General features: G+C 40.1%; 6 protein-coding genes and 1 long non-coding RNA gene across 73 annotated transcripts; 4 read left to right on the top strand and 3 right to left on the bottom strand.

Moving 5' to 3' along the window:
- Positions 1 to 22,300: 22,300 nt before the first annotated feature.
- On the bottom strand, positions 22,301 to 389,144 carry ANK2 (ankyrin 2). 50 transcript variants are annotated; one of them, XM_071808142.1, is made up of 53 exons: positions 388,994 to 389,138; positions 339,112 to 339,170; positions 176,961 to 177,062; positions 166,578 to 166,676; positions 165,110 to 165,208; positions 149,438 to 149,536; positions 144,477 to 144,662; positions 143,960 to 143,983; positions 141,720 to 141,818; positions 140,469 to 140,567; positions 131,988 to 132,086; positions 129,696 to 129,893; positions 126,647 to 126,745; positions 126,375 to 126,473; positions 123,034 to 123,132; positions 122,182 to 122,379; positions 120,123 to 120,221; positions 119,257 to 119,355; positions 117,291 to 117,488; positions 115,770 to 115,868; positions 115,565 to 115,663; positions 112,793 to 112,891; positions 110,178 to 110,276; positions 105,025 to 105,097; positions 103,542 to 103,622; positions 88,694 to 88,838; positions 83,308 to 83,410; positions 82,601 to 82,704; positions 79,050 to 79,091; positions 78,126 to 78,161; positions 71,038 to 71,262; positions 69,247 to 69,345; positions 67,904 to 68,058; positions 66,862 to 67,073; positions 65,885 to 66,089; positions 64,236 to 64,332; positions 59,373 to 59,601; positions 56,731 to 56,856; positions 55,015 to 55,137; positions 53,440 to 53,472; positions 50,660 to 50,681; positions 41,615 to 47,347; positions 40,215 to 40,289; positions 38,807 to 38,938; positions 38,143 to 38,289; positions 36,574 to 36,856; positions 33,832 to 34,117; positions 31,991 to 32,083; positions 31,479 to 31,562; positions 29,739 to 29,903; positions 28,194 to 28,376; positions 26,706 to 26,797; positions 22,301 to 24,574 (listed from the first exon to the last, which is right to left on the bottom strand). In XM_071808142.1, exons 2-53 carry the CDS (start codon positions 339,130 to 339,132, stop codon positions 24,391 to 24,393), a joined length of 11,979 nt encoding a protein of 3,992 aa, XP_071664243.1. In that variant the 5' UTR covers positions 339,133 to 339,170; positions 388,994 to 389,138; the 3' UTR covers positions 22,301 to 24,390. The 50 variants fall into 50 exon arrangements, with proteins under 50 accessions (XP_071664243.1, XP_071664242.1, XP_071664236.1 ...); XM_071808141.1 differs by lacking the exon at positions 388,994 to 389,138 and adding an exon at positions 363,778 to 363,905; XM_071808135.1 differs by lacking the exon at positions 339,112 to 339,170 and having other exon boundaries at positions 388,994 to 389,144.
- On the top strand, positions 39,706 to 87,710 carry LOC139827845 (uncharacterized). Of its 2 annotated transcripts, XR_011738912.1 has the most exons (4): positions 39,706 to 39,900; positions 71,963 to 72,032; positions 72,469 to 73,364; positions 87,459 to 87,710. It is a non-coding gene; the product is annotated as an uncharacterized lncRNA (long non-coding RNA). The 2 variants fall into 2 exon arrangements; XR_011738911.1 differs by lacking the exon at positions 87,459 to 87,710 and having other exon boundaries at positions 72,469 to 75,146.
- A 20,216-nt stretch (positions 389,145 to 409,360) lies between the features above and the next one.
- Positions 409,361 to 439,528, bottom strand: LARP7 (La ribonucleoprotein 7, transcriptional regulator). Of its 2 annotated transcripts, none has more exons than XM_065837773.2 (13): positions 439,353 to 439,528; positions 434,213 to 434,428; positions 432,639 to 432,739; positions 432,447 to 432,530; positions 429,113 to 429,277; positions 428,349 to 428,457; positions 426,396 to 426,770; positions 425,304 to 425,439; positions 422,299 to 422,438; positions 421,241 to 421,359; positions 418,317 to 418,476; positions 415,829 to 415,920; positions 409,361 to 409,771 (listed from the first exon to the last, which is right to left on the bottom strand). In XM_065837773.2, exons 2-13 carry the CDS (start codon positions 434,418 to 434,420, stop codon positions 409,691 to 409,693), a joined length of 1,770 nt encoding a protein of 589 aa, XP_065693845.2. In that variant the 5' UTR covers positions 434,421 to 434,428; positions 439,353 to 439,528; the 3' UTR covers positions 409,361 to 409,690. The 2 variants fall into 2 exon arrangements, with proteins under 2 accessions (XP_065693845.2, XP_071664285.1); XM_071808184.1 differs by lacking the exon at positions 439,353 to 439,528 and adding an exon at positions 438,972 to 439,185.
- An 85-nt stretch (positions 439,529 to 439,613) lies between these two features.
- Positions 439,614 to 465,479, top strand: ZGRF1 (zinc finger GRF-type containing 1). Of its 7 annotated transcripts, none has more exons than XM_071808177.1 (30): positions 439,614 to 439,709; positions 440,250 to 440,375; positions 440,934 to 441,065; positions 441,177 to 441,257; positions 441,378 to 441,434; positions 441,887 to 442,072; positions 442,437 to 444,624; positions 444,932 to 445,014; positions 445,718 to 445,816; positions 446,241 to 446,414; positions 447,100 to 447,205; positions 447,292 to 447,398; positions 447,605 to 447,755; positions 448,701 to 449,359; positions 450,892 to 451,030; positions 451,542 to 451,726; positions 452,161 to 452,348; positions 452,970 to 453,109; positions 454,302 to 454,448; positions 456,417 to 456,531; positions 457,282 to 457,541; positions 458,737 to 458,896; positions 459,596 to 459,673; positions 460,555 to 460,702; positions 461,610 to 461,737; positions 462,067 to 462,190; positions 462,638 to 462,814; positions 462,953 to 463,087; positions 463,730 to 463,991; positions 465,179 to 465,479. In XM_071808177.1, exons 3-30 carry the CDS (start codon positions 441,045 to 441,047, stop codon positions 465,292 to 465,294), a joined length of 6,414 nt encoding a protein of 2,137 aa, XP_071664278.1. In that variant the 5' UTR covers positions 439,614 to 439,709; positions 440,250 to 440,375; positions 440,934 to 441,044; the 3' UTR covers positions 465,295 to 465,479. The 7 variants fall into 7 exon arrangements, with proteins under 7 accessions (XP_071664278.1, XP_065693763.2, XP_071664284.1 ...); XM_071808178.1 differs by having other exon boundaries at positions 439,625 to 439,690; XM_065837691.2 differs by lacking the exon at positions 446,241 to 446,414.
- Positions 465,480 to 472,257: 6,778 nt separating this feature from the next.
- On the top strand, positions 472,258 to 473,874 carry NEUROG2 (neurogenin 2). Its single transcript, XM_065837473.2, has one exon. The coding sequence runs from the start codon at positions 472,469 to 472,471 to the stop codon at positions 473,177 to 473,179; it is 711 nt and encodes a 236-aa protein (XP_065693545.1). The 5' UTR covers positions 472,258 to 472,468; the 3' UTR covers positions 473,180 to 473,874.
- Positions 473,875 to 489,387: 15,513 nt separating this feature from the next.
- ALPK1 (alpha kinase 1) lies at positions 489,388 to 541,888 on the bottom strand. Of its 9 annotated transcripts, XM_071808190.1 has the most exons (18): positions 540,256 to 540,448; positions 540,036 to 540,150; positions 534,882 to 535,041; positions 533,392 to 533,491; positions 531,990 to 532,107; positions 521,966 to 522,198; positions 516,688 to 516,842; positions 505,287 to 505,485; positions 503,264 to 503,323; positions 501,512 to 501,598; positions 500,727 to 500,803; positions 498,843 to 498,938; positions 498,243 to 498,347; positions 495,860 to 497,783; positions 494,873 to 495,026; positions 493,647 to 493,809; positions 490,717 to 490,903; positions 489,388 to 490,098 (listed from the first exon to the last, which is right to left on the bottom strand). In XM_071808190.1, exons 6-18 carry the CDS (start codon positions 522,084 to 522,086, stop codon positions 489,902 to 489,904), a joined length of 3,525 nt encoding a protein of 1,174 aa, XP_071664291.1. In that variant the 5' UTR covers positions 522,087 to 522,198; positions 531,990 to 532,107; positions 533,392 to 533,491; positions 534,882 to 535,041; positions 540,036 to 540,150; positions 540,256 to 540,448; the 3' UTR covers positions 489,388 to 489,901. The 9 variants fall into 9 exon arrangements, with proteins under 9 accessions (XP_071664291.1, XP_071664288.1, XP_071664289.1 ...); XM_071808187.1 differs by lacking the exon at positions 533,392 to 533,491 and having other exon boundaries at positions 531,990 to 532,115; XM_071808188.1 differs by lacking the exon at positions 533,392 to 533,491 and having other exon boundaries at positions 532,006 to 532,115; positions 534,679 to 535,041.
- On the top strand, positions 541,369 to 546,156 carry TIFA (TRAF interacting protein with forkhead associated domain). 2 transcript variants are annotated; one of them, XM_065837442.2, is made up of 2 exons: positions 541,369 to 541,481; positions 544,846 to 546,156. In XM_065837442.2, the coding sequence occupies exon 2, from the start codon at positions 544,867 to 544,869 to the stop codon at positions 545,455 to 545,457; it is 591 nt and encodes a 196-aa protein (XP_065693514.1). In that variant the 5' UTR covers positions 541,369 to 541,481; positions 544,846 to 544,866; the 3' UTR covers positions 545,458 to 546,156. The 2 variants fall into 2 exon arrangements, with proteins under 2 accessions (XP_065693514.1, XP_071664296.1); XM_071808195.1 differs by lacking the exon at positions 541,369 to 541,481 and adding an exon at positions 541,505 to 541,732.
- Positions 546,157 to 547,891: the final 1,735 nt, after the last annotated feature.

Consider the following 547,891-nt stretch of genomic DNA (forward strand, 5'->3'; position numbering starts at 1 on the left):
ACACAGCCATTCTGCATGCTCATATGCTCCAGAACAGCAGCGCAAGGCTGCTGGTTTCCAGCATGTTCTTGTCCGGACTCTAAGCCCAGGCAGCAGGCACTGCAGACAGTAAGTGTGAGGAAGAGGAGAACATTTGATCACAGCGTGTGAGGAAAGAACAAATGCAAAAAAACCACACTGATAGCAAACAGAGTTTGCAAGATGAAGAGATAGGAGAGCAGTATTTCTGTATTTACAAAAAGGACTCATTCTTGATTTAAATATATTGCCAGAACACAGCTATGGGGCAGGACCCTCTTATGAACTAGCTGGTCATTGGGCACATATAACCTTTTTCATCATAATGGCCTCTAATTAGTTAATGGAGTTGAACATGGCAAGTGGTTGAGACATGGTTTTCTTCCTTAGGGGTTTAAAATAGCAAGGGCTGATACAGCAATAACTGCAGAATATCCTCTGAAAAGTTGCATTAAGTTGCAGTTTAATTTATTGGGAATCTGACACACCTCATAACAGCTAAAGGCCTACATCTTATAATTAGTCACATCTGCTACTGCCCGAACCCAGCCTGTAGTGGAAAGATGCTGTTTCAGGGCAGGAGAGAGAGCAGCGTGTGTCACCACGTTCTCTACTCCCTGTCAGGTATTTCCCAGTGTCCTTGCAAACCAGTGAAGGAAGAGAGGGGAGCAAAGTTGCAGTGAACAGCCCACCACAGTGAGAGAGTTCATGGCAAACGAAACAACACTGAGCTGGGAAGGAAGAGACCACTCCGCTCTTTCACCACCCCTTTTCCCACCTTTCTCAGGCATTTGGTGTTGGCTTTCTGAGAAGACAGCTGCTGAGGACCAAGGTGCTGACAGTCACAGATCATTAAGTAACACATTTAGTAAAGGGACCATACTAGCAAGCAACCAGCCTGATAGTGGAGGTAAGAGCCTATGTTCCTGTGCCTGACAGCTCATCTAGTAAGCAAAGTTGTTGTTGACTGTTAGTACCTAAACAGAGGTGAAACCCTGTGTAAGGATGGAGAAGAGGGTACTCCCAGGTGCACACCTCTGTGGTGTTACAACAAGGCACCATATAAAACTGTTGCCATGTCTTGTGCCTGGGAGAGAGGTTAAGTACTAGAGCAAGAAGCAAGAGTTCAGCCCCAGGACTGATGGCAGGATTAAGGGTGCTGACAATTTCTGTGAAGAATAATTATATTAACATATTTGTGAAGAAATATATTCAGAGGCCACTGAGGCTTTTGCCTTCCTTGCACAAGTCATTTGGGGGGATTATCCCAGGACAAAGCAACTGCAGAGGTCAGATGTCAGTATTGGGAAGATGTGCTGATGTTACCTCAAGTACTGGTGGTAGCACCTACTTGGCCATTGCGTAATACTGCCCCATTTTTAGCGTGTGTTCTCTCCTGGTTGATGCATACATGTGCTCGCCATGGTGACTTTCTGAACCTCGCAGCCTCTACTTCAAGCACGCTGTACCACAGGATTCACAAAGAAGTCCCAGCATGCTGTTAGGTGAGTATTATGGAGCGTAAGCAAAAGTGGCAGGAGCCCCAGAGGCTAGTGTAGGAAGCAGCTGATGATCTCTGCTACCATTACCTGCAAAGTGATGGGATGTTATGGGCAAGGAGCATCATTCTGATGGGTGTCACAGAAACTCTGAGTTGTGACCAAAGTGAAACAAATTGAACTGAGTTTCATAAAACCTTGATGTAAGAGTTGGTAGGCAGAGGGTGACATTTGGCACTTGTGTTCTCTCTAGTGATTGACATTTCCCATCACCTTGTCTGTCACCAGTGTGCTCCTGCTCTGCAGGCCTCTCCTTCCTACCCTGAGTACACATGACTCTCCTCTTTTCCTGTGATACCTACTTAACCCATCTATCCCTGGACTATCACAGTGTCCTGCTGTAATGGGATTCCCTCTAGCAGCTTTCCTTACACAGCCTCTGCACTGTGTTGCAGTTGAGCTGTGTTTCTTTCCCTTGTCAGAAATTCTGCCTTGAACTCAATTTTCACCTTCTCATGGTACATTTCCTTGTGCCCCATGCATGTTTCCTGAGGCTTGTAGGTGATGCCTCTGTCAGGAGCTTGACATGTTCTTGGTTAAGTTCCTCAGGCATCTGAACATCTACTCCCTGGGCTGAGTTTTAGCATGAGCTGAGAGCATGGCTACTCTGATGTTCGACTCTGAGTGCCCCTGGGCATACACTGAAACAAAATCGCAATGTCTTGGACACTTCAGAAATCATCAAACATAGGCACTTTATAATCACAAGTCTGGGTGCAGCTCTTCTTCCGGCTCCAGGTCCTAGGCACACTGCGAAGGGATGTAGCTTTTTATGTTTATTTTTTCTTGTGCATAAATTCCTGTTAGAAGGCCTGCCTGGCACCCCATCTGGAGCAGAGCAGGTTTTCCTTGGGATGTAGTTAGTGAGCTGCTGTTTCACTTTGCTGCAAGTGCTCAAGTCCCATTTTGTTCCAAAGGTCTGGTCTCCAGAGTCACTCTGGCATACTCAAATATTGATGCTCACATTGCTGTCTTACATTTTCACAGAATCACAGAATGTCAGGGATTGGAAGGGACCTTGAAAGCTCACCCAGTCCAATCCCCCCGCCAGAGCAGGAACACCCAGATGCGGTTACACAGGAAGGTGTCCAAGCGTGTTTGAATGTCTGCAGAGAAGGAGACTCCACAGCCTCCCTGGGCAGCCTGGTCCAGGCTCTGGCACCCTCACTGGGAAGAAGTTTCTTCCCAAATTTAAATGGAACCTCCTGTGTTCCAGTTTGCACCCATTGCCCCTTGTCCTATCACTGGCTGTCACAGAGAAGAGCCTGGCCCCATCCTCCTGACACTCACCCTTTATATATCTGTAAACATTAATGAGGTCATCCCTCAGTCTCCTCCAAGCTCCAGAGCCCCAGCTCCCTCAGCCTTTCCTCACACGGGAGATGCTCCACTCCCTTAAGCATCTTTGTCGCCCTACGCTGGACTCTCTCCAGCAGTTCCCTGTCCTTCTGGAACTGAGGGGCCCAGAAGTGGACACAATATTCCAGGTGTGGTCTCACCAGGGCAGAGTAGAGGGGGAGGAGAACCTCTCTGGACCTCTAACCACCCCTCTTCTAATACACCCCAGGATGCCGTTTGCCATTAGCAGTGAGGATGCTGTGGGAGACCGTGTCAAATGCTTTACTGAAATAAAGATAGACCACATCCACTGTTTTGCCATCATCTCTCCACCTGGTTATGTCTTCATAAAAGGCTATGAGGTTGGTCAAGCATGACTTCCCCGTGGTGAAGCCATGTTAACTGCCCCTAGTGACCCTGTTATCCCTCATACGCCTTGAGATGGCACCAAGGATAAGTTGTTCTATCACCTTTCTGGGGATGGAGGTGAGGCTGACCAGTCTATAGTTACGCGGGTCCTCCTTCTTGCCCTTTTTGAAGACGGGCTGACATTTGCTTTCCTCCAGTCCTCAGGCACCTCTTCCATTTCCCATGACTTAGCAAAGATGATGGAGGGTGGCCTAGCAATAACTTCAGCCGGCTCCCTCAGCATCCGTGGGTGCATCCGATACAGACCCATGGATTTATGGCTGTCCAGAATGCTTAATTGCTCCCTAACCCAGTCCTCATCAGCAGAGGCAAACTCCTCCGTTGTCCTGCCTTCCTCTGGGGTCTCAGGGGTACAGGCCTCCTCAGGACAGCCTCCAGCAGTGTAGACAAAGAAGGCATTCAGTAACTCTTCCTTCTCTGTATCTTCTGTCACCAGGGCACCCACCTCGTTCATCAGTGGGCGACATTGCCTCTGGTGTTAGTTTTATCTGCCACGTATTTGAAGAAGCTCTTTCTGTTGTCCTTGACACCTTTCGCCAGGTTTAATTCTAACGAGGCCTTAGCTTTCCTAGTCGCCTCCCTACATCCTGTGACAACAGCATTATATTCTCCCCAAGTGGCCAGCCCCTCCTGCCATGATCTGTAAACTCCCCTCTTCCACTTGAGTTTTCCCAGAAGCTCCCTGTTTAACCATGCAGGTCTTCTGGCTCCCTTCCTTGACTTCCTATGTGTCGAGATGCTCTGATGGTGAGCTTGGAAGCAGCAGTCCTTGACTGCTAACCAACTATCTTGGGCCCCTTTACCTTCAAGCAGCCTTGCCCATGGGATTTCCCCTGGCAATTGCTTGAAAAGGCCAAAGTTGGCCCTACTCAAGTCCGGGGTTGCAATTCTGCTTCGTATTCTGCTCCTGCCACAGGAGATCCTGAACTCCACCATTTCATGGTCGCTGCAACCAGGGCAGCCCTCAACCTTTACCACTTCAACCAGACCCTCCTTGTTACTGAGGATGAGGCCCAGCAGTGCTCCTCCTCTAGTCGGCTCCTCCACCATTTGCATCCGAAAGTTGTTTTCAATGCACTGGAGGAACCTCTTGGACTGTGGCTGGCTGAGTAGTCCTTCCAGCAAACATCAGGGGATTTAAAATCCCCCACCACAACCAGGGAAACATATCAGTCTTGGCACATCAGTCTGATCTGCTTTTGGAGGCCCTGTTTCAGTCTCCTGTTGGGACCAAACCACTTTGTATAAATAGTTAAATACTCTGTGATTGAGACAGACAAGCCCAGCAGCAGCATGGTGACTTCAGGCCCTGATGTGGTGCACTTCGATAGGGATCTGGAAGACACAAGTAGGAGTTCTTGCTCTTTTTCATTCAGGCCAGGAATATGAGCATAAGTGTCCCTTGTACAATGTCAGTGCCAAAACCACTAAGTGAATATTTGAGACAGCTTTTCTCTGTACTTTTTCACTGAAAAATAAGTAAGGAAGCATCTAGATTTTGTTTCAATGCAGCTCAAAACAGTTGCTGAAATCTCCCTACTGACAATAGCAGAAAGGTTCTCTTTCCCTGATTACCTGTCAGCTAAAGGTGCCACAAAGGCTGAAAAATGCAATGAGAATTAACACAAAGCTTAGAGCAGGATACATTGCAAGTCTCTTTACTTAAATAAATGGATGCATTTCATTATTTCAATATGTAAACAGATACAAATAACAAAGGATTAAAAATCCTCATTGCTTCACTGATCTCTTCTTCGTTATGGATCAGGACCCTGAGGTACACCAAGAGGCAACATGGGAGAATATTCACTCTCTCCTCCATAGTTACGTAGATCTTGGTGTTTGAGTCTTAACAAATTCACACCTTTCTGTAATCGCTGTTTCCCAGCTCTTGGTGCATTAGACTAGCTTTTCACACATGACAGAGCAGAGCTGCTTTAGATCCCACAAGTCCTACGCTGTCTGCCAAAAAGATGTAAGGGAGAGAGAGTGGAAGAGCTGGGGGATGAGGAGTATACTGTTTTCATTAAAAGGCCTTAGCAGCTCACACTACTCGTTTCTGAGGAGGAGTAGCTGGCACGAAGATCTAAGCATTTTGATGACAAGAGGACAAAGCAGTCGGAGGGTTTCTCCATCATTAGATCCTTTCACCTTGCTGTCAAAACACCCCGCTGCTGCTCCCTGCCCCTCCGCTCAGATGCTCACCTCTTCTGCTGCCTAGTGCTCATACCCTGCCTTCCCCCCCTTCCCAAACTAATCCTCCCGCCACAAGAAACCCTGGGGTTATTACCACATGGCATTTATCATGTTGAAAACATCGTGACAACCTGTGCCACTTCTCAAAATGAATCATTTACTTTTATGTCTGAAACTCTACTCCCTCCATTCTCCTTATTTTTTTCCACTTAGCCTTTTGTCTCTTTCTTTTGTGTGAGAGCATTCCTGGGGCACAGTCAGCAGGTGGAACAATAGGCAGCATTACTGAGTGTAGTGTTGCCATGCTCTGGTGCCTGATGGAGAGGCTTTTAAAGACATTAGGTAATTAATCCTTACTATGTTGCCTACCTAGGTTTATGGCTAAAAAACTGACAGTATATAATTTGCTCAAGGCCACGAAGTTGATGGATGGCAGGGGTTTCTAGGAAGAAGGGTGAGTTTCATTCCCTGAATGACAGTGATTACAGTCTGTGAATGAAGGATTTATGGCCAGAATTACAAGGAGAGCTTTGGGAGCTCACACTCCTCACTGCATGCCATGCAGCACATCGTGGTTTGCGGCGTTTGCTCATTTCCGAAGTCCCTGTGACAGAAACCTTTCTGCTTTCCAAGTTAGTGGGGAAGAGGCAGTGTCCCAAGTAAGTTCGCTCTGAAAAGCAAGGTTCATGTTTATCCTAGCCACTGAAATTATGCAGTGGTTCCCAAATCTTGAGAAAGGCTGCATCAGAACATTCTAAGTGCAATATTTGAATCAAGCGTGGCAGCAATGTACTGCTGTTCTCAACAGAGCATGTGCTAATACCCTGTGAGTTTTGAAGGTCACACTAGTTAATTATATTAGCTAAAACCAACTTCCTGCATCTGTCAGCAGTTCAAAGCCAATACATCTGTAAAACATTAGCAGTATATTTTCTTTGCACATCCTGAAAAACAAAACAAAATAACCAAACAAAATAACAACTATGGTGGGGGACGGGAGGGGACGGACACACACGGCGGGGAGAAAGAAAACAAAACACACACCAAAAATCTCTCCCAAAAAAACCCAAAACCCAAGTTACTTTTTTTTTTTTGCCACTGATACTGACCTGCTAAAGCAAGAAGAACCTGATTGCATGTTTAGATGCCAGTTGAATCTTTCTGAGCTGGCAGTTAGACAAATGGAGGAGAATTGAGATAGTGATGATTGATAGAAAAGACATAATTACAGGGTTTCAGTTTTACAGTGACTTGGTTAAAATGTAATGCTACAGTGCACACTCACGCATGCAGAGTCTGAAGCAGAACAAAAGGTTGACTGTTACATATTTTTGCAGAAGTGACTTTTTAAAAGTTCTTCAATAATTGGAGATTTTCAAGCTCCTCATTTAAAGGTGCTTGCTTTGTTTCCACTGAAATGAATACGTCGATAATTTTCAGTAAAAAAAAAATACTTCAGTTTGAAGTGAGCTCATACAGTGAAGGATCATCCTTGTCATTGGATCCCCTGACACGAAAAAAACATTCCTCTGTGAAGAGGCAAGACCAAGGAAACCAGATAACTGCAGAAATCTGATTGCAGATAAGGCCTGCCAAAGGCATAAGAGAAGTTTAATGACCAGCCCGAGATAGCCACACTACCTGTACAGTAACATGCTACTGAATTTTCTGGGTCCTGCTCCAGGTACCTGAGCAGAAAAAATATGCATTGCTACCCAGGTCATGGCTGTGCAATTCTGTCATTTGGCTCTTGTTCAAAGAGCCTTGTTCCCTTCTGCTGGCTGAAAATGCTTGATGCAGTTCAGACACTAGTACAGGGTCAAAATCCTCCCTAAGAAGTGGCCACAAAAGTTCTCATTGTGAAAGAAGCATTTGAGAGCACGTTTCAGATCAAGTTTTGTGGTCCTAAATCTGTCTATGTATCTGCTATATGGAACAGCATCACAAGTTGTACTGTGAAGAGGCATCCTTGACACTTTCAGAAATCAAAGGGTGACCAGCCAAGTAATTGGTGTCCTCAGCCTGTAATTAAGTGTGATTGAAGGGGGAAGCTGGGGGCAGTAAAAACTTCTATCCTTCATCATTTCATTAGCATCTGCTTGCAAAACTTAATGTTGACTTTTTTATTGCTTTTCAGAAAAGTAAGCTAGATAACAGCTTAAATATATTTTTATTATGAGGAGTCAGTTCTTTCCATTTGCTGCACTTTCATCCTTCTTCCAGGAGCTTCTGAGACAAGAGGTAGAATTTATGTATGTGTGACATGAAATAAATGTCTTCCGTTTACAACTTCCATCTAGTTTTGGGGAGTGTGTGTCTTTGTGGGAGCTGTGAAAAATGTCTAGGCCTGCTTTATTCCTATTTCTTTGCTCCACAAAGAAAATTAAAAGGTACACATGAAGAGTAAACTAAAACAAGTTTGGGTTTGCAATCCAGAGCATGTTTGGTGTCTAAGTCCCTTTGGGATAATTCAGTTTCAGTTGTCCAAGTAGAAGGGGCTCCATGTACAACGTGCATGGCTGCAGTCAAGTCATTTTATCGATACGCAAATGGGTTTGACCAGAACTGCTGATTTTCATAAAATAATGAATACTTTATGGTATGCTCTGTGGCCAGAGTCTGGTGGGATTAGCTGTCCCACCACATGAAAACAACCTCAGAGGAGGCATTCATCAATTCTGAGACAATTTATTAGAGTACCTGCTTTTTATTGTTGTCAGCAGTGACAGCTGTGATTATGATGATGAAGAATCTGAGCACAACCTACATAAATGCATATTTATATCTATGGGAAACACTCATTTTGCTTCGCTGCTGCCAGCCAGTCTGTCTCCTCTCAGGAGTCAGCTTAGGTCAGATGATTGAGAAATGAGATGCTTTTGATTCTTAACTCAGGATAACATTTGAAAAGTTTCTCGCTAGGAATACTTTTTATAGCTGAGCTGCAACTTCTCATAAGAGTTTGGTTTCAGGGAATGAAACAGTGGTTATGGAGAGATATAATGGAAGTGCGAGGGAGAAAAATACGGTGTTCACATCTTCCATTTTCTCTTTAGACTGTAATTTTCCCCTTCCTCCTCCTTTGCAATCAAATAATAAAGTGTGAATTTAGTGGCAGCTGACAATATAGAGATAATACAGCCATAGTGGAGGCTTTCTCATCCACTTTTATAACACATATCTTCTCTGAACTGTACATTTTGAGGTATCATAGATACTGGTGAGCAGAGGAAAGCTCCAGAATAACACTACGAATATACAAGAATTGTAAATGAAAAAAAAAAAAAAAAATCAGCTTATCAAACAACTAAGTGATAACTAGGGGCAGAAATTGGTTACCTCTGATAGAAAGAGGGAGCAGTTTTATTTTGGAGCCCATCCAAAACGGCCTAAGGTGATTTGAATCATTAACATCTGAATATACGATGATCGTGATTTCAGTAGCTCCTGCAAAGAGGACTTTTTTTAAAGCCTCAAGGTATGTGTATGAATACATCACGTACAGGCAAATGGCAGCCTACAGGTGGATGTAATGGTGGATGTAAAAGTTGAGTCGGTATCAGAAATCTTGACAAATAGATAAAATGCATGCTCTAACTAATGGCAAGGGGAGGTTAGAGAAGCGCTGAGAATGAGTTGTGTAAAGACTTAGTACAGTAGGAGACTTGGACTCTGGTCTGATCCAGTCCCTGGTACAGATTTAGCTCTATATTCAGTGATTTATACTGCACAAAAATTTCTGTTGAATGTTAGTTCAGGTCTAATAGCAAGAGGATGCTAAAGATGCTTGCAGTCTTGGAGTAAGAGCTTAAAAATTTAGAGGTCCCATCACTATCAAACTGGGTCTGAATTCCCATCTGCAGTTTTCCTATCTCCTCCTACATATTTCCACATCCCACGAGATCAGTCATTTTCCTGTCTCTGTAACATATATATTTGTGAGTGTTGTCCCTGCACAGGACTCTCTTCCACACTGATACACTGTCCTCCTGGGAGAGCAGCCAGAGAACCTGGACAGTGTTCAATACTCAAGTGACTTTATGTCCAGAATCTGCAACAGCTTTTCTGGTGTCTTTGAACTGTCAGGAAAGCCCCATAACTGCCACCCCTCTCAAATGTGCTTTTCAGACTCTTTGGTGCAAAAACCTCAGATAAATGGCTCGGAGATTTTCAAAGTCTTTTTTTTTTTTTTTCAGCATGTTTGGAGTAAATGTGCAAAACCTATTGCTGTATGCTATTCAGCTGTGACAGATAATAAAATAAGCGGGCCAGAGAAATTAGGAGCAGAAGCAAAGACCTCTAGGCAGCAATATAATATAATACAGAAAAGATATAACTCAATTGGAAATAGCCAGCTGGCACTAATGGCTCATTTGTTTAGACTCATATTTCTAGACTGTCTGGCTTTTGGTGAGATGGGAGCAAGGAAAATCATGCCTGCCTGCCAATGGCTATCATTAAAAGCACTATTAAATAGAGTCATTGGTCTGCAGCTAAGGAGGCAGTCAAAACCTTCTTGATAATCGGAAATGAGGTTAGGAAACTGTCAAGTACCTGAGAAGACAAAGCTTCCTCATCACTGTCATCCCAGGAAACTTTATCTTCTCAGGTACTTGACAGTTTCCTAAACCCATTTCCGATTATCAAGACGCTTTAGATAATATGCTACTGGAGATGGTGTAAACAGAGAGGCAGCATCACTATGCATAGCTAAGATAAAATGCTCTATTTTGCATGGATGAAAAATTTCTTCTATGAGCAGGCTAAACTAACAAAACTTTCTTTTAAGCAGAACATAAGATGTTGCTCTTCCTGAACACACAACTTGGAGTTTAACCTCCGTACTGTTTTTATTGCAATGTGGTTGGTTTTAATTACTTTAAGCAAACAAAAACAAAGGAACAGAAAAACCCAAACACCTAGGACTGTTTCTCCACAGGTTGTAGTATATGCAGATGGGTTAAATGCCAGTGTTCTTGTGGAAAATAAATTGAATACTGCTGAGCTCAGCAAGCCCAAATGCAGAAGAATGAGATGCGCTGGTGGAAGGGTGAGAGCGGTGGGAAATGGTGGGTGCTTGCGGTCTGTCTGGGAACGCGAACTAACTCACGGTGATGTGATCCATCTGTCTGGCTGTTCCTGCTTTGGGCACGGAAAACATCCCTCTTGCCTTTCCCCCTCCCCTCTGGTGCTCCCGGCCACCAAAGCAGGTTTGTCTCTTCTGGTGTGCTCAGGAGCACGGGATTTGTCTCACTGTCCTGTTCCACCTGCCGTGATCAAGTGCAGGCTGCCTGACGGGTAGTCCTATCTCACCCACCCCACTTATATGACACTACTATCCCTTTTCCCATTTCTTGACCTTCCTTTCTGCTATCCTTGTATCTCTCTTTCTCTGCCCCAGTCCCCTCCTGAATAAATAACCTGCCCCTAATATTGCTGCTTCTTGGAAGGTCCCAGTTTTATTAGATCCATGCCCACACTGCATATTTCTGTTACCTTTATCTACAGGGAATAATAATAACAGTAGTAACAAGAACAATAATTATGTTGTTATTATTATGGTATAATCATTGGTTTATTATTACTCCCTTAGTGGGCCTTACAGATACAGTTACCTCACAAGCATCTGCTTTCCATGGGGTCCCCAGTACTCCCCTGCAGTTACGTGTGATGTCCTAATTCCCCCATAAGCCCATGTGAAGGGCAAGCATCTCTCCTGGCACTGTCTGCAGCTTTTGTCGCCTCCTTACTCGCTTACCTGCCTTACCCATGAATTTCTCATGATGTTCAGTTGGCATGTCCTCGTGGCAGGACTGAGTCAATGCTGAAGTCATGTGCCTGAGAATGTAACAGAAGTGTGTGTGAAGTGGTAGGGAGCCTAGTTAAGGATTAGTGACTTGTGAAGTGGTGGGGAACCTAGTTAAGGATTAGTGACTTCTTTGCTGGCAAACCTGTGGCACGGTGCTCACAGCCATACATGTCAAGCAGCAGGAGCACAAACCTTCTTTCTGAGATGGGTTAACTTGCTAAAGGCTGGAGTGAATCACCCAAAGCTCCTGAAAGCAAAACACAAAGATGGAGAAAATATGTCCTGCAGCACCTGTTAGAAATGACTCATGAAGAATATAGTGCTATTCAAGAAGAAAAGACAATGACACTTTCAAATCTGCCTGTACTCAGCTATGTTTTAAGGCTTCATTAGCTGCAAGGTCTTCGTATATATATGCATTTGGTTGGTGGGGTTTTCTTAATTGTTTTCCTTCACCATTTCAAAGAGCAGGTGTAATTGCACCTTCTGCTAAGTTTTGGTGACTGCCTGCACCTGGAGGGGAGAGGCGTGGACATGGTGCCAGCTGTTCCTCATTGCCAGTTGGGGTAACTGCCTTGCAGCTGTCTCAAAGTGTAGCTGAGCCTGGGCTCCTCACTAAAAACTTAGAAAGCTTCTTAGGTAGCAAGTGCTTCTGTTAGAAGCATTCCAGTGAGCTATGTGGATATCTTCAGCAACTCAGAGGAGGAGTTGATGTGTTCCAGCCTTCACATGCACGAGCAGATTTTCCTGTGAGCTGCTTACAAATGGTGAGTACTGGCTGGAGAAGCCCTGTTGTGCACAGCTGAGATACAGTAGCTGTTGACTGGAAAATAATATATTTTCTGTAGGCAGTGTGTGATTTAGGAGAGGAGACTGCCAGATGTAAGTGAAGATCTGTGGAGGTGTTGCTGGGAGATGTTACTGCACTGGTCTGGACTCTTGCTAGGAAAGTGGTGATCTGGTCTTGCTGCAGAAGTTACTTTGCTGTAAAAACTTAAATGAAAGATTGTATGTGCCCTTATAGGGTAGTGATCTTAAACCTTATAGAGCAAAGAAAACAATTGGAAATTAATACATCAGCAGGTGTGGTTTGGTTAGGTTGGTTTGTTCTACCTATTGTGCTGTGAGTAAAAGGCTTTCATTTTAAAAGTGTCTTTTAAACACAGAAAATGGTGCATCTGTTTGCCAGGCGAGCTTCCTCTTGTGCTAGCCAACATCTGCACTTGATATTCAACTGGTGTACGCAAAGCTTTGTTTAAATGATGTGTTTCATTTTTTGAAAATGTTCAAGCATATACAAGCCGCAGTATGAGAGCAGTTTATCTAAATGTACTGATTTGTTTTCAAAGGTGCCCTTTCATGACAAATGTACTGCTGCTCATATTTCTTCTTTATGAAAACACTGTTTATAAGTATAATTCTCTTTATTACTGAGATTTCTCCTGGTTGTGTGCCAGGACTGTAATGTCTGAGTTTTCCAGGGTCTTCAGTATTGCTCACACCTTAACAAAACAAAATAAATACTCAGCAGTTAAGTGTGTGATTCTTATGAGGTGCTGATTGGAGTAAGTGTTCACACAGCTCAAAGTTATGTAAATGTCCTGTCTGCTGGTGATTATTCTCATATGTTACACATGCTTTTCTTCATACTGATCCGACTACATGGGGAGCAAGAGCCTGAAAATCTTTCTTCCTATGTCATCGGACTCTTGGATAAACCTTGGCATATTCCTTATGGAAAACAATTAACTAGATTAATTTTTTTCCCCACATTTTTTTCATGGATTGATAAATGCTGAGATCATTTACATGCTGTATTGGAATAAATTTCAGATTGTGTGCCAATTATGTGATGTTTGCTTAACACACTTCTCTACTGGCAATAAATATCGTGCTATGGGTTGTCAGTCACTATTAATTTGGTACCACTGTGAAGACCTAGAACCACAGTTTAGCTTCATTAGTAACAACAAAAATATCTCTGAAGGTCTTTAGCTTTCTCTGGTGTACATGTGATTGAGATGCACTTGTCCGGATTTCATTCTTTGAATGGTAATTGCATGTGCAAATATTCTTGAAGTGCTGACTTAGAGTGCTACTGGGTAATGGGATTGAGTCAATGTGGTAACATAAAGCCTGCTCTCCTATTTCTAAGTTATTGTGAGAAGAACTTGGCGTTAGTTTTTGAAAGCAATCCAGAAATAATGCTGGCGAAGTAGAGATAGTAAAACAAGCCTTATGGAAATCTGCAGAAGACACACACACTTTTATGTACGTGGAAAGTAAGTTACTGAAGCCTGAACCAAAACTTGAGCGGTACTATCTGGTATATCTGTCCCCGAGTGGAAAGTGTCAATAATGGAGAAGTCCAGCATGAGTGTTCAGGCCTTAACACAGGTTGTTCAGCATCCAGGTTCTGAGTCTGTTCTGAGGAGAGAGGCAAAACCTTTACCTCCAGGATCATGTAGAGTCACACTCTGATAGTACAGGCTTAGGCCCTGTTTAAGTCAGTTCCTGTGTGCATTAAACAGATAACACAATTTCCACCGTTTAAATACTATAAAAGCCATACTTATCCCTATGTATAAAAGGTAAGTAAAAATGATGTGTCACAGTCTGAATTATATAAAACTAATTTCAGCATTGTAACCGAGAAGAATCTTTGTTTGATGATTTATAGACTGCAAGGAATAAAGGTTGAAAACTAATATTTATTAGAACTGGGTGCCTTGAAGCTTTAATTTTGGAGTTTGGGGAGATGGGAAAAGTCTCATTGTGTGTCTGTGTATGGGGTTATCAGGGGAGCAATATCTGATTTGCATTTTGATTTTCCCCTTAAAAATTGTCTGTGGACAAATACTTTTCTCCTCTTATGGATACTTTAGGAATTCAGGAGGGCAATGCAAAATCCTTTCTGAATCTAATCAGCATTTTTGTAGTAGCTTCACTTTACTGTGGCCTTAAACTATATGCCAGGTGTAGTTAATCCTTTCTGGAACTTTAATTGGGCTTTTCTACCAGCACCATTATCAAGTACAGGCAAATGCTTTTCACCTGTGAGAAGGAATAGTGACTTTTTGGTATTATGTACTACATTCCAGGGTCTTCCTGAAGTTTGCATTCCTTCATGAAGCTATAAATTGTCTTTTCCTTTGATGCAAAAAAGCCACAGCTTTCCATTGCAGGCCTTGGAAGCAGGGAGAAGTGCAGGATTAATGGCTTTTCCATGATGGCAGGCTGGGAATGGGGCAGAGGGAGGAGGAGAACAATGAACTTGTGTCCCTTCCCTTTGCCAGCTGTATTTTCAAATGGCTTGTATGATAAAGAGAGTTCTTAAATACCAGCTGAACATAATGTGGTACCTTTTTTATAGTCTTCTTGGTTACTTCACTATCTTGTTCTGTTCTCCTAACAAACATCAAAGAAACTAAAAATACTTAGTAAATTCATTGGGTAATCTCGTGGTACTTAGGATCTGATGTATCTATGTACAGCAGAAGTATCTGAGGAAAAAGGAGAATTTCAGAGTTTAAGTTGAAGCATGGAACTTTACAGCCTTGCAGCTTAATAACTGCATTCTGTATAACCATATGTACCAGTTCAGCAGCTGATGGAAGTCAGTCTGTTCTATCAATTCAGTTTGTACCAGCAAAGGATGCAGTCATGTAATGCTTGATTTTTATTTATGTATGTATTTCCACTGAAGATGGAAACGTGGAAAATGAAATGAACTATATCCTCTGTCTTCACTGAGAATTTACCTGTTGATTTCTGTTTGAAAGGGGAAAGAATATCACATCTGCAGAATCATGACGTCTTCACAAGTTAACCACAACCTTTCTTTCTGTGTATTTCTAATTCTATGTGTCTTTGTGAAGAACTTATCATTATAGAAAGCTATAGAAAAAGCAACAACAAAAAATGTCTTTGCAGTATTTGAGTCTTTCAATTCTTGGTTGAAAGTACAATTATGGATTTATTATATCTGTTCACTACCTCATTTCCTAAGGAAACAAGGCTGAAAACAATAATTGTGTACTGAGTACCATCTATGTTGAACCCTGAATGCTCCAGTGACTTCATTAGTTTGTAATGACTTCTGTGTAGGGAGAAGAGGGCAATATAATGCACAGGCTGTCAGATTTTTAAGACAGAACCCTGCATAAACACCTACATTGCCACGATATTGCTGTAATTTAGAGTAGGTCTGGAATGAAAAGAATCTATCCTCAGTTACCAGAAATCACCCTGGGTAAAGAACCATGGTAAAATGCTCAGAGAAGGGATTCTCTTAGAGCTGATATGTGTGTGTAAATGCAGAATTTCACAGCACTTGCATAGCAGAAATGTTATTTTGAAAGTTAACATAAAGAATGTCTGTTCTTAAGCCTATAGCAATGCATTCTCACTCTGAAAATGCGTTTTCAATTGCCTCGTTTATTGCTTCACGGTGCAGATGCTGCTCCCCCCCCCCCCCCCGCCCTTTGCAGATCTGGGTGATGGGGAGGGGAGCCCGAAGGAGCTGCTGTACCCCCGTAAGGAGGATGGAAGAGCAGCTTCGATGAAGGCAAATCTGCATGCTTGGAGGAGAAATAAACATGTCAAATGCAGCAATAAAAAGGTGACAGGATTATTCTGGATCTGGATATCACTTTTGATAAAATTGTCAGATATTTCAACTTCAGAACCACTGAAAGGCTTTGAATACAGAGATGTTAGAAAGTGACTATAAATTTGATTTCCCAACATGGTTAAGATGTTCAGTGTTTTATTGTTCAGTGATAGGAAGCCTTCTGAAGTGCAGGGTTGGATTCAGTGGGCTTTTGCAAAGCCCCCAGGTGGGGTACATCCATGTCTCTTACCTTTAAATCTTCTTTGGCCTTAATCATCTGAGCTGTACATAGTAGGATAAATATATTTGACTTTGGTTTTTTCTTTCAATTATCTTGCTTAACCAGTGGGGAAAAAAGTGTCATGGCTATACATTATTTAAATCAGAGAAAAGAAATGTGTTTTACAGATCAGAAAGAAAGTATTTGAAATTTTAAAACAAAAGCACGCAACAGAAGTACGCAGATGTTTTGCTCTGGTCTGTTTGGAAGCACTGGTCGCACAGCGTGTTTATGTCCTGTGGCTGCTATTCTTAGAATTAGATGTGTGATGGGAATAGATGCATGTGCAAGTACAAAACTTGCTTAATATGCTCCCTGGTGAAATGTGTGTGTTCTGGGTGCTGACAAGGAGCCATCTGCTTCAGTACCTACGGAAAGTAAACAATGAAGGGATGCAAATGCAGTTTAAGCAAATAAATTTAAATATTCACAAAGTATTCTGATTTCCTTATTGAAAACTCTTGCCTGGCTCTTACTGTTACTGTCATAAGAGAGAACTCTGTGTGTATGTGCATGTAATAGAATACACGTATACTTTTAAGTCCTAAAATTTGGAATAACGAGTGAGGAGTCTCTTGTTATTACTGCAGTATTTGACTTCAAAAATTCTTGGGGGTTTGTTGTGTTGGTCTTTTTTCTATTAAATACTGATGATTTGCTGCACTCTAGTGGCTATTGAATAAAATTCTTGTGCAATGCCAGCTATTTTTCAGTTAGTTACATCCAACCTCAGAAAGGCTCAACCAGATTTTATAAATTTTATTTTAATTGCCCCTATTTTTTTGCATGTGGCACTGGAGGTAGTAATATAGTGCCTTTTTTTTTTGCAATAACAGATATAGAGACAGGTGTGCCAAGAAGCCATCAGAGATGAGTCTGGAGATCTTGTTGCATTGAATTTGCGGGATGGGAGCCCTGAGATGCTGTGGCCAGAGCCGCTCCTGTAGTGACTGCACTGCAGGGACAGGGGTGAGGAGATGGCCTGTTCCTCTGGGTGCTTCTCGTGCTCTCCTCTGTCTGTTTAGTTCAACTGGGGGCAGAGAAGTTTGTTTTGTGTGTTTATTATTATTTGCTCAAACCTGCTGATTAGCATGTTTTTTTATTTTTACCTTGAAACATAGATTGTTGGTGAATGAGAAAAAGGCTGGAACTGACTCCCTTTATTTACAATATTTCCAGGAATAACCCTTAAAATGTCTTGTATCCATATATTTCTCTGTCCCTCTTTTCCTTCAGATTGATATTCCCTGTAGAGCAGGGAGGACTGGGTGCAGCCTTCATCTTTACATCCTGCCTTGTCAACAAATAACTATATTCAGTAAAGCTAGAAGGGCTCTACAGTTATGACATTACTTCTATAGCATTTTAAAATATGTCTCAAATACAAATAAGCTCTCATCTGGCTGTTGGGGGAACATGCTGTTTGAACACAACAGATGAGAGAAGGAGGTGACACCCTGAGCCAGCACAAGGACTGCAGTGGCACGTTCCTCCCCTGAACACCTTCTCTTGTTCTCTTAATCACTCAGATTAGAGCTTCCATGCTCTCTCCTTCCTTCCTGTGTTGATTGGTTGACTTCAAGGTAACGCTGCTTCTGTGTCTTCTCCAAAAATTCAGCTACTGTTGAAGTCAGTGATATCATCCTGACTTTTTTTTTTTTGGTCTTTCTAAAAACTAGGAGAGGAAAAATAACTTCTCCCTTGTGCTCCTTGTCTTGTCTGGAGCTAAGACTAAACTCTTCCCCTGGCCATCACTGATGTGAAGCATCATTGCTCATCTGACAGCATGATGTTGTACAGCCTTGAGGTATTTCTGCCCCAGCCTGCAGGAATGAGCAGGTGGGAGTGGACCTCATTTCTCCCCTAGTGAAAGGGTTGTGGTTTATCACTTGGCACAGATGGAATACTAGAAAGGGGTACTTAGCACCTTTTATCCCATTTCCATGTATTTTATGTGGAATTATGGTCCCTCCTGCAATACTAAAGCCAAGTGGAAGGATTTGTTTCTGCTGCTCTGTTTCTCTGATCAGAAACAACACAATAATGTGGTGGCTTGTGGGGTGATTTCGGGATGTTGTCTTCTACCGTTCAACCAACTAGTCAAAATCTCATTTCTCAAAGATGCAAAGGGAAGTTCTGAGGCACTTAAGAGAATCATAGAACAGTTTGGCTTGGAAGGGGCATTCAAAGGTCATCTAGTCTAACCCCCCTGTCATGAGCAGGGACATCTTCAACTAGATCAGGCTGCTCAGAGCCCTGTCCAGCCTGGCCTTGAATGTTTCCATGGATGGGGCATCTACCACCTATCTGGGCAACTTGTTTTAGTACTTTACCACACTCATTATAAAAACTTTCTTCATCATGACTAGCCTGAATCTCCCCTCCTTTAGCCTAAAACCATCACCCCTTGTCCTGTCGCAACAGCTCCTGCTAAAAAGTCTGTCCCCATCTTTCTTATAGGCCCCTTCTAAGTATTAAAAGGCCGCAATAAGGTCTCAACGGAGCCTTCTCTTCTCCAGGCTGAACAACCCCAACTCCCAACTCTGATTATCTTGGTGGCTTCCTCTGGCCCCTCTCCAACAGCTCTGTGTCTTTCCTGTACTGGGGGCTCCAGAGTTGGATGCAGGAGGAATTCTTGATCTTCAGCATTGCTGGAGCCTTTTACAGTTGTCTCTTTTTTTAAAAATATTTTTTAATCTTGTTATTCTGACAGCTCCTGCAATGAAGTCATGTTGACAATAGAATGTGAAGCTGAAACTGTAGCACTACAAAGGGGAAGAGATAGTCATGGTCGGTCACCCACTGAAACATGAAGAGCAAAGCACAAACACACGTTAATGAATTGGATTGATATATTTCTAAGTGTTTTTCTTTGCTCTTTTAAAACCCTTTTTTTTATGTAGGGGAGAATCCTTGTTGGATCCTTACCCTTTAGATATATAGAAGTTGAGCATCATCCAACCAAACTTAGTGTTTTCCACTTGTATTCCCTGTGAGGTCTGTATTCACTGCTACAGCTGTATTAGTTCAGTAAAAGCCATCGTGTCGCACTGTAAATCTGGCTGGTTTTGAGCACATTTTGTGTTCTGATACATTGCAGCTGGTAGTAGATGCTGGTGCTTCAATGATGTGTGTTTAAATGGTGTGCCAGCTTTAGATTCATACCCCGTGATTACAGGGAAGTAGGTTGACAGGTGTGCTGTTTTATCCCGGATCTCAGCAACAGGGATGTTTGGGCTCATGTAATGATTGCTTTAGTAATGATTGATTGCTCATGTAATGATTGCTTTAGTAAATAGAGAAAGCTGGTGTCATATTCATGAAAAAGAGCTCAAGTCTGACCAACAAGGGCATTGAGTTGATGGAGTGGATTTGAAAAGCATTCACATGGAAAAAGGAGTTCCTCACTGAAATGAAGAAAATCTGGTGAACTCATTGGACATCCAGTGATCTCCCAACCTTGTATTGACTTTAATGGGTGGGTGGGGGGGGGGAATAGTCCAGTCCAGGGTTATTGCTGTTGTGTGAGTGGGTTTTCTGTTTGGTGATTATTGTGTGGGTGCATGTCCTTGTTTGTCTGGGTTTTGTGTTGTTGGTGGTTTTTTTTTACAGGTAAACAGGTTTCAGTTCTGGGTACAGCCCCGTGTCTTAATAGCCCTATGGCATGCATTCCAAAATAGACACCTTACTTCTATTTTTGCAGAAACTGCAATAAAGCAAACCACATTTCACAATCTCCTAGAGAGTCTTAATTGCTCTCTTGCCAGTGGGAGCAGGAGCAGACCTGACAGAAAAGCTGAGGTGGACTGAAAAAAGAGATTTAGAGCACAGAATACAAAACAACTCTATGCAGGGGACTGGAAAACAATGGCAATGATTGGAGACACTTTAGTTTTGTTGTTTTTTTTTCTGGTGTTGATTCTTCCTGACAAAAATTGCAATGAATGGCATCCTCTTTACAGGGTATTTTGAGACTTGACAAATGTTCTAGCTTTGGGCTTTTCTGCTTTCTATGCCAAAATGTCTGAAGCAAGTGCAAAGTTCATAGTTGGGGTACTGTGGAACAGGTTTTAAGGTGGTGATGTAGGTGAAGCCATTTGTATTTATTTCCTCAGGGAAATATGTCATTCTTTTGAAGTGCTTACTATCAAATACCTGAAATTATAGGCTATGGTGTGTGGAGTATGTATCTTGTACTTGCAAAATTCATTGCTTATGCATGTTAGCTGTAAATTCAGTCTTTTGGGGTTTTCTATCTTCTACAGAAATAAAGTATTTCCTTTTTGCAAGGTGGGAGGGAAGAGTCAGATTGTTGCTAGCACTTGCCAGGCCGTGACAAGCACAAGGTTAGACCTTGGATTTGACAACTTATGTTTGCTTAAAAAAAAGATGATTAATGTGACTTTGTAAAAGGTGTTGACTTTCAGATATTATTTAGCTGAGCTGGCTGAAGTCTTTCAGCAAAACAGTGTTTCTATTGGAAAGTGCTGATAGCGAGGTTGAAACTAGTCAGGCTAGGGTTTAAATCAATTTAAAACCCTGTCAACGCTAATAGCCTACATCTGATATGTCCTGTTTCCCCACCCCAACCCATGTGGCTCATTGGTGACTGAATGATGCAGGACAGAAGCCCCGCAGCCTGGGTCACCCGTGAGGGCAGAGCTGGGAAGGTGGCTGGGGACACTCACAGTCCAGGCTGATGCCCACCCTGGGCTCCATGCCTAAGTGTGGTGGCCACCTCTGTACTGTTCATGCTTTACCTGTTCCTCCTCTTTCAAGCAAAGCTTCTCAAATAAGTTGGAGTGAAAGAGTACATGGCTGCCATGGTGGTGTAACAGACACTACTGCTGCTCTACAACTGACACCCGTTCTGATACACATAGGTTGGAAGAAAACAAGCCATTTGATCTGCTCTAGGTTAATTAGTATATTTTGTAGATCTGCCTTTTCTAAAAAAAAAAGGCACTTATTTTCATGTTTTGCAAATGCTAGATTCTGCAATTATTGCCTTTTTGTCCTCAGGCCAATGTCATGGGGGTTGTGGTGGAGGGCTGCTTTTGGGGTGGGTTGGTTTGCTTGTTGTGTGGGGTTTTGAGTTGGTTTTGGGTTTTGATTGTTGTTTTGAGTTTGTGGGGCTTTTGTTTGGTTGGTTTTGGTTGGCTTGATCACTTTTTAAATATAATTTTTTCATTGGGAAAAGGGGCAGGGGGAAGAGAGGAAAAAGTCTTTGGCTTAGGTACTTACTTACCTTGAATGTGTAAGTCTTGACATGGTCTTGCTAAGTCTGTCACAAGTGGCTGACTTGTGATCCCATAGCTCCTGTGGTCTGGGTGCAAGCACTCTTCTGGCCTGTGGGCAATGTTCTGGTCCTGCCAGGGAGTTCAGGTGTGCCTTTCTTGTGCTCTTTTTGTCCCTTAATCTAGGAGGTTCAATGACTCTGAATTTTGGCTAATACAGAAACTGGTTTCTCTGCTATGGGAGATGTAGGTAGGACCCTTTTGCCTGTGAATAGCAAAGAGTCAGGATGCTGCGGCAGTGGGAACTGTTCCACTAGCCCAAGATCCAACTGCAGTAATAGAATTGGTACAGATTTAAACTGAATAAATATTAACCAGGAGCAAAACAGACTCTTCCTCAGATTTTCTGTGCACTACAAGGATGTAAGACATGACAGCAATTCACCCTGTATTTTTTCTTTCCTGTGGCTGAGAAACTCTCAGTATTAGTATTTCTGGGTGCTGAAAAAGTAATTGACTGTAAAAAGCCATTTGGGCCATATTTGAAGACAAAACTCCGCAGTTTCAGGCCCAATAAAATAACTAGCAAACATAGCTAGCTACCCTTTGAGAAATTATTATTAATGAATGTTAAAAACCCTGTATCTGTCTGCTATAAGGGCTGACACCCATCAGTGCTGAATACCAGAATTATAACAAAAAATAATAATAAAGAAAAGTCTTAGGGAGCTGGGTACAGAGGAATTATGATAATTCAGTTAAGGTACCCAAATGGATGCTGTCCCTTTTTATGCTGCATTGGCAGTAAAAGAGACTGAGCCATTATTTCTACATTTAACACTTGTACATTTTTATTTAGTTAAATCAGCCATTGTACACATTGCAGCTATGTATTGTTAGTGTTGTATTTTTTTTTTAATTTTTAACTAATACATGCCCTCATAGATATATTCAATTAGTGTTATCACCATGGGAACAAGATGCTGATTCGTCAACTTAAAATTCACTTCTTCTCACAGTATTCAAGTTCTTTGATAACACAGCAAAAAATCAAAATAAGAGGTGAATAACCATTATGTTGTTACACAGAACATCATCTGCACCGCAAATAACACAACAGAAATGCATTTCTTTAGAGCCCCATTCTTGAAGATCAACCTGTGCTGTCTCTGACAATAAGAAAACCGTGACGTGTTGTGAAATGTTTCATCACGGATCTCATTGGTTTTGGCTACCAAAACACTTTGTTTTTTTCTGCTGCCAAAAAGTGTTAGCATGGCACCTAGGGGTGTTTTCCTGCAGGAAGCCAGAACTCCCAAGATGTTTTCATGCTTTTGGCATCATTACCTTAATGAGGAAGTGCCCTTGTTCTGAGCACTGAGTGAGTCATTAAAAAAACCAACAAACCTATAATCGTAGAAGGCCAGATAAGCTTGGAAAAAGTATTACTCCTAGAGGAGAGGATTTGTTTTACTCTGGTTTCAAGCATACTATTAAAAAACTCAAATAGCTGTTTAAAAACATTTAGTGTGTTTGTGTGTGTATTATATGCTAAAACACTTCAGACCTCCCTCCATTAAATATTAAGGTATAGAACACCAAAAAATGTCAGATTCTGTGTTCCCTTTTTTGAAAATAAAAGTGCAGGCATGCTATCGTGGTTTTCAGAGGGTTGGTTTAGAAATATATATATTATATATAGATAACAAAATATTAACAGAAACTGGCTTTCAAGGATTGTGAGCAGTTTCTCTTTAGAAAACACTTGATTGGAAGATAAAAACTGCTCGCTCAGTGCTAAGAGGGCTAACAAGCTGACATGATTATAGGAGGGTTTGGTTTTGACCTTCAAATGCCACATGCATGTATCAGATAAGAGGCAATCTTGATAAAACACGGTGAATTAATTATTCTCCTTGTATAGTGGGTAAGTCTTTCTTCATAGTTATCTACAGTGCAGTGGCCAGCGGGAAGTACCACCAATTAGACAGTGTGGTTTGCTAAGCAGTGATGAAAACAGGAAACTACCGTAGTTATAATTGTTTAATACACCCTGCCACATGTCCAGATCTAAAAGATTTTAATACCGTATGCAAATGTGCCATAGATATAGCTGCTAGCAAGTTGGTTACCTAATTGGGTATTCTTTTATTTTATTTTGTTTTTCTGGAAATCTTTAAGCGGCTGTCCAAAGGTCTTAGAAGTATTAATGGCCACTGTCAACTGTTACTCTGTGAGAACAGCTGAATTTCCAGGTTTTTAGCCTGACTCTTAGAGCCTTTAACTATAACAGATCCCTAAACTGGAAGTCTTAAGGATGCAGTAGATCTGCAGTGCTTCCTCCTCAGTCAGTCTGTGTTTGCAGTTGATTGTGTTAACATTATTTTATTAATCACTGTTCAGCAGTGTCAATAGACCTTGTAATCCATGAAGCTAATTGTAGTCATAGGCAGTGTGTTTTCTGCAGTCTTGTAAGTCCAAATACTCTTACTATATACAGTTTACATGTTAACTCCCTTTTTCTTATGATGCATATACATAGTCACTTGAAGAGGCCTGTAGATGAAGTTGGCTTGACAAACGTGATTTCATGAAGCTAGTGCAGAAGCAACGGAAGGGCAAGAAGTGGCGATGCTGACAAATTCCCAGTACAGCACAAAGACGACGATTCGGTGGATAAATCATCCTGAATGAAGGATGCTATCTTTGGTCACAAATTAGCTTACAGGGTAAAAAAATAACAAAAACCCAAAATCAGATACGGGGGGAAGAAATGAATTCACTGCATCTGCACAAGTAGAAATGGCAGTGTCTTCCAGTGATTATGTAGGTAATAATGTCTACACCTAGACAAGATGAATGCTGCATACTGGATGGATGGTTATGTGGTGATGTTGAGGGGTAGCAGCTTCTCACTTTGCCTCCTGTTCCCAGTCCTCTTTGCAGAAGTGTCTAAGAAGCTGCTGGAGGTCATGTTGGAGGTCATCCTGTGGTAGCGCTTCTGGTGTGTCTTCCACCTCTTCTATGTGAACATGTTTCCCAAACCGATCCTTCATCACAGTCCTCTTCTGTGTGTTGGCTTTACTCAGCATTGTCCTAACAAAAGGAGAAAACCTTTGTTAAAAAGCCCACAGTCCCTGAGAGGTTCTGAAAATGTTCCCTTTTTGCTGCTGTTTTAAGGCTCTCTCTTTTAAAATAACATGAAAAGAACTGTAGCTGGCAGTTTAAGCCAGCTACTGAGGTAAGATAATCTCTATACATTCTGAATACAACACACTACTGCTTTAACTGGCTTTCATAATGTAAAGTAATAGCAAGTCATCTCTATGTGCTGATTAAGCATACAGTTTTAGATGCCCAGCAAAAACATGCCGTCACACAGACATGCAGTGTATGTTGAAATTCACACAAGACCTTCTATTTGCTATATTTAGCTTGAACATGCAGAATTGTCCTGTACAGCAGTCTTTTAAACTCATTAAGTTCTCAAACACTTACTTGTGAATAAGTCCCACTTCTGCCAGCCATTAAAGCTACATTCATGGCAATCTAGTGCCCTAAACGGTTGCATTAATTACTTTCTTACCTTGCTGGAACTGTTTCACTGTACTAGGTAAAATCTTAAACCTTACCGCCTCCCTTCCAGATCTAGGCAAATAAATGTAGTTGTCACAGGACAGCTGCGTGGCTCTTGCTTAACTTTACCCAGAAGCCAAATTTTTGGTCAGTGTCCTTGAGAGAGGACCATGGGAAGCCAAGAACACTTGGAAATTCCTGAGTGCTCAGCCAGGAATAGCCTGATTTCTATCAGCCAACTGATACTTCTTAATTTGATCTGAATGACCAAAAGGTCCCTCTGTTGGATGGAGCTCTTGGACAAGAATGTGTGCTCTTCACCCAAAAGCAGACGCAGCAGGTCTCTGGGCTCTCAGTGTGGTGTTGTGATGCCATCCTGCTAACTCTGAACTGGTATGTGTTTGCAGCTCATAAGGGCTTCCATCCCAATGAACTGGGATACCAATTACAGCTTGTTATAATTACATACACAGTTTGGTCAGGATGTTATTTCAAATACTAACATTGGCTTCACCATCTTGATGGCCACTGTCAATACAAATGATCTGAAAGAAAAGGCTTGTAGCAGCCTTGGCTCAAGTTGGGTGTGGTAGAAATTAATACACTTGCTGTACTTCCGTACAGCAAAATACTTTCCTATCTGCCCTGCCTCATTCTTCATAAGGCTCAACTGTCACATGCATGTATCTATATATATCTATCCATCTCCATATATCGGATATATATTATTTTGATATATCGCTATTTTGATAATGTTCAAATTGTCAAATAATAACAGAGTCAACTGGTATGAAAAACTATTTTTGAAGTAACCTTGATTCATGTTATCTGTGAATCACACCATTATTCTTGTATGGCCTCCAATGGAACCATCCAGGCAGTGACCCCTCCACCCCCACTTAGTACTGGGTCTAGCTAGGGTGCAGTTACCTCCCTTCACAGCAGCCTGACTGCTGCGCTGTTTTCTGTTTGTGTCTGAAACAGTGGCAATAACAGACCACTGCTTTGGCTGTTGCCCAACTGCACTTACCCAGCATCGAGACTTTATCTTTTTTTCCCCACTGCCCCCCTTGGTGAGTAGATGGGGGGGGGCCGGCAAGAAGCTGGGAGGGCAAACAGCCAGGACAGCTGCCCCAAACTGGCCAAAGGGATATTCTGTAATACATTGCACCATGCTTGGCAATAAAACAGGGCAGAGGAAAAAGATGGGGGGATGCAGGGGGCTATGTCTTCCAAGGTGACCACTGATACCCAGGCAGTCTCTGAGCAGCCTGCTTGTGGGAGGTGGTGAGTGATTGCATTTCCATCACTTATTTGGTTGTTCTTCTCTCGTTCTTTCACTTATTAACCTGTGAGTTGTCTCACTTTTGCTCTTCCATCTCTCCCCTGTTCCGTGGTGAGGGAGCAGCTGCATGGTGCTTGGCTGCTGGCCAGGCTGGACCCACCACACCCCAGTGACCAAGTGTTTTCAAGAGAATGCAGAGCTATCCCTTCCTGTAAGCTAGTGTTAGTAGGAGTCTTTAGTACTTTTGCAAATAAAGCCTTAGATGCTGCCAGTGGTTTCACTTCAGACACTCACTTAAATCCCCTTATTTATAATGAGTTTGTTAATCCTTTTCTAGTAACAGTTCATTGACATGCCAAGCCAAACCTTTTAATAATCGATCCGTCCTCTTTCATGATTTCTTTCTCTACTAAGGTGGGAAGTTGGACTTTCATTTTGTTACCTGTATAGCTCAAAGCCTCAAATTAAAACATAAACTTCAAATTAAAACAAAAACTTAGGACAGAGAATAATTGCTTTTCATACTTTAGCACTATAATTAATGAAGTTGAATGCTGAGAGAATTATGAATAGAGAAATAAGAGAAGCATCTGCTTGCCATTTGCATCCTTTCAAACATTCCTCAGTTATAGTTTCTTGTATAGGATAGTTTTATTTTACTAATAATTGTACTGCAGTATGTTTTGGTACTTTCTTTCCAACTTTGAAGTTGCTCAACTTGAGGCTTGGTAGTACCACACTGCAGAACTCATCCTTTGTATCTATTGATGACAGCTGCTACAGTGACCTTTTTCCTGTCACAGTAAATACTCTGGTAGCTGTTCCACCTGTCACCTTGTGTTGCCTGTTCTTACTGCCAGCAGTACATAGATGGGTATACATAGAAAATACAATAGAAAAATAGAAGAAAAAGTCTACGTTTTCATTTTCCTTTTGGCTGGATGTGTTTGTGTTATCTTCCATGGGCTTCTTGACAAAAGCATGTTATTTCCCAAGCCATTTCTTCGAACCCATACATGAACCCATTTGAACCTGTTTTTGCTGCTTGTTTTGTTGTTGTGATGGCAGAAGGATCTGGCTGCTGGGCCTATATTCATAAGGGGAAATTTGGCATTTCAATCTAAAAGCTTAGTGCTGCTTGTCTTCCTGCAAGATGTAATACCATTGGACAGCAGAAAACATCCAGGCCATGACATTGTTGCACCTATGCTTTCATATGATATTTTGTCAAATTAAAAAAAAAACAAAGCACTTACGTTGCACCTAATGATGCAAAACTTTTATCCACGTGAATCTTTAAGATGTGTTTTACACATGTTATTCGAAGGGACAATAAAATAGAGGAAGAGTGAAGTGCTATCAGTTCCTCATAGAAAAAGCTGTATTAATGCAATATCACTTTTCTATTACTGAAATGTCTACACTGATCACAAAAAGCATAAAGCCAAGAAAGGTGCTTCATTAGCTTGGTAGCTATTGTTTCCTTTCGAGAACAAATACATCAGCTTACTCAGAGATTAGACTTAACTGTATGCGTTTTTAAAATTAGCTCCATATGTGGTAACATATGAATGAGGAATTTTAATAGTAACCACACATATGATTTCTAACAACTTCACTTAAAGACTCCATAGGTTTTTGAAATCTTAAAATGTTTTAGAGCTAATTCTGTAATGTTAGTTTCCCCACACACACTTTGCATACCAATCTTTTTATGACTGACTATAACAACTGAAGTTTATATTCAGTAGCTGAGTATGATCCTCCACCAAAAAAAACTCCCAGTAGAGTAGAATTTGTATCAATGTATGTTGTGATACCTGTTTAGTATTTATAGTTAAAAGGCATTTTTACCTCTTCAAAGTCCTCTTTGGCTGACGGAAGATCAGTAGCTAAGCTAGCATCCCCCAGATGTTTCTCCGTTCTCTCTCCTTGCACTACAGTGGTCTTTATGACTTTGCTGACCTTCCGGCCTTCCACTGGTTCAGACTGGAATTTGGAGGCACTGGGCACAACAGCGGGTTCAGACAAGGTCACCTGGAAGGTTAGAAAGCAGAAGTATATTGGATATGATTTACATAATGGAGCTTTTAGTTTCTCCATCACTCTTTCTTAACCATTGCCATAGAGAACAAGCATATAAGAAGTGTCTCACTTTCTATGTGTACACATCAAAATACTGAGTGCACATTTTATTACCTGCTTTACGGCTCCGGAACAAGACATTGTAAGACACGTGCCAGTTCAGTCAGCAGGAATCCCCCTGGATAATTCATTCCACTGAGCAGCTTTATGCTGGCAGGGCAAAAACTGCTTCTGGAACCTGAACTTGCCTGAGGGCAGCAGAGATTTGGGCACCCTCCACCACACCACAGGCTGCTGTACTGGCTTACCCCACAGGCCACCGAGTTACACCAAGGAACAAGTGGACCTCTTGCTGTGAATGCTTGCTGTGTTCACACAGGTAGTACCAATTAGTGGTATCAGTCATATCTTAATTTTAAGATAGTCTTTTGAGAGATGAGTCACACTTGTAAAACCAAGGAACTCTTACAGGAGCAACAGACTAGAATTTTAGAAAACCTTGTGAAAGTGACAATTGTGATTTTGGCAAAATACTTATTTAATGTATGTGGTGGGTTCCGTATGATACAGAGTAGCTCTGGTGTGGTCAGTTAACTAAAAAGAATTTGTTTCCTTGTTACTCCTAGAGAACGAACTCTGATGATTAATTCTGGCAAGAGAGAGCAGCAATTGTCATCTTAGCATTTCTAATGATGGGTTGTTAAATGTCGCTTTCAACTGCAGTACTGCTGAAAGCGACCTCTGTAACTGGCTTCTGACCTTAATGGTGCTGACACAAATGTCCTAAGGCAGGAAAAGATAAATTGAAAAGCACTTAGTTTTTCAGGTTGTTCTGTTTTTTTTAATTACCTGGCTCTACAGTCTGCATGAAAGTAATACTTTACTCTCTTCAAAGCAAAGAACACTCTCCTAATTTAAACCTAATACAACTGTATAGTTTTAGAAGGATTTAGTTGTAGAAACCTGGAGAACATGAGATCATTTCATTACAATGTTCACTAATTTTCTTATCAGAGTAAGAGGTATGCTAACAAATACACATCTGCCATTCATCTATATGTCATTTTAGTACAAACCTACTTTCTTTATGAATTTGGTACTTCTCATAAATCACAGAATCTGTATCCTGACCTATTTTCAGAGAAAACTTCCCATTTTCCCTGCCAGCCTTCCCACCCCCAGCCTTTCCATCTACAATAAAACTTTTAAAAGTATAATTCAAAACTGAATGTTGTTGGCATGAGTAAGATGTAGCTAGTCAGTACGCTGTTGGTGTATTGCTGCTTTGTATGATTGCAAAGTAGATTATCTGACCTCGGACTGTTCACTCTCGCTCTTCAGCACAACCCGTTTTACAACTTTGGAGTAGCCATCTCCCTCTTCGACTGTGACAGGTGATTGTGGTGCTCCTTGCATTAGGACTTCCTCTTTTTCTGTGCCATCTGGAGAAACATAGCGCCGGATGATCTTTCTAGTGACCTGAAGGAATTAAATAGAAGTTTGTCCTGAAAGAATTAACAATGACATATTCCTTCTTTTTCTCCATATGGTATTTTCTACTCAAAGGGCATTTTCTTCCTTCACAAACCTACCTAGATGGTTCAGTAGTACATCTGTAGTAAAGCTGCCAGCTGATGTGTTCACCCTACTTAGGTTACCACACAGCAAAGCTTCCATAAACTGACTTCACAAGTGGACACAATATAGATATTGGAATGATTCTCTAAAGTAGTAGTTATTATTAGGAAAAGATGTATAGTAATTTAGAGAGCAAACATACTTTACAAATGCACAACTGCTAGAAAATGTTTTCAGAGCGGCATTTCTAAAAGGCTTCTGAAAGTATTGAGGTTATCAGCTTGGCTACCAAATGCTTAGAACTAGATTCACAGAGGGACTTGGACATCACATTGTAACACCGATGGTACTAACCAATGCTGAACTAGTGAGCTAGAATTAACCAACCTAAGGGACTAAACGGGTGCTTAAGCTTTCTAGGCAAAGAAAGCCAAAGAAAAAGGGGCAGGAAAGAATTATAGAGTTCAGGATAAATTTCTCAGGACGAAGCGTGCACATACCTCTGTGTGTGACCCAGAACTCTACATTTTCATACAACCTTCCCAGCCTTTTTTGACAGTTACCACCTGCTTTGTCCAAAAGCTTATTTGCTGTGATGGTCATTCAGACTGTGTCACTTATATTTAAGAGTCAGAGAGGTGGGGGTAGTGCCCTCCCAGGCGTGGACCTACCCAGAAGAATACAGTCATGCTCACTCTTGCACAATGTGCCCAGGAATATTTGGTTGGTGTTACTTGAATTCAAACAGCTTCCAGAGACATGGTATGCAGCTGAGGGTCTGTGAAGTTCTCTTGGGAGACAGCAGAATTCAGCCAAGTCCTAGACCAATTCCCTAAGCACTGAATCATCAGATGAAGCAAGGAGCACAGAAGTTCCTCTTCCATGTTTGTGCTGTGCAGAATTCACTTTGCAAGCATGGCCTAAAAAGGCTTATTTTATGAAGCCATCACATAGTAAGTATGCCCCATACTTTTTGTGCCATAAAAATTGAACTGTATGTACAGATATCGAAGTTCATGAACCTGTTCAAGCAAAGCTGAGTGGAGATTTTGAAGATCGGAAGTCTGGATTTATATGGCTCTTGCAAACCTGCCCCTCCATTACTTTAATTAACATGAGCAAACGTGATCTTAGATAAAATTGTCTTGGTGTGTTACGTTTTTTGGGAGCGTTGGTTGGTTGGGGTTTTTTTAACTTTTTCTCAGAAATGTGGATCTATGCAGAATTTTCATGGGTTGTAAGTGGAAAAATTAACAATGTCATATTAGATTATAAGCTCTGAAACTGAATGATCTTGCAAATCACAATAAATCTTCACATCTTGGAATTTCTCACTAATGGAAATTCTGGTTCCTTCCATGCTCTACTCTTAAAAGTCCTGCCCTTTCACAAAAAAAAATAGGCATGTATGTGGCTGTATTTATTCTTCATTTTATAGGACAGTAAGAAGGTAGCAAGGGGCATAACTGACAGTACCTTCTTTACCACTGTGTGGCCATGCTCATCTGTATATTGCTCTTCTGTGACTGTTTCTGGTGGCATTTCAGGCATACTATCAGCCTGTATGACAAAGAATGAAGTTTTATGAATCAAATCCTTCATATAGGGAACTTTAATTTTAGAATTGGTTAATTGGTTCAAGAACAAAACACCAACAAAAGGTTAGAAAATTCTGCAAATAAATACTTAGAAAGAGACACACACAAGAAAGTAATGCCGCAATGGACGGGCAAATAGTTGTTAGTTGACTATGTCATTCATGGGGGTGAGAAGTCTTTGTCCTCCTCCTACTGAGGCATCTTATGGAATTTAGAGTTGGGTTAGCAGTAGTACCACAAGCCTGCCTTCAAGAAAAGGTGTTAGAATGGCTTATAAGGAGCATTCCAGCTTCAGGTGCAATCCCAGCCAAGCGGGGTTCCAGCAGCATGCCTCAAGGTGCCACCAGGCCCAGTCACCCCCGGCTCGTGCCATCCTTTAACATTCAGTACCTGAATAATCACCCGGCGACGAATGACCCTGGTGGTTACCATCTCCTCCTCCTCCGAGCTGGTCTCCAGCCCACCTAACTCCTCTGCTACTTCCTAGAGGAAGCATGGAACCAGTGCTCTGTTGTATAGGGTACTAGCAGTACTTACAGGTTCTGTCTTTATCTGAAAACAACTTCACTTCTGAAAAGTTTTGCTTTTAGGATTTTTGCCTCTTACCTGACTTCAGTCTGCTAAACACTGATGCGGGGTGGGAGGCTTTGACTGCTTGACATTAGCTGTTCATTAGCATATTGAAAAAAGAAGGATGAATCTTCGTGGTACTAATTCTATAGGATGCTTTTGGTGATCTTAGTGCTCTTGAGGTTGCCAGAGACAAGCCTGAAGTTTGTGGCAGGCACGGCTGCAGGTGGACTAGAAGGTATTACTAACACCATCTCTGGAATCCATACGTATTGCATATGGTTTCAGTATTGATTGCACAGAAAATTAAAGTATTTTAATCCCCCATAGCAGTAAGTGCAGAGTGCAGCATATAGACAATGAGTAAACAGTTTTAACTAGAGAACAATGTATCAATAGCCTTGCATTGGAAAGATCAAGAAAAACTGGTTATAAATGTTGAAGCTCTTCTTGCTCCTGCATTGGGAAGAATTATATGTTTAAATGAAGAGTTCAGAAAGCAAAGAGAAGCTGAAAATAAATTCTTGGGAAATATCAGCAGTATAAAAGTATCAAGGGGAAAATAAATTAGGAAGGAGGTTGTTTCTTTTTAGCAGTGCTGGTTTTTGTTGTTTTAGTTTAATAAAAAAACTGTTGGGGAAAAAAAGAGTACATTATCTTTGGGGGCAGCCTTTTCTACAGCAGTATTGAGCCCTATTGTAGCTGATCTTTCAACATTTGCATCATCCTACACACGTCATAGTCAACCTTTTTCTGAGATCCCAGAGGCAGATCCCTGAAACTTTTCATTCTAGAGGTGGTACATTTGGCAACATAAACAGCAAAGAAAGAAGAACCTGTTTCTAGCCGAATGTCAAAACAGGAAACAATTCCTGCTTGAACAGAACTGTGCTTTTTCTGCTCCACCTTCACTGGTGAAACTATTTTCCTGCCCAATCATGCCTTCTCCTTTTTTCCTACTTAGGATGAGCAAAGAATGTTGTTTATTCTTGAACGCTCTTGAAGTAATTTAAATTCCCCATTGAAAGCCATATAGTTGTCTTCTTTTATTGCCTCTTGCCATCTCCCCTTCTCCAAACATTGCACTAAGGTTCCTTTGTCTTACACAACTAAGTGTCTTCCATCTCCTGTCTCCATCTCTCTTTACTACCTGCATGCTACATAAATGCCATTCTCAAGTTCTTTTCTTCTAGTACATCATAGTGCTCTGCAACGTACATCCTGCTGCCTCTTCTCCATCTCGCTAATTTCACAGTATTTTTCATGTCATTCTTCACGCTACTCTGGGCTACTCTTGCGTTTCTTCACAAGCTTTTATAATTATTTCTTTGGTTTTCATTATTTCTGTTTCTCAGCTCTCACGTGCACATAGTTTGTTTCTGTACCTGTAATTTACACTAATTCTCTCCTACATGCGTGGACATAAGTGTCACAGACCAAAGGACCAATAAGGGTAGCAGAACCAGAATTACAGTCTAGACTTTAGGATCTGGGTTTTGCTTAAGCTTTCAAAACCTCTATACAAATAACTATAGCTAGTCCTTGTAACCACAGACAAAGGAGAGAGACTCTGTTGCAGATGGGGACTAATTAGGCTCAATAAAAATATTCCTTTCTTAAAGAATTGAGACATAAAACTTTGAGGCAAAGTTGGTATTTACCTTTTCTAAGGATTCCTCTTCATAGTCTCTTCCAAACTTTTCTGCCTGCTCATCAGTTGATTCCACTATCACTAGACTAGTTCTCTTTGGAGAGAGGTCATCCTGGTGGAGCTGGAGGTCCTCAGGCTCTTGGATGATAGGAGAGTCACCTCTGTGAGCAGATGATGGGGGCTGTGGGGATGGTTTTTCTTTCTCTTCTTTTGCCACATGGAAGTGCGCAGATTTTTCGCTTGCTGCTTTTCCTGTTACTGGTGCTGTGGACTGCTCTGTTACCGGAGTTGTGACACTGTGAATTACAGGTTCAAGGAAAGTTACTACCATACAATCCTTTCCAACTTCCATAAATAGAACATTATGTGCTGATGAAATATTGTTATCCATCTGTTGTCTAGTGAAGTCTAGAAATAACTGGTACTCCTTGACAATAACTCCAGAGCAATCAGGCTAGGAATCCCTCTTATCTTCCTGACCTAAGAAAATCTCCAAATGGATGTCCAGGCATTACACCAAATTCTGCAAAACTTGGTCTTTGTAAAGGATTTGTGTGAGCTTGGCTGTCACCTGTGCCTGCACCAATGTACACATTACCTTTGTTTTGGTTTGGTTTTTTGTGGGGGGTGGGTGGACAGAGACTGGATCACTGCAGATGGATGTCAGGCAAATATTACATTAATTGCACGGTATACAGTTGCAGGTGAGGAGAGACCAACATCTATGTCAAATGCTGGAGCCTTACCAAGCACAAATTTAGTAGGGAATCTTACTTTGTTTATAAAGTTATTTTCACTGTTGAGCATTGCTATGATTTAATTGCTGCTCCAAGTTATTTAAATGTATTATTACTTATCTACATAAAGTAATACATATATTAAAGCACATATACATGCAATATTGTTTTCTTGCATGTGGGTGAATAATAGTGACTTCAGCTATTAAGCCAACTTTCATCTGAGTTTTATCATGTAAATAGCTTAAAAAAGGTCACTTCTGATTTATACTAATTGTGAAAACATCACCCACTTCATTGCCTAGAATCTTTTTCTGAGGCTGACTTTTTTCATGTATATCAGTAAAGAGAATCAAAAATCAACTCTATCAAAACTGGTGGAATTACAGCCTGAAAAACAGAGAAATTACAGCCTGAAAAATAGAAAATCTTTTACTTCTGAAATTTCTGAGATGCTTTAGAGCTGACATCTACATGCTTGATTTTTATTTTTTTTCCCTCTCTCATCGTAAAAATTTACTGGGGACATAACTGAATTTTAATAATAGGAGTCCAGATTCTTTTCTCCATAACCAGTCCCCTGAGTAGGTAACAGTAATAACAACATGAGTACATTAACTTGCCTGTATATGTTTGTTTTTTCCCTGGCACAACTCGGGGTTTGACAATTTGTTGTGCTCCCCCGCAACTATTGCCCTTCATACAATTGTGTTCCAAAGTGAGAAAACATTTCATTGTAGTATAAAAGTTAAACAGTATTGATCCAGCATTTTTTCCCCATTCAGCAGGTTATATTATTATTGTATAATTCCTCTTAGTATCTGTTCCTTATCAGCTATGTAAATCCAGCCCAATTTTCTTCCTAGTTCAAACTAGATATGAAGTATAGTGATATTCCCCTGTCATCACTACTGTTTTATTTAGTATTGGCAATATTGTCTCAAATGTATTCTCTATTCCTCAAAAACATTAATTTTCTCATGCAAATCCTTAGGAAGTATAGGTGTTTTTGCCTATCAGTGGAACATAAATCCTCTACCTTAGATGCCGTTTTCCATCTCACATACACTCTCTTGGGTGTAAAGCACATCCTGAACAAAAGATTCCCCCTAAAAGACCATTTGGCAGACTCAACTTCACTTTGATTATTCAGAGCTGCATCTCTGCATCAAAGCTAATTGTGCTCAGGAAAATCACTCCTTAGGAAGGGGATCCTTGATATTTGGCCAGCCTTGTGGGTACCTGAATCAACTCTGCATTTGAGTTCTTGGTGTGGGCACATGATTAGGGATGGTGGGAAGAAAGAAACATGACTCTTTTCAAGCTCCTTTGCAAATAAATGAAACCAACCCCACTGACAGCGCCAAATCAGAATTCAAAGCTTTGCTAATGCAGGTCTTCTAAATCTATACATTATCATATGTTGTTCCCTGAAGTACTTTGTCATGTCTGTATAAAAGCCCATTTTTGTTTTTTGATCGTCTGAAATTTACTTTTTAAGATCTAGTTGCTAATCATAAGATCACAGAATGCTGGGGATTGGAAGTGACCTCAAAAGATCATCTAAGCATGGTTATGAGTTTTGTAAGTAATGATTAAGTTGGAAAATTTTTGCCTCAATTGAAAAAGCTATCCTGAAGTTGAAGAAAGGTCCCTCTAGTGTTAATTCCATTAAGTTTAACATTACTTGCTATCTAATTTATGAAAAATATACATGGTTTGGAAAAAAAAAAAAACAAACATCTTTACATTATCCTTTTTCTTTCATGTGTACTAGACCAGATTATTGCTTTAGGGTCACAGTGAGGAAAGAAGTTTCTCTCCCAATCCTGAAGGCTCCTCCGCATGGATTAAAAAGTTTTCATTACCTGCAATAGCAGCTAATGAACTGGTGTGGATAATTGGAGGAAAATTCTAGTGAGTTCAAATATTTGAAAGAAAACTGTAAAATCCTCTTATTACACAAAGAGATAATCTGTTCCATATAGGTTTTGTTCAGGTCTTTCAACACTCACAAATATTCATGTTGTGAAGCAGATGTTTTTTCTGGCACATCTTGGGGTTTCCCTGAGAATTCAGCTTCTACTTGTTCCTTATGTGCTTGTCTCAGGAGCTCAGGCATTGATAGTTCTGCCTCACTCCTGGGAGTACTGTCCTGAAAAGGAGAATAACTGACAGACACGTCTTCCTCAGAGACAATAGGAGGGTGTTCAGTTGGGTCGCTGTCTTTAGATATTCTGTGTTGTTCTTCTTGCTTATGTCTTGAACTGTACAGTTCTTCTGGCAGTGCAGAAAACCCTTTAAAAAACAGAGAGATGAGAAATGTCATTACAAATCTTTCTAGAATGCAGGAAGTCCTTTTCATTCTCCATGTGCACTTAAAAATCCTGGATGGAACATATTACCTGAAACTTTTAGACATCTTGAGTGGGAGAGGACACCAAAAATCAATCTTGACAGTAACCGGCAAAATAAAATTTACTCAGAAATTTACCTACAGTAATCAATCTTGAAACCTTCAAAGTATGAAAGAAGTTTCATAACAGTTTTTTCCAGCAGACTAGGACAGGTTTTAGTGACTTCCCCCTTACCCCATCCATCTGCTTATGGGAAAAATAACTACACAAGTATGGACAGAGAAATTAATACAGGGCTAAGAAAGAACTAGTTAATTTAAGTGCTTCAAAGCATATAAACAAATCCCCGCGCTCCCTACCCCTGATCTCAAAATGAGTGTTCTAATTCTGAAAAAAAAAAATGTAAAATAACATATGCATTTCTGTTGCACAGGCTCCAAGCCACAAGCTTGAGCTTTTGTTTTCCTTACTGACCACATTCACTAGGAACCTGTGGAAATCCAAAGAATAGCTTGGAGGAAAACATAACCACTTATGCTGAACATTGAGGTTAACGTTCTTAAACTAATCAGTTGTGATATTTGAATGCTAATTATAGCAAACAACCTTCTATTTCTACATTATCTTAAAGCTGGGACATTTTATCAAGCTACTAGTTCAATATTTAGTTAAGGATGTAAAAGTATCACTTCCCAAAAAGAATTTTATTTCATATAATTTGGAGGTGTGTCTTTAGTTTACAACCATTGATCTAATCTACTGGACTTCAAACTTAAGAAATCCAACAGTAGCATAGCAGAATTATAAATATCCTGGATACTTGTATCCAAAAGTTTTTCCAAAGCATGAAGTAGTTTTCCTTCTACAAATTGTGGTGAAATCCTAATGCGACCTTCTTAACTGTTATGGGAGTACTTGTATAAGCAAAAAAACACCAGTACACTGGGTGTAAGTATTTGCAGTAGTTTCTGCAAATTTCCGTCCTGCAAATTTGATTTTCTAACTGAACTTTCCTTCATTTGGTTTATAAGAATCAGCTAATGCAGAGATCTTGTACCTGGTGAAGTAGCGACTCATGCGATGTCACGTTTGCGTTCATCTGTACTGCCCATGTCTTCAAAATTAGATTCTAGTGCTCAGTCATAAGAGCTAACAGATTATCGTACTCAAACATTTCAGAACAGAAGCTAGTGCTTAGAGAGAAAACCTGGATCAGGAGCCATTTACCTTCACTGTGGTCCAGTCCTATTGTTTGTTCAATTTCTGCATACGTGCGAGTGCCGTGGACCTGCATGGAGTCTATGCCGCTGGTCTCCATTAGGTGAACAATATCCATTCGGTTGATTTTTGTAAGACATTGGGTAAGATTTGTATCTGTGGCATTAGAACAACATCATGTAGCTGAGTTAATGATTTCACATGCCCTCTCCCTTCTATTTTCCATATAATGGGGAGATATATAGGGTAATGAGCAATACAATATTCTGTGTAAAATACAGATGCATTTAGATGCACTGCTATGTAAAATCTAAAATTAACTGAAGGGCTGCCTATGAAATTACCACTACTTTTGTTTTTTTCCTTTAACCAATTTATTTCCCCAAATATTTTTCGGTTTAGGAAAAAGAGGCCTCAGTGGTTTTCCACCCTTACTTTGCTGTAAGATGTTCTGTCTTGCCCTCTGAATGAACATGATTACACTATTTTCTCTGAGGATTCTATGATATGCCATATTATACAGAGAAGCTTAAAAAAGATGGAAGTACAACCTATGGACATTCTTACTATAGCGTAATTTTGACCTTAATTTTCTTTTTGTGATTATAACATACATTTGTTGCCTTAACTAGTAAATTGGGGACAGTTATAAGTACTATAACTGGAAATAAACCTGTTGCATGTTTCCCATCCCTTTCAAGCCAGTATTTGAGAAGTGCGTGGCTCTGGTCTTGAAGTGAATTAGGATTTTCAATTCGGATCTGGTGAATTTGCTCTTCTGTGAAATCCAGTTCTCTTGCGAGCTCTGAAAAAGAAATCCATGTCTGTAAAGATGTCTTTTTTCTTCTTCCCTACAGCAAAGCGGATTACAAACTAGTAAAAGAATTCATTTAAGTAATGGCATTTCATAGGGGCTAGATTAAAGCACAATACTACCACTCCCCTGGACCTTTTTCATTTACAGAAAAGTAAATGTCCATGAATCACAGTTGAAAACCAAAGATGTGAAACTAAGAATAACTGATGTCTTTCTGATATAGCATAGACTGCAGCCTGGAAAAGAGAAATGGTTTAATAGCCTGTAATGTCTTTATTGTGCCCAGAATGAGGAGCAGCTTTCTTGCCTTCACTAACTAAGATGCAGCTCTTGAAGCAGGTCATCAAATGAGATAAAGCCAGGGAGAAAATATGAGACTCCTACTGGTATTGCTGGTGTCCAGATTTCTACTTCTTTCACAAAGAAGGATTCATACTCTGTTCCATTATCACTATAATGGCATGAACATGATTTGGAGGGTGTCATTTTTTAAAAAGGCAGAGGGAACCCTAACCCCCAAAGCCCAAGATAAACTTATTTCCAGGCTGGCTTGTTAAGTGTAAATTTCAACAAATATACAGTAACTATACATTAGATTAAAATCTTACGTAGACAAATAAGTTTGAACAAAAAACAACTACTAGTTTATCCCCCAAGGTAACATTTGACACAGTCATCTTTACTATAATCTAAGACAGGAATATTTATGCAGGTGCCCACCCTCTCTAAAATACTATGAAACATTAATGTCTACTTTTTTGAACATCCATTTATTTCTAGTTTTGTGTTCTTAATTGTCTATTTATTTATATAAAATTTTCAGCATATTCCTAATCTATTATATTGCGCAGGTCCAAGTTCTACTGATTTCAAGATAATCCATGTTGGAATGAGTGATATATGCTCCGAGTCTTCTCTGTAGATTGAAACAGAGGACAGGAAAGGAAGAGGTGAGTAACATTAAGCAGAAGTACCAGTGATATTTTGTATATACTCTGAAGGTGCTTATAAAAACAGTATAGAGCACAATCTTCACTATCAAGGAGTTAACATTTTTTTTCTCCGAAATACAACTCTTCTTTAACTCCTAGAGTCTTGTGTATTTTCAGGAGTATGGTACCGCTCTAGGGATAAATACCAAAAGACAGCTACTAAAATATTTCTATAAAACATCTTCAGATGATCAGGAAATCATTTGAAAGAATCAGGAAAACAGTGAGGAATGCTCCAGTTTTCTCTCTGGAGTAGAAAACATGCATTTTACCTGTCCAGCTGAATCCAAGATGATCAGCAATATGGGCCAGCCTTTCCTCTGTCCTTTCCTGATCATCCTGTTGATCTAAAGGTCAAAGAGAGCCACAAGTTGCCTTTTACAACTTAAGAACCATTTCCATAGGTGATATAGGCCAAGAAGGGAAAGTGCTTTTTTTTCTAATTGCAGTAATCTAATGTAGAGAGACTGTTACAAATAAAGTGAGGCTTGTAAATCACCAGGTTAAAAAAAAAAAAAAACAAAGCTAGCTCACTTGCTTGTTCGTTTTTCCAAAAAGCACAGGACTATTTGCCTTTTCCATTTGAAAATCAGGCGTTCACATGAAAATCTAAACGAGAACTGAAGTGCCCACTGTGCCTATTTGGGCCAAGAATTTTATTGTAAAACTTCATTCTGACATTAAATTGAAGAGTTTAAGTCAAGAGCCATAGTTTTCCACGCCTCCTTAGTCAATGCCAAGGTTGAAAAAATCTATCCAGACTGGTGCTTGTAATTATGTTCTTCCTGTAGTAGGGAAAGTTTATTCAAACAGTCCATACTGCGCTTCGTATTATTGTTTCTATTTGAGATATTGTTAATTTAAGTGCCTTTGACTATTTCAACTAGGGAGTGATATAAAATACTTACAATGAAGGCAAGGGAAAATCAGATGTTCACTCGCCAGTCTTCACTTACATCAGTAACAGTGAGACTGACAGTTCCTCCCATCCCCAAAGCTAATCTGAGGATGGCAGAATTTGAGTTTCGGTTTTCCCTGAATACACACATGGATTGCAATATCTGAGATTCAGAAAATTGCTTAAGGTTAATGATATTTGCATGTTTCATTTTAGCTGCTGGATTTCCATCATGGCTACTCAGAAGTAGTAGACAAGTAGGTGAGAGGAAAACCAAACACCAGAACCCAAACCAAACACTGCAGATTTCTTTGTGTAACAACTCAAAAGAAAATGGATTTGCCTGTCTCAGTTTCAATCAGTGCCCAAATATTTGATTTTTAGTAAAAAATAATAGCTAAGAATAGGGCCAGGGAAAACCAAAAGCCAAAATGTACATGACCTGAGCGATAGTTTGATGGTAAGACAATACATAGTTTTAGAAGTGTTTTAATTTCTTAAGGTAACACTTCCCATAAGCATTCATGGTTTGCAATCTTGAGATTTTTTTCATAGACAAGAAAAACACAGACACGACACAAAAAACAAACACAACTCACAGGGGAAAAAAGTGCACAACAACCACCAAAAGCTTAAAAGAAAATACCACACACATTACACGTGTATACATACATACACACACACACCAAAGAAATCAAACAAACAAAAATAAAACAACAAAAAGTTTAATTCATGACATGCGTCGCACAGGGAATCCCAGTTGTTGTCAAATACCTTCAGTATGGTCATGGACATTTTCATCAGGGATACGTTCAATCTGAGTCTCTACAGACTCATCCCAAATGGGTCTGGTGTCAAAGATGTCTTCAGGAACTGACTGCTGGGTCTCACTGGATGGCACATTTTCAATTACTGAAACTTCTAGGGCGCTACTGCTCTCATCATCTGAAACTAATTCTTGTTCTCTCTCTGACTGCGTGAGTCTTTCCACTAATTTAGAAGCTTCATCACTAATTTCTTCAAAGAATTCTATGGAGTTTTTGTAAAGGTCAAAAAAATGATCCTTACTTTCTTTTGTGGGACTGTAAGCACTGCGGGAGGCTGTAGTGCTTCTGCTTTTAACTGGCAGCCGTGATGAAAATACCTTGGGTCTTGCTGTTGTTGCCTCATCTGAGTCTAGCTCAAGCTTCATCTCTCTCTCCCTCTCCCTGGTCTCTGCTTCTGCCTCTGCGTAACTCCTAGCTTTGATTGAACGTTTAGTCTTTGGGTCCATGGGAATGCTGCTATCAGATTCAGATTTACTTCGGTTATCTTGTTTCATAGGTAGTTTGCTTGTCATGTCAAGAGCTTTTGGTGACTCTAGCTTGCGGACAGATGTGTCTGTGTGTGTGTATTGTTCAGCTTTTTGCGAAGCTGTTTTGACAGGTATTTTAGACTTTGGTTTTGCTTGGTCGTCTTTTCCTTCAAACTGCGAACTGTCTAGGAAGCCGTCTGTAGGAAGACTCTCGTTTTCCCATTGTTGCAATGACTGCAATGCAGCAGCAGCCGTTCGGACAGGAATTTTGGATTTGCTTTCACAAGAAGGCACTGTCTCCATTAGAGCAGTAGGGATTTCAATCACAGATCTCTGTTCTTCTGGTGAAGAGTCTGGGGACTCATCACCCCGTTCAGAAGAAACAAATCTAGTGACTTTGGAAAAATCTAATTCATCTTCTACTACAGACTGCTCTGGAGAGATAGGGCAAGGCACCTGACTGCTATCGACCGTGTCAGTCTCTGTTCTGCAGAAGGGCTCAGCTTCAGAGGCAGCAGTTTCTTTCTTTGGTGATTTTGAAGAAGCTGAAATACCCATTTTAATCGGAATTCTGGATTTAAGATCTGCTTTTGTGGTGCCTATGCTGACACCTTCAACTGTCATTTCTTCTGATTTATCACTAGGCTCAGATGCTGGGAGTGAATATTTCAATGTATCTTTTTCTTGTATATCTGAGTCCTCCAATTCTGAGGGTGAAAATGGATCTGGTGAGCTTTTCAGCTCAGAAGATACCACCTCTGCTGCTTCTTTCATTTCTTCAGACAAAGAAACTTCTTCCTGGGGCTGCTGCCCCATTTGGAAGAAGTGAAAACTTTCCTCTGGATAGTTCCTTTTGGTCATGTCAATGGCTCCACTTCTAGTCATTTCAAACAACTTTCCTTCCTGGAAAAGAAAAGGATTTTGTTCACTAAGTGGCGTCCCTTCTTCGGTGGGTGTTCTGGCTGGTGTGGTATCAGGTGTTGTGCCTTGTGATCGCCTGTCTACCATCAACCCAAATATCTTCTGTTCCTCCTCTTTCACCCGAGCTTCAAAAGCTTCATCATCTTCACGTATTTCACTCCACATGTCAGAATCCACATCAGTTTTAGTGATGACAACTTGACTGATCAATTTCTCTGTTTCATCCTCAAAGGCAGATTCAGCAAATTTTGTGGAATCTGATGCTGAAGACCCTTGTGATGTTTTCTGAAGTGCATCCTCTGGTTGTGGCTCTGTTTCCTTATCTACTTCCTCTGAAGAGTGATGTTCACTACGTGTGTCTCTGCTAAGTAAAGCTTCACTAGTCTGATCTCTTCCTTCTTCAACAGAATAGTCTTCCCTAGATAGCAGACTTCTGCCAGCTCCTCCCTTACTTTCAGAGTCAGTAAAGAAATGTTCAGAGGACACATTTTCATAAGGGCTTACTATGTAAGGAGCACTACTTTCAGCAGCATCTGCTACACAACTTTCAGGTTCTACTGTTTCAGTGGTAAGGGATGAATTCTCTGTTAAGGGTTCCTCTGCACAAATACCTCTTTGAGATGTTTCAAAACCTGTATCTGCTTTCCCCAAAGCAGAACAGTCAGTGGTATCATCTTCAGCCAGTTTGCAACCTTGTGGTACAGAGTACTCAATGGTACTGTGTCCACAAGAACGATCACCTACTTCATCAGACACAGCTCCCGTAGCAATGAGATCTGTGTGTGGTAACAGTGCAGTGGTTTTGACATCTTTTTCAGTAGTATCGCATTGTGGTGGAGTTAGTGAAGACTCGGCATGAACTTCTTTTTGAGAACTGTCACCAATGGAATGATACAGAGTACCACCAAATCCTGTCACTGGGGCATTGGGACTAACTGTCTCACTGTCATCTGTACTGTCACATTTTGATTCACTGGTTTCTGCTGATACACAACCATCAGAATGACAAGTGCCTGATTCTCTTGTGGAAGCCTTACAGCTGCCCCTAAGGGTACATGGTTCCTTTTTGTCATCTTCCGTTGGCTCATCCTGTTCTGCTTTAATTGCACCTACCCTGGAAGAGCACTGTTTTGAATCAATGGGTTGAAAACCTTCATCAGGGCTAGAACTGGAGTCGATGCTGGATGGTAATGGTGAGGGTGGCTGCACTCGGATCACAGGCTCCATTAAGAGGCCTGAGTCGGCTTCTTTTTTCAGCTGAGTCAATTCCGGCTCACTTTCTGAAGAGGAAGAACTTTTTCTAGATTCAGCTGCAGGTGTCACCACTGTAGGTATATCTCTTTCTTTTACAGCTGTTGACTCTGATTCTTCAGCTTCACATGCAGCTTCTGAATCAGCATCTACAGAAGATTCATCTTGCTTACAATCCTTTTTGTAATCTCTTTTCTGCTTTGCTTCTTGTTCTAACTCATCAAATGTTTTAATTTTGGTCACCATTTTAAACATCTCCTCTTCTGGGGTAAACCTCTTCTTTGGTTCACCTTCTGAATCATCCTCTGCGTCTTCATTGACTTCAGGGATCATGGCTGACTTCGGTATGTTTGACAGTGCCTGTGAGTCTGCTGTCTTAGGTGTAATTTCGTAGCTAATTTCTTCAGAACTAGGAGTTTCAGGTGAAAGAGGACTTTTCCCTGAACTCTCCATGAGGGATGTTTGCTCTAGACTGTCATCATCAGCACTTCCCTCAGGGTCACGGAGAATCCTGGAACGCACCGACGCCAGCTCTGGGTAGGTTTCTCCTTTGCTAAGAACGGGCTGAAGAGGACCCTGCCCCAAAATACCAGCCTTCACTGTTTGTTCTACAGGGCTACTTTCAAGAGAATCGCGGCAGGGAGACTCTTTCATAGGACTGGGCTCCAAAGAATCAGGCGTTTTGTGTGATGAATTGTCTTCTAGCACTGGGCTTGCTTCCAGTGAGTCTTTATGACTTATAGCCAAAGAGTCATCTGCAACTGGGCTAAAGCTTTCACTATCATGGCTAGCAAGTGAAAGTTCCAATTTCTGGGGACTTCTAACGACAGCACGGCGTTCACAGGTTATATCTTTTTCTTTCTCTAAAGCTGTGTCATGTGTTTCAGAAGACTTAGTTAAATGTGCAGTGGTTTTGGATTCTTTATCCCTGCTAATATCTTTCATAATGGAAGCTGAGCTACTTTCTTTAGGTTTATCAGCCTCTTCTTCAGAGGCTGTAGGTACAAGCTCTTCTGACACATGCTCAGAATGAGACTTGCTAGTCTCAGAAACAGCATCTAGCTGTTTTTCAGTAATACCTTTTTTATCTTCCTTTGGAGAGAGTTCCTTCCGAGAACACGTTTCTGCTGTTGTGTGTGCTTTAGCTTCTTCAATTTGCACATCGGTTTTCTTCGGTGAGAATGAAAGGCTTTCAGGGCTCGTTTCTGGAGTCTCTGCCAGACCCTCATGCTTATAACTGTCCTCAGAGCTGATCTGAGGGGTTCCGTCAAGTAGGCTACCTGGAGAATCAGCCACGCCTTCGTGTTTAAGGCTCTCTGAGCTCCCCTCAAAAGCAGCACTTTGCAAAGAAAGAGCAGGAAGGAATCCGTCTTTCACATACTCTGTGGGGAAAGCAACACTGAAAGGACTGGTCAGTACTTGCTCCAGGTTAAGCTCTCCTTCCTCTGTCACTGAAAGGTGTCGGAACTGTTGATATTTGTCATTATCCTCCAGTTCTTCTTTAATTACATCTGAAAAGTCTGTTGAGGTTTTTCTGTCCGGGCTGATTTGGAAGTCAGTATCTCCTTGGTCATCAGAAGTCCTGCCCTTCACAACTGTTGTATCTTTGGCTCTTTCATCATCAAATACTGGAGGAAGAGGTTCAGCTGGTTTTTTGCTACTCTGCTCTTTTACCTGGTCTTTACCCACAGTTTTTTTTGTAATTTTGACTGTAGAAATTTGCAACTTTCCTTTTTTTGATTGTGGCTCTTTCTCTGCTTTTAATATCGTGCTTTGTTTGTCCTTCTGTTTGTCTGTCTTGTGGCTTGATACTTGCCTCGTTTCACTCTGTGGAGTAGTGGTTTTTCTCCGGGTTGTTTCCTTCTCAGGGGGCTGTTGCTTCTGTTTGACAGATTTGTGCTCAAACAGTCCAGATATATTCTTGGATGGGTCTTGACCTGACTGGAAGGCTTTCATCAGTTCACGAACGGACATGGTCTCTTCAAGTCTTTCTGTCTTAGAAGAAGGTGAAACAGGTGGTTGTGCTTTGTGTGCTACTGGTTTTTTGACTTGTACTGGCTTTTTAGAAGCCTTTTCAGCAGTGCCTTCTCTTGTTTGAACTCTGACAGGTAGTTTTGACCGTATTTTTTGTTCATCTTCCACTCGTTTCTGAAGAGCTTTAACTTTATCTTTTATTGAGCCAATAGGAGTTTCCTCTATAACAGGGGATACAGCTTTAGCCTCAGGAGCAGCTGTTGGTGTTAAGCCAGGTTCTCCACCTAGTGACACGTCTGAAGTGGGCTTTGTTAGTCTTGGTTTTTCTTCACTGATGTGCATCTTGCCTTCCTTTTGTTTTTGCTTGTCTCTCAATTTTGTCCTAACCGGCTTTTTCAATTCTAAGGCTGGCTTGTGTTCCTCCTGTGGACTTGTTTCGGTTGTTGATTTTTGTCCTTCTTTTTCAGAATCCCTGCTTATTACTACAGCTTCAAATCTCTCTTCTACTAAGTCTTCTTGTAAGCCTTGTGGCTGTACCTCATGAAGAGAGACATATGTTTTTAAATCCTCTGTAAGGTAATCTACCGCTCCTGTCATGTCTGGCTTCTCCATTTTTGTTGTCCCTTCGTCTACCCTGACTTCTACACAGGTAGGTTCAGTGACTTCTAAAGGAGCATTTCTTCTGGCCTCTTCAATTTCATCATCACTGACAATGACCCATTCTTCCTCTACAAATTCTTGTCTGGAAAGGGACTTCTGCGAAACATGTTCTTCTCTGGTATAGGAACCACCTCTTAGAATTTCATTTACTTTTTCTAAGTCTTCTTTCACTCTTTCAACTATTTCAAAAGGCTCTCCTGGCTCTTCTTCAGTGGGTTTACCAAGATCTTTCACTTTAATGGAGCCTGATTTATCAGAAGGGTCAGTTGTCAAGATGGCAGTCATTTTGATCAAATCTTGTTTCATCTCAGAAACTTCAGACAACAGGTCTGGACTGGCTAGCACAGGGACTTCATTAACCAGATGGCTTTTCAGGATAGATGTTTCTGTAGACTCTGTCTCGTCATCTTTGATGCGAATGAAAAACATTGAAAGTAAAACGGAAATCAAAAATAGAGATTGGAAAATGTAATCAGGACTGATAATGACAGTCTTTGGTTGCAGTGGTAGGAAGGTCAACAAAATGGGCTGGGAATGGTGGATCCACAAAATCTGAGGGTACAAGAGCAAAGCAAAGCTAACAGGGGGAAAAAAAACAAAACCAAACCAAAACTGAAAAGGAAAATGGCAGGAAATAACTTGCTTAACTGTATCAACATAGCACAACCACACATACATTATCAAAGCTGCAACAAACCAAATCAGGACACCACTGGAAAAAAAATAGGAAAAAAAACAAACAAACCAAACAACAAAATTTAAAATAAATACAGAAGAAACACAGTGAAGTTACACAAAGGCATCTCAAGATTGTTCAGATGTTACAGATCAATGTTCAAATAAAAATAAACAAGAAAAAAGGGGGAAAGCATTAGAACTGATTGAAAGTCGATTTCCTCTAAGAGAAAGCCAGTGTTAGCAAACTGTCAGAATAACGTTGGGTTAACATGATTTTTTTTTTCTTAATGACCAAAATAAAAAATAATTCTGCAGTAATCTAAAATATGATCAAATATGTAGAGATCTGAATCAGCTGCAAACCGGCATTTCATCTAAGGGGATTTCACACCTAAACAATGAAACAAACATTCTTTTGTTTTAAGAGGCATGGTCCTTTCCTTGGAGCATCCTCATTGACAACTAATGATTCGACTGAGGGAAGAGAAGACAGAGGGGAAAAGAGAGGTAATAAGAAAAACTGTGAATGAACTTAGAAGTGATTTCAAAGTTTAAAAAATGTAATGTATGGCAACCAAAAATCAGAGACAGTCACACTAGACACATACATACAATTTATGTAAGGCAAGTTATTTCCATGCAAAGCAAAGGTGTTGCAAATGCTGCTGGGTATGTAGCTTTGGTTAAAAACAATAGCTTTAAAATTAATCATATAAATTAAAGATACATGAAAATATTATAAAACATACTGTGGTGAAATATTTTTCTGATCTTTGCAATCAATATATAGTAAGTTGTATGTAAGTAATTCCCATTATGCCATAACTGCCTGCTGGGAATATTTAATTTCAGGAAGGGCTACTAGAAAATGCATATTGAACAGAATGAAACATGCGAGGACTGAAGCGAGTTATGAATAGAATGCAATGCTTAGAAATTATATTTGTACATTTTGCTTTTAAAGGTAGCACATCACACAAAACTTGACACATTTCTGTACTCCAGTCTAGAAGTCCAAGTAGTAAGGCAAATAAGGAGAACCTAATCAATATTTAATTATCTGTATTTCTTTGTAAAAATATCCTCTTTGCTACACTATTTTCTTCTATGTAATGAATGCTGAATGTTTGTGCTGTACATCAGTTATAACCAGATTGCTGGAGGTGATTTTGGTCCTGAAAAGTTGGGTCCTATGGTTCTGCAGGTTTTAGCATGAGCTGTCTAGTGCAGTATTTTGACACGGGTGAGATTTTCTGCATTGTCTCACAAATCCATTTCCTTTTATGTAAGTAATTATTCCCAAACCGAGGACATACACATGTGAGTCCTAGTTCTTAACAGTACCGCTACTGGGCAAAAAAATTGGTCACTTGTATTTTATCTTATTGCACTTAAAAGTTACTTAGACTAAAGGAGACCATTAGCAGAAGTGTAAGGGTACTGAACTAACTGCCTGAAAATAAGTTGCTTGGTTTTAAGTATATTTTCCAGCAATTTGGATATCATGATCTGAGCCATCTCGGGCGTCTTTAGGGAGGGACTTGTTGGTCTCTTTCCTGTTTGTTAAGTATATATTAAATGATTCCTGGGAACAGCATCTCTCTCTCACTCTCTTCTACACAATTCTCAATCTAATTTGCCATTAAGCCAAAGGAAGAAGTAGCAAAACTAAATTGCTATGTGACTGGTATTTTCATTCATTCAGTGTAAGAATCACTAAAAATTCCAGCTCTACACTATGTCGAATTTAGATGAGTCAGTGACAGCCACAGCTGAGCAACCTCACCAAACCTGCATCTTATCCACCTTCCGTAGGGCAGGTGTACTGCACTGAGTAAATAACTATTTGGCAGAGAGAGCATTCAAGTCCTTTTTCATTTATATGTTTTACTGTTCTATTGAATTCACCTCCAATTTCCCATGGCCAAGGTGAGTCATGGGGCAGGAGAAATTCCGTTCTGCTGGCTATACTATGGTGGTTTTTTTCCATTTTGATTATTGGTCACCCTGATATAAATAATAATGAATTAGAGCAAAAATCTGTTACTAATAATGTTGTTAAACGTGGTGAATACTATTTCCCACCATGTTATCAGTGATTTTGTAACCCTGATGTCTTTTATTCTCCTGATGAAGCATTTCTACTTTAGACAAAGGTTATAGGGGAATGATCATCCTTTTGATCTTCAGGATCATGGTGCTGTTGTCTTTTCAATTAAAACATGTACATAGTACATCAAGAATAAATAACATTCAAAATGAAATGTAGAAAAAAGGCAAGATATTGCACTTTAAACTGGAAACAAGACAGAAGTCATTCTTTTCCTAAACAGATTTAAGAAATCACTGCATTTGAAAGCAGTTCTTATTAAATTATATACTCTTCAGACTGAATATAGATTTGTTTGATTGGCATCTTCACTAAAGGAGATCTTTGGCCTTGTGAACCACTCACTCTCTGTTTCTAATAATGTGTTGATTCTGTATATACAAAGGGTAACTATGCTGTACCAAGCTTAACAGTCATATTTCCAGTCATATTTCACCACAGTAAAGGGAGGGGAGGGAAGGAGGGTTAAACAGCCTGATTACTTTGGACAGTATCACTTTTTTGCATGCTTGTTATTTCATGAATTCAATGAAATATATTGCAGCATTAATTACATTTTCATTAAAAATGATACTGTCATTTATCTCTAAATATGAGGCAACAATATGTATCAACAAATGGACAAAACAAAAAATGGAGGTATGAGCATCCATACAAGCAAAATAGCAATAGCGGGATCAATCACTAGAGATGTCAAAGGAAAGTAAATGCTTAGATGAACTGTTTTAAACTGTATTACTTGTTAAATTATACATTAAAATGTATTTAATTGAATAACTGCTTTCGTATTAAATTGGTTTCTGTTACATTTTTAAAATATTGATGTTATTAGCAACAGCAGTTAAAGCTTAGCTCTCTTTCATGCTTATCTTTAGTCTTAACAATCTTTCATACAAACTGCATTATACCACGTAAAAAATAAAAATCTTACTTTTTTCTGAAGTCATATCAACCTGGAGGAGAAAAAAGGGGAAAATTTAAAAATTCCAATATAATCAATATATATAAAGTCACTAGTGAACTACTACAGGTTGAGTCAAATCCACTAGACGTATGGCGACACACAGATTCATTGACTTAGAGGGAACCAAGAATGTATTTAAAATAGCGGTAAAAGCATGGCTTAATTTATATAGTGTTGCTAATGAAAGGAAAATGGTTCCTTTGCTATAGTTATAGTAAATAGTAGATGCTAAATGTTGCAATGTATTTTCTTTAAATGTAGCTAGCGCTATGGAGGACCCAGACTTTCGCATTACTGGGTATATATTGTTGTGTTGTTCTTAATTTATTTCTTCTTATCTAAAGCAAAAAAGTCCAATATTGTCATCTGAAGGCACATCTCCCATCTGGAAGGCAACCAGTATGCTTTGCACAGAGTTTCATTGTACATATTCATTCTGAGATCATGTTATGCATTTTTGCCTCTGTGCTTTGTGATGATGAAAATCAGGTGCAGAGATTACTGCAGACTTCAAGTCTGGCCTTGGGCAGTAAGATGTCCCTAATAGCTACTGATACCTCTAAATGGAAGCAGTGACAGCCCTCGGGGGCCATCTTCCTGACTTTTTCAGAGCGTATTTGGGTATAGACTGAAAAAGCTACATCAAAAAAAAAAAAAGCAATGGCAGACTATGAGAACTCAAGAAGCAAATGCTGCAAGTTGCCTTGTAGTTTGACTTTTTTCCAGTTCTGCTGGCACAATTGTTTGTCCCCACAACCAAAAAAACAGATTTATTGTGTAAACTTGGATATGCAAAATTATGCAAAGACAGAATTAGCAGTAAACATTTAATTTCCAAACAAACTTGTGGTGGTAGGATAACGCTGAGGAATCAAAAACTGGCTATGCAGCAGTGTTGATATAATATACTGTGTATGTTAAAGCCCTCAAGACAGTTTTTAGTGAGTGTTGAAAAAGTTTTACTTGTTTAGAAGTATTCTTTATAAAGATAAATGCAATGTATTATCTCAGTTAAGATGCTAGTAATTCTTGCTTTTCCATAAACTCAAAATGAATACAAGTAAATCACCTACGTGTTCATACATGCCTTGCAATCCTTTAGGGTCACATTTTTAAACCTCACACTTAGCAGTGTGTATTACAGATGCAGTATGGTGTGAATTCCTCTAATTCACAGATTGCTCTGCATGGTAACCCAGGATCCCTGGGATACTCTAATTCCCGTAAGTTCCACAAAATCAGTCTGGAATTATGTCAGCACACTAATTAATATTATTAACATAAAAATGAATGAAATAAACAAAGAAATAACTTTAAATGGATGGTATTCTTACCCACCAGTGACCCTATCTTTTTGTGCTTTAGTTTCTTACATAAAAACATTAGAAGTAATCAATGTTTGGAAAAATAATTTTCCAATATCCTTTACATTGCTTTTCTAGAGCATAGATTTGTTAGAAACAACTTTTGGGGACTTTACCGGGAGTGCACAGACAGCATTATAGAGGCCAGAAGAATTAATTTTGTGCTCTTTGTATAAAATTGAATGATCACCTGATAAGAATTGAATGATCACCTGATAAGAAATGTTAATTTCTGAATGAATGTAGTGGGAATTAGGTTAAAAACTTCAGCCATGTTTTCACTTGACTGTGCCTATATTTCAGCACTGAAACAAGAGTGGTAAATATTTTTGCAATGATAATATGAAGCTGCAATCCATGCAACAAAACTTCCGACCTCTGTTTTGCAGTGCATGGAAAAGACGTCCGTTGCTGGAGAGAAGGCTATTCTCCCTCTTACTTGTTTCCAACAGCTGAACATCATCAAAATGTGGTGGTGCTTTTCTAATGTTACTCATTCATGTAGAGGTCAGACCTTCAGAAACATCTACAACTGCCAGACTGGGGCTGGGAATGTAAGGGGAGTTGGCCACATTCCTCCACTAAGATGCAATTCAGTTTATGCTAAAGATGAAAACTCTAGACCTTTAACTTCGGGTAAACTCTCTCGTAACTTCTGGATTAACACTGATTCTGTACTGGATGTTATTATCCAACCCAGAAATCTGTAAGATCCAGTCCACTGGGTGTAAAAATGGACAAGGTTTTCAGCCCTTTCAGATAGACAGGTAGTGCTTTCAACTGCAATCTGGTTGCGGACTCCTCACGGCAGCCGGGAACTCGCTGATAGGAGGTAATTGTTGGATTTAGGTCTGTTCCTCTGCCTCCATACCCCCCACCCACCACCACTAACTAGAGGAAGCGTATTCAGACTGTGCTTAGGGGTCAATAAAAGTACACTATGCCAATGAGCCACTGGCTCTGAATAGTTATTTTTAAGATGCAGGATGGTTCTCAGAATCAGAAAAATCAATCCCATTTCCCCTTTTTTTGTGCTGCACAAAAACACAAATGAAAGAAATGCACTTGTATGGCTTTTTCCTGGGAAAAATAATTTTAAAATTATTAAGAAACTATTTTGAAAACAAGATGAACTATTATATACCTCTAAAACCAGTGCATCTGAATCAGCAAAACTTTAACGTAGGGCAAGTTAAACTCAGTAAATCCCAAAAGTGAGCCTGTGCAAGATCCTTTTAAATGCGCTCCTCCCCATTATTTTAGCAGCAATGAGCTAATGATTCATCTGCCTGTTTCACTACAGACTTGATCTTCCAAGCTATATCTGTTAGTTGTATTTTAGTTAGTGTGCATAAGCAATAAATGCTGTTAGAGCAACATTACCTCTTCTTCTTGTTCTTGATCTGATTCTGATTCCTTTCAGTTCCAAAATGCCATGCAAAAAGAGAAAGGGAAAACAGAGCAGGCAAAATGCAATTTTTTTTCAGAATAGTGTAGGAAAAAATATTTTCTGACAACATTTAACAGAAAAGAAGAAAATGCAGTAAGTTTCTGCAGTTGATTTCTTATTTCAAAAAGCAGCAAAACTCAAAACTGTCAGTTTAAAACACAAAAGGCTACAGAATCAAGCAAAGTTGCTCCTGGGTGTTAAAATTTTAGTGATCTTTAATTGTACCAAAACTTAAAATATATACATGCTTTTTTGCCCATAAGTAAGCACAAATAAATACTTTAATTAAGAAAGTTACTCTTTTAAAGTGAAAATATGTTGAGATGTGTTATTTTCAAATTATACAAAAATCTTGCGATAAAAAAATATATGCTAAAAATGCTGAGACAAATTGAACACCACAGGCAAGATTTTGGTCAAACAGACTAAGACATTACTAAAAGGCATGCAGCTCCTAATCTGACAAGGAAAATAAAACATCCTCGTCATCACAGAATAGCAATAACTTGACTCTTCACAGGGAAACAAGTGCTTCATAATATCTAATCTCACCCAAACAGAAAACAAGTGCACTCCCATGATTTATGAGAATTTAACTGGTCTCAAGCTTCTCGTTTAAAAATATTAACTTATACTAGACTTCTTCTCTCCTTTTTCTGCCCTTGATATTGGACCATTTTCTTCCCCAGATATATTAATAACTGTTATAAAAATATTCTGAAGAAAGAACATTTACACGCTGTAACATATTCATAGATTCCTCAAAGCATTTATCAGATATAGGAAGAAAAATCAGTGAGAAAAGTCAATGCAATATTAAAATCTAGTCCAAGAAAATATTTTTGGCACTGCTGTAAATTTTCTAAATTCTAGAGCTCAAGTCTGTGACATTTTTACAACTATCACCATGGATAAAAAATTTGGTTAGCTAAAAATGCTATTATTGCAAATCCCATTAACTTTCAAATTGGCAAATGAAAAAAAAAAGGTCAAATAGTTTTCAGCCCTTGTGTACTTCATACCTGAAGAACATCATATGATCTACAGGCATTTCCTTGAAACTTTGTAAAACAAGAATTAATAGTTACCCCACCTCCAGAGAGGTGTCACAAGACATAGTTAGACAGGTGAGAAGTCTTTGGCAAAATAAAAAATGGACCTAGAGATACTCATTGAGTCCTAGATATGTCTCATCCCTGAACAGAATCTGGGTAAAATTTCTACACAAAATAAAATCAGTATAGGTCTTGTGCAATACCAAACGAAACCCTGGGAGCTATGTAGTGCAAATTGGATTTTCATGTTCCTTCTGAGTCCTCAGAAAATATTCAATAACATCTTTGAACATTGACATTAAGAGTACCAAACCCAAGAAACTGAAAGCCCTTGGGTGCTATTTTTACTTCTTTAAAATACTTGACTATGAAGCTGTAAGAATATTTTGCCCTTCTTGTTTCTTGTTTATATTATAATCCTGATTACTATAGATCAGTGTAATTTCACAGTACCTTTGTGTAAACAGGCAAAGTGATGTTTAAATTACATATGGCTTGATGAACGAGGCCTCTTGTAGATTTTGGCTCCTTCATGAATGATAATCGTCCACAGGGTTCTTGAGTGGTATCTCGCACCTGGTAGAGCAAACAAACAGAGATCTAATCTATTGTTTTGCTATTTTGCTGTATGATCTACTTGGGTCACTCAAAACTATTTAGCAGAAAGAGGCCAGACATGGGAGGAAAAGTCCATGTAGACAAAAAGAACGTGCTCTCTCTCTTTTTTCCCTGCTTGTTTGTAAACGTACATATGGATGTATTTGTGTGTCAAAGCCAGAGAAGACACAAGCATGTACACGCTTACACATTGGAATCTTATTTACAGAAGGCAGTCCTAACGCTGTAATCACCATCTTGAAAGAAAAGAGACATTCCAATGTGATTAAGCTTCTATGATAACTTAGAGTACCAAATTTTCACTGAAATGGTCCCCAAACTTCACGGTAATAACAGAGACTCATTCTGAATTAGGCGACAAAATGAGCTAGAAAATTTCCCCCCCCATATGGCAAGAATACGTATTTATGTTGATGTTAGAAATAACTCCCTGCTGAAAAACACAGTATTAAATATTGTTCATTTGGCTGCTCTTGTGGCTGAAAACGGTGAAAGATACACTTAAAATTTCTCCTCTTGCAAAACGTTTTCTCAAATGTATCGATAATCCTAGTCTTAGAATGAAGACATTTTCTGGAACACATTTATCAGCATGACCATTACAATCTACAAGAGGTACTACAGTATGCCATACTGCAAGATTTTGTGCTGAATCTTAGACAAATTTTTTTCATGGTTCTTAGTATTAACAAATGGAAGCACTTTTGGTTTAGTTTTTGTAAATAATGTCAGGAGGATTAAATAAGATATCACAGAAGAAATACAACTGAAAGCATTACCTTAGTCTGAACTGATAAAATCATACGATCAGATAAATATGTATTAACTTTGCCAGACTGAAAATACTCTAGAGGCAAGGATACCCAGTTTTGAAAATATTTTAGAAAATACATCATGGAGAAAAATATGCAAAGCCAAAGATAAGTGGTGGCATAGATAAAGTTGTAATTAAAATAAGCGTATAAAATATTGCTGGAAAGGAGGAAGAGACTTCAGAAGCTGTCTAGCAACATACAACAAAACTGACCCATACTTTTCCTACTGTAGCATCAAGGAAGTTTTGCATTGCCACTGAAAGAAGGAGATTGGTTGAAGAGGAGTTATATCTGTTCTTATAGCCATATACATATGGTTACAACGATCATATTTTAAAAGATTTCTGCCAATTCTACAATGCTTTCTGATACTTTTTGCAGTTTCCGCATTTTTTCCTGCAATATATGAAACCATGATACAGAAAAGCAAACAAGACTAACTTGATCAGCTTTTTAGATTATTAGGTAGAGAACAGGATTCCTGGAGGTCTCGTTTTGGTGTCTGGACACAAGCACATATAGCACAACACAGGCACATGTAATTATATATTTGAAGAAAAAAATTACTGAATTTTAGGTAGCCACTTCCATACATCTGGTCATTTTGACTACTCAAGTCAACGTTTAACCCACTAATAAAATAATTTGGAACTGTTCTTCAGTCTGCTAAGTTTATTGCAAATTAAGAATTAAATATGAGCTATGAATTATATTCATATCTCTGTCATAACATTACCTTAACAAACAGAGGAAGTCTGTTTTCTTTGAAGGCAAAGAAACTGAATATATGGTGTTGCCCACTCTTTGTTAGTGGCACCAAATTGCCAAAGCAGTCAACATAGATGGGTTTTCCTTCTAATACCTATTGGAAATGAAAAAGCAGCAAAGCAGCAATTAATCACAGTGAGGTGGTTAGGACTTCTTCTTAAGCATAATTCTACAGTAGTTTTGATCAATTTCTTAAATTGTTAGGTCTTGTCAGCACTTACAAGGCTTGTTATGTCCAGTTACCTAAAATCTGTGGAAGGATTTCAGATTATTAAATTCCATTTGTAATATATTGTTAATCCAATAACAATAGCATGACATTATAAATGACAAAATGAGTATTCAGTGTCATGACTCTGGGCACATTCTCAATCTATATAATTTGTATTTTTATTTGCTCTAATTTTAGCATACTTTGCTAACCTGGGCTCATGATGACAGTTAAAGAAACATCTTCTTGAGCAATCAAATCAAAAGTCCTAGTTTAGACTGACAGGATAACAAACCAGTCTGGGAATATCATGAAGTTGCAGAGGACCTTTTTACCAATGCAACAACTTTCTAAATTAGATCACCCATGCATTTAATCTATTTGCAACAATCTGCTGCAGCAGGCAAAGGATATAGATCAGTAGAATGTATTATTTCAGCTTGATTTATAAAGGCCTAGAACTTTTGAAAGTCGAGCCTCAGGTAAATGCCTCTCTGAAATGCCTATACAATGATACTACCTACATCTTTGGATTGCTATTGTTATGGCCCCTCTCAGCTTACCAGTTTTGGAGACGTTACCTTCAAACCGCCAGTATATTAATGTTTCATCCTTACACTCCAAAAATTCAGCCTTGGCATTCCATTTTACCAGCCCGTATTTTATCTAGCTGCTCTGCACAAGAAATGCCTGTCAGACCTTCAGGAGCAGTGAGCATAAATTTTGTTTTTAAAGGTGGGTTTCTCACCCAAAGAGACCATACTAAGCAGACAAATACACTGTGCGTGTAATTTAAAACGCTTGAAATTTGTCATCCCTTATGAGGAAGCTGACAGAGCTAGAAAAACTGCATTTAGCAGGCAGTTTGCTGGATTCCACATGGGAAAGCTTTTGTTTGTTTAGCAATGTGATTTTCTTTTTCTTTGTTTGTTTTGTTTTTGGTGGAGCAGAATATTAATCAAACTTGCTAGTTTAACTCCTTGGTATGCAAAAATGCCGACAAAGCATGACTACTGTTGACTGCCTTGTTGGTCAGTGACATGCATCTTATGGACCTATTAGAAGCTGAGATTTACCTGCCCTTTTTGGCCATGACTATCTCCCCTTTTCTCACAACACCCACTTCGTATCAGGCTGAGGAACATAACAGTTCAAAAAACAACACCCTCAAAACTCTTCTTTACTAAGACATTGCTCTAAGAGTAAGTCATTAACGAAAAAATTCAAGGTGTCTCCTGGCAGTTTTCTACCGAGCTAATTAAAAAAAAGGAACCACTGTAGACCACCACAGAAATGACTAAATTACTATGAGGTACCTGTATTGAATTTAGGGTTAGCCTCCATCCATAGAACTTTGGTTTAGGCTGAGGAAAAAGCCCAGTTACAACACCTATCTGTTATCTTTCAGCTCACTGACTTAAGTCTTTGGTCTTGTTGTGCACTTGAAATCCCAACCAAGTTATGCAAAATTCTTACAATTATTGCATTTTGTTTAATAAAAGCCATGGGGAAACATCTCCTGCTTGCATAACTATCCATCTCAAATAGATTTCATGATACTTAGTTGGCAATTGCTGCTCCAGTTCTCAATCTGAATGAAGAAATGCTGACCTGACGCCAGACAAAAGGAGGACAAAGAACCTGAAACTGCTGGAGTAAAATGGTAACTCCCAACTTCATTTTATTACCTGATTTCCTAGCATAAAATCAGTGCAGTTTCTAAGTACAAGTGTTTAACAGGTCTTTCGGGAAACCCAGTTTCAAATTTGGAAACCAAATTCTTTCAGTTCAGTTTTGTCTTATAGGTTCTTCTAAACCTCAGTCCCATAACAGAGAGCTCAGATTGAACCAGCCCACAGCCGTGTTACTATCTATCTCCTTAAAAAACAGCTTAAGGTTCCCGAGACCTACTTTTTTGATTGCTGAGGACTTCCCCCTGAGAACACATGTGAGCTCCCGTTTGAATGGCAATGATGCTATGGAGAAAGCAAAAAACTGGTATTACCAAAGTCAGACAGGGAGTTCATTTCTACCTTCTGATAACCAGCTCATTGGATTCCCTTGTGGGTGAGGCTCACAATTACCTTTCACCTTGGCAGGTTGACCCAACAGGACCCAAATGCAGTCAGGTGAATATAGATAACCTTTCCATCAACCCTGCGGACTAAGAGATTGAGAACTGCCCACTGAGAATAGGATTTCATCACTCATATCCAGCAGCTAGTTTTCCCTTGCATCTGACAAAAATCAAAGTTTACAGCTTATCATGATGCATGGTGCTGCATCTTGACAGTATTTGTTTGTTGGCACTATTATCTTTCAGTACTTGTGGCAGGCAGAAGGCAGAAAATATTAGCTTAAAATCAGACATGAGAAAAAAGGATAAAACTGTACAGTACCTCTACATCTCTGCTTCTGGCAACTTCAGAAAAGTTTTCTTGTTGTTCTAGAGTTTTATCCACCTTGTCATCTGTCATGCAAAAACATCTTAACCGTGCTTCAATGGGATCATGTGATTTGGCAAACACGACAAATTTGGCCATGTAGGGGACACAGATAATCTCTCTGTACACTTGGGAAGCAAAAGTAACAGATTCTTGTGTCTGTCGACAGTCTATCAACCAAAATCTGGAAAAGAAGATGAAGAGTTGTGTAATCAGCACAAAAAGATCTCAGCAAGAAAATTTTTAGTTTTCTTTCCACCTTGGCAGCATGAGCTGCAAATGTATATGAAACTGTATATGACAAGTCAGAAGGAAATAAAAAAAACAGTTACCATTTGGGAAGAATATTCTAAGATTGCTCATGGAACCCCCTGTGTATTAGGAGCACGAAGCAAAATCAACAGGAAAAGCATTTGGATCAGAACTTAACTCTCCTAAATACCAGATGCAAACCCTTCACAGGGTCTCCTGCTGGATAAATTCCAGGCCATTGTTTGCCTTTCTAGTAAGATCTCACTCAACTAGAAGCTTTTTTGCTTCCAGGTACATGACTGGCTTTTAAAGAAGTTCACTTGTCCTGTGGCAGTCTCATACACCTCCTCTGAAAATTTAAATATATGAAACTTTTCATATTTTTGTGTTTATAAAACACATATAGTACATTTATAAGATTTTTAATAATATTTAAACAATTATTGATGGCTTACCAAAATCAAGAAATTCTGGAAATTCATCAGAGTATCAAAAAAATGTTTTTTCTTCTATTCAAAAGCTGGCTTTGGCCTAAACATTGTGTTCATCTGAACTGATTCCTTATAGTGAGAATATGTGATCAAACGATTCCTGCCTTTTACTAATTAAAAAAATCTCTTCTAGAATAAGCTCAGTTGTGATCTTACCAGTTTTCTTCTGGAGCCACCCAAAAAGTCTCTGCATTTGTTCTTGTTTGTCACATATCATTATTTGATTTCTGTGCAGACTATTAGTAAAGAAGGGTGTACTGGAAGTGTACAGTTGAGATTTCCCCTAAAATGTGACTCTGCAATATGTGCCTTTCATCTAGAGAAACACAGGTGCTTTTAGACAGCTGGTTGCTGCTAAACGTATGATGACGCAGAAGAGTAATGACCCATAAAAATCTTACTAAAATTGCTTGTATCTAGTCATATGCTGATCCTGTCATATATCTTCCAGGTTATGACTAAATTGTGAGACTACAGAGTGGGAAATTTCATCATGTTTTCTTTAGTTCCCTGAAATCTTCTTAGGCATTGTAGAATTTCCCGTTTGTTAAGTGCTGGAGACATCAGCGTACTGCACTTAGGTGTTTGTGACTTGTGTACAAACTCCTGACACGACAGGGACGCTGTGAAAGTTTCCTGAATTTTACTGGTGAGGAACAGGAGACTGAAATGGCTTTTGGCATGTGTTGCTAATCCTTCGGTCTGTTCTAGGACCTGCATCTCTAATAGGTCAAATATAAAGCTGCCTTGCTCAAAACATTTGTTTTTCTTCTACAGTCTAGCTTAAAGGTTAGTGGCACATTCCTTAAATACCGCATGAAAAACGGAGGGTCTTTAGGTGAATGTAAATGATTGTGTCCACCGTGTAACACTGCATGCAAAATCAGAAATTATTCTTATGTGAGTTCAGTCAAAGACTTTTAACTTTGATATTTGTGGTAAGTTTTTGTTATGCATATTGAAGAATAGCGATAAATATAATTTTACATTTGAGTCATATTGTATTTTGAAGATCCTGAAAGCAGATGTGTCCACATCTGCTTCCTGCTACCCTTGCCTCACAGCAGCTTTGATCACCACTGACTCTCTTATCATGGTTTCTTGCATGCCATTTTACTGACAGCATCTTTCTAATATATAACACTGAATCTCCTGCACCAGTGGTTCCCAGTCTAGCACGTGTACCACAAGTCAAACATAAACATGTTCAAAGCAACAGGCAAATACTATGGGAATAAATTACTTCCTCTGCATGGTGCAAAGCCAGGAGCTGACACTGCTTTCTCACTCAGGTACTTCCATGCCAGAGAAATACTTTAGGATTCCTGAAGTAAGGTCATCATTTGTCTCATTTCACTAACACAATTACTATAACAGATGTCTGTTACAAATTATTACTAGTACATGTTACTTGGAACAAACTACGTCAAAACTTAATCAAACATACACAGTTACTTAAGACATGTCTAGAACTTCAGCTTCCAGAACAGGTCCCCTTGTGTCAAAAATGCCTCTCCTCTTCCCTGGAAACTACAGGTTCTTTACCATTTCTTTAGGTCATTCAGGCCAGGACAACATTCCCTAATAATAAAAAAAACTACACAATTTCCTTATACCTTTGTCAAGACAACTGAATTGCTCTTTTGCAAAGGTTACAGCTTTCACTTAAAATAATTCTACTTCCAAAACATAAGAGCAGAAACGCATCAAGCATTTTACAAGGAGTAACATGTATTGCCTTCTTTCTCAGAAATCACTTCAGTGAATTTCTCTGTGGAGCTGATGCCATTTCTTTTGAATCAAATTCAGTGTGTGGGTGAAAAGCATGCCTGAGTTTGACAGCCGTAGTATGGAGATGGACGTCATGAGAGGTCAAAGACACCTCAAAAGCTGATATAATCTACAGGGGGCTTATTATTTACTGTAGAATACATGGTGTTATAACCCACATAGTACACATTTCAAGTGTGATTTCTCTGGTCTTACTCATCTGCAGCTGAATAATAGTGAATTTCACGCTCTGCTTATCTTCAGAACATTTAACAAACACACTGGTTAAAAAACATGCTGATGACATTTGAAAAAGAGAAACCATGTTTGGTACATAAAGGCTCTGCATACTGATACTTTACTTTTCATGTGTGGGAGAATTATGCTATGATAGACTCAAACTGGAGAGGGTATATGCTCTGAGAAACCACCATCTGCTCAAATGATTTGCTGTCATACACCAGGGGCAAAAAAGCCCAAACAGATACTAAAGTATTTAAAAAGCTGCAGCTCAGGAAATGGAAAACAGCTATGCCTGAAGGTATTTTAGAAAAATGTATCTCTTTCCCAAGCTCATTTTGGACAGAATCAGTCCTATGAACGGGAAAATTGTTCTCCACCATTAATGATTTAACTAGGCATAAACAAGTTATTGTGAATAGCAAACAGTCAGGAATGAGCTGTTTCTCAGCAGGGCTCAAAGGTAAAAGGGTAGATGCACTTTTAGACCGGGGGAAATAAGGTAATTAATCATCTGACTGTGAACACATGAAAAATCAAAATTGTCATTTTCTAACTTTAACTGCATGGAAAATCACGTTTGGGTTAGCGTAGTCTGTTGAACATTCATTTAGATTAAAAAGAAAAGGTGGAACATATTAAAATCTCTACGTGGGACCCAGCCTATATCCCAAAACATTAGTAATAGTAATCAATTTTAATCTCACCATCGGGATTCGGTAATATCCACTACTAATATTGATTATAGTTCCATAAACTGTCACCCTCATCCTGGCTGTATTTCATGCTTAGCCCTGCTGCTTCACAATTTTAGGGACTTTGACCTCTCAAACTTTGCATCTAGTCTCCACATCTGGTTCTTAAAATTAATCTTTAATTTATCCCTTTAAACAGAACACTGAAGATGGCAGATGAGAGCTAAAACACACTTTCAGATCTCCCTCTTGTGGTCACTGCTCTTAAAGAAAAATGTTTAGTTGGAACTGAAAAGAAGTTCAAGAAATGTATGTAAGCAAAGTATCCAACTTAATAGGAAGAAAGCCATTTCTGAACTGAGAAAGTGTAGAAAAATAATATCTTATTTCTCCTAAAGTTATACTGTAGATTGGACTGCAAGAGCTGTACTGATTTTAACATTGAATAAGTTATTTCATTAAATAGCAAACCTAATCTAATAGTAACATCTCCTCCGGACACTAAATATTTGGATTGAAGGAAATTAATCGATTTTCACGGGCCTAGTCACACCTCTAAAGTTATCTGAGTTTTTTGTAACTTTTTGCAAATCTACACACCCTAAATTTAAAACTTTCCAGGTGATGGACTGCATAACCTGTTACAGACAAGGAGATTTTTCAGCATTTCTGTGATACAAATCATGGACAGTATGCAAACTAAAATCCATCCATATAAACACACACACACACATATATGTGTTATTTTAATACAAAATTATGTTTTCAGAAAGACAGCAGTTGAATCTCATCACAAGAAGAGATGGTTGGAAGAAACTTTCCTAGATCATGCTTTGTTACACCTACAGACCTTTCTGCTTGATTTCTTCATTTGTTGGATATTCTGGTAGTAACATCTTTTATAAGATGTACAATGACCTAACCAAATAAGGGATTTCTGTTTCCATGGCAATTTTCACATTTCTGCTTCTGGGGGAGAAGGAGTATTCAAAACTGAATCAGATTTTTTTCTAATCACCTGAAAATTGAACTGTCCTTCAGATTACTATTTCAGAAAAATGAGTGTGTCATTTCTTCATTTCTGGGATCACAGCAGATGCTGACTTTAAGGGACTAAAGGCTGAGGTAAAAATGACAGGAATATCAATTTCAGCAGCTGGTAAGGACCATAGTACTTACAGCTCTCATACATATGTCTGGGCTAGGATGTTCGGGGCTTCCACAATACCCAGCCAATTGGTTCACAGCACAGACAAAATATCTATGCTCCTTCTACTATGTAAACTAAAATAGTTTAAAGGAAATATTTGTTGAAAAAAAGACATGCACTTGAAAGTAACGCTAAAATTGATGTTCTGTTGCACAGATACCTGGCAGACACGTTGGTTGTGAAGGAAACACATTCATTAACGAATGTCAGCGGGGTTGTTCCAGTGATGTCTTCCCATTGGGCAGGGGTGGTTCCTCCTGAAATGATAAAGATTTAAAACAAAAATTAAACCCAAGCAAGTCTCCAGTTTCCTTCCTTATAAGAAATATTTTACATTCTTACATAGTTTTCAATTGCTATAAAACCAGTGATAATCCCAGACATGCCTTCTCCTTAGGTCCACGTTATTTCATTAATGGTAGTAGGATTGAATGGGTTTCCCCTGAGAAAACAAAGTGCCCAAATACAAATGATTTTCAAATTATGAGTCCTGTATTACAGCACCAGAAATATTAAGAGGCTGGAATTTTAGGGGGAGGGATGTAATTTATTAGAACTTACTTTTGTTTGTTCAAGACTATCCATATACATAAGGCAAAATTAGCCCAAATATATAGGACAGTTAAACAAATACTGTTACACTTGGGAAACAACAATAATGTTAGTAATAGTGACAACTAGAATTTATGATTTCTAGACTCTACTTGTATTTTTCATATCCGTCTATTACATGTTTCAGCCCCCTCTGTTATGGATGCTGCCAGCTTCCTGTTTGGCCCATGCAGCTGAAATCTTGGGCACAATCTGTCACCCTGCCGCTGTGTTTTCAAGTCCCTGCCTCACCTTTTGGTGAAAAATACCCAGTTGGTTTCCAGTTACCTTAAAATCACACTGCGCTTACAGAAAATAGAAACAGAAGTGTTTTTAAGAGCAGTTACAAATGTTTGTAAAACAACTATGAAGACCTAAAGGAAAAATTAGGCATAACCAGGGCTAAATCAGAATGGGAGTCTGTTCCTCCTTGCATATACAGCTGACTTCTCATATCCATTTGACCATATGGCACAGTCTTTATGCACACCTCAAACCAAGTAGTACCTGTAAAGGAAATACCTCCATTCTCTTTTTAGTGAAGCATTCTTGGAACCAATTTCCCCTTTAAAGTTTTCCAGAGGATCCTTGCAGATTTACTGTCCCTCCAAGAAGCTTACTTAAATTCCTCTTTATAGAGGAGATAATTCTTCTGTATTTAAATAAGCATTGTTTTGCTTTCTTCGAAATGCAAATACTTGTTTGCTGACCAGAAGCTGTTTCTGTTCTTTGATCAGCTAACTAACACTTTGCAGCAAGAAATTATAAGGTCACCTGTCCTCTGGAATGACCCATTGGCACAGTGTGTAATGCATCTTACATTGGGTTGGTATTTGAAATCGCTTTGAAAATTAAGAAAGATGCTAACTTCCGAAGAGAATAAAGGCATGGAGCTCATTTCTGCCTCCTAAGTGACACTGAATGAGAGGTTAACAACTTTGGAGTTACAGGCAGTACAAACACCACCACAATAAACCCACAAAACAAACAAATCCAGCCCCAAAGCCTATGATTATATTACACATCTCTTGTTAGTCCAAACAACAAATGTTGTTTCTGCTACAAATTAATTGTTTGGAGAGTAGTTTATTTCCATAGCCTCTCATCCCAGTCATGTTTTCACCAAGATTTCCATATATATTGTCAGTTTAACAAATTCAGCCCACGATGAATGGCAATTTCAAGATGCACATAAAAAGCTCTAGCATTTGTACCTACCTGTTATGCTGCATAGTAATCTTAAAGTGGGTGTGTCGCCTCCATAACCATTCATGATCCCATCACTGGAGGCCTTGGGGACAGGAATTGTCATCGTGATGGGTTTATGGAACTTCCTTCTCCTGGGCTCCAGTGTGACTATAGGACTGAAGGTAGCCTTGTTGCCTAAAATCTTCTTTATAAGTTCAGTATGCATAGGTTGAGCCTTTCCAAAAGACAATAATAGAATAGTTACTTGAAAACAGTTTAATGAGTATATAAAGAACTGTGTCTGTATGTTGCCATGAAACCCTTCAGGTTTTACACTAAATGGCACAATTTCCCATGAATTCCCACACCCTCCTCCTCTTCCCATGCATTTTCCTGGTTCTTGTCAGAGCCTTTACAGCATTCATTTAATTCACTTAACCAGCAGCAAATGATTCCCTTGACTTCTTTTGCTGTTGTTCTTTTGGAACAAGTTCTGAACTATTTTAGTAAGATATTCAGCTGTTCTCAGGGGATTTCAACAAGCAGAGTCTCTGGTGAAGGTAAGTTGTGGATGCAGCAGGAGATGGGGATGGAGGTGGAGGGAAGACTTCCCCCTCTTTCAGTAGTCAACTGTTAGGCTGGTTTACTTTGTGCTGAAAACCTGTACATTTGGCCTCGTAATTACAGCAGTTTGTATTTCTTTAATGCCTTTCATTTAAGAACTTGCTCTATGCACTAGCATGATCACCATCATCACCATCATCACCAAAATTAGGTGCTTTTCCCAAGATCATAAAGATAGTTGACAGACAGAAATCTGAATTAACTGGAATACCCAAAGCTTTACCATTGGCTTTGACTTTTGCATGGATTTTTTAAAAAATATTATTTTTACTAGATGATGTTTGCACAGCAACGTACAACGTGATAAGCTGAATATGCTGGTTCTCCAGTACAAATAAGGTTATTTTAAATTTTAAAAAAGTCTCGTAACTGCTTCACTGTACCTGGAGGCCAACGCGAATTCGTTTGGTTAGAGCCCCTTCTGGAAAGACCGCCTGCACTTGTGGAACAACGGTGCTGCTGAGCACCCCTCCCTCAGGGCCTATAAGGTTGCTGTCCTGTTTGATGCGGGACACCACCGCAAAGTACTGAGGGAAATCTCGGGTGATGATGCGGCAGATACGTTTCTTCTCCAGCTCCTCTGGAGTGTCAAGTACTGAAGCCAAGAGAGAAGACGGTCAGAAGACCATTGTAGAAACAATACAGTCAACTTCCACATGCATTCACAAGCTTTTCACAGTTTAACTTGCAACTTAGAAAAGCATTTTGTCTAGAAATCAAAGGGGGAAATGAAATATACCCCAGTATTTTGAGTTCAGCTAAAACAGAGAAGTCAAGAAAGGAACAGACAGAATAACTAACTGAAGGCAGCTTAATACAGCAAATTCAGAACATGTTGGCAACATCCCCCAAATCAGCAAACAAGCAAAGGGATTGGTCAGAGCCCCTTTCTACTTCGCATGTTTACACTATGGCCTGGAGTAGCATCAAGGAAACTAAACTCCAAATGAAAAAAGTATCAAAGTATGAGTTCAGCTTTAAGTGCGTGAGTTAACTTGTTTATTATTTTTGTTGTTTTTTAAAAAGTCATCAAAATTAATAACAAATTCTGCAGATCCTAGACAGCCCAAGTCCATTCTGTTCTCTCAGAAAACAAAAGTACTCATGAGTGACATTTCCTCCCACACATGTAGCTGCTTGGAAAGGATTAGTATGATAATTGCCTTGTTTTGGAAAGATGTTTGCTATGGAAGCTTTTCGTTCAACATGATGAAAAGGAGCAGCAGAAAACCTAAGCAGCATCTATTCTCAACTTTGTGATGGTAGAATTTGTTTACGCGACTGAAATGAAGCACCTGGAGGATGTAGTGTCAGAAAGTCTCAGGGCAGACCAAACATGAGGTGTTAAATAAAGGGTAAAATGCTATTACCCCAGTTATAGAAGTAATGCAGGAGCAGAAAAAAAAATAACGTCACAATGGATACCTTCATCCATCCCATTCAGGATTTCATTCAGTTCATCCTCAGTGTATTCACAGAAATGCTCCTTCCAGCTGTCCCCATTCTCACTGCGCAGGATCACCAGCTCCCTCTCTTTCCCACGCAGAGCAGCAAAATGGGGAATCTCCACAATCACAGGCCTGGCACAGCAGCACAGCGCATTAAATGCACACAGGAGAGAGGAAGAAATTGGATTAACAGCAACTCTATTCAGTTTGCTACAAAGTGACCTGGAATTCTACCTGTTTTGCTGGAGTACTTTGGCATAATCCTAAACTAGTAGGTCGCTAACACAGATTTTTTACAGGGACCCAGTAAATGCTAAAGGACAGATTAAAAAGTGCATTCAGCTCTTTCCACAGTGTGAATGATATTGGGTAAGATAATAGTGCTTAGCTAGAAATTTGGTAATTGTTTTGGAAGTTCATAAAAAACTCATGCTCATTTTAGCTGTCACTACTGTCTGGGTTAACCTGTGCAACTTCATTTCAAAGAGAATCTACTGTAACATATATGAATAGTGGGACAAATTCTGATCTCACTTATACTAGTGCAAATCAGAATAATTTCATTGCAATCAGTAGGCAATTGCGTCCTGTGCCAATTTTACTACATTGTAATTCTATATATTCCAATGAATTTATTCCTGATTTACACTCTGGGAGAAACAAAGGTGTGAGGAGATCATCTGGGCTTCTATTTCAGTATAGGAGATAAGAATTTGCCTTGTTGCCTTACAAGCAGATGCCAATATATGTATCAATGTATGTGTCCATATATATATACACACACATATACAACACATGTGTACATATAGCATATGTATATTTATATATACATACTCTTAGAAATAAGAGAGAAACTATACATATATTTGTATATACACTTCTCTAATTAGAGTACTCACACAGGTTTCCATGTACATAGTAAATGTCATGTGTTCTATTACACTGGTGGTATCCAACATATAACTTATTGATTAATTAGTCCTTGATACAAAAAAATCTTTACATTTACAGTAGATTCCTTTATTTTGGTCCCAATCCAGGTTGCTTTGCTACAGACATCAAGCACATAACTAGGAAGATTTCATGCCAAAACAAAAATGAAGGCCACAGTACTTCAAGAAAAAGATACAAACATACCACCAAAACAAAACCACATACCACAAGGGTTGAAAAATGGTCCACTAAGGGTTAGGTATACAAAATTTCAAATTATAGAAAGGGACTATATCATGGGCATAATGACATAAAAAAATCATATTGCAGAAGGAGGAGAAGAATGGGGAGGTCAGCATCCATCAATTTGTTTCAAGTCTCTCCTACCCAAGGAATTTGGTCCCAGGAGGCCCCAGCTGAAGGATTCGGCTGACCAAGCTTTCTCCCTCATTAAGTGGGGGAGGAGCCGTAGGCAGATGAAGTTTACTGAGTACATCCAAAGCAGCAGTGAAAGAAAGAACATAAATAAACTTTATGTATTTTTTTTGCCAGAATGCCAGTGCCACTATCTGGTCCACAGAGTGGAATTAGGCTGTACACTGAATAAAGTTCCGTCCTAGCGATGACAATTTGGTGGTTAAATCAGCAAAATGAGTGTAGTTAATTTAGGAACCTGTCTTGCTTCTGGGCAGACAATGGGAGCTTTGGCAGTGAACTCAATGAGAACAAGATTTGGACCTTAGAATGCATCTCTGCAAACAGTACAGTAATTTTCTGATTTCGCTGCCAGTATAGCATCTAGAAAAACACTTGCAGGAAGGGCAGGAAGATCTGAGAATGAATAAAACCGTGTTGTATCTTGGTCTGTCAAGTGAGACATTCTCATTAGATAGAGAAACCATTAAAAAGAAAACAGGAGACATATTTCAGGTCAGTTTGTGTGTGACAAAGATAACAGCTGAATGTGGCAGCACAATATTTCTTCAGGTCTTTAGATTTCTTTCTGCTTCTCTTTAGAAGTGACCAAGGTGTGAAAAGAATAAGTGGTACAAAGCATCTGATTAGCCAGCTTGTTTGCTGTTGTCTGTGATATTAAGAGGTATCCTGTCTGTCCAAAGGAACAGTTGGTTTGCTCTCAGAGTCACACTGGCAGTCGTTCAGAACTGCTCGTGCTTTGTTACCAGATTAGAACAACAGAGAAATAATCAAAACACGTGCTGGGTATGTTCTGCTTACACACTCCATAATAAAAGCAGTGAGCAGTTAAAATCCACAGAGCAACTTTTTTTCTCTCCCTAAGCTCAATCCTTTAGAAAAAGTACTAACAAAGATAGCGGCTCTGATGACTGCCTGTTGTGATAGGATTTACAAGTAACTGATTTGTCTTTAAATTGATTTAAACTATTGCTGCTTACAGAGTCACTTTTTTGCTTCCAGTTTCTGAATGAAGCTATCTATTGTAATAGAAGAGGTTCCTTCATCCACTTCTGGATGCCACACTTGATATGGTGTGGCAACAGTTGGTAAAACAAATTTTAAGAAAGTGTGGATAACTGCTGCTTTCAGCTGAAAATTGCTAAAACGAGCTTGGCAGCGAACACAAATCTCATCTTTCTAAGGGTTTTTGCAGCATAGGACAAACTAAATAGCTAGAAAATTTCAGGGTTGTCCTATTGCTTAATTTAGCAATTTCAACCCCAGAAAAATCAAAGGCACTGTGCTTCCCTGATAGTCCAAATTACAGATAACACAACACAGGTCTCTAAAATAGGTGGCTGTAACTTGTGTTGTATGCACAGCAGGCTTTATATTTGGGCTTTAGATCAGTGCTGTGCTATTCATGCCTTATATGTAGATTATTTGAATATAGTATGAACTGCCTTTTTGAACTGCAAAGGGATTTCTTCCCACTCTAATACCACAACACTGAGCAATAATGATCACCAATGAAGCACATTCACCTTAGCAATAGTGGTTGAAGTATCTGTTTTCAAAGGAAAAGGCATTAAAGCATTTTGAATTGCTAACTAACAACCAATTTGTATTTCACATGGCCAGTCTGTTACCATATGTTACACACATCATTTTTCTGTTCAAGTCTTGAAAAAGGAACCATTTCAGTGCAAACAGATGAAAATGGCCTGAACATTTCCTGCTGGGCCACATGGCTGCCCTTACCCAAGAAACTGAGCACCAGAAGGTCCAACTTCGATGAGGCGGCTGGCCAGACCTTCGCCTTCCACCATGGGAGGCATGGTGGCCAACCTATGGCGTTTCACCAACCGGCAAGTCACCCGAGTTGGAGCCGTGCATTTCCGCGGAGGGATAATGATCCGGAGTCCGTTGTGCCTGCAGCCTCTCATGGCACCCCCGCGGGCATCCACCATAAAACTAACCAGGAAGCTGAAAAATCAGGACAAAAATATATTAGATGCAAACCCTACCGAAATTCCTGTGGTTATGTTCCACATACGTAACAAGCTACGTATGTAAATATAGCTCTTTCTCAAGATGTACAAATAGAAAAAGCCTTTCTCCCATGTGAAGCGCCAAATCATGCTAAGATAATTTATTAATTAAACTGACGAGTGCTATCTAAGAATTCTTCACAGAATCAGTCTTACTTACAGTGCTGCTGTTGGTAAAAATATCAGCAGTCACTAATAAATGTGAGCATGGGTATATAGCTATTAGATAAATTCAAGTGCAAATATCACTACTCTGTATCTGTGAGCATCTATATGGTAAAGTTGGCACTCTTTAAATACTTTAAAAAACAAATACATCTTATTGAAGAAAACAATTTATGACTGAAGAATATAAAGCCAATTCTGATTGGAGGGGTTCTTGGGCTTTTTTTAGGTTATATAGATAATTTGCTAGTTCTTTGATAAACTATAATTTCTAAAAAAAAAATGGGTTTGGATTAAAAAAATCAAATTTCATTCTGGATTGTGTGGATACAATTTGTAATACATCACTGGAGCTAGCACCTGTTTATATAAAAAACCTAGCATGTCATTATTGTTTGAAGACAATAGCTACAGTCATGGTTTAAGAGGTTTACTTATGGACTTTTGTTTTTCTTTGTTACTTTGCACAGCAATACAATGTCCCAGTGGAAAATTACAGATGCAGAAAGTCATCTACAGGGAGCCCTCTTCTAGCACAAGGTAAATTCTCTGATTTATTTCTTTAAAAGGGAGAAAAACATTTCATGGAATTTCTTTTATGCTGAACTTTTTATAGTTCCATATATAAACAACTGTTAGGTTTTGACAGACTAGTTACAAATATTAGGGACATTCTTGGGAAAGGTGTAGAACTACTTCAATTTTTTTCACTGGTTTATGACTTAAGATCATGCCTGATGTAGGATGGGAATGTCAGGTTGCTGGAAGTGAAAATAAGAATAGATGAGACAGAACGGTATCAGGCCTACTTCTAGTCACTAAAATAGAATCATCACATGGGGAGTCGCAGAAATGCTACTGAAGGACCTGCAATAGAGAAAAGCCCTTATAATAGAGTAACAGATACAGGTATTTTTCCACTGTCCCCCTGACCGTTCTGTGCAACAAACATTGCATCCATCCATTGTCCACACAGCTACAAGTCAGTCCACATGCTGTAAAAACACAACACTCAACACACCGTGCAAGTCAGAAGAATGGATGATGGGAAGGAGCCACAAGCGCCAGTCAGAAGCACACCATGCACCAGGGATGCCAGTCTTTCTCACACATGCAGTCTCCTATTCTACTGCCATTCATATACCTCTAGGTTTTGTTTAGTGTAAAAGTCTGGGTAGTACAACCATTATCTCATTCCTTAGAGGTTGGTGTTTCTGTGGTTTTAACAAGGGGGAAAAGAAAGAAAATGAAAACATTTTACAGCTTTGATTCTCCGGGGATGAATTTCGAAAAAATGGGAGCTTCCTTCATAAAATACATACTTTATACATTTTAAGCACAGATGAAAGAAGAGCTTAAGAGATACGAAGTGCTCAGTTGTTGCAATAATGTTCTACAGCTTGTGTTGCAATTTTCCTTTAACGGTACTAAGTAGTGTTATCAAAATGGTTCTGAATCATGTTTCAGAGAATCGGTCCAAGTCTCTGTTATAACGGGTCCGTTAGAGGTAGTTAATAACACTGAGTGCTGGGAGAAAAGTTTCACATTTTGATGCTAATACTGTGAGCAACAGAAATACTACCCCCACAATTACCAGAAGCTAATGAGTGCACTTACTGAATTAAATTAGCATTCACATTTCTCATTGTGTAAGCTGTCACAAATACAATTGTTATGATTCATTTATTTCATTATTGACGAAATACTCAAGTTTGTGTACTTTAACAACAGGATCACCTTTTTGCTGTCCACCATTGAAATATTAGTGCTGGGTCATCTCTCTGTTTTATGTTCTCCTTACCTAATGTCCCCATGTGTCTCGGCAATGCCAAAACCACTGTTAACTGCTAGAAGAACACATGCGCACAAAAGGTAAGGGTCCAAATCAAATAATCTCCCTTCTGGCCACAGTAATCTGATTTTTTGCGTTTAATATGGTGCTCTCTCTCTGCATAGTAATTCCTTTCAGACTAACTAAAAGATGAGCAGAGTGCTGAACTAGTAGTGCCATCTCATAAAGCACGTGTTCACAATTAAGACAACTAACCTGTGGCGTAGAACAAATATAAAAGCTGAAGAAGCAGGAGTAGTCTTTGATTTTGAGCATCTGTAACAAAACGGTATCTCACCTCACAACAGTAGCCCTGTGTTCCTGCACCTGCACAACTTTGGATCTAATACAGATCAATTGAAAAATGTATATTTGTGTCATACCACTGAAACAGACCCCCAGATGAAACAGGAGATTCCTGAAGGGTTCTGTGAGTTCTGGATGAGTCAGAAACTACAGCAAGCCCCTTCCAAAGGCTGGATACCACATTCAGGCAAAAGGAAAAGAGTATGAAGATTGCACAGAAAGATGAGTGCCAATTATACTGAGTATGGAGGAGCCCTTTCATGAAAACAGCTACACACTACTATGAAATTTCAGGAAAACAAATTTTGGAGAACTTGTATAAAATACTGCAAAAGAAAGAAACTGAAGGAGAAAATTTCTCCACTCCAGAGCTGTGGCATAAAAGTCTGAAAGGACAGTACACTGATGCAGGATTTGTAGAGCTCACACAGAATGTAAAAATACATTCTTTTTCACCATATCACTCTTGTTTATTTACCAAACTTTTGCCACATCCATTTTTTTCATCCACTTATTTAATCTGATTTCTTTTATCTCTTTTTCCTTCAATTAGCACATTTAATATAACTTTGGATATGCAATAAAGCAATTCATAACAAAGCATCTTCTGAATCATAGCAGCCTCTTTTTCTACATAATAGGGCATCTGGATGGTGACAGCACTGTTCCAGGACTGGAAAAGCTTTGCCCTTTTGAAAGACTGTCTATATCAATATAAAACTAATCCATACAGAATTAAGGCATGACATTATAAAACAAGCTTTCTGAAATGTGCATTTAGGAAAGTCAAAAAAAATTGTATGAATAATGTAAAGGAAACGTAAAATGCAAAGTAATTATTTTGTTGCCCTCCTGCCACGATTTTTCCTCTCTCTAATGTTTCTTTTACCAGGTGTTGTTAAGTGACAAGATTGAGATAGGAGAAGATTGCACTCAAATGAGCAAACAAAACTAGCAGGAGCATTTGACAGATCAAGCCATCACTGGAGGAAGTGATATCTTATAAATTCCCATGGTGAAAAAGAAAATAATACATAATACTGGTAGATTAATATCCCTAACATCATATATACTTTCTGAAGCTTGGGGGTGGGGGTGCTTCTCTTACTGCATGCAGAGAGACAGTGACGGTGCTTTATGGCGCCACCCCTGAGAGGTACCCATTCAATCTTTGCATCTGTCTTCCCTCTTCTGACTTAAAACTTTCTCAGATCCTCCCTCTGCAAAGGGCATTCAGCACCTTCTGCTTATGCTAACTGGACATTGCAAAAAGTGACTTTTGGTGAAGCAGGAAACTAAGAGCTTAGTCCATGTTCCAGTTGCAGGAACTACTATTACAAGCACTACCAACTGTCTTCATACAGAGAATGAAGAGGAGAGGGCTCATGAAAGAGAAACACAAATGGCTGGGAATAGTTCAAGAGTTTAAAAAAAAAAAAAAAAGAAATAAAAAATGCTAATGAAAGGGATTAAAGGGAATCAGGAAGCTCTTACAGGTCATCCAAGGAAAGGAGGCGTCCTAAAAAATGAGGCTGGTAAACATTCCTTACATGTTTCTACGCTAATTTATTCTAATATTAAAAATTAAAGAAAATGTAAAAAGAAATCAAAGTCACTTTCAGGAACTCCATGTAGATGAAATAGCTACAGTTTTCAGAAGGTAATAAAAATGGAGTAATAGAGAAGGGAAATTTTAGCAAGGACTAATGATGCTTAGGAGAAGTGAGGTAAAATTGAGGGGATGGAAAGCAACATAAATAAGAGAAAACTTTTGGACAGCTAGTAAGTAGGAAAACATTCTTGTGAGCCATTTAAAACAAAGGTGGCCAAAGTAAATGAACTGATTAATCAAACAATGGATCAAAATGTACTTTCCATCATCAAAAGTCTATTTCAGAACATGCTTTAAACGTTCTTCCTATAATACTAACTATACACAGGGGAAGCACCCTTCTTTAGCACTGACTTTGGTTTATCTCGGCAACCCATGGCAAGAACTTAAATTTCAATTAAGTGGTGATTCAAAATCAAAGCAGAAAAGTGAAAATTTGTATGTCAAAGGTGATTAGGGCAACACTGAGATCTTTCTCAGTACTAAGGCAGCCTTTGAGCAAGTTACGTTTTCTGCCAATTGTAAAGGTTCAGTTACAAATGATGCACAACAGAAACATGCGACCCTGACAGTCTTGCAAACTGGATCGATACTGAGCTTTCCTGAGATTTAGAAAGGTGGCAGTTCAATATAATAGCCAAATCAATGAAAGAAATTTGGTTGTGGGAAATTGCCTTCTCTCTTTTAAAGAGAATGAAAGGGAAATCAGGATTATTTTTAAATTAAACATTAAGAACAAAAGCAATTATTTTCTAGGAATAAATTATAGGTTGCAGAGGAGTCTATACATGCTTCTATTAAACACATGGCAGTCAGATCAAGCGTCATCCATTCTCCTCTAATTTAGCGATACCTACTCATAAATTAGAGAGGTCATGTCACTCTTTAATTTGAGAGCGATTAAAATCTACATACTTGCCATATGAAAGGTTACTGTATCAAATAAAATTGGCTACAACATCCTTCTGTTTGGGGACATATGTTAATGGCCTCTATATCTTCCAGGCTGTTTCCATGCCTTCTACAGAGAGCACAGCAAACAGCAATGGGTTTTCTAATGGCTCCACTAGAACAAAACAGAGACAATAAATATGCACTGGATTTGTCCACCTTACAAGGTCTAAAAGATGTGGTATATTTTCATAAAATATTTGTATTTCATGTCTGAGCCTGAGTTATTCCCTTTGTTGATTTTATTCCTATGGAATTAACATGGTTTTATTCTATATCTATGCTCATTTGAAAGATAGTAGCAGGATGAACAAATAAAGTAAAAAAATTGATGTGTCAACACCGGGAGGCGAAAGAAGATATTTGTGTGATTTGTGAAGAATCACGGCTATGTGAATAGCTTTGCAGAAGAGTCGCAGTGTCAGGTGGCTGCGAAGGCAAGCATGTTGGCACTCAAACGCGCTTCTCATTCTGCAGAATCACCTAAGAGCCATGCAAACCTAGCGCCGTCAAGTGTCCTTCTACAGCAGGCAATAGTTCTTTCAGCACACAAAGCCAGAATAAGGCAAATCAATACAGCACCGCTTTCATACAGTCAGTTCAGGTATGAATATTCTTTTCCACTAGCCAGGCAGGTACACATGCTCTCATTAGGTAGCAGGAAACTGTGAGAAGCTATAACTAGAGCACAACCATTGTAGACATGTTTAAGAACTTCTCTGCACACATTATCTTCATTTTTAAAAGAAACTGGGAAACAAGGAGATAGCAGCATTCAGTGTTAGTCGCAGTGTGAAGAAGCAGAAACAAACGATCAGGGTGCTTCAGCCATTGTAAAGTGTTCAGCTGGAGAAGGAAAACTGATAGAGAGTCTGAAATTAAGAAAAAAGACCTTGTTCTAGCTCCCACTGAAGTCAACAGCAAGTCATTCAACTGCCTCACTGTGCTGTTGATCGGGCTGCAACTATGCCATACATAAAGAAAATACACATTCCAGGAGGACAAAAAACATGATCCTACACAGGAAACCACCAAAGTATTGACTTATGGTGACATTCTCTTCACTGCATTAGTCACTATTGAGAGATTGAGTGATATGACCTAAAAATAGAGTTTATAGCTTTTTTTTTTTTAATTTAGTCATTTAATAATTTTTCACAGCAGAATATTTAAGATTTTCACCTTTCTACAGTTACGTTAAAGGAGATGAAACAGGATTGTGCCAATCAACACTCAGTTTGCCAAGTGAAGATAAATCTCCTCTAGGAAGGTACCGCTTCAGGTGTTCTGTGCAGGATGCAATGTGCCAGTGATTCAACAACTCATCAACCGAGGTCACACAGATAATGCACACAGCATGACAAATTAAGCATGCTAGGGTCAGTGCTGTTATTCTCCTAGTTCCAATATAGTGGCACAATTTGAAAAATACGGCCTAGGGAATGGCTCTGTAATATTCTTTACATAGACAAGTGAGATAAAAGGCCCACTTTGTAAAATAACAGTTAAAACTGTATCTATAGTGGTTTGTGTTGGATTTCTGTGTGGTTTTTGTTTGGTTGGTTTGTTCTTTCCTTCCTTTTAACATTAAACCATGTCACCAGCAGAGAAAATGTATTGTTAATTAAATCAATGGTTAAAACTGTCTAGGAATGCTTAAGGAGGTTTGTTAAGATGTTATGCACCGGACTTACTGTATGTTCAATATTCCTTTCTTAGAGAGGACATAGCAGATGGGAGAAAGTGGACACTTATTGTATAAGATAAATAGGGTGATGTGTAACTATTACTACTAGTCAGAATAGATCTTTTTCTCTTAGCTAATGTACACTATCAAAACACTAAAGCATCCTGAAGTGAGGTAAGAGAGGAGGGTAAATAGGGCAGGTAAGAAGTGCAATGTATTAAAGAAATAAATTATGCAGAAGTTCACCTGCTGTTGTCATGATCAAGACATGGAGAAGAGCATCTGCAATAGAATAGATGATTTAACACCAAAAAGGAAAAGAAAGGGGGAAAAAGAATGAGTTAAATGAAATACTGAAATATTGAAAAAATGAAATAGATTTCTAAATTAAACACATGAACATATACAAATATATGCATATTCATTACATGTGAGAAGGTAGAAGTGAGTATGGAAAAATCAGCCTACATAAACATCATTGGTTACAAATGGTTACTACTACTACAGCAGTAAAGCTAGAGTGATCTGGTTTCTCAAACTGGAAGTCAAGATTCCTTAAATGTACAGTTAGATTCTGCTAAATCTTTCAGAACCAGACTTGGGGAAACGCTGTTTGGTTTAGGTATCCACATGCAAAATTTGGACCACAGTCTATCAAAGGGTAAGGTATCTTAGGTAATTCCAGCCAGTGTTTCTGATACCACAATAAATCATTATTTTCTTCAAATTTCCTATCAATACATTCTGTCCTCCAGTTTCTTCCATTTCAACATGTTTCTTGTCCTCCTTTTGTTCTGGACTACAGAATGACAAATTTCAGACTTTGTTTGACCTGTTGAGGTTCTTAGTGATGCATCACACGGCCAGTTACTCTTCTGATGTCGCTTTTTATTACGTACATCTCCACTGCCATTTTCTTCTACTGACATGAATTGAGATTTGTTATTAACAAAAGAAAACTGCCATTTTTCCTTATTGTCACTTTCTGAATAAAGGTCATAAATGATACAGCATAATTTGAAATAATTTAGACTTTCAGATTTTAGAAATGACTATCAGCTGGTCGCTGCCAGGTCCTGTTTCCATAACTATTTCCAGGAAGTTAATCTCACACTAGGGAAAACAATATTATGGAGTCAAAATACAACACTTGAAAGATATTTTGTTTACCTTGTTAGCAAGGATCCAGCCTCCTTTTTTGCAGCCATGCAGCTAAGAATGATAATTCACATTATTTGTCACAGTTCAAGCTGCCCACTCCCTCATCCGTCTCCCTTTTTCATTGATGGAAGCAACAACTTCCAGAATGGTAAATTCACTAATAATATCCAAGTTGTTTAATTTTGTCAGATACAAGTACTTATACACTCCATCATCTATTACTCAAATAGGGACTTCATCACAGTAAATAAAAGAAATCAATATATTTCATTAAATAGTTTTACTGTGAACAAATCAGAGTTGGAAAAACTGCAGAGTTGCTACATATCGTGCTCTAGAACATAAAAGCAAGTTAATATCAAAGCATGAATTCAAAGTTCCTTGCTGTCAGTGCCATATTCCTGACAATATGTCAAATAACATCTACCTCTCTTCTTATCTACCATACTTTCACATATTTGTCAGTAAAATTCTTAGAAAGAAAATCTACACAACTAAATGGGGAATTTTTTTTTTCACTGTATCACCAGAACCCAGGTATGAAAATGACATAATTTTGTACATATTTCATACTTTAAATTCTTACAGTCAGCCTTATCTTTACCATTCACACTTAACTACTGTGGGTGATAGAGGCACAAGAATAGGATATTGTCAAGCAATGTCTACATGCTGCAAGTGAAAAGACATATTTCAGTTCAGTGCTTTTTTGTGTTCCAACTTAATGGAAATATTACATGTTCTTCCACAATAGAATATTGTGAGGTATGAGATTAAAACTGTGAAACACATTTGCATTTATGTAGACATTAGTTCTGTCTCTTATAATTCTTCAGCAGGAAATTATCCATTATATTCCCTAATATTATCAGCAAAACAATAAAATTATTTTCTTATTGGATATTTAGCACCCAAACTTTCTGGCATATTCAGAGACCCTTAACTTTGCTCAGTATGCAAGATCAGATAGTTTTATCAAGTGAAGCAAATCTGATTTGCCAAAAGGAAGTTTAAAGGCAGGAATTTCTACTTATTTCCTAAAGCCAAAGTATGAAACTATTCAGAAACTGTTAGCTGCATAAAATGACCGGATGATATTTATGTTGAGATTGGAAGCACCAAAACAGCATCGCCTCTTAAGATTTTGAAATGGCTGCCAAAGACTCTGATCAAAGATCTTTCTTATGTCATATTGATGAAATCATCAACATATTGAAGCAATAGTTACATTTAAATTTTAAAAGGATGGTTAAAACATTTTCCCCTTCTGAAATTTCAGACATTTGACAAGTTTTGTTTGGTTATACAATGGCTGAAATATACAGCTGTGAAACTGCACATCAAGAAAACAGTTCTCTATAAATTTATCTTTTTGCTTGGGGGTGTTACAGTGTGATCCACAGAAACACATCCCTACAATGGGAGATCAGTAAGAACCCAACATCAATCTGGGTCGAGCAGTAGTGCAGGGAGAGAATAGTGTCAGTTTTTTCTCAGACTGAACAGAATACAAAAGGGAGATCATCTGTGCCAATAAATTGCTGTCCAATACTTTGCTAATGTGTTACTTTATGAAAACTCTGACTACATTCAACACATTTCCAGTGCCTTGGGCAAAAACAAGGGCCATAACCTTGCTTAAAACCTCTAACTGTTTATAAAGGATTTGTTTTCAAATGCTGAGTTTTCTTTTACATCAGATATATACTTACTTCAATGAGTGCACCTGAAATGTCACCAGCATTGCCAGCTCATAAAAACCTAGTCATTGTGTATGTCTATGTATGTGGAAGAGTGTAGGTGACGAAAAAGGTATAAATGACAAACATATCTGTTGTACCAGCTAACTGAATGCAACAATCACGCACATCCTACTTCTACAATTGTTTCACTTTTAAAATAAGATATTACAAGTGCAACTCTAGTAGTTAACATATTTTCCTAAAAAGAGATGTAAACAAAATGCACCCCAACAGTTTATAACTTAATGACTCGGCCAAATCTAAGCAAGGTAAATACAAAGTGTTGTACAGTCTTTTCCAAAGGCTGAGTAATCATTATTATAGGTTTCTTTATTACAATATTTAGTGGCACCTTAGTTGGCATGTATATAAAGAAGAACTTAATTTGTGTCATGTTAAATGTCAATATTTCATACAAAGCTGCAGAGACCATTGCTTCTATTAAAATCAGATATTCTTATCCTACCACTAGCATCCTGGTCATCCAGAAAGATCTAAATATCACTAAGATTTTTTTAAAATAAAAACACAACATGACTACACATCCAGGAAATAAAAGCCACTCTTCTAGAAAGTATTTAGTTGGAAAGACCTACCTTTCTGGAAGTAATACATCCTTTGGAAAAAGTCTGTAAACTACTTAGGGTTAGAATGAACCACTAAAACAATTTTAGAGCTTACATAGTGACATGTATGTAAACATACACATACTGTACACATTAAGTATTTTAGTTTAATTTGTTAGTTAGAGCTCAAGAAAGGCAAATCCAAACAGCTCTGGCCACAGCCAAATATCCTGCTACCAGCTAATAAACTTATCATGTGAAGTATCAGTCAATTTGTAATCACAATAGTGACAATGTTGTTTCTCTTTTAGACCAGGACTGCCTGTCATTCCAAACTGGACTTCAGTGTTATTTTTCGAAAGACACAGACTGTAAGATTGTTGCAAACTCATTTGAGATTAACAAAAAGATCTTTGAGGTGTCCAGCTATGCTGTGTACAATGTAGCTCCACAGAAATGAAATGCTTTTGCATTAAATCAGTTTCATATTAATTTACCTGCAAATGGCTCATCAAATCTCATGGCAGGACACAAGTGTAGAACTTGGTGTAAAGAATAAAATTACTTAGAACAAAGTAAGGGCACTTAAAGTAAATGCACTCGCAGATTTTGAGGACAACCAGGATATGTTTTGTAAGTATGAGTTTGGCTGGGCCTGCATTTTGACATATGTTACTCCACTTCAATGAGCTTGCCTAATTACAAATGCCTACAAAGAGTCAGTTGAGAGATCACAAGTACATAGTGGCCAAATACATGTAAAGCACATGATGTTTATGTTGCTTTTCTATTACAGACTTCACATAGTTTAAAATCATTGGTTTATTTTTTTGCAGTAAGCATGCCAAACACTAGAGTTGCTCCTTACATAAACTACTTCACAAGCATAAGAAGTACTCACCGTCTGGAGTCATTAGGCCCTTTGTCTCAATTATTACTAACTTTTAAAAGGCATTGGATTTATTTCTCCATAAAATTCACACAGATACATGTGTGTACGTGTCAATTTTTCATTCCCCTTGAACTTGACTGAAAGCCACTGACATCAATTCACTGACTTGCAGTGATTTCAGTGGATAGTCTTAGTTCTCAGACTGGCTTAATTCTCAGAGCTTAAGAGATCATAACAATTTATTGACAGCTCTAGAAGGCAATGAATTAAAATATAACTCCTAGTTAAGCATTAGTCAAAGCAGCTGCCACTGCAGGTATTCTGCATTTTTTTTAGTATAATGCTAATTGATACACTCACCCTGAGTGAATAGGGCTGGAAGAAAGAGCCACATTGTCCAAGTTTTCAGGGCCCCAGCTTAATCGACATGAATTCCTTTCAGCTTCTTTGGCCAGAGTTGTTACCTTGGTAAGCAAAAAACCCTCCTTTTTACTATAATAAAATCAATGAATCAACCAAACAATGAGAAGATGTATTTTGCATAGTAGTACCTGAAGCATTTCAACTTAAAAACAAAACAAAACACAACAAAAGGAATAATACTACCATTAAGATATTAGAAACCCCTTATTGTCATGTTTTACACTTGCTCAAAGTAATAATATGTTAATGGTCCTAGTGAAATGAATGCTGTGATTTACCAAGGTGGCATTTCCTAAGTATTTTTTTAAACTGCAAGCATGCTTCAAATAGTATCTTTGAGGACAATGGCCTTGAGTTCATTAGATCACCGGAATATTTAGCTCAATGGCTGTTAGTATCATTCAAAAATCAGTTAAAATGGAGGACATTATAAAGACAGTCCCTGTACTATATTCACATAGCTTATCCATTTATTTTGGAATAGAGTTTAATATTGTACAGTATAATATGTCATTAAATATCAATGAAAATTTATGATAAAATAAATAAAGCAGCAAACACCACATAACCAAAATCTAAACTGTCATCTTTTTATATTTCTGTATTTACCCAACTGATAAGTGACCATAAGAGAATGTGCTTACCTGCTGGCTGGGGATTACAACCGTGTCGTCAATCATGGCACTGTCCCTCAGGTAGGAGGCATGGCTCAAAGTGTGGGACCTGTCTGAACTGAAGGATCGCAGGCTGGTAGGTTGGTGGGATGCCATAGCAATATACCAGCAGTACAGATGATGATGTAAAGGTGTGATGAGAGATCGAGTGGGAGAATGAAAAAAAAGCGTGCTATTAGCAATATGATGCAGCTTCCAGGGGGAGTATGTAATAGTCAAGGGGAAAAAAACAGCTTTATAAATCTGTGTTACACTGCTTTTCTGACCAAGGGCCACAAAGTGCTTCTGTCCCTAATAACTGACTTTTTCTTTGCTTCAAAATGCAGAACCCTAGAGACTAATCTAGATGACAGTTTATTTTATATTCACAAATACTTGGCTTTGTGCCATGATAGTTTCCTTATAATAAAGAGCATGATTTTTTTTTTCTTTTAAGTAAGGCTCTCGAGAGAAGTTCTCTCTCCTGCCACGTCACACAAGCAAACCACTATGGAAAACTATAATGCTAACATCTGAATTAAAGCTGAAATGACTGTTTCTGAAGCTTCGCTATGATCTATTCTCTCTCATTAAAACTGTAAATAAGTAAGCTTGATATTGTCCCCTGGAAGGTACACACAGCGAGGTGAATTGTGGCCAGCCGCAAGCTCCTGTATAAAACAAAATCCTTTCTCTGTGTGCCAACAGCATCTTTAGAGAGGCAGCCCAAATGTGAGCGCTGTTTCCTGTGTAAGTACACGCAGCTCTACAGAAAACTGGTTGCTGTAGCAATGAGTGAGGCAAGGCAGTAAATAAGCTGCTTCCAAGCACTGGCTCAGAATGTAACTGCAGTATTCACCAGCAAAAAAGCAAAAAAGACAAATAAGACACCACAGAAGGACATATCAAGGTAAATGGGGTTTCTGCTATCAAATAGCACTGGTTTTGTCCTTTAAATATTTACTAGCATCAATATTACAATAATGATTTTTAAAAACAGATCAATCACCTTCAGCTGTTGCACGTGTACTCTGTGATGTTGTTCTATACACTGAGGAATATAGTACAAATAATTGAAGGAAGCAGTTTCATTTTCCTGGCTTGCACATCCATGAGTAGTACTCATAATGACTAACACACTGGATCAGAACAATAGAGCATCTATCTAGATACATACACTTTTAAAGGATAATTAATTTTCAGCAGTTAGCAGTAAAAAAGTCATGTGTACATTAAGGACACGAGATTCGAGTGCTTTAAATGCAGATCTTGTTGCAAATCGCATTTTACCATCTGATTCAGATCAGTCAACCTTTCTTAACAATAGCTACTCAACATTTTTTTATCCATTTTTAGAAGCAAATGATTATCTTTTATTAGAAATATATAACATTGAAGAATAATCAATTATATTGAACACTGACTTATATTAATGGGCTATTTTGCATGCTAGATGGATGGAACAAAACAAAAGCAAAGATAAGTATGACACAAGTATCAGCCTTAGGAAAATTTTGAGGGAAAGAAAAAATCAACAATAAATAATCTCTCCTACTTGTCATGGAATGTCTTTCACCCCGACAAGTGAAAGAGGTGAGACATATAAGGCTGATACTTAGTGTATTATTTGGATTATGCATTTCTGGAATAAAACTTTGTTTCCATTAAAACAACCATAAATTTCAATAGGGACAGAGGTTCACTCTGTCTGCATGTAATGTTTCGGAAAAAAAAGAAAAATTGAAAGGGAATCTTGACTGAAAAGTATTTTGGTTAAATATTTTAGTGTCAACTGAGTGGGCAGAGTACACCTTGCTTGTTTGTAACAAGTGCACTTCAGTGAACATCTGTTCTCTGGTTGAAAAATAATCCTCAATAGCAGACCCCATTTGCCATTATCCTTTATCCATTTCAACGTTTGACACTTTCAGAACTGCTTTGCTGTGCCATGCAATGCTTGTAAGAGGTTCAACATCCAAATTGTAGGTTCTGCTATTCAGCTAATGTCACATCCTGGAGAGCTACTGAATGAAAGGGAGTATGTACTACATTTGACCAGTAATCTGTAGGGTGATTTTGTCCATATTCTCCTGCAACTACCTGACACTGCTATTACCACCACTACAAGCAGCTCAGTACGTATTCACTACATAGTACGTGTATGTAAGCTCCAGTAAATATCCAATATATTGAGGGTACAGACTTATCTACAGGCAAGGTATCCACAAGCATCACCGAGGTCTTCAGTAAATTCGATGTTTAAATTTCCTACTAATTTCAAAACTAGTGTTCAGATGGCACTTTTGTGTGCTGTACCAGCTAAATGAAGAGCAAACCAGGAGTTAAGGGCTGTGCTTCTGAGACTTAGAAATAAAGGTACTGACTGAAACGACAGCCCAGTTACAGAGCGCAGTGGCACTGGACAGAACTTATTGTTTATTATTATAATAAGTCTTCAGGAATCCTGTAAAAAAATAACCATAAATCACAGAGACAAAACTAATGTCTCAATACATTCAATACATATTTTTTCCAAATCTGGTTGACAAATCTTAAGTCACGGGGGTTGCAGGGTCAGTAGCACTTGATTCAGCCCCATTGACTGAACTGTGGAATCCAGGAATACGACAAAGCTCCTGAACACCAGAGGGTGTCTTGCCTGCGTTAGATAGTGCACAGGCAGGTACCGTCCACCTCTCTAACCCTGAATAAAGCTCAGGTGGTATCCAGAAATAAGAGCAGCATACAGTAGCCAAGTTTCTGATGGGTATGAGTGGGAGACCATGTTGCAGTACACATCCACTTGCCAGCCCAGACAGAGGTCGAGCAAACTCTAGACCCGCTAAGTGTATCTGATGTTGTGGGAAATATATGTTGTTTCAGAAGCTGGGAAAAGAACCTGGTATCACTGAAATACATTGAAAACATTTATCCATTTAAAGAACAAAAGCCTTCCTCACACCTGCCATAGACCACAAAGGTGGAAGGGACTTAAAATGAAACAGTCTTTTCAAATACTGGCGATCTTATACAGCCCAAATCAGTTCTGGCTCTCAATATCCAGAAGGAGAATCCAGCTAGTGTATCCATTCTCTTTATTTTTTTATTCTACCAGTTTCTCCACGTAGAGAGGAAAACTGCTAACCTTCCCAGCAGCACGGGGACAGAAGGATGCTACCAGCTGTCCTGGCCTAGTGCAACTCCCCTGCCCCCAGCATCTTTACAGGAATCAGCAAAGTTTCTGTGGAACAGTAGCTACATCATATGGTGATCTTTCTACACAGAGAGTACTGTTGGATCAGTATTCACCAGTACATACTCATTTGAGTCTAAAACAATCTCCAACAGCAGTGTCGTTCACATGGTTCTCCAAATCAACCTTCCAGCAAACAGCAGCCCTCCAATGTGGATGAACAGAGACAGGTGCCATAAAAGGATACAGAGACATGTTTTCATGCTATGTAATACCTACCTGGGCATGGTGCTAATGAAAGCATATGAAAAAGAATGAAGGGGAGAGAGAAATAAAATAAATAGGGAAGATGGTTACAAAAGAAAAAGATATGTTTTAAAATCAAATTGTTTAATACATAAGATTACATGAGTCTAGACTGCTGATACTAGTTTGCTTTGCTGAATTTCTTGAAAAACCAAAGTCAGTATAATACAATGAAAATCACATTAAAGCAAAAGCAAAATAGTTTAAGCAGTGTCCGTGAAAATTATTACAACCAGTAACCTGACAGTGACAGAAAATGAGACCATGGAGTTAGAAAGATGTACTTTTTTCTTCCATTCTATCTCTCTGTATCATTTTGCTTCATTTCAATATAATCACGCTTGATACGGGGTGGGAAATAATTTTCATACAACGGAAAATAGAACACATCAATTACATGCCACTGAAAATATACTGACGTCCACTGACAGTATTTAAAAGCTAAAGTATTCTAAATGGGAGCAGAAACTGGCTTAACATTTGCCTGCACAATCATTTCTATACAACATCTTAAAACTGAAACACACAAACCACTTTGTTACCATTGAAAGCACATGATAAAAGGTTTTGATTTTTAAGCATTCTGGTGTAGCTCATAAACATCCTCAGAGACTTAAAAGCCACACAGTCACTTTGTTTTCAGTGGATTCGCCGGAGCTGTCTAAAAACCAACAAAGACTCCAAGCTTATAAGGCCTGAATGCTGAGAGATTTACACATGCTGTGAGGCAAACCAAACTGCTTCCTGACGGCTTTTGTTCCAGAAGCAATTCATAGCCTAATGAAGTAAACAGAACGGATCCTACTGACTTGACTGCGCTTTGGAAACGCTACCAGAACAACAATTGAGACTGGAAAATGAGGTAGGTTAAAAATTTGTCTGTTGCCAAGATCTCAACTTCTTTTTTTTTCTTTCCTCTTTAGTGAATCCTAATTCTAAAGGCACTAAGTCTGGTGACATTACTGATTCACATTAGACATTGTCATTTTCAAACAGAAATACCTGGGTAGCCTATTATAAAGTAGAACTGTGGGTATTAATCTACCAGTTTAAGGCTCTCATTTTGACAAGGCAACTCCATATTTTTTCTATACTACAGTGATAGTCTCTAAATTCAAACAAACAAACAAAAAAATAAAGCTAAAGGCATTGTAATTCTGCAAATACACCTTAACCTTAAGTTCAACACATTAGATATAAGCAATTCAGTAGGTTTTCTGGACTGAATACACCTTTTTTATATATTTTTTTAATGTACAACATAAATATTGTGCTGTGCCAGTAGAAGGGAAAATATTCTCTTTCCTGCTAATTCAACCACAGTGAAATAGAGAGTCAATGTGCTTGCTGACAATACCCTCACTGCCAATCCAAGGCAGAATGACCGAGTCCATCACTCCTTTCCTCATACCTATAGCCAGCAAACCCCTTGAAAAAGTCAGCTCATCTAACGCTGAAACACCTTGTCCACTTACGCACCCCCCACCCCATCTCAGGACAGGAGGAGATGGGAATAATTCATAAGCCCTTCCCATAGACAAGCAGACTCTTCTTCCTTTGCCTGATCACAAAGACAATAAAGCAAGCCATGCTTTCTCAAGAAGCAAATAAATACCACAAACCAATTCTTCACTAGACTTTGAGTACAATATTAACACCAAATGTATTAATTTCTGGACTGGTCAGGAACTATTACACCTCCTGCCCACACTTTCCTCCTACAAAGTGGCAACTTGCCACCCTGACATAATAAAGAAACATTGACAAGCGCATCCCATGTCTGCCTTGAATTAGAAGCCCCAAGAAAGAGATTTCAAGCATTTATAACACAAAGTGTGCAGAATTATCACAAGAAAATACACGTGTCCAGGCAAATACCTGTCAGATCGTCCTCCTTCCAAGCTGTACCTTAAGTAGTTCATACCATCCAAGAACTGGCTGCTTGGTAAAGAGTCATCTCCTAGTTCTTTGAGGTCTTCTGGCCTAAGGTACTCTCCTCCATCTCCTGTCATTGTGTCATCACCTTTAAATCAATCACAGAAGGGACAGAGATAAGTACACACACAGGTTTGATATCATTTACACATGGGGATCTAACAGCTGGATGGTACAATCAACAGGAAGGCATTTTCCACTCAGGAAACACTGCAAACTGCAAGCAATTCATGTATTTCACGAAACAGGCTCATCAAACAAGATGAAAAAAAAATCTAAATAAAAGTGATTAATCAATTGGATTTAATCTAATTTTTGCTGTTGCACATACTGATAAGGGGCAAATTCCTTTGCTGCACTCTGAAGCGTGGTCTCTCTTTTCCTTTATCCATTTTAGCTCTCTGGTATATCTACAGCTATATTGTATCACAGCCTGACAGTTTATGATTAAATATAACCACTCACTTCAATGTAAGTTATGTGTTTTCTGTGGCCTTAGGCCTGATAGTTGCAAATACTGATTTAGACTCTCCATTGTCCAAATTCCACATCACATGAGGCTGTCTCACCCATGTTCAAACATCCTTGTGTGATCAGTAAATAAACCTCTTATTTCTAAAACACAGCAATATCCAGAAACTGCAAATAAGTTCACATGCATAGATTGTAATGTTCCTTAATCAGAAAAGAAATTCTTAATGAATCAAAGCCTAAATGAACATTGGTTATCTGACATACTAATGTTTCTGCAAATACACTGAATGACTGGGTTTATTTATTTTTTTTTAATTATTCTTTTTTTAGGTACAAAATTATTTTCCGCAGGAAATTCTGTCTATACAAAGTCACAGTTCGTTCTTCCCCAGCAGACTAACAAAACAGTTTACATTGCCAAGACATAGATGCTTCTTTTCATTCCTATTTGCAACATGTTTTTTCTCCTGGAGATTTCCCAGTGGTCAATTACTACTGTATGAACCTGGCTTGGTGCGACCCACAGAACTGCACATCATCACCCTAGGCCACCAATATCATCAGGTTTCTCATTTTCTAAGCTGCATGGGCAAATGTCAAGAACCTGAACCTCAGTTACGCGAAGGAGACTGGAACTGTCATACCAGAGCAACACATTCCAGCCGTAATAATTCACTCTGATATGCCAAGAAATATGAAGGATTGTAAAGGTTAGTTAAGTGGTATCCGGGTTGTTTCAAACAGAATTCATTTGTGCATCAGGGCATTTAAAGTCCTAACATAGCAAAATTGAAAAAAAAACCAAAACATTTCTTGTTACTGCTGCTATTTCTAGTACAGCATCTTTCCCCCCACCCTGCAAAATGCTACCAGCATTATCAGCTACAGGAGTGGTGCCCACTCCTAAAGGAAGACTACTTGGTATTTGTTTTCATGAAACAAATCAAGCTAGTTTTTCTAGCTTGATGTTTCAGTTAATAAATAAATAATTTACAATTTGTCACCTAAAACAAAGAAACATTTGAGGTTTTTAAGATATTTTTTGTATCCACAAATATTATATGTAAAAAAATGAGACTTAAATCTTTTCAGTATAAGAACAAAAGCTCTTGAAAATTCCATCTGTCCACATTAAGACAGAGAAACTGGGCACAGTTTCACAGAAAACAATAAAATGCATTTAATCATTGCATGTTTCCTGTCTTCTGACAGATGATGCCTCCTGTTGCCTGGGAATGTCACATTATAAAGCACAGGGCTTAGTGAAAACTTGGAAGAGATTAAGGCAATGCTGTTAATCAAACAATAAAAGGAATTTCAAGTTATATTTCAAATAAACTAGATACTTATAATCATGCCAGACATTCCATCTATAATAGAAACAAAGGCAAAATCTTCACTGCTTTTATCACACCCACATCCTTTGAGAAAAAAAATCCAAGGTCTGCCCTTATTTCAGCTTTGGCCTCTCATCTAAGAGTTGTCAATAATGGGTCTAAGTAACACAAGCTTTTTTATGTGATGTGAACATCTGCAAACAGTAATAAGATTATCCATGAATATTTCACAATGTCTTCAGAACATTTATCTGTGGGTAACACAGCTGACTTGCTAGCATACTAGTTTTGTGTGAGTGAATTAGAAGCTAAAGTCACTCCCCACCAGCCCCTTGTGCCCTTCCGTCTTTCCTTAATGAGATGAACAAAAACAAAACTCCCCAAAAAGTAGCACAATCCTAGTACATGAAGGGTAAAAAAATACGTGTTTAAGTCTAAATGACTGTGTAGCAACGTAATATTTAATACAACTGTGGCAATAGCATACACACAAAGGGAATTATTTGGAGTGTGCATAATAAGCACTCATTTCTGCCAGTAATATCGTGTTGTCATTAAAATATGTGACATGGCTATATTCCTGAGGCTCAGTCAATTCGTTGTGCTGGAATCTGTACGAAAACATACACAGACATGTTATCTGCTGAGAAGAAATTACATATTCGGCTGGCGATGAGCTTCTTTACACAGCAAATCTTACCAGATGGTAGTTTTGTGGCAGTACAAGACACTATCCTTTTTAATCATGCTGGAAACAATTCATCTGCCATCATGTCCCCATCAAATAAAAGACAGTAATGTTTTCACTACTTACTAAGGAGTTTGCAACAAATATAGCCCTTGATAGTAATGCTCCATGAGTTGCAGTGGCCATCTAGGAACTTCCCGGTGAATTTCAATGAGTTACCCACTTAGTACTTTATCCTCAATTTACTTGAAAGAACACCTTCCTTTATTTGTGATACCAACAGACTTTCACAGGTTTACTTGACGGGGGAAAACACACTACAAACACTGGGTGACGTTGCACTATGCCCTAATTAAAGCATTCCTGCTCAGCCTTGGTCTCATCACTGCTACTGCCTGTCTCCCAAATATGTCTCAAAGTTTTACCTAAATCTGGATTTCTGAGGAACACCACCTTCTTTGGGGCAGGTTTGAAAGGAAATACAATACACTAGAAGGAAGCATCAAGCACCTGGACTTTCTTAAAAGAAACACTTGACATTTTACTGGTAAGGACAATAAGAAATAAATAAAAAAAAAAAAATAGGAGAAGAAAAAAGAAATTAAGGATCTATTAATATTTTTCTTAAAGTGGCCAATGAGTAGCTTTTCCAGAGTATAACACACTAAGCGTCACGGTCCCACTGGACTCTCAGCAATTATCCGGTTAGTCAGTTATCCTGTTTCCAGTGGCCAAACTAATGTCCAGGAACAAGATCCTCCAACGACATACATTTTGTGCTGGTTTGTAACACTTGGGGTTATTTCTTTTCTTCTCAGAAGAGGGATAAAATAAAAAAAATCAAAGGAGAGAGATCACTTGAAGCAAGAATGTGGAAACAAAGAGTGGGACTAGCAAGGTCCAGGCTGCAGGGAGAAGGGTTCACAGAAACAGGTTCCAGGTCTGTTACTACAAAAAATAAGTGAGGAGATGTGGACCAGTTAAGCAAGATGCTAAAGATATCTATGAGGTGCTGGCCACCTTCAAAATCTATTAAATTAAGTGGGTTCTTCTGCAAAACTGGAGACTCAGCACTTTGCAGGATTGGATCCAAGATGTGTAAAGAGACAGGAAGAATGAAAATGGAATGAAGAGGTGGAAAAGAGAGACAGTGAACCTGAGATCAGAATGGGAAAATCAAGTAAACTTTAGGATTTAAATACTATGCTTAAGGCAAGGAAGGCCTGATACAGAAACTAATAACAGGCGAGTGAAAACTACATTGATGGTTCTTAGTAACACCTTACACAAAGCTTTACATCTTTGTCACAACCAAACCAACCAAAGACTTATCTACTGGAAGTAGTGAAGAGCAGCACAGAGGTACTTGGGCTGGTGGATCCATCCATCCCAGACTGCAGAGCTGTGCAGACACAGGGGTTCAGTTTTTACATTTTACGCTGATGACATATTCATATTATTCTGTGTACCATGAACCCGTGATATCCAAATATAGCAATGGATCTCTGTTGCTAATTCCTAAGATACCTGTTAGCAGAAAGGGAAGGACGAGAACAGATCTGCCTGGTCACTCAGTAAATATTTGCCTTACTCTAACCCAGCAGTACAGAGGAAACAGCTAATTTTGATACCTATGATTCCATGTGTTTGAACATAGATTTTGAGCATTATAAATCACTGAATATGCTACTAAGAGAAACAGGCCACATACTGAGACCACGTATCTGTTCCTTCAGTGACAGTCCAGCTGAACACACATGAATTTATCAAACCACCAAAACTGGAGACCCATACTGGTATTCTTGTACTTCTGTTTTCTTAAATTCAATAAAAGGGAGTGGTATTTCCTACCTATATAGCAGATTAAATCACGCAACAATCATGAACCACACTGATATCAAAAACGTGTTTTAAATGCAAAATAACATTCACGAGACAGTAGCTTTGAGGCACCCAGCCACATGCCATTCTCAGCTTAGCAAATCAGTATTGGCTCACAGGAGAACTGTTATTAATACATTAATGTTTCTAAAACAGACCAGCTTTTCCAGCTATTTTTTTCCCCCAGAAATAATCCTTCCTACTGTTATGAGGGAGCTATGCAAATATTTGATCAAGTGAACAGTTTTAAAATGTTCACCACACATATACATCTACAAAATCAACTTCCTTAGGGAAGTTCCAACAAAGGCAGTTCCTACCATTCCTGTAGTTCTCCTGCTATGTAAGTGAATTGCAAAACACAATTGGTGTATGAGAATTCCTCTGGAGTTTTATCTCAGAAAACACAGAGAAAATACATGCAAAAGTTTAAAAAAAAATAAAAATAAATAAAAATTAAAAAAAGAAAGAAGGCTGTGATAGAAACTGCCAGAACTTGCTTTTAATAGATGCTTTTAAAGCCAGATACAGTTACGAGTTTGCCAAAATTACTGTTTTCTCTGCAACATGCAGAGAAGTCTATAGCTCCCCACATAAGTGCAACTTCTTAAAAGAAACAGATGGAGAAGGGACAGCTATGGCAAGCTTAGTTCTTTATGAGAGATATAAGTCCTGAAGCATCTTTAAAGGAATGTGTAACGCAGAGTTTCTCTGACACTTTCCTTGGACACCTTCACTTCCCTAAAGTGAACCCTCTGTTTAATGGTCCACACACACTAGAGGTTTCCCTAAATTACATCTTGGCTAATTTTTTTTTGTCAGTCAGGAAAGCAGGGTTTCATGCTTGGTTTTACACAGTACTTCATACATCGATACGTGACTTAACATGAATCATCATGTCAGCTATTGGTAGCTCAAAGCAGCACTTGCAGAAAGACAGAAGGTGAAGCAAATGAAAATAAAAAGAAATCCTATATGCCTGCCCTCCAGGATCTGTGGGGAGGGGAAGGCACATTGATTTTGTTTTCTCACAAATTAATTGGTTGCAAAATGAATTCCAGCATTTCACAGGTGGCTACTATGGCATTTACAAAGGCGTTACGTTGAATCTAGCTAACAAAGAATAAAAGCACAGCCTTTTCAGAACTGGACAAACCAGAACAAACTATCCCTAGGCCTTGCTAAGGCACAGAAGCCTTGGAAGGCCAGCAATAGTGCCTGGAGTGCTGGTGAGTAGGAGGTGCTGGGGCCACTACACCATGTACAGTCACACTGGGCCCTAAGGGAGTCCCCTGTGGAGTTTCAGAAGGAGCAATAGAGCAGATCCCACAAAGCATTCTGGGCAGGAAATGACATTAAAATAACATACTGGGCTATGTGATGGAGAACTGATTTAGCTTTTTGTTCTACCAGGATGTAACTTTCTCCTCACAGAAGAAGAAAATTCACCCTAAACCAGGCAAATATCTAAATTTCCTCACAGTATGAAACACATTGAGCACTAAGGAAGGAAAATTTGGTCTAGTACAGACACCTATGACTCAGAACAAACCTGCAGATGAAGATCCTGCATGCGTTAAAAAGAAAACTGCGGAAAAAAAGTCTTTTCCTTCTTCCCAAGGATACAAACTATTAACTAAATGTACCTTTGTGAAATTCACATGGCAAGTACTTTTATGTAGCACTTTGAAAAATACTTGTAAAATGCTATGTACTGACATACCAGTCATCTTTCACAGCCGCATTGTTCCAGGGAACAATAGCCCAAGATATTTGCTGCCCATGGAATGGGTAAGGCTCCTCTGGTTGGGAGAGCTCACTTTGAGTACTAAATATCTGCAAATAGTGCCAGCATCCATAAAACCTTCATTTAAGGTTAATGTAAAAGCAACAAGTTTTTTATCAATCACGAGTGGGAATAATAATCCAGTAGCATTAAACACAGATTTAGATCTGATGGTTAAGGCTGGTCAAAAACACATTTCCCCGTTTTTACCTTGCTGATTAGGATTTACCTCAATGAACAAACTAGTGTAGGTGTCCCCCCACAGTCTCTGAAGAAAATAATTCAGTGCTCAGCATTGCTCATAAAATAAGCAATAAAATATTAACCACTTAGGAAATAATGTATAAGTAAATAAAGTATAAGTAAAAAAACCTGGTGTCTCCTGGTTATACCCACGCATTAGTCCTTCTTTGTACTAACAAAGTTCTGTTTGTAGTTTGAGTCATGCATACACAGGTCACTGACATCATTTATTATTGTTCATCTGGTCAATTCTATTTTTTGTCAACACTGATGCAAATGAAAACCAGGAGTTTCTTTGAAACTTTTACCAAAATCTTTGCAGCCTAACCACAACCTTCTATTTTTCATTACTAAAGTGTTGAGCAATTTTTAGCAGATTCTACCCCAACGAAAAAATTAATTTAATTTATTTCTAATGACAATACCAGATTTTTTTAAAGCAGCTATAGTCTGTCTGAAGGATTTCAATGGAAAAATCCAACTAAGACTTTGTTCTAATTTTATTTTACATTCCTAACAACAATGTCAATACAGTTATGAGAGAAAAATTGAGCAGTTAACCATGATATTGAGAACCTTTTGTGTTGACAACACATGAATGAAAAAAAAGGCAATGAATTTTCAGATTCCTTGTTGCATTTGCACATCTGGCACTTCAAAGAAAAAAATATCCTCATTTTGTTCAGGGAAAGAAAGAAAAAAAGAAAAAAAAAAAAAAAGGAAAATATAAGTAATCTCAACAATACCATGTAAACAAAAGCAGCTTTCCAGAGAAGAATCTCCTTTCATCTTGCATTACCTTGTTAAAATGTCCCAGCAAGAAACTATTCACATAACAAACCTTACAGAGCATCTAAAATATACAAATTCCTAGGAAATGAGACAGAGAGAGACATTGGCATATTTTCTGTGCGGGTTATCATAAGTAAAGTTTTTAGAATCATCTCTCATTCACCAGCCACTTCTTTATGAGCATGGGTTTCTTTCCACTAATAGAAACAAGTTTCAGTTAAACTTTCAAACCATAGCTTTAGATTTACTTCTATAAATCAATAATCTTTGGCTATACTTTATACTCCTAGTTATAAGATGTTTAAATTAAGAGTGTGAATTAATTCAGTGGTGTTATTCTGAATTTACTGTGTTTTAATGTGCAGCAACAGCAGCTTAAGTCTAACCGAGAACAGTTACCAGCTGCAACTTTAACACCCAGCTTTAATTAAGGAAAGTTATTCTCTAAGTCTTCCACTAATTAAGCCACTACTTCAGTGGAATTACGTGCATGTACAACAGCAATGAATTCTTCCCAGACTTAACTGCTCATTTCTCACACATATGCCACACTATTAGCGTACTTGAAGGCCACATGCAGAGGCTCTCAGGAAATTCAATGTCATATTTTAGCCCTGTTTACTGCAGTTACAGACACTATTCAGGAATTTGATGTTATGGAAGTATAAGATGCATTTACCACAAATAAGAAGCAATATACTTGGACAAAATAACATTCTTTGGTATCAGAGCACATTATCATTTAATCATAGCAACATTCACAACAATAACTAGGTAGGCAGTTAGTTCCAGGCAAGCAGTTACAAAGACAGGTAGACAGATACACATGGCATTTTCGTCACAGCTCCCAACACGCCAGACAAAGCAGGTTGTCATTATCCCATTCTGCAACTGGAAGGCTGAGAAAACTGGAGTGACTTCCACACAGACAGTTAGGAATCATCAACAGTGCCAGAAATAAATTCCTGAACCCTATATGAGTGTCTGTTGGTAAAGCAGTAACTTCTTGGTCCTCTGTGAGCCTATGTCTGAAGCAGACTTACAAGGCAGTTTGAAAGTTCTCTTTGTCTGATGTGATCAGGTCTGGATTAGCTGTGAACTGTTTTCTGGAATCTAAGATCACATTTTTGTTGTCCTTAAGCAATGCAATAGTTCACAGAACTGCCTCTCCTGTCACCAATACACATCCATGAAGGGACAGCAAATGCCACTTTTACACAGATACTATTACTGAGAATCTGTTTGAATTAGGCAGTATCGTAATTTTGAGTAAGATTTAAAATTAAAAAGGAGAAAAAGCTCTGTGAGAGGAAAAATATAACAATCTGACACTGGGTCATTATCATTTGTAGGCATTAATCCATATTCTATTTTATAAATTATTTAAGGATGTGATGGCACTGTTTCCATTTTTTGAAACACTTCAGTAAATTCAATGTCCTAATCACGTTCTTTTTAAGATGACTCTATTGTTAGTGTTTTGGGGTTTTTTTTTAAGAAACATGAAGTTAAAGTAAACAAAACACACAGAAAACCCACCACCTTGTGTGTCATCCAGGCACAGGGTCAAGCTTTAGGCAAGCATCCCTCATGAAAGTCATGCTTTTTGTTCTTTGGATATTGCAATTCCATCTGATTTTTGAGACTCCGTTGACTATTTGCACGACTGTTTGCTCAACTTTTGTCTCTCTTCTTGGCAATTGAAATGTCAGCATCAGTTACTGTGGTGTGAACTGAATGAGCTTCATGACAGCCAGCTCAGGGCCATGCTGCTTCTGACTATGGTGTCTCACCTTCCACTGCAGCCTTTCTATCCCCTTCTGCCTGCAAAAGTAATCTGGCCCCAAAATAACTTATTAGAATAAACAAAGAGATTACTTTTCAGACAGATTAGTTCTCTGGGTTGGTTCACCACATGGCGAAACGTTTGTGCTGACTTACGGAGGATGTGGGAAAGTGCAGTTAGAGCTACGACAACTTCTTGCAGCAGCCAGAACTTGGTCTCAAAGAGACCAGGAAATCAGAGCTTTTGAAAATTAACTGCACTGAAAACAGAGTAGGAGATGAGGAGGCCCAAACAGACACAAATGAGAGCTCTTCAATAACCTGATTACTGGTTGGTCTTGTATCCTCTATATACAGCACTACACCTACTGTACCATCTCAGACGGGAGTCACAAAGATAAACCACTAGCGGTTTGTACAGCTCTTTTGCCAAAAATGTAACACATGGAATGAATATGGAGGAACAGCAACATGCTCCTCAATACAATATTAACAAATGGAAGAATAAGGAAAAAAATGTTCCTGCCTTTTCCAGATTTTATGGTGTGTTTACACTGACGCAGCCCTAACAGAAATACATGCATGTGCTTAACTTCATTAATTCTGTAGGTTTCACTAAAACACACTTCACAAGATGCTTTGCAGTAACTGCCCTTTACTGCTGTAAAGATACCTCGGGGGCAAATTGCTTCTTTTGTGGCAACAGCTTTAAAGGAACTAACCCTTGTAGCAATACAAACAGCTAAGCCAGATACAATAATAAAAGTGCACAGTTCTTTTAGTACAACTCTAGTCACATAAAGCACTTCTGCTGGCATGGAGATGTGTTTCAGAAATCACATCACTTAACAGCTAGGCCTGTGGGAATCTGTGGTGTAATTCCCATCCTCAAGGAGAAGCACTTCTTAATCTTTTTTGCAAGATCAGGCCATCACCTTCTGCACAGTGACTGTCACATCTGCACTGTGCACAGCGCTGAGCAAATACCAATGGACCACTATCCTTACACATTCTTCATGGTAGACTGTGGTACAAACAGAGAAAGCAGCAGTAACACACACGTGTGTGTATGTATTCCTGCAGTGTACGAATAAACTGCTTAATAAAGCTGTGCTGATGAATCTTTGGCCCTGATGGTCATGTAAGGAACATTTAACGAAGAACTGTTGTTTTTACATAACTGAGGACCTGGTGCCTGACCCTAGCAGGGGGGAAAGAGTTATCTCACCCTTGAGGTCCTGGCCCCACAGGAAATTTCAGTTTTTGATGAAAAATAAAAAGAAGTCCTCCAAGAATGAGGAGCCAGGGAACAGAGTGGGAAATGGGTACTCCCAGATGGTAGAGAAATGTTAAATAAGCAAATCATGAGGGAGGTATCAGCGATTTTACATCAGGAGAGTTATTGGGGAACACAAGCAATGTGTGACATAGTACTGGAATTTATACTATAGCCAAGCAAATCTGTGAAAGATGGGTGGTTTGTAAAAGAATAAATAAAAAGGCACTTAAAAAGCAGCCTGCAGGAGGGCAGAGTCCAAGTTCACAACTCTTTCAAAATATTCAAGTTGATTTACCTGTAGCTGGTCGAATTAAATAGATACTAGTGTTGGTTGATCACTTTACCAGATGGGGAGAAGCTTTCCTTCTGAGCACTGCCGCAGCGGCAGTGGTAGCAAAAGTTTAATAACAGGTGGACCTCCACAGTTTGAAACTAAGGATTTGTTTCTCAAAAACTGTATACTCGGGTTGTCTTTTCTATCTTCTCTCAGGCACCAAGGGCTTCTGGCAAAAACTCTGCCTGTTGAGTTTGCGGCTCACAAGTTTCAGCCTGAAAACTGGGTCCTGGTCAAATCCTGGAAAGAAACGAAGCTTCAGCCAGATTGGGAAGGAGCATTTCAAGTTCTGCTGATCACCAAGACAGTGGTATGACCAGCTGAGAAAGGGTGGACTCATTAGACACAGATTAAAGAGCCAATCGAACCTCCAAAGGACAATGACGAGTGGCAAGTATTGACAACTGACGACCCCCTTCAACTAAAGATGCAGCAATGAAAATGAAACTTTTGGGGATTGTTAATCCTGTATATGTAGAATTTACAAATGGGTTACTTAACAAACATCACTGAAACTGAAGATTCCCTAACAATTTGAGTAGATGATTGCCACATCCTGAACTGTGGGGATGTACAGAGCTAAAGAGAATTGAGTTATGAAAACAAACATATGTCCAAGGGGACTGAGTCTAAGGATGATTTAAATAAGTGCACAGTTTTTGTTGCTGTCTCTCATTGCCCCTCCTGGTACCAGTGTTATCTGGACCACAGAGTTTAGGGGATGGACAGTGAGCAACGAACGGTTATAGAGTTAAAAAGAAAAATTACCCTATCTAAAGGACAATCTCTCCCAGGATGTGAGTCTCTGCAGTGCAACCCTTTGCTAATTACAATACAGGGAGCAGATGATTCAGTAAGTGAGGTTTATGGATCACGAATAGACACTAGTAGAAAAGATGCCCTAGGAAGGTACAAAATATATGGAGATACAAATGCCTGGGTAGAATGGATCAAATATATGGTGCAAAGCCTAAACAAGAGCAATTGCTGTGCCTGTGCACCAGGAAGGCCCGTGGCCCAAGTGGTACCCTTCCCTCTGGGATGGAGCGAAGATTGACAGGGGATGGAGTGCATCTTAGCCTTATACCAAGACTCTATGGCATAGGGAAATAAGTCGTGTCATACTCTCTCCCTACTTTTTCCAGCTTTGCAGGGAAAAATACCAAAATTCCCCCGGCATTTTCAGGAATAATTGGAAATCATACTGCCTGTCTCTCACAATGGGGCAAGAATGATACCAAGTTCCTAGGAACATGAGTAGGTGTGTAGAGACACGGGAAGTTGGTCCACATATGTCCTCAAATGCTTCTTGAGTGGATCTTTGGTGGTACTGTGGGAAGATGACACTTCATTCCATTTTATCCCCCACTGGGAAGGTACCTGTGACATTGTTCAACTGGCAATTCCTTTTACCCTGGCATTTCAACACTGTGATTCATCAGGGCAACCAAAAAAGGAGTTTAAGGTTTTCCTTTGATGACAGAGTTTATTTCAATTAGATTGGGGTCCCCAGAGGGGTCCCCAAGGAACACAAAGCAAGAAACCAAGTAGCTGTGGGTTTTGAGTCCTTTTTGTTTTGGTAGGTAACTACAAACAAGAATGTAGATGGGATAAATAACATTTATTTATAAGTTATACTAGACAAACAGTTAAAGGAATCACCAAACAATTAGATGCTACTAGGAGAATGGCGTGGGAAAATAACATGGTCCTAGATATGATGTTGGCAGAAAAAAGTGATACATGTCTAACCACAACTTCAGCAGAAGAATTGGCTGAGAATACAGGTATAGATAGTCCACTCATGAGATTGTCAGAATCTTGGTTTGGAAAATTGAGAGAAATTACTTCTTTAGTCGTAGTAACAGAAGCACTCATTTCTATAGCATGCTACATCATTCTGTGTGTCTGAGGACTTGTTCAACACCTTATTGAGACAGTTCTATCAAAGCAAATGCCTTTAGGGTCACTGCCATACTCAGATAAAATGATCCTGGCTAAAAGAACAAGAAGAAAGAAGGAACAATGAATGCATAACTCCAGAAGAAAAATGTGAAATCATGTTGTCTAGGCTTGAAGCCACCTATAGAACTGTATCATAAGAAAATGCAAGAACAACAAAAGTATAAAATAAGGAGAGGAGGAAATTGTAAGGAACATTTAATGAAGAACTGTTGTTTTTACATAACTGAGGACCTGGCACCTGACCCTAGCAGGGGGGAAGGACTGAGAGACATCGGACTATGAATCCTTAATGTAATACAGTCTCTTCCCGGAATATATACGGATACCTGTATACATACTGATACCTGTATTTACAAGTTAATTTAGGGGGAAAGGACTGAGAGACATCGGACTATGAATTCTTAATGTAATACACAGTCTCTTCCCGGAATATGTACTGATACCTGTATACATACCGATACCTGTATTGATAAGTTAATTTAGGGGGAAGTGTAGCCAAAGTACCAGGAATCCATATCTTAAACAGACTGATAAGGGGAAGGGTATTGTGTGCGTCGGGATAGTCTGTAAACCCTGAAGTACCCAACCAATGGGGAACAGGGGAGGGAAATTGCGGCCGGGATTTTGGGGAGATATAAGCAGGGGCTTTTTGCCCTATTCGGTGTGCCTACCTTTAGGTAGAACACATGGTCTTGCAAAATCATTATTAAAATATGCTTTGCCAAGAAATCCTGCCTGGGCCTATTATATTTGCAAAAGAATTGTTTCCTACAGCCACAAAGCAGGAAAGGCTTTGTAATGCCATAGAATATCTGATACATGTAGGACCACATAACAGGCTTACAGCAGATGAAGTAGGATTTCTCTATAATCATGTTTTTGCTAGTCTATGAAGTTTCCTTTTTTCACTCTTCCTTGCACAAGGCTTATGAATCCAATTTCATCTATTCTGTTATTGGCCTGGGTGTTTCTCTTTCCCTGACAAATGTACACTTGCTTCTGTACTTATTCTGATACTTATCATTCAAAACCCACTGATCTAATTTTTAAAAAAATCAAATGCAAGTTTAAATAAAAAATATCATCTAGTTGTGTTCAAAGGAAATTTTTTTTCCAGTTACAGTAAAAGGTAAAGAATTCTAAATATTAAAACAATTGCTAAACAAGAAAATGCTGTATGAAAATTAAAGAAAACTTAGTGGGACTCTCAGTCCATTCAAAATATTTAAAGATGGGCAACACAAAGCAGGACCTTACATACCAAGTCAAACGATTTGATAGATTATGTGATCCTTTATTTTATACTGCTAAGATTGGATATTGCACTTGAATTTGCTTTAGGAATATGATACTATATTATTAATGTAACAGCATGCTACTATGAAATGTAACTGTTTCCCAGGCAAAATGCAAAATACTTTTCACAAGTGATGAACAAACTCCAGAATGGGACCTGAAATACTCATTTGCTCAAGTACTCTTCTTGTCTTCAACTTTATAATTACATAATTACAGCTGGCAGGTTTACCATGTCATGTTAATTTATTTCAGAACACATTATGTCACCTTAAGGCAGATTAGAACACAGCATTACAGAAATGTTATTGCTAGCCTCCTATAAATACTAAACCATCATTAAAGGTTCACCCTCTTTATTTAAAAAGTTTTGCAGTCCTCCTGCCCCCAGCTACTTTATATTCCTGGGCTGAGTACCCTCCATCTCAGGAATTTTCGCAACATGCTGAATGTTTTGCCTGTAGAAACAGATTTTACAAGGACAGTGGCGTGAAGTGCTTTAACCGGTACCAGCCTGCTCAGCAACCTGCAGCAGGATCACAGAGGCGCTATCAGTGCGAGCGCTCAGTAGTGAGTCTTGAGCAGCAATGAGCCAGAGTACCTGCGTGCTATCGGCTGGCTATTGACAAACAGGAGGTGTCAGATGGAAACAGAAAGCAGAGAATGTTAATTCAAAGCACTGGAGAGCGTTAGTCATGCTGGATGGCCACAGTAAGTTCTGCCAGCGTATTCAAGATACGGGTAATAAATCTTGGATTTTCTGGCTTCCCTTCCTCCTCCCACCTTTCAGGAAACACATGCCCAGTCACACTTCAAAAGAAGAGGAACAGTGTTAGGCACCCAGATCAAGCAAATCCATGTTGGTTGCTTCAACACAACAATAAAATAAACAATCGGAGTTAAGGAAAAAGAGAAATTTTGCAAGTCTTACTCCATGAGCTTCTGCTAACAGCACCTGTGCCACTATAGGCTTCACCATCACTGAAGCGCTCATCATCAGAGTGTTTAAAGGCTGTGCAACATATAAATTGGTTTGAGAAAAAGGAATACCCTGGAAATTTATCCTGTAGAAGCAGATGGACACACCAGGCTTTGTGAATTTAAAGACGGTTAAATGGTAGTACAAAAGACTGGGAGAAAATTCAACAAAGTCAACATAAGGCTATAAGCAATTTGAAGGCCATTTATCATAATTACACAAGCAGTTGAATGTTTTTCTAACCAAGAAAATGCAGAAACGCATGCCTGAGAGAAATAATTTCACTAAGCATGATGCAGCAGAATACAATTTCTTTTGAATAACACTTGTTTGCATTCACTTGCAATATTGCAAGCATTAAAAAAAATAGTATTTGCAGCCTAAACTTAATATTTTCTCAAGAGCGTAACTCATTTATCACCATAGATCTTATTTTAAAAAGTAATAGAAGCACTTCAGAAATATGAATGCCATTAACTTCCAGTACCATTTAGAACCACAAGTGTATTTGTGTTCTTCGTAAAAGAAAAAAACCCAACCCTGTAAGCTGTGTTCCTGAATCCCTAGGGCTTTTTGAAATTAGTCTCTCTAAAAAATATTTGCATGAAATAACAATAATAACCATTAACATGGCATATGTAAGATACTGTAATCTTAATTAACGCTGTTAAAACTAAAAAAGAACTTAAAACATTCTTGCAAATGTCTGTATATCTATCAGATGCCATGCTAATTAAAATTTGTAAGAAATTATTTGTGACCTTTTAGAGAGGGATGTTTTCAAGCTATTTCCTTAATTCTGTGATGTATAAAACTGCAGTACTCTATCATTCCCTCCAGAACTTCACAGAAATTTTCTTGGGACTTAGCTAAGCGATACAACACATGCCTCCTGTCCGTACATACAACAGACTTTGAGACCAAAGTGCCAAACTTATTAACATGTTGTTGTTTTATGTCATGCCATATGAGTCTGTGATTTGTGTGTGCCAAAAGCTCCCTCAAGGAAACAGTCTCCTCAACTTCCACCTGACGCGTCTTACACAAATGTTTCCAATTAGGCAGAGCTCCTAGATATATGTATCTGAAATAGATGGCACTGATCCAAAAAATTTACTGCTCAAATCTGTTTTTATGGGAGGGTCAAATCCAGTTTTGGGACAGCTCTACATTAAAATTTCAAGATCTCAAGTTGGGAAATGTTCTCATTTGGTGAGCTGGTTCAGATAAGTTTTTTCTGAAAAAGAAGTAGGGGTTTAGGATTTGGGGTTGGGTCAGCTTTTGGCATCCTTATACAAATGTTACGTGTACATCATTAAAGAAGTCCATTACACAGAACTTCATTTCAAGCACTGTCAAATGAAGACATCAAAACACTTAAGCAGCTACAGGTTGCACAAGTGATATGGAATAGGAACTTAGCAAAGCTGCTCACCTTCTTCATCTGAAACATCCAGGACCTCAGTCATCGTCTCAGGCACATTTAGCTTGTGCTTCTCTGTTACAGTCTGCAAAGACAGAATCAATCCCCAGATTAAACACCAAAAAGAGACGCAAAATTTACAGAATGGTATTTTCAACAGCAGCAGCAGTGGGATCTGCTGAGACATTTTAGAAGTTCTTTCCCCTTCCTGAACTCTATTTTTCATCTTTACTCCAGAAGCTCCTGTTCTCAGTGCTGTATATGGTAACATCTGCTCTGGCAGAAAAGTACAAAAACAGAGACAATGAGATGGTCAGAGCAATAATAAAGGAAATAAAAGAAAGCCCTCAGCAAGTTTATTTATAAATGGGGCATGTAGAATAATTCAGCTCGGTGTTTCCAAGATGATTTTTAAAAGAATTAGGTAATGTCTGCAAAAGAGCTTCAGAAAGTTTGTGTAGCATATGGAAATTATTAGATCGTAAAGCATTTGGAAATGAAGTTATGAATGATGTGAAATTTTTACACTAAAAAAAGATGTGAAGGATTTACACAGACCACTTGAAGCATTTCTTCTCCCCACCTAAAGTGACTACACTGCATATTAATAATATCTTTTTGATAAATAATGCATATTCCCTCAAATCACATTAAAAAAAATAAGTTACTTGAAGATTCTGATATTTTTTGCGCACATTAAAATCTTAAAATATTGTGACACAAGGCAAGTATGGACTGGGCACTGCTGGGAGGACTGTTTAGGCGTGAGAACACAGAGTAGGAGAACATTGGAAGATTTTTTTTGTAATATGATTTTATCTTCATAAAGGACTTCCAGGAGGAAACAGAAGATGTCCAGGGGTGCTGAATCAAGAATGGGGACACCTTTTAGCATCAAGATACACACTGGAGAAGGAGACAAAGAACAGAACGAGAAATTGTAGGACACACAAGGTGTAAAAAAGTTGCCCACAGGGAGACAAGATGTCAAGGGCTTAAAAAAGAGCAGCGATCAGAACAGCATTAGTCACAACAGAAAAACAAATATTTTCCTGGCTCCACTCAGATCTGCAGCTGAACTGGGGAGCTGTGGAGGGGAGTCAACACATCGCCCTGAAAGGTATGTAGGAGCAGATGTGCTCCTTGTCATGGAGGAGAATGTCAGGAGGCCACGTGTCTTGTGAAACTCCCACTGAGGTAGTACCTCACTCCCTATTGTGGATGGTATCTATCTATCATATAAATTAACATCATGTGCAGAAGTAGTGAAAGAGCATACAATCTGAGGGATAATTAATGTTAGCCAAAGCCCAAGTCCCTTTTGCAATATGCTTTTGGGAAAGTGCCCATTGATATCAAGCAGTGAAGTCAATAGCAGTTTTGTTTTATAAAACTTACTGGGCATTTCCCAATTCTGCTTTATACTTCTGTATTTCTAATAAACTGACAAAGATACTATTCTTGATTGTTATAAGATATTGTACTTCATAAATAACGAACTTAACAACAGTGTAATCACTTCAGAAATTTGTTTTTAAAGTCTGCTTGGCGTTTTACAAATATATTTAACTGTGACCTCAGTTTTCAATTCACCCTCCTGATGTACAAGAAAAGAGCAACGCCCTTTGCTTCAAACGGCAATCTCAAGTAGGCTGCCTAAATTCAATCTCACCCCTGATTCAAGACAATAAATTATTTCTGTTGGAATGTTCTTCATAGCACATGTTCTGTGTTGAGAATTAGTTTATATTCACCAAATGCCTCCACCAGTGTGTCTGACTTTTCCCCCCAGTGTTCCCATGGTTTTCCTCAGGGTGACAAAGCCAGCTGTGACAGATGGAGAGGATCCTACCGCTCAGGTGATGCTGACCCCATCTCTCCAACAACACAGCAGTGAGTTAACAAATACATCCTAATGTAAAAATAAATAATCACTAACACTGGGCCAAAGAAATAAATCCAGGTGAAGCGGGTTGTATATTTTCCAAGTGAAGTAGAAAGTGCTGTATACAAGTATCCATTTACTGGCATTGGAATTGTAATTGTCATTGCAACTGTATCTACACAAAGTGTACCGCAAATTCTCCATTGCCAGTTCCTATGTTCCCCATGTAAAACAACTGAAAAGTCAGGGAAAAAAAAAAAGCAAAGGCAGAGCAGATGACCAAACGCTGTAGAAAGGAGGAAGAAGGGGTCTACCTAAGAGTCACAAATGCTAGGTTTTTTATGTCTGCTGTATGACTGAAATTGATTTCAGAAAACTTGATTCCCAACCTCAGCTTCTGTACAAAATCCATTTGATTAGAAGAACAAAGAAGTGAAAGAATGCTACAATACTCTTGTCCACAGGTACAGAGATCCACTGTATTCTGTCTTTGCATTAACTTAGATCTGCAGATCCTAGTAGTTAAGGTTCATTTATCATTACCTCATTTTATTTGTAAATAGACTTTTACAGGTCCCTATATAATAACTATTTAATCTCTGACTAAGGCTCTCAGACATTACTATTTAACTACAGAGGAGTAATAGTACTTTATTTACTTTCTGATTTTCCTCTTAGTATGAGAAAATTATTATGTAATTTAATTATTGAAACAACGTTTGGAAAACAGAATCAATATGATATATGTGCATCTGTAATGTTACCTCTGAACACTGAACTCAGCAAGAATCATTACTGCTACATCAATTCCAACAGAAGTTATGAATTAATGTTTTAAAATTATTTTTAATATAATGCTAGATTTTTCTAATTGATAGGCTCATTAAAAATGTGAAATACTCTCAAAGCTTAAAATCCATATCCAGCCCCATGAATGCTCCACTTTGAAAACTGCTCAACCTATATTTCTCAAACTCCCTGCCATGTAGTGCCTCTGAGAATTCAATTATGTACTGTAGGCTTCTGCATTTAAAATTTCCATTGAAAGGCTAGATTTTCATCTGATGGCACAGAAAAATTCAGATATATAATTCAGGTATATAACCTCTAGATACGTTTAGCAATTGCTTACTCAACAGCAGTATACTGCAAAGAATGTCAAAGCTCCTCATATATTCTCATTTGTCCACAGGAAGACTATTTCTATAAATACCCTAAAACTTTGTAGCACAGCAAAACTTTGAAAGTCTAGTTGCTTCTGATTTATTTCTTTTTCATCTTTAATCTGTGCATAAAAATAAGTGCACTTTATTCTCTCTATTGCTTTATGTTCATGTGGCTCCCCTAACAATAATACTAATGCAAGTAAGAGGAAAGTTTGTTCTAAGTTAGATCAAAGGCCTTGGGACTGGAGATCTCTTCCTCATCTCTAATGCCAGTGACTTGAATATTAATAAAGCATCAGCCTATCTAACATCCTTCATCCATCACTCAGCTACAACCTCAGAGAATGAAGTAGCTATGGTGACAGCACCTTTTTCAGTGCTAAATGCTGTTTTCTGGTTTGGCAACACCAACCTCACCATCTGGACAGCTTTACTGCAGGGACTGCCTGTTATTTATCCCACCTTTTCAGGACTTGTTCTAAACTATGTTTAAACGACATTCCCCACCGTGAACAATGCCAGAGGTTTACATTCTATATATCCCTAAGGTACAGGATTCAGACAAGTTCATAGCTGAAAAATCTGTTATCGAGGGTTCCCACCTGACTTTTAAAAGCAGTATTTTGTACACACACACCCCTGGAGATTCCAGATTTCTCCTATATGCAAGCGTTAGAGGTCAACTATGCAAGTAAGGTTCAGTATTTGATTCAACCCTAAACCTCAAGCATCTGGTCGTAAAGTTCATTACCCTCAAAGTTTAAAGAAACATTTATCCAAAGTAAATAACTCACAGGTGTCTTTTCATAGTGTAATCCCTGTTACTGCAAAATTTATAATACCTACATAGGACCAAGTACGAGGCTCCACAGTGCAATACAATGTACAACAGAAAGGAAGTTACAACTTATACCAAGCATAAAAGGAAAAAGCGTGCCAGGACACAGCACAGAGAACACAAAGGTATCATTTCAGGCTAAAAAATATACTTTTGAAAATATTTAAAGTTTCTAAAAATATTTTACCCAGGTTTTATTTTTTCTAAATCTCTAAATAGATACATGTGTTTATGTATTTACATGTGTGATGTCCTATATGATTAAACAAGAACACAAAACAAGTATCAACAAAACCATACAGTCTTCAGAGACTTCTGGAATTACGCTGGAATTCCTTGCCCAAACCTGACTCAGTCTGATTGCTGCAGTTCATTAATAAATTATGGCTCACTCTATTTGTAACCTTATGCCATGTTACTTTTATTCCATCTTCCTCAGTTAATATCAGTGGGACTTGCTGTTAGCATGCAACAAAATCAAATTTATTTTCCTCTTTCCTTAAAAAAGATCCTGGATTTCTTCCCTTCCCTTTTTCTAACTGTCTCCCTGGCTGAGCAGGAGCATCTTATAAGAGCTGTGTAGATTTTTACATCTTTGAGCTCCTAAATAACACCTATAAGTTTTCTAGTCTGGTAATCTTCCCTGAAATCGAAATACAGACTACCAAGAGAGTGGAGGGCTGAGCACATAAGGAGACATCCTTTAGTATTTTGGAAAAACAGGATACATCTCAACTGAAAGGGAGTAAAAAGATGATTGATGTGATTCAGAACCATCTAGCGAGCATCACTAAGCTTGGCACCAGTCCAGGGCTGGTACAGTCCAAATGCTAAGCAGCTTCTTGTGGTTTGCTGCAATGGTTGAGCCTCAGCAGGTGTCAAAAGTGTGGAAATGTAAGCAGAGGTGAAAACAAAATAGAGAAGCAGGACAGGATCTAAACAACAATGTACAAACTTCTGGAAAGTTTGGGTTTGAAGCTCAGACCCATATCTACAAAAAAAGTTTTACTCTGCCTTGAGTAGTTGTTTTCCATCTGTATGTACATAGATTTTGTTACCTAGCTCAATGAAGCCCAATGTGTTGCACACACTTTTACGTGCTTAGAAGATATACTGATAGCATTATAGCACTTCTGTCAGAATCCAAAAGAAAGGGGGGGGGGGCTAAAGACAGAAAATTAAAAAAAGAAAGAGATACATGGAGAGTCTGAGGGCGGAAGAGAAAGACAACATTCTAAATAAAGAAGAGAGACATTTTAATGCATCTGCAACTCACAGTTGTGGTAGTAGTAATCTCCTCCGTTACAACCTTCAGCGTATCGACCACTGAGATGTATCCCAGGCGCCTCGCGATAGCTAAGGCAGTGTTCCCATTCTGAGCAGGAAAGAGAGAAGGGGAGAGAGAGCGCAGTGAGAGGGAGGATTGTGGTGTGAACCAATGAAATCACTCTCAACGCTGCATGAGCCAGCATTTCCATCCAAAACAAGGCACAGCCTAGGAAAATCACTGGGTTTTTTTTACCGTTACATCTGACTCTGTCTTTGTAACTTCTTTAAGACTATAGCCCCGATTGCCATGGTAACACAACACACTTACATCTGCCTGCTATTCCAACTAGAAAAGTGCTGTATGGTTTAACCCTTCGGTGGTCAAATTTCACTATACAAAATGTGTATTGTCTGCAGATGTTTATGTTTTATTTTGCACAAGCTGTTCCACATCAGAAATACTCTTCTAAAAATGTACTTTAAAATGTTACAGTTTCAATTTCAGTTGAAACTGTTAAATCTTTATCAGGTATAATTCCCTTTTTGGGGAATACAAGATTACAGCTGTATTGTCCACATACATTTCTATTCCTCCTTACAACAACAATGTATGTACAATAAAAGTACACAAAAGATAATGATGCAACAAACACAAAAACAATCCATATAAGGCTTGGGGTGCAGACCTATTTTGCATCATATAAATTTATTTGCAGTTTAAATGCCTGAGCTATATACATGTACCATTCATCAAATGGACACTAAAATGACAATTTAGTTAGTGTTTAGGTCTGTTTATCTCCACTTCATTACCTGGAACATCAAAATAGCTTGGGAGAGTACTACTATTAATTTAATTTTATGAACTTAGATCGTCACTTTTCATTGTAAATGAACAGTATTTAAGATTGCCATCTGTCTCACTGCATTTGAAATTCTACTCAAAATAGGGCCCATGCTCATTTATCTCAGGGAGAACATCCACTGCAACACAATGCCATCCACAGTAGGTGGCCAAGTTTATAAACTTTTTCATGTACAGAAGAAAATTATTTTAAGTATCAGAAACGAGCCAAATCACCCACATCTCTCTTGAGGGTGTATCTTCCCTGCAGAACTGGCCCCTGTGACTGGCTGCCAGTTGCCCTAAGTGGCCACAGAGGCTGCTGTCACTCAGTTCCTTGGTTCTATGTGATGTGGCAGTCACAGGCTCTGTGTCACCCAGCTTGGGGAGGGGAGGAAGGGACATACTGCATGGTTCTTTGTAAAGAGGTCTACACAGAACTGGTGTATGTTATTTTGCACTGAACCAAAGGACACCATGCTGGTCTACTGGGGGAATTATGTAAAGGCACTCTGTGCCTTGCACTGGAATGATTTCTCTCATGACACCACTGCAGTGTGTGCAGGATACCAGCCTGAGGGCTTCTCGCTACTTCACTATCGGCTTTAGTTATCTATAATTTAAGTTCTCCTGCATTAGTCTAGCTCAGCAACCCTGAAGCAACACAGGGTTTGTGGATTAGCACCACAAAATGAGTAGATTAGTATCTTCATGGCACAAATAGTTTGACTGTTACTGTCACTTGCACATTAACTGCTCACAACCCACTCCCATATCCCCCCTACCAGATGTCTCAGGTTGAAATTCTCTCTTATATCAAGCTAGAGGTTGCTATGAGTGGACAAGAACAGTGCTAGTACCTGAGAAAGTAGACAAACTGGGCAGTAAAGGCACATCCTTGATACCCTGCTTACATCTGGATTAGATTTGGGCATGACAGCCCCAACGTGAGGACTAAAAGCAAGCAAAGAGACTGTGGATTGAACATGCCCAGTAGAACCTGCAGTCCCAAAAGCTGACTACAATGGTCTCTTGCTTGATGATCTAGTGCATATACTGGTCTCTTGGATAACTTCACAGAAGATTATTCAATGTGATTGCTCCAGGACCAAACAGGGTCCCAGTGCTGATTTAAGCACGTAAAACGTATGTACACAGAAACCTGATCCGCTCTGGGGAATGACACGTGAGTTTTGGACATTCTGGCTGCATTTTAAAGATTACCCAATTAGAGGTGACTAATAACAACATCAACATGAAATAAGACAGTTGCATTCCTGGCTGACTGCAGAGAAGGAACTGTGCCAGAGGTTATTGACGGTCTTGGAGGAGGCATTAACATCAGTGAACTCAGTAAGAACCTGAAACTGTTCCAGTGGATAAAGGGACAGAAATTTGGGTCAAAATCTTAAAAGAAGCCCAGGTTCTGATTTCCCTTAATTTTTATGGAAAAATCCTTATCAGGATATCAGTTCACAGCCAGAAGTGTTGAGGCAGAAGGCAAGAGAACAAGCAGAGCACAGCCAGCTGTGGCCAGTCTGACCCTGCAGCTCAGAAATCAGTTTCCCCGTCTCATGTTTAGCTTAATGCACAGTGAGTCAGATCTGATCTGAACTACCTTAAAACGACAAGGAAATCAGAAGTCACACTCACACATCTGACAACCAGCTGTACGTGGAACACTTTCACCAAAACAAGAGCTTGCTCTCAAGCCTGAAGAAAGCAACAGAAAGAACTGGCCAGGGAAACAAGTTCCCACTGGCACTTTACAGACTTACAGTGGTGATGGCGTTGGGCTTGGCTCCATGTTGGAGAAGAACGTTAATGATGTGAGTGTGGCCTTGCTGAGCAGCTTGGTGGAGAGGTGTGTACCCATTCTGTTGCCCACAGTGGTTACCATAAAAGCAAACAAAGAAAGAAAAACAACCACCAGTTATGAGGTTAGACACTTTGCTTTGCTTCCTTCTGTTTCTTTTGAGATATTTTAAAAAGAAATTATGCCATCAAGTGACCCAAAGAGATAACAGATCTTCAGTAATAATACTACTTCTCCAGATCGATGGGAAGACAAAATATGATAATATTTTTATACACAAATCATATTACATTTCAAAATACTAGCAATCTCTGGAAAGACGGATAATTCCTCATTTCCTGAGTCAGAGAGGGGAACAACGAGGAACAGCTAAAGTGGCACAGTAGGGACAAAGAATCATAGCTGAGGCAGATAACCCTTTTATTCCTCTCACATCTTAGTTTTCTGTAGAAGCTCAAAGATTTGCCTTTAAAATATTTGAGCCAATTTAAAAAATACATAATTTTTAACAGCAGTGATTCAAGACTATTTGCTTTTAAAAAGGCTAAAAACATATACCTATTACAAGTGTCAATCAATTTTAGCTTTACTTTGCCTTCAAAAGGCCTGAGCAAGATGTAATTACACTTAGAAACACGTACAGAATGTCTGTATTAATAAATACAACTCCATATACTTATCTGCTCCAGTGATTCATTCTAATGTTACACAATACAGAAACATAGCCAAAGTGTACTTCAGCTAGTTGATCTGAGATGGTATTGTGTAAGTCCAGTCAAGCAATTCATTTACAAAATTATTTGCAATTGGCTTTGAAAGGAAGCAGAGAATATACTGGAAGAAAACACCAAGTTGATTCACTGTACACTTATGCAAAGCCCGGGGCCAGGCTCTGAAAGACATACTCCCAGAGTTCTCTCTTTTGCAAATAAATAGAACCAAGTAATGCTTTGTAGTACTAATTAAATAGCGATAGTTCAGCACTTTACAATTCTTATATTTACAGTTTGCATGCATGGATTGCTAAAAAACCAAAGGAGGAGTTTACTGTAATTTTAGTGCAAATAAATTTGCTATCTTTACTTAAACATCAGTGCAGTTCTTCAAAAGCAGAATTCAGCCATATTATTTTTCGCTGGAAATGGCACAAAGCATCATGCAGGCTTTCTCCAGCTAAAGACCAAGAAGCAATAGAGGTTACTGATTCTTTAACACCCCTATCCTCAATCCATCCAGGATGGATTTACTCTTTAAACAGAGTCCACAGTACCAGCTGACAGACTGCCAGTATTTTTAATGGTTCCTAGGCAGGAAATTTTGGAGAGGCACTGCCCCATGCTCTCATACAAACTTGCTGACTTTGATGAAATTATTCTAAGTAAGTGAAATACCTGGGGAAATGGCATCAGAACCTGGTCCAGAGGCCTCTTAGACGTAGAGTGAGACTTAATACTAGAGATGCAAGCATGTCTGTCCCTTTAGTTAGCCTCCAAATACCTCAGCTGAATGACTTGGCAGCTACCATTTGGATCCTGCTAGTGTCTGCTTTATTAATTCTTATCAGCTGTTTTTCTAGTAGTGTTGCCAGTTCTCTTGGAATCCTTGGGCTTTGCCTATTGATTTCGGGTGATCTCACAAGGGATGGGTCAGCATCTTATACTTATTTACTTGGCCGTTTTTTTACCATGTTAAGCTGTGACCACTGTGATGAAATAGCCCTACTTTGAGAAAAGAATCTATCCCATAGGCCACAGCTGGGGACAGCAGAGCTGGCCAGAGTGACCAGCAGACCACAAGCCTGTGATTTTGACTAGATCTTACAAATACTAAGTATGTCACTAGAAATATCAATGGACTTCTTCGCACTGATCCCAAGATATCCAATGTGAAGCTAGCAGTTAGCTACTGCTTGATGCCAGCTTTAACTGAGCTGAAGCCCTGCAGCTCCTGAGTTAGCCTCTCCTTCTGCTAAGGGTGATGTGATGGTATCTGGCATGCAACACACTGTTGCAGCCACCAGAACCTCTCCGTGTATGCTCAGGAGATACACAATTCTTGCTACAAGTTGTAAAACATTCAGCTGCTGTGCACACCAGTTTACACTAGAAGAAATTGCTGAAATCAGTAGATTTCATTCAGGCTTTGGCTTATAGGCAGTCAGGTCCATTTCAGTAGAACTGGTCAGTAACAGCATACCCAGATCCCCCTCAAAAAAATCCCCAAACCTCTCTTCAATAAACTGCATTCCCCCACCACAGCTGCTTCCTCTCCCAAAGTCATTCCACCCACGCTTTGATCAGCAGCAAATTCTTCCCACTCTTCTCCCAGCAGACTGGAGAGAACCTGGCATGCCCCTCAAAGTGTCTGTGTCTGCATTTTCAGTTACTAGTTTGGCAGCACACCGGTATGACACTGGTGTAAACCATGTGCAAATGAGATGAGAAATAAGCTTGCATTTGTTAGTTTGCAAGTAAAAAGAAAAAAAATGAAATACATTCTCTGTCTCCTTCTTTCATACACTCAAAGAGCTACCTGACTTTTCTTTTGTGAACACTACACGATAAGATATTATAGAGAGAAGGTATTCTACTACAGCCACGAATCACCATGTGTTGACACTTACTGTGCAATAATTATAGTTTCATAGTGAAAAGGAACCTATCGTACGTGTTTGTAGTGCTTGGTTACCAGGTTCATAATAAAAAGCAAAAGCAAGCAATGAAAAATTCTTTACCTTTGTTTTAGCATTGACATTTGCTCCCTGCTTGAGAAGAAAATTCACCATTTTGATGTTTCCATAGTGACATGCCACAATTAAAGGTGTATATCCAAGCTACAATAAAAGAACAAATAAGTAAAACTGCAAGCTCAGTGGAACATTCCTTTACAACGGTAGCATCTTTTGGCACACTGGAGACAGTAGCCACTCCGCAATTTACCTTTGTCTGAGCATCTTGGTTTGCACCATGTTTGGTGAGTATTTCAGCTACATTCACTTTATCCTCTTGAGCTGCAAGGTGTAAGGATGTCAGTCCAGTCTGGAGGCGGAATATACAAAATAAAAAAATAAAGATAAAAAAGAAACCTACTTTACATGGGGAAAGAAATCTAGACTTTATCACTTTCTCATCTTTAAAACATAAAGTGATCCTAATTATAACTTCTAAGTATGGGTAGCTTTTCTAAACAAAGTAGAGGTGATGTTTCCCCTGTTCTGGCTGACAAACAGCTCCAAAGCAATTACATCACCATAATCATGGAGTAAAAGTTTCAGGCAATCAATGATCTTGCTCAGATTTTATACAGTAATGTTACTGGGGAAGCTGAGAAGGTCATTAATAAATTAGGGAAGCATATTCATTGTGTTTCCCGCTCCTCAGACAGTAAAGGGAACCTTAACAACTGCAGGCAGGAGTCAAAATGAAGAAAACAACTCCAGAAATAGATTTTGTTCAAAGATGCCAAGGAAATTGATGAAGCCTTTAACTAAAAGCTCACTGCAATCACACACACATTACTTACCTGTGAGCAAGGGAATAAATTTTGTAAGAGAAATGAAAACCACTTTGTTTCTCATTTGTTAGATGGCATATTACACCAATGTCAGACAACAAGAGACTTGAGCCTCCTATTTTGACTTTAAGTAAATAAGACTTACGTATATGCCGGGATACATCTGGTGACCTATGGAGAACTACAATAATGTTTGGGGGTTTTTCTGAGGAACCATCTTGTTTTCTATGCGAAATCTGTCACGTACAATCATTAAAAAGTATAAAATCTTAGACAGCTTCTCCACAGGATCTTCGTCATTCATCACTCTGTTAATAATATTGTTTCATTATTTGCCAGACACCACCACTTTCTTCCATGTGCAAATAAGGCTGAAGGGTAAGTATATGAAAACAAGCACCTCTGCTGGCAAATGCACTGAACTATTTTAGACTGCAGCTCTCAGGTTTCTGATGCATCTACCCCTGGACCCACAAACTCCAGAATTTTACACTCCTCTTCCTTAGCATCCAATGTAAAATTTCAGGAGCACATGTGAAACACCCAAGAGATGGCAAGGTTGCAGCATGACAAAAGCACCACAGTCCTGCCTTGTTAAATGCTCAGGAACAATTTTCTCTTGGTCTGTTTTTCCTCCTGTAACCTCTCTGCCCAAGCCAGATGTTATATCATTTCCCTCCAGTCATGGCAAACAGTTGCAGTTTCTCCTGTGTGTACAGCTATTCATTACATGATATAAGTTAACTGGTTAATCCATCTGTCAGTCCTAGATATCCTCTTCTCACTTTTACTGTTCTCTCATCTGTTATCACTTCTGCCGACTCACAAATATGTACATAAGGAAGTGAAGCAGAGAATTTCTGACAACGTGACATCACTCCTACACTGCACTTTGCATCTTACTGGATACTGCTACCCATAGTATTTTGTCTCCGGTTGTGAGTTACCTTTGTTGCCACGTGGATATTGGCTCCTTTCTCCAAAAGCAAGGTCACCATGTCAGTGTGACCTTCTTGGGAGGCCAAATGAAGTGGGGTGACTCCCTGCTTGGTCAAAATGTTTGTCTCAGCCCCATAGTTCAATAGAGTGGTAGCTATCTGCATCTGATTCTTCTTGGCAGCAATATGCAGAGGAGTGTATCCATTCTAACATCAGTCAGGAAACAAAATGAGAATAAAGTTAACAAAACAGCTGTGTAAGCCTAGGAAGTCAGACAGCCTAAAACAGTATTATTTCATGTTACCCCTTATCACTAGAGATGACAGTTCATTAAATTTTCAAGGCCAGACATGTCCCACATGGCCCTGCTGTCCCGTTGTTTTTTCCGTCTGTAGTTTTTGCCATCCAGACTAGAACCAAGCCTGCCCTTGCCACGGTGGGTAAGACTGTTCATCCAATACACTCAAATTATCTCGAGTTTGATACCTATATCTTGAATAACCTATGTTGTAAATATTCGCTTCTGACTGATGAGTGACATTCTCTGTGATGAGTGACGGGTGCCCACTCTTCATTGCATGGTGCTTTTTTGGAGTGTGTGGGTAGAGGTGTGTTTGCCTACGGAATTTTGATATGCGTGTCGTTAACGGCACTGGCTGGAAACAGTAAAAGGAAGGAATGTTTTTTTGATCAAATTAATCATTTAAGCAAAGCAGAAAGGCATTGATGATACTTTCTGGCAATAAGACTGCTTCCCATGTTTAATAGCTTTACAGTGCACCACAGGGAAAAATTTTGGGTTACAGCAGACAATCTGTCTGGGAGTGTTCTGTTGGTCTGTTTTTACAACAGAGCTCTACCAAACTCTTCTATTGCAACTGTAGCTGTTGCTGCTCTCCACGCACCACAATGGAAACTATAGCTCTGATATAATCACTTAACAGACGGGCTGCGTTTTTTGGCAGCGTGCGCAACAGCAGTCTCACACGGGGCAGAACGTTCTGAAATCAGCACCAATTCACCCATTATTTTCTCCTTTTTGGTTGCCTCTGCCTAACACGGTGGTATCGTGATACTGTTCCCAATCCCAGAATGAACTCTCCATATGCGTGATCAGAATATGCGCAGTTTCGAATATTACACAATACTAAAGTGAGTTCCAGTTACAACTAAAGCTCACAAGCATAAAAATGGGCTTAGAGAATTCCATACTTATATACCTACACATTTATATTTCTTTTTTTTCCAATGAAGGTATGTGAGAGCCATATGCCAATTTCAGCAGGGGGTCATCCAGCCAGGCTGTATGAACCTCCCATGGCTCAGCAACTTGCTCACAGAATCACAGAATGTCAGGGATTGGAAGGGACCTCGAAAGCTCATCCAGTCCAATCCCCCCGCCGGAGCAGGAACACCCAGATGAGGTTACACAGGAAGGTGTCCAGGCGGGTTTGAATGTCCCCAGAAAAGGAGATTCCACAACCTCCCTGGGCAGCCTTGGTCCAGTGCCTGTCACCCTCACTGAGAAGTTTCTTCTTGTATTTAAGTGTAACCTCCTGTGTTCCAGTTTGAACCCATTATCCCTTGTCTTATCATTGTTTGTCACCGAGAAGAGCCTGGCTCCATCCTCATGACACTCACCCTTTACACATTTGTAAACATTAATGAGGTCACCCCTCAGTTTCCTCTTCCCCAAACTAGAGCCCCAGCTCTCTCAGCCTTTCCTCATAAGGAAGACCCTCCACTCCCTTACTCATCGTTGCTCTGCGCTCAGGGACCTTCTGACCACCCCCTCGGCTCTCAGAACCCCCCGTTCAGCCCGTCCCTGGCCGCCCACACCCCGGGGATTATGTTATTTCTTTACACCCGGCGGACATTCCGCGCACTGCACCGCTCCCCAGTGCCGCCGGGCGGCCGGGACCCAGGCGGAGCCGAGGGGCGGGGCCAGAGGCGAGGGGCGGGGCCGGAGCTCACCTTGGCGGTCGCGTGGGGCGAGGCGCCCTTCTCCAGCAGCAGCAGCGCCACCTTCTGGTTGTCGTAGTGTGCGGCCACGTGCAGGGGGGTGAGGCCGTTCTGTGGGGGGTTAGGGCGTTAGGCTGCGCTCGCCGCGTTACGGAGCCGTTAGTGGGGGCGCCCGGGGGAGAAGCAGCGGAGGGGGAACGCGGGCGGCTCTCCGGCACCGGCTGCCTGAGGCCACGGACCTGGTTTCCATCTCCCCAGCGCCCAGGATGCACAATTCCCGCAGCACGGGGTAGGCGCCGCGTATTTGACAATTGAGATTTTTACAGTAGGGAGAGCTCAGTGCAACCTCAGGAACATTTCTGTCTCCAGAGCGGCACACCCTCCCACCAGGGACCCGTAACAACACTTCAACCACACTGCCTCCACCACTCTTTGGGGACTGACGCCTTAACAAGCCAACACAACCGCACGAAAGCAGCCACAGCTGCCTTTCCCATGCATGTTGTGCACAGTTCCTTCCCAAACAAGAACCCAAAATGCTGCTGGATTTTCACAGAATCACAGAATGTCAGGGACTGGAAGGGACCTCGAAAGCTCATCCAGTCCAATCCCCCCGCCGGAGCAGGAACACCCAGATGAGGTTCCACAGGAAGGTGTCCAGGCAGGTTTGAATGTCCCCAGAAAAGGAGATTCCACAACCTCCCTGGGCAGCCTGGTCCAGGCTCTGTCACCCTCACTGAGAAGAAGTTTCTTCTTGTATTTAAGTGGAACCTCCTGTGTTCCAGCTTGAACCCATTGCCCTTTGTCCTATTATTGGTTGTCACCAAGAAGAGCCTGGCTCCATCCTCCTGACACTCACTTTTCTTTCTCATCATTACCTTGCCGGCTGAATCGGGAGAGGCACGGCGCTGCAGCAGGAGTTTCGCCACTTCCAGGCTCCCATATTTGGCCGCCACATGCAGAGGTGTGAATCCCTTCTGGAAAATTCCAGGATACAAAAAGCAGGAGTTTGTGTTAAAGGTCATGCTGACGTCTCTCTTTTAATAACTATGTATTAACAAACGCTTATTCTTCAACCTGTATTCTCGCTGGCAGAATCAACAGCCATACCTAGAAACAGCAGCATCTCTTGAAAGCATCTAGAAACATGAAAAACAAGAAAATACTTTCCCTTCTATTCTTTCCTACGTACATGTTGTCAGGCTGGCAGACATTTTATCAGATACAGACTCTACCAGCATCATACATTGTGTGTGGGGGCAATGAAGGCACTTGTTAAAATTTCTACTCCAAACTAGCTGCATTTTTAGTTTCATGCTGACAGCTGTGATAATATTTCCTGCATCAATTGTTGCCAGTAACAATGAAACACCAACTAAATTCAGTGAGAAAAGCTCCAAACTTTGTATTCTTTCTTTAGAGAGTTTGTTGAAGAATGATTTATATTTAAACTCATGTATCCATACGGGCACTAAGTTCGGCTGCAGCCTCTGAGCTTCAGCTGGAAAAAGTCATACCTCACTGGCAGTGCTTTTGGAAATGCATTGTGACAAGACTAAAAATGTTGCCTTTTAAAAAAGAGCCCTTTTTGTTTTAATAACGCTTGTCAGTAAAGCACAGGCATAGGGTCTACATCAAACGAACATGCTCTTTGCCTATTATGTTAATTTAAAAAAATCACGTTGATATGGAACACTCACGGATGCAGGACAGCAGGTGGCAGACTGCACCACTGCCCAGACGGTTAACTCGAGGGAGCTACAACGACCTACTTGCCCGACACAAAAGTTATATGTAATGTTTATTATCATTATCATCTTGTTCCAATAATCCCACCTCGAAAAGAGTTTACGGCAGTCAATCTCAGACATTTCCAGTTCATGAATCACAGGTTTTTAGAGAGATTATCTCATGGACTACAGCTTCTCCTAGTCATAATTATATAACGTTCCTGCCGTACTAAAGCCATTGCCATAAAGTGATATGGAAAATGAGGAAAGTATTTAGTGTATTTTTAGCCATTTTAATGTGATTTAACAGCTGGATAAAAGGAGAACATCATGCATTTCCAGTAATCTGTGGATCATAATTTGAAAATTGCTGGTTTAGTTTTCTAAACCCCGGAAGACACCCCATTATACAAAAAATATGTTTTAAGCTTCAACTGTAAAATCGGGGGCACTTTTTCAGATCTAAAACAATAGCAAGAATCCCTTAATCACATGCAATAAATTTGCAAAATATACCTTGGCACATAATTCTGTTCGCAGCTAGCTATTTTCTTATGTGATCATCACTGTCAGGATTCTATTGGAAAACATTTTTGGCTAACAAAATAATGATTCTGCAGACTATTTCTTCTATAAACCCAGACAAAATGGCCTATTGTGTGGTATGACACCTCACAAATAGAACCACTGAAAATAGATTCAGCATCAAATGAGGCTTGACAGATGCTGAATTGTATGTTTTAAGAACATTCCTTTCAGCTAGTACAGACCAGAATTATTTAACTATTTAAATAAACAAGGTACTAAAAAATAAATAGGCCTGTTCATTTAAAAAATCCCCCTACTTTTCTACTTTGAAAATATTTGCCAAAAAAAGACCTACTTATAACACAACGGTGAAGTAAGAGGCAAGGACCTAATGTATACTTTAAACCTGTTGAGGCTGTGGATTTATCATGATCTGCATGTGGCTCCAGCAGGGATCAAACTCCCAAGTTTAGATGACAAGAAAATCTGTCAAAATTTGATTAACTTCTGATACATTACTTCAGTCTATCAGATTGCTGTTGATTAAGATTGAATAAGAACAAAAGACCCAAACTAGCCCAGTTTCCTAGTGTGAAAGTACGTTCTCCATTGAATGGCCATAGGCCACCACGCACCATCTGAGCTACCGGAATACAAGACATGAAGCATTTTGTCTTACTTTGGTGGACATGGAGTGCGAGGCACCTGCCTCTAGGAGAACAGATGCCACATCAACCTGTCCCTCTCTGGCAGAGATGTGCAGCGGGGTGTATCCATTAGTTGTTGCCGCATCGGGGTGGGCCATGTGCTGTAGCAGAAGCTGGACGATCTCCGTTTTACCCAAGCGAGAGGCAATGTGCAGTGGAGTCTGTTCTTCCTACAACTCAAATCGAGTAGATAATTAGCACAGGGAGAACTACCCTGAGCACAATCTTCTCATTGATGCCAACAGACCTATCTAAGCATTTGTCTTGCAGAAATCATAGGAAGTAATAGTACCCAAAAAAAAGGCAGCAAAGGAGTGCTTGCAAGTTAAATTTTGTGATGAGCTTCAGCAGTCTTATTAGAACAGAGACAACTACAACTGTTTTCCTTTTATCAAGGACAGCTGACCTGAATTGCCCTGAGTGATAATCCAGACTGTGGAGCATCATGCTCAGCAATAAAACCAGGGAGTGAGTTTTTGCAAAGGAGTCATTGCTCAGAAACTGGCTGGGCATCAGTCTGCTTGTGGGAGGTGGTGAGTGATTGCACTCCCATCACTTGTGACGGGGAGGGTTTAAGCTTTATTTTGTTTTCTTTTCTTTCTCCTTCACCTATTAGGCTGGCTTTATCTCAATCCAAGAACTTTTCTCACTTTCACTCTTCCGATTATCTCCCCCATCCCACCACAGGGGCAGTAAGCAAACCGGTAGCAGAGCTGAGCTGCCGGCCGGGGTCAGTCCACCACACACGTTCTCTCTGGAAGATCTACACATATTTTTGAGTGAAAGCAAAAAAAAAAAAAAAAAAAAGTAAGCAGAACACCTACCCTGGCTCGGGCATCAACCAGGGCCCCGTTTCTCAGGAGGCAGCGAACTACTTCCACCTGCCCAGCACGTGCCGCCATGTGCAGTGCAGTTTCTCCACGCTGCAGAAAAGCAAAAGTATCTCAGTGTCCTAAACCTCCATGAAGAAACAGAAGCTCAAAGGGTGTAAGCTCTACCCACGTCAACTTGTGCAGAGACCCACATTTCCACTGGCTGAGAATCTGGCTTCAGACCCAGCAACAGGCAGTGCAGAAGAGTGTGTGCATACACAGAATCACAGAATGTCAGGGATTGGAAGGGACCTCAAATGCTCATCCAGTCCAATCCCCTCACTGGAGCAGGAACACCCAGCTGAGGTTCCACAGGAAGGTGTCCAGGCGGGCTTTGAATGTCTCCAGAGAAGGAGACTTCACAACCTCCCTGGGCAGCCTGGTCCAGGCTCTGTCACCCTCACTGAGAAGAAGTTTCTTCTCAAATTTAAGTGGAACCTCTTGTGTTCCAGTTTGAACCCATTATCCCTTGTCTTACCATTGGTTGTCACCGAGAAGAGCCTGGCCCCATCCTCATGACACTCACCCTTTACATATTTATAAATGTAAATGAGGTCACCCCTCAGTCTCCTCTTCTCCAAGCTCCAGAACCCCAGCTCCCTCAGCCTTTCCTCACACGGGAGATGCTCCACTCCATCATCTTTGTTGCCCTGTGCTGGACTCTCTCCAGCAGTTCCCTGTCCTTCTGGAACTGAGGGGCCCAGAAGTGGACACAATATTCCAGGTGTGGTCTCACCAGGGCAGAGTAGAGGGGAAGGAGAACCTCTCTCGACCTACTAATCACCCCCTTTCTAATACACCCCAGGATGCCATTGGCCTTCCTGGCCACAAGGGCACAGTGCTGGCTCATGGTCATCCTGCTGTCCACCAGGGCCCCCAAGGTCCCTTTCCCCTACATTGCTCATATACATGTTGCTGGGCCTGGGTACACTGTGATTTGCAAACACGGCGATCCCAGACAAGCATCATCTCACTACAGAGGGTCAGAACGAAAATCCGGATTCGTAGAAAATTCTGCCATATAGATTCCTCTGGTCACATATGCTCCTCAGCTTTCTACATAACGGTACATCAGCTTGAGCACTGCACCGGAGAGAAGAGTGTATTGAGCCTGTCTCTCTCAAGGGATTGTGAGGCACATGAGCCTCAAGATGGAAGGGGATATTTTTCCAGATGGTCTCTTCCTGCAGACTGTGTGGAGCTGGCAGCTTTCAAAGCCCTTGCAGTGGCTGTGCACAGCTGAGCCAGCATATGAAACGTGTAAAATCTGTGCTCAGCAGTGTGGCTCTGTCCGCAGGCTATGGAATGATTCTTGTTTCAAGCCTTTTGTAGCCCACAGAATCTGAAGGAAAATATTAAATTTTGGAAAGCTGACTGGGGTGATGTGGAATTTCAAGTCAGGATAATGAAGTATGGATGACACATTCAAAGCATGTACTTTTTGCATAGGTTTGCAGAGGAACACTGGGAGTATTCCTTGACGACTGCATTTCTAGCTTAATTTTGCACTGTCCAACATTCTCTGAGTGCACTCTCATGAACTGGACTGAAACAGTCCCTGTGCAGCTCATCGGTGTCTGGTACATTAGGTACTGGGACAGTTCCACAATCAAGAGCTCTGTATTGATCTGTTATGACAACACAGCAGGACTGATCACTTCTTTGTACTAGCTGTTCCTTCTCCTTACTCTAGAGCTGGAGTGTATTGTTGTAAGGCTTTTACCCCCAGGACTATCAAGTTAAACTGCAATTGCCAAAATGAACACTCTGGTCAAGATCTTCTGCATCAGAATCAGGAATCACATCTTCTCGTCCTTCATCTAGATGTAGCAAAAGCAGCAACCTGAGCTTGCCTCCTATTATGAACTTATTAAAGCAAACCCTCTTCACCAGGAGTTGATTTATCTTTTCATTTTAAAATTAACATTGTATTACCAGCTGTGATTAGTAAGTAGGCAACAAACAAAATCCCACAGGCCTAGCTACAAATCTTAATACAGAATTTCATCTCTATAAAGTTTATTACCTGAAGAATGAGCTGTTTAAAATGTGAATAAGTTTTACATTTCACACACTCTAAAGATCAAATTTCTGTAATGACCCTTTTGTACTTGCATTAGCAAAGCAGTTCAGCTTTTGGAAACAGTTAGTAATTCAACAGGGAACTTCGGCTGACCAATTAAATGCTGAGACACAAGTGTAGCATAAATTGTAAAGTGTTAAACTTTGCACACAAATGTCTGGTGACACCACCACAATATTTACCCCACAATAATTGCTTTCACAATAATTTCTCTTTGGCTGTCATATCATTGATAAAGGTTTTATATAAAGACTGCTTCCATTAAAAAGTATGAAAACAGTAAGAGGTTTTGTCAAAAAGAGTCTGTTCTAACAATTCAAGCAAAAAATCCAGTGTGTTCAACATTGTTACTAGGTTCCATATAACATTTTTCTAAATGAGAAAAACTGATGAGTCCAGTGCACCTGGATTACTCAAATTTTCTTGTTTTGTTGCTGGGAATACTTAATTTATAATATTATTTACCGGTAAAGAGCTGCGTTCAAAATGAAGATGGTCCAAAGTTAAATATTTTACATTTGATATTGACACGTTTATATTGACGAATTCAAACACTAAGGTATCTATAAAACACAACTCAGGAAACTGTCATGTTCTTGTTATTCTTCTTGGTAACTAGGCTATAGGTATACAAACACTGATTTCTATGGTAAGTCATGGTCTGCATTTTGTGTTATCTCCCAAAGGTCACATTTTCTAAATTTAAGTATGTTCTTCTGAAAGGCACCAGTTCCCAGAATTTCCTGTATAAGGGGAACATCTTGACTATAACATTTTTACTTTCTGTTTGTTAGGTTTTAAGCATTTTATACCCTTTCACTGGTACAAATGACACAATTTCATGGCAGCCTGTAAAACTATGCAAGCAGAAATTAGAGCCATTTGGACTTAAATTTCATCATTCAAAGACAATCTTTCCCATGACTTGGCTTATATACAGTTTTGGATGAATTTCACGAGCTTTCTTTTTAGAGAAACTTGGCCTACTGAAGCACTGCTCAGGAATCCATGAAACTACAGATAGCTTATAATGCTCATACAACAGCCATTTTCCCCTCTTCACTGTTTGGGATGCTAGAATAATTTGTCCTAAAATGCAATACAGTCATAAAGCATCATTAAAACATGACCTTTGGTTGAAGTGCGTGGTAGGCTAGAACCTTTCCATAGGAGGTACTGCAGAGATGATTCTAGTCAAAGCCATACTCACAATGTTAGTGACATCGGGAGAGGCTCCGTTCTGCAGCAGAAGGAGGACTATGTTCAAGTGGCCCATAAATGCAGCCACGTGTATTGGTGTGAGGCCCGACTGCGAAACAAAGCAAGAGCAGTTTTACTCCTCTGCACCGGCATAGGGAAGGGGCTTCTTCGTTTAAATAAAACATAAGTGAAAGTGAGGTGTGAGAGGAAAGAGGAAAAAAAAAGAAGCAAAAAAATAGAGAGAGAAGGAGTGTTTCTTCAGGACATTAAACATTTTTCTACCTCTGTTATAGCCTGGATTGAAGCCCCATATTTCACCAGGAGTTCCATGACTTTGATGCGGTTTTTCTTGCAGGCAATGTGCAGTGGAGTAAAACCATTCTGTGCAAAAGACAGTCATGTTAGTTAAAAACATGCAGCTACACTTTCCACACAGCTCCATGCTGGCGCACTGGGAGCACAAGTGTTAGAGTACCAGAAGCTTCTTTAAGCACAAAAGGTTATGAATTACAGACATCTCCCAGTAATCTGAGGCAGAACAAAGCAGTGCTGCTGCTTTCTTCTCAGGCCATGGGGAGAAACTGAACATCCACCTCCAAAAGCCAAATATACAGACATGTCCATTTGGACTTCAAAGTGTGAGCACACACAGACATGTGGTGCTGAAGGTTGCACACATGTATGTGTAAGAACAACTTAAAGCAGTTCCAAATATTGCCTAACCCAAGGAAAACATAAGAAATTATAGTGACTGGTTTGAAATTAGTTGGTGTCTTTTGAAATGTTTAATGCATATTCTATACCGCTCTTGGAAAAGAACAGAATGGAGTACTTCTCCCACATTCTGCCTTTTTGTTTTTTATATAATATCTTGCAATCTAAGCATCTATGTCTATTTATTTGTATATTTGTGCATCAATCTACAGCATGTTGTAATCATGTTTGTGTGTGTTTGTGCATTTTGTGAGGTATCTTAAATAATCACTGCTTCAGCTGTAGTTTCACAATATGGAGCGTTCATTCTTGAAGCAATTGTGGCCCTCTTCTTTTATTCCTGCTTTGTAAGACAGGTATCAGCCCTCATTTGGATTGAAATTAAACGAGGCAGGGACAGGAACAAAAGGGAGGTGGGGAAAGGAACATCTGAAATCAAGATTGCAACCTAGCATTTTGTATTGTGAGAGAATATTTTTAGTGTTGTGCTTGCCATCAGAACATATTCATTTCTTTGAAGATGCTTATTCAGTGAGATTGGGGTGCATATCAAAGCATGTCTTCATACTATATACTGTAATACTTTCTTTGGCTTCAAGCTCGGTTTATGTACTATTATAGTTAATGCAGGTTAAGTGTGTGTCTAAAGCTAAACAAACAAATTATTCACCATATATGAACATTTAAGCGAAAAACACAGGTAACATTTTTAGATAACGCTGAAAAAATGCTTTTTTTCTAACGAAAAGGATCAGTATTGCTAAACGCTCAACTAGCAGTGAAGAGAACTTAGTGAAATCTTAGCTCATGGAAAGAGGCATACAACAGATTATTCTACAGTCAGTTTCTGTTAAGGGAAATGTTAACTACTAGATGATTTGAAGGTGCTTTAAAGCATATACAAATTGAAAAACCTGAGAACTCATATAGTGCTTGTATCCCCAAATCATTTTGCAAACATTAACAATTATTTTTTTTTAAGTCTAGCTAAAAGTAAATTATTCGAATATTTTTTCCATCATAGGACTCTGCTGAATATTACTGCTATTGTTAGCCTTCTGCAATTTCTAAAGTAGGAATTAAAACCATTAGATATTTTACTTCCCATACAACAACTCTAAATATATTTCATAGGGAGTTTTACGGTATCAGAACTTTTCATATTTTCACTTAAATATACTGTCTGAGTTGATTTAATTTGGTGCTTCCATTTAAGTGAAGGAACAGTTTGATGGGGGAGAGGAAAAGGCAGAAAAAAATCTATCACTAACAAAAATTATAAGCATAATAATAATAACATATTAAATACTATAAACAAGCCAGAAGCTACAAATTCCTGATGGGAAAGGAGAAAAAAACAGTTTGGAGAGAAGCGCCTGAGGGTGTTCTCCGTTCATTTCAGGATGGATGTTTTGCAGGGAGGGGATAAGGGAGGAACAGAAGGTGTATTTCTGGTCATAGAGGGAAAAAAAGGAAGATGTGGGGGCTAGCATACAATGTGTATGTGTGGGTAGCTGAGGAAAGTACAGCTAAAGACAATCAGGAGGCTGGAAAGAAAAAGAAGAAAGGGTGAAAACAGCATTGAAAAAGACCAACCGAGTGAACATGATACTGAGAAAGATAAAACTAAAGCATAAAGAAGAGAAAGCAAGAGGGATTACGGGATGTGTGCGTATAGAAAGGCCAAGAAAAATGAGAGGGCAGAAGAAAATCGGTCAATAAAAAGTCCATTGCAAGGAAGTAAGGGAAGAGAGGGACAGGGCGAGCCTTCACAGAAAAACAAAGGATCATCCTGAAGGCAAGAAGCTGGAGAGGACATCCGAGTGGCCTGTGGGAAAGTTCTGTGGAAGCACTGAATACAGCAGGTGACGGCAGACTTCTTGCCATGCACAAGTATCTCAAGTGTGCACAGCCTCCTTCCCGCAGTGAGCGTAATACATTGGTATTTTAACTTCCATGCAGCTAACAGTTCATGGGGGACACTTCCTATTAGAGAAAATTGGAATCTTGTCTGGGCTTGGATAGATTAAAGACTCTTGAAAGCTTTATATGCTAGCAAAGACAAATGTGATGTTTTTCCTTCAGTTTGGAAATAATGGCCTGATCAATGAGTGAGAGGAATCATACCTGTTTTCCTGTAAGCATCAAAACTGTTTTTTAAAAAGGAAGAATAGTGGCACCTAATAGCGGGGAATGCCATAGTCTGATAAATGCAGAAATACTAGCTTTTTCATATATTTTCTCCATGCCAATTAGCTTACTGATTCAGCTGAAAGCTTAAAAATTATTTGTGTATGATATCACACAGTATAGAAAACAAACTATTAATGCAATAAAATAACAATGCATAAGTTAGCATCAACTAGAATTGGCTCTGATTTTAGGAACTGTGTAGAGCTTCCAGACCTGATACTACAGCCACTTGCCATGGGACATGGTCCATGACTAGGCCTAATGATGCGAGATACAATACTGGTAACCAGCAGGTATGACAAGCCCTGTTGGGACTGCAACTACTTAAGGCTGCTGGAGTTTGTTGAGAGAGTTTTCACTTAGCTGTGCTGGCAAGAGCTACTCATCTGCCCTTTGTTACATGACACAGGTGGGATAGGTTTACCAGGGCACGAGCATTGGGATTTGCTCTCTTGTCCAGGAGAAGTTTGGTGACACGGTAGTGACCGCAGTGCGCGGCCACGTGGAGGGCGGTCAGGTAATCCAGCGTGACATCATCCACGGGAGCTTTGTGCTGCAGTAGATGTTTGACGCATTCCACGTGGTCCCCCTGGGCCGCCATGTGAAGTGGAGAGAGCCCGTTCTGTGGCAAAAGCAAAGAGAACAGTAACTTCTAGTACCTCTCGCTTAGATAGTGGCACATACTAGAAGGATGCCGTTGTGAGTTTGCAGAGTACTCCCACCACGAAAACAGAGCTGCATCTGAGCTACAGACACCCTTAGTCACCCTTTGCATTCCAGCAAATGTAGGGAAATTTAGAGAAACATCATATAAATAACTAAAATCAGAAATTAATCAAAGCAAAAGAATCTAAGAGTCTTTCCCATGATTTAATATTTAATAAAACATATCTTGACCTTAAAAGACAGTTCTAAGGATATTAATCATAACACAAACATAGGTTGTGTGTTAATTAGAGGAAAAGCATCTACTTACCCATCACCACGTTTATTAAGGAACTTGCATTTTTTTTAAATGCTCAACAGAAAAACAAACAATATTGGTAAAACCTGACCCCTGAGCTTCTTGGGAAATTACACTTTCAACCTCCAGCATGGTTGGACCTTTTGTTCAAACCACAACACTTGAAGGGCAGTGGAAGTGGGAGTTTTATAGCCCTTTCCGGCTTTAATAGATCTTTTCATAAATATTGAAGTCCATGGAAGGCAGACAATGAAAAGGAAAGAGAATTGTTGCTATTAATATTTATAGCAACTTGTTTCCAGAAAAACAAAAACAAAGTACTTTTAATATTTACAAATTTGACTGCCTCCAGTTTGGAACCACTTTGTCAGCTGGGAGTTAGCAAAGGAAGTTACTTTTAAATCTAGTTTCATTTTACATGTAATAAGATAATTAAAAAACATTGTGTTCTTACAGACAGGCTGTAACATATAGACATGAACAGGTAACTGTGTTGGTGTGGTCAAACTGACTGTTTATTTGTCACCTGGAAGGGGGGAATTATTCACTGGCCAGTTCTGCTTTGCTCAGTTCTCCACACAGAGGGGATGTCCAGATGCTGCCATGGCAATGCTGATATTCTGTCCTTACTGGCAACATCTGCCTTTGAATGGCAACATCTGGGAATCCTGCCTGAAGTGTGCACAGTATATGTGGCAGGGTCTGTTCCTCTGAGCCTCTCTAAGTGAAGTGAGGCTGTTGTCAGATGGGGTTCACCTAACCATCTTCTCCCACCAAAGGAATCAGTGAAGCTACACGGAATCTTTTCCTTGCACTTTCCATCTCCCTGTGGATCCCTCCGGTAAAAACAGAGGACCTGGACTACTTGGTGCTATCAGGGATGCATAGCTTGAGCACATCCTTATTTGATGTGGTTGATATGCACGCAACCCAGTGATAAAACCTCCTGAAGACTATAAAGAGAAAAAAATCTCAAGCCTCCAATAAGGATAACTATGTGTCAGAATATGCTAATTGCCCTTGTTTTGAGCTGTGTTCGAGGGAGTGGGGTTGAGCAAACAGTACAATGAGCTGAAATCAATATTTAAATTGTCCCTCCTGATCTTCCAGGGGACCTCAAGCATATTTTCAATGCTCTGTACCACTGTTTTCCCCCTCATGATACCACCTACCTTTGTGATATAAAGTGCTGCTCAGTGGGGTTTCCTATTATACTGCAAGTATCTTTCTCTCACTGGTTTCACAAAAGTGACGGTATTCGTAGGAAATGCATTCATCTAAGATGCACACTCTTGAGAAATCAGTCAGGCCACACTGAAATGATTTTCAAAGTCTGAAATAGCCCCATAGAGAAGCTCCAAGTCACAGGTCCTAGTTAGCTTATATGAAGAATCAGAAAATATATATATACTAGGAATCATCTCTTAGGAGTCACTGACCCAGATTTCCCATCTCTGTGCTCGATGGTCTCAGGAAGCCACAAAAGTAAAGTGCTTGCAGTACCACTGTATATCATATGTTTAGTCTGATATTACAGAGAAGGGCAAAGAAGTGTATACTGTTTCATATATATTTGGAAAGGATGGTCCCTAATTATATAACCAAAACCTTACTTTTGGATCATTTAGCCATTAATACATTTCCTTTGGGAGAACAGAAGTGTTCCTGTCTTCGTCTTTGTCCTTTCAGTGACATTGAAAATTCTGTGCAAAGTTACATAGAGCTGTTAACATATCCTAGCAAGACACACACCTTGGTCCTTGCAAGCAATGGGGCACCTCGTTCCAGAAGCAGCTCCACAACTTGGTCATGTCCACTTCTTGCAGCACAGTGGAGAGGGGTGAGTCCATCCTTGAAGTAAAATGAGGGAAAACAAATGAGCACATCTCCAGCTGTCCATGCTGGCATGCTGAGGAACACCCTTCCAGGAACACAGCCCCACAAGTATGTAAAAAAGTTTATTTTGAGGACTCCTAACTGCAGGTGGTGCTACAACATGAAGTTTCATCCCTATTCTTACTTGCACTAGTAAAGGACACTTTAAGGTTACCTTTTCAGAGAGGGAGCCCACTGTGTGTTGAAATCTTTTATCAAAGAGGATAACGTGAGCATGCATTGCCTCCTCCCCTCTTTCTCCTCTGCACAGCTTTAATATTGTATTGCCTCTCTCTGAATAATGTGTGCTAGGCCAATGCTGCTCCGTTAATCACATCTGGTCATTTGGATTTCTTTTGATGCAGGGATGAAATAAGAAAGGTCCATGCTAGAAAATTTACTCTAGAATTTATTTGTGGGGTTTTTTTGTTTATTTGTTTTGTTTTTAAACAGGCAGCAGGAGAAAGAAGATTTTAAAACAGAAACAAACAGAACAAAACCTTTCATTTCCGAGATTGAGTGGCAAACAAAAAGCTAACAATTCTTTGCTAAAATTGCTGTGAGAGCACCAACTTCACAATATTTTTTCCATTGCAGAACACCACCTTATACCTAGAGACTTGCTCAGGCTGCTCAGTAATGGTCACAGAAGTGGTAGCAAAAGATGTGTCAATGAAACATTTAGATAGGAGAATGCATTCTAGGTAATTCTGCTACAGTTTTGACTTTATGCATAAGAACACAGGAAATATGAAGCAAAAAAAATGGTTGGAAAAGAATATTAGTGCTGAATGGCAGAAAAAAAGAAAAATCATAAGATATAGAAACCCAAGTTTTCATCTCATTTGACCTTGATACTGTTCAAGCATGCACTCAGACAATTCATCAATCCTCATTCAATAGAGAGGTTTATAAAGGTGAAATGGTAATAGCTTTTAATCACAAGAAACGCCTTCCTCGTTTGAGACATACTGCTTGTCTTTGATGAGGTAGATGCTATTATTCTATGGGGCTTTCTGAAAGAATCCAGTAACAGCATGATTAAAAGATGAATATACTGGTCTGAAACAGATCTATTACTTACAGGATAAAAAAGTAGCAAAATACAATAGCATGGCCTTAAGTATGAATAAGTGACTCTGCTTCATACACAGATGCACTGTTTGGGGGAAGTCTATATTGCCGTATTTTTACTCCTACTACTAACAGTTCAATTAAAAGTAGCTCTAGATTGCCCAGTGCCATTGCAATTGCAACATCATTTTGGCTACACAAACATAGCCCTTTAATACTTTACATATGATAGTTGCAAGAACTAGATCCTCCCTCATCCTCAGTTTCAAAAGCACAGAGCATCTTCCTAAGTTAGCAGAGCACAAAGCTCCACCTCAGTGACGAACTGAAGTCTGCAGGGAGGAATTTTTCTCATAGATCTACTGTTTCCAGAGATTTTTCAGTATCATGTGAAGGTGTTAGGTGTGCCATGACACTCACTATCTCAGAGGCATCACTAAATCCCATGGAAGCTTTGCAATGAAATTCAACAGATGCAAGATCAAACCCACAAACAGAATTCAAGGGTGTCCAGCAACTGGCAGATCACGTCAATGTAAAGGAATTGGGTACAACTAGTTTATCTGTTTTTTTTCAGAGTATCCTAAATCAAGTCTGTAAATGCACAACAGAGGTTTATTTCCATCTTGCTGCCAAAGGGATTCATACACATACTTCCCGTTAGCATCACAAGGTGAGAATGTATCTCAAATGTCTTTCTCGGAAAGGTATTTAGTATTTCTTTCCAGTTTCTGGCATTTTGTGTTCCATATTTTAAATCAATGTAGGAAGTTCACTTTCCTTATCTGCATAGTGATTATGATGTTATTCTATTCAATAGAACAGCAAAAGAAAGGCAGAACTGTGTGAACTCTTGAAAAAAACAAGGCAAATCCCCAGAGGGAGAAAAAAAGAACAGTACAAGCTAAGAAACACATCAACTCCACAAGAAAGGCTAGCTTTCATAATAATAGCAACTAAATTGTTTTGAAGCATGATTTCCCCTCTGTTCTTATCTATAATTCCCTATAAAAGTAGAGACCAAAATTTTATATCTATCCTATCCTGTCACAGTTTTTTATAAATGCATCACCATTTGCTGTCTCTGCAGCCTTCCCATGTAACACTTTCCTCTTTCTGCCCTGGGGAAAACAGCATGTATATTTTAAAATTATTGTATATTTAATACTGTAGATTCTATTTTTGCTTCTGTTTACTTCAAAGACGAAGGAGAGTGAAAAGCAAGAGTTGTTGCAGTAAAAGAATTAGTACATAATACAATGAGGCCAAACTGACATTAGCCAACAACAGGAGATACACTGGTGTACCAAACCAGTCCTCTTTTGTACCATTATCTATTCCCAATGAACCTCAGTGCTCTGAAATCTATTGCAGGACTCTGCCTATGTATCTTTTAAATCATTCCATTGCAAACTTGTACACCGTGCAAACTGAAGAACACAGACTGATGAAAAGACCAAACACATCGTTTGACAGGACATACAACACTGAGTCAAAGAGACACAGACTTCAAGCACAGGTAACGGATTTCCCATGAGCATAAAGGCTGCCATGCTGGGGGACAGGAAATTCAACATATTTATATTTTACAGAACTCCAACATTTATCCCCTCATCCAAAATAATGCATAATGGTGAGCTATATGTTTTCATCTTCCAAATAACATCCTGCACCTAGTATTCTGCTCTTCCCATACGCAGTACCCTGCTAGTGCACACTTCGCAATGTAACAAACAGGTGGGTCACTCTTAGAAATGACACTACACTCCTCTCTGTATGCATGGAAACCATGAAATTCCATCACTCCTAATTTCCTCTTAGATGATCATCAAATAGAAGGTAAACTTTTGGCTTTTTTTCCTTGAAAATCCATCACTGGTCATTTTTTAACCTGCAAAATTAATTCCAAATTCTGTGCATGACTCCTAACTGCAGGGCTCAGGAATATAAATTCTCAGGTCATTTCACAGTAATTACAATGCTTTACCTCCGCTTACCAGAGCAACTGAGATAAAAAGCAGCTGTGCTTATGAGAAATTCCTAATTGGAAATTATTTGGGTAGTATCTTAACAGAAGGACAGTTGTGTACTTTCAGTGCTCATTCGAATGAAGACTGATGAGAGCACATGAGCATCAAAGGCCAAATTATTGAAGATTTCTTCTAAACTGCAGCTGCATATTCTCATTTTTATAAGGATAAAGTAAAATTTTCGTATTCTGTATGTTTAACATGTGAAATCTTCTACATTTTCTTGACAAATAAAGACCTTTTCATTTTTCATTACTGCTAAACCTCATCTCTTTAAAAATGAACAAGGCAAGTGTCTCTAAGCTCTCAGAGTCTTGGCATAATTAAACACACTCTAAAGTATTCATCCAGATATGCCATTAAAAGTACACATTTTTAAAATACAGCAAAAAAAACCCCATGTATTTGCTCGAGTAATAAGATGTTAGCTTAAATAATTCTAAATAATAGTCGCTATTGATATAGCTTGCTTAGATAATCTGCACAACATCCCTTGCCCCTCCCTTGTAAACATTATATGAATCCACTCAGTTTTTTATAATCAATATCTGCATTGTGACTAGAAATGTATAATCTGACATCGCTTTAGGATTGGCAAAAACTGCCAATGAATTATTAGTGCTCTGTGCGTGTGTGAAGACTAGGACAAAACACAGCATAGTGCCAGGACCGTGGTAGGATCCTGCTACAATGGCTTTATGGTGGGAAACCCACTATATGTGGTAACAGCAGAGAGCCATTCTTGTTCTGTCAGGCTGCATATTTACAAAAGGAGACACTATTACAAATAAATCTCAATAGGTTCCCAGAATGAGCATTAAGGGGTGTCTGAAGCTCATTCACCACAAAAAAATAAATAATCCAACTTCCACCTCCCACGGCTTCCTTCCTTTTCTTTTCCCATTGGCATCATACATCTCTGGGACCGACCGTCCGCTTCTTTCAGCTCCAGCTGGGCCTCCTTTCTTTTCTGTGGCCCTTCTCCAACCCAAATGTCACACCAGACTTTCTCCCCACCATCAGCACATCTACTCCCCTCCCCAGCTCCAGCTGCCACGCTCCAGGCACACAACATGTTCACTTTCCCACACAATAAGCTTTCCATTCCAAGACTAGATGCTCTCATTCATTCCAGCAAATTTTTTCAACTGTAAATATTCTGGACAAGAGCCTGCAAAAGGATTCTAAAGAAAAGTCTCAGAGCATGAAAAAATTAATTTCAATCTTGGCGAGATTCAATAGAAAAAACACAAATGTGTGACAACTTCAGCATCTGAGACAGGTGTATATGTTCCCCCCCTCTCCTAGACGTGTTTGCATAGTCAAACAACAATGCAAATACCAGTAAGGCGTCGAAGGCCTGTGAATAACACTGTATTTTAAAAGTAAAAAAGCAAACAAAAACTCAAAAAGCCTCACATTCTTGTCCTTCCCTATACATTTTCTATAGAGAGATTATACAAATAGAGTTATTACAAAAACTGCATTCATAAAGAATACTGCTAAACCCATTTAGTAGTGACAGAACATCCTGACTCTTACTATTCCATTATATCAGAATATTCATGTTGTGGTTGAGATGGACAAACTACAGAGACCAAGTTCTTCCAGGATGAAAGTAGTAGATGCCATTTATCGCCACAAGTGCATTTTTATACAGTTCTACCAATTCATGTGTCTCTTCACTATTGGTTACAAGTCACAGCAGTAACATCTCATTGGCTATTTTTGCTATCATCAATGTTACTCTTTTACTCCCTTCTCTCTCACGGGTACATCCTCAACATCTTTGGATACTCCTTTACTCCCATCTTTCTCAGGGGTAGGCCTTAATATCTTCAAGGCTAATTTCTGTTCCCATGCCCTCCATCAGGGAATCCACGGACCCACCATAGTCCCCCACATATTCATATATTTAATAGAAATACATCTATTTTGGTTGTGCTGACATTGCTCTGGTTTTAAATGCTTAAAATAACTCTCCCTGTAATAATCCTTACTATGTTTTCAGGAAGGCTATATGTGCTTTCCTTCTCTCAAAGTGAGAACTGATAAGTGCCACGTTACTCTTGACCACATGGCATCAATTTAATCATAAACTGAGTTTTCAGCCATCTTTTAGAGACTAAGTTTCTGCACACTGATTCCTAGCCACAGTTTGCACAACTGCTTCTGAAACCAAACTTTACTGGTCAGCAGTTTAGCTAAATTCTTAAATTTTTTAAAAAAGTTCAAGTTCTTATTCAGGTAAACTTTTAAATATTAGAAGTTTTAGCATAAGAAATTTTACTCATTAATCATTTAGCAAACACAACTCCAGATGAGGCTTGTATGTAAATACAAATAGCACAAAAGCAGGTATGACAGATAGTACTAAAAGTACCCTATTAATATCATTGTGAATGGAGCTTACATTTTTGCCTCAGACACAATATAAAAGAGAAACAGGATTCTGCCTTTTAAAAAGTTATTTAATAGTTTGCTGAGAAAAATGGTAAAACCCCCAAAATTTAAGTAAAATTTTATTTTAAAATACACGAATGTAGCAAGCAGATTTAGTTGCAATTCTACATCTTTATAGTCTAGTCTGAAATGCCATAAAGATTCAGCAAATGCATTATGAAAAGTATAGAAAATAAAAATATTTAATTCCTGCACTAAGGGGGACTTTCTTCTGACATGCAACATTAACTATGGAACAGTAGGACACATTAATAATTTACTCCCTTTGAAGAATGTACATTTAAGTTTCTTTTCTTTTAGATGACACAGGGGCTCCTAATAGATTGTTCCAGTGGAACATTTTCAAGCATAAAAAGACTTCACAGATTAACTAGGCAAAATTAAAGTACTGAGGCTCACTGAAAAGCTCCTAAAAGAAGTTTTTGTATCTTAATTTATGCATCATCAGATGTCAGATAATAAAGCAAGATAAAAATAAACTGAATGAAAGCAATGAGTACTTTTTTAACAAAAGAGGGTGGGTTTTTTTAATATGGTATTGAGATCAAGAAGAAAAGCCCAAGCTGCCCGGCAGTGAAATATCCTAGCACACTTAATTCCACTATTTTTCAGTGAATCTGGCCTGCTGGAAGAATGCAGGTGTTCCTCAGGAGAATGAAGAGGCACGTATGGAAATGCAAGCATGTTAGTACCAAGGAGGGGGAGGCGCAAGTCTTTCCTTTGCAGTACAAAACACACGTATGCACGGCATGCAACACACAACCTACCTCTTCCATACCCTACATACTCACGGCCATAGCAAAGCACACAAGGCATGCGGACAAAGCAAAGGGGAAAGAAAAAGACACCGAGACTATATAAACAGTTGGCATGAAGACGAGATCACGCCACGGAGAGACTGACAGCAAAGCCAAAGCTCTGGAATCTCCCCCACTGTGAAGGATGCGCAGCCGACCAGCACCGTGGGCCTTTGAGCAAGGGGGAGGCAGGAGATGAAAGCAAGAGGAAGCTGCTGAGCCTGTGCAAACTGGGATAGATGTGCTCTAGGATACCTCTATGAGTTTTCACTGATATCTTCGTGCTGACAGTTTTTGAGTTAATGTAGCAGCTGGCAAAGGGCAGGAAGCCACGACAATGAGTAGACTCTAAAATTAGCACCTTCCACCTACGCTGGGCAAAGTCCTGTTCTTTCAGTTTCATTCACAACTGCACATCAATCTTTCTGGGTGAGCGGGGAACAGAATACACCTTGACCTCTTAAAATCCAAGATGTCCTCTACAGTCACCTGGGCCGTCTTGTCCAAAACAAACATCCAAGTACTGAGCAGCAAATGGGTGAATTCAATATTGTCATTCCACAGGCCAAATGGACCATTTCTGTATGACTACAGTGCTTATGAGTATGTGGAATATACTGACTGCAGCATATTATTACCATATAGAAGCCTCTCTACTATGAGATTTTAGGCACTTATTGTGGAGAATTTGACCAGGGATGATTTACTGCACACCTTCATGAGAGGCAGCATTTCCCATCATCAGTAGCTCAATTAGGAAAAGGAAAAAAAAAAAGCAAGAGACATAATTTCATAAATAATCAGAAATTAAAATCATAATCACATATAGAGCTATATGATAATCACAAATTGTCTTCCTAGCTTATGAAGCAACAAATGGTTGATGAAATTAATAGCAAAGTAACTGCAGAGGTTGGATCAACTACAATGGTAGTTGTATAGAGTATCCCTATCTTCCTACCTCATTAAACAAAAACTATATCGTTTTAGTTTTAAACTCTTACGTCCAGCTCTAAACTTTGTTGTCTGAAACACCCTCTGTTACTTGGCGACACATTTTTGCAGATCAGTGCTTAAAACCAGCAGCTTTCAAGAATGAGTCCTGTGGAGTTCAATTTGCATAGATGACCACATTTTCCTGGATGACTCCGAAATCCAATTTTAAGTAATTAACTCTGCCCATATAAATCGATTGGCAAAATAAAGAGCAAAGTATTGGTGTGACATTGCTGCAGAGAGCAGGTTACTTTGTCCCCAGGACTGAGCCCAGTAAAAAGTGACAGGCAGCCCACAAGGGCAGGTTTTGTTCGGTGTGTTGTGATGGGCACAGACATTCAGGACTCGGGGGACTGAAAGGCTTAGCTGAGTCCAGATCCCCCACTTCCCACTGCTGTGCAAGATGCTTGTTCTTCTGTCACATATCGCTGGACCAACTAATGGGCTTATTTCCTCAGTAAGATCAGAGTTTCATCAGCTTCTTCTTGTATGATGTAGGTAGATTATGGAGGAGACGGAAGGAAATAGTATTTCCGCCTCTTGCTATCGCTAATACCTGCCACTCTTTAGTCTTATTCCACAGCAAGCAGTCTACATAAAACAAATAACAATGAGAAAACTAAAGGTAGGATTTTGAATTTAAAAAAAAAAAAAACAAAAATTTCTTTACAAATTATTTTTGGAGTCACAATTTAAATTTAGTCCAAGTTTCCAAAAGAGTACACTTGTGAGGAGGCAACGTTTTAACATTTTGCAGCTGTGTTCAGCTGAATCTTTTTGGTTTTTTGAGAGTGTGTGTGTGATTTATAACAGCTGCATCTAACGTCTCACTTTAAGAACAGAGAACGAGACACAATTACCAAAGTTCAATTCCTAGCTATGAATCTTGCTGTTCCCAGTCTCTGACTTGGAAAAAAGAAAAAACAACAAGCAATCAAAAAATCCCAATCCATTCTCAAGAAGGGACAACATCATATTCAGGGAATAGAAACACTCACCCTGGTTTTGGCATCGATCTGCCCTCCACGATCCAACAAGAGCTTCACCATGTTTGTGTTTCCCCTTTTGGAAGCCACATGCAGTGGGGTGATTCCATTCTACACCATGAAAAGAACAAACAATGAGCATGGCGGATTTGCAGGTGTATAATGGTGGTGAATTTGTGTTTGGATCACAAAAATGAGACCATCACATTGTAGAGAATAAACAAAACTGTACTTGAGCATCAGAGCTAGGCACACACCATATATGCTAGAGTTAGTAATTCCTTTGTAAGCAAAGATCTTTATTCATCGTTTGGGATTTTTTAATAAACAAAGAAGCGCATCTGCCAAAGCAGCAAACATCACAGTCCCAGAGTCAGACAAATAAACAAACATATATCAGAGTCCCAATGAGTCAATATTCACAAAACACCGATGCATTTAGATCATTTCAACATACACAGAGTACACAAATGCGTCACTCTGACACAAAGGAATCTTCTTAGTGCGATGCCAATAGCATCAATGAGTAGGTCCTGCTTAGGCTGAAAGTCCTTGCTTTGGGTGAGGGAAGGAGGTAATATTAGCAGTTATTCCAGATCAGCAATAGGAGGAAGCCAGCCTGAAATGCAGAGCCCTAAAGCAATTCCAAGAGTGTCTGGCAATGCAAAATTAAACAGAAATCTCACGATCCAGCAGCCATGTTGATGTACAGATTACCAGGGGTTTTCACAGCACCACATGCTGTGCTTTAAACTACGCATCGTACAACAGCAAGTACACTATATTATCTATCTCTGCAGTTGTTCACCATAAAAAAAGTAGTCATGATTAATTAGTAGTTTTATAGTTATATTTCTATAATGGCAGCGTAGCTTTTTTCAAAATACGTTTATATGTGAAAATATCAAATTACAGTAGCATAGCATACACTGAATACTGCATACTAAATAAGCCAATAAATCCTACATATATTCCTGGAGTATGTGTAACTGACAGGAAAGCTAAAGCGAGTTGACATATTATGAGAATATCAGCTTTCTGGAGCTAGTCACAAGAGCCTGCTTCCTTCAGCTGGGAATACAGGCGGCTACTAAACGCCCAGGGACTCTGCTGCATTGAGTTATTGCAAAGAAGACATCTTTGAACACAATGGAATTTCAGCATTACTTTGCTCCTTGCTTACTCTTGACTAAGAATTATACAAAGAAACACTCCATTTTCATAGGCTGCTAGAAATAAGCAGCAAAACAAATTCCTCCATACCCTTGCTGTGAAATCGACCGCAGCTCCTCGGTTGAGCAGAAGCGTTGCCACATTGACATTTCCATAGTGCGCGGCTATATGCAAAGGTGTAAAGCCACTCTACAAAGGGAAACAGACCTTATTACAGAAATCAATTTACACAAGATAATCAGCTTAACTAGAACTTCGTTTTAGAAGCTGCTGGCAAACAAATGTATCATGTCGATTTTATCTAGTTCACCTATAAGATATCACATTCTTTCAGGCAGAGTGTGCATTTTTCATAAGGGAGGTTATGAAAAGTGCTTCATTCTTTCATTCTCCGATTCAGTGTTCTGAATCAGTGGCCAGTAAGAAAAGTAGCTTTTATCACAGAAAATATAAATATATTAGCCATTCTTAAAGAAAAAAAAGGAAGTTTCCTTATAATTCAGGACCAACATGGGTCTTTTGGGCTGCATCTGTTTACTGGTTTTGTCTAAATGACTACAAAAGTTTTTGGACTCTTATTTTACTGATCTTAGAATTAGAAGTTTTGACAATATATTTCCTTTTTTTTTTTTTTAAGCAGTGGTTACTCAATATGTAACCCCAAAATTTGGTGTAAATGAGAAACTACTTAGTAGCATAAGAACCATAATTACTTATATTTATATACAATTTTGATTTCAAAGGATGTGAAGAAACCTTGCCATCTAAACATCAGAGAAAATATAATTTACTTATTGCCTCTTGAACACTTGAAGGTCTAACATGCTCTAACTACGAGATATAGAATTTCTTGACAACAACATAAAAAAGATTAATTTTTCAGAAACTAGGCCACAGAGCAAGCTTTTAGTCTCATAATTAATTCAAGCAGAAAGGACATTGCTTTTGAGGTTTCCCTGAAGAGCTTCACAATGATTTGATCAGAACTTACTGTTCGTTAAGGGAAAGAGAGAAATAACTTTTGGCTTCTAGACTATACTGTTTTTTCAAGTAGGTTTCATTTCTTTCAGTGTCCAAATCATGGTTTTTAACTGCTTGTGGAATAAAGAAATGTAGGCAGATGTGGGATTCTGAAATCAACTATATTCCCCAAAGAAACACCAATCAGCCCAATATTTTACCCTAATTCCGTTTACTTCCTTGTTGGCCCACAGGTGATCCTGGTCAAAGTACAGTCAAACACTCATTAAATTCATCATCGTGTTGCTGTGGTAAACTACCAAGGAAATTTCTACTAAGGTTATTAGGTGCACAAATAGGGTATCATGTTAAGCTCTGGATTTAATGTATATTGGGTTAACAACTAACTTCTCATGGACACATATTTACCTGCAGACAAATGCACTGAGAGGTAACATGTTGGCCAGAGAAGGAGAGAGAAACCCCCTCACGTTTACCACGGTGAAGAGCAGGTCCATGGGCAGACGCCAGGGAGCAGCTGTCACCCTGTCCCTTCGCATCGTCCCCTGCCTGGGGACAACTTGTCCATGTGTCCGCCCCCCGAGCAGGGAGCTCTTCCACCTGTGTGCCTGCATCCAGAGTTCATGCCCTCATCTCACAGAGAAACTCTGTGATTTAAAAGGAGGCCTTCAAACAACAGCTGCATTCTTGGAAATAATTCTTTTTCTTAAATGTTACACTCATTTTAGGGGAGAAAACACAGTTTTAGCCAATCAGACATGATTTTTAGTGGAAGTGCCTGAAGAGCTGATACTTCCAGAATCCGAATGAGAAATGTAATATTATCTGCTGCAAGTGAATTCTGATTATGTGCTATCCCTTAAGGACTTTTCAAAACTTTATTGAAAAGATCATAACAAGAACAATGGCAAAAATAAGCAGATGCTCTGAACGAGATTTTACCTTAGAGGATTTGATTGTATTTATTACTGTAAAAGAAGGAAAATGAATTTTACCATGACTCTGTCTGAGCCAGACACCTTAATTTAGTTATGCCAAGTGAGTGCATTTTCATAATTAACGAAATTAAGTTAGAAAAGCATCTTTAACCTCTCAGCTCCATTACTCACTGCAGACTTCTTTGAACCAATGTGAATTCTCAAAAGTTTATTTCAATAGTGACACAAATAAAAAGAAATTCTAAGATAAAGGATGAATAAAAATAGATTTCCTTAGTCACAAATTTCTGTGTATTAAAAAAGAGTAATATCTTCACTTTTAGTGCTAAATAATATAGAAATATTGCCACAGAGCAGAGAAAATAATCATAAGTAACAGAAAGAGTAATTAAAAATGTTTTGTCTCGGTACCTCAGTCGTCCTATTCACCATCATCTGATGCAGCATGGTTTGGGAAAAAGAGGAAAAATATTAAAGAGTGGCTGCAAAACGAAGAACTACGTTGCTTTTTGAAATGAGTTATGCTGTTAATTATGGGAAAAGCCATTCAAGCATGCATTAACTTCAAATACAACCTATGTTCCCGTGGGCAATAAACCAGTATCCTATTTAATAGGGAAGCAGTGATTCTGCTTCCACTCAAGTCTCTCTTCTTGTTTATAAATAATGAAAAGAAAGCTGGTTACAAAAGAAATGGGAGGTATAACTAAAAAGCAAAAAAAAAAAAAAAGCATAGCTTGCAATTACTGAGTAGCTAAACACTACAAAAATAGATATATTACTGGTGATACTGGTCAAGCAACCTGTCTTTCCCCACAAAAAAAAAAAAAACTACCTTTGGACATTAAGACTAAGTAAGTGAAGTTTGTTGGCCCTCGGCTCTCAGCCGCGTGGCCACCCTGTTACCTCTCAGGCAGCATCATGTTACCTTGGACTGCACGTCAGCGTTATGGTCGTTCTGCAGGAGGAGCGCTGCTGATTTGGTGTCGTCTTTTCTAGCGGCAATATGCAGAGCAGGTAATCTCACTTTCCCCTTGGTGTCATTCTCCAGGAGGATGGCCACCGCCTGGTTGTGTCCTTGTTGCAGGGCGACAGCTAGAGGAGTGAAACCATCCTGGTAGAGCAGAAAAGATGTGCTCAACAAACTGAAGGATACAGAGCTTCAGTAATTTGCACAGCCCTGTTCACACACCGAAATTTGAAAGGTACATTACCAGCACAATATTTTAACTCAGATATTACTCCAAACATGACAGAAGCACGCTTCTTCACTTCAAAGTAGTCTTTTTTAAATAAAGTACAAGCAAAGGATCATTTTTCTGCAGCTCTCTTAATTACTTCTCATCTTAAAATGGATCACAAAGCATATTTTCAGCAACATTTTGGTAAGGATCAGTGAGTTCTGAACAAGGTAGATATAAAAAAAATCCAGGGAACTTGTTTCTGAATATCTCGCATCTGTGGGAAAAGAAAGCACATCTTCATTCACATTTGCTGTTGTTTCTCATTCTAAGTTACATGTGAACTATGGCACAAGAAAGCCAGATCACATTTTGGATTTTATTCTAATTTGAAGTGGGAAAACATTAGATAATCTGTACTTTTTGGAACTTCAAAGTCAGAAAAATCTATCTACTTCTTATTCACATGTTTAGCTTTGTTTTAAAATTATTATCAAATTTTCTTGCTCCTTCACACGTGCCCTGGATTGGCAATGCTTCAAAACGTCACACACCCCACAACCTGCGATCTCAGCTGAAGTACGGCCTGCACCCATACCTTTTATTCAGACTATAAAACTGAATCTAGCCCACGACTTGTGCGCTACCCAAGCACCTATGTGCTGTAACCACATGCAAGATCAGAGAGCAGCTAAACTATCAGGGGACAGAGCAGCTCTCTAACAGAGCCTGTGACCAGATGCATGGCGAATAACAAGGAAACAATACAAGGTCTTCTGTGTCTAGTTGGGAAGGAACAACTAAGGAGTTAACTATAGCCAGAAAGTGAGAAAACTGATTTAGAGATGTTGTAAAAGGCATAGGAATGAGACAGAATTGATTTGGAACAGGAAAATGGAAAAATGATTAAATAATAAAGGACAAGTTAAGAAGGAATTACAGTCAACATATGCTGAAAGAAACATCTGAAGAATTGCTGGAGCAATTTTTCCCCTTTGTAATCTAATAACGTTCACTCCCTTTTGTGTAGAACTGTGGATAGGTGCACTGTAACAGCAATACTACTACGGGTTCTCTCTGCAATACAGATTAAATTGTGTACAGTGAATTAAAAAGGGGTGAACAGCTGATGAAACAGCTGAACTGTAAAGATAATTCTGAGATTGGGCATACATTAGGTGTTGAAATGGCTTAATGTATTTGCCTTTCGCCTCTGGGAACATGAGAGCAAATCCTGGATTAGAGGTCCTGTGAAACTGAGCTCATCCTTTCATTTTGCACATATAGGTATGTTAAAGTGAAAGGAAACATAAAATAGAGGAAACAAAATATATCCAAAGGTAGTGCAAGGTTTCAAAGCTTCAAAGGCAAGATCATCCATTTGATTTCCACCACTTTATCCTCCATCCTTCTCTAAAAGGACACAACCCTTTCTGCATTCCCTTTCCTATTTGCGGAAAGCATGGCTGACCAGAGCCTGGAGAAAGTATTTCATTTCCCCAACTCCCCACATGAGAACAGCCAATCTGTTTGACACCAAGCAGAAGGTCCTTCTCCATATATCTTGGTAGCATCCTCTGTTCAGGCTGTCACCCCACTTCATTTAATGTACCGTTTCTTCATCGTGTTCATGATACTAAATCTGGGCAGTGTGAAAGCAGACAGCAGCTCAGGTCCTCCTTCAGTGGATGGATCCATCAAATCATTAAAACCATCACTTGAGCAAGACCTCAACCCAAAACTTAGATAAGGGGACAGGGAGGCTTTACTTTAGAGGCTACAAAAGTGAGAACTGACATTTCTGATGGCAGAAGACAGACATGGACTCAGAGTTGGGGGGCAGCTGGCTTTTCTCTCACCCTGCCTTATTTAAAAAAAAAACCCAACAGACTATACTACCAAGTTCCAGTGATGCCTGGATGTCTGCATTCAAGCAGAGATCATGTTAATTATAACCATCTCAGCCTCACAGTTCCAATAACTAATGAATGAATTCCCCGTGCACCTGATCACAGCCAGAAGTCACTCGGTGAAAGGCTGCAGGCAGGTGACTGGGGCTGCAGCCTGGCTGGGCTCCTGGAGAGCCACAGTTCCACTCGGCTCCTTCACAAGGACTGTGTTTCTGCCACGTTGCCTGGCAATCACACGGGATTTCATGTTTCAGAAAGCTGCCATGTAACATGATCGCTATGTGTGCAGGCCACAAGAGGATTATTTTAGGAGCTGTCATCAAATGGTACAGTATCCATCGAAAGGAGGGACAGTATAGCAGCTGTTAACACTAGCAGTTCAGTTTAAAGAAAAGGAGAGTGAGCATAAATTCACCATCATTTCAAATTCATCCATTTGTGAAGGCAATCCAGAATGCGTAAGCTTCTATACAGACTAGGTAAAAGTAATAAACATGAGCAAAAGCTCTGACAGGGAGGAACTTTCCTATCACTATTTCACGTAGCACATCCACATCCACAGAGCAAACACAAGCCAACAGAAGCAGTACAGAGCCTGCTCACTCCTTCCCTTGGCCTGGAATAAAAGAACATTTAGTAGAAAGAGAATCATAGAATCATAGAACAGTTTGGGTTGGAAGGGACCTTTAAAGGTCAGCTAGCCCAACCTCCCTGCAATGAGCCAAGGCATCTTCAACTAGATCAGGTTGCTCAGAGCCCCATCCAACCTAACCTTAAATGTTTTCAGCAATGGGGCATCTACCACCTCTTTGGACAACCTGTTCCAGCGTTTCACCTCTTCATCATAAAAAATATCTTCCCTTATATCAAGTTTGAATCTCCCCTCTTTTAGTTTAAAACCATTACCTATCAGTACAGGCCCCACTAAAAAGTCTGTCCCCATCTTTCTTAAAAGCCCCCTTTAAGGATGCTATAAAGTCTCCTCGGACCCTTCTCTTTTCCAGGCTGAACAACCCCAACTCTCTGAGCCTGTCCCCACAGGAGAGGTGTTCCAGCCCTCTGATCATCTTCATGGCCCTCCTCTGGACCCTCTCCAACACGTCCACATCTTTCCTGTGCCAAGGACTCCAGAGTTGGACACAGTACTCCAAGTAGGACCTTACTAGAGTGGTGCAGAGGGGTAGAATCATCTCCCTTAACCTGCTGGCCATGCTTCTTTTGATGCAGCCCAGGATATGGCTGGCTTTTTGGGTTGCAAGCACACATTGCTGACTCACGTCCAGCTTATAATCCAACAGTGCCACCAAGTTCTTCCCCACAGGGCTGCTCTGAATCCATTCACCCCCAGAACAAGAGGGAACAGAATGAGCACAGTCCTCACTGCCTAGGAGTTGTCCCCATTGTTCTGAAATCTTGTCATCTACAAAAATAAGCTCTTAGGATTCAGTTTCTCTTAAGATGGAGTCTCATCTCTATTACTTTGGTGTCCTGCTTGCGCTGAGGTTAGCACAAGTTTACAGAACTGCAGTTAAATCCAGAACCTAGCAATGAATGCCACCCTTCTGCGTATTTATACCCATAGTTTGGCAGGAGAAGCAAACCATCCAAGAAGAAAACAGCACATTGCCTGCTGAACTCATTGATGTGATCCTTGTTACTCATTTGATTTCCAATTTATGGTAATAACACACAACAATGAATATTCATAGGTTACACTTGAAGTTGCAGACAAGACTCAGCATCAGAGTATCTTTGCTGGTCAACGAGGCCCATCTGCCATCACTCCTTACTTAGAGGAACTGGAGCAGGAGATTGGAGTAAGTGACCTCTTGAGGCACCTTTGATACCTTCAGGTTCTGGGAACCCAGTACCACAGAGAGCCTGCTCATCTCATCACTTTTATGCATGCACTTGCCCATTTCCCGCTCTTTCTCTCTATGCAGAAAATACTCTAAACTCATCTTAAATCTCAAGTCTGTACCTAAAAGGACATTTTTCAGCAACTAGTTGTTGATACTAATTGTTTTTATACCATTTTATACTATACAGAGACACCCTTCTGGACACAGTCCTCGTAGTCCTAATAATGGGATTCACATTGTTCCACATGGTTTTCAGCTGGCTGAGAAAGAAGCTGAAGCAAGTCAACAACCTACCTTCCCCACAAGACCCCTTAAACAGCTAGTGGGAGACACACGCTATAATATTTTATTCACTGATTTTTGCCCAGGTTCTATAGTGCAAATTGAAATGCAGTGCAAAGATAGCACTGTTACTCAGGTGGTGACACTCTTAGATGCTTGAGTTTTCATGGGCTTTGTCAGAGACATAGATCTATTCAAATTAAATGTTGTACCTCTCCACTTAGCCTATGATTGATCTACTATTCACTCCATCCCCCTGACAATACCACCTTGGCCTCCTATAATTTCTACAGCTCTAGGGACCTCTCTTAGAAGCTTCATTCATTTTTCAGAAAACTCTTCAGGAAGCTGATAGGAGAAATGGGCATAAACTGAAGGTGAAAATCCTGGGTTCACTAAGGTCAGTGGAAGAAATTTTGATGTCAAATGAATCAGGCTGGATTTCAGCCCTTGACTTTTCACCATTTCCAGAACAGTTCACCTTTGTCTTCTGTGTGCGTAGAAAAAAAAGGTAAGATTCATACATACAAGTCAATGAAATGAAAAGGTGAAAGTTCCCAAAATACTCTGTTTGAAAAATCTTTAGACTTTAAGCAATATGAATATAAAGGCAAAGAAAATAAGTGTATGTAAAAAGGGAACAATATACCTCACCTCAGTAGCTGTGCTTTGGTTGGCTCCATTCTCCAGGAGATATTTCACCACTTCAATGTGGTTCTCTTGAGCTGCCATATATAAGGGAGTAAAGCCATTCTGTGAAGAACACATAAGAAAATATTGTAATGAGGAAATTGAATATACAAACAATAATGAATCCTAAATAAATATACAAATAATAATGCATTTGTTCTTTTTAAACTGAAAGGTTTTAAGTATATAAATTGAACAACTTTGTAATTTTTAACTTAATATGGAAACATTTAATGCCACTTAAATCCACAAAACTCTGCGTGCTTTCACACTCATTTTTTTCTGACACACATTTTAGGGAAGTAATGGACACACTCATTATTAATATAGCTATCCTTGCTGATAATTCCTGGGGACCATAAAGCTGGCAATAAAGTTTTATGAAAGCTGACAGGAAAGCAAGAGTCTCCTCCATCTATTACATTAACTTAAACAAAGGCATCATTCCCTGGAGACCATGAAGTCCATACCTCATGACAAGCTGAGCAGAGATGACAAAGGCTTAACATACTACATAAAATTTTGTAATACATAAAACATTGCAAATCACCAAACATAAAGGAATTCAGCCTTACAAAGTAACAACTGCATTTCTGACTATAATGTAAGTTCATCTATACTTTAATTATAAACATTAGTGTAGATGTCCTAGAGTCCTTAAAAGAATCTGTTCTGGATAATCATAGAATCATAGTATGGTTTGGGTTGGAAGGGACCTTCAAAGGTCATCTGGTCCAACCCCCTGCCATGAGCAGGGACATCTTCAACTTCGGGTTGCTCAGAGACCCGTCCAGCCTGGTCTTGAATGTTTCCAGGGATTGGGCATCCCCCGCCTCTCTGGTCAACCTGTTCCAGTGTTTCACCACCATCACTGTAAACAACGTCTTCCTTGTATCTAGGCTGATTCTCCCCTCTTTTAGCTTAAAACCATTACCCCTTGGCCTATCACTACAGGCCCCACTAAAAAGTCTGTCCCACTCTTTCTTACTTTTAAGTACAGAAAGGACACAACAAGGTCTCCCCAGAACCTTCTCCAGGCTGAACAACCCCAGCTCTCTTAGCCTGTCCTCAAAGAAGAGCTACAAACTACAGGCAAATTCATTAGAAACGTAAGTCCTTTCTCTCATTAGAATACTTTAATGGAAACAACTTTAATTCATTAGCTACAAAATCCTTATGAAAGAAAGGCATAGAAGTGAACTGTCTGCCTGATTAATAACTGTCTTGTGAAAGTTTTTAGGATTGTTAAAAAGACCTTAGAACATTCTTGAATATTCTGTAGATTATCATGTAACATCAGAGGACATAATGATCTATACTTCTGGAAACATTCTTCTGTCTTTGAATGACACTCTTAGCTAGAACGTAAACCATAAACCAGACTTCAAACATGCAATTTTTTTAATCTTGTGTGCTATGACAATAAGTTATAAGCTTAAGTATTTACGGACACAATAAGAAAAAAAGCAAATACTGTGATAACCAAGAACCTTGTTTCAGAGAAGCCAATATTATTCTTTCTAGCAAACTTGATTGTAGAACTGATGTCTTCACAACATCCCTCTGCACTTACAAATGTAGAAGATTGCTCAAGACGACACATGCCATCTATATTGGGTATGTCATATATGTTGCAGCCTTTTAATATTGCTTTGCAAAATATTCTGGCACTTTTATCAACAATCTTGGGACATATAATCAAAAAATTGCACCCAGAACACAGTTAACAGCAGCTCCATGTCAAAACTGTGGGATGTATTTTGAGTGGTTTTGCACAGGGGCCTGTCTTTGGCAGGTATTATCCAATATTGTCAGTAATGACTTGAAGGATGGACCCAAGTGCTCTTATTACAGTCACAGACAGTATGAATAAGATAATCTGCAAGGACAACCATACAACAGAACCATGATGTGAAAGGCTTCTGTTATCCTGGAGGAAAGGGTTGGAAATGTAATTTAGTAAGGACAAATACAAGTACCTACACTATGGGATGACAAACAAACTGTGCGAACAGGTAATGATGAGTTAGAAAAGAAGAATCCAGAAAAGGTCCCAGGGGTCTACCAGAGGGCCACTGGTCAATGAGAGCATTCTTCAGTAAAAAGACAGGCACCAATTTGGCATAAAACCAAAAATATATCTCCCTAGGCAAGCTATTTTTATTTGAGAAAACACTAGTAATTGGTGTTGCTCCATGTAGAAAGGGAAAACTGAAGGAAAACAAGATAACAGTTTTCAAAGAAAAGGGGAAAGGCCTGTTCTACATGTTCATAGTGACTTAAACAAATAGGAAAGTGCACAGTTTACAAGGGTTGCAGGAAAAAATCCAGGTTAGACATCAAGGAAAGCTTTTTAACAGTAAGGTCAGCCTGCACTGCATTTTGATGAGCCGCTTCCCTCCACACAAATCATTGCTAAAAGCAGGCAGCAAATTAGATGCACAAATGAAGCAAACAAGCCAGGCTCTTCTACTTCCATGTCAGGGCCAGGAGGCCACGAGTTGGGGTGTGTGCTGCTCTCCCGGCTGCTCCTCGGGCAGCTCTTTAATAGGGGGCAGATCAGAGGTCTCATCACCATGTCAAATGAAGGAACGCTGTTCAGCTTGTAACTTAGGAAGATGCAGATAGGCAGGGCATTGCCAAGTAGAGGGACTGAGCTGGCAATGGGAATTATTAACAGATTGGTTTGGTTTTGACCGCACTTGGATGGAATAGCACAGAGAAAACTGCAGGTAACAAAGCTGGCTCGCTATTTCAGTTTTCTTTCCTACTCTGGAAAGGAACAAAATGTCAACCTGTTAGGTATAGCTAATAGTGATTTTCCACCCACCTCATCAGGATGTTAATATTAAAGTCTAGTGTAGCATTTTTTTAAATGGCAATATGTGCCATTTGTAAAATCATTCTAGCATTGGATATTTCATGGGTGAACATGAGGATCATACAGACTAATACAAAATTGGGGAATATAAGAATTTTCAAGTCAGAGTAAATCAATTTGCTTAAAAGCTTTGAAGATTTTTTTTAAAATCAACTCCTGTGCTTAGTTCTGGAAGAGGATGAGGACAATAAATCCTGGATTAGGAGATCATAAACAACACATATATGAAGTACTAAATGCTTTTCCACACAAGGATCCAGAAGAGTGCCCATTATATCAAGGATATCTTTCTCATGTGCCATAACCATACCTAAAACTGCAGCAATTGGGGATAAGGAAAATCTTGCACATAAAATCACAATCCTTTCTTTTTCTTCAGGTTTTATTTATGGTTTAAAATTATGGTATATGTTTTCTTTAAAATCTGCTTTATTTTAGAAACTGCAACAGCATGCTGAGGTCTATGTGCAAAACTGCCTAGACCAGGCATTTTTAGTTTCTCCCTCCAGCATGATCAAGCTTGACTTTTTCCTCTGGCAGGGTGAAGTTTGCTTTCTCAGTGAAGAGATGGTTTCAGAACTTCTAATCGCAATATTCCTGACCTCAATATTTCCGGCTCTTGGCCAGAAAACTCCTATTTTAGGATTCTCAGTATTACCGCTCCTTGGCAGAGCTCTGCCCAGTGGGATGACCTGCTGGCTCTGCTGGAACCCTTCTTTTGCATTTGTCCACTGGACCCCAGGACTCCCACACCTCCTCCCATCCTGCACAGCTTCTATGATGTGTCTGTCTGTCTGTCTCCTATACAGCAAGGTTTGGTCTTTCTCAGCCAGTCCTGCAGTTAAGTGGAAATGATCATAACAAAACCATATCCTTCCCTTTGTTTGCTTTAGTTTTTTAACCTAAAATCCCCTTTCCAGTTGCTCATTTTAGTTTCAAAGAACTATATGCTGATACTTTAGTGTCTCTGTTCTTCTGCTAGAGAAACTCCAAAGCTCAAGATCCCAGATCTCTGCAAACTGAAGAAAACCTGCTTTCCCTAAACTTCTGTTTCACTACCCCAAAGTGTTTCCTACTGAATCAACGACATTGTGGTTAATGATCCTCCATGGACATATTGCAAAGACGACTGACCTCTCCCCTCCTCCTTTCAGTTGTAGAATGGGATACAGACGATTTATTGGGCCAGGGGTGGGTAATCTGTATTTCAATAATTTTTCCTTCAGTTTATGATCCCATATTGTATAAACACAGTCCAGAACAAAAGTAAAAATACTGATTGTGGTACATAAATGTGACCTGGAAAAGGAGAAATACACTTTATTCTGCTTTTTCTGAAAGCCCAGCTGTGTACTTATGTTTAGATTTTGTGCATCATCTGAAAAATAGAAATTAATTTTGTAATACTACATAACATTCACTTTCAAACAATGATTTCATCAGAGCATTTATAGTGAGGACAGAGTACTCAGATTTCATTATCCTCAAAAATGTATACTGCAAGATGTTTACTGCTATAATATAAAGTTATAATGAGAAATTAATGCTAAATAAATAGAGTGTATTTCATACTCCATTCTTTCTACTACATTCACTGATTTACTTGCTAATTTGAGAAAATTAGTAGCTCTCAATGATTCCTAAAGCTATTAATGCAAATTGGCGAGTCTTCATATGACTCAGAATTTGTATCATTAAATTTTGCCCAAGCCCTAATGAAGAACACAGTCTGAAGAAGCAGAGGGATTATTAGACCATTCAGAAAAATCACACAAACAGTGTTGGTGTAGCTTTATTTTATAGAAGGCTTTCAAGGAACCACACTCTTTGCATGCAGTACAAACTGACCAGAAGCACACACCTTCCAACCTCTGATCAGTAGCCAGGGCATGTGAATGAGGAGCCTACCCACGCTTGTCCGTGAAGATGTTTCCTTGTGAGTCTCTATATCTATAGTACCTATATACCATATATATATATTTATAGTCATACTGATCAGAGAAAGAGCGAAAAGAGATACATTATCTCTTCCCTCAGTTTGCCTCTTTTAAAGCAACGCATGACAGTTTAGCAACATGTATCGTGATGAAATGATTAACGTAAACCCAGATGAACATTTCTATTTTATTTTAACAGCCTCCAGGAACTGTTTAAGACTGTATTAGGAGATCACTGAGATTACCAGGGAAGATGAGACAGCTGATATCTAATGCAATTGTTTACATACAGCAAATGCTCATTCCTACTTACTCTTCAAGATGTAATTACCAGTGAGAAGGTCAACACAATCAGCAGATTGCCTGACCCAGACCAGTTGCCTTCTTTGTCTCTCCAGCTTACTGCCTGTGTTTCTGGTTTGGCATTTTGGTGAGGTTTTCCACGCAATTTTGCTTCATATCAAGAAAAGGAAAATTTTATTTACTCAAGGTCACAAATGAAAACCAAATTAGTTTAGCTTTTTCTGTAACCTTTAGCTCTGCAACTGCACTTATCAAGCAACAGTCAGAGAACATTATTTGCACAAAATATTGCCTGTGTAAAAGCTCAGTTTCCTTTGGGTTGCCCTAGGGTTTCCTTCATAGGACCCAGCATGTAACCTAATGTGAGAAAAGCCTTTGTGAAACCGCTCTACCTACCCCTTCCTGTGCCTTTTTCTGCCCTTGTGAGAATTTGAACCAGCCCCAAAAAGGAACAGATACTGGCATAAAGGATGAAACAAGGGTGAGACAATCTTGGATTACTCATTAAACAGCTCACATAGATTATTCAATCTTCTGATTTATGGTCATATGTTAATACAGGATTTTACACAGTAAGATTACAATCATTTCTGGAGCCTTTAAATTCAATAACTGTTTCAGGATTTTTCTACTCTTCAGAATACTGCTCAGCCTCAACAAAAATTGTAAGTTGCTGATTTAAGTCTTTATTCAGTGACATACAATAATGTTCCCATTTTCCCCACTCTTCCACAGATACCAGCCTTATCAGTGACATCTGCATCTCACATTAGCAATTACAAGAAGGTAACTCCACCTTCACTGTTTCCTTTATCTCAGTCTCCAGTAAACTCCACAGGAGGGGAAATAACCACTCCAGCAAAGGGAGTGGTTTCTCAAATAGGAGAATGTTACGCAGGGAAGAAAAAGGACCAGAGGCAATGGGCACAAACTGAAACATGGGAGGTTCCCTCAGAACATCAGGAAACACTTTTTTTGACTGTGAGGGTGACTGAGCACTGACACAGGTTGCCCAGGGAGGCTGTGGAGTCTCATCCTTGGAGACATTCAGAAGTCAGCTGGACATGGCCATGGGCAACCTGCTCTAGGTGGCCCTACTTGAGCAGAGGGGTCAGACAAGACGACCTCCAGAGGTCCCTTTCAACTCCAACCATTCTCTGATTCTGTGAAAAATCCTCTAACAATCCAAGCAATTAATTAATTCTAATCAATGATACACAAGAGCTACAAACAAATGCAACACCATGAGTTAAATTAAGACCATACAGCTTGATAGAATCAACAATATCACATTTCTGGGAACTTTGTTGTGCATTATGCTCAGATCATTATTTTCAGTCAGTCTAAAAATAAACTCTTCATAAGAGGATTTTATCTTAGCAGAAGAGATTCTCTGCCTAAAAGGGTGAATTAAGGATAGATCGAGGTACCTATTTTAAATTCTAAAACTATTTTTTGTTAGCTCACACCAAAATCTGAAAGTTTTATATAGTGGTAACTTTACCAATTATTCACATTCCTTTTTCTTTTCCATTAAAATACATTTTCCATAAATCAATCATATAAATTCATATTATTTTCAAGAAAAAAATCTCAGAAATATTTGGACTAGTGCATCTATATTTATATTCAAGCAAATATGCAATTGTCAAATCTGTGAAGGGAAATTCACACCATTTAATTTTAAGTTGCCAAATTTAAGGTGTCTAAGGAGTCTCACTTTGCCATACAGCCAAGGGAAAGTGGGTCACTCCAAAGAAAGATTGAAAATATTTGATTCAAGAGCCCATCTTGCTCAGCTGACAGGTTAAGGAACATGAACTTGAGAATGCAAAAGTGGATGGAAGGAAACTACCCTTTATTACATTTGTGACTAAAGAGGATTAGAAATAACATGTTTACTGTCAGAACTGGTACTCTAAAAATTGATTAACCATATAATACTATATATATATTTTTTTAGAAAAAAGATCTGGGTTGTTTTGTTGTTATTGTGTTTTGGGTGGGTTTTTTTGTGGGGGGGTATTTGTTTTGGTTTTTATGAGGGTTTTGTGTGTTTGGGGGAGGAAAGGGGTGTGTGTTTGTTTTTCCCAAAAACAGAACTATATTTAAACTGATGTATTTTAGCAGGCTTTTACAAGTTGAAAACAACTAAAATGCCCAGAAAACTACTGCATGATTTTCTCCAGTGAGCCTAGAATGTCTATCAAGCATTCAGATCCACGCTGCCAAGATGTGACATGTTAATACCTGCACACTGCCTGATTTTATCTTTAAATGATTTATCATAAGAAGATCTATTTCTGTAAAATGTACCATTGCAATACTCAGAAGACAATCTGATATTTGTCTATATGTTCTCCTTGAGACCCTAGCAGGGAGATTGATTCTAATTCAAGTATAAGAAGCGCTGAACCAACACCAGTGCAAAAAACAGATTATGCCTCTGATAAGTGTAATTCCATTTAAGGTTCTTTCCTTGTTCTGAGAGAAGTTATTTCCTTCAGCTTCACATCTGGCTGAAGCTAAGAGAGACTCGGGAGGAAAGCGCGCTCTGTTCCCCCTTGTTCTCCTGCCCTGAATCCACATTATAAGAAAGGGACATTCAGTGCAAACATCTTCTGGATACATCCACAAACAGATAAATTAAATCCTGGGGATTTCTGGTATTGATATGAGCACCTTATATTTTCTGATTAGACTCTTTCCTCTGTGCTTCAAAATGAGCACACTTTAGCATATATTCATTTTCTTAGAGTATCTTTTCATTTTATAACAATGATAGCAAGTGCTAGTAAAAAAGATGACACACAGATCAGATGTAACCATTTGTCAGCATAAAATTATTCCATGTGATGTGGCACATCTGTAAGGGAATGAGAGCGCTACCAGATCCTGACCTACTGTAGAATTCCCAGTAAGGTTTAGCTAATCATTTAGGTGACAATCCTTACAATCATTATACAGAGCAGATGCTGAGGCCTGCAGGGCCCCATAGACTGAAAAGATTAAAGCTGAGACAGCATTTAGGAAGAAGACTGGAATTACTGGATTTAGGGAGGCTGGTGATTCTATTTTACTGCATCAAACAATTAAACAAAACAAACAAACAAAATCACAATAAAAGAGTATTTACATGTTTGAGATGACAGATTATAAAACTAATTTGTCATAAATAAAATAAAAATAATGTAGTGACACAGAAGTCTACACAGAAAATACTACCACCCTTTCAGCTGTCTCACTAATTTGCTAGTGAGATAACAGTGTTTTCCGCTCTATACTTAAACCATTGGAATAATCACAAAGCCAATGGATAAATGATTTTGTCTGGGTTTGTGATGAACTCAGTAAATTCATTCATGAGAGATCACACAGAACAACAGCAGCATTAGGTATATGACACCTGTTGCCTCATCATTACAAGAATCCCTTTTCTGGGAAGTATATTTTACTGTAAGTCACCTTCTAGCTCATATGCCAAATGTAAAGAGTACAAACATTCTATTTTAGCAGCTTCAAATATCACCATTTTCTCCGCAAGAACACCAAAGCAACAACACAGCCAGAAACAAAGCCAGGCAGAAATCAAGACGTTCTGTGCTTTGAAAATGTCATTTTTACAAAAAGACACCCTGTAATAGAAACTGAGTTGATGGAGAATAATGGGAAGAGAATAGCTTAGTCAGGCGCAATAAAATATAACCTTGATACTGGGCATGGGTTAGGGCCCAAAAGCTTAGCCGGGCCAGAGGTCCCACATTTGAATGCTGAGCAGTCATCCAAAACAGCATTTGAGGTTTGCCTTCCAGACATGGCAAAATAAAAGCAGTACTGAAAACAGCAATTTATTTTATGGTTATGGTTCAGAGCTGGAAGGAGGACAATATTGCACTAAAGTTATAAGTAAAATGTTTGTATTTATTTGGCTGTGACTCAGTTATACCTATGCTCTCATAAACATGTGCAGATAACATTTCCACTGCCTGGTTCTTATCACCGTAGACTGTGCCTTTACAGCAGGGTGAAATGTGGCATGTTGGTCTGGTGAACCCTTACCTTCCAGCTGGTGGGTTAGTTTATTACAGGCTTCCAAAGTTTCTGCATTTTAAAAATAAATACTATAGGTCACCTCTGTATCACATTATTAGCTGAAAATAACCACTTTTTTTTTTTTTTTAATGATACTTTTTCAAGTTCTAACCTGCACCATTGGTATTAGATCCTTTCAAAGCACTTTAACAGAGATTCTAAGTTAGCAAAATAGGCTAAGATCTATGTTGTAAATATTTTCAGTTTCTTCTCAGTCTTGGTTGAGATCCTGACACTTCCAGTTATTTTATGGCTGCAGCTTGGATCTGACAGACACATATTAAACAGGCTCAGTACACTCCTTTGTTCTTTAAGAGCTTCTGATCCTCAAGAACAGCTTTTGAGAGAAAGTCAACCGTACTTTCAGATCACCACGCTGCTTCTTCTGGGCATCCTCATGGGGTTATTTTTCCTTTAACTATATTACTTATTTGGCAAAATGGAAAAGCCCCACATGAATGCTCTAATATCAACAATCATTATATTATGTTCTCTCTCTGTTATCCTGTAATTCTGTGTATATCTGTAAGCACCACTGCAGTCTCACGTGCACAGGCATCCTGCTCAACTCCGCTTCCATGGTGCCGGAGATCATCCTTCAAGATCAGGAATAAGGGTTGTTTGTCATCAACTGATAATCACTGTAAGAGACAGGCAGCTGAACTTTGGACTAGCTTAATGGAGGATAAGTATATCTGTTCTTTCATTGCTCTTAATGTATTACTTTTGTTTACAACTCTCAAAATCCATATAATCTTCCAGAAGACATTTCTTCATTTTTTTTTCCCCTCTCCAGTGAAGAGATAATGGGCCTGATCCTTTATTACATTAGCAATGATGAACAGCACCTAAATGTCTCCTCTTGATATAGAACAGTTAAAAATCCGTCTCTCTAAATATACTGATATAAATTCAGGAAGCCCAGTTGGTGGAATTAAAACCATTTGTCATAATGGAGTAGCAAATACTCTGCAAAATCTGGTCCATTCTGAAGGTAAGATTATCTTTACAAACCACAGGGAGACCAATCTCTGGTAAAGCAAATCCCAGGGCATCCTGAGAGAGTCAAGCTGATCACTTCTCTGAGAATCATCCAAATCCTCCCTTTGCTTTGGTGGTAACACAGAATACGGACATTCAACAAGCTCTCTTACCACTCGTTTTTGGGTATAGTATATTGAGGCCAGAAATTTTGTGCTGCTCTAAGGATTGCTTTAATCTGTTGAATAGCCTGGGTAAGAACACTCTAGCAATCACAGTAGCATCTCCTATGCATTGAAGTAGGAAGTGGTAACCATAATGGGGGCAAATTTAAACAAAAATATTTCTTGGCTAATGTGTTTGCAATGAGCTTAGAGAAGGATATAGAGGAAAGGAAACCAGAGGGCTTTTAAATAACAAGATCAGCTTGGGGGAGGACTGATTTATCTAATCCTTGCTTTCTGTATCTGGGTCACTTTAAATAATCTGATGATTAAAAGGTAGCTCCTCCTTTTGTGAAGGCCCCTAAGTGATGCGGTGCTCAAAGCACCACCTTAGCAGCTAATGGGGAACACATTCTGTTCTAAACTCAGTTGCAGAAATTTTAAAATTGAAGGGAATAATTTCTTTCCTAGGTAACTCTAGGATATGGTAGTTCCCTTGCAGTTACTGAACAGAGTGAATATTCTCTCATTTTGCATTTTACTTTTCAGCTCTCTTTACCTCAGTCACTTGACATTTGTGAAACCACCTCATACTGTAAGGTGCAACTCTTTGAACTAGGATAACTTTTTTTGACCTTGTTTGGAATGGACGAAAGTCAGGATGTATCTATTCCATAAGGTATGCGTGGTCAGAATAGCTCAGCATAATTGCTACAGGTGACAGTCTACAGGTAGACTCAGTGATCAAGATTACTGCAGTAGGAGTATCATCACATTTGGCAAGCTAATATTCTAGTTATTAGATATCTCTGATGCCTACACAGGAGTCAGATGATACGATCTGACTTTAGGAGAAAGCAACAGAAACAAAAGGTCATTTATCGAAGGGAAGGGCTGGACTGACTAAATCTGGTGATGTCTCTGCCACCAGGCAAAAAAGATCAAGAAATGGCATAAAATTCCTAACATGTCACAAAAGTAGACACTCATTGAGAGCAAGAATTAAAAAAATAATAATGTTCTACTACACAAGCAACAACTCAAAATAGTTTGAGGTAACGAAATGATCCAGCTGTGAAAGGAGGATATCACTGGGCTCAGTGACAGTATGTGATGGAGAAAGGGACAGCGGTAGGGAGAGGTGAAAACAGAGAAGTGGCCAATGCCACTTCCATGGTTCTGCATAATGAAACATTTCAATGGCTCCTGAGGACTTTTTCTGAATTCCTCACTGAAATTCAGAAGTACCTAGAGGATCACCCACACAAGTGAACACATATTGCAAAGGATCACATCATTCCATGGGATGACCTTCCTCTGCAAAAAATGTAATGAAAGCTCAAAGGAACAGCCTGGACCAACCCCAGTAGATTTGTTACCCACTTGACATTATAGTTGGTGTCATTCAGTCCCCAGACAAGCTTTTATATTATCAATGAGTACAGCTTAGTCAGATCTATATGTGACCAAAAACCATGGTCAAATCAAGAAGAGAAATTGCAGAAATTGATTTTGACTTGATGACGCATATCTAGATCTGCTCATTGAACCATGAGCAGAGTCAACCAAGTGAACGTTTTATAGATATTCATTATATATTTTCTCCAACAATACTGGTAGCAAAAGGCAATTCTAATTGAGCCAAATAATCACACACTTGCCAAATTCTAGATGGAGGTGTGCCAAAAAGGACCAGCAACTTCCAGATCTCCCTGGCCATTTCTGGGTTTGATCTCATTTCAGCATTTGCCTGAAACATACTCAAGGAAGATGTCAGCTCTCAAATGATATGCATGCAGGTGAAAGTGAAGTCATTCAATTAGTAATCACTGTGCAATTAGGCTTTCTATCAAAACAGAAATTACTTTTCTAAAAATAGCAGTGACGACATATTAACTCAAAAGGAATAGACTTTTAAAAAGAGGAAGATGAACAAAATAACAGCTCTGAAGGCCAACATGAAACTGAAGGGCAAAGTAATACAATAGAAAAACAAAATCCATAAAATCGAAGTCCTGAATGCATAACTGTCTCAGATAACACATATGAGGTTTGTAATCTCAGTGGCTGCAAAGTTTTTAATAGCATTTTCTAAGATTATTCTGTTATTTTCTTGTTGCAAGAAACTGGGAAATCAGTGTGGTGTTTCAGATGTCACTTGTGGTAAGTTTTGATAAAGGCCGGTGGTTTTATGCACTTTAATGGTGAAAAAGAAAGGAAAAACAGTATATTTAACAAGTTGGTGTTGAAAATGGTCTTTTATCTATCAGTTTATCATCAGTGAAGAAATTTTGTCACTATGGCAAATTGTCATCACTGGAAATGACAATAACCTTAACAGATACCAAGTTCTTCAAAGAGGAAGTTATGGAGCAACTCAAGCAACTTCAGTGGCATTAAATCTCTACCATCAAATGGCATTTAGCAGGGGCCTAAAAAAAAATAAAGTGTGAAATAACAGAGATATCAAGGAGAGGATGTAATATACCCTCAATACCAACAACTGTTCCTAAAAGACTTAACAGTGACAATGCATAATGTATTTTTAAAAAATGGAATTGAGAGAAAACATAAGAAAAAAAATCTGACCATTTCAGTAATAATTTCTCACTTTTTAAATTCATTTTTACCTTTAATTTGTATTTTTGTTCATTTCTGACATTCTCAATTAAGCTCCTTCTTGATACGATTTTTTTCTCTTAATCTTTTCATCACTGAAATATTCCCTGAAAAAAACTTTAGTATTTGAGTATTCAAGCATAATCTGCTTATTCTCTTTTCCCTTTTCTATGTAACTCCATATTTTTCTTTTTTGACCAGCTGTCATTAGGTTTGCTTGAATACTTCTTGACCTGTTATCATAAATCAAGTGCCTACCTATCCTTTATTAATTTTGAAGTTGATGTTTCTCTACTCTTTTTTCTTTTTGCTAATTTATTTGTTGTCTATGACACATGTGATTCTTGAGTATGTCAAGGCAATCTTGAGTAGGAACACGGCATTCATTACCCTCATTCTATTCAAGCCTCTGGCAAATCAGTATTAGACCCAAATTCTTAGGAGTCTGTTCAGAGCTCCAACTAAAAAAAATACATCCTTTTCACCCATCATAGAGGCAACGTGTTCATTCTTATTCAAACCACTAGCTACACAGCAATGTGTGTGTGAATGCCCACACACAAATACTATTCAACATGCTGAATATCAGTAGACGTTACCCAAGTGCATTCAATGTTTACCAAAAAGACGACGGATCCAGGTCATCTGCCTCTTCCTCTACGTGCAGATGTTTACTGTTGTGCTACCGACGGCGCTGCGACCTGGAAACTGTGTGACTGAGCAGTCCCAACCAAGGGACACCTTCCAGTGCAACCTCCCCCTCAGCAGCAGCAGCAGCAAGAGCCTCTGAAAGTTGGGCTGCTCTGGAAGCAAGCAGAGCCAGGAACACCAGGCCAGGAAGGCTTAACACAGAAACCAGGAGCTCCATAACCTGCTGCTCCCCATGCCGGCCCCTCGCACCCTCCACGGCAGCAGCAGCTGCTGCCTGATCGAGGAGCAATCCGGCCACCCAAACCTCATATGCTCCAGCAGCTCTTATCTACCTCTTCTCGAAGAGTGCAACAGACCAGAAAGATGCAAACAAAAGGCCCCTGCAGCTGGATCACGCTGCGTTAAGGACTTGCTCTCCAGTTCAAGTCAATGGGACTTAATTAAGATAACGCGGCACAAATCCAGGGCATAGATATGACAGCAGTTTGAATTTGCCCTCTCTGGAGGCAACCAGTGAGCAGCAGTGGGGAAAAAATGTCATTCATCAGATGAATTAAATTAATTCAAGTAGCAAATGCCTGTTAACAGGTCTGTGTATGTTACACAAAACATCCAGTGCTAGAAATAAGTGTGTTCAAAACTAGAAGAATGTATAAAATAATACCTGTGAAAACAATTTCCAATTATAGCAAGTGTTGTTTGTTTTTTTTTTTTTAATTTAGAAATGTCATTTCTTTTTCCAGCATAAAGAGAAGCCTTTATGAAGACTTTTTGGAGGGATAAGGCTTCATGAAAGTATCATTTTTACAATTATTTCTCTTACCATGCTCAAAGTCCTAACATTAAAGACATCACTTTTCCTTCTTATACACATGAAAGGCTGAAAAATGTATGCAGAAATCATCCAGTTAGGCCATTATGAAAGGAGTTTGCTACATTTTTGAGCAATGGAATTATGACAACTCTTGTCTTTAATGGAAATAGAGCATGGGCAGTAACAGACCATCAGTTGTTCTGAGACAGCTCTTTAGCAGTCAGTTTGGGGCAAAAAAGCATAATAAAGAAAATATTTTTAAAAAATCTTGGAGTCAGACAGCTTAAAGATCTTTTCAATATCTCTCTCATCTTAAAAAGTAATGAAGGTACAGAAAAAATGATTCATTTTAGAAACCCATTCGTTCATCTGCTTTCTACTTACTTTACACTGTCCATCATAAATTTGTAATAGCAAACAGCAAAAAACCCTGCCAGGTCTGGGCAAGCAAGATGCGGAGCGAGCCAGACTTAGGATGGACTCTGACATATGAAAACACTTTACAAACTCATCTGTGTTCCTGATGATCAGGGAATGCACAACAGAACAGGATTGAGAAAAGCATCTCACAGAGGCCCAGATACGCTTCCTGAAACTCTCTTGAACCAAGGTAGCTCCCAGCAGCACTGTTCAATCAGATTGCTCTCTTTTGTTCATATAACTCAACAAGATTAAGGCAAGGGCCACTATCTTGCCTATAGACACTAAGTACTAGGAAAATTTAATTCAAATTTATCTAACCCTGAAGCTTGACTTATTTTTCTCATCATCTTAGCTTGTACAATTACTTCAAAAATGGTATTTTTGGTCACTGAGTGACGCACTAGGACTCAATTTGAACAGTTAGTTAGCTCGATGATTTACTTCTGTGAATGTCACAAGCTGACTAGATTCTTCAGAAAGACGCAGTTTCTCTATCATATAAAGTCCTCATCTATACCATCTGTTCAGTTCTGCATAGCTACAGACAGTTGCCATAGTTAAGGTAGCATTTACAAAACATTAATCAAATTATTAATCTGACAATTTTTTTTTTACTTACTTTTATTCTACTTACCAGTGAATGCTATGTAAGCCTCAATTTGATTGATTTGTCAGGCTTGGATGTTTGGAATCACTGCCTAACATCTCAGATCTATCTTACAAATTTGTTCAAATAACTTTTAGAAGAGAGAAGGGAAAACAGCATCATACCTGAGATTGTGCATTAATATTGGCTCCTTCCTTAACGAGAACTTTGACAACTTCAGCTTGTCCTGCTAAGGATGCGATGTGCAGGGCTGTATTCCCTTTCTGTTGCAGGGAGGGAAAAACGAAAGACATTACCCTTCATTAGGAATAATTTCAACCAGCAGTTCTTTATAACATTCATTTTTTGAGTACAATTTTATATTGCAGTTCCACGATGTCCCATAAACATCACAGGGGACAGAACTGGTAGTTGCAGCCACAAAGATTTGAGTGGTTGTGTAACCCTAACAGCCTAACATAATTTCTGAGTTAAATTATGGCATCTGATTGGGGCATGAAACAAAGTTATAGGTAAAGTTTAGTATGGACTAACAGGTCTTTTGCATTCAGGTCCAGAGATCATGCCCTGTAGAAGGTAGCTGAAGTCTAGGACTCCTGAAATTCAATCTGTGAACCACATGTAAAATGAGATTTCCCAGTACAAGACCCAAAAGGAAGATCTGACGGTTAAGTAACAAAAATCAATCTTCTAAACACAGAAGATAAACCTTTTTTCTTTTCTCTGATTGGCATAAAATTAAAATGTGCATTTTTGAAAGGCATTAACTTTAAGAGATGCACTGCACAATAAAAATCATCTCTCACAAAACAGCAGCAGTGCCGTAGGCCACTGCTTTTGTAAAAGCTTTGTATTTTTTCCAGGCCAATCACTCTTCCTGGCAGTGATATTTAAAAGGCTCTATTAAACAATCAAGGTTCATAAATCCAGATCAAGCCCACAAATCCTATCTAGAACCAGGTGGTTCTACTAACAGCTTCACTGAGGGGTGACTTAAAGAGATTTTTGAAAGAGGGAACGTCTTTCCACCAATGATGGAAATCACAAGTTCAGCAAGAAGCTCTCTGAGCTGAGGATCAATGTTGAACTTTGATGCAGAGCCTGTCCATCAGAAATCATAATAAAAAATAAAAAGTGAGCTGCAGGAACACAGTGGTCATAACTGAGTCCAAGGCTAAGCACAGCCAGACAACCTAGGCACTAGGAGTCAAACACTCCATTGTTCAAAGCAACAAATCTGGCCAATGACAAGGAATGTACCATCCATAGACAAATAACACACTGATTCAATGTTTTTGACATACGCATGTGCTTGTCTGCGAAAAGGCTGAAGCCAAAACAAATTATCACACAGGTGTTTTTTTCCATTGTGTCCTTGAGTGAAAAGGCTCTGGATTTGATACAGGCAATTACCAATTTTCACAGATTTTTTAATAAATCTACTATTTTTAGCTATATTCACTCTCTCTGTAATGGAGACTCGTCATTGGAAATAATGAAAAACTGAAAACATTTCCAGTATCAGTGAAGTATTTATATTATCTTGTTTTGTACTTTATTTTTTTCTCTAAATTTCTCCCATGTATTTGATTTTTCCTTTTGTGAATAAACTTACAGGCATGCATGAGTTACCTTAGTGGCAGAATCCACAGCTGACCCCCTTTCCAATAATTCTTGTACCAGTCCCACATGGCCTTCTTTAGCCGCCAGGTGCAGAGCATTGAGTCCATTCTGTAAGCACAAGGGCCATATCAATTACAAATATCAGTTCTGAAGATACACATTCCTACCTTACTCTGCTATAAGAAGATTATTAGCTGGAATACTATTACATCTCTTAGCTGTCTGTCTACATAAGTCAGATATTTTGGACTTGGCTAGTTAAGCCAAGGCACTGTGTGACAAACTTCTCCAATGACATTTTTCTCATAGCAACAAAGACATCCAAACAAGCTGTATTTTTCATCCAGTGAGTATCCATAAAAGATTCCTTCCTTTCTGATAGCTTCACATTTCCCTAGACTACTCCCTTGGGTATTTCCATGGAGCCCATTATTTCAAAATTTGAGTGCATATCTGCCTTCTATTTACTGTAACCTTATCTAGCCACACTGAGGTATTACCATCACAGAGAAATCACAGGACTTAGCTAAATTTACACAAGATATGTTTATTGAATCAGGATTATTCCAGGCTGATGTAGCTTTCCTGAACCCTGGGCTCTCCTCCCTTCCACCAGGATAACTGGTATCAGACAGAAGACCAAAAACACAACTAGACTATACGCAATTATATGTATACATATAGATAGATAGATATGATTATAGATGGTTTGCAAATTACATTGATCCTTGACTTATTACATCTGCTGGTTTCTGATGAGCAAGTCTTCACTAAACTTCAAGGTTTTGTAACCTCATTCAAAAAGGAAAAGAAATTTAATGAAGTGCTAGGAGTTTCAAAAAAGGCAGCCTAAGAAGGTAAACATCTAAATCCCTTTCATATTAAATGGGAATAGAATACTTTGTCTCATTAATTTTGGCCATGGAAACTGAATCTTCCTCTTCCTAATATCCCTGTTCTACCCAAAGGAAAAATATAACATGACAGTCTATTTTAACTGAATTGCCAACTTGTATTTCAGAATCCTATGGTATTTTTCACAGTACATCAGGCAGGTGACAGCAACAGATACTGCTATTGCCCTGAAGCATTCTGCTGTTTTCCATATTGCAGGCATCATAAGCAATACTCAGGTATCTGAGTAACTTGCAGCAAGTTTAGCACTGTGTAATTCCTATGACTTTATTTGCCTCTAAGCAGTTATTTAGATTACAAAAAAAAACAAGCAGCTTTCTGGTCTTTTCTTTGTCCATCCACAGAGGGAGCTCAAGCCTGTAAGTCCCAGTAGGATTTTAAAGCACTTAGCACTTTACAGGAGGCATTTAATGGGAGCGGGTCCAACGGCCGCAGACACAGCAATCCAAATGCATTTCTGAGTAACTCCATCTAATTCTGCATTCACATGAGCAGCACAGGCACATTTTGTGGTCAAATTCAGAAGTGCAACTATGAAAAAAGCAAAAGAACTGAAGGAAAGATACATTCACATGCTGCCACAAGAAGAATATCCTTGTGCAGCCTGGTAGTTAGGAAACGTTAATGAGAAATGTGGTTTCAAATCCCATTATGTGGGTTAAGCAGCAGCAACCACATCTTCTTTGTTCCAGAGGAACACTCTTACTACTGAGCTGCAGGGTCCAGGGGTGGCAGTAGTGCTGTGCCCTGGAACAGGGATATATCTTTAGCCAAAATTATGTGTTGAGGTTGACCATAATCATCAAGATGAGGAACACTGTACATGTCAGTAAAGTTTTTGCAGGTTGAAAACATTTCAGAAAATTCTAATCTTTCTTGTTTTTGAAGCACAACTGAGTATTAAATAACCATAATTACTACCTACAGTGGCTTAAAGCTTTGAAACAGTATTTTGTGAGGAAACACACAGCAGTCGTCTTGTTTGAGAACAAAGACCTGTTCTCATATCTAATCTCACAGATTCAGTCATCAACACTTTCTATGAAAGTATGAACAGTAACTTTGACTCCTTGCAGTTGTACACAGCTGACATATTGCTATGACATGTTATTAACCTTTTTCACTCTCGATGAGCAGACTGAATTCCACAAACAGCAATATTACATGACCTCCACAAATTATTTGCACACAAATGCCTCGGAATGCAAAAAGTTGATGGCAAGCTTTTTAGTTTACTGAGTGCCAAAGTCTGGAGAAAGCAAGGCCCATCCCACTTCTTAATCAGTAGCAATCTCTTAAAATGTCTGTATTTGTAACTCTAAGACACATATCTAATGATACCACATTAAGCAGCTGAAAGCTAATATTGTTGCATAGATTATGTTTCTTTGCAACATATGATCTTTTCATTTATTAAAAATTAAAACATAAGCAAAATTAATACAGTGAGGTCCAGTAAAAAGGGTACAGAAAGAAACTATAGCCTAAATACAGTTCCTACTTTAGACATTTAAATTCTGTCATTGCTTAAATAAAGTAATCCAGGGCAAGCAATAGTAGAAAGCAAGCACTACACTTTAAATGCTGAGGGCCAGCATGACTGAAGCCTTAAAGCAAGCTTTGTTCCTCCATAATCAGAACCAATGCTGTAATTATTTCCCAGCCCACATTGCTGATCCCTGCTACTTATGATTATGGAAGCTCAGATTTAATCAATGCAACTCCTCCGTTCCTGTCAACTGGATTCTTGTATTTTAGAACAACAAAGGTTTCTAACACTTCCCTTTTTCACTCCCATGCCCACCAAAAAGTTGTATGTGGGGGGAGATGAAATTAGTTGTCTGCTAAGCAAAACTGTACCGCATAGGGACTTGCTCCTCCCCGCAAAGCATATGAATACCATAGCTACCTTTCTTTTAGAGGCTTATTTGTAATTCTAACTCTCATAAAAGAACACAATACTAAGCTTTGCGAGCTTGGCTCTTCAAGTGCTTTCCTGCAGAGCGTCATTCCCTCAGTTCTTTTTCTCTTTTACCACTGAGCTAGAGGCATCAGCAGTTCATACCCCGTAGAGTGCTACCAATGCACACACACACACCCCACTACTGCTCACAGTGCTTATTATAGTGTCACCCTACATATTTTCACCACATCACAAAAGCTCACAGATTTCTTGTAAAGTCCTAGAAATCACCACTCTTTTCTAAGTTAACTGAATATCTGGCATGTTTTTTCCGTAGGACTGTCTCACTACTATTGTCTGAAAATCACCCAAGGAAGTCCATGCCTTTGAACCCACTTGCCTTATGGAAGGGTCCCTACATGGAATGGAAGTTCTTCAGCTGCTGCCTGGTGTGGCGCTAATCCTGTTGTGCTATTTACTCCTTCTGGCACATCACCCAGACCACTGTTACATCCAACAGCAATAATGGCTTATACTATTTCTGCTGAACCCTGTTACACCAAGCAAACCGACCCCACAGAAAGGAGACTTCTTGGCAGAACAGCAGATCAATCTATAGTTCAAAGAACATCTTATATCAGTGAGGTCAGCAAAGCTATCAGAAGTGCTTCTGCTTCTCCTGTCCTCTCCTCTGCTCATTTCTATCTCCAGCCACCTTTCTGCAGGTCAGGTCCCTCAGTCATTCAGTATGAGGCTGCACACACACTCCTGGCCAGTGCTAGGGAGAGCATGACATGGAAGCATGATCACACCACTAGGGCAAGGTTTCACCTATAGTGGTATTGCCTTAGGTCAGCTTAAAAAGACCAAATAAGCCCCAGCAGTTGTCTAGCGTTACTACAGCTTCACTGACACTCCCATCTAAGCTCAGCTGTGACACGTACAGACAGTAACCTAGTAGTCCTGGAAAGCTTTACTCACCTTCTACTGGTGAAAGTTGGCGGGAAGTATAAGCCAAACAGAAAATGTATTGATGGGGGAAATAAAGTGTTTGAAGGAACCGAGAAAAAAGTGAACATTGGCTTGTGTTACTTCTGTATGTAATGGTCTTTGCACTAAAGAAAACAACCCTTGTTAATATAATAATTCTTACTTTTCCGAAGTTTATGTCAGTTTGAAGATACTAAGTACTTAAGATCTTTGAGAATATTACGATGCAAGGATGCATATTAACAAAATTAATCCTCTTCTTTCCTTTACACTAAGAGGTTGACACCTTATAACTCCCATTGACTCTGATGGAAGTTGAGACGCAACACTTTCCAGGAAGGTTTGCAAACATTTGAGTTTCTAATTACTCTTGCCTTCGCTATACAAGGTTAGAATGGCATTTAAGAAACTGCCAGAAAAAACATCATGACAGTCAACAAAAATAAAACAAGTCAAAAATTTAGGTTTTTTTTTTTAATGTTTTGACATTCTCTTGAAGCATTAAATGCAATGTACTTTTACAAAGTTTCTTCCACTGATGCTGTGTTCACAGGCCTATATAGACTAATGGGCCAAAAGCAAAGCATAAATTACGAAAACAAAGAAAATGACAAAGCTATTGTGAGTAATTCTACATGATCATACTAACTCTTATGCGCTTTGACAGAGTTAAGAAGGCATCTGTGCTCAACAGCAGAAGTTGAGACTAAAAAGCAATATCATAGTCTTTGCTAATGTCACACCCTTTTCTCCATATCTCTAATAGATGTCAGTCTAAGGTTGCTGCAAATTCTCTCCTCTGAATAAATCTCATGGGGAAGTAAAAAGTGCACGTGACCAACATCTTTTCAAGAAGGATTTGGGAAAGGGCACATTAGAGAGCTGGGCATGGCATTCTCAAGTCCGAAAGATAAAGATTTTCCTAAAAATATCACAAAGAAATAAAGTAGATGTTTGAAAAGGAAAAAATTATTTCAGACTATGAAAACTCTCCCTTTATGTTGCTTTATAGAAGATAAATTCATGAAAATGAATTAACCTACTGAGTGACATCAACGTGTGATACTGTCGACCTCATTATGACTACAGTGCTACTTCAGTCTATAGTTAGCACTACAGGGAGAGTTCACTGCTTTCTATTTGGACTAAATAAGGGAGTAATTAATAGCTAGTGCTTTGTCTCACTGTAACTGAAGCAATAAAGACACTACTCGAATTATAATGAAGCCAACAAAATGAGAGCAAAAGTCAAACAGACCAAAGTTTTAAAAAGCCTTTGAGCTGGCAGCCCCCCAAAACTACCTAATAGTTGAAACTTGTTCTGTTCAAGGTATCTGCCTTCACATACATTCCTTGTGAATACAGAAGACTTCATCAAAACAAATGCCAAAATCCATCATAAATTTTTCCTTCCAAGAAAGTAACTTTTATCACCATGAAAACTGACAAGCCTCTGAAGACAAGATGGGGAAAACATTACTGTATGTTGCCTTTTGTATTACCAATTCTGTTTCAAAACACAGCCCTCAGCTGATGAACCCTTAGCTTTGTCAGATTTTAGAGTCTAACTTCCTCAACTATGGGCTGCATAAATGCTTACTGTAAAATTAAAGTTCATTTTGCTAGTCAACATTTTAAATATTGATTCAAAAGCAAGATGTTTTCTCTTGCTACATAAACTAGAAATAGCAACCATGTCCTAAAATAACTACATCTGTAACATAAGGAAAATAGCTTTAAAGGAATCAGAGATTTCCAATGGCTATCAGTTTTTCATCAGGGTCTTCATGGAAACAGATTATCCAGTGCACAGATAGAAGTTTTTCCTGGCTAACAGGGCTCAGACAATCTAAATTAGACATTAATTTTATTTATAGATGCACAGGGGTTATTTTAGCATTTTCTGGTTTGTACTGGTTGTCGAGAGCTCAAAACACTACATGTTGTCTAGAACAATTCCTAAATTAACCCAGACATTGCATTCGTCCAGCTTTCATTTTACCCATACAGTGTCAATGTATAAGAAGCCCTGCTTTGCAATATACTGTTCACATGCTCTTGCCAGTCAGCTGCAGAAGGGAAGCACTTCCAACACAAGAAAAATCTGCAGCAACTCTAGTTGTACTCCTCTCACAGCAAGCAAAGACTATGAACACTGGAAGAAAGACGTCATCTTTCAAAGTAATTATCATATTAACTGTGCTCTGTCCTGGGGCTGATCCTTTTTGATAATATTGGTTGGCCTCAATGATCTTAAAGGTCTTTTCCAACCTAAATGATTCTATAATTCTGAGACATAAAATTTGCTGAATCTATTTCAATATAAGAACTTGAGTATAAATTTACTCTCTCCTAGCCAGAGAACTTGAAGCTGACCAGTTGTGTCCCATATAACTCAGCAAGTTTTTTCTTGACAGTAGGTCATTTAATGGAGACTTTCTCCTAGACAGTAAGACAAGAATCTTACCATGTGTTTTCATTAAGCAGCACATGGAATGCCCGAGTTCTTATTCTGCTCATCATTAAATTCCTTGGCACAGGCACCAGAACCACTCTCCCTTTTGTATCCTAAACTCCATTTGACACATGCCTACTATAATCATCTGCAGCTTTTCTTCAGCAGGGAAGGTAATGTCTCAAAATATTTTAGGTTACTTCATTTCTTATTCTTCCATCTACTCTTTCCAAAATAAATAGTGTCCACAATTGTGGACTTTTTAATTAGGTTTGACATTTCTCCAGTCTGAATGTCAGCATGTAAGTATCAGAAAAGAAGCAAGGAATTCTGTGGAGGCTTTCTTGGTGGCATAGATAACATTTGGATAGTATAAAGCTCCAGTTCAGGAAAACAGCCTTCTTCAGAGTAGTACTTAGCTCCACACTTAAACTAAATTAACTAGGACTTAAATGTAGTTTTAAAATGGAACACGTACTTTTTTCACAGAAGTAAGGACTTAGAGTTCTTGAGAATATAAAGAAACTTAAAAAAACCTGTCCCCCATGCTGTGAATTCCTATGTCAGCACTGGCTCTCTGTGCCCCTGTGCCCCAGCCGCCAGCAGCACAACACAGCACAGCTCACACTGCCTGCATTCGGTGTCCCCACAGCAGCCTGAGCAGCCCATAAGGAGGTTTGGGTTTCCTTGGGTTGTGGGGTGTTTTTACTGTTGGTTTGGGTTTTTTTCTTTTAAGTAAGCTGTGCACAACATGGCTCACAGTCTGAGACAAGGCTTATGGAGCCAAGGTTTGCTCAGAGGAGCAGCAGTTCCCCCAGCACAGGCTTCCCCTGCTTCATGAGACCGGTCCCCTGGGCTGAGCACCCCCTGCACTGCTCCCAGGTCTCATCTCAGAGAATACCCCAGCTGCTTTATGCAGAAGGAGCCCAAGAGCCAACTAATAGAGCATGGATGATTAGGGAACGAGGACTCAAGGCTGAAACTTGGGAGGCAGGTCGTTTAACAGCATGGATACACTCCTTATGTTCTCAAACACAGACAAAGCACAGGAGTTTTTTTCTTACAGTCACTACATGCAGGGATATGGGAGTGTAACCAAGGATCCCACAGTAATGACACCTTTCATTAACAGTTGTTCTTCACAGAACCCTTGCCCAAGACAGATAGTACAGTCAAATGTATGTCAGGGGCAGCATCTTCACAGTCTTCTCTGCTCCCAGACTTTCCCTGAAAACCTGCACCTTTTCACCAGGAACTCTTGTTCTTTACAGCTTGTCCATTGTGGGAGTCAAACAGAATAATCTGTGCTGCCAAGAAGTTGAACCTGATGCTTTAGTCTATGAAGGTGAGTAATCTTTGAAGTTTCTATTTAGATGGCATGCTAAAATTTTAGTCCATCTCATGATGCATGAGTCACAAAACAGCTTATGTGACATTTCTATTGAATAATTTACTGATTTTAATGCTATTTAAAATAATCCTTTAAGCAATTTTACTTTCAAAATTGGTAGCTATTGTCCAGTTAATGGTAATTTTGATCAAATCTGGCTAAAAGTTAGGGGAAAGTTGGACACCATACGTCTGGAGCTTTCAAGCGTCCCTTCAAAGAAATGCCATTGATTTCACCAGAATGTCAAGCTCTTTTTCAGGACTGATGCAGACACTTACTTGCATACTTATTTTAAGTCACAGTTACAGCCCTATTAAATTTGATGGTACTAGCCACTTAAATAAGCATTGCAAATGCAGTTCCCTATGCTGTGAAGCAAAAGTAATTGGATTTATACAACAGACTTAAAAAAGAGCCAAGCTAAAATATTCTATCACCTTACAGTCATATAAACAGTGAAACTTTAACAGTATATTTTTACAGCAGTAATAACTTTCCTGAAAGGGGAGGTAGTATTTTAAGCAGAAAGTTTAAGTACCCTTTTATAACAATATGTGAAACAATTTATTTTATAGAGAAGATTAACCAGAGACAAAAACATATCTAAGTACTGATAAGAACATATCTAAGTTTGTAGTTTTGTGAAACAAGGTTAAAAACCATCGCTACTCTCTCTAACCATCTCAGGGTAATAAGAATTGCATTGCTAATGCAAGTGAGCGATAAGATTTTAATCTGCTTGGACACAAGTTAGCTAGTCAGCTGAAAATACCACCCACTGAATGTTTACTTACGGGCTGAGATCTCCCAAAAATAGCAAGGGAAACCTCAGACTTCCGCATCTCAGGTCACAGGGGATCAGGTGCTTTGTGTGGGGTGGCTAAGGAGAATCAATTGGCTGACCATACTGCTTTCAGTGTGATTAAGTAGTTTAGAATATTTCTATAATGTCCAGAGAGTACACTGCTCTTTCTATTACGTGAATCCACATTTGGAATTGGATTTGATCTTAGCGCAGCAATTACCTCTACAGTTCCAGCAACCGCTCCTAAGGGAGGAGGCTGGCATTGTGGGGTGCAAAACCTCCTCCTGCTTCCTTTGAACTTCAAAATGAAGGAGTGTTTTTGAACCCACTGAAGATATCTGAGGTCACGCACTAACTACAGAGTTCCGAAATATCCCTTCTAAATTGTTATCAAGACCAGGAAGGGGTTTGGTCATTAAATAACCAACAGACCAAGGATATCATCATTAGAACTGAACCACTGAAGTTAAAGATGCACCAGAAATGCAAAAGAGACTGGTTAAAACAGTAGAAAGGTCTTTCTTATTATTATAAGTTTAAGGTACACCACAAGTAAAAAAAAAGCAAGATGATGATGTATATATACTGTCTTTGAAAAACTCATTAGAACTCTTTCTGCCCTTCCAAAGCAATTCCCTTACAGGTTTCTAAATCAATTCTCCAACGATTTTCATAGAAGTGGCCTCCTGATATCAAAGAAGAAACCAAAATATTGGTTTCTTCAAGGAGGGTTCAGAGAGACAGTAATTTCAACCCAAATTCCAGAGACTGGGGAATTCACCACCAGCACTGCTGGCAGGGTACTATTCCAGAGCATACTGCCCAACAACTTTCTTAAAATTCTTTGACAAAAACTAAGATTTCAGATTTCATGTGACCTTATTGCTCTTGCTACCAAAGAACACCCATGCTTTAGTAACATTTGTTTGCTGCCTTAGAAACCTATGGCTTCTAAAGCCCACATTCATATATATCAGAGCAGGAAACAACTCAAGCTTTCAGCCTGATGATCGACTTGGAAAATGTGTACATTTTACCTCAGTTGTTAAAAAAAATAAATAAAAACTAGAAATGCTATTCCAACAGCCTTTTTTTCCTCCGGCTGCCCTGGAGAGCCGTTTATTAGCTGTCACAGCTTAATGGAGTCATAATATAATTTCTTTACTAATTCCAAAGCTAAATACAGTTGTATTTCCTAAATATTTTATTTATTTGCAATAGGTTCATCCAGGGCAACCAGCAGCTCAGCTCCTGGACACAATTTACATTAGGAGCAGAAACATCTCTCTTAGTGTGTCTCAGGACAATCAATCTCATTCTGTTACAGCAATACAAAGCCAAGCAGACCAGGGAGGTGGTGGGTTTTGCAGAACACAGATGCTTTCAGACATCTCAACTGTAGCTTTCTACAAAGAAACCAACTGGAATTACTGAGAACCTTCAACTTGCTATCCAGGCGTATTTTATCATAGTATTTACCTGTATCCAAAGAATACTACATAATAGAATAACTTCCACAACTAGAGCTTTTTTTGCATAACTTGAGTATTTTGAGGAATGCAACTCTATATACATATGCTCAGTGGTTCGGTTAGAACTGGAACATCACAATAGCGGATTCATTCATGTTTGACTACCACAGCACACCTTAAGTGTTGATTATAGGTACTTCACCAACTTACGTATCCATACCTGTGGGGAACTGGCAGGAAGGAGAAGCCTGAAAATTCTAATGCAAAGCTTTTCTAAAAGCATCATGATTTTATGGACATTGTTAGTTTACTGTAGAAAGATACCACTGAAGAACAAGACTGAAGACGAAGCTCGAGATGAATCAAAACCTCTGTATGAAGTAAGCTAACCTGAACAAAATAGATTTTGAGGGGAGTTTCTTGCAACTCACTCTTGCAACTTCTGTCCTTCAGATATCTTACCTGATTACATGTGTTAATGTCTATTCCACTTTTCAGATATTCCACTACTTTGTCCAGGTTTCCAGCTCTGGCAGCTCGGAGAAAGCTTGCATTGCTGTCAGACTGTAAAAAGAAGAAAACAATCTCTAGTTAGCTCCTGCTTAAAAGAGAGCACAACTTCATCAGCAGTGAAAGGTTACTACGTTTTATGCTGTAGGAGAATAAAATTATGAAGAGAACTGACTTTGCATTGTATCTGCATTAATGAGCATATACATACTTAAACAAGGTAATACTGGCACAAAAGAACTGCAGACCTGTCAGAGCAAACAAAATAGTTCGATGATTGCTTAAGTTCAGAATTTATGAAGAACGAATGAAAAACCAGAAAATATAGTCACTGATACTAGCAACAAGAAAAACAAGTGTCAACTTACTAGCCACAGTTTTTTGGGTTTTATATATATATGCTCAAAACTCTACAAAATAATAATCAATTATGTTATTGGCTATGCTACTTAACAAAACATATTGGTTTTGGATTTGTACTTGTCATTAAAAGTTACATGACTACAATGCATATTCGTGCACACACACTGGCTTAACAGAGAGGTACACACTAGAGAAAAAACAATATACAAGAGCAAAAAAGTCCTGTGGATATATTTTATCAGCTGTGACACAGAAATGGGGCATGCTAAAGGAAAAAACTTCCCACAAAACTGGGTAGCATTGCCAGTGTAGCTAACCATAGAACAAAGCGGATGAAGTACTCAAGCCTGAGTATCTAAATCCAGGATAATGCTGTAAATATGCTCACTCCTAGCCTGCCTGCATTCATACATTTGCATTTAAAGTCCCATTAGCATTTATAGGTTAAGAAAAAAAAAAAACAAAAAAAAGTTTTCATTTTTTCAGCTAGGTTGTGGGAAGTACTGTTAAGCAAGGGAGCAAGGAATGTGCCAGTTTTGCCTTTATTTACGGTTATAGCATGAAATTACATTAGCTATTTGAAACCAGCATACACTTTGATGTTCACCCACATGTGAACCTACACACAGGTAAACTGGCTAATAATGCAACTGGTGATACCAGGAGAAAAATATCTTGTGCAAAAGTAGTAATGATTAAACAGAATAAACATTTGAGAACACACACAGAGTAACAATTTTCATACTTTAAAAAAATAAACAGAGAAGGAGTGTGTTTCAAAAAGCAGATTAATAACTGTAAAAGCCTGTTTTCTGGGGACATAATTAGAGAGGCACAGAAGGGTGTGCACACTATTGGACTAGTACTTGGTGTTCCACTGAAACACCTCTGATTGAGCATGATTTTCGTAATTTCACCTCCCTGCCAGAAACACCAGGTGAAAATCACTCTTTCACATCCTGAGAATATCCCAGAAGCCTCCCACTTTCAGCTTATTAATACAGATTGACAAAGCCATTTATTTCAGTCACCCAATCCACTTCGATGCATTTATTTTGGTCACCCTACTTATCACGCTGTACTAACTCTCTTCACAATCCTCGATTCCAGCCTATTTTAATCTGCAACAGATGGGTGTCATCAGAACGATTCTTCTTACAACTGCGCTACATGCCAAGACAAAAATATTTCCTTTTAAATTCCTTTCAGCAAACTTCAGCACATTTTCCACATCTTTTACTGTTAAGAAAACAGACTGTCTTTCTAAATGCACAGCAGGGTGAAGAGGAAGGTAGCACAGGAATTCAGACTGACAGAACCCTTCTATAGCTTCAGGCTTCAGTCAGGCATTCAGATGAGGCTTGGCAGAGGAGCACATTTCCACAGGTACTTGAAAGAGATCCTTTTTAAGATCGAAGGACAGCTATGAGCACTGCACCCTCTCCTATGATGTCTATGTGCACATAGGGAAGCAAAATTATATTTTCATGTTTAAATACCCTTGAAAAATCAACTGACTTGGTAAAAACATTAACCGAGAACAAATATTTGAGCACATCAGGGCTAAATACGGACACTCTTGAAATTAATGGGAAAAGCAACTTTGCACTCAATAGAACACACATTTTTCCTTCTTTTCCCCCATTTTTTTCATGCTTTACTACTTCTACAGGAATTTCACATGCCAAAACTGCAATCATATGTACTTCTAAAAGGTTAAGAGAGAATGATGCAACAACTTAACAACTATAAGCTCTGTTCTATTAGGGATGAATCAATCATCGCTTGTTTTGCTTTCACACAGAGTAACATGAAAGGCTAAAAATGTTTAAGTTCCAATTAATGCTGGAAGCTCAGATTGTAGCTGAGACCATACTAATATATTTCATTTGTTTCTGGCTAAGAAGATGTAAGCAGCACTTACAAAATAGATTCTCATGTCCTCGATTCATGCTTTTGTTTTCTCAAAGTTAAATTAGTGTCATGTTATCTCACTTCAAGACACTATGTATACCTGAATATCAATCACAATGCAGAATATGGACTTCTTGTATACATGAAGAGTTATGAATTAATGATAAGGTCCATGTAACAGGCACTTTTATCCCAGGAGCATCTCCTGCTATGTATGTTTTCACTCTGAAATACCAGTGCTTGGCCATGAATAAAAGAGTAACAAAACTGCTAAAAACCCATTGAAACACAATGAGACCTCGATGCTTCATTTAAGTGCCTTTGAAAATCAGAGCCCACATGATCTTGGGTTTTTTTATGAACTTTCTCACTGTATCATGTACTGATCTCAGATGAATATAATTGTACCTATCTTTTCATAGTCTGGCCTCTCCTGTTTTAAAATGGTTTCTCACAGACTTGCATGATGTTCTCATTTAAATCAAACTTGAACACACAGATAAAAGACATAAAGCAGCAATCCAGCTGCTTCATATACAAATTCACTTACAGGTACCAGTGAGAGCTTCCGTGAAATACCCAAAATATTCAGCACTGTGTTTTGAAGCTTAGAAGTCCTAGAAGTTAGGAGTACTCATATCTGTATTTTCTTTCCTGGTTTGGTTTGTAAACTGTAATTTTTCAGTAGATCGTCAGTAGGTTCTCCTTTTCCTCATTCTTTCAAGGTCTTTAAAAGCATTTTCATCAGTACTACTGTCTCAGCAATTGTCTCACTTTGGCACATTATGAATTCAAATCCATTTTGACAAAATTGTCTCAGGAGCCAACAGCCACAGTTTTCTGTAGTCTTAACATGCTAAGAAGCCATGCTTTGTGATCTGTGGGCTTTTCCATTTGATTCAGTAATCTCATGAAATATTTTGTTTCCTTACACGTCGATTTACATGACTTCATGACGCATTTCAGTGGCACAGAAGCCAGCATATCGGTCTTCACTAGTTTCTCGACTGGTGAAGACAATCTGTCAACAAACTGTCATTTGAACATACTTTCTTTACAAGAAGGAAGATAAAAACATGAAGCCAGAGTCCATTGCACCATATGATACCTATCACATAATCTCTTCCCGTGCACACACCTCTGAGATTCTTAGGAGTTACATGCGTGTGTGCAGATCATACTCAAAACCAAGCACTCTACCAGTAAGGAAGAGAAAGGAAGAAGAACATGCCTTGAGCAGCTATCAGCAACCACACCAACACGAGAGGCTGGCAATCTGGGAAACTCCAGTGATGACGTGTTAATTTGCAAAGTCTCAGCTGGCATCTCTGCATACCACAAATAGTTCAGGTCATAAAGAATTAAGGATCACTTTGTTTACATGTGGGCACTAAGACTGTGCTATCTAATCAATATGTCATTACTATGCTATTAGAATAAGATAAGAACGGTTGAAGAATACTTAGGTGATATTATATGGCATGGGACAAACTGACAGTCTGTTGAATTAACAAGCTTTTTCTAATGTTTTAAATTGAGAAATCTAAACTGTTCTATCAAAAATGCACTACTAACAGCAGTTAACATTCACATTTGACTGCTCCATAGAGAACTTTTTCACGGCAACCATAATCAATTCTGGACTATTACTTGCAGTTCTACAGAAGCCAAATATTGATCACAGAAGGACAACAGTCACCGTAAAAACAAAGAAACAAACAAAAAACAACAAACAACTTCCAATACACATGCAATGAGAGTACAAGTATTTGATAACTACTTTGTTTTTTAACTTCTTTTTAAAATCTGTTTACAATGCAATTCTAATACACATTATGGATTTGTGAGGAATATTTGGTGTTATTGAACCTTATAAACAACACCTATCTTTTAGCTTTTCTTTATTAACTTTCAACTAATGAAAAACAATTTCTGCCAGAAATGAGAATTTTTCAGAGCACTATGAATAAACTACGATGCAAAAAAAAAAAAAACACTATAACTTTCCATACACTCACAGCAGAATGCAAAAGTGTTCTGTATAAGTATCCAGTTGTCAGATGTTGCATAAGAAAATAGAGACATCCCTGATTTAACAATAAGCGAATGCAAGGCTATGAATTCAACGTCTAACTTTCTAATTGTAATGCCAGAATTTTGCCCAAATTTGAAAGCTATAGCTCAGGGAACCTCAGTAATTAAATCATATATGGAAACTAGTATTTTATACAAATAGTCATAAACCTCCCCTTCTGTCCTCTGTTCTCACTCCAGTTGCCTTTCTCATCTCATAGCATCCCACATTCCTTATCGTGCACAACATGTGCCTGTTTCTGAAACGCATTTTATAGAGATGTGCCAAAATAAATCATGATGTGCAGTGTTGAAGTCATATGCTGTACCAAACTCACAGGAATTTCTCCAGTTATTCAAATTTGATGGTGAAAGCAGCCTCATGCACAAGAAGGAAAGACTGAGGGAGTAGGAAGCTTCAGTTTTCAAGAGCTAAAGGACAAGTCTAATACGATAACATTATCCAAACCATCCAAATACTTGCTTGAAATCATGTCTATAGTAAAATTATTCCTGCAGGTTGGCTCCTCAGCCCTCCCTCTCCAAATGAGGTGAATGACCCCAGCCTGTCCATAATCACAAACATCACTGTGGGAGAACAGAGTCTAGCAACAAGACCTACTAACAATTCTCATCTGTTAAATACAGTTAATTAACTGAATGACAGCAAAACCAGAATTCAAAACTGATGCATAATAACCAAATAATAATTTTATACCTTAACATTTTTGGTTTGTATGTTTATTAAAGTGTGTATCTGAATAGTAACAACCCTTTTAAACTTGTCCTTCAAGCATCCACTCTGGGACATTGTGCTTTTTATAGAGAAAATTTATTTAGATATAGGTTTTTAAGAGGCTGGCCCTGATCAGTAGGTAAGCAAAACCTGCTATTCACTTGTAGGCATTATATAAATCAAGAAACTCAAAATCACTAGTAGTTATAAAAACTTTCCTGCTAAATTGAATCCTGTATTATTATTCCATTTAAAATCAGCATTAAGACAGAATTTGTCGATGTGGCAGTCTTCAGGGTTATCTGGCAGTGTTAATGCCGTTTACAAACTTCAGAGTTGTAAGTGAGTGTTTGTTCAACAGCAGTTTCGATTATTAGTCAAATGATGACGGCTTGTTAACTCTTTTTCTTCACTTAAGGCTCTTAATTGACTGGTAGCTCAACATGTTAATCTATTCAGGTAATGTTTGAAATTGAGAATTCAGCTCACCGCGGTAAAAAAAGTTGCATAATATACACTCAGTATTTTGTGGCTTCTTGATGTTATCCAGTACTTAAAAGAAGCAGGGGGGAAATGACAGATATCTAAACATATTTTTTTTTATAATGCCGTATCTTCTAGAGTATAAATTTATGCTCATACCCTTGAGACAATCACTTAATTTTGTCCCAATTGGTTTGGTTATTCTCTGATTTTTGAAACCATCTGTTCAAATCAGCCATTGCTTAATTGGGTGCAACTCTAAAACCGGCACAGATGAGGTATTACCATTACCCAACATATTTGTCAAATGTACAAGATGGGACTTCAAAAGGAATTCTTTTTCCTCGTGAAACTGTTTCTCTCTTAAGCTTACCAGGTAGTTTCTCCATGACTCACATTTTATCTCTTGTACCCTGTCTACAACCACCTGAAAGGAGGTTGGAGCATGGAGGGTGTTGGTCTCTTCTCCCAAGTAGCAGGTGATAGGATGAGAGGAAACGGCCTCAAGTTGCACCAGGGGAGGTTTAGATTGGATATTAGGAAAAAATTCTTAATGGAAAGGGTTGTCAGGCATTGGAACAGGCTGCCCAGGGAAGCGGTGGAGTCATCATCCCTGGAGGGGTTTAAAAGGTGTTTAGACGAGGTTCTTGGGGACATGGTTTACTGCTAGAGTTAGGTTATGGTTATGGTGTCTTCCAACCAAAATTATTCTATGATTTTTATTTTTCTTTACATTGAGCTGAAAGTGCTGCTGATCTCCAAAGGGCATCACAACAGCACAATGGTGATACTGTGAACTGCAAACCTGAGATACAGCAATGACTGCAAGAAGGTGAAGGCTTGTGCTTTTTTTGCCTCCTTTTATTTCAATTAAACTATCACAGCAGAGTCTCAGCCTGCGGTTCTGATGTGCATGCCAGAACATGAGCTAAATCTTGCACTTGCAATGGCACAGGCTCAGTAATATAACACTAGTAAATGAGTTAAATGGGATAATAACAGCTATAATGGAAACATATTTTCCCAGCCTCTAATGAAATAACATTCATCTTCAGAGAGAAAGGAAATACAATAGTGCTTTACTTTCAAAGCCACTTCCTTTGTTTATAAACATATATGTCTTCCTCCCATTACTTTACTAGAAGACATGAAGGACGACAGATTAAATCTCGGATCTTACAGAAATGTGAGTATCTAAATCCCTGGATGAACAACCTGCCAATTTTCTTATTTCAAGTTCAAAAAAGTATTTTCATCACACAGGTTTTCCCATCCAAGCACATATAAGCATATCAAATTTAATTCACCTTACTATGCACATTTGGTTGTATAGAATTTTTTAATAAGCAGTTGAACTAAAAAGCCTACAATTCTAAAATTGCAATCTTAACTAAACAACACCTCTCTCTCATAATTGAAAGCATCTTCTTGTCCACAAAAAAAAAAATCAAAACAAAACCAACAATACAACCAAAACGTTACAGACCTTACAATAAATTAACTTTAAAAAAAAAAAATGAAATGAGAAACTGAAACACGGGAACTGTGAAGTGTGAAGAGGAAGACAAGCTTTAAAAGACAAAAGATCACTAGGAAGTTAAATATTCTCTGCCAAGATGTGGCTAATAAAATCTAGTGTTTAATTATTTTAATCTCAGGGGTCTATCTCTCTACGTTGGTGATGATGGTTAAAAAAATCAGAAAAATAAAAATATTATTTTAAATATATTCTATGCATCTGAATAATTTACGCACTTTGAGTATTTTGGCCAATTAATCACAGGATGTCATGAAGGAGACCAAGAAGTTGGCACCACTTTCACCAGCACTGAGCTGGAATTCTGGCCAGAGTTGTTCTTATCGTAATGTCAGATACAGTACAGACATGAGTCCAAACTTAGAAATAAAGATTATTGCTATTTACAGCAAAAAGCGTTGTGTAGGAACAAGCCAGGGAAATAGCTATAAGAAAAAGCTGTTGTACTATATGCTACATATGACCCAGCATTAAAATATCCAGCGATTTCAAATCAAAACTAGCTTGCACATATTTAAACAAAGAAAATGACTGCCAAACACAGGTGCCTGTGACAGAGGTGACTGAATTCAGAGGTGACCCCTTCACTACATCCCATGTTCCTCAGAATTAATAGTTTCTCATTATATCTGCTAAAGGATGTGTAGGAGCCAAGATTATACAGGGCCAGTGTAGGTGGGAATGTTGCTCGTGTTTATTATACATACTGGCAAAAGCTTTCTTATGTTGGACAAAGAGGCTGCAGCCCAAAGCAGTACAGTGTGCAGCAATACTCAAGACTTAGAAGATCCTTGAGAAATTAATTTCATTGGTATGATTGGAGATGCAAAGAGCCATTGCAAAAAAAGAAGCTAAGAAAATAAAACTAGGTTGATGAATGCACTGTGATACAAGCACATCATAAAATAACACATGTATTATAATTCCAACATATTTTTAGTAACTGATGAATTAAAATATTTCTTCCAGTAATTTTAATATTTGCATATGACAGTTTTGTAGCAGATCAGAACAGTTTCACATCTTACTATGAAGACTGTTCTCGGAAAGCTGCATTTGGTATTTGGAAAGATTCTGGTTACTGTTACCCCACCCCAACGAACATATATTTTTAAGTAACATAAGGAGTAGAAAACTATGCCTTGCTAATAGCTTTATCTGAATACCAGTTCCTGCTACAAGATTGCTCCAGAAGGACACAACTGAAAGTTTTTACATGCTTCTGGACCCTTCTAATTTTTACTAATGCACAGTTAATGGAAAAGGCAGGCTTCAACTATTCTGTCTTTTGATATGGATGTGAAAATTTCCTAGTATTCGTAAGGGACAACTTCCATTTTATGATGGTTGTTGTACTTTGACATCTTTTACTCTTTTGCAAACAACTCCTTGAAATTCCAGAGCTTGCAGGATACCAGCCATCCAGCCCCTCTTTTCTTTCACCTGGAATGTACAAATGTTTCATCAGTTCTGGCTTGTTTTTAACCAGAAGAGGAATAAAGAACTACATTTGGCAAAACACTTCAGCATGTCATTAATTTTTGCCACTTATTTAGTCCAATTGATTCACATTAAGTATATTTAAGTTCTTTGCTAAAGACTGGATTTAAATACATGCCTAACTGTGTTCCTGAGTTTGGGCCAATATTAGCAAATGCAGCAACAGCAAAAGAGGAAGAAAAAACTAATGTAAAATCAATCCTTACTTGAGCCAAGGAGTAAATGACTTCTATAAGCCCTTTATGATACTTAGCTGCCACAGACGTCTGTAGGAGTCCTCCCACTATGTTCATTAATTTGACATACTGGACTTGCTGCCAGCTGACTTTTACTATGTCAATGAAGGATTTGTGAGAACTGAGGCAAAACTGCATAGTCTTCTATGAAAAAGAATGGAAGTGTTTTGCTCAGCTGCATGTTCTTTCCAAATAGAGCATTTGAAATTATAGAAGTTATTTTAATCCATACTGATTTCAAAATATTAAGTGACATCAATAACAGAGTCCTAATCCAGAACAACACTTCAATACCAGCTGAACTTCATCATGTGTAATCCCTGATTCACATGCTCAAAAACAAACAAATATTTTGGTATAAATCCCAGCCTGGAAACAACGTGTACAAATCTGAATTACACTCATCAGGGTGAATATCAGAAAAATTCAATCTCAAAAACCTATCCTGGATTTTTAAAATAGGAAAAAAATAAAACAAAATCCACAACCACACGCCAAAACCAAAACCTGCAGAATTTGGGTTTAAAAAATGAAAGCTTTTACCACAGTTTGTGTAATCCTAAAAACTAGAAAAATGTTCAAGTCTTTACCAAGGCTTTAAACTACTCTTAAAATGGAAACGGATAAACTTATTGCTTAGTGGGAAAGTTTCCTGTGCTGAAATTTGAGTGAGGGCTCCATATATTGAGATTTTGAGGTGCGACTAACAACTTTTAGAACTTGGCAGGCATACAAATGGTTTCCGTGGCAAGTTTCCATTACTAATCATGTCCCTAAATAGAGAGGTAATAATACTAGAACACCTCTAGAAAGAATTATTAGGATGCCATTCCAAACATATCTAACAGGAATTTGGTTTTAACTAGGCTTAACAAAAATCTAGCCTGTAATTGAAGTTTATCACAGACTGTTGACAGAGAATTCTACCTCTCTCACTAATTCTTCTTCATCTTCCATCACTTCTCTTACCAAAGGGACATTTTCTAATAGAAGAAATGTTCTAACGCTATCAGTGCTAAAGAATCAAACAGCTTTACTTACCTAAACATCATTAACCAATTGCCCATTGATTCAAATTTATTGATACCATAAGGCAAAAAAAATAAAGATTTCACATTCCTTTGAGGTGGATTAAAATAGGTGCAAACAAAATGCGTGTTATTAAAATGCAGCAGTTTCTAATTCGATGCCAGTTCTGCCAGAAAGACTCATCCTAAAGACCCTACTTGTACAGAAAGGTAAAATGCACACTAAAGCTGTAAATGAAGAGTTACCTTTCTCCGTTGTGGAAAGAAAGCAGGTTTCACGTATGAGATTGTTTTAGGAATCCTGCAAAGAGCTTCATGCCTAGAACAGATAATTTCCTTTTCTCTCTTCATATTAATTTATTCCCAAGCATCTGGGAGTTACATTAGAAGCATATCTAAACCTGGCAAAACCCTTCTCTTCACTAACCATGACATTTGCTGCTTGTATATTGGTCATGATATTAAGCAGTCATTGTTTCCCTTTAATTCCCAGCTCAACACTACCTGTAAAAACAAAACTCCTGTAATCCCTGGCCTAAATTTCAAATAATTCAGCTCTGGGCAGCAGGGAGAGGAACCAGTTTCATCTAACTTCACCTGTATAGAAGCTACACTTTCAATTCAAGCAGACCACATAGGCTCCCTATGGCTAATAATAATAACAGATACATGCCATTTAAAGGTATCTAAAATATACAGAATTAATAGCTCTTTTGCTGCATTATCCACTGTCTGCAGGCCTCCATTTTAGAAGACTGTAATGCATGGCTCTGGCCTACTTAAATATTTAAAACTTTCTGGCAATAACTCATATTTGCTGTAGTAACAGGAGTGAGAGGAACTGGCTGGACCATGAGTCCTGCATTCTGCAAATACAGTTATTTCCCAAGTTTTTGCAAGCTGCTGATCAGCACAGTTTACCACTTCTCAGCATCGATGCTTCACATCAGCTCCCCACACTGACTCTCCCGCTGTCTCGTACAATGGCATGAAGTCCACATTGCCAAGTCCACCACTCTGAACAGAGAGAGAACTCTCCTCCTCTGATTGATGCAGTAGGAATTTAGAATGACCCTGCCCTGAAACTCAGAAAGCCATAGGTAGTCTGAAATACAATGTGATCCAGCCATATTTCCAGCACTATGAAGCAAGACTGGATCAGGTACTTTCAAGAACAAATACAAAGATAAGTAAATATCTAAGCAAAGAGGGATAATAATGTATGACAAATGCAACGAACCCCAGGGTTTTGTCATCTGAGATCTCTTCATTTCAGCACCTCAAAAACCAGAAGTAATTAAATCTATGATGTGTGATTATTAAATAGTTTCAGTTTTGTAATGCTGCTGTCATTTCAAACTCCGTAACTGCTGTTATTGAATTCAGTACCATAATTTGACTCATCAGCTGGCACCATGTAGACAATTCAGGATGGTCAAACGAACACATTCATGATTTCTTCAGCAAGACGGGCCTGAAGCAGCAGGCTGTATTTGATTTTAGTTTAGAGAAGATTAGATTAGGCAAAGCAGTTCTGCCATTTGAGTTGGATGAATAACAACTAAATTATCCTGAATTTTGTATATTGTACGAGAGTCATGTAGTCATCATACTGAGCTTGATGTGGCATTGTTTCTCAAGTATCATAAACTAAGCACACATGGCTACAGCTATATAAAAGCATACAAAATGTACAGGTAACATGGGATTGTCCTGGATACTATATTCCAGCTTGGAAAAAAACATATACAATTTCTCCCTTTAGCATTGATCTCTGCCTGCTATGAAAAGCTCTGAAGGCTGGCTGAAAAGTATCCAGGAAAAAAAAAGAATCAAAGATCACATGCTGCTAGATTTGGCTCACTCCTGCTTCTTCAAACACCTGACCTTATGCAGAAGGGCAGCTTGGAGACTGTGAATTCAGAGAGAACTGTTTTGTATTTGTGTTTGCTTATCTGTGTCACAGGGAGCCTCCACACATTGTCTAACAGGTTCAGAACATCCACCTTAAGGGAAATATAGTGTGTGTCTGAAACAAGAAAAATCCACACACTCAGCAATGGAAGCAGGCCTGTCCTCCCCCCAGCCTGCTGCCCTGGAAGTCCTGTGCTTGCACTGGCCCTCCCTCCAACTGCACATCTCCCATCATAAATGCTAGAGCTTTTTTGTTATTTCAACCAAAAACTGTTTGGTGGGAGGAAAAAAATTGTCTCCAAGTTCAAATAAATAGTTTAATTTCATGTTTTAGCTCGAAGGAAGTTTTATTTCTGAAGAACTGTTCCCACTGTGTTGTCACTGAAATAAGCAGTAGAACTATTATATTCAGCCAAGAAAATTTCCTAGCAGAAAACCCAGAGAGCATTACACTTGTTTTCTAGGAGGAAGCGGAACTTCTTGTTCTGCTGTGATTCTTGTGAGCTGCTGCTGCAAGCACCTCCAATCTTGTCTTCCCTTACAAACACTGCAGCTCATCTCAACTACATTTCCTATGATGCATTGCAGTAATTCATGCAAGTGCAAAGCATAATATTGACCTGAGAGCAGTATTATTTCAGATCAACATGGGAGAACACACAATTTGGATGTATCAACAGTAGCAGCTTTCTGAGCTTCCTGTTCTGTCCGGCTGTTTTAACACTACCCCCTTTCATTGCCGATTTTGATGGAAATCACCATTTTATAAGTGAATTTCCCAAGCAGAGGAAGAAAAAAAAAAAAAGAAAAAAGAAATATAATGGAAGCACTTAATTTTCCATAGACGTGATACAAGTATTCTTTTCTATTTTCTTGCATTTTGCAGAGCAAATACTGACATTACTGTTATTATATAATGACTTACTGCATGTCTAACTCTCAAGTCCTGCAGTCACCAGTGTAACCCCATTACATGTGCCTGGTCCCACTCACTGTAACCTTCATCTGCATAACGATCTGTGGGGCTCTGTCTCTACTGCAAACACAGAAAATAACATAACGTACTGGACATACAACAATTTAAATAAAGAAATAGTTCAGTTTAGAGAACGATCGATGCAGGCTCATTTACAGCAATCATGTTATGTGGGATAATTGATCACATCTATTTATCTGAAGGACTTCTTTCATGGATGGTGTTCTCTCTCCTATACCTAAACCTTTTGGTAGCTAACAATACTTTTAAAAGACTGCACACCTTAGCAACAGCAGCTTTTAAATTACAGTCAGTCACAACAACAAAAGTAAAGCTTGAACACGGATACATTGAGCAGGACTCTTAATATTGCAGACTGTCAAGTAAGATTCAGGCTCAGCAAATAAATCCTTTTCAAATCTAACATACACAACCCTGATCTTATTTTTCCCTTCAGCTCCCATTTCCTCCAGCCGAGACTTACCAGGGCTTGAGGTTCTTTACTTTCTTCACTGTTGCATCCATAATAGTCAGAGTTTTTATCCAAGTCCTGTATGTTCCCTTGTGTTCTTAAACCCTTATCTGAATGACAAGCCTGGCAAATCGGTGCATTGCCCATATCAGTTCTTCTGCTAACTCCTACAAGTGGGATCGCCCTTGTGCCGCCGAGGGTGCCCAGTGGTCCCCAGGGACGGCCAGCGCTGACGATCCAGGAGGAGGATCACGCTGCTCCGTTCCCTGGCTGCTCCCGCCAGGCTCCCTTCCCCGAGCCGTCCTGTGTCACAGAGAACCCGAAACCCCAGCAACTGCAGGCAGCAGTCGGTGACCATTTCCAATTCAGGCGCTGCCTGTCTATTTTTACACCTACCAGGCCAGCTATGCATGTAAATGGCGTTGGGGTGGGGTGGGGGGGAACCGCTTTCTTCCCAGTGAACAGCCAGCCTGCCCAGCACGGCGAGTTAAAGTCCCACTGAGTGAAATGCCTCTACATGTGAGGGTTATTGAATTACCCAGTTGCATGCCTTTGAATGTTTTGATTTTTTCCTACTGCTCTCAGTCTCGGTGTTTACATAAAGCACTAAATTTCAGATTGTTGCTAACGCCTTCTGAGTTTCTAACTCAAAAAGAGGATGAATTCAAGTTGCATCTATTAGATATTTACAAAACAAGAGAAAATGTATGAGTCTGGATTTCATGGCTATTTCATTCCAGTGATTCATATGGTATTTCATGTAGACATTGACTGTGATGAGTTTGCTTTTGAGCGGATACATCCCCTGGTTTTGATTTCAGAGGAGCTCAAATGTAACCAAAAAGAACAATCCCTGATGTTAGATCTCTTTAGCTCTTGCATATGTCATATCTGATATAGTTCTGGTTTTTGTTGATGTTTTGGGTTATGCTTTTTTTTAGCTAGAATACTAATTATTTAAGAAAAACAAAACAATCAAACCACCAGCACCAATATTGAGATAAGGACATTCCCTCTAAGTTGAGTTGATTATGACAATCATTGCCAGCAGGATAAAAATAATTTTGAAGACTGTGTTTTGGAATCCACCCATTATTCCAGATGAGGCCCAAATCAAACAAATAAACAAAGATCACAACAAAAAAAACCTCACAAAGTTAGCTGAGAAATAAGCAGCAGTTTTCAAATGCTTCAGGAACAGCTGAAGGTAATGGAGATAATGAAGACAGACTGACTGGCTGTAAGTAAGAGTCCCATTGAATATATCGCAATGCACATGCAACCCATGAGTAGAGATGAGCATGTATTTGAAAAATTAAGGCCAAAATTCCTCAGAAACAGAGTGATCCTCAAAGCATTCTAATATCTAGGGGGACTGGACTAGATGATCTTTTGAGGTCCCTTCCAATCCCTAACATTCTGTGATCTAGCCAACATTTCTCTCTTTGGCGTTTCAAACTATTGCTGGTACTTCAATACACAGCAGGCAGGTGTCCACAGCATTCCACCCATTTCTATCCAGTTACCCTTCACAGCAGTACCCGTTATAATCAGAGAAAGAGAGCTCTCCCCAGCCCCTCTTTAAGGATAATCAATCAGTATAGGGTTCTCTTTTGTGTTAATTACCGTAAGGTAGATTTAAAATGGTTCTATAATTTTTCCTCACCTGATGAATGCTCCAGGATGGGACCATTCAGCTGCTTTAAAAACCCTTGGGCGCTATGGTGTGTAATGAGTATGAATACATGCTGGATAGATGCATGTGCAAAATAGCTAAATTCATTGTCACTTTTGGTGATGTGATTATACAGAACTCAGTGCAACCTGCACTACAAAATCTCCCTGACAACAACATTTTTGCCAGCAATTGGCAAATACAAGAGATGGAATGCTTAATCTTACATTCAAACAGTCTGAACTTCAAATATAAAATGACTAACAAGCAAGTAAAGGCTTCAGTTCATGTTAAAATTATATATTATAAAATAAAATATATTCACACACATTACTTCTTAGGTAGGGGCAGGTTCAGATGCAAACTGACCATTCTAAGAAGGAAAATACTACCAAGCATTGCCAACTGCATTTGACATTCAGTTCCCACAGCACTGGAAGCAGTCACTGCTCTTAACTGACACCAATGACATTGAAGAATTTTTCATATGAGGCTAGCCTACCCATAATTATCTTACACTGAATTTCTTCAACTCATCCAAGGCCTTACCCTATGACAGTAAGGTATATATACACTGCCATAACTTCTTCATGTAGTTATAAAAATAAAAGTATGCAAGAAGGAATCCCACCAAGTGCTTGACTTGACCAAAGCTCTTGTAACTAAAGGTTCCAACATAAACCAGAACTAAAAGCCCTTTGATAGAGGAATCCATTTAATGTGAAATGAACTTACTAAAAACAAAGAGGGTGAAACAAGGCATTAGCTCAGGGGGAAAGGGTAGCAAAAACCAAGTACCATGCATTCCTTGGAAATAATGCTTGAAGAAAGCAACAATCTGTGTAGACATCTGATGAGAGCAATGGATAAGCTTCCTGCCAGAGCCCTTTAACAATCTTACTGTTGTTTGTCAGAATGGTTCAAAGTCATTAGGGCAAATTATTCAGAAAGCAAACATGTTCGTGTTTTGCCAAACTTAGTTGGGACATAATATTCAAACAAAGAATATGTCTTATGATGTAGGATTTAAAGTCTTTGTGGAGGAACATGTTGCAGTATCTTTGTAAGTTCCCATGCTCTTTTTTGCTGTTGTTCACTGGGCTGCAAATCTATCACATTAGGCAGAAGAAGTAAAAACACCAAGGCATGATTTTCAAGCATGAAAATCATGCCAAAGCATCTTCCTCCCCTCTGTAGAGAAAAGTCAGAGCCTGCTCTTCGTTACACTGCCAGAATTGCTCTGCAGACCACAACCTTGTGTCTCTTTGCAGGGGAACAGAACTTCTTAAAGAACGTCCTGTAGGTGATTTACTGAACCTGCTTGTTTTCCCACGCTTTAATATACCCTTTACTCCTCAGCAGTGCAACACAGCTTTTTGCAACGCTAACTCCAAACCTTAATTACTGCCCTAATTAGAAAGCCTTCTAAACACTTCAAAGTGTCTGGTAAGAAAGAGAGCAGAGTATCCCATATACTATAGTAAAGTGTTGATGCTACGATAGCAAGCAGCTGACTGAGACAGGATCCCTCTTGTCCCCCGAAATGTTGATACTGTAGGAGAACGTGAGAAGAATTCAATAGTCCAGAAACCCACCTTTTTGCTCCATTCTATGCCTAGCACTTGTGCTTTAAAAACTTATACAACTCTCACAATTTCTTGGGGGGAAAAAAATGATGCTGGGCTTCATTTTGAGCTTGTAAATTTTCCACGTTACTTGTGGGATGTGCAAACTGGTTCATTCATCTTGGCAGGTTTTCCCCAAAGTCAGCCTTGTGAAATGGCAGCATTAACTGTGTCCACATTTTCATTTTTAAGAGAAAAATTCTGGTGATGCGCTTCTGTCAGAAACCCCATTCTTCCCACTCCCTTGCCATCCTAAGTAAAATCCACACATCCAAGTGTCTTTGTTCTTGGCCAATGAACTTAAGCTATGTTTGGGTTTTCACACACTGAATTCTGTCAGATACTGAGAAAATGTGGGGTGGGGAATCAAAGAACATTGGTGCTATTTAGAGCAACCAAGGGACTGCCCTATGTCATTTGTTGAAAATTGTCATACTACTACCCTCTGCTTCACCACTATTTCAGAATACTCCCCTCTTTCTCCTGGAATCATTCTCACACAATGTGGTGGCTCATTACACCATTCCCTTTAGCTGTTGCTTAGCAGAGAATTCCATCCCTATGGGGAGTCGTCTTCTGGCAACTTTTGCACTTTTGTACCACCCAAATAATGCAATGTGATCAGAATTCACCAAAAAATGCAGATCAGCAAGCTCAAAATCCTTGGTAAAGATCATTAGTAGTATAACAGGCTGTCTGCAAAAAAATGTAGAGCCATATGGAGACTCCTACCAGCTGCCTGCTGTATTTCAAATAATGCTACAGGCTTTGGGAAACATTCCGGTTTCATCACTTAAACTCTTTCTAAGCCTGCAGCAGTTATGATTATCATCTTTCCAGTGACACAAAGCCGGTAAACAAAACAACAGACAAAGCCCTCGGCAGACTTCTGGGAATTCCATCTTGCAAGATCTTTTCCATTAAGTGCAGCAAGATGTACCTTCAAGTTTCATGGGATCAGCCATTAAGTACATTTGCAGGGGTCTTATTTTGTTATATTTCATACTCCTTTACAGAGTTTTCCTACGCATGACATTCAGAAGAGATACAGCTGTGGATGAAATTAAATATGGTTGAGTAAAGAAACTCATTTTTAAACTTGACCAGAATGCCCCCACATTTTTTTCTACAGAAATGAGGTCCAACATGTTATATGATGCCTGTTCTGAATGCCAGACATTTAATAAATATTTTTCTCAGGTATGTACCTGGCCTGGTTTAAATGTTAGGGTAAGACAACTTCTGACAAAACAACTACCACTGCCTTTGGCCAGCAAACACCACCATGTAGTTGTGATTCTTGTTATGGTCTGGTTTATTTGCAGTTTGCCGTATCTAAAAATATCAAACCTAGTCAAAGAATGAAATATAAATGTAAAACACTTGGAAAGTCCTGTAAATTAAAAACTGAAAACAAACCCCAAAAGTTAACATAGACAATATTGCCTCAGACCACATAAAACACTAAGTGAAAAACATAACAAGCCTTACCATCCAAAAGGTGAATGCTAAAGACAAAATAATACTGAAAGTAACATTTTCGCACATGTAGCATTGCACTTTTATCATGCTTATGCATATATTGTGCTTCTAATGTTACCAAGGAAAAATAATAAGCATATGATATCATCGCCAACAAGAACTTCCTCTCCTAATAACACTACTTCTTTTGTCACCACTTTTCCAGAGATTCATGTAGCACAGTCACTGCTAAACACTTCGACTGTTCGACTACTGGACACCAAGAAAGAGTGCAATACAAACCCACTGATTCACTGCCACTTGCCAAATCTCAACTAAGAGCTCAAAGACTACTAAGTGAGAAGCAGTGAAATCAAAGCTGTAATCTGATCTCCAGATGGATACTTAATTTTGTAAGATACTGTTCATCGGTCCAGGAATGACAAAGCTTGTGTCTTGTAAGATGAAAGAGGATTTAGGGGCAATCATACACGCCCAGGTATGCAGTAGCAAAAGCAAAACTGCTCCGCTGCTATGAAGAATGCTTCTTTATCCTTTTTTTCTATTACTAATAAAGCTTAGTTTGTCAGTAGAGGTTTCAATTATGCCCTAATGTAGCACAGTAGCTAAAATAACAAAGCCTTAAGTACTATAAAAACATTTAGTGCTGCAAAATAAAAGACAAAAGGGAAAAAGAGAGTTCCAAGTATCAAGACAAATCACAACCTACATATTGTTAGTGACATAAATCCCAAAATCTATCCTTATGAAAACTTTCCCCAAATACATACTTCCTATTAAATTTTTACGGTTAAACATAATAATTTAAAAAAAAAGAGAGAGATAAAAGAGCCTGCACTGGGACCTAGATATTTCTAGGAGATTTCTTGAACTTTGAAAAGTTTCATAAACACATTGTATTTCACTCTTAGAGATTCTTCTATGGGAAGGTCAAGTATAACATGGCTCACTTGTTTCTTGCAATTATTTTGAGTCAGATCTTGAGCTCATGCAGATTATAAGCTCTGATGATTTATGCCTTTATACAATTTATGCCTCCTTTATGTTTTACAATAATGACACTGATGCTATCATTATTTCCCCAAAATGCAGCATTTTCTTTCTTGTGGTATCTACAGTATGTCAGTCACACAAGCCACAAGAAATAATTCCTGAAACCCAAATAGTCTAGAGAGAGAGAGGCAGTTGCCTAGTACAGAGGACCCAGCCACAAATCCTTTTCAGCTTAAATAACTGGAGTCCAATCAAATGCAAAAATCTATTCTGAGCCATTTTGAGAAGGACAAATCATTTTGCTGTGCTTTAGATGGTGAATCATTCAACACATTAAGTATAACGATCCTCTTTGGCCAGTGACAACCAGCTCTTAATCTAAGTAGTACCATATGTCTTTGTATCCCTATGAGAATCTGCAAACAGATAACTTGCTTTTTAATCACCACAGCTACAGATCCTGCAGTACTGAAGGGGTACAGGTGCGACAGAATTGGGAAGAGATTGTTTCATGGATAGGAAGGTTTGAAACAAAGTAGTATATAACATACACAATTAAAAAAAGAAAACCAGGTATACGGTCTCTGTTATTCCAAAATATTTATGGTTCTTTGCTGAATTTACAGGGCTCTTCCTCCAAACACAATCCACCTGAGCCTCCAGCATTCCACAGATAAAACACATGTAACAAAAAAATTTAGAAACAAAAAAAACCCAAGCAAATTGTGGACAATCCAAATTCAGAGGTCTAGTATACTGCCTCATATATCCTTCATATACTGCTTAGAGTGGAAGCAAGTGCAACAGATAACCTATTTATTCCAGTATTCATAGTGTTTGAATATGTAATCTATAGGAATACGGTATTACCTAGCCCATTAGTATTTTGGTTTGTAATTGAGAACTCGTTTTCACACCTACTCACAGAGAGGTAAAATGTCTCACAAGAACTCTGAGTTAATTAGAAAAAAAAGCTCATTTCTCTTCTACAGATTATCCAATGATCAGTATGCAAGTTTCTAACCAAGGCTTTCTTATTAGTATGTAACAATATACCTTACGGCTTGAAAAATGCAAACCACTACCAAGAGTGCTTATGAGGACGTTACCCTGGGACTCTCCACTAAATGCCTAATGGGGCTCCACAGCCAGACTCAGCACCTGTGGCACGATCTCAGCTCTCGACGCCTTTTGGCTTGGTCCACCCATATGTTAAAACTGTGGCACATCATTATTTTGCAGAGCTACTATGACAATTTCTCAGTATGTGCAAAATCATAGGAACTTCTAGGTGAGGGGTGTGACACATGAAGATTAAAAAAATATATAAAAAGAAAAATTTATGTTCTATTTAACAAAGGTCTCCTCACAGACGTAGCAGTTTACATCTCATGTACGTATTTTTCTCATCAAAATTACACTCAGTATTTCTTTCCTTTCTCATCCCTGCTTCAATCTGCCACTTTCCAAAGAGAAATACTCATTGACATTGAAATATATGTGTTAACATCAAGCACTGAATAACACACAGGAACTATTACAGGGATTGTTGACTAATCACAGAACTAGCAAAATTTATGACTAACCTTAAAAGTCTGGGTCAAACCAGTGGAAGGAGAAGTATTGAATATAATTTTATCAGCTGGTCTTTATCTATTTAAATTGTTGATCATAATTTTCTCAAGCAACAGCAAGAAGGCCTGTAGGACTATAAGGGCAGTTATTCAGCTGGGATCTAAGCATGACTGTGAATTATGACATTAATACCTGCCTGATTTCAACTCAAATACAGAACTGTGTTGTTCTTGTTGATTTGCATCTATGCCACCCTTGTTTTGCAGATTGAAGAAAGTACTTTTAATGCATAGCAATATTTGTATTTGCTGATATATACAGAAGAACAGTTGTGTTATAAAATGACAGCTGTTCACTAAATTTAAAAAAATGCCTGCATATGCTATTTAGCATGAACATGCTATATGCAGGAAATGATGGAATGCATTTGCAGTACTTGGCCAACATAGAGGAGTTTGTAGATCACTTTAAGTGTGTGAGCCCACCTTCACTTTGATTAACACCACTGGAAGCAGTGATCTAAGAGCAGTGATGCAGCAAAGCTTTGCTGCACCAAAACATGAACCTCAGGGTAAAGGGTTAAGAATGCAGTTCGCCCCCCGCCACCATGCCAGTATAAAGTATATCATCACTTCATGTGCCTGAAACAGATTGCCTTTTTATTTTCTTTTCAACAGAAGTAAAATGGTTTTATATCTCTCTGTGGCAGTGAGCTCTAATTGGTACCTATTTGTCTCAGGCAGTTCAGTCTAAATCAAATATCTGCCCCTTGATTGGCTCTAATTTTTGTCCCTTAACACAGACGGGATACTAATTCTAAGTCATCTTGTAGGATTTCATCAAGCTATCTCATTCAGAATTTGGAATATCCAGCAAGGCCTCAATCCTATGCTCTAAGATAATCATCCTATCGTCTCTTTTGAATACATCAGTAGGAGATTACTGCTGACTGCCCGAAAATCGCAGTCTCTTAAGTCCTTGTTATTGAAATACAGAATGAAGAGCAATAGTCCCACTACAGACTATGGTACCAATCTGTTGCCTTCCCCCTGAAAGCACCATATAGTTACTTCCATTGCTGTAAGAGAAATATTACTCTGACTCTTCCTACGTGCTTCTAAAGTTCTCACTTCTGTTTCATTTCTTACAAATTTCATTCAACTTTCAAGGACAAAACTTCCATATTTTCACGTAAAATTAGTTTGTTGGGGGAATATATATTTCCTGTATAACAGATAAAAAATAGCTTGTCTCATATACATACATGTGTATATTATACACATAGTAGAATCTTCCACGTGATGCATCTTTTTTTAACAGGATCAATTGATTCATGAGGAATGAAAGGTAACAACATTAAATATATAATTCTTCCTTTCCAAAAGATCTTACCATTCAGTGACATTCACTAAAATGGACTTGACTTAGGCTAATACCCAACATTTATTGAAATCTAAATGTTTTCCTGTCTAAATGTCAACTCTCCTTCTATTTCTTTGTGCAGCAGTAGTTTTTGCACTACTGCTAATGGCAAGTTAGAGGTTAAGAAATTGTAATAAAATGGGGTAAGACAGCAATATGAAACAGAGAAAAAAGGTAACTGCTTTATTCTGAGATTTAGTATTTTGTTAATAAGCTAATTAACAAGCAAGGAAGAGAAAGAGTGAAAATACTTCAAGAAATCCTGCATTTATATTAAATAGCACAAAATATTATACCTGGAACACAAAGAAGTACAGGTTCTGATAAATTTCCTCATATTAAACATTGCTTTATTCCAAAAGCAAAAGTATTGGTTTAAGATAGATTTTTTTTTTTTTTCCCCCTTAAAAATTTGCATTACCACAAGCTTTGAATATTTTGCACTGAAACTTTAAAGAGAAAAATGGTCTGTAATTAACTTATCTTCCCTGGAGCTCTGTCCTAGGCAGGATGATAAAACCTACTTATAGTCTATCATATGCCAAATGTCATAGCTGGTAACTGAACGTTATATGGTTTTATCAGACCTTTGGTGGAACTAGGGACACCAGTTTCTTTTTCAAATGTTTAAAAAATAAAAGCATAATTTATTTTAGTATTACATGTGTTTTGAAATGACGCCTGTGTAAAACTATGCTTTATAAATACTACTTGAAATCACTGAGTAGAGAAGTATCCTCTTGTCTCATAGGCAGCTCCTATCTGGGCATACATTCTGGTAACAGAAAGAAGTAGACTGAGAATTTCAATATCTAAGAAATGCTCCGAGAAACTGACAACAGAACACAGAAACGTAAGCTTCAGCCTCACCTACCAGCACATGTACGTGCAATATTTTTGTTCTATTTCTGTGTCAATTAGAGACAAAAGATCATATTCTCAGGATCAAAGAATGATTAACATTGTACCCCTGAATCTAGCTTTTACTCTCCCATAGTAATTAATGGTTGCTGATATACATAATTACATAGGTTCTTAAGTAAATACCAGTAGTTAATTTACCCAGTTTCTTTTTTATTTTACATCCCGTGCCTGCCTACTGTCTCAGGGTTCATCAAATACGGGTGGTATAACAACTGTTTCTATTAATCTGCATAAAAAGTACTTTTATCTTCAATGTTAAGCTATTTGTTTTAGTAAATTGCTCTTTAGAATCAAAAAAGAATATCTAGTACCACTGAAAGACACCTGTATCTAATTCCCCCAAATGCACACACTAATGTTAATCAATGCACACTGTTACATACACATATGCACATACATACACACATACATTGAACATGTCTGTAGCAATGTTGAAAACAACCTGCCTGTGCAAAATTGATTTATATATAGTCAAACTACAGCCATAAACCAGTGCCATTTCCTATTCTGTAACATTACAGCTAGTGTTGTACGTGCTCAACTAACCACACCACTATCTCCTTGAAGAAACAAAGCAGAATCCAGCATTACTGACTCCAAGTCTTGGGCTTTAACAAGTCAATAAATCTTCTGTGCAGATGAAAAGACATCCTCTGTGGAGCAAACTCTAAAGGGTTTATTTCTCTGATCTTTGAAGAAAGAGTGAGTCATCAATTAAGAAGTTAAGTGCTATGCACATCACATGTCAAACAACAGCATTTGAAAGTTTGGGTTTATGTCACTCCTATCCAACATTTTTTCTTTCTCCACACTAGTTTGTGATGGATGATAAATAAAAGATTATAATCTTCCAAAAGCAATTCTCTACGATCAAAAAGAGTTTTAACAGACTATAATCAAGAATTTTGTTTTCTGTATGCAAACAAGGATTTATGCCTTACAGTTGCAGAAATCATCCAAATGATGGACAGAATACCATGAAAAACAAATAAGTATGCTATGTAACTGAACAAATTTCATTATTGCAACCATGAGCACAGTTCTACATATACAGTTTAAGATTTTGTGATTGAAAACACATCTTCACATAATTTATCAGGTAGTTCGACATGCCACCCAGAAGAAAATAAGACATCAGTGCAACTAACAGAAACACCAAAGGACATATTGGTAAGTGTGTCATTTGTAACCAAGTTTTCATCAGTTCTGTGGTAATTCTGAACTATGTATAAATGAAACACTGTGAGAGTGAATCTGATGATGAACAACCGGCAAAGGCAAAAGAGCAAATCTTGGTGTACTGTAGTCTCTCAGGACGATTAAAACCAGTAGGGTCTAAAAATTAAAGAAAACCAAAGAAGGCACAAGGACGAATCTGAGAAGTTTTTTTCCAGACAACTTCTAAGAATGCTATAGAACTTTCTTCAGTTGCCATTCATAATTCACGATGCTATGATAAGCACAACGTTAACACTGCGTATACTGTGATTATTAAACATGAGGCAAAATATCCAATGTTTTAAGAACAACTTTGCATTCTTCTGAGAAATAAGCACATAAGAAAGAGACAATAAAATAAGCGTTCATTTTGGAGTTAAGGCATTAACAAATTCAAGTAAGCATGGATTTAGGACAACAACTTTCACCATGGAAAAAAAAAGGTAAAAATAAAATTAAAAAAATAATAATAATAATAAAAAAACCCCACAACAGAACCTAACCTGCTAAAAGACAACAGAGCAAAATTCTGAACTAATGAAGATGAGGAACTTCACGAGTACTTGGCAGTTCATTAGTAGCACCTAGTAGATAGGATTCAATGAGTTGATGATTCACAGGAAAAGCGCCCTCATGGAGCTACAAAAATCCAAATGTCAAAACTATATTTAATATGATGGAGATTCATTAAGCAGACCCCTGTTGTTTAGCGGTGGTGGCAGCCTCTATAAAAGGACACTATAAAACAGATTTATTTTATGATGATCCGATTTAATGTACTTTCAAGGCTGTTATTCTCTAGGGATTGTCTTGCTACAAAAAGTAATAGATTTTCATGTACAGATTTGTAGGTTGTATTACAAACATGAGTTACCTCCCTCTCTGTCAAATATCTCTAGAGTTCCTAATATCTCATGAAAAATTCTCATCTGGCTTGCTCAGAAGCCATAAGCTACTCAAGGGAACATGCATCCTCTTCTTCCTGAAAAGATCCACGCAAGAACTGGAGTCTCTCAAAACCCAACAGTGCAATTTTAGCAAAAGCATAATTCCACTTTTAAGCCAACATTTTTGTCCTCCCGATTTACTGGCATTACATTTGGTCAAACTGAGGTTGCAGATCTTAAAATAAATATTTAAAAAATCAGTGCTACCTTCACAGTACAGTCCTTGAGAGGTCATGGCTGATTTATAGTTTCACCAAATAGGACAGAACCAAAATTAGATGCTAGTAAACTCTACTAATGTCAACTAAAATGCAAAATGAAAAAAAAAAAAACACAACAGACATACAAACCCCCTGAGATTTACTGCCAGCAAGAAGCAGAAAAGTTTACAAAATTATCTTTCACAAAGCCTGTGCTTTTCTTTCAAAATGAAAATCTCTCATGGCAAGGAAACTGCCAGTAGCATTTTAAATTCTGTGTTCCATTATAACGGTAATATTTGATCATTACCAAATAAATCACGTATCTGAATCATCCTATATAACCTACAGTGTCTGAAGGAATCAGAGAAATCCTTAGCAATGACTGCTCTCCAACGCCTGCCCAACCACCCCAAAGTCCCCCAACTCATTAATGTTTACAAATATGTAAAGGGTGAGTGTCAGGAGGATGGAGCCAGGCTCTTCTCGGTGACAACCAATGGTAAGACAAGGGGTAACGGCTACAAACTGGAACACAAGAGGTTCCGCTTAAATTTGAGAAGAAACTTTTTCACAGTGAGGGTGACAGACACTGGACCAGGCTGCCCAGGGAGGTTGTGGAGTCTCCTCTGCAGACATTCAAACCCACCTGGACACCTTCCTGTGTAACCTCATCTGGGTGTTCCTGCTCCGGCGGGGGGATTGGACTGGATGAGCTTTTGAGGTCCCTTCCAATCCCTGACATTCTGTGATTCTGTGGCTCCATTGTGCAGCGGGATGGAGCTTGGGCAGGCAGAGTAACCCCAGTCAAGCAACTGTGATATGTGTCCCTCGTGATATCCAGCGCCCTTCCATTTCAGAGCGTCTTTTCACATCTGTATTAGTTCTCACCAGCCCCATTCTGTCACTACTACAGATCATTTATTTGGACTTCATGGGCAAGAATCAAAATTTGGCCCAGAGGCAATTACAAGATGGAAAATAGGTCACAAGCCCCCATAAACCACTCTTCTCTCCAACACTTTCTCTCAACACTAGGTTTCCAGCTTTTGTCTCTGACAGCATCTCTGTAATTCCAAGTGGGACAGAGACACATAAAATTCCAATTACATGCAATGGAAAATGAATGTGTTTCCAAGTGCAGTTGTTAATAGGCAGGATCAGAAATAGATTCCAATTTATCCAGACCTGACTCCTGTTACCCTTCCTTTCAGAGTGTAGCATGTCTCTATGCAATCAGCCTGAGCAGAGAAATCCTATGGACTTGTTTTTGTAAGTGCTCATCAACAGAAACAATAGTGCTAAACTTGTCCTTACACTGTACTAAAATGGCTAAATAAAAGTTGATATTGCGCTTTACAACATTTCCTGCTACCTGAGACTAAAATTAAAAAATAAAATAGAGAAGAGGTACCAAGATTCCCATCTCACTTGAACCAACTCCCTATTTTGTGAAATACTGCACTGAACTTAGTCTTTTCCCTTCCTTGTACCTGCAGGTACTCCATCCAGATGATCTTTCACAAAAAAAAAGCAAATTATGCTCTATATTTGTGATATTTATAAATGACTGTAAATCAGCAGTATGATAATTCATATCAGCACTGATAAAGTGAAACAGTAGATGCAAATATTTCTATACATTTGACATGTCCCTGTTTGTCAGATTTCTGGTAAAGTTGCTAATTTTCTAAGCAAAATGTCTCATGGAACTTAACAATAATATTTATAAACAGTCTAACATAATCACAATAGTTGCTTTAGTAGGATTAATTGTATTGCAAAGTAGAATAAGCACAATTATTTCCATTTTACATACATGGAAGCCAAACTTCAGCCAGATTCAGACCTCAGCTCACTGACAAAGACCCACATCCCAGGTCTTCATCCAAAGCCTTAAGAGTTACACTGCAATTCCCACTTAATTTGCATCTTACATTCAGAATGAGTAAAAGAGGGGGCGGAGCCGGGTGGGAGAGCAGGAATTATATGGCATGCTAAACAGCAGCCAAAAAAACACAGATAAGTAAAAGTACATATCTTATGCAATAGTACTCTAAACCAGAAACTAATTTTATGTAATGAAATACTTGAGAAGTCTAGCATTTCCCAGGCAAAATGAATACTGAGTGAAAGACCTCAGATCCTATGCGAGATTTCTGATAAGTTCTACTGCATTCAAAGTGACAAATGAAATCCTTTTTTTATTACTGCAAAGATGACTCATTTATGGGAGGATATCAACACCACATACATGGGAAGCAGCTGTCTGATTAAATGAATAATCTATTCTTATCCATTCTCTATAAGCCTGCTCCAGCACCCACTGAAGTCAACATGATCTTTGACTTTGAATTTCAATAGATCAGTTTATCTCTCGCCAGGCGGCTCTCCCTCGGTCACTGCTCCAACTCTCTCTTGCAGTAAAGGACTGTCAGGGACAAAAAAATAAAGAAAATCCCATGCAGTTCTGTCAACGAGTTTTTGACAACCCACAGCCTCTTCAATCAATGGTCAAGCACCTTCAGTCCTTCTGGAAGCAGTGAGGCCATCAACATTTCTGTCTATGTGTGTTACTGCAAATATGTGTTTATTTTCTTTTTTATCTATTTTTTTATATTACATGTATTATTCTAAAAGCACATTATAAATCAGAGAATTATCCCTCTTTTTCTCAAGCTCCCTCCATAACCTATATAGCACAAAATGATATTCATCACAAGGAAGAATGTGACAGCTTTCAGCACAGTATCAGAAAAACCTTCAGTCTTCTAATGCAAAATGTTTTAGGTGGAAGAACAGAAGAAAAAGCAAGAAAGCAAAGATTTAAAATAATTAAAAATTGAAACTATAAGCCTGCCACTGAATGTTCAACTGTTAAGTATTGGGTGGGGGGGAGAGAGGAGAGAGGTTGTTCTTGAAGTGAAAATGTCACAAATACAAAATCAAAACTCCCTCCCCCAACTCTCAAAAGAAAATGGCAGTAGCTCAAATTTTGCAGGATTATTAAATTGCTTTGGATCATGAGGACTGTATTTCACCTTTTGTAAAGATGAATAATCAGTAACTTCTTTCAAATCTCTGCAAAGTCAAGCTTTTGCTGTACACAGAAAAAATGTGTTCATGTAAGGGCTAAACAACATCCTGATGTACATATTCAACATTATACTACTGGGACAGAAGCTTGTGCACGATGGCTTAATTGCTTTTTCGAAATGACTCGGATGCTTTTCTAATATTCCTCAGCTGGACACTTCAAGAATTCCATGGCTCCTTTGAATATTCACATACATCATAAAAGAGGACTAAAGTTATTATTTAAAAAATAATTAAAATATTTTATATCTATTAGAATAACTCTTCCGTGTGTCATCTGCAAGATGTTTTCTGTAGACACATTCTCCATGTGTGCCAAGCAAAAACTATCTACAGAACTAAACTTTGGCCCTTCTTCCCACAGTGATCAACACCTAATGCTGCATTATCTTTGCACAGTGAAGATGTACCTATTTTTAACACTTGTGCAAATATCCTAGGTAAAGCCACAAATGCCCTAAAGCAGTATTTAGAAATGAAGATTTTTGTTGATTCTCCAATCTTATTTCTCCAACAATTGGGATCCCCTGCCCCTACAGAACCCTGAGAGGAAATCAGCAAGTTTCTCTATTAGTAACCTCAAGAAATTCAAGGATATCAAAGAATACATAACATATTAAGAATCTATAATACAGTTTAAATAACCTCAGCATATACAAAAACAGGACGAAAATGTGTATCGCTTTTTATCCCTCTGTATAAAGTACTAATACCACCAAAGCTCATATACAACTGCAACAAGCATCTTGCCATTATAGGTACTGCATGACTCCTAGTTGCATATACACTATTATGAAGTAACAGGAGACTATAAGCTAAAACAGTCAAACCATATTTCAGATAGCCCTTTCTGAACTGCTTAATAGAATTATTTAAGTCAACTTGAAGGACCATTGATTGGAAGGATCTCAACTACCAGAAATTACTTTCAAAAGTAAAACCAGAGAAAAATATTTAAACCTAATGTTCAAACAGGTTAGAAGTGCATGAGTCCCTTGGCAAGGCTGAAGCGAGCATAACCATTCTTCAAAGGACATTACATCGATGGCATGTGAATGCCTGGAGTTCTGGTGCTGAGAAAAACAGTCTTGATTTTAACCCTCTGCAAATTTCTCTCCAATTATATTTGTGATTTTCCTGCTCTTTCTGCCCCTGTTAATTATTTTAGTCATTATCTTCAGAATAATATTGAGTTTATAAATAGTTTCAGAACACTAAAGCTCTCCTCATGCCAACAACATGGTGATTTGAACAGGACAAGTCACAAAACATGATACTTGTGTAAAGAACATTTTGGTCCTCAAGGTATATTTGCTGAGCATTATTTTCCACTGTAAATAATCTCTCTTTCCACCATGCAGTTATACTAATAAAAACAGAACAAATGTTCACAAATTACATTAGAAAACACAACGCACTAAGATGGTTAGGTAATATGAGGTGAATGATCTTCTGTTTGAAATCTTCTGGAAAGAATCCCAAATCTCCTGAAACCATTAGCAAATCTTTCAGGGATTTCAATGAGTTAATATTACACTATTTATTATTATAATCAAACCAAGTGTTCTTTTATAAGCTTTAATTACAGCTCCGTATCTCTCAATTACCCTTGTCCATCTCAAAAACCTTTTCCAGGAGGAGGCTGGTTCTTCTCAACTGTTCTGTTTTCATAACATCAGGTTTGTATATTAAGCTTGGTATGACCTGGTACAGTAAAAAAGGATCAAATATCGCCTTCTGTATTTCAGGCTTCTGGATTAATTATTGTTACTACAGCTATGTAGAGGCTACAAAATAACTATGGTTTATTACTTGAAATAAAGGAATATGTACTACTAAAACCACCCAGGTGACTTCCAAAATGCCTGAGATAAACAGAAAACTGGTGTTAATTAGCCTTTTCTACTACCTACATACTCATAAGATAAAGCAATACCTTGTTTCCTCCTAAGCTGCCCTTAGAGGATTTCCTTTTGTTCTTCCCTTTTAATGAAGTTACCAAGCACTGCTCAGAGCAAACACGCGCTAGGGTTCTCATCAGAGCACTGTACCAAAAGTCAGAAACAAATGCCGCAGGGACAAACCCACAGGAGCCTACAGCCCCGCACCAGTGGCACCACACCGTACAGCCACAAATAGCTGTATCCCGTGTTCTTTCCATAACCGCATTTTCATCAGCAATGCCACACCACAGGCACAGGGAGGACACCCTAATACTTAAAACAACCGTGTTAAGGGCTAAGCTGCCTTAGAAATACAGGGGGAGATGGCCAAGCGTGTACATCCTTAAGCCTGTGAGAGCTCATGCTGCAATGCAGAGCTCCGCTACACAGCCAGCTCTCTGCACGGCTATTAATTATTTCTGATTTCACTTGTTTGGGAAACCTTTTTCAAGGCTTCATCATTCACCAGGCTAACACCATGCCCTACTTCAGGGAAACCGCTCTATTAAAGTACATACTGCTAGTGCCTGTATCTGGGGAAAGATAAGTTAGTAAATAAATAATTACCAAAAAAGTGATGGAGTGGTTTATCTACCTTTCAGACAACACTGCAGGCTTTGTGTTTTCCTTGTGATAATCAAGAAAAAGAAATAAAACATGACTTGGGGAATTTTTTGTCATCCCTAAAATATCCCTGATGCAGCAGCGGTCATTCGCTGAAGTTGCCATTTGTCAAATGCTATTAGGTTGAGCAGCACAGGCAGCAGGGGTGCAGTGTCAGTGGGTGACAGCCGGCTTCTTCACAGAAAACACAGCAACAGTATTAAGAATTCAGCACATATTTTATCTATTTGCTACAGAGTCTCGATGCTTTTCTTCAGAAAAAAAAAAAAAGGTTGCTGCTACACATCAGTTTCTATTGTTTCTATTGCCACTGACCAGTCAAAATAACTTTTTTTAAATCAAATTCACTTTTTTGTCTTCATTGAATACCATAACCAAAATTATTCCATAATCCTTAAAGCCACATCTGCTTTGGACACGGAAGCTTGGCACATCAATCCAAGACTCAAATCAGCATTTTGAATTTTATTGAATTCCTATCCATCTATCCCTACTTCCATGAGCAACACATAAAGAAATAGGTACCATTTGGAAAATTACTGGTTTTTACATTTTGCTGTTACATAGAGTTTGGTTTTTTTGGTTTTTTTTTGCTTGGTTGGTTGGGGTTTTTTTGCGGGGGGCGGGGTGTTTTGTTTGTTTCTTTTTGCGTGTGTTTTGTTTTGTTTTTTAATTTGGTGCGAGAATGTAAGCTTTATACTGCGACAGACCAACAGTATTATTTCAATAATCTCTTTCCAAGAGTGACTAACAGAGCTAATATTAAACCTGTGGAGACCCTGCACAGAGGCTAAAACAGAGATAACTTACATTGTTACCTGACTCAGCTGAGTGCAACTGATTGTACCTGACCTGGAAACTCGGGCAGCAGCAGCCACCAGGTTGCTCTGATGTCCAGTAACACATTCATCAGCACAAATGAAAAATACTTGCCAAGTAAAACTATTCTCTGTTAGCTGCTCAGGGTCTGAAGTTCTGTTGTTTATTAAACCTTAGTTACTGCCCCTTACCGCTGCAGTAGTGACAGTGTTATCCATATGGAGCATGCAATTTCTTTCCTCTCGGCTGCTTTGGTGCCTTTAAAAAAATATGAAGCAGGGGAGTAGGAAGGCTCAATGAGGTCTATCTGCTCCCGAATAAATCATGGCCTGAGCAGTGAGGCACTAACCAGCTTTTATCTGTTCAAGTCTCCTGTTGCATTGTCAGCTTCACTGGTTTTGAGTAGTGACGTGTCTTTGTTAGACATCTTGACGTACCATAAGCCTGAAATAGTAAATAATTAAAAGCATGCCTAAATTATTAAACCTAAAACAGCCTAGAAAGGTTTGTAATTATGGTTCTATAGGCTGAAATAATTTTCTACCAGCCTGGGGAAATAACAGCTACATCCATTTCGGGTGACCGCTGGTTCTCAACACTAGCTTTGTTCTGCATACAGAAATAAAGATAATACAGATCTGGATTATTAGGAAAGAAAAATGCATATCCTTCCTCAGGGTGGGTAGAATAACAGCATTGCATTAATATTTTCTAAATATGAAACACAGCAAGTCTGTCATGATCTGATCCAGCCTCAATGGACTTTTTCAGTGCACATGCAAACAGCACAACCTTTTTCATGTAGTGTTCCTTCTCTTCCCCTTTCCTTTTTTTTTTTTTAATTTTTTTAAAATCTCTTTTCATCAGAAAGGGAACACAGTCTGCAATATAATTCCCACGAGCTATGGTGAGGATTTTGCTGGAGGATGAGAAGCTGACCTTAAATAGAAGAGTTCCCAAATACGTACAGATACGAAACATATTTAGGTTCCGTTCCCTAAAACTGTCTCTTTTCCAAAGCCCTAAGCAGCTAATAAACATGCTAAAATTTGAAGAGGTTAACATGCTAAATTTTTCATTAGCATCAACAAATAGACAGTAATTGCAGACTTTTGTTTTAATTGCAGCCTTTGTTTTCAGTCACTTGTAAAAGGTTAGCTAGCAATTAATCTATATTGATCCGTATGTGGAAAGTCTTAGTATAGGAATGAGTGTTAACATGGTTTTGAAGTAATCCCTGAAAAACTATCACCAAAACACTGTATCTATTTGCAATATATGGAGCTTTTATAAATAATTACTGAAAGAAAACTCTTGAACAGCGCCAACACTGTGAACTATCTGAAATTCACTTAATTACAGTCAGATTTCAGTCATTCATATAATATGTTCTAATACTGCATGCAATTGTGTAAAGTCTGTGGAATATCCACTCTTACTTCCACCTGGGCAACTCCATGGACTGGTGAGGAAAAAACTGTTGATTTTAGCTGTCTAAGGCTAAAGGATTGCTAGCAGGTTGCTAGCAGGAGCATTCATCAAGATGTAGTTAAGTATAGGAGAGCAGTTCTTGCAAACTGTGTATCTTCCCCTAAAGAGCAAGCTCCCAGTCAGAGAAGAGAAGTTTGTCAGATGTTCAAACAAAACTATCCAGTGTCACGATGACGGCACAAGCTTCAAGTAACAACTACATTCTCAAAAAGTAACATGAAAAGTATTCTGTGAGCGTAGAGAGTCAACTCCGTAACGTATGGAAATCTGTTTTACTATCAGCTGTAGTATTTTGCTAAAATTCTAAGGAAGAAAAAAAATATTAAGTTTGGATAAAGTTGATGACAAGCTCACAAAAATGCAAAATATTTCTTAAAAATTAAAAGTAGCTTCTGGAACTTACACACCACTTTGTTAGGACAAAAACAGATCCTACAGGTAACAAACGTTTTTCATCACATCTGAAAAAAGCTACAGGACTGATATTGTTGACCTACAGCTGACAACTCTTTCTGACATCAGGGAACCTTTTTCTAAATAAGGGTGAGTTCAGGTCTCTACTTTGGAACGTGTTCCATGTTTTGACTGGAAATGAATATGGAAAAATATTTAAAGGGGAAACTCTTCTGTTACATTAGTCAACAAAAGCCTTAATTACTGGTAGAGGATCTATGCTTTGTTTAGTCCTGTTCTTTAAAAATTAAGACTATTTCCTAAATTTGTATTTGAATATGACCAGGACATGAAGGGATGACTGCCAGTCACCTCATTAACCTCCAATGTACACAATAACTCACTTATAAAGCCCCAATACTAAAGTAGTTTTAACACTGCTTTAAGTCATCATAGAGGAGTTAAATATCAGATGTGTACAAATTGTACATCAAATGCTTCTTCAGTATGTTGACTATACAACACTTAAGGAAGACATTCAAATGGATACTTGATAAATATGGATTCATGAAAACACATTTGTTTCAATTCTGAAGCAATATTTATGTGTTTGCAAATAAATGGATGAAAATATCTATTACAGGCAGATGCAGTCCGTGATGCTTCCCACACTCCTGATCCCCAGAAACGTGCTCCAGTTGGGCTGTAAGTCTTTGCTGGTGAGGGCAACATCTTGGGGAAAGAACCGTTGCCTGCATGGTAATAATCCTACTATACTGCTTATAGACATACTCACTGTTTCCATGCTCTGGATGTGCTATATGTTGGCAAATATATACACCAGGGCATGGCTCCAAATCTTGCCATTAAAGTAGGATCACTCAATGCTCATATGCCACTACTACTTCAGGTGCCAAACTTTCCCCAGGAGTTCAACGGAAAAGCCTGAGGGACAAAATTACAGCAGCCAAATTCCTAAAAGCTTGACATTTCACAGTTTAACATCTGACATCTACATTACTCCTTTAGCTCTTGACCTCCATTTGTAGAAGTTTCCTTAAAACACTTTTTCTTTTTTAATTGCCTAACACAAAACTGCCCAAACATACTGCGATAATTCTTCCAGTGTGCAGAAAATGTCACCAAATGGAAAGGCCATAACAAGACATTTTATGAGAAGGCAAACAAAACCAAATGAAAAGCCACAAAAGTTTATCAGGGATAATATTCTTCAGTGTGTAAATACTCTCTCATTTTTTCCAATCACTCATAGCTCCTGATAAGTAGAATCCACACTTGTTACATTTGTAGAGACCAGGATAGGCAAGTTGCCGTAGGCAGGTACTAGCATTTCCCCTCTCTCGGTTGCTCCTTTTAAAGTTCAGCAAAAGTTCTTTTTACTGAAATAGATGGAATGTGACACGAAAACTTAGGCATTTTGGACATTTTCATAATTTTTTTTGAAACAACCACATTATGGATCAATCCAGCCACAAAATCCAAAGTGTATGCCATTAAATCGGATTGCATCAAGCTTTACAAAGGAAAAGGGTAGACTGAGCCTGCCAGAAATACATTTTCCTCCTCCCGCAGTATCTAACACAATGGAGCTGTGAGCCCAATGGTTTTTCTCCATCAGGAGAAGGAAGGTGGGAGAAAGAAGTGAAGAGATATATACACATATTTGTATCACTCCATCTTCTCATGGCTAAATGAGAATTGTAGCCCCAGCTCTGCTGTCAAGGAGCACTAAACAAGCTGCCAACCAAGTAGCAGCTTTGGAGTCCCCAGTAAGTCAGATGTCCTCCACTCAAGTATTCTTCTTGCCCCATCTTATTGTAATGGAAATAATAGGTAAAACCATTGCAAACTTTCTGAAAGGATTATATTATAATACAGCTTGATTTCCCTCATGCCCCCCATGCCTTCCTGCACAACCAGCAGGGAGTGAGAAGGGATTTAAGACTCAGACCGCTCCTGTGCGCATCACGCCATAGAGGACAAGGACCAGTGGGTGCAACATGTGTGCTACATGAGACCTAGACCCAAGCCCAAGCATGCTTCTCTTCACTACATACACAACAGGCAACTGTTACCACTATCTTTACTTCATGATGCCTATGTACTAACTTACCGCACAATTCTGTCTATTGAGACAGTGTTTTTCTCAAGTATTCGAGATACGCATTAATTTAAAAGTTGTGAAAAGGCATATTTACCCAAGATACCAAACCACACTTTGGCAAATGATCTGCATTTTTAAATACTGTCTACATATGATTAAGATCAAATAAATCTTGTCTTTCCAAAATTACCATGGAAATGAAATTTAAAAGTCACAGAAAAATCACGCAATGGTTAGACAACAAACCAACATTAAGGCGAGGAAATTTAAACTTGTAGTGGAGGTTACTCCTTTCCCATCAGAAATAAAGGAATTGGAGACCAGTCTTTACTACAAAGCCTGGCCTACTTTATTTCAGAATATTCTGTATTTGTTCCCCGTTTAATCATGGCAAGCAAAGCAAAAGTCTCAAAGAAAAGTAGAGAAATGATGACACTTGTCACTACAGTAACATTCTGTATCTGCAGAAAGGTGAACAGAGCTTAATCAGTCATTACTTTAGAGCCCCACTTGTTTTTCCTCATTTAGATTAAACCCACAGTGAACTTAATAGCTAACTCAGCTGAGAAAGACACACTGAACAGGACGTGTGTTAAATGCAGTGAGAGTGCCTGCACAGATGAGTGTTTGCAAGCTTCAGCAGTGTTACATGCACATCGCCCCTCAGGTAGGACACCTTGAAACTAAAGCAGCAAATACCAATCTATTATGAAATGCAGTGTCATGGAAAGAAACTCCATTTTACAAAAAGCAAGCAAACCATGGGGTATTATTTTAAAGTCAAGAAATACCTACATAATGAAAACAGAAGTTCGAGATACAGAAGGTAAATGCTCAAAGGGCATCAGGAATAGGCACCACCTACGCAAACAATCAGTTATGAAACATCAGAATTTTTTTTTCATGGCTGAAGAGGCATTTGAAACATCTAGAAATTCTAGTGAATCACAGAGATGTTTGCCAAGGCAACCAACAGAACATTGAACAGATACAACATATTTGTCGCTAAAGAAAAAAACAGCAGGTTAAAGCCGCAATAAACCTTGAAATCTTCAAGCATCCAGGGGTTAAACAGTGAGAGACTCCTTCTTTCTCTTCTTTAGCCCAATGCAAATTCTATATGATGCTGCAGCATGTTCACATCAGGTGAGATACTGTTTGTCATTTATGAACCCAAGTAGGACTGCCCAAGAGTAAAGAACTATACCTCCACACCACCTCCTCCTTGGGATACCTCTTTCTAGCATGTCCAAGCCCTCAGTAATTCCTCCCTGTCCTCCCTTACTCATTGAAGCTTTGGCCCTTTCCAAAGGGTGAACTTTGTGCCTACCAGTCTCAGTACGGAGCCCATGTACCAAATGACAAATGCTCACTTCCCCTGCTGAAAGTATGCTTGGGCTTTTCCACCCTGTTCTGAGACAAATATGACATCATTTTCTACATGAATGAGATTTCTTTCTGATATTCAGTTTATTAAAAAGGAGATGGTAATATAAAAAAAGTCTGCTGTTGAAAGAAAACAAAGAAAACTCAGTCCCTGTCTTCTGCAGCTACGTAATGGAAGCCACTTATTGAATGCTGACTGCTCCCCATACACACCTGAATTCTGCTGATGGCAGCAGCTCTTTATTTTTCCCTCCATCCTTGTTTTTTAGCAGATGTCACCTAGCAGCAGCAGCTCTCTGTGAGCTTTGACAGTGGTTAGGGTGTCAAGTGAAGGACAAAATTTACTGACGTGCAATTGTTTCTCAATCTCCTTTGGCAAGAGATGGTGAATATTCCAGATACTACGGGACAATTTATGCTGAAGAATACTGAAATTGTGGTGCTGGCCTTTTATAAAATATATAAAAGTTTAAAAACCTTTTTTTAAACTGTGTATTTAAATACTAAATACTCAATACTCACAGTAGAGCCCAGAGGTCAAACTCTGTCCTCAACATTGATGGTAAAAGGGTAACAGACAGCAGCTTACCATACTTGTATGTTCAAAAATCAGTTTCATTTGTCAGCAAAATCAATTTTTAATAATACCTTTTTTTGTTAGGGGGTTTATTTTTTGTGGGTTTTCCAAAATCTTTTCAACGCTTGTCACATGCAAAGACAGGAAGCTTTGTCTGCTCTAAAACATATTTTAGACAGAGAAAAGCAAGCATGTGTTGCATATTGCCAGAGGCTAGGAAGCTGGATTCCAAGGCTGTAATTCCAGCTTTGCTGCTGACTCAGTGAGTGACCATCATGTAAACACAACCATTTCCCTTTCCTCACTCTGCAGAAGACAAGCCACATTCAGCTATCTCACAAAGACACTGAGAGGTAAGTGGAACTGGGCCTTACATACGCTGTGTTTAGGTATAATGGAATTAGTCATGCCTAAATTTCAATAAAATCTACATATTTTAAGCTACTCACTTCCTCTGTTAGTACCTGGCTTGTAATATTCTTTGTACATTTGGGTATCCATGCAGCTATTCAGACCATTGAGAGCTTTTTTTTGTTTACATACATATAGTTACTACAGTACCTGTTTCTCAACATCGCAAGAAGAGATTGCATGCATGAAAGTGAATAATTCCCATTTGAATGCAAGATGAGCAGAGCCGACCCTGGTCAACTGGTTTTAAAAATCAATCAACTCAGTCTCAGAAAGAATGCAGGAGAGGGTCTTGAAATTTGTCTTCAGGCTGGGAAATAATTCTGTTAATCTTTCCAGCATCAAAAATATCTGAGGACTGCAAAGACATGATCTGAGCAAGAATGCTGCTGATGCTGGCCATTTTCCCAGTTCTGCTAATGGCCAGGGAGTTGTTATTGTCCAAAGCTATGTCAAGTAGCAGACATGATGACATTTAAGAAGACTCTGGTCCCACCCAAGAAGCACAGAAGCTGCAGCCATGGTTTGTAATGCTATCATCAAGGCAGACGATTACTCTGCAAAACAGCATGAAGCAGAGTACTCAAGAGGCAAAGCCACAAAGATGTCTCACCCTGCAGCAGCCCTGGAAGCCAGAGGAAGCAAGGGACAGTACTAAAGGATTTCCAGTATGCTGGCAGAGTGGAAGAGCTGAAGTCATGGCCTCTCATTATCCTCTTTTGCATAACCAGGATGTTCCAAGGTCGGAGAAAAAGTTTCCATCCCAAGGCCGAATCAGTACTTCATGCATGCAGCACATATCGGTATATGGCATACATCCAAATGGGATTTTGAAAAGACAGTTCACAATATCTTATCATTAGCATATTCCTCCTCTCACTGTCATTCTCACAAGTAAAATGGATCTCTGCTGTACTGAAAATCCGGTCACTGCAAAGCAATAGCTTTTAAATAAATCACAAAGCTGGGACCATATTCCCCATATGTAGAAAAGAGTCTACATGCCAAGAGCAATCAAAATTCATTTACATTTTGTCTCTCATGGGCCTGTACATACAATTCATCCATAGCCTCCATTTTACAAGGAAGTCAACAAAATTGAGAGGGCTCTGTACCTACTGGGAGATGGTCAGGTTTCACAGTAGAACAATTTCTTTTTCTTCAGCAATTTAAGTGACATATATATAAATAGATATATCACTTATATATCTCTCACAGATAATATATCACTTAAATTGATGAAATACAAATATTCTATATTGCATATAACATATAGTATATATTTTGCGTATCTTGTGCATGTGTGTGTCTTTATACATATCGTCTATCTAATCTGCTCTACGTGACACATTCTGCACAGTATGTGCATGTACAGATACAAACATAACAAACCTATCCGTGTGTTGCTGTATGTCTCATGTAGAAGGAGCAAGAGGGAAGGTGCCTGGCCTAACCCACACCCCTACCAGCTGACGGCAAGTTCAGGGTGCAGCCGAGCACTGGTTTATGTAACAGCAAGGTACGGCTGCGGTAAAAAAGGAGACAGGAGTAAGGGCTAGCACTGAATATTAAAAAGGAAGAAAAGCAAACAACATTCAAGTATTCTCCATATTTTCTAAGCAAAGACAACTGGTGTTTCCATTGATGAAACAGGATATGTGAAAAACAGGAAAAAGAATACACACAACGATTAAGGAACTGAGATGGGTGCTGGGCAAACATGAAAAAGAGACTCTCCAGCAAGGACGTACACACATTGAATAAATAAATTAAAAGGTTGTTTTGATGAGAATTCTGCAATCAAAAATGTAATCACAAAAACTACCTTCTGCTGCAGTGTCCCATTTAGGGGATTAGGATAGTAATCACAATCTGCCCCAAGCAGCTCTGTCCCAGCATCCAAGCACTGCGTACATTAGAAATCACATTCTTGTTTTGAAAAAGAGAATTTTAACACAACCAAATAAACTCTGCAAAGCAAGTCTTTCAACAGTCAGGGAGGTCATACCCAAAGGTCCCAAAGGTATTAAACAGCCTCAGTAATTTAAGTTATCCAGCTCAAAACATGAAAATCTGTAAGACTGAATATAAAACGAATTCAAAATTTTTCAGGTATGCCAAGGGAGCAGATGGTTTCTGAATCCTAGAGATCTGCCAAAAGGATCTGTAAATTCAAATGTTACCATTGCTGGATTCTGTTATTTTTCCTTTTACAGAGAGATCTGTGTTTATATGCAATGTAGCAGAAAAAAAAAAGGACAGATCGTATCTCTTGATATTATCCCTTCCACAAGAAATTTATAAAGAATGGATCAAAACATGGTGTCAGTGAGTGAGTTAATGCATACTACGATCTAGAGATTCCTGAGACGGGAGAAAAGAAATGGTAATGAGGGGGCATTAATGCAGGTGCTCCCAATGCAATCCAGTCCTAAAGCTACTCTTAACAGAAGCTTCATGTTTTTAAATATTGCCTTCACTGCTGTATATTACTTATGTCCTTGGAAACTGTAGAGTGATCTGGCAAATAAATCACCTATCTTGATTTTTTAATTCATCTTTTTTTTTAAGGCAGAGATTCATTCTGCATTTCTAACACAGAAGGAAAACAACAGTTAATTAGAAATTAGAAGAGACCTCCCCCAAAACCGAAACATCTAAACAGATATGCCTCAGCAGAATGAAGATTGCCACCAGCAACAGATGCAAAAAACTGTCAGATTGCAGACTTGTGTTTCAGGCCCTGGGTAGAAAAATACACCTGCAGTGTACACTGTAAATACACTGAATCACGGCTGCTAGCCCAGGAGCAATGACTGGTACCTAACTGCATAACGACTCAGCTGACACACCTAGCACCACAAGACAGGTCTTATGTGCAGCAATTAGCACTGATGTTTTTGGTAATGAGGTAGGAACTAAACCTAAAGAAAATGGGAAATGGAGGAAAAACACTGTCGTAAAGTATAGAAATGCACCTTCATTGCTGCAAAGCAGTAACAGCCACCTCCCTCCCTGACAACTTCTACGGATCAGCTGGAGCCATGGAACACCAGGTTTCTGAATGGTGAAACCCATCTCTAGCCCCTTTGGGGATGAAGGGAAGGAAATTCTGGTGTGCCCATGGCCATCTTTATTTACACGTTGCCTGTGTAGCTGTGGACTGCCATGACTGGTATCACTTTAACCTCACTGCAGTGGGGTTGAGCCCACAGTGAGTTTCAGAGAGGACTGGAAGGGATGCAAATGGGAAATATGATATGAAAGATCAGGAAAATGAAGGGCAGAGCAACAGAGGTGTTCATTGCCATCTGTAAAGTGCCGCACAGAGAGAAGGAAGGGTGTGGGGAGGAAAGAGGGAGAAGGGGGCTGTTTTGCCCCTCATACCTTGCGTTTCCGATCTGCCCTAGAGATTTTCCGTTGCCTTTTCCTTTCCTTCTCGAGGTTTCTCTCCCGCTCTTCGAGTTCAGACTCTCGAACTTTTTTAATGGAAGCTGCTGCATGAGCCATTTTGGAGAGAAAAACACCAGCTCCAAGGAAGCCGTTTTCACCGCACGCAGATATCCAGGTGATTTATTTTTCCTGCAAGGGCCCTGGCTGCAAGCCAGAACTTCACGGCGTAATCCACTCTTCCTTGTCCGGCACTCCAGAAAAGGTCACAGCTTTGCCCCAGCCTCTGCAGCACCCATAACTCAGAGGCATGAGAGCCACGTCCACACACGCAATGCACGAAAGTGCTCGCAGCCACACACACAACAACCAGAGAGCAGCCGGCAAATATCTGCTAGTAGGCTGAAACCTCTTCAGCTTGGCTGTGACTGCAAGTGAAGACAAGCTTCAGACTCAGTTGGTAGAAAAAAAAGGAAGGGAAAAAAAAATAAAAAAGAAAAATCGACCTTTAAACACACATCACCAAATCAGAAAGGTCTTTGGGGATTCCTCCAGATAGGCTGCGTCTTCTGACTGGGAGGAAGGCTCTACTTCAGCATCACCACCAGGTGGGGGAGGGGGCAGCTCTCTTCAGCTTCTCACATCGCCTTTATGCAGGGTGAGAAGAAAATGGTGCAGTCTGACTTACTGACTTGCTGCTGAGGCAACCGTCTGCACTGGAGCCCAGCATATGCTTTCCTGCTCCTCTCCCGCGGCGATCTTCCCTTATTGCCGAGTCAGTCAATAAGAAACCAGGAGCAAAAGCTGCCGGGCTCAGAGAGCCCAGCCTCAGCCTGCTCACCTGCAGGCAGCGCCTGCCCTGCTACGGCATGGAGAGCCGCCTGGAAACGGTTGCGATACCCAAGTCCTCATTGTGCCTTTATGCAGCCACGTGAGGCTGCATCAGGAGAGCTGCGTTAAGCAGCAAACCACACGCAGCGAGGAGGGGGACGCTGCTGGGGGAAGCACGCAGCGTAATCTGGGCTCAGCCGGCCCCGCTCAGCTCAACTCCACCGCGGTAAAAATAATACCACCGAGTGTGCTGTTTGTTACTATTCACTGCCAAAAGCTGCTTTCAGACGCTCCCTAAGGCAACTTATGAAGCCTTGTGTTGAAGATGGAGAATGATTATAGCTGTGGACCAACAGATACCAAAAGAAAGAGACTACATGTTGTTTGATTAGCGTCCCCCTTCTCTCCCCCTCAATATCCTTTGGATTTGGGACATTAATTTATAGCGTTAATATCAGAGACAGATGGGCCTTATTGCTTATCCTCCTGCTAAAACCACCATATCAAAGCTCTACCCCTGCATCCCTGGGTAACTGTTATCACTATTAGCGTCAGGCATTTATTCATCAAAATAGGACACACGTAGATAAAAAGAGCATTTGCATTAGTCCCTGGAAGACAGCTGATCACATTAAACTCCTTCCAACAACACTGATCCAGTCTCTTCTAGGCAGGTCCTGAGGGAGAGGAGGAATACTACACTCTGACGCAGCAGAGATGTTTGCATCCCCGGCTTAGGCAGCCCAGAGAAGGTAGGGGTATGGGAGCTCACTGATGGCAGCATTTAAAAAAATCACCAAATCAAAGAAACAATATTCTTAGCCAGATTTCCCCCTGCAATGTATTCCGCGGCTTCAGACTGAGCTTGACTGAACAGCACTGAAGTTGAGCACCATGAATTTCACTATAACACAGCACCAAAAAATCAGTAACAGATGTCCTGCGAGCTCTTCATGCGACAACAGCTCACAGACCAGGACTAATCCCAATCTCGCGTTATTTCTGTACCCACAGAACTTGGCTATTTTCAATTCATGTAGACCAAGACCATTAATTACTACCATGGAGCTAATCACTATCAATAGCTTATGCTTTTACTACAAGATTACACTTTGAGAATTTCACAAATTTCCACAAGTATTCATATATGGAAATTACGAAGCACTATAAAGGCATCTTTAAAACATCTATTTTATGTTTGAGCCAGTGATCTGTGCACTCAGTCAAAAATATATTTCTCTAGTGGAAGAAGACATCAGCAGAAGCAGGGTTCACAGTGCCAGCCAACCTATTTCCAGCTCCTCTGCACATACAGATTGATTTTCTCACAGTTATTCCCATTTGTAATAAACCAGGCTGCGCAAAACTAATGACTAAATCACAAGCAGTAGCTGCAGCAACAGCCACATGCAAAATAAGACAGGTGGGGCAACTAAAGGGATAAAATAAAAGAGAAAATTGGATTCTTTAACAGGACTGTAGCTTGCATTCCGTTCTTAACATTGGACGAACCTCACAGGTAGCATCACTTGTCAACCAGAAATGAACAGCTGATAATCTAAAACTCTACCTTCCTGATACAGTGTGAAAGCATTCAACCTCTTCATGGTATCGTAAGCAAGAAATGTGAAAATAAACAAATCACAGGTCACCACACTTAAAAATCCTGGTCTTATGATTTCCCTCAACCACGGTTGAAGGTTTCTCTAAGCTGATAAATGCTTAAACCCTGATATGTAGCGCACACAATAGAGTTTGATACACAGGAGGGTTCATAGGAGTCATGATTATTAAACAATTTGTCATCTTTTAATGATTCATATGTGCAGGTTCATCAGCTCAGTCTCAAATAGTTATTCTTTCAGAAAACTCGCTTAAAAGTTAATAGAAGACTTGATGTAATTTGTAACCCATGCTACACAAGAAAAAAGATCAGACTCTTGAACAACTGGTGCCAAGTAAGACAAAATGAAATAGCAAATATTCTTTAGAAGATCATTGGCAAAGAAGAACTTCAGATCAGTTCTGTGAGTTCACCATTATGTCCCATAAACATTTTCCCCCTAAACTCAAAGAGACATAAAAGTATTTAATCACCTTGGGGGTGGGGAGGGGGAAAGAAAGTATCTTTCAATAGATTATTTTGGAAAGAACATATCCAGTCTGGGGAGAAGAACATAAAGTATGTATCACTTAATACTTGACACAGCTAATGTCCATGCAGGAAAGAAGTGTTCTGTTTTGAGAAAGGTTTTCTTAATAGAAGTAGAAAATGGCTAGTCATTGTCCTGCATATACAGATCTTAGCAAAAAGAAATCCTTCTGCAGACATCAGTCTGAAGATTAAAATTTCAAGATCTGTTCAGTAAAAATTGAGACTGAGAATTTTCCCCCTAAACATAGAAAACACATGGTGAAGCTGCTACATAAGAAAAACTGAATATACAGTGATACTGCCACAAACGGTATGTAGGAGGGGAGTGGGAGAGTGGGCAGATGCACAACAACATAAAAAGAACACAGTACCAGAAAAAGGGTGGTTTTTCTGTTAAAAGCATTTGTCATCATTAGCTCTGAATGCAGAAATACATAACTCGTGAGATTCAACAAACTCCCATTTGGGATAGTAAAGCTTGTAGGACTTCAACCTGTACAACATCCTGCGTGATCTGTGAACAGGCTCCAAGTGACTAACCTCACCATGAGATCCACAGCTGTGTGGGTACTTAATTAAGGTCACAGCTCCTATTTGCCTGGTTTAGAAATTGGTATAAATCATTAACTTCCTGACCTGATCTCCTCATTTCACAGTCTCCAGGTTTTGTTGTTTTAACCTGACCCACCAGCTGAGACAATAAGCTGCTGCACTGCAGTGCTTTATTAGCCATGGCTATGATCAGCACTTGGTTTTAACTGCCAGCTTTCAGGTAGAGAGACATGATTTGCTGAGCAAATCAACATTTTCTGTCTATAGAAACTTGCTCAATGAATATCAACAGTAACTGAGTACTAGGGGAAAGGATGTAAACAAGTGATTATGTTCCTTGAAGCACATCCACTAACAAAGGTCCATCTCATAAAGATGAGGTTCTCTCCACATAAATCATGTGGGCAGTGAAAAAAGTTAAAACTAAGTCTATAATAACACCCAAAAAGTGTGACTCTAATCTGTTCTCATCACTTCCCAGAGTTACAAAAAAGGGAGGCAGTGATAGAGTGGGAAAAGCCTTTCATGCCTCAAAGCCAGAATGGAGACTGTTTTTTTGCAGTTCTAAGCTGCTAGCATATTCAGAAAACATGTTGGAAATCAACATTTGTTTCAAAGAGCTAAAAATGTGAAAAGGCTGTCCCAGGCAATAGTTTGGTAGAGATGAAAGCTAGGAAATTCAACATTTTGTCTAGCATTGTGGATGACTCTCCTAGATGAGGCACATCACAATTCTTCAGGGGAACTGAGTTCCCTCCAAAGTGATGCACTGCTTAACTTGTACGTAATACCTAACAAGCACATCTACGTGTTATTTTGCAACCATACAACAACTGCCTCTGTCCTTACAAATTGTGCAGTGATTTAAAATTCTCCTCCTTGCTGGCTGAAAAGCAGAATGCATTAGACAAGGCACAGCCATTTGTGGCCTAGAAGCCAGAGATGGCTGACTTGCAGAATTAGCTCACCTCTACCCACAAGCACAGATGTCAGCCTACCCTCTCTGCTGCTATTCTAGCTGGGTTAAACGTCAGAGGTAGGCACCCGTGTTCCTCTGGTCAGGAAACTCAGTTCTGTGAGCACTTCCTCTTGAGGGATGAGGATGGACATGATAGAATATTTTTGATAAGGACAATAATATTTGGAGTGCCAGAGCAGAGTAACAATGTGCTTAATTCGACTATGTAAAGCAATTTGGATGGATTGTGCACATTAGCATATTCAGCCATTTCAATATCTACAGAACTACACATTCCTAGGAAAAACAACAACAAACAAGTAAACAAAACTACCACTAAATAATTCTTATGGTAAGTAAAAGCACAAAGCTAACTACGGAAGTTTACGCTACATTTATAAATTGCCTCCTGCCTCACTTATTGTTTAATCCACAGTCTTATTTATTACTCACACACAGCAGTATTTGTCCTAATTCTAAAGGCACAACAGTCCTGGAAGTGAGTTAGCAATCACAAATCCATACTGTATAGGTTTCAGTTTGTATTACCCTGAAAGAAAAACATATTAAGGTTAAAAAAAGGCTCTACACTCATTCTCAGGTTACTGAATATGTGAAGACAATGTGTTCCAGAAAGCTCTAGGCTGGAAATTAGCATCACTGAACTGGTACTGACAAGATGATATATAAAACTATGTTCTGGCTTTTTTCCATACCTTGATTACATCTATTTTATTAAATGAAAAGAGGCAATACAGAACAAGAAATCAAAAAGGGCAAGTTATGGCACATATGTTAATAGACATAAATCAGATCAGTCTTATTATCTTTCCATTCTTTTCTGTTATACAACCCAGGTATAATTCACAGCACTGACAAGTTTAGCGGTCAGTACTATAAATATATTGCAGATGACACAGTAATATTTACAATACCATACCCTCCCTTGCATACCAAATTTCTGTCTTGAAGGTGTCCAGTTTAATACTGACAAACTTTAAATGTAATTAATTATTACACCAGAAATATATATATATATACTGCTTAGATACCTTCATCTTGAAAGAGTTACTGAAAGTATTCATCTACTCTTATAAAATTAGTTTTTTATATATTACAGATGGAGAAACTGAGATGGTATGCTCACATGTTTGCTACTAAGAACATAAGAGTAATCACTGTGGGATGAGACCAAAGTCTTCGGCCTCCAACAGTGGCCAAAAATCAGATACCTAGCAAAGGGCAGAAAAAGGCAAACATATTATATTTTCAAGTACTCTCCCAGATTCTGGTCATTTCAGACTGTTGGACATCTGCGCTAGAAACTTCACTTTACTTGGTCATCCTCACAGGCATTTTTCCATTAATTTGTTCAGTCTCTGTCCAAACCTTTCTGAATTTCCAGCATCAATGACATATTAAGGCAGAGTTCTGCAGCTTAACTGCACATTCAAAGTACCATTGTCACAGGCAAGTGCTTACAGACCAGCAAAGAAGGAAAGATAAAATAGCCATTCTCAAATCATAAAAGTCCTTGCAGCCATCCTTTATTACTGTCCAAGCTGTGCCATGACAAAGCAATGCTTTGCACACACCACCAACTTTCTGAACAGCAAAAATAGGATTTAGAAAAGCCCTTCAAAGCCTAATGCCTCCAGTTTAAACAAATATCCCAAATGTGAGGTAAAGGCATTCCAGCTGTGTCAAAGTTGGCAATTCAAGAATCCTAAATAAACTCAAGATAGACGTTTCTGGCAAGAGTGCCCATTTTGCAGTTTTCTGACGACAGCTAAGTTCCATTAATCCTAAATATCATTCCATTTATTTTAGTTTTCATATTGATTTAAAATATTTACGTCACATTCTATTTTAACTAAGTTAAACATGGCCTGGCCCAATAGCTCACTAAGGGAAACAGCAGAAATTTTATTGATTTATATGGATAAGGACTGCAATCACTTAATTCAACACTGCAATGTGCCTTCTCATCTTCTTTTGTGTCCTGGACATCCTGCCCTACCTTCTTTTGTCTTTGATTATTGTGTTTGGTTTTGATCTTGTGGGGCAGAAGCTGCTATTAATGCAAAGAAGTAGCCAAGAGATCATCCTGTAGGTGCTACAGATCTGCCATGTCTCGTCCCAAAGTTGCAGTGTGTTCCTCAAGCTCCCTCCTCACTGCACTTACATCTGCTGGATCTGCTCTGAGGGGCTCGGCCATGCATCCATGCAGGACTTCATCTTTTGCAGGTGCAGTTTGCTGATCTCTGCTCTGCTGACAACACAAGAGAGGCTACTCACAGCCAAGAGCAGGGAAGCTTGTTGGGGTCTGTATTTATCTTGCCTGCTCCTCAACTACCATTGAGTGTCACGGACAAGTGGCCCAACACCTTGTGGAAATGCTCCCTTTTCTAATTCTGTGTGGTAGAGACCTGCCTCCTCTGCGTGACCAGATGTAGTCTCTCTAGCTGGAAGAGAAGAACGTTGAAGGAAGTGGCTGAGACTTTAGAGCTTTTGTTCTCTATTATAAAAATAAGTGGTTCTTTTTTTTTTTTCTTGAATGCCTTCCCATACAATGATCTGATCAATTTTCAGAAGGCTTTTTTCCACCTTTTTTTCTGAGTATTTGCATTAGAGCCAAACACTGAATTGCATTAGCTCTAAGAAACAGGGCATATTTCAAGCTCAAGGGTAATTTATCTCAGAGAAGCCACAGAAAGCAAGTTATATGCTGAAAGGTACTTGCATATATTTCTACTTGTGTCCCTGATGGATCAGTCCTACCACTTGTGATTAAAAAGTCCTATTACTTGTTTTCCCAAGAGCCAGGGGAGTCTCTCCACTGAGCTGCCTGAAGAGCAAAAAGGAGAGCTCTATATTCTATAAATAACCTTACTGACTTACCTGATATAATAGTTCCTTACATTCAGAAACCATCCTGTTACCATACCTTGACTGGACTACATGTGTTGTACGTAGTATAACCAAATTTACAGGAAACACGTGTTGATTTGGAAGCAGAATTCTGTTATCTCAAAGCCAAATGCTTCAGTGCAATGTAAATAAAAATAACCATATAAATTATAATTATATAAAACCAATTATGCCTGTGCAACAAAAGCATATAACGGGAAAACTGTTTTGCAGGCCACTGCATTGGAAGCCTGTAAGCCAATGTGACCCAGATCTCGTCCACTTTAAATCCTTTCAGTTGCAACCTAGATGCTGCACATAATCAGCTCTGCTTGAGCATCCTTGCTGTTACGTGTAAAAGTGTGTCTGCACCTTAGTGTTGGACCAGGTCACATGCATTCACATTTGAATGGGCCCTATCTAGCTCAAATTAAAAGTTTACATGTCCACAGCTATCAAAATGAAGGCCTAAGTGTCTGCACCACAGGCAAATATTGTTGTATATGTGTGTATATTTATTTGTACATGTAGCAGTCTGACCCACAAAATAAGCCTTCCAAAACCCAAGATTAGACTAAAGAAACAATTTTCACAGTTTCAGTTTGCAAAGTATGGAAGAAGAATAGGACTGAGTGATGCATCTTTATATTTCCATCTATTATATATATGCTTTCTAAAACACCATTTCTACCACTTTTCTACCACATTTCTACCATCACGAGTACTGATATGGTTGGATCTGACCTACCCACCCGTAATCAAGCTTGGAACCCAAATATTTGGTTCACAATAGTAGTGGATGTCAAAAACAAAGTGACCACACATAGCCAATCATAAGAAAGATTCTAACTACACAATTTCTGAAATACAGCTGCAATAATTTGCCTTAAGTAACAACTTACAGAAGCCTAGTATAACTGCTCCAAAGCAAATAATGCTATTTCCTTTCTCTTGTGCTTGTTGTAAGCGAGATGTCATAAAAACATAAAGTAGAGTTAAATAGTCCGTTGCTTCATCATTTCAGGTGTTTTTCAAGCAGATTTTTCCACTGCTTATAATAAGAGCAGATATATCTGATATTTTCTTATAAAAACACAGAAGAAAAATTTGTACTAAGAATCCTCAAACAGTTATCAAAGATCTTTTTTAGATACTTCCCAAATTAACAATCATATTATATATAGAATTATAGAATCATAGAATCTTTTTGGTTGCAAGAGACCCTCAAGATCATCGAGTCCAACCATAACCTAACTCTGGCACTAAATCATGTCCCAGAGAACTTAATGTATACGTTTCTTACATACATAAGAATAGTGCCTGAACCTTCTTCTAAGCATTTTCACCTCTTCCTCACAAAGGATGTTAGGACACCTTTACTTTTGTTCCACTCCCCCAAATAACTTCAGAGGTCCCAATGTCTGATCAAACCAACATAGAGAATAGGGATATTACCTACAGTGTGCTGAATTCCTCTGCCCTACACATACACAGCCAAGCTCTGCCTCTAGCACACATTTATTTGGCAAGGACAGAAGAATTTTACAACAGAGCGAATCCCAAGGATGAGAGCTTTCTGCTCTCCCAGACCTATTCCCAAGCATCTTTCAGTAGTGTTCATCACTGGAGGCCTCTTTTTGTGTTTGAATGGTGCACCAGGGCAGAGGCAGCCGTGAGCACGGTGGGCTAGTGGTCAGCACCATGGAGAGCGCCCGGTCAGCACCATGGGGAGCGCCCGGTCAGCACCATGGAGAGCGCCTGCCCGCTGCCTTGCCCACCTGCAAGGCCATGGGTACCCGCAGGTTAACCCGTTGTGTTAAGCAACAAGGAGGGTAGGAAAGCATCAAGAATGCAAAACCAAAGACTCAGAAACCACTAGGGACACGTTCTGGTCCTGTTTGCACGTGCCTATTTGTGTCCGCTTCGAACTGCTGCCCAATCGTACCGTTTTAGATCTGAGGCGGGTGGCAGCAATACGTGGTGTGGAAGGCCTGCAGAGCTGCTCAGGACTAACCACCTGGAGCACATGGGAAATCCTCTGTTCAGATGACGCAAGGGCCGCAAAAAACACAGAGACCACAAATAACCTTCACATTTCTAATCAAATATTTCATCAATGGTGAATGATAGATCTTGAATATAAATAACTAATTTCTACTAAAGCTCTAGGTCCAGAACAGCTGAAAATCCAAGTTTCAAAATTCAAGAAATCCAGATCTAATTACTGTGGCATACACTCATTTCTGTTAAAAACATGGAGTCAAGATAAACACACAAACATTCAGTGCTGTACTTCCCACTGCGAGTGCCTGGGGAAATAAATGGCAAATGATCCCCCTCTCCTGGTCAAATATTGCTACAGCAGCAAGAGAATCACATTTCAAAATAGTTCTTTCAGCATTACAGCAGGCTTAGCACAAAGTTTTGAGATGGCTAAAACACACCATTGCTCTAGCTGCAAACACTGCAATAAGCATCCAGGTCTGTTCAGAATATCAATCAACATCTTTACCCATAGTCATATTTTTACACATCACTTTCTGAACCCAGGATGGCTGGATCTGGTTTAATTAATGGACTTGTAAATTCCCCTAGGGTAACATCCTGCTGAAAACAAGGAGAAATGCACTGACACCGATTACAAAGAGAAGGTAAAGGTCCAACTGTACAGGTACTGCTTCCATTCCACTGTCCTACTATAGCTAGAATGCGATAGACAAGGTTAAGACCAAATAAGATGTTCCCTATATCACCTACACCATGAAAACCTTGACAGCCCACACATACAGACTACTGGAGAATTTCTACAGAAGGCACCTGACAAGATCCAAAGGCCCTTGAGGTAGAAGAAATTCAGAAACATTTTAGGGCCCTGAGGAAGAAGAAATGAAGAATCATTTTCCCTATATGATAGATAAAAGCCACAAAATAAGGTCTAAAGACCAAACCCAGTGACAGGAAATAGGCATCTGGCCAGGGTGTAACCCATTGCTGAAGAGCCCTGCCTCTTGAGGTTCGGCTGGTCTTAGATTAGTAGCTTACATTCTTCTGTAAGCACCTGCCAGGTGACCTTTTAAAAGCATATCATAACCTATTAAAGGTACCTTATAAATATAATACCAGTTTTTAAAAGGGTAATTTTTGAGTCAGCTAAGGACACAAATTACTCAGAAATCAAACAGGATGTAGCTTATTGTCCTCCTGTGACTTAAAACCATAACATAGATCTCTTCTTCAAAACACTAGCTTTTAGCCTTATCTTTCCTACATGTAATACTGTACTACGATTTTTAATTTTCTACTTCCAGATCCCTGTTTATGGGACTGCATAAGGAAAAATTCTATGTGTAGACACAAGAAGCACATGAAAACATCGCTATCACATATACTTCCAATATCTAAGGACATTTCAACAACTATGGAATGTCATTTTCACTTTTACATTTACTTTACATTTTTATATTAAAAATCCTATTTATTTTTATTTCCTAGTGTTTCTGCAGCATTCAGACATTTAAGAGACCAATTCTGGCTGTAGGAAGTTTATTGGTCTGGCTTCCTGTCAAAAGGACTTTCAGATCACTCCCACACTTGAAAAGCACAAATATGGCCCTCAGTAAATTATTTTCTTACAACAACAGTTTGAAACTACTTGGGCAATTGTATCACTGATCTGTGTAAGTGTGCTAGGTTAGAACTGTGCTCACATTGAACTGAAGTGGCTGGTCTGATTCTGAATTTGTACTAAAGACAATAACATTCTAGATCTAAAGCTAATGTGCAGAGGCAACTATTTGTCTCAAGCTAAAAACAGGAATGTAAATTGGATGCACAGCCTTTCATTTACTGTGAAATCTGTCCCACCAGGTGAAACATCTTCAGTCATGTGAAACAAAGCACTCCGCAGAATCAAGAAAAATGTCTGACTCACAGAAAGGTATACATTACCATGAATTTGTTCCTGAAGAGCCTCCAATTTCCACTAATTCCTGTGGAGGATAAGCATGAAGAGTTTGTCTTCTCAAACAACTGAGAAGAATGGATCCCAATACATAGCTAAAACAGCAGCACTCTGTCCAGATGAATCACCATCTCCACTTTAAAAGCAGGGTCTTTCTAAAAAGAAAAATTTCTGGAAAAGATCTGTGACTTCTTGGTAGCCTTGAGAATAAAGACCTTACAAAAACAGAGCTGTTTGAACCACCTTCCCAAACAACCTCTTGCTGTTACATAGATTTGAAAATGCATTGCAGAGATCATTACCAAAAAAATGTATCCTTGCAAAAGTATACTGTAATTCAACATGCCTAATTTAATTTGAAGCCTCACTGTAACTCAGTAACTCATTCATCAAATGATCGCCCTTGACTATCACTACATGTTAAGCAATTTTACGTTTCACCAAGACAGTAGAATTGAAAAGGATTAATAAAGAGTATGGTAATTTATCCATTTGCTTGACCTTACCCTGAAAGTCAAAAATGGGATGCTCTTGCTTGAAGCCTTTCAAGTTTAAAGTGTGTAGAATGAGATGCTCCTAAGAAAATTTTCTTCGAAAATCAGACATCTGTCTTATTGCAGTTAAGTTGATAATAAGCTGTGCTTGGACTTGAAATATTTCTGCAAAAATCTAAGCAAAACTGACCCTCAGCTGCCAGACCAGTTCAAATTTGAGCTGGCCATATCAGTTTGTGCATATGCAGCAAAAGGGCAGATGATTTATTCACATAAGTTAATGCTATGTTTTACACTGGAAAGGAATAAAGGCAGCAAATACAGACTTCAAATTTAAAAGGAGGACAAAAAGAATTGCAAGTGTCTTAGCCTAGACTAAATACATACTAAACCCTAGCTCTCCCTCCAAGTCCATTTATCACCCATCACTTAAGATCTTGCAAAGATCTTGCCTGGATTCCCACAAACTGCAGCACTGGATTATAGGCAGCATTTATTTCCACTCTGCCACGTTAGCACTCCTAGACCACCTGCAAGAAGCCTGCTGAACAGAGCCTGTTCTCCTTCCTGTTCACAGAGCTGCCAGAATGAGAATACCTTTCAAGACATGCAAGTTCTTCTGATAATACTAACAATCAGAGAAGCTGAGTTTCAAAGCAAGAGTTAACTATCCTGTATGGAAAAAGTAGAAGCAGGACTTCCCAGTGAGAGCTAACAAAGGCAAACACTAGTTAACATCTAGCACATCACTGGGGATATGAGCAACCTAGATTCAAAATCCCAGTTGTCCTATCACCTCAACAAATGAACGGCCCAATTAAAATACTATTATTTATGTAAAGTAGAACAGCTCAGGAAAAAAAAAAAAAAAAGGAAAAGGTTGATCAGGCTACTCAGGCAGAAACCTCTCTGAATCAACAATTTCCAAATATCCAAATAAAGCCTTATCTGTACCCTTTCAGTGGACAGCAGACACTGTGCAATGGAGCACACCGTGAAAGTACTGAGTCAGCCAACATGTCTGCATGGCAGAACATGCTGGTCAGGTGTAAAAGCAGGAAAGGCACATCAGCATGTCTTGCCCCATCTTTCAGCTGGGTTAATTTGTAGCCTTGCATTGACATGCTTATCTTGGCTCTATTGGTGCTGACTTGAAGGTCACTGCATTGTTCACCATTGTACAATGCAGAGATATCCTGAGACATCATCTTTTCTATATTGAAGGAAACATTTGCAAACTTTTCAAAAATGTTAAATAGAACAATAAAATCAATGGGATTCACCTGTCCATAACTGCAACCAGCCAGCAAAGAGGATTTAGCAGTCCCTCCACTCCTTCAGTTGTCATCTCTTTTCTTGGAGAATGCAACCATGCATAGCAAAGTGCTTTTGTAATCAGCCAGTCCTTAATTCATCAGCTGAGCCTCAGATTTGTTGTTGGCTAAAAGTGAAAGATACTCAAAACAACAGCAAGCACTCAAGTGAAGCCTACACTGTAGTACCATGTTATCTTTCCATAACAGTAGTAGACTCAGATCCTACAAGATCTGAAGATTCTAAATACTTTTTAATTCAGGGAGGTTAAAAAACAAGTATGGATTCAGTGAAAAGCACTAATGTGAACCTAAACAAAGGCAATTCTGTTCTCATGGATTTCAGAGCCATTGTACTTTTTTCTGTCTAAATCACAATATTCAAGTCCCCCTTTGATGCGTTCCATTCATATCAAGACAAAAAGGACCACAAGGACAGAAGAAATCATCTGAACCTCAAGCAGGTACAAGGGGGCACTAGATAAGCAAAATTCTACTCTCAGATCTACACTTTTGTCTATTGAGTTAAAGGATAGTTTCCAAGTGGTCTTTGGTCCTGGAAAAGCAAGCTTCACCTCTGTCTTTCCACAGCTAAAATAGAATTTGCACCCTCAAGAGGTGAGGTCTGTGAGGAGGAATGGTTTATCTGGGTATACAGAGTTTCTGTCATGGAATTGCAGAAGCATATCCCAGATGTCCCCTGTTCCACCCTCTAGAAGTTTACACCCTGAGCTGGGTTTAAAAAATTGGAAGATTTATAATTTGCATCATCCCTACATGTACATAAGTTTGTAGAATTATTACAAAAACTGAAAGAGAGATGCAGAAGGGTATTGCAACCCGACAGAGAACAGCATTGTATACAGCAATGCTGTACTGTTGCATTTTACATATGCATGTCCATGTCTTAGAATAAGGAAGGTTAGATTTTTAAATGGTTTTACAATCTAATATGATATAGCAGTATGTGACATGTATTTTTAAATAAGAGAGGGAAGGAGTGGCAGAGAGGAGCCTCTATGTACTGTCACACCGCACCATCCCCTGCATTGCTCCCGGAGGGCAGGGGAGTCAGGAGTGAAGTTGAGCCTGGGAAGGAGGAAGAAAGGTTTGCTTTAGTGCTTGCCTTTTTGTTTCCCACTACCTGAATCTATTTTAATTGGCAAGAAATAAAATTAATTTTTAAGTAGAGCTTGCTGTCAATTACAGTAATTGGTAAGTGATCTCCCTGGCTTTTTCTCAGCCCAGGAGCTTTCCCAGTCCTGTTATTATTTGCCCTCACCCCATCCCACTGAGGAGGGGCAATGAGTGAGAGTGTCTGGGCAGGCATGTGGCCCTTAGCCACTGTTAATCCACCACAGCAGCATAGCTTCTTTACTCTTATGTTGACCTACAGCACTATTGGGGCTCTTCTCATCCTTCTTTCTTTTCCCAGGTGTTTCAGAAGGGTGCATTCCTTTTGCATTCCATTGAAGGCTGATGTAAAGGATCACGTACAACCATTTTCAGGCTGCACCGCACGGTGGCACTCCCGGTCCGCCTGTCCTCCAGCAGCCGCGCCGGGCAAGGGAAAGCAGAAGGACCATCTCATCCTGTTCGAACTGTATTAACAGGCTTCAGTACTGTTAGCACAATTTAACAGCTCAATACGGTTTAGAAGAGCAAAAAGTTGTCTGCTAGGCAACTGATTTTTACTGCCTGAAATAAAAAGTAAACTACTTGTTCACTAATTTTAAACTCCTCTTGGAGAAGATCTCCAGATTTTCTGGTCCAGGGCAGCAAAGTGGCAATTCTGCACGCCTGCAGCAATTGCTACAACTGCTGTGACCCTGTCAGTCTCCAGCCATCAGCCCCAGCAGACTGGCACTCTCAGCGAAGGCTCTCTACACTCCTTCTCCCACCTCAAAGCAAACAGGACAAGGAAAACCAAACAGCAAACCTTTCCGAGTTACTCCTTGCAGAAAGCCTGCCGTAAAACTCAGGAGAGGGCTTGATGCTGACACCAAAGTTATTTTAAACACTCAGATCTACAGAAATCCCATGGGCAGTGCCCTGACCTCCTGGCAGCGGGATGGTGCTGGTCTCACCACCTGGTGCCTGGAGCTCTCCCAGGCAGAGGCCACCCAGGACTCCCCGGGTGTATTTCCCTTTCAAACGTTTTACACGACAATGAGCACAAATATTGGCACAGCTCAGCGTGCTGCGCGTCACAGCCTTCCCTTAAATTAACCCAGTGCTAATTTTAGTGTAGCAGATGCTCTCGAACATGAATAGGCCTGTGACCTTGACAAATATGATTTTACATCACATTTAAGAGTAACCACTCTGTTTTCACCATCCTCTGCACCACTCAGGAAGGAGCAGGGTGCCTCCTGCTCTTTTACACTACGGTACCTTTCTCATGTCTCCAAATTTGCTACTGTATCATGGTTTAATACTGGAACATGAAGGAGATTACATGATGCAATCTACAGTGTAATTCCACACGTAACGTTCAGAGAAGCATTAAACTCAGGAGTTTCCACATGAGAGAGAACAGCACAGGGCTTTTTGCCTTCCATCAGCAGAAATGCATTTGGGATTTAGTGCTGTCTTTTAACACAGCAAGGACAAAACTTCCACTTGAAAATGCAAAATATGTTCTCTTTAGCCATCAACACAAGTGTCTCAGCAAATGCTGTTTGCCATAGCCTAATCATCTCTCAGAGTCAGAAAGAAAACTGTGCCCAGTTTTATATATATATATATATATATATATATATATATCTCTACATATATATATATAGAGAGAGAGAGAGAAGAAACTGCAGTAACCTTTTAAAAGACTCCTCTTTTCTTTTGCTTTGTATAATCTTAGATTAGTTGCTGCTGTTTAGTCATATATAAAGAGACTATTCCTGCATTAATCACACTTTAAACTGCACATGTATGCAGGAATAGTCACTTCAGCTGTTGTTTTGTACAGGTGAGTACAAAAACCCTGATGATTCTTATTTGCCCTTTAGGTTTTTTTTTTCCCCAATTCATTTATTGTTGCTGTTTTAACCTGCCCCTAAACTGGAAAAAGCAGGTATTTCTGCAACAGAAAAAAAAATATGTTCAGCAGTATTCCACGTACAGTCTCACCTCCTACAAGATCTTAAACTGCATATATATAATTAACCTAGCATCACAATAGAAACACAACAAAATTGAGACGTGTGAGGGAAGATGCAGATGGTAGCTTAAGAGAATGAGGAAGCTGTGGAAGAAAGTGGTATCAGATGGGAAAGGATGCAAAATTGAAAAATTCAATGTTAAGGAGCATAAAGAGGCACATCCACAGCCATTTTCCTTGTGTGATCTCTGCATCATTACAGGCTCAAATTGGAAAATAAGCCCAGAGCTGTTCACTGCAAAAAATGAGAGTGATGAGACTCCTTGACAAGACTTCTAGAGTTGCTCTCTGCTGTTCTCTCAGGAGCTTTTCAGTGACTGCAGAGAGTCAACCGCACAACAAAAGTCCTCATGAACTGCAGATCCGCATTCCGTGTATGCCTTTTTACTGTGAAGGGCTTTGCTAAAAGAGGTTGTTGTTAATAAGAATTTATTTTGCTGTGTATTCCACCTATTCTGGGCTAATTCAGGCACTAAAAGAATGGGACTTCTGAAAGCCAGGCTACCAAATTTTGTAGAGAATGTGTTACAATGTTCAAACTGACCCGTTCTCTAGCCCAATGGGCATGAAACAGCGTGTAGTGCAGAACAATTAATTAAAAGATACTATAGGTTGCAAAGACAAGCATGTAAATCCTAAAAAATTCCTAATTAAGACCATAATCCTTATTCAATTCCCTTATGTGTATGTACTGTGAGATAGTCTGTAATTAATAATCACATGGTATGTATTCATGAGACCTCTGCCTCCTTCAGAAAGCAGGCCCACGCAGCACGCACTTGAGAAACAGCTCTTTGAGCACTTCTTTTCTCCTTGATGCTCAACGGGTGGCAGAAGGACTTTTATTCTGGATGATAAGCTTGATTTCTTAAGACGAAAGTATTAATTTCCTCATAGGCCTTTCTATAGGTCTCTCTGTTATATATATATCTATAATAAGTATTAACACATTTATTTTCAATAACAGCTTTGTGAAATAAAAGGGGTTTAATCTTCAACTTACAAGGCTAAATGTATCTGCTAATTTTGGCAGCACCAACAAGAAACACTTCAGATCTTATTTTTCAGGGCACATACATTACACACAGCATTTATAATGCCAAAGTGACATTTTCATTGGCTCAATTTGCTGTAATGGACGCTCAGTATTTCTGCAGGTAGACCATGAATCAGAAGTCAAGCTGTCAAACAAAAGGAGAGAACACGTAACTTCTGGCAGTCCTTGAAAACATGAGTTTTCTGATGTAAGCAGCATCACACAGGACCTCTGAGAAGAAAGTTAGAACCCACATCCCCAGGGAGGTGCTCAGTTTCCTAAACGGCCATCTCTTCTCTCTTCCCCATGATCCCATATCCTGGTACAAACACAATTTCTAACACGGCTGAAGCAAGAATGCTGCCCTCTCCTGATTATTGAACTCCAAGTCACATGTAAATCAAGTCCAGCCTGTGCCCTGAGTAAGTCAAAGAAACTATGAGAAAACAGGGCACAACTCCATCATCAGAAATCTCGACCTGAGAACCTTATTTCTGTCACTTCTTTACAAATAATTGTCCTCAGTCTTGCTCTTGAAAATGTCTGAATGCTTAGTAACACTGCCACAACTGAAATTATGAAGTATCAGAAGACTGAAATAATTACCCAGCATTAGCAGTGTTACCATTTGTAGATGTACATGGATACAAATGCACACAAACACTGTTGAAACACGGAACACGCCTTTGATGGAGTGGTTTAAACAAACAAACAAAACCAAAACACCCAAACCAGAACAACAACAAAACCAGCCAAACAAAACACCTTACAGAAAAGGAATAACAAATCTGTATGGTGTGGGCTTATGTTTTTGAAGAACTGTGCAGGACTTCAACCTTTTCTATTCAGATCGTGGGGTCAAATTACAGAGGTGAAATTTTTTCATTCCTCTGATAATCCATTGTTCATTGCAATATATGTGCAGAGGACATATAATGATGAAGACAATATCCCCTAATTTACAGCTTGTTACATCCATAGAAAGGGCTTTTCTTGATCCAAACAGCAGGAAAATTTACCATTCTCGTCATTAGAGACGGGACATACATCCTATGTAAGTCTCCCAGACTTCAGTTTAAGCCTTTCCTTATTCCTGTGTTTGGCAGAAAGCAAATCTCTTGAAGCTCCTCTTCCATTCAGTATTTCTGAACTCACAAGGGAAAATCACCCATCAGCAAGCACTGTACGTAATCTCAGTGTGTTGCCTGCCTTCCAAACAAGCTCCTGCACTAAAGGATCATCTGTTAGTATCTCCTTATGCCTTTTGGCAGCCAGTCTCATGGTACCTCTTCTTCAGTGCTTATCCTTGCCACACAGCAGTATTTCCCCATACCCCTTCTTCTAGCTTCCTTCCACCCAGCATGACCCCATCTTATTCCCTGCATTGGGCTTTTGATGGATCCACCTCAAGGCAGCACTTGGTATTTTGTAGAGAGTCGGAGAGCTTGGCAGCAGGCCTACACAGGTTCACACCCTTCCCAAACTCAAGCATCTTCCCTCTTCCCAGTAGCAGCACACCACGGTGCACCGTGTAGCACAACGTACACAAGATTTCCCGTCAGGGCACCTGGGGACTCACAGAGCGGCTGCCACGGCGTGCAAACGTGTCAACAGAAGGCAGGAGCGTGTGAGCCAAGGACGCACCTCACTCGCTGCGGTCGATACCAGCGGATGGGTTCAGCAGAGATCAGTGATGGGCCTCAGCTCCGGCTGCCGTGTCCATTCCCCAGCCCTGATTACACGGCATCATTAATACCAGTTAGCGTGGATCGTTACTGCAGCAAGCCCTGGTCTCCATAGCAACAGAGCGCCTGGCTCCCCTCAACAGCCTGTAATTCTGCATGCAGAAACCCAGAAGTTGGGCAAAATGCATCCTCACACACGCTGCTGGAGCGGCACAGTAGGACCTGAATGTGGTTTGCAGGATTTCTACACTGAGTCTCTGAAAAGACCTGCATAACAAACGCCTTGCTCAATCAATACACAGCACTCCTACAAATTTTGCAGATCTGCCTCTGGCAGCAAACACTGGCATAGCAAGAAGTATAAACACCACGTGGAGGAACTGTGGTCCAGAAACAGAAAAGGGAACAGACACTGGCAGGGTATTTCTGGCTCATCTGCTGGTTTTCTTCAGGCAAAACATGTTGAAATTCTAAAAAACACGTAGAATGATACATCCTCTATGCTTTTGACAAGCGCTCTGATAACTCTGGAACATAAACATGTCTACAAAAGTAAGAAACAGTTATTTGACAGCAGATGTGTTATTGTATTAATGCACACAGATAAAAATAAAAACTGAAGTTCCACACACCTACCACCATGCAGATTCATTTTTTTAGCACAAACCTCAACTTCCCAGCATCCTCTTTTTTCCCCTCCCTCTCTAGCAACTCATGGGAAGAAAGTGTGTTTTCCCCTGTGTACAATGACATCCAGAATATTACAGTACTTACTATAGCAAATAAACAGTATAATAAACTGTCTACATTTATCCTCTCCCTTTGCTATGCCTAGTTTCTCAGAAATAGTCTGAGTTTCCGTTTAACTATAATATTTATAATATTGTAAAACAAATTGTTTCATTGATACTGAATAACAGAACAGAACTTTCTTCTCTCTCTCTCCCCCTGCCTCCCCTGGAAGGACCTGTGCAAGTCCTGGTAAACTTCCTGTATAATAGATATTGATTTATAATGTACTTGCAGATCAGATTCTCTTGCCTTAAGTATTATGTGAATTATTCTGTTTCTTTACCCACAGAAACCTACTCCTGTCTCTCAGTCTCTCCATATACATATGTATATAGATGAGGGAAAAAAAAGTGTATATAAAAACTCAAATAGCACTGTAACTATGTAGCCACATTAACAGAACTCTTGTGATAATCCAGAAGAAGCAGAGGATCCTAATGAAGATCAGTGAAAATGTTCACATTATATATCAGTCAACTATCACATTATATCATATGTCTTACTGGTCAGCAGATGAAAGCAAACAAAAACAACTGTCAGAAAATAAAGTATACAAAGATGTCGCTCATCCAGCAATGCACATTGGCAAATACTTAATCTTAAGAACCATGATAGTCTCAATGATTTTTATGAAATAGCCTAGCTAAATAACTGCGTAAGCACGTAGCATGTAAAACCGTACAAACTCAGCGAAATAAAACTAATAACCATTTTAGGTACGACACTCTCTCCAGTTGCCACACTTTTAAAAACTGCTCTATTCCAGTTCACTTGGGCATGTGAGTGACAGCAAAACATTTCATAACAGGAACTGAATAGAAAACTGCTTATGAATAAGCTCCATCAAGCAAGGTCAATCTACAAGAATTGTTTAAAAATACTCATTATTTATTGCGGATTGGCAGTTTGTTAGGTATTACTCAAACCAGCAATGTTGTAAACTCTCATCTCAAAACCATGTTGACCTAAATTCAAGTCCTGAATAAGATTTTAGGTACTCCTGAACAGCTACAAGACTGATGATAGATCACAAAGCCACAAGAATGGACACAACTCTATCACAGTAAGTTGTCAGTAAAGTCTTGTTAGAAAAAGGACAAAAAACCCCACCAAACCTGAGATGCAAAGCAGTTTGAGATGAGTGGGATATGGAGCCAGAACAAAGAAAAAACAAACAAACAAAAAAAAACAGTCCAGTTATCTGGAAAACATTGATCGTAATTGGCACCCTCTGTGTCCTTTGGCCAGAGGACTTGTTGGGAAATTAATCTTTTTTGGAAAGAACTAAGGCTTTCAAGTAATTTTAACCCTCCTGGCTGAAAAAATAACCTTGTTGATATGAAAACAGATTAAACAATACAGCAGCATAACCCTGAGTCAATAGACCACCTGAAACATTATTAGAGAGGTTTAGTTCCCTATTCATCAATAACTTGTTAGGCTTTGAAAGGTAAAGTATGTTACTTATAAAATTTAAAAGCATAAATACTTTGCTGACATGATTTTAACACAGCATCCAAAATCCTGACCATTTCCTGTGTAACCCTTAGATTTATTCCAACATAGTCCACAAAGAAATGCTTAATCAAAAGCACAGTTATTTCTACGTTAAAAAGACACTCCTGGATGTAGAATAAGTGATATAGTAAATTAATCTATATTTAAAGTATTAAATTGTTTTTTTTTTTTAATAAACAAAGCAAGTTACTGCTTTCAATCAACATGTGGATAGCATTCAATTATACTGACAACTTCCTTCTCTTTTACTCCCATTTTACGAATATTCTTCACTAGTTACCTGGACCCCAAACGAGATTCAAATGTCATTGTTTTGGCCCCACCTTTCCCTGTGGTATGAATTAATTCAAATGACACAATATTCCTATGGTATCCTTCTTAAATTTGATGTTCAATGAGAGAATAAATGAATTCTTTTCACCCTCCTGTTGTCTGCAGAGCAATGAGTGTCCTGAGGGGCCAATGGGTCTGGTAAAAGCCACACAGCACGTTGTGTATGTGTAACATGATGAAATCTTGGGTTTGTTTGCTCTTTGCTAGCTTCCTTGACAGGACTTGCATTGTTTGTCACTGCGTCCTGGGACTCTCTGATCTCTTTCTGCTTCTATTGAAGTAGTATGTTTGCAGAATATAAAAGCTGTAGGTACTAGCCATCTGGTCTATTATAACATCTGATGATGCATTTTCCTAGATGTCATCTCAACTGTAACTGTAACAGGTGATGTGGGAAATAGTATCATCAAGTGATGCATTAAATGTCATAGAAAAGCTCAACCCAAGGATTCCTTTTTGAAAATGTAAGCACAGCTGAGTGTATCAAGGGATAGCAGTAGATGTGGTAGAAACATAACAGCACAGTAGTGCTACAAACATAAATAACTACAATGGACAGAAATTTGGGAAGACACTGTTGCAAGAGCATCAATTATTCATCTCTATTAAATAGGCTGCATAGTTCACCGGACACCTACGCATGCTTAGAAGGAGACTCCAGGGTGAAAGAAAAGGCTAAGATGATTCCTCAGGCAAGAGACACCTGACAAATGGTCCCCTGAGCAGCAGGCAGTAAGGAGGTACTGGACCACCACGCAAGAATTGCTGTGGAAGCTTTGCTCCCTCTGGCACCTTTTGAGCTGAAGGGTACAGCCACAGTTCAGACTTCACACAGAGGTTACTGAATGCACTGCTGGGGGTGGTCTGTTGGAGGGAGAAGTCAATAGCCTCCATGTCCTCATACCAACATAATGCACACAAAATATATTACGTCAAAAGTTAACGTTTTCTGTGGACTTTGAGCAAGGAGTCAACTACGCGATCTCCAGAGGTCCCTTTCAACCTCAATTTTCTGTGATTCTCTGAAAATAAATCCAATTAACATAGTACGCTGTAGAATATTAATGAAAACTATTTTACATGTAATTAAATTAAATGCATGCTAGCAACAGGCTAAATGAACCCATCGCATTTTACACAAAAATGTAACTATCGTTTATCACCAGCACTCTCCTAGATTTTACATAAAAGATCATGAAAACATAGCGATTTCCTTATCTCTTTCAAAATGATGCTGTTTTTCTTACAAGTGTCTGCTAAATAGTCACCAACCATAATAAAAAGGCAGCAAAGCAATGCAGAAACCTCTGAATGATGTCCTGTCTGATTTCAGCTGTTCATTCCCCTGTAGACAGCTGTTCAGGGCAGGGAGCTCGATAATCTCTCTCATGTCATGTGCTCAACAAAGACTGAAATACTTCACTCTGCAAAATCTCTGATGGATGAAGATCCATCAAAGAGTTACGTTTTGAAAGAGTCTCAACAACACGACAGTTGGGGTACAGAGCTATCGTAAAGTACAACAACAGATAAGTCAGCTCACTTCTAATTCAGTCAGCACTCTATACAGAAGAAAATGAGTTATTGCAGCTTTACCAGCTTTATTAAACTGTATTTCTACAGAAGCCTGCTGTAACAAGATTCTTAAAATGCATTAGAGTGAATTATAATTACGGATTTCTTATCCCTTTTACAGGCTTACTGATTAAAATACAGCTAAGGCAAAGAAAGTCTCCCAATGAATTAGAAGCTTTTGGAGAATCTCTCCATAATTTTCATTGATGTGAATAGGAACTGTGTTTGTAAAAGCGAAATGAGAAGCTGATTTTATACCTATGAGAAAATTTCCTGGATTTTCCTTTAGAAGAGGTTAGTGTGAGCAAAAACCTCACAACAGTGCAAACTTACTACTGCAGATAGGTTTATACTGAATTGTTGTTTCTACCAAGGAACTTCTCTGAAGAATTCTGAGCCATCACAGATGAAGGGAATGGTTGCTTACAACTTGCAAACCCAGAACAAAATGTTTCTGCTTGAGCAAAAGCATTATATGAATCCACACAAGAACACAAACAACATATGTGGGATAGTCTTTGTGAACATCATTGTGGATAACAGGAGAGCACACAGAAGACAGCTAGGTCAGTCTAAGCAGCCAAAAGTGAGAAAAACATCTATTTCGCAGTCATTAATCACACAGGAGCTCAAATAGATTAATTAAAGCTAATCTGAAAGCAGCTCGGTCAAGTACTACCAGTGCACAGCTTTATCACTCACCTGGTATACACAACCTGCCCACGATAGTTGGCTTATGGTAAATGGTTATTGACACACACACACATTGCCTAAGCCTATTTAGCTTAAACACTAATGCAAGTGCACCTACATGTGCCTCAGTGACCCCAGTGCTAGTGTCTCGTGGCTTAATCCTTCAGTACCAAACCAGCAAGACTTAAAATAGTTTTGCAAATTAAATTAATCATTTTTACCATGACAACAATTTCTCCTAACTGCAGCCAACTACACCTCAGCATTGTGATAGCTCATTAGGCTCTAGCAACAGCATCAGCGCTCTGTTTCTCCAGGATTTCTACGCATTGCTGTGTTGTAACTGTGTGCAAGTCATTTTAGTTTTGTTTTTATGTCAATTATAAATTAAAAAAAAAAAAACTCAGACACACACATTCGATGATGTAAACAGAACTAGAAACTAAATGCATGCATCGTGAGGCTACATGCATTCTTCTTACCTTATGCTGTTTTGAAAGAATGACCCAGAGCCTTAAGACACCTTAAAAAAATAATTGTTCTAGACACAACTTACACTCCCTGTAAGTACAGAAGTAGTCTACCTGAATTTTGTATTCTGTCTATAGCAACAGGTGTGATAGGACTTTGGTTAATTCATTTTAAAAAAAAAAAAAAAAAACAAAAAAAAACACACAAACATTTCAGAGGGATATTCTGTAGCAATCAGTATCATATCAATCACATGGAGGTGGAGAACAGACTATGGGATACTCAAAATAAATCTCCATATATGGGGATACACTTTGCTACTTGGCCTGGGGCTCTTTCTTCAGTTTAGTCAAAAGCTCTAGAAACTCCTACACAAATAACTGATCCTGGTGGAAAGGGAGAGCCCTTGCAGTCAGATACCCTTAGACCTTGTCCAGACTTTTACCTGGAATTGTGCTCAAATCGTTTATTACATTTAGCGAAAATTAACCATACTAATTCCCAATAATGAGGATGTCATATAAATAGCAGATGCTAATAAATTGTTGCAGTAAGCAACCTGCTGTGTTGGTTTGAGTTTCTTTATGGAGGCTTTGCTCAGTTTATCTCTGCTGCAAGGGTATTCTCTATGAAGTGGCAGTGGGAAGCTAGATGGGAGGATCTGGGACAGATTCGGTGCAGAAAAGCTGATGTGCAGAGAAAGTGGAATAATTCCAGGGCTACTTGCTGTTCTCAGTACTATAAGAGTGCTTCTTCAGTGTTAAAATAAAGGGTTTCTTTCCAGTAATCTTTACCATTATCATATGTCAGCCAGATATTAATGGTCTCTTAACAAATCTGTCTCTTGCAAGTACATAAATTAGCAGACTGACAACTATTCTGTAAACATAAGCTATCCTGTAAACATTGGGAACTTCAGGCAAAATCCCCAACTGTGGGGACCAAGGTCTGCACTTCTCAGAAAGCCCCACAGAACGTGACACCGGCTGCAAGTCGCACAGACACGGCTGAATGAGGGCTGTGTGTTCGGGAGGTCTCTCGGACTGCGACCAAAGGGGTTGAAAATAAAAGGAGTTTTCAGTGAATATGAAATAACTGTGACACTAGAAATGCTCGATTTACACTCGACTACGATCCGTTTTATTGGGGTCACTTTTCTTAACACAATAGTCACAGTTTTCCCAGCACCAAGACTTCATGAGTCAGGTTACAGCAAATCAGTATTTTAAATCTGAGCATTTTCACTGCTTATTAAAGGCACCAGCAGCCCTACAAACTGACAGCCCTAAATCCAAAACACAGACAGAAATGAGTGCTTTTCAGAACTGAACCTGAAATAATTGGCTCCTATCCTGCTCTGCAAGCCTGTCTCAAGTCTGACACTTCTAACAAAGGCAGAAAGGCAATCTGAGCTGGGAGGCTCAGGGTGCCTGGGGAGAAGCGTTCAGTGCTTGGGATGGGGGTTTGCACACTGAGTGGAATCAGATCACCAAATCACTTCACGTAGAAACTCGGGATTTTCTTAGATAACTTTTAGTGTCTCCATATCTAAAACATCTCTCTGTGGTTATAAAAAAATCCTATTGAGACATTTTCAGGTGCAAAATGGTCTGTCAATACAACACTCTTAATGAAGCATCTCAGCATTGATCACAAAAATATTTATTTTTCCACTGAAAAAGTTGTCCTTGCTTATATATGAAAAGAGAGAGAGGGCCCACACATGAGCAAGAGTGCACACATCAAAAATATCTTCCTACTCGCTGAAACATTTCTGCAGAGAAAACAATTGTTTTCAACAACAGCAATCATTGCAGGTCAGGACTCAAAATTAATGAGTAATCTAGGGGTGAAAAAAAAATCTCCCCAAGCAAAAACTGTATTTGAATACTAATCTCCAGAATTATTCTGCACTTCTCAGAGCAGTCTTCACTGAGGCAAAAGCCCCACACAACTTGAGAGTCTATTTATCTACAGGTTGCTTAACATGCTCTAAGTTATGTGTTTTGATATCACTCTTTTGTTGTTTTACCTTGATTTGCCTCAGGGTATCCCTATGAATAAGCCTAAGCACTGTTCCCATACTTTTCCACAGAATTACCACACAAGGAATGTGCATTATGGACAGTGACTGTTTTGGATCAAATAACTTTGAAAAAATAATTCAAAATGCATATGTCATAATATTTTTTCAATGTTTGCCAGAAGCCAATGATGGTATAAACTCTATTTAAAACAAACAAACAAACAAAACAACAAAAACGAAACCCCAAACCTTCAGCTCTTTTGCTCTGAGTATATTTCAGGAACTGAGGCAGGGCACTGCTAACAACACATACTCATCATCTGCAAACACTTTACAAAAGCAGCCCTCAGTGCTTCCGTATTCCCCACCACATTCTCCAGTTTGCAGCAAGTGCAAGGCAGAGATACCACATGACAAAATGAGCTATGAAACAGATACCAGAGTACGGAATAAAACTACCCACCACCACAATATGGCGATTTCTGAATTGGAGTGGGGGGTCCTTTTGGGCAAGGCAATTGCAGGTTTGTTTGCACAGTGCAGTACAAACAAAAGACTGCTTGGTAGGAACAGATTTCCTGTTCCTTTTAATTAAGCTGAATAAGCAGGAGTTTGGTCAACTTATTTTCATGGAGAACAACTTACAAAGCCAGTGTTACATTGTTAATTGCCAAGATACTTAAGATACCAGGCACAGCAAAAGAGTCAGTTTCTCAGTGCTGCACTGCTGGCATTCCCATCTGCAAAGGATAAAGGAAAATCTGTCTGTTTTCAGTCCATGTGGCCAAGCAAGCACAAGAGAAACCAATTAATGTGCCAAGACATCCCAAAATGTAACATACAAAATGTAGTTATTTTTTTTATTTCTCACACAATCAAGATCTTTACATATATATAACATTTCAAATACTTGACTATAATTATTAGTATGGATCTCTATCTATTTTAGCATCATTAACTGTTTGGCCCCCAGCCAGACATCTCCAACTCCTGCAAAAGAGCCATAAAATTCTGGATTACAAGAAGTGGCCAGAATTGGTTTGTTCATCACTTTACCACTTGTACAAGCAGCATCCTAGAGCAGCGTGCATTACCAAGGGAGAACATGTCACCTACTGACAGACAGCTTCTTGAAGCCCTTCAGTTTTCCATCCATAGTTTGCTGCCCAAGTGCTTGTCTGAAAAATCCCAATTGCATTGCAACACTGGGCTAGATCACATCTCAAAAGGGCAGAAATGCAGAACACAGCTGTGCTCTTTGCAAACCTCTGGTGAACCATGCTCTGCTGTGCCAGGTTTCAGACAAAGGCAAAATGTACATTAAAGGATTTCATCTTCTTCCAGAAACAAACAGCTTTAAACTACAATGTAAAACCCAAGATGTGACAACAGACTGCATTTTGGTGCCTGAACCACACCTCTAGGAAGGATGCTCATAGGAGATGAAATAGCAACAGTCTGTGGACAACCTGCCATACTTTTACGTACAATTAAATTTCTTATATCACATATAAATAAAACCCCGCACCCAGCTGCACAGGCACCAACTGTGACAGACACAGGAGTGCATATGCTGAAGGGTGAGCCCACTGTAGGATCAAAGTCATGACTACTAAACTCTTTTCCCTTCTTTTTTTCCCACTAAAAGCACATTACATAAGAATTTAGTTCTTTTAAATTAAGCTCTTTTAAAATTAACAGGTAAATTATTCAAAGGTGAAGATGCATCTTCAGGTAGCCGCAAAGTAGGCACGACTTTTTAAGCATTACAGTCTGAGCTACTGTAACTGGTATTCCATATTTTTTTTTTTTTTTAGATTAAAATTACACTGCACCAGGTGTTCACAAAAAGCCAGTCCTCAGTTATCACCTGAGGTGGATCTCTTGGGGAAATCAGAGGAATCATGCTGATTAGAGCTTGCTGAGGACCTGTCCTTTAAAGTAAGGTAGAAGGAATGTGGTAATTAGGACAGTATCTTTCTATATAATTTAATTCCTGTCAGACACATTTGGTCATTTAGAAACAAACGTATACCATCTCAGTAGGGCTAGTAAGATTACCGACCAAAATTTATTCAAGCTGGTTTAGGACGCTGAAGAGTGTTCTTCAGAAAAACTGGGCTAATTCCTATAATCCCTGCAATGCTACTGATGTGGCAAAATCTCAAGAGACTGGAACTGGTGACTAAGTGACAACAGGCATAGGGACAAAGTCTCTTTATATTGCTAAACTGGGTACGCTCAGTACCAGCAGCTAACTAATGTTTATTCCCTTTGTCTACATTTTTCTTATATTCAGAAAGTATAAATACCAGAAGCAACCAAAGAAATTGCTAAGCAAGCTGGGGAAAACATAGTTGCACTCAAGAGCTACAAAATATATTGAAGGGTGAGTTTTGCTTTAACAAAACTCGAAAATCGGAAATCTGGTGATCTGCAATTGCTACCACAGTCCTAGAACCAAGAAAAAAACCTCCCAGCACCAGCAGTGAGCCTGAATTCACAACTTACCTGCTCCAGCTCCTGGGTTCCTACACACAACACCTTTCTACAATATTAGCGCAGTCTTTCTTCACAGAAAGTAAGCCCTAATATTTTTATATTACCAACCCAAGACCCAGTTCTAAATTTCTACCTGCACTCAGGAAAGACATGAGTTGCATTCAAGAACTTGCAGTCTTTCAAAAGACAGCAATGTTTAGTTTACATTCAGGTGCCTACATCCCAGTATTTAGTCCTGGAGGAAGGCGACCCACAGAGCTCAGCAGCGTTGGCTGCAATTCGCTGTCCAGGGAAATGCTGCGGAGGGACCTTCTCCAGGCAAGACAGAAGGGTTTATTAACCACAACCATTGCCATCTCAATTTTTATGCACTGTGACAACTGCAAGACAAAGAGTAAGACTTGAGCGCCAAGTTCAGGTAATAGCAGAGAAGGATGAGTTCCTCACCTGTCAGCCAAAATTTTTATACACAGAATAATACTAAAAAACACTATTAAACAGTCAAATCATGAGGATTTTGAGCAAGGCTCAATGCTACCTATGAAGAATTTTTGCCCTTTGAAATTTCAAGTATGTAGTGACTGTCACACTTCTGCAAGACCTGCTTATTGTCCACTTGACCTCCCAGGCAGCTGTAAAGCTGCTTTAATGACACCTGTGTGGCTCAGCAGAACTGGACCTGGCAAACAGCTTCCTGCTGACTGGGTCTCAGTAAAAATTGGATAACCTTCATAAAATTACCCAGAGGACTTTAATGAGTAGCCCTGACGTAAATGGAAAAATCACCACATGGAACAGCCAACATGAGTTTGTTAATAACTAATCGTGTCAACTAAAGTAATTTTTTTTTGCATTTTTAATAAAAACTTTCAAATGGACCTTCAGATGCAAACTGAGGTGGAATAGATGGTGGCACAATTAAAAAAACAAGGTTTTTTTGCTAATAAACAGTTCTTTGCAATGCGCCTCTGACCTGAAAATGCTGGAGATGAGACACTGAAGTGAATAAACCTTTTATCTGCCCTGTACGCAACTCTTGCCTATGGAAATTCTGAACCTTTGGAGACTAAATCAAAGCTTTTTTTGGCATATGAGGAACACAAGGCTATACTATCCCTCCAAATAATTTGAAAGGTAATAACCCTGTATTATCTACAGAAAGTCCTGCTTATCTGGTCACACCAAAGTCCAAAATGCCAGTTAAAAACAAAACAGGAAAAATAACTGTGCTTCTTTAGTGGATTAAGCTGCTCAGTAAAACTATATGATTTAGAGCAAACCTGCTAACTTAAAAATATTTCAAAATGGAAGTAAAAACTAGTTCTTGTTCCCACCAATTTGTGCCCAAACTTCATTTCAAAACAGAGTAAAGAGAACAAAAGGGACAAGATTAATACATCCAGCAGAGATGTGACATTTGCACACCTTGAAGACTTCTTAATGAACACAAAGACCTGCAAGAGACGATTTTTCCTGGGCAAAAGCAACAGCCTTCAAATTGTGCACTGTTGAAGGAAGATATTTCAAAAGTTGTTGGAATTACTGAACAGCAGCAATGGAAAATAACACTCAGAAAGCACATTTTGTACCATGTGCTTACTTGGAAAATGACTTTGTAATACTGGATAGGGAATTCCCCACATAATTTGTGAGCACAAATTCAAGTCTATAAGGTAATTTCTTAAGAGTTTCTACATGTCTACCTTAGCCATTTTTCCATTGCTGGTTTAAAATTCAAAAATCAGAACTGGGCAAAATTAGACAAAAAAGTTTATTTAAAAAGAGGACACATCAATTGATATTCCTACTGGTCTCCATGGAGTTTTTCTAGTTTTCTGTCTGTACAGACAATACAGAAATATGGTTCTACACTAACACTCTTTCCCATGATACAGATTTCATATATTCTTCTGCTGTAATTAATAGTGTTTATGCAGTCATGTATTAATTTTATTCATTGCTATTTCCAACACAAACACAGAACGTACATATCTTCTTATCCCATTTGTCTCTTCAAAAGCATTGCCTAGTTTTACATAAAAAGCTTTCCTCTGAAAATAATCAGAGGAAAACAAGTTCTAAGCCTACTGCAGATAAGCTAATTCGAGTGTACGTCTTAGTTATGAAGATTTGCCTTTGATTTGGACACTTGTTTCAAAAAAATTAACATACAACACAGAAATGATCGTAGATAAGACAAAGGATGAAATTAATTTTAACATTTCTGTCTTTTTTTTTTTCTTCCTTTATTTTAAGTCAGAACATTAAATGCTCTGCGGCACGTGGATTGCAAAATGGGGGCTGGTCTCTTTCATAAACCAACTATCATTTTCTGTCAGGCAAATTTTGGTACCATCTAAAGCAGCTTTTGCCCTGCAGCATAAAAATTGATGATCACTTTATTAACATACTCTGGTTCCTTTCTTGACGCACAGAGCGCGTAACAAAGTCAGCTGCAGAGGTTCATTAGGTTGAAACAAGTTAGTGTTTTAGAAAGCCTAACGAAATAGTCATTCTTCCTATACCAAAAAATGAGGTTTAAATAATTCTTGAGTCAAATCATACAAAACCATTTGTTTCTTGCCAACTGAGCACAGAATTCTGCTCACGTTTTTAAAATGCCTTCTGATTTATCTCAGTAAGCCATGTAGCTCATACTGTTAATGTTCATGCAAAAAACTGCAGCAGAAAGAGATGATGCTTTAAAAGCGATTATAAAATGCCCCAGCCAGCTGCCCTCAGGCAGTGGGCAACAGCCCCATGGATCAGGCATTTCCTATGAAGCAGCCACAGAGATGCAGGAAAGAAACAGCTGTGGCAGAATCTGTAGGAGAAGGAATGAAAGGCTTGATGGCAAAAGCACTGTTTATTTGATGTTTTGCCAATGTTCACGTCAAGGAACGCAAACAAAACAACAAAGAAACAAGCCGGACCCACACACGCCTCCACCCTGGCACATCGGAGCTCCTCCTGGCCAGGGCACGCACTGGCTCCTTAACTGAAGGAGAGCATCTTCAGCTCCAACTGAGTTCAATAAAGCCCCTGCAAATTGTAGTTTGTGGCCAGTAATTAAATTCATTTGCAAGCTGGTTTGCCTGCCAGGCTGTAAATTTACAGTAGACTTGATATGCAACAAAGTTATACACTCTGCATAGTCAGTCATAGGAATACAGTTTATTTTAAGGGCTATTTAGTTGTCATTTCTAGAACAACAGAAATTATTTGATTTTTCCATAAATATTTTGCTAAAATATTTTGCTAAAATATTTACTCCTCAGACTCACAAATTGTTTTGCTATTAAGAATCACTGTCTTCTAGCTCTGATTGGTAGCGTTTGAGCAGTAACCTGCTAGTATGATTTTATCTTTTTCAGGCTAATATTTGAGTAAATATAAACACACACTTTTGTAATAACTTTAAGGATATTATGAGCAGTGTTAAATTGCCTGAGAGCACTGAGGCCAGGACCGACATCCAACATCCATAGGACCTATGGGTAACTATTAATATACTCCACAGCTGGAGCAAATGGAAATGTCTCCTCCAGATGAAACTGCAGGGAAACCAATTCAACTTGCAGCTAAGAGTGATTATATGCAAAAATCTTCCACTACAAAGCTATACTTTTAACATTACAATGGTATATTATTAAGAGGGGGAGCAACATCTTGATTTATTCTTCAACCCTATTTCAATCTCGCTACCAACACACACGGTTTCTTGGTACATCTTACATGCTGTAAAATGGAGAGATGTATCTGATGCAAAAACCCAGTAAGAAGTAGCTTACACTAGTACAAGTTCTCATAATCTCTCCACTGCACTTTTTGACAGACAGTTTTCCCTCCTTCAAAAATTAGGCCTGCACAAAGTGAATGTTGAGACGTACTGAATGCAACATCGATGGTGTACAAAAATCCCAAGAGCCAAAATAATTTTAAGTTGCACAGGTAGAGCTATATGAAGTAATATCGGAACTGAACACCCTTCTCTGTATTGAGACTAGGACTTCCAGTTAAACAACCATATAAGACTGTTTATCTTTCTTGTTCATCATTATAAATCCTTCGCACTCAAGTATGAATTTTCTAGGAGATCACAGCCTTTGAAATCCCTGCTCTTCTCAGAAATGTTTTCCAACTCTCACTCAAACTATTTCTCCTTAATTACTGTTCTCTAATCATCTTAACTACCTCTCCAAAAGGCAAGTTAATATTGTTTTCCTCTGGAGCTGCACCTGCTCATGTGGCATTTATCCATATCATGAAGAAAGGTTTTGAATTTTAAAGCTCACTGATGCCCATTCCAATCACATAGCAGCTTTTTCTGCTGTTTTTTTGCCTCCTGCTTTTAATTCACTTATTTTTCATATGCAGAAAGAAGACAAAACCTTATTCACAGTAATAAATGTTTTTGTCTATGGCAAGCAATATTCCACCATATTCACTATGCTCTGAAGTTAAAATTTAAGATAAAAACACACACGTGCACATCAGTGAAATACACGCATGTAAGTGTCTTGTGCCCAAGTGGTTGTCACTCATCCAAACCGGCCAGTTTTTATAGAACTCCACTGATGACAACCACTTGCAACTGGGTACTATGGAGGAAGCAAAAGAAACTTAAAACATAAAGAGGAGACTTGATTTTGCTGTATGTTTTTTTTGAGACATGGTTGTGACAGAACTTGAAAATTTGGTTCTGGATGTCAACCTTCGCACAACTACCCTTCTTAGCAAAATGAACCGTTTTGTATTAGTGAATTATTTACTAATTTCTGCAATATAAATATTCTAAACTGTCCCCTTTTGGATGCTCTGTTTGCCCTATTTTCTTTATGTTTCTCTAGTTTCTCTAGTTAAGTGCTCCCAAAGTCTGCTGGCAAATTAGCTTTGTGAGGCCACCATATTTGAAAATACATTTGAAGGAGGAAGCCAGTTTTGCTGTATAGCAATGGTCTTAAGTTCACTGAATCTGATTTGTGGCTTTACAAAAGTGTCGAGACTGGATTTCAAATTTGTGGTGACATGCTAATGCTTAGGTATTTTTGATCTAATCCTTTACTCTTTTTTATTTAGGCAAAATTCTTATTGAGTTCACTGAGTCTTTCTTGACAAAGGACTGTCATCCCACAGGCCATATAAATTTTTCACAGTTGTCACTGAGATTTATTTACTTCTCTTCCTGGGAATTAGTAAATATAAAGCCTTACACAGAATATTTATCAACCTAAACTTTGTCATTTTTCACAAGCAATAAAATAAGCCTTCAAAGAAAAATACTACCTTTTCCTGTCTGCAACAGCCCATGCTTCAGGAGTTGCCACAGGGTAACAAGAAAAAGATGTCTTGCAATGTCCAGGGAATGCAAAATTAGACTGAGTATAATGTCATCATCTGTCACCATTCCCACAGCAAGTCCTAAGAGCAAACAAGAACCTTGAGGCTTCAACAGAGAGCTATTGCTGGCAGTACCACTTGATGCTGTGAGAGAGAGGGCTTTTACACCCTACATCTATAAACCATTCTATGAGGCTGTGAATATATTTGACCCTGGTCATCACAGTTGCCAAAACCAGATAGAAGGCAACAAACATCTCCCAGGCCATCCATCCCAGATTCCTCTCCACTGCTGGTCACAAGGGTTTAGGAAACAGTCAGACATGTGGGTGTGATTTTCACTCTATGAGACACCCAAAAATCTTCTACCCTGTGAAAGCATACAGTTTTGAAGAAAAATGGCCTTGGTCGTTAATTCAATTAGACTGATTGAACTGAGATGGTTAGAATTCCACTTCCAAAGCTGCTACCAGTTCATTGTACGACTCTTGTCCTAATTTATAACAAACTCAGAGCTGCTCTGTTCTTCAGCACAGCATTTAGGCAGGTGTGTGCCCCAATATGTTTTCAAGCTGAGACTAAAACTAGACATTTTGCTAAGCCACGGCCCCAGGGTCTGTCACTGAATTCTTCACCTTGGAAATGAAGATACTGCTTCCTTCTTGATGCCCTTTGGAAAGCCTGATAAACAGTTTGGACATTTATGCATGGTACATATTTTAAAACAAGGTTTTTAAATGGCACAAGATCCCAAAGCAGGTGAGCCGCACAAATCTCTTGAACCAAATCTTCTACAAGAAAAAACACACACATCCCCACAACACACATATTTTAGGAATGCTGTTAATTATTTCTCAGCATTTCTTGGTCTTTCTTATTTGTAACTTTCATTACAACTTTCCAAAGTCAATCCTCCACTTCTTGTCTGAAAATAACAACCAAAATCAACATGTTTACACCTCATTATGAAAGCCGTTATTGAAAAAGAGAGCTTATCTCCAAGATACATTTAAAAACACTATTATTGATGCTAAAATGGCACAGCAAAATCACTTAAATATCATTTTACAAAGGAGAATCAAAATATTCCAGCCTGGGATTTAAGAAGAGTCTCAGTGACATAATATCCTTTAAACAGGATGTGATAAGCAGGTTACCCTTACTTAATATTCTTAGTATCTTTGACAATATATTTTTGAGGTGACATACACATAAAAATGCATACCAATTGAGCTACCAGGGAATATGTAAATAAATGTGGCTAAACTGATACAAACCCTTCTGAAAACTCAGGGTTTTTAAATATTAATTACTTTTTTTAATGTAAACCATAAGAATTAAATATGTATAGTAATTCAAATACACAAATACAAAGTAGATGATAAGAAGCTGGAAAGTCATGCCAAAACTACTCTGAACAATAACATACCGAAATATGGAAAACTAGTGACCCTGAGAGAGAATTAGATACATTTCAAATCATTAAATACCAAAAGAAATAAAATATGCCGTTTTATAGCCTCCCTCTTTTTTAAAGCGGCAGTCTAAATTAATTCAAATGCTATTTGTTCTATTTGGCATGTCATCAAGTAAAACATCATCTGACTTAACGAAGCCCTACTAAAATCATATTACTCATTATGGAGGAGCTGAAACTCTAAACCTGCCTCAGACACGGCCACTCTTATCAACAGGAGAAAGGTACTTTAAAAATTGCAAACCATATTATTCTGAATATTGTGAGTCCAAACAACTTGAAATGTAATACCAAATGTAGAAAAACTTGCACTTGGATCAATACAGATGACACAATCCCTGTTTTCTGGGGAGATTTTCTGGAGCTGGTCTGGCCTCGGTGGGCACAGAGAAGTAGAGAACGGAGCAACAGCCACACAGCAGGTACATGTTTTCAGGACTCTACCCAAATGAACCCAGCTTCATCTAGCTTTTCTGTTTACCCCAGTTTTCCCTTTCTGCATATCAAAATCCAAAGTAAAGCGCTCAATGGAAAGACTGAGCACCTCTATAATTTTTTTAAAAATTAAAAAGATTTTACACAACTATGGCAATTGGAACTTAACTTTTTACACCTGCAAATACAGGGTTTTGCAAATTTGTGACAGAAATGCAAGTATTTTGTTAAACTACATCTGACCAGACTTTCTGCAAAGAGAATCAGGACCAAGTGTTAGAGAGAGGTTGTGCCTTGAAAATGATCAGTGCAATAGCAATGTACTTCAAATGCTACTGGTGTATCTTAAAATAAGAAACCCTGGGGAAAAGGTACAGGCAACTTCGACTCCTAGAGTGGAAAAAAAGACCCTCCTGCTATAAAATTTCTGATAGACTGAAGAAAACAAAACAAAGACTAACAAGTATATTCTGACAAGCAAAAATGTTAGCAAAGGCAGGAAAGCAAGAAGACCTCAGCTGTACTGGATTATGGCATGGATTAAGACCTTTATCTCAAGTGTTGGCCTATAAGGGTATTTCCTTCAGACTCAAAAGACGTGAATTAATTAAGACAAACAAACAAAAATCCCAACCACAACCACTTGCTTACGATGGCTGCTCACAGCCACAACAAAAAGAATCTTTGGTTTTTAGTCAGGGAGATCTGCTCTAACCCATTTGTTCCTAGAAGTTTTCTGACTTCATGCTCACGGTATATCTGGTCCTCAGGTCCAGCCTCCTGCTCTCCTGCTATTGCAAGCAACACATCATCCACTCACAGCCAAACATTAACACCACACTGAAACAGTAAACTTACTTGTGCCAACTGTCCTAGTAGAGAATTAATGCAAAATCTCATTACTCAAATGGTTACAAACAGTGTAACTTCAGGGCTAAATTGAATCACAGAAAATACATATCCATTTACTATCTGTGTCAATGTTTTCATCTCTTATGAAACGAGGTCCCTTCTCCAAGCCTCCTCAATGGCCTTTTCTGCCCTGTTCCAATTTGAGGTCATCTTTGTAAAGTCTGGGTTATCAAATTTTGCATATTATTACAGATGAGATGTCATCAGCATCCTGTACAACAGCACTGACAATTCACCATCTGTACAGAAAAGACTATATTTGATATCACCGTAGAATTACCTTTCTATGGCTATAGCAAATTTGTGGCTCATTTTTACCCTGCAATCATTAAGGTCCTTCTTGCCTTTGACTTCCAAAACATTAAGATCCAAGACTGTAGCAGAAAATTTTATTAAGCCAGAACCACATGATCTGATATTTTGTACTAGTACCTTTCATCCCTTTTCTACAATCTTGTTTGAACACCATTCTTCTTGTGTTGCACCCTTCTCAGCCCTGCTGATTTCATCAGCAAATTCCTGTTTCTAGTGTCAAAATTAAACTATTTCCAAAGTCAAACTCTGCGGAGGTCATCAGTCTTCTGGTTCAGCTTCATCTGTCAAATCTGCTTCAAATGCAACTCACTAGCATCTCTGCTTCAAACAAGTCCTTATTGCCAATATGGCCAGGGACTCCTACCCAGACTCAGCTAAAACATTGAGACTGAACACAAAAGCACAGGTGTTTCTTCAAAATATTTGTAGCTGGAGGCCCAGCCATAGCAGCTGTGAGAGCTCTGCAATTTGTCCTGCAGAAAAGGTTAACTCTGGAGTCTTGAAAAGGTGAGGGAAACCGCACATACATTTTTAATATCATATTTGCTCATGTCCCTGAAACCCAAGAACTCTTTCATTCCCTTCCGGAAGTTCACTGCTTTCTATGAACAACTGATATACATGCCAACAGGGACACAAGTAATTAAGCCCTTACCCCAAAATATGTTGGAAAACCGATCTACAACTTGGTGTTCTCAGTGGGAAAGCAAGTGCTCAGCACCATATTAGACCAATCCCTGATTTTAGAGATTGACTGAAACTTTTAAGTAACAAAAGGCATCATGCTATTCTATCTCCTTGGCACTTCCCCCTTGTTAATATAAGTATTGCAAAATGGAAAGCACCTGCATCGTTTTAAAAGGAAATCTTTAATGTTACAGTGTTGCCAGAGACCCATCCATTATACAAACAGAATGACTTAATACTGCTAATGGTTTTACTGTTGTTTCTGTACATATCACTGAAGAACAAATAAGCATACTGTCTAAAGGTTATGTCTGTGTTTCTCAGAATTAATGCTGAACTCTTCACAACTAGGAGTGCTTTATATGAATGACATAAGATTTCGCGATCTGTATAAAAATTCACAGATCAACACACGCATTAAATACACAAAACTTAGCACAGCTCTCACAGTTACGCAGGTCATGTTATAAGAGACCAGAAGAGGTGGGGAAAGAACCCTCTTCTATTATACTAAAGACGAAGAAGGAGAGCGGGGAAGCTGCTGCTGGGTGGTGGAGTCGCTGCTCCTTAATCTTGTCCCTGAGATGCCCAGAGCGGCATCACCTGCTGTTAACACCTCCTCATAGGAGCCCAGCACCTGCACCAGGTAACAAAGCGGCTGGCACAGGCACAAAAGCGCAAATAAATTCTGAACCTAAGCTCTGAAGCAAGACAGACATTTTAGCCATATTCTTTAAAAACGCCAATAAAAGAGATGAAGGAAGGAGAAGATAAATCTTATTTTGAAAATAATGTCTTATTGAACACATTTTTTAGAAACAAAAGGTATTATCTTCCAAAATTTGGTCCTCTTTGGATTTCAAGTTATTTTGCTAAAAACCCTTCTATATTTTTTTCTTCTGTGAGTCTCCATTTTATTTCACTGAAATTACACTAAGTGCCAGCAATGCAATTGTGAAACCTCTGCAGTTAGTAAATTCCCAAAGGCTACAGAAACATTTCTTCATTTAGAACAGCTGAAGAAATATTTCTTTATTCAAGCAGACAGATACATTGAAGGCATTTAACAACCTAAGAAAAAGAATTCACTGAGCACTACATGGAATGACACATAGCATGGCTAAAGTGGACAAAGGTCCTTGGCAATCACTTGAACTTAGTTTGTGGCTAGACTTGAAGATTTATGTCAACTTTAACAGATGCTGAGATCAATGTAAAGAAAGTATGTTTCTTTCACCTCTGTTCTGAAACATTTTGTAAGACAAAACTGAATTGAAATGCCATTTTAAAATTTTCTTTATCAATACCCTAAGAGTAACAGAATAAATATCTATATTCATAGTTGTATTTATGAAATCAAAAATGAAGCAATACTTTTAAGAAGAAATTTGAAAGAAGGAAGGTATCATGCTTTGACATTTCCTGCTACAGTCTGAGAGTTTTTTGAAACACACTGAAAAGTATACTCTTTCTGCCAATCTGAAAGACTGTAGACTGAGTTTAGGCATTCAAGCAAAATTCATAAATGGCAACATCCTCTCCAGAATAACAATTTACTCATTTGTAAGTAAAGTTATTGGTACACTAACTCATCTGCCTAAGAGAGCTTTTCATTCCTTATAATCACACTGAATACCACTGTCCTCAAATAATCCCTGCCATTATTTGTAAGGGTTTTCCACACCTAGAATTCTCTTTGTAGTTGCTCTGTATCAGAACCTCATTTTGCAAATGCAGCCCCTGGGGCAGCTCCAGAGCTCGTCCCCTCCACACTCACTATCGCTGACAGCTGCCTTCACCCAACACGAGCTCTTCCTGCTGCTCTCAATCACACCCAATATGAGAGTGCAATTCTGGACACGGATCACAGGAAACCATGTCAGAGCTACAATGAAACGTTAAGTCCCGTTCTCTGTTAGTACAACCATCTAAAGACATCATCCAAATCCCTTGACATTACTCCCGTAATGAAAGAAGCTCATTGCCTTTCTTGAAATGCAATCTATGTCATAAGTGAAGTTGTCTCAAACACTTCCCACAATTAACACGCCCTTTCTGTTGTCCTTGGAGCACTACATTTACGTACCACATTTCAGACCATCCTTAAGACTGCAGTATCTGCACACCAAAAGCTCTGATGAATGCTTTCACCAGTGCAGAATGGAATACAAATTTGGCTGAAGTCACATTCTGACTGTGTGAAATGCATTCCCCAAACCAGGCACACTAAACATTTCATAGGTTGAGAACTTAACAGGGAAGCATCAGAATTTTCAAATTCAGGCACAATAAATAGGCACCTCATTTCATATTTTGGAAACAAAATCAGGCAGCCTGATTTTCTGAAAACCCACCCTTATTTACTGAGGTGCTTATAAGATACAACACTGAGATGCTTATAAGAAACCGGTGAAACAGAACTCTGTGGTCTACAAAGGGGAAACCTGCTCTTTATATTAAAGACCTGTAAAGAAAGCTGATTTTACCACTCATACACTCTTTTATGCATAGTAGATGTCAAATACTTGTTGGATGGTGGTAAGAATCTTGCTCACTTTTGCTTCCATAAATCTAAGTCAAAGCACTGCTGCTTGTTGTCTGGTTCTCCTTTTTAAGAAATAAAAACTGTCTAAAATGTAGGTCCATTTTCCTGGTGGGCTAAGAGGAAAAGGAGCTGCAGATATGATTTGCAGCAACTCTTCGCTGTCCTCCAGTCAACGGATAAAGGGTCTTCTGGGGTCAAGTGATCTTTGCAGTGAGCTTTTCACAGTAGAGTCCTTTTGGCCTGGACTTAAATAGCATATTTTTCCATTCTGCTGCATTATCAGTGGAGGCTACTCTTTGAAACTTTGTTGTCCCAGTTGTTTCTGGTGTTTACTACCACATCCCTATACATTTCCATTCATATTTCATTCATGCTAGTCTTGACATTACCATGTCATGCTAATCATAATGTTAAGATTAATATTTGTTACAAATTTATACAGGCTTTCCTTACTACCAGAAAAAGGAACTGTTCACATATTGGCCTCAATGTCAGTAATCAGGATGATGATACTAAGCTATGCAACAACTGAACTGAATTTCCAGCAGACTAGTGGCTCAGCTAATTAATGTGCTTGCTTGTGTCTAATTCCAACTTTCTTCTTACTGATCATTAACCAGAAGTCTGGCAACTTTCAGTGAAATTCTGCTACTGCCATATCTTATAAGTATAACAATGTCTTCAAAAAGGACCGAGACCCTTCATCCCTGCATCTAACAGAGCACTGAGACATGCTTCATTATGGACTAAAATGGGGAAAATATATCCCTGGGTTTTGGAAATGACATAAAGTGAAATACAGAATAATTTACGGTAGGCAGTTAAAAGTGAGAGTAGCTGTTTGATGTATTGTCCTTAAAAAAATCAGCTGTCCCCAGAATAAATTGTTTTAATGTTATCCAGAATAAATAATCCATCCATATATTTCATCACCTCAAGGCTATATGTGATGGACTTACTCAGTCCTTACTGCTGAGATTCAGGTAGGTCACAGCTGAACACTGCTTTTCTGTTTTAAAGGTGAATCAACGTGCTTCGTTAAGATATCTGTGTATGTTTCTACAGATATCTGTTTGCTGAATTTTATGGTACAAGCACGAAAATGGATTGATGTTATTATGTTTTCCACAAACATCAATATATACTAATGGCCCTCATTACTACTGCAATAAAACCATCTAGATAATTTTACTAAGTAACAAGGAAAAATTTTCCAGAGAAGGATTAAAGACTTGGTCCCAGAATTTATCAATCCGAGCTCTAAGTATGCTGAAAATTAGCCCCAATTCAGTTGTTAATGTAGCTACATGCCATAAACATCAAGGGTAAACAAGGAAATAGTCCACTCATTCCTGATGGGCTCAATCTGAAAGCCATTAAAAGGCAGTCAAAATTACTGAAGGCAGTAAAATTACTGAAGTCAATAGAAATCCTTCCATTAACTTCAGCAAGCCCTGACTTAGGCTTCAAAAATGATTTATGCATTTTGTCTGAATGGAGATAAGATAAAGTCTGCTTTCCAGGGCACATCTCAAGATACTAATGTCAAAATCAACGTGAGTCTTTGAATACTTTGTCTATCCTCTGAGAAAAGACTTTGGGCTCAGAAGGTCTTCAGGTGAAAAGTACAGGGCATGGAGAGCAAAGAGAAGAGATGAGGTTTTAAAAAGGGGGAGAGGGTGAGGAATTAAGGCCCTTGAAGCTGGTCCATAGCAATGGATGAAAAACAGGAGAACCAGTTTGACTGGTGGAGATGTAACTGCCAGGCTGAAGCTCAGGGAGCATTTTAAGAGCCAGTTTCCACTAATCCCAAAGGCTTGAGGGGTGTACGTTCATTTGTGCAACTCCAGACATTGCCATTCCAAATAAGCAGGATGCCGCCTTACCTTGTAAAAAATATGAAAGAAAATAAAATATACTGCCACGGATCTATGTCAACAATTCTTATCCCAGCATGAAACAAACTGCATGCAAAGTTCCTGTATCTGCTTTGAAAACCAGTCACACATACACACACCAGCAGCTCCACAGAAACTGGTGATGCAGAGGGCTGTATCAAAGTTCAGGGCTGCACCCTCCTCTTCTGCTTCAATGCATGAACAGTATGAGAAAGCAGGAAGCTCTCACTCCGTGAACACCCTTGCAAGATCCCATATGGCCCAAGTAACTGATTAAGAGGAACGAAAACTCGTGATGCATTTACACACAAAAGAGAAAGTATGTTGAATTATGTGCTGCAGCAAATAAAAATCTAACATACTTAATCTTCACACATTTAGACTTGGAGGGGGTGGTTTTTGTTTTGCTTTCTTATTTAAAAAAAAAAAAAAAAAGAAAGAAAGAAGAAAAAGAAAACATTTCCACGGTACTGAGATTATTTAGCAATCTGTGTGCTGAGGATCACTGGGTTCTCAGCCTTGCTCTGGCACTTGAAGCTGGGGTTGCCCTGGGCAAACCACAGCAAAGTAACTGACTGCAGCACAAGGCAGTAATACCAGTTTTATTCTATAAAGCATATTAGCTGCCACGATGAAAAACGCTATTTGAGAAAATGACTGTATATTAATATCACCATTATGAGAACGGCAGCCCAATCTTAGTTGGTTGAACCGTGCATTACAGTAACATAAATCACACTCTCATTTCATTTGTATTCCTACAAATCACATCTTAGACAGAAGAAGACACCAAATGATCATACGCTTTTCACACTGTTTCAATAAAGGTTTATGTAAGTACATAAAATAGTGAAAAAGATCCAGAATTTTCTCTCTGATGCTCTAGTCAAACACTGAAACAGCTGCACCTTCTCACCCCTCCCAGTTGTTCATTTCCATCCTCTTCCCACCCTGTCTCCCCTGCAGAAAAGAAGAAGGGAGCTCAAACCCAGATCAGTTTCCTACTCTGGTTCCCAGGAAGGACAAGCCGTGCCAAATTCAACTGGTGACAGTAGCGTCTTACACTACTTGTCGAACTGTGGCCTCAGCCTTGGAACAAAGAAACACAAACCCATAATCCCCCTGGTTTCAAAACTTAATGCTAAACAATATTACAAATGCCACATCGGTGTTACAGACCTTGGAGACTCAAAACTATCCCAGTTTAAAGCGCTTGGTTTCCCTGTGTATTAACTAGGGCTTCTCTTTCTAGGAGATCAACTAAATCCATTTTCTCAGAAAGTTTTGGCAAAAGGTTAACCATTTGTTCCCTCTTTCAGAAAGAAAAATATAACAACTCATTATCACATTAATCCTCCCAAGAAGATGGATGGGAGAACACAAAAAAAGATTCCAGTCCAAACATCACTTACCCATGCGAATGATCCTTTATCTCTGGTCTCCAGCATCAACACCCAACACATAAAGCTTCACTGACTCCTAACTCATACTTGACTGGTTTGTAACCATCACTTCAATTACAGCAATTGAAAAGGTGACTTTCATGAATGTATTTATCACTTTCATTTAGTGACTTTTTTTTTAATTAAATGTAACTGGTTTCCATTTGGATGAAGCTAAATCGTGCAGAAGAGATTTCCAGCAGGACTTTTTTGTTCATTCACTAAAAAAAAATGGGATGCCATTCATGTAACTGCTGTATAAATATGAGCCAGACTGTATTATTTCTGTTCAGAGGAAGCAACTGTTTCATAACAACGACTTCTAGGAAAGGCATGTTGTACATCACCACCCTAACTGCTGTCGAATGTATTTCAAATGGGCCATACTCCTCAGCTTGTGCACTGCAAAGGAACAATCTTGCATTTTAAAGTACATATTAGTGCATAATGAGTTCATGACAGCTGTTTTACAACTGAAAGCCAATACCCGCTGGTTCTGTTGGCGATGTTGCTGTGAAAAAAAACGGTTATGCTGACTACCTGGGTGGGGAGAGAGGTGTGTATAAATACACAGCATCAAATATCATTAGCCATAAGCCCCTACACACTTATGCCTCCAAACACAGCCAGAGCAAGCACTGCAATTACCAGGGCTTGCGTGGAAAACACCTTCACCATTAGAAACAGTTAAAAAATAAATGTAACACCAAAAGCTGTGCTTGTTCTTCAGGTGGGGAGCACACGGTACAGGGGGAGGGCAGTTACACCTTTCCTCCTCGCCTCTGAAGTGCACCAAAGGAAACATGTATCTCTACTCTTCACAGAATCACAGAATGGTTGGGGTTGGAAGGGACCTCTGGAGATCATCTAGTCCAACCCACCTGCTAAAGCGGGTTCACCTAGAGTTCACTTGATCCGTTTGACTTGCATTTCATACAAAATAACGCAGCATCAGTAGTGCAAATGGCTGAATGGAAGGCCATGATCTCTAACCAGAGCAGCGAGCCTTTAGTAGGGCAGTGACCTTTAGACAAGGCACAGAACACATTTCCCATCTTTCTCTTCCACTTGTTTTCACGAATGCTGCAGTCATGACTCTTGTGTTCAGTGTGAGTAAAGCAGTCACAGTGCAAATGGAAATGCCAGCTCATAAAGCGCCTTTCTTCAGCATTTCAAAGCTAATGAGCATGAATCATAGATTAATTGGAAAATCTGTGCCCATTCCAGTGCTTCTGTTTTCTGATATTCACCACACTCTGCTCTGTTGCATAGGTACAGAGCAACAAGAGAACAGATCCCCAGCTGATGAAAGCTGGCAGGGGCCCCGCTGGCTGTGACAAACCTTCGCTGACATCCAGAAGAGACCATGGCCCACTGTGTTCAGTTGCCACGCACCGGAAAAAAACACACACAAACAGGCTGAGAAACAGCATAACACCACATATACAAATGCATACTTATACTGCCCATACCCTGCTTCTCCCAATATTTATGCCTACTCATTCATTTTTTGATTGGATCATGCCAGGACAGTCAGATTAGGTTTCTAACTGTTCGCATGATGAATAACTGACACTGTTTCTTGACATTTACACATTGACATCTGCTCCCTGATATTGAAAGCTGCCAGACATATTAGATATTTAAAACATTAAAAAGACAGTATTTGGGGCACAGAAAGGCTGTACAATTTTTAATACAGTAAGAGACAAACAAGGTTCAGAATCATATATTCTACAGAACAGTATAAATTATCTATAAACTTCACCAGTTCACACTTTCATTTATGTATTTCAAAACTGTCACCGATGTTCTTCACTGCCTCAACTATGTCAACACATACTTCAAACACTACTTATAAAGAAGGCCTAGAAGTGGAACAATTAGCAGATTTAATTGATCATGAAGCTACATTGTTGCAGGAATCTGTGTATTCCAGGTGCCACTTTAAATCCATACACTCTGTTTGCTCAGATCCAGTATTACAGCATAATATAAATGCATGCCATCCAAAACTGGATGAAATAAAAATAAAAGCAACCAATCACTTCTGAAATACTTGGCCTGTGGCAGAAGCCTCTATGCTGTTTAGCCTAGAAAATCATTTCAAACTGCAATTACTGATGTTTACTCTACCATTTCCTTAGAAGCTGATCCTGTTCTCCAGAGAACACTTGATTCATGGATGAAATTTGTGTGTGTGTGAGCTACACTGAGAGAAAATATAAGTACGTTTACCTGCATGTAACCCAACTGCAGGCTAGCTGGAAACAGAAACAAAAAAGGTGACATAATATGAGTAGGCATCTACCTTTACTCCCTCAACTACTGTGTGCTCAAGGAGCATATTTATTCCAAGAAGATTTGGGAAACACTAGTCAATGCCTGCATAGTCGACTTGGAATGCTGATAATGTTACACTGCCTTTTTCTTTAAAAGACAAAGATGTAACAGTATATTTCTATCCTCTAAGATCACATTTACAAGAGAGAAAGATTAATTTGAAAATGAATTACATGTATTTTCAACTATGGATTGTTAATAAAAAAAAAGCGACCTGAAAGCAGTTCACTGCCTCTTTCATGCAATTTTAGAGACTGCTCTAAAGGAGCATTAAACACTGGCCCTACTTTTTTTTTTGCCCCCCTCTATTTGGTGCCAGAGCAAAATGAAATCAAATGGAAATAAGTGAGAATATGCAAACAGTCTAGGACTAGGATCACACTGAATGAATAATAGTACAGCAAATTTCTACTGAAAAGGAAGTACCAAAATACTGAATTATTCCTATACAGTGTAGGAATAATAACAGTAAGTTCAAACTTCCAGCTCAGCAATTTCTGTCACCAAGACAAAAGCAACCCACTTAATCAGCTAGGAAAGATTTTGAAATAATTAATTCCCGCAAATAAATTAGGATGTAAGAGCCCCCAGCCATCTTATTATTTTCTTGGCCTCCCTCTGTTCCTTGCATTTCAGAGCTCCAGGGCTCCCAGTACCTAGCCTAGATATCTACATGCTGCATATGTCAGTCTCAATTTGTAGTGAAGAAAAACTCTCCTGACCAGAAATGCCATCTAAAGCATTATCACAGCATGTCCAGTGGAGGCAGGGACACAGAGCCTCACAAAACACGGCATATCTGAGAGGGACAGGCAGGTAAGAGAGGCAGAGAACATGAGAGGCTGCTGATCCCTCCCCAGACCGCTGCCTGAGCCAGCTGAGCAGCCAGACCTTGTGCATGCACCTTGCCCAACGGAGACAGCCTAGAGAGAGAAACAGCCCAGTCTTGCCTCAGTAAGATTTTCATAATGCAAAACAAAGCAAAGCGAACCTGCAGAAGACCAAACAGAATGCTCACTACAGACATATTTATAAGTATTAGGCCTTCTCACTAACTTATCTCGTTGCTTCTCCCAGATGCTCTTCCATCATACACACACTGCAATATAACCAGCAGGAGGGGAGGCAGAGAGAGCACGAAGCTGCCCCCAGCATGGACCCCAATGTCCCCAGAGAGCCAGGACAGGCAGCTTTAGGCTCCCGTCTGAAAGCCCAGCTCAGCCTATGTCACTGCTGGCCTGCAGGAATGTGTGACATGGCTGCGAGATGTGTGAATACAATACAATATGTGCGATGTTTGACAGCCCCAGGCATCCTGCAGGGAGAAAGGCAAGCTGGCTGGGGAACAAGGGACTTGCTTCTCTGACTCAATTGATGTTTGCCAAACATTTGTGAAAATGAGCAAGAACTGTGAATGATAAATCAGGAGCCCAGAACGCATGGCAGGCGGGTGCAGGCTCAACACATCCTGTGGTTCTGTATAAAATTCACCACTCTTATCCAGATGATTTCCTCCTTTTTATCTTCACAGTACTTAATCTATGAAATGTAGCACTTGCACAAATCTGCTAATACGCTAGAATAACTTCATTCCTGATTACTCTATTAAAAAAAAAACAAAACAAAACACCAAAATGAAACATTTTTCAAAGCAATATATATATACTAACATTAAAGCCCCCAATGAATAAACATAACCTTATAAGTAGGAGTGTCAATTCAAGGACTCATTCATTGCTTATTCCATCAGTACAACAGAGTATAATATGCTTGAACTGATCCTACCACACTAGAACATAAAGACCTACAGTAGCCAGGCTCAGATATGTGGTCGTTATCACATACTCTCTCCATCTCACACACTTTACAATAACAGGAAAACAACCACAACGATGAGATAAAATGCTGTAGTCCAGATGTCCAGCTGTGTTGCCCATTGCTACTTTCCCTGTCTCATTGACATATGTAAATAATAATTATATCTCCGGAGTGTCCACCACCACGGGGCTGCCAGGAGAGAAGCACAGGGCATTGTGCTGATGCAATCACCAAAAGTGATGGCTGCTCTGTGGCAACTAGTGACATAGAGGTGATGCGCTTTATCTCACAGTGGGGTTAATACACACCATTTTTGTTTTGTTACCATTACACAGCAACTGAAGCTAGAGGGGACAAGGAAGGGAGAAAAAATACATCAAAGCATTTGTAAGCTATTATGGTAGTTTTATACCTGGCACAAAATGTGCTGGAAGCCTTTTGATGGGAAGAAAAGGCAACAGGAACAAGAAAAGTCTGATCTCAATAATGCAAGAATATCAGTGGAGTTGCATCAGATTTATGATAGTGCAAATCATATTGAAACATAGTGCAGACATTTAGGAATTCAGCTGGTTGATCCTTAACAGTCTCTGTACAAACCTCTTAATTCCATAACCTAACAAAAAGTTTGGTTTTTCTCCTATTTTCTTCTTTCAAGACCAAATTCTAGCACCATTTCTCTGATTGTTCACTTTCATGTAAAATAGATTAACTCAACTGAAAGAAAGGTGGTTCCAGTTCTCTAAAACTGGTTCAGCTGAAAAGAGAATAAAACCCTCCAGACTTAGAAGCTACATTATGAGTACAATTAACTACACTGAATGCCAGTGAGTTGGGTTAACTTACAACTACCACTTTTGCTTTACAATAAAGCATTTTAGAAATCTTAGTCCTGAATGAAAGAAAAGACTGTAGATTTCCTCATTAGCTCTTTCTGCGTGTTCAGTTCATTGTGTATCACCTGAGGGAAAACCTTATTTCTTTTAAAACTTTAGGCACGATCTGGTTTCGTCTCAGTTGGATCATCAAATAGTACAGCAAAAAGCAGTGTTGCCACAGCTATTTTGTCTGTCACCAGGAACAACAGAATAGCAAAGGAAATAGCAGCAACTAGAGAAGGCAAAGTGGGACTTTGCAAATGTGAAATGAAGAACAATTTAGAGGAAACACCACCCAGCAGATTGGAACTACTGTTATACAAGTCCCCATACTGATTTTAGGGATTGACGGACACTGGTTGAAATTTTTCTTCTGGTGCCATTCAATTTTCCACTAAATTTGGTAGCTGGAAGAGTGAAACAACCAGGTAAACATTTTTAAAGGTTTATATAGCCACATTTACCATCAATTAAATTGTTGTGGAATATTATTATGGCACTGAAAATGACAGAGGTGAAAACACAAGAGCACAGGAATGAAAGGGACCTCCTTCACCTGAATGTAGTCCGGCGAAACATTAGAGAAATCACATCTCATTCATAATTAATCAAGTTTATCTTGATTCTTTACCTGATTAAACCTATTAGAAGGGTACTGAAGAGCCTCATTTCCTTTTCCACTCTGATAGCCTTTTTGCTTTAGCACACTAAAGCCAAGCTCTTCCAGTTTTTGTGTAAGACAAGCTCTCTCTTCCTAGCAATCCCTCTCTGCATGTTTTGTCTACATTTGCATTCTTATTCTTGAACATAAGAGGCCAAAATCGTGCTTATATTCCAAAATAGGTCTCAATTACCTTATGGATAGAATGAATAGTCTTAATTAATTAAGATTAATTAAAAGCATTAGCTTGTACACTGTAACATTCCATCAGCAAGTATATAACTTCTACTTCACCTAATACCTCCAATTTAATAAGAGATTATACCTAGGTTAGGAAGTCTCAGGTATCTTCCTTAAAATCAGCATTACAACTTCCTCCATATTCTTTATAGTACAAGCCTAACTCCAAGTTTTTAATTTCTCTTAAGGAATGAGCAACACAAATGACAAGACTAGAATTCTTTCATAAACTCAGATGGGTTATCTTTACATTGATCAATCAATGGTGGGTGCCTTATGATCAGTGGAGTAGGAACCTGTGGTTTCTGGAAACCCCTTTGCCATCAGTGCTTTTAGTACTAGATGTATCAATATGCTTCATTTTCTACATGATGACCAAGAACGGTTGGTTTTCCTCTGAGACACCCTATAATGACAAAAACATGCTTGAGAAGAATTTTAGGAATTTGGTACTTGGACACTTTGCAAGGCACTTGGCAAAATACAGAAGGAGGCCTCAAAAACTAAATGTATTATAAATCTATTTGTTATACTAATCCTTTAACACAAACGGTACATCAACTACCAAGACGACAGGACCAATGTGCACCAAGTGCTGCTCTCGCTGGGTTTCCATGTAGTTACACCAGCAACAGAAAAAAAGCCGTTCTGTTCACTTTTGCCTCCAGCAGAAAACACCCAATGCCCTTTGACACTGAGACTAGATGAACACAGAAATTTAGCATGATTTTTTCCCAGGAACACAAATGCTGCCATATCCCATTTATATTGTGGAGGTGAAGTACCACAGGAAAACTGGACACAACCCTACAGCTGAATTCACAAACCTATTAAGGCAGCCTACTGACTCACTGGAACACACTAAGCCACAAACTTCACCAAAAGGATTACATTTATTTTGGGGGTAGGAAGTAATTTTCTCCATTTTACAAAAATATCAGTTTTTCCTGTTCTGTATTAAGATGAAACCAATGCCTTTTCACTTTAAAGTGTACGTGTATTAACAAACAAACAAACAAACAAAAAACAAACAAAACAAACAAAAAAAACACCAACCTGTGGTACTGATAAAAAATAGAGACAATCCTACATAATTTCATAGCTGGGACACCCTCCTGGAATATAGAAGAACCAGCTGAATGTTGTATCTGAGAAGCATTTCTGTCTCTCCCAATACATAGATCAAACTCATCTGGCTCAATTAATATTTAATTATCCACACAAAGGGGATCAACTTCCACAGAACAGATAGAGGGCATGTTGGATGGTGCAATGCAGCTTTGTTCAGCAAAAGTAGTTCAAGGCCTGAAAACAGGCTACATCACATTTGATTTTGGAGCTCTTGCACATGGCACTATCATCTTTGTTCCTGAAAGAATTTGTGCCTACCAAGTCAAAATGCAAAGAAGCTGAGATCAAGTGCTGGACTTTTCACTTGACGTCAGTCTGGAATTCTTGTCTGGTTATTCCAGGGTGTCTCTTGCTCATCAAAAAAATTATCTGTTTTTAGCTTTTATAACAATTATTCCTATAATTGAAAAAGGAATATTAAAGCCTGTGGCTGTATGTCTTCACGAAGTCACTAAGGGTAAAGCTTTAGAAGAGCTAATCTAATACCAGACCTGAGGCACCAACATCTATTGCATGTCAACTGAGTGACAAAGAATTTATGTTTAAAATTTGTCAGTTATAACTGCCCAATTAATACTTTATAATTGTAAATGATAACTTCAAAAAGATACTTAAACATTTATTACATTTTTCATAAATGAAGATGCATCAAGTGTTGGAAGACTCTGGATATGGAGATTCCATATAAGAGATGCTTTCTAGGCATTCATTTGGCAGCAGTGTGACATATACCTATGTCTCAACCTTAAAAGGCTCTGGGTCACTTTACTTAAAAGAAAATGGCAAAAGGAGAAACCACATATGCGTGGACAAAAAAGAAGAGATGGAAATACCCACATTGACTCCTTAGATCTTCAAAACCTCTCCCCTAGCATGACATTGTTCCCAGGTTATCTAACAGTCAAATGAAAACACTGGGTACATACTTGATCATTTGATTTTTGCTTCCTCATATGAATTTACACACCTGCACAAATAAACCTTTCAAATTCAGAGGTAAGATGAAGCAGATATTCCCTCTGCTGCTCAGTTGTGCTTAATATAAAGCCAACATGCTATATAAAATCCCCCACTGTGTGGAGATCCAGGCAATATTCCAAGCACAATGGGGTGGGGTGAGGATGTTTTTGTTCAATTTCTTGCTTAGATTAGATTATCTCATGTCCTTATGGTTATACATACAGAATCTTCCTTCTGTGATAAAATGGGGCCTAGCAGCATCACGTACTGCAAAACAGCTTTTCTTCACCAGTGCAAAAACCATGCAAAAGTCCCTGAAAAAGTGTCTGTTTGCAGCTCTAGGTATAATTTCTATTTGTAGCAATTTGCCTCGCTCACATACAAGATTGGTCAAAATGCAAATTCTATGCAAATCAAGGGACTCAAGAATTCATCAGTGAATATACTTTGTATGGATTAAATTCTTCCTCATATTGGAGTAATTCTTCACCCCACAAGCAGCCCTATTCATTTCAGTGGGGTAACTCATGTTATACCAATTAAGATTAAAGAACTGGGTGCGGAAAAACCATAAATGAGTTTATGTCATAAATATGCAGAACCACAGATGTCTTTCCTCTTAAAGGAGAAAAACCAAACAGAAGTAATTATTTGCCTACAATTAAAACCATTAAAAAGAAATTGTCTCAAGCAGAGGGTTGAAGCAGTGGACACATTACACCTTGCAAATTAACCATTTATGAAAGAGAGACTGGACACACATAAAAAGTGCCACGGAAACTGGGTGTGGCTGGATAATTCACATTTTTGCTCAATTATTTTTCATTAGCATCACTGAATTACTACAGACCATTCAAAGCCTGCAATGTATCTCCCCATGATTGTCCATAAACCAAGCTAAGAAATATCTCTTGAAATCTAAATTGAAGGTTTATAAACCTGCATCTGTATCTTTTGAAGAAGGGGGAACAGAAGGACACAAGTTAAGTCAATATCATCACGTGCAGGTTTTATGTTTTCTCTATCAAAACAAATAGCTATCTTTCTTAAGGAGAATACAGAGACACCTGCACCGAGAGGCATCCACTAATGATAGCTAATAAAGCCAACTCCAATTGAACAAAACAGACAGCTGTTAAGAAAGAAAGAAGTGTGTGGGGAGGGTAATGAAAAAAACAACACCCTCTGCTTAACCATCCGGTTCAGTTATCACGATGTTATCGATTCACCTGTCGAGACGAGAAGCCCCTGGATTGTGGCGTAACAGCAGGCTGACTACTGAGCCACCGCTGCCACCCGCAGCCAAGCCCTCGGCTCCCCTACAACCTCCTGCATCGCGCCCATCGCCACCTCGCACTCTTCCCGACACAAACCACCGCTCCTACCCAGCCTGCTCTACCTGCCCTCGCTTTACTGCTCAGAGCGGAGACCGCGGGAGGCTAGAGCCACGTCCCAACCCCGCATCGCTGCCTGCCGTCCCCACCTTCTTGGGTCTCTTCCTCCTCTGGTTACTGCCGTTGCACTTCTCCCCGCCGTCGCTCTTCTGGGCTGCCTCCTCGTTCATCCTAGCGAGCAGGTTTGCCGGCGCCCAGCCGAGCCATGAAAGCCTCCAGCCGCTCAGCCTCTGCCGAGGGTGGCACCCGCCGGGGGCCGGGCCGGGGGCGGGCGCAGCGGCGTTGCCGTGGCAGCGGGGCGGGGGCCGGCAGCGCCCCGAACCCCCACCGGGGCCGGGCACAGAACGCCGGGGACGCTCGGCGGGGCCCCGCTCGCAGAACGGCGGGGGTAGCACGGCCTCTCCCTGGGCACACCGGCCCCCCGGCCACACCCTGTGCTGCCGTGGACGGGGGTGCTGCTACCCCCCACATTAACATGAGCTCTGGAAGGTGAAAGGCTGGTTAAAAAAACCGCACGCTATGCATTTTTCATTCCATCTGCCAAGAAGAATGAATAGCGCGTTAAGACTTTTCCCGGCCCGATGCACTTGTTGAGCAGAGGTTTGTTCTTTGCTTTAACAGGGGAGCCAAGAAATGACTTGTGGAGGAAAGTGGCTCAGAAGCGGTATTTCCGTAAACAAAGGGTTGTGTCCTCCTTCCTCAGAAATGACAGAATAGCCCCTCAGAAGGCACCAGTGCTGCTCCCCATTCGGCTGTGGTCACGGAAGAAAGAGGCGGTGGTTCCCGGGCATCCCACGGTCCAAGGTGCCGCTCGCACACACCCCTTCTGCATCCCAAACACACACACGGGAGGTAGGCGGTTATTTGGCTACGACTGCAACAGCTAAGAGATGATTCACTGTCAGTATTAAAGCAGACAATGGTAGCATGATTGGCACGGCATAAGGCAATAGTTTGTACTACTGAAATAAATCACCTCCTCCTTATTTTGAAAGAACAACACAGCAACATTCACATGTAAATGTATGTGAGAATTGAAGATGCATTATTCTAGCTCTTCTGGTGAAAACGTTAAAAAGGAGGGGGGAAGAAAAACTACTGTTCCACTTAGAAGTGAACAAAACAGCCAAGTAATTCACTCCCCTTCTCAAACAGTGGCAAAGGCTGGGGAACAAAAGAAAAAAAGTCACTTTATCTGCTTACTCAGCAGAGGAGAGGTTTGAGAACATGGAAAGGACCCAATGAGGCATGAATACGCTAACCCACAACTGCGCTGGCTGCTAACACAATGAACATCTGCAGCACAAAAACAATGTGAGCAGTGTAACAATCTGAAAATACTTTTTTTTTTTCTTACTTGAAGAGCGACTTCTTTGTTACTGCTAGCAGTAGTAAATTCTACACTAAAAGAAGAAATAACATGTAAAAGTAAAGGGAGCTACAAATCTTGAAGAAGGCGGTTGCTATAGAACACTGCATCTGTTATCCCATAATTAGAGCTGCAATCACAGTTGCAGCGAGTATTTTGGGAAAGACATACAACAGTCGTTTGTTATCAGTGTCAGACATTCGTGGAAATCATTTGTGAAACCTGTGAGGATGTGAATACTCTTTTAATTTACAAACTAGCTGACTCTGCATGCAAAGGCTGTCTTTAAAGACGGAGGTTCTCTCCTCTTTTGCATTTTAGTCAAATTTTGCACAAACCCCTCTCCACAAACCTTTTTTTCATACAAAGCTAAGCCTTTTACAATCTTTGTTATTTGTTTATTTCCACTAAGAAGTCATCCTTGGGTTAAGGCAGATTGCTGAAGTAGCCATGATGTATTGTGCGTCTCCTTCTTACAATAATGTTTCTTGCAAAATAAATATTAAAAAAAAAAAAGTCACTGGTATTTCTGAATGTAAAGACAAAGAATGGTTGAATCACATGTGATGGTCCTGAAAGCTCTGAGGTTATGGTGCAGGGATGTAAATGGGATAAAGAATGTCTCTCTCAACCAAATCCATTGCTTGTCCTTCTGTCCTGAAATAATGGGACTTGCTACTACACTTATTTCTATGTTTATTTTGGTCTTCAAGACAGAAAATAATAAGGAAGCAGGATTGCAGAAGAATTCCATGGCAGCCAGGAAAAGGAGCAGATTTTCCTGAGAGGCTTTTATGATTGAAGGCTTGATGCCTTGTTAAAGGAAGAAGTCACTGGGAGTCACAGTGAGAGCAAAGGCCAGCACCCCTGGGAGGCAGCCAGTGCTAAGTGCAGCCTGTAAGGTGCGAGGAAGAAGTGAGAGACAAAGGCACAGCCTGAGGATTTTCAGTTTCATTATATAAGTTGTCTAGTTCTTCATACTTCATCATCACGTAAGTCCATGTCAGGATAAAAATAGAGAGGGAATTAAGCAGCGGTTAGCTACAAAACTAGACCGCAGAGTAGAATCACTTACATTAAGAAATCAGCCTTTAATTGTCCATAGTGAAGCTGCACATTTCTCACCATATAGGTATTTTATTCTATCAGTACACCAGAATTGCCCCACCACACTACTCCACGTAAAATCCAGTGTACAGTGTGACAGCACCCACAAACAAAATACTGGAAAAGCCTATTGTGACAGGTACATCAGATCCATATTGATGAGAGTTACTAAACCATCACAAACTCACATGTACAAATTTACTGAAGGACAACATTTATTGTTCTTAGGTCACGTCCCCAAATCCTGGGCATTCACCTCTGCCAATAAAGTTTTAGATGCAGTCAAAGAAAACAAATGCTTTTGCTCAGTAACAATACATCAGTCCTCTTTACTTCCCACAATCCCAGAAATCCAGTATGAAACCTAAACAACCAGGGAATCACAGCAGGTGTGAAATGACAATAACTCAACCACACAAGCTCAGGTCTAATAATCAAACAAGCTGTCTCAAAGAAGTGCTCAAACACCCCTGCAAACCCTAAATAATCATTACTGCTGAAAGCATTCTTCCAAATTTAAGGCAGTTAGAAAAAATCTTATAGCGTATGGATTGCATTTCCTTCACAAAGCAGAATTTATTAGCTGAAAAAATACTACACATAATCAAACTTCTAATATGGTGAATTGCACAGGAAGTAATTTTTAACTCACTTGAAACAAAGGACTGCTGTCACATACATGATCACTCTTTAGCAGTTTATAAAGTGGATATCATATCTCCAACCCATATCTATCACCTCACAGGACCAGTGCAGGATCAATGGCTTGTAATTTATGATCAGTAAGTTCCCATGCATGAGGGTGTAGATGATCAGACAGATCAGCATGTGGAAACTTCCCACAGGTATATCCTGTCCATTATGTTGTTTCAAGGCCCATATTCATGACACCCAAGTCCAGGTGCTTAGCTGAAGTGCCTTAATCCAGCCAACATCTGAATCATTCCAGTGAGCAACCATTCAGATTAACAACATACAAGTACTTCCCTTCATACAGCTTTGATGAAGGGGAGGCCATTCCAGCTTAAATTTATTTTATGGAGCTGAAAAGAAATTATACACCATAAGTGTGAAACAACTCCCTGAAAGCCTTTCTGCAAGCACTGTCAGCAGCTTCTTGTAGTACATAAGCAGTAATGGTAGCAGTATTAAAGGAATCCCTTTGATTTGATAAGTGCGGTCAGTTGGAAAGATTTCCTTACTGAGTATTGTTTGGCTGTTTTCCAAACCTAGGACCCTCACTCCCAATGCATTCACTTTGGTGTGCGAACCAAAGTTAAAGAAGAACGTCCTCTTTACAACTGCTGGCAGATGATGCCAGTGTGCACCAGCTCAGTGATGCTGCAGCTGGATCACGGCTGCTGCGTGCACTATCAGGCTTATAACTATTATAGCTCATGCATGTCTACACTGTCATGTGGTCACTGGCTTCCCCTTTTGTGTCACAGATGTCATGCTTTGCTAGTAGAAAGTATCCTACATTTCCTTGTTACTTCTACAATTAAAAAGATTAATCCAAAAACTCAACTCTATTCCAACTGAACTGAACAGCAGCAGGTCCATTAAATGTAACATGTCTAAAATCCCACCATTCCAAAGAGCAATGAAAATTAGAAACTTATAGTTAAATTAGGACTTCTTTCTACACCTTGACCTTTATATTCTGCAACTGTGCTACCTATACTTAAAAAAAAAAAAAAAAAAATCATAGTCAGAACACTTCCGTGTCTCACATTTCACACTTCAGAAAAGGAAGGCTCAGGGGAATTTTATCAATGTGTACAAATACCTAATGGTAGGGAGTAAAGAAGACAAAGCCAGACTCCAGTGGTAACCAGTGACAAGACAAGAGGCAATGGGCACAAGCTGAAATACAAGAAATTCCATTTAAATATAAGAAAAAAAAATCTATTATATGTAAAGGAAGAGATTACTCAGACTATGAATTTTCCACCCTTAGAAATACTCAACACTCAACTGGACGTGGCCCTGAGCAATCCGCCCTAGTTGACCCTGGTTCGATATGGGAGCTGGACTAGACAATCTCCAGAGGCCCCTTCCCACCTCAACTGTTCTGTGATTCTACAAATACAGACCCTTGATTCTGCAGCTGTTTGAAGAGTGCATTGATTTTAGTAGTTGTTACAGGCACTAAAATACTCAGGCGTTCCACATGAGTAATTGCAAATATTGTAATTGTTAAAACAGTGACATATTTCTATTTTGTCAGTTGCTTCTGTGTTTAGCAGACCAAAAATCACTCTAAATATCGTGCATGGTAAGTGCTCTGTATCTCTTGAGCAGTACACCACAGATGATCATCTGGGATTTTATTGACATGCCACTACAGGAGTTTCTGCTGGTTAACTTGAGCTGAACCCTCAGCTTCCATCTGTCACACCCTGATAAGAGAAGAACAATAGAGTGAATCAGAGGTGGATGAAAAAGCCATCTCTGTGCTTTACCACTGAAATAATTAAACCAAACTGTAACAGGAAAGAGTTAAAGTATGCATTTATTTAATTACACAAAAAAGTCTAAAAAGTTATTTTTATGATGATGAAATGAAGTTCAATATCATATCATAGAAATGAGCATTTTTACACACTATTTACATAACTGTTCCCTCCTCAATGAATACAGTACAAACAGAACCAGTAGCAGACAAATAAAGGCGCAGGCAATTTAAAAAAAGGAAAAAACCCACCAAGGAAATAGTTTTACCCTGCTCAACAAATGATCAAATTATTCCTTTTTAACTTGGCAGGCACATATTTTTCCCTATAGTTTTCTCTGTGTAAAAATTCTGCATGAAATACTGGTTCTGATAAAGACAAGGGGAGTCTCATTATTGACTTCTATACTAGCCAACCATTTAAACACAAAAATATGTCCCACTAATGTAATTATCATCCTGATGCAAGGAACAAGAAGGGCTTTTAATATATAAAACTTGACTCAGAGACCACAGAAAATGTCTATTATTTTAATGCAGAGTGTATACAACCTAATTTCTTCACTCAATTCTGCATGCTCCTTGGTATGAATGGATTAATTTCTTAACAGATAGAGGGGTGAAACTGTGAAAAGATCTAACTGATCAATTAATATCCATTTAATTTCGTTTTCTCCAGTGTATCTTCCAATTGTCAGCATGGAAAAAGAACTATAAAGGAAGACCAATGGTTGAACCACTTAGTTGTCAATCACCACAGCTACTGAGCAGATTAACCATGTGGACACAAACCCATGGCTGCCTGTGACTGAGGACACACAACAATAGCCAGTACAAGCAGGACTTGAAACAGAGGCCTGACGTGTGCTGCAGCCAAGTGTCCAACCTTCTGAGAACCCACACAGTTCCACTGAGGGACCTGTGCAGGGTCCATCATTACAGATATTTGCTACTTCAAGTGAAATGCTGGCTACAGTGTTACTTTTTTCTTACATGTAGGTTGAAGATGGGACCAAGGTAAATGTGGAACAATCTTTAGACCAAGAAAAGTTGAGGTTCTAGGCCAGACTATATCTCACAAAAATACCCCAAGTGTTTTTGTATACAGTAGCACTAATAAAGAATGAAAACACATGGTGACCAAAGAGGTAGGCCAGTGTTTGTTCCTACTAATTCTGATTGTATCTCCCAATAAGCATATTCCTCCATCCATTATTCCAACCATGTGTCATACTTTTCCTTTAAAAATGGCCTATTATGTTGTGTTTAAGTAGTACGAGAACGTTACACAGTTTGCATCTAAAACATGTGACAAGTGATCTTTCTTTAATTTGGATTTATGTTACATAGCTGTGATTGACCTGGCAATGACCCTTCTCAGGATAGTAAGATAGCCAAGAAATACAAAGCCACCTTCCAAGAAGTAAACCTGATGTGTACTTCCATTCTTCTAATAAATCTTGTTTCAAAAGGAAAGCCAATGAAAAGAAAACTTAAAAAAATATCCCATTTACACTTCACCGGTTGTTTCAGAGTTCAGCACCCGCGCTGTGGACAGCAGCGTGACCCAAGGTCCTTTCCTGACACTTTTTATGAGCCTCCGACACAGGCACAGCACCAAACACCTGTCAGGGCTGGTTTCCACACAGCAGAAAGACAGCAAATATCTCTGTGGCAAATACACTTGGGTAGCTCATTTCCCCAGATGACTATCTGTTGTATCTGTTGATGAGTATCTGTTGTTAGTAGCAATCTCAAAACAAAGACTGTACCTCTTTGTGTGTCCAACCATACAAAGTGCTCTCTTATTATCAGTCAGATACTCCATCATTGATGACGCACAATAATGCTGCAAATGTGCATTACAGAAAAGGTTCTCTCAAAGGTAAATATTTCCAAACTCTGAAAATTTCACATCCAAGCTTAATACTGTCAACAACTTGCACAGGTGTTTAAAAAAATGCAGATATATTTAATCACTTGACTCTATGTCTTGTTACTTCTATCCTCTAGAAAAATGTCATTCTATGGAAGTGGCAAGGGACTATCAATATTTAAGATTTTTAAACTGAATTCTTAACAGCTTTTAAACACTGATGAAAATTAAATCAGCAATGCTATATGCTGGAATAAATATGAGATTATCTATTCAAATACACATTAAAAAGTAAGTAATGCAGCATACAGATTTGACAAATTTTTTTGGTAGAAACTGTGCATTATCGATGCCAAGCCACCGAAGTCACTAGACAAAGTAATTGTCTAAAGAGAGAATTAAAACAATGGGTTATTTTAATGAAACACTAAGTCACTTTGTCCTTCAGTATTAACAACTCCTGTTTGATGGGATTAAACAATATCTCTAGCATTATTGACATAATAATGGTCAGCCAAGTTTGACTGGTATGAGTGTGCATAATTTGAAATGTTCCACAAAACACGTACACAGCAAAGATTCACATACAAACTGATAGTCAAAACACAGATTTAAAAAAAAAAAGTTAGACTGGGGAGAAGAAAATCCTCTCTGTACTTGTAGCGTGCTGTAGATCAAACAAATTAAAATCTATGAACTGAATGCACCATTTTCTGCCCAGTGGGAGTTGCAAATTGATCGTTTGCATTATCCATCCATCTGGTGGTTACAATTGAGTGTATCTGACCTCACATAACACCTCTGTTTGGAAGACATCAAACTTACGCAAGAGAAAAGGCTCTTAAGTACCTTGCAGTTATCATGCTGGTCACATGCTCCATGGTGATTGCTATAGTAACCAGACACCATGGACACTTTCTAGCTGGGAGCATTCCTCTCTTATGCCTTGAATTTTTTTTTTTTGGGTATTTGTTATTATTTTTTTATTTTGCGGTAAAGGAGTTCAGATATTTGTGTTCATCTGGGAAAGCAAAGATTACCAGAAATTAAATCCAAAAATCAGTTATAGCACAAAGATAAATTAGGATAAATGTTTGTATCATGGCTCCTATGAAATACAGTCTCTTGTATCATTTAACATGCACAAGCTGCAATAAGAATGTGTCATATTTTCAGCAGAGTATAACAAAATTAAAAAAAAAAAAATTCTTGCCAGGTACTCAAATGAGCCTCTAAGGTTGAAATTATTATATTATAGGCATAGATGGTAGTTATAATAGCTACATATGACCTTCTTTTGCTATGGACTGTTTTAATTTTCTTGTAAAATATTACAAACTTCTTGGATTTAAGGGTTTGGTTTTGGGTTTTAGTTTGTTTAGGGTTTTGTTTGGTGTTTTTTTTGTTTGTTTTTATACTGACTGTTTCAAGAGGAACTTGAAATGTTCATCTGAACGAGTTCAGCTGTTAAAGATTATTTTATATCCACATGCTTTGGATCAAAAAGCACAAAACGAGTGACAGGATTGCCAACACCAGAGGAGCAGAACCAGGACCTGAATCTGGGAATGGCATCAATAGCACAGGAGAAGCAGAGAAATTATGCCGTGAGGTTGAAAAATGGGAAATGCACAGAAGAATCAGTGCTTCCTAAAAGCCTAGTGTCCTCCGGAACTGGGGCGGGGAAGGGGAACAGGGAAGTCAAGATCTACCATCTGCAAATGTTTTGAAACTTGGACAAACTGTGTAGGGGCTCACATACAGAACAAGAAGCTACTGCTGTTAATACTAAGAAGGAGCAGATGGTTGTCTACTGTTCCAGAAATAAGGAAAAATAAATAGCAATGGTACTGATGTAACCTTAATTCCACCTGTATTCATGCTTTATGTGATCTAATCATATCACAGCATATCTGTTGTTTCACTAGAACCACCTGGCTCCATCAAGGCTTAGATTGCTACACCAAGGAATCAACATGAGATACAGAGCAGGGGCATGTTTCATCTGATTTGCAGATTTTTTAGAGAAATCTGAAGGTGTGTTCTAGGGCATTGTAAGACTAGGAATAGGATGGCAGCTTCACAGCTGGGGCAACTGAAGTTCACCCCAGATAACAGGATTCATATGCTGCTGCATCTGCACCTGAGATGATACTTAATACAAGACAGGTGCTTAAAAACAAGCCATTCACAGGAAAGTTCTGGATGCTTATCAGAGATCCTGTAATCTTTTCTTTGAAGGGTTAATAACTCCCAGCCATAATCAAAGTCAAGAGAACATTTTATAACTGGAATCAGTGAGACAGAATACACTTACGCTGAAAAACAAAAGTTCCCATTCTCCTGAATTAAGGATCCAAACATAGTCAGAACTTGCAAATATCACTTATATCTCTCTCTTTCAGCATCCCGTCTATTAAATAGGAATAATTGTGCCTCTTCACTTAACAGAAATGTAATGAAAATTAGTTATTTCTCAACACTCCGGATAGTATTTTGATGAGCACTACAGATGAGGTCCTGTGGGAATAACAATTCTGTCTTCAAGGGGGGGGGCTTGAACAACATGTTGTAAATAAGGCCTAGGGCCACAAATCGAACAACAAGAAGGAAACAAGCTATTGAACAGCTGTTCATTAAATGAGTATTGTCTATTTGAAGCACTGAATACAGCAGGGGTTGGTGGAAAAAGTATTAGGGGCCTGTGTAATTGAAGACTGTATCATGATGTATACACGTGACTGGGCCAAACAAAGGTTGCAAAAGCATCTTATAACTTGCACTCTCAGTAAAGTCCTTTTTAAGTATACTACATAAAAAATTATTAAGAACTCAATGTAATAGAGGATCAGAGAGCGAGACACTGATTTGACAGTCACTGCCATTTTCAGTGCTATCAGACCTTAGGTGTATAGCTTTTACTTGATGATCTCAAATCTAGCATTAGTAACTTTTGTAAAAGGAAAGGGCCAGCAAGAATTATTTCAGAAAGGTAAAAAAAGGTTAATTAATTGAAAATATATATATTCCACATACAAGATCAAGAACCATGAGCTCCTCTGACTTAATCCCAACACTGACACTAGCTCCTTTGGCTTTTATTAATCATTACTAGAATAAATCCCTGACACCCTGGGAGCTTCCCAACTGGCCCTGAAGCTGCTGTATCCAATTGCTCAACTCCATACCACAACTCCATGAAACACCACACTGTCACAGGGATATAACTAAATGCATCCTATTATTAACTGACTTTGTGAAGTCGAGGGAGAATTATTAGCATAAGACACAACAGCAGTTTGAGTCCACCCACGACCAAAGGAAATGATTCAGACACACAAGGCAGCCACTTACAGTACTGAGTGGAGACATTTCACTAAATCAGTTGATCTTTTGTAAGATTTTACTGCTCTTCATGAGATTTTATTTCCAGTGATTATTACTATTATTTGATAGATTCCTTCAAGCTGTTCCAGAGTCCGGTTTCTCTGGGTCCAAGAGCAAGGAGATAATACCATGGAAGCCTCCATGGTAGATGGGACTGAAAGCATCTGAGCACCCATCGTATGAGGCCGCTCCAAGTCACAAGTCCAAAGCCTAACAGCTTCAGGAGAAAATCCTGATGCTTTCCTTAACCAATTAAATCACTGAATCTCAAAATATTGAGACATTGATTGATGGTTTTCCTGTAAAAATCTTCCCATTCTATACCTGACTATACAGACATCTTTCTGCACCCCATTTTTTCCTGCCACAATGTTCCATTTTGAAGCATTTTAGCCAAATATCTGGGACAGTTTGTTGCCTTGAGTGAAAAAACACTTCCTCCAATTTTCAGAGAAAAATTGCATGTCTCTATATTTAGCAGCAAAAACTGGAGTAACATTTAACAAAGAATTTATTCTTCCCTTCATGTGAAAGAGCACTTCAGCATGTCAGTCTGACATTCTTCCACTGAAAATCTATCTTATTAGAAAATATTCTGTTTGGAACTGTACCAATATGTACTCAATGAAATACACATTTTAAAAAATCAGAAGTACTTCCTTTTTTGCCACCCACAGGCATTGTACTTCATAAAAAAAATATTTTTAAAAGAACCACTTTCACAATCTACAGTTATACTAGGAAAAAATATGACTTTTAAGTTGTTCTCTTGGTGTTCAGATAAGACATTTGGTGCACAGAAGACAAATTCAGGTCCAGGATATGGTGGGTTTTCTGCTGTTGAAGCAAACTGATATAGACAGTGCCCTCTGTGCCTCAGTCACTTGTGGTCAACAAAAGACCCCATAGGTCCCAGAGGCTCCTCTGAACTACAGTGGCAAATTGCATGGAAGAAATTGAGTTTCAGATGGCCCTTTTACCGCTCTGTCCACGACTGACTACAGCGTTTCATGAAGTTTCAATTCAATGAAGCATTTAATCACGTTTAAGTGCTTTTCTGTACTGTGATGATGCATGCTGGAGTGGTGTAATTATAACATAACCAACCATAACCTAACCTAACTCCAGCACTAACCCATGTCCCTAAGAACCTCCTCTAAACACCTCTAGGGATGGTGACTCCACCGCTGCCCTGGGTAGCCTGTTCCAATGCCTGACAACCCTTTCTGGGAATAATTTTTTCCTAATACCCCATCTAAAGAAGTTGCTAGTACCCTGAGTGTAGCAGCCCTGCTCTCTTGGATTCACCTTAAGGAGATGGCACTTCTCTCACAATGTGGCAATTAACACTCCCACAGTGAGTAACAGGATGAATCATTCTAGCAATAGCAAAAAAAAAAAAAGCCACAAGGAAAATGGCTACACCATATATTGTTTTGCTTTAAAATAGGTCTTTCCCTCATATGCTGTACTGTGAACAGCCCGAATACATTTGAACTTAGAATAATTTTTCTGTTTATAGTATCTTAAGCCAAAGCATATAAAGAAATGAATGCATTTATTTTTAACTCCCTGTCTCAATAGGGAAACTCTGGCAGTGAAGAGTGAGGACGGTTTCCAGAGTGCTGTTTACTCTGGAGCGAAGCCTGCGGGGTGGCGCGGGGTCCCAACAGCCTACTGGGGGGACACCGGTGTCCCAAGTGGCCACTCACAGCAGCTGGACACAGTTTTCATGTTATCATCCTCAATAAAAGGCTCTCCTCAAAAGCTGTGTTGGTGTGATTGCTGCCCACGCAGCTACTCAAGACAGATGTATCACAGCAAACTTGACTCACTGCATCTGATCGTTTCAGCAATCAAGATAAATACTTTTCTTGTTCTGTAAAATAGGCACAGGGTCCAGGGGAAGGTTAAACTCCTCTGCAGCGCACCAGAAACTCCATTCAGTTTTTAAAAAATTAAAAATGAAAGATATACAGTGGTGGAGAAATGTTAATCTGACAAAGCTCTGGAAAACAAAGGTTATCTTGCAGATGTGAACAAGATGTAGGAGAAATTTGCCCAAATGGAAAGTCAACAATCTGCATGGTCTGAGACACCTGCTGCAGGAAATGGAGAACACAAAAGCACAGGTGGTTATCAGAAAGTAGGCTTGAGAAGCTTTTCAGAAATTACTGCTTGTGCGGTAGAAACCCTTTCATTCCACAGAAGCAGCAATAAAACATACTGGATACAAATGTTATCAGAGTATTCTTCCAAACGAAACTTGGTTTGCTGCTTAAGCCCATACTTGAACCCACCCTTCATCCTAAAAGAGGACATTTCCCCCTAGAAGCAAGAGCTAAACTTCTGCTGAAACGTACATTAGTTCAAGAGCAGGGAAAGAGACGTCCCCTCCAGCTATTTTTGTGCATCACCTTCCAAATTTTTTCTCTCCCTCCAAAACTGTTTGCTAAGCTCAACACATTTATGAATAGCTTTCACATTAAAAAAAACAAAACAAAACAAAAACAAACCCACACACAACTACAACATTTTGGGTAATATATACTATTCACCAAAAATATTTGGGTATAATAAGTGTTCCATATTTCAGTCAATAAAAAAAAAAAAAACAAACCCTAAACATCTGTATCTTGTAAAGTACTAGCTACTTTTCTTTAAAAATGACTTTGGGATAGCAACTATTTTGCTGCAATTGTGGTGGTATTTAGCAGGGGAATTATAATCAGACATGGTAAAAAGTCTAACTTGGAAAGCCACCAGAAGTGGAGTTTGAATTTTGAAGGCTTGGAGGGAACAAGGCCACCTGAAGTGTCTTGCAGCACAGGGCCCGCTCTGCTGCTGCCACAAGGATATGATACACTTGACCTTGAGACAAGAGCATGGAAGATACTGGGGTCAGTCCAAGCACAACAGGACATTTTCTACTGGTGCAAAGAAAACAGATGAAATAGAGAGGAAGAAAAACAGAAAGCAAATAAGATCAGAGACAGCCCTACCCTCATACATAATTGATAAACCACAATGAAGTTAATGAAATGAGTTGAAGTGAATCTGGGAAACTGAAGACAGACATTTTGTCTATAAAATGCAGGTTATAAATATGATGCTTGCCTGCAGATCAGCAATGAGCACAAGCATTAGGTGAGAAAATAACTGAAATACTTGAACACAACTAAAGAAGGGCACAACAGGTAGCAAATACATTTCAATTATGATACCAAAAAGTAACTTCCACTGAAATGAGCAATATACAATTAGTATATGTTTAGTTGCATTTTTATGACAGATTTACTAATAAGAGTTTTTTTCCTTCTGCACTAAAGTCAGGATTCTTAATGAGAACAGAAAGAACACAAGATGTCTTTAGTATTTCTTTCCCAGAAAACCAGCTACAACAGCTAAAGACATTTTTGAAACTCAATCTGATTTAAACATCAGAGCTAATATAACAGTTAGGAAAATGGTTCTTTTTAACTGTCTGTAATTGTAATTGCAAATTTCCATTTTGGAAACATACACAAAACTGCCACATGCAGAATAATCAGAAAAGATAAACAAAACATTTTATGTAAAACAAATAAATCGATGTCTTATCCTGCAAAGACTTAAAAATATTTCCTGTTGCCAATAAAAATACTCATAAAATTTGGAATGTGAAACAACAGCTGGGAACAGTTAGCTACAGGAGCAGCAGTCTGGTTTGTAATTGTTTTGCAAATCAATGCACATCTCAGCAGTCATAGGTTTTCATTTCCTTTGTGATAAGCCTTTCACAGAAAGAAAAGTCAGCAGTATTTCTTTTTGCCATACTTTGGAACCTACTAAGAATTTAATAAATTCATGTTTGAAGGGCCTAAAACACACTTTAAAGCACAATAGTAAACACAATATGGAAACCACCATATGATGGATGAAAAGGATCATTACTCATGTGGCAGCATAAAAAACCATCAAGTAGCACCAGTCTTGTCTGACAAGCGCAATGCTCACTCAAGACATCTTCAGGTTTCTTGCTTCTGTTTCTAGCAATAAGTCAGAAACAGTTTATCTGAAGGATTAATTTCTTACTACGGCAGATGTGAACATTACCTTCCACAGGTTTTTCACTCTTTGGTTCAAAGACATTCGGGATGAGAATCAAAATCTGGTACAAGAAAATGACTTTCAATTCTGTGCAAGAACCCACACAGCTAATGAACCTCAGCAGTTGTCAAATGAGGTATTCGCTTCCTAACACAGTAGAGAAACATTGAGATGCCAATACTGACAACTGTTTTCAGATTCTAAATACAAACAGAGAACTTCATCTGAAGTATGAAGAGAAATTAAAAAGGTTAATGTCAAACATATAGATTTTGCTTCAGCAGACATGCTTTTGTTAATTTTTCACTCGATAATGCATTTTTCGTTCCTTCCCTACAGTACATGTAATGTTAGAAATGCACTCAGTGTTTTGATAACATTTGAGAAATGCAGAAAGTAAGTTTTGTGACTGTTTCTTAGTTTCATTCAAATGTTTGCACTGCTGTCATTGACAGGAAACCTACATAATGCATCTGAATGAAATAAAGGTTATGGTGAAAAAATGGTGAAAAGCAAATGGTAAAAGCCTGATTTCTCAACATTGAATTCAACTTATTTCACTTTTAAAACACAAAACATGAAACCAGTTTGGGTTTTAACCCATCCTGCTGCATTACTCCAGTTGTACATTAACATCAACAAGCAAAAAACCAATAATCTCATGTATATAGAAGTACAAGTGATCACTTTAGAAAGTATATCTTTAAATATTAAGTTCATTTCAAGGCATAACAACACTAAATATTGCCTTGGGGAAGGTTTTTATCTACTTTTTTTAGCAATCCTATGGTTGAGTGCAGCCTGTTGAGTGGATCACAGATAAAAAAGGCCTCTGCATTTTTCATACTGTTGTATATGATTTCATAAGTCATATGATCTCAGCAAAGTCAAGGAATAGCGTTCAATACAAGAGGAAAATTAATCTTCAAGTCCTTTCATTACGAATGTCTTAAGGAGAAGGTTTCTTAAATACAGACAATAATATTAACATCACATATTTCTGTCACATCTGTTCTTTTAAGCATCTTAATACACAGTAGTTTAACCACAAAGACTGAGATATTACTGATCTTATTAGAGGTCTGGAACAAATTCACACAGAAGACACTGAACATGTCAGTTCTCCCAGATCTAGGTCTATATTAAAACAGGGCCTCTTCCCTCAGGAGATGCTTTTTGGTTTTGTTGTTCTCTCCAATCAATAGTGCACTTCAGAATACAAACCAGATATTCTCACTGCCCACAGCTGCAAAGGTCAAGCTGATCGTAAGATAAGCATTTTAGGAAGAATGGATCCAGGGATTTAGAAATTCAGTAGATGCAGGAAATCTTGAAAGAAAGTACATTTTCAGCAAGCGATTGCTCTACTGTGCACAGAAGAGAAAACCCAGGGCCTGCCAAGGCCAGGTGTGCCTACATTTCACACTGATACGCAGAGACTTTGGCAAATCTAGAACCAGCGTTGTTCTCCTACCACATTAATTTCGACAACAAGGACTGCAGGAAAGAACAAGCAGCTGAAGTCAAAGAAATTCATTTAGCAGAAGGGACTGCAGAGGCAGCTCCAGGGGCTTCCATGGAGATACGTGAACCAGCACGATCCTCTCTACCAAAAGCATAGAAAGCTGTCTTGACATTTCTTTCCCAAAATATAGTACCTTGTTTGCTGCAATGCTTCCCTAGGTCTGTCATTTAAACTATTTTGACTTTCGTCTAACTCCTCCTGTCCTATGTACATTTTTTTTCCCCTGTACTACTTTTTCCCCTATAAACAATTACCGCATTCCACCTTCTTGTGTTTCCACTTCACAATTGCACTTTTAGCTAATTTGAACCCAAATATATATATATAATGTGTGTGTTTAATAATAACGTACTGTGACTGTTTATCAACCCTCCTGCAGCTTGTTTGTTCTAGGCCTTCTGGTGCCCTGTGTGTGAATAATCCATTTAGGCAGTAAACTCTTCAGGAAAAGGACTGCCTGTTGTTCTAAATTCGTACAGTGCCTAGCACATAGAGCTCCATTCTTAATTATTATAACTTCATTAATGCTTTCATTTTCTGGATTGTTGGACGCTCGCTTTGTGTGCCTTTACTTCTCTAACAAATCCTTATGATTAAAATTACAACCACCTTTGAATATACATTGAACAGCATGCGTGGTAAAGCATAGCTTTGTGTTTTATGTAGCTCTGTATAAAATCTCTGCTGTAGATCAGCTACTACCAAATGTTACCCTGTGATTTCTGGCAGTTGAATGCGAGGGCAAAAAGTCATGGACTCCACACAATTCATTATGAATTCAAGCAAAGCCATTTATTACAGAAACAAGCCTCCTTATATATGCAGTTATCTCCTGATCATGCATCCACGCTCCAAGCATGCATTAGCTGATTGGATATTATCCATGTTCACGAGCTGTCCACGTGCCCGAGTCTCACTGCTAATAGGTCTTGTTAATTTACATCTTATTGAGGCCCTGTTGTTATAGAATTGCCTCACTCCCAAAGCAGGTGGTGTTTTTCAGCCTTTGCGCTGGCCTTGAGATTCCTTTGGCCAGTTCAGAAATAAACCTCCATGTAATAGAAACCCATCCACACAACAACCTCAAGAAAATCCCTCAAATCTCCCACAGTTGAAAGCGCACCCACTCAGAATGATATGCTTACACTAGGAAAAACTTCCCCCCAGACTTTTTTTTTTTTAAATTAAAAAATATACTGTTTGCACAGGCTTAACTACAACCAGTTTTGATGGCACTGCAAGGCAGGCTCTCATGTTCTGAGAGTAGCACGGCAGCGACCAAACCAGGTCCTGCACACTCACCGCACAGAGCATCATCTACAACATTGACACACACACTCCGATCAGGGCCCGCACATAACCTCTTTCCTTAGATCACACGTGCAGCTCCTGTTAAAACCAACAGCAATTCAACACGCCGTTTGTGGGGCAAACGGAGGCCTTGGGCACAAGGAAGAACTACTGAAATCCAAACCCTGGGGAAGGGGTGGTGATAAAAGAATGGCATGTTCCTGCTCCCAGACACTGTAGGACACTCAGAGTTCTGCCTTTGCTAACAAAAGCTTCTTTTTATTAGAGGGTGGAAAAAAAAAATCCCCTTTTATTCTCTAGCCTTTGAAGGGCTTACATCATTGCTTCTTCAATTCCAGGATTTTAGTGAAAACAAGCTTTATATTGGGTTGGTCAAATGACTTAACTAAGAATTCCTGGGAGCATTAAGCTACACTCTTTCATTATTAATTGATGGTTACAGTACCTTCTAATAATGACTCATCTAATGAAAAAAAAAAAACACAAAAACAAACAAACAAACAAAAAAAACCCAAACAAAAACAAAAACAAAACAAAACAAAAAACAAAAAACCAAACACACAGCAGAAACCCTCCCCGCTCCTACAGTATTAACGTTACAATGAACCTGGGCATCTCCCCACCAAACAAGTCACCATACCTCTCTTTCCTGCCCTCTAATCGGACCCAGGGCTTCCAAGGGAAAAACCATAACCAGATTTATATATTGCAGAAAAAATATTTTAACACTACCATTTCATCTTATACATAAAAAATACCATTTTATTGCCAAGTTTGTGTCTAACAGATGCCTTGAATATGAAGACAGGATTAATTTGTGAATACTGACAGAGGTGCATTGCAGAAATTAATAAGAGAAAACACATAGTTGCACTAGTCCCATTTTTTCTCCACACTTAAATAATATAAATAATATCTTTTTTTCCAAAGATAACTCCATACGTATCCCTGTGATTCTTTTACTTCACATGTATGTGCATTAGCTTTGAGAAACCCATATAACATAACCACAATACACAACAGCCTTAAGAACATGAGTGCACATTTAACCTTAGACAGGGAAATCCTATAGTGCTCCAAATTAAGGAAAATATATGTATTTTGTTGCAAACAAATAAGTTGTGCTCGTGATTTTTCAACCAAAGGCTCTAAATGTGATTCTTCCCTCGAGACCTTCCACCTTTGTTTTACTATTTCTACAGCCAGGCCTACTAAGCTAGAAATACTTGGAGCAATATTTTTCTTGCTTGTTTTGCCAACGCTTGAGGATCTGGGCAATTGCCTTCTGGGGGTTAAATTCACCTCTGTTTAACTACAGAATTGGGGCACATAACAGGAAAAAAAAACAAGGACAGGAATTCAACTGGTTGTGGGTAAGAGTAAAGGATTGTTCCTCATTGTAGGAGCTGGCAGTGCCTTCCAAAAAATTACAAGCCAGCCAAATGTGTTTTGGAAACAACTTGAGGGCAGTAGATCCTGCAATAGAGATCAGTAGAAAAGAACAGCAATTTTTGCATTTCTCTTGTTGGTCTTTTCTAATATTATACTCCTCTACTTGGTAATGAAACATGGCTAATACAATTCTTTTGAACCGATTTTTGTAAATTGTTATAAGTATAAAATAAATAGTTGTATGTGCCTATATGAGAAAAGTACCAAAGGACAGAAATAGGAAAAAAAAACCTGAAGACACATGAAAACCCATTACAAAAAATGCACAGCTCTTTCAAACAACTTATATTTTATTATAGTACTTCCTATGTCATCTCTACCTTTAACTGCTAGAGTTATAACTACATATGTCAATCAAAAAGTACCACCTCACTAACAGGTAAGATGCCAGCTCTTTTTCCTGAAACTGCAGACACTTGAAATAACTTAAATGTACACAGCAGAACTAAGTGAAGGCAAAGTCATTATTTCACCCACTTTTCCTGTCAACAGGCTAAGAAAACCAACTTGTACTAAAACCCAATTTTTTAAACTTCAAATAACACACAGCCTTTCGAGGACCAACAAAAATAGTTTTAAGTTTTAGGCTAAAAGCTGTGTTATATAGTTTGAAGTACTGAAACCTGATAGGGAATTACGACAATCTTTCACCATCCCTAGTCAACAGTTTTCATCTGTCACCTGTAAATAACCTAATTTCATTAAAGGCTTTGCTATAGTGAGCACTTAACACACAGTTAATCTTTGTCTTGACCTGTACATTCACTGAAACTGCCCACAAGCAATTCCTTACCAAAGGTTGCAACATACAGAACTGTAGCTTGCTGTTGAGCTTTCGCTACTACCCACGGTAAATCCTGAACCACTTCTGGACTAAACAAGTATCAGTTCTTTGTGGTTGACACAAGATGACAGGCTGACCCACGGCAAAAGCGGAGAGCTGGCACAGAAAGGTATCACCACAACATCATGTGCAATCCACTGGTTTGTTCATAGTTCTCTGCTGTTAAGGTCAGAACATGAGCTGTCATATAGACTTGACCAACTGGATCTTGACAGATCAGACTGACTTGTCTTTGTTGGAGAGGTGGCTGCCTCCAATGGGTAAACACAGTACCACAGGCAGAAAATAAGCGGTCAAAAATGACAAATCTGAGATCCTAATCTGTTGAAACCAAAACTTTGTTTGGGAATTGTTGGTGATTGAATTTCAACACTAACAGTATTCAGAAATAATATCAGCAGAGAACATGCTAAATTTTTACAGCTTTCAAATTGTTTATATATATATATGTTATATAGTACATGTGATATATATGTTTATACATAAAATATCTATGACTCAATATATTAAGAATACAAATCAGAATCAAGCTTGCATTTTTTCACCAAAATAGAACAGATCTGTTATTTTGTTAAAGTTTTAAAGTGATTTTGCTTTAATTCATGATAACAAAGGGCAATATGTTAGAATTTCTCAGGTAATGAAAATTTTGAGCTTTAACCCAGCTGAGAGTCTTTTTTCAAAGTGAGGATGGTCTTTAATGTTGTTCAGAGCAGAGCTGCTGCTGGAAGCTAAGAACAGGCTTTGATCTATGCATGGGTAGGTTAACATTAAGGCTGCGTGCAAATCAATGTGTTTATCATTTTAAAATAAGATAACCTATCATCCATTTGATGTATATCACAAGCCAAGTCACCTTCTATGGATGGACCTGAGCTGAAAAAAGTTTTCAGTTTGTGCATATCCCGTCACCTCCAGAACTAAAGATGTGTGAGAATCCCTTTAATGCCAATGTGTTTATGAGAGCTGCAGAAGCATCAGTATGTTTGTGGTCGCTGGCATAAAATAGAAGAGTGCATTGACCACAAGATGTTAAATGCTTCGCCAGTTATGTAATTGTTTCATCTGAAGGGCACTCACTGATAAATATCAGCCATTACTAACTTTACCCCAGAAAGTAGAACATCAGATCCCAAAAAAAGCAAGTCAACCTTTGGCAGACACAGCATTAGACATTCTTAAATGTATTTTGTCTGTGAAATCAAATTGCATTTAAAACAGTTAACTGAGGCAGAGCACTAACATTCAACTAGAAATAACAGGACTTCTTACAGTTTGTGTGCTTATTTTTATTAAATAAGCCCCACCAGTGATCACAATCCAAATCTCTCAATGCCATAATAATACAGGAGACTGAAAATAAAATGGACTTGAAGGAATTTGCAGTTAGAAACAAGCCTTGATCCCAAACTGAAATAGACTTGTTTTCATCTCATCACCTAGAATGCAAAACGTAAACAACAGACCAACAAACAGCATAAATGCAATCTGATTATTCATATGGTTATCTCTGTAAATGTCTTTCTCTGACCTGTCCCCTTAAGCCCTGATTTGACACGGATGCTTTCTTTCACCTCTGCACCAGACTGTTTACCAAATAGAGAATAAGGACCCTAAGGATTTATTAAAAAGACTTGCTTTGGATTGGAAAATGTAGATTGACTTTCTGATGCAACATAGGTAGACAACGCACTTATGAATTCAGACTGATTGCAGGGAAAGTTTTCCATCCTGGCAACACCGTTGCCATAGCAATCCTGGCTGATCGGATATTCTTAGCAACCGCTCCTGACTCTCCACCCCCAGCACCCCACTGTTTCCTCCAAAGCTAAGCTGCATACCCTCATCTCCAAAAATCCAGTGATCACCAGAACAATTAGAGTAACCTGAGCTCGTGAACTGAAGTGCCTTCTTCCCAAACACCACACCAGCTTGGATAATAAATCTCATTGCCTCTTCAAAGAGATATTATTTGTGTGATCATCAAATTCTTACGTGAACTATCTCAATATTGTCAACTATGCTGTGTATTATCCCCATGTAAAACTGCAGGCTGAATTTATTACCCATTAAGCATTTTGATTCGCTGGGGGAATGGCCAGGTTCATGAATGGACACAACACATTTGTTATTTTTCAGTAGGGTCTGGAAATCTGGAAATTCATTTCCAGCTTCATAGGGATATAACCATTTTTTTTCTTAACTTTCTCTTTGATTGTATTACTCATATCTTGTAAAGGGCTGGAGAAAGTCTCCCAGCATTTACCATACCTCTCTAAAATGAAACACTTTGGTAAACAACAGGATGATCTTTAGATGAGGCTCACTGGAAAGTGCTGTACGGGACAGCTAGAACCATAGAGGATGCACAGCAGATCAGTGAGGGTCTATGAGGTCCAAAGACCACAAAAATCCACTTTATTGGGTTTTTTACATGCATATCTTTTCCACTATCATTCCCTCTGCTAAAGTAGCACTAGGTAAAGTCCATTTAAAGTTGCATCAGTGAAATCACAAGAAGACACATGAAAGACACCATCTTGGGTTCTATACCATTCAGCAATGAAGCAGTTAAGTATTATCACTTCCTCAGCCAAAACCAGGTAAACTGTATTAACAGGCATGCTTCTAAGCCAGCTCAAGATAAATCATGAACTAAGCAAACCACAGCGCCTGTGTTACTCCAGCTACCCTGTGTGTGGTGACCACCTTCCAGTCCTGTCAGAAGCTGGTGCTGCTACTTACATCTGGGCTTCACTCCACAATTTACTCCGTACAACAATGATAAAAAAATTGAAGGGAGGACCCTGACCAAAAATAACATCTGAGTTTTCATGATAATTCAGTGGATGACCAAATGATTCATAACTCCTCACTGAGGTGACACTTCATGGACTTCACCTGGAAATAAAAATGGGAATAGTAGAGAATAGCACTCACAGGAGAGGTGGAAAGGAAAACAAAATTGATAGGGTGGCTACTACTTAAACAGATTTGGACCTGCTACAACTATCAAACCTGTATCTGCTACTATTAGATAGCACCAAGAGCAGTGCCTTTGACATGACTGACAGCTGCACCACAAAGCATGATGAACCAACTGCTCTAGCTAGGTAGTAAATACATCATTTACAAGATCTGTAAAGAAAGACAACAAAAACTACCACACTGCATTTCTGCATTTTCTGTAGCTGCTCAGAACAAATAATACATTACTAGGCATAAACTACATGAAAGCAGACCTTTCAAGGAGTCTCTTCAAAGGCAAATATAAAGTTTGCAAGATGCAAGCAAACAGAAAATATTACCTAACTGTACATTCTGAAACAAAAGAACCACACTACAAAGAAATAAAATTTAGAAAGCCTTCTTGGCACTATTTCCAAAAGCCAAAGATCAGGCTCCAAAATGCATTCATGCTACAAGTGCAGAATAAAAGACTGTTGCTAAATGAGGTACTTCAGTGCTTCTAGACAAGAAAACTCCTGATAAATTTCTGTCTCTCTTCCTAAACCAAAACCTCCAAATGTAATAATAAGCACCTCTGGTTCAACATCATGAAATTTGCTATTTGCAAGAAATGTAGCAGGAGAACAATAACAACTTGGCAAATAGCCTGGTCTTGACCCCATACCAACATAAACCAAAGGAAACTTTCATCATCTTTTCAGAATCACACTAGCTGGAACTCAACATACATAAATAAAGTCAAGATTATTAGGCCTGACATTTCAGCTTCATTGCTTTTTATCAAGTGGAAGTTAAGCAGAATTCTGCCAGTTGCTTAGCTAATATGCAGACAATTCGCCAAATATCAGGTAGTACTTTATTTTTTCATTTATTGTATATTTCTCTTCAGAGGGATCCTGAGAAGATGCAAGACATGGCATTGCAAAGCATCCAGCTATATTGTATTTACTTCGACAGATTTTTTGGTTTCTTTCAAGTGTGCTAAATATAGCTGATTATTTTTTCTTTTTAGCCTAGAAAAGGAAAAATCACAGCTGACACAGATTTCTTCTCAGCAGTTGCCTGCAAGCACTGGTTGCAGATCTCCTCCCACATTAAACAACAAGCAGCACAGTCCTGGGGTTGTAGGTGCTCTGACCATACACTGGACTCCTACCATGCATTGTTTTCTGTTCCAAAATTAAGTACAGATAACATAAGGGAAATGCTGGAAATATCAGTGTTTCAGATCAGTTACCAACTTATTGTGCTTGCAATTTAATCCAGAAATAAACAAGAGATTCCACATAGCATATCATCATAACCTTAATATATTATCAGTCTAAAATCAAAGCAAACTCTGCATATATTGCAGTATCTGATTTATACACACAACCTTTTTTTTTATTTTTAATGACCAAAGAAATGCCAGCTGACAACCTTTCATCCTTATGTCACTTTGATGTTGCTGAGCCAGACCCATCACACTGGGAATCCTTACATCATTTATTCAGGTCATTTTCATTCTAAATAGGTGAAAAGAGACATTTTAAAGATTCTGTATTAAACACTGCAATTTTTTCTTCTCCAACCTTTTAAAAGTGTTGGTAATAAAAATAAAAGCAGAAGATGCCACCATCTACTCAATACAATTAATCCTCACTTTCAGTACTCTCCATATAAATCTCTATTTTTCAAGGTGAGAAAATGTTAAAAGCTCTCCATTATCAGCATTTGGTGCTTATGCCACACTGAAAAGAAACAGTGCTAGAAGAACATCATGCTTGCAAACCCAAAAGCTCAAACAGTAGGAATGTAAGAATTGCACTGTTTAAATCTGCGTGATGCTCTTGAGCATTTCCTCAAGCATATTTGGAGCTCATTAGTATGACTCCCAAAGCTATTTGCACACATGCAGCTCTAAAGCCCTCGTTTCAATAAGAGCCCTGATAGATTCCACAGATCATTAGCACCACAGCAGGAACTGGATTGCTTTTTCACCCATCACAACTGATATGCAGCTTGTGTAGAGCAATTTCAAAACATCTGCAAATATCTGAACTGCAAGAGGTCAGTGGAAATAAACTGTGTTGAAAATACAGCAGCTAAAGCAATGCAAATTGTACAGCGTTAAATATAAATGAGCCACAGCAACTGTCTCAGCGGCAGAAACTCCACCTTTGTTTCACTGGTATTAATCTGAAGTAACCAAACCTCCAGCCAGACTCTAGATTTGTTAAAATTCATTATTTTCAAGTTCATTTGAAGTAAACAAAAATTAAACCTGTAACCTAAGAAAAAGCATGGGGAACTTGGTCCCACGTCAAAGGAACCAAAGAGTGGCAGAATAAGTCAACTTGGAAGGGAGTTGTGGGGCTCATCTCAGCACCACATACCCAGTTTGACCAGGCTGTTCAGGACCCAGTCAAACCCTGAATATCTCCAAGGACAGAGATGCCACAATCTCTCCAGGCAGAATATTCCAAATCCTTGACCTCTCATAGAGAATTTTTTTCTCCTCATACATAACCAGGATTTGCTGTGTTGCAGCTTCTGCCCAATGCCCACCCTTAGCACTGTGCACCACTGAGAAGAGGCTGGCTCTGCCTCTTCCCTCCTAAGTAGCTGAAGGCAGTAAGACAATCTCCCCTTAGCCTTTTTAAGGCCAAATTACAAAAAAAACCAAAATGAAACACGAAGCAAAAAATCCTCTCAGAAAGTTCTAAAGAGACATGCAAACACCTGCTTATCAAAAACATACATTATCTTTCTTGAAGATTCTCCATAGGAATATAAAGAACGTTTATTCCTTTATATTTTTCCTAAAACTAAGATGTTGGCAAATTTCTCCACTGTGAATGGCAAAGACGACTTTCAGGAATCAAGTGGCAAAATACCAGAAATAAAGAACTAATTGGCATACATTGCATGCTTCTGGGAAAGGGGAAAGAAGGAGGAGTATCAGAACACTATGCTACAGTCCTGTGCAGTTTGCTAGACAAAATACAGTGAAAGTGGTTTATGGCTTTTGTTGTTGTTTTTGTTTTGGGGTGGGGGGAGTTTGTTGGATTTTGTTTGCTTTTAAAATCTCAGTTTACTTGCCAGCAGGTGGCTAAGTCATTTCAGATTCTTCTAAATTGAATTTTTCTACCAATTTGAATGGAGCACTATGTTAAAAATAACAAAGAAATGTATGCAACAAGCTAACTGGCTGCAAAAAGCTTGCACCAACTGTAGAATGGTTATTTTGACATATTCTCTCTCAAAGAAAAAAGTTAACCCTTGTAAGCTATGATGTTTGTTACTATTTAGAGATAAAAGATAAGGACTTCACAATGCTTCTTTAATTTTAAGTCACTGTAATGAAGAAGTTTCCACATTTAAAAAAGAGACTAAGTGCACTGCCTCTCATGTGATCCAAATGTAAACATTTTCTGGAATCCCCTGACTGTACAAACAAGGCTCACACAGTCAGGTTTGCTTAGACAGACATTGCCTCGAGCTTCATTGAAAGGAGTGCCCATTTATAGGTGGCAAAATCAAGCATATCACTGAAGGCTTTTTAAAACCTGTTTTATTCATGCAGAAATAGAAGAACTTCTATAAATTAGTAAGGGAAGATTCTCAAACCTTCAGCAACTCATGTATGATACAGTGAGGCACGTTGTTCCTATTAAAGGCTATTTGGCAATTTCCGAGTAAGAATCCAGCAAACCCAGCTCCTTATGCAATTTAACATTGAAGGCATGCACAGCATACATGACTGCTGGAAAAAATTCAGGCAGGAATTATGCTAACAACAAAGGTCACTAGCAGTTGAAACAATATTGTAAGAGAGACAGCCAGCTAGCACTGTGATGAGATGATGACATAAGGGACATGCGCCTGCTCAATTACAAGTCCCTGGCCCCAAAGCAAGCATCACACGACTACACTCGGTGGCCTATGTTACATACTAGATCAGATTACAGCTCCACGGTGCTTTCTTGTAGTCTCAAAGTCTACCAGACACATTAAAAAATACAGACAGTTAAGATGTGGTTACTAAGTGAAATTTCACCCCAAATTCACATAGATTCCTTTATGTACTGCATTACCTTAAATCAGATGCAAATCCCCTTTCTTCAGTGGCAGAGCGCAAGTGCCATGGTACCTGCATCTCTCTGAAACCAATAACCACAAGCAGAAACTCGTAACAATATTTTACCCTGAGCACAAAGAATTGTTTTTCCTTCTTGCTTTGAGAATGCATTGTGAACTATGGATGGAAAAATACATAATTTCACTTTGCGCTTGAAACTCACTGCTTAATTCTAGAAGCATGTTTAGAGTTATATCCTGCAAACCTGTGTAGCTTTTATCTTTGAAGATGCATTTGTAAATTTAGCTTCATCTGTAATTAGTAAGGAAAGAAACAGATTCCAGTTTTTAAGTCTTATCCCCTAAGACCATAAACCTTAAGCTGCAGTCAAATTAAAGCGATAGAACTCATATGAATTTCTCCATGGACTCGCAACTTCCTAAAAATATTTTTAACCTGGACAGAAGCCCAAGACCCATTTTCTGGAAGTTCTGTGTTTGTAAAAAGGTAGAATGACCTACTTACTGGATCTTTTGGAGCAAACACGGGATAGTGATATTAGCCTGGAGTGGTTGAGTTTAAAGGAAGATTAAGAAAAACACACCACAAAACACAAAACCCACAAAACAACAACCAGCAAAACAACCCAGCACACAACCCTGCCCTGCAGTGCCTGATTAATACTCTATTCTCAGAATATGCTGCCCTCTCAGAGAACAAAGAGCTAAAGGGAATAGATAAGGGTCTCCCTAGGTTTTAAATAAGTTTTTTTCTGCACATTTTAATTTTTCAACATGTCAGTTTTTCAGTAATTGTTATTCCTTGAGCTCTAAGCCAAAGTAAATAAATAAACAAACACAGAAAGATTACTATAAAAACCCTTTTGGGATACGTCCTGTATAGTTGAGAAAGGCCAAGATTTTACACATATTTAGCCGAGTTATTCTAAAAATTCCCCGATAACAGGGATGTGAGGTAAAATGAATTAAATCACCAGGACACACTAAAACATGCTGTTTTATAGCATCTTTCTCCTGACTGCTTGCGAGGTAAGCCAGGGACTAACCAAAGCATCAATGCCACATCGGGAGCAGAGACGAAACAAAAAGTTAGGAGTGGGAAGACTTGTTGGAAGAACAAAGAAAATCATACAATAAAAATATATGGGTGAAGTACAGAGATGTTTGCAAAGCAAAAAAGAAGTTTAAAGACTAATCCTGAAGAGAGCAGTTATGAAATGACAATGCAGACAGTATTCTCAGGATACTGGCTACACTCTTATTAAAATCTAACTATATATAAACATTCAAACAACAATTCAGCACTTATATTTTTAAGTCTTCCAACTATCAAGAAAATGCATTAAAGGGAACAAGAGCATATTGCCTTTAGTTTTCTTTATATGGAAAATCCTGCTGGGCAAACAAAAGCCACATCAATACCATGCTATAAAATATTTTGTAATGAGAATATTCAAGGGTAGTATTATTAACATCAGCATGTTCCAACTCAGATGACCTAAAAACCTAACGGCAACTAAAACCTCATGATGGATTTGTTCTTTCTTCATACTAGATTGCTGTTTCTGATTATTTTAATTGGTTACTATTCACAAAACCATATTTAGGGAAATTAGACAATAAATTATATAGCTAATCATGTGGCCACATCAATCATATAAACATCATATTGTTGTGTTAGGAAACTGCCTGCTGTTCTACTTGGAACTTAAGTAGAAAGAAAGAATAAATTTTGTCACGAAGCCAGTGAATCTTGATGTTATCTTAACACTGGTGCTTCATTTAGCTTGATGCCCTGCAGGCACGTCCTGCTGAGACACCAGCGTGTTGCAGGGTTATTTCAGAAGCAGAGACTCCCAGAACGGGTCAGGAAGAGCCTGCCCCAGCACTTCAAAGCTCATTTGCTCCTGAACCCATACAAAACTGGCAAGCCAGAGGCTCTACCCAGTCTCCACCTGTTGGCTTTTTGGGGCTCATTCACTCTAATCACTCCTAGCAGTATGTCAATAAATGTATTAATTCCAGCTAAGGGTAATGTAGCTCCACCACAACGGAAAAAACATCTCCCCACCCTGCCCTAAGGTTACAGATCTTTTAAGGAGTTGTGCAGAAAACAAAATTCAGGAAGTGTGTAGGACCCTGGTTTCCCTTTCCTCAGTTTCCTGTTCCCACTCTTAATTTCTCTGAAGACATTGAAAAGGTTCATTGAAGATAGAGTTGAGTGGGTGATATAGTATATTCAGTTTTGGTTCACATGAGATTTGACTCTAGGTCAAAAGATTTCTTTGGTAAATTTTCATTTCCCTTAGAGTGACATCTACATACTACTGGGGACCTCCTAGTGTTCTTTAAGATGACAGAGATTCACATTAATGTTATTCCTTTCATTTTTGATGTATTCTTTCTACCGAGTTGCTGCAGGGAATGCAGGGAATGCAGGGAAGAAAGTGCTGTTGAAAAACAGTGCAAACTTTCGCAATCACAAAAATGCAGAGTAACTCCTGAGCAGGAATTATCCCTCATTTCAAACTGATCCTTAGTGATGTTGGTTGTCAGAGGGCGGCTTCTTTCCTGAAAACTGATCTAGCTGTATTTTGCCAAACAATTTTCAGCTAAAACTTCAACAAAAGTTTGCCAGCACGTTATGCACTGCGTAACTGAAATTTGCATTCCTTCACAGAAACAGGCCAAGCATATGATTTACGTACTTATAATTAATTAAAGTGGTAAACAATCTTCATGCAAAACTTTTTGTTTAACATGTTAGTGTATATAGCGATAATATTATTTCAGTCATTCCAGACTTGTGTTATCTCAAGTTAATTTAACTTTGAAATTTCCTTCAAAGTCCAAAGCCAAGATGCTCAGAAATCAGAAGCATGCAGCTGAGATCATCAGATCAACTATGCCAGAAAGATCCTTTCTGTAAACAGAGAGCATCTTTAACGTTCTCAGTTTTGTTATCCACTGATGGCCTTATGGCTCTATGCCATAATCAATACCTATTGCTTTACCTTTCAATTCTGATAGCTTTTAAGAAAGATTCTGTAATTCAGTTGGAGCAGCACCCTTCAACTCAAGTAGCCTCATTCAAATCTAGAGTATAGTTGGTATAAGTGGAAAAACCTGCATAAGTGTAGTTCAGCGCAAGGAAATACTTAGTTGACATTAAAAATACTCATTGATTCTGGCAAAATGAGTAATTAGTCAAAATAAATTCCTTATTCCAACTTTAAAACATTAAAGCATTGTCCAACTGGCTGCACTGCAGAATGCTACAAGCTTTGCCATGGCTTTTTCCTCACCAAGAAGGTAGCTGAGTGCAAGCTGCTGATAAATTTTATTCATTCCAAAACTAGACACTAAGATGTAGAGTAAATAATGCACAAATTTCTACCACTTGTTCCTCAATTTCAGTAAATCTCATCCTGCTGCTTCTCTGGCCACTGACATACAGTGATTCAATGAGACTGACAGGCTTTCTACTAACACCCCCAGTAGCATGTACTTGTCACAGCTAAAGTAATAAAATGGTACTTAAAAAGCTGAATTCTCTCACCATATTCATGATGTAGATCCATATTAAACAAAGACCTCTATCCAAGCACTGGTGACCTGCTCACAATGAGCTCTTTGGAGTCAAACCCATTTCCAGGTCATACTTCGCAGATGCAGCAGTTTGTTAAAGCTTTCTGGTGACCCAGGGAAGCATTCTGGGCACTACGCAATGGAAAACAAAACTGGATAAGGCAGAGAGGAGCTAAATCACAATGAAGGTACTATGAAAATCCATTAAAAGATGTATATAGGAAAACTTCAGTCCAGAGTATGTAAAAAGCCAAATAGCAAGAGTGCCAATGTGTTTGCATATCAATCTAATGCACAGTAAAAAGAACGGAGTTAAATAGACTTCTTTATCCAGAGAATTAGGTAAGCCAAGAGTAGTTATGACTTTAGCTTGCTGAAGCTTCCCAGAAATTAGTATTTGTTTTAGAATAACATATTAAGTGTATATACAAAAATAATAATTTAACTATTCTGCAAGTATGGCAAGATACCTTTCTCTTCCTGTCTTTATTCTAAGAGGTTCACAACTGTAAGAACTCTCAAAAGGGAAAAAAGTGATGAACGTCACTGTAAAATGAGAAGGTAACATTAAAAAAAAAAAAATCTAGAAAAACAAAAGCCTTGAGAATATTAATAAAACATAGTTAATGCCAAAATTCAAGGGCTTGTCAGAAACCATGCAAGTTCAAGTTAATTTTGCAGAAATGTTATTGCAACAGAGAACAACAGCGGGCTCATTTGTAATGACAATAAACCAATAAAATAGCTACAAACAAAATAAGAAGGTACAGCATAGGAAAAAGTAAGTAGATTAGCAATATTTCAAATCTAAAAAAAAAAACCCAAGCAAACAAAACAACAAAAAATAGTAGAATAACTTTTTAATGCAATGCCATTATGTATTATCTAACATTACTTATCAATATAATTTGCCCTGGTGCCTCTGAACTGTTTTACATTTCTTCCAAGCCAGCTATGTCTAGTCACTCACAACACCAGCTCTTTTAGCTTGGAAGCGGGAGACGTTTCTATACAAACAGCGCAGAGGAGCTCATGGCACTCAGCCATACCCATTTTGTTGGCTTTGCATGTTTTGTTTGCATCTTTGTGCTCTCTGGATGTTCAATTAAAATTCTGCTCAGGAGACAAATCCCAGTATTTTGGTTTGGTATCTTGGACAGAAAGACATCCACTTTTAATAGGCACATGCGCGTGGTCTTTGGCTACGTTCCCCTTAAAGATCAAGGTAGCCATTAGTACCTACAGTGGCTGGCGATTCCTCAGCTAGTTGCTCCCTCCTCCTTTTCGCAACCAGAATCAACAGCACGTAAGCCTAAAAGTGGGACAAATTAATGGACAGGAGGAGCGAGCCTTCCCTTTTCCTCCCCTCCCCAAGCAGCACATGGCTTTTCCTGCAAGCCTCCCGCACTTCCCTGCAAAGTGACTTTTCCCTTCAGCTTTCTTCCAGCCCCCTTTGTGCAGCTCAGCATTTCCCAGTTCACATCATGCTTGCATAGTTGCAGGGAGAGAAAACCAAAGCACCTATAACAGAAACTGGCCTGGTGCAGCCTGCTAGTAACTGAGATGAGCTGTAGGCCACATCTTCAAGGTGGATATTTTCTGATTGGCTTCTAGAATTTCTTCTAACTTCCTCCTGGGTAAGAAAACTGGTCTATTATAGCTTTGCACAGAGCTTGGAAAGCACTCTTCATCCTTGCTTTGAAACTAAGAAAGTAGTAAACTTTTGATTATCTTATTATTTTATTAGAAGTAGTGCTTATGGATGCGAGACTGCTAATGAGCAAAATCATGATTCTTTTTCACATTTCATTATACAGTGACTGACCTAAACTGGTTTGGTGTGATGACAGAATGTGAGAGAGGTCTCCTTAGGCTTCAAGCAGACTTTCTGAACAAACAGAAAAGAATTACTTCCCATAAAAAAGATTCTTAACGCATGGGTTTTCTGCAAGTTGAAAGAGAGGAGATGAGATGTCACAAAATATGCTTTTTCTGTCATTTTAATTAATATCAACAATATTGAACCATGTTAATCCAACAATATGCCACAACTTAAATTCAAAGATATCTGTATTATTCATAGGCAATCTTAATATTCAGTTTACTCTGCAATGTCAGACCTAATGTTTAAGGTGATGCACTGTTATAAATCACTCAGAGTAGATGCACTCAGCTACAAAATTATTAGAAACTACTGGGTTGTAATTCAATGTCTTGTCTTTCTACTTATTGGATATGTGCCAGTGCACATACTGTATTGACAATTGAAATGAATGGCAGTTAGGAGCTTAAATAATTTCAAAAAACTGACTCATGTGCCATAGTGAGATGCTTTATGATACATTGATATTGAAAAGTCTAGTAGAAAGGCACATTTATTAAATTTCCTTCTCAAAGTCTTCATTTTTCCAACAAAAGTATAAAGACAGAATACGAAAAAGCAGTTTTATGTCTGCTTTATACCTTAGTATTGGAGCATACACTGAAACTTTGTCACGTATTAATTAAAGAAATGTTCAGCATAAAGCATCAGTATGTTGTGGAGGTGTCAGAATTTATATGCTTCGATCTAGCTATTCCCATGTTGCTTTTAACACATCTTGTTCTCTTGGCTGTCAAACTTGGGCTCAATTTTCACATATTAGACAGTGCTACTGTTCTAAATTAAAACAAATGGAGAGCTCCCTGACCTCATATTTGTTTTCTTCTCATCACCGCATGACACAGCTAAGTATACAGCAGAAAGAAGCTCACATTAAAATCTACCTAAATTGAGCAAAGCCAAGTGTTTTCAACAGAGTGAATTTTTCCCAGGGCTGACAGAGATTGCTTAACAGAGCTGCATTTTTCTACTGATATTGAGCATTTAAAGGCACAGATTGTTTTTGTTCTTAAAGCATCTGAAAAGCTCAAGAAGTGGGCTTCTGTAAGAGGAAGGGTAAGTCATATTGTTATAAGTAGGTTCTCCCATATGTGCAATTGTTTGTTCTCCACTTCAGTACATACACTTAGTCACTGTGTACACTCATCTAAAAAACAAACAAACAGAAAAAGCCAAACAACTCTGCTAAAGTGGTAGGCCAGAGAATCCACAACCCAATGCCATCTTCATTGTAACTCATACTTTAGGTCACTTTTTGACAATTCAGCAACATGAACCACTAGAATTCATTTTCCTTGGAATCAGAATTACCAGGGGGGCTGAGTGTGGTTGTTGGTTTGCTTTACATAATCAATATATCTGGCCTCCTGTACTGGTTATAGAAAACGCCAAATGAGTTATTTTATCAGAGATTCCCAGTCCTTTAAAATAACAAAAAATATTACTAGGTTCATTTACAACCCCACAAAGCTGAGAAGTTGGTTGACAAAGGCTCTCTCTCGGGAGAGAGAAACTCATACGATCAAACCCCCCTTGCTTTCCTCACATCCACAAACTGAACTTGGCAAACCACAAAATTAAGCTAACCCGTGGCCATAGGTTCTTCCCTTTGATTATGAACTGGAACAATCAGCTGTCAACTTGACTATTTATAACACAAGACAGAATATCATTATATAGTAACAATGCCATACTTTTTTTTTCCTTAAATGTATTAGTCTACATAAGTTTACAGTTTAAAGTCTCACACATCACCAATTCAATTGCAAAAAAATACTATTCAACCCTAAAAAATATCGTTATCAACTTACAATGCTGACTTTCACTAAATCTTTAAATAATTTATAAATGAGTTTCCTACTAACAAGAGACTGAGCTGTTGGAACACATGCAATTTTTATTTCTTCTACTTTATCCTGTTTTCAGCAGAATATCTAAACTAAGGCTAAAAAACACAAGTAAGGCTTCAAAGTAGGTCTCTACATAGATTTGAAGTGACACTGAGGGTCTACAGAAAAAGGGACTAATTTCTTTCCAGGACAAGTATCTTCCTACTGCATCAGCAGCACTAAACTGCAGCCGGCCTCTTTGAAAAGGCCAGTGATAAAAGTTCGAAGAAACAGATATAAAAACTGGGAAGAGCAAGTTAGGAGTAGCTGAGAGGTGTGCTCTTCCAGGTGTTTCAAAAAGTAAGACAGCAGCACGTAACCATTCATTTCTGTCGATGGAAATGTCATTGAGCCAGACATCAAGATGCGGTCCAGAATTGCAGAAATCCCCAGGTGTTTGTGGTACAAGAGGGACATCTTAAATCCCCAAATTAATATCCAAAGGATAGGAGAAAAAACACTGCTGTGCAGCAGTGGCCTGGACTCTTCACTAATAACTTGCCTGTCAAGCATTACGACTGCAAACACCCCAATATCCCTTTTAACTACACAGCAATACTTCTGGCATTCCAGCTACTGTAAACAGGCAAACTGGGCACAGGGACAGGAGGTGACCCAGCTCATTACGGCCATCACAGGGCAGAGCTGCCAGGCCTTAGTTCCCTGTGAAACAACAGCGAGGCTGATGCAGTGCTTGCCATGCAGCATTGTCATCTTCAGGAAATATTTCTGCTCCAGTGGCAGAGCTGAGGGAGGAAATGCTTGGCTGCCTGCAAGTCCAGATGTCGTCCTCCTTGTCAACAACACATGAGAACAGAGTCCATGCTGAACGGGCATTAATGCCCCTCTGTGCCAAATGTAGCCTGCCAGGGGTACAGAGGCCTCTTAAAAACGGTCCTAGATGCAGGATGATTGGTTTGGAGGTTGTAGTGGTTTGGTTGGGCTTTGGTTTGTTGTTGTTTTGTTCTTTTTGTGTGTGTGGAGGAGTAATTATTTTATTTTAAGGATACAGAGAGGAGATAGTAAGAAAAGGCGCTGACTGCTTTTAAAGAATGAGGACATGTCTACACCACATTTAAAGTCTGCTTAAGCTTCGCCTGCCACAGCTGCTGGGAAACAGTGATACATAATGAATTAGTTGCACAAAGTTGTTATTTCTACTAATTTGTCTTCTATACAAATAAGTGTGCCTATAAAGGTCTTCAACTGCTCCCCTGTCACCTTACAACATAAAGATGTGCTTCCTGCCCCAAAGGGTTCGCTGCTTTTAATGGTGAAAATTGAAGCAGTCTGGAAAACATTTTTTCAATAAGGATGGCAAAGGAACGAAGCAGCACAACACTCACAGCAGTCATCATTGTCTTAATTTTCTTTATAAACAATAAATGGCTGTGGTTTCTGTAATGTGGAGAGTCTGGTGCTGAACATCTTATTAATATTGAATACTGTTAGTAAAAAAAAAGTATCAATGGAATTACTTATGTAAAGATTATTGGATATGAATGGCTAAAAACCCTAATTCTCTAGGCCACTGGCTTCATTCAGGTGAAGTCTTCTGTTATTTATATTATATTACATAGCCCCCAAGCAATTATTTAACTTCTGCATCTTACTAGCATTCATCACCTACATGTAACTTAAAAACCAACTTTGATTATTTCTGCAAGTGAAAACATGTAACTACATATAATATAGCTTTAAAGTCAACTAAAATGTTTGAAATAAATGCTACTTCCTCAAAACACAAAAGAACCGGAAATAGTGTAGAACTCTCCCTATTCAACAGACCCCTCATTCTACAGCAATTTGCAACACAATGACAAAATGAGACAAAAATATGAGAACAGAATATCCAGTATTATGAAATACCCAAGCAAACATTAGTTAAAAGAACATAAAATGACACCATTATATCACACAGAATAACAAACATGACAATAAAATCGTACAGTTAGAATTGAAATTTAAATTATTTCAGTTCTTCTATCAAACATTAAAATGGTAAAAAGTTCAGGGTAGGTCTCTGAAATGTGTTTAATCACTTTTTCACTTTATTCATTCTCTTATGGTATAATTGTTCTCCATATTAAGAATGAAAAAGCAGAAACCTGTTAAAACACTTTTCATGAGTAATCTTGCAGGAGCAGATACAAACATAAAAGAGCCATGAAACAGCAAGTGTCAACAGGACACAAGCTGCAAGGGCAGATTAGCTGTTTTGATTCTATATCTAGAGAATCTGATCCCTTAGCACTGAAAAATTAGAAATTGCTTTACTACAGCTGTGGCTCTATCCCCCCTTTTTTTAATTATTATTTTTAAACTTCAGGTTCAGTTCTAACTGATTCCTGCATCATCAGCTGCAAGTGAAAAATGTAAAGCAGTGAAAAGAGAACTGCTGCTAATAATACAGGAATATATGGAGGAACCATCGTAGTTAACAGACTCATTAGTTCTGTTCTAAAGTACAGAAATCAACAAAGCCCATCGAAAAACAACAATGCCTAGGAGTCATTGCATTTAGTTTTTATCATCAGGAGAAAGATTATTTATGCCAAATTAATAAGCAACTTGGTCTTTATGTGAAATGCTACAAGGGAATTTCTTTTGTGCCACTGGTGTAGTAGAATATTTATGAGCACTGGGAATCAGGGCAGTCAGAATTACAACAAAAAGAGGTCACATAGAGTAGCATTGCAAGGTTACATTTTGAAGATTATTTTTTTCCCCCCGGTTGGCTGGGTTTTTTTTTTTATTTGTTTGTCTTTTTTCTTCAATACACCCGTCCATGCATATTTACAGGTATTTTTATTGTCCTGAATTTTAAAAAAATTGTTGTAAATTTGTTTGGTGGTCACCCTGATCCATGCACTGCAATGCCCATTTACATTTAACACCTATCTCAATTCAGACTGGTTTTCCAAGAGGCAGGAAGACTCAAGTGCATGTCTTTTTTAACCATGAAACTGCTTGGAGCTAAGAATCAAAACTAAAGATCATACTGAGCTGGACAATTTAGAAATTCATAAACATGCAGATGGACACAAGAGTAGTCACACCAGGAAGAATGTTTCAAGACACTTCTCAATTCTGTATAGTTACTGAACACTTAAAAACAGCGACTAACGAAAGAAACTTCATTTCTCAGATGCAATTTGCAGAGTTTTAAGATACATACCTGCCTAGAGCAAGGAAATGCCCTGAACTTCAGCATCTCTTTTGCCCCTAAATTGGAACAGAATCCTTTTACTACTTAATTAATGAGAAGATAAAGAGTTTTACAGTAATAGTGGAACACACATCCATCTTTTGTCCTTTTCTTTTGTATACAGACGAATGACCCAATTTAGCACAGCACAGAGGGAATCTCCTGAGACTGGCAAAGTTCATGAAAATATTCATAGGAGAAAAGGTATGTCATTATCCCCAGGCTCTGCTTACTAGATTGTAATTAGAAAGATATCAGTTTTTTAGCAGATGGGTCTCCTGGCCTCTTTCCAGTCTAGACTTCATGTTTTCTATTATTGACAACTCAAACTGTGAATAAAGGAAGTAAAAGAAAATGTTTTCTAGCGTACCTTTGGACAGATCCAACTCTCATACATATTATACATGAATACCATTGTTTATTATTTTGTAATAAGAGGCACAAAAGCTCAATAAATTGGTAACTGGCTATAGGGTCGTGTCCCCCCCCCCCCCCCCAAGAATAGCTGGATCAAAGCTCCTTCAGCAATGCAGAGACAGGGTCATTATGCTGTGACAAGCTGGTGATTTATTTCTAATTACTCCAAGGCAAGTAACTCTGTCATAAGAAATAAGACTAAAAACACAGTCTTTGTCAGCAACCTAAGCAGGAAGATCAGACAAGAACTGAATGGCCTGTTCATGTCTTTAATAGCTTTGCCAAGTCAAAACTAGCTAGGAAGTTGGTACCAGTGCTATTTGCTGTTCTAGTGGACAGAAACCTTCATGGCTGTTCAATTTACCCTAATCACAGGTATTTCCTCCCCCAGCCCAACCAAACAAACCCAGAGAAGATAGTGGGTTAGTTCTGGCTACAAAATAAAATTACAGTGCATGTGGAGATGATGAAAGATACCATACCTATATTCTTGAATACCAGAACATTTGTAGGGACATAATAGTAGAAGTGGTATCATAAACCCTTCTGTGCTTTTTCAGCAGCATTTCCCCAGTGAGTTCTAAGAAGAACTGAATTCTGCCTGGAAACATTGTTCAGAGTCCAGAGCCACACATTACTTGGTCTCTCTACAGCTAGAAGTAATAAGGTTCTCAAGTAATATGAACTGCGGAGGTGATCCAAGGGACAGGGATATGTCTGCCGGGAACTCCCCTGAGCCCATCAAACTCATTTTACACAGACTACTGAACAGCTATCAGATGGTTTCATTTTTCACTCACTCTTATTGCTGAACAAATAATGAGAAAAATGATATGCAAACATCCCAGTGACTTCTATATGATTTTGCTCCACGTTCCCACATTTTCTATTGGATTATCGTGGACATTTTGTTTACAGGAAGAGTTTGCACGTAGTATTCTCTCAGGACCACAAAGTAAATCTTACTACCAACAGCAATTTTCAGGAAAAAAAAAAATATTATGCAAAGTGATTACAAACAGCAAACAAGTTTGTTAAAATTGCAGTCTGTTTGCAGACAATCTGCAATCAAGAAAGAAGGTTAATTCATCAAGCAAATTGTTATTGAAGATTGTCTTCCTGAGCTAAAATCGCTCATACAACCAGGGCACTTGGAAACTAAGGTAAGAGACTTCAGCAAGCCCTAGCACAAATTCCCTGTTTTTCCACTTGTCGCAAAATGTAAATTTCATTTAACGATGTTTTATGTGGAATTAGTACCAAAAAGCATGGAATCTCTAGTAATAAAGAACTTCAGCTTCCTGTAAGAAGATGTGTTCAGAGCAGCTTTGGTACAGTCTAACATCACATATACCCACTAAAGGCTCAGGCCTATCATATTTATTTGGATTCAGTCATAGTTTATATGAGCAGAGCTACTACCAGACTCCTACTCCTTTTTGGAAGCCAAAAAAACTTCTGGAATTATTCTGAAGGAAGATCAGTCATTTTGGCAGAACCATTTCTGTCTGGCACGTAATTAGTTTACGTGGGGAAAATGATTTGTTCCCTATTCGCCTACAAGCTTTTCTGTCTGCACAGAGCATCCTGAGAGAAAAGATAGCGAGAGGTTAAAATTAGCAACTAACGCAGATGCCATCGTCTCTTCCCATCACCTCCTCCCACAGCAGGCATCTTGCATTCAAACTGAGGGGGATTGCAAGACACAAGTCTAAAGCTCATTAAAAAACAAAAGGAAAAATAGCAAAAATAACCCCTCTTTAAAATGATCGATACATCGGACTTTTCTGGTCAGTGATTACTTTACATGTAATTTTCTAAGCAGTAATTTTAGTATGTGACTTCATTAGCATCTTAGGGTCATATTCTCCAACACCCAACATGAGTATTAAATTTCATTGTCTCAAGACTAGAAAACCAGGAGAATATGACAATTAAGACTTCAAATATTAGATGTCAAAGAAAACAAGTAACCTTCTGAATAGCCTGTTTCTAGGATGATATGCTGTAAACAAGAACGTCAGCACTGACTTCAGCTCAGCTGCCACAGAGAAAAATAGCATCTGTTTTTCTTCCTGGCACACTCTGAACACAACTGAAACATTCTCATTTATTTGAGATATACTTACATCTTTCAAAAATACCATTAAAAAAAAAAAATAATCAATCCCTATGGTCACGTCCTCAAATGATTCTCAGAGATCTCTGTATCGCCTGACAAACCCGAGAGTGGGACTGATGAATTCTAGTACCTTGAACAACATTTATCTTCAGAGGGTCTTTCCACATGCATCCAGAGAAAAAACAACAATCTGCATTTAGGACATCACGCTTTGTTCCTCTTCGTTATGTGCAGATCTTACCAATCTAAAATTGACAAGTGAAACACTTTGGAATGCAAATACAATGAGGTCTAGATCTATAACTTGCAACTTAGTCATAGTCATGTCACACATTACTTAGGGGGCAAAACCACATACTGAAATCTTAGATTGCGTGTGCGCGTGCATGTATGGAGAAAAAAGGATCAGCATCACCGCTGTGATGAAACCAATTCCGTATTATAAAGCTCTTGTATTTTTGCCTAATATACTCATTCTACACAGATACATCTCCTTGCCCGTCTTTGTGTACCCACTAACTGGAGACACCAGGTGGCAGGTAGCACAGAACAAAATCAAGATTAAGTTTGTTTAAAATGTGTCAGGATCCTTAATAGCAGAAAATATTATGAGTAAACTAATCCTTTTATCAAGTGGCTGACAGCATCATGAAAAGTCAGATCTTAGTCATTTTTCAAGAGGCGCCCTGTATAAGTCATGCTCTGCTCCCAATCAGAAAACAAGAAAAAGTAAGTCTACATTGCCCTTGAATAACCCTAATAATCAGGTATATCCTTACCCAGAAGGACTTGAGACACTACCAGGGGATGGGAGGAGTCTTTAATAAAAGTAAATTTTCTCTAATAAAGAGAACAAAGCAAGCAAGCTCGTGATCACAAGGTTGACTTGGAAATTCATAAAAGTCTGGCACAGCAATTGCTCGCCACTAAAAACAAGTTTGGGTACAGTGATGTCACATTTACTATCAACCATGGTGAGAAATGAAATGTAAAGTTCTTGAAATAAGTACTTGTAGATCTTAGTGTGGATATCGTATTGACACTTGTAGAATTGGCTCAATTACACAAAAAGTAGCAGGAAAAAAAAGATTGAAAAAAACCCTACACGCAAAACCCAACACGCCACACAAAAAGATCAAAAGAACCAAAACCCCACAACCCACACAATATGAAACAAACCCATGATGACCCTGTTGAATTTCGCAGGAATTTTACTGCTAACCTAAATAAAGTGCTTGCAGAAATGGGTCCACAGGACACAAAGCCACCATCTCACCAGATTCCTTGTGATAATTCTGAGTGATGTTGCAGAGAGTTAGCAGGAACAGAAAGCCAACAATTTACCAGAAAACAATGTGCTTGGCTTACACAACTGAAGTTATAATGCAAGAAACAACTCCAAAATCATTAAAAATAAAGTTTCTGGAATGAGAAGTCAAGTATTTCTAAATTCAAACAGCTGAGACTGCTAAGAAAAAACGGTGCTTGGTTTGGACAGGATAAAAATACAATCAGTCATATGATTAGGGGTAATATGTTTCCTTTTCAATTAAAGACCAGATCTGAACAGAAATTGAAAAGCAGAGATATGTTAGGATTATGACCCCTGAAATTGTGTGTGCCAGGCTCAGATTTGAGTGACTAGAGCCTCAAAAGGCTATCTTCAACTGGCTGAGGTTTAATGTAATAAAGGGATTCCAGAGGCATTAGTATCAATGAAGAGAGGAGGTCATGAAGCGTTTGCTCTCTACAAGTAGAAAGTATAAGGAAATTATGCAGCTCCTTTCTTCCTCTGCTGTCTGCATCTCCTTTAGTTAGCTACAGACTCATTACTATCACTTTTGACAGCTGCAGCACAACATAGGAAAACATCTACAGCTCAAAACACCGTACTGAAAAATCCCACCCATGTGGCTGAAGAGACATTAGATCTCTACAATAGCAAACACTGCCTTATTTCAAACAGATGCTAAGACTTAACATTAACTGCAATATCCAGTGCTCTGGAAAATATACCAAGTTCAGAGGTATAGATGTGGAAGGACCACAGGGACACTGTAAAAAGCAAGATAACTCATACACTGCACCATTACACACAGGGCCTCCTAATGGATGTTTGTAACTGCCCAGAAGAGCACACAACATGATTTTCAACCCTGCCAATCAATCCAGGAGTCACATCTGTGAAAACCAGGAGCAATTTTCTTGACCTTCGCTCACACAGAAGGAAGTGTGTTTGTTCTAAAACATAAGGGAACAGGTTTGCACTCTAATAGCTGATGGCAGCTGTGTTTGCTGTGGTCACTTTCCCGTTGAACTTCTTTTATTTGCTATCCATAGTGCACATTTCTCAAAGATGCATAATAGATTGGAAGTTTAATATTTATTACTGCAGTGAAGACATGGGCTTAACTGGGCTGCCCTGATCCACACTCAAGGAAACATTAGTGTGTTAAAGCTTAAAAAAACCCCCATTCTAACAAATGCAGATCAAGATACCACTGCAAATCTCAGTGATTCCAAAGCATAAACTAAACGCTCGTTTAAGGATAAGCCATATATTAATAGTTAAACCAGGGTTCTCTATGACCCTCTTCCTTTTCAACTCCCCTCAAGTAACACAACGATAAGCAGGACAAATCTTGGTCCATCTTATAAAATATTTCAGAAAGAAAGCCCTAGATCGACATTTTTCTGTCTTTCACCCAGCTCCCTCTTCCTTTTTCTCCCATCTTGTCCTCAATCTTCCCTACACAAGTCCCACCTTTTTTCCCCTCAGTTTCTGGTGTTATTCTCTTGTTCTTGATCAGCTCATTTCTTAATTCCATGTTTGTAAGTCTAATGTAGCTATCCACTTGTCACAGCTTGCTTGGCCAGAAGACAAGGCTGTACTGAAGTGAGCCCGTTGCTTCATGCACCCGCAAATAGCTCTGTAAGAGTTAACCACAGAGAGATGTTCAAGGATACAGCTTAAGCATTAGTGGCCATTTACCTTCTGAAGCAGCAATGACTTAATGAGTAATCCAGCACACAGATAAGAAATGAGCAGCAGTTCAAACCCATTGGCAAAGCTTCCTACATCAGATACAAGCAGCCTTTTAAAGATTTCTTGTATCATTTATCAGCAGCAAGAATATAGTCCACAATTTCCATTAAACGAAAACATTAGCCCAGTGCTCACTGAAATAAAACCTGAGCAAATGGCGAAAGTTTGCTCTATTTTAATGCTGGTTTATCCAAATCTCCAAACAAATGTTTCACTTTGCAACTGATATAAAGTGCTGCTAAGGTGAGAGCTCTGTCCCTCACTTCAGTAGGCCTAGATTTAGCCCAAGCATTTTATGCAATAGGATACTATTCCTGATCAGTATCCTGAGGGCATTTTCTTTCCTGTTAAAGAAACTGAAAATTAATGCTATCAGTGAAAGACAAAAAAAAAAAAAAAATTCTTTATCAATGCATTCTTTGGAAGCTGCAGTTGTCCAGTGTTAAATCAGTGTAGGAAGCAACAAATGTGACTGTGGCTGCTACACTGCCTGGGGTAGAAGGTGCCCAGAAGGAAACCAGAGGGAAGACAGAGCTACGCGCAGGGCACAAAGCAGACTTCCCATGCAGAATAAATATATTTGAACATCAAGACTGATTAATTTAATCTTAGCAAGCAGTTTGACATCTTTCTTCAGTTATATCACTGGAGATTTGAGAAACAACTGGATTAAGACACTTGATCTACAGCTGCAAGAAAGTCCAGTCCTTGAACATAGCAAATCCCCTCCTTGTCTGCCGTTTTCTTTGTTGCCTTCCCAAAGAGCCTCAACAAGTGTCACCCAACAACATGTCTGCTGCTTCTTAGATCTGGACTCCTCAGTGTTGAGCACCAGGACATTAAACAACCATCCCTCTCTTCACAACGCAGCTGCTTAGTTCAGGTCACACCAGAGGTGTGCAACCATCTTGTTCAGCAGATCACAGGACCTTCTTGGCCAAAAACAAACCCTGCCCTCCCCCAACCTTTCAATTTTATACGCACAAAAATGCATCCATGATCCAGCCTCTGTGATAAAGAGGAAGTGAAAACATCCTCATCAGATGCACTTAACTCTTTCTATTCCGTATGGGAGCAAGATAGCCGAATCCAATGACCTTTATCTGTGCAGCAAATACAATACAAAAAAAATGTCATACAGGTAGACAAAAAAAGTTAAACCACAAATTTTCTATAATCAGCTTGCACTCAGATTCCCATAGACAGGGCATGGAAAGCTCAATGCTTCTCCTACCTCCTTTACTTCCTGAACAAAAACTTAATCCAGAAACAGTCTGTAGAATGTCATCTTAATATAGTTTTTTTCTATGGTGCACAGAGATTCTGTAACTTGAAAACCCTGTTTCTTCTGCCTAGATAGTCATAAGGTGGCTTTCCAGAATCACTCAGAAATGACCTATGGAAATGCCCAAACAGACAACTGAAGACAGGAGGACTCATCTAATTTTCTGACAACTTTGATGAAACAATTTGACATGAACACTGTGCTTGCAGGAGCACAACAGAAGACAACAAGCCTACGGAAATCACTGCAATGCCTTAAGCAGATAATGATTATGAAGACTCTTCTTTCCAACACACTGAATGGAAGCAGACATCAGTCTGATGTTTCATATGTTTTATGAGGTAAAATACGTTTCTTCTCAACCCAGACAGAAGGTAACCGTATGCAAGAAGATAAAGCAAATCCAGAAAAATATACGGATGAACAAAGTATGCTATGTTGTTTGAATTCACATTCATATGCTACTTCCGTACACACAAAGGTTGAGCTAACCTGGTCAAAAATAGAGATTGCTTCAATGGGAGGCCAAGTGTCCTGGTTTTGTTAAAAAACAAGTTTCTCTTTTAGTGAATTTTGCCTGTCAGCTAAAGCCTTCGTATTAGCTGCATTTTCCTGGAGAACCAGATACATGTTTTGGTAAACATAGCAATGGAATGCGAAGTTATTGATAAGCATGGATGGACATCTCGCAAGAGGAGCAATGAGAAACAGGTGACCAAGAAACTGACCAACTGTGTATAACATTCCATTCACGTGAATACTTCATATAAAAGTGGGAGATCACGAGGATCTCGTCCCTTTTCCCTTTTGCTTATGGCCAACATTAGAAAAGGACCTTGCTGGTCGTCCCTGCGAACTGAGGCCTAGTGAGAGACTGAATCCAGCTCCGGTTGGCTGCAGAGTCCAATACAGAACTTCGGATGCCAGCTCTGCAGTTGCTGGACTTTCAAGATTGGTTTTGTATTATCTTGTATTATTTTCTCTATTCTTATTAGTAGCATTAGTAAAACATCTTTAATTTTTCCAACTCTCTTCTCTCTGTCCTTCTTTCCCTCCTGATCGCCTGTCCTGAGTGGGAAGGGGGGAGAAGGAGGGGCAAAAGGGGGAAGCGGGGAGGGAGAGGAGGTTAACAATACATCTGCCAGGGTTTGATTGTCACCCCACAATCAAAACCCTCGACAGCCTCTCAAAGAAATTAATATGCTTAGATACACAACATTTCAGATTATTTTTTTTTTTCTAAACTGCTCCTAATTCAAACCTTCCTCCTAATCCCAGGCTAAAACGTGTGGAGTCTGAGAAGGAAATTCATAGCTTTTGTGGAGATTTGTAAGATACAGGAATGGAATGGCTTGCAACCGCAAAAGCTGTTGATCCAAGATTCGGGTTGTTATAGTTTTAGATTTGCCCAGACACAATTCCCACTTTCTTTCCAAGCAGCTTATATTTTCTACTAGGACAGGTCTTTTCTAGAGTTAACTCAGTAACACAAAATATGATCTACATTGAAATTTTCTCCATAGCCTTGATGGGAACATTAGGTACATATAATAATTACTGTTTCTATTTAATTGAATTGACTCAGAGCTTAGTTTTACACTATGTGTAGAAACAAAAAGTAAAAGGGCATTTTGGAGTTTCAGTCCATGGAAGACACATCCTGTAGCTCAAGACAGAGACCAAGTTCACTTTCAATATCATTTTTTTGCCTAAAAGTCAGACGTTACATCAGAAGTAAAGGTGACCCTCTGCCATTTTCTGGTCTATTGAAATGCACCTTCACAAAAGAAGGTTTAATCTGGTCTAACAGAAAATGTCAAAGCTTGACTAAATGTCAAGATTTCATTACACTGTGAAACTGTGTCCTGAAAAACAGCTGCAAATGAGAGCCAATTTTAAATAAATTTATTGATATTACACTAATACCCAATAAAAAACAGTGAAAAAAAATCCAAACATGATGTGACTAAAATCCAGATTGACAGAAATTGAAATGACATTTGTGATTCCCTAAGTTATTTTACATTTTGTGACAACCTCAATCTAATTTTCAATTCTTAAATGTTAAGAACATAATTTCAAAATAAAACTTACAAGTAATGACAAGATACTTAGAGGTTGTTTTCTAGTGAACTATACATGAAAATAAAGCAAAAAAAGGTTAGAACTCAAGAAATATCAAACTTAAGCTTCCCAAGCAAGAAAAGCTAAAATAGAAACCCCTGAAAAAAATGCTACTGTCATATTTTGACAACTAACACATAAACCCAAATATTTCCTAAAAATAGGCACGCTGAAGACCATTCTCAACAAACAGATGAACGTTCAGTGAAAAGTAATCATATAACCTTTGCAAAACAAATACTTTTTATATTACTGCAATTATTATTGATATGATAGTACTTATTCATCTTCTCAAAAAAGAACCTTTTCCTTAGTGAAAACAGACAGAAAAAAAAGATGATAAAAATTCCCCAAATAAAATAAAACACATGCACCCATATAGCTGGGATGTTCTTATTTCACTGCTGAGATGCTCAGCAGCCTAAGCACTACCTTCATTCTGTCATGATACCAAATCAAAGAAAACTGTAACTAGTGCCATCCTCTGCCATCTCCAAGGCGCTGGAACTGAACTGAGGTGTCACCCTTCCAATAAGAGCAGCTGGACACCAGTGGGACGGAAGGGAGTTGAACTGTGATGACTCAAGAGGTCAGATTATTAATAACTGCAGCTATATGCAACACACACACTGTTTAACCACACAGCAGGTTCATCTGTCTTAAGACTGATACTATAGTATATTTTGCTCTTAAACTAGTTCTTAAACCTTGAAATCCCACCTGTACTGAAAAAGCAGGCACATGCCTCTCAATTTCACATATGTTTTTATGTTACTTATGGTTGGTGGGAGCACTTCCAAGCATCCATTGTGAACACACACACATAAAGCATAATTCAATTTTTGTATAAACAGAGTAAAAACTTTCAATAGAAAAGTTTGGCTTTCCTAGTAGGAACTCTGAACAAAAATCCATTGTTTGATTAAATTGCTACTAATATATTTGGTACAAAACATACATGTGCTCAACATAAGAGATGGGAATTGTAGGAGTCCACTCTTCACTAGAGCGAAGCAGAAGCCAGGATCATGTGTATGGGCAATGTGTGAACAATTTTTAAACAGGTTAAGTTTACTAAATTAGTAAATTAAAATAAATTGATACCATACAGATTTAAAACTGCTTTCCATCCATTTTGTAACAGAGTAAGTTACAGTGAGACAACAAGTTATAATGTACATTTGACCAGTAGGCGCATCCTTTTCATAGCCTGTGATGAGCAAGTCAAAACACCTAAACTCCTAGCTGTGCATGTACCTGGGCAGGTACCACTGATCAGTGACTGTCATTATTCACATTACAGCTCTTTCAGTATACAGGCCACAAGATTGTAGGTCCAGGCAAAAGTAAGCATGGTCCTCAGTGGGCAAAGAACCTCACGCTATCAACATGTTCAAAATCTAACCTATTTGAAATAAAAAGCATGGGCAAGTTAGATGTGATGCCTAGCCCAGTTCCTGCTCTGCACTGAAGCTTTCATGCTTAGAGACTCATTTAGGTAAAATAACATCAAGGGGGATGCAGAGAGATTCATTAAAGGATGAGTGCAAACTGAACAAAAAGTTGTCAGGAAATAATAAGTGACCAACTTGCATGTTTCACACATCACTGCCTGAGTTACTGTAGGTATTCGTGTATCTGAGTTCACCAACCAGCTCCCTTCAGCGGGCACAGCAATTTTTACCACTGAGTAACAGATGAGTCAAATCTCTTTAACATCATGACCATTAAGCTATGTCAAGATGTATCCCATTTGTCTAAGTTCACAAAAACTATTTTGCACTATTTATAAATATGGGTAAAACGTGAACCGGTTGAGGACACACTATCTTCCATGGTATGCTTATTGTTAGCTAGACAGATTTATTTCTCCTACAACTCTGACTTCACATTCTTTATCCTCACAAACTGCAGGTGTTGATCAGGTTCAGACAAAAAGAATTTGCTACTGGTGTAGCTCCTAAGCCATGCCAAAAGAGGGGAAGAAGAAAAAAAAAAGGTTATATAGTGATACACTTATGTCCTCTTATGGATATGAGGACCTATGAAGTTTCAAGGCTGCTTCTCTTCTCCCAGTTAAAAGTACCTGTTAGGAATACCAGCAAATTTCCTCTGTTCCCTCTCTAGCATGAATTTTACTAGACGATTTGTATGCCTTTCAGCTGTAATTTAAATTGCACATATTTCCAATGTTTTTAAAAGGACAGATTTTTATTAGTAGGATCCCAAGGTAGCTGATATTTTCTATATCCTTCTACCTGAACAGAGCTCCAAATAGAGCAGGAAGAGCTAAAGACTCTGTTTAAGGCCATGTACTAAGTCAAATGCTGACAGGGATAAGCATTCAGAGCATGCCTTTCACAGAGCACCAAGTAGAAACTTCGGAACAAATCAATACACCAAGTAGTCAACACTACTTCAATAATTGTTTCTATTCCCTATTAAAATGTTCAAAGGTTTAAATTAGTCTCAAAACTTCTGTGATTCACAATGCAAAACACAAATAACGTCTGCCTTGGTTTCTGATTCCTGAGCTTTTAAGCAAATTGAAGTCAGACTGAGCTACTCAGCGTCAGAGAAATGGCTCATGTCTTAGTTTTCAAAATGATGAAAACTACGGCTCATTTCCCTACAGAATACATTTTCCTTGTATTATTTAAACAAGGCTTTACATTCATGAAATTAGAAGAGGAAATGACATTTCCTTTTGGCACCGCTTCTTTAAAACACTGTATAATCAAATGTCATCTCAAATGCAAGTTCCCTAGTGCAACGTATTACTGCACCACAAGTGTGTGGTGGAAAGATGTATGAGCAGAAGGTGGCAACAGAGCATCAAATCAAAATCTGTATAAATTTTGTTCATAATTAGATACTTGCTGTCACCACAACACACACACACGCATGGGACATACGCCTCTACCAAAAAGGCAACACGATTTCTTACAGCTGCATTACTCTTGGGTAAATGTAAAAATAATACCTTTCTCCTCAGGTAGCTGACATAATTACAACTTTCCTAACTGCTTCAGTATGCTGCCTACACAGTTCCCTATATCTATCAGAAAAATACTTTAAACAAGTGTTTTTGTGCAGTTTTTCAGTAGAAAATGTTATTACAAGCCTATCTATGTCAGGCTGAAAAGCCAGATTTTAAGTACCTATCTTACAGTTACAGTTGCAAAGTGTTATTACATTCTAGACAATAACATTCCACTTCATTTCTAAAAAGTTGTCTCTTGAGCAGTGGTGGAGAACATACAGAAAACTCCATTTTAATCTCTCCAAGATCAAAAATATTCTGTTTCAACACTGAACTGTTAACCAGGTAACCACACAGAAATTAAGCTCGACTGAAGTTTGCAGTTAAGATCGTGAACACCATAGCAGGGGTGTGATTAGTAGGTCAAGAGAGGTTCTCCTCCCCCTCTACTCTTCCCTGGTGAGACCGCATCTGGAATATTGTGTCCAGTTCTGGGCCCCTCAGTTCCAGAAGGACAGGGAACTGCTGGAGAGAGTCCAGTGCAGGGCAACGAAGATGATGGAGTGGAGCATCTCCCTTCTGAGAACAGGTTGAGGGAGCTGGGTCTCTTTAGCTTGGAGAAGAGGAGACTGAGGGGTGACCTCATTAATGTTTACAGATACACAAAGGGTAAGTGTCAGGGGGATGGAGCCAGGCTCTTCTCGGTGACAACCAACAGTAAGACAAGGGGCAATGGGTACAAACTGGAACACAGGAGGTTCCACTTAAATATGAGAAGAAACTTCTTCTCAGTGAGGGTGACAGACACTGGACCAAGGCTGCCCAGGGGGGCTGTGGAGTCTCCTCCTCTGGGGACATTCAAACCCGCCCGGACACCTTCCTGTGGAACCTCAGCTGGGTGTTCCTGCTCCAGCGGGGGGATTGCACTGGATGAGCTTTCAAGGTCCTTTCCAATCCCTAACATTCTGTGATCAGCCCATCAGTACCCAAAACTGTCATTGCATACTGCTTTGCAGAGTCTTCTCAAATATGTTTTATCTTTAATTCTCTTTTTCACTAGAAACATGTTCCAAATTACAGCCTTTAACCAAATGCAGAATAACTTCATTATTATTATTCTTTAGAGAGGAGGCAGGATGTTGCCTCCACGAATCAATAGGTTGAGAATGCGGACCCGGCCGCGAGGAGGGCGGCAGGAGGGGAGGCAAGACCTCCCTCTTTCGGCCAAAGGTACGTGAAGCAAGGAGGGCCACCACACACTGCCTTGAAAGAGACGACGATTTGAACGCAACTAGTATTTGTATCTTTTTTCCTCACGGTTCTGACATCGAAAAATACAGCAGTACTAAATAACGGAGGAAAACAAAAAACCCCTCATTTTAATCAGTGTCTCATGTGCAACATTTCAAAGATGCAAGATGCTATATTGCAGCAAAAATAAGCACTTCTTTTAACACTCATCTTCATGCGTTGCAGAAAACGTTTTCTTTTTCTGAGGTTACAGCATATTGGACGTCATTGTTTTGAAGCTTTGCATGGGTTTTCTGCTTCAAACCTCTCAAAACAAAGATGTTTCTTAACAGAAACACAGCAACCAAGCAGCGGCCGGGCCGGTGCCCGCGTTCCCGGCGGAGCCCGGGCGGGGGCAGCACCTCCCCGAGCCGCCTCTGCTCCAGCAAACCACGCAAGAACAAATCCCGCAGAACGGTGCTTACGAGCAGTTAATTTAGGTTTAAGTGCTAAGGTTATAGAAACCGGGAACTGAAATCCAAGCCGTGCATTTTAGTTACACACGTTTACTCCCCCTTGCACGTATGCCACGGTTACTACATGCCAGCCAGCCAGTACGACAGAAGATGAGGAGGGCACGAGAAAGCATCCTGATTAAAAAGGGGCAGAGGGTGAACTTCCCACCTCAACCGAGAAGAAAGCGTGAGTGAAATTCTCACTGGCTCAATTAGCAGTGGCCATGCCTGGTGACTGGCAGGTCCTGGTTCTTGCAGTCAACCACCTGAGGCTGGAAACTGATACACAGTGGGCAGGAATGATGTCTTCCTTCATGTCTGTACAGTGATTAAAACGTGCTAAGAAAACGTTTCTGGCAACAACTCCAGTGGTCTGCAAGTATATCAGCACCCCAGCGCTGCCAGATGGAGATTTGTGTGAATACCAAACTATAAATACCTTTGCAGACTTTGGCCACTGCTCATCTACCACAGAAAGGATCTCAGGAGCACGTCCTTCACTAGACACATCGTTTTCTCTGTGTCATTGTAAAAGGTCAGATTTAAGAAAAAAGAAACAAAATGAAGCACATGGAAATAGTGAAAATATCTAACATCCTAAAAAGCCTACCAGAATTAAACCACAACGTTAGCAAAAGTTATTGAAGTGCAAAGAAAACAAGATCCTCTATAAAGATTTCAAATGACTAAATATCTTAGGTGCATTGTGGTCTAGCTGCCTAATGTACCTGAACACAACTTTTAAGACAGTATTTTGTTACTGATGCAGTGTTTATAAATTGACCATTTAAATGCCACAATAAACCATGCAGAACAAGCATTGGAAGGAAATTGAACATACATAAAAGCCATTGTTAGGTACTCACATGTACACAAGTTCTGAAATATTTAATAAAAGTTTCTGTTAGCAGCTCTAATTTCAGCTTGCTCAGATACTAAGCCAAGAACACACATCCACAGGCATGCACACGTCAGCCTCCTCCCACGGGGACCCAGCCCCAGCCACACCACACACTCCTCTCACTCACCATTCCAAGCTAAGCTGTTACTGCTGAGCACCCAAATACATTAAAGCACATTTTAAAGTTGATTTGCTTAAATATTAGTAACTTATTATTACCGAGCTAAACAAAGCAACTAAAATGTAAATTAGGAAACAAACTATTAACTAAGTATTGGATATTCTTTAAAAATAGTTAGAGGGTAAGCCACATAGTACAGCAACCAACGCTTACTGATCTCTTAATTACCAGTGTTTTTAAATAACTTCGCTTCACTACTCTCACAGCTACAGCTTCCTGACTGGTTAACAGATAAAGAAAGTTATTCAGAAGCTATTTCTTGCCCTGGCTTGTTGTCTGGCTTAGTGACAGCATTACATGAACTCAATTCTCCAGCAGGCTGGCAGTGGACCCTCCTTCCCATTTAACCTTCACTCCAGAACACAAGCTATTACCAGTTAGAAATGTTGCACTTGAGTCCCACACGAATAACTTTGCTTCCCATTGAAACATGGGCTTGAACACAATTCAGGCATTAACTACTTTTGTTACATGTTATAATTGCCTTAATATAGGAGTCTGGTTTAAGTGAAATTTTGAGTAAGATACACTTTGTTCTTTGGTGGTTGGTAACGATAAAGTAGATTAAACAGCAAAAACTAATTAAAACAAAATGAAAAAACAGTAAGAAAGGTAAAAAAACCCCATTTCCTTTAAAAAATAACAACACCTAAACATTAATTTTCTTAATTGTCTGTTTCCATATCTCTTCAGTACATTAAAATTGACTTCTGTGCCATGAAAAGACTGTCATGCACCCAAAAATGAACCTAGTAATCACCAACCACCTGCCCCTCAAACCTTGGAAAGCCATCGTTTCCAAGTTGGTTTTATAACAATGAGGTAATTTTAAAAAATAAACTGATGTATATGTTTGGAGAGAACAACTCACCTTTGAGAGCATATCCCAAAGACTGATAGCACAAGTTTTAAAGGAACAGCAATGGAAGAACTCTTGAAACATACGTACTCAGTACATGTGAAAGTAAATTAAACTTCATTTTAGCTCAGTGCATACTTTCACAGCAACATGGCACTTAAGTAAATCTAAGGACTTGTGTTTTACTGTATTCACAGCCCTTGAAAGGTACTGTCATATATGACTCAAATTCAATTCTCTTACTATACAGTTGTCTTCTGGCAATTTTTATTTTAATAGTAATAATTTAGTACCGCCACTTCGATGTGCCAAACTATTGAAACAGCCTTTTTTCCTGCTGACACTAGTGTCCCAGTGGTTTTGTTGGATGAGGTTATGACTCCACAAGGTGTATGAGCAGCAGCATTCAAGCAACTCCTAGTGCTGCTACAGCACTGCCAAGGAGAGCTAGAAAATATCAAATATCACACAGATAAACGTCATATTACTGCACTTGCACTGTTATTGTTGAGGACATGCTGCAGTCCAGAAGGCCAGATGTGGGCTTAAGGTGTTGTGCTTTGCTTCTTTCTAAAATCACCATGATTTTAGTACAGTGATCCAGCTCTCAGAATTTTCATAATTTCTCCCACTTGCAATTAAAGCAAAATTGTTTAAAAGGCAGCAAAATGTGATGCTTTTTACATGTAATTAAAATACTATCTCCTTTGTTCAAACTATATAAACATCTGGGTAGAACTGTGTGATTGAATCTCAATAGTATAAAACAGTATGAAAATAATCTTGTTTTCAGTTGTAGGCACTTCTTTCATTAAAACCTGCTTTATATTTTTTCCACACTACTTTTAATAGCACTTTGTCAGGAGAGCATTTGACCAACTCCAGTGTATGTGCTTCAGAAAAAAAACAGCATTTCAGATAGGAGGATATTCACTTCGACTTCTTTACTGGCTTCAGTACATTACCTTGGAGACACCATAGCACATACAACATTCCATACTCTGCTATTGGCATTTGGAGTTCAAGCAAGCCCACAATTTTTTCATTATTAATTATTTTTTTAGACTATGTTGTTGTTGTTTAAAGACTTTCCTTTTATCATATAGTATGCCATATTTAAAAGTGTATTTTGAGGATACATGTATATTTGTTTAAAAAATTAAATAGTAACACTAAATAAACTTGACTGAGAAAATTTTCTCTGGCTACAGCATCTTTTGCTTGTTTACTTTTCATTTTGACTCTAAAATCACCAACTCCAAGTTTACAACAATTAACTCCACCTAAACCTTTCCTTGTACACACCCATTAAGTGTTGCCAAGATTCAGCTCCAGCTCTGCTTAACATCTTGCAGGATTTAGGAGTACCGAGTAGTACAGCTGTAATCATAAATTCACCAGTTCACTTCTTCTGTGGTCCTTGTTCAACATCCATCTGTATTTCTTACTTTCCAAAATGCCTCGATACTTTTGAAATCATGGCATGTGATGTACAAGAATAATGTTTAGTCCGCAACCTTTTAGTTGTTATTGTTTTTAATATTTTCATAAGACCTTTAATGTAGTTGCATGTCAGTAGCTTTATAAATGGTTCCCACTAGGGAAATACCAATCCCACCGATTTCAGTTGTGTTGTTCCGTTCACTTCAAAATTGGGAAGAACTGCAGAAATTGCAATTGTGGCAGTTTTCAATTTTTCTTGTGTGTGATGCCTATAATCGAAATCCATTACAGTTTCACTCATCTTCTAGTGTCTGAATTCTTGCTGCTGCTTTTTATCATGAGTTTCTCTTACACCTCTAGACTTCAAAGATCCTGTCAAACATTAAAATTCACCCTGTATTACACAGTCATAAAAACTGCATACAACACTGAAATTACTATAGAACTAAAGTATGTTCTGATCAGCCTGGAGTTCTAGAAAAATGTATTACCATGAATTTTTTTTAATTCAAACACTATTGGGAAAAAAAACCTGATTGCTAACCAGAAGCTGTATGTCTCTATCAAGTCACACACAACTTACTTACAGACCATTAGTACAAGTACTAGTAGCAGTAAGACAGTCTCCATGGTGGAATAAGGCCACAAGCTCCCAGTCACATGCCAGTATTTAACAATCACATTGCATATGGTGTTTGGATGGGGGTTCCTCATGACACCTGTGATTTACACAACCAATCAACCTAAGTGGAAGGAACAAGGAAAGGACGGCAAAGAGATGCATATTCATTCTCCTTTTAGTTTACAAGTGACAGTCATTTCAATGACATCTTAAAAGTTCCTGATCAGCAAGCAGACAAAGTAGACTAAAATCTTACACTAACAGATGTTATTGCTGTGATGCAGAGAGCTATGCTAGCAGATTGTCTAACAATTTACAGTATAAAGGCAAGTTGCTTGTTATTACACCCAACTTAAAACACTTCCAGTGCTTAGAGTCTCAGACTGACAGTCTAACCATTTGAAAAAAATAAATGTGTGCAGAGAACAGATTATTTTAAGAAAATTCTTACTGCCTTACCATTCTAAAAATCTCTACTACGTTCAAGCTTTAGAGCAAAGACTTAAAAATCTGGTTTCCATGTCAGGGATAAGCTTTCTAGCATGCCCATGAAAACTCATCCAAAATTGAACAAGTCACAAGGCTCTAAAAATGCAGCTTACATTTAGTGTTACACTGCCTTCTCCTGTGTAGAGTGCTTTTCATGAGTAGTTCTCAGTGCATTTTGAAATGAGCACTTTGATGTAATTTTGCCACTTCTTTAAACAGAAATTTACAGGTGAATAATAATTTTCTGCAAGGTTCAGTTGGTATCCAGCATCATCTGTCCCCATCCATCCCTGTTGACTGTTGAACTGTGCTTGAACTCCATTGCCCCTTAGAGAGAGGGTTGTGCTACCCTGATTGCCAAGGAGCCCTGCTCTGCCAGGGACCTATCCAAAGGGAACTGGTTTGGCTCCATGGGATGATGCTCCATCCCCCCCTTTTGATGCATTTTCCAAGTTTCTACACTTCAACAAAGTTATTTTAAAATCAGGAAGCTACAGCAACAACAATAAAATCATTTTTCAATATTTGAAATGAAAGACAGGAACAACATTAAACGCCAAAAATAAGAAAGCAGAGGACATCATTCTATTAAGCTAAAGAATCAATACACACTCTTTCACAAAACTCCTGCATCATTCAGCATGCAAAATGGACGGAGTTCCTTGGTAAGAGCTTGCTAGTTTTTTTTCGCTATTTAAACCCAGCTGTAACTACAAAGTTATTCATTTCCTGATGGCTTCCTTTTGAAAGATAATATTTTATAAATAAAGCCATACTGAAGAGAGCAAGGGAACTGACAGGAGACATATTCCACTACTACAAAGACTCAAATGCCTAGTTATTTGTATAAGAAATTCTGCCTTTGGTATGTGGTTTTTTTTTTAGTGTTTTGGGTTTTTTTCTAGATCATATGATAATATTCAGCACAATACTTCAACTGTAGCAATAACTATCTATATTCTTTAACATAATTATTTTAGTTTTAAACTTTGTTTCCCCTCCCCTCCCTGAATTGAAGAACACATCGTACATTCTAGGACAGCAGGCTTCATATTTCCCACCCCAGCAGCTGAAGCAGAGGTGGTCGCAGGAATTCCCCTTCATTTAGCAAGAGAGAAGGGGTTTACATCAGCTCAAGGAGGGTCAAGTTTGTGAAAGAGAAAACTGTTGAGGGTTATTAAATACACAGAGACAATATCCAGCTCAGGAAATCCCCTGAGCAGAAAACAGCTGGAGGCTGGAAGATTATTCAGGGGAAGTATCAGATACGCTTGCCCTGTTCTTATTCTTCCTGAAGCACCAGGCTGTGGCTATTGTTGAGGAGAAAACACCGAGAAACACAGACCCCCAGGTCTGATCTTGCAGTGCAGCTTTTAGAGATGACACATGTTGTTAGCATCTGAAAGCCCAGAGAAAGTTTATTTCACTGCATGTTTTCAGACTGTCTGGAGAACAAGGCAAGCAACAGCCCATCACACTAAAGTGATTTTAGTAACACCAGTTAAAATAGAAAGAGGAATGAGAACAAAGCAGATGGTTTTATAAGTTTTTGGCCACAGAGATCATAATCTCCAGAGAAACAAACTCCTGTTCTAGTGTTATGAGAAGACATGGAGCAAATGGGAGCTCCCAGCTAACCCTCCTCCTAAGCGGGAGGTACAGCTACCACTGTCATGTACTCTCACATTAACCTTTTCCTAAATGGAAGATCATTTTTTCTTCCTTCTCCAAAACCACTATCTGTGCTGACCCTTCTTGGACAGTTTCTGCTATTTTGTTTCTGATGCTTTTTAGAACAAGTGTCCAAAACTGAACATTATTTATAGAGGATTGTATATCAGGCTTTTGTTTCTGTATTTGAGCAATTCTTAAGGCAAAATTCAGGTTTTCCAGCTACTATGCCTTTTTAAAGTTTTGAAAGACTAATGGCTCGGTCCAAAAATCATTAACTGCGGTCCTTGAATAGTTAGTAAATGTGGGCTCCAGCAACTTCTTCCACTGCGTGTTACCTCGCATTCAACCACAAGTGATTTCTCCTGTCAGAAGGTGAAACCGTAGGTTCTCAGCAACTCCATGACCACCAACCTAAGGTTTGTATCACTAATAGAAGGCACTGCTCAGGTTTGGGTTTTTTAATTCCGTTATTTTAATTAACTTAAAAAAAAAAAAATCTCTTCTATAGTAAACTGTAAACAGACTTTCAAAAGTACCTATTCTCCATCTTAAAAAATGGAAGTTTATTTCTAAGTGCTAAAGAAAAGAGCTGAAATGTAGCAGAAGGTGTTTATTACCTACTACTGTGCAGGATTTTATTCAAGTGCTTTGAGTTTTTAACTCAATTACACCTGCTAACTCCCCTCTGAGAATTCATAGAGACTCATCAACGTTTGCTAATCTCAAACCATTAATATGGTCTTTGTTTTATTTAACATACCCTCTATACCCACTCGCATGCACATATATGTATACGCACGCACATATATGTATAGACCCACTTCCATATTTTTAATTAAAAAAATGTTTGAGGAAAAATACTAATTCCACAGCTCTGATATTTAGAAAACACAACATCCTCCCTATCATTTTTATGACCTTTATAGTTAATATAATTAACGTTACAGCAGAACATAATTTGTTCTCATGGCTACAAATTATAATGAGACAAATTGCTGTGACATTACAGTCTGAGCAAAACATGAGCAGATGATGAGGCAGCCAAGCTTTCATCAGCTTCTTTATCCAAGATGCTCCAAGTACACAAAGGAAACAAAAATTACTTCCCCTATCTTCACATTGCCATCTCTGCAGGCCTTTGAACCACAGACACTCAGGTACTTGTAAAAATTACAGAGCAGGTTTATAGCCACTTTAAAATATATGTAGTATATGTCAGCCCTTTCCCTCCTTCCCCCTACCTAAGTAAATCTGGTGAATGGATTTTGTGAGGGAGTAAGCAGATTGCTTATATAACAGCTCATTAAACACTTTGCATTCCTAGCCTGAGGTATATACATTGAGAGCAATATTTTATTACCTCAGCTTGCTCACTTTTAATAGATTAAAAGTTTGGGGGTATTATATTTTTTTGATTATTTCATACCATTGTAAAGCAGTCTAGGGAAAACAATAATTCATAAAAATTGAGAGATTAACTACATACCACTGATACTTTATGAAAGAAAAAAGCCTACCCTATCCATTACAGAAACAAGAATGATGAGACTGACCTAGTTCACCCTCAAATGTGTCAATGGAACCCTTCCTAACATTAACGTTTATATCCAACAGAAAAACCTCACATCCAACTGATTTTGCATTGACTCTTGAAATAAAGTCAGTAAAACAATCTTCAGAGGGAAGAGAACAGGCACAAAGCACTCAGATTGACAAAGGATTAGATGTGCATTTTTTAAGTGGCACTTAAGAACTGAGAAGTAACAGTTCTGCAGGACAAATACACTCAAAAGGTAGGCACAAGCTTAAAAGGATGACTTTGGACATCCCCAAATCTTTTGTGGCTTTTGAAACCCTGACAAATTTTTATACCCTGGCCCCATCTTCAACCTCTACTTGTGCCAGAAATAGCACTGGAGCATGGATGGAGAAAAGCAGAGGCAACAATATTCCGCACTAACATTTAATCTAGGATTATTACTACCTACATTCCAGTTTTTACTCCCAGCCAACAGTTAATGTACCAGGTACAAGAAAACACTGCCTCCTAGATAGTTTTGTCTAGCTGGAGAGAAGACCAGTTGGACACAAGAACAGCATAAGCCAGTTGAATTGCAGGTTCCAAAAGACACCAGGGATTATCCTTGGTTGATTTACTGAGCTAATCTGTTTAGTGCTATAGGTATATTAAAACTTGCAATGCTGCTGGATAAGCATTATGATATGATTGCAGGACTCATTGTCCACGTAGCTCTCTGCTGGTATTTAAACGTAAAGGAAATGCAGAATACCAAAAAGCTACTGGTATCCAATTCATTTGTCAGAGCATTTAGAGAAAGTTTTGATTCCCATTGTTACCTCTTAACACACAGCTTCATTTACACTGCCTGTTTACAAACATTTTTAAAAAATAGCAACACCCCCTGGCATATGTGAAAGAATTTGCAAATTGGGCAGGGGGGAGAAGGCAACCAATAATTATCTGAAACACTAAAACAAAAAGAGTATCTTTAAAATTAGCTGAGAAAAGCAGCCAGACCTATGTCTTCATCTCTTCTGGCACAATAAGGAAATTGTAAAAGCTGCACTAGAACAAAATGTTTTTTCAACATATTTATAAACAGAACATAATAAATTTGTCTGGCTGATAAGAACTACCCATTCCCTCACTGGAAAAACACAATGCCCTTTTGACTGCCATGCTTGTAGTCAAAGAAAATAAATAAGACTTTGGCAAAAAGGCTAAAACAGATTAAAAAAAAAAAAAATTGGCAGCCAACCTGCTGCTCTTTGCAGTCAATGCTTCACACGTCAAGTTTTACCTTATGTCTGGAAAAAGAGTCATTAAAAGGCTAAGGACCATGTCAGACACTTACTTAGGATTTATATACTTAGGGTTCTTTTTTAAATAAAATGTCTTTGGGAGACCTTAGCCTATCCAAAATGGCTTCTTCCTTCTATTTTTATACCCTGGGAAAATGGCAAAAACAAATCAGAAGAGAACAAGCCACAGAAGGGCAATATACAATCTGCTTCTCAGTGACTGCTTCAAGCAAGAGATGCCTTCCACATCCATTTTCTTCCCAGCTACTAAACTGAAAGCTATTTTCAAGCATGGCTACACATCTTAAAACAGCTCGTACTCATTCACAGCACATCATTCAGCCCTTGGCCAACACATCCAGCTTCCCACTCCTTCTGGTAGCAATCTATGTTCAAACCTAGTGCTGGACACTTGAATTATCCTTTACAGTCCATTAGCCCATTATGCCTTTACAGCCCATTAGCTTCAATTTCTGATGGAGAAGTACCTCTTTGGTTGTATTTAGCTTAGCTGCTAATTGCCCCAGCATCTGAAAACCTTCCATGTAAAGAAAAAAAAGACTTCTCTATGCTCATTTTAGTTACGATAAAAATGCTTTTTCTTGCATTTTGTAACACAGGCCAGATTATGATGGTTTAAATTAATAATGAAGAAACTGAACCTCTTACATACCTACAAAGAAGTACAAGAAGACCAAAAAAAAGTGGTGCAAACTCACCATATACCATTATGTTCTGTTTTGAAGGAACAGTTTAAAGTCAAAGGGTAATTTATTCATTATGCCCATTCAAACTTTCATGTCCCCTGAAGCTGCCAACAAAAGTACCATTTAGCATGAAGTGCTGTGCTGTTTTTTCCTAGATGTAGATATCTGTTCCTTGGAAAATCTGAACAGGCAGATAATATTCACAAATTAAAGTCACTGTATATCTAGACAGAATTTAAGCATCTCCATTTTGTACCATTTACAAACAGCACAAAAATAAATGATAAAGCTACAGCAACGCAACTGGAAGAAAAGGAGGAATACAGTTAAAACTATGACTTTTCACAGAATCGTACAATCACAGAATGGTTTGGGTCAGAACAGACTGTCAAAGGTCATCTAGTCCAATGTCCTTGCCATGGGCAGCAACATCATGCTTTGTGTTTGTGTTCACAAGCATTTCAGAGAGAGCTCAGAAAATTCAATTTAACTTTCAATGTACACTAACAAAAAGGAAATCCTGAAGGGCTACATCCACTTTTTAGGGAGGAAAAAACATTAAAATAAAGATAGGGTGAAGACATAAGATCCTCCTGTCAGTTTTAAAACTTCCATCATTCACTGTAAAGATCTCAATACAAGCATATATGTTCTCTGCTTACAGCCTTTTTCACCACTATGACAATGATGTTACCTACAGGAAAATATCCCCAATAGACTGTGTGACACACTCAAATACTGAAGTACTCAGAATCAGCTTGGATTAGAGGCCACCTCAGGTTCAAAAATACTTGGTAAGAAGATCAGTTGTTCACAATGTGGAAAAACAAGCTTCTTTCCCTCAGACGAGTTATTTACCTTAATATCATCATTACTTGATAGAATACCAGTCATGGTAAGCAACTGTGTGGTGTAAAACAAAGATTTTCACTACTTTTTGAAGGAAAAATTATTGTTGCATTTGTTACTGAGCATCTATGAATCAAACCTTCAACCATATACAATAAAAATATGGAAGCACACCATTATAGATTACAGTTAATCACCACAATTCTCCAGGTGTATCCAGGCTATAGAGCACAACAAATTTTCAACTTTCCAAACCAAAGTGTAGGATCCAATTCTGTATTCACTTCGGTAAACCAAATCTTTCCCAGTGCTTATAAGTCTAGTTATAAGGACTAACCAGTAAGTCAGTTTTAAACTAATTAGGCATTATGCAGCTCCTCCCCAACTCTAAGTCAGGCAGATGTATATCAGAAAACAAATATACAGCTGTCATCTTCCATGATCTTCCTTTTGCTACAGTTCCAATACTTGACTCCTCTCCACTTGACTTTAGCATGTATAACTACACTCTTAGTTCCACAGAAACTGAATCTAACAAACACCTTTTCTCCCTGAAAAAAATATGCTGCATTGCTTACAGTTAGCAATACTGACTACTGTTTTACTAACTTAATATTCTTGTGTATTCTTTGCATTAAACATAAAAGTAAATTACCAAAGATCTCAATATCTCAGTGATTTTTACTAGCACCAAATCACTCTTTACAAGTTTACTGGCATGAATATGAAGAGTATACTGTCAAGCTACAGAATTTGCCAGATGTTTCAAAAACCAAAAAGACACAGCAAACAGATGTAACATGTTTTTAGGAATCCAGGAGAAATCCTTCAGCATATAAATTCCAGTGACTGGAACTCTGCACTACTGCTGATCCATCAAATCTGAACTCTTCTATTGCAGCACCAAACTTCACAGAGGATGGTACTTGCCTGTTAAGTGTCAGCTGCTCAGATTTTAATACCATATTTTCCAGTGGATGAAAAGTTTATGATAGTGTGGAAGAGAAATCATAGTAACTGAATAAGCTTAGCATGCAGAAGTTGCACACTACTGTGTATAGTGCATGTATAGTTCATAAAGAAATACATATGCTCATAAAAAGTCTAACAAGAAAAAAGATTGGGCAGGGAGAACATAGTTTTAATTGAAAGACAAATATAAAAGGCATTTTTTACTATCTTATAAGTCATTCAGCAGGTAAACTCCTAGTGCCTACCTGTGGATCTGCAAAAATTTAAAACTAATAAGGGTAAATCCTATTCAGTGATTCACCTGCCCTCCAGTGTAACCACTTCAGCTCTATGAACATTATTTGAAAATGCAAACAATTATAGTGCAGCACTCTTAAACAGATTTGTATAAGAAAAAAGGACGGCTTTTTTAAAAAAACTCTTATTTTTCCTGCTCACCAGAAAAAGCCACCTTTCTTTTCTTTACCCCAACTAGAATCCAGTTTAACACAGTACATGGTCTTTGCTTCACTTTCAAGTCAGAGTAGACACTACAAGCTCTCCGTGGCATCTTGAGCTTTCTATTTGCCTGCAGAGTAGACAGAAAGCCACTCCAGTGACATCTGCTGTCCTGCTGACCACTTCTACAGCTGTGCATTTTTTTCCATGGTCTCATAGTAGCTCCTTTGCATTCTCATGCACATGTGTAAGCTTAATAATAAGGGAACAGAGAACCATGATGCCTACTTTTTCCAAAAATATGGCACTAGAAATACAATGTATTATACTCAGATAAGTCTTTGGACATATCAGACACAAAACTGTATCACTTAGGATAACTGCTTCAAGTTAACTTCAAAGATATTATTTTACCATACCTAAATGATAAGACATAATCAATGTCTCCCACTTAGGAGATGTGGCAGATGTTGCCATTCAGCTACCATTCACAGAGGTTTTTGGTTCTCTAATGTTGAAAAACCACCAGGATGATCATTAAGAGATTCTCTTGCAAAGTTGGATGTTGAACATGCCACTAATTGACTCAGTTTTCAAAAAAAATAAATTACTGCATCTCTCAGGATTTTATCAAGTGCTGTAGCAATTGCCCCAGTTCAGGATCACCAAGGAGAAAAAATGTGGCTGTTAGTAGCAGAGCCAGAGACAGGAAAAGAGAAAGAAAGGGTGACTCCTGTTCTGATGCCTGGCTCCATGGAAAACTGGGGAGAGAACATGCTACAAACTCAGTGTCTTTTATCAAAAACTCAAAGAATGAAAGACAGGGCAGCATTCCCTTGCTGCATAGCACTACATCAGCCACCTTATTACCTGCCAACAGCAAATAAACACATTTTGTTCTGTAATATAAAAGATATATATATATATACACACACAGAGAAGTCTGATTGCTGAGTCTTTAGTGCCTTGAAAAAGAAGAATAGAACGCCTACCTCTCATTTCAAGCAGTAGAAAGGCTCAGTTGAGCACTGGGGAAATCAGTGCTAACAGAGTTCATATTTCCACTGGTAGTTCTACAATCATTAGACTAGTAACTTGTGTTTCTAAAAGGCGAGGCAAAATTACCCAAGAACAGTGACACTCTGAAATCTTAGAGGATTTTGACCTACTTTCGAGAATCCCTGAGCTTAGCATATTGTTTGGCATCTATCTAAATGAACTGTACCATCTCAGTATGTTTGAAGTCCTTTATTGAGAGCATATACTCATGCATGCATGTGGTTTGATAGACAAAAGTATAATATAACAGAAAAAAAAGGAGGGGAAAAAAGTGCATCTATACTCCAAGAACCAACACGGCAGGTTGTTTATGATGGTGAAGATTCAAGCTCATAAAGCAATGCCTGAGGTGACCTCTGAAAACTTTCAAAGGCGTGATATAAAATTAGATTATCCTTCCCATAAAAATTAAAGGAATTTTGTATTCATCACCAGGAGAATCTCTGCTGGCTTCTGATAGAAAGCACATAGCTATAACGGTGCAATAATAATGTACTGCAGATGATCATTAAGACAGACAGGACATGACATGTTTCCAAGAGGAAGATTCTAGTTACCTTTGAGAGACCTGATAACATGTCAGATGTAATAAACTAAATTGCCTGAAACAAATCACTCTAATTTCATCTTTTTACATCAGTATATCTGTTTCCCCATGGTGTATCCTAATATAGCCCATAAGACACAGATCTATACAGGACAAACTTGTATTAATTTTACACTTACCAAATACCTGATGTATTCAATAAGCATTGTATCAATCTAATATTTTTGCTCAGAAGTAGTGCACCATGGATTATGGGGATTTTTACACGGATTTTATCAGTTCCAAACAACTGCTTAAGAAAAATCCCAGTTATGCAAGAGTTGTACTGTACTGTATTTTCCACGCAGTTCTCTCTGCTATACTAAGAATCCAAAGCTCATTTCATGGACTAAAGAGGATCCACTCCATTCAGTAACATGCGTTTCAGTCTACTGAAAGGATCAACTTTGAACAGGAAACCCCAGCTCTTCAAAGCCTGAAACCAGTCTTAAGCAACAGTGTACCGTTCATGCACTCAGGACTCAGCTTCCATAGACTAGAAATGGTAAATATCAAGAATAATTGAATGATCAGGAGTTCTCAGAACCTCACTTTCAGAAAGCAACAATTACACTGTGCTGTGGCTCCACCCATCATTTCCAAGGTACTGAAATTCTTCCTTTTGGTTCATCACTGAAGGTTTTCTTAATGTTTAGCCATTCAAATCGAAGAAAAAAAAAATCTAAAGTAGCCACAATTTGCGACATTTTGTTTTAATGCGAGCCATGTGATTTCTCTTTTAAAAGTCTAAATCATTGCTCTAGCCTTCTGAGTGCTTAAAAGAACTTTCAGATCCTGCAAAGGCATTTATTCACTGCTAGTTCACAGAACTCTGCCATCACTACCTTCTACATGTTGATGTGTCTGTCTCTGTTCAGAAGAATCTCTGAACTAGTAAAACTACAGCAAGCTTCAGGAGACAAAAGAAGTTGATTCATTTTCTTGCTTAGCTGTGAAAGATTTATACCTCATCTTTCAGAACAGTTACTGCTTAAAATGCAAATCAGAACGATCAAGCACAAAGTTTTAGATAGATTTCTTTAAGCTGAAATATTCCCAAAGTAACTGCAATTCACTAAATCGGCTTCAGGTGAGGTTTTGTTTCTCCATGACATTTCTATCTCAGTAAAATCCCAGTGAAGAGAACAGAAAATTGGGAAGAATAGCAGAAAAATATTATAAATAATTACATGTAGTCAATAGTAGAAAGTCTATAAAAGGTAAAACCGGTCAGTAAAACTGGTCAGAAATTTTCAGCTGAAAAATCTTGTCAGAGAACACTTAAATTTTGTGTTCAATACAGTGTTGCTTTTGGTTTTTGGGTTTATTTTTTTAAACTCAAAATCTAGGGAAGGAGAACAGCCAAAACCCCAGAGATCTCCATCATCTTTCCGGAAGTGGGAGATTCAGAGTGAAACCTCAGTTATGCCTCACTGAGACCATACATTGAGCCTACGTTCCATATCCCAGACACACCCCCTAATCAAAAGGCCCATCTCGCTCTTTCCACTCTTCTGTCAAAAATACTTGGTGTAACTTTCATTCTAATGGAAATAATTAGGAAACACTGACATTTTTATGAGACGGAGTTCTTTTTCTTTAGCTAGCCTTCCTGAAGATTCTCCCAAATAACTTTTCGTTACCATCCCTAACAGGTATTAACTGGAATTGCTCTATTTAACCATGGCTTTCACCTCAACCTACACCCTACCAAAGGATTTCACAGACTACCAATAAAACTGACAACAAACATTGTACAAAATTATAATCAATTCAGTGATTTAAAAAAAAAAAATCTATATCAGTAGAACAACCATTGCAAACAAAAAATACAGTAGGGTGTGCTTTGAAGCTTATGTGTGGGTGTCATCAGCAGACGCTCAAGAATTTTGTTAGCAGCATATTTACAGATACCGCTTCCCAGTGCATGGTAAACCCTTGCATACCTACACAACCATCTGGCTGGCAAGGACATGGCTGTTTAGAGATGAGATACTGGTTTAGCTTTCTCAAAGTTACTTAGTGATATCATCTCTTAGAAACCAGATATGACATATCTGTCAACTGTATGATCAGCATCTAAAACAGACCTTCCAGTGACCAACAGCAAAATTAGCAATATCTAGTCTGACCCTCAGGCAAAGTCTCTGGAACAGAAAAAGATTTCAAGCATGCTACTTGTATATTCCATTTACCATCTTAGTATTCCTGTTGCTTTTTTAGCATACAGTAAATTGGATAATTTTGAACAACTGGCTAAAAACGGGTTCTTTTCTCTGCAGTGGCGCAGTGAGGACTTCTGGCCCAGTCTAGATGTAACTTGATAGCAAAGAAGGATTAAACATCTTTGTAGAGACAGCAAGCAGAGTTCAAGAAAATTCCCTGCCCACAGCTTCTTCCCATTACTGAATGGTGCAGCGTGTGTTGAAATAACCCATGATATGCCAGGGGAGTATCACAGACACTTTACTTGCATGTTCAGTGGTGTTACTGCAAACCAGAGGAGTAGAAGGACTTAACACAGGTTGGCATTTGGTTGATCAGCATGGGTTACATACATAAAAAGAGAATAGTATCCAATTTCCCATTAGATGGCTGAAGTCACTTAAGGATAGCATGAACACCAAACACGAGGTTGTTTTTTACTTTTTTCAGTAATTCAGCGAACAAAAGAAGGTTTAATCAATTTTTAAAAGCAAATATTCATTAAATATGTACTCAAATTATCTGCACATTCCTCTTCAATTTGAAGTGAAATACCTTTTGCAACATGCTGGCCATTTAAATGTCAATTCTTCATGTCTCCTTCAGTTACTTACCTAGAAAAAAGGAAAAATACATTCATTTTCCATGTTCTCAAATCTATCATGAATACATACCTTGCTCTCCACTGCTGCCCAGTAAATTTTCAGTAGTTACAAATCAGATAAAATTAATGGGTTTTGGTTATATTATTACTTTAGATTACATGTTTCCACCTCTCCTTCAGCTAAGTATTCAGTAATTACATATAAGAACATTTTTTTCTCCCTAGTAAATAATATCTAAATAAAAGCTACTTGATACCCTTAATTTGATTTTCATATTCTGTGTATTTACTCTGGAACAAAGTGTTAATTACAATCACAGTAATGGAAATATAAAACATTCAGCAAGAGTACTCCAATGTGGTCTTCAGTACAGAAATTTGTGCGGACATCTGTGCAACTTCTTAACAGCTGCTAGCAAGAAAACATGTTTTGAGCAGACAGAGCACAGAACACCATGAGACTCCACTTGACAGACTAGTTCTCTGAACTCAGGTACATCTTTCCCACCAATTTCCATAGGACCCATATTTTAATCACTGAGTTTCTTTTGAGTTCTGTCATTAGTCTCTTCTGTGACTTCGAGCCACTTAATCTCTTCTCTTTTTGCAAAGGCAAGGTATTGTCTTTTCCAGTTATTGGAGGCTTTGGAGATTAAACAATGGTGTATAACAGCAGGTACCACTGCCTGTCTGAGGAACAAGCTACTAAGGAGAAAGCAGAAAAAAGCTTGCTGCTAACAACATTTGCCTCTTCACTCATTCACTACTCAATTTCATCCTCTTTAGTGGCCTTCCCTTTTCCTCCCAAGCCATCGAAACCATTTCAGAGGCTGGTGCTCTTCCCTTGCTTTTACCACATTTCACTTTAAAAAGGGATGATTGTATTCAAGGGGCTTTTTTCCCTTCCGAATTTTAAATTCTTAATCTCATCAACATTCAGAAATAGTAAAGAAACACAATTCTTAAGTGATTAAGTTGAGGGTATCACAATGGATTGGAATTGTACCTTGTGTTTGTCCAAATGATAAAACAAATCCATTCTGCAGTCCTGTTATTCTCTACACTGTATAGAAACAGTTTTGGTTACTTACACTAACTAAAGCACTTTTAGAAATCACTGCAAATTAAAGCACAACTTCTGTGACAAAGGAGACAGCTTTTGAAAAGTGCTTGGCAAGCACTAGCAAGCAATATATAACAACAAACAATGAAGACAGACTGATCAGCTCACGTTATTTGCCAGACAGGAGTCCTGCTGGGCTCCTGCCTCCAAAAAGTCAAAATTCCTTTCTTTTAGGTTTTTGTTTGCTTCTTTGCTTTATGAGGGTCATGCCTTTCAAAACATATCTACATAAGAGTATATTCCTGGGAAGAAGAGCTTTAATGGTTTTATCAAGTGTTGGATGAAATCCCAGCAAAGCAAAGACTATTGGCACTACTAAATTCAAGTTTCACGTTGAAGATGCCGGAACAACAGCACATATAGGCCCTCCAAACCAGTAACAACTATTCCCTCCATCCAAGAGCAGCAAGAACAGCCTAAGCATGACAAGCTCACAGTTCTCTTCCACAGAAACATTGTTTTCATTATACACTGCATCTGTTTTCAACAAGACTTTTCCAAACCAGCCTTGCAAAACAGAAGTCCTCACAGAAGTCCTCTCCTCCTCAGAACCTCACAGAAGTCCTCTCCTCCCTTTCCCACCCAGGACCACTTGCCCAGGAGCCAAAAACCCAAATGGGAAAAGACTCCAGCATGGTCTGGAACCATCCTGCAGGTCCCCCAGCACAACTACACAGGCAGAAGCATCTTTGTTCAAGCTGAGGTGACGGCACCTGTTTTTCTCCATAACCCATACAAGGAGATTGGGCAACAACCATAGATCAAATTAATCTCAACTCCTATTTCTCCCATTTACATATCATCCATCACTCTTCTATGACTGAATTGCATTCATTATTTCTACTTCTCTAAACACAAATTAAATATCATTTTAAAAGTTTACAATACATGCTATAATAGGTATGATTGTCTTAGATGATCCTTATGCTACCTAAAATATATCCTTACAAGCACTGATTCTTAAAAAAAAAAATCATATTGCATCCATACTACCACTTTTGCCATATGCTGCCTTTTCAGATGTTTTTCCTCACCAATACCACAAATTGAGAATGAAAAGAAACATTGGTGAAACTCAAAACAACTGAGTAACTTTTATATTTGATCAAAAATCCATTTTAATTTCTTTAATTCATAACCCTGTACCTTCCAGCATTATGCTCATCCAAGCTTTCTGAAAAATTTCAGATGGAAATTTCGCTTTTTCACATATTGTGCTCACACTGAACAGGGTGTACAGGCTCAACATTCATTCTGCCTGTACTGAACTATTTTAGATTGAATTTTAAATCACTGCCAAATTCAGACATCTACTGCACAAGTTCTGCTGCTTCCACCTCCTGTCAGCCTACTCTGTGCTGCCTCCAAATGAGCACTTTTTTTTCTTGTCAGAATTCATATTATCGCCCCCTTTCAAAGCAGAAAATTTTGGTCCTCCAGTCCATATGCATATACATGTTTAATCTTTTTCAAGAGAAATGCAACTGCCAGCTACAATCCTACTTTTTCAGGGTATAAGCCCATTTCAGAACTTATAACGCTATTGTGCTTTAGCTACAAGATTAGTTGGATTTCAAGTGTACCACTTTGTACTTCTGCCCTTAAAATAACAACTCAATGTATTACTGTTATTTTACTAGAACTGTCAGATGAAATGTGCCAGGTTTTAGGTTTGGTTCATTTCTTTTTCCCCTTTCCCTTTTAAGTAGAAGCATAGTTCTCAAGGTTAGCAAGAAAACAAATTAATCCTGTTTATCTCATTGCTAGTTTTCCTACAGTTGTTTGCAATGATGACCCACATACCCATTCCACATGTAATTTTGAGTGATAATACAAGTTTGAGTGATTTTGTTGCAATGCTTTCTTTGCATCTTAGAAACTAGGCAGTGCCTCATACAAAACACACATATTAAAACTTCAAGTATCATAGCTAAGGATTATTTCTGTGGAAAAATCTTTGTCCTTTGCTATTTGGAAATGTTACTCTGACTCAATTGCCTGAGGCTTATACCAGTAGAACTGAAATCAAGACAAGCGCCCCTTGTTGCACGTTAAGAATAATCATGAAGAACGCACATACTTGAGCTGTCCTTTGCCCATTCTAGCTGCAGATCACAAGCATTCCGCTCAAATGAGGTGTACATTTCTCTTTTATCAGTGAAAAGTAGTCACGTGGGAAACAATGATCAGCCAGATGCCAAATGAGCTGACTCATATGCAGATAATGAATCCCATACCATTTCTTTCATGTACTTCATTTTGCACCTTCACAACCCAAGGCATCTAAGACTGTACTCATTCAGGAGTTGTTTAGTGCAGATACAGGTTTTAAGCTGTTAGACTTCATTTTGCACCTCAACCACATACTTCAGGATACACCAAGCCACAGTCAAGCTGAAGGCACAACTGCTCGGTGGCAGGTGTTGCTTGCTGCTCCTAGATTCTTGTATCTCAGCCATTACCAGGTTTTGCAATTGTCACTACTTCTGGCTGATGGCAATAGCTCAAGAGCTTGACTTGTGAAAGTAACACAGTTCTGTGCACTTAACAACATGATTAAATGAGATATAGACATGGTTTAAATCTCTACTTGTTCAAGAAAGCAGTTATGCACGTGCTTGATCAACAGTCAAAGTTCTGAAAGCTTGTGTGCATTACCCTGCAGAAGAACTACCTCTCAGTAACTCAGATGGTGCCAAGGCATGCAGTAGATCTCCACAGTTTGGTTTCAAGAACACTCAAAAAGTCCTGAAGAGCACCTTCCTCCCTGCCACATTAAAAAAAAAAAAAAAAAAGATTTATTTTGTACTAAGTAGCTTTCCATGTCTAAACTTGCCATATACAGATTTTCATACTTGGATTAGGCTATAGGCTCAACGTTAGGGGACTATGTTGAAGATCCTGCTCTGGATCAAGTCAAACAAGCATTTGAGCTTAAGATACCAAGACATCACGTGAATCCTTCCTGATCACCAAATTCTAAGTTATTCTGGACAGGCATCTCAGTTTCTTCTGTGGAACTGCTCTGCTTTGTCCAGTTAAGTATTTACTGGGATAGGGAAAGAGGATGCATAACATGTGTCATAAAGCAGTGAAGTAATCAGAGTAGTTAACAAGCCATTAAAAACTACATTACTGTTTCCTTAGGCATTTGAAGTGAATCTAGCCATGCTGGTAAAAGACATTAAAACAACTAATCTAAATTTAGGCTCCACCATTTGTATGAAGAGATGATCATGTCTTTTCACACTCCCTCCTCCTCCTTTCTCAATACCATACCAGCATATAACAAACAACAGGAACGTCAGATATGCTACTGTACACAATAAGCATATCTTTCCTCTTCTCCAATATTAATTTTTAAGAACAATATATACATCCACTGTAGAGAAAGAAATAACGACAACATTAGTAGCAGGTGTCATAATACCACCTTTATCCATGAGACTGAGCTACACCTTCCTCCAGTTTTAGATGAAGACAGAGATGCAATAGTTATGAATCAGGAAGGAAATCAGTATAACGGCTTAAACACTGAGCTTCTTGTGAAATAGGATTAGAGCTAATGGATGAAGCTGGCTCTTGTCTGCCTAACAATTAGAAGTGATCATCCAAAAACTCTGACCGGAATTGTATTAACCAGCAATTATAGACATAAATAGCTATGAGACTGAAATCATATTTTTCCTGCTACTGCAGGGGACCCAAAATGGAAGTAATTTAGTCCAAATCTGTATACTGACATCCATTCTGTGAAACACTGGCGAATTTCCTTCCTTCAGGATCTGTGTCCACCCAATTAGATTAATAAGAAGCTGCCTCATCTTCCAAGTACTCACTCCAGGAGTCAGCCACAGCAGGCAGGGGACAGCTGTCTTACAGTGATCCCCTCTTCACTGCTTTTGCTCATCCTGTGTCTACCAAATAACTCCATTCTCCAGTTTCCATGCCCATTCTCATTATGCCAGGTTCCTGCATCTGCTTAGAGCACCTTATGCGCAAAACAAACACCGTGGTTTGGTTTTTAAATTAGAATGTGATTTTTAAAAACATTCTTCTAACCTAGTAACTTTTATACTTCACTATAACACATCTTGTGCTCACACGTTATTTTGAACTTATTTAAGAAATTCAGTCTTATTTTTTGCTCCCTCTTTTCCGCAATGATTTATCTGTCTTCGCTTTTGTTCCTTGACACCTTTACTTATTTATCCTGATACCTGTAACTCACTAAGGAAGTAGCCTAAAAAAACTATAGTAAATCAAATTTCATATTCCTCCAATACTAAACGTGTCACACCTAGCACAACTGTAACAGTCACCTCAGCATTCCTGTGTGGAAAGAGAGTAAGAGGAAGAATATATTTACTGCTATTATCTGTCTGAATAATTTTTCTCCTATATAAAGTGGGTAAAAATTGGTTTACATTGGAAAATTGGAAAATGCAGAGAGGCATTACACAGAGCAAGTTGCAAGCCAAAACAACAGCCTGTCAGAAGACAGAGTAACCTTAATTTGTATATGCATTCTGATACTGAATGGATGGTCCTTGGTGGACTTCTGGTGCATGGGACTTTTCTTGTAGGTATTAGACACATAGCAGTAGGGGTGCACTAGCTGTCAGATCCTTTGCTCCATATTTTGCAAACAAAAACATAACTGGTGAGTTTTAACTTGGTGTTCCACAGCTCTTTACCCACTCATAGCAGTTAAAATCCACACCTGGTTATCATTTCTAACATATAAAGTGAAATATTAAACCCTACAACATAGTAAACATCAAGAACCAAATCTTAATTTACATCCTTGAGACCACTATGCACTGCCCAAAATGTTAAAAGTGATGCATTAGAAGAAATTTGCCTATTTTTCTGCTTAAGCACTTTCAGGCCATCTGCCTCTGCATCCCCTTCTTCAAGAGCTCGATCGCCAGCTGCTTTTCTTCTCTAGCAAACGGTTTGAGCAGCCTGGCAGGGCACTGAGTCACCGGGGCACGGAGAAGGGAACAAACACCGCCTTTGTGCAGGTTCCTCGGAAGGCAGCGAGAGCTCAGCTCACGGATACAGCGCTGTCAGGGACAGTGCCAACTGCACAATATGCCCAGTATTCAAAGCAGCAACAGCATGAACTCCCTCACCTTGACACACACTTTCAAAGCTTTTCTTGGTATTTTCAGTTTAAAAAAAATCCTCAAAAAAAAAAAAAAAAAAAAGCTCTTGCATCTAACTGGAGCTTCAGAGTCCAGTTCTGCAAACTCTTTGAAGCCACTGTTACTATTGATAAGAATAGCAACTGCAACAAAGTAGTAATTTAGTCTCTCTTCCTCCTAACCCTAAGCATCACCAAAGATATTTTAGTAGGTTTTGAATAGTTTAAATCCACTGTGAACCTACAGCTGTGTATCTCAGGGCATGACATTAAGTTTTACATTAACAGCAAATTAATGGTCTTGCAAATTCCAATTAAATATTGAAGATGGGGTGGCAACCCAACATACTGTTTAATATATATATTTATATATATACACACACTATACATATATATATGTAAAGCTCTAGTACAGTATTTTGTATTTGGTTTCATTTACTATGATTACATCAATCTTCTTAAAAGCACTAAAGTGCAAAAGTCTAATATCTGGATCCAAGGTACCTACTGAAGTAAATCTAGGCATTAGTTGCAAAGTAATCTATTTAATCCTTTAGGAAGATAAAATACTTCTGCTTCTCCAACATAAAAAATAATAAGCAAGAGAAGAGTTCACGGTGTCTTTCTTTCCACAACAGCTCTCCGAATTCTCCTCCCATACCATCTTTTTTGCTACTGATATATGAAAAACCCATTTGAAATATCTGCTCCTCACATGCTACTTAATAAATTCTAGCTTTACTTAATGAAATCTATATATTGAGCAAAAGAGATTTCATGGGAAAACACAGAAATCATTCACTAAGTGCTACACTGATGTCAGCCATTATGAGATGTCTGTTTTCATGACACTTTTATTTTGATGCCAGTAGATGTAGTGTAATAGCAGTACAATTGCACAATGCAGTTCCACCTCAACCTTTCATTAGTGAAGGGATGGTACCAGTTGACTTTGTTCAGGCTGGCTGACAATCATTTACTTGCTGCTGGGTACTTCTGAAACATCTCACCTCCAGAGTTCTCTTTTGGAAGTGGCCAAAGCATTCTGAATCGCTTCCTATTTTTCTTGCCCAAGAATGAACTATTTCACAAGTCCCAAGGAGAAGATCATTGGGCAAGATGTCCTCATATCACCCCTATCATCATATCTTTTTCCTTGCCTACAATAATAGTGCAGAATTTGGCCTGTCATATTGTACAAGGGAGAAAGGAAAGAGAAAGAATAGAGGGAACAATCAGGCATTCCTCATGTCTCTGAGCAGAGTCATAGTCTACAGATACACGTTAACAGTCAGTAATTAGATAACTGTCCGCTATAAATATACACTGTTGCTTTCACTGAGAGCAGAGAGATTAATGTTAAGAACATTTAAAAAGCTCTTAGCAGGAATGACTTCTGAATTACTGATAAATTATTTCATAGCATTAATGTATTTTGACACATTTACTGACACACCTCAGTAGCCTTCTTGCTATGCAGCCCAAGATTTTCTTAGTGGTCTCTCAGGACAGGTGTCCCCTGGTGATCAAGCTCATGGGATCACAACGGAACCCTTGAGCCCTAGGATGACAGTGCAGCTTACTGTGACATCCTCTGGGTGACAAGCAGCTTTGAACTTCAGGTTTAGGAAACTAAACTGAAGGACACACAGTCAGGGTCCCAACTTGCAAGATGAAATTATCTCAGCAGTCATTTCTGTTTGGCTTCCTGCCTACTTTTTATGCTATTATGCTATGTGCTCAACTGGCTTTAGCTAGCAGTCTTATTTGATTAAAATTAAGATGCTGATCTAATTTTTTAAAAAGGAAGCAAAATATAAATATACTTTGGGAAAAAGTCCTACTAGACTTGCAAATCACTGCCTACTCTATGATGAGAGATTATTGGGGAACAGGGAGGAAGGGCACCTCACAAAAGAAAGAGGGCAATGGCAGAAATCACTATTTTATTTCAGTTATACAATTCCCACAAAGCTGATAGTTCTGTGAATTCATGAACAGGTGTAATATAAAATAATGTGAATGGAACGTCACAAAGCTCGCTAGCTGAGGAAGGAATGACAGCCATTAAGATGTGTCTTTACTATAACATATTAAGGTCCAAATAGGACTCCTAGTGCTTTTTAGCTGACAGGCATAGGTATTTCACTCCTGTCATTAGTCACTACGCCATTAACATATTACAAAAATATAGCCATGAGGGTGGCTTCACACAACACAGTTTGAGGATGAAGCCACTTAGGACCTTTAGGTCAACACTTCCTTTTTCAGTAAGAAAAGCCTAGTGAAGGAAAATTTCCTTACTGTCCGGGAAGGTGGAAATGGCAAGTGTCATAAGGCAGAAGCAAAGACTATAATTACTCTTTTGTTTTAATTATCACAGTCACTTTTCAATGTCTTTCAATGCATAATTTTTATTATTATGTAAGTTAAAAAAAAAAAAAAAACACACACAAAAACAAGCTCTTCCTTCAGTAATAAGAAGAGGAAAAAAAAACCAAAACACAACACACAAGTGTACGAAATTCTGATTAAAACTCGCAACAGCTCTTTCATTTTGTACTCCTCCTAGATCATAAAAAGGACTAAATCTTTCCCTAGGATAGAGGTGTGGAGGAAGAATAGGGGCAAAATGGAAGGAATTAGTAGAGCAGCAGTTACACATCTCCCTCATTTTCCCTAAAACGTTTCAGAAAAAAATTTAAACCACCTCTTAGAATAAAAAAAGTTGAACAGTCTGCTTGAGCAAAGGCCACATGTTTTCCTCTTACACTTGCTCTTCTGGAAAAAGGAGCTCTCAGTCACCATTAGGCAGCATGCCCTTTAGCTGTCATATCTGAAGGTGCTTGTGTCTGCTGCGCTCTGCCTGCCTCCCCTTGGCTTTGACGCATCTGCAGCAGGAACAGGCTCTGCTCTGAAAGCCCTGCCAGTTTCATTAGGTTAGCCCATGCATTCTGCAATGCTTATTATATTAGCTTGCACATTACAGCTGTGGGGCAGAACTGGCTGGTGTCCAGCCAGCTTGGAAAATGGAGTGAGTGGGCAGGTCTGCTTGTAAATGGCAAAGGCAGACATGCCCGCAATCCGATTGTACAAAGTGGTTAGCACAGCAATGTACACGGATAATTTCTGGGTCTATATTTGGAAGGCCAAATTGAGAGTGATGGCCATAATTCAAGGATGATGATGATGCTCCCCTCACCTTCCATACATGAGATCTCTGAATGTGGTAGAAAACACATACAGGGATTTTCTGTGTACTTCTGTGTGACTTGTTTTTAAAACAAAAACTTCCAATAGAAGCTGATCTACTTGGACTTTGTATTTAACTTAAAAAACAAACCAAGCCCCAACACAAACCAAGCCCCAACACAAACCAAGCCCCAACACAAACCAAGCCCCAACACAAACCAAGCCCATGGAATGGAATGAATAATCTCTGAGAAGAACAGCCCCAAAAGAAAATGTCAGCATGCACTGCACCACACTCAGGACTTTCTGCACAATGCCCAACTGAATTCCATCTGGTTTGAGATTAACCATAAATTTGGCATAGCATTGAGGCTGGTCTATAATATTACAGATTAAAGAGTTCAAAACAAGCTCTAGTTCAAAAGCTATCTATTGTTATACAAATCATCTAAGGAAAACAAAAAAGCTAGTATTTGCTCCTTTCTAAATCTGTTCTAAGAACACAAGGAACAGAGTGGAGAACACACACAGAGAGAAATATCCTGATTTGTCCTATGTCCTGTAATAAACAACCTTTCTCTATTTTTTTCTTCAGCAGGGGAAGGGCAGGTGGGCAGGAACACAACACAAAGATTAAGAACAGAGAACCTGGAAAGACTCAATCCAGAGTTCTGGAACAGTAAGAAATATTGCCAGAGACATTTGCTTTGACAATGGTACCACCAACTACCACAGCAGAACTTCAGAAGCGTGTGATAATGCGTGACTAAGCACTAGTTACGCTGGAGAAATCGATATTTTACATTAGCCAGAAATATATATCTGCTCAGATAAGCCTGTTATCTTAAAACACGTGTGCATGTTTGCACAAGAAACTCAATAACCAGGGTCACTCCAAACACCCAGCTATTGCTTTTAGCCCCATTTCACTCTTGTACCTTAATTTCCAAAGAAGAGCCACCACTCTGCAGCCAAATAGCTTCCTCTAGAGTTCTGACACAGCTCTTTTTCCTTTAAACATTTTATTATAATTTTTGAAAAAAGTGAAAAGTCAAAAGCTATATTTGTAAGCAAAGCAAATTAAGATTTCTAAGCCTCCTATTTTGAAAATTATATAGCATCATTTAATTTTGCAATTTGCTGTCTTTCTTGAGAGCAAAAGACAGCCTTTTTCCACATTAAGAATTACTGACAGATGTTCTCCCCTCTGTTGTTAAACAAGTTTTGATAAAAATACACTCAAGTCTTAATAGAACTGGATGTACCCTAAGTAGGTTTTCTATTTGATCTGCTCTACGCCTCATAGACTTTTTTGTCTGCTTGTCCTAGCACAATGTGTGTTTGGTACCACAACAGTGACAGCTGACAACTGTTTTTCCTGTTTGCAAAAGCTTTACCATTCAACTTGAACCAAAAGCATTTGTCATGTTGCACGGCAGTGAAGTAGATTTAATCAGATGAGGCCACTAGCGTTGTCAGTGCCAGGCTGAAAGAATTCGGTAGAACAAAAGCTGGATTTATCTCTCTGGGAGTCTGGGCAGGGAGCAGCAGTGCATTTTTGTGAACACGCAAGAGGGAATCTCAAGAGAAGAAGAAAATGAACGCAAGATAATATTTTCATTCCTGTTCTTAAGTGACCAGAAGGATGCTCCTGCCAATCGGTAATACCATCAAAATTTTGATATCATGAAGTTAACCTTCTTGTCCCTGTTTCAAATGTTACTAAGATGGAGTAGGGTACCTTCTGTGCTCTACTGCAACATAATTATATTTCCAGAATAATATACATCACCTGATATCTGGTCACATTTTGTAACAAAGCTGCAAAAACTGAATCAGAATAGATGGGAGAATCCAAACTGCAGAGATGATCCTCTAAAATATCCTACAGGGACTCAAAATTCCTTAGAAGTCATAACACGCTGTGCTTCTTCCAGCTGATACGTCAGACGCCACATAAAACAAAACTACACATCACTACAATAGAGGAAGTCTTCTTTTTGCAGAGCCACTAAGATATTCTTTCTTACTCTTTGCATCCTTTTGGATGATACGGTCATTCCAGAAGATTTACACAGGTAACTCAGGTTCAGAAGAAAAATAATAAACCCATACACACAACAAAACAACTTGGAGGATTGCAGCATTTCAAACCCCCAATAGCAAGGGAAAAAAGGCACAGCTCCAACTTAAGAGCTTTGCTGATTTACATCAGCCTAATACAGTCTCATCATGAAGTTCTACCTTGTTAATGGGATACTGGTGCAAGAGGAAAGAGCCCCACAACTGAAACAATTTACAAAGTCAAATTGTGGTTCTGACCTGCCACAAATTGGGATGAGGGGAGGGACTAGAAACACAACTTCTCTTAAAATTAGACCATGGGACAAAACCTGAAACACAAGGCACCCAAATTTGAGAATATTGTATGTGAATATTACATAGTCTTCTCACACAAAGTTTCAGAGTTTTACATCCACAGAGTGAGAACAGAAAGCCAAATGTTTTTAAGCTAGCAAGAGTAGACACTGACAATGTTGCCTTGATGCACTCTCTTGCATCGTTTTAAAGTGACAGTTTAAAACTCCCCAAGGTTTAATTAACTGGCTGCCAAAGGTCGAAGAAATAGGCGCCTGCATTTTGTTTAGAGCTTGCTGGTATAGCTGGTTCTTTGGCACTACACAGCCCAAGTTTTGGCATTACTGTATTGAAAGCTGCCTACAGTACAGTAATGAACTGGAGTCCAGCCCTGCATGAAGTGTTTCAACATCCACTCCAACTGTGCTAACAAAATTTCCCATTTGCTTTTTTGCCGCTAATTAGTGAGCCACAGGAACAAAGCACGGCCTTTTAAGAGGTGCAGTGCATCCTCCAGTTCTGCTAAGTCAGGGTACAGGACATTTTGATCCACTCAAGAGATGACCCTTATCTCAAGAACCAGGGTGTAAGCAGAACAGTATTTATTATAGTTAAATAAGACTTACAGCCTTTTTCTAACTTGACCACCTACAGACACCGACATCCATCCGGACATAATCTATGAGATACAACAGTTAAAGGAGCTGAAGAATGTGCAGTTTGTTAGAGACCTCACTTTTGTAGATCCTGTCCTGACCTAAGGCAACTCCATTAGAAAAACTTGGCATACGTTTCATATGGACACATCTTCAACTACATCGAGGCAAAACACAATACCCAAAGCAACTCCTCCAAAGTGACTGGCAGAAAGTGTGCATTTAAAAATCTGTTATAAAGCCTCAATACAGCTTTTAAGTGTTTGGAACCTCACTGCACCAGCAGGCTTCTGAATCCAGGCTTACAAAAATGGTGCTTACATTCACATTGCAACAGGTTCAGCAACTTTTATAGGTTTATTCTTTATTTCAGCCTCAAGAAATTGAATTTTAGAAGACCTGTCAGAACCACTTCAGAAATAGCTTGCTATTTAATTTATCCTGAATAGCCAGAAAGCCACCTAAAATCTGATCTTTTTAAAATTCACTTAGAAAACGTGGAAATCAGATGTCTGCATTCTTGTGTGATGCCATAACCATGGTATCCACATGTTGTATTTGCATCCAAGAGAAACACCTGCTGTGCTTCTGGTTTTGCAGTGCCACATGTCTCTCTGATTGCAGCTGCACAGCAGGTGAGTCAGAAGATCAGGAGCACAGGCCCAAGGGGTTGAACCTCTCAGCCACTAAGGTCAGTGGAGTTTTCCTGCTGGCTTTCCCGGTGTGCTGAAGCGGGTGACATTTTTTCACCACTGTTCAGCAAGCATTCTCTTGTCAGAGGCATCCTCTCCTGCATCACTGTTTCTGGTTGTACTGTTTTAATTGAGCAGCATTCTACAATAATTGGCAGAATATGCAATCCACTACATTAATTTAGGATACTTGGCAAACTATGAAAAATTATAGTCAAATTTATTTCAATGCCTTTAGATCGAAAAACAATCCAACTTCCCCATTTAATTGACTTTAACACTTCCAATACCTTTATGTTCAAAAATTACAATTTATAAGAAAGACTTGTAGTTTCATTGTTGTTTTGCATTGATGTTCCGTAAGTTAAAATGTTATGCTGTATTTGAATAAAAATAATTATATCTGCATTTTAAAGCACAGAAAACCAATAACCAGCCAATAAAATGAATGCTGTCAATGTTTACATACCAAATACAGAATACTAAAACACACCATTTAAACTGATGTTAGTTCTCATAACTTGGTTAACTGAAATGGTATTTGAACAGCAGACTTCACTTCCACTGCAATATAAAAAGGTACTTGTTTGTAAGCACCTACTTCTTTTTCAACTTGATAAACATTTATAAAGATCTTAAATTATTAATGAACTTCTATGCTTCTCAAAGTGAGCTTTTCTGTAGAAGACAATAGCAGCCAGCCTAGTGAGGAAAAAAATCTAAAGCTGAAAGCTGAATTTCTTCCATCAGTAAATTGGCACCAATACCCAAAAAAAACATAGCAGACTTATCTTTAAACACCTTTACAGGCCAACACATTGAGACATGGGATTGGAGAAACAATGAAAGCAAGAATAATACCAGTAAGGTAACAACTACTACAAGCACATCTCTCCTTCACATACAAAATGCATTTTATTTTTCTTCTGTCAGTAATTGAAGTATTTCCAAGCAGGTGAGTTTTGTAGACTTGATAACAGAATTACAGAAGGGTGGCCACAATCCTGAGGAATCTCAGAGGTAAGCAATGTGAAGGGAGACTGAACGCAAAGATATGGCAATGAAGGAGAGAAGTAGGCTAAGTAGGAAGAACAGTATTGGGCCAAGAAAGACAAGGAGGGATAAAGCTGGGAATGTATTATTTCCCTCAAGAAATGAAAACTAGGAGCAATTCCAGCTGCCCCAAACCGCAGTGACAGGAGAACCACAAGCTCTCCTCAAGAGCCAAACACACACACCTGCAAACCTGCTTGGGGCAAGCGTTTCCTTTTCCATTCCACCCCCCACCCCCACCCCCCCGTCAAAATGCACCATTTACTCGAAATTTTAAAAATCTTTCAAGTACACATCCAGAATAAGTCTTAATGAAATCTCCCACATCTTAAACTGGTGACCTAATTCCAGGTTACAGAAATGGAGGGGTTAAGTAAGAAGTCGCCACATTTCTCTGCATTTTTCACCAAATGAAACCAAAAAATCTGATCCAAATTTCACAGACACAGTACAACTCTTCTATTAACTAAATAGTTTAGTCCTTACAGCCTTTTAATTACTTTCACTCTTTAAAAATGCAGGAAAATGTCACATCACCTTTAAATATTTATTGACATTTTTAGATCAATATTTCATGCTGATTTTAAATAATAGGGTAATTTTTCATAACACTTGTTAAGTACAAACTGGCAATTCTACACTCTCAGGTATGCTCAGTAGAATGAAAGGGAATTTTTAAACTTGTACAAAGCAGACTATAAACATTGACTACTGCAGAGAAATAATACATTAAGGATGAGTTTTTTCAAAGCTACTTAAATGATTATGGAGCCCACACAGCTCCCATTTAAATTAATAGAAATTGCATGTCTGAATCTCTTTAGCAATTTTGAATGCTTCATTATTCTAGAAAAGATTTTCCCAGTTTAAGAGTAGTAAGCTTTGAGTAATAAATTGATAACGTGTTATCCCTGATGTACAATGGAAAGACTTCTTAAAGCAGAAATGAGCATTTTTTAAAAGATGCTGAAATTGTCTTTTGTTTCCTACCCACAAAAAAAAAAAACCACCACACCCTCCCCATGTAGTATGCTCGCTTTTGCAATAAAGCTCTAAAAACATAAGCACAATAGGATTCAAAATTTCTGCATAAGCTATAACATTTAAATATTTGTTTTCCCTTTCTGCTTACCATCTTTCATGTGCAAAACAGAAGATGTCCAGCCTAGATTAAGGAAATTGCAAGCAAATTTCTGAACTACATGTTTGGTTTAATCAATTCAGAGACCAATAGTTTTTTTCAGCCTTCCCCTCTATCACCCTCAAGGTTTCTTTAAAGCCATTAAGATGAAACAGAATAGTAGGAGGGTTGTCATTCTGATGGATATTTAAGGAAGTTGGGTCCATGAACAGCTGAGACAGCAACGTGAGGCAGGTGCAAGTTCTTTCCGTGACGTGAAAAAAATTGGTGCAGCCAGCGTTGTTTGTTCACATACAAACAGCCCTGCATCTTGAACAAAATAATCCACCTGGCTCGGGACTGTGACCACGCAGATGAGCAGAAGTGCTATTCTTGTGGAGAGCTTGGACACATTCAAAAAGACTGCACCAAAGTGAAATGCTATAGGTGTGGTGAAACTGGCCATGTAGCCATCAACTGCAGCAAGACCAGTGGAGTCAACTGCTATCACTGTGGCGAGTCAGGGCACCTTGCACAGGAAGGCACAATTGAAGCTACAGCCTATTTATTTTCCTTTGTCACACCTCCTTTTTTGATTGATGGCTGTATTAAAACTGTTTGTCATATTGCCATAGATGGTTCTAAACACTTCTTTTCAGCAGACAGATATATGGAGAGCCAAACAGAGAACAGGTACTTAAAAAAAAAAAAAAAAACACACCTATAAATAAATAAATTTTACATATATATATATTTTTATATATATATATATATATATATATATATATATATATATGCCAAAACACATCTTTAGTTGAAAAAAATTTTGTGGTCCACATTTCTGAAACATCAAGGTTATAATTTAACCAGTGATTACCTTCCCATGGAGAGAATTAAAGTTATTTTATTTTATGAGGCCTAAATACATAACGTTAATATAATCATCACTGCACAGTACTTGGAGCCACGTTTGGAGACATTACATATTATACATCCTGACAGTCAACTAGGAGGCCTAAAACAGCCTGGAAGAGCAAGTTAAAAGTTGTAATAGCAGCTTCACACATTTAGAGACTAAATTATTAATGTTCAAAATGCCTTGCTAATATTGCCCCTTCTCACAAAACAGAGAGTCAGTGTACTAACACTATCAGTCTTTTACAAACAGGGTGAGCTCATCAGGATTTCTTCCCTTTATTCAATTTAAGTTCCATTCTCGATATTTCAGCTGCCTATGGGTCATAGTTTAAGCAGAACACGTCAACCCAGCTTAAAGCCAGCAATTTGCAGAGCCAGTAGAATTGAGCAGTTTGATGAAGGAAGTGCAACCATCTCAACTGGCTTTGGAACTGTAATGTCAAACCAGCTCCACCTCATTCAAAAAAGTAGCTAAAATACTTTAACTGATACAGAATAAAAGATGGCTTGCATTTTCTTTGCTCTCGAGAGTCTTCTATATTTAAGGATATTCTCATATTTTGTAGTCATAAAATGGTTCAAAAAGCAAATAGGGAATGTCCATGTACAGTTGGGAGAAACAAGCATAGATAAGAACAAATTTTTCAGAAAATCAAAAGGAAAGAAAAGTTTGAATATGCGGTGCTACAGTAGTCATTACCAACACATCTGTTAGAATTAACAAGCACATGAAATACCAGGATTTAGATAACCAATAGACTCTGCTGTGAAACCCTAAGAAATTACTGTTATTTCACAGTCATTCAATCAGCAAAAGCAAATTCTGCTTATTGCAAACAACATCCAATACTGTGTTGCAGTGCACTTGAACGTGATATCAACTCAAGTAAAAGAGAACAAAAACCATAACTATAATTTCACACTTGCCTTCTACTTGGTATTGTTAGCATTAGACATTAAATGGAATGACCAGATCCAGACAGCAATTTAGTCTGAATACTAGATTCAGTTTTTACAGAAACAATTTTGAGCAGAAATGGTTTTAAATAATTTTCAAATAGGTCTTTGCTCTTTTCCCCAAAGACCTAAATCGTAATATTTTCCAAGTTCTCCAAGGTTTCATTTTAGTATTGTCTGCCAAAGTGACCACAATCTTATGATCAAAACCACATCTTGAATAGAGTCACAACTGAGAGATTTTTCCCCACCTTTCATCAAGACCAGCACATCGTGGACTTCAAAAACCTTCATTTTAAATTCAGATAGGTAGTGAAAATGGCAGGTGTTCAAGAAAATGCATTTAGTGTAAAATGTTCTGATCAACATCAGAGAAGGCAGTTGCTGTAGTCACTAATCTAATGCACTGGAATTTTTGCCACATGTTTCACACTTCTTCCTTCAGACAGAAGGGTCTCGAATGAACACCATCTATTCACTGTTTTATCCTCTTTTTTTGTAGTCAATATAATAGTTTGTGTTAATTGGAAATGCAGCACATTTAACTCAAGTTTGCTGAGAAGTGGCTTCAGCAAAACAACCGCAGCTATTTGGTCTGTAGTTCTTCAGCCAACACTCAGACCCAGGTTAAAAACATGTAGAAGTTGAGCGAGTATAAGATGCACCTACCACACTGTAAATTCATATGGATTAAGCTGGGAAAAGACCCAACATATCAAAAGTCTTGATGGTTTTTCCCCTCTTTGATTAAGGAAAAACCCAAGAGACACCATAAAATAAAACCCTTGGACAACACTAAGATCTTTTCAGAGAACCACCAAAGATTATATACAACTCTTAGAAACTGACAATTAACATTAGTGTTTAACAGAACATTGTCTAAAAACCAGCAAAACTAGCCAGAGGTGATAAAGAATAAGATACTTAAAAGCCAAAATCCAGCTCATCAGTGAGCCTGTGTGTATGCTGTACTCCAAACATGAGATTCCCTGCATCAGGTCTAAGTGAATTTAGCACTCTATCTGGGCCCCAGTAAAAAACAACCAACCGCATAAATCACAATCACAAACAGTAGATTAAGTTTGTGAAATTCTATATATTTTAGATCTTGGAAGTCATTCCTGCACTGCATACTGTTTACTTCTAGGCACCCCTCAGCCCCCAGCCTCCAAAATACACTTAGCATTTTATGCTGAACTGAAAGCAGAGGGGCTTGGGGGTAATTTAAGAGGGGATGAGTCATTATACTCCTTCAAGGTACAGAGTTGCACAGAAATCACAGCAGAAGAGACTGGATCTTTCAGTATCCTTTGGGACAGGAGGAGACATCTCCTGCAGCAGCATACACTATGCCATAGGAATTCCAGGAGCTACAGCTCTACATTACTAGTGAGCCATTTCAAAGACTAGAAATAGAAACCTTTTTAAGTGCTTGTACACCATTATCCAATGTTATTACGGAACACTAACAGCTGCACACTGCTCACCTCCCAGAAGAAACCTATAGTCTCTATCTCTTTTTCAAAATTAAACTAATAATTTGTTCCATAGTACATGATGATTTTGTTTCATCACTGTGTACACTCACAGAATCACAGAATGTCAGGGATTGGAAGGGACCTTGAAAGCTCATCCAGTCCAATGCCCCTGCCGGAGCAGGAACACCCAGATGAGGTTACACAGGAAGGTGTCCAGGTGGGTTTGAATGTCTGCAGAGAAGGAGACTCCACAACCCCCCTGGGCAGCCTGGTCCAGTCACCCTCACTGTGAAGAAGTCTCATTGTCTTCATCATCAGAACCACAAAGCAAAATGTGGTATGAAAACAGGCCAGTTGTTCTGCAGGTCAGAGCACAGATGTATAAATAATTGCCTGCAGTTACAGTGAGCTCTTAAGATTTTAAGTCACTGCCACTATTTAAGAAGACTGAGAAATGAAAAGAGCCCATAATGCCATGTTTACTTCAGCTCAAATCATAACATTGATTTCTCTGCTTACAAACCAACTCTTGAATCAACTATTCTTGTTAACGATTGATAAATACTTATTTCTGTAGTCATCAATTTTCTGTTCAATAAATAAATAGAAACAGGAGCTTTCTATTTAGTATTAGAAACATCTTGAAAACTACATTTTCTGTATAAGGTACAAGATATAAAATTCCTTTGCGGCTAATTTTGTAGTTTTCCTCTAGGTAGATTACTTAAAATCAGTTACAGTTTACAATTATAATCTGCATATGTTAAAATCTCACCACTGCCCTATGCCTTTTCCAAATAAACCAAAACAAAAACCAAACAAACTCCAAACAACGAACATAAAAACAGAAACAAACAAACCAACCCCACCATTACCATAAAAAAAAAAGCATTAGGTTCTCCCTCCAGAACTTCAAATAGCAGATGGAAAAATACCTAGTAGAGATGTTTCAATGAAGCTCAAGAACTTGAACAGGACTATAGAACTACTATAACCTGTGCTGAGCCACAAAATAAAAATCACAATAGAGCTCAACTATTTTTAAACAGTTTATGTTGAGCTAGTGTACCATAGATCAAAATAGGCCTAATATATCATCAGCTCATGCTTTTCTTATATGTGAAAAATGGCTTTAGATTCAAAATAGTCACCTTGATAACCAACATCTCCAAGACTCGCAAATTTCATAGAAAATTTTCAAAATTAAACTTTTTTTAAAAATTAGATACTTTGCTTGTTTTAAAGCAAGTTCTCTCTCCCTTACTTTACAAAAATTAATTTTCAGAGTAAGAGATGGTGAGTCAAATTCTCTATTTAACATATATATTTTTACATGTATATATTTTTTAAATATACATAAATGTACATTTTAAAACTTATTTGCTTCTTCTCTCCAAAATCACATTACAAAGTTGTGAAAAAGTGTGAAGTGAAAGCCTTTGTCAGGAAAAATGAGAATGGGAGAAGTCAAAGTCATTTCAAATTAAGTTGAAATGTATTTTTTACAAACAACATGAAGAATAATTTTGGGGCCATTTTCTTAATAAGAACATACTTCTGCAACCTAAAATAAAACAAATTCTATAAATATCTCTGAAATGTAACCTACAGGCCCAGACAAAGGTCAATGAAATAGCACAGGAAGGCAGTCGAGTGACAAGTCTCAGTTTCTAGTTTCACTGCAAAGGTTGAAGATGGGATGGAGAAGAGATGTTGCAGAGGTGGGAGGCAAAAGGGTTTCTCTGGAAGTGGAACAGGTGTCCTGCTGAAAAGCTAAAATGGCATAGCTGGCTATACAAAAACATTGAGCTCTAAATATCTTGTACAAACTGCTGATATTCTTTCAAATAGAAACTATCAAAAATTAATTTAATTCCAGATGCCAATGATAGGAGGGAGACTCAGTTGAGAGCAGGCATGGTTTGTACCTGTCAGTCACCAAAGGGAGGCAGGGACAGCTCGGTGCCCCACACACCGCTGGGCTGGAATCACAACTCGGGAGCACGACAGTCGCTCAGACAGACTGTACCAAGTCATCCACCTCCTGCTCAAAATGCCCAGCACACATTCACACTCGAAGTGGAAGGTTTCCCTCTGCAGCACACAGCCAATACTGCCAAGTTTTGTGACAAAAGCAGTGGATTTAAAAAAGCAACAGAATCACATTTACACAACCAGTATACATCTCATATGATCAGAAGACTAACATCATTTATAATAAGCCTTCAGACATAAAAAAATATTTTTTAAAAATCTTAACCTATGACTAATTGCTTTGCATCATAACCCACTTAGGAGGCCTAAATTATAATCACAATTGCTGCACAGATTAAGAACTTTCTGTTCCAGGTAATTAACTGGCCTTTAAATATTTGTTCTAAGGAAACAGAAATATTACTCCCAAACAGACAGGTGTCACACAGTTCTACACTATCTTGTCGATTTATTCTCCTAAGGAAGAGTTGAGGTTACAAAGCTTAAAATGTAACTTCATACATATGAATTAGTTTCAATATAGCAGTTTATATAGTTCAAGATAACTAAACTCTTTCCACTTGGTTGAACACTCCCAATGAATGGGACTGAACTATTTTAAAGATTGAAATCTTCCAAAATGTAAATGCCTAAATAATCGTAGACTACAACAGCAGCAGTCACAGGAGAAGAAGTTTGCATGGCATTATCTCTAATACATAGGAATTACATACGTAAATCCTTATCAAAGTCTGTATTGTCTTGTCATTGTTAAATGTGACACTAAATTTTGTTGTGTCTTAACAACTGGAATGGTCTCTGAATACTAGTTCAGAATTTAGGATGAACAAAGGCTCTTCTCATATTTACCCCAAATCAATATTCAGGGTATATTGCCAAAATTTAAACTTAGCCCCTTGAGCTGTGCATGCTTACATGCAAGTATATTATAGTATTAAGCAAATTTGCAGGACAGGTTTGCAAAGCACATATTATCAAGTTATGTATGAAGCATGCACTCTTCAAATACTTTGTTTAGTATTATATTTATATAGTCCTCTCATAATTGATTGTAACACATTAATCTTCACAGCAGACTGTGAAAAAGAAGGAAGCATCATCATCTCTGTTTTACCAAAACATTCAATGACTTGCCCCAGGTCACACAGAAAATCTATGGGGATGCAGGGAATGCTCCTGGGATCTCAGAAAACCCATCTCAATATTCTGGCCACACTGCCATCCATCCTCAGCTGTACTTAATACAACTAAATTACTGATGGCAACAAATAGCGGAATCTGACTTTCAGATGAGCTGATTTGTACAATGAGTCAATCCATAACTTTTGTCTCCTTCAGACACTTAGATAGATGGGCTGTATGCCCAGCATGTTATAATAACCCTGAAAAGCTTTTGGCTCAGACTGCAAACACATTAGCATTAACTTAAATCTGCTGCTTTGTTTATTATATATCTACTTATGCTCTATGCCTAAGTGATACCAATTAAAGAGACCCAAATACAGAGCTTATAGAACAGTCTACGGCATGAGACTAAAGCTACCCACTAATACAAAATTTAGTAACTTTAGCTGGTATTTATTCTTCCAAATCATTATGATCTGAAGTCATCTTTTTCCAGTCACAGACTTATGATTTACATGCAGAACCTTCAGAAAAAAAAAAAAAAAAAAAAGAAGAGTGATTCACAAAGTGTTAGGAACTGGATCCACTCCTGCTGCTTCTGAAATGGATTAACATGACTCTAGTCTCACATCCATACAACTGCAGATTACAGTAAAGCCACCCTTGATTTAAACTGCCAGGGAGCAAGACAAGAAAAATCACCAAAAATTCTGCTCTTTTGCCTTTTAAAATCCATTACAATGTCCACGCGGCCACATAGGTACTAAAGTAAATCACTCAGTGAGAGTATGCCATCCAGTAACAAGAGGCTTTTCTTATTTCTTTAAAGTTACAAATGTAGCAGGCCTAGGAGTCTTCTGAGTGTAATCAGACCCCCCAAACAGCATTGAAAGTGATAATTTATTGACCATATCAGTGTAGCTTAATGCACAGACTGAAAAGACAAGTCAAGGATTGTATCCAAGCTCCAAATTACCCACAGCTTGCCAGGGTGAGCAGATTGCTGCAAGCCGGTGAAGTAGCCTGACAAAACCATAAGCAAGACTTATAATAAAAATATGCTTCCCATTTACTGGCTTCTAGTGAAATAAGAGAAAGACTTCTAATAAGATTTTTTTTTCTTTTAAAATTTAGAAACAAGTTCAAGAATCATTACCAAGACACCCTGCTGGAATCCAGAGTCACTAATTACCCACATGGGCAGCTAGGGAGCAGATCCAAAAATCTCTCCAGGTCAGCGGAATGCTTTTTATCAATCTTAGCAGGCTTCACATTGAGCCATAGGATACCAGTGCTGACCTGACTAGTACTGGCTTATGCTCTAAACTCAAGCAATAATTACAATCAAGTGCCAACCCTTCTGTGGCTCTGCCCTTTTGAAAAGCACATACACAGAAGAAGGAATTATATACAAAGAAAAAAAAAAAAGTAGCAAAGGAGACTGTGAACATAGCTTGGCAAAAGAGCTTGTTAAAATGTGTTTTTTCACTGTTCTATACTAACCCACTCTTCCATCTTGTGCTACCAACAAAAAAGCAGATGGGTTTTTGAGCAAAAAGTGCAACACAGACTCAAGAACCTATTTTCCAGCAGCTACTACGTGCTATTGGCTTCCAGTAACACCTCTACAAAGATCAAGCCCATTTTGCAGAAAAAGGAGAGATGCAAATGGTAACAGGAGTATTTCACAGACAAGTAAAGTTACTCATGGCAGTTTAAGCATGTTTTTAGAATGTGTTTTCCCCTCTCCAACACCCTACCACAACAAAAATTAGAGTAAAATACATCAACTGGCTAGTTAGACATAAGCCAGACTAAATTAGGAAAGATGAAATTACATCACTGGTAATTTTTTCCTCTCTTCCCCACCCATACAAAAAGATAGGAAACTAGAAGCAAAAGCAAAGCTTAAAACCACCTGTGTTTTGAACAGCTGACACACCCAAGAGCCTTGTTCAACACTCCATCCTCAGCTTCTGCAGAGTCAGGATCCAAACACTGCTGCCAATGAAGCCCTGAGCCTGTAAATCATTTGATAAAGCACCCGCACATGAACAGCCCCTACATTGAGCTGTTTAATATCAGAAACACTAACTAGTGCTGCTTGATTATATTATGACAGAAATTAAATAGGAAGAAAGGCACTTAACACGCTTGTCGACTATTCAGGCTCTTTGAGGAGAAAGACAGGAAAGGAAGAAAACCTTCGGAACTGAGGACATTTTGCTTCCCTCAAACCCATTCCCTCAAACAGAAGAATCAGAAAGCCTGACACTCTCCTCTAGCAACCCCTTCTCATCACATCAAGCAGAAAAATCTTTTGGACAACTCTTTACAGAGGATATAGGAATTATTGACAAATGTCAGTCTACATCTTCCCAATGATCAAAATGATCATTCTCAACCAAGGACTGCAGAAATGCAGAGTCTGGCACAGTTGAGGCAAAACCCCCTTCCATACTGTTCTTCCGAAGATTCAGCAAGAGCACCTGTGTCTGCCATCCCTAGACTGCTCCAGGATGCTGCAGAAAAATCTCTCTGCATCTAGCAGTTCAAATGGGGGCTTACTATCGGATGCCCCGGCAGCCTGACGTATTACTTCACCAGAAGGCAGACTTCCTGTTTCTGCTGAAAAAAATAAGAATTCTGATTATCCCTCCCAGCTATTTATTTCAACGGTTTCTTAAACAGTACAAGTTTCGCGGTTGCCATCAGCAAATACCGATAAAAACCAAGCCACAGCAAACAAACGAAACAGCCTTACAACCGCTCTAGATGGAAAGGGACCCCGGATAACTTACGCGCTGGTGTATTTCCCTTCTCAGCGACGCATTTTGGAAAGCCTCCCTGCAGAAAGCCGAACACGCCAGGCCGCCGCACGCCGGGGGCGCAGCAGCCACCGCTTCCCAACGCTCCTTGGAAGTGACAGTGCAAGGAAGCCCTGCCTCCCTCCCTCCCTCTCCCACTATGTCAGAGCCACCGCACGCCAAATCCGAAACACGAGCACGTAGGAGGGCAGCGAGCCCGCTCCTGCCCCCGCGTTCAGCCGCGGCCGCGCCCGCCGCAGGGCGGTGGGGACAGCCGGGTCCCGCCACCTCGGTGCCCGCGGCCGGGGCTCCCGTCCCGTACTGTCCTGTCCCGTTCCGCTGTCACCGCTCCCCGCCCGCGCTCTGACACCCCGGACGCAGCCCCGGCCCCGCACCGCTCCCCCGGCTTTAAACCGCGCCTGGCAGAGCTGCTGCCCCAGCCCACATGAACACGCGTGGGGTTCAGGGGCTCCCGGGTGCTGTTGCCAGCCTCGGCTGGCTAGGGAGTCAGGCGGGCGGCTCCTGTACCTGCCGGGCTCATGCTTTGCCCAGCGAGGCTCTTGGGGTGCTAGGTCGTGCTGGGGGAAGAGAAGGGGGAACCACACCGATGTGGAAGAAATAGCGTCCAACAGGCTATACACCACACAGACACATACAGCTGCTTTTTATTCCTCTGCTTCCCTCAAACTGGGGAGCAGGTATGACCATGACTTCAGAAAATGTCATTTGAGGCAATGGACTAAGGAGGTCCAAAACCATTAGCAATGGAGAAACAGTGCCAGAGCTGGGAGGGGGGAAGAAGAGTGAAACTGAGAAAAGCAGCTGCTTCAAAACACTTCTGCTGAGCCACCTAAGAGGCCAGCTGACAAACGATGGTGAGCTTTGTTTAAAATGACATCTAAGTTTGCTTTACTGCTGCATTATAATATATTTCTGCGACTACATCTCCACTAAAATAATGATGCTTGAAGGCACAAAGCCAAAGTGAGAAAGTCAATCAGTACTTCAAGTAGCATCCAAAGGCAAACCCCCAGGAATGGAAAGGCTGCGACAACTAGAGATAGAAGGCAGGTCACAGGACAGGACTGGCAGAAAGCGAATGGTGTGTCACCATCACAACAGCAAAACACAACACAACACAGAGACCCCTGCTTGAACAGCTCCACGTCATATTCCTCCACATAACAATTCAAGCAGTTTAAAGAGCAGTCTTCAACTGCACTGACTGTGAAGAGCACAGAATGCAGCAGTGTTAAAGTAATACTATATGGGGGCTTGGTTGGTTTCTGTAAAGGTAACTATTACAAGATTAAAGAGGAGTTTAATGTTACAAAGTATCAAAAAGGTCACTTGATATAAATGTTTCATTAAAGTGGCTTTTAATTTTTTCCTCTCCATGCCTTGCTGCCTATTATTTTTCTTTTTTCCCCCAATAAACTTTAAGAGCTTTAAGTAATAAGTTCAATACAGAAGCTAATTTGACCACAAGGATTTAGGTCAACTCCAGTTCAAGACCTAACCATGTCTCATCTAAGTAAGCGGCTGGTTTTACTACCAATTTAACTGAGGGCCACGTTCTCATAACCACACATACAACAATCAACAGGATTCTTCAGATAAATTTGCCTACTCTGTCTGATCCTTCATATTACAAGCACAGATGCAAGTCTCCTTTTTGAGCACAAAGTAAATCAGCAGAACATTACTGCAGTAGAGAACAAAGCAGGTCAGCAATTTAATGGTCACTGCAAAACAGAAGGAAATATTCTAGGTCAGAAACAATAGGATTTATTTTTCTGAAGGGGTTTCAAAAAATACCACATTTATGATGTGGTTCAAAGATTACAGGTAACACACCTCATTCTTCTAATATGTTATCACTTTAGCATAGAATGGACAAAGTTTAGTGCCATTACAATTTTAGAGCTTCCTCAGTGCAATAACAGGATCTAAGAGTGAAAGGGACAAGGTATTTTCCCTGGCTGTGCAGTTTCATGACTAAGTAAAAAACCTCTATATTAAGCATACAAAATCTTGTAGCGCAAGCACATGGATCTTGAAGCCTAAAATGTTTCAGCCACATAAAGTTTGATAATTTTAGTAAGAAAATATTAACCCACACATCAAGAAGTAATAGGAGACAGGCTTTGATGTGCTATTAAAATCGTAATATTGGAGCAAGGGTTAAAGAGAGCAGGAAGTACAAAGAAATGCAAAAATAGAAACTACTCTGTGATGCTGTATACATTAATTCTGGTCAGTACTATCTGGAACTGCTTCTGAGAAAGCTTAACAGTTCTCAATACTCCTCCCATTAAAACTGTGAGTGAAGTTAAGATATTTATGCCAGAACCTTAAAAAACAAAAACAAACCAAAAACACACCAAAAAACCCCACCAAAACACCACACACAAAACCAGACCTCTTTCTGAACTTTCCCCCCTTTGAATTAATCCTATTATGATTCCATATCACTGATATAATGACTAAAATGACCCACAATTTCATTCTGAGACCAACGCAAGTAGCAGGATTCCTTGTGCAGCCTGATGAAGCAGGGACATTTTGAATCCTGCAACGCCAAACACGCACCAAGTACAATAAAAAGGAAGTCAGGAATAAAGCAAGCTAGGAAATTGCTGCATTGAAATATGTGGCATGAAACATTAATTTGTTTTTCCTTATTCCTCCTTCCCTCATTTTCCAGATACATCTAAATTGTTTCTTTCATAGCAAATGAAATCAATAATGCTTTTAGCTCTGAGTACATAAAGCATTCAGCATAATGCTGCACCCCTTTCATATCCAACTCCTTCCAGAGTTCAACAGAAGCAAATCCCAAGTGTAAAAGAAACACTGGAGCAGGCCCAGCAGAACCATATAGGGTTTTTTTTAATGAGTAAATGCATACATACATATATATACACACACACACACACATACATTTGGGGTCTGAAAAGGATGAGGAAAACTACAATGTTTTATCACTTCTGGGTGGACTGCATTGGGTGTCAAAGGAGCTTGAGTTGGAGACCCTTCTCTCTTGGAAGGAAATTTAAAAAAAAAAAAGCCATTTCACTAATTAAAGCTGTTCTTCCACACTTCATTTTCTGACACTTGAGCAGTCCAGTCTCCCTCAGTCACAGTTCCCTTGCCACAGGCAGACCTGATCATGCCATTGAGCTCAAGCAAGAGGTTGTGCTTTTGAGGCTTGTGACTCAGCCCACTAACAAAATAAATAATCACACACCACACCCAAGACAACGGGTTCCTACCCAAAAATACAGGACACTCATATCCATTGACTTTAGAACGTATTTTCCACCATGGAGTTAAAGTCTTTCTTACATTACAGCATAACTGACAAAAAGAAGCGGCCAAAACACCTTGCCACTAATCAGCAGAATGAGGAGCAGTTTTCTCCTGCTAGAGAATACTTTGAGGGTTTCACCCCAAAGTAAGAGTTTTTCTTCTGCATAGTAACAGACTGATATAGTAAAATATTTCTCCACGGCACTAACCCCTTCAGAAATAAGCTAATAAAGGACAACTCTGAGAAAAGCCCTTCATGTAATATCACCTAAACCACTAAACAAGGGACAATTTTCACCTTCCTGGCAGAGCAAGCCGCAGACTGCAAGAAGCACTTGCCAAATGCACATTAGCCTATGTCTACATAACAGCTTTGAATTACTGTAGATAAGAGCCTCAAAGGCGAGTTTGTTGGTTTGGGGTTTAAATTCCATCTTTATGACAGGTATTTCATGAAGTTAATAGCAACAGCGAGCCCAGATGTCACTCACTAAAGGAAATGCTGCTAAATGGATCAATCAGAAGCTTTATAGGAGAAACATATCCATGTTTTTTTCCCAGGGGAGTCTCCACCTGTAGAAAGATCAAGATGTCGCCTACCCACCCATTTGGGTCCTGGTCCACTCAAAAAAATATCTGTTTCCTGGTGCCAATTTTACACCTACCTTACCTATCCATCACTAAGTGGATCCCATAGAGCCACTTTCACCAGGTAATGGGAAACACAAAGAAAAAGCATGGCACTTACATCCTTGACTTCCTCTTCAATACCTGGTGATTCTGAAGAGAGAATTAGGAAACATACCGTGGTCAAATTAAAAACCGAAGGATTCTAGGCACTTCCTTTTTGGTTGAAAGGGTAACTTCAAATAATTGTTCTACACTCTTTCCACTTATTTTCCACTATTGTTTGCCTTCCCTTTCCTTCCCCTCAAAGCCTTACTGGTAAAGGAATTTAATTTCATTTATAGTATAGGCAAGAGGAAGGTCTCTGGTATCTGTTAGTTTCCAGCATTATGGCTTTCTAATTACATTTCTGTGCATCTCTGTTTAGCGTTTGGGACATAATTGAAGGAAGTGGTTCCTACAGTTCAGCCACCAGCCTGAGCCAATCTGAAGATTTTTCCAAAGCTCATGACAGGAATAAGCACCTTACAAACCAACCTAACAATTCCTGGGGGTGCCAGAACCACAGCAGGTAGCTTCCATCAGTATGCCCAGAGATGACTACATTGCAATCCTCACAAACACACAGATCCACAGAGACTGGATCTACCCCATGATACCCAGCCAAACACAGATTCTGTCTTTTTGCCAAGAAAAGCTATATGCTGGTTTTACATCTGTTCATCCTACAGACTGGAAATCAGGGTCACAGTGCTTTAGCAAATAACAGAATCTGCTACAAAGTACAAAGTTGGAAAAAAGGAAAAAAAATCACATTTCTGCTAATTTAGTACAGCTTTTCCTCAGGCTTTCACCTACATCAAAGAGCTGCTTACTATCTTTTGGGATTAAACTCACTGCAGAAGCCTTTGGAGCATGCCAAGTGCTACTTGCCCTTGCAGACAGACCTTCGCAAAACCAAACTGCCAGAATTTATTGAGAATACTTTTCCCACCGTACCCAAGGAACAGTTGGGAGAAAGAATTTTGAGGAAAATGATCCTAAAACCAAAGAGTAAGTTGTTGGCAGGAGGTGGTGTGAGCAAGGGGGTGTGGATTTCATAGTGTCTTCTATTTCCATTTGAAAAAGAGTTCTCAGTACTGAGATACACCCCTCAGCCTACAGATTAATCTGTATTTTTAAACACAAGCTTCTTGTTAAACAACAACAATTAAAAAAAAACCTTCTCAGCACATTATATATTTTAATGGAAGAGTCCTTGATGTGTGATATGAAGGCAAATTCATTTCCTGTCAGCCTGACTCACTCTAATGGACTTTCAAGCTGCAGTTTTTCCACTCCTCTTAATGACTTGTTGCAATGGAGATGAGTGCTCTGCGTACAGCAATGCCATCTTCTGGCACAGTTCCTGTGAGAAAGGGACCTTGCTGAATGCCACTAAAAGAAAGCTCCTCTTTTGTGAAAGCAGAAACTCAGTCTCCACAATAAATCTCAGATTTTCCCCTTCCCGTTGCACGCACTGCTAGGCTCCAATTGTTCGAGGGACTGAAACAAAGTGGTGAGAAGGCACACAGTGCACTGCAGGAGCAAACGTGCTCAAGTGTCTCTTCAAGGCAAACCAAGGCCACCATCATGAGTGAAGGTTCCTACTATTCGCACACACTGGAAGGTGAAGCACTGTGGCTGAAGACATGGATTTGTTCAAAGCTCATCTGTGCAGGAACCTGGCAGGAAGGGCAGAGCACTCAAACAGAGCCAACTTCACATATCCCTGGGAAAAAGTTTTCTATATCAGCAAACATTTCACACATCTGATTTATTTTGCTTTGGTGTTCCCAGCCAGAAAAATCTATATTAAGCAACAGCAATGATTGAAAACATGTGCTATGTACATTGAGGAAATAAACAAGGGCTAGCAATTGATAATTTCCTCACAATTCTGACTTTCTCCTGAACCATCTCCATTTGTCATTTGGAGGTATAGTAGGACAGGCTTATGATAAAAATTTCCCACCAAATCTAATATCTGTGCTTTTTTTTTTTAAATTTGCAAGGTTCATGCTACAGTATGTATTGAGAGTACAGACTTTAAAGACCGAACAAGAAAGTCAGATCTTAAATAGTTCTATTCTGAGATCATACTTACGAAGAAACAACATTGTAGAGTTCTTTTTTGCTGTATCATTTCCAGAGTTATTATACAACAGAACAGCATAGTTTAAACATTTTTGCTTTCACATATGAGAAATGTATTTTGGGCTGCAATTTGTGAAACTGTTGGCCAAAGCTGAGGGTTCTACTTTTATTTCCAACTTCCAGTCTTCCATTGTCTTGCCTCTACTTCTTTCCCACTATCAGTTTTGTTTTCTTCTTCTCTGTTTCCCCTTTGTTTCTTTCAATTCCCACAAGGGCGTTCCTCAACTTCCCTGTACAGAAGTTCTCTTGCTTTAGCTATTGCTCGAAGTTAAACACACGTTTTACAGATGGCTCCCCTATAGATAGCACAGCCTTCATGAATGCTTATAAGGAACCTCTTAACATACACGGTTGTGAAAAAAAAAAAACAAAAACAAAAACAAAAACACACACACACACCAAAAAAACCACAAACAAACAACAATTTAGAAAAAAAGTCTATCAGTTACTTTTTATTTTGAAGAAGAATTCCATAGGTTTTGGGCTCGTGTAAATGTCACCAAAACCATTTGCAAAGCACTTCAAGTCCTAGATTTCTATCTTATGTTGGGGATCAAGTGAACAGGCTGTCCCATCGGAAGTCTCATTCTGGAGGTCAATGATAATCAGATATTTCATACATTATAAATTCTCTATCCTCCTTATGGCAATGCCAGAAAAATACAAGAGAGCATGAGAGTTTGGATGCTTTCACAGGCACAGCAAAATAGTCACCTGCCTGACCATGATACCAGCACAGCAAAAGGTGCCACGTTCTAACTAGGAATAGATTCTTTCTGCAAAACATAATCACATTGACATCATCTAAATCCCTGATCTGCCAGTTTGGACTTCCTATACTGATGCTCACAAAATTCAGGTTTGTTTTTATAACAGTTGAAAAGAACTACAAATTGGGTTGTTTGAATCCATCAGCATGTTGGCCTGGCAGGACTCAGGAAGCTGTGCCCCAGTAGAAAGCACCTCACAATCTAAACTGCTAAAGCACATAAAGGAAATGAGAGGAAGAAATACACCATTTGGCAGTCACCAGAATTGCTCTAGGAACTGAATGAATTCATTGAATTACATTCAAGTTGCAACAGGAGTTCATCTCTCAAGTCTTAAGAGAATCCATGTGAAAATTTTATAATTAATCTTTCACAATATCGAATATTTCAAGATGAATGTGCTTTGATCAGATTCTCTGCTCACATTCTGACTGAAATAAGGGAAGCGTGTACAGTGGCCTGGCCTACAGTTCAAGTGCATTTTTCAAAAATTGTTTTGATTTACCAGATAAGCCACTTAAGAGCCAGCCTGTAAAAAACAGTCAGAACAGTACTTCCAAGAAAACAAGATTATTACTGGAAGTATCTTCAGTTAAATAAAGTTTATCCTCTGGACACGTTTACATAACAACTACTAGCACTGTCCTAACATATGTGGTAACATAGATAAGCACAGTTGCTCAGAACATCAACCAGAATAGCTGACATAATCAGGTTTGATTTTAAGGCCCATTCAGCCAAGCATTTTGTTTGTTTCTTCCTCTGTGGGGAAGATCAGTCATTCAAAAGAATATTGATTGGGACTTACCACTCAAATTCTCAATCATTGTCTAATTTTATTTTTTTTAAGATTAGTTAAATGTTCAAGGTTTTGTAATCATCAAGCAACACAGCAAATAGCACAGTTACGTCTAGAAATACACAAAAGCTGTAAATTAAACAATGGTCCAGCAGCGCAACTGATATAAAAATGGTGCTACTGACTTTTTGAAAGCTGTATATTTAGTTTTCCCTCAGTTTCATAATAAAACTATAAATTACTAGTTTAAAACTGCTCTGTATCTCACTGATTTAGGCATTAATGCATACAATACCAGGATAAAAAGCAACTTCAATTTCTTTAATTTCACACTTCCATCTCAAATGTGATGCATGACAGCTAACCACGCTTCCAGCACAACAATGCCTGGAAATGGCTGATAACATACTGAGAAGGATCAAAACTGGCATGCTTGGGAAACAGCACAGGGAAGATGCAGATGTTTGAAGGCAAAAGCCATATTCTTACCTCAGCTGCAGCAATTTTTCTCAGTCTGAGAAGACAGCGGGCTATCTGACAAGTTTTTGCAGAGAGATGTGAAATCAAGATCTGGTCTCCAATAGCTGTAAATTCAACTTCCCATAAGATTAAAAAAGAAACAACAATGAAGAATATGCCACTAATTTCAAGATCTCATCTGATCGGTCTTCTCTGCTGGCTCTGGCAAAGCTATGGTATCCATAGGGATACCAATAAGGGAAAAAAAACCAGGAAATACAAAAAGTAAACAAAACAAACAAAAAAAACCCCACCAAACCAAAACCTCACTTAGGGCTGAATGTAATAATTCTGTACATCAGCAGACAAATATGGTAGGAATTTTCTTCCTCAAGTCTTCTCCTCAGAGACTGCTCAACTACATGAACTACGTATGTGCGCAGAGGTTCTTCATGCAACACAGTTGCTTATCTAACTATAGTCCTTCTTTTGCAGGGGCAGCAAAAATCCTGAGGAAAACACAGAAAATGGTGTATGATACACAAACCCACTGATATATGGGACATCTGAAATGTGTATCCTGTCAAATATTTGGCTAGTTGAGTTATATGACTTTTCTCCTAAAGTTCAGGCATCTGGGTAAACACAACCATTTCCCATGTCTACTGGTGTCCAAATTCCTCATCAGTAATCCCAATAACGTAAATTTGGAATCAGAAGTGAAGTATTTGTCTTGTCAAACCATGGACACCAGTAACCAGTTTTCAATACTGTTCTTGCCTGTTCAACACAGTCAAATAGTGGGTTCTGGTAGCCAACACCGATAATTACTTTTTTTAGAATAGTTTTTTTTCCTATATTCAGAGTAACACTAAATGGTCTTCCATCACTGTGCTTTGAAGTGAACAAAAACAATGCAAGTCTATGTGGAGCTTGCATTTGAGGGAGCAGATGATGCACCTGCTGCTCTCCACCACACTTGAGAGCTGGTTTTGACACTTCTTGGAGCAGCAACCTGATGCCAGTTGTCAGGTAAAACAGGGTTACTGAATGTTCCTGCTTCAAGGAGGCGAGACATGAGTTCTCATCAGGCAGGGAATCACAACTGACAATTCCTCATCTCAAAAAATAATCAAAACAGACTTCTTTTTTTATTAACATAGATGTTGATCTACCCTTTAAAAAGCTACGCTGCTTGTATCCTCTGTTGTGGATGAAACGGACAAAAAAAGCTTAACACATTCAACCTGCCTAAACCAAGGGAAAATATTAACCTCACCTGCAATCTGCAATGTTTCATTTAGGCTTAGAATGCAGGGGAGAAGATTCCCATCTTCCCTGATTCCTTCTTTTCCACTGTTCTGGTCATCAACATAAAATTTTCACACCAGTTTTACAACCCCACAGTGGAAGGGAAAAAACTCTTTAATGAGCATTTTACTACAAGTAATATACGTCTAGGCACAAGACTGTTTTTACTTTTGGCAGAATATAATCCTCAGTGGAGACATTTAATTACAATAAAGAGCTACACTGTATATCCATTTAGGTTTGTACAGGTTTTCCTTCTACAGTAGGTACACAGAATTGACACAAAAAGCCCCATACGAACCATCTTTCAGTACTTGCATGTTAGAAGGATTTCTCCAAATGCATACTGATTTCTATACGCATATTCATGTTCTTATAAATCTGATATTCAAATTGCATAAAATTATTATTTTAACTATACATTAAATGGGCTTTGAGTGAAATAAATAGTAATTAACAATTAAAAATGCAATAGAAACATCACCTTTCATAGTTATTCCAGAGGCTCAGTTATCATAATCTACGTTACCATGGTAAATGTTCTAACATACATAATACCATCTTCCTACAAACAGGGACCAAAAATATACATATTTTGTAATCTCTAAACGAGAAGATTTAATTTTTTATTCATGTATCAAAGTGTGCATCTGAAAACACATCTATCTTTGCAATTGCATTTAGGTCAGGATTATTTTCTGACAACTAGAGTCATTATGACAACTACAGGTACTGAAGTTAATAGTTTAAGACAAAGATCCAAAAATCCACCCATTATAGTAAGAAGTTTTTACTGTCTTTGATTTTGCAATACTTAATCACTTCTCCTGCTCTAATCCTTTCAACTTTCTACAGCAGGAAAAAAAGTCTCTTCAGAACATTCCTTAAGCCAATCTTTTCCAATATTTCTTCCTTCCACATAAGTGTGCCATTGTGCGCTACTATAGCAAATTCACTAGAAAAATACATCTAGAGGGCTCACTACAATTTCTTCATTAAGTGTGAAGTCTTCAGTACCTATGCTTCCTATTTGATCTTTAAAAATACATTTAACCAAAGCAAAAAAATAGACATCAAGTGAACCTTCATTTATCTGTTAACAAAAAGCATTGATATGCCCTTTTTTACAGTAGTGTGTATCCTACAGCTGAGCCACTGTTTAATGATAAATAGCCAGCTTCAGAACATTTATTATTATAAAATAATTTCTCTTGGGAACTGTTCAAAGACATCACATATCCTGCAATAATGACCCACTCCACGCACTTTTCTACCTGCAAAATAATTCCTCAGGTTGTATGTGCAAGTCTTAGAACTTCTATTTGAAATCCAGCAGTATTAAAGTTAAGATAAAATGAGTATTCATATACTACTACCTCTCTAACCTCTTACGTAGATTCAGTTTGCATCAAGATGCATTTTACAACATAAACCTGCACCACTTACTCTCAATAATCGTTGATAATGTATTCCACAAGTAAAACTGAACTAAAAAGGATTAATAACACATTCTTTATGCAGCCCTGAAACTCACTGTCCTTAAGTGAATGCTGACTTTGTCACTTCTGCAGAAGCAACACAAACCAATAATGGATTTTAAGCTGTAGCTGAAACCAAGGTGACCAAGTTCCTCAGCTCCTTGTTAAATAGCAGCAGGGCTGGATAGATAATTGGGTTTGTTTGTCATAGCAATAGCATTGTAGCAACCTAGAGAGTTGACTTAGAGCTTGTTTTTACAGTACCTCACACTTCTGGTATTTCAAATGGATGGATCATTAGTGTCAGAGTAATCAGGACATTTTATCATTAAGCTCAAAAAAAACCCACGATGCTGTTGCTCAGCAATTTTCTACAACTGAAATGAATCTTTACACTAACTCTACAAAACCTCAAAGAAGAAGAAAAAACAACAACAACACACCAAAAAAAAACCAAACCAAAACAAAACCAACACACCACACACAGATGCAATACACCTATACTTTCAGCAGAAACTGTTATGGGAAGGAGATGTCTAAGCTGTACTATTGCTGGAATTTGGTGATGCACCAGTAACACTCAATGTCACAGGCGACCGCAGGCACTAGTCAAATCAAAGCTCAGTGGGACAACAGAAGGAGCAGAGGCTGGTCATCTCCTCAACTTCCAAATGCCTCAAAGGAGAGATTATCTAAGGGATCTAAATAGTTCTATATTAGTAAAACTTAAAAAGGCAAATCAACTACCTTTAATATCTGTGGAAGCTAACGTCAGGTAAAGGTCCCTGCTTATATGCATGCCTCCGAAACAGGCACAGTAACAAGCAGGCTGACAGGTGCAGAGAATACCAAACTATGTTTAGTTGCAGTGAAGGTTGTGTCAGGTCACACTACATATAACCAGAGCTTTCTACTCCCCCACCATCACACTTATAGATGCAAAGGTTTGCACCTCACCTCTGTATCATATTACCAGTAGCCTTTCTGGCAGCCTGGTAATTTCTTAAGATTACAATTATAGACAAAAGAGACCCCAGTTTAATCAAGTGCAGCAAATAATGTAAAACCTCGACAGGGGGTTCTTATGCTTTTGTATCCACCAGTACCTCTGGCTGTCACCTGAAAAGAAGACTAGAAAGCTGCAGAGCCAAGCCCAGCCAGTGAGGGGGCCTTACCTGTGGAGCCACAAACAACTTTTGGGGGAATACGGCACTACGCAACACTTCAGGCTGTCTGGTGGGTTGTGTCCACTCAGGCCTTTCTGGATGCGTGTTCTACCATACACAGACAACCCAAAGTGTCCAGAGATCTTGTCAGAAGCACACAGTAAAAGCCAGAGCCCCTCCACCCCACAAAGGGCTGCCCAGCATCCCAAGTTGCAGTGCTCTTACAGAGTCCTCAGGAAGATGCTAAGACCAAGGTCTAACAGCCTGAGAAGTTAAGAACTTTAACCTTAACCTCAAGGGAGCTGAAATAGTGTAGTTCAGACACAGATGTCAAGACCAGGAGCAAATAAATTACCTGCCAGGAGTAGTATTAGTCTGGGTGATAAGAGGTTATCACCCATAAGCCAATGCTAAATAATTTAATATTATAAACACAGAGTAGCAATTGATTTTCTATGGTCCCTGCCCATCGACTTACCAAATCTTAAGAACACACCCAAAACATGCCAGTCAAAATGCTTTTATATGGATTTCATACACATTTGGTTTACTAAATATAGATTCTCCTCTGAAGGGGAATCAGGGGTCACTGGAGCCAACAGGAGTTTTGCAGAGGTACTTTTACTTCTAGGTGTTTATATGCAACTCTTCTTGCTCATTACTTGCTCTGACTTACTCAACCATCATTGTGAGACCCGTAAGACCACCCCCTTTTTTGACTTTTAGTGCCACAGAAACTTAAGATCCTCTGTTGTTCTTGACCCCTTTTTTACATGTAAATAATTTTCTCCAATTGCATCCTTAGAACTTCATAATTACTCTCAAAGATTTACTAGAAGTCAAAACTGTTGCTTTGTTTTTTGTTTCAGCAATTGATCCATTGTGATGATTATTATAAAGCAAAGACTTGCTGAAGATAAATTTTCCCCTTTAATAACAAGATTACACATATAACAGCTTACTATTCCTATAACATATATGAGTGCTCAAATAGGAGGAATGCGAGCTCTTGCTCTAAAGACCTTCCCGAAATCATTTGGCTGTTTGCAAACAGCTACATAAGAAAATTCGATCTGGTATTTCAAATGGGGCATTCTGCAACGTTCAGCCTTGGGATTGCACTTCACTCATGGAAGGTTTTGACCCAGCAAGGAGGGAGTCTCTTACCCATTACTTCCAGCATATTATGGTCCTCAGGAACAGCACTTTCTTGCGCTCAGTAAAGCCTGAATAAGGTTGTGCTGACATACTTGCTTTTCAGGGGTTGGAGTGGGTATGTAAAAATAGGATTGCAATGGCATATTTTCATCAATTATTATCATGTGTACTCCTAATCCCTGATAAAGGACAAAGTCAGAAAAATTCAGACCAGGAGAAAGGAGGGGTGCCAGCCCTATTTTCTGGGGTTATTTTTTTAGGTTTGCTCTGACGTCATCCATATCATAGAGTCCCAAAATTGCTTGGAACATCTACATCATCAAGTACCAGTCAGCCAGGAGACAGTAGAGAACGCATACAAAGACAACAATGAACCCAGCAATGATTCAAGGTAGAGCATTTCCAGTACAAATATCCAACTGCTACAGACATAATTCTCAGAAATGCTCTCATTAAAGGGCAGGTTCAGATACAAGAAACTATTTGTAGGAAGTCCAAGACTAAATTATTAGTGAGAGGATCTGGATCTAAAGTTCTCAAAGCTTACAGCACTACAAGAGATGTAAATGCAGCGTGTGACGCCCCCATCTGCTATCCCAGGCGAACCAGCCGCCTTTGGCTTCTGTGCACTGACCAGCTGCTGCTCTCAGCAAGAGCTAAAATACCGCCTTGAATCGAGGCCAGGATACCAGCATCCAGCCTGAGCAAGTTCAAGTTCCCAGAAAGCTCTTGCAGAGTCACGAGAGCTCTACTCACGACAAAGTCCTGCCCGTTTCCCTGCCAGCTCCTGCGCCGCCCACACATCCGTGCACAGAGCACATCAGAGGGGACCGCGGCCCCCGCCATCCGCCACTGGAACCAAACGCGCATTCCTCAGAGCAGCGGCGGCTGGGGGTCACGGATGACCAAGTACTGGCAGTCATTCCACACCAGGAGGAGGAGGAAAAGCTGGATTTTAGAAAGATAAAAATAATAAACAAAAACGTCTTGGAGGATTCACATAGCTGTAAGCACACTGAAACAGCGTACAAAGGATGTTTCAAAGAGCTCTGGTCACATAATCTAACAGCCAGTTACTAGCTTAGATCAGATACAAAACACCTTAGTTCAGAATTAACTGCAAAGTTATCTTAAAACACCCAGATTATCTTAATTAATAAAGCAACATATAAATAAAGCTCAAATTAAGAAAGGGATGCATTTCATAAGGCTTCTTACCAGTTTTCAGCAAGGACAAGTTTAATTCTAAATACAGTATGTAACTTGTGGAAACTTGCCTTGGTTACCAATGGTCAAAACATCATTGAAGGAGAACTGATGGTGGAGGTCAGCAGCTTCATCCTCTGTAGCTGCCATTTCGTACACCCCAGTAGAACCGAAAACAAGGCAAACACTTTTCCAGAATGCTTTGCAGGGGGGCATGAGGTGGTGATGAGTGAATCCTTGTTGCATAAACAAAGATTCCTTTAATATAGGAAGTCTCAACTGCCTCATTACATACTGTACTCTTACTACTTCATAGGAACAATCAAAACACTTTAGGATCAGACAGAAACAAACCACCACAACCCAAAAACTGCTCAGAGACAAAAAAATAATTGTGCTTTGAGTACCGCGCAGTCCCACAGCTCAACACAGTCCATTTTTCTTCATGTTGAGAATCTCAGATGTCAAATACAACTTGCCCAGAGCTTTAACTCGACTAAATCTAAAAATGCAGAGCAGTTGCACATAATTGTTACCAGCAGTTATCACACAGAATGAGGGAAAACAGATACAAATATTATTCTAAGATATTATTAAACAACTGTCAGAAAGCACATATTTAGACAGTATTCCCCAAAGTGACTCCTGCAAACCCTTCAGCTCTCTGAGGTGTAATTTTGTGTTCTGAGGTGGGGGGAGATTGAAGGATGACTGACATTACGGCCATAATCTCATTAGTAAAGCTACTATGCTACTGCTACTGGCTGTCCATTGAGGGTTTAGCAACCACGAGCCCGGTTTGCATGTTCAGCCAATTATCAGAAAAATGTCAGGATGTCAAGCACTCTGCATTACTTAATTATAATACATTAAAATTATGATCAGAAAAGAAATAATTTTTGCTAAATTGAAAGAAGAGTTCCACCTCAATGCAGTATCCGTTCAGAAAATCCACAGCACTGTTCTTTTAATCCATTTTCTGGACAGCATTACTCCTGACACTTCTAGTTAGTAAGGCCCAGCTTTCAGCTCTAAAGCTTTCTGACAGAAACTTTGTCAGATAACTTCAGCCAGATGCCCGTTTGCATTGTTCTAAAAATCTCTGTACATCAACAGTGCATTCTGAATATAGCTTTTTTTCCTCACCCAAGTTCATAAGCCTCCACTGGGTAAAAAAAGAGCAATTTCTAACTCCCTACTTAAATATTTTCATTTTTTTGAAGAACGTGAATAAAGAGTGCAGAATACGGGTACATCCTGAAGTCTGCATTCTGCTAAATACAACAGTTCCCAGCTTAATCACGATCCCAGTAAGGACAATCTGGCACTTCAGGAAAAAAAGAGAAAGAAAGGACAGCAGACATCAGAAGAGAACATATTGTGTTTAGTCGGTTATTCCCCCCACTCCATTAGTCAGTCCCTTATTGATAGTTAACTAGGAGACTTCTACAGCCCATTTACCAGTTATTGTTTATAAACATAGAAGAGGTTTCTCCCAACCCAAACACACACCAGCAGAAGGAGAGGATGCCCAGCTAGGTTCTCTGACCACCAGCAGAGCATAGGGCATATTCTCAGTGACTGTAGTTTGAGACAGACACCCAAGGATAAGCTCAGATGTCAAAATTCCTTTCCTGTTGCTATAACATCAGCCTTTTCACTCAACATACCATCCAGTGATATCACACGCACACTTTATAAAGATCTAACCTTGGGAGGCAAGAAAGCTACGGATATTAAGAGCGACAAGTTGTACTTCCACAAAACATACATAATGATCAGTATTTGGCCCAAAGAAGGGTCACAAAGTTTGTTTTGAGGTTTTTGTCGGGGGGGTGGAAGGGCCAGGTTTTTCATTTTGGTGAGTTTGGAAGGTTTTGTTTGGTTGAGTTTTTTGTTTTTGTTATTTGTGGGTTTTTTTTACTTACTGTTAAGAAGCACTATTTCTTCAACACTTAACAGCCAAGTTAAATTCGACATGAGGCATGCAGTAGCTATTTTTTCAAAAGCAAGGTCTGGTATTTGTTCCCACTCTTGTCCAAGCACACCCCAAGCGGAAGACACAGCCACACAAAATGGCGGACAGCACCACAACCCAGAAGGTTCCGTGTCCCCCGCCCACCCAGCCCCTGAGGCAAGAGGCATCCCTAAGGGCTCCTCAAACACAAACACACAAACACATACACACATACACACACACACATAAATTAACACCTACAGCCAAAATGCAGACCTGGGTAACCCTATCACACATAAATCTTGTAAGGGAGGGAATCCCCCAGAAGTAAAAAAAAAGAAAAACCCATACACACAAACAAAGCAAGACCCTCCCAAAGATCCTACTCTCCATAAGACAGATATATATATATATGCATACACATTAGAAAGCACACAGAAAACCTCAATAACAACCACATAGTATCAGAAGAAACATAGTAGTTCTAACACTGACACAGAAATCAGCATCAAATTCAAATCCTTAACTCAACCCCTTTTTCTTAAACATTTATATTAAAAGGAAAATAAAGCTCTACCTCTGTAATCACCCATGAGCAGCCAGCCTGGAACAGCCTCTCCCCTGCATACAGGAAGGCAACAGCTCTGCTAATGCAACACTTTCTGCTGCTTCTGGCACCTTCTATGCAACGGCCGTGTGAGGTGACCAGGTGCACGAGTTACAGGGCCCGAGTGTGACGAGGTGCTTCACAATTAGCAGCAGCTGGGTGTAATTACCACGGCCCTTAAGCAGGTTCCTGGGCTGTGAGCAGGCTGCCACACAGCAAATCCCTCAGCTCTGCTAGTAGCTGTGAGGGGTAAGAGGTCAGGCCAACTAAAAAGTAGTAATTTTCTCTGGGAAATTAAGAGTGATGATGCCTCTCATAGTTTGTGGTCCCCCTGTGTGGCTGAGCTAGCCTCTCATGTCCCTAAAGAACCAAGCCAACTGTAAACACATGTATGCATGTAAAAATAATATATATATAATCAATATATCAGCTTTAGTGGAGCACAGTGAGACTTAACTGTCCCTGAGGGCTGCCTGCTATCAGCCAGGGCTCCTCCAGCCCTTCAGGGATGCTATCCCCCCAAGCCCCCCTCAGCCTGTGTTTCAGCAGCAGCCTGCTTGGGTTTCAGTGGTTTTGCTCCTCAGCACAAAACTGTAACAGAGCTCAGCAGCAAATGGTCTCCTGCTCTAGTCTGCTGGGTTTATTTTTGGGGGTGTTCCAGGCTGCCCAGGGAATCACAGAATCACAGAATTGACTGGGTTGGAAAAGACCTCAGAGATGATCAAGTCCAACCCTTGGTCCAACTTCAGTCCATTGACTAGATCATGGCACTAAGTGCCATGTCCAATCTCAGTTTTAAAACCTCCAGGGCCGGTGAGTCGACCACCTCCCTGGGCAGCCATTCCAATGCCTGACCACTCTCTCTGTAAAGGTCTTCCCAAGCAAGCTCTGTCCCTTTGAAACATACAAACTCATCAACTTCTGGTTTTATTTACTCAGGGAGTAAATCATAATATTTGCACACCACCTTGTCAATTCCTTTCCACCTGGTTTAGATACCCTGAAATCACACATACACCAGGGCACCTGACAATATTTACTAAATTAACTCAGTCTGGGAAGATGTTTAATGCCTATTGCCTGGGACTCAGTTTACTTTTTTCCTTTCTTTTTTGCCTTTCTCCACTCTTTTCTATAACTAAAAGTGCTAGCTCAGGCTAAAGTTGTTCTCATAACAGTGACAAATTTTTGCATGCATTTTCTGCATGAATCAGGACAATTCACCACAGTTCCCTCATTTTAGAATCTCATACGTGACTGAAAGGATCTACTAATATTTCACAGCACTTCTTTGACTAAATGTAACCTACCCACAGTCATGCAGTCTTGTAGGCTTTACATGTTGGTTACTGTGTGTCATGGAAATGGGACTGAATATAAAGGACTGGCTGTAATTTTGCATTTACCAGATTTTTCTTATGGAGAATTTTTGCTGTTTTTTGCAAAAGCTCCTGTATCTCCACGGCTTGCCTCAGGATTGTTAGAGTATTCAGGTGACTGAAACACAAATACACTTTAAAAGATTTCACCTTCCTTATATACACACACTTCTCCTCCAGGGATTAGATAATTTCCATGCAGTCCAACCATATGCCAAGGCCCAGCCCCCAGGTGATAGGATAACTACCGCGGTAAAGACCTGAAGCCAGAGCTTTACCTTTAATCTCTGCTTACAAATTCCCTTCAGATTGGCTGGGAAGCAAGCTTTCAAAAATTACCATTTCCCTTTTCTTGATTGTGAGCCTAACAAAACCGGCAGTGTGGCAGAAGTACGTTTGTTACCCTACAGTATGTTATCATATATTGTGATTCAGTTTCTAATTATATGATCACTTAAGCCTTTTTTTCCAGAGCCCAATTCAGTGTAAAGGGCAGGCATGAAGGGGACAGAATTAACACTGCACAGTCCATAATTCTATTAGTTTGTAACTACTTAGTGCTTGACTTTGCAGCCTAAATAACACTGCAGCATAGTAATTTTTATATGTAATACAGATACATGCAGTCATTTATGCACTAACTGTAATTACTTTTTTCCTATGTTACCCTACATCTATTATGCAACAGGTTCATTATGCATTATGTTTCATCATTTAAAATCAGTGAGAAGACATACTCCTTTTTTTCCTTTGATATAGCACACAGGGTTCACTGAAACAGAAGTGTGTCTTTTGACAGATGTTCTCTTTACTCAGCGCTGTGACGCCTAAGCAAGTATTTCACTATGCTGATTTTCAAGTCATTCTAGTTTGGAACAAATGACTTCTAATCCTTCATAGTAGCAGAAAGTAAGATTAAAAATAAGCTTGAATCAAATTAAAGTTCAAAGAATCCTTGAAAATGGGGAATTCAAACTAATCTGATTTTTGAAATTGTGGAACTAGAATCCATGCCAGCCAAGAGGTGAAGGCAAACAACATAGTGTCCAAAGCAAAGCTACTGCAAGGGTGGGCTGGGAGGGGCATCAGTCCAAACCACCCAGGGAAGAGAAGCCTCAAATATCCTCAAATCCCACCATTAGCAGGGGACAAAGAATGTCCTGCAGTAGGAAAAGCCTGGGACTGTGGCATAAAGAGCACTGGGCTAGAAAAGGCAGCACCAAGGCACTCCAAGTAGTATACGAACAGTCAGTAGAATGAATGGTCCAGAGATCATCTCTAACATTGCAGTGGCATATGGGTTTTCAGGAGCACTAGTTTTCTCCTCTTTTACAAGAGAATAATATAAAAATGGACAAAATCCAGTAGAGTTACGGGGGAAAACTCCTTAAGAAAAGAAAACAAAACCAATAAAACTAGTTCCTGTAGTCCCACACACCAATCAAAGTGTTCCCCATAACAGATTCTTGTCAAACCCCTAGGTGGAGACCTGATACCAACTAGAGCATATCTGTTGAGTTTATGTAATCTGACAGGCTAAAAAAACTGTATAACTTGAGCACAGAGATGATTTGCTATTGCACCCAAGAGTCCCATTTGGCACTATACACAAGACCAGACAGACTCCTTGTTTCCAGTGATCTCAACTGCTGGTGGTGACTTTGGCTTTTCCAGTAACGAGGTACTAGGTAAAATCTGAAGGTCCCACATTCTTCTCTCTTAAGTACTCAAGTGAATATCTTGCTTTCATGGTTTTGTAATACAGGACAACTTTGCTACAGAAACACCCCTGGAGAAATAGAATGATCGGAGCTCTGTTCTGCATCTTCCCATGTCCACACCAGCAGTCTTCTTCTGAACACCATGGTGGGTCCTCTGTCTTCAGTTTTGGTTCTCACTCCAAGCCATGAGTTCGGCACCTGAGAATCCTATATGTCCTATGAAATCCAACCACATTTGGAAAAAAAGAGAGGTTGTATAGGAAGAAAGAGGCCTTCTAGTTCTAGGCATCATTTTACAGACAGGTCTTTTACCATAAGAGAATTATATGGAATGAAGGGATTTCAAGGGGATCAATAATGGCGTGACATCAGGAAAATGACTAGGTGGCTGCTGTACATTGCTCGATGATAAGCAACTTCAACTGAGATCAGTTAAATCACAGTAAGACACTCCTGCACACCTTCTTTTCACATCAGGCAATGGATTAAGATAATCAATTTATTCATGCGTGCTCAGAGGCGCAGGACAGCAGTGTCTAAGTGCCATCACAGATAACGCTGAGTGGGACACAGTGGGAGAACTGGTTTTCAAACAAGGACGCCAGTCTGAGTAATATGGGAATCCCCATCTCAGCCTCTTATTCCAGACAAGTCAGAAAGGGTGTTTACAGCTGCATGTATCACAATCCAGGCAAGATGTACAACGTATGTTTAGGCATTTGTCTCTTTATTCATGAAAAATGTTGAAAGGTTTGTCCTGATGTGGTGCAGCACAACTCTGGAGCACCTAACACCTTCACAAAACTGAAAACCTATTTCTTGCCTAGCTCTACCGTTGACTCTGTTTCTATGGCTGACATGTCATTTCTAAGCTGTCCATACGCTGAACTGCTTGCACAGTATAATACATTTGGATACCTCTACGTCAGTTTAATTTTCACTTTTCTCTTTAGAATGCAGTGAAGTCACTAGATACAATTCAGCCTTTCAAAGCATCTACAATAATGAGAGAATATTCCGTCTCTTCTGGTAAAAGTGTTCTTTAAATTCTTCACTAAGTCATAAAAACTGTATTGTTTAATACAGTATTCGCAAATTTTAGCATTGCTGATCTGTTTGTCTTCAACACTCAGCTCAAATCCAAAGTACTAAACTACCCTAATTTTATGTTGCCCTGTAAACAGTATAATTACTGTTGTACGTATTTCCTGTTAATGAGTTAGGCAGCTTGCAATTTCAGTGGACTAAAAATATTTCCTAGGGAACAGTTAGTTAGAAGGGTTTGTTTTTGCTTTATTTTACTCCTAGAAACACACTCTCATAAAATCACAGCTCCAAAGTAAATAGGATTCTTCACTGAAATATTTTCGTCATTTAAAGAACCAGAACTGAACCGTATTGTGATCTTGATTATCCTTTAGTACCTGCAGTAAATTTTTTATTAGTCTGAACAACTTTCAACCCATTAGTCAGGTCACGAATCCATGTCACAACATCAACACAACATCCCAGTATTTCCCTTTGGTATTATTTTTGTTGCTTTGTTTCTTCTATAGATAGAGGGTTGTGATACAAGACACTTAGTATTTGGTTTGCAAATTTTATTAGTATGGTTGTATATCTAATGTGAGGATAAACTGTTAAACTTCTTTTAACGAGAGAAGTCTTGATAACTAGAAGGAAAAACAGTAGAAATAACCCATACCACTACTACTGAAAGAAACATGCATCTTATTCCAAACACTATGGTCTCCAATGGTGTAGTTTAGGAAATTTATGAAAGCTTTGCTTTTTGTTTGATACATTCTTAGGCTTTATGTAACAAATATAACTGGTATCCGAGTGCAGTACTTGATTCAGCAAGGGATACTTCAGGCACAGCTTAAATGGTACAACTCAGGTGTTTAAGCTAAAATACAGTTCTTACTAAAACAGGTTCACAGGTAACAGATGCAAATCATAGCTTCAGTTCCACAAGCACCCCCCAATATATATTTAACATTAAGGACAGATCTCTTAAACTAACTGAAAGACACAGTAAAAACTCCACAAATATAACTTCAGTTCAAACAGCTACTTCAGTGACTTTTGCTATCAAGCCAAAAGACAGGAGTAGCTTCAAGGACCTCTGAGAGGCCTCAGTGTAGCGGGAATTCAGCATGTTGCTGATTTCAGTTTTCATTAAGGGCTATTGCAATGAGTGTGTTGTGACAACAAAACAGTACAATGGTTTCAAGCAGATGTGTTCGCTTCCCTTTTGTTTCCTACTCTCAAGGATACTCTCCTTCCCTCCCAAGGAAGCAAGAGATGTTTGGTGAAGTGGGAGGCTGGTAGTGATTTATAGGAAAATTGCTTGACTTTGGCCATTGTTGTGTTCTTCACTTTGATCTTGAGTGGCTCTGTGCATTTATTCATGCACTTTTAAATTCCTGTGAAGGTCACCCAGTAGGCTGTATGGGTGCTTGCTTACTGAAGAGCAGCAAAAGTCCAAATAAATACTAGGCTCTACCACAGCCATAGAGCAGAAATATGCCTGCCAAGGGATTTCTTCCTAAATGCAATTAAAAATATTTCTAAATATAGAATGGATAAAATGCACGAGAAGACAGTAAAACAGCTGTAGTAGTCAATTTTCTTCATGAGTGATTTCCACATACTAATTCAGGATATTACATTGTCATTTCATTCTCATGTAAAATGAATAACCCTATGAGAAATCAATTCAGATTGCTGCAAAGCGCTGGACTGGAAAGCAGAAATCATCCCATGCGAACTGTCTGCAGGTGGGTGTAAATCTGGCAGCTACCACAGCCACTGCTGGGCAACATCGTACATCACAGCAGTAGATGGCAACGAGAAACACAGAGCGTGGCGGCCTGGGTTTGCCACTGGATTTTCTGGATCCTTGCTCAGAGGTGTATTTCAGCACAGGGTGGGAGGCTGCTCTGCTTTGCCCCTGGTTGCAGCAGCTCCAAGGACCTGCTCTGCTAAGCAGGGCTGTGTCAGTCCTGTCTCGTTTTCTCCAGCTTCGGGCATCGGTCAGACAAAAACCCAGGAACAAGAGTGGTGGCACAGGAAGCCACCTACAGTAGTTTCTCCTCTCGAAAAGGTCCAGCTTTTCTCCACCAACAAGGTGCACACAAGGCATGCCCTTGCCCTCCTGGCCACCTGACTTCTGTATCACCTTCTCAATAAAGCAAACTGTCCTCACGGCTGAAACTACTGAGCTGAAAGCAGCTTGTTGGTCTAGCAGGGCTTCCCGATCCTTTGCCTCCACGAGCAGTTGCAACCACTTGTCATTAAGCACTATTAACAGCGGTAACTGCTTGCTATTATAAGTAACTGGAAACCTTGTGTTTCCCATGCTGCTGAGGAGTGAACCAAAGGTCTGGAACAAGCAGGATCATCCCGGGAAGGGACTGTCATTGAGGGTCTCAGTCACTGCTGGGAAGGATGCTGCCTACCTGGTTCCTGTGAGCACACTGAATAAATAACATGCAAACAAAATGCAGATTTCATGAGGATCCCTGGCTGGGGGGGGTCTTTGTGGCCTGGCCTTTCCTTTACTCGCTACCTGGACTTCCCCCCGCAATGCTCTTCATCTGTCCTGCTGGTTCTGCCAACTGCACCTAGTAAAGATTGCCGAGGAACTGGAGAGATCCCTAATCATTTTCCTCTCTCCTAAACACAAACTTAGCTACTAAAATCGGGACACTTTTTCCCTCCAGTTTCCAGCAGGGGAGGGAACAGGAAGTGCCAAACTACTTGGGGGTGAGGGGAGGATGTTCTTGTGGTTATTTCCAGACGGGGTCAGAAGCAAACCCACACAAAGGCCTTTTTGCTTAAGTTATCCAGCCCAGACTTCAAGTGCGTAACAGGGCTGACATGTTTAGATACGCGTCCAAACTTTCAGATGGAAGTCTGAACTGCAAACCCTTCAGATTTCCTTGTCAACCGCACCACCAGTTTCTCAATGAAAATGAAAAAAAGGATAATAATTAAAAAAAAAAAGGTGGGATTTATATTTGGATTTATATTTGAGTACATACATACTATTCTAATCTGATTACTCATCAGGAATCCTCCTTTGCAAAAGCTTTTTATTTATTAATCTTACTGCAGTAACATTACAGCCTTAGCAGGAAAGCGCAAATTAAACACACCAGTGCTGTCCCTCCATTTCTGTTTCTCCCATTTTTAGGAGACAGGAAATGCTCATAGCATGAACACTCCAGGACCCCCAGCAGCTCAGCAGTTTTGCCCCTCACCGGTGTGGGCGCTGACCCAGCCAGGCAGAGAATGTCAAACAACCTCTGTGACCAACTTCACCGTTCAAAATGTAAATTAATGCAGCAGCCACCGCAAACCAGAGCTCTCTTGCAAGAGGACAGATGCAAGCAGAGAAGTGTTGCATACGGCAAGAGCAGGAACAGTCTCTTGAAAATTGCTGCATTACATTAATTAAGATTTTATTCATGCGTCTCGAAGCGCTCTGCTCCAGCAGTAATGCACCATAAAGCATCCCGGTGCACCACTGCTGCAGCCATGTGAAGTTACACACACGCGTGTGTGTGCATTCCTCTGCGCGTGTGACTGCACGGGCACACCTGCGCAGGTGCGCTGCCTCAAACAGTGTCAGCGTGGCCGGGGGGGCTTTTGTTATTTAACGAGGATTTGGTTTTAATTCAATGACAAGCGGCCAATGGAAAAGCATCCGTCCGTCCGTCCATCCATCCATCCATCCATCACTGCCGGTTTGCTTTCGGGTCGCTCAGGTCCCAACACTTCCATCCCCACTCCCCATCCTCACCGCCCCGCGGGGCTGCGGCTCCCCCTCCCCCCTGCCTCGCTCTCCCCGGGCGGCGGGAGGTCGGGACGGGCGGGGAAGCCGCCGTGCGCCCCCCGCCCCACTGGCCCCGTCCCGCAGCCGCGGCCGCTCCCCGCGGGCTCCGCCACGCGCGCCCCCCCAACTCGCCGCCGCACCTGCCGCCCGCGCAGGCGCGGCCCCACGCGGGGAGCGGGGGCGCGGACACGCGTGTCGCCGCCGCCGCGGCGCGCACCCACCTGGCGAAGGCGCGGCGGGCCGGCGGGGGGCGAGGGCCCGCCTCCCGGCGCGGGGGGCGCGGGGGAAGCCATCTTCTCGCCCCGCGGCTCCTTCCCGCCGGCGCCCGCCTCTCCTCAGCCCCGCGGCCCGCGGCGCCCCGCGGCCGCCACCATGCCGGGACTCACGGCCCCGCGCCCGCCCCGGCCCCGCCGGCCGCCGCGGGGGGCGAGCGGGGGTGACCTTCCCGAGCCGGCCGGCGGCGGTGCCGCTGCCTCGGCGGTGCTGCAGCGCGGCCGCACGCCCGGCCCCTGCGCGGGTGGGGGTGCGTGTGTGCGGGAGGGCGCGGAGCCGGCGCGGTGCCCGCGGGTGCGGGGGGCGCGGAGGCGGAGGCTCCCGATGAGATCACGGACAGCTCCGCGGCTGCCGGCGAGCGGGCGGCGGCGGCGGGAGGACCCGCCTCGTCCTCGCACACACACGCACCGCGCTCACACCCACCCTCCCTTACACACGCCTCGGGCACGCACACGAACACACGCACCCTTCACACACCCACACCAGCATCCACACACACCCCCCTCCGTGGGCATGCACACCCTTACCGGCACACAGACATCCATCACACACAGACAGACATCGCACGCAGATATCAGATACATCTGCCCGTAGCCCTCACACACCCACTCTCCGCACACCCCCCACGCCATACACCCGAACAAATTTGTGGAGTCTCCTCTGGAAACATTCAAAACCCGCCTAGACGCCTTCCTGTGTAACCTTATCTGGGTGTTCCTGCTCTGGCAGGGGGATTGGACTGGATGAGCTTTCGAGGTCCCTTCCAATCCCTGACATTCTGTGATTCTGTGAACAACTTCCCCCGCACACGCACCCATGCTCTCCGCACAGACCCAGCCCAGGCTGTGCCGCCAGAGGCCACCAGCAAGTGGGTGGCCACAGCCAGGACATCCCAGAGCAGCGGACTGATGCCACTGGCGCTTTGTTTTAAATTCTGGCAGAAGACATCTTGTTATGCCTTCCGGTTCAGTTTCAAGTTTCAAAATACAGGAATAAAATTGTGGCTTAGGGTTTTATGCTGATATTTTCAGGTGTGATTATCATCATCCTGCGCTGTCTGCATGAGCAGAGATACACGCAGTGTTTTGAATTGCTGAATGCCTTTTGGCCTTCATCTGGGCAGAACATGAAGGAAAAGAATTATTCCTTGCCGCCTACATTCAGATATTTTAAGGCCACAAGGGACCCTATAATCAGAGAGTCTGATCTCCTGCATAAGACAGGAATTTCTGGGAATACCATTTCCCTCAGTGGCTCCTATAGTAAACCCCAAATAGAGGGTGGAGCTACAATATATATGTCAGAAAGACAATTTTAAAGAATCCATTGTATCCCAAGGCAAGTGGTTCCAGCACTTAATTATATTCACTCATCTCCAGACCTCAGCTTTTAGCCACTGGAGCTTGCTTCACCCTTGCCTGCCCGTGTGGCCAAGGAAACCTTTGCTTGCTTGCATTTAACCGTGGTGCCATGTCACAAATCTTCACCAAAGTCCCTGTATAGTTATATAGTGATCTGCCCACGAAAGTACAGGAAAAAGTTATCCCCTTGTTCAGCTGAGAATAAATTATCTGTTTCGTTCAAGTTTCTTCCCAAACATAATTTTGTTCTTGAACACCACGTGTAGGAAAATGGTTAATCAAAAGCATTCCTCTACAAAACTCAGGCTCCTGCCCCAGGCTCCAGAGCTTGTCCTAGTTTGGGAAATCTTAGCCCTCTTATTTCTGGTGCTATCAGGTAAAATAAATTTGGAGGCACAGACTCAAAAATCACCATTATTTTAATTGCATTAGGAAGATGCTAAATTTACTCGTACTACCTAATCATTTGAAAACTACTTGGTCTTGTTTCTCCCGGGATTTCGCTAACACTTTAGCTCTGTATTCCTACGTCCTTTCCCTGGGGACACTTTGGCAGCTGGGTGGGCAGCTGGATCCAGCTGTGGGCTGATGTTTCTTGGAGGGGTGTTGGCCAGTGGCCACACTGCAGCAGCATGCACTGGTGCCAGCCCAGGGTGAGTGGTGGGAGAATAAAAGCTTCCTTTGACCTGAAACTTATTTGAGGTTATTATAGCACCTTGCTAGGTATGAAGGTGCTGCACAAGCAATGATGCAGAACACAGACCTTTCTTGCCAGAACCACAAATAAATGACTGTATGTCTCCCAGTCAGCTTGAACAGCTGGTACTCACTCCACATGGGTTGTCACATGCCTGCAACTATTTCTCCCACAATCAGCAAATGCATTACATTTCTTTCACTCATTTGTAATTTTTACCTAGCTCATAGGCTGTGACTCTGTGTGGTAATCTTCAGTTAAATGTTACATAGCGCCTAATAATGAAAAGCCGCAAGAGTCTCTGTGTTTCAGAGCAGGCTAGAAACTGTTCAGGCCGATCAGAAAGGAGGACTGCAGCCTTTTACTGAACAAAAGAAAGACACTTAAGACACCAGCTTTTTGATGGGGAAAGCTGTTATTTCCAATTTGTGAAACACCGCAGGTGCCTGTTACATTTTTAGAGACCTACACAAAAGTAAGTTCAGACTTGAAGGAGCCTAAAACTTAAGCCAAACACAGCTGCAAGAGGAAGAGGAGCTGCTGTCCCACATTGACCAAAGCTTGAGCATTGCCTCAGAACAGAGATTTTAAGGGACATTTGTCAGAATCTTGGGATATTTGGTGGGAAATAAGCTGCAGGCTGGCAACACAGCCGAGGAGCTCAGGAACACCAGGACCACAGGGAAGCTGGGTGGATCCAGAGGGTAAGGAAGGCTGAGAAGCAGTAATAACTGGTAGCAGGTGGTGGGAATTTGATACTTCATCGATGAGAAGGGTTGAATGGAAGCAACTAGTGGAAAACTAAGACAGGCAGGAGGGCAGCAGTGTTCTGGCCAGGACTAAGTTTCAGTCTGAAGCTTATGATATTTAAAGGTGTTCCTGGAGGGTGGCTCTGAGAGGAGCTTGTGGCACTATTTCTGTCTTAGAACCAATGATTCTGTTCACATTCAGAGCTGGTTTTCCATCCTGCTTTCTTGCAAGTCTATTTTATGACTTACCTCCAAAATAATATAATGAGGGTGGGGTTTATTTCTCCTTTCTTTTTTCTCTTTGCCAGGTGGAGAACTTCCCTCACTTCTTTCCTTGGCTACAGCCCATTCCAGGTGTGGAGTTGCTGGGGCCAGATAGGGAGAATCAAGGATGTAGTAAAATTCCTAGGGTGTCCTAGAAAATTAATCTGGGATGGAGAATCTCCCTATGTTCTTTTACTGATGTGGCCCATAGCAGTGGCTCATCGTGGAAAAAATCTCTCTCCTGAACCCAGACAATCCAGAGAGATTTAACCTGGGACAAGCCCCAAGGCACCCTGTCCAATTTTTATTTCTATGGTTGCAACGAACTTCTAAGTCAGAGGCAAAAAGAGAAAGATCCCTGGGAGCCTATTAGTGCCTTCTGGCAGCCAGGAGGGGAGGAGAAGGCTGGCCTGTGACCTGCCGGTGACCAGCATAAAGCTCTGACATACAGGGTGAAACAATGCAGATATATAATGATCTAATTTTCCCAATTCCTCTGTTGTCTTTCTTATGGTGACAGCATTTGATGAAACAGAGCCTTGGGCATGGTTTCCCAGCCAGCCTGTGCCCTGCTTGAAGAGGAGGACCAATACTGGTAGTGATTCAGTGCTGCGCAGCTTGGGATAATTGAGGAGAGCATGAAAGGACAACATTCATCTACATCAATTAGAGCTCTTCGGGGACTGTCCCTCAGCAGAAGATGATGTGTGCTGGGGACTTGCCTCTCTACATTCCCACCTTGCACACCACGTGCCCCACTCTGCAGGACATACTGATCATGCCCTGTCTTTCGCTAAACGCAGAGGCCGGTGCGGGAAATGGCGTTATGCTCCTTCAGAAAGCATCCTCTGGCTGGGAGGACACACACCCGGGTCACATCCACCAGCCGCAGGGACCACATCCACCACGTACCCCAGAAGCTGTAGCCCAAACACATCAGGTGCACGGTACGTGCATGTGAGATTCTAACATCAGCCAATTTAAAACAAACAAACAACAAAGACCACCACCACCACCAAACAACAACAAACCCCACACCGTTCAAAACAGATCTCACACTTCACTGGAGCACAGCCTGCTTTTTGCTTTTTGCTGTTGATCTGGCCTTGTGTTTCCATGGCAGAGGGACAAAAACGGGCCAAAAGTGAGACAGAGGTGTCTGGTGGAAAAATAGTGGTTGCCTGGTGTGTAACAGCTCCCACAGATTCAGCTCTGAATGGCCTCAGCAGAGATAGATGATCCTTTCTCTTGTCCCCCCAAAAGGCTTCTTGAATGCCGTGTTTCAAAGCTCCACTACTTGGCTTAGGCTCCACCTGGAGGTCTATACCAGTGAGACCTGAGGGTGGTGGTGGAAGAGGAGAGCAAAGAAAAGCAGAAGGGAAAAATCTGACTCAAAATTAGATGCAGTGCAGAGCGGTTGTGATTTTCAGGACTGCCTAAGGGACTTGGATGACCAATTCCAATTTAATTGGGCATTATAATTTTCTAGGCATCTTTGAAAACCTCTGCCAACACTTACAAACTATTAACTTTCATGTCTGGCTTTGGGAAGCAGCCTGTTGTATCACAACACACAGTACAAGCTTCACTTTAATGAGAAAAACTTTTCTGCTCAAAGCATTGGGTTTTTGTGACTGGCACATCTCTATTTCTAAGCTGCCCTTGTGTCCTCGGTTATATTCTCTCTATACTTGGATATTAACTCTAATATTGTTCTACTTTTTATTGCAGGTCCTAGATTAAATCACAATCCTGTACACAGCCTGATAACAGACCTCCAGCCTTACTTCCATCTTTTAATGTACCCTCTGTTGTGCCTGGGAGTTAAAATCACCCATTAGTACGGCCTTACCCTTTTGCCTGCTTTTTCACTTGAGCAGTGATTTTACACTCCATTTCATTTTGGATGAACAGCCTGTAAGATTCACACAACCAGTTTTCTTGCTGAAATATTTCTAGTACCAGGCCATAAGCATTCTGCCATTTTCCCATGAAAAGCCTCTGCCCCTCAAAGCTCAAGGTTTCTTGGGGGATATTGTTGCTGGACATAAGAACCAGAGGCCAGGTTACTCAGCCCTTCCGACTCTGTACCTGACAGGAGGACACTGAGGTCCTCCCTGCCACCTGCCAAAGCAGCTCAGGGAGGCAGTGCTTTGGTATCAGAACAGTTATCAGAGAATGAACAGCTGGATAACTGATGAATGAGCCTGATCCTATCCTTGCCAATCTTTCTGTGAGGGGGGGGATGCAGCATTAGATATACAGATCCTCTATTTTCACACCGATGTCAGATGAAGGTAAAATTTGCACAGTGCTGCAGCAATCAGCATGGCTGCTCTTTCTTCTTGTGTCCTCTTTTCTTTTTTTTTTTCCTTTTTTTTTTCTTTTAGCAGCAGCACTACATTGCCAGCAGCAATCCCTTTGGACAAGAGCCCTCCTCTTGTTATTTTAATCTGCCAAACGTGACAGGCAAAAGGCTGAGCTAGATTCTCAGGCAGCAGCATCTATATCACCCCCTTCAATAAAGCAACGTCGATGTATACTTCCTAAAGATGCACCCCAGAGACGGTCTGCAAGGTATTTGTGGCAGCTGCTGCCTAGCAGGCTGTGCTACAGCTTTTCAGTGCAGCCACGCAATGAGATGCACTGCCTCGTAAAATCTTGTGTGGCGTGTTCAAGAGGAGTGCTGCCTGCAGACAAGTCTGCAGACAAAGCAGGGGCACCATGGAAACTGCTGGAGAACAAAGGTGCTGCAGAAAGGGAACAAATGCCGTGCTGTGCCACAACCTGTGAGGCATGGCCAAAGCGCTGCCCTTTGGCTTGTGTTCACCTCCCAAAACTGAATCCCCTGCCGCATGGAACTGAACTGTGCCCTGCCCAGGGATTTCAGCAGGGTCAATGTTTCACTTCCTTGCCTCTGATGAAGAAAAAGAATCATGAATCAGGACAAGCAGATACTGATTTTGCAGAGAATTGTGTTTTCTATCTCCAAGGTGATGATGTAAAGTAGGGCAGCCCGTGGGAAATAGTGAGAGAGAACGTTTACTCTTTAGCTGGTGCCACTGAGGACTGGGATTAAAAAAAAGCCTACTGGAAGGGAAGAGAAAGTAGGAGTTAAAAGAAGTACTTTGCACTCTAAAGGCTCAGGGGCTGTTTGCGGGAAGTTTCAGTGTCTGTTGATCCTTTTTTTCCCTCTTCCCTGGGTGCTGACTGCTGGTGCTGCTGGAGACGGGGTGCCCAGCTAAAGGAAACCTCTGTCTCACCGGGTGTATGGCTGCTCTTACTACTTCTCTTTAACATCTGCTGTTAGGCAAATTGTGACCTAATTTGTTTTAAGACAACTGTATGGAGTGATATCAACTCACTCCAGCTAACAGAGTCTGCACTGGACCATTTTTTGTCTAGTGGTTGTAGCAGAACATCCACGAGGATTCAGACTGTACCATCATGAAGCTGACATGCCAAGTATGACACGCATTGTCTCCTTTTGTTAAGGAGCAGCTGAAAGGTGGTGTAATCACGACACTGCAGCTTTAGGTATAGACATGTTGAAAAATAACAGTTGTATTTACTCATAAGTGGGAGATGATGATGTATTTACAGAACTTGTGGGTTTTCCCCCACATGACATTTTGATACCTGTGATAAGTCCCAGGAAACCAGCCCTAACAATGCCCACACTGTTTGTATGGATATCAAAAAGCCACTGCACATCATTGCCAGTTCTTTTTCCTCTCCGGTGGCTCCAAGTCTCAGTGACAGATGAATACAAAACAGATGGGACAGTGGCAGAACTTCATTAGATGGACCCGATGGGCCTCAGGCTGCTCAGGGTATTGCATAGATTAGTGTCATGTAATGCTAGGCTTTTTTTTCTATATTGTAAGACGTGGAGATTTAGTCTTTACTCTTGTCCTGTCCTAATGTCAAAATCCTCATTTTGATTTTGATGTTATGCAGAAGATACACTTAAGCTGCACCTATATTTTTACGTCTCTCAGGTTTTTTGTAGTAAGCTTCAAGACAGCAAGAGAGACTTATCCTTTGTATGAAAAGGCTTTGTGAATTGCTGCATTCAGAATCAGACCAAAACACTAAAGTTTTGACCAAAATGAGTATTTGGTCTCACTAGATTTTTGTCATGTGTGATCCTTAGTTTGCTGTTATCTCACTTATAATTATTTAATAGCCATGTTACTTTGGAAATATCTGTTTGTATTTGGCCATAGCAATGCATTTGACATTTCCATTCAGTCTAAGATCCCTGCAAGTTATTCTGTGAGCATCTACAGCAGAGCCATGTCATTGAAAAATGATGTCTTCACATTCCAGCAAAATCACTCCTTGCCTTTTCCGCAGCAGACACGTGAGTTTTCCAAGAAACACTGCAGTCACACAGCTGAGTCAGCTTGCTGAGAACAAGAATATTATTCAGCTTCTGTGTGACCTGCAGCCACATGTGCATCCTCCCACAGAAGGGCCTGTCCTGCCGGGTGTGGAGGGTCTGGCAGCAGCTCCCAGCACTCAGCACCTCACAGCCATGAATCCCAAGTCACCTCTCTCTCCTAAGAGAATCATAGAATCCTTTTAGTTGGAAGAGACCCTCAAGACCATCAAGTCCAACCATAACCTAACCTAACTCTAGCACTAAACCATGCCCCTAGGATCCTCATCTATACATCTTTTAAACTCCTCCAGGGATGGTGACTCCACCACTTCCGTGGGCAGCCTGTTCCAGTGCTTTACAACACGTTCTGTGAAGAAATTTTTCCTAATGTCCAATCTGAATCCCCCCTGGTGAAGCTTGAGGCCACTTCCTCTTGTCCTGTCATTTGTTAACTGGGAGAAGAACCCCCTCCATGCTCCAACCTCGTTTCACGTAGTGGTAGACACTGATAAGGTCTCCCCTCAGCCTCCTTTTCTCCAGGATAAACAGCCTCAGTTTCTCAGCTGCTTCTCCTACAACTTGTGCTCCAGGCCCCTCACCAGCCTTAACAACAGCAAGGATATTCGCATCCCTTTTGCAAGGTAGATCTAGGAGAATATCAGAAAGAACAGGGTGGTACAGTGACATGGAGAATATGTTCTCTGGTTATAAGGTGCTGGGTTTTTTGGGTGCTATTACTATTCTATACATGTAACTGTTTGCTTGTTTGTTTTGCATTGCCATGTGTTGCCCTCTCTAGCTGTGTGGTGTGTCATCACCCTCATCTGCAGGCACTCCATGTAGGCTCTGGGGTGCTGCTGAGGCCAGGAAAGCCCGTCCCACCACTTCCTCAGGAATTATGTCTTCCCTACACTTCTCCAAGGGGATCATGGCAAGGGAGGAAGGAATTGCACTACCTCTGCTCAGGGAAAACAGAGCCTATTTCACCAGCTCACCCCTCTCCATCACATCTGGCTCAGGAGACATCTTAGTATGCTAAGAGGGGCCAATGCCAAAAAATTTGAAAGCTTCTTTCACTTTGGAAGCTGAGATGCTCTGCCAAAAATGTTGCTGGTGTTGGCTACACCGTGCAAGGGTCTGGCAAACCACCCTCTCTCAGGAGGTTTCTGATGCACCCAGCTGTAGGTGTGATGCAAACCCCATGAGAACAGCTCCCCCCGCAGTTTGTTGTCACTTCTAATTCCCATCATGGTTAAAACTGGACAGTGCTGAGACACAGAAAATAAATAGATAAATGCATTAACCCTTTGAACCTGGGTTGGGACCTCCTGGTGGTGTCCCCAGAATAGCTTCCACCCTCTGGCCAGTAGCTCCTGTCCCCTCGTGCTTGGTGCTTCTGCCACCGCCAGGTTCAATCCCTGTGCGCTGTTCCCTGTGGGGCTTGGGTCTCCACCTGTGCACAAGGGAAGCACCAGCTTGCACTGAGATGGCAAAAGCCATTCAGTATATTTAGGAAATGTTTAAAGCCAGGTACTCCAACTTTTCACTGTAAACTCCCTGCTTCTCAGTTCAATTTTTGACATGGCTTGTTTGACTCCATTTGACCACAGGCAGTGTGGCATATGTGCGCCTCTCCCTGAGTCTGTTCATGCCTTTTCCAAAGAGGCAAAGCGGGGGACGAGACAGTCATCACCATTTTGGAAAGGTGGTGATTGCTGATAACAGAAGTGGCACGAGATGGTTTGATTAACATCTGGCTACACAGCAGGACACGTTGTCTGCTATCAAGCAGCCTTCATATTGGACTAGCAGAGAAAAATAACATTTTCCCAGGCAGGCAAGACGTCTTTTTCTAACATAGGATGCAAGTCTAACTCTTCTCTCAGCCTTGCCTACCACCAGCTTCAGCAGGAATACCTCCATTTCCCCACAGAAATTGCCACCTCTCTTCCCAAGGCCAAGTTACCATCTCCATGTATGACGTGACCACACTCAGCATTATCCAACACAGCCGCAACTCCCCATTGAGAAAGCTCCAGCTGTTGCTTTCAGGTGGAAACTCCCCATGGAGCACCTGAGGAAGCTCCCCAAGGAAGGACTCTCTCCTGCATTCACTGTTCCATGACTACCAGTTCAATGCCTACCAGTTGCTTTAACATATTTGAACTTTCCTTAAAATCATTGCTTTCACACATTGAAAAGGCAAGTATGTACAATTTAGGGCAAAATAAATGTGGGGTATCTGACCAACACAGGAAGAAAGTATGAGTTAAAAAGCGTGAGATACACTGTCAGGTTTCCCTAAAAGAAAGAGTCCAACCCAGCTGCAATCAACGTGTCCCCAGCCACGGTAAAATAATTTGACAAGAAATAGGATGCAAAATACAGCAAAGGCGTTATAATCGGGGCATCTGAAACAGGAGATGGTGACAAATTCATGCTTAGAAACTGCAAAATGACTCTTTTTGTGTGTCTCTCCCTGTTGGAAGCTGTGGATGAACTATTCTGATACTGCAGCTGTATTTATATATAGTTGCATATAGAGAGATATGGCTACAGATATTTATAGACATAGTCTAAACCCAATTAAGCTGCACAGCTGCATGCTTCAACACCCAAATAACTTTAAATATTTTGCCCTTGGTTCAAGTTGTATAATGTTTTTAACATCAGTGTAAAAGCGCAGCACTGGGGCTGGCAGAGAGCAGCAGGGTTCCAGGCACGCTTGTGGTACGGAGGTGATGAGAGGAAAGGAGTTCACCTTTAATCCTGGCATCTGGGAAACCAGTGACAAAGAGAGAAGGAATGGGCACAACAACAAAAGGACAGGAAAGAAAAACGAAGGTTTCATGAAGTGACAGGAAAGTGGAAATTACTTCCCCCCTGCTTAAAGCTTTTGAGAGACTTACTGTGTTTTTTCTGCAGTGATTTTTGGCATCAGAGCAGTTCTTGTGTAAACACAGATGTTGGATGCCCGGCTGGGCGGCTGCAGGCAGGACAGGAGTGGGACCAGGACATGGACAGGAGCTGCCAGCCCAAGACCCTCACCCCACCATCTTGAAGACCAACTCTTAGCAAAAAGCATAAAACACTGAGTAAATCTGCTCGTATCAATCACCTGGCTCTTCTCAGATCAAAGTGAACTGCCATCAAATAGAAAATCCAGGAGGAGTGGTTGTTTGATACTTTCCCCATCACTCTACATGTGGAGTTTGATCTGGCTTTTCGCATCTGACATGAGAGGTGAACCCAACACAAGCCAGAAAACACCTCAGAGCTATTGCTGGGAGAAGATGGAGAAAGTTGTTTGGGGATGAATTGTGGTGGCACAAATAATAAGCTTTGCAGTGGGTGTTTCAGTGCAGGTCAAGGAATTTCTGTGGATTCAAGATTCAGATTTGAGTTTTGACAGTGTTAAATATCAGAATTAAAAAAGGATTTATAATATCAAAGCAACATTGTGTGAAAAAGATTAATTATACCTGAAACTTCAGTCAGATTAATGGATGGATGTTTCTGTATCTACCATAGTGTATTACACCAGAAGCAAGAAAGTCTACAGCTACGACATGGAGAATAACAAAGAAAAATGTAACATGAAAGGAGCCAGACAGAACTGGCTTCTGCCTTTTCATTAACAGTGACCTAACTTTGCTTTTGGAGCTGCACTCAGATGTGGGCTCCCATTAACGCTCTGCACTGACAGGGAAGAGGCGAAAGGACAGGCCCATCATTCCTGCTAATTGAATCACGCTGGTTTTACAGCAGCAAATGTCCCCAAAGCCAGAGCGCCGGGTGGCTGAGCTCACCCCCGCCTGCCTCCGGGCATGAGAACTTGTCTTCACCGAAAAAATGCCACATTTCATTGTGCCTACGCCAGGTAAAAACCACTGTGAAGACAGACTTTGGCTTATAATCAGTAAGCGAAAATTCCCACCCTGCAAGTTACCTCGCAATAAGTTTGAATTTATTTTTATGTGAGAAAAACTGATATGTATTACTCGCCATACAGAAGCAAATTCAGGGCTTTTGGATTTAGAATAAGGCTTTGTTGGTGGTGTGAAGTTTGGACTAGACAGCATAACCTGTTTCTAAACCAAGGTTTTAAATTATATTAGTCTGACTAAACTGAGGCATCAGGTCAAGTACACATTGCATTTGTACTTGTGGAAGAAGTCTTCTAAGCTAAAAATGCAAGAAGTCATCTACTGAGGCACCAGATACGATGGGAAAGATTTGAGGGAGTAGCTGTATTCCCAAAATACACACTAAACAAATACCACATGAAATACTATATAACAAAAAGCCACTTTTCATAACAAAACTACATTTCAGCATGTAGCAGGTAAGGGAAAGTGAACAGTAGTATCAGCCATGGCAGAAAAAAACCCAAACCAAAACAAAGGAGAAAACTGCAGAAAGCACAAAGGCAAAAAAGCATTCAAACATGTCCGCTTCATACATTATTCAGAGGGTGGGAGAACTGCAACACGTTCCCTCTGCAGAGACAAGGAGCTGGGGAGCTTCCTACTTGTATATTAATTATGTTCTTTTGCCTTTAGTGATAAGGAAGGATGTGTGTAACCTGCATCCTGCACATGACAATGTATGCTCCCACCACCAGGTAGCAGAACACTCCTCCTTTCCTTTCCTTTCCTTTCCTTTCCTTTCCTTTCCTTTCCTTTCCTTTCCTTTCCTTTCCTTTCCTTTCCCCTTTCCTTTCCTTTCCCCTTTCCTTTCCTTTCCCCTTTCCTTTCCTTTCCCCTTTCCTTTCCTTTCCCCTTTCCTTTCCTTTCCCCTTTCCTTTCCTTTCCCCTTTCCTTTCCTTTCCCCTTTCCTTTCCCCTCTCTCACTTCTCTCCTCTCCTCTCCTCTCCTCTCCTCTGGAGTTGTGGACCAGATTCTTCCCAGGGATGACCGTCCTCAGAGCGCATCCATCCCTAGTAAACAAACATTTCCCAAACGTGGGTTCTGCCACTGCCAAGCTGTGTTTGTCACAGCTTGGAAATGTGTTTTTTCACCACATCCCTACTGGCTCAGCAGAAATCCCACACTGTGTGGATGAAACTTCTGCATTTATCTGGTCTGTTATAGATCGTAAAGAGTAATTCGGTGCCAAACTACCCAAATTTCTCTGTGGGTACCTCTGCTACCTGAGGCAGCAGGGGCATTAAAACCAGACGCAAGTAGTTTTAGCTACTCTTGGAGATTTTCCCAGCTTGATGAAAATCTCTCCTGAATCTACTAGAGGAGTATCTTTCTGGTCCATCCCAGGCAGCAGATGAGAGCCAGGGCTCACGACTGGCACCTGGGCACCCTGTGTCCCAGCACCTGACCACCTTGCATGCTCCCTGGGTACCTTACCTGGGTGCACAGGGGACTTTTTGTCCCCAAAATTATTTATCATCTTTGTGATCAGCAAGGGTGTAACACACAGCAAAACACCCTCTATGGGAAGCGGTCCTGAGCTCTGTGTCCTGCCTGCAGCACAGGACAGCGTGGGGCAGCTTTGCCCCCTGCTGGGCACAGCCCCACGGGGTCCCTGCAGCCTGGCCCTGGGCAGGACCCCCCGGGCACCCCCAGGGCTGCCACCCCTGCCCCCCCGTCTTCCCCAGCCGCCCACAGAGCAAGGATTAGACACAGCAAGAGATTTTGCAAGCCACGAGCTAGTGGGCCCTCACTGGGAACTGAAGGTGCAGCTAAGAGTCTAGAAAAAACAGAGTAGGAAAAAACCCTCTAAATTTTATGGAGCCACAACCCTTGTGCCTTGCTCTGCCCTAACCCTGCAGAAGGTGAGAGAGCAATGGGATAGATCAAACGACCTTAGGTGAAAGCACACCATACTGGAAGGCTTTTCCCACCAAACTCATCACGCTGGACACAATATTCCAGATGGGGTCTCACTAGGGCGGAGTAGAGGGGAAGGAAGACCTCTCTCGATCTACTGACCACCCCCCTTGTAATACACCCAAGGATGCCATTGGCCGTCCTGGCCACAAGGGCACAGTGCTGGCTCATGGTCATCCTGTTGTCCACCAGGACCCCCAGGTCCCTTTCCCCTACACTGCTCTCTAATAGGTCATTCCCCAACTTATACTGGAACTTGGGGTTGTTCCTGCCCAGATGCAGGACTCTACACTTTCCCTTGTTAAATTCCATCAGGTTATCCCCCACCCAACTCTCCAGCCTGTCCAGGTCCCGCTGGATGGCAGCACAGCCTTCTGGCGTGTCAGCCACTCCTCCCAGCTTAGTGCCATCAGCAAACTTGCCGATAGTACACTCAATTCCCTCGTCTAAATCATTAATGAATATATTGAATAATATTGGCCCCAGTACTGACCCCTGAGGCACTCCACTAGATACTGGCCTCCAACTGGACTCCGCACCATTGACCACCACTCTCTGGCTTCTCTCTTTAAGCCAGTTTGCAACCCACCTCACTACTCTATTGTCTAGACCACACCTCCTCAATTTAGCTGTGAGGATGCTGTGAGGGACTGTGCCAAAGGCTTTACTGAAGCCAAGGTAGACCACATCCACCGCTCTGCCATCATCCATCCACCTTGTTACATTCTCATAAAAGGCTATGAGGTTGGTCAAGCATGACTTACCCTTGGTAAAGCCATGCTGACTGCCCCTAATGACCCTCTTATCCCTGATGTGCCTTGAGATGACACCAAGGATAAGCTGTTCCATTACTTTCCCAGGGACAGAGGTGAGGCTGACCGGTCTATAATTACCCGGGTCTATAATTACATGGGCCAGAGACAGAAACCCCGCTGCAGAAGCACAGCCAGCTCTGCTGCCCACACCACCATCGCGTGCTTCCAAGCGCCAGGGGCTGGTTTGCCCCTTCTCTTTACCTTTCTCCCACTTCACCATCATGTGTTTGTTTTGTTCCACTCAAAATGCTGTAAGGCAATAAAACCTCAGCAGTGATGAGTGTTTATCTAGCTCAAAACGAGTTGCCTTAGCAACAGCAAGTAAAGCTCTCCTGTATTCTCCTGCCTTCATTTTCTCATGGTTGCGCAGGGATCAGCGTGACTGGGATAGCAGTACGCATGCTAAGTACGCCATCAACTGAGCTCCAGCAAATGGGGGCATGAATAGGAGAGCTGGCCCAGCTCTGCTTGTAAACTAACAAAAACCTGTGGGTTGCCAAGCACCCCGGAGAATTGCCCGGTCTCTCGGCAATGACAGCTCCTGAGTTCAAAGGATTCGCCTACCACTGTAACAGTGTCCGCCCACTTTGAAGGCAAGTCCAAGAGCCACAGCATTGCAGCTCCCTGTCACTTACAGCTCCATTAGAGAGTGACCTTTGAGGATGGAGATGCAATTAGAAGATCTGTACGGTTGGTTTGATTACACATTCAACCAGTATGTGATCCTCATTGTGCTTGGGACTCGGTGACTTCCTACCATTTTCTGTGAGGCCAAAATACTACACTACATAGCATCTACCTGTTTGCAGCAGTTCTGGTTAATGCCTGGCACGGTACACCAAGCAGGGCTACATCAGACACACACTTCGGGTGCACTTAAATGTGATGTCTTCCTCAGCAATGAAGTCAGCTTAACATTTCCCACCATGATTGGCCTAGCTGCATGTTCTGGCTCCTCCTCATAGAGAGGATTTTCTTTCCAGTTCACATCCTTGGAGCTGTGTACTTGACCGCAGGCTCCCACAGACACTGCACAGCACCATCTGTGGGCTCAGGGGCACCAGCAGCCCCGGTGAGAGACCAGACGAACTCCGGGGCTGCCAAAGAGAGAGAGGCTGATGATCCCATCTTCACAACACAACGAAAAGCAGCTAGTAACATCTTTTGTTTGTGAAAAAAACAATCAAGTGTGTTCTCCCAGACATTTTTTTAACACACTGACAAAACACCAGCTGGCATATTTAAAAAATAAAGGTAAAAAGCCCAAAACTTGTACTTGCATTTAAAGTAAATGCTCTTTGATACTTGCAGGACCAAACTGATAACCTGCTACAGGAGAAAAAAAGAGCATTAAGATTATAATGCTTTAATACCACTGGTATGAACATAGCTAGTTCACATCTAGGGCACCACAGGTAAGAAAGCCATAGTCCTTCATTACAGAGCCACAACTGACACGAATAAAAGGTATTTAATGCTGGGTAGAATATTCCACTTTCGGTAGAGAGCAACTTCTTTAACACGATCCACAGAAACTTAATCATTTGTAGGTAAGATAACCATATTACTTCTGCATTTCAAAGTCACCCAAGCATGCCTTATCTAATTATTTTTTGCAGCATTATTCTCATGATTTAATCCTGTCTGAGATCATTAGACACTATGGTACTGTGAGTAAGCGATTACGACACTGACCTATGTTCTAGGGGACCTATGCAGGCAAGTGCCTTTGTCATCTATCAGAGGGTAATTTTCTAATTTGATTTAGAGCCTCTCTAGAAAAAGATAATTTACTTACCTGCTGGCTTTCAAGGACAGCCTGAAAGTCTGATGTAAACTAGAATACACAGTACAATTTTAAAAAAATGCACAGAATGGCAGTACTAGCTGTATAAGATAAAACAGGTAGGACAGGCAATGTTAGATCACACTTGGTCAGATGGTAAAAAAGCGAAAGAATCGGAGATAACAAAGAGAAGGACACAGTCTTTGGGAATACAGCACATCAACAGAGGAGGCAGATAAAGATTTAGGACGTTCTCTCACTGCAGATACCCATGGCCCAGACAACAGCACTTCAGCATCTCATGTTAACTTGAGTCTCCTATGGGAACCGTAATTCAGTGGAAATTTGCTATAGGATTTTTTTTTCCAGACTTTTTGCTTTCTCCAGCTGACAGTAAGATTGAGGACGGTCAAACAAGGAACAGACAAATTAACACAAGGTGAAAAATCAAAAGCAAAGCTTTTCTACACTACAAGGACAGGTAGAAAAGGCACAGGCTGTGAGCATCATGCCATGAGTAGGATACAGCACTGACCACAGACCGATGGCTACGGAAAATGGATCTTGGGGATGATCTTGTTACCACCAGCTGATGCGGGAGAGTGTGATCAATTTGCTCTGAAGGCCTGTGCTTCCCCCTGCTCCACTGCAGGAGGGTCTGTGCATGTGCCTCTTTCGAGAGGACTGAAGCAGAAGGGACATGGGATCCCATCTGGAAGATGGAGATCAAAATTAGAAGGGATCAAAATACAAGGGTGACAATCGCAACCCAAACAATCCCTCTCACCAGAACCTTAGCCTGCAATCCAAGACAGTGACTCTTGAACTTTCGTACTGTGTACCGATAATTATTTTGGTGGAAAACATATGTGCTCAATGGGGCTTTGAGACTTTGAATGCCTGCTCTAATATGACACCAGAAGAGCAGTTGCAAAAGCAGACTGGATCCAAGCCAGCTAGCACACACAGTATTGCTGTGGTTTGGAGACTCTTCCCTGCAGGTGACAAAATTTGCAACAGAAGTTCGCACTCCAACATCTCCAACCCAGATTTTCACCCAACCTTCTTCTCAGCTGCTTGGATCCCCTCACCTTGCTAGCTGGTGTCTGCTACTGAGCAGACCACCTCTAACCGAACCCCTCCCATGCTCTTTGTTGCCATCACATCAGGCAGTGCACACCTCCATTCCCATCCTCCTCATCTTCCTCCTTTCCCTTTTACTTCTGAGCTCTTTATCTGTGCAAACCCCAACACAAAGGAGCCCTGGTCTCAGCCAGCAAGGTGGTATCACTAAGGCAACCGCAACAGTCCTTGCTTGGAGACAACAGCACTCACGAGGCTGGTCTCCAAATGTGGAAATGTTGCATCAGAGGAGAAACTGAAGAAGCTTTTTTTTGGGGGGGGGGGAGGAGGAGGCAAGGGGGAGAAAACCACATTTCCAACAGAGCACCCACGATCAGGTTGGTTGGATCAGAACACTGCGAATAATCCCTAGAGAAACAAATCTTCCAAGGCTTGGACCACAAGATCTACAGTTAAACACTTCTGTTACATTAGGTTTTGTTTGTTAGAAACAAAACAAAAACCAAACCAAACCAAAATACAGAGCTGTCTTTTTTAATTGGAGGCCCAAACGATGAATGTTCTGCTGGCACCAAAGGCCTCACGCAGGTCAGAGTGACAGTCCTGCTGCTGCCATGCAGAGTCTGCATGCGGAAGAGAGCTAAAAATGAGTGCAAAAAATCATTCCAGATTTAGCCCTATGCTGGGTCATGAAGAGCAGAATCAGCGTTGTTTCTTGCTCCAGGCAGATTTATGTGCAATAATGTTCTTTCAAAACACACTACAGCCAGGGGAGATGGATAAATCAGCAAAAACAAACGAACAGTTCAAGGTTATGAACTTTTACAATTTCACCACATCATCCTGATTTTTTAAATAAAACGCTCTATTTCTAGGGGGTTGGAGGGAAGGAAAAAAGTCAGTGTTGGAAGTTTCCAGCAGTAAATGAACCTAGAGAAAACCAGTAAAGCAGAAAATTTAAGCAAAACCTCAAACCACTGCAGGTCAAGGACAATGTGCCAGACTTCACAAAATACACCCTTTTTTGGTAAGGTCAAATACAAAGTACCTTTGGGGATGCAGCTATTGGGATGATAAAACACAACAGATGGACTCCTCTTCTTAGCATATGTTGATAGATAACAGCAGATATTAACTGTCATGTGTATTTAAAGACAAAAAAAAACACACCACAAAAAACCCCACCATAAATATAGAAACCATTCTGGCATGCTTAAGAATCCAAGCTGCTTTTCTAAAGACATGTAGGCCATACTCTGCGTATGTGACTTCTGAAATAAGTGGCAAAAATTTTATTTACTTCTTCAGAAAGATGTAAACACCACCCATCCATACTGGAGCAGATTTCTGCACTAGTTTGAAAAAGGAGAAAAAGGTAACTGATGTTTAATTGTAAACACTTAACCTATATAAATACAGACAGGAACAGATGGGTGACTTCTCTTGATACGTGTTCAAGTCAGGAACTATTATTAAAAGAGCAACACTCCAAAACGAAAGCTTTTGCAACTCTGCTCCACTCTCCACAAAACATTAAAGCCTGAATCATTTATGTTCTGAATTATTTATAACATGAACGAATTTTTGATTTAATTTCAGCAGAAAAATCCAAAACATTTTACCCAGTCTAGGCGGTTGTGTTTTTTGTTTTTTTCCCCCTTAACATCACAGAAACGGGGGGAAATCAATCCCATCTTTCAGGCAGGATGCCTAGAAGACATTCATTGATCAATTCATTCCATAGCTGGGTATCTCGGTCCTCTCTGCCGTGTCATCAAGTACCTCACCCACCTAGAGTGTAAGAGAGGAGCAGAAACTTAAATAATAAAAAATAATCCTGCGATTGGACTAAACATCTGAATATTGCTGAAGTCCACACGAGTACCTGGCACACGGGTTAATTCCCACCTCTCCCCTGCAGCCCCCTGGGAGCAATTGTCCTTATGCAACTTCCAAGAACCATTAGCAAGTGCTCTGCTCCCAGCCCCGCCGCCTCCCCTCCCATTTGTCTCTTATCTTGCACTTTTCCCCTCTGTATTTCTGGTATCTTTAGTCTGATCGCTGCCATCCATCCCCTCTCCACTGAGGTGTGGTAATCCTCCTCATTCTCCCCAGGAGAGGGGACTGGTCCCATCTGCTGGTGGCTCTGGTGCTAACGGGGGTCTTGTGGGAGCCAAGGATGGAGCCCTGGGCCTGCGGGCTGTGCACATAAATCCTTCCCATCGCTGCTGCATTAGGATACACAAGTAGCAGCACATACGCACTGCTTTAAGCAAACTCTGCTCTTGCTGTGCTGCTTCTCTGTATTATTATTATCTCAGACAGTTCAATTACAGTTAATATGCTTTGATATAGTCTCTTGAAAAATGCATTTTCCAATTTTTTCTTTTTCCTCCTTGGCCTCCAGTTTTCCCTGACTGCAAAGCCACTGTGGGTATTATACCCACACTACTTTCAAGAATTCAGCAGAAATAGTGCAGATCCATTCCTCAGATAGCGAAAATACACCAGTATCACCAAGCTTTACTAGAATATGTATCATGAAAATACCTACACTGCTCCAGTAATGTTACAGAATTTAAAAATGCTATCTTACCAGCAAAATCTATAGCCACAAAACCACCTACAGTGTCATTGACACAATTTCCTTCAAGAAACTGTGATGATATTTTAGGAATGTACTTCTAGGTTCAAAAATAACTTGCTTGTCCTTCTATGGAAGTTTCACGCTTCTTATAAATCAAGGTGTCTTATTTCTCCCACAAAAAGATTCACTAAAACAATCTCACAGATAAACATGTGAATTTATCTTTACATTAATAGAGAGAGTTTTAACAGTAGACTTAGTTATACTTAAGTTCAACCTTCCATATAATTCAATTCAGTTTTACTGTTTGGTGGGGTGTTTTTTGTTTGGCTGGTTTTTAATATTGCAAGTCTACAATGAAATACTTTAAAGAACCACATTAAGATCACCATCTTAACTCAAGAACTACACAACTTTAACACATCTGTATGCAAGAATTCTTTTTGCAGTTAAGACGTAACAAAGGTTTTCTTATTTCTTTCCCCAAAGAGTCTTTTAAAAAAAAGTCTAAATTCACTGTAGTGTGCACTTCATGTAAGTAAATTTTCTTCCAGACTTCCCAATGTCAGATTTTCTGACAATCCCAGCCACTTTACAATACATGGAAGATTATATAGTCATTCTACTGTATTTTTGCAACAGTTTGATGGACTAAACAGAGGCCTAGAGAGGTTTATTTAGCATTTAGTAGTTTTACTATTTATAGTGGCAAAAACAGACTGAAGAATTAGACACACAACTGAAAATTTCTCAAGCACTTTATTTTTTAACCTAGTGTATAAAACTTCAACATACAAAAAAAAAAAATCAGAAATGAACTAAAGCAAGATCTCTTAATACATTTTTTCTCTCCAGAAAGCTTTACCTAAAGGCTCAGAAGCAGTAAACATTCAGCCTATTTAAAAATTGGATTCAGAACAGTCTTTATACTTGCAGTCTGCAGAATTATGGAACAAATGGACCAGTTTTTGATGCCTTTAAAAAAAACTTCAGTTGCTGTAAGCGGTGGTATCTGTGGTAGTTTTTTTTAACACCTAGTTCACTTTCAAGTGACACACAATCAGTCTTGATTAGTAATCTTCGGTGAAGCGAATATGTTTACTTGTCTGTTGAGTCTTTTCAAGTCTCATTCTTTCAGCTTTAGCAATCAGCTGCAAACAGAAAAAATATTGTAGAAAAGATTAGAGGAAAATGATAGTTATGATTTTATCCCACAGTCATGAATATATTACTCACTGATTTATCAAACTTCATAAGAAAAAGCTACATCTTTGAACAGCTAAGTTACCATGTACTCACAAAAAAAGAGTAAAGCAGCCCTGATATAATTTCAGTATTGCCTCAGAACCATGAAAAATAGCACGACATCTCTTTCAATCTCTGGACAGTGAAGCATCTTTCATTGCATCCCTTCTTCCCAACATGGTTGAAGAGAACAAAACTACAGCTTCAAAAATCCCTAAACACAGTCTCATACACTAAGTTTTAAAAGCCTGCCCTTTCAGCAGATCCATGCTGTCAGTGATGTAAGAAAAACAAGGCCTTAGGAGTATTGTCTCATTTTCTACAGTCAGCAAAGAAAAAAAACCACTGAAGTCCAGATGGGGACCATCCTTCAAGCTGGGCAAACAGCACAGTAAATACCACAACGCTGCTGAGAATTAATCTTGGGAAATAACCTTGCAGTTCAGAGGAACAGTGATGCTGAAGAGAAGCTGGCAAATTCATGTAACCAATTAACATGAGATAAATGCTTTCTGACTGCCTGCAAAACAAGGGGATACTTTTCAAGTTTTACATCCCTCTGCAAGACAAGAGGGGGACAGAAGATTAAGTGATATATTATTTAGAAGTAGAGTGCTTAATTTATATTTAACTAATAATTAATAGAAGTATTGTAAGTAAGAAACTAAACAATTATACCTAACATAATTGATCATTTCTTAGTATAGATGTACTGTATATCAAAATTTTCAAAAATTGTAATGCGTATGTAATAATTATGTGAATATAAGCAATGCAAAAGCACCCAGTCATCGGAGCACTTATGGAGGATGATCCCCAGTGTTTCCCCAGCGCTGATAAAATAAAGAATGCTGCTTAAACTTAACAGCAGAGTCAATTATACTGTTATTTCTTAGTTTCAATGCTAGGAATTCCTAACTCAAAACCTTGTCTGACCAGGGATTTGTTTGTTCTCAGTTGCATTTCAGGGAAATTGACTGTATTACTAGGGTACCTGGCACTGCTTTACTTTTCCGTGCAAAATGCTGTAAGTGTTGAACAGTGAGTATTACAGAAACCACACGTCTCAGTCCTGTAATACTACAAGTATTCGCTGCTTCTACCTTTGACCAGACAACCTTTTACTGTGGCAGTAATTCCGTATCCCTCCTGCTCAGGCAGCCTTGCTTGCCCTGCAGGAGACTATGAGCTACAACACCTTCTGTCCACCGCTCCCCTGCCAAGCAGGGCTCCATGGCAGCTCAGGGACTCTCACAGTCCACCTTCTCCCTGGGACAGGACATTCTTCTCCATCCTCACAGCTTCACACTTTACGCAGGGAATGCAAATCCACACTTGTGCATAGCTAAATCCAGAGTTTCCTATAGAGATACTAGGGTATCTGGGATCTTTCAGGATATTTACATTTCAGGGCAACAATCTCAGTAGCAATGCCACACCACCCACTGCAGGTCAAACAGTTCTTTTGCTTCCTTGCAAAGAGCTAAAACCACAAAGTAACTGGAAAGAAAAACATTTGTTTTTCCAAATACCACCATAATTTGGATAATATGAACAGCTTATCGCCAGTTTGTTTCTCTTTCATCTATTTGTTTCAGAGGACACGTGCAGTCACTAGTGTTGTACAGAAAACACATACCACTTCTTGGCAGATGAGAAAGTTGTTCCCAGTACAGAGGTACAACAAATGCTCTTGTGGAATATAACTAACCTGCTAATTTTCAACTTCTGTGTACTGTATCTTCAGGCAGAGAACAATTTTAAAAACATATCTGTCTTTAAAGCATCCATATTAGAACATTCGCAGTACTGCAACAAAGTCATGGTAATACCCAACAGCAAAGGTACAAGCTTTGTTACTGTGATACCCCATAAGATTCCTTAACCATAGGCAAGAGCTCATGAGGTAATTGTTACATGAATAAGACAGGAAAAAAAAAGATAACACATAAAACAACATGTAAAGAACAAGACAGGCTGCCTAATCTGAATTTAAAAAGTGAGAAAGGAGGAAACTCCTGTGAACATAGGCACATCTGTAATGCATCTGCATAAAATCCACATTAACCTATCTGATGGAGACTACTAAAACATTTAGCTAGCGCTGAGACAAAAGGGAGACTTGCTCACTAAGCAATCCAGTACAGTTTGCTAGGTTTGAAAAGTTTCACATATAAATCAAATTATTTGCTATTTATCCATATGACTGTGGTCATAGCTACGTTCTGCAGACACTGCATGTTGTACACAGCATGATAGTGCAAGCTATGCTGCTGCACTGGTGACAGCACTGAGGAATTACACCCTACACTGACATTGCACAGATGCATTGTTTGCTGCGCTGCAATATAATTGCACTACCACAGTTGTACCGGTACTTCCCCCCTACACCCTGTAGCATCTAACTTGATTGGAATCCTTAACATGTTCTCAACAGCAGCAGACCATAACTTCTGAAAGATTAATTTCTCAAGCATTCTCCAGAAATAAATTGATTTAAAGGTATAACTAAGGGTTACTTTTATTCTCTGGTATCTGAAAGCAAAGGATAAAAAGAGTTAAGCCCTAAAAAGAAGTGAGGTGTACAGTAGCACATTCATTCAACATATGGCATTAAGAATCACCAATACCGGAAGAAAAGCCAAAAGTTATAAATTGCCTGGTTCATATCAATGAGTGTTTCTATACCAGCAGCTCAGAGCTGGAGAATTTTTAAGAGCCCTAAAGGCTTCTCATTTTCAGCTAATCAATGCAGTGCCACCACATATTTCTAAGCACACCACTATTAATGTCTCCAAACAAGTACTCAGCCCTTTCAGAGATACCAGCTTCACAGAACCAGGGAAAGGGGCTTATCTGTGCCCTGGAGCAGGACCTCTCCCCACCGGTATACAGAGAGGAAACCGGTCAGTCTAGCAAGGGCACAGCCCCGGAGACCCAGGCATCATCAGAAGAGACCAGCGCAGGCTGTGCCCAGGCATTCCCACTATCCTCCCTTCCCATATGTTCTGCAAATTATTCCACCCTTCACAAATACCCAATTCTCACTTCCTCCCCGAATGCCTTTCACTTCTACCACCACTCCCACCCTCTTAAACTTCATTTCCTTCTAGGCAAGGGGGTGTACAAGGTGTAAACTGGGCTCAGCAGCACCTCCCCCAGCAGACAAGTACCCAGGTGGAAAGCTTGCAGGCACTCCTGCCTTTGCTTTGAGAACAGAAGACTTCAATCAGTCTAGAGAGTTTAAGGCTACAGACTGATGAATTGCTTTAGGTCTGAATAAACAGGCACTGCCCTAAAGAAGCAGTTTTGGCAAGGAGGTTTTTAATCTGTATCACTAAATCACCAAGATCGTTTTATCACGCAGTTGAACAACAGGCTAAAGAGAACATAAGAAGGGGCAGTAGAGGGGAGTACAGAGGTTACAGAAAGCCAGTGACCAGGCTTGGGGGCAAAGCCTTGACAATCAATATCCTAATAACTCCAAAGGACGGCAAGGCATTAATCCCAAGTTTTGGGGAACCTTTAGATACCGGGTCTCTTTTGGACATTTAGTTTATTGTAAGAACTATGCCATTGAAAGTAAAATCTCTAGCACAGTTTTTTGGGGGCAGGCATTACTGCAGAAACCCTCTGCCAAAGTGACCATTAACCCTTATCCTGGCATGCCACAAGACCCCACTGCAGGAAAGCTGAGTAAGCCTGGACTTTGGAGAATACCCAGAAAAGAGGAATCTCAAACTGTCTGAAGTTACCCTCAGAAGCACTGTTCTGTGCTCTGTTACTGTGTATGGCCTGTAATGTGATACAGTCCATGCAACAATGACTGCATTATTCCTATCATTATTACGATAAATAATGATAAATATTACGACAAATACATTGGTATCGCTGCAGCTACATAGCTTTTATGTATATAACTTTTAAGCCTACATTTAAACACTCAGAGTATCTCAGAGATGCTGTCTTCATTACAAGTATAAAACAGCTAATAGGCAAATGCTCACCTTCAAAGAGAGATCTTGTAAGGGATTTTAAAACCTTTAACAGAATTGATCTTTACAAGAAAGATACACCAATGGAATATTCAGCTGTACATGTTTAATTATTAATTAATATATTTTTTCCTTCCTTTTATTGGGACCTTCAAAGAAGTGAACTTGTGAGTATTTTGGAAGAAGTTTCAAATAAAAATATTACAATTAACATTAATGATCGGAGGAAGAAACAATGTTTTCCTAATTATCTGGAAGCAATGAAACAGTTAAGACTACAATGAGGCATTCTTTTCTTGATGTTTTACTTAACAGTGTTAGCATTTAAATAGTATTCACTAAGCTTTGAAGTTAACACCTCCTGGTGTTGCAAGGTGATGTGTAAGGGGGAGGCGCAGGAGTTTGCATCCTGGCTGCTCCTTTTGTTAGGCAGAACTGAGACAGTTCAGACTTGCAAGCCTCAATGAGGTACATTACTGGCCAATTTACACCGGTTTGGTCAACAAGTACCAGTCTTCGAAAGATGAAGAATAGAAACTTGAGAGCAGGACACCTACAGCCCAAATTAAAGTGCCTAATACCTTTTGTTTTAAAAAAAAAGTAAAAGTACATTAAAAAGAGAAAAAAGACACTGGCCTGTAAAAGTCTCTAAAGTGTACAGATTTCACATTCATTACTGCTTATATTAAAGAATAATGGCTAGAGCAAAAGCTATTTTTACGCTTTTTAAAAAATTAAATCAGTCATTAGAGGAAATTCTTTGTGCACATCTTTCTTTAAAAGAACTAGATTCGTTTGTCTGCAGGATCTCTGAAAGAGCATTTAGACAAACAAGATAATACATGCTAAATACACCTTGTGCAAGACAAGGTTTTGACCTGTATAACTGCTGTTTTTTTAGGTGAATGTAGTATTTATCTTATACTATATATGGAACAACTAGGAAATTTTTGGTATTGTGTGCATCACTGGCACATCTAGTAAATGAAAGTTACAGCAAGTCCCTAAAGTCACCAGAAAATAATTAAGGTCAGATGATTTTGAAGTTTTACAAGCAAGAGCATAAAGATTCACCTTAAAGCCAACTCCAAAGCCTTATCTGCAATGTGTGTGAAGTAAACATAGCAATAAAATGTCTGTGAAATGCTCTTTGGCTCCTCTCTGTCGGGTAAAGGATCTCACTGTCCTAATCAAAACCCCTTCAAGCCTGGAATGATCTTGTGGGACAGGAGTGGAGACTGCAGCCTGCAAGTTCATTGCAACACTCTCTCAACACCACGGCCTGAGAAGCGTGCCGAGGTCAAGGCTGGAAGGCTATTTCAGATGAAAACTCCAGAGTAAAATGCACCACAGTGCTAGAGATAGTAAAGGCAGCAGTTTGGCAGGGCAAGAGCAAGCAGACTCAAGCTCCTATGTGCTCCGAGTTCATGAAATGGGAGGCAGTTTTGGTTTGGAAGTTCCTTAGCTACGGATGCTGGTAGCAGCATTCAGACTTGTCAGGAACAGGACACAGACACACTGTTGCATAGGCTCTTGACTGCACCAGGAACTGTACATTTTAAAAATGTGCAAATTGTGAGAAAATTCATTCATTCTGAAGAAAACCATCTTATTTAACACTCTAGAGAACAAACCAAGAGCAAATCAGGATTAAAATTTAGTAAGTGCACCCACAGTTTTAACGGAAACCCAGCTTATAAATTAACTTCATGCCTTTAGTCATGGCCTTAACTTTCTCTGATTGTCTCCCTACAGACAAGCCTTGTATTTGGTATTGGATCAGGAAAGGCATGCATTCTCTATTTTGTGGCTGTAAAATCCTGCTGCAAAGTCAGTAGAAAGCGGTCTAACTGGATTAAATACAGAACCAAACGTTAAAGTACCAAAAAATGCAGACCTATGCAGAAAGAGAGTCCTATTTTCAACTGTGACCATACAGGAAAAAGAAAAACCTGACTTGCAAGTTACCTTCTCAGTACCCCGCTTCTTTTCTCGAGGCTGGTTAAGTTTAGCTTGTCTGTCCACCAAAATCTTCTGCCAGTAGCGTTGTTCATGATCACCTTGAAAAACAAATTAACATTACAGTGCATGAATAAAAGTATTCAATACAAGTAGATACAGTGTTTTCTGCTGTGACGAGGAGGAATCTTTTCTAAGGCAAACATATGTGAAAATACCTGTTAGGGAAACCTAACAAGTACTTCCCCATTAGTTTTAAATTTCCTAGTCAGAGAAGTTATACGGCATTGCAACATCTGACCAACACGCACTGAGGTGAACAAAGAAAAAACTGTCCAAAGAAGCTTAAAGCTGACACTGAGGTCTCTGCTCTTGTACAGGCTGGACCAGACCTGAATCAAGGTCCTATGCATTTTATTGACTTTAGGACTGGATTGCCAAGGCATCAAAGTTTTCCTGAGCAAGCAGTTTTACAAATACAACAACAAGGAAGTACGCAAACATCACTCTTTACATGTAATTACCAGAAGTAGCTCAGTTGTAGCTAAAGTTTCACCACAGCACTCAGAGACCCTTTGATTTAGTGATGTACTCAACTTTTGACTAATTTTAAACAGAAAAAAAAATACTGTAAGAATGGCCGAGAATGTCTTGTTTCATCAAAACCATTGTTGGAAGCAAACTCTGGGGACTTTGTGGGTGTGTTTAAGAATATTTAAACATGGAGATGAATATGAGAGGAAATAATTTTGCAGGTTTTTTTCAGCAGCTGTTTTGCAGTAAGAAGCAGTTTGCCACTGTTTCCTCTGTTTTTTGCTGTAACTATCATGATGGGAATTTTGTGAAATAATTTTGTACAGTCTCATGGGAGGTCTTCAGTTACAATAAAGTTTCCAAGTCATCTTGGAAAAGACTCCTGCAAAAGTTATGGAATTAATAATTCTGAGAATCAATTTTGCATATATTTCAACAGCCTTATTTATACATTCAATCACAGTAACATCTAAACATTACCATAGATGTTTAATATCCTGTTAGATGAAAAACTGAAGACATTTAGTCATAATCAAGTCCTAAAAAGCAAGATACCACTGGGAAAGCTTTAGTCCCTGAAGTGGGAAACATTAAAGATTCTTTCCTTATTCTTGTTCTCTGTATTTACCTTATGCCACCAAGAAAAGCTGAAATCCTTACTGTGAGTCACTTCTGGGTTCTTCAGAAGCCTTTCCATTCTTATTTCAATGAACCAGTTTGAAAAAAACCCCACCATTAAGACTATGAAAGGAACAATCCTACAGTGTAGTACTTAGTCCCAATCTACTAGTACACTCTTTTATATAAGGATCCAAAGCCAGTGACAAATACACACAGAGCACACAGCTGTAAAATGCCGTATTTCAAGTTGTTTGTGGATCTCTGGAACACAGAACACTCTGGAGACAAATCTATCTCAAAATGACGTTAGCAGCATTCAGTGAGTCTCAAACTTTAATTAACTTTGATATTATTATGAAGGTTAATGCTTCCATTATAACTCTTCCCTCTGCAATCCTTAGTTGACATTTATGTGGGTTTACATCCCTGCACGCATGGAACTTGGCCCTATATAAGGATCTGTGCAGGAGTGCGGTAAAATATTTAACTGTGTAGATGAGAGAATCCCATCTGGATTGATTTTTCTGTGGTGGTGGGTGCTGTGGTTTTGTTGTTGTTGTTGTTTTTTGGTTTTGTTTTTCCCCTCCTCACATTTAGATTTTAGTGAATGTGTAGAATGTAAAAGTTTTATTAATACCATAACAAAGTTTGAGAGATTGCCCCCTCCCCCCTCTTCTTCCCTGATTTTCATAAAGAGGTTTCTCTGCACTTGGAAGACTAGTCTAATCTAATGTGAGATATACACTTACAACACCAGAGTAATCTCTGAAAAAATAGCACACAGTATGGTAAAGTTTCAAAGCAAGCCAGTAAAAAATTTTAGTGTAAATACAATTTAACAAAAAAGGCATTACTCTGGCATAAGTTACTCAACTGCCTAAAAAAAAAAAAAAAAAATTAATTAGAAGGCAAGTGTTAAAATCACTGTAAGTATATCCATGCTGTTAGATTTTTGTCCTGTTACTTCACACATCAGAAGTTCAGTATTTTCAAGAAAATCTTCATTTAAAATTATTTTGCATCATCAGAATGTTATATTCATAAAGCTGAAATGTCAATTAAGGTCTATAGTCCATTGCCACTAGACATGATGTAAATAAATTAATCTCAAAAGAACAGAATTAAGTTGATAAAGGCAAGCAAAATCGTCGTTTTGCTCTGAACTGTGGCAGAAAAACCCTTCCTGTTTTACCAATTTCACTATAATAGCAAAATGAGAAGACTGTTGGAATAAAAAAAGTCTTTTCCACAGCTACCAAGATATCTAAATATATCTGCAAAGCTACCATGCAATACAAGCCTTTTCACAGTAATTAAGTATTACCATTAAAAAATGTCTTACCAGTGAGAATTTCAAATTTCCAGTTGTTTTTGATCTGTATTTCTTTGTACGATTTCATGACAACCTGTGCATCCTCAGGCGTTTTAAAACGGACATGACATTCTGTGTCTCCCTCCAGCATGTCAACATAAGCAACATCAACCAGCACTGTCAAAGCATCCTATCAAGGCATGAGAGAGAACACAGACCAGAAACCAGACTTTAAAAAAGAACACAAAAAAAGCAACTTTTTGGCCATTCAACTTGTAAGTAATAGACATTTTCAAGAAGGTCATGAAGTAGAAGGAAATAACAGAACTTTTTCATTTAATCAATGGATCTCTTGCCAATTACTTTTGAATGAATGTGTTCTCATAAGAAGGTTGTAACTGAATTCTGATTTATGAGCCTGCAGCTAAATACATTAATCTCTCATTCTACCCTCCAAGAACAATTTAAAGCAGTAATTCCCTAAGATGTTATTCTTTGCATAACAATTTTACTAATGAAGCATGAATAATTGTCCATTTATTTCAATACTGTATCCTTATGATCTATTTAAAAAAAAGATACATGTCAGTTCAAGAGAAAAATATCTAACTTCATTCTACACATGAAATATATAAAAGCAAGCTCATTCATGGAGGTTATTTCAGAAATGAGTAAACCAACCCTTCCTATCTTTATGAAGTGACCTCTGCCTGAACATTTTCACTAACAGCTGAAGGAACAGGAGCCACACATGCTCTTTCAGATGAAGTACTTCACTTGTAATACCTGCTGTTAGGGAAATTAACTAAGACCACACATTCCTAGTCAATTTTGGTCACAGCAGGCAGCTCAAGTAAGATGCTTCCATTCAAGAAGGACACACTGCTTTTAACCCTCCACTACCAAGGACAGCCTTAAAACAAAAATTACGTGCCTATACTGTGAGATTGCTAGAGAGCCAACCAAAGCTACTTTCCACTCTTAACTTTCATATCCTAAAGTGGGAAACTACAATGACCCAAAGAGTGTACTGGATTTGGCAAATGGTATCATCTCCGAGAAGCACTTTAATAGCAAAATGTGGGAGCAGCCAAGCAAAAAATTAAAACTACTCTGCAAAGACCTTTCCAGTGTGTGGAAGTACACCTACCACACAAGCAGAAATACAGATCAGACCTGGAAGTTCATTAAGGAAAAAACTCCACTGCTTTGTGTCAGGGTGTGCTGTAACTACGACAGTCTAGGAGCACAGGCAGGGTTTTCTCAGAGAGTTACACTTTTCATAAATGCAACTCTTGGGGCCAGAAAAAACCCGACAAACAACAAATGAGTAAGCATCAAGTACAGATTGCAGCTTCTACTGCTGACCCAAGAAAGGGCTGGTGCACCCTGAAAATTTTTGCTTCTTCCAGCTACAGTTGTATTCTGCAATTGTATTTCTCCCTAAAAACTTTGCCTTATTTGTTTGCTAATGGTTTATGAAATATTTTGCCTATTTATTATTATGCTTATCTATTTATTATTTACTTCCATAAAGAATTAGTTTTCCTTGAAACACTTGCCTAAAACTAAACCACAAGAATAACTTTTGTACCTAGAAATACCAAACTACTGTGGGAACTCCCCAACTACTGAGCTTACTCCCTGCCCACCATATATTAAGTTGTGACACAAACTTAACACAGTGAAGTGTAAAACCACATCCAAAGGGGCCCTCAAACATGACAGTGACAACTGTAGCCTTCTCTCCGGGCCTCCAGCACTCAGTAACAGCCTACAAATACCCTAGGTGGGCAGGATCAAGCTGAAACCATATCACCAATTTGTTTTTCAGTAAAAGAGACATCTCTCATCTTGCTTAGATTTATGCATAGACTAAACTTCACGTTTGCAAGCAGCCAGTGACTTCAAATGGACCACTCAGTTATAAATACAGGTAGTCTGAAAAGTAATCTCAGAAATTACATTTTGAACCATTCTCTCATTCTCCTAAGCCATGCAAATATTTATTCTAACATGAGTTAAAGTTGTTCAAAATCTTTCCAGTAGTATTCATCCAGAAGTGTAATTTGTGAAAGAAAAAGTAATGTGTCACATTCACAGAGAGTTCAGTATTGGGAAAAAGCCTGTTATTTCCTTTGAAAACGTTTAGTATTTCCATTTCAAAAGGATGCAGCTTAAAACTGCATATTTTTCTTAAAAGAAAATATTCTACTTAACATGTAACTTTCATATCATGACAACACAAAATGTAGGTTATTCTAACCACTTTTAAAAGTGAGGAAGAAAGTAATTGTCATAGGAAAAAACAAACACTGGACAAGTTCTATTGCTGCCATTCTCACTGAACTGGAGGGTTTGTAATGGTCAATTTCTCACTAAAAACAAACAAACAAACAACACAATTGTTGTCTCATGCAGAGAGCATCTTCTCACTCCCAAATTCCTGTTAATAGCAAAAAACTCAATATACTATTATAGATGTCTTGATCTGAATTTTGGCAGAATGACTGGTACAATTACAAATAAATAACATCACATCTGCTTTGCTTTTAAAATCAATCTTAAAGTTTAAAAAGAGAAGTTAACAGTTATTTACTTTTAACAATATAAAAATCAACCATGTTTTTCACACTGAAAATGCAAAGACATGGCAACAGGGATGCAGTGGAGAACTACTCATCCTCCAGAACATCATCATTTTCACTGTAAACTTGACATTGCTCCAAGCACCCTAAAGGCTACTTTTTGCTTTGTAGTATCCTCTTTACCCTATTTTGCCGTTGTAAAATCTTCCATTAACAGCTACTAGAGAAGTATCTGTACACAACTACTGGCCAAACAAACTAACAAAAATCAGTAAGACTTGTTTAAATGGCATTCCATATTCAAACATGTTGGGGACACTGTAAGAGGAAAGGCTAACAGCTACCCTGAGGTTACAAAGGCATTACCTTGATCTGCTTCCTGCCTGGCAGGGGCTCGGTGCTAATGATCTTCACAATTACTCCACTCACAAACTGGGGGCCCATTGTGTTGGCCTTGGCAGGATGGGCAGAATCTTCACTGGTGACTGGTCAATGTGAAAAGGGGGGGGGGGGGGGGGGGGGGGAGAAAAAAGTTTTACATTTATTAGTTTAACAAGCTAAAGATGCTACAAAAGCAGCTAAGCAACATTATGTACATAAGAAATGAAACCAGAGAGGCATCAAGTATTGCTAAGCTGTGGTTTTGTTTGGCAGTTTTTTTGTTGTTTTCTTTTGTGTTGTATTTTTTTAATCTAGGATCATCATTGTTCTCATTAGGTAAAGTCAATGTTAATTAAAAAAAGTCTTAGAAAAGTTTTTACAGCCTACAAGGACTCCTTATAAGAATATTTTCTATTCTATCAATCACAGTTAAGTCAAACCCTCAGTTTTCAAGTGATTAAAAATAAGCAGACAGGCATTGCAACATTGGTATTGAAGTTAGTGATGTACAGAGGATCCACAGCAAAAAAAAAAAAAAGGGCAATTCTATCTCTGAAAAATGTAAAAATTGAACTAAGCCAACATAAACAGAAAGCTGCTTTTAAACGTAAAGCTGATAAAACCCAATTGCAAGCCATTTTTTGAATGCTGTACTTAGAGAAATAGTTAGGTAAATCCCTGCAGGTATAGTTAAGCCTAAGCACATCAGGCCAAGTTACATCACCAAAAAGGCTGATCCTTGACTGAGGCTCTGCAAGGGTTTGATAATTACCTGTAAAGATCCTTAAGCTTCAAGAATGCTGTTGGAATTACTTCTTTATTCTTTAGTTATATAATTCTTAAGTCCCAAATCCATCTAAACAGGCAGGGGTGGGGTGGTGCTTTTAATAATATTTAGCATTGAGAGAAAGCACCAGCATTAAAGAAAATTTTGCAGTGTTTCTGGAGGACCAGTGTCTTAAATCACTCTATGTTTGTGTACTAGAATCATGAAAACAAGACAAAAACCCATCACAAACAGGATTACATTTATCGTTTTTTACATTGAGACTTCTGTGCACAAGAGTCTGTTTCCATGTCTCCCACAGGTTCAGGTTTGATTTGAGACATTGTTTTCTTTAAGGCGGCCATACTGGCTTTTTGAAGGGCCAAATATTCTTGCTTCAATTCCATCCATTCGGTCCTGTAAGTGATGACACAGCAATAGGATGTCAATCGTAAATAGGAAAAACAAACAAACAGGGAAATTAAAACAAAAAAGGAAACTCACAAACAACTTAAGACGAAACAGTTTACAAATAGCTTAAGCTGAACTTGGCAAGTAGTGCAGACCCTTCTTACCATAAGATTTCTCCTTGCACTTAGGGCATATTAAGCTTTGTAAATATCTGCATTTTTATTATTTTGCTGTAGTTTTAAATATTCCAGTCAAGTTCCAACAAGATCAACCTATCACTCAAAGAGAGTGACTCCCAAATTTGTTTTACATATGCAGAAAAAACCAGAACAGCTTGGTAAACTGTGTTTTCTACTGGAACTACACAGAGCATAAGCACTAAACTCAGAGTTAATTCAGAGACAGTGAACTCTGAATTGACTGAATTAGTTCAGTGAACCCGCTCCTGTGTTACTATATTAAGAATCAGTCCTTTATTTTCTAGAAAAAATCATTGATGGAAAATCAACAACTGGTTAAACTCACTAAAAACCTACTGAGATAAGAACATTCCTTACCATTCAAATGCATTTTGGCTAAAAAATACCACCACATGGAAGCAATTTATATATTTACATACATTTAACATGGTGATGTTTCTGCAAACAGCTAGAGCTTTGCTCCACAGAAACACAATGCCTATAGTGCCACTGTGAGAACGACTCATTGTTACCCTAATCTGTGCTATCAAACAAGCTGATAGAGGATTTTTAAAGAGGAGGATATCTTGTGGTAATGGTTTTAGCTGTTAACATTGACAACTGTATACTTCAAAAAAGCATCCAGACTCACCCAGGATCATACATTCTCAACAGAGTAAAGACATTAAAATAACAAAAGACCCACGTAATGATTCTCTGAGATAAAAAGGCAACACCATTCCATCGCAAGGTATGGTATAAATACAGGCTCAAGGAGCTACTTGTTAACTTGAAGGAAGAGGAGACCACAGGGAATGAGTCAGGCAAGTATACACAATGCTTGTGCTCTTTTAAAACTTTTTTTTTTTAAATTTTATTTCTTGCTCTAGTTAACTAAAATTTAAAACTTTTTCTGTATTAGATGCAGTAGTCTCAGAATCTCAGCAGAAGAGGACACCCATCGTTTATAACTACAATTTTTTTGTGGACCCCTTTTACTTTAACATGGAGGTGCTTTCTGTGACTTAAAAGAAGTAAGTGCTTCCATGTTTTAGTAGAGGTGAATCCTGATCACAATACTGAAATACCCACCAGGATTTTTTTTTTGGCTTCACTTCAGTCACAAGGTAAAATGTATTTTGATTCGGGAAAAGAATGAAAATCGGCAGCAAAACAGCTGAAGGCATAACTTCCCAACAAGAAGTCAAGTATAGCGTGTTGCTGAACAAGATGTAATTTTATTTTACACCACTTTTGAATTTTAATGGAACTCCCTTTGCTTTAACATGGAGGTACCTGCTGCTTAAAAAAGTAAGTGCTTCCATGTTTCAGTGGCGGTGGATCCTAATTCTTGAATGCATTTCTAGAACTACATCTCAGAGAAGCCCAGTATGTGTCTTTGTATTTTGTTTCTTTTGTTAACTGCATGTATCTGCTTCTGCTTAAGGACCCCCATAACTTAAATGTGGATGTACTTGCTTTGTTCCCGTAAAGTAAGTGCTTCCATGTTTTGGTGATGGTGAATCCTTTTTTCCTCAACTGAATGCACTTTCCTCTTCCCAGGAAAAACAGATCAAGGACTGAAAGTATTTGTCAAAATATAACATGCCATGGATATCTCTTTACTGCACAGCAATGAAATGGAATTCCAACGACTACAGGCTTCTGTTTGGGCAGGGGAATTGTTTGTTTGGGTTTTTTTTATCCCTCAATATTAAGCATCTGCTTTATGTATTTGCACAGTGCAAGTGGCCTCCTTGTTAACATAAGCACAAAATTTTGCATCACGGTACAAGCACAAGAGGTGAAAGGACCCCCTCTACTTTAACATGGGAGGTACTTGCTGGATGCCTAAAAAAGTAAGTGCTTCCATGTTTTAGTTGTGGTGACTCCTAAAAGCCCAACAAGTTAAAGCACTTTAAAAATTTTTTTTAAATTCTGGAATTGCATCATTTGGTTTTAAATACACTACAGAGGAACTGAGTCATGAAAACTCTGTTTGAACCTTTCAGCTACAGGCTAATACTGTTGCTAATATGCAACTCTGTTGTATAAAAATTGGAATTGCACTTTAGCAATGGTTTTGGACTGTCAGACATGCAAAGATATGCAAGTATCATAATTGTGAAGTATTAAGTTTTGAATTAAACATTCCAAAGGCTGGAAACATTGTGAAATTCTTGTATATGAACTCGTTAAACAATAAAAATCAATAAAGTATGTAAAACTTTCGAGTACTGAAAAATGCTCCTCTACCTGACGCCACATGCATCAACTGACCTGCATATTCTACGGAAAACCTAAAAACATTTTAAATTATTCAAATGCCCATGCATAGTTTTGCAGTTAAAACTACAGCAAAAAAAAAAAAACACCAAACATTTTTAGTGCCAGGAAAGTGTACATAATAAACCCCATACACTTCATGCATATAGGTTTAATTTGGGCACCCCTTAAAAAAAAACAGGTTTTGTTAAATTGTTCCACATTACTCAGTACACATCATCCAGTTCAGCGGAGAAACCCCCTCCCACACAAAAAAACCACCATGTCCCAAAACCCACTTATTTAGCTTAGTGGAAACCATGGAAAAATAACTGCTGTTATGCTACAAAAGCCTAATATATACATATATAAACACCTTCCCATCCACCAGGTACCATAATCTAGTCACACAGATTTCTTAACCTACTTTGAGAGTACTCTGAGTGGAATGACTTCTTCACCCATTTTGTGTCTTTCTTTGTGCTTTTTCTTATGTTTTCTTTTAGATTTTGAAAGAGATGTGTCTTTTTTATCACCATCTTTGTCATCTTCTGCAGAAACCTCTACATTAAAAAAAGCCAAAAGAAAAATGTTAAATTCTAACATTACATTGAATATACTTAAAGATACAGGCATTACATAATACAGCCTGAAAAAATATTTCCATGAAATGGTGTAATATTCTTTACTTTGTTCTACCCAAGTCTAGCTTCTAATCATGGATTCTTGTCAACCCAAATGCGATTTCAATGCAGCTGTTAATCCCATCTGTTGCTTTTTTTTTTCTCTTATCTCATGTAAGAAACAGGGGTCATCTGCATTTTCTTTTGTATTTTTGTCTTAACCAAGGTTTTTGTACTGTTGCCATTTGCCTTGGCTATTTAATTCAGATTTACTTCAGTGAAGTTCTATTGATATTCACTTCTTTGAACTATTTTTACTTCTGATGAGATTTACCTGCTTCAGTGTTTAAAGTTCTTTCCTATTCTCCACATAGCTTATCTCCTTGGAATGACTCATCACCAGGTTTAAATTTAACTGCAGGGAACTCCACATATTCCTAAATTGACATTGTTATGCCTCTATCATATCATTTTTCACCTACTGACCCAAGCAGAACAACCTTTTGCCAGTTTTCAGTCTTTCAGAGACAAATTCAGTGTCCAAATCTTTCACTAGCACTTGAAAGATTTACTCAATAATCTTTAACTCAAGGAATAAACCTATTAGCCTCCAAAAGTCAGTTGACTAAAGCAATTGTATTACACAGATGACACTGTTACATTTCTTGTTGCTTTCCAGCTATGTGCATATCAAAATTCCTATTTACTTAGGCCACTACAAACACAATTTCAACTGCAAAGAACATAGTATCTTTAACTGTGCTTTGCTCCTTATCTAGACTTTTCCCTCATTACTAAGTCTACCATTTCTTATCTATAAGAGGCACATCTGCCATTTGATTTCATTCATACATATAAAACATAAAAATTCTAAAACCACATGCAGCAAACTTTACCGTTGGAATCCTTTGGAGCTTCTGTTGTTTTCTCTTTTACAGGATGAACTTCATCCTTTTCAACAGTCTTCTTGACTTTCGGAGTTGATGCTTCATGATCTCCAGAGCTGGTTCTTTTTCTCTTCCCTGGTCTGCTTTCACAAGGTGCCTCTGAGCTTTCTGTTCTGTCCCATTTTCTTTTCTCTCTCCTTGAGGGCTGCCTGTGAGTCTCAGTACCCTCCATTTCTGAACACTCTGATGAAGTCCGATGTCTTTTTGACTTGGGTACTTGCTCTCTCGTAACGCTCGTGTTTGATGCCTTTGTCTCTGCAGCTGCCTGTACATTGTTCTCTTTCTTGATTTTGGACTTCTTTTTTTTCTTCTTTTTCTTCTCTTCTGTATTAAAATTACAATATTTTAAACTACCAATGATTAAAAACTAGATTAGTTTAATTGATGTAAGTAATAACGACAATACTACATTATCATAATCTGGGATGTTAAAAGAAATGCCTGTCTCTGCCATCTCTAACTACAGGAGAGATCTGACACATTGTCCCAAGGTTCTTCCTAGGCTTTTCAAGCAGAAAACAAACAAACAAAAAAACACAGAAAGGACTATCAGTCTCAATTTGAGAAAGACCCTTGGGTGACAAGTTCAGCTTGACCTCAAGTACTTACTCTCAAATTAAAAAAGAAAGAAGCTAAACTTCTTTGCTTCTCCTTAATAAACGCACATTTTGTTATGTCATCCCTTACTTGCCTTTAAGAAAAGACACCCTTCTCCTTCCAAGCCAAACAAAGACAAGAAAATCAAAAGCTGCCAATTTGTACGCTGAGAAGAAAAGGGGATACTCAGGGCAATGAACCTATCACAACCATTTATGAAACAAACAACTATTTGCTTACTAAAGTATTTTAACCAATCTGAAAAAAATAATTTATTTCCAATACTATCTACCTTTTTCAAAGTTGTCATAGGCAGGATGCAGTATGAAGCCGTAGAGAGTACCTTGAGTGCATTTAAAGCATCACTTTAAATGCATGTATTTTCTCCAGTTTGTTTTTGTCCTAAAAGCCCTCATAGTTACTGGCATAACAAAGAGTTAGGGGCAATAGTGAGGAATATAAGATAGGATTCATCATTACACTGGCAAAAAAACCTGGAAGAAGTCTGAAGTCTGGGAAATTTTATTATGTCGTCAGAAACAAGGGAAAATATTTCAGTGATCAAAGTTGAAAAATAATCCTGAGATGCTGCTTTGTAAGTTATAGGAGATGGTATTTATTGGAAATACACTCAACTGGGAATTCAGGATTATTTTTTCTGCAATATCCTCCAGGTTTTTTGAGTAATTAGGAACCATGGAAAGTGGAATTGTAAATATGCTGTAGGAAATCCATTCTGCTTTAGACTGCTCTGCTCAAATAGCAAGACTTCTAAAGAGGAAGAAAGGCAAAAATCCACTGTTTTCATAGTTGTTTTACAGAAAGTTTCAGAAAATAAGGCTTCCTCTGAAGTATGTCAGAGGATCACAAACTCATCTGAACAAAACATTTAAGTATAATTTTGTTTATACATCTGTCTTTTCAATACTAAATATTTTAAAAACAATCTGTGTCAAAATTGTCTTTTGCTAATGCTGTGGGCTTAGATAATGATTTAATGTACAGTCTGAAAGCTGCTCTGCCAGCAATAACAATGACTAACAGTAGCAGCTGGTAACATAGGGAAAAAGAAATTAAGTTCCTTATCAAGCAGGAAAATGAGAAGGCAGACATTTATTACATTGTAGTTTCACAATTTCATTCTTAAGCCTACACTGGCCAACAATAGAAAAAGCAACATTTTATTTTTATAAGGCTTTTAACGAACATGATATTAGTCTGCAGTAACACAGCAGTTCAAAATTCTTCAGAAGTTGAGGCACAAGCCAGTTTGTTTCTTGATCCCAATAACTTAGTAACACTTACCTACTACACTGCTGCTGCTTGTATTCAGTGTAGGAACGGGCTTATTCTTTACTGTTTTGGGGAAAATCCCAGGTTTACGTGGTGCTTCTTCTGGTGGATTATTCAAAAACTTCAAAACAAAACAAAACATAAAAATTACATTTTCTCGTTTAAAGAATCTTCATCCAAGTTCAGCAGCACTATATTCATTCAAGAACAATGCAGTCTCCCGGTGAGTCTGGAGGCATACACTGTTCTTTCAGTACTCTCAGTGCTGTGGTGGCTTTTTGTGGGATTTTTGTTGATGTTGGGGTTTGCTTTTTAAGGGCAGAGCTTGCTTGATTTCACATTACTAGTGTGACACCTTTATGCCTCTGCTACCATTATGATATTGAAACAAATGTTTTTAAACTTTCAAATCACATTTAAATACAGAAAATTAGGAACAACTGTGCTTGTCTGACGCAATTTACAAGGCCACTGGACTGTTGCACAGACATTTTTATTTCCATAAAAGATGCTATGAGTGGACAACCTAATTATTTCAACAAATGCCTGTTATGCTTCTACTAAGTCCCTAGGTTATTACAGAATTACACTTTTAAAGAATTGTGGAATTGATCAGAGGTGTTGGGGTATGAGAAAGGAACATAACTTCTGCTAAGTTCTAAATTATGATACTGTGGGAATTTCTCTAAGATTCAGTAGGTGAATTAACAAAGACATCCATACCACAGAGTGACAAACAGGAAGAATGTTAACAGACCAGAAGCACCATTACTCACCTCAATGGCTTTCTCTGCTTGCTCTTTAGTTTCAAATTCAACAAAAGCAAATCCCTTTGGATGGCCAGTACTTTTATACCGGGGTATACTGACATAAACCACATTACCACACTTCCCAAACACCCGCTCAATCCAACTGTGATTGACATTTTTGGGAAGCAGCTCCTAAAAAAAAGAAAGGAAGAAATGTCATGTTCTCACTAATGTATTACCATTGTATCAAATGGTTTACTACATCTTCAAATTAAAAAATTGTCACAACAAAATATATTTAAGTTTGATGTGATGACATTGAGAAACATTTTTATTTCAGTAGGTATGCTTGTCAAGAAGTCACAGTGTTCAAACAGTAAAACCTGGAAAAGTATCTCTAATCATTCATATACCTATAACAAATACATTCTTTAAATATGCCTCTCTTCTTTCTGTGACAGATACTAAGGCCTTATCTGCAGCTGTATCTTTGCAAAATAAAATATCTTTATAAATTTAAGACCTTTGAGCAAATTGTCTCAAACTATCCACTGGAGAACACGAGTATTTTTTGTTTTAATTGCCGGTAATGCAGGTATCACAGAAAGAGTCCTTACAGGTTAGTAGAGTCCTTACTCAAACTGATAAATTCCTGCCAGTAGGTAACATTTTAAAGCTTAGCAGTTAGCACTGATGGCCTAGTTGATGAGATGCAGGAGAATTAAAAAAGTCAGCTTCTTGGATGATGAAACACTCTGATTTTTATTTCTATCAGCTCCTTAATATAGCAACACATTTTAGCAGGTTGCAGACATCATATTTCAGTTCCTAAACATTTCCCTTCAGGAATCAAAGAGAAATCCTGTTGTATCAATTTCTAAATAGACCCAACACCATTAAAAACCCTACTTTCATGCTTAAGCCACAATGGAGAGTCAGCAATACTTCATCTTTTTTTAATAGCAAGGTACCACACTAAAAGGTTTTTCTTGTAGGAAAACATTATTTATTACATTCAGGTAGAACACTATTTTTGCATGAATTTGCCTGCCTGAGAAAAACATTTCATAACGGTTTTAGCATAAAGTTACAGCTCTAAAAGTCTTATGGGATGAGCACAAAATAACAACATAGGTCCAAGTGTAGTTCATGTTGAAGTATATTAAAAAAGTCACTAACCATAAGATTATTTCAGAGAAAGTTAATGAAAACTCCCATAAGCTAAACAAGATTTTAAAAAATATAACGTAATGAAGTTACTATTCCTTAAAGAAACACACCTTTAAACATTCATTCTTAGTTCAGAAATGAAGCTTTGACATCCTGCATAAATTCAGAAAACATACTATTGCTGAACACAATCCTCTACAATGAAGCTTTCAACTGTAACCTTTGTATTAAATCCAACAAAGAAATCTTTCTTTCACCTACCCCAGAATGAAACAAAACTTACTGACACTTTGACTAGTTTTGCTTCCTCCCACTGCTATAATACACACCAGTCATTTAACATGGCTTAACATGACTGTAATTGCAGTATGAAGTGCAGATACCTCATACACCAGTCATTAAAATGGAAAAAAAACCCTCACCCTTTTTAGTAGCAACAAGAGAAGATACTGGGTTGCTACATATTCTCTAAATAAACTATCTAGGAATCCAGTAACTTAAAAACACACCAGTTCTCTATTTTAGTCTTACAGAAAAGCTTAACATAAAAAAACATTTAGCTACGTATTTAAGCTATGTACAGACCACATAGCTCATAAAATATGGAATATATTTTCCAAAAATAAAATAGGAAAAGTATTTGGAAAGTTCTAAGTAGCACCTGTAATGATGTTAGGGAAATACCATGCTTGGCACTTTATACTTAAAAAACTAATAGCCTTTCTCGGGGCTTTTGTTAAAGAATGCAATTATCAGAGTCATCCAGCATCTCTTTATCTGGATAGCCTGGCATTTTGGGCATCGTTATTATGTATCTTCATCACAGAAACCTTGGTGCCTGCTTGAGATTAGTGATTGCTGGAAGATTCAGCTGCTAACAGCTACAAGTATGTATCTAAATTGACAATAGCCATGAAAACTCTTCTTTACAGACAAAGGGAATTCCACACTGGCTTCAATTCTATGAAAAAGTTGCACAGGATTTTAAATAAGTGATAGTTCAACCATCAGATCTCTTTCCACACTACCACTTCAGTGGCTCAACGATATGATAACAGCTGTTCCACTCTGATACATCTGAAATACCATGTTGGAATGCAGAGTTTTTCCAGGAGCACAAGCTATTTTCATCTAAATTAATGAAACTTTTCAGTATCAAGGTAGCCATAATAGGACATCTGTGGCCCCTTCTTATTATGAGGATTAAAAAGGAAAAAAGAAAAAAAAAAGCCATCTAAACATAAGACTATCTCCTATTTCGGTACATTCTGCCCTTTAAAGAATAATGTTTGTCACAAAACCAGAGGCACTTGCAGTAACAGATTTTGTAAACAGACTGTACTTTATGAAGTACCTCTTATTATCTTGCAAACTCAGCCAGTTCCCGTCTGACAAAATAAAGTTATTATTCTAAAGCTTTGACTACATTAACATAATTGATAAATATTTCTTGATACCAGTGTTGGTCCTCTACTGACATTAACTAGAAAAGCCCAGTGAAAGCAGTAAGTGCTAAATGAAAGTGCACCTTTTCTTACTAGAATGTAAAGTCACTCTTTGCTCACCATTTATAATTATTGAGGCTGGCAGAAGAAATCAGAGCACCAAACTAATCCCTTTTTTTGCCATGGTCACTACCAGTGCTCCCCTGCCTTCACACAAATAATTTCCCTTACATACACTGCACAAGCAACAGTAGCGAGACACCTGCCCAGTCCCCTCCCTGTGTTAACAAGAATATTGATGTACAGATATATTTCTGCTTCAAAAAATATTTACTGCATTAAACATTTACATTAACCCCACTCTATGGCCCTTTAGCATTACAAATCCAGTACATCTATAACGCATTTCCTTCCCTCACACTGTCCTTTTCTTTTGGAGGAAAATAAAACCCAAACAGAACAGTCAAATTATATTAACATTTATACTTCATGTAAACATTTATTGTAATAAATCCACGATGTTATCAAATAAAATCTATATTCTAATTCTGGTAAAACTATGTGGTTGCTTTATGTTGTTTTCATTGTTCTTAATGCAGTAAATAATGCTAGGCAATTAGATTACCATAGACAATGCACTGTGGGTTTTGCACTCTGAAACAACAAGAAGGAAGTTGAAGAGTTTCCATAGTTAGAAATGCTAAAGCACTCTGCCACACACCAGGCACATACAAGCACAACCTTACCACATAGACTGTACGACTATCCACATCCTTTGGTTGCTCGCCCAGTGGCTGGCGTCTTCTGATTCTAGTTCCTTCTAAATCCAACTAAAAGTAACAAGAAATGAACAAGCATTATCCATAAGATTGTCTACTTCAATGTCACTATCATTATTACTCCAATATCAGGAAATACAAAAGGGAAATAGGAAATACCTCTACAACAGATGAACTCTTAACTGCTCGAGCTATCAATTTTCCATCAGTAGTCAATTTCTTCATTTTGTTGAAAGAAACAAGAAGTGATATGTCGACATCTAGATATGAGAAAGTTGAAAATGATGAAATCAGGCTGATCTAGAAAGCATTAGTTATATATTCTAATCTGATATTAAGACTCAGCTAATATTTTTTTAAAACAATCTGCAAGTCATAACTGCAGAATGTAAACGTACAGCACACTACCAAGGATTTACACAAAACTTCTACCATCAAAATTGAAGTTTCAAGTAAACCTACATTTAATTTTCTTTCGTGCTAAACTTTATCAAAGGAATTTTTTTCTTTTACCGCCTCACTGATAACTGCTGTCTGTGAAAAGAAAGGAAGAAAACTCCCTTTCTGATGCAGTTTTACAATACAAAACCAATTTGCATTGAAAACGCGCCTCTCCTTCAAGAACTCAATTAAGTGTTTAACCCAGCCTTTGCAACACAAAAGAGCCCCTGCTTGCACCTCAGTTGCAATGACTCATGCTGCTAAAACCTGGACAGAAAGTGATGCACTATTAGTCTTAATAAAGAAAGTTAAAGACATGCAAGTCCTGATATCTCTAGAAAAAGCCAGGTAAATTTTATTTCTCTGAAGGCTATTTTCTCAAACTGAGTTTTACATATGATTACATATCACTGAGGACTGTACCAAGCAGTTAGAAGCCTAGACTTTTTCACACAATGCAACTGGAGTAATAATTTACGCTTCAAATAAATATGGACTCTTTAGGAAAACAAAAATTAGTAAACACTTGTGTAAAATGCTATTTTTTTTGTTGTTGTTGTTTTGATAGAAAAGTACCACCTCTTTTTAGAGACACATGGCAGCTCTAGTCCACCTGGCATAACAGTAAACGGGAACAATTATACTGATAGACTGTATTTACCACACATGTACTGTTTTTAAACGAAAAGCATAGTAGTTACTGTAGCTCATGTTGAAATTAATTTATTCAGAATAGTTTCAGAACCAAGCTCAATTTGCTACTCTGAAGTCGTATCCACCATGTCAAAAATTGTGTAAGAGACCCACAGTAGCCCTATATGCAAATACACAGCTTCTCACATACCAAACTTGCAGAAAATACAAAAAAATAAGCTATATATGCACATAACTGCAAATCCAAGCAACATTTTAATTTCTGCCTATATCTATGCAGAAGTCAAGTACTGCACATCCAAGGGCAGAACACCCCTTGTTTGGTTGGTATGCATCTGCCACAGTTGGTTATTCTTGAATTATAGTTTAAAAAAATTTACAATGATCAGGTCTCCAAGTAATTTCTACCCTTGCAGATGCCTCTAACATACGGCTGGCAGTAAAGGAAAAGAGAAACACTAAATACAATTTCTAAAACTAGTACCAAGCTCCCACCTCCTAATGCTCGTATCCAGTATGAAACTGCCTTCCCCAGTAGACATGTACCTCAGAAGAACTAGTAACTGTCACTAGCAACATAGTGAACAAGAAAGTTAAAAACGTATCTGTTAAGTGAAATATACTTAATATAAACTTACACCCATCTCTGGACTTCTCTATTTGTTCTCGGAGAAATCTATCTTTGTGAAGATTAACATCGCCAAACCAGAAATCCACTTGTTTTGCTATATCTGCAAGCACCTGTTTAACCCTTGACCTCTTCTTTTTCTCTCTCTCCTTCTTCTGTTCAGTACTTTCTTCTTCCATGGCTTTGTCTCTTGCAGTTTCAGTCTCCATTCCTGTCATTCTGTCAACTGAAAGTTAAATACAACCTTTGAGAAAAAGAAATCAAATATTCTTACTTCAAGGAGTAAACACTCTTGTTTCATCTGGCATTAGAAACATCATGCGTCCTCTGTGAGACTATGTGCCATTCATTATGGTAGTGTTGAAAAATACAGCGCATACAGAAGCTGATGAAAATTGGGTCACAATAACTGCATAGTGAAGACTAAGCTAGAACTCCCATGTCATGGCATCTAGTACTGCCCATTAGCCACAGATACTCACTGAAGTCAGACAAGTTGGTACCAAACTGAAGGCTTTTCATTTAAAATCTGTACTACTGTTACTCCAGAATGCCCTGTGAACAGTCTACCCTCCCCATTAGATTTCTAACAGTAGCTTTTGAATTTCGACCGCAGTCATGGGATTCACAGTTCCAATTGTATTCATGAGTTATCAGACAAGCAGTGCTATTAAAAAAATATAGATATATGTTAACTCTTTAAATCACTTGTGCAGATCACAATGTGTGTTTTAATAATACATGACTTCCCTGTTACTAGAAAAGCAATTTACTTGCTAAAGAGAGCCTACAAAAACAATCTGAAAAGCAATTTCCCTTCCAATAAACATACTTTCTTAGACTTGAAAGTGGGGAAAAAAAAAAAACAACTGGATTATATAGACGACTTCTGAAAAGGCTGGCCAAAGGACCAAGCTCAGCAGGGCTAAACTGTAAATTCTAGTTGCAAACAGGTTACACTGAGACACATACAGCAGCTGAAGAGATTGCTGCAAAAATTTACAGTATGACCTCCGAATGAGAAGGATCTGTTAATCCTCATAAATAAATGCAATGTAAAGACATACTTAAACACATAGTTGATATTCATGGCAGGCCTGGTCATAGTAAGGTTTGTTTCTAAAAGCTGGTTTTGTTATGTCAAAAATGCGAACCACTCTGCCAATTGCCAAAGCCCTACCAAAGACCAGCAAGTAAAAATATTCCAATCCTGCCTCTGAATGTGTTCTAACACATTCTTACTACATTTTTTGCTCTGTGAAAACGCTAAAAGCAGGGTACAACGTTTTGGAACTCATTAATTACCACCCTTCTTTTAAGTCCATGTGGCAATCAGGATGTGCTACACAGACAGTTTCCTTTCTTTCATCAGCTGTCACTGATTTTAATGGCAAACCAAATCCTACCAGAACCTCACAATCAGGGCCCTAGAACTTCAGGAATACATAGAGGGAACTGTCTTGAATGCACAGATTCACCTTGAAGAATATAAAACCTTTTTAATGTATTAATTCACCTTTTCTGTACACATTTCAATTCGTTGTAGCTAGTCAGTCCTCTACCAGTCACCACAGAACTTAATTTTACATTAGCAAAACAAAGCGGCACTGCCAAAAGCAGACAGCTTTTTGGAAATGAAATTAACACAAAAATTAATTTAATTAATGTAGCCATCACCACAGGAAAGACTTCCCAGCTCTCTGTAAATGCAACATAGAAGGAAAGGTGAGCATAGCCATCAGAGAGAAGACCCACCTCTACAACAGGATGACAAAAATGGAAATGGTCTTCAAATTATTGTGCAAATCAGGCTTTGTTAGCCGGATATCAGTTTCTCTCCCTGCTGTGAGCCGACCACTCAAGACAGTGAAAGGTCAGCAATTACCTTAAAAAGATAAGGCAGGTAGAATTCCCCACTGAAGCAGAAGTTCAAGCTTTATTCAAGCCTTTCAGCAAGATATTTATACTAATCGTCAGCACAACGATATACTACTTTGCTAAGGGCTACAGGGAGCTGCGCCATTAAAGGTAAAAAACCAATATGGGATACCTTTATTGGCTGAAGATTATTAAATGATCATGCTGACATATAATGAATGTAGCTTATGTATAAGAAAGCTTTATTTTAACAAGCCATCTAAGTGTTTCATGCACTTTGAGTCACTCAGCCTTGGGACTTCCTCCCCAGGAGAGAAATTCTCATTCAAGCTTAAAGGAAAGAAAACCAGCTGCAAGCTGTATTCTGCACCCCATTCCCCCCCGTTTGTCCTACTGCCTTAGGAATGAAGCTTTGGGAAAATTACTTTGGAGGAACTTGGAAATAAAGAGTCAGAGCAAGTGTCAGCTATGACTATAATTAGAATCTGTATACAATCTTACATTTAGTAATGAAATACTTATACCTGAGAGATCACTACATTAAAGCTCTGGATATAAGAAAATACTGAAAGCATGTCAATAACTCATAGCACTTTTTTTTTTTGTTGGTATTCTCCTTTGCAATTACTCTAGCAAACCTCAATTCATCAATGAAAGCTGCAATGCCAAGGTCTAAGCCAGTCTGCATTTTTTTTTGACTTGCCAACTCTTACACTGCCAGCCTCACAGTTGCAAGCACTATTCTGATAAATAAAATCGGAAGAAAGCAAAAGCAGGGTCAAAATTTTTCTGTTAAAGCAAAACAGCTGCCACCTCTTAGTTTTCCTCAAATGAAATAAAATCAGTGTCTCTATGTGTGATGGTGAAACCAGGAAAAGGAAAGTCAATTCAGGAAGGAGAGCAAACTCCAAGAAAGCAAAAAGGGCAACAAAGCTGGTGAGGGGCCTGGAGCACAAATCTTATAAGGAGAGGCTGAGGGAACTGGGGCTGTTCAGCCTGGAGAACAGGAGCTGAGGGGAGATCTTATCGTTGTCTGCAACTGCCTGAAAGGAGGTTGGGGCATGGAGGGTGTTTGTCTCTTCTCCCAAGTAGCAAGTAATAGGACAAGAGGAAATGTCCTCAAGTTGCACCAGGGAAGGTTCAGGTTGGATATTACAAAAAATTTATTCACAGAAGGGGTTGTCAGGAATTGGAACAGGTTGCCCAGGAAGTGGTGGAGTCACCATCCCTGGAGGGGTTTAAAAGGTGTTTAGACGAGGTTCTCAGGGACATGGTTTAGTGCTAGAGTTAGGTTAGGTTATGGTTGGATTTGATGATCCTGAGGGTCTCTTCCAACTCAAGTGATTCTATGATTCTGTGAAAGATAATATTAATGGAAGTAATACAGATCCACAGAAATCTGTAGTAATTTATCTATGCAATTTAAAAACCAAACATTAAATATGCTGGTGATAACCTGTACACAACCAAGTTCCAAACCTAACTTCTACTGTTACAAAGACCTTGAAAAAATAATCACATTTAACCGTAATCCAGGGTCTGGAAGAAGCAGAATTCCAGCTATCCTTTATATTAAGCATTAATGCAAATGCTTGCTTGCTTTGACCATTTTAAATAGCAAAATAGGGCAAGAGAGGGGAGCAAAAAGAATAATTCAAAATACTTTCTATACTATGAAATTATCCCTGTATAGTCAGTGTCAACACTTCTTCCAGACATTTACTCCACAATAAATTCAAGTATTTGGCAAAGCTTAAACTACTTTCAAAGATACGTTCTATAATCCAACTTGAGTATTCTTGCTCTAACACACGTATAGGCAGAGCTGCAGCAGTTTAAGTTCCTACGCTGCCTTGTGACTTCACTCTACAAGTGAGCTAAGAAAGGACAGAAGTTATTACACAGGGACCAGCACAATTTTCTTTATAACTTAAAACCAGAGGACCTCCTGCTTTTTTCCCAATTTTAAACAATGAAACCAATACATAGTTTTAAGCCTACATTTAAGGTGTGCAAGAGATGTCATTAAACCAGAGTGCTCACAAATAGAAAAGGCTTTGCTTCCACATGACACCAATGGGTGTTAAGGTTGTTTCCAGACATGGACAGACCCCACTGTGTCAGTTCTACCATGGTTACCCTTTCCTTGGTCATGACAAGAGGTGGAAAGTGGATTTTGAATAAAATGCAGGCCCACAACATGAGACTATGGTTAGATAGATTCAATTTATGACCCAACAGGTCACTGACACCAAACGGGCAGGCCAGCTCTCTCATCCTACTTGCTACACAGTTGTCCCTCTGAGTATCTCGACTTCTGGTGAGTCAGTTAAGCTGTGTGACCCGAGAAGTAAGTCATTATTTTCTGGTCCTTTCCTGCTGGATAAGTAAGTTACACAAACTCACTAAGGAGCTGAACAAACAGCAAAGCTGATGAAGAGAAACATCAGGAATAAGCACTTGGGAGCAGGAGAGAGGCAGGTGCAAAAGCAAGACATTCTGCTGTCCTGTTAGCGGCCACATGCAGACTGGCCCAGAAGCAACACACAACTAGAAAGACCTCATATTCTTTACTCTTCAAACAACGGGGAGACACACAAAGCAAACCACATTTTTCTAGCCACGACTTTATCTTCGCCTGTGTAGCAACCAGCTAAATCCCGGTTGCCAAGGAGGCCAACCAGCATACAGGTGCCAATTGTGCAGGTTTCAACACTGTGATTGCTCATGGAGCTTGTACGCATAAAAAGTAGTAAAATCTGCATGTGTGGCAGGCCAAAGCCAGTCACTGCCCATATCCCCCCAACATGGAACTGTCTCTTTCAACACAAGATATCGGGTCTTGACCTTACGCGAAGGCGCTCCCACCAGCACCGCAACCTCCGCTTCACCTGAAAGCAAAGTCACCAGTCGGGCTCGCAGGGCTGCAGCAGCAGAGCCCCGGGGGAGAGGCGGAGGGGCAGTGCCGTTACGAAGCCTGGGGAAGGAGCGGACACTGGGAGGGAGGGGATGCCCAGGGCCGGGCCCGGGCCGCTGCAGCCGAGGCCGGGTCGCGGTGACGGGCACAAGCGGCGCTGCCCTCACAGAACTCGACCAACCGCTCGCCGCGCGCAGCGCCCCAGCCCAACGGCCACCGCCTCACCCCGCCTCGCCGCACGAGGCGTCCCCTACGCATGCGCCCGAGGCGGGGCGGGCGGCAGCGCCCCCTGCCTGCCCACACCACCCCGGCAGCGGCCCGCGCCGCCGGCTGCCCCCCGCCGCGCGCCACTGACCTGCTGCCGCGCCCGCAGGGGCTCGCCAGGCGACGTCACCGCGGGGACACCGGGGCCACAGCACCCGCCGCCTTGCCCTGCCCCCTCCGCGGACCGCTCCGCCGTCAGTCCCAGCGCGACGCGCGGCTCCCGCGGGGGGAAAAGCCCCGCGGCGCCGCCCGCGCACGCGCAAGGGAGCGGCGGCCGCGCCTCGCTCCGCGCACGTGATTTCCTCCCGGACGGACGGGCGGGGCGGGGCGCGCGCGGCGGGGGCTTTCCTCGCCGGCCGGCGACGCGTGGTGACGTCACGCCGGCTGCGGCGGGAAGTTTCGAACGCGGGGAGGGAGCGCCGCGGGGCGGTGCGTGTGTCCGGGACAGGTGGGACGGGATGGGGCCGCCGTTGGGTCCCGCAGCCCCTCGTGTCGTGTCGTGTCGTGTCGTGTCGTGTCGTGTCGTGTCGTGTCGTGTCCACCGTAGCACTGAGGGAGCGGCCCAGGCGGGGGTCGGGGTCACTGTGGGCGGCGGCTTTGGGTCACACCCCTTGTGCTCAGGGCTGAGCGGCGGCTGGCGGGCTCAGCCAGCCCGTCCTGGCTGCTTGGGGAAAGCAGGAGTAGCAAATTTGTGCGAATGTGCTGGCAGGATTCCCGCTCACCCCTGTTCCCACGGCAGTCACTATTAATTTATAGTGTTTGCATTAACCCAGCTGCTCATAATAACTAAAGGAGCAGTTCTGCGTCCTTTAAGCACGTCCACTTCCAGGCGTCCCACCTTATTACACACCTGGGGACTGCCCAGAAGGTGGGGGCTATAAGAAACGGTGTGAATATCTTTGCCTTAATACCAACTGTTTCTGACTAATCTGTAATGTCGGAGTAGCTGACAGCCTTAAATTATTTCTTGTGACCGTTTCCATTGCAGTGCTGTTAATGGGTTGAACTCAGGAAGGTTGCAAATGAAGGTCTCTAAATAAACACTGATGCAAATTGCGATACCAATCAGATGTTATAACCCAGTACGTGCAGCTGTGAGTCACAGCTCCTGAAGGTGAGTTGCTTCAGTAACGATTTGTTCTTGGTTTCATCATCACAGGCTGTTTTAAAAGTTATTGTGTTCTAACTTCAGATATGTAAAGGGGATTGACTTCGCGGGTAACTGGTTTTGAGAGTCCGTTATCTTCAACATGAGTTAAGCATGCGTGACCAAGTCCAGAGTCATGAACTTGTGACAAAATTATTCTATTAATAGCTCCTATGGTATATTTTTTTTGCTGCAAGTAAATGCATTTAGGATAATTTATTAATTCTAAATAGCAATATGATCACTGGAGTTTTCAGAGTTGCCAGCAGTTTGTTGAAATGAATTCCCCTGAAAGGTAAAAAATATGTTGGCATCTATAAAAATGCCATTTTTTACTAGTAGTCTTTGTGTTAGATAATTTTCAAGGTTTCTCTTTAAAATGCCCGCATCAGCTATACCCTGCTGTTTCTACATTGTCTTGCATCTAGCTCTCTTGTTTTGAGGAAGAAAAATAAATGAACTGATATGTGGTTTTTGTCAATGCCTTTCCTTCAAAAAAGTGAAGTGACATCTGTTTTTTGTCAGGACATTTCCTTCACAACTCTGGTGGATTCTGAACATTTCTCTGTCTCTCAGGCTGTATGAAGATGTGACTATTTGTGAAATAAGTGGTTGGACATCTGTATTGCCAAAGCAATGGCTTCTCAAGAATTTATTGTAAGTGATTTTTAATGCTGGGAACAATTAAGTAGAAATAAATAAAAAGACACTATAGTTGCTGTATTCTTTTCTTACTTATTGTTTCAACATTTTACACACTTAAAACAGGTATTATACACTCACCAAAAAATGAAAAAATCAAAAACGTGGCAAGATGGAATTCTGAGGATTAGAAATGGTGGAAATAAGGTGAACAACTCAGATTTAATACCGTCAGATTTTATATCATCTGCTGCTGCTGGACTGTCAGTGGCAATTTAGTTGAAATAAAATTAGTTATTTAAGAGTCTGGTTTTTTTTCCATTGCAGGGTGTCTTGTTTGATGATAAAGGACAATGTTTGGAGAGTATTTTTATAAAATCTCAGGTATTTTTTTTTAATTTTTATGCTTATGATTGTGGCTTGTGTTTCAGGAAGCATTTCAAACTCTTGCTTGGTAATTAAGGTAGTATTTTTCTTATTGTGGATATGATAGTCTGCTGCAATGAAAATAATGGAAAGCAAAAGCAGCTTCTATTTATTTATAAGTCTTATTATTATTATTTTTCCAGAACTAGTGTAGAGGATTTATGGAATTTTATTCCTTTGGGATAAAAGCAGGGTATTATAGTGATATATGAAGGAAGCGTGATTTGAAGCTAAGTGTTTGTCTTTTCTAGTATCTGTATATTTTTATACATCTGTACATTTTAATATAAGTATTTATATGGCAGTTGTATATTTCTGAAATTTTTACATATAAGTATCACAACATTTAGAAGATTTCTTCGTTCTTATATAGCACTGTTATGTACACACTGCTGCTTTCTCTTTTCTAGGTGAATGCCGGAGATAATTTAGAAAGTGAGCGATATCTGATCACAATTGAAGCAGTGAAAGTGAATGAAAAACCTTCTGATGATCAGCCAAGGAAACCAGAAACTCCAGCAGTGGATAGAAATGGTGTCAAACCCAGTGTTCTGCCCCCCAGACCTCTGTCAGTTGGCTTGAAAAGGAAGTTTACAGTATGTCTTTGTTTTAAAAGTTATGTCGTATGCTAACATGCATTTTAAAACACAAATAGCACGTCTTTGAATGAATGGTAAATATACAGATAATGTCTCCCTGCTTCTTTGGAATTGTAAGCCAGAACATGTTACCTATTGCTATTTTTCCCAAAGTTTACTAAATCTGTTTGGTTTATCAGATTGCTGTTGCTAAGGCTGCAGTGAAAATCACAAGGGCTTAAGATTATTTCTAAACATCTGTGGAATCATCATGTGCCACTTGGCCAGAATATTTTTTGTGGCGTGTGCCCCATTTTCAACATTTGATTGCAAAATGTGAAGTTGATTTCTGAGTAGAATTAATTTAAAATGTCTCTCCTAGGGTTTCCAAGGGCCACGTCAAGTTGAAAAGAAAATATCAACAATGGAAGAAGGAGAAAAAACAATATTACCTTTATCTAAGCAGGGTCAGGGTACTTTTCCATCCAAGTTTTATATTACCTCTCCTTTATTTTCTACAATTTGCAAGAAGGATACAGAAACAGATCCATCTGCAGACTTCAATGATGGCGCATGTACGGGTAATGATGGAGAACACCTGTCTATCTCCCCACTGCTTTCAGCTCCGTTTCTTGACAGACGTAAAGAAACAGAGGAGCGGAACTCTGATCAGTCCTTCGTGAAGCCAGAATCTCCTCTAATGACTGGGCACAGCAAATCTCACAGTCAGACAGCCAGTCACAGGGCAGTGTCACAGAACATCAGGAGCACGGCACAGATAATAGCGCTTCTGAAGTCTAAACCAACACAAGCATGCAGAGAGCAAACCAAGTCTGAAGTCACAGAATGTCTTTCCAGCTTTCAGACATCAGAAAATGAAGATTGTTTGTATAACCAAACCAGCACAATCCTACCCGCTTTTTCAGGCAACCCTGTCAAAAGACTCATTCAAAATATTCAGCACCCCCCTTTTACGAAGGGAACTGTAAATAATAAAAAGGAATGGAATACTGAAATGCTTCTAAATTCAACTGAACAAACTTGTGATAAAGGAACCACAGGGCAGAGTCATGACAAAAAGGCAAATAGTTTAAGTCAAGATTTACAAGATCCCTGCAATACAAATAGTTGTTTCCTACCTGAATCCACAGTAAGTAGGATGAGTGACAGTCAGTTTGTCCCATCCTCAGGAGACATTTCGTGTTCAGCAAGTCCAATGACCTCTGAAAAATCTCTCTCTGGATCCGGGGAGCATTCAGTGACTAACAGTCTTAAGGAGAATTCATTTGTCAAGTTGCAAAGTGATCTTCAGCCAACACAAAATTCAGAAAGAGTGCCTAGTGACCCGGAGCTCTCTGTGGATGTACTGTTGACTGAAACTGGATTTATAAAAGAGGAATTAAGTCCGCGTGGCAAAGAGCGTGGTCCAGATGAACAGGTGATGGAGGTTAACTTCAATCTAATGGAGGCTTTTGATTTTAATGACACAGACAATGAAGACCTGTGTGGAAGAGACATGAAAAAGCTCACTGAAGGAGACATACTTTCGCAAAGTCAAGATTGCTTAAAGGCAGAAGATGTAGCACAAAGTGCTGCGTTGAGACTTCAAGTAACGACACACAGTAAAAAAGAAGTCAAAGGTCCAACATTTGATGGAGAGAATGACAGAAGTCACTGCACTGGGGATATACCATCTCAGCTTTGTGACAACAGTGTTGGGGATCCAGGGAGAATTGCAGAAGACTCTGCAAACCAGACCAGATTTGAAATGGGACTTCTGGATGACAGATACAATGTAAAAGAGATTAATCAAAGTCAATTAAGTACTGAAGCCACAAACAATAAGAAGGATCTTGATGGCTGTGCAGCACGTACCGCTAATGGTGTGCCATGGATGCAAAGCAAGCGCTCTGATCTTTTGCCTGGTGACACAAATGTTAATGAATGTCACCCTAAAACCAGTATGTTTGAGAAAACTGAAAGTATTTCATGTATTGCTACCAGTAGAATAATTTCTGTAATGGAGAAAAGGACCCAAGATGATGTTATACAGCTTGAATGTGTGAAATCCCCAGATGTTGGTTCAGAACACCTCTTGGGTACCGAGAGTAATGACAATAAACCAGGCAGTCCTTTGCTGGCTTTGTCACAAAAATCTGATTCTAGCTGTGGCTCAGTCCAATGTATTACAGAAGACCATCAAAAGGTATTTGGCATTTCACATAAAGAAGATACTTTAATTTCCAGAAGTTCTATTTATCCTTTAGGAGAAGGCCGTTCATCTCCAGACGAAACAGCAATAGGTGAAACTGAGTTTGAAAATGTAGAGAACATAAAGGCATTTCATGAAGCCAGCAAAGGTGAAATAATAGGAATGGATTGCCTGAAAAGCACGGTAATGGCTGCAAACTCACCAAATCTTCCAGATTTGGTAAATAATATCACCCTCCTAAGAGCTTTGACTCAACATAGTACAGCATTAGAAAGCTTAGAAAAGATGGAGGAAAATAGCGTATTATATGAAGCAGAGACTTCTAAAGAGATCTTTGAACCCCTTGTGAAAGACGAAGGTTAGGTCAGTTTCTATTTTAAAGTGAATTCTGTGTAACTGTACCTATTTGACTTCTCTACTGTTATCTCTCCTGATGGACAACTGATATTCAGAAATCATACTTCTGGAGGGATGTGTTATGTTTTTCGTGTTTAAAGCAACAATGTGGGCTCCAAGTCTGTGTCTTTGTTTGCTTTAGTTCAGTTAAATCTGAACTGTGCAATTATTTGCATGGGTAAGGTTTGCAAGCCCGGTAAATATTCAGATGTTTTCATGTAAAAAGAATACTGTAACTGTAACTTATTATGCTTTTCTATCTCTTGTAGCTATAAGACAGTTTACAGAAATGCATTACTCAGAAAGTATACAGGCATCTTCATGTTCATACTTTGATTCTTCTGGCCTTATGGTAACCAATTTTTGACTACGTATATCTATCTTCACAGAATAAACTCATTTTCTACCAGGCTCCTTGAATACAGTTCCTGGTTTATGAAATTGTGGAGGCTGAACTAGAAATTGCTTAGAGATATCAACTAAGAAGCTGGTAATAAACAAAAGATGCCCTCTCGGAGACCCTGTTGGCCATAAATGTTCAGGAGGCTAAGTGTATGACAAGAGACTTAATGCAAATTATAATATCTAGCTATGTTTAATATCAGAACATCAGTATGTCTGGTACTTCTGCTTCCCTACCACATCTTTTTTTAGCATCTGTTTTTTTTCTTTCACCATTTTTTGAATGGATGGCCTTCCTAGGAATTTTGGCACATTGGTTGAAATACTTGGGCAAATCTGTTTGTGTTTGGTGGTTCACATTGTTTTTTGTCCAGTGCTAATAACAGTCTTTGTCATTCAACCCATCCAAAGTGAAGGAAAAATTTTAGATTAAATTCTTCTCTTTCTCCTGTCCCATTTGAGCAGCAAACAGTTTCTTATCATATCATGTATTGTTCTGTCTTCCAAATAAAAAGGCTGTAATTTAAAATACTCTCTGTTGTATAAACACATCAGGTCTTTGAAAAAAATCTTCAGATTTCTTAGCTTGACTTCTCACTTTAAATGGTTATTAAACTGTTAGACTAATTAGTTTTTGATACTTTTATATGCAGTCCAACTGTGTGGACAATTCATTACAGAAAACAGAGGCACGTATTCTACCGATAGCTGCAGCCCAAAGAGACCCCAGGATGTCTGACTGTCACCCAAAGGTACAATTGCAGTGGAACTGAAGTATAACGAATAGAGTTTCTTAAATTTCAATTCAATGGTTTATTATTTGCAATATATTACAATAAGTTGTGATAAATATTTAACCAGTCTCATAATAAGGTTCTCATCACTTTTTAGTATATTCGTGTGGGGGAAGTTTTAAACTCAAATTTTACATTACAAAAAGAAGACAAAACACACTATATCAGTATGTCAGTTTTCTGTTGACAGAGATTTGTGCTAAAACTCCATTGCTGCTGAGTTGCAGAGTGCAAGAGAGTTTCAAAAGCACACATTTTTTTTTTTCTGCAGTTTCCAACAAATTTTTTTTAATTCTATGTATGAAAAGTACTTTTATTGACTGTGCATAGTTCCAGAACAGTAATTCTTTTCAGTTAATGACAATTCCAATATATTGTGTAGCCTGTTGCCTTTCAAGGGTACCAAGTAAAGGGATCAGCAGCTAGTGAGGTGATGTTGAGAGCTCCCTGCTCACAGCTAAGATGGCAGCAGTACCCAGATAATATGGAATTTGCACCTGAGAGATTTTTGTCACCCTTGCTTTCAAGCAATTATGTTCTTTCTGACTTCAGACAGGTAAAACAATTTTTCAAAGTTATTCTTACTAACCTTAGTGCAAAAAGTATTCTCTAAATGTAGGATAAAAGAGAGTTCATTTTTAGAATACTACAGTCAAATCAAAATCACTAAGTACCCAGTGTAGTGCTGTGTGGTTCAAACTTTGCAGTTAGACAATTATTTTTACTCGTCTTTGTCACAGGAGTATACATTAGCAAGATGTAACTTGTTTTTTACCCTCTGATCAGTTCTATTATACTTTGAAAAATTTGCATGATCATAATCTGTGATGTTAAACAAGGAAGATTTCTTTTAGAGAAAACTGGCAAGGGGCTTTTGTAATGATTGTTTGCTGGTGTTAGCAGTATAATATTCACCTTTAACTGAATTTGAGATTTGGTATATAATTGTTAGAGTTCCAAAGCAAGGGTTAAAACTAACTTTCTTAGATTATGATTCTGTTCCTCCTGGATGCAATGTTAAATAAAAGATTTTTTTTTTTCCAATGCAGTACATATTTCAGTATTTAAAATAACGGCAGAAAGTGTATATTTTGTATTTTAATTCCAGAATGGGCTAGAGATGCTGAAGAGCAATATCTAGAAATAATATTTAGAAATAAGATTCACACAGGGATAATATTTATATAGAGGATAAACAGACTGATTTCTAAAAAGTTTTTGCTTGTACTTTTTTGGTGAAGTCTCCAGGTCCAAGAAGCCTTCATGAGGATGATGTCAACTTTATCAGAGAAGAGAATTTTCAAAAGAAGTCTAACGTTAGTAGAGAGTCAATAATAGATCATTCCTGTAAGTGAAAGCGTAAGTGGAACGGCAGCGATTTGCCTCAGAACAACTATTCTGCATGACCTGTGTCCTTTGCGTGTTCTTCCTAGCTCTGGCATTGAACGTGAATTCTGAAGTTCCACTATGGGCTATGTCGTGCTCACCCTCACGTTCTGATTTGAGACAAACACAGTGGACACTGTGGGAACCGGACAAGGTGCGAATTGACTGTCTCTTCTAGTTCTTTTGGGGTTTATTTCATGTGTGTTCATGGTAGCGGTTTCTTATTTTTGAAACTGTTTCATCTCAACTCTGAGATACATTTCAGTTGTTTAGAACTATGGGAGAATAGTGACAGAAGAACTATAATGAAGGTTTTCTTTTTCCAGTCATTCACCTGACATGTTAATTCTCCATCCGTAGTTGATTTCATCAGTAGAACCGACTTCCTTACTTGATCCAGACTCTACAGTCTCTCCAGCATCAGGATCCGAGGAAACTATTGGAGACATCCAGGAGCCCCTGGTACACGGGATCTTACCAAGTCAACCACAACTTTCAGAATTGTTTTTCAGTAAGAAATTATAGTTTATATTTGCAATTTACCATCTTTTTGCTAGAAAGTCTTTGAGGATTTTTGAAGCGCAATGAGTTGTGCTATAAAAGATGGTTACCATGGGTGCTGAAATACACTGAGATGCGTCTGGGTAACTACAGAGTTTGATTTGTGTTTGTTACATGTTTTTCATAGGGGGGGCGTGTTACTTCTTTTAAGCATGTTTTTAAACAGTGTTTTCCAAATTAGCTGAATTAGCCTGGAATTCCATGCCTCCCTCCCTAGATATACTCACCTGAAAGAGACTTCAGTAGAGTGATTTAATTGTAGAAAGAAAAATTAGCTTCTAGTTTGGGGGGGAAATAGGCTGTAAGCTAAGCTTCTAATTTGTATTAATGTTTTAATTTATTTAACTGCTTTTAGTTTTCTTCCATATTTAGCTGTCTTCTGACTCATTTCCAGTTGGCACCCATCAATGACTGTAATTTCTTCTTGATAGTGAATTTAGTCAAAAGGATTTTTGTGGTACTAGGAGCCTATTTATCCATGTTGATTAATATTAATTAACACAGTTCTGTAGGTGACCTTTTTGGAAGAAGGAGCAAATGTTAAGCTGTTCATTTTCCAGTTGGCAGCTGTCACTGACCTACCAAAAATATCATATTAATGACCTCCAAAGCACAATCAGATGTTTTCTTTTATCCAAATAGAGTGCCTACAGAAATATGTTCTGAATAAAGGGATTTAAGTATTAAAAGAATCACAGTTGAAATCACTCATTTTGTGTGGAAATTCAGTGTGGTACTGCACAGGCATGATACAAACAGCTTGCTAATTAGAAGACAGGATGTATAAACGGAAGAACTGAGAATTCTTTGCTTATCTTAGTTTTTGTATTCATCTGAAATTAATACGACATCCATAAGTGCTACAAGTTGCTTGTAAGATGTGTTTGCCCTACAGCACAGGAGAAATCCAGCTCTCCAGAGGAATGCAGCCTCTCAAGATTCAAACCCACTGTTAAAACACGAACTCCACTTGTCACTGTTCCTGCCACTGAGAAGATTCCTGACACAGTTTATCGACCTGACAGTGAGGACGTCCAGCAGTCTTTCGGCTCTTCAGTATTCAATTTATGCAACAAGTCAGCGGTATTTCCTATTAGTGCTTTTGGCCCTGAGGACAGAAATTATGAAACCTCTGTATTTGGAGAGTACACAGAAGACAGACAAAGGAAATTGGTACAACCAGTGGTCCCTAATGTGACTTCACAATATAGACAAAGCAAGTGGCTAAAATATCAAAACAGTTCTCAGTGTGACTTGATAACTCAAAACAGCGACGATGGGGAAGTGACCGATGACATCTGTGCTCAGAGCGTCCTTGGAATGCTGCAGGGTGACACGGGAGAGAGCAGTGCTGTGAATAGAAGTGCTCCCAGCTCTGCACCTCTGCTGACAGCAAAGAGCCTGCTTGGTAAATGCTGTGCAAATGCCAGCAACCAGGATTTGATTTCAGAGAGGAAGTTACTTTCTCCGCACTTAAGTCAGACACCTTTGGCTGAAGCAACACAAAAGGTTTTAAGTCATCTGAGCTGCCACGCTGTAACAGGAGACATCCAGGTGTGTAACTGTTCAAGCAAATACAGTTATAAGTGGCAGAAACACATTTTTCTGGACAAAGTAACTGCATTTATCTGCTTTCCTGCAAGATATTATCAGTATGATTGGAAGAAATGTTTCTACATATGTAGTAGCACTAAAGAATCTCAGCTACACAACAGCAGCTGCTAATGTATTTTTTAAGTGCCATGACTAATACTTTGTAAAGGTAATTCATTGGCACATATAGTGCCATGTTTGGATTTTTTTTTAATCTGGATGTTGATGACAGGAAGATGAAATAAAAGCTGTTGGGCTGCTTTGTTATCTAAAATTAGTAAGAACTTGTTTTTGAGAGATGTTTTTCTTAATTGTGATGCCAGCGTTGTTTTGATGAACACCTATATCTTGCTTCAAAGCATAGTCTTTGCTTTTAAAATATTTTATATTCCTTCAGTTTCGGTCATGGAAAAGTAAAGTTCTGACATTGAATAAGCATCTAGAAAATTCGCACAGCTGTTTGTGACCAGTAGACTGTCTTAAACTGATGGAGTAAATTGGGGAAAGGAAAACAAACCAAAACCACTCAAAACAACTACAAGTCAAGTTGTAAAAGTTGTCAAATAGGTGTGTTTTGAGACAAAATGATGACACAAGCTTCGTATGCTGTGTTTTCTAGTTCTTTAACGCTGTACAGTAAAATATTAATGTGAAATAGAGGTGTGGAAATAACTAGTATATTTCTTACACACAGTGGTATACACATTGTGTGTGTTTATATATTATCCACATATACTGGATTTTTAAAAGCTTATGAAGAGGATTATTATGATGCCCACTGCAGTGTAAGTAGGTGGAAGAAGCTCCTCAGGACTGGCTGGGATGGCAGGCACAGGATATCTTGTGCTGTGCCACCCTTTCCCAAAGCTCTCTATGCTGCTGCTTCCTTCTCTAGCCTGTGGTACCTTTGCTATATTTTCATCAGATGGATTCATTTCTGTGCAGAAATGGTGTTAAAAGTGTGGCTTGTGTGCTCCTTCACCATGCCTAGAGCTAAAAACATTATTCTGAACCGCATAATTTACTCTCAAGGCCTTTGAAAGTATTACCTGTGCTGTTATGTTTGTCAAGGGGCAAATTTTAACTTCATGGTATATTCTAAATGGCAGTCCAAGCGCTCTGTGCTGTAGCTCCAGGTGTACCTAATTTTATTCTTGTTGGCAGTCCTATTGAGTACACGCTCTTGTACTTAAAAAGTCTGCAAACATTTGTGGAGAAAAGGATTTGTATTTTGCTTTTAGAAAATGGATTCTTCGTTGACAGTCTTCATCATGAGACTTCTGCTTGCAAAATGAGGCCCTGTGGTGTGTGTTGGTTTTGGCTTTTTTTCTTTTTGTTTAGTTGTACTTATTAATAAGAGCACAATATATAAAAGAAAAAAAGAAGAGAGAAGGAAAATGGATAGGTTTTGTCATCTGTACAGTAGCCGGTTATCAACATTTGTCTCATTCAGGGTTTTGCAAGTTTTAATGGTTTGTTTTTCTGTTTTCCAGGACATCACAGTTTCTGAGTTGTTTTTTCCTAATGTGGATAAAGTAAAAAATGCTAATCTTCCTAAAAGAAAGGTTTCCATACCAACTGTGTTTCAGTCTCATGTTCACTACAAACAGATTTTTAAAGCTGCTTTGACAGGTATGTCTAACACTATGCTATGTAAAATGCTGGAATCTTTGAACAGTGTATTTCTGAAGCTTCCTAAAGAAGGGTGAGAGGGAGAGAGATCATCAACAACATCATCTATTAGAACAACTGTTTGCAATTTGGGGTATAAATATATCCAAACTTATGAGCAAAGAAAACCCAAAACATCTGTCCACTTCTGTTCAACTATATCACCTTGTGTGAGTTTACCAGTCACTAGAGTCCTATCTAAACCCTTCTTTTTTTTCAAACAAACAGTTGTTTAGTGTTTGGAGTCATATACTTAAATGTGATTTGAATGAAAGTAAGGCAGTTAGAACAAATTAACTGCGTGTCCAATATGCAAGTTGTGCAGGTTTCTTTTAGGACTCGGATTAAATATTTTTATATAGATTTGGAATGGAAAGTTTCAAATGAAGATGTATTTGTTTGAATGTTGCGTACATGTGTAACCATTTTAAGGCTGCACTAATTACTCTTTTATTCTCCTTTCTATATCAAGAGCATTTAAACATAATACTGTTTGAGTTGTCACAAAGATTACACAATGCTCTTTCAAAAGTGGATACGTCATTTTACACTTCATTGCAAGATGGGCAAAGTGAGAGCAAAGAAAGCTGCGTTCCACTCTGCAATCATATGCATCCTGCTAAGCTTGTTACGGTTAAAAAAGAAGGTCAAAACAAGGTGCTGTTTATTCCTTGTTTGTTTACAGTTCGGGGTGTTTGTTTGGTTTATATTCTGTGAACAACTACAGGGCAGTTCTGTATGATTTACAATTACAAGTCAAAGTGATGTGTTGTAGAGATCACTTTTGAGATTACTTGTAATATCTGCTGGTGTCCAGAATTGTTGATGTGCTAGTTCTCCCCATACATGTATATAAAGACTTGAATTTATAATTTTCTGATTATATGATGTTTCTGTGAGGTATGATTACATATACTGGGTTCAGAAACAGAGTTCTGGGACACGCTTGTTTTTTCAGCCAAACACGATGAAAACACAGGTGTTTATCTGATTATTTCTATAGCAGCTAGTACTGGTCCATTGCTTTACTTTTTTTTTTTGCCTGTTTGTTTTCATGTGCTAATGGTCCTTCTCCCCCCGTTTTTTCCTAGGGACGTTTGTTCTATGCCTGTGATGCCCCAAAAGCTGAGCGGTGTTCATTTTTCAAGTGGCTAGAAGATGTGAACCCTGCACAGATAAAACTCAGACCTAGTGTAGTGCTTCATGATATAAAAAGTGTTGGGACATACCTCAGAAGTCAAAAGATTTCTCTCTATGAGGGATGCCAGCTTTTGGTGAGGTATTCTGAAATGCTGTGCACCTTTCACAAGTGCTATCTGAATTGCAGGGTTTATAAATATTCCAGTAACTCTGGATTTTGGTAACATTTAACAGAAACATTGACTAACTACATTTAAACAGTTTACAGTCCTGTATAGAAATGTAAAAGCCAAATTAGTGAAGGACTAAAATTAACAGCAGTGGCATTTCAGGTCATCACTCTTTTTCAGCAGGAATCAAAACTGCTTACCAGCAACTTGATCAATAGCTTAACAAAATCAACGAAATCTCTTATGACAGATTAAATGAACAGCAATTCAAATGCAACAGTCGTAAGAGAATTTGGGACAGACTTTGATTTATTCTCTTAGTGATTCTAGTTTTTATGTTAGAGGTTGTATCAAATGCTGTTCTGTGCTGCTGAACTGTAGGGGAAACCATTTAATAATGGTTGAATCTGAGATAAGTATTTTGCAGTCGAGATAAATGTATTTAAAACTTGGCAAGGTAAGATGATGAACAACCACCAAGATCTGTGCTGTATAACTTGGTCCTATCTCTGGAGCTTTCTTATTTTTGGTGGTGAATCCAAAATGTGCCAATTATTTACATACTTTTTCTTAAAATTACATTTTAACAGGAAAGCCTTTGAAATTCAAACACAGCGGTGTAGTAAATTCAAGAAATTTATGAATACCCCTGCCAGATTTGATGGTGATTTCAAAACCAAGTTATACCTCAAACTAAGCAGAAAGGAGCATTATTCTCTCTATAGCAAAGGTAAGCAAATCTTAAACATCACAAGAATTGTCTGTGACATGTTGTGCCTTTTTAAAGTTTTAATTTGTAATCTAAAGAGAAAAACTGAATCCAGTCTCAAACTCCTGACAACCCTGATAATTCAATTCTCATACTAGAAGGGCAACAAATTATCTTATTAATTCATCTTTTCTTGTAAATGTTCAACTACCTTAGACAAATATAAATTCTATGTCCTTGGGTTTGGAGTGTATTAAATCTGTGGATAGTGGAGCTTCAGGAAATCCATTATTCAAATAGATGAGATTTAAGGAAAACTTGGTGTAAGAGTTTGTGTGTCAGTAATTGTTGCGTATCTTTTCTAAATAATTGTATATCACAAAGTTGGAGGACATTCAGTGATTTGATCCAGTCAGTCTCCATAGTTTGTTTCACTTCAGTAAGTTTTTAATTGATACTCATCGGTTTCACGGTTTGTTCACTTTGTTGTTGAAAGCGATGTAAAGGAAATTAGGCAGAAACAAACAAGTTTGCCTGCGTACGCTTTATGCACGGACTCTGAAATGTTCTGACAAATCAGGGTTTTTAAACTTTAAATTCTGAATCTCTGCATAGGCAGGGTTACTTGTGTATGGCTAAAATTTTTTGATCATTTTTGTCACAGGCAGATTTAGATGTGCCATTATTGCTCCCAACTTTGAAACCTCCCTGGCTGTGCTCTGCAATGTATAGTACAGGAATAGTGTAATGAGCTTTAATCTCATCAGGTGTGCCAGATAAACCAGAACATTTGTAGGCTCTAATATGTGTTGGTTTCGAAAGGAAAGGGAAAACGTATGTTTATTTCAGTAGTCACTGTTCTTTGCAAAAGGGTGGTTAACTACATTTGTAGTATACTCCAGTGATTTGTTTCAAATACTCTCAAAATGGATACTTCGGATTTGTCAGAAGCCAAACGATGCTAGGTGCACCAGGAGATAACTTTACAATTACCATCAATTTCAGACAGCAAGTACTAGAAGAATTGCTAATTATTTCCTCATGCTTTTAGGACTGAACTAACACTTATCTAGAACTTTCTAATACCCGTACTTTCACATAAGCGATGGTTTAATTTGCAGCATAGTAAATGCTGGGCTGTTTTGTCCAGCTTCATTTTCTTTAAAAGCAGACAGTAGAAGAAGCTTATGAGAACTCTGTATTATTTTGACAGATGATATTTGGGTTGTTTCGAAGACTCTGAACTTTGATACTCTTGATACTTTCATTGCAAGTAGTGCTTTCTTTGGACCATCCTCCAACAATGAAGTAGAATTACTACCATTGAAAGGCTACTGCCCCTCAAACTGGCGATCAAATAGTAAGTTGTACACCAAATAATTAGGAATTGTGGGAAACGACGATTGAGGGAAAAATATGGCCCGCAATGAAGAATGAGATTAGTGTTTCTGAAATCTAATACATTATTTTATTAACGGTATTTTTTTCCTTGTATCTTTGAATATGCCATTTGAGTACAGTACTTAATGTAATTAAATCTGTAAAGTAACTGGTAAGAATTTTAAATGGGTGACGAAGAAATGAGAATAGTATAAATAACTGCCAGTGTAGGTAAAAGGAATATGTCGTTACTGTCTTTGAAAAGCAAACAATCAACCACGTATTAAATCTGTGATTTGGCTGTCCTGATATTGATTTCTGTGGCTTTGTTACCACAGTTTAGAATTACTAAAAAAAATCAGTGTTTTAAAATTCAGAAAAAAAAAAAACAAGTCTGTCCAGCTTTAGTTATTTTCACCTTTGTATTTTAAAAAGAAAATTTTGCTAAACCTAGTTTTTTTAATGAACCGCTGACCTTTTTATTCTTTAGCAAGCTGTTACTTAGTAAGTTGCAACCATGCTTTTTGATTTTTGACGTTTTCATTTGGGGTATTTTTGTAATACTTTGTCATCAGTGTTTTGGAAACAGTAAGGTTAGTGGGCCTGAAGTGCAGGGAGAAACAGTGTGGGTCTGCTGTTATCTCACAGAAAAATGACAAATGTGCTGCCAAACCTGATGCAAAAGTTTATCTTTGCTGTTGAGATAAAGTTCTGGGGGTTTTTTTGTTTGTTTTAAAACAAAAGAGATGAAGAATGCATTATGTAGTGATTCTGGAGCTAGTAATACTATACCTCTGCTTCATTTCATTTAATGCAGTGTGAAAATTGTGTGCTTGATCACAAAAAGCTGTATTCATGACACTTAACCTTAAGCAGGTAAATTGACTGTTTGAAGTCAACAGATCAGTCTTTTTAGGCTTTCCATGTCACCATTCCTGCAAAACACAATTCAGTGAGCCTACATTAAACTGCAGTTCTGAATGTAATTCAGAAGGCTAAAAAAATACAATGGCACACAAGTTCTTTGTTGGCACAATTGCTACCAGAATCACAGGCTTCTAATGCAATTGGAGATTTGGTTTTGTTTGTTCCCTGCGTGTGAACTGCAGGACTGGATCTCACAAGCCGTCAGGTTCTGGAAGCGTTCATATATAGCTTTTCAGTCTTAATGCCATTGAATCACGTGGTTTCACATTTAATTTTTCTTAGGAAGTTTTTGTTCCTAATTTTCTTTGTGATTCTAAATACAGATTATTTTATAATTCTATAACCATTACCAAACCAAACATCTGAGTTGTATGAAAATAAAGCTTTAAGTAATGTATAGTTGTTTGCAGCTATAAACAACATCAAAATAGAGGTATTAGAAATTATATTAGAAATCTCTTGTTGGTTAGGCAATACCCAATCCCTAGAACTTTAGGAAACTGGCAGAGAATTCAGAAAAAATATAATTAAATACTTGTTCTGTTTTTATATTCTCGCCCAGACATTCTCTTTTGCACACTTTGGAAACAGGCTAGATGGAACTTCAGTCTGGCCCATTGTAGGTGTTCTAATGGTCCTCTCTTGTCTTTTTTAAAGAAAACATCTGCTTAGCTATTGTGATACAGAAATTTTACTTAGGAAATTCAACTCTTAAATTCCAAAGCCTTCTAAATACCTCGACTGTTTTTAACATGAGTAAGGATTTTTATCTAAACTTCTTTCTCAGATGGTTCCTAATGTTGGAATCACAAATATTTCAAAACAACACACCTTGAAAAGAATGGCTGAAAGGTCTCTCCTCATCCATAAAATTCAGTCAGACATGGCAATTGGGTTAACTTGGTTTCCGTTACAGTGGGCTAATTACTCTCTTGGCATTTTGTAATTAATTTATCTAGCTGATTTGAAATTTTGGCTAATTTAATTTTTTCCTAATATTATTTTTCTGTGGCCTTTTCAGCGATTGTTCATGCCTTACTAGTTTGTAATGCTAGTGGTGAACTTACATCTTTAAGAAATCTGGAGGAGCACTTCAATCCGTCTACTTTACCACTAATCCCATACCTGCTGAAAATGTAAGTCGCTGTTTGAGTGATACTGGGAACGTACATGATGTCAATAGATACAGAAAAATAAACAACAAATATACCATTGAGTTCGCCCTGTTAAAAATGTGGATGAGGAAAACCGTAAAACAGCTCAAGGAATGAACTACTGACAGTGCAATTTTCATTTATATGAAACTGAAAATATATCTGCTGCTTAACTCTAACTCAGGGATTACACGTTTTTTTCTCAAAAGCTACCTGCAGCCCACATTTTATAACCCAAAGACCAGTATTGGGCATTATTATGACCATTAGACTGATAGTACAGCTACTGACTGATATGTATTAAATCAATGTATATGCTTCACAGGGGTTCAGTGGAACTCTTTTTCCTTCCTGATTTTTAGAGTCTCTTGACACAAAACCTAAAAATATTTTCTTGGAGAACTGGAGCAATATAGGAATAATTTCAAGACTGCTTATGCTTCACTGTATAAAAATGAACCCCTGCTACCTCTGACCACATTCTCCTACCACTCTTAATTCTGTCAGTCTCATGGCCTTAGAGTAAGTCACATTGTTCAACCAGGGAGGTAATAAGGGGCAGGAATATACAACGCAGGGGTATATTGGGGGCAGCAACTTTTAATTATGTCAGGTGTTAATCATGAAGCCTCAGCATTTCAGTGTCAGGTGAGTAACAATATCAGAACCATGAGGTACAAATTACACATATGCAGTATTATACCGCAACTTTTGACATCTGTATTTTCTTAGGAATTTTGTTTCTGAAAATGCTACTAATAGAGTCAACAGGAGAAAATTTATTCCACCTGCCATCAGCTTGAAACGCACAATGATGTATGGACCTGTCAGCACTGAAGTGGCAACAGAAATAGCTGAAAAGATGATCCAAACGTTCTCATTGAACCCAGATCAAGCTACATCGCTGATGCAGATAGCTCAGATGATGACCTCATGTGAAAATACCAAACCAGTGGAAGAACAGCAGATCTTCCCTATCACAATCATACGTGGTATATAGCAAATAATTGTGAAATTTACTGCTATTTTATCTTTGCAAAAATGCTAATTTATATGTAGTGCCAGTGTTAGTTAAATGCTCCTTTCCTTCTCTCAGTGATGAAACAGTAGACTTGTTCCCTTAATCATATATTTACAGTTCCAGGCAGACTTAAAGGGAGATTCTTATGTCTAGGTAAATGTTGCCTTATTTTAAATACAGCACAAAAGATGAGCTTGAAGAAACTGCCTATATGTATGGAATATCCTTTTAAACTCTTTTGTAACACTGCTGTTCTCACCTACTTCAAGCATTTTCTCAAAATTAATTTACTGGATGAGTCCCTTCTGATAATGGAGTTCATATTATAACATCTGTTCTATCAGCACAGAGCTTTTCATCCTTGCATTTGCCTCCTCCTTTTTGCAGGATTTTACATAAGTATAGAGTTCTTTCCCAGCAAGATCTATACACAAAGAGCTATTTAGTGTCTTCAGCTTATTTCTTTTTGTCACATGTTAGCTTTCCTAAATTATCATATATTACTTTTTCTCTTATGGATTATTCCTTGCAGTTTTATACTTCCTTCTTTGTTTTACCCCTTTTCAACATGTACAAAAAGGCTAGTAACATCTTGGTTCCAAGATTTTTTTTCTTAATCTGTATTGGGAAGCAGTTACCATAAACATAGTTTCAGATCTTGTCAAAGTAAATATGTTAAATAGTATGTTAAATATGTTAAATAATAACACTCTTATTACAGATAGTACTAGATTTAAATTGCCAGAGCTTTTGTTAGGCTGCCAGGCATGTCAATCTAGTTAGAATAATAATCTCTCAAATTCGTTATTCTGCACCTGACGACATGGTATGAGGGATGTGCATGCAGGGGCTTGTACTATTTTAATGTATTGATGTGGCACCTTAGCAAGTAATGCATGTATTAAACCAGAAAATTTAGGAAAAATACCTTAACTTACCCTTTTCCTTTCTTTTTTTGTCAACTTTTTGCAGGTAGTAAATGCAAAGTGTAAGCCAACTGGTTGCACCTGAATGCTTAGAGCTGCTGGAGCAAGCGTGTGCAATGTTTTTACACGAATCACAGCATAATATTTCATATGACAAACTTAGGTTATAACAATTGATTAAGACTGTACTTCCTAGAAAATTTTCACTTGTAACTTTGGCTTTTTCTTCCAAAACACCAGGTGTTTTTGGAGCTGGAAAGAGCTATCTGCTGTCTATTGTGGTCTTGTTCCTAGTACAGCTCTTCGAAAGCAGCGAAGCTACGGAGGGTCCAAGGCCAACTCCATGGAAACTTCTGATTGCTTCTTCCACTAACGTTGCCGTTGACAGGATTCTGCTGGGGTAGGTTACTAAGATTTTTACAGACTCTTTTTTTCCAAAACCAATAATGCACTTACACGATAAAGATGATTGTGTTGATATTTCCAATATAACACTTCAAAAATATTGGATTCTTTCCCTAGAAGGTGTATCACGGGGGCTATAATTTTACCTTGCTCCTTTGCACAGCATGCATATGCTAAAAGACTGTAAGGCTAGCTGCACAGATTTCTAGGAGACTAATATTGGCCATACTCTCATCAAATTTACTATTAAAATCCGTCATGACAGAAAGTAGGATTGCTTGGGAAGCTTTGGGGAGTAGGAGTAGGGGCAGAGGAAGGAGGGATGGAGGCAGAGGGAGAGGCACAGAGTCCAACTGGGGAAGCTCCAGCAAATACCAAGAGGAGAAAAAGAACTTGTTAGAGGCTAACATTAAATAAAACTTATAGTTTGGAAGGATAAATGGAGGAAGGGAAAGTACAAATGGAAGACTGTTAATGGAAGGAGAATCTTAAAGGTACTGAGCATTTTTGAGACAAATCATAATGAGGTAATTTACTTTGGTTTACTTGAACAGTGGCTTGAGTTATGTCATCTGATAAACTGCAGAACTTTGTGTTCTTCAGTGTTCTGATATGTCTGATAGCCTTTTCAGAACTTTACCATTTTTCTGAACTTATTTTTACACTTCTGTGTGTCATCTCTTTTTCTTTGAAGTCTGCTTGATCTTGGATTTGAGGATTTTATCAGAGTGGGAAGTATTAGGAAAATCACCAAAGCAATTCTTCCCTATAGGTAAGAATCGTAATCTTTGAGGGATGTGACGCAATTCTAAGATTCATGATAGTACGTATGCTGTAAAATCACTATTTTGAAGTAATGAAAAATGTGAATGTAATATGTCTCTCTCAGGTTTTTTATTTTTCAGTCATCCTGCAGAATGGAGAAATTTTACCTTGATTTTGCAATTTCACTTGTTGCTGAATAGAGCTAACGCCTTTAAATGGAAAGTAGTAGAGAAGAACAAAATAATGGCAGTTACAAATTTAAATTTGGGAGTTTACACAAGAAGGAAAAATAAAACAGGCAGACTTGAGATATATATGTACTACTGTAGCAAGAAGAACTAAGAGGAAGTAATTATAAATGTAATATTCAAAGAATTAATGGTAACATCTCATGAATTCTGTACTTCTTACCCAAGTTATCTTTGCTATATACATCTGAAATGTTTGGGGGTTCGTCCTTCAACTATTTAAAAGTGATCTACATAGGACTTTTAACACAATTAGAGAGTGAAGTACAGGTCAAGATGAATAAAGATTAAATTTCCACTCCTTGGTATCAGTAGCATACCAAGGGTATAAAATGGTATAGGAACGAAAAACTCCTTGTTTCTACTCCAGTCTGAAATCAACTGTGTGCTTAGAGAAGTAATTTACTACATGTATGGCTCTGACTGGGGTGGCAGGGTCGAAACTGGTGGGATAAAGGGTCAGTTTTAAAATAGGTGTTATACCAGTCTGTCTTAGCTGGATTTGGGCTAAGTTAGGACATTGTTGTGAACTACTGTTATGTATAAAGTAAGATTATTTTTCTATATTGAGTGTTTACTAAACACTGAAAGCACAGTTGTTTTCAATCATTGTAATGCAAGGTATTAAATCTTTTTGAAGTTTACATGCTGGCTCAGGAAATGAAAATGAGCAGTTGAAAGAACTGCTTGCTCTCATGAAAGAAGATTTAACTCCAGTGGAAAGAATGTATGTAAAGAAGAGTATTGAACAACATAAACTGGGGACCAATAAAACAATACTGCAACAGGTACAGTCAAAGTGACAGGATGGAAAAGTGGGGACTCACTAGGCCTTATCCACAAGGGCTGGCACACAGAAACTAGGAATCCCCTCTCATGTCTGCCAAGCTCCCAAAGTTTTGAACAGTAAAATGAATGTGAAGACTGGGACAGGTTTGATTCCACAGGTATAGCTTAGTGTCTTACCTGTGTATGACCTGTCTGAGTTGTACTTGCAGTTCCTGTTTAGTGATATATTGTGAGTCGGAAACCCTTTCTGAACTTTATTGCAACGATTTAACATTACCGGTCTAGTTTACAAGGTGGTGAGAGAGAAATTTCTGAGCACAGCTAGCCTGCACTGTCACCATTAAACTACAATATATAGAGTCATAAAGATAAAAGATAAGGACTGAACTATATCTACCCTAGAGTATCAATTGACAAGAAGACAAAACATTCCAAACATATTTTAAGTAAATTTTGATCCAAGTATTACCTTTTAAACTTACTGCTTCTCAATTTCTGATCTCATGAGCTGTTTGCCTTTTCTCCTCAGTATCAGACTCAATCCCAGGTTGTTATAGAGCAATTATAAGAAGGCAGATCTAAGCAATTTGTTTCTTGTGCTTATTGCTAGTGGTCATTGCTGCCACTTTGGCAGCTGGGGCTCTGAAGGTTTTGGAGGATTGTGTAAGCTGAACTCTCTCTGTACCAGACCAGAGCTGGTCTTAAAATACATGAACCTGTGAATTACTGGAAGTTAGAATTTATTTTTTTGAGACCCAGTGAGTATGACACAGCATGCAGTGGAACTGCTAAAAATTAATTTAGGTGTATTCTACTGCTGAAGCTATAGTTATGTACTGCTCAGAGATTAACTATTAAATGATCTTAACTTTTTGTCTACCCATTTTCCCCTCACTAATAACAAAGGTAAAAGTGGTTGGAGTGACCTGTGCTGCCTGCCCATTCCCATGTCTGAATACTCTGAAGTTTCCTGTAGTGATGCTGGATGAGTGCAGTCAAATGACTGAACCTGCTTCTCTCCTTCCTATTGCAAGGTACAACCTTCATTTTGCGTTTCAGCAGAGGAATCACTTTTTGTTAGTGGTGATTCAACCTCAAATAACTGCTAAACTTGCATGTCTTTTTAACAACATGAACTCTGACGTCTCACCTGAGAAAGCAAGAAGCATAATTTCAAATTGAAGCCTGCTCTTAGGTGCCTTCCTTGAGCTGTCATGTAATTTTAACTGTGGAAAGAGGGTGATGGAGATGGCAGCCTGATGGAAAGCAATCTGTGATATATAAACGCAGCACTCATTTTTGTTATGAATAGTTTGACATCCATTTTAGAACTTCTTTTATCACTTTTAACATTCTCATTTAGGTTTCAGTGTGAAAAGCTAGTCCTTGTTGGAGACCCTAAGCAATTACCGCCAGCTATCCAAGGGTCAGAGAGTGTTCATGAAAAGGGATTGGAGCAGACGCTCTTTGACCGGCTTTGCTTAATGGTATGTGCTACTAACCACATCTTTAGAAAACATGGAAGGTGAGACAGCAGGTCCACTGAAGTCACTAAAAGTCTTCTTTATTTAGATGTCAGAGGATCAGTTTTTCAGGCTGTTTTTTAACTAAGTGGATTCCTTTATAGTGCATTTCTCTGTAAACGTTATTTTCACAGTATATGGTAATTTGTAAGCATAACAAATGTAAACAAAGAATGGATTAAAAAACAATGACAGATTGTGCCTTCTGATCTTTATATACAGTTTTCAATCCAGGTAGAAGAATCAGGGGCTGCAGTATTTGTTCTAATTTTTGTTGAAGTGAATAAAGGTAAACCCAGATTACTGCAGGAATTGTTTCCACTTATTTATTGTTTGACCCAGTTCACATAGCAAAATATTTAGTGTTTCTTTTTCCTAGTCACACTTTATCTATATATCCTCATTCCTTAGGGCCATAAAACCATACTTCTTCGGACACAGTACCGATGTCACCCTGCTATTAGTGCCATAGCCAACGAGCTGTTCTATGAAGGAAATCTGATAGATGGTGTTTCTGAGAATGACAGAAGTCCTTTATTGGATTGGCTTCCAACACTGTGCTTTTATAGTGTAAATGGGGTAGAACAAGTAAGTTTTTAAACATTTCTTATATAAAAAGTCAATATTGTAGTTTTGCCTCCATTTTTTTTCTGTTTGCATTCTCACTGTGCAGCTGTGTATTTTAACAGCTGTTTGTGAGAACTAAATCTCCTTCCCTATTTCCAGATTGAGAGAGACAACAGCTTTTATAACATGGCAGAAGTTCATTTTACAGTCAAGCTCATCCAGGCTCTGACTGCAAGTGGAATAGAAGGATCTGCAATTGGTGTGATTACTCTTTATAAGTCACAGATGTTTAAGGTTTGTAGAATGTATCATCAATGAAACAGTTTTCTTAAATGTGTTTGTTCATTCTAAACCTCGACTCCATTTCAATGAGAGAGAGAGACAGCTAGAAGTGAGAAACAAATGCTGGATAGACAAACTAGAGTTTACCATAATTTCTCGGTTGGTTGTTTTGGGTTTTTAATTCCAATAAAATTAGTCAAAGTCTTTCAATTCAAACATATGATTAAATAAACTTTCCATTTTTTCCCCTTCTACATAAACACTCAGAAAATCGGCAAATTTAACAGTGCATAATTTTCATAAATTAATTAGGAGCTGTTACAAATAGTTATGTGTGATAAGGACAGATGGGGGAAGCATCTACTTTGCAAGGTTGGAGTTTTACCTCACCTGGTCACCCACAGCATGACATGTGCTGCTGTGATTCGTAGGCCAAAGTACTGGGTGCCACACTGAACGCACTGAGATGTCGCCAAATACAGGTTCATTGCGCAGTGTTTTCCTGTGATTAGCTGAGGTTTTACTCTCATTGCACTCTGTCGTTTCTTAGGTCACATCTTGTGTAAACTCAGACTTGTTGAGTGGTTTTTTGCTCAAGAAAAGTAACACTATGAATAGCACAACTCATCACCATCCATATTCATTTGCCTACAGATTCAGAATTTGCTTAGCGGCGTACAGTCGGAGGCGTTTGAAATCAAAGCCGTCCAGGTGTCCACTGTAGACGCCTTCCAAGGAGCTGAGAAGGAGATAATTGTTTTGTCGTGTGTAAGAACAAGACAATTCGGGTTCATAGACTCAGAAAAGAGAATGAACGTTGCATTAACAAGAGCAAAGAGGCATTTGTTGATTGTTGGAAATCTGGCCTGTTTAAGTAAGAACAGACTGTGGGGAAGAGTAATTTGTCACTGCAAAGGTAATATATTATTTTCCTTTCTTTTCAAACTTACACAGCTCATCTTTTAAAATTATATGAAATATACTTTATATAATACATATATGCTACGCATACTACATAATAAATACAGTGTGCATGCTGTATAAGACACAGTATATTCTTTACATACAAAAATAGTATATTGCAGGAAAATGCACATATTTGCAAGCATGCAAATTGCATGTTTGTAGTTTTATCTGCCAACTGTTTTTATACTTGAAGAGTATTTGTTATCCAGTAATGGGACTTTTCTTTCCTCCTTTGATGCCACCAGATAGCTACTCAAAGAGCATGCTGGTGAGGAGAGCTGAAACTCATTACTGCATTTCTAGTCCTTTCCCAGTTTGCTTTTGCATAGTAGACCCACACAGAAACAAGTTATAGACAAATTCTTCCATACAGTAGTATTTCTGAATAGGTAGTATTTAAATAAAGAAAAATGCATAGTGTTTTTCTGCAACTAAGAGGCTCATTGGTTTTGGAAGATACATTTTGAGCTGCCAGGAAAAAAAGCAATGCTACTGGAGATCAGCTGATGCTACCAAGTAATTCCTGATTGCTCTGTTTACAGGTCACTGTCTTGTGAATACACATTTGCTTTTTTTGACCACAGAAAGAAATACAGTTTTTGAAAATAAGTTTTGAACATAGTTTCCATATTTGCAGTGAGATTTACTATAATTTTTATATCCTTGAAAGCTAATCCTGCTTAAAACAAAACCCATAATGGTACCTCAAAGCATTAGTCAAATTTCATCATAATTTGTTCCTTGGTGATTTTTTCTGAACTAGAGAAGTGGAAGGTGGGATAGTGTCCAGCTCTGTAAAATACATTCAATAAACTCTGGCTGAATCCAACTCCCCAGTAGCTACCGCAGCTCCCTGTGGAGGGGCACATCCCCTTTTGGGGATTCGCAGATACTGCAGTGGGAGTGCTCAGTCTCTAAAGCTGCCAGGATAGGTGCCAAAACAGTAATTATTTTATTTACTTACTTGGTTGCCATCAAAGGAAGCATCTCGTTGAACTCTGAAGAACAATTTTCAAAGTAGAAATATTACAGCCATTTGATAGGTTTGGGGAAGAAGATGTTCTCATCAACACAGGCTAATTACATGACGGATGCTGTAAAGCGAGATGTAATTATCTTGTTTCTTGCTGCTTTTAGGATGGGAAAATGGATTACAACACGTGAGCCAGTGTGAGCAGCAGCTAAATGACATTCTTAAGTGTTATTTGGAGAAACGGAAGGAAGAGGAACAGAAGAAGAAAAGGGAAAAATAAAATCTGCACATTTTATGAAGAAAATATTAATTGCTTGTCTATAAAAATTATCAGAATGATTGCAAATCTAATATTTATATTTAATGTGGGAAATTTTTGTTTGTATCTCAGTGTATTGGTACTAATGTGTTGACCCCTTGTTTGTATGACTGAAAATGAATAAAGTAACTTTATTTGCTTGATAACTGAAATCCTTTTTATGCTTAAAGTACCTCATTGTATTCGTGTTCTATTATTCTTCAGAATGGACATACACGTAACATCCTGTCTTAGAGCAATTCTGCCATCTGCAAATCTGTGAAATCTAGGAAGGAGCATGACTAAAACAATTAAAAGGAAAAATAAGCCAGAGTCATTAGGTATTACATGTCCTTGGTCTATTAAATCTTTGGATGTCAGCAAAATGAAACAAGAACGGACTGACCTGGATTTAGATGTTTTTACGGGTTGTAGGATAAGATCACTCAGCTGTGCTTCAAAACTGCAAAAAAAGCGGAATGATTTTGTTTTGGAAATAAGTGCTGTTGTGTCAGAAACTCTGACAAGTAAACAAGTTCATCATTTTTACCACAGCCAAAGTTTGTCCGTAGGCTGTGTCAAAGGTGTATAAAGAAGGCTCGTTCATTTAATGTATGAACGGTGGGGAGAAGTAGGCCAAGTGTATACATCGTAAAATTTCAAGATGCTGCCATGCTGTTAAGCTTCCTCCAGAGAAGACTCTGAGGCACTCGAGAGGCACCACAGAACAGGCATCCCAGTGGCACTGAACTTATTCCAAGTCATCTTCCACTTCCTTTTTATGCAGCTTCAAAACGAACCACCTAGTGACAAGCTTGATGGCTTCAGCGATGCAGTTGTCCCTGGAAAGAAATTGAAAGTGTGGGAAATGCTGAATGTCGGAAGACATATGGCATGCAAGCTGATGGTGGCACGGGTTAGCCCAGGGTGATGTAAGGAGAGAGGATAAGGAGGAGAGAGGGAAAGCTTATTTTAAGGAAGTCAGTTGAGGTCATTGCTACAGAAGTAAATGTGTGTGGGTTGAGAGAGGATCAGTCAGTGGATTGGAGCTGGTGAGGGGCTGGAGCACAAGTGTGATGAGGAGGAGTTGATGGAGCTGGGGCTGTTCAGCCTGGAGAACAGGAGCTGAGGGGAGATCTGATCGCTGTCTGCAACTACCTGAGAGGAGGATGGAGCATGGAGGGGGTTGGTCTCTTCTCCCAAGTAGCAAGTGATGGGTCAAGAGGAAATCACAGTATCACAGTATGTTTGGGATTGGAAGGGACCTCAAAAGATCATCCAGTCCAATCCCCCTGCTGGAGCAGGAACGCCTAGGTGAGGTCGCACAGGAACATGTCCAGGCGGGTTTGAACGTCTCCAGAGTAGGAGACTCCACAACCTCCCTGGGCAGCCTGGTCCAGTGTCTGTCACCCTCACTGAGAAGAAGTTTTTTCTCAAATTTAAGTGGAACCTCTTGTGTTCCAGCTTGATCCCATTACCCCTTGTCCTATCATTGTTTGCCACTGAGAAGAGCCTGGCTCCATCCTCATGGCACTCACTCTTTATATATTTATAAACATTAATAAGGTCACCCCTCAGTCTCCTCTTCTCCAAACTAAAGAGACCCAGCTCCCTCAGCCTTTCCTCATAAGGGAGATGCTCCACTCCTCAAGTTGCGCCAGGGGAGGTTCAGATTGGATATTAGGAAAAAATCCTTCACGGGAAGCGTTGTCAGGCATTGGAACAGGCTGCCCAGGGAAGCCGTGGAGTCACCATCCCTGGACGGGTTTAGACGAGGTTCTCAGGGACACGGTTTAGTGCTAGAGTTAGGTTAGCTTACAGTTGGACTCCATGATCCTGAGGGTCTCTTCCAACTGAAATGATTCTATTTAACGGGGGGAAATTATTCTATGTACGGGGACCGGTCAACCCACCCTTGTCTCCACCACCGCGGGGCCGCGGGCTCCGCCGGGCGGGCGGCGACACCGGTAGGTGGCGCCGCCCGCCCGGCGGAACCCGCGGCCCCGCACCGGGAGGGTCCCCGGGCCCGTCCGCTCCCCGCTCCGGTAACCGAAGGAGCCAACAAAAAATAAAAAGAAAGAAAAAAAAAGAAGGAGCAGCGGAGGCGTGAATAGCGCCTTTAAATTACTGCTGACACCTCTGTTACAGCTCCCTAAAATCTCAATCAACAATCCATTAGAACTCAACGGGAGTAAAACTAAATCCTCGTTTAAGTGTATTTATCCGCTGTCTTTTCTCTCTTTCAAATGCTAAATCCATTTCAGCATATGCCCCTTCTTTCTCTCGCCTTTCTCTAAAGACTGGCAGCCCATACTACTCTTGTAAATATGAAAGATGCTAATCATATGACATATCACGTCTCAGTCGGAGCCTGGAATAAAGCCTTGAGATTTGGGATCATTGCCTCCAGACAACAGCTTCATCAGCCGGAAAGTTGGTTTTTTTCTCCTTTCCTTCAACTCTCAATCCCTTCTTTGTCTGGGGAAAAATGCAGCCAACTCGAGCCACCCTGGCCATATGGTTCACTCTGTGTTTTCTTAGTTGAATTCTGAATTGTTTGTGACTCGCGAAGGGGTTTTTTTTTTTGGAAGTGTGTGTATAAAGACATAGAAGGGGCTGCCTGGGCTGGGGTGGCTTTGCAAGGTTGCTACATGTTCTTCACGTGTTCATTTCACACTCTCCTTCTGCAGCCACTTCAGGGCTACTGCTCAGTGCAAGAGCCAAAAGATAAAGCCGCGGACACACTTTTTAACAATAGCGCGAGCAATTCCAGGGATTTTGTTATTTTCCCCTTTAGTGGGCAGAAAAGCCTTCTTAAAACATCATTTGTTTTGTTTGTTGGGGCTGCCTGTACTCATCCTTGGCTTGAATTTGTGGTGTGTGAAATGGAGTATCTGCTTGCTAGCAAATCCCTTCTAGAAATGCCTTGGCTAAGAGAAGCCCTGAAGTATTTTGCAGTAAGGAAGAGTGGCTTTTAGGACCTGTATAGATTAGAAGCTGAATGAGTTTGGTGCGCTCGAGTTTGGATAGCCTCCTGTTTGATAGCAGCCTGCCAAATTTTCTTTCTCTCTTTCCTTACACAAACCCCCAAAAAGGCCCTTTCACCAAATCATTAAATTCTACAGAGGTGGTCAAGCTAGTCCTGCTTTTCATGCGTTCGAGAAAGAAAAGGGTCCTTGAAGTTTAGAAGATGCCCAAGGAAAACTCATTGAATGACATCAAAAGAATGAGTTTCCATAGCTGTTGAAGCACGAGAGCCGTGTAGCCGCACAAAGGCGGGTTGGGGCAGTGGGACTGTCCCACTGCTCTATCCCAGCACAATTGGGTCACTGAAATAGGGAATTAATTACCATTGGAGAGTGGGCAGCCCATTCACCACTGGCTGAGTTTTATTAAACGCCAATATAAATAACAAAACAACTCTTGTGGCTGCACTATTCCTACACGCCAAAGGAAGGATTATGTTGGGGATTAACATCTTAAAGTCTATGAGACTTTCTGACTCAAGGCTCGGAGCTGGTAATCGTATTTGTCTCCTGGTTCAGCGATTAGTGCTCTCCCTCGCGCACCTTCGCCTGGATGGCCAATGTCCCTTTTTGCAGGCACTGGGTTTTTCACACAATCGGCTGTTCTTTTCCCCACATCTATAGAAAAGAATAAGAAAACTGAAGCGTGTTCACGCGATCCTCAAGCTTCTTCTCTTCTTCATGGGAAAGGAAGGCCTTTTTTCACAAGGGGGGCAGGAGGGGGGAGGCAAACCCTCTTGGGGGGGGCCCAGGCGGGGCTCGGGATGGCAAAATCGCTCCGCAGGCCTGCACCTGCCATGCAAATCTGCCGGGAACAATCAGCCCCCGATGAGGGGCTCGTCTGCCCGGGGGTGCAGGGAACGATGCTGGGGCAGTGCTGCCTGAGGAGGAACCCCCCCACACCTTGATCCCAAAATGAACCCCAAACTTGCTAGCGTGGCCTAGGAATCAGGGAGCTGGTCCCCGTCCCATCCCTCCCTGTAGTGCTTTTTGCTGCAGCATACGCATGGATTTGGGGAAGGACATGGCTCTGGGGGGAGAACTGCAGCAGCCTCTGATTCTCCCCTGCCCAGAGCTTCCTGGCACCTCACTGGGGGAGGGTACATATTCTGATCCCCAGTTTAAGTGCAGAACCATCCCACTCAGCCAGGTCCTTCGCAGGGTTTGGGGGTGCTGCTCTAGGGCTGGGCACTCCAGGATTCAGGGTGCAGGGAGTGCTCTGGTGTGGCCATCCCTGGTTCCACAAACACTTCAAGAGACCGACGGGCAGAGCTGGGAGGGGTCAGCTCGTCCTGTCCCTGCAGCTTTGTCCCCCTCTTTCCCTGGGGGGTGTCGTGCTTCCAATCACCTGAGGCAGGCAAGCCATTAATGCTGCCTCACAACTTGTGAGGTCGAAGTGTGGATGGGCTGTATCCAAAGGTCTCTCAGCAACACAGACCCTAAACTTTTAGGGCTATTGGGTCACCTCAGAGTTCAATCTTCTTACAGCAAACAAAGCCTTTCTGAAGGTCTCCCCCTCTCCTGCACACAAGCTCAGTGTCCTTTATTTCTGGGCTGTGTGATAAGCTTAAATCATTGTGCTCCCATTTCTTGATCATCGCCTACTTTGGGCTTTTGTTCCCGTAAAGTAGGATTGAGTCTGGCAAAGGGGCTGAAGTTGAACAGTTTGACCCTTGGAGGACAGTTCAGGCTGTGGGCAGCAGCAGCGCTCCCTCGCCCCTGCCGCCTCCTCTCCCCACCACTCTCAGCAGAGCAGCTCAGCTCCCGCTCTCTCAGGCCCAGCCACAGACCACACAAGCGCCTCTTGGACCCGCTGTGCTGGAACAGTGCGAGGACTTGACAGCTAACTTGTCCTCAGTCCCGTGCTCAACCCTGCAGAGAAAACCACTGCACCAGGGGGGCTATCCGCAGTAATTGGGCCAAGCCCCGAAAAAGTGCCCAGATGGTTTACACGTCCTGGGTCTGGCTTGTACTCTGCTATCACTCCCAAGCACTGCAGACACCTTCCCCACTGCTTCACCAACTCTGTCTGACCTCTCCATAGCTTTCCCATCAGTGAAGGAAGGAAATAAATCTCAGTCAACAAGGTGAGGGCAGAGGGATGGGCTGGCCCAGTCATAGGTGACTCTGCTGTGCACTTTAGGGTACTGAAAAAGAAACAAGAAAATCCCTTCTTGTCACTCTCCTGGGATGCCAAGGGGACCTACAGATTTCCCGTTCTTCAAAAGAGGGAGGAAAAAAGTGCTAAAACCTCTTGGTAGAGTCACAGACATTTTCTAATAGGTTGGCTAAATCATAATGAGCTGTCAGTCCCTGATCTTACAGGATGTATCCAGACACAGCCATGGGCTGTGTAACAGCAGAGGGGAAGACACAGAGCGGGACTGTGAAACCTAATTCTCGAGTGTACCAAAACACCTTTTGATGCAGGGACCCAACCACAATCGCTCTTGCAGGGAGTGAGAAAGGGGACACAAACTTAATGGGCAGCAAGAGCAAGGGGACTGAACTGTGTGTGTATTTGCAGTGTGCTCGATGAGGTGTTCGTGGAGCTTTTAGCCCTTCCATCTATTTTGGGCATTTTCCAGCAGCTGCAAATAAAATTCTGTGTCATTCCCACCTCCTTCGAAGAGCCTCAGTGGCTGAGTTTCTGCACAGGGAGGACACTGCACTACAGTTTTCATTTTATGTGTCCTCACTGTCATTCCTTCCTCGTTGGTCTGTCAGCCAGAGCAAGGCTGTTGACCCTGGGGCATGTCACAAGCCCTATCTATTCACTGGGGCTTTCTGCCAGAGAGGGTGGTCTGGAAGAGAAGCAGGGGTGGAGGCTTTCCTGGTAGACTGACAAGTTGTGCGGTTTGTGTTTATGTTTGGGGGGTTTTTCAAGTGTCTTCTCAAGCATATGTTGTATCCAAGAGTTCTACTTGCTAGTGCTGAGTGAGGACCGCACCCCGTGTGCCAGGACTGCAGCTCTTCTTGCTGACAAAACACAGATGTCAAAGGCGCATCGCGTGCTCTTCCTGGGGCTTGCTCTGCTCCGTGAAAAACTTGCTTCTTCTCTGCAGACATTCAAACCCGCCTGGACACCTTCCTGTGTAACCTCATCTGGGTGTTCCTGCTCCGGCAGGGGGATTGGACTGGATGAGCTTTCGAGGTCCCTTCCAATCCCTGACATTCTGTGATTCTGTGAAAAACCCAAAGAGAAAGGCGAGGCTGGGCTGGGTGCCGGCAGCCTTGCTGTGCTGCAGCACGGGGGTGTAGGGAGCAAACGCATCCCCAGGACACGCAGCCTTCAGGGAACCCTGATGTCACATTTCACTTCTGGAGGCCACAAAAGGCCGCTTTACCCCCCAGGCTGTGCACGAGCTGTGTGTCCTACCCAAAGCCATCGACCCTCCTCTCCCGTGCACCGCTCTGCCCCCCCCACCCTGTCCCCTTGGGGATCTCTCTCCGGCACCCATCTCCGCCTTCCCCCAGGGCTACTGATGGCGGGAGACGCGCTCCCAGCAGAGAGCGTTATTCCCTTGATTGCCCCCCAAAAGGCGCGGGGGGGGGGGGGGGGGAAGCGAAGGGGACGCACCCCCGGGGATGCTCCCCGCGAAGGGAGCGGGGGGGGGATGTCGCAGCCGCCTCTTAATGAGCGGCTGAAAAGGAGCCGGCTCCGGCGCGCGTGGCGCGCGGGGCGCCCTGATTGGCCAGCTGCGCCTCGCGACCCTCCATTCATTAATAAATTAGCGGCACGCTCCAGCCGAGCGCGAGGCACCAATGGCGCGGCGGCGGCCCCGGCCCGGGCGCGGCCCCGGGGGGGCGGCGGCGCCGTGAAAAGAAAAGCGCGAGGCGCGGGCGGGGCGCCGGGGGCCTCGGGGGTAGGTTTGATTGTTCCCCGCGGGGTATATAAGGGGTGTTAAGGAGGGTCGTGTGCCAGACACGCAGCCGTCGGGCCCCGGGCCGCTCCGCCGCTGCCGCCCCGGGGCGCGTGCCACCGCCGCGTCCCCCCCACTTTGCCCGCCCGCCCCCTCCCCCCCCGCCCCGTCAAACCGCCGAACCGTTAAACCGCCGTCCAACCGTCGCCCCGGCTCCGCCGCCAGGCCAGCGGAGGGGAGCGCGGCGCGGCCGTCCCGCCCCGCAGGATGCTGGTGAAGGCGGAGGGGCTGGCGCCGCCGGCCGAGGACGAGCTGCTGCTGCTGGGCCTGGCCTCGCCCGCCCCCTCGCCCTCGCTGCCGTCCAGCGCCGGGGAGGAGGAGGAAGAAGAGGAGGAGGAGGAAGAGCAGCTGCGGGCCCCCTCGCCGGCGCGGCCCGCCGAGGCGCCGGGCGCTCGGTTGCCCTCGGGGCTGCGGCGGCTGGAGGGGAAGCGGCGGCCGGGTCGGTCCCGCGGCGCTCCGCGGGCAGCGCGGACGGCGGAGACGGCGCAGCGCATCAAGCGGAGCCGGCGGCTGAAGGCCAACAACCGGGAGCGCAACCGCATGCACAACCTGAACGCGGCGCTGGACGCGCTCCGCGACGTGCTGCCCACCTTCCCCGAGGACGCCAAGCTCACCAAGATCGAGACGCTCCGCTTCGCGCACAACTACATCTGGGCGCTCACCGAGACCCTGCGGCTGGCCGGGGCGGCGCGGCTCGGCCCCGAGGCGGGGGGCACCGCCGACGCCAGCTCCTCGCCCGCCTCCTCCTGGAGCGGCGGCGCCGCCAGCCCCGCGCCTTCCGCCTCCCCGTACGCCTGCACTTTATCGCCCGCCAGCCCCGCCGGCTCCGCCTCGGACGCCGAGCACTGGCCGACCCCGCGGGGCCGCTTCGCCCCGCCGCCGCCCCAGCCGCCGCCGCTGCCCCGTCGCTGCCTCTAGCCCGGCCCGGCGGTCCCGCCGCCGTGCGTGGGACGAGGCTTCGCCCAGCCCGTCCGCCCGGGGCGGCGGCATCTGCCCCGCTTCCCAGGGCGGGCTGTGGGAATGTCATCTGCCAAACCAAACTTTCTCTCTTTCCGATGTGCACTTTGTCCAGTTTGCCAGATCTGTCACCAGGCCTTTTGTCCCCCTCCTCTCCCCGTTTTGCCATCTGTCTCTTATGATTTATAGGGGTGGGGGGAGAAAGAAGAAAAAAAAAGTTGTTTTGTTAGAGGTCCAGGTTAGAAGTCATTGTATAATTTGTAGGCTTTGTGAGGGCTGAATGCAAGCGTGGAAATTTAGGCTGAACTCTCTATCAAAAGAAAAAAATGTAGAGGAAAGGCGCGGGGGGGGCGGCGGAATCGGGAGGGAGGACCTCCTCATGCATTATTTATTTCGACCTTTAGGGGACGGGGAACTCCCCCCTTCTTTCAGGAGATTAAAAATAAATCAACAGACTGAAAACCTAAACAGACACGGAACATTACAGCGATCAGCCACACACATGTTCACATTTATTTATTATAAAGAAAGATTTCATGGAAAGTATGTATTTTTTTGTATAATTTACAGAGTTTATTCTAGTATGTATTTACAGCGGAAGAGCAAAGGGATTGTACTTGTGATAAAATATAAATAAAAATATCTAATTTTCATAACTTTCTGTTTGCTGATTTTTCTGGTTTCTGTGCCATCTGCCGGGAATTACAGGACTGCGGCAAGTGGGGCACTGGGGGGGCTGGTGCCTGCTCTCGCCTCAGGTCAAACTTGGTGTCCCGGGGGAGCTGTCTGCACTTGTAGTGCCGTATGGTGACAAGTGCCACTTACACCTGGGGACACGGGCAACAGCTGCTTCTGCAGGTAGAATCGCAACCAAGCGGAGGTAGCTGGGGCGTCTGTGCCTGCGGTGCTGGGGGGTGTCAGATCTGGTGTATCCTCCAGGAGGGTGGTGCATGTTCTTGTTCCTAAAATTTCACTTCGCTTCTTAAAAGAAAACCCTCTTTTCTGTGGAATAAGAACAAGACTAAACTCTTGGGGACACGGGCTTTGCCCCAGGGTGGGGTTGGAGGAGGACTATTGGGAGAAAAGCTGCTTAGGGAGGAGTGGATCAAAACAAAACGAGATATTTTCCCAGCAAAGTAAATCCTCAGACTGGTTCTGAAGGGGACAGATGCCACCAGAAACACAGACATGCATCAGCCTCCATCCCCCTACATGTCATTTTATTTCTGTTCTTCAGTTCTCTGTGCAGCTGGTAACATAGCAATGAAAAACAGCCACGGTTCTTGTATTGAGCACAGTAGTTTAATTAAATTAAGTGGAAGATTATTTACTTTTGCCTCTCAGTACACAAGATGCTGTGCAGCAAACGATGGATGGATGGATGGATGGATGGATGGATGGATGGATGGATGGATGAACTGTCAACACACATCTTCAAACTGATGGCTCAGGGATTTTACAGAGAAGGACATAAGAAACAAATGTTACTGGGAAAGAAATCCTGCATGGGTTTAAAGATAAGAACTCGGTTTCTCTGTCGGATGGATGAAACCCAAGTCACAGGCAAGTCCTGGGGGTTCAGATCAGCATGATCAGCAAGCTGCACAAGCCCATGGCTTACAGCACCCCTGGCTGTCCCAGGGGACCATGGTGCCCACACCAAGAGGCGGTCGGTGGCAGCTGGTGGTGGTGCCAGTGACCCACGTTGCTGAACCCCGCCCCAGCGACTGCAAAGCACTTTATGGAAAAGTTTCTAGTTTTTCCACTGATACCTTATGTCCTACCAAGGCCACATCGCAAATTTTAAGTAGGACCCGTGGGTTCCCCTTCAGTTCACTTCCTTCCAGCCTTGCCCTCACCTCCCCTGGCTGCCCAGGTGTCCTCAGCCTCTGTGTCTGTGGTGTGAGCCAGACCCACGCAGTTGTTTTCAGTCCCTTAGGTAGTTTGGACCTATTCCTGGGCAGGTCTCCAGGGGCACCTTTGCAAAAGCTGACGGAAAACGTGGCAAGGGGATAAGGGTCCTGCCATCCACGCAGAGGAGGGGCAGGCAGGGAGCCCACCCCAGCAGCCCAACCAGCCACTGGGGCCGGACCTTGGCCCCCCATGTGGCGATGGGCCCCTTAGGGAGCAGGGGGGGCCACAGACCCCTGATCACCGCCAGCTGGGCTGTTACCAGCCAGCATGGGCTCCATCAGCTCAGTCCCCACAGAGCGTGGGTACAAACAGCACACGGCTGGGCACGCGTGACCCCGCCAGGCCCAAGGATGTCACCATGGAGGGGGATGTCGGAGGCTGCCGGCACGGCTGGCGTGCTCCGAGGCCTTTCAATCATCGCCCCATGCACCCGGGAGCACTTTGTGACTTCTGGGTACAAACACCTGGAAATCATTAAAAACCAGCAGAGGCGCCTGAATGTATTAATTAAATAAAATGTGCGGCACATGAATCTGCTCGGTGCCCCCGGATCTTGGGAGCGTGAAACCCAGCCCTCGGAGCGATGTCTCCGAAGGGGGAGAAAAAAAGAGAGAGAGAGAGAAAAAAAAAACGTGTGAAAAGAGAATTAGTGAAATTAGGTTAGGCCAATAAAACGTGCGGGGGTTCGCCCCCCCGGCCCCACAGCCTCAGGCGAGCAGCGCTATCTAGCCTGATCTATTGTTTCCCCCCCTGGCAGGGGGGTTATTGTGTGATAAATAATTCCTTAAAAAAAAGTAGGCACATTTGCATAATCACTGCTTTGATGTGGCCAGCAATATGAAGCTGTGTCCCCCCAAATCTGCCATGGGCCAGAAGGAACAAAACAAGAGGCACCCTTTCAATCCACTGGCAGTGCGTGGGGCAGCCCGTCGGGAGCAGTTTTTACTCTCGCTCTCTTTTAACGACCCTTTTAAATGATTAAACTCCAGGAATGCCAAGAAGAAGGCTAGTGCCTTGCTTGCTCTCTCCGTCTTTTCTAAGGCCAGGCTGGCTGGGCCTCATTGTCCTTCCCGGTTTCTCTCCTGCTTTTAAGACGGGCTGCAATAGGTGTGTTTGGCTCTTCAAAAGGCCAGGGTGGATGGGATACGCATTCTCTACGGGAGGAGGACCATGCAGGGGCAAGAGGGACATCTTGGGTGGCTCAGCACCAGGATGCTACTTCTACTGTCCTCACCGGGGGACATTGCTTCTTGCCAGGCTTGTCCTCCTGGAGGTATTTCCTTCCATCCCAGGTATACACCCTGTTATCAGGAGCATCCCCTGTCCTGCTGGGGCTGTGAGAGAGGGAACCACCATGAGAAAAAGTGCATTTCCTTTATCAGGAGGATGAAGTGTGGACTGGGACCCTTGAAAGTCAAATCTTCCCTGGTCCCCAGGCAGGGCTACTGACTGGGCTCAGCTGTCTCACTGCTGATGTTTTACACCGCGGGGGGGTGGGGGTCAGGACGCCTTTAAGGAGACAGGCCCGAGCGGGGCAGGCTGGGAGGGGGAGGTAGGACAGAGCTGATAAGGGATGAGCTAGAGGCTGGTCCGTGTTCCCAACCAGGCAGGGCTGCCGCTCCGCCCCGCCGCTGGACGCCCCTGGGCGGCTTCTCCCTCTGGGGAAGGGGAAGGTAAGGGGCTCTGGAGACTGCCTGTGTCACCCCCGTGCCCGGCTCAGCCTGCCCTTCAGCGCATGAAGGGAAATGTCTGTTTTCCTGCGGGGTGAGCATCTGCCGGGAGCTCAACCCCAGACCGCTGCGGAGCGGGGGTGCTGCCTGCCCGACCCTGCAGCCCCTGTCACCTACCCTGGCCAGCTGGGGGCTGCGGTGGGTGGCGCTCAGTGGGTGCGGTCACCCCAGGGCTGCCAAAAACCTCAGGAAGTGGAAAAGATTGGGGGGTAGCTTGCTAAGCATTAGCAAAATCCCAGGTGAAACGCAGCAAGGACTCCTGTGAGTCTTGCCATCTGATTTGTTACTTAACCTAGTCACCCGATTTTCTTTTGAATGGGGTGAAAAGAGTTTCTTTCCCTCTAAACTTGAGAGACTTTATTTCATTTTTTAAATGTATTTTTAATATTTTTAAAAATTTCCATCTTGTCCATCAGAAGACTTGTTTGGGAGGTCCCAGACTCAAGCAGAACTGTGGTTCCCCAGACTATTGGGAATTCAGCCTGTGAGTCCAGAAATAATTATGGTGAACCTGAAAGTGTACCAGGGGATGCAGAATGGGAAAGCACCTCTTTGAGTTAAGTGTAAAAAAAGGGATGGTTTCTATGGCAGCACCTTGACATAGAAATGTAATTCCTAAAAAAAGGTTGTCTTCCCTTTAAAAATGGGTTTATGATCCTTCTGTGTATTGTATTTTGGCATAAAAGCTTCTCTGCACTGTCAGAGCTGGAGGGGGAGCTCTATGGCTCCCGAGGGGGTTTATAGCCCTCCTCGGCATAAGAATAGTGACAAGAAGCCAAACTAGTGCCAGTGTGGCAGCAGCCGCACCCCAAGGGCTTGCACTTGCTTTCTTTCATGCCAGACATAAATCTTTCAGCATATCACCATAATTAAAAAGAGTGTACCCAACGTGGCCCTAATCTGGCTGGCTAATTTTAAGCCCAGCTTTCACCCTTCCTTGTAAGTGAGCACCTATGAGCAAAGGCAGAGAGCTGGCCTTTCAGGCTTGAGCACCTCACCACTGCGCGCCTCTTCCCTACCTGTGTGCCATCTGGATGCTCACCAAGACTCCACATCATGGTAGAAGACCTGAGAGGACTGTAAATTCAACTTAGTTTTCTAGGTAAATGTGAAGACATTTAGGCTCAGTTTGAAGAGTTTAGCTTAAAACCAAATTTCCTAAGGACTGAAGCTGAAGAGTCAAGCTCTCAGCTCTCATGAGTTTGTTGTGCATTCTTGATTTAGTATTTCTTCTATGTTGAAGCCTGGCCTTGCAACCCTTGACCCTACTCCACCAGAATGCAAAGGCAGGTCTTATATTTGCCTTTTTAGTGGAAATCTTTCTAATGACTTCACTGTCAAAAAGATACCTGGACTTCATGATGGTGAAAAAGTAATGCCATTATGCTGGGAAAAAACTAGATCAGAGTTCACCTGTTATGGAGCATCCTTTGGTGCTCTGTAATGACTTTGTCATTGAAAGGTATATTACATTAAGTAATTAAGCACACACTGTTTTTTAACACTGGATGCATTAGTTATTACATAATGTTATTTCAACTGAAAGGACCAATCATCTGGGATAGTAAGCACTTAGATCTTTTCTTATTTCATTAAGAAAATATGTATGCAGCTGAAAGAAATGTAGTGCTTCTGTAAAACATATTTTAATAAATGAAAAGGCATATGGTTCTCTGCAGATAAAATGCAAGTGTCAAAATTAAACTTCAGATGAGCTCTGGGCCAGGTCCTGCAAGGAAAGAGAAAGGCAGATGTGGAAATCTGGAGACAGGATAACTATACACAACATTTAGCCTGCTGTAATGGAAGCTCTTGTCAATGCAGATGATACCGCATATCAACATAGGTACTGAAACAATGATTAAACATTATTTTACCACAGTGAAACTGAATTTGGGCTCATATCTCTATTATGATGACTATAATTACTCATTTATGTACAGGTGTGTGCAGTGTAATTCAGTGTACTGTATTTCCCATAGATCCTCTGACCATAGCTTTGAAATGCAAGTCTTGTGAAACAGTTGGCATGGATATGATTCACATAAAATGTGCGTTCAAGTCAGTGGGATCACACGCAAATTTTGTTGCTACCTTGTGCCTCGGGACAGGCATTTTGCTGGCATTCTCCAGTCTAGCAACGCTCTGCCCCTGTCACCTCTGTGCCCTTAACTCCCTCCCAAATCTCTGATTTCCATTGCAGAGAAGGCAAGTTTGGGCAACAGCCCTGTTTGCTCTTTCCAGGGCACCAGGCAGGCAGGGAGGGAGCCAAGTGGTGGGTGATGCTCCTGCTATGGTGCGGACAAGGGTGGGGACAGTGCATGGGACCTACCTTCCCACAGCATGGCTCAGGCTCTGTGTTTCCCCACAGGGCTTTGGTTTTGTATTTCACTGACAGGCTGCTGTCTCCTTGGGGACTCAGCCTTTCACTGGTGCAAGCTGCCTTTGCTTGCTTTTCACATAGGGCTGCTGGTCCTCACATTTTTGTCTCATATTCTCCAGGTAGGAATTTTATGGTCTCTTCCCACTGAATTGTTTTAATGCTGTTTAATGTGCCAAGAGCTTTTAAGCTATTATCTCAAAAAACCACCCTTTAATTTTTATGACATGTAAGAATTAGTTAAGAGCAACTTCCAGGGGAAAGTCCCACCTCAGTTCCCATCACTGCTGAGCTCCTCTAGCCTTTAAAGGTCCTGTTGCACATGCTGTACCAGCTCAGTTGGTAGACTGATTAAAACTCATTTGTCTTTTTTCCACATACATGGCACCAGAGATCATTTAAAAAACTTGTCCCCAAATGACTCTGGTGAACAACTGAGAGACCTTTCTGTGACAGATTGCCCCCTGAGATGCAGCTGCCTCTGGGTTACCTGTGAAGATGCCAGGGAGCATCAGATGCCGTGTCTGGCAAGGTTTTCCCATTTTACAGCCACACCTGTGGGAGTGGGTTTTGGTGCCCAGGGCTTGGGGAAGGGGGACCGGCACCCCAGGGGCACAAGCCATGAGTGGCAGCTGCTGCCCCGGCCACAGGGCAAGGGGACGTCCCAGCAACTGCTCCAGGGGTGGCCAGGAACCCTCCAGGGACAGGGATACCCAGGGGGTTGCAGGTGGCTGGAGGGATGTCTGGTTTGGTCCCTGGCTTACTCTCCCTGTGATGCTCTCATGGGGCAAGAAAAAGCGCATATCCTGCAGGCACTGGGGGACGTGGGTGGCAGAGGAAGAGACACAAGTTAGGGGGTGGCAGAGAGGGGCACAGCTCTGGGTGGTGCATGCAGAGCAGGTCAGGAAAGGGAGGGAGCGAGCCTGGTCCTGCCGAAGGGGCTGTGCATCCGCAGGTGATGGTGGCACTCCTGGCATTGCTGGCAGGAGCACGCCCGAGCTCCATGTTCCCACAGTCTCCTCAACCCTGAGGGGCTCAGCTGCCAGCAGAGCCTCGCAATGTGCTCCTCTCAGAGAGAGGCAGGGAAAGGATCAGAACCAGGTCTTGGGTCCCCAAAATGATGTGAGTGCTTGGACCTGCAGCTTCGCAGCCAGGACCTTGGACTTTGTGATAGAAATCGGGGCATTGCTTTGCCTGGCAAGCAGTAAAGCCCTGGCTGCTTGCTCAGCTCCCCCCTGGGCTTGTCCTGCAAGCTGCTCTCAGCCTGGGGAGGACACTTGAGCTGAGCACTTGAGCATTCACCAGGGATGTCAACAGGCCGTCTGTTTCCCTCAGCTGAAGTAATCAGATAAACTCAGCGTGAAGGAATAAAAGTGAGCCAGGAGCAGGGCTAATGGTTACATGAAACTAAGCCAGTGTTTTCCAAGGAATAGGGAGCTTAGCAGCAGCGCCTTCCTTGGCGGCAAGCAGCTCGGGGCAGCTGCGCTCAGCCCCACATTCAGGCTGGTCAATGGTGGAAAGGGGCTGCTTTCCCCAATCATATTGCATCAGCAGGGAAAACAAGTTTGCACAGAAACAGGAGCATTAGCCACCCCACTGGTAGCACAGGGAGCCATGGGCACAGGGTTTGCTCTTGCAGCCCAGTGTTTGGGACAACACGTATGTCTGAGCAAATGTACAGTGTTAATTTCTGATCTTGGAAACCTGTGGGCTGCACATATGGTGAAGAGTCACCAGGGATTTTGCAGGGCTCTGCTAACACATGGGGATCAAGGGGTGGCAATTTGTCCCTTGGGAGGTGAATCATACACACCAAATCCTGTAAGGGCTGTGACTTCACAAAGTTTTGCCTTTATTATATGTGGATTTGGCCTATGCAGCCCCAGTTCCCTTACCATATGGACAAAAAAATCTCAAGCACCCATCTTTTATGTAGTAATTGTAGTGCTACAGTACACTTGGATGAACAGAAATTCTAGTGGGATTTTTTTTTTTTTTACCTGGTGTAGGTTTTTACTTGGTTGTCTTACTATGAAGCCAAATCTTGCGCCTTAAAGTCTAAGACGGACTCTTTTGCTCTGACGAGCTAGTCGATACCTTCAACTTCAGCATATATCCTGCCTTCAGCCTGTGCTGCTGCAACATTGGTTCAGCAAACTTCTGGCTACCTTCTCATCCTTCTGACTTCTTGTACTGAATTCAGCTTGTAATTAAACGGAGATGTAATCTTGCAATGCTAAGATTTAAAACAAAGCCTTTAAAAATGGATTTTAGAAACAATTCTTTGGACTGCTGAATGAGCAAGCGTGCCGGAGATGGAGGGTTGCAGCGAACGGCAGCGGGTGACGGCAGGCGGTTGTGCAGGGAGGGAATATTGATGGTACTGGGGTGGCGGCGACACACAGCCGTCCCCTTTCTCTCGCCTCCCCTCCCCCTCCTTTTATTAAAAAGAAGAGAGAGTGGACCAAAGCTGATGGCATATTTACCTTCATGAGTTTTAAAAAAGTTAATTACTGCTTGGAGCAAGTTGGTATGGCTGTCCTGAGCTGTCTTTTATTAGTAGTCGCCTTCATTAATTTCCCTCGCTGGATTTGCTGCTAATAGCTGCTTGGTCCTGGGCAGCACAAAGCAGCATCTGTGCCATTGAGCAGAAAAGCGGGAGTCAGGCAAAGGGGGGCAAGGAAGGGGGGGCTGACGCTGTTTGCAAATCAACCTCTATTAACGTGATGGCCTGTTCGGAAAGGACAGCAGCCCCGGTAGCCAGCACGGCAGTTTGGGCTCCACTGGGCTGTTACTGACCCCTCAGCCAAGGAGGGAGGAAAGGCACCGGCTGCCACCCGGGGTTACCCTGTCCTTTGTTGGCTGGGCTGCACCCCTTGGAGCGGGAGGGGTGCCAGCCCTACACCCCCCTCAGTGCTGCTGCCACCGTGCTGGCCAGCGGGTGCTTCGGTCCTGTGGCACACGCTGCTTCCAGCCGAGGTGTTCAGCAGTATCTAGCCATAACTGAATTATTAATAACTCGGTATCTTTTAATGAAAGATACAATCCATCTTAAAAATAGTTCAGCAGATAAGATTTCTGATTAAATAATGGGATTAAGTTCTATTTGAGAAGAATGAACAAGGGTTTAATTTTTGGGGTTTTTTTTGGATGGTCAGGCAGGAAAGACCAGCGTGTTACACTGGTATGAACTTCTCCAAATGAACTGCCTTACTTCAAGCACCATCCGTGTGCCACGGACAATTTACGGTCTCCCCTGCTGTGGGGAAGCAGGATGCCGTGATGCCAGAGGGGTGATGGGACAATCTGTGACCAGCCCTGCAAATCCACCCAACTGCCTGATGCAAGCCTGGATTTCAGCCGGGGCACAGAGTTGCTGTGGGCAAGCTGAGGGTGGCTGAAGGCATCACAGGCTCACACAAACCTGGGCAGAGGGTGGCTGTGGGGACCAATAGCCCCATCTGCTCCCGCTCTGCACAGGTACCGGGGATTATTTCATCCAAGTGGAAAAAAGGAGGGTGGTGCGTGCCGTTCCCAGGAGGGGGTGACAGTGGTAGGCTGCTGCCATGGGGTCCTCAGGCTGCTGGTCTCCCTGCAGGGCTGGGCGAGTCACCTGGATGCTGGTACAGGGACTTCCCTCGAAGGCAGCAGGTGATAGTGACAGTTACTTTGCTGCAAATAGCCCTGTTCCAGTTATTTAAAGGCAGCAGCACTTACAACAGTAAGTAAATAGCGTGCTCTTTCCCACACAGATGCAATGCCTTGAGACACACGTGTGTGGGAGTAGTGCTTGTTTGCCCTCCCCCTGGGGGCTTCCGCAGCCCAGACATCGGTGGGGACCCCCCAGTGACTCTGCCGACTGGGGAGCAGGATGCATTGGGAGAACTCCTGCTGGGTAGAGTAGCCCTGTCCCTGCTACCAAGCTGTACTGGGGGGAGTGGGAAAGAGATCTCTGAGGGCGCAGGTGCTGCTGTGTTCAGTGTTAGCATCGAATTTTGCCAAATAGAAGAGATCTGGCAGTGCCAGGCTGCCTTTGTGAGCTTGCTTACGCAAGGTTTGCTCCTCAGTACCCGTGTAAGCTGTGAATAGCTCTTCCTGGTAAATGACTGATGCCTAAATCCAGCAGCTGGGCTCTTGGGGCAGCTGACATGGGTTTTATAGCAGCAGGGATGTGCTGTCTCGCGTGCAGGGGCTGCCTCACAGCTGGAGGGGGTCACTCGGCGCCCGCTCTTGCTGCCCTTAATTGCCCAGGCTGCTGCTGGCTCAGAGGGAGAGGGAAGGAGGCAAGCCTGGCTCAGCCTCCGCATGGTTGTACAAGTGTTATTGTTGGGATAACTGAGGATGTCCCTTTTACATGTCACCTTTTGTAGGAGAAGTTCACCAAAATGCTTCATAGTGACATTAGGTATTGGCAAAAGAGTGAGAAAATCATTCTGTTTGTGATTAACAGGCTTCGGCTGTATCAACTTGTTCCCTCTTGATATCAAATTTGCTAACTCTTATGCATAAGTGCATAACACACAGCAAACGAGACTTCTGTCTCTTACCTGAACATTTGCAGAAAGGTAAGTGGAAAAAACTTTCTTAACCAAGTATCTTCCCCCAAGGACTGGAAAGTTTGTCATCACCTTGCCAAGAACCTGAAGTTTTTGTGCTGGAAACTGAAGTTTTTGTGCACTAAAACTTAGTGCAGCTCTTACACTGGGTGTAAACTCAAGTCCTTGAGGTAGATGCTTTAGCCAACAGGAGGGAATGTTTCTTCAGTCTTTATGTCCCTGCAGTTAGTGATAATATTTCACTGTACCAGCACAAGGTAGTTTCGCTCACTTAGTGCAGACGACAATATGACTGGCTCTTAATGGTCATATTGAGCTCTTCTGACAGACTTTGGAGTGTGCTATAATTAATCAGCCCCCAAAAGCACACTTGGTAGCAAGTTGCTTCATATAAACCACTGAATTTCTAAGGAAAAAAAATAAGAGAAAAGGGAAAAAAGAATTCCCTAAGTCTTGGTTAGTTCAAATGACTTGCTTCCGAAATCAGAGGAAATAACAGAACAGTGGGTTGTGTTGTTTTTGTTTGGGTTTTTTTTTCGGTCATTAGTTCTAAGATGAAACTCCCAGGCCTAATATTAAATACTCTGTCATCAGACTGAGTCAACTCTTTATTTTCCCTGGTATTTATACCACAAATACCAAACAGTAAGTTTTGTGTGTTTTAAGCCATAGATGTGCTGCAGCTGCCCACACCTGTCTTGACCTAAAGCCTGGCCACACACCTGGGACTTTTTCACCAGTAGCTGCTAACTCTGTGGGAGTTACTCCAGGTTTATATTGATCCAAGGCAACAAGGCTTCGCCCAGATGCGCCTCCTTTAAAACTTTTTCCAGCATAACCAGCTGGGTGCAAGGTCTGTGGTTTGGCTTAAGGAGAGATTCCACTGGCCAATATGGGGAGGAATCCCACTGGGAGCGACCGCGGTGGCTGCAGCCTTCCTGACTGCTCATGGAGCTTTGGGGAGCGACACTGTGGCTGGTGTTTGCAGCCTGTTGTGAAAATGTCAATGTGTGTGTGTGAGAGCCCCCTGAGGTCTGCTCACATCCCTCTGGGCTAGGGGCAGGGAGACTTGTGGCTAATGCATTCAGACTGAGACTGAGCGGGATGGAGGTGACCAGACAAAAAGTGCTGGACACATCAAGTCAAAAAAAAAAAAAAAGAGGAAAAACACAATAATGCATCATTATTACGACTAACTGCATTCTGCGAAGGGAAAACTCAGGTATCGGGGATGGGAAAGGGGCACCTGTTCCAATGTTTGTATGCAAGTCAATGAGGTTTTAGAGCACATAAATACAGGATTTCCAGTTTCCAAGCACTGAATGAGGGCAGAGTGCTAAATGCATTTGTGAAGGACTGACACCTCTGAATTTGTGCCTGAGCCTGTAAAGAGTAAGACCAGTATAAGCTATGTGGTTAAATATTATGATGTCTGTTTTACTGGGGAACTGGGCAAGCTGATACTTGATATTAACTTTTAGCTGTGAGTAGCTGTAACTTTGGCTGAGATGGTAAAATGTATTCTACAAGACAACGAAAGAAATGAGCTGCTAAATGCAAATACTACTATATTAGGAAGAACTCGGAATATTAAAATTTCCCACATATCAATTTATTAAAAAGTTTATCCAAACACATAATTTTCTTCTTTCTTTGAACAAGAGGCATGGCGTTGGAAAAGGCGTTACTTTTCAGGGGTCTCAAAACTGCATGTGCTATTACAACAGCCGTTGCGGGGCGGCTGTTGACAGTGTATTAGGACACTTTGTTCTGCAGCAATTGTCAGGAAGGTTTTGTTTTGCTTTTAATTGTCTCTATAGAGGAGGGAAAGCCTCTGCCGAGAGGCTTTAACACAGCATCTCTGCTGCCTTTTAATTCCTGAGATCTTGCTAACTAGCTTTGTTTCCTCTTTAGGGTCTAGCACACTCTTTTGCCGGAGCACGAAGCTATGTGTGCGCAGCATTTGTCACTTGGTTAAAGCCAGCATCGTTTCCCTACTGCTGCAGACAAGGCTGCCCTTTATTGGCTGCAGAACAAGATAACGGACTTAATCTTCCCAGTAACACGTGAGTTTTCATGTATCACTTTAATCTGCGAAACACTGGGGCTGGGTGTACCGTCACATGCCGATTTTACTTTTCTATGAGCGAGTGACTCCCGGGCTCAATGATGGATTGTTTGCTCTCTTTTAACAACAGTCAAGATGGTGAATGCCCTGGGGTGATAGACAGTGTGCAATGGGAACGGCAGCAAATCTGATGGCCCAGTTCAAGTTCACCTGACAAAGCTGAAGCAGTCTGCAAGCAGCATTTGAGAAAGGATTATTCACACTAGCATTATATTTTTGAATGCATTTTTCTTCCTGCGCAGCTGCCCAGCTCCCCAACACTGAAGGTTTATGCACCATAATAAAGAGATTTAATTTTTTTTCTCTTGCTTCTCCCTCTTTACACCTAGTTCTAATCGGTCGGTGCAGTGATAGGGCATCTTTCCAAACAACTCAGCACAAACATCATGTGGAAAACAATAGCATTGATAAAAAGTGGGAACAAAAGCCTAAAAATCTCTGCTGGCTGCAGAAACAAAAGCGGACGGTTTTGTTAAAGCTAACTCTCTGTTGGGGACCCATCTTTTTGTGGAAGTTTGATGCTGTGCTCCCTTTCTCATCATGAAAATCTCCCCAAAGAAACAATCCCAGCCTTTGCACTCTGGGGCAGTGGAATGCCAGGGCTTTGGAGGAGGAGAATTTGAAATTAAGGCAGCTTTTCACTGTTTATGTAGCAGGAAAGCTACTTATCATCAATTGGATGAAAAACCCTGTAATACACGTGCAAGTGCACACACATGTGTACACATACATATATTCTGGAGGTGCTGGCATGGTCTTTGAAGAGTAGAATCTAGGCCTCATCGCATTTTATTTTGGCTGGAGACCCAGGTTCCTGAGAAGCAACATGTTTGCTCCAGTCCTGCGTATGTATTCCAGTTGTATGTGGCACTGTTAAGGGGAACACGTGTAACTGTTTATCGAACTTCCCCACAAGCAGTTTTCTGCCTACCAGTTAAACTAATAATGCCAGGAAAGATGTGATGAAAGAATATAAGATCATGTGCTGGTTTGACTGAAAGCAGGTTAATTTTCTTCGTGCAGTTAGAAACCTTTCTTTTTTTGTAGCTAGCATGGTCATTGTTGTTTGGATTTAATTTGAGAACAAGATGATAGCACCCTGGGACAGAGTTAATGCTTTTTAGTTGTTGTCTGGGAGCCAAGGACTTTCAGCACTCTCTGCCCACAGGTGCAAGGCAGCTGGGAATGGGGGCATAGATGGGGCAGACCTTGACTGATATCCAGAATAAGAATTTCCCATGCCATTGATGTCATGCTTCACATTTAAGGCAAGTTGGGATTTTCCAGCTAGAGAGACAGAGCTCGAGATAGAGACCCATCCTGGTTCTGCTCCGTTTCAGTGGAATTCCATTCAGGAGTTCTTTCAGTTGGGCCTTGTTGCCATCCTGCTGTTTTGCAGAGTCCTCTGGGTGTTTCTGCCTTTTTCCCTCTTCCCCTGGGATCAGCTGTTTGGGATCAGCGTGCTCTCTCTCTCTTCTTGGGACTGGCTGCTCAGTGTGGACAGAGTTTGTGAGGAATGGCGTTAAGTATCTTTTATTGTATATTCTGTTTTCCATTTTACATATATTAGTATTGTTATTTTATTAAACTGCGTTTATCTCAATCCAGGAGTTTCTCCCTTCGCTTTCGATTCTCTCCTCTACTTGTGGGTAGGGGGCAGGAAGTGAGCGAGTGGCTATCGTGGGTTTGAATTCCTAGCTGGGGTTAAACTGGCACAGATCACTTGCCTTCTCAAGTGGAACAGAAATTTAGCTGCCACATGTATATGCAGATATACGCTCTCTGCTTTAAATCAAAATATGAAATGCATCCCTATCAGAGGCTGAAACAAGCAGCCTCCTGTAAGCCCATGAAAGTTAATCTCCCATGGGAAATTAAGGTTGAAGCCCATCCATCCTGGCCAGGTAAACCATTAAAAGTCTGACCACAGTAGGCATAAAATGGATAATTGAATTTTTTTAGGACTACAGTGCAATAGTGAGCATATTTGATTTGAAAGTGCTTCTTTCATCATAATCTGAATTTGGGTAATATTGCCAATAGCTTTTGATTTTTTTTAGTTCAACTAGACACTCTGGTTGGCTTAATTCAGCATTGAGTTGGTGCAGCATTTTGTGTGAGGAGCTCCCATGCCCTCTTTTTTTATGGCTTTTTTTCTTTACGGTACATGTACATATTATCTGGCCATGTCAGTAAGTTAAGTTTGACTCTTTCCAGCTAACCAGCCTGTGTGGAGGAAAAAATGTGTTCTCAGTGGGAAAAGACCAGCCTAGCTCTACATTTCATACCTTCCAGTTCTCCACATGGTGGTTGGAGTCTAAGGAGGTCACATGAATGAAGTACAAGGTTTATTTAAAAAAACCAAAACAAAACAAAAACAAAAATCGTAAGACAACAGAACAACAACAAAACCACACAAAAGATTGTTTCATAAAAAGTAAAAAGCTGCAGCTGCCCCTAACCCAAGCCCACACTACAGAAGTGTGTGGTTGGCATACATGACACAGGCTGCTGAGTCCTGGTGCTAAAAATCAGGGGCTCTCTGAATATGCTCTATGACAACCACAAATAATAGCAAAAATACTGCTGAAATGTTGGAATTAAAGGACTAACTAAGTTGCAGCTGTTTGTATATGTGATAGTAAAGTGTGTTCCCAGCGCAGGCGTCGTGCAGGTATGAACTTAGTCTTTGGCTTTAAGGATGGAGTGGGGATGGAGAGGACCAGGGTCTTGGGGTGTGTTGTTGGTAGGGGCAGTGTGTAAATATATCACTGAAGTATTATCGGACATCTGTTTTACTTCATAAATGTGTTTTCTGCATTATGCCAGAAAAGCACGAGACTGGAAGCTCTGCAGGCTGTGCCTCACCAGCACCGAGGCACAACCCAACAGACGTGTCTTCCTTGCTACTGGCAGCAAACTGCAAGTCTCTGTCTGCTCCCTCTCAGCTTTGCTGGGGACTCGGTCAAGAAAGGTGCCTCTCTTTCCTGAACACCTTCTACCTCGCAGCTTTGTGAGCCTGGATTACAGAGCCTTGAAGGGAGAAGTGCTTTGCCTGTCCAGATAGAATGAAAACTGGCACTGAGACTGCTTATTCTGTATCAGTCCTTGTGCTTATCAGATGCTGGACTGCCCCCAGAACCGCTCCTTTGTACAAGTGGCTACGTTCATGTCCAGTGAGATTACTTGTGGGAATCAGTTATAGAACTGGTCACCGAATCTGTGGCATTCAGAGTTTCATTACAGGCAAAAGAGATGTGCTGGTCTAAGTGGGAACTATTCTTGGGAAAGTCTTCTGAGAGTTTGGTAAATGTAGCAGTCCTAAATTATTTATGTAAAGCATGTCTTGGTTCAAGAAAAATATTTTTTCCTTGCAGAACAGCTGAGTTTTCTTGGCTGTTAACAGTTAAAACCATATTTCCATTTGTTTAGATGTTATGTGGTCACATATGCACATACACTTCTGAAAGAAGCTTTTTATTTTTTGAGCAAACCAGAACATTATCATTTGTTCCCTGAAGCATTAATACAAATCTATGAGAATTTTAGAGCTGGTTGAAATACAACTCTCTGCTTCTGTCTCATTCCATCTCATGTATCATTTTCAAAGAGCAGATGGTGCACATTGCCTTTACGGAGTCTGCTGATTAATTAGAAGTCTATACAGTCTTGTAGTACAGCTCAAGCTGAATTTTGGAGGCTGTTTCCTCACTCTTCCTATGTTCTTCTGTTAGTTTTTACAGAGGGTTATAACAACATGACGTTCAGATGGTACAGAAGATGGTAATGTGGTATTATCAGCCTGGATACAAAGACCAGAACTTGCCAAACTCATGCAGGTAAGGACTGACCCGACTCACACGGGTATCATCGCAATGGCTCTGTTCTCACAAAGACAGTATGTTGCTAAGTGTGTGTAGGGTAAAATACTGTCCAGCTTATGTGTCATTTCTTGTTTGACTATCTTGTGCTAGTCTACATTGGCAGCTCTAGTGAGGGTCTTGTTAAAGAAAGGCAGCGACAGATTTCATTGCACTCCACATGTTGATCATTGAAGAAGTAATAAATTCCTTTCTTCCCAAAGTTGGAGCGTGAAACATCTTTGCTATTAAGAGAATGAATCTGGGGGTCTGTGAGGTAGATGAGGCCTTTCCCATTACCTGTCACCCAACCTGTGGAAGAAAGGATGCATCCTGGTATCAAACATCACAGCATTTATATTATTGTACTCAGGACTGTCTGCTTGGCACAGCCCATAACTGTTAATGTCACTTCAGTAATTACCAGTTTGCACCTATGTCAGCAAAAGCAGAACCCTAAGAGGTACAAAATGAATATTTAATGAAATTAATATCCCAAAGATACCTGTGAGCTAAAGGCTGAGTCTGAAAGGTTTTATCCTTGACTTAATCAAAGAGGTCAATTCTCCTTTAGCTGAATAGGGGACCCTATTTTAGGTTTGCCAATTTTAGGAAGGAGGAAGTGTGACAAAACTCACTGCTTCTTTCAGTGGTTCTCCTTTAGATGGTTCTACAAGACACATCCTTGCAGACTGGCTTTAGTCTAATTGGATGCAGACCACTCCATGGCATGAAGCTGTGGCACACTTGGGAGTGTGGCTTATGTGCTCTTGCTGTGATGCAGTGATGAGCAAGAGCACTGCTCAAGTCAAAAACATACCTGCACGTACCTCCCTCGCTTTATGTCATTTAGAGACAGTACGTCCTTTATATAGCATATTCTGCAACTTGAGAGAATATGCAATAAATGAAGACCACTGTAATACAAACCTTGCAGATCAACAACAACGTCTGTTCCATTGGAGAACTCATAGGAGAAATGGCCGTAGGCCAGACCATACTCTGTGGCTTTGTACTCATTCTTTACTACCTTTGTGTTATTGGACAGCTTCACAAACTCCCCAAGGATGTAGGGCTCCACACTCACGCATCCTTTTATAGTTCTGTCTTCCAGTATCTGAAAAGAGAGTTTTAAAGACAGTAATGCAACCAGAGATGTGAAAACAAGGATGCTAAGGCTCCTCTAACTGAAGTCTTGCTTTTTCCTCCTAAAGCTTTCCATCTATAAGATCCATAGAAAGCTTCCATATTAACCTTCTGCTGACTCAAGACACAGGCTGTTTAAATAAGGAGCTCACATTTAACTAAAACAAAGGGTTGTACAAGATCCAACACAAAAAGTCAGCCTGACAAGCCAAACTCTGTAAGCAACGAATTCTATAAATGTGTCATTTGTCTAGAAAAAGGAAACTTATTTCAGGAGACTATATCTAAAGAATAAGCTAGAAAGTTGAAAAAGATTTGGGTAAACCTGAACCCAGTCTTTTTTCAGTGTGTAAATACTCAATGGAAGATTTTGGCATTTTTTTAGTCACTTCTGTGTTCAGAGACTTGGATGTACTGATGCCAGGCTCTCATTAGGCCTTATTAGCATGTGGCATAGAGCCAGATGTAGTGTTAGAATGGCTACCAGAAATAGTAATGTGCATAGCATGCTATCATATACATACTCATAATGAAACAGTGAATGCAACTTTGTACTGTGGAGGGTAGCTCTCTGTATTTGACACACAAGTCAAATCGAAAGTTGGGCATAAGAACATAGAAGAGATCCTTTACTTTTCTGCTGAGGGCTGGATGAAAGCTTTAACCTCTATGTGGCTCCTGCCCCTCATGATCAGGTTGGGTGCAGGACCATCTGCTTCGTGGCTTTGCATGCTGCCCTCATAACTATCTCACAGACGAAAGAGAGCAGAAGAAGGAGCTGTCCTGGCTAGTTACCTGAAACACATAAGACCACTATGATCCATGCATTAAGCCTTGAGGGCATGTCTAATGCAGCCTTCCCAGCCTCCACGTGTTTGGAAGTGAGCGAACAAAGCAAGCATCTCCCCTGATCAAAAGTGGGTGTTGCTTTGGTTGAGTTGTAGGTATTTTAGCAGCTGTTTTTTGTTGTTTAAATAGACTAAACACAAAGTGCTTTTTGTCTTGAAACTTCTAGCTTCCATTTCCTTGCTGTTTCACCCTGCTCAAGGGAAAGTAATTCTTGTGACTGCTGTCTCTCCCTCCCAGGCTCTCTCAGATAACTCTCCACATCCCACCAGCTCTCAGCCACTTGGTTTGTGTGTGTTTCAGCAGGCCATCTCTGAGGTTGGACCGTTGGGATGGAGGAACAGAAACACACCTCAGTGAGAGGCGACTGATGGATCTGTGCCCCTGCTGAAGCTCACAGCCCTGCCAATTCCACTATCCTTTCTTCATCTGTCCACGTATACTCAGCTGCATGGAGTGCACAGGTATTTCCTTCTTGTGACAGAGTATATCCCATGCAGAGATGCGGTGAAGAGATACCAGTTGTGCTGCCAGGGACGAGCTGGAAAGGAGCCGAAGGTAGGGCACTGTATCAGTGGTGAGACTGTGTCAACAAGTTAACTGAACTGTGGTTTAAAGGTGTCTGTGTCAGTGGAGCACTCTTCACAGATGTGTGTGTAGCATGGGATGGAGCGACTGCCAGGGAATGGTGTCTCGAAGAGAGGTAGGGCACTTCTGCCCAGGCAAGCCCCATCCCTCTGTCCGCTGAGGTGGGCCACTTCTTAATTTGCTGACCTATTCCACTCCTTATAAGAACTATGCTAAGGGGCTGTTCTTTAGGAAAAGAGGGTGTTTTTTTGTGATAGCCATTTCAAGGATGACTGAGATGCCAGTGTGATAAGACCATGGAAAATGCAGATCTCACTAAGGGTAAGGATTTCTGCTGCCACTGCAAAAGGCAGAGTGGTCTCTGGGAAACACTGTACAATTCTGATCATCAATATTTAAGAAATAGGAATTCAAAGTAGAACAGGCTCAGGGCTTCAGGAATGAACAAGGAAAGACAGACCTGTATCTTGAGGTAACACCAAACCAAGCTCGGCTTCCCTAGCTGAGAGACCAGAGGTTATGAGGGGGTAATATTGCTGCTCATTTCTTAAATCTAGGCCTCAGAGAAGTAGTGAGAAAAATGAGAAGTGTAAACTGCTTTATTTTAGGTCAGAAAATAGCAAAAGGTTTCCAGACATCAGGAGAGCAGTTCTAGAATGATTTCTTATTGGAAACAATGGAGGTTAAAATACAAAACACAACATGGCCACTTTTAAGATCTGTCTTAATGAGTGTAAAAAGGGATTATGCAGTGTTGCCTATGATATCAGGGCACTAGATCAAATCAGTCACAGAGAGGTCCTTTCCAGTCCTGTGTTCCTGAAATTTAGCATGCAGATAAGGCCTCAAAGTTGTCCTGCAGCAAATCAGCTTGTCTGCAAGAACCTCACTTACTGGGTTTTAGTGAAGTTCAGATGTTTTTGTGGTGCTCAGAAGGGGTCACTTTGTTGTTCACATTTCATAACTACCCCTGAAAATAGATGTTCATGTACTATTAGAATGATATAAAAGGCTGGGTGATTCCTGGGCTTCATTGACAAGCGAATTTCTGGCTTCTAACAGGACACAGCATCTTTTCTGCCAGTTCACCCATGAACTCATAGCTCTACTGCAGGTTTTTCTTGTCCTGAAATAAGCGAATGCACCTACCAGGTAAGATCACATGAATTATAGTGTGTCATCTAGAGGTGGTCTAACTCCTAACATTTAAAAAAAACCAAAATTTACTTCAGACCCTCTTCCCATCAATTAATTTGTATTGTTTAGAAGATAGTTCTTACCAGGAGTACTGCAGATGGGATATAAAAGATTTGGGTAGGGACCTTTTGCTCATACAGCCTTTTGTTGAATTCTGTCACATAGTACTGGGCAGTCATTTGCCGTTCCACGTCACTGAAATGATGAAGCAGCCCCTTTTCTTGCTTATATTCTTTCCCGACATACCTAAACAATACAGTGATACAGAAACATCACTACAAAACAGAGCTTGGCTGTTCAGAAGCAAAGTCAGCTGTTGGTGGTATGTTTAAAATGGCAGTGGTTTTTTTCTCATTTATAGCTCTTAGAGGCATATAATTTTGTACTGATCAATCAAATCCTATGATGGGGTGGTTTCATAACACCAGAATGTTTAAAGTCAGCTCTTCTTGACTTTATATGGAGATCCTATTTAGAGATACATAAAATACTATTCTTAACCCATGAGAATTCTTAAGCTGCTTCTAATAACAATGCAAAACCTGCAACTAGCAGTTATCAGAGCTCTTCTGGTGCACAGGCCTTTATCAAGTAAATAAGTTATTTTAATCCTGCTTTCAGAGAAGATGCATCCATTGCATAAACCCACAGCTAAAATTAAAGAAAAACAACTCAAACACCTTTTTGCCTATAGGTGTTGAGATATTTACATATATATATATATGTATATCTTGCTATGTGTATATATAGATATAGCTATATTACTAATTCTCTAATGCAAAGCTAGAGGTCAAGTTGAATGGAAGCAACATTTAAGATCTCATGAGATTATCCCAGCACAGAGAAAAGTGAAGTGAGGCCTAAGAGCTGTCATGAGCAAAGAGGCACTAACGTGGCAGTTAGAAACCAACAGTGAAGTAGATTTTTCTTCCCAGAAATTCAACAGCAGAGACCTACATGGGGTGATGGGAAGGATTAGCATAGTAGAGATTCCCAAAATGCCCAAGAGATTCGGGAAAGCCATAAAACATTCTTGGTACAGGAAATCACTCAAAATCTAACCAAATGTAAACTAGGTTGAAACAGAATAGAAAAGAATCAATCTTCTCCCACCATAACTATGATTTCTGTAGTTGTTCAAGTAAACACTTGGACTATCTTCTGTACTTGATAAAAGCTACTGTCCAACAAGGCACTGGACTAGCTGAATCATAGGTATAAGACAAATCCTACTAGGCAGTTTCCATTCATATTTACACAGAAGTAGCATTGATAAACATTTTGTTTCAGAAATTGGTTTGGTCAATACCTTCCCAGGCTTTCTTCTTGGTGCAAGAAGTGTATCCAAAATGCACTTCTCTGTTTGCCTTCCTTCGCCACGTTCAGGTAGTCTCCAATGAATACAGCCGTTTCCTGGCCTGTCCACAGGCCCGATTTCTTTGAGTATTTTAAAAGAAGAGCCGCTACAAAAAGAAAATACCATAGGTAGAAGGGACAGTTCCACAGGACTGTTCTAAGCCTGTGCTGAGGGATGAAATATCAGCACCCAGGAGATAAGATATGCAGCCTCCTCTGAAAGCAAAGTATTGGGCTATAAAATATACAATAAGAGATATCTAGATGCAGAGTGGGATATTTTACATCAATGACAAAAAGTGGGGCTTGAGACATGCAAGATGGGATAAGCCCTAAGTGGGTTGTACTTACAGAGTTCAATGAGGCATCCTATAGTGGTGCTGTTCTTAGCTTCTGTATTTCTTAGTATATTGATCAAGTGTCTGTATATTAAGGTATGGCAAATAGATTAGGCCATTATTTATTATTAACTTTATAATAATTATCTCATATGTGGTTTTCAGGGATGAAATGTGGAATCTAAATGGGCAACAAAACCAGAGACTCAAGTAATGGTGCAGAAAGAACTTGATGAACTGGCACAAGGGAGTTCAAGCAGCCTGAGTTACCTCTAGTGCGAAGGGATTGAAGCAAGAGGGACTGAGTGGGCATGAAGGTGGAGCCCATTTCCATGAGGCTGTGACTGATGTGCAAATGGGAAAGAATGAATAGGAGAAAATGGTTCAAGGGAACTGTGCTATTACTAGATGCTACTAGTATGTAGTTAATTAGTTATTAGTATGCTATAACTAAAATTCTTGTACAGAAACTCGTAAAACAACAGGAAAAAAAGTCCTGATAAATTATGCCTAAAACATTGTTAGAAAGCCTCAGTCAAGACTGTTCTCTGTGGGAGCACCTGTTGTTGTGTGAAAATGTCCGTCGCTGTATGGAAACTTACAGTATGCTTTATGAAGCTGCTTAGACTTAAAAATTCCAGTAGGCATCAGTCTCTGGACAAGCCAATTATGTTCTACCCCTGCCAGAAGCTGCATGTAATCATCGTCCCTCAGAAGTCGAGCATCAAGGACTTCTTCCTTTGTTCTCCCAGGCGTGAAAAGAAAACCACTTCCCCTTGGGTTCAGAAATGCACCTCTGGGGGAATTCCTGGGCATCTGTGCTGGTTTGTGCCATGAACTCAGAGATGAACTGGACTGTCTCTTGCTGCTCACCATGTCCTGAGACTTTTCTTCATCTTCCTCAGTAGTGGCACATTCAAAGTGCTTGGTTATAGATATATTTCCCCTCAAGGACAAAGCTGTTCTTGCACTGGGAGTTGGTTGATGCTCTGGAACCGATGCCACAGGATAGTTGTTTACTAAGTCTCCAATTCTGACAAAATCATATTCAGTGTCATCTTCATCTCTTGTTTCTGCTTGAGGATCTATGTGGGGCACTTTGACTGTTCTGTTTCCCACCACGGCAGATTTCCAGTCACACACAGAGGAGTCAGTGGCCGTTTCTGGAAAGATGCTCCTCGACAGCACAGCAGCAGCACCGCCCTCCCTGCCGCTGTCCAGGGTGCTGCAGCCCGGGCCTGCGGGCGGGGCTCCGGCCACCGCCTCCAGCTCCGCCCAGGAGGAGCCGGACTCCTCCTCTTTCTCCTTCTTCTCCTCCGGCCTGGTAGGAACAGAGAAAGAGGTGGAGAGGGACGGAACAGCGTTATTATCTATGTCTGCGTTATCCACCTTCCCGGCTTGCTTTTCTGAAGAGCTCCTTCCATGGTGTCTTCTCTCATGCAGCTTTTCCCTACCGAGAGAAGCCTTCTCCACCAGCCTCTCAGCTAGGGGTGTATCTACCTCTTGGGAAGGTGGAGGCGGCAATGAATGCAAGTATGCAGCTTGACCATTTTCATCAGATTCTGTTGTGCAACACTGCTCCGCTGCTGAGCCCTTTTCCTGCTGAGACTCTTTGCTGCTATTATAGTCCAGTTCCTCCCAGCTGGAGGAGTAACTTGATTTTGACAGCTTGCACCAAGAGTTCTGTGAAGTAGTCGTTTGACTCCTGTTTTGCCACCTGCTGAAACTGTTTTCATCATTTGTTTCTATTTCTAGTGGTTCAGTCTCTTCATTAAAGGAATTTTTCATCACATCAGAACCAATGTGTTTATTTCTTGTTTGGCCACTGAGTCTCTTCAAGTTACTTCCCGCTGTTGGTGAATTAAGCATTTTGGCAGGACCTTTCCTCTGGTTCACTGTTTCTTCAGTGTTACACACAGTGTCTATGTTTTTGGTTTCTGTTTTTAAGGTTGTGATACAAGCTCCCACTTGGTTTTCTCTCAGTGTGGTTTTATGAACCCTGCAAGTGTTTTCAAACACTTCACACACTGACAGATGATGTTGAGAATGCTTGGCCAGGATTTTCTCAAAGCTGGCTTCCCCTTGCAGGATCGGTTTTTCCACTGTGCTCTTATAACTGTCCGGAATGTAAGACCTGGCATCAGAATTAGGGAAGTTTTCCACTTGCAGGCGCTTCTTCACAGATGTGATCAGAGACATGATCTCTTTGGCAAGCATTCCTTTCTCTTCCTCTTCTGTACACGAAGTGCTGTATGTATGCAGTTTCCCCAAGGCTTCTCTACATAGTTGACCCACTTCATGGAGTTTCTCTCTCTCCCCATAGAGCCATCGATGCACAGTTGTGAGGCAGAAAGCAGCTTTAATAAAACTATGGAGCTCCTGCTTGCTGGTGACAGAACTGTTATCATTCTTGGTGAGAAGGCCAATCTCGAAGGATTCTTTGGCTTCAGACAAGTAGAACTTTCTCGTTTCTGGAGGACAGTCCTTGGAATGACTATAGGATAGCAAACACACCCCACGGATGTTCTGGGAGGAGACAAAAGAGGAATCAAGGAATTAAAAACTCGGACCTCTGTCAGAGATAAATAAAGGCAGGAAAAAATATGTTTCTTTCCCTTATACAATTTGAAGTGAATGGCTGCTCCTAACTCCTGGCTGCTCTGCTTCCTGGAGGAAATAAGCTTTTTTTTCTTTTAAATTTATTTTTTAATTTATTTTTTCCCTCTGAAATATAGCTGTAGTTATAGGAGAAGCAGGACTCCTAGATGGGCTTGAAAGCCCATCCTTACTCTGTGGACAGATGCTGCTTTCTGCCCATCTTCTTAGCTTCTGATGGGAGTTCAGAGTACCGTATAGCAGCATACCCACAACACAGACACAACCCCCTCTATGATGCAATGATTGAAAGCTGGATTAGAGCCAAATTTAATAGCCTGAACTCTTCCCTTATACAAATAACATTTCAGAATGAGGACTAACGCTTACCACGGCCGTGAGCACAAACAGCGGGGTGTACTGGCTGTAGGCGGCCGCCAGCTTGCAGGCCTCAGCAGCTGCTAATAAGCGATGACTGGAGTCTTGGAGAAGGCCCTGGTGAAGGGAAAAAAGTGAGAGGAGAACCTTTATCTCAAAGGCTCTCTTTTCAAAAGAGACTGGTCTACCTGCCAAGCAACCCTGCTAGATTGAAGCAAGGCAGCTTGGGATTCATTTATTGTTTTTTGTAGATTCCCTGAGACCTTTGAGTCCTGATAGAGCAGGATGTCATATCTTAAACAACAGCCATGTCCATTTCTGCATGAGCTTTTTTGATGAGGTTTACCATAGATGTGTCACTTTTTCACCCTATACATATTCTAGATATTACACAGACTCACATACACTCTGTAAATATTTTCAATGTTTTCTTTTTCCTGAAGCAAGAAATTCTTCCAACTAGGTGCTAATTAACTTTTTCAATGGGACTTTCTTCAGTCCTCTCAGCACAGGAGAGGAACTAGGGGAAGAACAAAGCATGGGTGAATTCGGAACAATGACACACAGTCCATCTGAAGAACCTACACACACAAATACCAAACCAAGTCTTACCAGGTCAATCTCAGCGTTGGTTTTAAAACGTACATAATCCTTCTCATTCATGGAAGCAAAGATGTCTGCCATAATACCCAAAGAAGTAGCAATTCCCTGAAAGAGAAATGGAAAATTAGAATATTGGTTTTCCCCTTGTATTTGAATTTTATTGCTCACAATAAAGTAGGTTCTATGTAGAACACACCAGAAAAACAAATAAGAAAAAAAAACCAAGCACAAAACCAACCAACCAACAACCGAAAAAACCCCAACCAAACAAGATTCAAAGTGAAGCACTGCTAAGAAAATCAGAAATGTCATCGTGGTAGGGTTCTATTAATTTCAACTTGCAGAAAGTGCAGCCTGGTGGAGCCATATGAGTTTCCATGAGTGACAGCTATCCTGAGTACCACTAGCTCTAGGTTTCAACTTAAATGGCATTGAAAAATTTAGCATTGCATTTTCCAAGGTGCTGTTTCTGGCAATGAAAGTGTAGTCTTGTGATGTCACTAAATCTGCATTAAGCCCTTGGCTAATCATATCTGAAAAAAGACTCAATCTGTTTTATGATTATTTTTCAGAGAAGACCATAGAAAGCAAAAAAATATGTTTAAGAACTGGCCAGTTGATCCCAGTCTTTCTGAAAAATACAGGGTGTAGATATCTAGACAGATGACAGAAGTAATAAATGCTCATCACACATATCCTAAGAAAACACACTTTTTGAACATCCTTCCTCAGGTTATTGAACTGCTTGAAAAAGAAATAAACAGAGCTGGACAAAAGTCAAGAGTTCTTGAGTTTAGAATTGGGGTTTTTTTGGTAATTTGTAATTGGTTCTATAGAACCAATTAAAAATAAGACATGAATGTAAAACATAGATCTGTGAACTTGCTAGTTGTCTCTCTCTCTGGAAGACTTTAATTATTTATGCTAGCTATGGGCCTGCTCAGCTAAATAGTTAAGAATGTCAGGAAGCATCTGTACGCTCTCTGCAAAAGTCACTACACATCTTTGGTCCCATGGAAATGTTTTGTGATTGAGATCAAGCCTTAAGGTATGGCAGAGAAGAGGTGATGAGGTCTGGTTTTGCAGTGTATCCTATGCTGGGATACAATTACAAAACTTCTTAGAGCATCACCTTAGGACTTGCAAGACTTAGGTGCACATTCCTGTTTAGCTACGGACACACGGTGTGACTGTTGTTTCATCTACAGTGAGAAGATTAGTGTGGCCAGGCCTCACTAAGCTATTAAAGACAGATATGGCAGCTGTTGCAAGGTGTTCAGATGCTGCAGTGCCAGGGAACACCCATTACTCACAACAGATAGTGTAGTGCAGCTTGTGAACACCCCAGCAATAGACATTCTTGGTTACTGGGAAAGAAATTTAATCCTTAGTCAGGAAAGGAAAGAAAGGAGGGAGGAAAGGAGAGGAAAGAGGAGAGGAAAGGGGAAGGGAAGGAAAGGGGAAGGGGAGGAAGGGAAAGGGAAAGGGAAAGGGAAAGGGAAAGGGAAAGGGAAAGGGAAAGGGAAAGGGAAAGGGAAAGGGAAAGGGAAAGGGAAAGGGAAATCTATGACTGCATTCTGGGATTAGTTTCTCCTTTAGCCTGTCAGAAGCTCCTGTGACATACTAGGTGATGGTTCACTTCAGATGATTCTGCTTAATGAAAACTATTACTTCCATTACCCTGCAGGAAAAATGGTGTCTGTAAGTCCATGTATGCATGCGGAAACAATGTGCAATACCAATTTGGGCCAGAATATCTGTCCTGCATATTAACCTTGTCTGAGGTGCATAATTGAAACTTCATTGCTGAAAGACTTTTCTGAAGTAAACAAAAGCTAATCTGGACTGATTATTAGATTGGCAAGGATATCCAGAGTGAAAAGGAAATCCTACCTTTTTATCTGGTTGAGGCAGTTTGAAATATCCCACAACAGAAGCCCAAATCAACTCTGCTGCTTCATACCACATCCCTGAAATAATTCAGAAAAATAGTCACTAAGCAGATTACTGCTACAGATGGTTTTCAGTAGCTTATTTTATACCTTCTTGAGTTAGGAGCCCTGAAAACAGTATAAAACCATGCTATGGCATTTTTTTGCTTTGGCAACACCAAACATTTATTAGTTTCCTTTAGTTTTTGGCTGCGCATAAACAGACATTTTATGCTTATGAAAGACCTCAGCTCAACAGTCACGGAAGGTGAAAGGTTGTGCCAAAAATCTTAAAATTAAGGCTGTTTGCCTCAGGTACCAGGCCCTGAATACACAAGTCCATCACGCTGAAAATGAGGGATTTTCTTGTCCTGAGAGAGGAATTGCTGGGATGTACCTCTGATAAGCTACTGCATGCCTTTGGGAACAGAAAATTTGGGAAGAGCATTAGCAAAGATGGAGTAGCACAGGGCAGAAGGGAACAATGTTCCAGAATGCTTCTTGACTGCTGCTAAGATGAATAATATAATGCTTATTTCTAAAATGCGTTTGCTTGGCACACAGCTCTAAGTCCTTGCTGCAAACAGATGCGTGTACGACTCATCTTCTATGGCTGTGTTATAGGCATCAGGCAGATGTTCTACACATGCTAAAATGCTGGCATATGACAAACGTACCATTTTAAAGCTTCACTACAAAGAAAAAAAATAGGGGAAAACATTGAGCAGGAAAAAAAAACCACCTTACCAAGCTTTTGCAGAATCTGTCCTCTGATTTGCAAGCAGACTGACTGAACGAGAACCCTATCGCTTTCCTTAGCATATCGCCAGGTACCTGCAGAAAGAGTTGAAAAACTCAGTATAGAATGAAAAATGCTGCTGTCATTTTAATCCTCTGAGGGTAACCCAAATCCCAGTAAATTGCCAGGTTACTCTCCACTGAATTCAGCTGGTTTGAGTCAGGACTTACAGCCAGAAAGATGGCAAAGCGACAGTGTATTAAGGAATATACGTAGACAGGTAGATGAGCATGTAGCTTCAGTGACAGCAATACAGAGCACAGAAACAACATAAAAAGTGAAAGGTACCTCTCTTCTGTGAAGTAACAAAAAGTCATTGTATAGAAGCATCGTACAGAGTTACACTAAAAATCAGTCAAAAGGAAGAATATGGTATATCTTTGCTGCCATCAGTATATACAGGAGAGCAAAATACTTTTAATCATTGGCAAAACATGTTCTTTGCAGATATTGGTATCTCATGAAGACTAGAACAAGAGTTTTCATGTTAACACAGCATGATTAAGTACACAAATGAAGTCTTTCATTATCAAATCTATATTGAATTTCAGAAACTAAGAAGAAATAAAATCACTAAGCTTTCCTGAGTATTATGAACATTTCACTGCAATTCTCAGCATGAAGTATCCGTTCAATAACAGCTCCTCAATGTTAAACAAGCAAGTATTATCACAGAATATTATGAAAATATCTTAAAAGAAAAGCATAATTCCAAGAGAGATGAAATGCAGTGTTTTGTGTAGCCACTGCTACTTTAACAGTGATAGCTGGTATTTTGTTTAAAGCCCTCTTGTGTGGGGGCCCTTCTTGTACGAGAATCTCAGTTTCACCCAAAAAATAAACCAACAAAAACCAGAAGAGGCTTCTTACATTTTCTAAGTTTTATGGTAGTAAAGAAACCTGGATGTATTTATTAAATAAGCCTGAAGGCTAAGAAAATGGATAACAGATATATAATCCTAAAATATATTGTCTCAAAAACATAACTAAATAATTATTAGGGATGTCTGTCAAAGTTAGTGCTTTATTATCACTAGAAAAAGTACACATCCCTCCAGATCTGAAACAAACCACATAACCAGCAGTATAATCATTTGACAGACAGGGGAAAAATGTTAAGAAAAGTAATTTCTACAAACTTCATCATGCATTAAGGAATGTTCACATTTTTACAGCTTTGCACATCTACCCAGCAATAGAAGAAAGTGCTGTAACATCCATAGCTTGCTCTCTTTTTTTCTTAACCCTGAAAGATACTAAATAATTGCACTGCAGTCTGTTACAGGTCTAGAAGAAATTATTCATTGAGATCATAGGATCAGTGTGAATTTGGAAAATAAGCATTACTCTAACAGGATTTTTGTTTTCTAGATCAGTCAATTGCTTGGAATTGGTCTACATTTTAAAATTCTCTGGGCAGACAAATTACTAGGAAAGCTGTCAATCCAGAATATTTTTTCCACCTAAGAGAAGATATACAAGGATGAGTTATGGAAGTTTCAAAACAGGGTTGCAGTTTCCACATTTTAGCAAAGAATGGTAAAGAAAATAAAAATGTGATGTAAGGAGTCATGACAGAGGTCAGATTGGCTCTATTTGAAGATTGTGTGACTGTTAAAATGAGTACCAAAAAGTCCCACCAAAATAGGAACTATAAAATTGGAAAAGATATATATATAAATACATGTATATACACATACCTGTTGCTCCATTGTCATTAATAAGGCTGCTTAGGATATATTCAGCTTTTAAAAGTTTACCTGATTAAAAAAAAAAGAAAATTAATATAAAAATGTATAACGTGGCATGAAGTGAACAAAACCACTCATCAGTGAAAGCTTCTTCAAATTGTACTCTTCCTCCCAGCACCGTCATTGTGTCCACACTTGGACTACACTTTGCAATGAACTATGCACTGCAGATGCTGCCTCAAGCTCAGGAACCTCTTTGACACAGGCTATTTCACATGTACAAAAAATATTGCAAAAAATGCTGATGAGACAACTGTTTCTAGCTAGACACTTGCTTCAGAAAACCTTACAGAGAAGCTGTGTGATATTTAACCTGATACATCCCAATATCACTTGCACGTAGGTTTGTTGTTGTCAGTAGTCATAAATGTACAGGCACTACATTCTGTAATATGCAGTTGCACAGTAAGATGAAATGGTGTGTACATCTATTTTACTTAACACACTATACTTTGCTGGAAAAGTGCTTAATCTTAAAAAAGTGAGAGTCAGGCTCTGGTATTTCTGTTGAATTTCTCTGTGTGCCATCTATGGTCTACACTGCGGCTTCAGTAAAGCCACCACAAGGGGCAAACAACAGATACCAGGTGCTAACACAAGCCCCACGGTGTAGGCAGATGGCTCCAGGCACTCATTTCTTGCTCTGCTCCTTCCCATGCATTGAGTTGCTGCAGGATTCAGAGAAGGGGAGGTGGCAACAAGACTGTGGCAGGCACTGAGCTTCTGGCCACCCCACTGGTTGCAGATGCTGCTCTTCTCTTGCAGAAGAAAGTAGCCTACGTTGCTTCCCTCAGCAGCAGAACTGCCTGTTTCTGTCCCACAGGTTTTCTAAATGGAAACGTGTTTTAATCTCGCTGGGGAGTTGACCATGAGAGGAAGGTCTGCAGATGCACCTCAAAGCCAGCTGACCTGACGTCCCACCACAAAAAGCACAGCCGCAGGCCATGCTGCCTCCCTGTCACTCTCTACCTAGCTTTTAAGAACCGCCTTAACCATAGAATATACAGCCAAAACCACAGCATAGAAAGGATGCAACGTGCAACACACGGTGGAGATGCTGCATTTCAGCCACCTGTCACACGGCTCAGAGGTTTTGTCGCACGGCCTGAGCTTGCTTGATGGGCTGCAGGAAACGCCTTAAGGTCTAATTTGATCAGCTTTATTCATGTCAAACCTTGCTTTTGTCTCGGTTGTCCAACAGAATTCAAGAAGGCTGCTCCAGTCAGTGAAGCAGTGCAAGTGTTGGCTGAACTAGATCATCAATTGGAGTGTGCCGGTGTAGAATGCCAATGGGAACATTAGAAGTCTACAGCCATAAATAAAAATGGATATGCAGGGAACATATAGCTCTCTTCTCTGCAAATAAAATATTCCTCAGTTGTGTTTTTCAGTGCAGGTTTGTGTGATTTTGTTTTCTTCTCCCCAGTGGGACAGTGCGAAGATACATAAGATACATTAAAAATGCTTCAGGTGTTGTCTACTTTATAGGGATGATGGATTTTTTTTTTAATCAGTTTATCCTCGAGGGGTTGTTAGCAGCATTGTTTGCATAGTCAAGTGGTCCCAATGAAAAATAAAAAAAGCAGCTGGGACAGTGCAGAGAGAACGCCGTGATTCTAATTTATTTTTTAAAGGCCCTTGGTCAGAAGTATAGCAATTCAGATATCCCTGTTTGAAACCAGCAGGGAAGATTTGTTAAGGAACAAAAGCTCCAATTAGTATTTTCCACACCCTTTCACAATTTTCTCTCCTGCTTTTGGCTCTGAAACCCTTTATACCAGCCCCTTTGTGCTAGTGAGAGGAGCTGGGAGGGCTCGAGGGGGCTGGGAGTGGGCTGTGTGTTTGAAAAGATGGCACCGGGGCCATAAGCATGTCATCCCTAGTAAGGGACAAAGTATCTTCTTCAAAGTCAAGTAGCTCCTAATTGGGCCTGAGCTGAGAAAATGGAGCGGGGGCTCCGCAGGGGCATTACCTGCGTTGGCGGAGAGGCGAGCCTGGCGGATGACCACCTGAGGGCCGATCGGCGTGCTGGGCTGCAGCTTGTGCAGACCCTTGGCAATCTGAAGAAGTTTGCTGGAGGCATCAATCCAATATAGGAACCGGTCAATCAGGAACACAATAGCAGCTGCCGTCACGCAGTCCTTGACCACGATGGAGGCTTTCAAATAAACCTGAAAAGAACACCAGCGCCACGGGGCAACCTTGGAGAAATTCGCCTCGCAAAGGCTCAGCTAACTGTTTACAGAAAATATTCAGCTTTAGTAATCCTCTGCCTAATGGTACTGCCTACATGCCATTTTAAAGCAGATTGAATATCCTTAGCCATTTGCTGTAAGGCAGCCACACAGTTTTATAGCAAGTAAAGTACTGAATATCACAAGAAGCAAATACTCTCTGGCAATTAAAAGGCTGTCTCAAAATTTCTATTCACCTTATAATCTTTATGTTCCTATGTTTTTGGCCTTTCTAATTGTTTTTTAGTATTTGGAGCCACATAATTTGGTGGTCTGTCAATGAAATTAAATCATGCCCAACAGATTAACAGCAGTAATAACCATTAGTTTAAAAGGAGGACATGAGTCTGGAAAGATTGGAAATGGCCACTATAGCCATTGTCCCAGATGGAGCTCAAGCCATCTATACAGAGACAGGAATCACCACTGTCTTGTGGGTATAAAGTAAACTGAGGCACACACAGCTCAGAAAATGCCTTTCCAAACCGTTTCTGAAAAAAGCAAGGCTCTTGGAATATGCGTGAACATGCAAATGTCTACAGGGACTGCTATCACTGCTGCTGGTTCGCTGGTGCTCCCAGTAGCTTTAGTAGGAGGACTACATTTCAGTGACAGCTTTCCTTTTCCTCTTTTTCCTTAGAAGTCCCCTAGGAAACAAGGAACTAACTCATGGGGGACATACAGCTCTCCATGTGACCAGGTCCTAAATATATGCAGCCAGCATCAATGCAGCATTAAGACCAGGGGATCAAACACTCCTTTGTACACCACAAACAAATAGGCCAGGAGTCCAATGTCTTTCCCTTGGAGGTCATCTTTAATGATTTCTAAGTCTATATGAACTATCTTGGATTCCCACAGTGGCTGAGCCATCACACCGACATGAGGAATCAGCCAGAGCTCCTGAGATAGCACGTTGTTGAGAGGACAGGAGGCCAGGGAGGCAGCCATGAGGAGGCACATAGCCTCATTGTGGTTGCAGAACTCCACATAGATTTGGGGACATCTACCAAAAACCTGACCCCTTTCCACGGTGGGCAGGGGTCAGCACTCCTGCTAATAGATCAAGGTGATGTTCTACATGTCTGACACATCGAGGTGCTTCTCTTTGTACAGGTTTGTCATGTAGGGTGTGGAGGACAGCATCTGGTCCATCATTTCACTGGAACACTTTCCTGGTGCAATCATGTTTAGCTAGCACAACGAATGACTAATAACACTGCCTCGAGCCTTCCCCTTCCTATCATGTGTCAAAACCTCTCTGTAGCACAGAAGACAGGATAAAGAGTACAAAATGATGCCTCTAGACTCATCTCTTAGTTAGATTCTTACAAAATTGCTTCAAACTATGAAGAAGGCAGTGGAGGGGAGAGGCACATTGCTTCTGAAATACAGCTTCAGCTATGGAGCCTCGTGGGTGCCAAATGCAGCCCTGACCTGTCTGGTCTACATGGTCTCCAGCCATTTCTCATCAGCCTCACATTGCCTATGGAGAGTCTGACCTTCCACTGCATGGCTTTAAACAATTATCTGGGAGCTGGCTATGACCAAGTTCTCCTTTGTGGTGTAGTAAATCACAGGAGGGAAAAACCAAACCAAAATAGAAAACAGAGAACACCTTAAACCACACGAAGCCTCCACAGAAAAAGGATGCGTTTCTCATCTCATTCATGTCAGCAAGTAACTCTACTAACAACAGAGTAAAAGCAACACAGGGGAGAGAGGATCAGGCCCCACAGCACCATCAGAGGATGAGAGACTGGCAAGAAAACTTTGTCCAAATCTATACTAAAACACTGAGTTTGGCAGCTATCTCCCATTTTTGTCTTAGCATCAGTCTCCTTCCTTGTATAAACACATGGGCAGAGCCAGAAAGACATCAAGGTCCACTAAATGCTTCAGACACAACTAAGGCTTCTCAGGCACACCCCTTTGTATTCTCTTTGCTTTTAGCTAAGAGCTCCACAATCTGACAGCAAGACTTGCTCTTGCTTTTTAGCAGCATAACCCCTATCTGATCTGGGGGAGGAATCGTAGCAGCCTGACCAAATGACATTTAGTAGTTTCACAAGCCCAGAGCCCTCCGTGGTGCAGGATAAAGCCCGTGTCAAACCGTTTGGAAAAGAGCCTACAGTATATGGCAGGAAGGCCGGCTTGTAGCACTGATCTGTTGCAAGTATTTGCTAGCTTGTTTGCACTTCAGTGAGGTGGATTTGTACAGATTTCTTTTTTTTCCTGAGCCCGAGTTGGATTTTCTAAGAGGCTGGCACTTGAAAAGGATTCCTGGAGCCGGGCACGCACAACTCCGCTTGTGCCGGTCAACAATGGAGGAATCCCCCTCTCTAGGCACCTGTAAACTGACACTGCAAACCAGCCATTCGAAATGCTCATGAACAGGCCATATATTTAAGCACAGAGCATCGCCTAATCTATTTTTTTCCTCCCCTTCTTCCTTTAATAGATTGGAGCACAAAAGCCTGAGAGAGGGTGACCTACCAAACAAAAGGGCCTTTGAGTTCCTAGGAAAAGTAGACTTGGAGGAGGATGGAAGGAATCCAAGTGGCCCTATTATTTCCACTTGCACTAATTAGACATTTTTCTGTCAGCTATTGAGCACTGCTGAGAGGCCAAACTCACTGAATTCATTTCTAAAGTGTTTACAGAAGTTTGCATCTGTTTGTGTCTCTTCAGGAGGAAAATAAGCACTTCAATAGCATTGTGGAAAATCTAAACGAAGCATCCTATTCTGAAGGGCTTGGCAGTCTTGCAGCTGCATAACTTAACTCTCCACTCAATGCTGAAACCTCTTGTGTCCCTCTCCAAAACCAAATGGACACAAAATGTAGAAAAGTCAAGCCAGGGAGAGAAACTCGGCTTTTTTTTTTTTTTTTTAAAAAAAAAAAAAGGCAGGGCTGCATGCTGTGTGGCACACAGAAACATGGTTCGATGTCAGCCTTTGCATTTATGTCCCCCTGTTCTGAGCTGTACACCGAGAAATTAATACCCACTGCTTTTATTCACTGCCAACTCGTGTGGCTGTAGAATTCCTCAGCACCTACAGCTAGTGCACCGTCCTGCTGGGCACACACACGAACACGCACAAAGACACTTGCCTCGCCACTCTTAAATGAAACACACGGCTCCCTGTCACCCAGCCCAGACCCAGGGAAACTCTATTGACTTCAAAGATGTCTCAGCCTACCCCAACACAATCAGAAACTCGGCGCCGCTTGCCGCATACAGACACTTTGTTCTGCGTAGCAGGCTAGCACCATAAACAGATTTACTCACTTTCTTTATCACTTTAAAGCCTATGTAGATGCATTGAGAGAAAGAGAGAGAGAAAAGTATGCACACACTTTGTTTTCACATCTGTGTCCATGATGTGAAATGCATATGTCTAATTGAGTTTATGACACAAAGGCAGCCTCGCGGCTGGGAAGTGGAATCAGGTGGTGACAGAATTAAATTTGTACGAGATTTCTATACATGGACCATTGGGGAAAATGCAAAACAGCCTTTAGTGAAGGGTTTTTCCTTAATGGCGATGAGTGGGAGGGTGTGCTGTTTGCATGGTTTCCTGCATTAGTGGGTTAGCTCCTCCTCACGCTGGGGCTGAAGTTTGGGTCCCAGCTTTGGGTTCAAAGCCACGATGCCTCCTTTGCATGGACAATGGGGGCCGCCCCCAAGAGAGGGGAGAAGCTCAGAACCGGGGCCATCTGGCACTAGAACTGGCAGGAAAGCGTCAAAGGGAAATTATTGGTGCATAGTAAACGAGGATGAGGAGGAGGGGAAGAAAACAGGGGAAAATCTTTATGTGGCAGCTGATGTAAGAGGAATTACAAGCCCAAATAAATGAAATATTGATTTAATCCACTCTCTCTGCCCTCTTTATAAAGCGAGGATCCCATAGGCAAATCTCCCCCAGCCCAGCCTGCAGGCTTGGGAGGGCCCCCTTTGGGAAAATGCCTCTGCAAACAGTGAGGTTAGAAATCAGGGGCATTTCATTTTCAGAGTATCCCCACAGTTTTGCAGACACTCTGGATTCCCGTATTTGCTTATATCCATTCACCTCAGACTATTTCACTCCTTTTCTCATCTGTGGCTGAGCTTTAAAATCTTAGAAGAATCCCCAGGAGAAGTCAACAAAGACATTCTAATTCTGCACATAGGGCAGGAGTGTCAGTAGCACATACTTTCAGGTACTCTATTTCTCTCCCAAGAGCTGTTCCTAGTTAGCACTTCACTGAACCCTAACAAATTGTCCGGTTTTCTTTTCCCCTACATTCGTTCCCTGTCAGATTAAACACAGAGTCACAACACCAATGGATCTGGCTGAAGTATCACCCTTTTACCCCACACACTGTTTGCAAAGCCCGTCTTTCCGAGAGACCAAAGCTGCTGTCACCTCACGGGACTTCTCTATCAATCTCTGCCTTTCAGCTGGCAATCAGAGCCCACTCAGCGAATAACAATGAATTAAGCCTCCTACCACCTCTGCGATGGGCAGAAGAAAGCAGGTCCGTGATGTGCAGATGGATACACTTGAAACACAGGACAGTCAAGTCACATAGTAAATAGCTGCAAACTGCGGAATAAGAAACTTCTGGACACTTTCCCCTCTGCTCAGAGCAGCAGAGAACCCTATTTAATGGCTTGAGCTTCTGAAGCTGTTAATTAGCTCAAGTTATTCATCCTGAAGGCAAAGGGTGTTTATTCAATGACAGCAGCATTAGGTCCATTATTAGCAGCTCAAAACACCACAGAATCGTTCAGGTTTTTTTACAACCAACCACATCTTGCTTCACAAACTGAGAAAGTACTAGAGTGAAAATGACCCCCACTTTTATAAATAGCTCCTTTTTTTTTTTGCAATTTAACTGGCCACTGATTTAATTTTACTATTATTGGTATGTTCCACATGCTGCCCTTGGCTTCTGCTCTCTGCGGGACATTGCCATCTGCAGGGAGCAGAGCTCCAGCAGCCCAGTGCCTGGATTGTCCCTTGGACAGGACCAGCTCCCGTGCTGCAGCCCCATCCCTTGCAGGGCATGGACCCACAGCCATCGACACCCAGCAGAGAAGGCACCATCCCTTCACAAGCTGTTGTTTGCATGTAGCTCTCAGAGCTGCCCATGGATAGAGGCAATGAAGGGCAAGCACCTACCTGTGAGGGAAAGTGGGACAACCACCTCTGTGATGAACTTGAGAGGTCTCAGGAGGGCAGAAAGCAGCAGGTGGCTCAGGCTGCTGAACAGCAGCATTTTGGGGCAAGGGCAGAAGAACAACCCTACAAAGTGCGGAGGAAGCTCCTCGAGAGGGAGTTCCTATGGGCCTTGTTACCTGACAGGGCAGTAGGGATTTGGGGTAACCAGAGTCATCTGCAAGAGGGCCTCATTTTTACTTCTTACTAAGGACAGGTGCAGCAATAATTTTGTGGCCTTCATTTGTCCTGCTGTGCTCAAGCTCTAGACTATACACTATTGTGGTGGTTCCCTGTGGTACATTAAAAGACTATGTTGAAGGATATATTTTAATACTCAAAAATAGCTAAGTGCCAGTGACAGAAGCACCCTCTGAGAGGGCAGCATCAAGACTGTTATAATCAGCTAAAATTCCAGAAGTCTCTTTCCTAAATCTGTGTTCTCAAAACAGAAATCCATTTGAGAAGTAATTTAATTTGGAAGGAAAACACAACATAGCCACCTCAGTAATACATTTAAGGTATTTTCCAGGAAGGAAACACTTCACAAAGTTGCATTGCAGAACAGGAAACCCTACCCGTAAGCAAAGCAAACTGCTGTCTCCACAGGCACCCAGGATCAGACTTCCCGTTTTTAAATTCTGCTGCAGTTTTCCCACATAGGCAGTGGAAGACCAAGCGCTTTGCAGCACTACAGGCTGGCAGCATCAGGGCAGTCACCCTGCACAGCTGAAGCTCTTCTGCTTTCATCCTGCAGTTTTGCCAGCAGTGCAGCATCCCCAGCCCTGGGGATGTAAGTGAAAATGAGACATCTGCCATTCTCCTGTGCTGACAGGACATCAGCTCTGATACTTCTCATTTACAAAGCGACAGAGATCACACATTTTAAGGGAGATTGGGATGGCACCAGTTTCCTCTCACGCTGAATTCAGCTCACAGCCACAGCTGTCCTGTACGACACCCTCCGTTCCACTAGGATCACCCAAGAAGAGCTCTTATGAGGCAGGTAGCAAAAGGTCAGCCTGAACAACTAGGATCCCAGGGCTACGATTTAGGGCTTTAATTCTCCTGTTACCACACCAGCAGGTAGAAAGAGAAGAAAACTAAATCCTCAGGCCCTTTAGTTCTTTTTCAAAAGCTCCCACCTCTCAAGTGCCACACAGATCTAAGGGCAGTTAGGGCAGGTCCCTCCGAATGGTTTCCCTAATGATAATCCACCAGCACGTAATTAGCCAAAGCCCAGGCAAGGGCTGTGGGGACTTATTTTCTAGTTTTCCCAATATTCCCATTAACTCCAATGAGATTCTACGCCAGCAGGGCCAGGATCCACTTTTCCCTACGGATGGCAGGGAGCGCGGGGTCAGCCTGTGCAGCTCCCTGCAGCGGGTGCAGAGGTACCTGCAGGATCCCCGCTTTTGGGCAGCCCTGGTAGCACAGCACCAGCAGCACCCCTGGGGTGAGGGGTCCCTGTGACCCACTGCACACAGCTGGAGGAAACCTGACAGACAACTTTAATCCAGAGGCTGGTGTACCCCACAGATTTAACGACATTTTAATAGTCCATTTAAACATGAACTGCAGATCATTTTCCTCAGTATCGTTCCACAGGCAAGCCCTTGGATGATGAAATCTTTGAAGCTGGGACTTTCCTTTTGCATTTTTACTGTACCTACCCCGGCAGATCCTGGTCCATGCCTGAATGCCTGAGCCTGGGTACAGGAACTATTGATAGATATGATAAAACTAAAGTGAAGCCCTACATCATTGCAATAGGTTTGAAAACAGGTTCTGATCTTGCAAAAAATAATTAAAATATCAATGTTGCATGAATAACCCCACAAGACAACTACTTGTGTGCATAGAGTTGTCCTTCAATGAAACCCGCAATAGGGTTTGTGGGATCAAAGCCTACGTGTACATGGACATGTTGCCCTCTATTGGCTGGTAATTAACTGAGCGTAAGGACATTTCCATCCCTTCACACATGGGAGATCTGCAGGAAGGTTCATGCTGGCAGCCTCTGTTTTGGAACTGCAGCCCCAGTCCTAACCCCACAGAGCATTTGTTAGTTACAGGGATAAAGTAATCCCTCCTTGTTTATATTTGTCAACAAGGATCCCATTACAATTGATTCTACTTTGATGTTAAAAACAAAAACCCCAGTGCTTCCTAGTTTTTGCTTTGGATATAAACGTTGGTTATTGCTCTTCAAGCCTTAGTGCAGATTCCCACTAAAGGGGCGTTCAGGCTGGGAGGGAGGGCTGCAGGATGGGCCTGGTTTGCTACCCAATGGCAGTGAACCTGCTAGGAAAATGTGGCAAACGTTGAGCTTGTTGAATCGAGGTGTCCTTTGCCTTAGCTGGTGAACACCTGGCAGGGAAAACAAAAACTAAAACCATACCGCCCCAAGAAACCCCAAATACCCCATCTTCTATAAGGTGCAAAGATTTTGTAAAACCAGAAGTGCTGATTTGCCTCAAGGATTACAATAAATCCATTGCCTCAAAATCCCTAGGGAGGTTCAGTAATTTCATATAGCACAGAGAGAAGAGGAAAAACAATATGTTTGCATCCACTGCCAAAACCTGCTGCAGCAGTAGCACAACTCCCGTTGAACTGAGGCTGCAGTGGGAGAGTACCAAGGAAAGCCTGGCTTGCTGCTTCCTACCACCCCTGAGCTGTTTTTGACGTGTTCTCTTACTGCCTCAGTCAGCCTGTAGAAGTAATGAGCATCCCACAGCAGAGGTGAAGAAGAGTACTTTAAAAGGATGCAGGTGCAGGTGGCTTTGCCTTCTTGACATGTTAAACTAGCATGCGGCCTTCAGCAATGGGTATCCCACTTTTTAAAGTGCAACACTAAGGCAAACCCTTGAAGCCAAAGCCTAATCCGCTTACTCACTGTGCAGGTCTCATGGAGCTTTTCAGCCTACTTGCAGAGTAAAACATCCTCATGGTGAGCGCTGGTTGCCCGCTCGGCCTCCTCGTAACACCGCCAGTGTGTTATGGTAATGAAGTGCCTTTCATTCATGGATCTCAAAGCACTTTTTAAATATAATGAATTACGGTTTATGAGCTTATTGTAAGCACGGCAAATTAAAATAAACAGAGATGAAAAAATTTAAAGGTCTTTCCGAACAATAAATCGACAGAGACTTATTTCTTTTTCTTCGGGGAATTAAATTATCCTTCTGTGTCTCATGCCAAAAAAAAGAAGAAAAAAAGTTGTTCAGACTTTTATCTTTCCTCATCACACTGTAATCACTTCTCTTCAGCCTCATTTCCACCCCCCCCAGCTTTTCATTCAAAGAACTGAAGCAGCCTTTGCTCTGCCTTGAAATTTTATTTAAAAAAAAAAAAGGGAGGGGGGAATGAATGCATAAAGGAGAAAAAAAATCCCTTTTCCTGAGTAATACTAATAATACAGGTCAAAATGTCAGTCTATCTACAATTAAATGGAAAACAAAAAAGGTTTTCCCTTTTTCCCATGGTACAATGGCACTGGAATATAAATTACCGATGAAGATGAAATAATACTTCAAAGCACATGGGGAAAGCCAACACAATGTTTACAAAGTATTTTTAACTGCAGGATGAAACATTGAAGACAACGGTAACCAATGGACTTCAGGGGGTGTCGGTGAATAGTCTAAAACTAGCATGCGGTAGGATTTTAGGTCCCTATAGTCTATGACCCCACGATATGCTTTGTTTAACAAAGGCAGCTGCAGTTATCAACAGATGTTTCAGCAATAAATAATTGGTATCATCTCAGAAAAGATCCATCTACCTGGGGAGAGGGCATAATGCTGCAAATACTGCTCTGCTATTACAGCCACATTAATCTCCCATCTAGCCAGGTCTCTCAGGGAGTTTACTGCAGGTGTTTATCCTGGGAGAGCACAGACAAACGCTCCCAAGTTAGAGCGCTGTGTGGGGATTGTAAAGGAGGTCAACCTCTGCCATAAATTTCTGTCTAAGGCCACACACACCAAAGAGAAAAGGAAAATAAATACCCAAAAGCAGCAGCCGCTCCCCGCCTCCCCCTGCCTGCACACCCCAAGCAAACTCAGGGTTCCCGTAACGTGGGATGCTGGCGATGGGACGCTGGGGCTGACACCTCACAGCCCTGCAGTTGGCTTTTCTGAGCCTCTCATTGCTATTAAAAGTGATCTTCATCCTCAAACAAAACTCGCTGGCCTTACTTGGGCAGGGCTCTCTCTGAGCAGGTGAAATCTCCCAGACCCCCCGGAGTTAACGGCAGTTTTGCAGATGGATTTCAGTGGGGTCAGACTCTCCCTACCCCAGCCACCAGATTTTCAGGCCGAACTGCCCCTTCCCATTAGGATTGGGATTGTGTTGGCTTCAGACATGCGCCACTGTAAGCACAAAAACCCCCTCACAAACCTCATCTTTACTTCATGTCTGTCCTGCCAAAGGGATACTCATTAGCCTAGAGACTAAGTTTACCACTGAAAAGGGAGTTCTCTGATTGCTACAAGTAATGTCTGACATGCCTCCAAGAAAACCAGAAAATCAAAAAGCAATCCACATTTCTTGCTGCTTTCTAATCTTCAAGCTCAAGCTGATCATCCCCTTACAGCAGGGGCGTCAAACTCATTTTCACTGGAGGCCCCATCAGCCTCACGGTTGCCTTCAAAGGGCTGAAGGTAATTTTAGGACTGTATAGATGTAGGAGTAGTTACAGTTTGACATCCCTTCCTTACAGGACAGGATTCCCATGCACCATTTGGATCCTGCAACTCCTACATAGCTAAGTATCTTTTAATCACAGGAGAAGTCGCATGAAATTCTTCCCTTTCCTGCCTAGGTTTTGGCCAGCTTTAGTCCCCAGAGGGATCCTGTCAAGCAATTTTCTTGAAAAAAACAGGTGATGAATTGTGCAAGCCCTACTAAAGTGAATAAACCTCACTGCCTCCTAGCAGCACTGAATTAAACAAGCAACATCACTCTCTTCAAACTCATGGTTTTTGTAAAACTTCACATAAACATTTGCATTTTAATTTTTATTATAATACTGGCTCTTCAGGGAAGAGGTAAACATTGTCTTAGCGGAAAGAGAACCAGAACTGCCCTGTGAAGCCAGAGGAACTGAAAAAGCAAGTGCCCAAACTAGCGTAGGCTGACCACAAAAGTGGGTAGAAATAGCATAAGAAGTCAAAGTCATTGCTGCGTACTTCAATGGACAGGGTTGTTATTCTGCAGGGTGCTCAATACATGGACAATCCCTGTATGTTTCTGGGACCACTTCCAGACAAGACAGAGCCAGCGCTCTCTGCTCTGCGATGTCTTTGTCATTGCTATCTAGGCACTTTTTTCCTTGCATAGCAGCAGCCAAATGCCCAGACATACTCAATAACTTCACCACTTAAATCAATTTGATCTTCTCTGTGTCAGGAAACCACGTAAAACTGCAGGTACCAGCAAGACCTCAAACCAACAGCCTTGTGTGGCCACGAGCTACGTAGCCAATGGACCAGAAGCCTAACAGTGGGGTAGAACTGCCACTGATCTTACACCCTTGGGGTCACACAGCAGTGGAGGGCAGGACCTTCCTCTCCTTAGAAGAAGCAGTGATGACATAGAGATGAGCCACCTCACAAGGAGGAGGAAACCAGGATTCACACATGTTGCTTCATAGCAACTTCAATGAAAAAAATCTGAAAGCAAAAGTAACCTCTGGGTCCTTCTCTTGTCTGAGCACTGAAACAGATTAAAGCCACATCTCTACTTTGGCCCTTAGACCTTTGTTAGCAGCCACTTCCCAACACAGACTTGCTCACCTCTGCTTGCCAGGCAGCTCCTCACCTGCTCCAGTTACAGTGTAGAAAAGCAAGCCCCTGAACCCACAGGGGCTTTGCACACCCTCAGATACCTCAGCGGGACATTTTATGCAACAGGTGTGTTGAACTTCATACCAGCAAATGAGGGAGCCTCACGCTGATCATATCTTGCAGGTTTGTTTTGTCTTCTGGGCCTACATCTTGTTTGTATTGCCACCTCTCCGGCACAAAGGGCCACTTCATTTCCTTTGCCTCCTCCAGAAGGGTCCTCAAGTCCTCGGGAAGCAAAGCTGAAAAGATCAAAGTACAGGTAAAGGTATTGCAGTCTGTTCAGCCGTAATGGTTACATAGAGCACCCACCCTGCAAACAAGCATACCTTCCCTTCTTCTACCCCCACCCGACCTTCTCCCAGTTGCTGCCAGCTCTTAGCGCTTGCCACCAGCCTTTTCAGGAGGGAAGGTGAGCTGGCCTGTCCTCGGTCACCCTTGGCTGCTTTGCCCTGCAGGTAAATGGCAGCCATCAGCCATTAAAAAGGTTTTTAGGAGGAAGTCACGCTGGCTGGGCGTGAAGAGCTCCTCCAAGAGAGAAAGGAGAGAACCCATTCCCCCCCTGGCAGAGCAAATGGGGCCAACAGCACAGGAAACCTGTCTCCCTTGCTCAGCACTGCCTTTAAGATCTTGCTTGGGGCAGTGGCACAGCCAGCTTGAAAAGCCACATCCAAACTGAGAGAGAAACCCTGACCATATACAGCAATTAGACAAAGATCTAAAGGGTCGTAATGAATAACGAGCACAGACCCTTGAGAGTAATTGAGTGATAATTCATTAAAAATGCTGTTGGCTTGAGTTACTCAACCTACTCTTACAGTAGCAGCCATAAACTACAGGACACACCTTCCATCAGCACAAGAGAACCCACTGCTATACCAAGACAAAATCGTTTCAGCCACATGCATGGGAACCACCATTAACACTGCAGTGCCCAGAAATGCACGGCAGATACCAGCTGAAGCCTTTTGATGAGATTCACTGTTCGAGGCTGATGCAGCTTCCTTGAAGCCAGCTTAGCCAAGTAATTCACAGCAGCTGAGGAACTTGAGGTTCTGCGTTTCTCTTGCAGTTTGCAACAGAAGTTAAAAATAAGTTAAAAGGACAGAGTGCCCCTGCTCCATGCATGCTCCTACCAACAGGCACAGCCAGCATCGAGCTGCACAGAAACCCCAGTCCTCATACCTTTCACCTGAGGATTCCCAAACCCTACCCAAAGAACAGCTTACCTCCCAACTGGAAAGGCCAAGCACAAAGGAGTCAAAAGACAGACTTTCTGATGAGGGTAAAGTATTCTTGTCCTACTCAAAGTGTGACAAGAGGGAACTACCTCAAATTGAAACAGAGGAAGTTTAGGTTTGATATTAGGGAAAATTTCCTCATGGAAAGGGTTGTCAAGCACTGGAACAGGCTGCCTAGGGAAGTGGTTGAGTCACCATCCCTGGAAGTGTGTAAATGAGGTTCTTTGGGACATGGTTTAGAGGTAGACTTGGCAGTGCCAGGTTAATGGTTGGACTCGATAATCTTATAGGTACTTTCCAACCTAAACAATTCTATGATTCTACTCCCAGCTCCCAGGCACTGAGCCTGGGCTGACCTGTGCCTACTCCTTCCTCAGCCTGGCCCTTCACCTCTCAGCACAGTGTATAACCAGTGGCTTCAGTTGGATTTCTGACCTGACCCGACTAAGGATGCCACTGCTAGTAGGAGAACACAGCTAGAGATCTGGGCCCAGATTTGTCCCTTCCTTTCAGCTGCAGCCCACATTCATTCTCCCTGAAATAGCAGTGAAACTGCAGCCTGAGTGTGTGCTGTGCTAACCACTCAGCCAGGCAGCCCCTTTGGCCAATAAAAGTGGATTAACAGGGATTATTGACCAGATGGGGTTAATGGTGATCATCAGCTGCAGATCTAGCTCCTTCTGGCCATTAATCCTCAGGAAAAACCTGCTCAGAGACCATCATTGCTTTAATAGAGCAATGCAATAAATGTATTACAACATATTTTTTAATCAATCCTCTATGGACGACTGTAGAAAATTCACTACCTAAACATTTGATATCATGATCATATTACTGTGCATTCACCAGTATGCTTTTCCTGGGAAAAACTGGGAAGTCATATATTTTCCAAAAAGTCACCTTTAAAACTATATCACTTTATCCAGCTCAAGTCTACTCACTTGTTGCTGCAGCTCTGGACATGCTTCCCATTGCACATCACAGCTTCACATGTTTCCCTGCCCTTATGAAATGGTGTCTAGAAAGGCTCAGCCCTCTGCATGTGGCAAGGTGGCTAAGGGGCAGGGCTGGAAGGGAGCAAGCAACCACCCTCACACTTCTCATGGCTCCCCACTGCAAAATCAGCGCACGAGCAGGGACACCCCTCATGGCTCCCCACTGCAAAATCAGTGCGTGAGCAGGGACACCCACCACATCACAAGGAGCACGAAATGAGGACTGGAGGGATTTATCCCCTATGTAGAATGGTCAGAAGGATGTTAATACTCAAAGAATAGAGCTTCCCAAGATCTTCCCTAAAGAAAAACGGGGAGTGCCTGAAGGGAGTCATAGCACGCATCACTATAATGTTTACCCATATGATCCCATAGGACTGGCTTTTTGGGGAGAATTTAGAGAAACAGAAATGGGATGCTTACACAGGCAGCCTTTCTGTCTCCTTCTCTACCACCTTATTCAGTCTTTCCCACACAAACTCATGCTTGCTTAACTAACATTAAACCAAGAAAGACTAATAGTGTCAGTAAGTACGGAAATAATGGCATAACATGGATGTTAGTATTCTCTCTAAAGCATAAAAGGTATTATTGCTGTTCTCTTGTTCCTGTTTTCTGTGTTATCCTTAGTTAAACCTCAATCCTCCTACTTGATGCACTGAAGAACAAAGAACATGGCCAAATTCCTTCATATTGAACTTTGCTTTTTAATAGAGGCATCTCCAGCAGTTGCTACTGCTGAGCTGGTTAGAAAAGAAAACCAGTGTAACGTTTTCAGAAGGATTTGGTCATCTAGGAACCTTCAGACATCTTTGGGGTTGGACATTCATGTGAGTCTAGCATGATGCTGCTTACCAGCCTGGCTCCAGCATCTAGTTGTCACCGCACGGAAATAAACACAGTTAGCATGTAAATGACCATGAGATGATGTTGAATTGCAAGAACATCCACTAGAACCACACAAACACAGATAAATTCACAGATAGTGAATTTATATTGCCCGTGTGAGAACGGCTGATTAACAGAGGTTGAACGGGCTCAGAAGTTGATTTGAATGATTTTTAGCCTGAAAAAAGAGAAATCGAGACCCATCTAACACCCATTCTACCCCCTCAAATAAAGCAAGATAAGGATTTGCTCCTCCTCTCCTCTCTCCCCCAATTTATGTGTATTTGGCTTTCAGTTCCTCCTGCGCCTGATCTGAGCAAGCCGGGGGGAACAAAGGCAGCGCCGGGAGGAGGGGGGTGAAGAACCCCCCCTTGCTTTGGGAGGAGGGGGGTGAAGACACCCCCCGCCCTGCTCTGGGAGGGTCCCCCCAGCCCGCCCGCGCCGCCAGAAGTGACCCTGGGATAATGTCGCTATTCTGCGGGAGGCACATGTGGACCCGCCGCTCGGCACCGCTGCCTCCGAACCACCTGCCAGAGGAAAAGGGCCCTCCGGAGCCCAGAGACACCGGCCTGCGAGGAGCCTTCCCGGGCTGAGAGCCCCAGCGGTTATTAATGTCGCTGTCACCGCCCCGCTGCTGGGCTTTTTTCTTTCTGCTTCCAGGCAGCTGAGAGGAACAGGTCCCTCGGAAAAGCCTGAGCCCTTCACTTCGGGCTCTGATCACCCATTTCCTGAAGCAGTTTACCTGAAGGACCATGTCTAATTGAGTGATTATTAGGGCACTGATTTACCTTATCTGGAACTAAACTGATTATTTCTCATACTTTGTGGTATTTAATAGGAGAAAAGGAGGGAGGAGGATGAGGGGAAAAAAGCGCTACCTGATTAGGAGTTCAAGAGCCTATTCTAAAGAGCCATAATAAAGCTTAAAAGAATTTGTGGTGAAAAAACAAAGTGCCCTTTGTTGAAAACAAGAAAAGAAGAGAAAAATCTTCCAGTATCCATAACAGAAACCTATACACCACCCTCCACCGCAAACAGACTTAGGTGCTTCAGAAAAAGGCAGCTGACCTCCCAGCAAGAACAAGGATGTTCAGAAAAACATATTCTCAACGGCTCCGCGCTCTGAGACAAACAAAGGATTTTAAAGATCAAATTAACATTATGGCCGAGTCATTCATGCAAACCAAACCCAAACATTATTAACACTAAACCGAAAAACAGACAGTACTGCAAAAGTGTCATGCAAAGGAAAATCTGCACACAGCTAGAATTTTTTTCCTGATGCCCTTATTTTTTTTTCCACCAGAAATTTAATCTTCATGCTTTACTATATTCTTCTTCCATATTTCCTGAAGTTATTTTTCTGTGTGTCACAAAGGAATACGTAACCTCCCTGCCCTGCACCAAAAAGGTCTAATTCAAACAAGTCCAGCAATTCAAATGTGGCCTTTATTTTGTGAATAAAAAAGCTGTGGCAATTAAGTTATGTAGCCCTCTGAAAGTCTGAACCTAGAGAAAAACCAAACTGAGTGTATTACGCCCTTTTGTGATGAACAGGATTTCCACTGGAATTAAGAAACAAGCAATTTTTTTACAAACCACTGTCAAAGTACCACAGCGATACCTAAATAAATGCTGTTTTCCAGCATGTAATGCCAGTATTAAAACAAACGAAGAACCCTTCTATTACAGCTCTCACTAAATACTGCTTCCTCTCCTGGTTATTTATTCCAGCCATTAACCCACATGGATTTTCTTTTCAGGAGGGATATTGCAAGATTTTTTTTCTTTGGACACCACTTATAGAGGTCACGCACATTTTACAAGATAAAGATTCAGGCAATGAGCTCTTTAATATATTAGGAGAAGCTGACAAACAGAAAAGGCCCTCCCCCAGTTCCTATGAAAGAAGAGGAAATATGTGCCCTTATTCAGAAGTTGTATCCTTTTTTTCTTTTTTCTTTTTTTTTAATAACTGAAATTTATGTGCATCAGCAAACTTTCAAGCATTGTTCTTCCCAAACTGAACTGTTCCTTGCAGCCTCATGTTTACTGAAGCCTAAAATTAGAACTGACAGCAATTCACTGCAACAAAGTGGGCTTCTTTCCCTGCCTGCCTGTAGCCCGCATCCCATTCATGGCCTCGAAATCCAGGCATCTCTTGACACTCATCTGCCAGGAGAATAAAAATAGGGCAGGGCTCAGGACTGGCCGCTGCTGCCGTGGTCCTGGGGACCTCACCTTGGCACCGCCGGTATTCTCGCTCGTCTTCCTCGCATGTGTCAGCCTTGGCCGACAGGAGCGCATCCAGAGCCCACTTGCACTCCTGCAGCAGCGTGGCCACGGCGTTTTGATTATTCATGAAGGCTGATCCCACTCGGCTGTGAATTGGATGTCCCCGGGTGCACAGTGATCAATTACTTAAGAGAAGACACGGATTCTAAATGAAAAGGATCCCTTCAAGGCTGAGGTACCTGGTGAACAAAAGAGGGGGAAAATGATTAACTAAAGTATCATCAATTATCTGAAAGGCTCAAGCAGGGAGAAATAATAGGGGAAATACATGAAAATACATGACAGCCTCGGAGGACTTTATTAGAGGAGTGTGTGAAATTACTGCAGGGTCTTGGCGACAAACTGTGCAAGGCAAACATCTCTGAGGTGCCAGGGAGAAAAGATGGGCTTTTCAATGGAGCTGTGAAAGCCCAAGCAGGGAAGTGACTAGCCAGGGTGTGCCGAAGCCCCTTGCATCTGGGAGGCCCAGGCTGTCGTACACTGTGAGCCTGGACTGAATGGCAGACCCACGTGTGCTCTGAGCTTGCGGAGGATGCTGTGTACGTTTCCCAAACGCTGGAGGAAACCACAAGGCCATCTCTTTTACCCTGGGGCATGGGAGCACATCACTCTCTCCTCTCACACTATCCCCACTCTTGCCATGCAACACGGTGTCCTACCAATACTTGCTTCAGGTAGTCAAGTAAAAATGGTCTTTGGAGGAGCCCGCCTGAATTAATGGTCCTTTTGCTGATGATGTAGCATGTATCAGGAGCTAACCTAGCAGAAAGTCACAGGCCTGCAGGACAAGTGCTGGGATTGATCAGAGCTCCCCCAGCTTCGTGACAGACAGAAGGGACAGGGGCTTTTGACAGTCTTAATGAAATGCATGAGGCTTGTTTTTGTCACAGACGGGTCTCCCACCATCAGACCAGCTGTCCGGAGCACTTCCAAACCTGATAACCACTTCTCCCCACCTCTCACACTGACGCCATACCACTGACTCCCCTCTTTGTGCCTCTCCCCAGCCTCAGGACGCGCTCCTGGCACCAGTGCTGCCTGGGTGCTGCCGAGCATCTTTTGAGGCAGGAGCCAGAAGCACCCACAGATCAGGGCTGAGGAGATCAGCTGGTAGCAGCCACATGCACACTCTGGATACACTGCAGATGCTGCAGAACAACTTGCATGTGATGTGCGAGGTACCAACACCAAATCCTTTCCAGTAATCTTGGGGTGAAGCCCCTAGTAGCAGAAGTCTGCCAGAATCTGCTTGGACTGCTTTTATCCAAGCTCTCTGTACATCCACCTGGCTGTGTGGTCTGTCATAACTTTTCTACTGCAAGTCCTTCAGGTGCTTGTGACATTGCCAATGGTGGTGTAGAGAAAAAAACAGGTATCTAGCTCAGCATCTGCCAAAACAAGCAAGCAGTTTTCAAAAATGAAGCATGGAAGAAACACTTCTCCCCCCGCCCCCCGCTCCAATTTGGTGATGGTCTTACTTAGAAAACTGCTCCCACAATTTTGAAGCAATGTGGTCAGAAACAGCCTCTATGAAAACACTTTTAGCACTGAGGAACTGTAGGACTCTGAAGGGGGAAGGGGAGTGCAAAGGAACACACATACAGGTGCAGTTTGCTCTGCTGACTAGAAACAGCTTACATTTTAGCAAATCAATTTCCAGACATTCTTTTCCTTTCTATTGCAGCTGTGGGATCACTGGATCCCAGAGCTGGTGGCAGAGAGCCTCTGTTTTCAACAGCACCAAGTAAGAGCGTGTGGCCAGATTGAAAAGCAGAGGGCAAAAGAGATGCACTCATGCGAAAGCAGAGAGGATCAGAGAGCCTGCCACGCAACGGCAGGTGGAGCAGGGCAAAACATGGGATTCATCAGCAAAGAGCCTGGAGGCAGGAGCTAGTCAGTGAGGCTGTGACTAACTTTGCAGACAAATGTCAAAGAAAGGAGAAATTGGGAGAGTAGCTGTAAAAGGGAGACTGAGGGCAGGAGCACAGGCATGTAAGAGCAACGGGAGAGCAGGGTGGACAAGCAAAAGATCAGCCAGATGCAGAGCCATGGATAAAAAAATAGACAAGACTAAGACTGATGAAATGACACACATTTCCTAGCATCTGAGGCTTGGCTTTGTGATTGCAATGGTGTTTTGTTGCTGTAAATTCTTTCTGTGCAACCCACATTGTGGAGTACCTTGGCAGGGCTTCCTTCTATTGCAGCTCCACTCCAGAGCACAGCATGAAAGGTCCTGGCACCAAACTCAGCTGCAAAAGCAGACTGCAGTCTTCATGTTCTGGAGGGTACAAACCATCCTCTAGTAAGAATTAAGGAGTCTTAAGAGTACAGCATCAGACTGAGATAGAGAGGAGGTAGCTTCAGTTCTTAGATCTGTTGTTGATGTCCTAGTGATGTCAAGTCTCATACACTGTGCCTCATTTCTCCTTCCAGTGCCACATATACAAGAGAGGAACAGAGAAACCAGCTGATATTGGGCCTGCGAGGCCCGTCAGTGGACAGCTAGAAACCTTGGGTGCTGTGAAGTCAGGTTTGTCAGTGTCTGCAAGATGTTTGCTGTATGAATGAATAAGAAACCCATACAGGGAAAAAAATGCTCAGAGGAACAGCATAGGTTTCATTGCCAGCCAACCATTTCATCAGCCAACCAGCTCCATGTTCAGAAAGCTGTCAAAAAAATTAACCCACCAGGAAGAACAATCAAATAAAATATACAATACAAGTCAGAGCTCTTACAACAAGGGCAGATTAAAGTCTGCACTCAGGTTCAGTTCCCATCCCTCCAACAAAACACTGAGGTGGGATTTCTACTGTTTTCTTCCCCCTGCATATCTCTGCCCAAGTTGATACTTCTACTTTACTTTTCTCCAATGACTTTTGTATTAGAAATGCCTTCCTAAGAGAGGGTTTAGCAATGTTTTCCAAAAGTGGGTGCACATCAGTATCAACACAGTCCAAGAACACAACTACTAAGCATGTCAAAGTCAACAGAAATAAAGCAGAAAAAACTTATCAAGTGTTCTCCATCTTTTTCAATCTCCAACTAAGAGCAAGTGGGGCTGTCCCATGCAGGGCACTGTCCCACAGGGTTTGAGCCAGGTGAGCATACCTGGGTGCTGTAGTCATCCCCCACATGGCAAAGGGATAGACCAGGCACAGGGCCCATTTAGGGGCTCCTGTCAGGAGCAAAAGGAGACAAGACCAGACACAGGCTGGAGACGCAGCTACAGTGTGGTCCAAAGTCCTACCCCACCAGGAGACTGGGTGGGAGACTGGTACCCTATGATGTAGGTCAGGCCAAGACTGAAGGCCCTGGGCTGAGCTGAAATGGGGCCTTGGGAGAGCCTGGTGAGGACAATGAAGACTCTCTGAGCTCTGACCCTTCATCATTCCACAGGGGCAGGTTGGACCTGGGGGAACAGAGGCTGGACAGCACCATCTGGTTTGACTCAGTACAACACATCATCATCATCACAGTGGTACGGTGGATGCAGCAGAGCAGAGGTACCCTGGCACCTGTCAATGCCTGCCACAGAATAAACAGTGTTTATCACCGTGTGAGTTACAGATTACTTTTTTCCCAGTGGTAGCCCACAAAGAAAAGGCAAATAATACTCCCAGGGCTGATCTGTCAGCACCAAAGATCATTCTAAAAAAAGATCACCAAACTGATGGAATGTGCTCAGTGCACAAAGACCTAGTCCACATCCTAGTTCACAAACCACCCCTCTCCCTAAACACCTCCAGGTTGGCAAGGACACATATCTGAACCTGGTGAAAATACTCAAAAAGCACAATATTGGGAAAGACAGAGCCCTCTCCTACCCTGCAAGGCCCAAAAAAGCTGATCCAGGTGGATCCGGTTGGATGATTATCCATCAGTGAAAACAAAAGCAGCCCTCTCTGCTATAACCACAGTAAAACACCTATACTACTGTTGCTTGCTCTGTTAACTACACTGACATCTGCTAATTGATTTATCTGATTACACAGCCCCATGCGAATGAGTGTGCGGCTGTCCCATGAGTACCTCCCAAGTTGGGATGAAGCATCTCTGCCATCTGGCCCTGACTCCATTCCTTTGTGTGACTGATTTCTCAAAAATTGTATTTTCTAGGGAGTCCTCTCTAGTAACCACGAAGCACATACACATGGATCTCAGATCCACTGTGATCATTGGCCTGCATGAGTGGAGGAGATGATTTCAAGAGTATGCAGAAGTGTGTTGGAGGAAGCCTCCATTCGACAGCCACCTTGCAGCCCTGGTAAATACACGTTCACAAGCACAACTTTCTGTGAGGATGAACTAAAGCAAACAAGTGCTGGGACACCTGCCTTTATAAAAAAATCCCATAGCATTAAGAGCATTCAAGGGAGCTTACAGACAAGCTCCAACTTTCTTTCTATGTTGCAGTTAAAAGATCAAAACTAGTCTTTAAACCCAGCTGGTGGAAAGGCTGGAGGGCTGCAGTGCTGCAGCCGGGAAGATCATGTTGGGTCTCTACTGTAAGCGGGAGGGCCCCGTGGCTTTGTGAGCGACACAGACTGCGAGCCTCACAAAGAACTGATGGGGCTTAGCAGGGAAGCTTAAATTAGTGGAGAAGTACAGCACTTGCCTTCCTAGGATTGTAAAGATTTAACTCACCGGGAAACTGCCAGATGTATAGCAGTGATACGTGAATAACAGCAAGCGAGAATTTTTTCTTCAAGTACATTTTTCCGAAGAAGTGAATAAACAGCAAGGACACTTAGAGTAAAAAATAATGATTTACAACAGCGATGACAACAAAGTGCTGGAATCATATAGGAAAGTGCAATAAACTGTACATTAGTACTTCGAAGGAAAATAGCCTTTTGAGACCCATTACTAGGGGCAATGACTTGCATCATAAAATCAACTTAAAATGCACCAAAGAGCTTTAAACTATAGCAGCACCCTTTACACAGATGCCACTTTGTAGGTTGTGTTTTGCGACAGCTGTAGCATTGAATGACAGCTGGGACGCGAAAATAACGGAGCACGCAGCTTACGGACTTGGGGCAAATGCAGGACCTGAGACTAAAGCCAAACAGCAGAACCAGCACAAAATCCTCAAGGTCTTTGGGACCCTGACAATGCTTACTAATTAGCTTTCTTAACGTACTATTAAATCCTAACAAACAGTACTTTAAGGGGGCTAGAATTTTGAAGATATAAAAATTGCAGCTTGATAACGTTGCAAAATTGTCTAGACAACAATGTTTTCTGAGGAGACACCAATAAAAGCTGTAGCTACCACCTTCAAAAGACATAATGAAGACAATTTTGCATCAGATTAAGGACTTAAGCATTTTCCAGTGACAGTAAAGCTCCTTTACTCCAGCTTTTGGCACAGTGTGTTTTTCAATGGTTGATGTAATTGTTAAGAGACTTTAAAACAGAAATCATGAACAAAAAAAGAAATCTGTGCCATTTCTGTTTGGAGCCTGGATCAAAATAACTTCTTTCATCAAATATGATGAAAAAATTTTACAAAGGTCTCTGGGAGAGAGAAAGTATATTTCTGTGGTTGCCCTCTAATCAGAGCTGGGGTTCAGAACAAGAGGGAGGGAGGGAGGAATTGGGTGGGCTACAGTGAAATGATCTCTTTAATAACAAACGGGCCATACTGTGACATTTCAGAGCCCTTGGGCTAGAAGACCAAAAGATCTGTCAAGAGAAAGGAATTTTAAGTTCTACTGTGGATAGAAGGGAGCCTGGGAGTCAATCTGGCCAGTTTAAGGCTGCAATCAGCTTTGGAGGCTTTAAGAAAAAGATGTAGTTGCTGCATTCAAACTTCAAATACGGCAAGTATAACAAGCATTGGTTTCTCAGACAACATAATTTAGGGAATTTTCCACAGCATTATGGTCCTGAAACACAAATTAGAGATCGACAGACCTTTTCTCTCTGAAAATGTATTATCCTAATTTTCATCTTATTCAGGCTACCCTCCAGTTCCATGGAGGCTAATGAAGAGGAAGCAAAGACCTGATGAGTTCCATGTGGAGACTACATTTATGGATTAATCCCAACAGGGAGCAAATAAACCTTATTCCCAGAGCTCTCGGTTGGGACTCGACACAATCAATCGAGGAATGGATAGTTATTTATGACTGAGGCTGTTTTGACTTTCAAATAAACATTTTAATTATTTTAAGTGCTACACTGGAACTTAGAATCCGAGCCCTGTTTTCATTTTGATGCCTTGCTCTCCTCCCTCCTAGTCCCAAACCACTCCAGTCATTATGATACTGTGCAAATGATACTGATTTTCATGCCTGTAACATTTGAAAGCATTTGCCAAGGCAAAATCTACTGGTCAGGCAAGCTGGGGAAAAGGAAGGAGGAAAAGGGAGGAGGATTGCTCTGAGTGGAGCCGCTGGAGCACCCTCAAACTAGTCTGGGCCTAAAGAAGCAGAGATGCCAAACTCTGAAACCCCCTTGTGATCTTGTTGGCATACCCTGATCCATATTTGTGTGGTATTTTTTCTCTGCTGGCCTTTACAAGCAATTTTAATACCGAAGTACTTAAGAGTGTTTCTTTTTAACGGCTATTTTTCAGTTCGAATATCTGTACCACTTGCACTTCCAGCTTTTCTCTCTGGTGTAATTCAACTGGCTTTCCTGTACACTTCAGCCATGGCAACCACGAGGTGGGACAGCAGTTTTTGGGGATGCTGAGGTAGGAATCCTTGCCCCTGACAATGTGAAATCCAGTTTCATTGTTCTAATCAAGTAATTAACTGCCCAACATGAAGACTGCACACAACAGCTCATGGTGTACTGTGGCTTATCAACATGTACCTTCACTGGGGCCAATGAAGCTACACTGATTTTTGAGAGATCTTTTTAAGCTGGTATAGTCTCTTGGTTAAATAAGAGGGATGGGGTGAAATCATGACCCAGAGGCAGTGCTGGACCTGTTCTAGCTGCACACTCTCCCAGGCCTGATCATGTTATGATCTCATCTTCACTCTACAAGCGCATATTATGACATTCTGGCTCCCCTTGCTTTCTGTATGTAGACTGAAACGATTGCAAAAGATTGTCACTAGAAGAGCGATTGAGCAGTGAGGCTGGTTATTTTTCCTTCAGTAGGAAACAGGGAGCATGCACATCGTACAGCACCCTTGGCTGAGCCTTTGCTTCCCACTGCATGTGTCGAAAACAACAGGCTCAACTTTACTTTCAGATTTTGCAGCTTGAGGGGAAAAAAAAAGAAAACATGCTTATGTTGCTTTAGCAAAGGTTTCAGTGATTGAATTAATATCATTTTCCACAGAAAGCACATTCAGTTTCCTGACTATTTCAATGCGCACATGCTTGTGTTTTCCTAGAGCATTTACCTTTCTTTGCAGTACCCAGGGGCTTTACCACATGGAAGATAAAAGATGGGTTAAGGGGAGGGGGAGAAAAAAAATCGATTTGCTAAGGGCTTGCTTTTTTTATTTATTTAGTTTACTTCTCCGGCTTAAAGATTAGATGTTTCTTTTGGTAAAGCTGGATATACCAACCGGCATTGGCTGTATTAAAATAAGGAAGAACCTCAATCAAAAAGCCTCTCCTAAGGCAAGCTTTCTTGTTAATATGCACCAACATGAAAGGCTTTCTTTTCATCCTATACAACTACAGTGTGTGTAAATTGCAGGGGGCTCATTGGCATAAATCTTGGCTGTGACCTCTGAGGTAAACTGGATTTACATTACTTTCTGACAAGAATTAAATGAAGGCCTTGTGGATATATGAACAGCCTTCTAGACTGCAACAGATGGGCATGAATGTGCTCCCTAGGCAAACTATCAGTGACATCTGTGTCCTCCAAATTCTGGTGGTCTCAGCCAATTAGCAGGCAAAAGGGGAAAAAAGAAAAAAGGAGAAAAACCAGGCAGGCTCTGCAGAGCTACCCCAGCCAGTGCTGAAGCACAAGTGTTTCTGTTTAGAAATGGGATCAAGAGCAGCCTCCAGCAGCAAGGAGGTGGTTAGCTGGCTGGGTATAATACGTTACAGAAAAAAGCCAAAGTAATTAGGTAGAGCAGATATTAATATTTATACAGAACAAGTCCCAGCCTCATCTAAGCCTGCATAAGGCTGGTGTAATGGGCTGCCGTGGCAGATTTACACTGTTTTGTCAGAACTAAAAAGCAGAGGAGGGGCCAAAGTGAAGCCTGGTGCCTGATACAGCTAAGGCAGGTGTTGCAAAAGCCCAGCTCTAGATCCACATTCAAACCTCCAGCACAGCCCAATCTCCCTACAGCAGTGTGAACCAGGCACCTGAGCAGAAGCGCTGCTCCTTTGGCGGATGGGTTCAGGTAAGCAAGGCACTCAATGGCCACGGCACCTGCCTGGGCCAAAGCTGAGCTTAGTGCTTTGTGGAAGAGCATTTAAGTTGCAATCAGATCGGGAAAAGAGCTTTTATAGTTTTGTTTTTTAGAACGAGGTTTGGGATTTCTTAGTGCAGCACAGACACAGAACGGAGCTTCAGTAAATTATTCCTATGGAAAAACAAAACAAAAAGGAACTCCAGAGCTTTACTTCAAAGCTGTGCTTTATCAGAGAAGGCCATTTGCAAGCACTTTTGTAGGAGCAGTAAGGGTGTACGGTCTCGGGGTGGGGGGTGGGGGGGCAGGTGGAGGAGGAAGGTGATCACCCACAGAAAACTGTATATGGCAAAAGCACACACATGGAGCTGACACAGCAGGGGACCTGGGAGTCAAAACTGACCACCGAGCTACACAAACTCCAGTTTGCTAAACACTTGCTGCCCAAGATCTATGTTTTCAGGCCATTCAATTATACCAGCGGAGTGACCAAACAAATGCAACATGCACAATAAGCCATTCGCTATGAAACACATATTGTCTGTCTTCCCAGTTTTCAACCGATCTCTATACCCAGCTGCACATCCCTCCCATGGCAGGAGCAGGCGGGACCTCTGGCTAAAACCAGATCTGTGATGGAGCCGGCGCTTGATGCCAAACAAAAGCACCTGTTGTTTTGCCCTGGTAATGACTTCTCAGAGCAGCCATTTGGGCACTTTCCCCTCATCATCACCATCTCATGTACTACTAGGGGATGCAAAAAAAAAAAGAAAAAGAATAATTGAGGGGCAGATCAATAAATTAAAAAGTTCTTAAAAAAAAAAAAAGACATAATGAATTTGGTACAGCACATATTTTTAGATCAAAGATGCCTTTGAAGTGACAAACCCTTAATCTACAAACTACTGAAGCACTTCCTTTCTCTCCCAAACTACTTGTTGTCAAATAAAATGGAAGTTAAGGAAATTATCTTTATCTGAAAATGGCCAAAAGAAGCCATCACCTAATGACAGCCTTGTCAAAATGACAATTGGGGAAATTGTTAGGAAGGGGAAGCCTAACAACTGGACGAATAAGCTTGCTGTTTGCTCTAATCTGGTCAGGCAGGCCCCACACAATTCCACTCAGCTTGCTGTGTGAAACAGCGAAGTCTTTGTCAACGTGAGCAGGGGCTGGAAAGACTTCTCTTTCATGAATATGTATCACCACCCCTCTGCGTCTACAGAAAAAAAACCCTTCCCAATGGCAAAATAATAATAATAAAAAATTCCCAAACAAAACCAAAAAGCCACTATCCACCACCATAAAAATAAATCCCAAAACAACAAAATCCTAAGATATGGAGGTCTGTGGAGTGAAAAACTACTAAGTAGTGAAAGCTCATGTTTTAAAAACAGAGCCAGAAGGATCTTCTTCCTAAAGGCTTTCTTTGGACTTCTATCCCCCAGCACACTGGGATGAGGCACTTCAAATCATCACTTGTAAGTATATCAAAGCAAATTGGCCCATTGGCATACACAGTGTCTATCACTGTATTTTTTATCTAGCATTTGTCTGAGTGGGTTGCATGGGCATCAAAACCTAGGCCACAAATACACATCACAGGGCTGAGATGACAGAGCCTCACCTGAATGCCTGCTTACTTGTGTGAGGAGGAAATCACCCATGGCAGGTCTGAAGGCTTCCATGTGCAAAGGTTTCAAGTCCAGGCGCTGGGTCAGCTTAATATCAGGGTAACAAATCTCCTGTGAAGCTTACAAATACATGGCATTAAAACTAAAGACTATTCCAGGTTTAATAAACTACATGCAGCACATGAATGCTGTAAGAATGGCTTCCTTTACATGCAACTACACAACCACATCTTTCAGAAGAGGCCAGTGATTTCTCAGTGCTCACACTAAAACAATTTTCTGAGAGATATTCATGACCTTCTGCAAATAAAATTCTTTGCAACATCCTAAGTCAGACAGTTCAAATTGTGGGTCCTCTTGAAATTTTGGTGTGGTGTTGTTTTGTTTTTTACATTAATATTAAACTTCAAGCATTCAAAAGAATGACATAAAATTGAAATAGGAGAGCCAAATCAAGCCTACTGGACTGACAGTTGAGGTTGATGTACAGACAGAAAGTGCCTTAAAAAGATGAAATGGCTCAGAAACACATGTCAGAAATACTGTTTCTCTGAAGGACTGATGCTGAAACTCGTGTAAACCCACACATTCCAGTTAAAGCAGTAGAAGTGCAGACAAGGAGAGAATGCAGGAGCAGACCAAGCCTACACCTGTTATAGAAAACCCAAATTATATTTTAAGATGTGGTGGATTTCCTCCCTGCTGGAGAACTATGACATTATTATAGCATTCAACAGCATTTGAAGAGTTATCCTCAAATGTTTGTTGTTATCTTTTTAACTTTGCTTGTAAAACTGCAAACTAGAGCTTGTGGTGATATTACAAGCTTCAGTTTTTCTCCAAGTAACACACAGAATACAAAAGTTTGACTTCCAGCAGAGATATCAAGACACAACACTCAATATTGAGGTTTACAATATTATGCAATGTTTGCCGTAGACATTTCCATTTCATTAGCATATTCTGCTTTACATGAAATCCAGCAATGAATGCTGTCCCTGATCTACAGCTAATCCTCTTTAAAGAGCTACAGGCTATATTACATGTGGCCACAGCCATGGTTATGCCATGGCTGAATCACTTTGAAGCCTATTGAACAGTGTTCCCTTGTGAGACTATACACAGACCCATAAACCAATGCTCCCTGTGCTGTGAAATCCTCCTGCTTTCATCATCAAGAGTTTCTGTAAGGAACAGACCATCCCTGGGCCCGGGCAAGGGGCTGCATAGGAGGGAAGAGATGCACAGCAGCCTTCATCACCTCTCAGCACCAATTTACAAGGGCAGCATATATGCTTACAGCAATACAAATACCTTGTTTCTAAACATCATCAGACAACAACTGCTCCAAGGGAGGGTCACCAGAACAATAGAATGTAAAGATGAACCAGGCACCTGCTTCCTCAAGCAAAGGATCCGCCTCGCAGTCCAGCAAGGCTTCTGAATTACAGCAGGTTACAATGGCTCAATCAGAAAGGGCGACAGACAATATAAACTGGAGTGAGACAAAAGATACCAAAAAGAGACTATTTCTTGAAACATGGTTACCTCCTGTCTTCGCTTTCTGCCTCTATTCCACCTTAGGTCCCCTCCTGTGGAAAGGCTCACGTTTATTTCAGGTCCATTTTTTGATCATCTAGTTTTAGCATGTCGGCCAAAAGCAAGTGCAATACCACACTGACTCACTATGATTAAAGCGAGGAAAATGGATATTGTTGTGTTGTGCCAGTAAGCTCCACAACATAAACACTTTGCACGTAGAACAGTTCTGAACAGGATCATATATATCTTTAAAGAAAAAAAAAGGTCATGTACCTCCAAGGCAAGTTGCATCTCTCACAGCTGGGTGCCCTTAAACTATAAAGTGAGATAATGGAATAGAGTTTTTATTGCCACACAGCATGGAATGTGGAATCTTTAACACTTTAACATCTACACAAATTCAAAGAAAAAAAAATGCTATAGTCACTGGTCCTGCTACATATCAGCAAAAGAGTTTATTTTAGTGCTTATCTTTAACTCTTAAAAATAACTTTGTTCAATCACTGCTTTTGAAGTGACCCGGAAAAGCTGATTCTATTCAGTCTACACTGTACACATGAAATTATCTCCATCTAAATGGTGGTAAAACAGACAGAGTGAGCAGATTCAAAGCTTGACCCTGGTGAATGCAATGCTTAAGCTCCTTGCTATCAAAATTGTATCTCACTCAGAACGTTGATATTTGACACATTTAGTATCACTACTATATACTTAGGAGACAGAACCACACCGTCCCTCACGTGGTTAATGTAAAGAAGTACAGAGATGGTATTTTGGAGGCTATTCCCCAGTACACTGAAGTTGCAAAACTTGCTTTCAGCCAAAGCATTTCACTGGCATCTAGATCAATTGCCATAGTTTTTACATTCCAATGAATTTGCTTCAGAGCAAGAGGAAACAGATTTTTTTTTTTTATGTAGCAAACAGATTTTATCATTATTATAATCTTATCAATTCCAAATACAATATTTAAAATACTTGCCAGTAACCAAACTATGTATTGTGATGATTGCTGTTGGTATCTGGCCACTTTGAGAAAGTGCAGCTTCTTCAGTTTAGTTCTCTACAAGAGGAAATAGCGAAGAGCAGAGAACACCAAACTGAAATGCAAGGGTTATGACCTAGGGAAGGGATACTTACCTCTACTGTAACCTTTGTAGGAAACCCGGACTATTGTTCCAGTTCTTGCAAAGAACACTGCAGGTCTCTTAATGGTCACAGTTGATCAGTGGGATTATAAAGGTTGATAATGCCTCACTTGATGGTTACAATACACCAACACAAGCTTCTCTTGCTTAGATCTTCAACATGAGATTCGATGTGAAAGACGGAGATTCTATTACCTTTGTATTACCTGGCGTGCCCTCTTGTCGCACAGAACTCGGTCACAGTGTTGCGCAGCCTCGATAAAGTCCAGGCTCACGTAGCTTGTGAATCTGACAAGGTCAAAATGGGGGTATCATGAAGATGTCATAGTTCACATGTGGGAAGTTCACAGGGTATCTGTAGGGGGAAAGAGAAAAAAATAAATCACACATGAATTGCACGCTTCTTGGAAGCAATTACAGAAGGAAGAGTCTTATCTGTGTGCCAAGTATTTGAGAGGAGTTCCACCAAATAACAAATATAGGCAGATGTATCTGCCAGCTAGAACTGTAGTGGCACACAACCAGGGGAGCAAAATGTCAATTGCGAAATCACCTCCTCATACAAAAGAAGGGAGATGACCACAAAATAACTGAAAGCTGGACCCACAGTCATTGGTAAACAAAGAGAACTCCAGCAGGGCTCACCAACAAAAACCCCGCAGCTTCCTAACTATTATTAGAAGACACAGGGGATTCCCGTGGGCACAGTTACATCAGCAGCTGCTCACAGATCACTAATCCCCAAAATGTTTTCAAGTTGCACAAATTATTTTTTTTCATTTTCAGCTTTACTGAAATTCATTAAGACTCTTCTCTGAGAAACTTGATGCTCCAACATGCTTAAGACTCCAGGCTTTGTTACAGCTTAAAACAAACAAACAAACAAACAAAAATCAAACAGGGAAGAGTTGGCAATTTTTTCTGTATCAGGGCTTAAAGGTGATTTACTTCTAGTTTTGTGCAAGAAGCAAGCACCTGCTCCACGGCATCGAACCTCCCTTACTCTTCTTTTTCCACTTCTTGTCCCATGAAAGCTGCAATTACAGGAGCCCACCGAGCTGTATGAACCTTTCTCCAAAGACAGAGCTGTCAACAAGAAGGGGCTCCAAGTCACAAGGAACATCTCCACCTCTTTCCACAGTGTCCCTGCTGTGCTTTCTTTTTCTAGCCCTGGATCTCTACCAGTTATTTACAGAGAGGGCAGGCATCCTTTCAACAGAACGAGGCAAATGCTGAGGACCCATTACTGGGTCAATTCTCAAGGCTTTTGCTGCATGATGCCAACAGATAGATTAGTCTGTTCCATTTCCCAGTCTCTTCTCAGTGTTTATTTTCTTGCCGTCCCATCACTGTGGTTTCACTTGTCCTGTAAATCACTCCACAGGTGTCCGGTCTTGAGCAGTAAAAGCAAAGCAGGGAGAAAGTGGAAATAAGGGCAGTGGGATGGATAAAAGGGAGAGAATCCAGATGGGGGAGAAAGGCCCCAGTGACAAAACAAAGGGTGGAAGGAGCAACAGAGGGGGTAGGAAAAAACAATCAAGAGGATGGTGAGAGGAAAGAACAACAGACAGCAAGAGGGGCAGCAAGACTGAAGAGAAACTGAGACAGCAGACAGGCAAGAAAGAAGTGAAGGAGAAAAGCCAGAGGGGTTCAAAAGGAGGACTAAAGGCAGATCATGATGTGGAAAGAGAAAGAAAACAAAAGAGAACTCGGAGAGTGGCATAAACAAAGTCCACCTTGTAAGAAATAGTTGTCTTCACTAGTCAAGATGTTTCCCTCATCAGTTTATTCTGGTCAGACGAGATGGGAATGGAAGAGCTCTTTTTCCAAAGTAAAGAAGGAGGAAAGAAGTAAATAAACATAGAGGGAACTGTGCTCTCTGTTCCTCTTTTGGAAGACCTGCTCTCTGCTTCACCCTGTGGGGCTGTTCTTGGCACTGGGATCTAAAAGTTCAGGGAATGCATCTCCTTCTCATGTATCTGTCTTCCCTCTAACACTGAGATTCAGCTGAATATCTTGCTTTATATTTGGAATACACGTGTCTGATATGAAACTATTTCTTTTCTGTTTGAACACGAGGCACTTAGTTGCTGTAGGGGAATAATAAGTGATTGGAGAACCTAGCTACAGGTTGTTGTGTGGTCTTGGAAGTTATCGCTGCCACTATCACCATTAGCTCTCAAGTACCACAACAGCTCCTGCAATATGAAGTTTCCCACTTAAAAACGAAACAAAACAACGACCAAACCAAAACAATGAACCCGAACCGAAAACCCCAAACCAGCAGCATTTTCCCCGCGTCCGGCTGGGGCTGAGGCTCTGTCCCCGTGTCCCCGGGGCTCCGTGTCCGGTCCCACAGCGCCACCTGCCGGCTGCCGCCCCGCCGCGCACCCAGCGCCCTCCGCCCCTCATCATAAGGAGGACATTGAAGTGGTGGAGAGAGCGCAGAGAAGGGACACGAAGCTGGTGAGGGGTCTGGAGCACAGGTGTGATGAGGAGCGGCTGAGGGAGCTGGGGCTGTTCAGCCTGGAGAACAGGAGCTGAGGGGAGACCTGATCGCTGTCTGCAACTGCCTGGAAGGGGCTTGGAGCATGGAGGGCGTTGGGCTCTTCTCCCAGGTAGCAAGTGATGGGACGAGAGGAAATGGCCTTAAATTGCGCCAGGGGAGGTTTAGATTGGATATTAGGAAAAGGCTCTTCCTGGGAAGGGTTGTCAGGCATTGGAACAGGCTGCCCAGGGCAGTGGTGGAGTCACCATCCCTGGAGGTGTTCAGAAGGTGTTTATATGAGGTTCTTAGGGACGTGGTTTAGTGCTAGAGTTAGGTTAGGTTATGGTTGGACTCGATCCTGAGGGTCTTTTCCAACTGAAATGATTCTATGATTCTAACCCTGAGCATTGCCTGCGTGCAAGCAAATGTGTCCACCAGCCTGGATTGTATGGCTCTACAGCAGCAATCAGCTCTCAGCAACCAAGGCTGTGCCTCCTCCGTGGCTCTGTATATCCCTGAAGTGTGCAGGGCGATTTCAGGCCACCCCTGTGCCACCCCAGGACACCAGCACATCCCTGGGCCAGGTGATGTACAATGACAGCGTGTCCCCTGGCACCCAGCACGCCCGGGCCCGTGAGAAGGGTGCCTGCCGCAGCAAGATGAGAGTGAGACATTTAACACGGGGAAGTCAGAAATCAGCGTATGTCTCTGGGGAGCTGTGCCCATGGGGCTGCACAAACGAGGGGAATATGGAGGGGGCCGGAGTGGCTCACCTATTGCACTCATCTGCTAGCCTCACTACACAGGCTGCACTTCACATCCTTCACACCTATCACACCGAAACACAAACACATTGCTTATGTTCTCTTGTGGTAAGAGGCCAACCCTAGAGAAAAACGGCATCTCAACATATTTGCCTCGAAAGCAAACCCCAATGCATTCAAATCCACTGCAAGTATTTCCAGTGTAAAGTCTGGTCTCACTAGGGCACAGCGTCTACTTGTCTTCACATGGTAACAGCACTGACAACCTGTACCAGTGAGTGGGCAAGTTGTTAATCAGAAAAAGGCCACCAGAAAACCATGGAAATCATATTTCCACATTTACAAGCACAGTTATCCTTCACCTACCTCTGTCCTGTCACACTGCTGGCAAACCTCAGCACTACATCTGCAGTTTCAATAACTACATGTAGAATCTGGCCTTGGGAGGGAAGTACAGAACCACAGTGAAATCCCAGCATCACCGAAATCAGCCCAGACTCGCTGTTCATCTAACCAGATAAGGATACTTTCATTGTGTTAACTTAAATAGCAGAGAGAAATAATAGAAAGCTTCAGATTGGCCCTGACTACTGCTGGTCTCATATCTTGCCTTAAACATGCATCCGCAAAACAGTTTTTATGCAACAAGAGAGACAGAAATACAGAGGACATGATTCCCGAGTGTTTGAGAAACATTATCATGGCACTCCTAACTTGTGACTGGCCTGGCAGATCATTAACAGCCATGCCAACTGCACCATGTGCCAGGGATATTCTGGCAAGGTTTCTTATGGTTTGTTAAAGCATAGGGAGGAAGCTCAGGCAGAGAGGTTTCACATTGAGTCATTTGGCAAGAATTAGCTGAACACAGACATCCCAAACCAGTCCTTTCACTCACTAATCCAGAATACACTTTCAGTAACCCTTCTGACCTACCATAGACTTCCCAGAAAATAGGAGCATATTTACCCTTGTTGACTCTCTGATTTTCAAAGCCAGTCATGACTGGAAGCAATTCAAGAGCCTTTGGACAACTGCTCATTGTACTGAGTGTCATATGGTACAGAATATCCCTCTGATCAGTTGGGATCAGCTGTCCTGGCTGTGTCCCCTCCCAGCTTCTTGTGCACCTGGCACTGCATGAGAACCGAAAAGTCCTCCACTACTTAGCAACAAGTGAATCATCAGTGTATTATCAACATTATTCTCATCCCAAATCCAAACCACAACACTGTACCATCTACTAGGAAGAAAATTAACTCTATCCCAGCCAAAACCAGGACAGAGTTCCTAGTATTTTTCCATTTTGCAGATTTGCCTATTTAGTCTCTGGAGTTAGCCGAAGTCTTACAAATCAGTTGTTAGAAAAACAACACACCACCACAACCAAGCCAAAACCACCTCAGTCTTCCAGCCTAATATAGCTATGCATTACAAATACTTAATTAGCCCAAACAGCTAGCATCAATAATGTGCCACCGATAATTACACAGAGAAGCCACACTGGACATACGTAAGAAGGAAACATTCATTTAAAGTAATGAGCATGACTTTTTCTAGGACTTCCTCCTCTCCAGGGACTGGCAAGGCAAGGAATATAGGTGCCTGAAAATCAGCTGGAAGACAACTTGAAAGAAGAGCGTAGCTCTGCTCCAACCTTTATTTTAAAATGTCCCACACTGTATTCATAAACCAGAGGAACGTTGTGTGTCACAGGCTCTGCAGGCAGGCTTGGGAAGGTTCAAATATACATCACTGCCATTATCAGCTGGGTAACTCCAGGGATGCTGGAATAGATTCACGTCTGGGGAAAATCACAGCCCCAAGGGAGGAAGGAGTTGTGCAGACAACACAAAACAGGACAGCACCAAGAGCTACTAGGTTAATGTTGACATCAACTCCCTTGGCCCAAGTCCCAGCAGCTTGCCCGTCACTTAGTGCAGCTCAGCCTACAAACTTTACACATTTATTTGCAGTTTCACTTTCAACCACAGAAATTTCAATTACAAAGGATGTTATTGTAGTACAGCAAAGAACTCTAGTAAACCACGTAACCATTTTCACAGATCCCCCGAAAAACCCATGAGCACACAGCACCTGAGTTTTTTCTCATACACGGCAAACCTGGAGTTGTTTTCCTGAAGCTGGCAGCATTACGACTCATGTGGAACTTACGGAAGAGAGGAGCGGTAGATCCAGTTCTCGTCATCTCCTATACAAAATGACGCAGAGCTATATTTAAATCATAAACTAGTAAAATACATGTAGTTAATACGAGGTTATATAATCCCAGTGAAATAAAAGAGTACTTACATACCTCAATAGCTACCAAGTATCAAAATAGTCCTACCAGAAAAGCTCTCTGCTGGCCCAGGAAGCAGGCTGTTTCGTGAAACTGAAGGGCTGATAGTAATTAGAGCCAACAGCAGATGTAATAAATGGTAGGATTGCACAACTCTCTGTTTTCCAGAAGGCAGCAAAGTGCGTTTGTGCGGGCACACATGCCCAGCCCTGCCTGCTGCAGGAAAGCCGTTCCGCTAAGGAGAAACTTGGAAGAATCTGTGCTTCTCTGCTTTCACGTGACTTCTTGCAGAACAGTCTAAGCCCTTGTTTTCTCATGTAAGGGGAGAAGGGCATATACAGCATATTAGCCAAAGTACACATAAAAGCTATTGAACAACTGCAAAGGAACTTATCAAGCCACGAGTAATTCACCTGTTTATTGAATAAATAAAAGGAACCCGTGAATGAGAAATCGTTTATATGAACAAACACAGCAATTCAGTGCCTATGCCAAAGCAATCAGATTTACAGAACTGATCGAGGCACCACACTGTACAAACACAGGTGAGGGAGGACACTGGGTATCCAGGATTCAGACTGAGATGAAACTGTTTTTTTAAGTGCTCTATCTCTTTTTTCTGTGTTTGGGAGTAATCTTCCTTAATAAGAAAAACACAAGCAGCTGGATGAGAGAGAATTGCTCATTTTTTTTCCTACTAGATGGCAGGGCTGCCTCAGGTTTTACTATAAAATGAAACTTTCCAGTTCAGCTTAGATCAGCAGCCAAGGAAAACCGAGTTTTTTTTCCCAAAGGCAGTGCAATGAAGCTGAACCACTGTTGTTTAACGCGGAAGGAAAGAATGGAATATTTTAAAATACCCGATTTTACAACAGCGTCAGCCAAACGTTACTCTTACGGTGCGCTGCTCACCAACGCGTCCCCGCTCCGGAAGGCAGGGGGTGCGGGGGCTTCCTCCGGAGGCGCCCGCCCTCGGGCTCTATCCGCGGCGCTGCCCCCTCCTTCCTGCGCTCCTGTGTTCCTCCCCCGCCCCGCAGCCCGGCCCCGGGCAGCCCCCGCCCCGCTGCCGGGAGGGCCGTCCCGGCTGCCGAGCGGACCCACCGGCCCGCAGCGCCGCGACCGCGGGCCGCTCCCCGCCCCACCTCCCCACGCCAGGCGGCCGCAGCGGGCGCTCAGGAGCCGGTGGCGGCCGCAGCCAGCGCAGCTCCCCGCGGCGCGCAGGACAGCGGGCGGCCGGCCAGGTGAGGTTGTGCGGCGGGACCGAGGGGCAGCCGGGGGCCGTGCCCCGCTCCGAGTGCGATGCCAGGGGAAGCCGGGTCCCCAGGCGCGGGTAGCGAGGGACCGGTATGCTCGCCGGGGTTTCCTCGGTCACTTTCGACGGAGGTGGCGGCGTTGGTGGCGAGCGCTTTCGGGAGCTCCCGCCCTCGCCTTACCTGCGGTCCGTGCGATGAGCAGCTGGCTGGGGGCTCTAGAGCGGCACAAAGCCCTGCAGGTGTGTTCCTGGGGCCGCGGGCGGGCAGCAGTTCGGGCGTATTCTCGTGTAACGACAGCAAAGATGGTATTTTAGTGACACTGAGGTTTCGGGACACTGAGTGCTCCCAGGTTAGGAGCTATCAGAGGTACACTCGCTCAGGAGCCATTGGCTTTCCGTGCTGGGCGTCAGTGCATTGGCTGCATCAGACACCTGCATCAGACACCTGCACCAGACACCTGCATTGCCCAGTGCGCAGGACAAACCCATCCGGGGGCGAGCGGAGACTGAAACACAAGCTGTGGATTGCCAGCCTCCTGCATCATCTCTTGCAGATGGTAAAAGATACACTAGCAACCACAGCGTAGCGTTTTGGAGAGACAAAAGGGATAGCTGTCCTTACATAGCATGCTTTAAAATCATACTCTGTGCTGCCCCTGCCTCAGAGTTCATGGTCATTTAAAATGAAAGTTAATAATATATAATATTAAATAATAAAATGGATGCTATTATTTTTCCTGGTACACAGATTGAACACGTATGTTTTAATCTGCAAAAGCAAATGGTAGAGATCCCTGAGCGATAATTCTTGTATTCTTGTTCTTAATGCTCTGTGTCATTCTCCTGTCTCAAAAAATGGGGATAATGATGCACACTGAAGGAGAAGGGAAAGAAGTAGGATCACGACTGATTGAATCAAGGTACAGTCAAAAGCAGTGCAATGGGCTGCTTTACAATTGTAGGAGAATCTTGGATTTAACTATAGAATGTTTCTTTCTCCAGAGAGATTTCTCCAAAATCTTTCTCCTGACCAGTAGTCTAGTAAACAGAAACTCCTTCAGTATTTACATGAAAGTACGTTTAGTCCAACCTCAATAAACCTTTAATGATGCAGGACTTGACAGCTGACCTCAGGGTGCTAGAGATGCCACACAAGCAGATCTGGAATAGATAGTGGGGTCTATGGGAGCTGCTGAGATCCAGGTTCAATGGGTGAGTGCTGCTGTACTTCTAAAGCAATCAGTGGCAGTTCTACACCTTTCCTAATTAATAAATGTAGCCATTTGTAAAATTCAGAAACGTGAATAAAGACAACATCTTACGTTGCTCTGATACACAGTTGTATATGCTGCAGATTTCTCAAAATCTGTTTATATTCCTGTGTTTTTCCCAGTCCTGCTGCATTTCAGAAGCCAATTGAGAAAGATACTAATGGAAGCAGAAAATGCTTTTAGTGTTGGTTTCAAATTCAGCCCAAGCCTTGTAATAGAAAACTGTCTCTGTAGACTGGGCTGTGAACTAAATGAACTGACTTGGTTTTCCCCTTTAACCAAAGCTGCCCTCCTGTGACATCTCACATCCTCTTAGGGGTGCAAAGCAGGGAAGGGCAGAACTGAGCACAGAGGGGGACAGTCTGTCCTCCTGCTCACAGAGCTCCCTCCAGCTCACCAGCGTTGAGGCATACAAGTAGGAGGAGGAATAGATACTGATGCCACTGCAGCATGGCTTACAGATGGTAAATGAATACCTGCTAGCAGGGTGCCTGTCTGTACGTCTGTCAGGAGCATCGATGACATTTAAAGTGAGCTCTGAGAGCTACTTGAAATGTTTTATTTCTCTAATCATCTAAACTTGGTAGAAGCGCTGTTGTAGCCTACTTCAGTAAGTAAGCTCAGGTTGCTAAACTACTGTGTCAGAGCTATTGCTGTTATTGTGCTAAAAGGTCTAAGAAGGAAGCAATTTCGAGGTTTCAGAAAGTGACAGGCTGGCATACAACCATTCACTGTGCATGGAGTTTATGTACAGTGGTAGAATTTAGCCTTAAAAAAAGCCACAATTCAGAATACTGAACTGCAGTGATGACTCACCTACTCATAAAAATACCAGATTAATTTGTAAGCTGCTTCTCAGTGTCATTCACTGAATAGAGCTGGCGAGAAAGCTCAGGGTTGGTACTGACATGTCAGGAACTTACTGTGATCTAGAAGAACCAATACAAACATCTGCACTGTATGATTCAAGTTAAATGGCCGCTTATGAATAATGCAGTTTAATAACATGTTTCTCTGGTGAGAAACTGAGAATTTATTCTCTGGTTCCTACTTTAAGTACCTAGAGTATTTTCTTTCTTAAGTTTCAGTGCAGGAGAATACTGAGTTTGCACGTATAAAGAACCAGATTGCAGTGTTTCCAAAGGTATCTCACAGATATTTTTGGCTGCACTTCGGTTGCTCAAGACTTTGCAACAGAATTTAGTTCATAAGTGAGTACTTCTGTGCTGCGAAAAGCTTTAAAAAAGAAAAAAACAAAACAAGAAAACCAAGAAAAGTTATTCGTTAGTTCTAGTTCCTAGTTTGGTACTTCAGCAGATGGCTGGGATTTTCCCACAAGCAACAGGGCAATACCCTAGAGCTGCTGACAGTTCTTCTTTAGGGCTCGCTGTTATTCCGGCTTTTGCATTCATTTTACATGCTGTCATATCAGTCACTTCTAAATATTGCATTTTGTTTCATACAAGAGGTAAATTCTGACTAAAGAACCAAAACAATGCTTTATGCACATTTGAAATACTACTGCCTGCAGTCAGACTGCATTTGTAAAAGTTATTTGTCTAATGCCTTCTAGTCAAAGGAAGACTCTGTAAAACAGAGCACACAGGCCTGGACAGTAATACTTATTGCTCCATTTTAAGTTCATAAAGTGGATCTTACTGACACTGCTAAGTGACATATTTCTTCCAAAGATAAATATACCTGCGAGATCCTCATGAAGAATGAGCTGGCAGCAATTGAAAGTCCCGGCTGTTTTTCAGAGTTCTGAAGTGCTATGCAGCCATTGCAACAGATGTGGGATTGTCTGCTGGGAGGAGTTCAGCACATAACAATCCAGCACTTGGCTGCGGTCACCTCATGAGCCTTAGGCAAAGTGCTGGGAAATGATGGTTATCATGGACTGGGTGTGCTCAACTCCCACTTCTTCGTTCCAGAGGTTTTGTTACATTCACTGTCAGACAATTTACTATAAATTGTATACAGTCATGATGCAAAAATATGTGAAGTATTTTAACACCACGCTGAAGCCATTTTTTTGGTACTGCAGTGATTTCATGCTGTGATTTTACTTCTTTCTTGTAGATCTGAGGAACTAATTTCATCATGATTTCTTTTGAAGAAGCTGACACTGAAGAAACAATAACATGTCTCCACATGACCTTTTACCACCCTTGCCAAAATGACCAGATGTTTAGTTGCTTGAATTTCTGTAGGCGAGAACAAGTCAGGGCAGATGAAGTGGCCAAGTTTGGCCGTGATTCTAATGTCTGCCATTACAACTTAATGGATACTCGTGTTTCTCGGATTCAGTTTTCATTGCAGTTCTACAGGAAACTGAACAGCTCAGAATGTTGTTTTGAGATAAAGAACATGAGCAAGAAAACAAAACTGATGGTGGACCAAACAGAACTGGGTTATTTAAACAAAATTGACTTGCCATGGAAGTGTATCATTTTGTTTGGGGACTACCAGATTTTAGCGGAGACTCAAGAAGGGGTGTCCATGGATTATTTTGAGACTTACTTCCACTTGTCGGAAGTGCCGATCTTACAGGAAAGATGCCTGCCATCACGGCAACCCGTACCTGAGACTGGCATTTCCTCTCCCTCATTTCCTTCACAAGGCAAAAACCCCACAGAGATTGATGAAAATGAGCCATGGTATACAGGTGAAGGAGGCTGGAGCGGATTTTGACCATCTGAAACCTCCATAACTTCAGAAATGGAAGGCTGTCAACTCAGTCCACTGTCCTTGGTTGTTCTCACTGCTGTACATCAGCCGTCTTCCCATTTTCAGTACAGTCATACCAGAACGTACTTTGTTCAACAGAAACTGATTCCTGCCACTGTTTTTACCAGGGCAAATGTGCTATCTGATCACCACTGTTTGCCAGATAAACACGAAGAAGACATAGAGGGCCACTCAAATCCACTGTAGCAGAATCAATTCAAGAACTGTGATAACATGCCTTGAAGGTATATTTAATGGGCATTAACACAGAACACACAGAACAGTGTTTTAGCCCCAGCATTGATTAGCTAAGTAGGGACGTAATGTCTCGCTTCATGTTATATTTTGTGCTTTGCTTTTGACATTAAATTCCAAACAGTATTTTCAATCCTCGGTTGTAACTTCCCAGATTTTGCAGCTTAGAAACACTTTGTCAGCATAGTCCTTTAAAGTTAATGCTTTTATTAACTTTGCAGTGAGATTCTTTCTTCTATTTTTAAAATGAATTGAAATATGTATTTTTTCCAAGTTAGCTACTTTTGCTTGTGAATGTAAATATGTAACATCAGTGATCATGTTATGTAAAAATGCAAATAAATTTTGTAATAAAAGCATCTGATTGCTCAGTAAGGATTTGCTGCCTTCTAAAACTACAGTCTAAAAGCACTTATGTGAATAAAATTATTTCTGAGACAATCCAGTAAGAAATTTTTAGTGGCATTATTCTGGGCTTTCTAAAAGTCATGTTGCTCCAAGGTAAGAGTTGACTAAAATACTTGCAGCAAGTCTTCTCCCTCTCCACCCCTTCCATGCTCTCTCCTGAGCTGTCTTACAATTTTGTTTTCATTTAAGTATTTATCAGGTTGTTTCAGGTATGTTTCTCTTTGCTAGGGGCTCGGGTTTTCATTGGCACCTGTTTTTGGTCAAAGTATTTGTTTGAAAGACACGCTGGAAAGAATCACAACAGAGCATATGTAAGTTACGCATCTTACATTAAACATAAACATTAAACTGCATTTCTGCATTAATCCTTACAAGAAAACCAGAATTATACCTGAGGAGAGGAGAGTTGAATAACACAACATAACCTGAGATTAAGGCAAACAACCACAAGTGAAGTCACGGGAGATGCAATCAAACTAAAACACAGGCTTATGTAGGACTTCATTTGTCTATTAGTCTCATCTTTGCCAAAAAAACTTTGTTCCCATGTTTTCTGCTCTTTGAACTAGACTCTAGTACTTAACTTTTACAGTCCTTGGCCTAGATGTGCAATTCAGCTGCCATCTCAGCACAAACGCTATCACACACCCAGTCCCTCAGCTTAACAAACCAAACCTGAGCAGGAATCACCGTGTCACCAGACGTGGCACCACTGGGTGCAAATGTCCAGTAGCTTCTTGTCTTTTATATGCTTTTGACCTGAGTTTTCCCACTCTCTAATTAGGCAGAATAACCAATACCTGCAAATGCAGCTGTCTAGAAAAAGAAAGCAAGATTCAGATATAATCTGAAACAAACTCTTACATATAAATGCTTTTACATGAAATCAACCTCTTATATAAAATGCACAGGATTTCTTACATTCACTGATTTGGATCATGTATGAGGAAGGAACAAGTGTTAGTTTACATTCCCAGGAAACAACTCGTTCCCTGTTAGTGCTCTTAAATTATTGTGGGTGACACTCAAGTTCCTATTTAGCACTGCTTTGGGCTTAAGAAACAGATTGCTAATGCTACCACAAAGCAACATGGTTATCCAGATAGTTTCTATTCATTGGCCCTGGGACATGGGATGTGAACTTATGGCACTGAACATATTAATTCCTTGCACTTTCTGTGCTGTTATCTAAAGAATAAGTGACAACCTCAATCTCAAATTTTCAAGTGCAATATATGAACAGCAGCATCTACAAATGGTACTTACCTGAGAAAAATCTTCTGTGTGGTCTGCAGAGCTCACAGTGCTGTGTCTCAGTAGATTTTGTATTTACTTTGTATGGAGAGGCTCTATGGATAGCCACAGGTCGAGAGCAGAGCATTCCTTAGGCACATCTCCAGGAACCAGGAGAAAGCCTTGGAAATGGAGAAAAGGCCCAGAAATGTAATAGTTTCCAAATCCTCATCATTTCTACATTTACCTAGGATAAGAATCAACTACTAAATAGCATTATAAAATAAATCCTCCCATGGGAGGATCCTACCACTGTGATTCGACCCGCAGACGTTAGCCTGACTGAAGGAGAACGGTATCAGTATCAAGTGTCTAGAAAAAAAGATATTTTTAAAGCTTACTTTCTAGGTGTCCTGGTTGAAGAAGTCACTGAAGTGCACAGCAACATGTTGAGATAACACAGTGTAAGGAGACAATCCAGTGACTTTTGCGTGCAAACAGC

This window comes from Patagioenas fasciata, chromosome 4 (assembly GCF_037038585.1).
Source record: "Patagioenas fasciata isolate bPatFas1 chromosome 4, bPatFas1.hap1, whole genome shotgun sequence".
NCBI classification, from domain to species: domain Eukaryota; kingdom Metazoa; phylum Chordata; class Aves; order Columbiformes; family Columbidae; genus Patagioenas; species Patagioenas fasciata.

Excerpts from the sequence above, each read along its gene's own strand:
- ANK2 (XM_065837963.2), bottom strand. The coding sequence starts at position 190,387 with ATGGGCAATGCACCGATTTGCCAGGCTTGTCATTCAGATAAGGGTTTA. Across the intron at positions 177,063-190,252 it reads GTAAAGAACCTCAAGCCCTG|TCTGACAGCAATGCAAGCTT; the intron begins GTAAGTCTCGGC and ends TTCTTTTTACAG. Across the intron at positions 47,348-50,659 it reads TGATATGACTTCAGAAAAAA|ATGACGAGACAGAGTCTACA; the intron begins GTAAGATTTTTA and ends TTCGCATCAAAG.
- LARP7 (XM_065837773.2), bottom strand. The coding sequence starts at position 434,420 with ATGACAGGAATGGAGACTGAAACTGCAAGAGACAAAGCCATGGAAGAA. Across the intron at positions 418,477-421,240 it reads CAGGCAGGAAGCAGATCAAG|GATGCTTTGACAGTGCTGGT; the intron begins GTAATGCCTTTG and ends ATGCCTTGATAG. Across the intron at positions 415,921-418,316 it reads GAAATTTGAAATTCTCACTG|GTGATCATGAACAACGCTAC; the intron begins GTAAGACATTTT and ends TTGTTTTTCAAG.
- ZGRF1 (XM_071808177.1), top strand. The coding sequence starts at position 441,045 with ATGGCTTCTCAAGAATTTATT. Across the intron at positions 441,435-441,886 it reads GTATTTTTATAAAATCTCAG|GTGAATGCCGGAGATAATTT; the intron begins GTATTTTTTTTT and ends TCTCTTTTCTAG. Across the intron at positions 452,349-452,969 it reads GGATGCCAGCTTTTGGTGAG|GAAAGCCTTTGAAATTCAAA; the intron begins GTATTCTGAAAT and ends ACATTTTAACAG.
- NEUROG2 (XM_065837473.2), top strand. The coding sequence starts at position 472,469 with ATGCTGGTGAAGGCGGAGGGGCTGGCGCCGCCGGCCGAGGACGAGCTG.
- ALPK1 (XM_071808191.1), bottom strand. The coding sequence starts at position 522,086 with ATGAATAATCAAAACGCCGTGGCCACGCTGCTGCAGGAGTGCAAGTGG. Across the intron at positions 503,324-505,286 it reads TCGCCTCTCCGCCAACGCAG|GTAAACTTTTAAAAGCTGAA; the intron begins GTAATGCCCCTG and ends TTTTTTAATCAG. Across the intron at positions 498,348-498,842 it reads CCAACGCTGAGATTGACCTG|GGCCTTCTCCAAGACTCCAG; the intron begins GTAAGACTTGGT and ends TCCCTTCACCAG.
- TIFA (XM_065837442.2), top strand. The coding sequence starts at position 544,867 with ATGATTTCTTTTGAAGAAGCTGACACTGAAGAAACAATAACATGTCTC.